Below are 576716 nucleotides of genomic sequence, written 5' to 3'. Positions count from 1 at the left end.
ATTACCGAACTATCAGTTTAATAAGCCACGGCTGCAAAATACTAACGCGAATTCTTTACAGACGAATGGAAAAACTGGTAGATGCGGACCTCGGGGAGGATCAGTTTGGATTCCGTCGAAATGTTGGAACACGTGAGGCAATACTGACCTTACGACTTATCTTAGAAGAAAGATTAAGAAAAGGCAAACCTACGTTTCTAGCATTTGTAGACTTAGAGAAAGCTTTTGACAATGTTGACTGGAATACACTATTTCAAATTCTAAAGGTGGCAGGGGTAAAATACAGGGAGCGAAAGGCTATTTATAATTTTTACAGAAACCAGATGGCAGTCATAAGAGTCGAGGGGCATGAAAGGGAAGCAGTGGTTGGGAAAGGAGTGAGACAGGGTTGTAGCCTCTCCCCGATGTTATTCAATCTGTGTATTGAGCAAGCAGTAAAGGAAACAAAAGAAAAATTTGGAGTAGGTATTAAAATTCATGGAGACGAAGTAAAAACTTTGAGGTTCGCCGATGACATTGTAATTCTGTCAGAGACGGCAAAGGACTTGGAAGAGCAGTTGAACGGAATAGACAGTGTCTTGAAAGGAGGATATAAGATGAACATCAACAAAAGCAAAACGAGGATAATGGAATGTTGTCAAATTAAATCGGGTGATGCTGAGGGAATTAGATTAGGAAATGAGACACTTAAAGTAGTAAAGGAGTTTTGCTATTTAGGAAGTAAAATAACTGATGATGGTCGAAATAGAGAGGATATAAAATGTAGACTGGCAATGGCAAGGAAAGCGTTTCTGAAGAAGAGAAATTTGTTAACATCGAATATAGATTTATGTATCAGGAAGTCGTTTCTGAAAGTATTTGTTTGGAGTGTAGCCATGTATGGAAGTGAAACATGGACTATAACTAGTTTGGACAGGAAGAGAATAGAAGCTTTCGAAATGTGGTGCTACAGAAGAATACTGAAGATAAGGTGGATAGATCACGTAACTAATGAGGAGGTATTGAATAGGATTGGGGAGAAGAGAAGTTTGTGGCACAACTTGACTAGAAGAAGGGATCGGTTGGTAGGACATGTTTTGAGGCATCAAGGGATCACAAATTTAGCATTGGAGGGCAGCGTGGAGGGTAAAAATCGTAGAGGGAGACAGAGAGATGAGTACACTAAGCAGATTCAGAAGGATGTAGGTTGCAGTAGGTACTGGGAGATGAAGCAGCTTGCACAGGATAGAGTAGCATGGAGAGCTGCATCAAACCAGTCTCAGGACTGAAGACAACAACAACAACAACAGTATGTAAGGCATATCTCCGATGTAGGATATGGAGATTAATGGGATACCAGGGACGCCACAGAAGTAGTCAACCCCGTTACCCTATGCTTCTGATTGATGATGCAGGCATCGTGGATAACTGACAGGCACATTCAGAAATGAATTGCTGCGTTTGTGGAGGAGACGGTTCCACCTGGAAACTGGTGACAAGTCCGCATTGCGGTTCGTCGCCTCAGCACATTCGCGCGTGGCCTCCGTTCCAACTGTCGCTTACTGTGACGTGAGTATTGCAAGCGCGGTCGGCCGAAATTGAAGCGCGCACCTGGTTAGAGGGCTATCGCGGATTACGACCTGCGAGGCGGTTGAACCTAGGAGCGGGCCGGCGCGCACGTGCAGCGTGTGACGCAAGGCGTCGCGGCCAGATCCTATCGACTGCCACCGCCGACAACTGGCAACCTCGGCCAACAAGCCGACACTGCAGCCGTCGCCGCCGCCAATGCCCTCCCAGACACTTGCGGCCGCACGCATTGGGAAACGAGCGTCTTCCGCCTAATATCCCTACATCCATCGGGACTGCTGCCCGGCAGTCAACCGTGTGCTTATAGGGCCGAAGTGCGTCGGGAAAATACACGTAGTTCTTAACTACGTTAGAGTAAAAATAGTACTGAATATTACGGTAAATATATCTTGCGAAACTCGTCCGCTGCTCCACTACAAAAAAAGGCTATCAAACGGGAGATCTAACGGAAGGAAAACCGGAAAAAATTCGTAACATTGATGTATTAAACTGATATGGGCCTTTCACTGTGGGTATACTGGATTTACCAAGCATTGCGTGGTTCATGTTGCCAGACTCACAATCTCACTTTAAAGTTTTATTTTTACGAAATAACCCAATAAAAGCTATCTCCGTCATCTTCAATCCGAGTATTGATTTGATACTGCTCTTCACGTTAGTTTATATCGGTACTGTGCAACCCCATTCAATTCTGCAGAACTACCGCAACAGTCCTCCACTAGAACATGTTGACTTTACAAGTCCTCTCTCTCCCCTTACAATATTTGGCACTTACTTCCATTATCAGATTGATTGCTTGATGCCTCAGAATCGTAGAGTACTGAAATTGATAATGAGCCAGTTAAAACCACGTGATCAAAGATGCAACGCCATTTACCCCCAGGAATGGTCAGTGACACGGCTCTGAGGTTCACAGTGAAAATATCGGAAGAGGAATTAATGCTGTCCCGGATGCTCAAGACAGTGAAGAAACTAATAATTTTCTTGCTCCAGAGGCACTGTGTACTATCGGCTGCCACGCTTAACGTAAGAATATGTTCCTATGGAGCTTAGCTCTAGAAACTGAAACTTGCATTTGAAACGCTCTGTATTTATAACTTCGGCCATGGGTTTCACTAAAGATTAATGCATGTGTGGGTCGTATTGAAAAGCCTCCACAGAAAACAGAAAAAAACTTCCAAAAATTTATGAAAACCGCTGTAGAATTAGCTCAACCACTTGGCTTCCAGAAAACTGATAGCTTAAGCAGAGTTGAGAATTACGCCAACTATTGTGAATATCAGTGGTGTGTTGGCGAAGGTAACTTAATAGGGTGACTGTTCTACCGTGATGGTGCGTAATCACCATCACCGGTTCCGTCCAAATTTATAGTATAACCAGGGTTTGGCCGGAAATGAAAGTGGCAGAAGTGAGAGTTACTGATGGTCAAGCGTTTAGAAAAATATGGCATTTTTAGCGCGGGTCGGATGAGGCGTGAACCATTGACGTGAACTTTGTTACCAAGCGGCGAGTGGCGCAGCAGAAAGAGTACAGAACGGTAATCCATAGGTCGTGGGATCGAGTCCTTATGCGGATACTTTATATTTGAATTTTCACGTTACACTGCAAATAAACCGAAATACTGCTTAACACATTATATTTAATAATACTTTTGTAAAAGGTGAGAAAGGGAAAAGCCAACAGAAATTTTAAGATTTTAAATAAATTTTGCCGAATAGATTGTAAGGTATACCCGGGATCTTCGTATATAAAATTACTTTCATTATTTTACAGTTGATGATTTTCATATGCTGGGATAATATGTAAAAACAGTGGAAGAAATAATTTTTCTTGGCATGATGCACACATTGTAAACGCCGCACTCTTACAATTACGTGGTTGTTTTTAAGTCTCCATAGAAAAACAAACTTGGTTTGTATTAATAAAAGATCCGGTATCAGCTCATATGTTGGCCACGTGTAGAGAATTATTTTACCAAATACTGGCAAGGACAGCTTATGATGTACAGTGGATATACTTTCATGCAGTTTTCTCTGACTTATTTCTTTTCTCTTTCGACGAGATTATAGCAGTTTTGAAACTTTTTAATCGAATTCTTTAGGTGACTATAAAAATATTTAATCCTGCATAACGGCGATCATTAATCAGCTTGAAAAATCTCGCCGAACAATTGAAGATTTGTCTGTCTCACGAATCAGTTAACAGAAGAAATTTGTTCTCCTGCACGTAGGGTTCATTAAATCTAACGCAATGTATTGAGCATGTCCTGGTTTATTTGCACTGTAACAACTGAAAAAATCATTCCTCATAGGGCTTCGATCTTCGGATTACCGTTCCGTACTCTTTCCTCTGCTCCAGCCGCTGCCTGCAAATATAACATTAATGACTAACGCCTAACCAGATCCGCGCCAAAAATGGTATTCTGAAACAAATACTTGTAGAACAAGAAGTTTTTTAACCTTAAATATTGATTGTTTTATAGCTTGGGAAAATGCAGTATTGTTTAAGTAAATTGGGAAGTATGTGCCAGGTTTGGAGATATGTGAAAGTGCTGTAAGTCGTTTACTGGTTTCCAGCGTAGGAAACAGTAACACGGATCAGGTGTCCCACCACCTCAGGTTCTGTTACCATTTATGGTGGTGGTGTTGGCGGTGGTGGTGGTGGTGGTACGAGTAGTGTCAGATACTTGGCTCAAGTTTACGAAGTGCTTCGGAAAAACTCATGAAAGTATTTTAAGCCTTATGTAGGAAACCGACCGGTTGACAATTAGGAAGAAAGCCCGTAACGTGTCAGATTCAAGAAGTCTCAACAGTTTCGTAAGAGGACCGAAGGAAAAGCGTGTGAAGCAGCGTCCGAGGCGCGTGATCCATGCCAACTACTTCCTGCTGCCGTGACCTTGAAGACTACCAGGAGACGCTGGCCTTTATGGAATAGCGTGTTCACTTCCTCCGGCCTCATGTTTTCAATCAGCGCGGTGCGTGACGTACACCACCGCGTCATAGCTAAGCGGAGCAAAGAGCTGACGCAAGCGGCGCGGGGACAGAACGCGCCCGTCTTCACTCTGCCATCGGCTGAAGCGGTGCAGGCGAGAAATCAAAACGAACCTGTGAAATATGAGCTGGACGCAGCTGTGTCACGTCGAGCTATGTGATCGAGCTACTCCGCTCACAACTGAAACAACTCAACTTCTTTGCTTGCTTACTAATATTTTCGAAACTGCCTGTCCAACTTGTACATGGGCGTTTCAGCAGGAATTAGCAGGTGAACATAGGTATTCGTAGAACGTTGCAATGATACTTCCTGATCCGAAGCTTTTGGCGAGGCTACAGACGACCCAGTTAAGATGGTGGTACGTCAAAACCTTTCCTAAATGAACCATTTCTCTTCCAGCAGCGTCCTATCTGGTACAGGGAATAAACGGTAATTTTATTCATTAATAGCATCTTCAAGCTAAAATTGGTTAAGTACAAGATTTAGTCTCGCTTCATAATTGTGAACAATGAATCCGGCCCGAGTGGCAAAGCGGTTCTAGGCGCAACAGTCTGGAACCGCGTGACCGATACGGTCGCAGGTTCGAGTCCTGACTCGGGCATGGTTGTGTATAATGTTCGTAGGTTAGTTAGGTTTAAGTAGTTCTAAGTTCTAGGGAACTGATGACCTTAAAAGTTAAGTCCCATAGTACTCGGAGCCATTTGAACCATTTTGTGAACAATGAACCAACACTAACAAACACCAGTCAGTTGGTGCAACGAAATTTAAGACATTGACGTGAACGGTTACCGCATCTAGAATTTCGAACATACTATACTTACAACATCCTAAAGGAATGTAAAAGGCCGCGTTCATTAGCGACTGACCAGTCCCTGTAAGAATCATGTTGTTGTTGTGGTCTTCAGTCGTCAGTCTGGTTTGATGCAGCTCTCCATGCTGCTCTATCCTGTGCAAGCTTCTTCATCTCCCAGTACTTACTGCAACCTACATCCTTCTGAATCTGCTTAATGTATTCATCTCTTGGTCTCCCTCTACGATTTTTACTCTCCACGCTGCCCTCCAATGCTAAATTTGTGATCCCTTGATGCCTCAGAACATGTCCTACCAACCGGTTCCTTCTTCTTGTCAAGTTGTGCGACAAACTCCTCCCCAATTCTATTCAATACCTCCTCATTAGTTACGTGATCTACCAATCTAATCTTCAGCATTCTTTTGTAGCACCACATTTCGAAAGCTTCTATTCTCTTCTGTCGAAACTATTTAACTTCCATGTTTCACTTCCATACATGGCTACACTCCACACAAATACTTTCAGAAACGGCTTCCTGACACTTAAATCTATAATCCATGTAAGAATCATACTTTGAATATTATAGCACATAACCCCTGTGTGACGGACTCTTACCGACATCTGCTTTCGTTTTTCAGCCGTTCGGATGGCTCGGGACGCGCAAAGAATTAAACATATATTGTACATGACAATTCTTTTTGAAGCCATACACTGTACAGGATCGGTGCTGGTTAGTTTTGTGCGCCAGTTACCTCAACTGTAATGTGTGGAAAACATACATAGACATAGGCATAAGAATATCATCACTCGCCTCCACCTTTCTGACCCATTCAGTGCAAAGGAGTAATCATTTTCAGACAAGTGCACTAAAATATTAACAGAAAAAAACGTATTTTATACTAAACAACCTTAGCAGCCATATTGCTAGGTTTAATTGTGCGAGATTGGTTCTCGAAACTTGGACTCTCTGCCTTTCGCTATCAAGTGCTCAATCGATTGAGCTATCCAATCACGACTCGCTATACTTCACCAGTCCTATTCTCCTTCCTCCCAGACTTCACAGAAGTTCTGTATAATTTGCGGGACAAGGAAGAACTTCATTGATGTTCGGAAGGTGCTGATTGGGAAGCCAAGCTATGTGGCCGGGTTATGAGTCGTGCTTGGATAGTTACGTTGGTAGAGCATTTTCTCGCGAAAAGCAAAAGGTTCCAGGTTCGAGTATTTGTTCAGCACAGGCAGGAAAGTTTAAATTCTACGCACAATCCACTGCAGAGCGACAGTTCGTTCTGTAAAAGTACAACAGCATAGCAGTTGACATAAGGTTACTGACAACTGGAAAACTTCAGGATGTCCATTCGTGTTGGTCTGGCCACCGGGTGAAGTAGACATCCGCTACTGCATGGTGCTGGAGAAGAGCTGTATTCGTGCTGTCTGCGGCGGCCATTGTCCATCCAGCTGAGGGGACCAGGTGCAGGTAGCGCAGCGCGGCCTTGTGCAGCGGGCACTGCCCCCCACCTCTCTCACGGGGCTTCCCCACTGCTCTCTCCATTAGGGGTTCCAGCGTGCTGCTACTGAAAATAGGAGTGCAGGACGTTTTAAGTTTTGCTGTGCTGCACCACTTAACTGCCTGTAGTCTGCTGTTCCAGGGTACAGGCCCTTCCCTGAACATCATTCATCTCATTTTTACTACATGGTTCTCCAAAATTACATGCTAAGCCAATAAGTCAACTGCAAGTAAGCAGGAGAGGAATAAAATCACACGCAGTACAATACATACGAGGGCATTTTCGCGCACTGTGATACAGCTGTGCTGCTCCTTCCGTACTAGCCTCACAGTAATTGTGAATATTAATTTAATATTTAAGGTAAAATATAACGTTTAATTCTGAATAGCGAGCATATAATGCAGTACTCTTTTCTTTTTTCTGTTTTGCAGCAACTATCTTCTTGATCGCGGCTTAACAGGTAGCGAATTTAAGTGTTCCTGCCTGTCACCAGATGGAGAGGCGCGGTATATCATATATCTCAATGGGAAATGTCTGTACCAGATATTATGACCAACATACGTCAGTTAACAACTTTTTAGTAATTATTTAAGTACCACATCCTACCTACAGCTAAACTGCTTTGTAGTCGCCGCTTAGAGTAAATAGACATACGCATATTAAGACAGAAGCCGACTTACAATGAATAAATATGTTATTAAAAAGAAAAATTTGGTTTTCACGGAAAAGGTGGATATAGAAATCTCCCAAATGTTCGCAATTCGGAATTCCCTTTGTTTCAATCGCAACATGGTTGGACATTTCGTGAAATAATTTAGAGATACAAAATGGCCCACCCTGGGCGATGTCTCAACACAAAAGATGTCTCCACCCGAAGCAGAAGCTCTGGCGAGAACGCCCAGATATTGTTAACAGGTATTAAGTGTTTCTACAACAGACTGCTTTGCATAATGTTGACGTCTGTGGTTGTACATCACTATCACGATGATTATCGTAGTCTTATGCGCCAGGAACTACTGTAGAACCACGTACGTTAGATGATCTTCAGAACGGCAAGCAAAGAAAAGTGACATCAGTTCGGTGATCAGTCTAAAAGTTGCCACAAGAATTACCAGTTTAATTTGTCGTGTGTGAGTAAACATACCTTGGTAACACTATCATTCCATATAACAAAGCGTGCGTTTGTAAACGTTTCGCTCGGGCGATTTGAGCTTGTTCTATAACATTCCGCATGGAGGGTTGTCCATGTTCATTTGAATTTGTCCAATGGATTTCCTTGCGTGCCTTGACAAAACATCTTGTCTCCTGTAGATACTGGGTTCTTGTATTGAGGTGGTGTCACGCAGTGTCAAAGGTTCCCAGTGGTGAGACCTTTTCCTGTTGAAGGCGATGGCAAAGAAACCAGTTTTCTACTTCACCGTAGGGTAATAATTGCACCATTGATGCACCTGTTCGCAGTTCAGTTCTTCTAATCATAAAAGGGATTAACTTAATTCAACCTTACGTAAAGATAAAAGATTCGTACTGTCACGACAGCACATTTGACATACGTACGTCGCATATGTTTGTGACTCCACCTTTAGTTAAAATGTTTTCTGTGAATACAGTTAGTAACCCAGCAGTTTCGTCTTTCACATTGTGTGCCAAAGATGTGGTGAAGTCACGGCGCGCCCATCCAGAATTGGCAAGGGATCAGTATGAATCTGATTCCGTTAAGTGCGATCGCGACGAATAAAAACAAGCTTGTTGGGTTAACCGTGTATTTATATGAATTATTTAGTCTACAGTACTTACAATCTATCAATTTGACATACCACTGGTGGTATGACATCCTACGTCTCCATAATCAATCAGTCAGGAAAATGTTTGCACTCTTTCTGACCGCCCACTGACTCGCGATTCTATTCCACATAACTCCATTATGTCGAGACAAACGTCACCAGTACCTTGAAGTGAGAATGCAGTCGCAGTGGACTTGACTGAATGGAGAACGCCAGGAATCTGCGCGTAGTAACTTAACAGGTGACGAGAGGGGCGTATTTTGTTAATGGTAGGTTAAGAGGCCAGTCGTGTAGTTGCGGGGCTGTTCTGTAGTCGTAGGGTTCCGTGCACTGAGTAACGTAGTACCTGAGATTATTATGTTCGAAGCTACTGGTTGTATCGCTTTTGGTGTCTGGGTCTGGGCCGGTGGACGGCGACTTTTATTATTGGCGCCGGTCGCGAAGAGCTCGTATAGGCAGCTAAGTGGCAGTCGCCGGCCGGCATTGTGGGCAGCGGAGAGCGCGATGGAGAGGCGTGTGTCTCTCCAGAGAGCGGGCGCGCTTATTTATAGAGCCGCCACACCAAATGTCACCCCGGCCCAAGGAAAGGTCGGCCGCCCACGCTCGCCTCTCGCGGGCTGCAATTAAAAGCTGCTCCGGAAGCACACCCCCGGCACCTGTAACACACATTCCGCGTCACGGTCGCCTGCTATTCACACGTCAAACGGGCAAATGGAGAACGTAAACGGCTCCGTCTCACTGTGCCTCGTCATTTCCGAGCCCGTGGACACGAGGGTTCGGAAGAAAGGGTGATCAGTTGCTCAGATTTTAAGAGGATTATGTAACTCTGACGCCATGTACGACAGCACTGTTAGGACAGGAGACACGAACTCCCTATACAGAAAATTTGGAGGAGGAACCACCAGTGCAGCTACACGAAATACGGAACATGCCCAGCAGGTACAACAACAATTACATACCCTGCCGGAGAAAAATTAGTAAGCTCTTTCACAGATTTCCAGTTCACTCTAAACTTATTGCTTCAACAGCGCATATGGAGTACATAAAATGATTACATTTACAGATCAATAGCACAAGCGATTCTGAGGTACGAAGTATCGACATACGCTGAAACGCCGATGTCAGTACGTGGTGTAGCCTCCAGGTGACAGTGAGGTGCTGACTCTTACATTCAGTCGATCGTACAAGTGGCGAATATTGTCCTGGGATATGTTTTGGCACGTATGCTCGACCTGTTCACTTTTTTGGTTGAAGAGTCGCATCCCGTCATATACCGTACGTACACGATTTGAGACACGTCAGGAGGCCGTGCTGGCCAGGGACGTTGCTGCACATCTCGAAGAGCACGTAGTTTCTTGTGTCATATGTGGGTGAGCATTATCCTATTGGAGCAACACGTCACCTTTCTGTTGCAACAACGGGGCTAACAACCTTGTACAGGTACCGTTCGCTGGTTAGTGTCCCCTCCAGAAACATCACAGGTGAAAGAGAGTTGTAACGTATCCCATCCTAGACCTCGAATGGGGCCAATGTGTCCAAGACGAATGTACTCTACGAGACAGCGCTTACTAGGTGTACGTCAGAGGTGCAAAAGACAATCACTTGCGTGCAGGCAGAATCAGCTGACATCGCTGAAGATCACGGCGCGCCATTCAATCATCCAAGTGATCCTCTGACGGTACCAGTCGAGCTGTGGTCGTCGATACTGTGGCGTGACTAGAAGACAGGTTAGATGAATGCGTGTCCGTTGTTGCACTGCTGAAAAATGATTCGCAACTGTTCTTCTTGACACGTCTGGGCGTCCAAGGCCGACGATCCTAGCGGGTGTCTGTGCTGCGTGGTCGTCCATTACCTCGTCTATGGGTGTGATAATGTTCCTGTGACCCTTATCAGCACCGTAGCACAATTGATGCAGCGCTTCCAACTTGGGTGGCAGTTCTCCGAAAGGACCATCTCACCACTTGGAAGGCTATAATTTGACCCCTTTGAAACTCGCTCAGTTGGCTGTTGAAGGCATAAGTGGTCTCCGTGGGATGGTTGCCTGCCTGCTTCATATGTTTGCACCACACTGAACCTTCGGGCCGTGAGCGTTCGCTATTAATGGGTAGTTGCACATAGCACTCTGTAGCTATGCCACTATGCTGTCTGTTGGCCTACGATGTTTAAACCACTATCAGTACAGCCAATATCCGCCATGTGGCATATGCTGTCATCGGATCAGATAGTCTCTCCAGGCGTACTAATTTTTTTCTGACAATGTATATTCAGGCAGACGAGTCTTCTGCGCCTTTGAGACGGTTAAATGCGTGCGATGGTTCTTATTATTTGTTCTAATTAGCACTCCCTAGCATCTACATTCTTGTTAATATAGACAGACTCTTGCACTAGACAAAGTCGGCTCTGTTCCTACATAGTCTCGGCTCCATTGGAGTATTCATGCGCTAACTGAAAAATATCTCCTGAATATAAATGCTTGCAACGGAAACTCGTTATTATGTTTTCTTTTGAGATCAGTTTTTTTTAAAGTGCTAGTGCTTTATACTTAAAATTGCTGCTCGCACAATATGACTGACGACATGTTAGAGGGAATGGCTAAGAGAGTTCTGCCGGTAAGGGCAGTTTCGGTTAAGCCGCGCTCTTCAGGTGTTAAAACAGGGAAAGTTACGCGGTTCGTGTGAGCCATTGGGGACGTTCTCTTGACTGATAAAAAAAGATTCGGCACATAAATCGCAATTAGACTTGGTCTAGACTAGGGCTGATAGGTTGGTTTTTTCACCAATCATCGGAAAAAAAGTGTGGAAGAGGAGATACGTAGTATTCGATCAGTGTCGTAGTGTCGACCTACTGGGACCGAGCAGGGTGGTGCATTGTTAGAACACTAGACTTGTACTCTGTAGGACGGCGGTTCAGAACCTAGCCCAACCATACAGATTTAGGTTTCGCGATTTCTCTGAACCGATTTAGGCGTATTCCGGAAGGATTCGTTGCCAAGGGTAAGGCTGGCTGGTCGTTCTCCCTTCAGTCACCCTGCTGGACTCGTTGTGGGGTGATTTTTCGTTGCCTTCTCCCAGCGCCATCAACTGTAATGCGGAAAGTCTGGACAGGAAACAGCGCTTTCTAGAGAAATGCTATTAATAGGATTAGGGTATGATTGAAAATGTCTACATTCTGCTCCTGGGGCAGATTGACTGAAATGCCCCAAAGTAGGCCTACTCGGTGTATCTCTTTCTGAAAAGAAACCCTAGCCTGTGAATCACAGTTCTGCGATACCTTTTTCTCCCAAGTGCTAGTTTCACGAGCTATGCAACGAAACTTCTATGAAGTTAGATAAATAGAGGAGAGATTGTGGCCGAGGTGAAGTTGAGGACGGATCGTGAGTCGAATCTCAGTACAGTGGCCCAACTAGGATAAGTGACGCCCAGCGCACACTTTGGCGTCGGCCCTTCTCCCCGTCAAGATTCCTAAGTTTTCGTCCAGTCCCTTTTTGAGACCAACACGATTTTACAGTGAAGTAAAAGGGACACATTTCAGTTATTCCGCAATGGGGAATTCCAAGCAGACAACAGCACACGGTTTAAAGTCGCATGTTGCAACAATAATGCGATTACTTTCTTGCTGTTTCATTGCCGATCAGTGCAAAGCCGTAACAAACAAAAACAGGAAATAGAAAATTTGCTCTACACACATCTAATTTTTGCTTGGCTCACTAAAAATAAAGAGAATGGCCCCATGTAATTGTTCCAAACAAGAAACCAGTAATAAGTGCCTCCGTACCAGGGGCAAGTAACCCTTACGAAACTGTTTATCGACACAGTCCAATCGGTATTTTCTCCTGACACTCTTTCACACACACACACACACACACACACACACACACACACACACACACACACACACAGTCTGACCTCTCCCTATTTATGTGCCCGCCGGCCGTTCTTCTTTTTATTTTTCTCCCTTTCTCTTTTCGCTCTGTTTCCTGCCACTTTTTTCCGACCGTAGCGAGTCGGCGTACACACGCTGACGACGACCAGGGCACGCGTCCGGACTGCCAGAGCGTTGTTAGGTCACTATCAGCAGAGCTCAGATGACGTATCACTACGAAGGCAAGGTTTCGGTTTAGACCGTGACTGATGCAAACAGTTTTAATATGTTACGAAATTTCGATGCCTCACAGGTCTTGAGTTACTGATGGGTACCTCCTATATTGACTCCATCTGATAATTAGCAACATTCTGCAAATAGTGATAGAGAGATGGTGTGGAGTGAGGGTATTGCGCTAAGGCAGTGATTATTGTTAATTGCGGTGCCACGGCTGTGGTGTCTGGGAGTAGCGAGGCCCGCCGCCGCCACACCGCACGGACGCCGCCGCCGCCGCTTCAATCAATACCGCCGCGTCGTGCCGGCCGCCCGCCGGCCCAACGTAAACAAAGCGAGGCACGGCTGCTCCGCTCTCCTTCCTCCTGCGTGCCCCGTGTATCGCTGCGGAGACCGTTATCGTATGTAGTGCCATCATATTACTAGTGACACTCACCTACTTGTTACCGCCGTCAGCACGTTGCCATTCATTCGTAAGCCGTCAACCGGAAGGGCCTCTGCTACTATGTACGAAACATCCCACTGTATATTTCAAATGGCCCCATTCGCACAGACCGCCAAATGACCTGAACTGACAAGACGCCGTACAAACTTCCCCTCACATATTTGATTTGTATTGGCAGGATGTGTAGGAGACTTAAACATGTATAAACGGAAAGACGCAGCAACTCTCAACCGTTTTCGAGGAAATAGTTTGAAAATTTTAGGCGTGCATATTATTTTGTATGGGTCCATATTACTGGAGGGGTCAGCAGTCGAGCGAGTAAGCGCTTAATTTCATACGTGTGTGATCTGATGATGTAATCTCATTGCAGGTACTTTTTTATATTTTCATTCCCACGTAAAACAGATTTATTATGAATATTCTAATTATGTCTTCAGTGATTTATTATTTTCATTATATTTATCCCAAAAAAGAATTTTTTCGTGAACAGATTGAATAAAAGACAAGATACACAAGAACTTGCAATGAAATCAGTATAGTCATTTTATTTATATAATTCTGGATATATGTGCGAAAAGTAAAATGTCTAACCTGAGGAGCACTCTAAGAATGAGGATGGTACTGATTGTAAAAAACGTGGAAAACAATCGTTCCGACATACACCACGAGTAGTGAAAGCCGAATTTATGCGTGTGCATAGTTTTTCTCATTGTCTGTGTTGCAAACAAACTGGGTTTATATTCATAAATGGCTCCCGGCCATCATAAAATTTCGTCGCTTGCCAGGCATATATATACTTCCAATTTCGGGGAATTATGAAAAAAAAACCGAAGCGAGATTCGATCCAGAGATCTCACGATTATGTAACGAAGTACTACCTCGTCCGGTTGCGGATTCCCTAACAGCAGCCCACACAAAGTATATAAGCACGCCTAAAGTTTCCATACTCGATTTCCTAGAAAACTGTTGAGACATTCTTCTTCTTGTTTACATCTGCTAAGGTCATAGTCTTGGCATAAACTCCAAGTCAATATGAATCATGTCGGTAGGAAGAAAATTTTGACTCGGGCGTCGTCTTTTAACGACGCTGATTTTCATTTCTCGCCACACCAAATGTAAAAAGCGCCCCCCCCCCCCCCCACACACACACACAATTATATATAATACTTTCTTCTGAAAAAGACTTATTAAACAACCCAACATGACAATTTGCAGCGAAGGTGACACGTAGAGCTACCGGGCGAGCGTACAGCGATATAGAGATGTTCCTAACTTACTTCTGAAAAATGCGTCTTCGGAATACTACTTAATCGTATACGATTGAATTTGGTATTAACGATGATATATATCTTGTTAGTCAAACGTCGAAATGAAAAACAAAATAGTGGGGGTGAGGGTATTTCGGAAAGAAAGACTTCTTCGACAAATCTGGGTGCACTTATAGCGTGCAATAAAATCCGCAGAGCTTTTATTTGAAGCTTTTTTTGTATCTGTTACCATTTCGAAGGCATTCGTTCAGAAATATTAAACTTAGTTTCTTTTTTCAGTGGCCATTTCACTTCCATAAAGAATTGGTCCCCATTATTTCTCTCTACATTACAAGATATTCAAAGCCGATCAGAACGGACGTAGATCCCTTGAATAGGTTTACTTGCAGATATCGTTGTTTGATGCCACCTAGTATGAACACCACCATTTTAGGTTGTAACTTTCCTTTCAGTTCCGTGACGTTAGATCGACTTAATGTGTGACCCAACATTACGGAGTTTCCTACCAGTGAACGACATACTCTTACGCCACCATTCCTCCATGTTTCAAGTGTGTGTGTGTGTGTGGGGGGGGGGGGGGGCAGAGAGAGCGAGATTTTGGAGGAGGATGGCTTGCTGGTAGGGAGAATGCATTCCACGAAGCGGCGCCTTCTGTGAACCTGAGTGCGTCCGTGACTCGTGCTGTTGCAACGCCCACGCGCGCCGGCTGGCGCTCAGATAAAGCGAGCACCGCTGCTACAAGGCTTTACATCCTACTTGACCACAGAGTTGCCGCTTGTGATGAGGCTGCGCGACCTTATCGGCGCTCGGGCATCTGCTCGTTGCTGTTGCTGCCCGCGTGCGCAGGGAATGCTCGTCTGTTGCTTTTACTACCTTCGTAACTTCTGGACCATGCGTGTAACAGCGTCGGCTTCACAGGGCCGCGAGAGAATCTGTTGGATCATGTAACACACAGTGGCATTTCGCTGTGTACTAATGATTGAGCAATACGTTGAAACGTCGGTTGTACTCCAACAGTAGAACAAGCTGGTTTGTGCATTGCTGTTGTCATTCAGAACTTTCGCTGTGAAGCAAATCAGTGTCCAGAAAAAGAATGTATGCAAAAGAACGCGTATCCGTTAGTGAATTTTACACGACAGATAGACGACGAAGTTTGTACAGTAGAGGACAGAGTTGTTAATTTTGGCACATGTCTCAGGCCCATTCAGTTTCGGGAGAAACTAATAAGTAGCTCAACAGAAGACGGTATCAGCTGTGTCTAGAAGCGGAATTAAACTAAACAGAAATCTTGAAAATGGTCTAATAAAACATGCTACCTCGGTCATAACTTAAAGATATACAGTGACATAATGTGGTAGCGTTCTCGGTTCCCACGCCCGGGTTCCCGGGTTCGATTCCCGGCGGGGTTAGGGATTTTCTCTGCCGCGTGATGATTGGGTGTTGTGTGATGTCCTTAGGTTAGTTAGGTTTAAGTAGTTCTAAGTTCTAAGGGACTGATGACCATCGATTTTAAGTCCCATAGTGCTCAGAGCCATTTTTTGACATAATGTGTGGATAGGTTTCCTGCTTCTAATGCGCTCCCATCACATTCTAGCCTGGTGGGTAATCCATTGAAAAATTTAGGCGATTATTTTGGTGATAACTTCTTCCTTAGACGTAACTCTTACGTCGGCTGAAGGACTGTTCACAGTAACTACGAAGAGAAGGCGCTATGTGGAATTAAGACGAACAGTCGCAGTTTTGAGATAAAGCGAGGCGGCTATGACGTAAGCCGTACCCAGAATCCTCGAAGCAAGGAGTTGTGCACGTACAACCACAGGAAGCATAGACTTCGAGATGCATACAACGTCTTTCGTTGCCTTCCATTCTACTACTGTAAGGTGACAATTATTGGTTGTATACCACACAAACATCTAGGAGAAAGTGTCGGAAGTTGTTCACTCAATGTACTCCTTATAAGGGACGGTCAAATGAAAATGACGCAGATGCTTACAGGGGACGGTCAGATGAAAATGACGCAGATGAAATGAAAGTAAGTAAACAGTGTGATATTTAAAAACTAATCGCCATAACTATTAATACATTTACCCCACTCTGAGACAAGACACTGTGCCTTAATGGGAAAGTGTTGAGGTTTCCTGCGGAACTTTTATTGTACCTAGGAATGCATTTCTTGGCCCGAAGCAAATCGACGTCAACGAATGTTATCAGAGCTCCAAAAATATAGAAATCGCACGGTGGGGGAGATAAGGACTATGTGGCGCATGTGTAAGCATATTCGAAACAACCTCGGGATCAGGTGGGTGGGCGTTATCCTGCAGCACAAACCTGCCCTTTCGACAACGGTGCAGACGTTTCGCTGGGATGCCCTTACACATTCTCCACGCAGTCCAGACTCGCCCTCCCCCAATGTGATTCCTGGCGGCCTATTTACTTCGGACGAATAGGTGCACGATGAGGTACAGTCGTGGTTGCGTAGGCAATCGCAAATATTTATCCATGAAGCCATTGATGATCATGTCGCATAATGGGATAAATGTTTTAACAGTTACGGCGACTATATTTGGAATAACAAATACAGTACGTACTTAACTCAACCCGTCTGATTTCCATTTGACTCCTGCTTTGTATTCCGAAATTGTTTTAGACTTCAGACACGATAACGCTTAAAGTTTCGAACGTGAGAGACTCTGATGGAAAGCTACGATATGATTCTTGTTTTCTGTGCGTAGTGAATATTGCATCAACTTTCGGGATTGAAGCCAGATAACGTCTCATCTTATCACGATAGTTCGGCTGACAACCACCCAGCCAGCCAACTTTGGGTGAGTTGTACACTAAAACTGTTAAACAGTTTTCAGTGTAAAACTCAACCAAAGGTGGCTGCCTGACTGATAGCCGAAATATCGTTTCGAGTTAGCGACGTCAGTCGGAAGGAAGGAAAGAAGATATAGTAGACAGAGTTTAACGTCCCGTCGCCATCGAGGTCATTAGTGACGGAGCACAATCTCGGAGTTTGTCTAGAGCGGGGAAGGAAATTGGCCGTGTCGTTTCAAAGGAACCATCCCGGTATTTGCCTGGAGCGATTTAAGGAAGTCACGGAAAACCTAAATATAGATGGCTGTACTAGGGTTTGAACCCCATCCTCCCGAATGCGAGTCCAGTGTGCTAACCATTGCGCCACCTCGCTCGGTACGTTGTGCGGCTGCAATCCCGAAACCTCATGGAAAAGCTAAATTATTTTCTAATAGTACTAATTAGTGGCCTGTTCAGAGAACCATTATTATAGATATTTTGATAAAACTATTACACAGTGCACCTCTCCTATCTCGGTATATGAACAAGACAAGTGGTGATGCGTATAGTGATTTTTGACACCCTCCGTTTGAGTGTAACACAGGTAGCTTCCCCTCCAGCACGTGCGGTACATTGCCGTAGGGGTTCTGTATTTTAAATAGCTATTCACCGCTTCCTTGGCCTGATTTAGCCATACCAAACAAAACCCACCTTGTCGCCATTTAGTACGTTGCCGGTAAAAGCCCCAGCTTTGTCATGCATTATCCAATGTGCGTCGAGTCAGCAACTTTGAGTGAACTGTGATGCCGCGTGGGAACAGTTGTGATAACAGGAGATACATACAAGGTGTGATGGAAAAGCAACGGAATTTTTTTAATTTCGCGAGCTCCGCTTCATACATCCAATTTTCAAAACTTTATCTTGTTGGTTCACACGTTCCCGATGTATGTTTTCATTTTAAGATGGTTTGAATATTTAGTTTATAGTTGACAGTCGAAAAGGTTATACGTTTTCGAGCGCGCAGCGAACTTTTGCCGTCGAAAAAAATGGACTAAATAATTTGCTCGAAAAATGGAATAAAGTGCAGCGTCACATTCGATATGTTGACTGTGGCGTTTGGGGAACCTACTGTAACACAAGAGTGGGCGAGTGTTATAAATATTTCGAAGATGGCCGAGAAAACGTTGAAGGCGACGACCACTCTGAACGCCCTAGCACATCAATTATGGGCCACATTGTAGAAGAAGAAAGAAAATAGTTCTGGAAAAATCACCATCAGCAAAATCTAATCCTTTGGCTCATGCCAAGCAGGATTTTGGTTCTGAAATTGAATTGCGACCAAACACGGCGTCGCACAGGCGTCATTCACAAGCGACTAAACATGGGTATACGGGTAGAGGTCGAAACCAAGGCCCAATCGTTCCTATGAAAACTACACGAAGAGCCAAGATAGAAAATAACTGGACAAGTTTGATCACACGTGAAGGTTCTTCTGAAGGTTTTCTTAGACTACAATGGGATAGTGCGTCACGAGTTCCTGCCGTATGGCCCTGTGGTCAATCAGGAATACCATCCAGAAGGTATGCACTCTTTACGTGGAGCAATCCCAAGAAATGGACCAGAATTGTGGCAAAACAACTCGCGGAAAAGTGCATCGCAATGATGCTCCCGCCTCAATACTTCTAATTTTTTGGCAAAAAAACAAAACCGTCATGTTGCTTCAGCCACCGTATTCGCCGTCATGCTCCCCTACGACTTCTCTTTACTCCCAAGGATGAAGAGAAACATGAAAGGACATCGTTTTGCCATCATAGATAAGATGAAAATAGAACCACTGAATGAGCTGAACACCGTAAAGAAAAATGAGTTCCAGAAGTGCTTTCAGGATTGGCAAAACCGTTGGTCCAAGTGTGTCAAATTTGAGGGGGATTGCTCTGAAGGGACAAAGTTGATGTTGATCACTAAGATACCTTTAACAAAAAATTTCCATTACTCTTTAATCACACCTTGTACATGGTCACGAAAAATCAACCGAGTTAAACTATCGTCTGGCTGTTTGTTGCAAATCCGGTCAACCTTTGTGGAAGGCAAATATAAGTAAACCACGATTATATGTGCATGCATGAATGAAAAAGTTATTCCCATACAAAATTGGACGGCTCTTTTAAAGCTGCGTAACGAAAATTTACTGTGGTTATATATATCTTCATTCATGTAGTACATATAGTCGATGTTAGATGGATTAATGTCTTTGAACCAGGCTGTATAATCAGATGAAAGTAACCGTTTGAGTCGTCGTCCGCAAGGGTGCCCGTTAGATTGCACGTAGAGTGCTGGCGTCCGCATCGGACGCGTTGTCTGCGCGCCTTTCACAGCGGATTCCGGCCGGCTCGTGTTGCGAGACACGTGACGAGTCTGTTTACTCGCGCCCGGGCGGCCGTGAATGCTGCGGGTGTTTATACCGGCAGGCGAGCCGCCGATTCACATGTACCCCGCACGGTTCACAGGTGGCCGCGGGCTAATTCTGAACGCGCAGCCACCGGCTTTCCAGGCTCGCTCACTTGCGTCAGCGCTTCATTTTTCAGCGCTCTGTGCCGTAGGTAGAAAGGAACGAGGAGACAGCCTCCACCAACGAGTATATTTCGTTTTGCCCTTTACAGGAAACTAAGTCGGTTGTGAAACATCAAAGTGTGGCGCCTATGAAGAGAGCGGTACCTGTCACCACTACTGTTGTTACATCCACACCCCTCAGCTCTTCCGCCACCATCTGGAAACCTATCAAAGCATATTATACAAGATAGAGAAAAACAGTTGAATAATAAGGTCAAAACAGGCTGGGCAAAAAGAATCTATCAAATTTTCTAGATAACCGTGGGTCGAAAATGCTCCGTTATGGAGATATGCTCCAAGAACTGAAGCCAATTAGCGGCAATCACTCGGAGGTTAGTGTGTGTGTGTGTGTGTGTGTGTGTGTGTGTGTGTGTGTGTGTGTGTGTGTGTGTGTGTGTGGGCGTACGTGCTAAACTGCGGCGTCATTTCTTCGAAGATGCCAGATTTGTAGCGGGAATTTGTTGAAAAATGTGAACTTAATTACTTTTATGAACAAAAAGTATATATTGGTTGTCAGTGTCTTGTTCTGTGACTAAATAAGACTTAAACACTGAATGATAAATTGGTATCATTCGCCAAAAATTTTAGCAGATGTACAGGTATGAAATCCGGGTTTCAGACAGCAGAAGTTGCGCCGTTGTTGAACGATGATTGGCATACACAAAAGCAACACGCCGGGCAATTCGGCGTTAGTCAACAAGCTGTTTCCAATCGGCTTCGAGAGATGCGAAAGATTCAGAAGACCGGTATGTGGGTACCGCCTGAGTTGAACGACAGGCAAATCGAAAAGCGCAAAAACGTGTTAGATTTCGCTTTCTCGGTGCGAAAGGAAGTCATTTTTGCATCGATTAATTACGAGGAATGAAAAATTGATTTAGTTTGAGAATCTCGAGCGCAAACGGGTCATGGGTAGACAAAGGCAAACCATCCACATCGACCCCAAGACCGATTCGCTTTGGCAGAAACACGATGCTCTGCATTTGGTGGGACCAGAGGGGCGTGGTTATCATGAGCTGTCAAAACGTGGGGAAACGGTTAATACTAAACATTACCAACAACAGTTCACCTATCTGGACCGTTCGCTGCTTTAAAAAAAGGCCACAATACTGAAAGAGGCAACAAAACGTCAATGCTCCTTCACATACCGTAAAACCAGTTGGCGTCACATTGAAAGCTCTCGGCTGGGAAGTTCTATTCCGTATTGCGGCTTACTCAACAGACTTGGCTCCTTCCGATTACCACTTGTTTACCTCGATGCGTCACACACTTGCTGAGCAGCGCTTTGGTTCGTACGAAGATGTGAAAAAAGGCTCGACGAATGGTTCGCAACAAAAGGGGAAAATTCTTACTGGCGTGGCATTTACAAAACGCTCGAAAGATGGGAAATGTGTGTAACAAACGATGGAGCATACTTCGGATAAAGCACCATTCATCTGAATTTAAAGTCTTTTTAGACAAAAACCCCGCATTTCATACTTGACCACCAGGTAGAACACTGTCACAATGAATATTACTCTAGCAGTCCTGGTAGTACTACTGGACAGAACTTCAGACGCTCATTCCTGTCGTGAAAGGACAAGGAGTTCAAACACACAGGAAAGCTCGTAAATTAGATATGTTTATTCATCAATAAATTAGCAACACAGAACAATTTGAATAGTTTAGAAAAATCTTCAACACTGACATTGGTACACAGTGAACGACGTAGCCTCCAAACAAACAGCCCCTAGGGCATTTCTGACCGCTTCCTACACAGAATTCATTAATCTATGTCGGTTACAACCAAAATCGTGCACTAGTGTTGCTTCGTTCTCCAGCAGCAATCATGCCGGGAAGCATAACACAGTAGGCGATTAATACGGGAGAGTGGCTGCAACTCTGTTAGTGTTTCTGGTCGCCGATGTGCAGCACCTCTGTTACTAGACCGTATGGGGGCAGCCATTCGTCGGCCAAGGAAAGACACCACGCTAATACACCTGCCGGATCTTCCCACAAACCGCAACAGCAGACTCAACGGTGCACATACTAAAACTCCGGTGTCACGCAGAACACTGCTCGCAGGCGGGACTTCAGCGATCTTAGCCGTATCCTGCGTGCTCCTCTATTCTGCAGAGTCGTGACTTTCGTCGCGGTCGGTCACCGACCGGCTCACCGTTAATGATGACATGCTGAAAAGTAATGACCGACCTTCATTGTATCTGAACTCCCTAAGCTTTTTAAATAAAACAAACATAATTATCATTCCACGTCTTTATTCCGTATGTCTACGTATTTGAAATACTCTGCCATTAAAGAGCTCCGAAGTGTAGAGTGTAACCAGGCGCTGTGTAACATAAGGAAGTAGGTTTGTGAGAAACTGCTTGTTGCACCCTCTTACTCAGCTGACAATGCCAGACCACACACGAGCGCTGCGACATCTACAACAGTCCGACGCCCGGGGTTCACTGTTACCGATCATCCTCCGTACTGTTCGCACTTCGTTCCACACGTTTCCATAAGTAATGGAACGCGTTTGAGGACTTTCCGTAGATAGTAATGAACCAGTTTAAGCAGAGGTGAGGCCGTGGCTACTCTTCATTAATGTTAACACTAACCATGTAAACATATCCCGTAAACTAGCATGTTCCACATCATTTGGATAAAAGAATCGTTCAGATGAATTACGGGACACGTAATTGACTGACGGTGTTAACAAACTGGTGTCTCATGACTGTTACGCGAATGTGTAGACATGAAGAGTAAACCTGCAGAATATTAATAAAGTTTATTTTTCTTTAAATTACTTAGTTCTCAAATAAACACTCGGGGGCATTACTTTACCGTGCGTCCTCATATATCGGAAAAAACTGAAATATTTGTAATATTGAGAACTCAATATTAAACTCCAAAAAACTATAAAAACATTGCACGTTTTGATGAAGCGAACAGCAGCATACCCGATAGGGTACGGTATATTAACATATTACAGCGTATTCTAAATAAATACTAGTCCAAAATTACTAAAACTCATGTTTATTTCTCGAAGAGACGCTTATACTGCCATTGACGTTTTGTTTGGGCAGATACTGCAGCCTACTGGTCACATGCAGAAATGAAAAAAAAAAGTGATGCACGGAAAGCACGTAGGGTCAAGTATTTCCTAGAGCCAGGCTCAGAGTTCAGTTTCCTCACTTAGCCAGAAAAAAATTGATGTAAGGTAGAAGCTGGATAAGAACTGAGGCGGTAAAATGGACCCAATTCCACGCGTTCGCCGCTACTAGGCTGCCGTTTCAGCTCCAGATTTATTTATTTATTCTTTTATGCATCTTCCACCGCTACTAAGCGAGAATCCTCCGTTCTACTGTATTTTTGCGGAATGTGTTTTGAATTAATGTTTAATCATTAACTTTCTTAAATACTCTCACCGAAGAAGCCAGCGGTCTCCTCCCTTTAACAGTCGTCGCAATATACTACCAACTTCACACTGTCAATCATACTAGGACTATCCGGAGAAAACTTCAATTTTCGAAGCTGACATTTATCATAAATTTCTATTGTAACCTAGCCAGACGTGATGAGTGAGATTTGTGTGCATAAATGTTATCGTGTAAGAGTGGACTGGGGAAAAGTTCATGAAAATGACGTAAGTATCTGTTCGTCTTCAGACAACAAGGAACTAGAAAGAAATGGAGAGAAAAGTGACTTGGCTCTTAACGCGTTGACTCCAATCAAGAACTTGGAGATTCTGTCACGGGCCGGTTGTGGTCTCATACTGAAAATAAGTGTTTATTTTGTAGACGGGTAATACAGAGACGTAGGTTTAATACGTACCTAATACTTCTTATGTGCAGTGACAGAGAAGCAAACCCTAACACTAAGGAGGAGTTGTGCGAGGTAAACGAAACTTGGTAGGCGTGTTTGTACAGCTTACATACGTCTATTCCAATTTCCTGGCAGTCGCATTAGAGTGCGGCTAGTAGCGCCACCATCAGGATGCAAATCGGGTTTGCTTTAAATACACGTTGCAACGGTCGTGAGCGTTAGTTAGCTTTCGGATTGGACGCTGTGGTTTGATGTTAATCAAAAATACACTTAAGGCGACAAAGACACCATTATTAAAACCTCACTGAGATTGAACTAGGTCGTGTTATAGGGCTTCAAGAATCTGGACATTCTTTCTGCGATACTGCAAAAAGCCACTGCACATGACGGATGACAGCGGTGGCCGAGGGAAATTACGGTCGCAAGAACGGGGCTCCGAACGGATGAGAGGCACTACCGAGAGGGAAGACAATGGAGTTCGGCGTATGGCTCCGGCACATCGTACTGCATGTGCAGCAGCGTTTTGAGCAACAGTCGGCACAACAGTGACACAACGAAATCTTCGAAATCGGTTATGTTAAGGACAGCTCCAAGCCAAACACCCTGTAGCGTGCATTCCACTGACCTCAAACCACTGCCATTTGCAACTTACGTGATGCGTATGTGTTGTTTAGGAGGAAGCCAGGTAAGGGCGTGCAACGAACCTGTCAGCGTGCTAGATGCACTGGGCCTCCATCTGGAGTTGACGGTCTGGGATACGATTTCGTGCTTGAATTCAAAATTTTGGCGGTTACACTGGTTATACGTACATGCCGTACATCGCGATTACATTATCCAGTGAACTGAAAAAGTTTACGATTTAAAGCTGACAAATGTATTCCCAAAATTTCATTACAATACATTATTTTCGTTTTGCGATTTTTTTTTTTCTGTCTGTGTATTTCAAGTTTCCTATTTGTAGTGTTATTTGTAGTGTTGTAGTGTTATCTTATGATATCCGCGACATTCCGTGCAGTGTGCCCGCCAGTTTAAATGTGGATGTGGAACGGTGCAGCGGCTGAGAAGGTTAGGTAGGTCAGTGACGCCGCCGTGGACTGGATATAAGGTAAACGCTCGTTTACGGCAAGTGGTCTGCAGAACGGATAATGTGGTAAAGATGTGCAGCCGGAAGGGACTCGGGGAGCGATGGACTGACTGGAGAGGACGAAGGGCGGCGTGGCGGGTCGATAGCAGGACACGTGCAGCTCGGCGCTGCATCTGCCGTCCCGTCCCGTCGCCTGCGCCTGCACCCGCGCCCGTATCGCGCGCTCGCCGCGGTCGATAGCCGCCGTCCCGTCTGTCACCGCCTGTCAAACCGCCAGCGGAGTGCAGAACCCTCGCAGGCCAAACGCTGCCACCCATCGATTTCGACGAGCTTCGGTGCCGCAGTCGTAAAGTATCGGACTACTGAATTGAAGGTGTGCATTCGATCCCCTGTCAGACCTAGGATTGTCATTTGTCACATCTTTCACCTCCGGCAATATCAGTTAGCCAGAAAGTGTCAAGTTGCACCGTGGTTCGGAACCCAGTTTAGACTGACTGGCTCTCAGACCAGAGGTTAGAGATAGGCAAGGGACTACTATCCCCAGGAGGATCGTGCAGAGTAAAACACTGTGGCGTTAAAACCAACACTGCGGTCGACAGCACATTTACTTATGCGTAATAGTCTGTAGTCACTCGATAATGAAATGACGTTATCGTAAAACAGTCCGCAGCTCGTGGTCTTGCGGTTCTCTCTTCCCGCGCACGGTTCCTAGTGGGGTCAGGGATGTTCCCTGCCTTGAGATGACTGGGTGTTCTGTCGTCATCATCATCATTCATCTCCATTACGGCCGGAGGAAGGCAATGGCAAACCACCTCCGCTAGGACCTTGCCTAGTCAGCGGTGCGGGTCTCCCCCATCGTCTTCTGCTCTCCTCGGAGTATGGCACATCATCTTCGTAAAACAATCTGCTGATTCAATCATGATGCAGGTTCTGATTGGGAACAGGTGCTGTTGACAGATCACTATAAAACAAAGGAATTTCATCTACACGGATCAGGCATTGGCGTGGATGTTACTGCTTTGGTAAGAAGTTATCACTTCGGCGGAACTCAAAACCCCAGCTTACCGTTCAGATACAGGTTTTTCTTGATTTCCCTCACCCGGCGGGAAGACCCCTGTGGGTCCGGGGGTCAGAATAGGCCGAAAGTATTCCTGCCTGTCGTAAGAGGCGACTAAAAGGTCACTCACACGTTTCGACCTTTATGTGATGCTCCCCTGTAGGGTTTGACCTCCATTTTTCAAAATTTTCCCGAAGAGCGAGCCAAATAAGAAAGGGCATCTTACATGGTGCATCGTGTCCATCGTGCATTTAGATCATTCTCGTTGCTGAATTGTAGTTCCGCCCATTCTCCATTTCTTGGGCGAGGACACCTACCCGGGTGTATTTTCCACCATGCCCTATGCAGTGTCACGTTCTGTGCCAACGATGACCATGGACTTCTTTGCACCTCATATCCAGTACGGTAGCCAGTCCGTTGTGGTGTAGCCGCCATGTACCCTGTTGGTTGTAGCCCTCTAACAGCACGGGGATCGAACTAAAATTACATGCACAGTTTTTTTTTAAATTGAGTAGATCCCCACCATGGGGCATCGGGACTCCCAGCTATGGCCATCCTGCCAGGTGGCCTTTGCTGCGGCTGGGTGGCGCCCGTGGGGAGGGCCTGTGGTCGGAGTGGGTGGCATCAGGGCGGATGGCACGCCATGAAGAGTAGTACGTCATCTCTTGCTGGTGGTCCGCCGCCAAGCAGTCTCTAAGTGGGCAAAGTCTAACTTCAGTGCTAAGAAATATGACCCCACGTCGTTCCCCTCCCTGGCCACACCATGGAGGAACGCCAGGCTAAGCATGGCTATGAAGCTTATTCGCCCCGCTGTCTCGTATGTACGAGAGCTGATGGGGAATCTTTCGTGTCCATGAAGCATCAGTTTTTGTGGAGCATTTGGAGGACTAGTTTGGGGAGGTTGAGGGCTTATCCAAAATGCGCTCTGCGTCAGTTTTGATAAAAACATGCTTACATAATCCTCTTAGGTACTAGGCGAAACTCGTTTCGCCTAGTACCTAAGTGGATTATGAAAGCATACTCTGTAATGACAAGATAAATTTATGTCCATTGTTTTGAACAGTAGTAATGCTAGGGATGGATAATAAAGAAGCGTGTGAAAGGAATTGATTTGTGAGAACCTTTTCAGTGGTCGTCACTCACTGCTGATCACTAAGTGAGCAGCTGTTTACCCGACGTTCAAATAGTCATCAGTTATTTTTACAAGGATGTCAGTTATTTCGTGGTATAAAATGTACTGGCATTTTACCTACTTCCAGGCGTAGTTTCGTCAAGGATAGCACAGGTCACAACAAAGTTGGAATTAGTGTAGTTCGGAATAATTAGTGGATCTGAAATTCACCTTGCCGCATCTCGAGCCTTATAGAACTATATCATATAAATAATTTGCAAGATCTAGCACCACAAATCGACCGTTACTGACCTCCCAGCGAGTACTGTTGAGACATTACCGCTTTCAACATTTGTAACAGGTCATCTTCACGTCCAGTATCTAATATCTGCGAGTCACAGTTCGAAAGTAGGGCGAACATTAAGTTGAGTCTGACATTCAGTTTCAGATGAATCTTGGGCTAGATGACGAGTGTGGCTTCACAGTAATTGATATTGGACGTAAAGATGACCTGTGACAAACGCTGAAAGTGATAATCTAAGAGGGAAAAAAAGTCATGTCTTGCGCCATTATATTAAGTAGTCACAGTACCATCAGGTGCGATGTTGTATTTTGAAAAGACGGAAAGAGTGCGTAACGCATTGTGGTGTTCTGCAGACGTGTCGTTGACAAACTCACAGGATGAGTCGAGGTGGCGGAGCAGAACAGTGGGAGGATGGCCAGTCGCAGTGGCAGCTGCGGAGTGACCGTTAGGTAACGGCAGTGGCGTGCAAGGCGCCCTGCGTAGCTACCTTGACCTCTCGCAAGCGGCGCGTCTCCTGGTCGCGTGTCGCCTTCCGCTCCAGTTGTACAGCCGTCGGCCAGGCGACTCGCGAACTTCACCGGTGTGGCGTTAAACATGCACTGACGAGGTGGCCGAGCAATTAGGGCATCCTGAGGGCCCTCCTTGGATTTTAGTAATGCCCACATCAAAAGGCGTTATAGCGATTCCCAGTGGTGGGGACAGTGTACGGGGGACTGCGGCCAGAGATTAACGTCCGCTTCGGGCTCCGCGTAAAACGTTTAGAGTGGATTTGGGCCTGGTTAAAAAAAATGGCTCGGAGCACTATGGGACTTAACTTCTGAGGTAATTAGTCCCCTAGAACTTAAAACTACTTAAACCTAACTAACCTAAGGACAGCACACACATCCATGCCCGAGGGCAGGGGTTCGAACCTGCGACCGCAGCGGTCGCGCTGTTCCAGACTGTAGCGAAGTTCCAGACTTTTGCGCCTAGAACCGCTCGGCGACTCCGGCCGGCCGCTTGGGCCTGGTGAAAGTACTTAACCACTGTAGCATTCATTATAGGTGGCATAAATCAAATTCGTGAAATACTACTCTACGGAGAGTCAAAAGCAGAAATAGGAACCGAGCGAGGTGTCGCAGTGGTTTGCACACTGGACTCGCATTCGGAAGGACGACGGTTCAGTCCCGCGTCCGGCCATCCTGATTTAGGTTTTCCGTGATTTCCCTAAATCTCTTCAGGTAAATGCCGGGATGGTTCCTTTGAAAAGGGCACGACCGACTTCCTTCTCTAATCCGATGAGACCGATGACCTCGCAGTTTGGTCCCCCCCCCCCCCCCCCCCCCCCCCAACACAACCCAGAAATACGGGCACACTATGGCGCTTAGCCCACCGATGCCAAGAATCTGCGCAGGCAGCGCCTGGAGAGTGGCGTCCGGAGCTCGTGGTCCCGCGGTCGCGTTCTCGCTTCCCGAACATGGGGTTCCGGGTTAGATTCCCGGTTGGCTGAGGGATTTTCACCTGTCCCGAGATGACTGGCTGTTTGTGATGTCCTCATTATTTCATCATCATTCATGAAAGGGGGCGAGATTGAACTGAGAAAAGGTTGGGAATGTGCACGGGCGCTGATAACCGCGTAATTCAGCGCTCCAAGAACCAAACATCATCTGGAGAGTGGCGAAGGACAGATAGAGTACACTAACTGCCAGGCCCGGAGCTGGGGTTCGATTCTGAAGGGTCCTCTCGCTCTCCTGGAAAAGTAATTACAATTGATGTCAAAAGAATTCCGAAACCACGGTAAGTCCACGTCGCATCGATGGTCTAGAACTTCGGATACTGGTATCTCGTTCGTGTCTCGCCGTTCATGAGGCGAAACGTTTGTTATTGTATCGCACATGTTACGACACATTTGTTAATTTACTATAAGTACGATTTCTTATTTACAGACAATAAAATAAAAAAAACTGCCTTAGTGAAAGGAAACTCACAATTCAGAAACGCTCATGGGCTTTAAATTAACACAAGAGCGCTCGGAAGAATCGAGACCGTATGTATTAGGGCGGTACATTGAATGCAGCGTCTACGATATAAAGCTGTATTGTGGAGTACATCATCGGTTACTCATCAAGAATGCTTAATTGGAAATGTCTTCAGGATTCTATTGCTTCCGTTGGAAGAGACCTGGCCTTTGTTGCTCTGTCTATACAGTGGAAAATTTTAGTCCCAAACCATTCTGCAATCTCTGAATTGGAAACTGTATTTTCGGAGTAATTTGACGAAGGAGCAACCACCATTCAGGTCTGTGAATTTACTTTAGTATCTTACTGCTCAATGCATTTCTGAGGTGAATCACGTGATGGATGAGCCACGTATTACATAGAAAACTGAACCTCAATGATATATGTGTTTGTCGACATAAGGAACAACCTATTACGCAGGATAGCGAAATGAAATCTGACGAAGCTGGCAGCAATAAGCCTGGGATACAGCGGTTGTGGTAGTTACTTACACGACATTGTTCATAAGTGGAGCGTTGTCATCCGCTATATGTCCATACACGCCACTGAATTAGTTGCCCATTTAGAACAAAAACATAAACAAAACACAGTATATTTTACCGTTGCTCCTCGTGACGCGTCGCCAGCCGCTTCCGTGAAACTACGTTCCACGGTGACGTTGAAATCTTCTTCGGATATTGATCGATACGTCGTTCGCCGCCCAAAACGCGGACTATAATGACAACGAGATGCATTCACAACGATTAAACGTTGATCGGCCTTCTCGTTTCAGTGTACTCCTCGAACTTTTGACTTAGTAAATACTATTCACGTGGATGTTACGGTATGAATCCATATTTCATCTAAATAAACCACTGATATCTTCGTAATTAAAATGCTTCATTGTGTTTTAAAAAATGATGTATTTTGCACATGAAGACTGGTAAGCTGGCACCTGTAGAAACCGAATCCCATTGACAGAACAGTAATTTTCTCACAGTTCCATGTTTGTCATGAAATGTACTTCAGTGGAACAATAGATTCGAAGTTTTTGCGAGTTAGAATTTCTTGTATTGTTCATAATATCGCAGAAATTCTTGCGTAGTAACTTAGTCATCCATATAGTTAATGAAAAGTTTATATGAACTTTGCTTCTTTTGGTTTGAAATAGATACATGAATTCCATTTGATTGGAATTGTGCATCCCGTTTCATAATGGAACAGTTAACCAGTTTCTCTCTCGCTGGCACGTTAATTTGCCCTCTCGATCGGCAGTGTGACACTTTTTTCCTTTTCATGGTCTGTGAATGTAATGAGCTTAATAGCAAGTTTTTTCACCTGTCCGTGAAGACATTTTCGCCGTCGCTTTCGGTGCTTTTACTGCGAGGCACCAAGTTGCGCTACTTCGAACATTCGGCTGCACGTAGTCACGTGAGAGGAGTTTTTACCGTGTAAGTAAGTCACCTAACAGAGACTGGTGAGACGCCAATCGGTCGTTAAGTTTTAAAAGCCTCGTGACACTGGGACGTACGCAACACTTCTCTTTTTGACGGGCTTTCCCAGCGGCCTTGAGGTGAAGCTAAGTGGGCGTAAAAAGTTGCCGCGCAGGTAGCAGCGGCCCGGCCGAGTTGAATTGCCAGTTATTTATATACGCCGGCTGCCGGCAGAGGGTGCCTGATGCGGTAATCGCGCCACTTTGTCAGCCGCAGTAGTGGCCTCAGCGACGTGCATCGCAGCCCGCCTAAGTGTACTCCAGCAGAGTTCGCGCCATCCTTACAACCTGTTACTGCGTGTAAATGCGACCCACTTACAGGCCTCTTTACGGAGTAAGCCCTAACCCGCGCACGTTGCTTCTTAATGTCGTCTTCACTTTCGTTTCGCGCTTTGTATTGTCTACTCTGACGAATTGGGTGTTAGATCATTTCCGGTTACTTCCCTAACAGGCTGCTATAAACTAGGCATTGCGTTAATGTGTGAAAACTTAGTATTAACGTCAAATCTCAGCTCAACCTCATTTTAGAGCCTAATCCAGTTAAAAGTGAACATTACAGGGAAGTGGATAGCAGCGTTCGTTGGTTTCTATATTAGGTTGATGTATACATTCGCAGCGTTTTTGTTTTGCTTGTTGCTGTTCGGGTTATTATGGGTTAGTTACCGATTCTCATTTTTCATTTATGGTCCACTGTTGCTATTTAAGTTCACATCATGTCTTTTTTCCATTTGGAGATAGTAACTAGAGCTGTGGACGCTTCAAAATGGCGTGCCAAGTAGATAAAACGGAACATTTCTGACATAATCTTCCTTCTGAGTTCCGTAGAGGGGTGGCAGCAGCGGAGGTAACTAGAAACTGTGTGGGGATAATGCTATCGAGCAGGGTAGACAAGAAAAAGATTTTCTTGTTTTCAGGAGGATCGCTTCGACATTAGCGACTCCCCACGTTCAGGAAGACCTTCGGAGTTTGATTGTTTAAACGCATGATCAATAATAAACCAAGTCAGTGTACTCGAGAACTGGCAGTTGTGGTGAACTGTGATCATTCCAGCATCGTGCGACATTTGCATGCAATGGGGAAGGTTAAAAAATCGGGTGTAACACATACTCCCGGCCACCATCACAAAAACGAGCGTGTGGCCATATGTCTCTCTCTTTGCTCGTCATCAAATGGCCCGTTAGCAACACCGACCGTTCCTATCCAGTATCGTTTCGGTGACGAGAAATGCTGTCTTCCTGCCACCATAAGGAAAAGGAAGAACTGTTTGAGCACAAACGAAGCTGCAAGTCCCCATATAAAACTACGCACACTCTCAAAAGAAAATGGTAAGTATTTGGTGGGACAGCGACGGTGTGGTATGCTACAAATTGCTTCTCTGTGATGTAACCATCATTGCTGACATTTATCTTCAACTACTGAGACGCTTTGCGGACGCAATTCAAGAAAGACGAACAGGAAGACAGCGTGAAGTGATGCTACTCCACCATAGCGCCCGCCCGCATTCTGCTGGAACAACACTGTACAGGAGTTGGGTTGGGAAGTCACTCCGCACTCACCTCATTCACCTGAATTTGCGCCCTCGTATTATCACCTTTTTCGCTCGCTGTCGGACAGTCGTCAAGGGAATTCCATTCCGTATGAATATGCGTTTCGAACATGGCTCTAAGAGTTCTTCGACTCAAAACCACATGATTTCTACGGTCGCGGAATCAAAAAACTACCCCAGCATTGGCGGACTGTTGTAAATAGTGAAGGAGAATACATTATTGATTACTGAAGTCACCGTTAACAGTATCTTTTGTTCACTAAACTTACGGTAAACGCTACGAACGCATGTGCCATCATAATACATTAAGAACGTGACACTTCTAAAAGGCAGAAGTGTGCGATTTCTTGCTGATGACGCTGCAGTGTATGGGAAAGTGTCGTCTTTGAGTGACTGTAAGATGATACGGGACGACTTCCATAGAATTTGTTTGGTGTAGGAATGACAGCTTTTTGTGAACGTGGAAAAATGTAAGTTAACGCAGATGAGTTTGAGAAACAATCGTGTTGCATTCCAGAACACTGTCAGTGGTTTGCTGCTTGACACAGGCACGTTGATTAAATATCTGTGGGTACCGCAAACCGATAAAAAGTGGAACGAATTCATATAGTGGTATAGTAGGCGAATGGTAGATTTCCCTTTACTTTGCGAGTCCTGGGAACATGTAGTTCATCTGTAAAGGAGATTGCGTGCAAGAAAATTTTGCGACCCGTTCTTTAGTATTGCTCGAATGTTGGGTGACCCCCCCCCCCTTTTTTTTTTCATCAGGTCGAATTCGCAGACGACGCAGTTCTGAGGCGTGGTGCTAGATTTGTTACCGTGGATTGGATCAACAAGCGGTTATTACGGAAATGCTACGTGGAGTCAAACGGATATCCTTGGAGGGATGATAACCACCTTTTTCGACGAATCACTATTGGAGAATTTAGAGATCATGCATTTTCACGGTCTGCAGAACGATGTTACTGTCACCCACCTACATCGTGCGTACAGGTCGCGTAGGCAGATAAAAGAAATCATGCCTCGTACAGTAACATACTATCAGTCTTTCCTCCCTCGCTTAATGTACGAGTGGAACAGAAAAGAGATTGGGTAGCAGTGGTACAAGGTAGCCTCTTCATGCACCGTATTGTGACTTGTGGATAAAGGATGTAGATGTATTCCTCAAGAATATTTTAGAACGTCAGCCAGTTATGTATGAACACTAGTGGGCATGGCTGTACTCCAGGGAGCGCTGGGAAGAACCCACTTACCAAAATAATAAATAGGTAGCAAACCTAACCGCCATACAGCACTACTATTGACACTCCGCTCATTCAGTATCACAAAACGTGTAATGGATGCTGCTTTGTCGCGTGCCTACCCCAGAGGTATTTATCCTGAAATCTCAGGGCAGTCGGAAATTTTTTGTAGTAGGTAATAGTTGTTTCTGCCGCCACGAATGCTATCATGGCGACTTCGTTTGCCTGTAATACTAAAATTGTGTGTCGCAGCTTTCGACTTGCGTTCATGCAAATGACTTACTGTCGAAATTTCGGTCGTAACAGAAAAATTTATTGACAGCTTTTAAGTATTATTCTTTATGTACCAAAATGTTGCAGCGGTTGTAATCCCTTTCTCTATCATTTGTAAAATTTTGGAGAAGCGTGATCAACCGGTGTCGCACAGTCTCTTTGTAATGCCACAGCTTCGTCCCTTTACTCGTACTGGAAAAGTACGATCAGGAAACTGATTTTCATCTGAAATTGTTATGTATATGGTACATAATCGATTGCAATTTTATACTTGACGGAGTTACTACAGTCCGGAAATTAACGATTCTTTTTTGTACACGCTATGTAGAAATGGTCGTTTGTATTAGAGGATATGTGCGCAGTCACTATATTGCCACCATTTTATGTCTCCTGTAGGGATCATAAGAATAAGATAGAGATAAGGACGGCGCATAGAGACAACTTACTTTTTTCCGCTCAGTACGCGAATGGGGTATAACAAAATCGATATGGGTAGGTACTACCTTCAGCCATTCACCGCACTTCGGCTTACGGAGTATGTAGTTACAAAGGTTTTCAGGCACAAATCTTGCTCGAGGTGTATCGGAAAATCCTAAGTCACACTAAGACTTCCGGTTTCAGGATTAGTACTAGAATACTGAGCTATTAAAAAAAAAAAGAGGAAGTCTCGACAAAATATGCGAATGCTGCTTGCTAAGGTCATTAAACAGAATGTATAGTAGCTGGTATGGATGTTGAATGCAGGGTGCTCTACATGTTTCAAAATACGGATTTGGAGACAGCTGCGCACCACAACTCAAAAAAAGCAGCGGGGGACATTGCGTTCCCGAAGGCTGCCCTTGGGCGTGATGGATCAACAGTTTCAGGGCCGCGCGCCGCCTGCAGCCAAAGCGCGCTGCGCGAGCGGGTCAAGTGCGCAGCGGAGAGTGCTTGCGCGCTGCCAGTGCAAACGTGCAGGCAGCTGCTGCGGAACCAACTCGTACCGCAGGTCTCGCTCTCGTCTTCTTGCACTGTGAGTAGCGACTATGAGGTGCAAACCACGTACTGATGAATTTGTAATCCGCCATAATCTGCAACCACACACTTGTGTATTTATTAACTGACAAACACGGCATTGCTCGGGTATCATTTTGCCAGTTTTTTAGTAGAAACAAACTGTTTGTAGAGTAATATCGAGAAAAATTCATTTCCTTGTGTTCGTGAAAACACCTTGAAAATTCTGCAGTAGACGCGGTGCTAGATGATTCCGCTTAGTTTCTGTACGCCGGGCGGATATGCGTCGCGTGTGTAGAACGTGATTTTGTAAATGTCTCGATGGCAACGCCTCTTCTTAGCTTTATAGACAGCTGTTCTATTCGCCTACGGCCGTTTGCGATTCACAGTTGAAAGCTGTCGAAAGCGCTGGCAAGTGTAAGAGATTACTTTAAGTAGATTCGACTGTAGAAACGTCTGTAGTAACTAATAAACGTGTTAAATGTTGATGCATGATGAGGCAGTTTTCCCACGAGTCTCGTAGTGTTCATGGAGCTGTTATCACCTGAAGTATGACAAGTAGGTGGTTCTTACTCCGACAGCGATTTTTACCTGACAGCAAAGGATGTGCGTGTCAAGTTTCGTTGAAATAGGTGTAGTGGTTTCGGAGGAGATATATCTCACACACACACGCACCATACTACTCCTAAAAATAGTGCGGGAGCTAATGATCTAACTGTCGAGTTCCCTGAAGAAAAAGGTCATCTTTATTATTATTTTTTATGTTTAGATTGTTTGGTAGTGTCTTGAAGAATAAACTTTAGCTCCATCATTGTCATTGTGTATATAATTTATTTGCACAAGTGAATTGTAATGGAGACTTAGGGTTAATTACCATCAGCGAAGTAAGTCTCCATTAGAAAACGAACGTGCGGCAATTGGCCGATACTACGCTTGCTTCAGAATGTGAGATTTCCCTTACAGCAGTTACAACTGTGAAGTTAGTTTTCACCTAAAATATTCGATGGAAAGGAAATGCGAGCATCTTGTACCTTCTGTGCCTTTGGAAGACAGCGTGGATGTTAGGTGATACAGATTTAACATAAGAAACAGGTATGTTTTGTTGTTTTTCCTCGTTCTCCTATTTTTTGTTCACTGACGCCAGATTTACGTGCTAGCAATTTGGGCTAAAGCCTCCATTGCCATGGAGTTACCACACTAATTCCGCAAGCATTGGATTGGGTAAAATGCCTTCGGACTTAGTTGATGCTTTAAAAGCAGTTTTTTACGCCGCCAATCACGAGGTGGTATGACTTTAGGATTTGCCTTTAATCTCGCGTCCGTGTTAAATTCTTCATGACTGAGCTGTTTGTAGAAACGCGAAGAAGAGAGGAGATTAAAAATTTGTATATTTTTTTCTGTAAACTTTAATCAGTACCGTATTGACCCAGAATTAGCGCTGACAGTTACGGGATCCTGTTTAGATATTCCTAAATATGAAGGGTTTTTCCTTTGCATTCTTTCTCTGTGGCGTGGTAGGTTGCGCATGGGAGAGCAGGAGAAAGTTGTCGATAGAATTGAATCTCGGAAGGCTAGTTGTGAATGGTGTCTGTGTATCTTGATCGTAAGAGCGTAATCTTCAAAGGGCAAGGTTGTGGTTTCGAGGTCCGTTCCGGCATACGGCTGATGTCTGGAAGTTTCACAATGCCGTTAATACCTTTCGCCGCAAGAACGTAGGAACCAACGCTGTGTATGTACACCTGGCGAGGAATGACCGCTAGTCAGATACTCTCACGGTGTATGTAGTATGGGTGAACGTGCTGTCCGTGGGTAGACTGGGGAAGGTGCGCGATCTACCTCAGTCTCACCTGGGGGAGGGGAGGGGGGGAGGAGAGTCTCGTGGCCCGGAGACTCGACACGAGCATTTCGGCAATTGCTCAGCTTGTAGGGTGTTCAAAGAGTGCTGTGGGATTAGGCGGCCAGCCGTCATTACAGATGTCGGAAGGCGTAGGCTGGATAGGTGGTAAAACGGAACAGGCGGCGAACTGTGGCGGAACTAATATCGGACTTTGATGCTGGGCAGAGTAAAAGTGCGTGTGAACACACAGTGCATCGCACACTCCTAATGATGGGTCTCTGCAGCCGACGCCCGTGCATATGCCAATGATAACACCACGACATCGGCAACTACTACTGAAATGGACACGTGACCATCGGCACTGCACGTTGGCGCAGTGGCAGAGCATAGCATAGCATGGTCTGGTGAATCCCGATTCCTGGTCATGCCGATGGGAGGACGAGAATCCGTCGTCTTCCAGGTGAAAAGGTCCATGACACCTTTACTGCTGGTTAGAGACAAGCTGGCGGCAGCTCCATTATGCTCTGGTGAACATTCACATCGGCATCCATGGATACAGCGAAGCTCGTGCAACATACCATGATGGGGAGGAGTATCATGCACTTGTTGGTTGCAGCCACATATTCCTCGTTCTGACAATAATGCTTCCCGATGACACTAGCATTTTTCAACAAGATAATGCGCCAGTAGTGTGATGGAGTGGTTCGAGGAACACAGTGGTGAGTTTAAGTTGACGTACTGGCCCCACATCTGGAATGTGATTGAACTTGGCGTCAGATTACATCGCTCTCCTCTCTGGAATTTACGGAAATTCGGTGACTTGTGTATTCAGATGTGGTACCAACACCCTCCAGCGACCTACCAAGGCCTCATTGCTTCCAAGTCACGACGCTTCGCTGCTGTTATCGTTGCCAAAGATGGATATACCAGCTGTTAGGTAGGTGATCATAATGTTCTGGGTGATCAGTGTAGTCTACTTGTCAGAGACCATGCTTGCTAGTTACTGTCAAATACTAAAACAGTGTTCCGTCTGTCAGTTTGAGAATTTGTTTTGTCGTAGAATCGGTGATGAAGTCAGGCGGTAGAGACACAGTCTTAAAAACTAGTAAGTAAAAGTAATGCATTAATACAAGCCAACAGCCTGTAAAAGCGAAGCATAGGTTGACCTGGCCAGGCGGTGTTGAGCTTGTGATCACGGGCAGTAGTGGCTGTTTATTGCCGGTCGCGCGACGGAATAACCGCAGATTAGATAACGGCGCTGCCGACCTCACAACAGCCTGAGATGTGTTCCCAGCGTCGCGCTTGTGCACGCCTCACCTGCCCGCCTCCGTCTCACTTTCTTCTCACAACAGCTACAGTCGTTTCTAGGTAATTAATAGGCTTACGGGAGAAGAATTGAAACTACCGAGAGTTAGATCAAATTAACGAGAGGGACAGAGGGAAAAAAACTCAAACGTAACTTTGATGGAAAGTAAATTGTGGTATATACATGTAGTATGTACGGGGTGTTCAGAAAGTCTCTCCGCAGTGTCGTATGATCGTTAGCCGCGGTGAATATACCGAAATTAAACTCAGTGAAATAAAAGTTTTAATTTATTGGATATTCATTTTTACTGAGATAAACGAAACAGTGGAATGTTGGAAGAGTCCAGGCAGGCGAACAGTCACAGGGCACGCGCGTCTGACAGTCATACGGCCACTGCGGAGAGACTTTTTGAACACCCTGTACATCCATTTTAGTAACGTACAAAATAATACATACATCTATACATGCATATGGTACGTACAAACATACATTCATTATATGGAAACCATACCAATGCAAATTTTACGCGCCATTTCGAAAAATAGCTCATTTTTCCTTTGTGTGAGTGACATCCATCCAGCATTGTCTAGCGAATTTCCGATGGCGATGAGAGCTGAGAAGAAATCATCACTCGCTTGCGTTCTGAGTGCGTAGGAACGTAGGGTATGAACAGATGACTTTTCTTGGCTCAATGTGACTGCAACTGGCGGTTGGTCTTAGATATCCTCCTCTTCTTCCCGACAGGCCAGCTGTTCCGCATCTGTTAAAACACCACGGACACTGATGTCAACATTAACGAAATACACCAAGGTTAAGTCACAACAGCAGGTTAGAAGTTGCCGCCCTGAGTCTAGCTGCTGTGAATTCGTTAATTCTCCTGTGGCTGTCGCATGTTCTCTCTTTACATTACATACGTTGGTAGGGCTGATATTTTTCCAGCTCATATTAGTCATGGTAATAGTGGTCGAAACTGTTAGTTCGCCTTCTCACATTTTGTAATGCTGTCCAGTACTAGTGAAACAGTTACTCTGCCATAGTGTTTAAAAATTTTGTTTTACCAGTGGTCCAATCGTTGCAGTCGTTGCAGTCGTGGAAAGTTGGGTGGGAAAAAATAAATTTTACGTTATCTAAGGGCGGTGTGTCGCTATGTACGGTGCAGTTCCCCCAAAAACAGTAAAATTTACCGTCTCTCCTTTCATTATTAACTAAGATCAGCCACTTATGAAGCATTTCCGTCATCATCGAATCCTGTGGGGAAACTATATTATTCCTTTGAAATATCGTAGTTTCACGGATTTCCCTACTGTCAGTAGTTTCAGCTTCTAAGATCCGACCACGTTACAGGCTAAGAGGACAGCTATCCTGTCCTTGATCAGTGTTGCTCCATGACACTTCCGTCTTCGAATACTAGGTTGCGATCAGGAGTACATTTAATAAACAAAAAGAGTCCGGTTTTGTCCTTGTTCAATATGTTGCATGGGTTGTAGGCATTCAAAAACTTAGTTCAATACAGAGTGAATAGTTCCCGCTGTCTCTCTCTCTCTCTCTCTCTCTCTCTCTCTCTCTCTCTCTCTCTCTCTCCAAATTTGTTTAATTTGATGGCATGACTTTTTATTAAAAATTGAGAGCACCACCCAGGTGCTGTAAAACCTTCAATCGCGATACAGTGAGCAAAAGACTTTGCGTGTTTCTTCATCGATGGGAACGTTTTGTCCTCAACACAACACTGTTTTGTCCTCAACACAACACTGTTTTGTCCTCAACACAACACTGTTTTGTCCTCAACACAACACTGTTTTGTCCTCAACACAACACTGTTTTGTCCTCAACACAACACTGTTTTGTCCTCAACACAACACTGTTTTGTCCTCAACACAACACTGTTTTGTCCTCAACACAACACTGTTTTATGCGCTATAGCAAGTGCTCCACAAGACGGTGAAATTAGCACTGACGTGACCACCTCCTTCCTGTGCCTGAGGTACTTCCAGTGACACTATGTTTATTATTATAATCGCCGATCGTGTAGATGAAAAAATAGCGATTTTTTCAATTCCTCTCTCCACAACATCAGTAACAAGGTTTATTCCATTAATTGAAAGACACTTGTTCCTTCTAGCGATCGTGGCATTTTATAGTTTCAAGAAAGTGGAGTAACAACAACATAGTCTGAAAGTAGATTGCAGAGGAAGTACATCAGAGAAACAAATGACAGGTACTCTGTACTGGGAATTGCAGAAGTACGGTGCTTCAAATCATAGTATGTGCGGGAGCGCTGGCTTCAAATTGTAAAGCGCTGGCGAGATGTCCTCATAACTACTTCAAATTACCAAGGAGACCGAAACGCATCGATTTCTCCGCGTGGCACTGCATCTTGCATCGTCCACAGCTTCACTCACTGTCTCCAAGTGACAGTAGTAAACTCGGACAGCAACAGTGAGCTGCAAAAAAAAAAAAAGACAGTCGGTAAAGAAACGCATAGTAACAGTAATGCTAACATGCAAAACTAAAGCTGTACGAATTTGGGCAACAAACGTAACACAACAGCTGTCGTCCGTTCCGGAAGATGTATGTACGGAGGAAAGAAAATGGCTAGTATTGGTAAGGTGTACCCTCGACCGTGTGGTGTATAGCGGGTTGCTGAGTGAATATATGTAGACGTCGATGTATACACTTTCAAGTGAAGTGTTTGGCGCACGTGCGGCGGCCGGGCGCAGTGCCGGAGTACTTAACGGGGTCAGCGGGACGCGGCCGTGGTGGCGCGGCGTGGCGCAACGGCTTCCATTCCACACGGCGACACCAGCACAAAACCAGCAGCGCCCGCAGCTTCTGCCGCCTTCGCACTGCATAGGCAGGCCACACAAGGGGGGCCGTACATGATAAAGCAGCCTTCTGACCCATTCACCAAACGTTTGTGTAATTATGTAAAACAATTTATGAGAATTCTTCTTTCTGTATTACTGAGCTCGCTGCTGTATCGCGGAATAATGAAGCAAAGCAGGCCGGGAGAAAGGACTTCACTAATTTGTAATTTGACGCCGTTCTGGCCAGTCATAACGTAAAGTGAACAAGTTCAGCTCCTTGTGGCTGTATCGCAACCTGGTCCTGATAGAAATTTGAAAGGGGACCAAAATTAAAAGTACCAGCAAAAGAACTTACCGATCTATGAGGGTGAGTCAAATGAAAACCTTAAATTTTTAATAACAAATCGAAATTTCGCGCCGTTATCCTGTAAGTTGGTAAGTGTGCTACAAGCAGCGTGCAGATGCACACATACCGTCGCATACCCGGCAATGCTTCAGAATTGCTAAATATGTATAGAAGTTGGATATACATTATAATCTCTTTCTTCTTTCTTTCTTTCTGTCCATCTCCTCGTCTGTCCTCTCTTTGTCCATCTTCTCGTCTCCCTTCTCTCTGTCCTCCTCCTCCTGCTCCTCCTCCTCCTCCTCCTCCTCCTGGCACATCTTCTACTTCCCCATCTCAATGTCCATTTCCTCCAAACACCCCCACTCCCCGGCCGCCTCTTTTTCCCGTTCTCGCTGACGTTGAGCGTTTGTTGTTGTTGTTGTTGTTGTTGCTAACGAAAATTTGAATAAATGTGTAAATCATTTGGGATCACACGTGTGCGTATGACAAAGACCTCTCCTGCTGCGTGATGTCTGGATAGTAGCTTCCATGACAGTATTTTGTATAATTTTTTAATGTGCAGACGGGTAGGATTGCTAAGTTTCGGACGATTTACATTCCGTAGTAGTATTCGATTCATAAGGCGATAACCCATAAATACAAGTTTCCACTTTTCTGTCAAAACTGACTCCTGGGAAGAAAAAAGGCGACATATTGTTGTGTATAAAATTTTTGTTAAAAATTATAGAAGAAAGAATATGTACGGAATAGACAGTCTAATGAATGCATGGACAACCAGTGATCACCCACTTACTTAAGCTCGCGTGCTACCGTCTCATGGAACGGACCAGCAGCGCGCGTAGTGCGTGAAGTCAAAACTGTAGCGTCCGTGACGTTGGGGTTGGTGTTCACGGGATAATGCACCGATATGAATGTCACATTTTTCCCGAAACACGACGCCAAGAAATGGATACTAGCGGAGATAATTCTTAGAGATCATACTTACTGATCGACTGCTGTTGTCGAATCCTGCTCTGTGGCGTCTAGCTGATTTTCAAGGACTTCCCCGTAAACCTTCTCGCAGTCGGTATTGCCTTGGGTACGGCGTGCATTTACAGTACCACCGCTTTTGTTTGTAGTGCTACCAGTGGCTACCAAGGTTTTCATCCAATGGTTGGTAGATGTCACGGGAGCCCGTGAACGTAAGTCAAACTCGGGTTGGAAAGCGCTTTGAGCTCCAACAAAATTATCAGAGACTTTGTGATACGATTTTACAGCAAACGCACATTGGACAATTGCCCAACAGTTCATGGCTACTAAAACTCTCACCTTAATTGTTGGTAAGGCGGGTGTCAGGTTGAGATTCATTGGGAGAGTGCTTAGAAAGTGTAGTCCATCAACAAAGGAGGTGGCTTACAAAACACTCGTTCGACCTATTGCTTATCAGTTTGGGATCCGTACCACGTCGGGTTGACAGAGGAGGTAGAGAAGATCCAAAGAAGAGTGGCGCGTTTCGTCACAGGGTTACTTGGTAAGCGTGTTAGCGTTACGGAGGTGTTTAGCAAACTCAAATGGCAGACTCTGCAAGAGAGGCGCTCTGCATCGCGGTCTAGCTTGCTGTCCAGGTTTCGAGAGGGTGCGTTTCTGGATGAGGTTTCGAATATATTGCTGCCTCCTACTTACACCTCCCGAGGAGATCACGAATGTAAAATTAGAGAGATTCGAGCGCGCACGGAGGCTTTCCGGCAGTCGTTCTTCCCGCGAACCATACGCGACTAGAACAGAACAGGAAAGGGAGGCAAGGACAGTGGCACCAAAGTGCTCTCCGCCACACACCGTTGGGTGGCTTGCGGAGTATAAATGTAGATGTAGAAGTTCAAAACGAATGCCCACTCCCATAACCCCCACGACGGCAACCAACACTCCTGAAATATTCACGTTTGACTTCCTCACCCTGCAGTTCCAAGGTCAATCTCTTGATCTTAGGATTGATGATGAGAATATATCACCACTCTCACACGCTAGATTGAATGCCCGCTGGTGTCGTGGCGGATACGTGACGCCTTAAGCAAAGTGTGTAAGCGGGGCGGTGCGGTGATTCTCTCATTTAACGAGTTTTGATTGATGGGTTTTAACTACCGAGCGCGTCACAAATTTATAGTTCTGGCTCGAGTGAATCGTCCACCAGAACGGGACATAATACAAAAAAAACCTCGACAGTGTGTTCGCAAATGCGTATTTTCTATGATGATTAAAATTCCGCCGTTGCAAGTGACCAGTCATACAAAGAGTTCTCAGAATTAATTCAAAGAGTAAATTCATTAAATGAACGGAAAAGCTGAACTGCATTGTAAATTACTAAATTAATTAAAACACACACACACACACACACACACACACACACACACACACACACACACACACACACCATTCCATTAAATAAGTCATATCTTGGAAATAAACATGTGGTATGTATTCACCATTGAAAATGACTCATATCGGCTTCTAATTTCTATCTATCTTCCCTTTGTCTGAGATCCAATGAATAACAAGTTATGTCAGTTATTATGCCACGCACAGACCAAACGGCCGACGCATTACAATATAATTCAGTTATTCTTTTTAGTCAGCAATAGCTTCTGAGCATTCTTTGCTGGCGTGTGTATTGGCATGTTCCTTCGTTGCTCACGCCGCGTTCGACCAGATACTGCTGCTCCTGGCGGATTTAAATACTGTGTGCCGGCTCGTTGGTTGCGTGAAAATGTTTCTAATGAACATTGATGGAATGAACATTGATGGAATGATTACCCCCACTAGGAACTCAGAAGTCCATCACTAAGCAATACCTTTACAAGTCGAGCAAACGTTATCACCTTACGTGGGGAAATAAAAAAGCTCGTGTAGACCGATATATTCGGACCGTTACAGCAGAGACAAATGGGAAATAATTCCAGCAACTACAGGAGCCGAAAATTAGCTTCGCTGACAAAAGGCAGATAGTATATCGGACGACAGTGTACAGAGCTGGTGCAAACACATTTATACAAATGTTTCGGAACTCTACGTTCAGCGCACATTGAGGAATATGAGGCTGTGCAGCAGACTAGTTTACGTGTTCCCAGATGACCTAATGACATCGTCAATAAAGATAGGTGGCACAATATCATCGACATTCGACTGTGGATCAGTGAAAATGTGTCGCCTGGTCGGATGACTCACTTTTCTTGATACGCCAGGTCAGCAGTCGTGTCCAGATCTCCGTCGTGTAGGCGTGTACCGTGCCACGAATGTAGATCAGTGAGAACAGTAGTCTGCTGTGGGAACATTCTCCTGGGCTTCCGTGGGACCTGTGGTAGTAATTGAAGGCACTAGGCAAGCTGTGGACTGCGCGAACGTTATTGCAGACCCACCCTCCATGCTTGATGGGTACCCTGAGAACGATGGTATTTTCCAGAAGGATGAATGCCCGTGCCCCAAGTCCAGTAGCTTGACACTCAATTGGTCCGAAATTCGGCTGACCGTACCCGAAGGAACGCATCTGGGAAACTAACGACCACCATCTTCGTGTTTGCAAACCACCGGGCTGTAATTTAAGGGAATAGCGTGCCTTGTACGTAGACATTTGGTACAACAAACCTCCGGTATCGTGCCAGGGACTTGCCGAATCCGTCTTATGAAGAATCACTTCAGTATTGCGTTTCGAAGGTGGACCAATATGGTATTGAGCAGCTGGTCATATTGTTTTGGCTCATCAGTGTAACTGCATTGATTTAAAAGTGAGTAGATGGGTAGATCACATAACTAATGAAGAAGTATTGAATAGGATTGGGGAGAAGAGAAGTTCGTGGCACAACTTGACTAGAAGAAGGGATCGGTTGGTAGGACATGTTCTGAGGCATCAAGGGATCACCAATTTAGTTTTGGAGGGCAGCGTGGAGGGTAAAAGTCGTAGAGGGAGACGAAGAGATGAATACACTAAGCAGATTCAGAAGGATGTAGGTTGTAGTAGGTGCTGGGAGACGAAGCAGCTTGCACAGGATAGAGTAGCATGGAGAGCTGCATCAAACCAGTCTCAGGACTGAAGACCACAACAACAAAAGTGAGAGACGAGACGAACAGGAAAGTGGCCTGATTGTTTAGTTTGTTCCACCGTTAACGTTGATCTGAGGGAGAAAATGGCAGTTAGGAAAGATGTTACTAGCCACAGCGATCAGTTATTAATGTTACAGGCGCTTCCCCCTTTTCTGTGATTTTATTTCATCGAATCACTAATTGTATGGATGTGTGTGGTTCACGAAAAGGCAAAGTAGTAGCTGCTGTGACAGAGCAACGCATCTTAGTCGAACCGTTCGAAACGATTTACTATCTTGAAGGAATTGTGGAATAAAGTTTAGTGTGCTTCCACCGTTATAATGTATTTAGAAATCATTACTGCTGTCAGGTCTGTGAACTGTGCTTTATTTTCCAGTACCGATGAACATGACTGCGTTAGTAATTTCCCTGATGAGTGGCTCATTGTCTGACGGAGACAGCTCTCCCCTGATTCCGTTATTCATGCAGTCATATGGTTCGTGCAACTACGTTAAGTATTACAAGCGAACTTTCGTCTGTCGCCCGCTGTTATTTCCTTGAGGCCAGTGTCAGTCGTGTTTAATTTTGTTACGCTTCAGAGAACTTCGGCGCTCGTAAAAGCAAAGTGACAATATGCGGAAAAATTTCCAAAATTCTGATAAATGATCTTGTCGCCTTTTATACGCGCTCAAAACGATGTCGGTCTCCGCGGTCTCGCGAAGGACTGGTTTACTGTTGCTGAGCAGATATGTGCCTCTTATGCTTTTAATAGGCGTATACCGAGTCAATAAGTGTGTGTGTGTGTGTGTGTGTGTGTGTGTGTGTGTGTGTGGTGGGGCGAGAACTTAGTCGCCCAGTCAAGTTGAATAATGGCCATGTGTTAAATGTATATATCGGACGTTTCGTGGCAGGCGTTACTTTTCTTTCACATCCCAGTTGCTGTTCTGAGTCGAACATGAGTAGTTTCAATGCCCCCACCTCTTGACGGACAAAATGTTACATTACGACTTAGGAGTGTCACCATTCACATACAAAGACCCGGTGCGTTATGGAAGTCCAGGGTTTCTTTACACTGTAAGATACCATATCCAGTTTCATTTTAGGAAGTGTGCTATGCAGAAGGAATCGGATGTAATTTTTTCTATGCGGCTTGCAGAATTTTGTGACTGGCACCACAACGTCTTTACATATTAGCTGTTTCTGTAACCGTGTGAAACTTATTGTCATGTGACCGTTAGTAATAGACAAAAACTGCTGCACTTGAAAATGTTTGTTGAAGAAAAGCAAAAAGAAATATGAAAAAGTTTCTTTCACGTCTTACTTGCACTTTGGCGTGAAAATAGCATTCACGTGGTAGACAGGAGCAGACAAAATCGACAATCATAAGACTTTGTAAACATGTAGCATAGAACAGGTACTGTGGAAATGAAGGTTTATTTGTACTTCAGGAGCACCCAGTCATCAGGACGTGTCCTTGAAAGTATACGCCAAAACAAAATACAAATAAAATGAGGAAATCATCTTCATTCTGTAGTAGCGTATTTACTTTTCACATCTGGTTCGCGCATAGTGGCCATCGAATTAATCGTGTGATCAGGAGTAGCGCAGTGCTCAGGTTTCCAGTTGACTACCATAGTTTGTTTCTCTGTAATTCGTAAGGTTAATGTTGACCAAGTGAACGAATCACAATGATTTAAATAACTCTTGTTGGGTATCTGTTGAGAGGCCAGACAAACGTGTGATTTCTGAAGACGGGCAGCAGCCTTTTCAGTAGTTGCAGGGGCAACAGTCTGGATGATTGACTGATCTGGCCTTGTAACACTAACCAAAACGACCGTACTGTGAGCGGCTGAAAGCAAGGGGAAACTACAGACATAATTTTTCCCGAGGACATGCAGCTTTACTGTTGGTTAAATGATGATAGCGTCCTCTTGGGCAGTGTCTTCAAAGGAGGATATAAGATGAACATCAACAAAAGCAAAACGAGGATAATGGAATGTAGTCGAATTAAGTCGGGTGATGCTGAGGGAATTAGATTAGGAAGTGAGACACTTAAAGTAGTAAAGGAGTTTTGCTGTTTGGGGAGCAAAATAACTGATGATGGTCGAAGTAGAGATGATATAAAATGTAGATTGGCAATGGCAAGGAAAGCGTTACTGAAGAATAGAAATTTGTCAACATCGAGTGCAGATTTAAATGTCAGGAAGTCGTTTCTGAAAGTATTTGTATGGAGTGTAGCCATGTATGGAAGTGAAACATGGACGATAAATAGTTTGGACGAGAAGAGAATAGAAGCTTTCGAAATGTGGTGATACAGAAGAATGCTGAAGATTAGATGGGTAGATCACATAAATAATGAGGTATTGAAGAGAATTGGGGAGAAGAGGAGTTTGTGGCACAACTTGACTAGAAGAAGGGATCAGTTGGTTGGACATGTTCTAAGGAATCAAGGGATCAGTATTGGATTAGTATTGGAGGCCAGTGTGGAGGGTAAAAATCGTAGGAGACCAAGAGATGAATACACCAAGCAGATTCAGAAAGATGTAGGTTGCAGTAGGTACTGGGAGATAAAGAAGTTTGCACAGGGTAGAGTAGCATGGAGAGCAGCATCAAACCAGTCTCTAGACTGAAGACCACAACAACAACCGTAAATTTAAAATAAAATAGAGATAGATTACACAAACGCCTGGTTCAGGTTCCTAACTTCCGTACTTATCCTGTAACTTGGAGCATTTGTAATGACGGCATGTGTCGTCTGTAGTTCATTCATTATGTCATGGATAATACGGGATCAGCGAAAGAACCCTGTGGCAGTAGCTTTGGGTTGGGTTCGTCTGGAGGTATCTATGGCTACGCCTCCGTGTTTTCACAGCCCTCGAGACGACTATTGTTATCACCTGCAGCCTTTTGCGCTTCGCAGGTGAAGTTACCAACAGAGCTGCCAGCTGTCCGGGACATTTTGCCAACTCCACCTGTAGTCGGTCATGCGTGTAGTAACATCTTTTGGAGTCAGTGGAAAACATCTGTAACGATCTCGACATGAACACGCCTTCAGTCTTTAACCTACCTCACTTGGAAAGCGCGACACTTGGTCGGACATTTGCTGGAAATGGAAGGTCAGTTTCGGGAGGACGAGAAGTTAACGGTCAGAATTGAAGTTGTCCGCCCAGTGGCGCCCCTCCTGGGGCCATGGAGAGGCCGGGGGCTGACACTGGCTTGCACGAGCGGCACGTCGCCTCGAGATAACTGCTGTAATCGAGCGCTGCACGGTCGATCACCGCTGCACGCCACCTGGCGCGAAGCGGAGACCTGTCTTAAATCGTAGCTCGTCTCGATGAGGCGACCGAAGTTGAGGACACTTAGCTGGACATTCTGTCGACCTCTGGGACACTACTGCCTACTAAAACGTCCTGTTGGGCTGAATAGGGCCCCTTCCTCTGCCCGTAGGCGAGGTCGATAACGCACAATTATGTGGTGATGTCGACTCATCGTGGCCAGTTCAACCTTTGAAGATAGAACAAGTTTTCACTGACAGTTTTACTCTACCAGTAGATAATTGGTGTAATGTTTCTGGTCGCCAGATCCTTTTTCCTGGATTGATTTCCAAAATCTCCGTAGTGTCCCTTGTAGTGGCAATATGTGACACTTGATGGTGAGTTGTTATTTGGATGGGAACTATTAAGTTAGGAATCGGGCTTTGCCCTAATCGAGATGAGTACGCTGTGTGTTGACACCAGATTTCAATCACTCCCTCCTGTCATCACTGTACGACACAAACACGACACTGAAGCTTCGTATACTTTCATCAGTTATGGTGGCTCGCAACAATTCTCGGAGGAAGTGTGTACAGTGAGTCGTACTAGAGAAATCCTTCCCTATATTCGGCTGATTAAGTGTGCGATGCATTATGTAATAATCCCATAGGACATCCGCCTTCGCAGAGGCAGAGAAGTCAAATCAGTAATATTTGTATCCTCGGTGTATTTAAACGCTCTGCTGCACAGAGTTTATTTAGTCCATTTCTCCTAGAAACATTCTAAATTGCTGCTCTCCTTAGTGTCTGCTTAGAAACCTCATAGACATCCGAAATTGATTGAACGCCACTGTATAGTAATCTCCTTCCCCCCCCCCTCCTCCTAGCTCTGTCCATCTCCTCCCCCCCCCCTCTCCCCTCCCCCCCCTCTCTCTCATCCACACACCCTCTGTCCCACCGCTTCTCCATCTCCCTTTTCTTGAGCCTTGTTTATTGTTGTTGTCAACCAAACCTTGATTGGAAATTGAAGTCGCTAATAATTGAATGGGTTGATCGGTTTCGAACATTGGCATTGTGCGTATGAGACTGACTTATCCACCTGCTTGATATGTAAGGACATCAGCTTCATTACCAGTATTTCGCGTAGTTATTATCTGTGTACACGTAGGATTACAAAGTTTCGGGCGATTAAGATTCCGAAGTAGTATTGTAATCGTAAACCGACAGACCGATATGTAGACTAAGTATATCGGAGAAAGAATTTGTCTAATGGTTAGACAACAACTTGTCTTTACGTAGTGGTATATATGTACACACATTCGTTTCTTCAGCACAGTGATGGTATTCTGCCTGATCTTGGTCTTCTAGCTGAGTGTCAACAGTGTAACAGTCTTACTATGCAAAGTCAACATAGATATAGTAAGAAAAACTGTATTTGAGAGAGGACGATGCGTAGCTACGTTATAAGATGATTACTAGCTTTTGGTACACACATTTTCAACAGTACTGCCTTAACATAAAAAAGATCGTGTTGATAATGCTCGCTGTAACGTATAGGGGGCTTCTCAGTTCTGGGTGAACGTACTTTGTAGATCCTAAGCTTGTAAACTACTGCTTTTGTTAAAGGCTCCACTGGTTTCGCGGGAGATCACTGCACCCGGAAATTCCAAGGCCGCGGAGGGCATTGCTCCCGTTTATGTACACCATTTCCTGACCTTGTCTTCCTGCGGTGTAAAAGTTCTCTAACTTTTTGGTCGTCCCAGCGGTAATGTATAAACTTGCCCATTAAACTGAAATACGGCACGATTTGTTAATTCTGTAAGGTCAACCTTGAAATCAGCGAATAACTAGACTCCACATGGTACTTCATATGAAGCACGTGGGTATCAGACCATCCCGTAAAGGGGTTAGGTCTGATCGTAATGACACATCATCGAACTATTGTCGCGTCATATTTCATTTGTGTACTTCTAATTTTACGTAGTTTAAAGGTCTGTAACGTTTTCGCGAGATAGTTTGTCCTGTAACGATGTGTGACGGTGAACCCGTAATATCTAGCCCGTCGTGTTCTTACTGAATCTGATTACGTCCCATGTATTTTGTTAGAAATCTGTGCTCATAGTAGCAACATCAGTTACGCAGCTGGTTTTTTCGGTATCATCGACGTAGTGCAGGGATGTTGGAGAGTCTGATTTAATTAAATGGTGTGGAAATTCCAAGTCAGAAAATTACATGGACTGAGGTAGGGTTTTGTATTGGAAGTATCGGCGTAGGAAAAATGGTTTACAGAGCCCATTAGTTACTTTCTAATGAGTTGAATGTCCATACCTGTAATAAGTAAAGAAGTGAATACAGAGGGAGGTAGAAACGTGTGTAAAGTGAACGATAATTGACAGGCCAAAAAATCCTGAAATACAACCAGAAAGGAAGGAGACACAAGTCACCCAAGAAAACGATGGATGGACATCAATTCCACGAAGAAGGGATTTGCATATACCTAATCCCTGTTTGTAAAATGACGACGACGTTTTAACTAGTACAATATAGACACTTCATCATACACAGGTTGTTGGCCTGTTTAGTGTACCACTCAAGTCTACTTAAGTGATTTGAGGAAAAACTATTCTTCAGTGGTCGACAATTGTCCTGTGATCACTAGCCTTAACACTGATATTTTTAGGCATTTGTAATGGGTCATCCAGCATTTTACATTCATTCGAGTCTACAATATTTAGCAGTTTTTTCGGTTTGGTGATTCCACTTTACATCTCATTTTTTTGATGATATTTAGCTTCACGTTGTCTGACGATGCACGAAATGATTCATACTCCGCGATATTTGCTGTAAAGCCGGCGACGATTGACTGACGTACCGTAACGCTTGCTACCGTACAAACACGTATATTTCTACACTGAGTGTGTGAAGTCTTGCGTTGTCGTAGGTTAGGTTCTCTTTACGTATTCTCGCTACTACGCATAGGAGAACCGCTGTGTGAGCGGATCGTGGCCGCAGCTAACGAGTTCGGTAGGAGGAGGACTTGAAAGGCGGCAAGTTACGGGGGGGTGGTTTTCCTTTGGAAGACCGTTTCATTAAGGAAGTGCGTATCAATGAGTGTAAGGCGAGCTCCCTTACGTCTCGGGTGCACGTGCTGCCACCTATTGGTGGCGCGCGGACCTAGCGGCATTGATCCCGCCCAAACCTCCCTGGCGCGGTGCGGCGCTCGCTAGGAGGCTGTAGCGTGCCACGCGTGTGCTGCCGGATTGTCTTTGGACTCTTAACTGCTCTACATGGCCAAATGTTGCGAAATAATCTGAACGGGTTTATGGTGTCACGGAACGAGGCTATGGGTGTATGGCGAGCTGCTGTCGTACGTAGCGTGGACTGTACTCACAGCGAACGTAGTCTGGAAAGTATAAAGCACGTTCGTGGCCTTGGTGGGCGAAATTTGCTTGTTTTCTTACAGTCAAATCGCCAGCAGTCGGGCAAGGGTTCTTAGACAGTCATTAATCAGTACTTCATAAAATTTTCAGGTTGTTGGATAAGGATCCCTGTCAGTATATTCGTTATCCTCATGTGTAGCATGGAGTTTCAGGATCTCACTGAAGATCACGTAGTATTGCATAACTTGTAGCGCTATGCGTAAGAGAGTTGGAGGTAAGACATATTCAGATCGCCCGACCGAGTAACGGTCGCAGATTTCATGCATTACACAAACTGAGTGTGGTATTCTGTTCCATATACACGTGGCCATAAGCCGGCGGAATCTCCATTTTCGCCCCAAAACTACCACATCTGTCGGTTAGAGACATACTTAACTAAACTTACACGATTTGCAGACTGGTGGCCTTCATTACAATTTTAGGGATTCAGGTGATGGGAAAAGAAATCTAATCCACCCACAAAAATATTTAAAGAAAGCGTTTTTTTTCCTACGTATGTTTATTCAGTCTTCCGGTGTTGAAACCCGCAAAGAACAAATTCAAATATATACAGCTGATGGTAGCTAGTCATCTACAAAATTAAAAATAAAGTACTTGCAAAATCCGGGATTAACGATTGGCAATAGTGAAAAAAATAATATATCTTAGCACGGAGTATATTGAACACAATCACCACTTACATATTACTAAGAGAAATTGTAGTACGTCGACTATTTTGTGTGTCACTTAAATTCTGTTTTGCACGATAAATAAGATTCTCATTTCAGCTCGTTACTGATTCGTTGTTAAGGAGTTGCGGTAGCGAGTAGAAATCCTTGAGATATCTTAGCGTGAGGTGCTTGAGAAATGAAAAGCGCCTTAATGGCTATTAATCAGACCATGTAAATTAATGTTACGCTTTTCGTTAACCAAAGGACTTTGCAGGTAGCTTTTGCCGCATGTATCGAATTGGGAATGATGGATAGTATCGAGTAAAGGTTAATGCCCAGGAAAACTGTTGGTACTTAATAATACTAGCATTTTGAAACAATTACTGATTTTTTAGCTGTTGTCGACTAGTTTGTTCCCTTGTCAAGGCAAGCAGTGATAATGCTCTTTGGTGCGGTTCCAGACAGTTTTCCAAGGCAATAGTGGGGTGCTATTGAGTTCCACATCCGATAAACACTATGTGGAGGAGCTCTGAAAAAGATCACTCTGCAACGGAGTGTGCGCTCTTTCGGAACTTCCTGACAGGTTAAAACAGTTCGCCGGTTCGGAACACGAGTCTGGAACCTTGCACTCTGTGGGATATGCTCTTTCCCAGAGAGCATATACAGCCACGATTCACGATCCTTAGTTACAGCTTTGCCTAAAAGTTTTCGCTTTCCGCCAGTAGGTCGCTATCTCGACAGCAGTTACGTCCGCAAAATTTTCTTAACTCTTGAAGCAGGCATTTCTGACAGAAATTAAATTGTTTTCTATCGAACCGTTTGGGTATTAGAAGGGTCTGTGCGGATAATGTAGCCTTAGAGCCACCGTACTCTTGCCAAAACAGCCCTCGTTAAACTACCTAGATATTTGGTGTGTGACTAGTATCTTAATGTGATGGGATATTTGAAAGTTAGGTGACACTGTAGCTTTTGAAGTACAGAGTTCTGTGTATTTACGGCGAAAATCTTCTGGGGTCGTTGTAGGCGACCTTCTCTAACTTTAGGTACTTAGCTTCCCGTTTTGCAGCGACTGACGGTACGGGCAACTATTAAAATTGCGAACGGTTGTAACAAGTATTCACCTATTACAAGCCAGTGTGTGACATACCCGCTGTGCTTGAGCGTCTCTGGTTAGAATTTCTCTTGGCTTTCGCTTCCTAACCGAGCGAGTTGTAGCTGTGGTGAGACAGCGTACTTGACTACTGGTCATCCAGATGAAGATTTTTCGTGGTTTCCCTAAATCGCTTAACGTAAATGTCGAAGTGTTTCCTTTGAAGATGGGACAGGTAATTTCTTTCCGCCCCGTACCTACTGCTGCATCTCTAATGACGTTGTCGTCGACGGGACGTTACATACTAATCACCCTTTTTACATTGCCACATCTTCACGTGCACAATAGATTGTAGTGAGTAACTGGCATTGAATATTTCAAATTTGTCGTCATTCCATATGCTTGGTATGCAAACCTCTACTGTTGAGAAGCGAGACCCACGCAATTAGTCATATTTTGGCATTAAACCGTACTTCAGAATGACGATTCAGTGGGAAGCTTAATATGTATAGATTACCGTCTACCCTTCTTATTTCTTAAATTCTCGGACATCATGCGTATGATGTTGAAAGAACTAGTAAAGTGACTTGTTAGAAACCGGACAGTGTGTAAGTCTACAATGATCGTTTTCTTGCAGTAGGTGTGCAGAAGATAACGGAAAATAGTGTTTCGATGAGAAGTCACTTAGACGTTATTGAAATCAACAACAATCAGAACAAACTTCATATGTTTTACATTCGTACTAATAAGCACACTCACTCCGTCTTCAGGCACACAGTCCATTATATTCGTTGTTTTTACTCATAATTAGCTTATGATACGTCATGACTGATTTCCGTACACAGCCTTCTGCTCTGATTGTACTCCCTCTATTATGATTTACCTCAGTGGAACATTAAACCCAAATCTTCGTCTTTCCTTTAGCAGTTCCGGTTAGGAAGAAGAAAAAATACCTTTAAAACTGAACTGAAACATTGTTAGAGGCGAACATTAATCTAATGAGACACTGATCATGTATCACACGAGAGGTATGTATGCACGGAGCATGTCATAGCCACTTCCTTGCTATATACTAAACATCAGCAAGTGAAGGCAATAACTACGTAATACGGAAGTCAGGAATATCACAATGGAAAACAAGAACTTAGAAGTGAGAATCGACTGCTTAGCGGTCGCAGTAAGTTCAGACATAGCCACAAAACAAATCAAAGAACACGTAACCCACTCTACCAAGGGTACTACTTCGAGAAAACGGAGTATGCAGCTCTTGAAAAAGTTACCGACTGGATAGCTAGATGTAGCTGTGTGTGTGTGTGTGTGGGGGGGGGGGGGGGGGGTGTTAAACTGTAACAGCGGATAGAAGTGGACGTCGCTGAGAAATAAATCTTCATTAATACGGTAGACTAATGGCAGTTGTATGTGAACTAACGTACAGATGCTTACAACAAACCATCCGAATCGTTTAATGACAAGCTCGGATGAAAATAGTGCAGTCACTGAGTGACAGGCGCTGTACGTTGCAGAATCAGAAAGCTTGACACTGAATAGGAAAGTTTTCAACGGCAAGTTAGAAGCTAGAGAAAGGGAGTTCTTAAGCTTAGTAAGAGAGGCTAATGCGTTAAGAAGACAGAAAACCAACGAACTCTGCTGACCGCAGCAGAAAACACATGCGACAGAAATGCGTCAACGATTCGGAAGTGCGTGCCAACGCACTCTGCGCACAATAGTACGCACCGCTCTAAAAACATTTTCATGGCATTCAAACTGTGGATGACTTAAGAGGTCAAAGTGACATATTAAATCGTCTCACTTCATCAGTGCTCTGATAGTTCCATAATAATGCCGGACAAACTTTCCATTTGTGTGCCCATACAATTAGTGACTGCTCAATCGTCAATTTATTAACACCAATAGCCCTTATACAACTACTGAAGCGCGTTTGTTCGTCAAAATACATTTTTCGTTGTATTAATTGAAAACATCGGCAATGGTAACATTCTCTAGTTCGTTTCATGTTTAAGGTGCGGATGTGACGCCTGAATGCAAGTTTCATTAAAATTTTCATCTCGCTCTTGCTCCATACTGCGAACAATGCAACACAGCGAGGCTGATAGTGAAATGGACTGGTAAGGCAGTCTTTATCGGACGGTGAAAAACACACAGTATGGGCAACCACAGGGCGAAAGGGATCGAGGGGAAGAACTGTTCCCCGCCTCACCCCTCGTTGGCATTCTTCTCAGTTGCCTACTGTACTCACACATGGAAAAGATGACATACATAATGAGAAACAGACTTCTTACTTTCTCTGCCTACGAAGGGCGATGGCCCCGAACAGTCTGATCAGGAGGATTTTTATGTATATGTTGGACAAAAAAGCTCCGTTGTTCATTACAGTTTAGCGGGATCTCAAGACGAGGAGATCATAAATGACATCAAGGACCATGGCCTTCTTGAGAAGAAACTTGGAATATACCTGCATTTGCAAGGAAAAGCAGCTGAAAATTGGCAAGGCATTGAGCGAACAAAGACTGTGGGCTCACAAAGTTGAAGCCCAAAGGAGGACATGGTGGAATTAACATGGCCCACAGTTGGCCGAAACGGTGGTGGAAGAAGTTGAATTTATTCAAAGCGTTTCTTGGAGGACTTCCTTTTAAACGGCAACATTCTAGATAGGCTTGACAGTTCCCCATGAACCACACATTTCTGTAGTTAGTTCTAAACGACAATCGAGGTGGAGTTAACAACGACGCCACAGGACAGTGGATGATGTGACGAATCACGCTATGTGCTGTTGTAGTCGATGAAAGTGTTCGGGTTTTGGCAAAGCCTGGAGAACGTTTCCTGCCATCGTGGCCAGCAGTGAAGTGTTGTTGACGTGGTGTTAAGCTATTGGGTTGTTTCTCGTGGTTAGGTTGTGGCCTCTTTAATGCGCTTAAGGAAAGAGTATATGTGGGGAGAATATGATCGCATTTTGCAGCATTGTGTATGGCGTACAGGAGAACAGTTCGAAGGCGATGATTGTACCAGAACGTCAATGCGCGCTCTCGTAAAGCAGCATCAGTAAGGCCATACTTTGTGGATCATAACATTCCTCAAATATACTGCTGTACCCCGAGTTCCGACCTGGACCGAGTGGAACGCCTTTGGGACGAGTTGTGACGTGGACTTCGCCCCAGACCCCAGTGTCCGACATCACTACGTTACCTTCTCTGTTTTTGGACCGTGAGGGAGAATGGGCTGCACCTCCACAGACATTGACATTTCGCTGAAAGTGTCCGTAGCAGAGTTCAAGTCATTACTTTTTCATCAGATAGTCTGTCAATTATTATTGCCCGCATGTATTGTATGTACGACCCGTCCCGTGCCCATGTCTTTTCAATGGTCGTAGGCTGTTTTTCTAGTGTTGGTTAATAAACCACATACTGTACACCAAGCTAAACAAAATTGGGGTGTACAAGTGCTGTTCGAAAAGTAAGGTCCGATCGGGCGCCAAATGGAAGCCACAGTGAAACTGATGCTTTGCGCAAATGTGTTGCACACTGCCTCTGGTATTGCTGATGTTCGCGTCACATCGCTCTTTTCAGTACTGAGCGCACAGTGAGCACGTAAAGATGCCTAGACAATAGTTTTCCCGCCAAGTATGAGGGCCTGGTGAGAGATTTCGCCTGATAATGAGGCAGCCCACGTAACAGAACTGTGATGCGTTTCCTTATAAATTCTCGGCCGCACGCTGCAGGGCCAGTCAAGATGCTCCTGCAGCGTTTTCGATGAGAAATGTTTCGATCCCCCGCAATACAGCACTTAATTGGGTCTCACTTATTTTCATCTCTGCTCATATGAACTGCTGGCTTTGAAGACATTTTGGCACAGACAACGAGCCGTAGCCAGCATAGAGAATCTGCAGGAAGTAAAGGCGCCTGCCTTCTGTGACAAGGGTGTTGGAAAGTTGGTAGAACACTACGAGAAATGTCAATTCTGAGCGTCGACTGTGTTAAGAAGTAGCCAGACGGTGTTGCAAACAAAACAGTTATGATTTTCACAGTGGTTTCCATTTCGCTGCCGATCGGACCTTACTTTCCGGATAGACCTCGTATATGCCCTCTGTTATTCAGTATACGATACACAATGTAAACACTGTCAGAAAAGGAGCATGTCACCATTGATAAAAAGGGTCACAGGTTACCCAAAAGTCTTACATACAATACATCCGCACCACATTGACATAAATCGACCCGATGGTGGATGTATAATCGTCTGAAACGCTCGAGGAGGGGGGTGGGAGGAGGCAATACAAAAATATTCGAACTTTAGCAGATTAATTTGTGCATAAAACGAAACGCACCTGAAGCAAAGGCGATTCGTGTGACAGTTGCAGGCAATCAGTGTTGGAGAGAGTGCTAGTAGCGTCTAGCGTCTTGGGCGTTGTAAGCCAGAGGAGTACGGCAGATTGGCGGCGGGTTGCTCGCGGTGGGAACGCGCGACAGAAATAATGCGGGCGGTTAAAACCAGCGGCAGCGGCAGGGCAGAGCCGGCGCTTCCTCCCTCCTCACAACAGAGGAGGCGCGCAGATGGCCTTCGCGATCAATAGCAGCCGCCCCCGCACGCCCGCCCCCGCTCGGCCCACCGACAGCCATTGTTGCGCCGTGGCGGCGGAGTAGATCTCTCCCAAGTCTGGCGGCCGCTAACAAATAAAGGCGCGCGAGTGTGTGTCCGCGCAGCCGAAGTTGGAGGTACACACCGCTTTGGGGTCGCGTAACGCGGTCGCTTCAGACTGGGCCATTCGTGAACGCCTCCGAAACTAGCTTCTATTTTTTTTCTTGCTACAATGTAATGTTTATGTATTTGCAGACAAGTTTTTGTTTTTATGTTAAATGTGTGTGGTGCCTGTTCTTTCGGACATGTCAGAAAGAACACGCGCCTTTTTTTTTTTTTTTTTTTTTTTTTTTTTTTTTTTTTTTTTTTTTTTTATCGAAAGCCACTATGACGAAATTTCAGGATTTGGGTCTGACGAGAAGCGTGCTTGGGTAATCCATGCAGTAGCGATGACTACTGTGTCTGGATGGCGCAGTGGTGAGCGCGTCGCCGTTGTAAGCAGAAGACCATAGTTCGAATCACAGTACGGCAAAAATTTTCAGTTTTCCCAATTAATTCACGTCGGTGCCCATCGCAGCCAATGTCTTTCACAGTAAAGGTATATCCAGTGGATTTTTTTAGTTACTGGTTGTTCTACCAAAGTCTGTATGTCCTCTCATTTGGCCAGAAGTTAGAGGGCGCATTTCCACTACACAAAATTTTCGCAAAAGCAGCAGCGAAATGTTTTACATTTAGGTAACCAAAAACGAAGTATGAGAGCTAAAGCAGCGACGCAGCTATGTGTCGGTTTTTTGTAAGTGGAGTGGAAATGCGCCCACCGACCTCCAACCAGATGAGCGGAAATGCATGTTTTGGCAAGGCAGAAGAGTTCCTAAAAGATCCTGTGAAGGCGTTAACGTAAAAAGCGAAACACGTGCCAAACGTAAATATTTATCTCAGCAAGAAAAATGCGTTCAAAGTTTGAGAGATACGGCATAAACACTGAGATACATAGAAACATTCCAAATCATACGTGAAGTTGTAATACATTTATCCTCTATCATCAGTCGAGTGAACTGAAGGATATCCCTGACACCTGGCAGCTCTTTTGGCAACTTTCAACTGCGAAGTGCAAATGGCTGCAGGCGAAAAATGAAGCCGTCTATAGAACTACGAAGAGGTGTTGCCGTAGAGACGTTTACAAATTCACATTATCACGCGAAGCAGCTACGTCCAGCGTACAGAAACTGCCTAGGATACTGTACTTATACAGATCTGTGATTCATGCGTATTTCTTTGTACGACCGTTTCGTAATTTCGAAGGTGTTTTCACGAATACATTGAAATAAGATTCTTTCTACAGTGAAGCGCCAAAGAAACTGATACAGGCATGCGTATTCAAATACAGAGATATGTAAACAGGCAGAATAAGGCGCTGCTGTCAGCAACGCCTATGAAGACGACAAGTGTATGGCGCAGTTGTTAGACCGGTTACTGCTACTACAATGGAGGGTTATCCAGATTTAAGTGAACCTGAACGTGGTGCTACAGTCGGCGTACGCGCGGCGGGAGGGCAGAATCTCCGAGATAGCGATAAAGTGGGAATTCTCCCGTACGACCATTTCACTAGTGTAATGTGAATTTCAGGTACCCAGTAAAAAAATCAAATCTCAGACGTCGCTGCGGCCGGAAAGAGATCGTGAAAGAAAGGGACGATCGACGACGGAAGAGAATCGTTCAACGTGACACAAATGCAACTCTTCCGCAAATTGCTGCAAATTTCAGTGCTGAGGCATAGAGTATCAGCGAGCGAACCATTCAACGAAACATCATCTGTAAGAGCTTTCGGAGCCGAAGGCCCACTCGTACACCCTTGATGATTGCACGATACAAAAGTTTACGCCGCGCCTCGGCCGTCAACCCCGACATTGGACTGTTGATGAATGGAAAACATGTCGCCTGGTCGGACGAGTTTCGTTTCAAATCGAGCGAATGGATGTGTACGGGAATGGAGACACCCTCAAGAATCCGTGGACCCTGCTTGTCATCAAGGGACTGTTAAAGCAGGTGCAGGCTCTGTAATGATGTGGGGCGTCTGCAGTTGGAGTGATACGGGACAGAATCTTAGGGGTTCCATTGTGCATTCCGACGGGCTTGGGCAATTCCAACATGACAATGCGGCACCCCACACGTCCAGAATTGCTACAGAGTGGTTGCTGGAATAATCTTCTGAGTGTAAACACTTCCGCTGGGCCACCAAACTCCTCAGATATGAACATTGTGGAGCATATCTCTGATGCATTTCAACGTGCTATTCAGAAGAGATCTCCACCCCCTCGCACTCATGTGTTTATGGACAGCTCTGCAGGGACTACTACAAACATTAGTTGAGTCCATGCCACTTGGTGTTGTGGCACTTCTACGTGCTCGCGGGGGCCCTACACGATGTTCGGCATGTGTACCAGTTTCTTTGCCTCCTCAGTGTAAATTGCTCTACAAACACAGTTTCTTTTTGTCTTCCAGTAGAAAACTGACAAAATGAACACCCGAGCAATGACGGATCTGACAGATAGTGTTTACATACTTGCTGCAGAAAATAACACGAAGAAACTCATTAGACAACTTTCAGTCGAACAATTGTTCCGGTGTGCGTGAAGTGGTAAAGGCACACGATGGGAACGTGCATACACCCAACGCAAAAATTGCTCGACAGAAAAGTCCTTCAGCTAGACTGAAAAATGGAATAAAAGAAAACTATCAACATCTTTCGATCGGATTGCGAACAAACAAATGTGTCCCGTCGCCCGACAGCTACGTGTACCTGGACGTCTTTTGGCATGTACATTCACAAAAAGATAAGCGAAAGAACAGTTGCCTTGCGTGTTGAAATAAAAAATAGTCGTTTCATTGTGGGGTGGAAAGGGATCTTAAATATAATACTAATGTTACTGGCAGGTGAGGATCATCGTTGTGTACATAGGCACCGATGTTTAATAAACTCTTACATTTATGAAGGTAACGCTAAGTTTATAAGAAGGTTCTGTGGACAGGTGCACCCTGTAAAACATGTTTATCAAATAAGAAAACCGTGACTAAAAATCAACCAGTATACTACCTACGTTTTTACGTGATGGTTGTGTGGAAAGAGGTGAACCAGAAATTAATGCAGTTGTTGGAGACTTGCGCTAGACACATGGAAAGCTCATCATCGCAGTAGCTCTTTCAGCCTGCCCTTCGACGTGACATTGTCAGATGATTCATCATACATTGTGCATAGGTGTTAGTAATGAGAATCTGAAATACAGTGGGTCGTTCAAAACGTTGAACGTAGCACTCTTCAAAACTTGAGATACCAAAATACTGTGTGACTGTCTCGTTACGGCGATACGTCCGCTAGGACGGAAGGAGGTGTCGCGATTTGAGCTTTGGTAGATAAGATTGCAAAGCCGGAACAGGAAGACTTATCAGAATGCTGCGTGTAAAATGCCAAAGCCACCGGCCCGCGGTGCATGCGTGGCCGAGTCGGTGTGAAAGTCTGCACGTGATCACGCTGGGTGGCGAGCTCTGTTACCGGAAGACTTGACGGTGACGGCGTAACAACGCGCCATAAGTAGTCTCAAACCATTTTGTAACTTGGTTGGCGGCGAACATACCGGGTGACAATTATTGAACTGGAAGAAAAAATAGGAAATTAGTTACAAAGAATTTCGTGCACACACTTCATTCAACATGTAAACGTCACTGCAGATATTCGGATTTGGGTTGACACGTTCGATATGCCTGCCATCATTGGCGGTGATGTGGCGCAGACGAGTAGCGAAATTTTGCATGACCGGCTGAAGTGTCGGAACGTCGATGCTGTCGATGACCTCCTGGTTGGCTGTTTTCAGCTGGGCAATGGTTTTGGTGTTATTGCTGATCACCTTGTCTTTAATATAGCCCCACAAAAAGGAGTCGCATGTATTCAGATCTGGAGACTATGGCGGCCGATCGAAGCCCATGCCAGTGGCTTCTAGATATCCCAGAGTTAAAATGCGATCCCCAAAGTGCTCCTCCAGAACATACACTCTTGCTTCGATGGGGTCGAGCTCAGTCTTACGTGAACCACATCTTGCCGTAAAGAGGGTAACTTTGGATAATGGGGATGAAATAATCGTCCAAAACCTTCACCTTGCCGTGAAGGAATATCACACCGATTTTTCCGTGACTATACACTGCACACCATACCGTCACCCGTTGAGGGTGAAGAGACTTCCCGATCGCGAAATGCGGATTTTCAGTCCCCCAAACATGCAATTTTGCTTATTGACGAACCCTTCCAAATAAAAGTGGGCTTCGTCGCTAAACCATACACATACTAATTCCGATCTTGCCCCGCAGCCAACGGTGCAGTTTATTAACGATCTAACACAAACCATTCAAGAGTTGACGATTTTATTTCATATAGTTCAATTTTGAGGGTGAGAGCTACACAAAATAAAAATACAGTCGTTATTTTCGTAGACTTTAAGAAGGCCTACGACTCAGTTGACAAACACTATTTCAGATACTTAATGAATCACGGATAGACGGAAACACCAGAAGAGTTGTGGAACATACACTCACAGATACGACATCAAGGATTAAGTTTCAAGGCGAAATGTCTAAACCATTAAAATCAAAACAGGAGTTTGACAAGGAGATACACTGTCCCCAGTTCTCTTTAACTTGGTTTTACATAAAATAGTTAAAACATGGGAAAGCACATTAAAAACAGAGGTACAAAGGGTGTAACCATTATTTCAAGGAAATAAACAATTTGAAATGAAATGTTCAGCCTCTGCGGATGATATGGCAGTGATAACTGAAAACCGAACAGATGCGTTATCTGTTACACGAGATTGCTAAAAAAGATTGAGCTAAAAATATCCTATGAAAAAGCCGAATATGTAGAACACAAACATAATACAAAAAAGTTTATGAAAACAAAGTGTGGAAAATTTAGAGGGTTGATAAATTAAAGTACCTTGGGGAGTGGATCGAAGCCAATGGACTAACACGACAAATAAAGAATAAAAAAGTTAGAATTTGCATATAAATTAATACACAAAACTACTACAATAAGAAATCAAGCAACCATTAGACATTATAATTCAGTTATTAGGTCATAGGTAACACATGGATGAGTGTAACATTGAATAAGGAAGGCGAATTAAGAGAACTAGAAAAAGGAGAGGAAAATGCTAAGAAAAATTTTAGGTCGTAAGAAAAACAATGAAAATAGGTGGATTAAGAGGAGAAATGAAGATTTATGCAAAAATACAGAAAAGATTAGATACAGTGAGAAAGAGACGGCTAAAATTCTGTGGACATTTAAAAAGACTGGAAGAAACACGGATTACAAAGAAATTTTTTAATTAAGTTAGTAAGCTGAAGAACTGTAGGATGGATATAAGCAGTAAAGAAAGATGCCAATAAAATACGTGTTACAGAAGAAATAATACGTGACAGGAATCACTTCAGGCTACTGATACAAAACGTAAACGATGATGATGAGCCAAAACGATGACCCAGGAGAGTGTGGACAGGTGAGCAGAGACGAGCAGTTGGAGAGAAAATGTAGTAGTACTGGGAAGAAAGAAGAAAAAGAAATATCGTAAGTCTTAAGTTGTATGCGGTCCATAGCTGGCCAAAATCATAAAAAAGTAGTTCAGTAGTTGTCACCCTGTGTGATCACTGCGCAGTTACGTTACTGAAGGCACAAACTGCTCTTCATAATCAATCCATCACGTACCTAGCCAGGTACAGCTACCACCAACCATGGTGCCAAAGTGCTACACAGGAGACAGAGTTCCATGCCTACGAGATGCAGCTACTTCATGTGCTTCAGCTCGATGACAGGCCAAAGCGTAGTGCCCCTTGGGATCTGAGTCACATTGACGATGACTCAGACTCTCCGAAAACGTGATGTTAACGGACGAAACTCTTATGTGTTCTGGGAAGTAAACCGACACAGTGAGAGGCTGCAGAACTCTGAGAACCTTCACTTCAGCAAGGAAACTGTGCACACAACAGTCCAAAGCTAAAGACATGGTGTGGTGCGCTTCGTGAGCGTGGAGGCCGTTTTCCTTTGCATGGGCGCCAGTAACCTCTACTGTTTATCCGGACATGTTGAACAACTTAAATTTCCATGGATCGAAGAACTGCAACCTGACATGCTGAATCAGGATAGTGCCCCTTCTCAATTGACTTTAATCATTAGGACGTAGACGACGCATTTCCAGGTCGCTGGATTAGCACAGGAGGGTCCCATTTCCTAGTCCCAAAAGTGTCCATAAATGACCTCATCAAGTTGTTTTTTGGGATTGTGAAAGATGCTGCCTAACAGACCCCGATGTGGAACCTGCACAACCGTCAAGCTTCGATCGCAGCGGCAATTGGAAGGAGCTGTGGAATCTCGCTTAGATATCGTGCGTGCAACGAATGGCGCAGACATGGATCTCTGTTAAATGACCACTACAACTTTAGACGTGCGTGAATATTATGCCGCAAATCGCACCTTTCAAGCTGTCTCTATTTCTGAAATTTACATCACCAAATTTGTAGAGATCATTTTGGAACACCTTGTGTTATACGTCTCCATTATTTACCCCTGTGCTTCCAAATGCCAAGTGCTGTAAAGTACAGCGGAGTACTTAAACACAGACAGTGTGTGATACGTAACATAGTTGAGGAATCACACACAGAGGTTTCGATATTACTGACATCAGTAAGTGCGATACTTCAGTTTGCATGCACCGATATGATGCTCCGTATCTAATGACCGTGTCACCGACGGAACGTTAAATCCTGATCTCCCTTCCTCCGATTGAGATAATGACATTAAAATACGTACAGTATTTAGATACCTTTTGTTCCGATAATATCGATACAGTTGTAGGTGTTGACATAAATATCAAATATCGTATCGAATCTAGTATTGAACATCCGTACACAAACCGAAGTAAGCAGTTAATTTACTCGCCTGGTAATGATCGAGCAGCTTGTGGATGGCACCATGTGCATCAGATAAGAGGAAAGGAAGGGGGGGGGGGGAAGAGGGATTAGAAAGTGGGTGAAATTATCGCAGCTGTTGAACCAGTGTTATCGCGAAGCTGTTTTATGATCTTACAAAGCTGTCAGAGGCGACTAGGTCGAACGGTTACGAAAGGAGCTCTAATTTCGACACCGGCCTCAGTGTTTGAATTAACACTTGTTCCGATAATGAGGGAATATTTAATTAAGGTTTACATAGTAGCGGACCGAGACAATGCAGGTGGCCAGCCCCTAATTACAGAGCTCGTCACTCGTTAGCGACCGGCGCCTGCCGCCGACAACAGATTTTTAGTGACTAATTAAGTCTGTTTCACGGGTCGCTTGACACTGCCCCTGCTATAGGGCTTTTACCCCTTCCCCTCCCCTCCGCCTGCTTTGTCTTAGAGAGAGAGAGAGAACCTGTCCACGGAGTCTCCCCCCCCCCCCCCCCCCCCCCTCTCTCTCTCTCTCTCTCTCTCTCTCTCTCTCTCTCTCTCTCTCTCTCTCTCTCTCTCTCTCTCTCTCTCTCTCGTGTTCGCATTTTCTCGTTTATTACAAATCTCTCAATCATCTGCCGATAGTCACGGTGATATGGAAGTTCATTTCTCCTTCTTGACCGACACCCATTTACTTGCTCTGTGATGGTAATATACCGGAAAGAGAACATGGCGAGGTTCTACTCGAACTGTGTAAGTTCCTTGTTTAAAGTTTGATATTTCACGGAAATCGACGATATTTCATTACGTGGAGACATCTACGTATATGATTCTGCAAGTGAAGGATGCTTCTCAGTGTAACCAAGTACATATTGGGGTTTCTTCTGTTTCCATTCCCGTGTGTAGCGCGGGAAGAATCTGCGTTACTAAACAGCTAACCCGGTTCATGGTACTAGCGCCCATTTGCATGCTGCCTATCTAACGGCGTCCCAGGGCAATAAATATACGGTTTTCGATATGTTGCTTTGTGATTTACAGAATTCAAAAATTTAAAATGCTGTAATAACCCTCTCATTAAGAGAGGTATCCTACTACGTTAAAAGTTCACCACAGCAAAAAAAAAGTATTAAAGGTGAAAACTGTTTTTAGCTTGAGACAGCGTAACTGGCGGCGCGCAAATACCCATACTAGATTCATTCAGTATTTGAGACTTAGAGTACTTACCGACCTGAAACAAATCACACAGTTTAAAACTTGTATGACTCTTTTCTCATTGAGACCACCACAAAATGAACTCTGTGTGTGTAGCGAAGAATGTACTTAAGATGTCTAGTAGCTTCGGTACAACAACAATCGCATCGTTGCCGACACTTGGAACAGTACCTGTATGTCATGTTCTCGCCGAAACGAATGAATCCGAATGTATGACATCAGGTGCTGTTTAGCGTATCGGACGCTCGTGCTTCACAGCGTGCAGTTAGCACGTAACTGAGCGACCGTCACTGACCCCTTTCTTGTTCATTCAACTGATGTTGGCCGTCGTTTTGTTATAGATCGCAATGTACGCATAAGCGTATCCAAACTCAGCCAACACAGGGATGTCTGCCATACTGCAGCTATGCGTCATTAGGTGCAGCGGAAAAAGCAGGGAGCCTGTACATAGAGTAGAGTAGAGTAGAGCGGAAGGTGGAGCGGGGGAAGCGGGACTGACCTTAATTCATAACTGGGTCTTTCGCTGTCCTACTATGGAGACTTCCAATAGGAATCTTGCTTTTCATTACTTGTTAACGCAGTATTTACGATCCATTATTGAAATTTTTCATGTGCCTCAGGAGATACTGTTCGTAAGAGACGGCAGAATATGTAAACCTAGTCAGATCGCATGCGGAAGCGCTCTGATCGACGAAGAGCTTGCAAACACTGAAGAAGCGGGGGAGGGAGAGAGAGAGAGAGAGAGAGAGAGAGAGAGAGAGAGAGCGCGCTGTAGGTAACTATAGGATGTGTGATTGTGGGCACCCCATATTTTATGCAGGGCATAATAATGCGTTAAATATTCAGATTTAGTTGCTTTTGTATGAAGGACGTCCGTAAATGTGCTTCTTGAAGTATGGCGTATTGGAATATTCTTTGAGATTTCGGAGTTGCAGCCGGATCATGTTCACTTCTTGCCACAATATTTGGGGTGGCAACCGTCCAGTCAGCTTCACGTGAGTATGCGCCACTGGAGACACTTACTTCACGGTGTTGGCTTAGTGGCAAAAATTGGCGCGGAAAGGCATGCGCGTTGGCGGCCGCCACAGGAACGTCCTCTATCGAAATCCACGCCCTGTACAAATACTGTCCCATCTGTGACGCGCGTGCGGATACATAAGGGTGGAAACACGTCCGCTCTCCGTCGGAATGCGCGTTTGCGTCGCTAAAATTAAACGTCAGATGTCGCCGGACGTGTCATTACGAATAAAAAGTTTTCTCTCAGAGGAAATTAGAGAGACCATTCGTATTTAACAACGAATATTTCGAACAGACCGACGTTGTTTCTATGGTCAGTCCTCTCTCGCCTCGGGTCGTGAAGTCTTCTATGGACTTTGAGGAGAGGGTAATGGTTTGGAAGAACTTAAACCGAACCCTCTGGCTACATTTAGATGACACTTTTGTAGTGTGGGCCCATGGTGAAGAACTGCCATGTATCTTGCAACACCTGAATTCAATACACAAAAACATCCAGTTTAGGATGGAAGTGGAGGACGGTTGCTTACCGTTTTTGGACGTCTTGTTCACTAGGAGAGTGGACGGGTCATTACAGCATTCTGTCCACAGTAAACCCACACGTACGGACCTTCATCGGCAACCGTCCAGCTGCAATCACGCTTCAGACTAATGGCGTCCGTAGAACGTTAGTGTACCGGGCTCATGTTGTTTCTGATGGATACAGCCTTAAAAAGGAGCTAGAAGATAAACAGTCGCTGTTCGAAGACTATGGTTACTCCCCGCATCAGGTTAGTACAGCGCTAAGGGGGAAGAAACGTGACCACCCACAACATCAGAAAGATGATGAGCTGTTAAAGTCAGGGCGTTCCTTCTATACGTCGACAACCTTTCGTCTAAAGTAGTCAGAATCCTAAGGAACTACCAAATTAATCTTACGGCCATCGACGAAAATTATTGCCCTTGTCGGTTCGGTAAAGTACGATCTGGGTCTGCGGAAAGCTCGGTTTTACAAAATTCCTTGTCGGTGTGGCGAAGCTTAGTAAGTCGGCCGTAGCTGAGCATTGTATTATCGCAGGACACTCTGCTCAGGACACTTTGCCCAAACACCTTGGTCCTAAGGAATATCCTTGTGGGACTCAATTATTCAAAAATCTGTGGAAATAGGTCGAGCACAAAATCTTCTAAATCGTGACTGCGGCTTTTGACTGGACAAGGCTTGGGACCAGGTGGTCTCTTTAATTTCTTCTAAGGGAAAGCGTTTTGTTCGTAATTACATGTCTGGCGACATTTGACGTTTGTTTTTAGCGACGCAAGAGCGCATCCGACAGAGGGCGGCCTTGTCGTTTCACCTCTATGCACGCGCCTGGGCGCCACAGAGTGAACAGTATTTGCAGAGGGCGCGGATTTCGGTAGAGGACGTTCCTGTGACGGCTGCCAATGCTCATGCGTTTCCGCATATTACCGATTTTGATCACAGTAGAAAATGACTTGTCGTCGCTAGCGTGGTAGCGACTATAACAATTCGTTTAATGATAAAAGCAGAAGACAAATACCGGCGACCTAAATGGCTGAAACTGTAATTGTCGCAAGCAAGATAGGGAACGCAATTGTGTATTCACTCGGTATGGAACACGCCAGTTACAGGCCGAGCCTACCATGTAGAATTCAAGTTTAGATTCACTAGTATATAGACTTCTTCACACAATATAATTCACATCATTTGTAATGCCCGTTTTCTGAGGCAAATTTTCCAAGACATAGGAACCATTGCCCATCAGGTTACAGTTCATATATTGATTTGTGATTTATAAATAAAACATTAGATAATGCATTGGGTCACTACACGCTTTTTCGCTTATGGTGGCAGTGTACATTAATCAGAAATTGTATTAACTTTCTGTATGTGTGTGACTTGGGAAGTGACAGTGTTACATGAACTCTGTTTACAAGCTACGTCGTATTCAAAATACATCGTCGTCGTTTAGATTCTTACCACCTGATAGGTATAATTGACATTTCTTGATATTTCGATGTGACAAGAAAACATAACTTGTTAAAGGATGTCTTCTAAACACCATTGAACTACACTTCAAATGTTCAATAGGGAAATAGATATTCAGATGTAGAACCCACTGTCAGATGTACAGCATACAGAGGACAAAAGATAGTTGTGTGACATCAACGTATACAAACATAATTGCATACATAGCAGAAACAGTCTACTAACATTATATACCTCTAATCTGACTTGCCTGTCAGTTATGAAGGCTGACAACCATATGGACACCGGGAACCCAGTTACAACCACATCTGTGTTAAAATGTTACCAATATGAAACTTATCCTTCGCAGTGCATAGGTTGTCGGGTATGTCGCTGCTGTTAATTCTTACGGCAGTCAGACTTACTGGTCACACATGACATAAATTTAATATAATGTATACATGGAGCTGACAGATAGGTGAAAGGGATATTACATGTCTCTCTTTATTTCTGAGATGTTATATATGAATCTTATGCCGAGCATTCATGGAGGATCACATTAACTACATATCATTTTATATACACGGGACATGTTTCATGCTTGGCCCTTATCTATGTTGTGTACAAAATGAGAGCTTAGTGTTATTTTCCGTGAAATTAGTGAATAGATTAATTTTATGTTGGGACAGAGATATCGAAACGAGGTTCAGAGAACATTATGTAATGAAGCCAATCCCTCTGAATTCAGAGCTCATTAAAGTGTGTTCAAGCATTCCGCTAAAGAAATAACTAACAGCACCACCATTCTTCAGAAAGAAGGAAAAGGTAGATTATTAAACATTCTAGAAAAAATTGAGATATATAGTCATACTACGAAGCACCCTCACAACCTACTTATTCGAATGAAACAACTACTCACTGTTTGTTTATATACACAACGCCTTTCGAAGGTTTATACCTCCATCAGATGGATTCACATGTGATGTATGACATACGTGTATGGTGTTGGGCATTAAGGGTAACCTGTAGCAGTGCCTAGAGGAGAAACAGAACGTTATTTCAGGTTCACCCCAAAGTCTTAACGTCACACACGCATGTCGTACTAACACGTGTAAATTGAGGTTTAAACGCCCAAAAAGGATTGTGGATACAAACAAACAACGACTAGTAACAGTAAACTTGCTGTTCCATTCGATATAAATAAATCAGGGTAAAGCCTAAACTAAAACAAACAGTTGTGGTGTGAGAGATACACAGCTTCAACAGTGTTTTGACCGAAAAAGTTCGGTTTGGAGCCTCTCTGTCTCCTACATGAAAAATTGTCTAGTTTGATATGATACGTTAGATCACCTTTGGATCTAAGTCCGAATGGACAACCTCATCATACGACTCAGAGAACAGATTTTGCGATAAGACCAGCTTGCTCACATTGTAGCTCGTACCAGTGAACGTAATTTTTATCAATATTTGTTTATATTTTCAAATTTTATAATTTTTCTATTTTCCACTCTTACAAACGAAGTGTCCAAAAATATTTTACTTACAAGACTGCATGTCACAGATAAATAAAAAATATCAGACGTAACAAGACATGTAATATAGACTGACTTTTGTCCGTTCCATATTTATATTAAATGACAGAAGCAGGAACCATTTCAAATGGTAACATAATAGCATAGGCTTGGTTGTAATTGTGTTCTATGTATCCACATGATGTTTGGTTTCCAACTGCAAATAAACTTGAACATCATAAATTATTTATAACTGACGTGCATCTCATTGATATAGAAACATAATGTAAGTAGACTTGCTCCTGATATGTTTATAATTGTCATGTTGTACATATCGCTGTCCTCTGTATCAGTTGCCACTGAAGATAGGCTTTAGACTGGAATACCGGTTTGGCTATTGAACATTTTAAGTACAGCTCATTCTGTTTAGAAGTTGTACTCTAACAAATATTTACATGCTGCGGAGTACGAAACATTCATGATTTTTTCGTGCTTGATGTAGAAGCAATTCGAGTGTACTCTCGGGAATCCTGCGTACCAAATCCGATGGCGCTGTTGACTCAGATTCTCTAAGAAAAGATCGGCATTCACGTATGATTATCCAGATTCAGATTTTCCGTGGTTCTCGCAAATCGATTAAAGCGAATGCCAGAATGGTTCCTTGATAGATTTCCTTCCTTCCCCGATCCGAACTTGTGACATTAAAACCTTGCAAGAGCCACCTGTTACTATCTACTTGTTGGCCATACGGAGCGAAGACTACGTTTGCTTTAACGATTGTGTCTGATGCCCACAAAATAGCCATATTGTCAACCCTTAAATGAAATTTTACGCAATACACGCTCAAGACGAAAGCGGCCTGCTACAAAACGTGTACAACTACACACACACGCATCTGCGCGGCGACTCCCCCCTCATGCATACTCCATCATAGCATTTGCTGCACGCTGGCACTAGCCGAACTAGGCCCATTGTTGAGACCGGAAATAAACATTAAAGCTGCAAAACAGTTCTCTAATGATCCAAATACAACGTATATAGGCCGTTTATACTGTGAATTGGCATAAAATTGGGACAAGAAAGATACATACATATTTCACAACTTATAGACTCCTTTCATCTCAATTTTTATAATCAACCTAAATCATTCTAAGAGAATACTATGGTGAGTACTTCATGTTGTTGTTGTTGTTGTTGTTGTTGTCTTCAGTCCTGAGACTGGTTTGATGCAGCTCTCCATGCTACTCTGTCCTGTGCAAGCTTCTTCATCTCCCAGTACCTACTGCAACCTACATCCTTCTGAATCTGCTTAGTGTATCCATCTCTTGGTCTCCGTCTACGATTTTTACCCTCCACGCTGCCCTCCAGTACTAAATTGGTGATCCCTTGATTCCTCAAAACATGTCCTACCAATCGATCCCTTCTTCTAGTCAAGTTGTGCCACAAACTTCTCTTCTCCCCAATTCTATTCGATACCTCCTCATTAGTTACGTGATCTATCCACCTTATCTTCAGCATTCTTCTGTAGCACCACATTTCGAAAGCTTCTATTCTCTTCTTGTCCAAACTATTTATCGTCCATATTTCACTTCCAATACATGGCTACACTCCATACAAATACTTTGAGAAACGACTTCCTGACACTTAAATCAATACTCGATGTTAACAAATTTCTCTTCTTCAGAAACGCTTTCCTTGCCATTGCCAGTATACATTTTATATCCTCTCTACTTCGACCATCATCAGTTATTTTGCTCCCCAAATAGCAAAACTCTTTTACTACTTTAAGTGTCTCATTTCCTATTCTAATTCCTTCAGCATCACCCGATTTAATTTGAGTACATTCCGTTATCTAGCTACATTCCATTATTAGAAATCTCTAATCTTATTAGTCAGTACAACCCAGAGGCTACATATCCTGTGCTACGAAAAATTAACGAGAACAAGGCATTGAGTTGTTTTTATTTCACTCTTATCAGAACTGTTGTGACCCGTGAATTAATGTGGACGAATGAAGCGGCGTACTGCTTGAGACGTAGACGCACTGATGGTAACTAGGCCTGGAACGCCATGTTAGACGGCTGACAGCTTCCCCACCTCGTATCAGAAGCAGTGAGACAAGACAGCGATCGTGTATAAATGAACGTATCCTCCGTGTAAACAGAACGACTAAGTCCCTGCTGCTTCACCCAGTCCTTGCGCACTGTGCCGTCAAATTTGCTTCTTTAGCGAATCTGTCACCAACAGCCCAAACTGTGTTCAGTTACGAGTATTCTAGGCCAGAGTGGAGTATTATTCAAATATTATGCCTGTAAATCAACAACAGAGCTGCTAATTCGGATTCCCTACTTTACCTCCACGAAGATACATTCAGACTTCTTATGTACTCCACATGCGACTTAACCGGTGACTAGTGCAGTATACACTAGTAAGAACATCGCATAATTTGGAGAGCGTTTTACTGGACGATCTGTTCACTCAGGGTGAAATAGTTGCTCTCTTGAAAGTAGCGTATGGAAGTGGACATTCGTTTGTAGGAGAGATTGGTAGCTACAAGACACCACACCAATAGTCGGTCTTCTGCTGGTATTTCTGTATTTCGCTAGTCTGTGGCGTCGGAATTTCTGAATAAGAAACCTCATCCGCGAGCAACCTCACTGCTGTGTCCGACGCATCATTTTACGTGGTATTTAATCTTTTTGTAGTCAAGCGGAATTTCCTTTTTTTGTACCTTGTTTGACTTAAGCAGTTTCAACTTAATTTTTAGTGTAAAGAACTGGGAACATCAGTGCACGGTAACAGGCGAGAAAATTGCCTTGGTGATGTAAAATTGTGACTTTTGCTGAAGTTGGTTTACGGTGCGGTAGAGACACTCTATATAATAAATGTCGCTCAGCAGCTGGAATTGTTTATTTTGCAGGTGACGCCTTCGCCGGCGGACACGACTGCCTCGCAGATCCAGCGCAAGCTGGGCAACTACGAGATGATGCAGCGGCTGCTGGTGGACGAGCCCAAACGGCTCATCGGCATCGACGGCCTGCCTCCGGCGTCGCCCGCGCCGCCCTCCGCCGTCGTCGCCCCTGCCACCTCGCGGCTCGCCCCGCCCCACCAGGTATTGTGTGGTGTCGCACTTGTAAATGGCACATATTGAAAGTCGCGTGCTGTGATATTTGCGCTAATACCTAACCTTAACATGATACGCGCTGTGTCACTCACCTGTCGATGGCCCTCACATGGGATCTCTGTCGACATTGCAGTAGGCCGTAGCTGAAATGGTTACCTGCATAGTCAGTAAAGTGAATTTCGAAAGTGTCTGGAAATAAGCGATACGGAGACTTCAGGGCACCAGAGATTTGCGGAAGAATTTACACTGAAGCGCCAAAGAAACCGGCATAGGCATGCATATTCAAATAGATATATATGTAAACAGGCAGAATACGGCAACGCCTATATAAGACAAGTGTCTGGCGCGACTGTTAGATCGGTTACTGCTGCTACAAGGGTAGCTATCAAGATTCACATGAGATTGAACGCGATGTTATAGTCGGCGCCCGAGCGATGTGGCATAACATCTCCAAGGTCGCTATGAAGCGGGGGATTTTCTCGTGCGACTATTTCACTAGTGTACCGTGAAAATCAGGAATCTGGTAAAACGTCAAATCTCCGACATCGCTGCAGCCGCAAAAAGATGCTGCAAGAAAGGGACCAACGACGATTGAAGAGAATAGTTCCTCACAGAAGTGCAAACCTTCCACAAATAGCCACAGATTTCAACACTGGGCCATCAACAAGCGTCAGCGTGCAAACCATTCAACACATCATCATCATCATCGATACGGGCTTTCAGAACCGAAGATCCATTCGTGGGCCCCTGATGACTGCAGGACGCAAAGCTTTACTCCTCGCCTTAGCCTGTCAATACGGCATTGGACTATTGATGAGTGGGAACTTGTTGGCTGGTCGGACGAGTCTCGTTTCAAATGGTATCGAGCGGATGGACGTGTATGGGTATGGAGACAACGTCATTAATCCATGGACCCTGTGTATCAGCATGCGGCTGTTAAAGCTGGTGGAAACCCTGTAATAGATTGCGACAGGTGCACGAAAGTAAGCTTCCTATATCATCACCTGCATCCATTCATGTCCATTGTGCATTCTGACGGACTTGAGCAATTCCGAAGAACAATGCGACACCCCACACGTCCAGAATCGCTACAGAGTGGCTCCAGGAACACACTACTGAGTTTAAACACTTCGGCTGGTCACCAAACTTCCCAGACGTGAACATTGCCGAGATTATCTGGGATGCCTTACAACGTGCCGTTCAGAAGAGATCTCCGCCCGTCGCACCCTTACGGGCTTATGGACAGCGCTGCAGGATTCATGGTTTCAATTTCCTCCTGCACTACTTTAAACATAAGTGGAGTCCATGCCACGTCGTGTTGCAGCACTTCCGCGTGCTCGCGGGGACCCTGTACGATATTAGGCAGGTGTACCAGTTTCTTTGGCTCTTCAGTGTACATGATCCAGAGGGATGGGTATTCTGTCACCTCCCCGCCTGTCATCATCCGCTTTCCAGCAGTCGTGTGCGCATTTTTTCCTACACCGCCAGTTTTAAGGGGTTCGCAGGGAGTTTAATACTCATGAACTGTGTTATTTTGTCAGTATTTCAATACACTGATGAACCAAAAACATTATGACCATCTGCTTAATGACTTGTTCGTACGTATTTGGAACGAAATACATAGCTGATTAAGCGTATCAGGGACTCGACAGCTTTTTTGTAGGTTTGTGGAGCTATGTAGCGTAAGATATCTAGACACAGGTCATGTAACTCTTGTGTATAACGGGCCGCTGATTTACATACGTGGTAACTGCGGATTTGGTCGCCGAGATACCGTGAATTCGCTCCTCAAACCTTTGTAGCATGGCTCTGGCCCGAAACAATGACAGTTGTACTGCCTAGAGATTCAATTTTGGCGGCGGAGGGTGTTGGACGCCGTGAAATGTATCGAAGATAGAAGGCTGTGTATTGTGAGTAGTCAGTCGTTAAAGTGTTGTGGAATAAGGCAAACGGTTCCTTGAGGGGCGCGAGTCACTGAAAGACGATGCTCATCCTGGACAGACTCATCGTGTCCTAACACGGGGAAAGGTTGCAGAAGTGAATGCATTAGTCTTGGCCAACCGCAGAATCACCGTGGATGAGATCCACCCGTTACTGGGTATTAGCGTTGGCACCGCCCATACTATAATGTATTAACACTCGAAGTTTCAAAATATCTGTGTGCATTGGGTTCCCCACCAACTGACCGCCGAACAGCGCAATACTCTAATGGCGCTGCCTATGAGTCATGTGCAACGTTGTCATGAGTAGGAATACGGTTTTCTATCGCGTATTGTCACAGATGACGAATCATGGTGTCACCATTTTGAACCAGAAAGCAAGCATCAGAGCAATCAGTGGAAACATGAGACTTCACCACCTCCGAAGACATCATAGGCCGTGCACACCAGTTCTGGTAAAGCCATGACGTCCTTTTTTTACCACAAGGGCCCACTGCTTGTCGAGTTCCTGGAACGGTGGACAACCAGCAATGCTCAGTGTTATCAAGCCACTTTACAGAACCTTAGACGAGCCATCGAGTCGAAAGGCGGAGGCATGTTGTCCAGTGGCGTTATCCTCCTGCATGATAATTACCGCCCACACATGGCCAATGCGGTGAAGACGACACTGCAGCAGTTTCGGTGGGAAACGCTGGAACATCCACCGTACAGTCCCGACCATTCACCGTGTGATTTTCATGTCTTTGGACCTCTAAAACAAGCTATTCGTGGACATCGATTCGCAACGGATGACGAAGTGTGTGACTGGTCCAGGCCTGGATCCAACAGCAGCCTACTAGCTGCTTTTTGACATTGTGTGCGGCGTACAGTAAAGAGACATTTCGCAGACGTAACTGTTTCTATGAATTTGAAAATGCGCCCTCTCATAAAGCAGTGTGTGTGATAAGGGTTTGTTGACAGTATAGTTATTGAAATGGGCTGAACCAAATGGAAGAGTTTCGGATGAGTTGGAACGTCAACTTCGCTCCAGACCCCCAACATCTAACATCGCTATCATACTGACAGGTTTGCGGATACTTTTGGATCAGATAGTGTATGAAGGTAGTGCAAAACCTCATAGAGTACTTTTAGTGTTAAGACCTCCGTAGGTAGGTTGTTGGGTACGAGCTCTACACAGTGCTAACAAATCTAATTTGGCTGCCAGTTGTTGCGAGCCTTAGATTTGAGACCTCTTTAGTGCCAATCGGCAGTGCATCTGCTTGTTACTCCAAGCAGCTTCTCTTTGGGCTTGAGGGATTCGTCTGGTCCTGGTACCTCCTGTCTGTTCCGCCCGCTGCATCCACCGCGTTCACATCAGAACATTCGTTACGGCACATTCTGTGTTCAGAGCTCAGTTTGAAACTGCCTTTGCGACAAGACATCACGACACAGCTAATAACGGAGGATAATTCATCAGTGAAATTCACCAAGGACGCCTGCATTCAGTGATTTTCCTTGTTGCACATTGTGTTCCACAGAGGCCCGATATGCACCACTGTTCACGCAGCGATGTTTCGAACATGCCCCTCCTAAAACTGCCACGCTAAAGTGTCCGCGCAAAGAGTTGTATGTGTACGTTATGTAATTGACGTTTGCAGGTGTGATGAAGACGATGGTGGAATGCTTGACGGCTAGATGAGGCATGTGTAGCAGGAGGTGTGGCCGGTGTTGCAGGGGAGCGAGTTCAAGAAGCCACCGCGGCACCACTCGCAGCCCCAACCGCAGCCGCAGCCGCTGCTGCAGCCCCTGGTGGCGCCGGCCCAGCCGCCGCCTCCCCCGCCGCAGCAGCAGGTTCGGGGCAGCTTCCTGAAACCCGCGGACGGCAAGCCGCCGTACGCGGGCCGCGGAGGCTACCCTGGCCGGCCGCTCAAGCCGGGCGAGCCGCGCGCCAACGGCGCACTGCCGCCCAGCAAAGGCCCGCCCAGGCACGCCAACGCCACCCGCGTGCACCCCGCCGCCATCGGGCTGCCGCCGCACTCGCAAGACCCGCAGGTCAGTACCTGGCCGCCCTGCACCCACGACAGGTATCTTCATATGCTATCAGCTTGTCGTTGTGGACAAGTGGTAATGGACTCCCTCCCTCCCCCTCCCTCCCTCCCTCCCTCCCCCTCCCTCCCTCCCCCTCCCTCCCCCTCCCTCCCTCCCTCCCTCCCTCCCTCCCCCTCCCTCCCTCCCTCCCTCCCTCCCCCTCCCTCCCTCCCTCCCCCTCCCTCCCCCTCCCTCCCTCCCCCTCCCTCCCTCCCCCTCCCTCCCTCCCTCCCCCTCCCTCCCTCCCTCCCTCCCCCTCCCTCCCTCCCTCCCCCTCCCTCCCTCCCTCCCCCTCCCTCCCTCCCTCCCCCTCCCTCCCTCCCTCCCCCTCCCTCCCTCCCCCTCCCTCCCTCCCTCCCCCTCCCTCCCTCCCCCTCCCTCCCTCCCTCCCCCTCCCTCCCTCCCTCCCCCTCCCTCCCCCTCCCTCCCTCCCTCCCCCTCCCTCCCTCCCTCTCCCTCCCTCCCCCTCCCTCCCTCTCCCTCCCTCCCTCTCCCTCCCTCTCCCTCCCTCCCTCCCCCCTCCCCCCTCCCCCTCCCCCTCCCTCCTCCCTTCCCCCACTCACTCCCTCCCTTCCCCCACTCACTCCCTTCCCTACCTTTTACAATATCGTAATGGGTAGCGTTCTGCCAGTAGAAACGAATGGATCACTAAATAAACAGTGACTTCTGCGCCCTGAGGGTGAATGTTGAATGAAATGCGTTTTGCTGTCAAGTTATTTTGTAAATCCAAAAAAATTACGGGTTTGTGTGGAGGTTGGCAGTGACATCAAATGTTGTATCCAGATGCGCGTGGATGACGTGGGAACTGAAATTGATGGTAGCAGACGTTAACGATATGTATTGTAAATGAAAGAGTAAAAAAACTTCAACACCAGTAATCCACTATCGCCCAGGAACGCCTGGAGAAACGTAGCTTGATATCGACGTTATTATGGGTGTTAAGCGAGACTGTAGAGCCGGCCGTGGTGGCCGAGCGGTTTAGGCGCTTCAGTCTGGAACCGCGCCACCGCTACGGTCGCACGTTCGAATCCTGCCTCGTGCATGGATGTGTATTATGTCCTTAGATCAGTTAGGTTTAAGTAGTTCTAAGTTCTAGGGGACTGATGACCACAGCTGTTAAGTCCCATAGTGCTCAGAGCCATTTTGAGACTGTAGAACGCGTGGAGCAATTTGAACGAAATTGGTAGCAATCACTTCTACTTCGAAAAATGTTGGTATTAAGTGAGGGCTAACACCCTTTGGAGTGAGGGTTGGAGATAGTGGCACGGATAAAATATCTAAAATGACCGATGTATGGACCACGTTCAAACGTGCATGCACTACATGATGTAGCATTTTTGCTACATGAAAGTGCTATAAACTTGTGACTTACGGCGTAAAGACACACGGCGATCACACAGGACGCTGGTCACTTGGCGCCATGAGCGTCTGCTTGCACGGAGAAAAATTGTAGTGAGGAACAAAAAGTTGTACTTCAGACTACTTTATCGTCTAATAGATGCTAAACCATCAGTTTCTACATTCTCCACAAACGTGGTGTAGAGAAAAAGAAAACAGATGTAAAAACTTTGAAATTGTCCGAATTTCGAATGGACATTGGTAGAAGCCTCGGCAAAATAGGAGGAACACAAGGAAAGCGAGGTAGACTAACATCCATTCCTCAGAATCAAGTGAAAAGGTATCCAGTCGCAGCTCAGCCAACAATAGATGTACGGAGAGGTAGCCAATAGTGATGAAAAAGCATCAACGCCATAAGCGTGCCAACTGCAAGGCATATTCTGTTGTCCAGTGTGAAAAGTGTGAACTTGATCTGTCTGAAGAACGGCATTTACTGCTTCAAAATTTATCACGCTGAATAATTCGAATTTTTTGTAGTGTAATGTTGTTTCTAAATATTTCAAGGTGACTGACTGATAGTTTACCAAGCGTACTACTATTTTTCTACACTGTACCGAATAACATGTCAGAAGCTACAAAATATTGATTGTACAGACTTTTAAATGGAGCCAGTCTAACCTGTTGTATGTCGCACTGCATGATGTTAGGAATTTTGCGCAATGTCAAATATTACAGTCACACTGAACGACGTAGCGTGTTTGTACATTTTTGGTTTTGTACGCAGAATGTAATAATAAATGAAAATTTACATCTTCTTACGAGTAAAAATTCATTTTGCCTATTCAAGATTACTGAAATATTTTTTTCCTACGATTTAGTAAGTAAAAATGAATTCATGCAGTGCAGGGTTAAGCATAGCTGGGACCGACGTTGTCGGTTCGCCTTCGGCCGCGCGCGCAATATGGCTGCGGCAACAACGGCAGCACAGTCCATTTCCATTCTGCGTGCGTTCACACGCTCCTCGTTAACGTGCAGGATTGGGTTCTCATAGTCGGATAGCAATAGCCTTATCAGTTTTGCAACTAGTTTCAGATATTCTGTCGCGTAAAATAAACGCTCTCCGCTGAGAAACAATGCAGGCAATTAAAACGAACTACAACGGTTACGTTACCGGCTAGCGTGGTCTGCTACTCACTGCCGTAGCTAAAGGTTCAGGTATCCGAGAGGTGAACAGATGAGACCTAACTCCATTCGCTGATTGTTGATTGCTATGGTAGCTGTCCTGTAGACAGATCTTTTTTCTCATTTTTGTTATCTAATGACGTTACACTCTCGAGAAAATAGCGGTACGGCCAAGAAATTGTATAACATTTCGATTTAGAGGTTAATTTTATATATATAACAGACGCAGAATGCGATGTAGGATAATTTATACCCCATAGACTGTACTTTAGACATTACATTCACAGATGGACAATAAATCGCATCAACAACGAGTTGAGCGACGTAAAGTCGGTAGGCGTGTTTCTGCACTTGAAAGCTTTCGTCTATTCCAATTTCGCGTCAGTCGCATAAGAGTGCCGTTCGTAGTGCCACTGTGAGGATGCAAATGAGGTTTGCTGTAAGTACACACTGTAACGTTCGTTAGCGAATGCCTTTTAGGGCGACAAAGGCGCCGTTATCAGCACTTCACTGGGTCTGAACAAGGTCGTGCAACAGGGCTACGAGAAGATGTATGTTTCTTCTTCGACACTGCAGAAAACTGGGCAAGTATGTAGCCACTGTAAATGATTGCTGGCAACGGTTGTCACGAGACTGTACGGCCGCAACAATACCGGGCTACAGATGGCGACGCGTCACTACCGAGAGGGAACACCATCGTGTTCGGCGCATGACTTTGCAGCAGTTGGCATCAGAGAGACATAAAGAACTGTTACATATCGGTTACTTAAAGGACATGTCCGAGCCAGACGCCCTGTAGCGTGCATTCCACTGACCCCAAACTATCGCCGTTTGCGACTTCAGTGGTGTCAAGCGAGAGCTCATTGGACGGCAGGGTGGAGGTCTGTTGGGTTTTCTAATGACACCTGTTGCTGCCTGGGTGCCAGTGATGGCCATGTGTTCGTTGGGAGCCGGCCAGTTGAGCGCCTGCAATCAACCTGAGTGCGTGCTACATCTGGTTTGGGGCGCAGTCTTGTATGAGACCAGCAGCACTGTCGTGGTTATCCCACGCAACGTGTCTGCAAATCTGTTCAGTCAGGTGATTGGACCTGTTGTACTGCCATTCGCGAACAGCATTCCAGGGGGCGTTTCCAACAGGATAACGCACGTCAACATACCGCTGTTGTAATGCAAAATGATCAACGCAATGTCGACATGTTGCTTTGGCCTACTCGATCGCCAGATCTGTCTCCAATGGAGCAGATAGGGGGGCATTATCGGACGACAACTCCAGCGTCGTCCACATACAGCATTAACCACACCTACATTGATCGACCAGGAACGACAGACATGGGACGCCATCCCACAAATTGACATCCTGCACCTATACAACACAATGCATACAAGTTTGTATGTTTAGATTCAACATTCTGACGGTTCACCTGTTATATGTTCCAGCATTTCACATTTACAATGACTTTTATCGTGCGCACATTAATCCGTGATCTTGCAGTGTTAATCGCTTAAATATTTCACCTAGACTAACGTATTCCCGAAATTTCATTACTCTACTTTATTTTTTTGGTGTTGCGATTCGTTTTCCGTCAGTGGGTAATGATATAGCGTTGTAGCAATTTGTCAGAGCAATTTGCATAGTATGCCTTACCCCGATCAACGCGGAAAGCAAGTGAAGACACCTACTCTTCGTGCTTCGTCTCGAATACAATAAGTGAAGAAAACTTGAGCAGAGGTGATTTACGTGCTCACAATTAGAGAGAGCAATCCTGGGCAGGAAGAAAGATGGCAACATGGCAATGTAATTATTCGCGAATCTAAACGAAAAGATTACTGTTACGGTTGGGGGCGTTGCACGTTGCGAGTGTGGGCGGAAGAAGAGGAGGAACCCAGAACAGTGTCGGAGCGTCGACGTAGCGCCCGCGTGTGCGTAGGGACGATTGCCGGGGGCCCAGGGCATTCCAGCAGGTAGAGAATCCCGCCGACTAATTGCAGGGAGGGGGCTGCGCCACCGGCTGAGCTAGCACTCCAATAATTGACGAGACGGCGGCTCGGCGCGATTAAAATTCCAAGCGCCCGCTGGCCGCCAGTCCTTCGGAAGCGCCCTCTGTTTCCCGGAAGCTAACTGCCGTATACGTGTGCCTCAGGTTGCTGCTGCAGGACAGTACGGCTTGTGCACCAACACTTCAGGGAACTTCGTTGTTATTTCAGACAGAAGTATCTACAGTTCAGACATACAAATGGAGATCTGTAGGATTCTCCCAACCCCGTCCTCATACACCTCCCCTCCCTCCCCACACTTTTCCTTCCCATCGCTCCTCTCCCTATATCTGCTCCCCCCTCCTCTCTTCGTATTTCCGCACCCATCCCGATCGCTCCTCCCTGCTCTCCTCCTATCCTTCCCAATTGCCCTTCCCCCATGCCCCCTCTCTTCAGTTACATCTCTCCAGTTATCCCCTCTCACTGGATTACACTCATTTATCTCCCTCCCATCCCCGTACACACACTTCACTTTTTCCCCCCCCTCCACAGTGAACTCTGCTAATTGAGTTGGTATCATCAATTTTTTGTGAACATAAGACAATCAATGAAATACCGCACTCTAATTATAGAAATATGGGGGCTATCCAGAAAGTAACAGACATTTTGAAATAAAAATTAACAATATGGAAACTCAAAGTTTCATTATATATGTTTTCAATGTACACACTTTAGTTATTTTTCTAAATTACCGGCATTCAAATTGAGGCACTTATTGTACCATGGCCCAAGTTTTCATGTAGAAATCTGCCACCTTCGATTGTAGCCACTGATTTATACTGGCATGCAGTTGGGCATAAGTGTCAAAGCATTTTGTAGTGAGCCACGTCTGATGTTAGGGAGAGGTGGTGGTCGTTCGGCATCCTATGCGGGCTTTTCACAAATTTTATCGTTAATTTTCATCACCAGTTACTCGAAAGGCTAGACCTACCACTGCCTTCCTCACCGTGAACATTGACACACCTGTTTTTAAAATTTTGCACTATTGCCTCACTTTGCTTACACTCGATATTCCTTTTCTGTACCCATTTCAAAAATTGCAATAAATTTCTGTTGGCTTGCAGTTTTTGCCAGCAGAAACCTAATAAGATAATGTGCCTCACGAGAGGTGAGTTTTTGTATTGCTACTCACATTTTGACATGTCAGAGAAAGCAAAGGAGCAGGCACACAGATCACACTCTTCCACTACTGGGCACATACTGAATGTAGGAATGTTAGGGCACCAAGATTGCATCTTTGACCGTGCCCACCAGTGCGAACGACCAAAATGTCGGTTGCTTCCTGGATCGTTCTCGTAATTTTCAATATCGTAACAGTTTTGTTTGTAAGCATAGCTGATTCTAAATTGATCATGACCTGCTTGGTCTACCCACTGATATAATGTACATCTTGCCAGGGATATTGGAGGAAGAGTAACAGCTTCAGTTAGATGGCATTGGTGAAAGCAATCCATTTTACCAGATTGTGATACGGGGAAACAATAGAAGTATTGTAGCGTAGTAGCCTCTTTAGATTATAAATTTCACTCATCCAAAAACACAGTGATGCCGTATTTCTCATGTAAGAAATAGCTTAAAATATCTTGCTGATAGGAGTGACACAATTGACCGCAATCACGTGCGCTACTAATACTTCTAATGCTGCTGTGACTTCATAATTCTTTTTGTGCATTTACCTCTTTAAGGATAGAATGTGTAATGCTAAAAGTGATCGTTGTGTGACATAAAAACTGATTGTTTTCGAAAATATTGTGAGCCTGTCCATGTGGATGTACTTGCTTGAAGGTTTTTCTGAGTATTTCTTAGGCAGATTTTAATATCCTTAAACTTGTTTTGGCTACAGGGAAACAAAAAGATGTTTTGCTAAGAGTTGCTAGTTCAACCAATAATAAAGACACAGAGGTTAACAGACATTGGCTGCAGGTGAGCATTTACTGAATTAATGGCAAAAGTTGAAAACTTCTGCCAGTCCAGGATTCAAACTCAGGCCTTCTGCTTACTAGGCAGATGCATTGACCTCTGCACCATGCGCACACACAGTGGTCAGCAACTGCGTGGACTACTCTAGCATGCCTTCTGTCAGACCCAGATTCTGACCTTATCCACACACTACAAGGGTAGTGCTCCTTGTCCATTATTCTCATTACTCAAAGCATTTCGCCGATTCCCGTAAGAGTTTGAGCCAGAAGTGCATCCATACTGAAGAAATAATTTTGTGTGTGTGTGTGTGTGTGTGTGTGTGTGTGTGTGTGTGTGTGTGTGTGTGTGTGTAACAAACTACATGAAGGTGGTTTTTTTTTTTTTTTTTTTTTTTTTTTTTTTTTTTTTTTTTTTTTTTTTTTTTTTAATGAGTAACTTTATTTCCAAATTTCACACATTAAAAGTCAGCATTTTTATCTTGTCATAAAAATGAGAGTACTCATATTCCTCTCTTGAATGTTAATCCGTACCTCTGCTATGAAGAGTGTCATTTTCCAACACTTCTGACACATTAAAACAGTGTGCTGTTCTGGTATTAAAATGCACTGTCTTGCATTTCCATGGGAAATGTTCTTTCGAAGTGAGGTGTCAAAAGCACAGTAAAAACATCAGGCAAGCTTCTGTTTTGGACACTTCAGTTTACCTGAAAGTTACAGTTCACTCATTTTTAAGTGAGATAAGTGGCAGCCATTGCTTAGAAGCTTCTAAAGTCCATGGGTTTTCATGTGTTTCATTTTCTCCTCTTTAATTCTGAAGATAAGCGTTGTGACAAATTTCAGAGGGACAATAGATAAGTAACCGTTTAGTGTTCTGCCCAGGACTTTAATTCACCTGGTTCAACATCTTTGTAAATACCACGTGAGAGGAGTAATTTGACTTAATTGCATGGCCTTAACAATTCAGTTTTGTCGTTGCACCTTCATCAAATATCAGATTTTCACCTGTCGGAAAATTCAAAACCACCATTTCAGGCAAAAAAAATCATTACCTCAATGTTTTGTACCGAAAAGGCATTTTAGTTGAATTTCTGCCTTGAGGGAGACCACCAATGCACATCAGTATTGTAAGTCCCCAAAAAAACTGAGGAGCAGCATTCATAACTAAAGGAGAGAGAGGCTGACGGGGGGGAGTGTGCTTGTTAGATTACAATGTCTGTCCTCACACAGCCTTCACCACCAAGGCACTCCTGGGCTCCCTTGTTGGAATGCTCTGAACCACCCCCGGTATCCCCCCGACTTCGTGCCTTCATATTATCTTTTACACCTTCCTGAAGGTAGATGTGAGCTAAATTCAATTTTCAACTAACGAGCAGGTGCAGAAAGAGGTAAAGAAGTGGGGGAAGGAGCTGGTGAGAGTATTCTTTGAGAAGGGTGAAAGGAAGTTTGTGTCACGGCTGACCACTTTGAATGGAATGGAATGGGATGGTGATTATGTGGAAAAGTAGCCAACAAGTATATCAGCAATAGCCTGCATCTTTTTCAGATATATATTTTCCAAAAATATAAAAGTCCAGTGCACTTATTGTATTTTCTGAACACACCTCTTGTGTTAAGAACTACCAGTCGTCATTAATGTACATGACAACAGTGTCTTGTGCATGATGAAGTGGTTGATCGTAAAAAGCTTTTCGTAGCTGTTCTCTGTATGGGCATTGGTTAATTAAAAATGTGTTATGTTTTCTTGCACTGTCTAATGTAGTGTGACTAACCTTTTTTTCCGTCATAAATAACTTTTCGTTTGTGACATAATAGTTGAGGAACTCAAAAGTGTTGTGTTCCTTGTTTCAGATGTCAATTTCTCGGGACCAGACTTCAGTGGAGAAGATGCTGAAGGTGAGTTTGGACAGTCGTAAGAACTTGTTCTCCTTTTACACTGTGTTAAATATTTTGGCACAAATTTGTTTCTAGTTTAACTTTTCATTTTGTGTTTGAAGTCTGCTGTTTCTGAAGCATTAACATCATTGCATTCTTATTAGCCTAGCAGGTGTCCACTATATTTCTTTTTGGGGCGAAGGGGAGGTTATGAGAAGGAAGAACTACTTTTCTTAAGAAAACGTTGACAGTAGTAAAAAGTGTGCATTTGAACACCACCACTCTGCAGCAGTATCATGCCCCTCACTATATCATCTAAACACACAGTTCTAATGAATCTGTGTTTGCAGTTTGCAGATTGAAGTGGAACAGCCATTTTTTTCCATTTTTGAAAATGTGTTTACATTTTATAACAGTATAGTTTAGTTACTGTGCAGCAAGTCAGTCATTTACATTAATGGTATACTGCTGTTAGTCTGGATAGAAACACCATGAGTTGCCCCCCCCCCCTTTTTTAAGATAAACTGGTTGTAGCACTTCTGATAACAATGTTGTATAGACCTCCTTATTATCCAGTTCAAATGATGACATTACTCACTCAGTTCACACTCTACACAAATATTTCACCAACTTCGTCACTGCAGAAATAGTTTGTTCGCAAGGAGAACAAGAAATGCCCATTGTTCTGAATTGGTAGGCTGCAGACTGCTCATATTTTGTGTCTGTACCCTGCTAGCCTTGGAGATCTGATTCAGAACTTAATGAATTTAGCCATTACGAAACGATTGTTATGCCAGTTGGACGTAACAACATCTGTTGATGAGTGATTAAGTGGTTCCCGCAGCATCACTGGTATCACAGATACACTTCCCAGTTGTCAGAGTATGGCAAGTGGTTGTACTTCATGAAGTAGAGCAAGCAAAATTAACAACAATGTCAGTTAATGTTGTGAGCAAGAGAGCTAAAAAAAGTGTGTTGCTCCACCCTCTCTCTCAGCCTGTGAGACAAACAGAGAAAATCTCTAGGACAGTGAGAAAAATTCTGAAGTTTTTTCAGAGATAATTTTGGGAAACCACCATAACTCCAGGCAGAAAGAGGTAAATTTCAGTTCAAATTATTCATTTTGACAGTGTTTCGAAACTGCCTTCCCCATTGTCTGATTACATTAAAGTGGTAATTTTGTTTGTGTGTGTGTGAAATCACTGTCGTTGATTGCAAGAATTCCAGATACTGTTTCCCTGACAAAAAAATTTGAAACCACATTTGCAGTTGTGTAAGGTCCCATCTATTATCATACCTTGCAGCCATTTACCCAGGTGGCCTGTTACTTACAAGTGGTAAACAACAAGGAATTTCCTGTGGTTCACGATATGACTAAAGCCACAATAAAAATACAGAGTACTGCTATAGTGTAAGCTTAACTCTCTCTTTGTAACTTCTTATTTGCTTGGAGAAATGATTTGTGATTAGTACCAGCAAGCACTGTTACTCAACATGAAAGTAAGAGATATGAAATACATAGCATTTGACAGTTGCTACAACAACCAGTAGATGGGACTGTCATGCTGCTTCGAGCATGAACTGATGTGTAAGCAGGAGGTCGGTGCCAGCACTGTTTGATGATGTAAGTGCAGCCTAGGTGGTGGGAGTTAGTGGACAGAGCTTGCTTCCTTCGCTACCCACAAACACCCCCCCCCCCCCCCCCCCCTCAGAATTTGTTTATTGTGAAAAGACTAACTCAGCACACACAAATCGTGCATAAAAATATATGTACTATAGGCATAAAATTTAAGTTGTGGTCATGCTGATGTTACTAGGCATTGTATATTGTAGGTACTGCTGAAAATCCTGTTAATCATATTGGTTCTTAGATTACTACTACTACTACTACTACTACTACTACTACTACTACTACTATTGCTATAACCATCAGTATCACTGGTGCACATAAAAATAAGTTTATGTATATTCCCAGGAAATAATTGCTGTCTAACAGTGCACACAGATGGGGAAACAAGAAATAACTCATATGGAGATAAAAAGATTGAATCAGTTAAAAATTAGCCATAAATTTTATTTAAGTGGTGCTGTGCACTATTTTATCATTAAAAGAAAGTGGCAGTAGTCATCACAAACTTTTTCTGCTGATTTGGGCATAGCTGTGAGGGACAATCAAAATGTTTCCAGTAGAGGACATTGCAACAGCATATGTGAAACTCAGTGTGACTCCCAAGTGGCTATTGGAGCATTACCGACATTTAGGCAGGGGGTTAGTGTGGCCTTCGAAGAGAAACTTTTTGATCGTACCTTACATATCAATTTCTTTCTATTAAGCCAAATGGCATATGTCTAGTAATGATGCTGTTAGTATGTATATGCCTCTTAACTTTGTGTTAAGGTGAAGGAAAACAATGAGATTGAGAACTTTGCTCAATGACCTTTCGTTATAACGTAAGCAACTTAATAGAAATAAAACATAGTTGGTTCAATTATTTTAATAATGTGGAACTTCTAGTAGTATTGAAGGCTCTTGATTAGAATAGTATGATTAGGATTTGCAGTGTAGCCATTACATGCTTTGACATGTCAGAAATTGTGAATTCTTTTACTAACACGCATGTGATTTCGGGGAAGGTAAATTTTTATATGAACCACCAGTTGACGGATTTGTCTGAACCATTCAAACATTAATTATGGAATGATGTTCTGTGGGTGAATTATAAACTGATGGTGCTGTGTTGACGTGAAACACCATACATTTTACATTTTAGTGTGTTATAGATTTGTTGGGCCACTCTTTTTTTACATTTTCATTTCATATTTGTTTCAGTTTCTGTATTACGCCTAACTACTATGTATTTGCATTTGTAGGAGATGATTGGAGGAAGTGTGACTCCCGTGACAGCAATAGCTACTCCAAGGAAGGAGCCAGAGACCAAATTCACCTTCAATCCTCACCTGAATGCGGTAAGAATGTTCCTTCGATTCACTAACACTACTTTGATAGAAGATAACTAAATAGAATAGTATGTACCAGATAAATGCTTCTTTCCAAAGTAAACAAGTGTAAGCTGAATCAGATTATTGTGATCCAGTACGGTAATGAGGTCGATCCTACATTCATACAGGTAATTTAGTGAGAATTCGTGTAGGGTCGTGTTACAAACATTAGTGGCAGTGTCACTTGTAATAGAGTTGACACTAGCCAGTAAACTATTGACACATACATCCCAGATGTTAAAAATTAGTAAATACCTTGGGGAATTCAGATTGATCAGGTAATACAACTATTTGGTGCAATTTTCAAATTTTTGACTCCAGTAATTGTGTAAAAGTTCTTCATCTTCTAGGACTAGATGCTGCTGAATGATAATGCTCAGACTTATTGGACACAATAAAAAGCAATTTTGTAGCTGAATAACATGCCTCCACTTGAATGAAAGGTTCAAGATTAGACTTGTTTGAGACGATGGAGTAGGCCGCCTCTAAGGACATCAGATACATCCTATTTTGAATAAACAAGCACCCCAGACTCGCGTATATTTTAAAAATATTTTGAGACCCTTTTCCTGTCTCCCATTCATGTTTTGGCCACTGATTTGTAGGGGCTGGTAAGGCACTGTTCCAACCTTGTGAAGTACCAATCGTATTAATAAAATGTATTTATGCAAGTACAAGATGATCACTTTTTTTAGGCTCCTTGAGAAAAATTTATTTTTTAGCACATTCAGACTAATCAAAATTACACTCTTTTATTGATGTGAGATATCTACCTAAAAAGTTAGTATTGTTTGTTTACATTTTTATCTCCACAGCCTTTTCCATTGTCACAAATATTTGCCCGTTTCTTCTGAATATGTTGCTATTGTGGTTCTGGTGGGACCTGAGAACGCAACTGTTTTTTAAACTGTAACGGATTTTGCCTTTATACTGGCGTGAGACTTCCAAACATATCGTCTTTCTGCCCCTCTCTCGTGGGCTGTGTAGAGCCAGCAGCTGACACACTCCCTTTCATTCGCACCATGGTGAGCGTCAACAATTCAGCTGCATGGAACACATAAGTACACCACTGGTCCCATTCGAAACTCATAGCATATTCTGCATAAATGAATGCTATTGTTGGTTATTTGTCCAATTTGTCATTTAGATTCAGAGTGGAAATGGATTCAGGTAAACTGCAACTTAAATGGGGTACGTGTTCATAAAAAGCCAAAGTGCGCAGTACACTCTGGTTGGCAACACGACGTAACTTCTACTCGCTACTGCACTCTGCACGCATCCAGTTTCACAGCCTAGCTGGCTTCATTGAGCCCCCCCCACCCCCCCCTGTAATTGTGCTTTAGCAACAGTATAACGTGGACAGCAATATTTTCCAGGGTGCTGGTCATATGTAACGCCACAACCTAATACAGAAATAAAAGATAAGTCGTGCTTCACTCCAGTTCTCTAATTTTCACTCATCTCGCAATGGAGTAACATTTGTTGTACTATCTCTTTTCTTACAATAACAATTGCATTCAGTTTAATGTAGTTTATTTCGTTTTTTTTCCCTTTTTTTTCTTTTTTTTTCCAGGTCTTTAATCCTGGATTAATTTTCGTTCTCCTTTCACCTGCATGTCGTCGTCTTGTTCTAAAGCTGGTTAAAAGCCGATAACATTTTTCCCCATATTCTAATATGTAAATAGCGACTGAATTTATCGTTTGCAACCCATTTGGTAAATCTCCACAGTTTCTCGAAAACGAACAAAATATTGACTTGGGTTCCGAATCGAGGAGATTGTTGCCTTTGGATGTTATCTGTACTTTAAAAAGCTGTGTATACGGTACCTGTACATATATGAGAAATTTTATTGCTACACTGTGTGATCAAACACATTCAGAAACTTGGCTGAAAAATGACATACAAGTTCGTGGCGCTCTCCATCGGTAATATGGTGTTGGCCCATCCTTATCCTTGATGACAGCTTCCACTCTCACAGGCATACATTAAATCAGGTGCTGGAAGGTTTCTTGGTGAATGGCAGTCCATTCTTCAGAGAGTGCTGCACTGAGGAGAGGTATTGATGTTGGTCTGGGAGGCCTGCCATGAACTCGGCATTCCAAAACATCCCAAAGGTGTTCTATAGGATTCAGGTGAGGACACTGTGCAAACCAGTCCTTTGCAGATATGCTATTGTCATACAACCACTCCGCCACAAGCAGTGCGTTATGAACAAGAGCTGGATCGTGTTGAAAGATGGTTGCCATCCCCGAATTGCTCTTCAACAGTGGGAAGCAAGAAGGTGCTTAAAACATCAATGTAGGTCTGTGCTGTGATAGTGCCACGTGAAACCAGGGATGCAAGTCCCCTCCATGAAAAACACGACCACACCATAACACCACCACCTCCGAATTTTTCTGTTGGCACTACACAAGGTGTTAGATGACATTCACCTGGCATTTGCCATACCCACATCCTGCCATTGGATCACCGCATTGTGTACCATGATTTGTTACTCCACACAACATTTTCCCACTGTTCATTTGTCCAATGTTTACACTCCTTACACCAAGTGAGGTGTCATTTAGCATTTACTGGCATGATGTGTGGCTTATGAGCACCCGCTTGACGTTGAAATCCAAGTTATCTCACCTCCCACCTAACTGTCATAGTACTTGCAGTGTATCCTGATGCAGTTTGTAAACCCTGTGTGATGGTCCGGATAGATGTCTGCCTATTACACATTAAGACCCTCTATAACTGTCAGCGGTTCCTGTTAGTAAACAGACGAGGTCGGCCTGAAAGCTCCGTGCTGTACATGTCCCTTCACGTGTCCATTTCACTGTCACTTAGGAAACAGTGGACCAAGGGATGTTTAGAAGTATGGAAATCTTGTGTACAGACGTATGACACAAGTGACATCCAATAACCTGACCACGTTCGAAGTCCCTGAGTTCCGGGGAGGGCCCCATTCTGCTCTCACGATGTCTAATGACCGATGTGAAAAACGTACATTTTTGGAAGTTTCCGGATATTTTTGATTGATTTTCATAGTGTAAAATATTCAAATACAACAAAAGTTTGTATGTTCATAGAATTTAATGCATTTCCTCTGGTGTTTCGCAAAATTGTCAGTTATTAATTAATTTTGTTGTAGTTGGTAAAAACTATTCAACAGCCAAGATTGCATGAATGGTTTTTTTACAATTAAACAGTCGCTCTTCAGTTTTCTCAAAGTGAGAAAATTCTATTGGTGTATTCGCCATTTCATAGTTTTCTGTGTCTCTCCTGCACTAACGGTATGAGTCAGATGTCATGTGGTGGTGCGAGTAAGGTCAATACTGTATCGAGTGCTGTGGCGTTTTGGGAAATATTGAGGCTATTCGAACATGAAGCGCTAGCCTTCAGGATTGTTCAAAACAAATTCATATGGAACATTAATAGTAAAAGTACGTTAAGATGACTCCTATATGAATCTATTAAGCAATGTAGAAACATTGACGTCAGCAGCAATTGAATAATCTGCAAATATAGGATGACCCGGTATTTTTCAAATGACGAATTAGGGGAAAAAACACCTTCTTATAATCGGGTACCTACAGTACAGGACAAAGGATTTTAAAGTTACTGCCAGCTCCTCCAGTCCCTCCCCTGGGGGTGGGGTGGATCCACATACCCCTTTTCTCTGAGTCAAGTGTCATTGTGAGGTCAGATGTAACATTATTTTTCAAAGTGTTTGTGCATTATGTATCAGAGATTCAGAGATGTGATGTGGGAACCAAGTTGGTATTTGCCTAGATAAGGAAAACAACCTAAACACTACATCAAAACTGGCTAGCATACTGGCCCAGGTTCTTATCCCATGAGATGGATTCAATTCTGGAAAAGTGTGGCACCTTGTATCCTGGGTGAGTCTCCTGGACCACCTAATTTGGGGAGGGGGGGGGGTTAACTCCTTTGCTCAGATAATAAGTCATTGGAAGAAAATAAACTGCACCCACAATTTGGGTGGTGTTCATTCTAGTGTCCTCAGTGCAGTGTGTTGGTTCAGCAATCTATGGAGACCACATTACTGATAACTTCACTTCCATGTGCGAATTTTGTAGGTATGGTTACTAAGCGTCGTGCTCCTCTGTAGTACCATCTTCGTGTTGCTGTCCATGTGGAACAAAAACACATTGATCTCCACATTCTGCCTCATTGAGTAAACTATCCTGCGATGGGAAGTCAGGAGCTAAAGCCTAAACAAAGGCAGTAATATTGCTCCACATGTCTCTCGACTTAATGTAGCAACACATGGGTACTACTCTCACTACGAACAATTCGCTTGAGTGAATAATGAACCAGCAAGTCTTCAAGAAGAGAGTTCAGTCACATCATTACAGGGGAGGAAACAGAGAAACAGCTGGCCAAAGTCTTTACTTTGTGTATACAGAATGACAGCATCCCAACCTGCTGGAACAAAACGAACATAATCTTACTACATAAGAAAGGAAGTATTCATGATCTGAAGAACTGCTGCCCCATTAGCTTACCGTCTGTTATATATGTGTTAACTAAAGTCCTGGTAAATTGCATTAAAATGGTAGTGGAGACTGCACAGCCCATAGGACAAGCTGGATTCTGCAGGGGTTGCAGTACAATTGACCATATAAACACACTGTGTGAGGTAATTAGTCGAGCCAATGAGTATGAAATGACGTTATGCATAGCCTTCATTGACTTCGAAAAAGCCTTTGATTCTGTCAGCCACACTGCAGTCATACAAGCACTGGCCGAGCAAGGAGGGGAAACAAAATATTTAAACATATTTTGAAACATTTATGACATCTCTGTAGCATCTATCAACATCGGAAAAACATGTGCAAATTTCCCATTGGAAGAGGAGTAAAGCAGGGCGATCCTGTATCCCCAAAGTTATTTATAGCAGTTCTCGAGATGGCTATGTCCAAAAGTATTTGGAACAACAGAGGGATAAGGATGAATCGTAAGAGGCTCACCAACCTGGGATTTGCCGATGATATAGTGGTTCTAGCTAACAGTAAGATGGAAATGCAGTCCTCTATTAAAGACTTAACAGATTGCTGTCAGGAAGTTGGACTTAAAACAAAACAGTCTAAAACTAAGGCTATGCGTAATAAGTGGGTAGCTGCAGGAAAAGTAACACTGAGCGGCAACATCCTAAACAATGTTACAGAATACGCTTATCTGGGGCATTTAATTTGCACAAAAGGGGATTTGAAACCTGCAATTTTTCATTGAATTAAACTGGGTTGGAGGGCTTATGAAAGGAATTCAACAGTTTTCAAATGTAACATGCCAGTCTACTTAAAGAAGACAGTTTTTGATCAGTGTGTCCTATCGATTTTAAAGTATAGGTGTGAAACTCGGACTTCGAATTAACTTTTCAAAAGGAAATGTAGAACTGCTCAGAGACTGTGGAAAGGTCAATGTTTGGTCTGACTAAGAACAATCGACAGGAAAGTGAAGACATATGAGCAATAACAGGAGTAAAAGATATAGAACAGGTTAAGACTCTAAAATGGCAGTGGGCAGGACATATTGGACGAACAAAGGGTGGAAGAGGGACAAAATCAGTTTTAGAGTGGAGTCCCAGAGAAAAACGAAGACCACCTGATTGTTGGGCTAAGGAACTCAGGAAAGTAGCGGGCTTCAACTCGCAGAAGACAGCGGTGGACAGAGACACATGGCAATACCTCTTAAAAATGTATTAAATAACTTAAAAAGGCTCATCTTGTGTAGATTGAATTAGCTGATAAATAAATAAATGTGATATATGCTTAAAAATAGTGAACTTAACAAATGTTTCAGCGACTGCATTCTTAAAAAAGAATCTGCAGTATAAACGGCAGAAGAATTTGGTTACTACAATGCTGTTGAATGCTTTTGGAAAACTGCTTTGTCAGTAACACTGTAAAAGTTCCCTTTTTGATATGGGTCAAAAAAATTAATGGCAAACTGTTTTTATTCTTTGTGTGTAAGGGAGAGTACTGTTCTAACAGATCTTAATCAACAAGTGATTTAGATTTGCATGATAATGGACGACTTTTCTGTACACATAGAGTTACTGGCATTACTTCAGTTCCTGAGAGAAACAGGTTTGGATATTTTTAAATAAATTACAAAGTGTCTTGAGAAAACCGACGGTTTGAAAACAATACTCTGCAGTTTGTACTGATGTTGCACTAGCTGTGGTGAAAATGGCTTTGTTAGTCAGGAAAGATGAACTGTAACAAGTTGCTTAACTTCTCATTGAATTACTCATCAGGAAATACTCTGTCAGGGAAAATTTTCAGCATGCTGTCCACGATGAAAGATGTAACGTAAATTACAAATATAATACGCAAAGGAAATAAATCACAATTTGAACAATTTTTGAAGAAGTAGATGTGGAATATGGAGACACATATTTCTTCTTTCCGAAATTTGTTGTCCGAGTTCAGGAAAAGTTAACTTTTCCATACTTACAAAATAACTCCTTAAGTTTGGAATAATGAGGTAAAATTGGGGACCACAGAATTTGAAAATTAGCTGAAGGATAAACTTTGTATAAGTATTTAAAACTGATTTTACAAATATTAGAGGAATTTTTAATTCAGCTTTGTATGAAAAGGAACACCTATTCCTGATATGTTTGCAGATATTAATACATTTCTGTATAAAAATTATGCAAATTGTAACTAAGCAAGGAAAATCTGTCATTTCCCGAGTCACAGTGAATTGAATCAGGAATACATGGAAGCAAAATTTTAAAGATTTACTTCCATTACTGATGAAGTCAGCAACAAGTTTCCATAGTTGCTTTGAAGATTTTCAGTATCTAGAGTCCAATACAATGTTCGTTCATAACCAAATTAAAATAAGACTTGGAAGTGTTGGAGTTGACCTTCCAAAAGAAATTTGCCATTTACAATTTGAGCCATTCCCGGTTCCCAGAACTGAAACATGCTGCAGTTTTTGAAGTTGTTCCACAAAATTGATGCCCAAAACTCGCAGACTTCACTCTGAAAATAAAATCTCTCTTCACATAAACATACTTTTATGAAAGTACATTTTCGCCACAGAAATCCATTAAATCTCCTTAGTGTAATGCAGTCGTTAGAAACATAATTTTATTGCAAACTAACTCCAATCAATTTTGCAGAAACTGCCAAGATCAAGTTAAATAAATTCAACATAAATATATCATTAATCGTTTGAGGCAAATATGTAACTAAAAGTTTTCAAAGAAAGACAGATTTGCTGCTTAACGTAAAGCCTTCATCAGTGACAGGGAGAGACACGCGGAATTCACACACATAAGCAAGCACACATCATGCACATACAACTGCCAACTCCAGCACTTTGAGGCCCATAACTTTACAGTAAGTAACAGTTCGTCTCTTCCTACATTGTTAACTATTTAGTTTTAATTGTTCATGTCTTATGATGTTAGATAATAGCCACAATGACTGACAGTTGTTCTTGTATTGCTTGCCGTGGCTCTAATGGTGCAGTGTGAGTAGTTGGACAGGGAAGCACCTGACAAAAGGGAATGGCTCACGAGCACACACTTTGCCATGCATTTTATAAGTGGTCTTACATCTAATATGGAATACTATACTTAAAAGTAAGTATGACATAAATGATGATGAAAAGAAGCCCTGTAGCAGATTAGACAGCTTAGGTTTGTGTGTAAAAAGTAGAACAGTAAATATATGTTGAAGGTGGCTGGTTTCAAATTGTGGGCCAGGGTAGCAGTGGATATTCTCTGTGGCAGTATTTGGGGATCAGCCCACTATTTCCCTAAATGAGCAGAGTAAAGCAATTAAAAACTGCATTCAGTCTGGCCCACGTATTGGATGCCACTTCGGCGACTTCTGTGTCCCTGTGCTACCAGTTACCCTGATGGGGAAAGGGGAGCTGTAGATTAACATGGAATCTGAACTGCTTGTTGTTTCTGATGACTCCCCACATTATTTAGAGCTGAAGACTAGATAAAGTTGGATTGAAAATTTCTGTGGACTGATGGGAATTTTATTCCGGAACCCTTTGGCTTCCAGGTACATGCTTTACTGGCAGGCTGTCAGGACCAGTTGTTCTGAGGTCATAAGTGATTGATGACATATTTGTAGTTTGTTAATTAATTTATCCACTTTACTGTTTGTTGAGCTCTGTGGCTGTAGATTATATTATTTTAATAAATACAGCAGCCAACCAGTTGTATACATGCCCAAGTGGGTGATGGTTGTATTTTTTTTTAATAAAGTTTATTATATTGTTGTACATAAAAATTGATAAAATTTAATATTCAAGGGGAAGATATGATTAATAGTTGACGTGTTCAGAGTGTGCAGACTTCAACACGCATGTAAATTGCTATTTTTGTACCCTAAGTAAATCTCTTCAGCAATTTCTACTGTGGTTTGTCAAATGATGAAATTCCAACATGATGATATCATGTCTGTTGCATAAGACTTCTTAAACTGTGGTGCAGAAAGTATGTAATATTTTTCATTGAGGTCTACTGAATTCAGATCACACTGATCTGTTTCTTTTCTTTGTACTTGTGTAATGATTTACAGCATTATTAAAAGTTACATTTATACTGTCCGTTTTTTCGCAAATTTGAAGTTCCCTTTCTAAAACAAAGGTTACCTAAACTCTCACGTCAACCACCCATAGTGACCTCTTTAATAAATACTTCTAAATTAGTGTATGACATTGGAGGTAGCTCCTTCAAAGTGGTAGAAGAAAACGTACATGTTTAAATTCCACACACCTTCACAGTATATCAAATATTGAAACACTGTGACACTGTTGATATTACCTGTTATGTTGGTGGTGGTCTATACACTTAATGTGTTTGTGATGCAAAACACCACCTATTACACTGACATTTCAGTTGTAATTTCACTTTCTATAAGAAGAGCATTTGGTTTGTGAATTCCAGCGGATCTCAAAGAAAATGCTCGTACATGACAAAAGCTTAACATGTTGTGCTTGATAGGCAGTTAAGTTATAACAAACAGCAAGAGAATGTTAGAGTGGAGTGTCTACGCCCTTCTACTTGTCACCAGCCGATTGCTCTGTAATGTCCTCAAGTCTCTACTTTATTTCTCTGAAAATACCCAGTAACATAAGATTGAGTTTCTTTAGGAACAATACATTGTCTGGGAAAACTCTGCAACAAATTTCGTTTGAGATGTAACAGCTAATAACGAAGCAGTACCATGTTCCTACTGCAACAATTTGTTTTGTGATTACAGAAGGTTTGTAAATGACAGTATGCAACTGACTGCAAATAGTTGCTAGTAGTAGTAATTAATAAAACTAAAGATCTACTTCAGTTGCCATTAATTTCTTGTTTATTACACGACTGGTTTCAAAGTGTAAAACTTTATCTTTGGGCTGCTAGCATACAAGAACCAAAGGTGTGGTATACCAGAGTGAAAAATGTTGTTGTTGTTGTTGTTGTTGTTGTTGTTGTGGTCTTCAGTCCTGAGACTGGTTTGATGCAGCTCTCCATGCTACTCTATCCTGTGCAAGCTTCTTCATCTCCCAATACCTACTGCAACCTACATCCTTCTGAATCTGCTTAGTGTATTCATCTCTTGGTCTCCCTCCACGATTTTTACCCTCCACGCTGCCCTCCAATACTAAATTGGTGATCCCCTGATGCCTCAGAACATGTCCTACCAACCGATCCCTTCTTCTGGTCAAGAAGTGCCACAAACTTCTCTTCTCCCCAATCCTATTCAATACCTCCTCATTAGTTATGTGATCTACCCATCTAATTTTCCGCATTCTTCTGTAGCACCACATTTCGAAAGCCTCTATTCTCTTCCTGTCCAAACTAGGTATCGTCCATGTTTCACTTCCATAGATGGCTACACTCCAAACAAATACTTTCAGAAATGACTTCCTGACACTTAAATCTATACTCGATGTTAACAAATTTATCTTCTTCAGAAACGCTTTCCTTGCCATTGCCAGTCTACATTTTATATCCTCTCTACTTACACCATCATCAGTTATTTTGCTCCCCAAATATCAAAACTCAGTTACTATTTTAAGTGTCTCATTTCCTAATCTAATTCCCTCAGCATCACCCGATTTAATTCGACTGCATTCCATTATCCTCGTTTTGCTTTTGTTGATGTTCATCTTATATCCTCCTTTCAAGACACTTTCCATTCCATTCAGCTGCTCTTTCAAGTCCTTTGCTGTCTCTGACAGAATTACAATGTAATCGGCGAACCTCAAAAGTTTTTATTTCTTCTCCATGGATTTTAATACCTACTCTGAATTTTTGTTTTGTTTCCTTTACTGCTTGCTCAGTATACAGATTGAATAACATCGGGGAAGGCTACAACCCTGTCTTACGCCCTTCCCAATCACTGCTCCCCTTTCATGTCCCTCGACTCTTATAACTGCCATCTGGTTTCTGTACAAATTGTAAATAGCCTTTTGCTCCCTGTATTTTACCCCTGCCACCTTTAGAATTTGAAAGAGAGTATTCCAGTCAATATTGTCAAAAGCTTTCTCTAAGTCTACAAATGTTAGGTATGTAGGTTTACCTTTCCTTAATCTAGCTTCTAAGATGAGTCGTAGGGTCAGTATTACCTCACGTGTTCCAGTGTTTCTACGGAATCCAAACTGATCTTCCCAGAGGTCTGCATCTACCAGTTTTTCCATTCGTCTGTAAAGAATTCGTGTTAGTATTTTGCAGCCGTGGCTTATTAAACTGATAGTTCGGTAATTTTGACATCTGTCAGCACCTGCTTTCTTTGGGATTGGAATTATTATATTCTTCTTGAAGTCTGAGGGTATTTCGCCTGTTTCATACATCTTGCTCACCAGATGGTAGAGTTTTGTCAGGACTGGCTCTCCCAAGGCCGTCAGTAGTTCCACTGGAATGTTGTCTACTCCTGGGGCCTTGTTTCGACTCAGGTCTTTCACTGCTCTGTCAAACTCTTCACGCAGTATCGTATCTCCCATTTCATCTTCATCTACATCCTCTACCATTTCCATAATACTGTCCTCAAGTACATCACCCTTGTATAGACCCTCTATATATTCCTTCCATCTTTCTGCTTTCCCTTTTTTGCTTAGAACTGGGTTTCCATCTGAGCTCTTGATGTTCATACAAGTGGTTCTCTTATCTCCAAAGGTCTCTTTAATTTTCCTGTAGACTGTATCTGTCTTACACCTAGTGAGATAAGCCTCTACATCCTTACATTTGTTCTCTAGCCATCCCTGCTTAGCCATTTTGCACTTCCTGTCGATCTCCTTTTTGAGACGATTGTATTCCTTTTTGCCTGCTTCATGTACTGCATTTTTATATTTTCTCCTTTCATCAGTTAAATTCAATATTTCTTCTGTTACCCAAGGATTTCTACTAGCCCTCGTCCTTTTACCTACTTGATCCTCTGTTGCCTTCACTACTTCATCCCTCAAAACTACCCGTTCTTCTTCTACTGTATTTCTTTCCCCTATTCCTGTCAATTGTTCCCTTATGCTCTCCCTGAAACTCTGTACAACCTCTGGTTCTTTCAGTTTATCCAGATCCCATCTCCTTAAATTCCCACCTTTTTGCAGTTTCTTCAGTTTTAATCTACAGGTCATAACCAATAGATTGTGGTCAGAGTCCACATCTGCCCCTGGAAATGTCTTGCAACTTAAAACCTGGTTCCTAAATCTCTGTCTTTCCACTGTATAACCTATCTGATACCTTTTAGTATCTTCAGGGTTCTTCCATGTATACAACCTTCTTTCATGTTTCTTAAACCAAGTGTAAGGTGAAAAATAAAGCTGTGTAAATGACTTACTCGCGTAATTATGGAAACGTAAAGGTGTGCAGGTCGGGCCAGTCAGTCATGGGGTTTCGCACCCTTGTGCAACAAACGTGTGGAACTGGAACAGAGATGAGTTCAATAATAAATAAATAATTACACTTGTGCATAAGACCAAAAACCAGAGCACAGAAGAGAAGTGAATAATGCGGTACGGCGAGGAAGTCAGCTGACCAAGGCAGGAGAAGTGACTGATGTAGGGGCCAATGCGATGGGGAACCGAAATACATAGTTGTAACGGTGTGGGGAGATGGATCTGTCTGCTGATGTAGGTGTGGTTCACAAGATCGATACAAAATAGAACTACAAAGATGAGAGTATAGTAACATATAAACATGAGTATTCAGCAAAAATTTCAAAAAAGTTACTGTGAGTAATTATTTGGAAGAAATGCGTATGCATTAATCCTGCTGTACCCGAATTACAATGTTCTAATCCACTACATGTGGGCTTGCTTTCTTAGTTTGCTTTCTGTAGTCCTAGTTCATAGCCCCCTTCTTATTTCTTACTTATTTGTTTTATGTCGAGAGCTATTTCTGTTGTGTGTATCATTCTAATCTTGACTAAAGTTTGTACACTTGCACTTTGTTCTGACCCACCCTGACGAATCCATACATGATTACTGATCTTAACAGTTGATATCATTCTCCTACGACACTTTGCCTGTCGTAACAACTGAGTTGTATTAACTTGCAGGTATTTTTGCTGAACACTCATGTTTAGATGTTGCTATATTTATTCTGATATTTGTAGTTATATTTTTTATGGATCTCTTGATAGACCGATCTTTGGATAGACCGGTCAGCTCATTTCCCACTCTTTTACGGCTGTCTAATTTGGTTCCTCACCACATTGGCTCCTCCATCACTTGCTTGCACTGCTGTGGTTGCTGGTCTTATGCACGAGTGCAACTATTTACGTATTGGTTTATTACGGATTTTATTTTGTTGAGATCCCTCCCTCTGTTAGCGTCTTCCTTCCAGTTTAATGTATTTGTTTAACCTGTGTGTAATACCTCAGGACTGACTGGCCCAACCTACAGACATTTTTGTTTCCATAATTATGTGAATACACCACTTGCACATTTTTACCACTAATTTTAGTTTGTCAACCTCATAGTTCTTGTATGCTAGTATCTCATCCTCCCGTTGGCAGTCGGTGGCACCTGAAAATGAAGATTTAGGTTTCGAAACGAGTTGTGCCCTAAATAAGAAATTACTGGCAACTTATTTTATTTAACATGTTCCGCAGTTGCAGACACTCTTCTGAAAAAAATATTTTGTAACAATATTAAACTGTTTTAGTTACCTGTTAAAAAGCTACTTACATGAATGAAAAGTTCCAGGGATTAGTTTTGCTACCTCTTTCTCTCTCAAGCTGTTCGATTTCTAAATGAGTGCAAAGAGCATGTCATTTACTTGCACTAAGAATCGAAATAATCTTCTCTTGCATAGATAGAAACACACAGTTGTAAATTGGAAAGATAACGCATCATCATAATACACAAAAACATCAAATTATTTCTAACTTTTATGACTTGAGTTTTTCATTTAGAGATGCGTGAAATGTTCAAAAATTTAAGATGTTTTTTTCTGAAATACTGGTATGAAATAACACTACGTAGGTATGGTGTGAAGTACACTTCCACATATACTTGCACAGTGTGTCCATAAAATTACTTCCAGTTTCAGTGGCATATAGTAGCAGTTTCACTTAGACTATCTCAACGAATCATTCATGAGAGTGAAGGGAAACTTCTGCAGGTTTTCCTGCAAAAGTTAAAGCACCTTTAATTGTACAGCTCACACCTAACCCAAAATCCAGTTCTCTACTCACTTTGGTTAATAGGTCTAGACTAATGAAAGCAATAGCTTATTCAAATGTGTGTCTCAGCTCTGACTCATTATTAGGTAGTGGCAAACTGTAGACATAATCTTTTACAAAGACCCGAAGGAAAAATCACATGGCATGATGTCCGGTGAACTTCAAGGCCAGTGGAAAAGAATTGTTGTACTGACTATTATGACCAATCCAGCAGTCAGAGACTCTGGCATTCAACCACTCTCATACAGAAAGATATGAATGGGGCCCAGTCCTGTTCCCAAACAAAGTTTTCAGCTTCCCCTTCTAGTTGGGGAAAGAACCATTCTTGCGACATACCCAGATAAGCCACCCTTCTTACGATAACTTCAACGCAAAGATGTTGATGATCTGTACACTTACGTTAGCATACAGTGGCAGAAAAAGTTCAACTTTGCGGAATCTCTTTGATATTGTAAAAGTTCATGAGGATCTTCTGACTCCTGGATATGAACATTGTGTGTAGTTACATTTCCACTTACATGTTAAGATGCCACAACACTGAACACCACTTAATCAAGAAAGTCATCTTCCTGCTAGAAGATTTCACTTGCCTTTGGCATTAATGCGTTTACCAACTGTAACTAAGATGGACGTGAGTGTAAAAGGTTTCCTAAAACCTTCTACACTGTTATCTTTGGCAACATAAGTCTAAGACTTGCTTTCCAAAAAGACTTCGTAGATGTTGTATATGCCCTGGGAAATCTAGGAAAAACCCGTAAATTTTTGCATCCAGGTAAAACCTTTTTTTTTTTAATTTGGGGAATTTTTTTATTGTTTCAGCTACTTCAGAATACTACTGCAGCAATAAAACATAAATGAAACAATAATGCCAAAATAAAACTATAGTTGCAAAGATGATGTACCAATTATGACAAAACTTTGTGCACACAGAAGTGTCTGCTGACAGCAGAATGTGTCAGACTATGCCACACTTTGTAATAACAAACTACTTTCTATGCGGAACCCACGAGAAATAGCATAGGCCACATGTCGATGAACATGTTGTGGGAAAATATTGCGAATGGTGGTTTGAAAATCATTACTTCTGAAGTAAATTTCCTTTTATGCAAGATTAATTACATAACTTTTGAGAATGTGCAATGAATTTCTTAAGTCATGGAGTGTTAGACTATTATTCAAAACTTAACATGGAGGACCAGCCACTTACAAAAATTTTGTGCCCCAGAAGACCAGCCATTTATGCCATTATTTCAAATTTTACTGGCACATTTTTTTATATGTCTTACGAGTAATATACACTAAAAAAGACTAGGCATGAAAGTTAGTTTTTCATATTTATTGTAGTTATTTCATAATCACTAATTATGCAATAAAAATGTAAAAACTATAATTATCCTTATAAATGCAAAACGGGTTCTTAAGCAATTTCACGTACAGTTTGCTTTTTTATGGAAAAGTCATAGTAGTTGACAGAAAATGTATTCATCCAAGTAAGACATGAAATGTTCAGAGCACAGCAGTGAAATTTAATATCGTGCTTGTCAGAAACATTCAAGTACTGAGATTTTAGGATCATGTCCAACCACAGCCATGGAAAAAAAAAATTTTTTACTAGCGGTATTATATGTGAAAGCTTAACTTTCCTTGTAGCACTGCCGTAAGTATATTAACTTTTCCCCAATTGTGTGTTCACACTATTTAACAGTGATGTTCCTATTCGCTGACTTCATCACATTTCGTGTGCTCTAAATATTTGTTGTAATTGGCTGATGAGAACAGATGACTGAGGTATGCTTGGCCAACAAAATCACATTGTAGTCTCAGTTTCCCTTCGGAAACTACTGTGCTGTATTCGATGGAATGTGTGCTTGTTCTTTCGTAATACGTAAATGTGCAGTGTATGTGTCACCGTGCATCAAAGATCTTTCCAAAATTTGTTGTTTTTTTGCTGTCTTTCGTTTCTTAAAGTGTTAGGAAGTTCTGTGTCAGTGTTAAAAACCCTTCACCATGCAAAGGATTGATTAGTTGTGCAGTTGCAAGGGAAAGTATATGGTCACTTATCATTGGAAAAATTACTTTCACCTGGTGGGATATAGCACATTTGCAACCAGAAAAAGTGTACTTTCACCTGAGAAAAGTGTATACTTAACCAGAAAATTCGGAAATTTTTCTTGTCCACATATACACCCCATTTTAGGACTACAAAGGTAAAATGCTCTGACATAATCGTCATCATCTTCATATACTTTTGATTGCCTATGATTTTTCCTTTACACTCACATTGTCATTTTGGAACTGTGTATACCATTGGAAAATCTCAATTAAACTTCAAACAAAATGCATGTTGAACTGAAATTAAAGATTCACTTTTAGCAGACTGCAGAACACAAAATGCATTATGCACAGGCGTTGCAGTTTTACATATGTGGCACCGCAAGGGGAAAACAACAAAGCAGCAATTGTGCCTGTGCTGATGCAAAACAGGTTGAGTTAATCTTTTGTGTCCTTGAAACAGCACTTTGCAACACTTGCAGTTGATACTTGTAAAATTTATAACTGGGATATGGACACCCTAGAATCCCATTGTATCTTGCAAAGAAATGTTCATGTCATAGTTATGGAATGGAGAGATTTGTTCTCTTAATGTGAGCATGAGTGTTTCTCGTGCCTTTCTAGCCAGAGGATAAGGGGGGACGGAGGGCGGGTAGAGGAGGAATCCACGAAATTCCTCTGTCATCTCTCTCCATCTTCCTTTCTTTTCCAACTGTAATCAAAGTTATTGGGCATTTAATTCCTCTGCCAGCTGCTTTAAATCATTGTTCATTCTGCAATGGGGTGTGCACTGCTCAATTGGCAGAGCACTTGCCTGTTAAAGGCAAAGGTCCCAAGTTGAGTGTCCCACTCCGGGACACACTTCTAATCTGCCAGGAAGTTTCAAATGTTGTTCTGTTCCCAAAATTTATTTTAAATGTTGAACTTATATGACCACAGGAAGGTCCATTTTGCTTGTTTAGAAAGACTATTAGGGGTTCGAGTCTGGGTACTTGATATGACATTTTTGTGTGTGCTGCTTGGAATAGGAAGGTATCTCATTCTTCACTTCTGCTTAAGCAATTTGATCTAGTGATGGATTTGAATAGGCTGGTTAGTGTGAAGGATTATGTTCGAATGCTAGAATGATTGTGCCACAAGGAGGGAATGTTAAATATCATCAAATAAAAAGAATGTAAACTTTAAAAACACTCTCCCTCCCACCTGAAACATGGGACAGCTAATTGATGACTTTTAAAAATTTCTTAAGTGTTTTATGTGCTTTTGTTTAGTCTTTTGTCAGAATTCCTCATATGTTGGCTTCATAGGAAGATGCAGGACAGTATTTGTTACTGGAAGTTAACATCTAAAATGCATCCTCATCGCGCAAGCACCCCAGTACCTAGCTTCAGAGATTAAAAACCTGTCATGCCATCATAATCGAAACACGAGGTCACTCTTATCTGGTATCCTAACTGTGCCCACTCACAAAACAAAAACTTTTGCAAACTCCTTCTCAGTTGCCGCTGTCCGCCTCTGGAACAAACTGCCCCTTACCTTGAGGAAAATTCAATCTCCTGTTGCTTTTAAGAAGAAGTTGAAGCATTTCCTACTATTATCTGCATAAAATTCTCCACAAAATTAATGTGCAAGGCCAATCCTCTCATCTGTCAAATAGCAAAGCTAGCGTCTCCTATCTTGCTCCTGAGATGCCTTCCTCTTCATCTATCTCTATTAGCCACGCAGTCTCCTTTTCCTTTATATTTTCCTTAATTATGTTTCATCATGTCTCTCTCTTCTTCTCCTCCCTTCACCATGAGTCTCCTTCATACTCCCTGCTGCCAGCACTCCTATCTAAAATCTTTCTCTTCAATAATGTATTTTTCGAGGTGTACCTTTCTAATTGTTTATCTCACTTTTTGTATTAGATGTAGTTTAACATGCCTACTAAAACATATGACTGTAAAATAAGTAGAATGCCTGGTTAGATGTAAGAGAGGGCCTGATGGCCCTAATCTTGCCAGGTTAAATAAATAAATAAATAAATAAATAAATACTCAGTGAGCCATGTAGATTCTGATGCAGCCATTTTCTCCCCTCATCTGAAAATTATAATTGGATCTTCTAAGTGTAAATTTTAATTCAGTTTGGACAGAAGTATTGAAATTTGAGAAAGTGAAACTAAGCATGTATACCAGACAACTGCTTTCACCTTTTGTGGACACTAAACTTGTGTAATCATACAAAACATTCTTTTAAAATTCATTTCATGTATATGCCCTATTGTTTCCTGGTTTAACATTAATGTATGATATATTTGCTCTCTTACCACTGCAATTAGTCTTTCTCAATTCTCTCTCATCTGAGTATTTGTCTTAAATGATTATTATGACTCCTCTTCTGCGATCCAAGTAATGTTTATACATTTTGTTGTACTGTGTGGTTCTTGTTCATGTCTGTGTAGCAGCTGTTTACATATATTTTAATGTGATGTGTTACCTTGCAACAAACACCTATGCAGAATTGTTAATGTTATGCATACCTCATTTCCTGAAAAGTTTTGTTATTAGAACAGATTTGTAAAATGTTGAAAGTACAAAATAATCATTAACATTTCAGGTGCACCCCCCCCCCCCAGGCTCTCTCTCTCTCTCTCTCTCTCTCTCTCTCTCTCTCTCTCTCTCTCTCTCTCTCTCTCTCTGTGTGTGTGTGTGTGTGTGTGTGTGTGTGTGTGTGTGTGTGTGTTAACGTGTTGTTTTCCATACCATATTGTACTTCGTTCATTGGTTGCAAGTGTCTCACAGTCCCATGTACTTAATCATTTGCTGTTTGCTGTAGGAAGAATAATGCTGCCCTCACTTCAAATCCACTAGTTATTTTAGTATTCGATCACTCTGGTTTCTCTGTTCCCTTAGGTTCTCTATATAAGTTATTTAAATAAATTGTGTGAGGGACACTGTAATCAATTTTGTGTGTGTGTGTGTGTGTGTGTGTGTGTGTGTGTGTGTTTAGTGTTTTAGAGTGGTTCATAATTAGTTGAAATTACTTTGTTGTCTACACAGGCGCTGTATTTATTGTGCAATGAGTCAGGACAAAATCTGGTTGTGTGTCTTATTAACCGAGAAGATGTAAGATACAGTATCAAAACAAGTGACAGTAATGTGAAAATCCAACTCCATTCGTAAGTAACAGATACACCCATTTTCCAGAGCCATTGTTCAAAATCATGTAATACCATTCAGAACTTCACATTGGTGATCAATATGTACAAAACTTTAGTGCCCACTGTGTAGTAACAAACAATGAACTGTAAGAAATCGTGGATAAACAACACAAAGTAATCAAAATACACATTAGTGTCTTTGGCAGAAGAAATTTAAAATGCTAATGATTAGCTCCATTTGTGAAGACACTAAAGACAGTGATCAGGAAATATATTAGTTTCCCATTTATCCCCCATATTTCTTTATTATAAATTATTTATTAGCAGATCTCTTGCAGTGGGAACTTGATCCAAAACAGTAAAAAATACTTTATGATAAACAGAGAGAAAATTTTAATGGGAGGTCATACTTCTTAGACTAGATTGGAAAATAATAGCTGAAGATGACTTCATTCCTTCTTTCATTCAGCTGTGTGTCAAATAAGGAAAATGATACAGTGCCATCAACTGGTGATTCACATATGCGAATGTGACAAAAGTGCATATTAAGTAATGTTTTCTGTGAAGTATTGATTGTTGTCAGCAAAACATAAAAACAGAAATTCTCAAAACTGAGGTATTGGTGACCCTTTTACAGAGTTTGTTAGAAGTTCTTATTTTGACTCAATTAGTTCAGTTCTGTTTTCTGGAGATCATTAAAGGTATTAATTATTAATCATAGTTACCATGTACTATGCCTAATAATGGAAGGTGTCTGTGAAACATTTGACAAAGTCGTTCTGTAGCAGTGCGTCTTACCAGCGTTACTTGTGCGTAAAATAGGGCAAATGATGATGCACATGTTAGTAATTACAAACATAATTGTAAACGTGTTGTTCTTGACCTCAGAGCACATCGGCTACGTTTTTCTCCTAACATTGTTGAAAAAATGTAGCACTGGCTAACAGAGTCCTAACAACAGGTGCTCCCCCTTTCCCGTCCCAAACGAGCGCGCGTCCCGGAAATGAGCGACGTTGGTTGCCGACTGCCGACGGAAATTGAACGCAGTAAATCACAGCGGCGCGTCCGAGGTAACGATGTAAATTCGTGAGACCAACTGGGAATGGGAGAATCTTTAGGTGCAGCGATACCGAGGCAATGTGGGCGTCGCTGCCCATTCTGAGTCCGAAGGTGAATCAGCTGGCGTAGAGCTAAGACGAACCTGTTGCGCACATCCCGTTCTCTTGTTTTCTTCACTTGCGAGCAGCTGGGACGGTGCAGTGGCGACATCTATGGGTGCCTTGTCGAACTATTGCCAGCGTGCGTCACAGTTCAGCGTTCTGTTCGAGAGATGGCAGCTCTGTTCCGACTCAGTCCCGCGTGATCAAAACTGTACTACAGAAAATAATGTAGAAAGTATATTGTTCTTTTTTCTTTCTCATTTTGTAAAAGTTGTTATAACGCATGATATGTTTCATAAGTTTATCTACTTGGTGATAAAACAAACTGAAACAGTAGGTACATTTGATTCTCACCTATAAAACGTTTTAGATATAGCATCATGGTACGAAAATTAGCCTCGTCCTAGAAAAGTGAACCATAGCGTACTTATACACTACGATGACGCTGAAGGCGCGTATTGAATAAATGCAGCGACTCGTTGCTTTTTACGCCGCAGTGGCCCGATGAGTAGCGTGATCTGCTTCTTTGAGTATCATGGTAGCTTCCAGATTTCCTCCTCGTAGCAGGCGGGTAGTAGCTGACGAGGTAAGTAATAACAGTGGCTGGTGGGGCGGTATCAGAAAGCATCACATAAGGAAAGAGCGACGACACCGATGCGCGAGGAAACGGTGAAAGGGTGGTGCAGGAGCAAGTTAACTCCTGCTTAGAAGTCAAGCCCGCAGAACAGTACTTACTGCTAACCCGTTCATAGCCGTTTCAATAGATCTGTTCATACTAGACCTTTGGTCATAACCCCGGCCGCCTCTAGATACTTGCATACCCAACGGAAGAAATAGGTGCATATGTACGTACGTATATAACTATTCATTTTAGGAAATAAATTATTTCTCTTAACATCAGGACATGAGTAATTGTTTTTAAAGAACAGTATATATAACTGTTACCGTATTGAATCAGAATTGCATTTAAATATCATCAGAACTGTTACCAGTGAGCCTAGTTATACTGAAAATGTTACTTGGACATTACTATTGACGTTTTTCGATCGCAATTACGTAATCCTCCCCTTATACACTCGCGCCCTTAGAGCTGAAATGTCATCTGGACAATCGCCGACCAGCAGAGCAACACAGGGTAACATGCGTCCTAAGTTTGGTTGAAACTGTTCATACTGTTCAGTCCGCACCCTAACCATGAAAGTCCTCGACAGTATTTTTTCAAATCACGTAACCCATATTTAGTATGAACCTTCAATTGAAATGGCTTTCATGATATACGCTCAGCCATTTAACACACACAGGTGGTTAAAGTAGTCGTCCTAGACTTTCACACGCGTTACGATCTTGAGCTGTACGCGTCCGTGTCATGTCTGTTTGTTTTCTAATGTCATCTACTCACCTTCCGTCGGGTGTCGTGTCTATTTCTTCTTTGTCTTGCAATGCAGCAAAGATCTTTCTTGGTCCAATCTGCCATCAGTTTGCTTGGCTGCATGCCTCACCAAACTACGTCTTAATCGGGCGTTCTTTGCATACATGGGAGCCCTGCAGCACTGTTACAGAAAAATGTTCTCCCCTTGTGTAGTTTTGATGGACCATTGGTTTGCTTTTCTCTACAGCCCAGTAATTCCTAATATGAATGTTTTCATTGATTTCTGAGCAGTTCCCTGTTCATGAAAGGGTTTCCAAAGATAAGTGTGGCCATTATCACATTGGAAACGTTTTCACATGAACCACCTGAGTACAATGTCAGCTCACCAGTGCATTGCCTTCTTTCTTATACGTTGTGTGCAGGAAATTACTGCCATCTGTATGTGTGCGTATCTCTATCTCGTGACTTTTTGTCACCTCAGTATGTACTAAATAGGAATAATAATAAATAAAAACTTCAATATTTATTATTGATTCCTAATTTCACTGTGTGGTACGGGGTGGTGAATACTCGTACCAATGAATCAGGAGCATGAAATTTTAGGTGGTAGTCTTGTAACATACACTCAGTCGCAAAAGTATTCGGACAGCACGTAACGGCGCATACTTTTGCAGTTTGCCGCCTGAACAAATACAGAAATTGCACTTTGTAATGTATTTGGGACTCTGGGTACGATGTCGCAACGTGAAACCCTCGTCAAATACGAAGAATTGTTGGACATGTGTCTGTTACGTAATATTTCCTGAAAACGGCATGGGAAGGTGCCACAAAAGTATTCGGACAAAGGCAGACAACGTGAGAGAACAGTTCATTCCGAGACGCACAGAGGGTGAAGCGACTGCAGTGTGTGAGACATTTCCGCGAGACGATAGCCATGATTAGTAAACACGTATCGCAAGCCTGTGCAGGTCTACGATGGGACACAGAGGAAAGTGTTCTACGTTCGAGCAAAGGCAACTTGTCATTTATCATCACGCGAAGGGGAAAACCTGCACGGAAATTGCCGCAATAGTGAACACGAAGAAAAGTGCAGTTCACGACATTATTAAACGGTTCGCGAAAGAAGACCTATGGGAATTCCGTTGCAGTACAGGACGGCCATGGACATTTTCACAGAGAGATGAACGTGTGATTGTACGAAAGGTACAGCAGAACCCGAAAATATCTGCCACACGAATTGAAAGTGCGGTGGAGGGAGACCTTGGTATAAAAGTTCATCCCGAAACCGTGCGGAGAGTACTACGACGATCGTAGTACCATGGTCGAGTGGCACGGCGAAAGCCATTCATAAATGCAGTGAACCAGAAGAAACGTATGCAGCTTGCGATGGAATACGGTTAGGCTTGGTGGAATCGGGTGATATTTTTCGACGGATGTAAAGTTACATGATGGTAAAGCGACGGAAAGGCAAACGTGTGCGAAAGACCAATGAAGAACTGAGTCCCAGGAACCTCAAACCAACAGTAAAGTTTGGAGATAGGAGCATCATGGTGTGGGGATGCATGTCCGGCAATGATGTGGGTTATTTAGTGTTCATTGATGATAAGATGAATAAGGAAGCGTATTTGAATATACTGCGAGGACATTGGAAGCAGAGTGCACGACATCTAGGTATTGCGAACAACTTTCATTTTTATTAGGATATTGATCCCAAGCATACCGCGCATATTGTACAAATGTGGTTGCTCTTCAGTTGCCTGAAAGTATTGCACCCCCCTCCCCAATCACCATACCTTAACCCAATCGAACATTTGTGGGATGAATTGAAACGGACCCTCCGCGCGGACAACATCTATACGAAGGAGATCTTGAAAGAGAAACTGCGCCAAGAATGGACAAATTTAGGCTCAGATTTCACGAAAAAAACTCGTGGAAAGTATGCCTAGTATATTGGAGGAGGTTTTGAAAATGAAAGGTGGACCCACAAGGTATTGACATTTTCGTCGTACAACTTATGAACATTTATTGGACAGTGTCCGAATACTTTTGAATCAGCAGGGTGTTCAGGATGTTTCATTTTTGTTGTTAATTTTTCTGTTTGTTTTGGAAACGAAATAATACAATAATTCTTTTGTAATGTTGTTACGCATATATGTTGCTAATAAAAATGTTTGGGTTTCATAGTCAGTGTTTCTCGAGTACTCATTGTGAAACTTCCCACTGTCCGAATACTTTTGCGATAACAATGATATGGCTGTGGCTTGGAACTAAGACTTCGCTACCCACGTTGTGCATGCACAAAAGGGTGTTACGGCGCACGTTGCCCCTCTGACAGCTGACGTCTCGCGGTGTGACTGCGGCACGAGAGAAGTGCAGAGATGTTGGCGTCCAGTTTGTCGGGCGGCAGCTGCCCGTGTGGCCTTCTGGCGCAGGTGTCGCACCCGCAGCTGCTGGCAGCCACCTGGCGCCGCCTTTGCTCCTTTGCCGCTAATAGCTGCGGAGACAAAGAGCCTGCAGCGGCCACCGTGCGCGGTTCTCCTGTAATCACCAGCCTCGAGCCCGATCGCAGACCCTTATTAGCGTTTGTAGTCGGACACAAGTCGGCGGTCACCTTTCGGAAAAAGGTTCAGACATGTCTGTTCCTGGCGAGAGCGTAGTGTCAAGCTGCTGTTTATAGCTGAATCTTCCAAACTTGTACAATAGCCAATACGCCATTCACCGCTGTTTCGGCTCATCGGTCGTAGTGGCTGGCAGGTGAAGCGCCAGTCTAGGCAACGTATGACCGGATGTTTTCATTGGTCGAGAGAGAATTCAAATTGCTCGGAGCATTATGGGACTTAACATCTGTGGCCATCAGTCCCGTGGAACTTAGAACTACTTAAACCTAACTAACCTAAGGACATCACACACATCCATGCCCGAGGCAGGACCCAAACCTGCGACCGTAGCCGTCACGCGATTCCAGACTGAAGCGCCTGGAACCGCACGGCCACACCGGCCGGCCATTGGTCGAGAGATCTGGAAAACTTGTTGGCCAGGCAACAGTCGAACATCCTATGAGGGGTAGGTCAGAATAGCAAGGGCAACATGCGGTCCTGCGTTGCCCTTTTGAGGATAACATCACGGAGACTTCGAAGATACGACAGTACCGCCGGACTCAACATGTCCGAAACGGAACGCTTTATTTCAAGATTACCAGCTCTGTGAACCAGAGGTCATAGTGTCGTGTAACCATGATGATAGGCGCTGCGCATGTTTGAGGGTGACGAATGTCATCTCGGAAGGTTCGTTCTTCTTTGTAATCGCACACGCGATATGTACTTGATTCTGTGCACAGAACTGGAACTATTGTGTTCACTGACATCATCCCTGTCGGCCAGAGGCCTATAACTACCGTAGACTTGTCTCAAGTAAGCGTAGGCTATGGTAATTTACTTAGTAATTTTGATCTGTTGCGTAGACTATAGTACTTTACGTAGCAGACTAGGTTTATTGCTTACCACATTTCGATCAATTTCTTCACAGATACGATCAGTGTCTTACTAGATACCCCACGAAGGGAAGAAGTGAACCACATAGAAACGGAGTGAGAACATATAAAGGGCTGTGTAATGTACAGAAAATTTTTGTTGTACTTAGTTGTCCTCCTGTTTGCTTCTTAAAAATATTCGGTATTTATAGGAAGACTGAAATTGTTAATGTTTGCGGGCAGAGTAAGCAGTAGGCGGCGGCTGTTAGCTGATGACGCCGCGGTGCATAGGAAGGTGTCATCGTTCAGTGATTTTACGGTGATACGACATGACATAGACAAAATTTCTAGTTGGTAACTGTCAATATAGTAAAATGTGAGTTAATGCAGATTAGTAGGAAAAACAAATCCATAATGTTCGAAACAAAGTTAGTAGTGTGCTGCTCGACACAGTCACGTCGATGAAATATGTAGGTGTAACGTTGCAAAGCAGTATGAAATGGAATAAGCATTTAGGGACTGTGGAAGGGAAGGCGAATGGTAGATGTAGATGTAAGTCAGGTTTTAGAGGAACGTTATAGAAAATGCTGTTTATTAATAAAGAACTCTTGCCCTTGGTCATGATGTGATGATGAACGTTCTATTGAGTACAAAACAACGATAATAATTATACCGATTTCTCATGTTCCTGCATGTAAACTGTACTTCCATCAAAAGAAATAGCGTTGATTACATAAAACTGCAGAAGTTGCGCGATCAACAAATTATATAATGCAATTTATATTTTGCAACGATATAAAATACACAGTGCGATAACGATGAACGACATGTGGCTACGTACGTGAAAAACAAACAAAGAAGTCGTCTGTTGCCATTTTCTCTCATACATATTCATTTTTCTCTCCCTACCAATGCTATCAACGCTGCCTGCCCCCAATGCTACCATTTACTACGTTATTGATGTCCTGTACCGAAACTACCAGGCCGTAGCAACTGTACTGTCGGGAAGCTAAAAAAGTGGTCGCCGCGCTGACGGCCGTGATGTCGTCCCACTGGCCGTGCCCATGATCGTCTTGTTGCCTGTTTCGTGACTCCTACGCAGCCAGTGAACAGTATGTCTGCCTTCTCGGGCGCTGGTCGTATGGGTCAGATCCTGAACGGCGTTGAGTGTGGCCCTCTATTCCATAACCGGATTACAGTCCTCGGATCCCACCATCGCTAGCAGCAGCATCCCAAAATCAAAAAGTGCAGTCTCGACTTCCCGGTGTCGATGGCGGTAAGACGTTCCTCCTCCTCCTCACACGACGCTTCACCCCTCTTCTCACAAGCAACCAATATTCAGATGCGATTTCTGATCGGAGCCGCGCTGCCTTATATTGCCTAATATCCAGGTGGTTATAATTGATGCGTAGCTACTCGGGTAGTCCAGTATAGGTGGTAATTATCGCATGACAGCGAAACTTTGTAGATATGCTAACGCGGAACCCATTTACTCTGGAAAAAATTAGATCCAGTGTCGGCACCATGTGCGACTAAGGAGATGCTAATGTCTTCGCTATTGTTGTGTAAGCGATTGTTGATAACAAAATCAACATTATGTCTTTCCTTTTTTGACCTTTTCTACCCATCCTAATCCATTACAAATAGGAACATTTCTGTACGTTTGTCCTGCATTCACAGCGCCAGATTTGCACCTGGTGTGCGTAGTTGGATTTTAACACATTAAACTCTACGTTGTTTCGCTGTCATACCAGAACAGCAGCCCACACTGGATCGCTGTAGGTAGCTGCACTTTATTTGTAACCTCGCGGTGTAAAGAATACCTAGTGCGTTAGTACACTTCGTGCCAATTCGACGTTTGTTCAATGACTCCTGCATGGTATTGCAATATCAATTGCTAGCTAGATATTTCAAAGGAGGCGACCTCAGATCAGTGCAGAGCAGTTGTTTTCCTTCGGGTACTGTACAGGAGTCAACGCAAGGAGCCGAACCAAGGATTCTCCTACCAGCGAAACCTTAAAAATTTTCCGAACAGAATTGGTCCTAACTTGATATTTTCACTCCAGCAGATCGTAGTGGGCAAAACTCTGTTTTAGCGCTGTAGCGTCCTTACTTGACACTTGCTACTTTCCATAATCCAGTGACTGTCCCTTTTCCTCCGTAGAAAACGACAGTTGTATTTGCACAGTATGATCCAGTGGTGTACTATTTGGAAAATAAAAATTAACCAGGCCATATATAAGCCATATTCGGGGGTTGGACAAAACTATGGGAGCACCGTGTGACATGTCATGCATCCTTGAACGTAAATGCAGATGCAAGTGAAGTCTGTAGAGGCGGTGTTATACTTGACCACGAACGGTACATGTGCAGTGTCCTCAATACGTTGCAAGTGTTAGTCGTGGCCAGAACAGTGTCCTGTGTAGTTGTGACTTCGAACGTCGACAGACTGTTTTCTATTCCTGTGGTGTGTGCTTCCGTAACTAAGGCAGCCGAAGTGTTTGAAGTTTCAAGAGGCCAGAATCTTAAGATTTATACAGCATGGACAAAAAGCGGATAAACACCATCCGCTAAGTCACAACGCAGACCAAAGTGTTCGGTGAATGGTTGTGATTAACAGTAACTGAAGAGGACTGTGACGAAAAATAAGAGGTTGACATCTTCAGAAGTCACTCCAGAACTGAATGTCGCACTCGCGAATCCTGTTAGCACGAAGGATGCCCATGACTGGGAAACGTGGCGTCGAAGCCGTAAAACGTGAACTGTGGAGCAGTGGAAGAAAGTCTTTTGGGCCTATAATTGTTTCACACAGTTACGCAATCTCTGGCAGAGTATGCATCCATAGAGTGAAACATGGCGGGGTTAAGTGATTCAGTATTCCATGGGCACCAGCGGTACCTTGCAAGGTCGCAGTACTGTCGACGCTTACGAGAGTACTTTGGCTGACCGGGTCCATCTCCTGGTTCAGCATTCGTTCTCCAGTTTTTATGCTGTGCCTCAAGACGACTGGGCTCCTATTCACACAGTTCGCATCGTCAAGGACTGTCGCATCTCCCCTGGCCTCTAATAATCAGATGTCAGTATTTCTCAGCCTGAGTAATCTACTGTGGATACGAGGAGGGGTTGTGTTCGTTATCGACGTCCTCGTGTCATCATCACCGTACAGGACCCTCGTTCGTACATTCCGAGACGACTTGCAGCTGTTTTGTATTCCAGCTAGTTTTCTGCGCCGATGTAGACGTGGTATTGTATTGTGTTCGTCGTGTTTCGATATTTTTAAACCAAACCCCTCTATTTCACGGCCAAGTGAATTACCCTAGCCGACAACTCTCCACAGCGGCAGGGATTTTACCTTGACTGATTCGGTGACGTATTTAGGCCTTGAAACTGATAGTCTTACTTGGAACGATGACGTGACTGAAACCACAAGCGAAGGCATGTTCATTCTGATTGTGCTTCTGCTTCTATCCTGTGCTCAAAGAGCACGGGTAACTACATATTGTAAGCTCCTACTCTTGCGTCACCACATACTTTTGGCCGTCGATCTACGAGGTGGTCAAACAGGTTAAAGAGCTTGTAAGAGTATGCAGAGTAGGTTCTGCCGAGATAAAAAAAAATCTATACTTCGTGCCATTTCCGAGTTACTTAGCGTTAAGTTTGCTAATCAGGCCGTTGTGCACGCAAATTTAAGCGGCCCGCCTTAGACGGTGTCTGCAAACGTGTTCTTCGTTTGGTTTCCTAAAACTAAAAAAGAGAGCGAAATAAAAATTGGACGTGGGAGCGAAGCACTGAAGTACGGAAAGAGTGAGCAGTTTCGTATTACCGTGTATGATGTGTGAACAACTGTCACTAATTGTCTGGAGGGCCGCTTGAAACTCCGCGCGCGGTGACCTGATTGGATAACGTGAATGCTAATTACCTCTGAAACGACGGAACGTATGGATTTTTTCTTAAAAATTACTTCGCGGCACAACCTACCCTTCAACACGCATACAAGCGTTCAGACTGTTTCTGACCACAAAATGTACGGGTCGCCATTGTAGTGAACTTACCCGTGCTCCCAAGTAACTATCTATTGCAAAGCCCTAGAAGAAAGCAAATTGCACATTTATATGAGGGACAAGGAGCGGGAAGTACAGAGCGCTTACCTCGGAAAGAACAAGTATTACTCCACTGCCAAGAATTCGTATTATTATATGAAAATTAAATGAAAGCATTAGTGACAATGTCGAACGGTTAACGCTGAGAGTAACGTTGCCCGTAAACAATCACACGGTACGCGGGAGTATAACTTGGCGTTATTCCGCTAATCAGCCGTTGGAGTATGCTTCTCGTCTACCGAAGAAGTTGTTAGTGGGATGGATCTCTGCCAGTGCTCGTCAATTTGATATAAGAAGTTAGAGAGACGAGGTGGATTTGTTCAGAGAGCAGCGCCCATCAATAACGTCATTATCCCTCAGGCTGAATTTGCAAAGAAATAGCAAAGCACTGACCAGCTACTCGCATTGTTAGGACTTCACGATTGAAATGGTGGAGCGTATTCCTTTTTGTGTTTAACTTGAACCCATCCTCATGATGCTGTGATGATGCAGGACGTCTGGATCATTAATGCAAGCTGGGGAGATACAGGTGACTGGTAAGCATATCCCATGTAGGTCATCCAAGAGTCAGTCGACCAATAATTAGTGCACAGTGTTCAGGTAGAACTTCCCCGACAGAAATGAGATTGTGATTAGTGGAAAGTCCAGAGTGCCGTACACTTCAGGTTGTACACAAACGCGAAGAAAAAGAAAAAAAATTGCAACTGACAAGTAACGCACAGGAAATTTAAAGTCAGTTTTGGTCAGGGAGCAACTGACCTAATTAGTTTGAATGAGTTGGAAATGCAGTTTTATTTTTAATGTAATTTTAAGTTGGTCAGTAATTGGCCAAATAAACAAACTAGAATACTGCATTAGTAAAAGCGCTGTTAAATGACCTTCACTTGTGGGTAAAATATTGAAATTCCTCACAGAAATTGTGAAGTCTACAGTGAGTGCAGAGCGTCCCCTTCAAACCCATACTAATTCTGTACGCCGGTAGCGTAGCAGTAATAGTGATTCTGCATCTATCAGAGAAAAATGGTGCTGCGAGACGTGAGTCTTATCTTGGAGATCGCAGCGCACGCTCTCGGACTACCTGTCTCTCTGCTTCGCGACGTCTGTTTTCCTGTTTTGCAGCTCACCTAATGCTTTTGCTTTCTGGTCTTGCAGATAACGGACGTGCTTCCAGCGCAGCTGCCGGTCGGCCGAAAAAGCGGTAAGCCATGTCCGCCAGTTCACTTAAAGTAGATTTGCGTTGTTTGGTTAATTAATGTCTGTGTGGTGTGCCTATGTTATTTCTTTTCCGTCCTTTGCAGTTGGATTACTGAACGTTTGATGAACTAGAATTTTTGTTATGTAGGTGTGCAGAAAACACACACACACACACACACACACACACACACACACACACACACACACACACAGTCTCTGCACGTTGTTTCTCCGCTGCGTGACGATAGTGTTCATCTAGATAATGGACCTACTGAACTAACGATAAAGGTGTCTTCCACCGCCAGGATTCGAAGCGACTATGCCTCATGAAACGACCTCCTTCGTTCCACCATAGTTTGGGGACTTCGGTTGGTTTGGGGAGACAGCTAAGGTAAACAGTCCTCCTGTCTTGTCCATACGTTGTCTGTAGCAAGTACGGTGCCGGATTTGATGTAACAGAATGAGGTTGAGAGACCGCGAAACAAAATAAATGACTTGGAAAAGTCGGTAAGAACACATTCAAGGATAGGCTGATGGAGACACATCTGACCCCATTCTCATCTGTAACGGCATCATCCGCGAGGCAATGGAACGCAATGATCAGGCATTCGAGGACAATCTCAAAAGCTTACACTAAGATGACAGAGTGGTAGTGTAAGGTTATGTGTGGTGCTAGGAGAAAAATATTGAATTCATCTCTGAAGCAGAAATTGACATCATGCAATAAAGAGAGATCTTTGACTATCTTGAAGACAAATTACATTGTGTATTACCCGTAGATATGTCTACAGATTATTCGTTCATATTCTTCCTGAATATTTGACAACCCCACAGTAGTTGAAGTCTTGAAATTTGCTACCAGCGTTCAGTTGTTAACAGGACTTCTAAGAAAGCATCGAAACGGTTTTGCCTAATGAAATGAGTTCTGGTATTCCTCATTAGGAGAGCAGTAAATCGTGTCAGGGGGTGCCATAAAAGCGAGGGGAAAAATGCAAAAACAAACGGATGTTAACGGTGCGCGAGGAGCGCCATCCGTCGCTGTTTTATCGGAATGACTGCTGTTGCAGACCTCGCCTCTGAAGAAACACAGAGATAAGCCGCCCACAGCGGTCTCGAACAAACAACGCAGTCCGCTCGTCGGCAACACAGCTACGTCGCCCCGTTTGAAAATAACGAATACGCGAGAGGGAAGCGGCATTGACTCTGAGGCATCTCGGAGAGAGATCCGAACTGGCCAGTTTTGTGCCACTTCTTCCAGATTCTGCACTGTTATTTTCAGAATGCGCAGACACAGAGAAAATTTTAGTGATACAGCTACCATGGACCGAACTCTACACAATAGAATTACACTTTCAACCTCCTTCCGTAAATCTTTAGTTAATTCGTAATTGACAGTTTTCTTGGCGGTGATCGGACGTTTAACAGAGGGAGAACACGTACGAAACCTGTGTTGCCTAGAAAGAAAACGCGTCTTCTTTATTCATTAAAATTAAACTCCTTCAATTTTTATAGAAAGAAGGTTCCTTCCAAAGGATAACAGTGATCAGAGCCAAAGAAACGGGTACACGTGCCTAATATCGTGTAGGGGCAGTCGTGCCGCAGCACGACGTGACCTGGACTAAACTGATGTCTGAAGCAATGCTGGAGGGTACTGACACCATACATCCTGCAGGGCTGTCCATAAATCCGTACGAGTACGAGGAGGTGGAGATCTCTTCTGAACAGCGTGTTGTAATGCATCCCAGATATGGTCAATAATGTTCATGTTTGGGGAGTTCGGTGGCCAGCGGAAGTGTTTAAATTCAGAAGAGTATTCCTTGAGCCACTCTGTAGCAATTCCGGACATTCGGAGTGTCGCATTGCGCTGCTGGAATTGCACAAGTCCGTCGGAAAGCACAATGGACAAAAATGGATGCAGGTGACCAGACACGGTGCTTAGGTACGTGTCACCTGTCAGAGTCGTCTCTAGACGTATCAGGGGTCCGATATCACTCCCAACTGCACACGCACCGTACCGTACCATACCATACCATACCATACCATACCATACCATACCATTGCACAGCCTACAGCAGCTTGAGCAGTCCCCTGCTGACATGCAGGGTCCATGGATTCATGAGGTTGTCTCCGTAACCGTAAACGTCCATCCGCTCTGTACAATGTGAAACAAGACTCTTCCGACCAGGCAACATGTTTCCAATCAACACCCCAATGTCGGTACTGACGGGCCCAGGCGAGGCGTAAAGCTTTGTGTTGTGGTCACCAAGAGTGAAAGACACTCCGGCTCCGAAAACCCATATCGTCGGTTGGTCCCTTTCTTGCTGGCTCTTTTTCCGGCCGGAGCGATGTCGGGGGAGATACGATGTTTTACCGGATTCCTGATACGATACAATAGCGAAATGGTCGTACGGGAGAATCCCTACTTCATCGCTACCTCAGAGATGCTGTGTCCTGTCGCTCGTGCGCCGACTATAACACAACGTTCAAACCCACTTTAATCTCGATAACCTGCCATTGTAGCAGCAGTAACCGATCTAACAAGTGCGCCAGACGTTGGCTGTAATATATAGGTGTTGCCGACCGCACCGCCGTATTCTGCCTGTGTAATTGTCTCTGTATTTGAATACGCATGGCTATACCAGTTTCTTTGGCGCTTCAGTATAGCTCCATTCACTCTAAAATCTCCCATTGTTGTATTGCGTTCTCAGATTAAACTATCAAGATATAACAGTTTACGGTAGCCATAATAATTGTTGAAATAATAAAATACCCCGTCAAAAGGGGCTACTAAGAATGAGACGTATTTGTCCACAGATTTCGCGTGTAATGACGCACACCTTCCGTGAATAAACAGATCAAATACTCACTGTTGTCCTATCGTTCGACGGAAAACTTCCGAAGTATTGTATCAACATCTGCGAACTTTTCGTGCATTTGTGGTGCGAGTAGTGCATACGATCGTTGCACTCGAATCTGGTCGTCACCTGACGAATCTGTTAAACGAAGCGCCAAGTGTGCCTTCTGCTAGAACTGAAGTGGCCCAACTCCCAGTGTTACAGAGGACCAGCGACACGAAAAGGGTATGATTGACTACGTTATCTCCTATCTTCAATAGTACACGGTACACGTCCGTTGCTGATGTGATGATCGCGCCATCAGATGTCTGCAGTCAAAGGGGGAGGGCCACAGAAAGAGGAAAGTGCCCTGTACACATGCGCAGCACGAGTAGCGAAGGTCACAACAGCGAATGTCAGCCGTCTCAAGATATAAAGGAATTACAGACGTTAGCGATAGTAGAGTCACCTGGGAAAGGAGGACTTCTTTTCAGACACTGGCACAGTGCAAGTAGTATTGTGTGCATGCTGTCCGTGTGTAGAATGGGGAAGGCGCGCGATCTGTCTGAGTCTCACCGTGGGCGGATTGTGATGGCCGGGAGCTCGGCACTAGGATTTCGGAAACTGCACGACTTGTCGGATATTCGAGGAGTGCTGTGGTGAGTGTCAACAACAGGTGTCGAAACCAAGGCGAAACCACTTCCAGAGCCCGCCGGTGTGGCCGAGCGGTTCTAGGCGCTTTAGTCTGGAACCGCGCGACCGCTACGGTCGCAGGTTCGAATCCTGCCTCTGGCATGGACGTGTGTGATGCCCTTAGGTTAGTTAGGTTTAAGCAGTTCTAAGTTCTAGGGGACTGATGACCTCAGATCTTAAGTCACATAGTGCTCAGAGCCATTTGAACCACTTCCAGGGGTCATGGAGTTAGACGGCCACCCCTCATTATGGATGTCGGTCTCCTTAGGCAGGGCAGATTGGTAAAACTGGACAGGCGGCGAACTGTGGCGGAACTCACATCAGGCTTTAAGGCTGGGCAGAGTAAAAGTGTGTCCGAGCACTCCTAACGATCAGCCTCCGCAGCCGACGATCCGTGCATGTACCAATGTAAACACCTCATCATTGGCAGCTAAGACTGAAATGGGCACATGCAGAGCGTTGCATGGTATGACAATCTGGCTGCGGCTCAACTATGCTCCGGGGTACATCCATAGATTCAGTGGAGTTCCTGCAAGACACCATGGCGGCCAAGGTGTATCGTACACTGGTTGCAGACCACGCATACACCTTCATGATCATCACGTTTCCCAACGGCAATGACATTTTTGTACAAGATAGTGCGTCATGTCACAAGGCGAGGAGTGTGATGGTCTGGTTCGGGGAACACAGTGATGAGTTTCAGTTGATGTACTGGCCCCAAAACTCGCCAGATCTGAATCCTGTCTAACACATCTGAGATGTGATGGAACGCGGCGTCACATCTCTTTGCCGCACTCCCCGAAATTTACGGGAGTTGGGTGTTTGGTGTGTTCAGATGGGATGCCAACACCCTCCAGCGACCTACCAATTCTTCATTGGCATTCCACGGCGCTTCGCTGTTGTTATCAGTGCCAAAGGTGGACATACCAACTATTAAGTAGGTGGTCGTAATGTTCTGACTGATTAGTGTACATGTGGTGTCTGTTCTTTCGGACTTCTCCGCGCAAAAAGTCTTGGGATCGCGATTAAACATGGATACGCTTTTGGTCGACTGTGAGCAGTCACATCATCTACCAAGTACACAGCTCCTTCATAGCCAATTCCGCGTGCAGGGTATTGTGCACTGTCGAAGCAACATTAAGAATTTTTATTTGCGGTCTTGTGTTAGCATATGATGCATTTTATCAGTGATTTTCTATGTGCTCTCGCCAGTTGGATGGCCAGAGTGCGATTCGTGGAGCCTGCGTGAACTTCATCCAATTCGATTTTGATTTGTGCGGCGGTCCACCGTTCAAATTGAATTGTTTAGTAGCAACACGAAAGTCGGGGTTTATCTGTGTTCAGTCGCAGTCGACGCACTGACTGACTCACTCAGATGGCTGTCAATAATGATGTATGCGCTGTACATTCTTGGCATTCTTCATAAGACCCTTGGAACAACCGAGCTTACCAACCACGAAGGCGCAACAAATACACAACTGGCCATTAAAATTGCTACACCGAGAAGTAATTTAGATGATAAACAGGTGTTCATTGGACAAATATGTTACACTAGAACTGACATGTGATTACATTTTCACGCAATCAGGGTGCATAGATCCTGAGAAATCAGTACCAGAACTACCAACTCTGGCCGTAATAACGGCCTTGATACGCCTGGGTATTGAGTGAAACAGAGCTTGGATGGAGTGTACAGGTACAGGTGCCCATGCAGCTTCAACACGATACCACAGTTCATCAAGAGTAGTGACTGGCGTATTGTAACGAGCCAGTTGCTCGGCCACCATTGACGAGACGTTTTCAGTTGGTGAGAGATCTGGAGAATGTGCTGGCCAGGGCAGCAGTCGAACATTTTCTGTATCCCGAAAGGCCCGTACAAGACGTGCAACATGCGGTCGTGCATTATCCTGCTGAAATGTTCGGTTTCGCAGGGATCGAATGAAGGGTAGAGCCACGGGTCGTAACACATCTGAAATGTAACGTCCACTGGTCAAAGTGCCGCCAATGCAAACAAGAGGTGACCGAGACGTGTAACCAATGGCACTCCATACCATCACGCCGGATGATACGCCAGTATGGCGATGGCGAATACACGCATCCAATGTCCGTTCAGCGCGATGTCGTCCAACACGGATGCGACCATCATGATGCTGTAAACAGAACCTGGATTCATCCGAAAAAATGACGTTTTGCCATTCGTGCACCCAGGTTCGTCGTTGTCTACCCCATCGCAGGCGCTCCCGTCAGTGATGCAGCGTCAAGGGTAACCGCAGCCATGGTCTCAGAGCTGATAGTCCATCCTGTTGCAAACGTCGTCGAACTGTTCGTGCAGATGGTTTTTGTCTTGCAAACGTCCCGATCTGTTGACTCAGGGATCGAGACGTGGCTGCACGATCCGTTACAGCCATGCGGATAACATGCCTGTGATCGCGACTGCTAGTGATACGAGGCCGTTGGGATCCAGCACGGCTTTCTGTATTACCCTCCTGAACGCACCGATTCCATACTCTGCTAACAGTCATTGGATCTCAACCAACGCGAGCAGCAATGTCGCGATACGGTAAACCGCAATCGCGATAGGCTGCAATGCGACCTTTATCAAAGTCGGAAACGTGATGGTACGCATTTCTCCTCATTTCACGAGGCATCACAACAACGTTTCACCGGGCAACGCCGGTCCACTGCTGTTTGTGTATGAGAAATCGGTTGGAAACTTCCCTCACGTCAGCACATGTAGGTGTCGCTAGCTGCGCCAACCTTGCGTAAATGCTCTGAACAGCTAATCATTTGGTTATCACAGCATCTTCTTCCTGTCTGTTAAATTTCGCGTCTGTAGCACGTAATCTTCGTGGTGTTGCAATTCGAATGGCCAGTAGTGTATGTTCCATTTTTTTCGTGGAAATTTGCGTTACTTGACAAACCGCCGTCATACCTACCGCTGGTGTGCCAGGTGTGTATGGTAGAGTTACGTAGGGGAAAGTATGGGAAGGTGATGGGTGCCGGCAGGTGATGTGCGCTGCGGGCCGGACGCAGGTGCGGCCGTGGAGGATTCGCGGCACGCGCCACCGACACGCGCCCGCTCTCAGCCACCTGCAGCCGCTTGCCAAGCCCTGCTCAGCCTCGGTTCGGTACACCTCGCCTCGCCTCTCGGCCCGGCTGGATTCCGATGCGCCACCGTCACGCGACGTGCCCGCTAGGACTGGCCCACCTAGACGCGGTAGTCAAAAACTTTCTGGTAGTGAAGTCAGACCGGGGAAAGGGACACCCTAGAGTCCATCAAATTTTTCATCGTGGCGAGTTCGTTGCTGTTCGGCGGTCGCTCTGTGGTCATAGATTCGCAACGGCTCATTTCCGACGTATGGGTATCTGGAAAATTTTGCTCCATTCGACGCCCCCTATACCGCTCTGACGTTACCAGACTTTCCATCCTGTATATTGTGCGTTCGTCTCTCCGTAGGTTCTGATTGAGATGGGCAGTGTGTCTGGCGTGAAACTAGTTTCGTTTCGATACGGAGAATATGAACTAAGGATCCATCGTTGTCCATCTCATGCAGTTTCAACTCAAACTCAAGTTTTACGGAATTTATACCATTACACACAGCTGGTTTTGAATCGTACTTCACAACCACAATGTAAAAGGTTGTGCTGAATATTGCAGCCAATGTCGGAAAGGCAGAAAAACTTAATGACGAAGGTTAAATCACAAAGGGAGTACCAGATGTAAAGTGTTTGGTTCACTTCTATTCCTTATACACTCCTGGAAATGGAAAAAAAGAACACATTGACACCGGTGTGTCAGACCCACCATACTTGCTCCGGACACTGCGAGAGGGCTGTACAAGCAATGATCACACGCACGGCACAGCGGACACACCAGGAACCGCGGTGTTGGCCGTCGAATGGCGCAAGCTGCGCAGCATTTGTGCACCGCCGCCGTCAGTGTCAGCCAGTTTGCCATGGCATACGGAGCTCCATCGCAGTCTTTAACACTGGTAGCATGCCGCGACAGCGTGGACGTGAACCGTATGTGCAGTTGAGGGACTTTGAGCGAGGGCGTATAGTGGGCATGCGGGAGGCCGGGTGGATGTACCGCCGAATTGCTCAATACGTGGGGCGTGAGGTCTCCACAGTACATCGATGTTGTCGCCAGTGGTCGGCGGAAGGTGCACGTGCCCGTCGACCTGGGACCGGACCGCAGCGACGCACGGATGCACGCCAAGACCGTAGGATCCTACGCAGTGCCGTAGTTGACCGCACCGCCACTTCCCAGCAAATTAGGGACACTGTTGCTCCTGGGGTATCGGCGAGGACCATTCGCAACCGTCTCCATGAAGCTGGGCTACGGTCCCGCATACCGTTAGGCCGTCTTCCGCTCACGCCCCAACATCGTGCAGCCCGCCTCCAGTGGTGTCGCGACAGGCGTGAATGGAGGGACGAATGGAGACGTGTCGGCTTCAGCGATGAGAGTCGCTTCTGCCTTGGTGCCAATGATGGTCGTATGCGTGTTTGGCGCCGTGCAGGTGAGCGCCACAATCAGGACTGCATACGACCGAGGCACACAGGGCCAACACCCGGCATCATGGTGTGGGGAGCGATCTCCTACACTGGCCGTACACCTCTGGTGATCGTCGAGGGGACACTGAATAGTGCACGGTACATCCAAACCGTCATCGAACCCATCGTTCTACCATTCCTAGACCGGCAAGGGAACTTGCTGTTCCAACAGGACAATGCACGTCCGCATGTATCCCGTGCCACCCAACGTGCTCTAGAAGGTGTAAGTCAACTACCCTGGCCAGCAAGATCTCCGGATCTGTCCCCCATTGAGCATGTTTGGGACTGGATGAAGCGTCGTGTCACGCGGTGTGCACGTCCAGCACGAACGCTGGTCCAACTGAGGCGCCAGGTGGAAATGGCATGGCAAGCCGTTCCACAGGACTACATCCAGCATCTCTACGATCGTCTCCATGGGAGAATAGCAGCCTGCATTGCTGCGAAAGGTGGATATACACTGTACTAGTGCCGACATTGTGCATGCTCTGTTGCCTGTGTCTATGTGCCTGTGGTTCTGTCAGTGTGATCATGTGATGTATCTGACCCCAGAAATGTGTCAAAGTTTCCCCTTCCTGGGACAATGAATTCACGGTGTTCTTATTTCAATTTCCAGGAGTGTATATGTGAATGACCATTCAGCAAGCGGCATTGGTACTTTCTGTAGACGATACAATTGTTGTAATGATTCCCATTAGAGAGAAAGCAGCGACAGTTACTGAAAGTTATTATTCACAGAACTAAGTGGATAACGTATATATATATATATACCTTGTAAGCTGGCTCGTTCCCCATCATTTCGATGAAAGAATTGTTAAAATGATCTATGAAATATTTAAGTAACTCACAGTTGCAGTTCGATTATTCGGGAAACAACAGGTATTTAAAACTCATTTATTTCAGTTGTTCTACACCATGTAATAAACTTTTGAAGTGACCCATACTGTGAACGGAGAACACTTTATTTCGAATTACTTGTGTGCATATTGGAAGTTCATGGAATTCTGTCTACTGCTTGTTCTTCGTCATTTGAAGAGGTGATTCTGACAGTGCCCCCCCCCCCCCCCCCCCCCTCCAATGTTTCTGTGTTGAAAGAAGAAACTTCCCTTAAATATTACCATGATTTTGACTGTGTGGTCTTAGATTGCTTAAATTGATACCACCACATTCCATACAATAGGCCGTGCGGTTTGAGACACCATGTCACGGATTGCGCGGCCCCTCCCGCCGGAGGTTAGAGTCCTCCTCCGCGTGTTTGTTTTCCTAGCATAAGTTGTCGTAAGTTAGTTTAAATAGTGTGTAAGTCTAGGGACCGATAACCTCGGCAGAGTGGTCTCGTAGAAATTCACACACATTTGAACATACAATAGGCAATGTAACATAGAAAACATCCGCATTTGAATGTATTTGTAAACGCAGGATTAAAAGGTAGCAATAATAGGATATGAAATTAAATAAGGGCTTCTGTAATAAAGTGCAATGAGGAGGAAAAAACGGCGTACAAAACGATCAGCAAACATTGGCGTTCTTGTTGATGTTTCGCCGTGCCATAATGTGATTACACTAAGTATTTTATCGGCTTCTGTGGGAGGCACGCAGAAGTATCGTATTGAAATGGACACCTGCCTCGAAAGATTGCGCTGTTTGTATACGAGGACTGCGTTCTGACTCACTGCTAGATTTCGATACCGAGGAAGTCAGATACACTCCACTTTTGTTGCATTTTGTTCTTTAATGTGCGTAACTAACAAGGTGGCAAAGTCTCATTACGTCAGTTGATTAAATAATTGGAAGCATGACATTTTGAATATTGTCAAAGGGACTTAAGTAAGATGGAACTGCACTCTAGATACTTCGCACGACAAAGTGAGGCTTTAGATCACAATACAATGCACAGGATATTCGTGAACAACCTTTCCGTCTAATTTTCGTAATCCCATAAGCCAATTATAAAACAAAATCAGTACAACGTTCTCCTTTGCTTTTCAGACCCATCGATTTCTCACTTCAGAAGTACTTTACTGAAAAATGCCACAACAATCTCTCTTGATGTAGAGTTAAAATGCCCAAATGATCTTGCCAGTGAATGTAGGAAAACAATCTCTCTCTCTCTCTCTCTCTCTCTCTCTCTCTCTCTCTCTCTCTCTCTCTCTCTCTCTCTCTCAAGATCCAACGTATTCTCGGCGCTCGTGGAGCATAGCTATAGGAACAGATTTACATGGCGTGTTTACTGCAGTTAGCTGTCGTGCATTATGCATGAGACGGACACACCGACCTTGAACCCGTTTAGCAATATGGTTAGCAGGAGGCAAGGAGCTCCTCTTTGGTTTTCTGAGCTAAGAAACTTATGCTTGTATGTGGAGGATAGTCCAGCGTATTGTACAGCTTGGCTGCGTTGTTTCAGTTGTGTGACAAGCTTATTAATGACTTCTCCCACGAGTTTCACATCTGTAATGTTTTGCAACCGATAATGTTGCAGGCTTCAAGATGGAAATCTGTTGCAAAATGAAGGAATATCTGCAGAGAGTGCACTCTTTGTTCAGGGATTGATTGTTAACTCTCAAAGCAAACAAGTGTTGCGTATTATGCATAAATAGGCAAAAAGACCCGTGTGTACTGGGCTACATAACGTGAACCGACAGCATACAAATAATGATAGCAAAGGCAGTTTGCAGATGCATTCGAAGAATCCGTTGGAAACGTCCGCCCGCAGAGGAGTCTAACAATACCACCACTTGCAAAGTAGGTTAGAAATCAGATTAATAATGTTGCTCAAGCAGCATATGTTCGCTTTATCGGGCAACAACGAAGTTATTGGCTGTGGATGGTACCGTCACTGTAAGAGAGTCATTAATTTTGGCACTTACCTTCAGTAGATTTCGTCGAAGTTGTTATGGCTCATCTTGCTGATTCTAGGGTGATTCCATTATGACTGCTAGAAGGTCCAGATCTGTGTTTTAGCAATATTTGAAGACTTAACAAATGCGTTTTTCAGGAAATTCTTAATGATCAAACAATCCCAGATCAGAACAATGGTATGTTAGAAATAATTTTTAACTTGGTGTTCACGATCCACATTTTTATTAAACTAATTGTAAATTCACTTATACTACTTCTTAATTGTCACGTCATCAAGAAAAGTTTTGTATCAATCTTCATATATTAAATTCCACTTTAACCAAACACAAGACTTGACTTCTTTTACAAAGCGAAATAACTTAACTTCTGCAAAGTGAAACAAAGACTGCTCTGTGCGCATTCGCGCCAAAACGGTTACAATTAAGTCAAAGATTGTGACAGCCTCACAGAAATGAGTACATAATATATCGATACATCGGAGTACCTATACATTAATAAAACCAAATGTGAATATTGTCACAAAAACATGTCTGTTACTTCGCAGAAAAGTAGTACGATATTACTGGTATCGAGAACTTGTGTTTTTGTGCCGTAATGGTCACGTAAATAAAGAACCATTACAGGAGGTTATTGGCAAAGGTTCGTTCGACAGATTCGCGGCCACTGCAGAGGAGTTACACATGTCCCACACTAAGAACATTGCGCAACAAGAGCCGCGCATTAATTTCTGGGCTTCCTGCAGACACAATTTTGCTGTCGTACGTTTAACAAAAGCATCAAAGTGTGAGATTTGATATGGCGCGCCAACTGGAAACAAACTCCAAAGTTAAAGTTCAAGAGACAGCACGTTTCATGTGGGCAAAAGGTCTAATAAATTACATACATTCTTCGTGAAGTTCTGGTCGTTTATGGACCAAATGCGATGTCGCGTTCAGCCGTTCTGATATGTGCCAACAGTGAAAGACCTGAAGTTCACCTGGGGTATACAATCTTCGAATGTCGTAGGGAATGAAAACCGTTGGCTAGTGGTCGCCAAACTGGACCGCGGTTCTTAGCCGTACTTTGTAACGAAGTCTAACAGTCGAAACCAAAAACCGTCACCTACCTTCAGGGCTTCATAGATGGTAGTTCTCGTGTTCGGTAACAAACAGAATTATTTCCGGGACCAGTAATATTGTTTCCTTACGGGTCTTCCAGTATTCACATCTCACGGGGGAGCGCGACTCGTACCAATCAGCTGCAATGGTAGAAATTTTGCCACCGAAGTGGCATGAATTCGTGAATGCGCTTTACAGACAGTTATTTTCAAGTGCGTTACATTTTCAAGTGCGTTACATTTTCAAGTGCGTTACATTTTCAAGTGCGTTACATTTTCAAGTGCGTTACATTTTCAAGTGCGTTACATTTTCAAGTGCGTTACATTTTCAAGTGCGTTACATTTTCAAGTGCGTTACATTTTCAAGTGCGTTACATTTTCAAGTGCGTTACATTTTCAAGTGCGTTACATTTTCAAGTGCGTTACATTTTCAAGTGCGTTACATTTTCAAGTGCGTTACATTTTCAAGTGCGTTACATTTTCAAGTGCGTTACATTTTCAAGTGCGTTACATTTTCAAGTGCGTTACATTTTCAAGTGCGTTACATTTTCAAGTGCGTTACATTTTCAAGTGCGTTACATTTTCAAGTGCGTTACATTTTCAAGTGCAGGAAAAATGACATATAAAACAATAGCAAACATCGGCGTTCTTGTCTAAGGCTGCCTAATGAATTTTAATATAAGTTCAGTTACTATTGTTAATCAGTCAGCCACTCCCACAGGCAACGCAACACCATTTCGTCAGGCAGTTACATTGTAACAACTTTGGGGGTCGCTAAGGGTAGCAGCACTCTAAAACACGAGGATAGTAGACTTCAAACGACCAGTACTTCAGGCGGCGGGGGACTCAGCGCGCGCCCTTACTGCCTAGCTCGCTCAGCATACGATGCCCGATGCGCAGTGACCATAGCGCTGGGCGAGTGCATTTGGTTTGTTTGGAAGGGGAGGCCGGGAACTGTTTCCACCTTTCGGCCAGCCAACGGAATAGTGGCGCGCACCCTGCAATGTTTCTCGAACGATTTTACAGAAACTGTAGATACGTTTTTTTATATTTTTGACTTTACTTACAGTTCTATTTGTCAGGTTCATGATGATGAGCCCATCATTTCGTTAATGGGCATACTTACTGTGATACATACGTGAAAGTAAGACACTCCGCGAAATTCGGAAAAGTGGGCAATGAACTGTAGAGGTCGCTATGATTCTGCGTTTGGTTCATATGTTTGTTGCCTAGGAAATTTAGCTAAAATGGTTCAAATGACTCTGAGCACTATGGAACTTAACTGCTGAGGTCATCAGCCCCCTAGAACTTAGAACAACTTAAACCTAACTAACCTAAGGACATCACACACATCCATGCCCGAGGCAGGATTCGAACCTGCGACAGTAGCGGTCACGCGGTTCCAGACTGTAGCGCCTCTCTCACCAGTCTGAGAAATTTGATCTGATGTAGTACACACATTTACGATCGCCCGACGCCATTGATTAAGCCAGAGTGAAATATCCCCAAGATTCCTCGTATTTCATAAACGGTTTTGGCAAATGATAGCTCACAGAGGGGAGTATTTCACCATATCGTTACTACGTAAAACTTCATTATCTACTGTCTCACTCCAGTAACAGACTTTTTCGGACAAAGAATGTAAGTTTTCAGGACCATCGATAGCTGGTAAAACGAGAAACGCTATGGGTTTTGGAACAACATATGTGAAGACATTACACTTTTTTTTTTAAAGTGATGATGTGCTTTTTCGTAGACCACTGACTTACTTTTCCTCAGTTCCTCGACATGTTAGTCTGGCGAGACAGTGTAAACTCCTGTATTTCGGCAGAAGCAGCAAATTTTGACATGGCAACCAGAGGAGTGTGTAAGCTTTGCAAAAAATTCGCCACTCAAGAGGCTTATCTGGATGTTGCAAATAGTTAACAAGCCAGTCGAAAATGAATCGCTGCATTTTCGACGGAATTATTTTCAGATACTAACGAAAGCGGTGACAGCAGTTTTGTTTGAACGGTCACCGTGCAAGTGTGGGTGTGGAGGGGCCCCACGTAATATTTCCAAATAGTGTGAACGTAGGCTTAAGTTCAGGGTGGTACTTCCTCTCCGGCACTTGCCATTTCCCCTATAGAGTTCTGAGAGACCCCCCATCACTGCTGCTCTCCCCACACTTCCCCAGCCGACTGCGCATCCAAAGGCATTTTGCTCGCACTATACCTGGTGAATTGGGGACTCACAACATTCAGATTTATTTAGACTACCAGTTAACAATAAGACGGGTGCGGATACTGCCCGAGGTGCTGCTCCACGATGTTAGTCTTGGTTCTCGAGGAAAAAAGTTTGACGACCAGTGCCTTAAGCGGTTGTTGTCACCTGGCTTCATTCCCGTTAAGTTAGCTGTCCATAGTGCCAACAGTGTGACGAAGGCCGCACCGTGACTTCTGTAAATCGTGTAAGGGAAATAGTGGGATGTGAACCGTGATTTATTCTTAAGAATTGATTTTATTTACTAGCGATTCATCAAGAACATTAACACATTTAATCACACTATGTAAGCATGGAAGTAGTTGCCAGAGGGTAACTGATGAAATCATAACCAAATTCCTTTTAACAAATGGGAATTTTATTCACTTTAATAGTGCCTAACAGCATTTTTAAAATAAACTAATTTAAAATTATAATCAGAAAGCACCCTCTAAATATAAAAGTTACAAATTATTCAGATGCAAAAAGAAATTTTTTTGACTGTATGAGCTTTCGGGCAGAGAACCTTGCCGCTCCCTTTTGACACGGCCGTAGTTATGACCGCTCACAACAGCCTCTGAAAGACTACACTGGTGCAAATCTGCAACACACCAGATAATTTTAAACTAAGAATTTTAACAATTTACACGAGTACACAAACTATGCACCCCCCGTAGGAGGGATGGAAAAGGTACAAAAGACTAACAATTAAAATACTAACCTTGCCACCGAAGGTGCAACTTGATTTTAACTTCTAAGAAAAGTCTTTCGGTGAAAGGGTGGCAACTTTATATACTAAAATGATCATTTAAATAAAAGCCCATGAACTGCAATCTTATATAAAATTCTACAAGGTTGCCCAAACAATAGTTAAGATGTTCTACAGTACACAGATACCGCCTCTCAAGATCATAGGCAATAATATCAAAGTTTCTAAAGATCAAAACATATTTCAGGTATTAGGCCGTTACACTCCAAGCAATAAATTCGTTAACACACCAAATCCGACAAACATGACAGAGGACGCTACTAACGTACGGTAGATTGATATGGGTATTATCGAACAACCCGAACCGCAGGTTGCTCTAACCCACCCCTACTCCACAAGGGAAAAACGGACCACCCAATTTATTTATAAACCACCACCTTCCCGCGGGTGGGCAAACGGAGAAGAATGGTGGGACGACCCCAAAGCAAAGCGGCTGGTGACATCGCCAAGAAAACAAGTAGAATTTAACAAGAGTAAATCAAACAACATATCACCAATCACTTAACTTCTAATAAACTGCGATTTCTCGAGAAGACCTGGCGCAGCACCCCCACATCGCTCTCCCGAACCGTCCGCTGCCAGCCGCTTCAACGGACGATCTCCCGTCTCACGGCGTCGCAGTTCGCACCGGCCAGACTGATGTCGTGGGTTGACTCTTGTTGCTGTCGTGTCAGCCGCGAAGTCACTACCCCTCGCTATACGCCGCGGCCCACTGGACTCACGTGGCGACCTCACATGCGCCGACGCTCAAGACGGACCAGTCATCGTGTGTCTCAGTGCGCGACCGACCAACCGATCGATCGATCCAACCGCCAATGACCATTGCCTGAGCAAACTCGAGCAGACTGGCGGCCTAACGCACAGACTCATATGCAGGAACTAAGCCCCGACCGGGCGACCACTCGCTGAGTTCTCTTACTGGCCGAGTGGGAAGACTCTTACTTTGCCGGCTTTAAAGGTTGATCCGAACGACAGAAATACTAGCACTCCGAACGACAGACAGACACTAACTGTCTAACAAATGCGGACGTGAGGCAGACTAGCAAGCTGGAGACGAAACGCTGATCTAGACTGACTGAAAGGCGAGCTCATAGCGCCCCTGAAATGCACGTGAACAGGCAACCTTTCCTCTTTCCCACCAGAGGGTGACACCAAAGCTGCGATTGCCACAGCGGCGCCACCACCAGAAACGGTGGGCGACTGCTTCGCACTACGCGCTGCGGTACGCTCATCAAAACAGCAGTTTTTATCACGGCCACGGATGCTTCGTACGAAAGGGCGTGGCAGATTTGTCCCCAGTCCGTTTATAATGACTTCGTCGTTGTCGGGACGTAATGATCCATGCTTCTTTCTGTACAAAGGTTAAACTGTAAATCATATATAGATGAAATTGTGTGTGTTGTTTCTGCGGGTGTGGATGGTAACTGCCAATACAGACACGACACGTTGTCAGATGCTGACTTTGTTGGTGAGAGATGTGGTACCTGTGTGTTCGCACACTAATGCATAAATCGGGCTGACACGTTCAAACGGATATGAATTACTATGGGACCAAACTGCTGAGGTCATCGGTCCCTATGGTGGCTGACATGTAAATATTGGGATTGGTCCTGAGGCTACCTCACTACAAAAACATTTTACTACGGAATGAGGGCTGCAGGTAAATAGAAGGAAACAAGTGCGGACATGCCACTCTAGTGCACTGTATATCGCTTATCCACACACCCTCAAACAGGTCCCCTTAGGAGCAGGTCTCGGCAAACTGCGCAGCAGACTTGGACTTATTGAAGTATCCTTGGAACTGTGTTTCACCACCCTTGCTCTCTCCAGGTGAATATCGACATCGTTCTCTTCCAAATGTTTTTTCCACTATAAGCACCACTACCATCACACCGTAATAACGACGATTAAGCGTATGAATGCTGTTGAATCGTTTCATCCCAGCTGAACATTTCGTGCACACGCTCTGAGATTGCGAATTAACGTTTCCAGTAATTCGCATTAAGACATAAAGATGTGGGTACAATCTGTCGTTGCCTTCTAGATACACAAAGGAACGTGCTCCGAAGTAGATGCTACTTTCTCGACGAGTTATTGTCTGCGACACACAGTGTCACGTCGTTCCACGAAGTTTCCTTTTCAAACGGCTTTGCCTCAGGTCGGCGTGTGGAATGTGTCGGGTACGGCAGAGAAACTGGGAGACTGCTGGTGGAGAACTGCGGGAATGGGCAGATTAGACGGCGCGAGGAAGATGCGGTGCGCAGCGGACGACAAAAGCAGCGCTCCTGCCCGCCCACTGTGCCTCCCCGCCCCCCCCCCCCCTCCTCCTCCCCTGCCTCCACCCACGCCGTCCATCCCGCCCGCACTCCCCGCCGTACTCTTTTGTGCAGTCGTGTTCGCGGACAAGCGTACGATGCGATGCGCAACCACGCCGGAAATAGCGGACGCGCGCGGTTCACTGCCCGCCACCTCTAGCGTTTCGCGGTCTTTCTTATTACTTAAAAGTACAGCCACACATTTTACCAACAGCGTTTGCCCGCCGTCTTAAATATCTTGTATGACAAATACAGTGCATGAGAACGTCACCAAGGGTATATATGTAAAGAAGCCATTACACGCCCTCGAACTAGTGTACAGGCAGCTCAGCACATAGGAGAGAGATTTTATCGCCCTGGAAGACATTAAGTTGATACCGTGTAATACCGTCTCTCACTGACAGTCTCTCTCTCTCTCTCCCCCCCCCTCTCTCCCCCCCTCTCTCCCTCCCTCTCCCCTCCCTCTCCCCCCTCCCCCTCTCTCTCTCTCTCTCTCTCTGCCCCCCTCCCCCTCCCATCTCTTCCTCCCCCCCTCCGGGGGGAGGTGGGGTTTGGGGGTGTCAAACCAGGCTTGTGTGCCTGCAGCCATGTGGTACATCACTCTCGTCACCATGAAAGACTGTAGTGGCCACGGCATACTCACGCGAACACGTCGAAGATAGATCAGTATTTAGTCAAAAGAGAGTTAAAATAAACAGCCTGGGTCCTGTAACGTGGATGTGTGGGTCCACGTCATAGTACGAAAAACGCTCCCGATTCATGAAAGAACCACCTTCGGCCTGAACTGAACTCTCCATACACTGGGTCTCAAAGTCCTCTCTGGGCCGTCGTTGTAGCGGACTCTGAGTGTCAGTTTGAAAAAGAGGCAAAATAGCAACTCGTCACACCTCCAGTCAGGCACTGTCTAGGTTCTGTCTTTTAGCCGGCGGGGTGGATGAGCGGTTCTACAGTCTAGAACCGCGCGATCGCTACGGTCGCAGGTTCGAATCCTGCCTCGGGCATGGACGTGTGTAATGTGCTTAGGTTAGTTAGGTTTAATTAGTTCTAAGTTCTAGGGGACTGATGACCTCAGAAGTTGAGTCCCATAGTGCTCAGAGCCATTTGAACCATTTTTCTGTCTTTTACTCATTGGAGACGTTCAGATTTGTGTGTCCCTGGAGCTGTGAATTTACATAGCACATTCCATTCCTCAGTTTCCATGCTAATCTCTCCAGTGTTCGTTCGGTCACCGGTTGAGATGGACCTGGCGGGTTCGAACCAGATTGTCATTCTCCAGTAGTGCCACTGGCCTCACTTCCGGTTAGGATCTGCTGCCGACCAGAGTTCTTGTCACGTGTTAAATAGCTTCGAGTAGTACACCATTCCTTGTCCACAAGTTGGACAGGTTGTGTCGATACATCAACAAATTGGGTAACTTCATTCACGGTCTGCTCTTGGGCACGTCCAACACCAATTTTCTGCCGTTCTCACGTCTCCTCGTGAACCAATCCCTCTGCGCCGATCCTGTGTAGCCGAATGGCAATCACACAATTTCATTGTCATGACGTACGTGAAGGGTCAAATGATTGCTTGATACCAGTTGTTCTCCATTTACTGCACTCAAAAACAACCATTGTTCTACTTCAGTACGGGTGAATATTATTTCGTCTGGGGTGAGCCTATTTATTTATGCTACGTACCTGGGAAGTAGAAATTTTTCTTCGTGCTGTAATTTGCTTCAATGTTCATATATGCACTTAACGTGCGTGCTCGATTTCCGTATGAGTACATAGACATAGTGAAGCTATCGCGATCCGCACATTGATTTTAGAGATGAAAATACTGCTTTTACCTGTTTAGTAGTGATCCTCCTCCTAGATTTTGTCGCTACTGGAACTTGGTCGACAGTGTCTTATTGACGAAACGAGCTGTCGCTTCTTTAATATTTCAGTCGTCTGCCCTCAATCACGCGAAGGGTGGCACATCACGCAATTTTTATTCTCCGTAATACCCTACTTCAGCATCACCGCACGAAGTCCATTGGATTTCTTAACTAGAACGATACGAAAATGTAGTTGACAAACGCGAGGCCCTTTGCCTCTCCACGCACAGCGTTCCGTACGGCTTGTTGCGTTACGCCGGAAGTGGGCATGAGTGCTGCTTTTATGGTGGGTACACGGTGTGCGCCTCATTTTTTGCGCTTGTAGGACCATGCTGTCACGGTTCCTCACACATTGTACTCAACAGTCCAAGACACTCTTAAGTACAGAGACGAAGTGACGAAATCATGATTTGTACATGTGTGTTAGAAGTTAACTGCGTAGGCGATAAATTCCGCCTCATAGTATACCGAAGTACATCCAATTATACATGTAAATCCTCATAGTCTTACGTCTTGTCTTAGCGATTTCCTGGGAGAGGTCACATGCCTCCGTCAAGGGCATCATGTGTGATCCCTGATCACGCTAACCTGTCTCCTGTGCCACTTGACTTGGATGTAGCAGTTCGAATTAAGTAGGCGAAAGAAAAGGAAAAGAAAAAAAAAAAAGTTTGACGGTATTTAGCCGGAAAGGAGTGGAGGGGCGGCGTACAGTTTCTGATTAAGAGACTTCACGCCTACATCATGAGCTAAGTTCCCAGGTACGATCGCAGTCTCTTGATCCATTGGACATGGGCGTCATGTTCGGTGAACCCTTTGTGCCAACCGAGAGGGGCAGGCCAATGGCGGCAGCGGGTTTCACCTTCTCTCATTTCCGGCCGTCCTCGGTGCGTTAACAATACAAACATAACGCTAAACTAAACACTTTATGAAAGTTCTTACAACGCAACAATTTGCGAAGGAAGGTTCTGTAGAGAACAAAGAAAAGAAGCGTTCCAATTAGATCTCGGAAAGAGACCCTTCGAGGCTTCCAGCCAACAATACCTCACGACTTACCTCTGTCGCATGCCGGCAATGTAGATAATTTACTCGAAAAAGTTACTGTCTACTAGGGGCTTTCTACCCCCCCCCCCCCAAAGCGTAACAGATGTCGCTAAAATTACCAAATACAAAATTTTTTTGCGCTGTACTACTGTTACGGTAGCCGCACTATGAAGTTAGTGACGCATTGACAATCGTGTAAGTACTCAAGTGATTAATTTTTCGTGAAATATGGTGAACATTGCATTGAGCATTGGTACTTTTTTTTTTTTTTTTTTTTTTTTTTTTTTAACTCTGAACGATTATATAGAAGGTAGATCATACAGTAAAAGTTGCAGTCCCTTCGTTTTCGACTCTTATGCTGTGAGGTGCTTGATTTAGTCGTAGTCGTGCAGGTGTTGAAGATGATTAACGTTCGTGATATTCACAAACGTGTACGAGCGACGCGACTGACAAAAATTCACAGTTGCTCAAGAATGTTAACACTTGTTGAAACGAAACTTCAATGAGTTTCATTAACTATAAGAAAACAGCGACCCATCGTTAGACGTTAGGGAAGGAACATTCCAAGCAGCGAGTGAGAAATGGTGAAAATACATCAAAGAAAACGAAAACAGTTCAAACTGCAGGATTTCGTGGCTGCAGATTTCTGAAATCCTGTTGATGTGGCGGTCACACACCACCTCCACCGAAGTACTGACATCTGGCGATATCACGCTTCACTACTGGACGAAGTGTTGGACGCTAGTCAGGCAACAAGTGTGCGGTCTACAAGGAAAGATGATCTCTTCTATCGCAATAAAAGACTACACTCTTTCTCAGTCTTTTGGCGAAAGGTTTACTCACACTGACATTTCTCATTCAAATAGGATGATGATCTAATGGGAAAATAGGAAAGACGTCGACGACATGCACAATTCTAAAAGTTCATTTCGCCCTTATTTTCATCACCCTTGTGGCGAATTTCAAGGCGAAATTGTCAGAATGTCAAAAGTGCAAACATCGTTGTTCGCCACCATACCTGCGGTAACACCAGAAATCGCAACTGAAATTACAATGACAGAATAACGTACGAGTAAGTGAAAGCAAAAGTCCATGGCTTCTCACTCCACTCCTGTGGCTGCAGTTTGCGTTTCGAGGTGTGATCGGTTTGAAATTATTTCTTTAAATGGGAAATATTCGACCGAACTCGTTACTTTCACGTTGATTGACGTAATAACAACAGTGACTGTAAATCGGTAGTCTCTCGCCTCCCCACAAATCGTTATTGAGTTTTCAATTCAGTGATTGATTTGCGGTCGCTGCAGTACAAATAGGCTTTTTACATCTGGCTTTCGTTGCTGTTGCCGATAGTTTACAGTGGCATGTATTATTCCGTCATTTAGAATGTGTGCGTATAATGCTTGCACCATTGTTTTCACAATGTGCTCAGCGGAAGATTCTCGCTTCAACAACTAACTGTACCGAAAATCTCTAGTTGACGAAGTTCTCTGTTAATGTTTTGGAAATCTTCTGGAAAATCCGTAAGATACGGTAACTTGATGGTTCTTTGTCTATATTCTTCGGAGAAGTTGTCGGAAGAAGTGTTCATCGTAATATTCACGAGGGGATCCTCTTACGTTCAATGGATGGTTCATGAAACATGGCGTACGTGAAGAAACAACTTGCCTTACCTTGCATGGATGCACGCGTCAACCTATTCATCTCAACGTTTGCTATGGACTCCTTGCCGCGGGTACCTCAAAGTTTAAATGTAAGACGGTTGGTTTAAAATCCAACGAGTACGCATAATACGAAAAACTGTTTGACAGTATGCTGAATTTTGTTCTACTGCATATTATCTTGCAATAAACGCTCGCTACAAAGGTACACCGTTTCGCTTTAATTACTAGTGGTGGAATTATTGAGATTCCGATAAGATTAGCCGTCGATAATGACCCACTCGCATAGTGTGACAGTCTGTTATCTTTTTCGACCATTCTTTATTACTGGCAGTACAAAATGAAAACCAGCAATACTTAACATTCTCTATTTACATCCACCTCCTCAGCTGAAGTTCAGTCCGGCTGTCATTACGCATTTCAGCACGTGGGAAAGTGCATATTGTCATCCAGCATAACATGAGATTTATTTCGCCGTCGTCAGATACCTAGCGCTTCGCCTCTTAAAATCTCCTTGTTAAAGGGAGTTACCACACCTTCCTTTCTCAGTGGTGTGGCGGATATAGAACACCCATTTGCAAAACTTCCAGTACTTCTTATAGAACACGGAACCCCATTACTCTATTTCAGTTTTCACTAAATGCCCCTAATTTTTTGTTATCTTTAACTAGCCGGTAAATACCAGGGCTTTAGTACGTAATGAAAGTAGCATATGTTGTGTCACGGCATTCCGATGATTATCAGGCGCGTCGCGTTGCCCAACGTACGTGATTTAAAATGGAATGATCATACAAAGTTGACCGTCGGTAAAACAGATGCCAGACTGAGATTCATTGAAAGAATCGCAAGGAAATGCAATCCGACTACAAAGGAAGTAGGTTACAGTACTCTTGTTCGTCCACTGCTTGAATACTGCTCAGCAGTGTGGGATCCGCACCAGATAGGGTTGATCGAAGAGATAGAGAAGATCCAACGGAGAGCAGCGCGCTTCGTTACAGGATCATTTAGCAATCGCGGAAGCGTTACGGAGATGATAGATAAACTCCATTGGAAGACTCTGCAGGAGAGACGCTCAGTAGCTCGGTACAGGCTTTTGTTAAAGTTTCGAGAACATACCTTCACCGAAGAGTCAAGCAGTATATTGCTCCCTCCTACGTATATCTCGCGAAGAGACCATGAGGATAAAATCAGAGAGATTAGAGCCCACATAGAAGCATACCGACAATCCTTCTTTCCACGTACAATACGAAACTGGAATAGAAGGGAGGACGGATAGAGGTACTCAGGGTACCCTCCCCCACACACCGTCAGGTGGCTTGCGGAGTATGGATGTAGATGTAGATGAATCTATCATCAGAACAGTATCACGAGCCTCCATTGTCACCTACACAAAAAGGAATTGCGATGTCTTATTTATAATTGAATTTCTGTCAATAGGGCGATACTTACATGTAACGAGTCTAGCTGGGAAGGCGAGTATCTAAGGTTTGGCAAAACCGGCATGGTCGAGAATGTCAACTGAGATACACAAATGAATGTTAACAGCCACTTTAACTGCTCCTTCCAGTACTCGTTTGAGGACTGTACATCGAGTAACTGGTACATTTATTTCAAATGAAAGAAAACATGCTCTCTTTTTTAATACTACAGTTATGGGCAACCTGTGGCACTTTTGGTGCATTAATGTGGGTACTTTCTTTTGTTGCACGGGTAATTAGTAATATTAAAATAATGCGTGTTACAGGCTTTGTTATGTTTGTGTTATACACTTCACCTTGTACAAACTGAAATAAGCATGGCATGTGTAAAAGTGTAAAAAATGTCACAACAGTGGCAAATTAAACATACCATTTTTGGAGTGGTCATAGTTGTGTGTCTCAGTAGATAAACTTTGTAGTTTTTCGTAAGCAGCTATAATTAAAGAAAAAGGTTGGAAAATGACACGGTATAACTAGTCAGGGTAGTTGGAATATTTGTGTATAGTGCTATTTGTTTTCAAGTTAACGAAATATATGAACCGTGTTGCGTTCCCAAAGAAAAGCTACATGAGTGGCGTCTACCAAGAGTTATTAACCTATGAGAGAAGGAACAGGCACACTGACGTAACGCCTGCGAGCTACAGAGACAGTAGTATGTTCACAGTTAATTTGAATCACTCCTCGAGAGTCACATCCAATGATTGAAACCATCCGAACTCAACTCGTCAACGTACCTGATGTTATTCACTCAGCTAAGTTTCTTCTATTCTTTTATGACATGTCTGAGGGGAAAGGGTTGTTGGGTTTTGTTACATATCTGAATTAAGTGCGTCTTCCCCATAACGAGAACGAAATGAAATTGCTCAAACTAGGTGTAATTTGATCGTTATCCATTGATATTGCAAAACTGCAGTAAAGAGAAATACTGAACTTAAATCCATTTGTTTTGACCCTTGACGTGATCATAATAGTGGACATAAAGCACCCAACGAAACCCATTATGCATGAAATATGCATCATAACCTGAATTATAGCTATTACCGTAACATCAAATCGAGTTTTTGGTATCGGTAGGTTCAATCCAAATGTCATTAGTGTATCTGCGAACGCGCAGCACACTTTGTGCCTCGCTACATTACTAGAGACACACAACAGCAGTATAGACTTCTCAGTGGGTACAGTCACTCCCACTAATTGAAAGTTCAAGGAACCTAACAAAATTTTCGAACGGGATCGAATTCGTTCTCCATATGAAATCAGGGAAAAGACGAAATAAGAGTGTAAGTCAATAATGCTCTGTAGTTTCAATAAAATACATTTTTCTTTACCAAGGAAAGCAGAAAGCTACAACTAGAACACAGATTAAAAGAAATATAATTTTTTACCTATTTAATAAATTTATTTTAACATTTAAATCGAAAGGCACAAACAGATTCAAGTTACTGAGCTACCCCACTGACAGCGAATAACAGCCTTTTCTTCAAGCATGCAGGCTGACTTTGCGCTGATGTTACAAATTTCAGGGATGGTTCAGAAGAGTAAGTACATCAATTTGAGATGAGGGACCCTGGTCCGGAAACGACAGGGTCCAAAGTTTCGATGGATCCAATCGTTTCCGGAGCAGTTCCTTTATCTCAAATTGATAAATTTACACTTCTCAATCATTCCTGAAAGTTCGTTATGTCATGGAATCGCTTATATGTATCCGACAGGTATGCTATGCCCCCAACTTTGATATTAATTTCTGTAAGCATTCTTCAAGAGGCGGGAACTCATCTCGCCGGGCCCGCTTCTTCCCTCCTTATGCTACATTTTCAGCAGTCTTCTCTTTATACTTCAGCATTGGCGACAAATTGGCTGACTGAATTCCGTAAGCTTTAGTGGTTTTCCCACTCCACGTTCCCTTAAAACCTTTTCTGCGAAAGTACTTTTTGAAATAATTTTTATAATCTAAGAATTTCCAGCCAGCTGAAATGATTACATGTCAGCAACTTCTGTCAATCATTACAACGGAAAATCATCCATAGTTGCAGATCTCACCTATTTTTTTTTTTTTTTTTTTTTTTTTACTTGATTAGTTTCGGAGTAGTAGTAGACTGCTAGTTACCTGTGTGCGCTATAACTGTTAGTTACAGACTATTCGGATGATTTGAAAATAGGTCACGGCCCGAAAATGGTCAACAAGTAAATAAAATAAAATAAATTAAAAATCGTGAAATTTGGAACTTCATGTGGTTTTCTGTTGTACTGATTTTTATAACTGATTGATGTAGTGCAGTGAGCCATGCATTAATGAGAAAGTAAAGTAGTGTTCTGAAGAGCTGAATGGCGAAACAGTTGCCTCAGCAATTGACGAAACCATCACCCGTATCCGGACAAATGCGAATACGGAAATTTGCGGGCACCCGCCCTGCATGAAATACGAGGGTCAATCCAAAAGAAATGCACACTTTTTTTTGTGAAAATACAGTTTTCATTCTGCATGTGTGAAAGCTTTACAGTGTGTAGATACATCCTTCCCGCTTGTTTTCAAACTTAGTTCAACCTGTTCCCGTGAGTGGCGCCGTCACAGCATGTCTTAAAGATGGCTGCTACACTTGACGTTCGTCAGAACCAACGCGCTGTCATAGAATTCATGTGCTGTGAAAACGAGACAGTGGGAAACACCCACAAGAGGTTGGAAAAGGTGTATGGAGATGCTGCTGCGCGATCGCAGTGCAGTTAGTCAGTGGGCAAGCAGGTTACGCGATGAAAGCGGCACGGCAATATTGAGGATTGCCCTCGCAGCGGCAGGCCTCTTACTGCACACGCTCCAGACAATGTGCAGAGAGTTAAGGAATTGGTGAATGCTGACAGACGTATCACAGTGAACGAATTGTCACGCTACGTTGGGACAGGGGAAGAAAGTGTTTGGAGAATACTAAATGTGTTGGCGTTAAAAAAGGTTCGTGCGTGGTGGGTTTCCAGGATGTTGACAGTGGTTCACAAAGAAATAAGTAAAAAATATGTAGCGAACTTTTGGAACAGTACGAGAAGGGTGTAGATGAATTTCTTGGAAGAATTGTGACATGTGATGAAACATCGCTCCATCCTTTTTCACCAGACACGAAGAGGCAATCAATGGAATGGCATCATGCAAATTAACCCAAGGAAAAAAAAAAAAAAAATTCAAAACCACACCTTTTGCTGGAAAACTTATGGCTACAGTGTTTTTCGATTCTGAAGGACTCTTGCTTGTGGAACCACCATAAATTCTGATGCATATGTGACGACACTGAAGAAACTAGCTCGACTAAGTCGTGTTCGACCACATCGGCAAAAGCAGGATGTTTTGCTGTTGCACGACAATGCATGGCCACATGTCAGTCAAAATACCATGGAAGCGATCACTAAACTCGGATGGACAACACTGAAACACCCGGTTTACAGTCCTGGCCTGGCTCCATGTGACTATCATCTCTTTGGGAAACGGGAAGACACTCTTCGTGGAACATGGTTTGAAGATGACTCACTTGTGCACACTGCCAAATAGTGGCTGCAACAGGTTGGTCCAGAATTTTACCGTGCGGGTGTACAGGCGTTGGATCCAAGATGGCGCAAGGCAGTTGAGAGGGATGGAAATTATGTGGAGAAATGAAAATATTGTTCCTAAATGATGTATCTACACACTGTAAAACTTTCAAACATGTAGAATAAAAGATGGATTAAAAAAAAAGTGTGCCTTTCTTTTGGAGTGACCCTCGTACGTGAACGTCGGGCTGATCGACACACAAATCCTTGTGCTCACTTTACTACTTAATTTACTCCAGAAGCAAGGGAGATTGTGGTGTTTAACATGAGAAAGACAAATTGTTAAAATAATAGACGATGTCTTTTTAGTCCATATGCATAAATGCATGTTTGGGTACTACACATTTTAAACGAAACGAAATTTTTAGTAGTATTTTTGACAAAAATTCTTTGATAGCGTAAGTTTATGCAATAATAATTGTACGAAATATTTCGGAATGTAGTTTATAAATTACTATCTATGACAGCGCTCTCATTTTAAAACAACACACAGTTTCACCTCATCGAATTAAATCTCAGCAGTATTCCACATTGCAGCAATGGAAAACTGCTTTCACTTCTAGAATTTGTAGAATTGGCAGTCTGTGAATTACGCTTCATTTTATGAAACTATCACAAATGATCAACAAATCTGGACATTTAGCTGCAGCAATACTAAGTTACATAGTGATCAAAATCTGAATCTGTGTGTTTTTTAGACTTTTATCCCTGTTTGTTTATATTTGCATATTAATCTGCATTAGTGTTCATCTTCGTGCAATATAAATAAAGTGTCACAAAACACGAATATTTTTTTTTACTTTCTTTAATTAACGAAAAACGTTATTGCACGACAGATATAATTGCCGTGCAGCTTTTCGTGGCAGTTGTACTGCTGGCGTTTAGTGATACATAATAGTACGCTTAACATTATTTGAATGACTTTCCTGTCGCCAGAAATTGCAGTTCCTCGTAACCTTTTTTCAACTGCATTGCCCTGTCTAATAACGATGTTTTCTTTCTCTAAACTGCCCCGTGACAATAGTAATAATTTTGCATAATCCGCAAGAGACATCGGATTTCAGTGAACAAATTCACATTGAGTACTGTCGTTCATTTGTATCAACTATTCACACATTTATATTTTCTTTAGCTTTTTTTTCAGGCATAGTCAATAAAATAATAGAAACGGTTAATCATTCCTAGACACCTTGACTTTCAAATTGCGTTTCCGGATGAGAATACTGACGTAACTATCGGTGTGATGGTGGCGTCACTATATTGAAGGACTGATTACATAGTACTGTTAATATATATCGAACGTGGGGTGGCCCCTTTCGCAGTGGCAGTAGCGGGAATGTTACGGACACCAGCTCGAGGCAGGCATGGGTGCCCAAATTACTTGCCACAGGTGGTGTTGGCAAGTCTTCGGCAAACTCAGCTGTCAGCATTTTGTGTGTCCGGCATTCTTGCCGAAACACGTAACATTTCATAGATTTATCGATGTTTTCCATTGGACTTGACGACAAGTTTGATTTACGGAGAAAGTCGATTTATGAAAATTAGAAATAGCAGGAGTCTAGCGTATCTCATGTAATTTAGTGCTGTTTTTCTGAAAAGGTTTTCGTTACGCGTTGACATCACAAACATTTGCCAGGTATATAACAGGGGTGACAGAAGGCGTAAAGTCCAGTAATAAGAGGTCGCGCGACGGCGGCCTCGCAGTGCTTTGTTTGTGGCAGTAATGCGTCTGACAGTAGCGCCTCCGGAAGCGACCGGTTATCGATAGTCGCACGGTGTAGCGTGGCGTGGCGCGTCTCGGCTGTGGGCAGCTGCGAAGCGTCGCGTGCCGAGCGCCCTGCTCCCCCTCCGCTGGCCCACCAGTCGCCATGGCAACCGTGGTGGCCCTAGGCGAGCGGGTGGGGGGGCTTGCGCGACGGCTCAGTGCGCAGCCGCGGCCCGACGGAGTAGCACGTACGCCGGCGCGATCGCAGCGAGTGCGGTGCCGCCCGCAGCCGACACGCGACCGCGAGCGGCTCCAGTGTGTGTATGCGTGCGTGTACGTGTGAGGCAGTGCTGGCGCCCCGTTTGTGTGTATGTGTGCGTACGCGCGCGTGCAGGCGCTCCGGTGCAAGGGTACTAGTGTCCTCTCCACGTAATGCCTGCTAGGCGGGCATTTTGGTGTTAATGCGTGACCTTTACCTGCGCTGCCGACCCAGGAGGCGTCGTGTGGACAACGAACGCTGTGCGTGTAAGTGCACCACAAGCGACCTGCGCTGCAGAAGCGCTTCCCGCAACCCGACTGTCTTCTTCCGGTCCGTTGTTGCTCCTCGGTATCCACTGCCTGCTCCTTCTAGCTTATCGACGCTTGCAGTCACGCGTCGTTGCCTGCTCCCCACTCTCTTCCACCCCATCCCCTGGTCGCCCCCACCTCCCTCTCCCCCCCCCCCCATCTCTCTCTCTCTCTCTCTCTCTCTCTCTCTCTCTCTCCGTTTGTCGCGCGCGCGCGCCTGCGCGTTTATAGGATTTATGTATTGCGGGAAATGATGTCGCGAGAACGGGTTCATCGCATTCCACAGTGAGATTAGTCTACACTGTATTGTTAGCGCCCAAGCAGTTCGGGCAGTGTGTAATATCTTCCAGGCCATAAAGAACTGTTTTATATAGTTATACAACTTGCCGTGCTTGTGATGCCAACGCACAATTCTTACAGTGTTGCTTTGTTGATAGTGTGTCGCTGAAGGGAACTACCTGTTGCTCCTACGCAGACATCTGTTGCGTACTATTGTTAGGACGCTTCTCCCATCCCGACGTATCTCATTGCTCATCTTTGACAGCGATCGTTTCCTCGCGTTGGTGTTATCGGGCAAAGATAACAATACAGTGGCGCTCCACGCCCTCTCCCCACTACGTATCGAAATAATGGCGTCGCGTGCTAATAGACTGCCCGGAATCAAGTAGAACTATAATATTGTGCTCGCTTGGCGATGTCATCCCTGATGACGGACGTAGTTCAGTGATGTTAATGAATGCGTTATGCTATTTCCTTTACAGAACGTGATTTGCAACTAGTGCGGTAACCCTCAGCGCCGAACAACACACAAGGCTAAATCTATCGAAATTGACCTTATTGTCTGAATCATACTAGAATTTGTAAAAACTGTAAAAGACATTTTAAAGTTGAAGTGATCGGTTTAAGTAATTCTTTTGTATGACTGTCATTTTCGTGAGCGGTTTCTTTGAATAGAGGCTCTTCTGTGTGGATGAGGACATTAAACAGGCTCCATGTCTGGTATTCCATCAGAGCAAATTATCGTAGTTTACGAGAACATTTCCGTATAGTTCGTTCAGCCCAAAGTAGTTTACCTATTCCTTGCTTTGAGGAAAAAGTTCGGTATCTCGATGAAAAGAACGCTTTACATATTTCAAGCAAAATGTAGTATTGGGACTACAATAAATGTTATCTCTAGGCAATCCGAAAATTACGCTATTATTTTGCACTGTTGAAACTTCCTTTAATAGTGAGTAGCAGTTCTGGGAGGAAGAACGACTGGTGTACTAATGCATTAGAGAAACTGGCAGTGTTTCGATTGATAGGGCGTTCTCAGTTGGCAGCCTTGATTGTTGCTTTCTGTATTGCTAAAATATTTGACATTTGTCGAAATCGCTGTGTGATCAGAGGCGTCACCAGTTATGAGACTCATCGCAAATACACTGATCAGTCAGATGCTAACCTAGTTGTATGTTGGTAAACACTGACACGCAAAACAGCAGGAATTTCTACACATCAAGACACAATACTAGACGCCCGTATATAGCAAAGATAGTGGGATGTATTGGATTCTAAATTCTGGCAGATAGTCCATGATATTACGAATGTGTAAGATAAGAGTTGGCATCTTAAAGGTGTATAGAGTTCAGGAGGCCAAATTTGTCTTACTTTCATGTTCCCTGAACCACAGTAGCAGGATTCTGGTTGAGCGGTCTGGATAACTGATCATGTCTGAAGATACTATCTCTCAAAGCGATCAGCAAAAGAATACTGTAATCAAAGCTGTGGGACGTCTGTGAAGTGCGAGATCCAGCGGTCACTCGTGTGGAAGGATACATACTGCGGCGCGACTGGAACTATGGTTCATCTAATCTAAACTGAGGACTTGTTTAAATTAATGGTCATTCCAATCATAACATAACGGCAATGTCGCAGGTGCACAGTGTGAACCGCTTATTGTTGAGCCCTCATTGTTAATGGCATCGTTGAGGTGTAAGTACCGTTGACTACGTTTTACTTAATTATCGACTGCGGTACAAGTTGCCTTTCGTCTTGCGTCACAGAGCGGACAAGACTGAAACGTTCACATCGAGTGCGTCGTCCAACGGCAAAGTCAGTAGCTTCCTGTCTGCTACATGTCAACGACGTTCCTTGAACGATTTCATTTAGATCGTAATGGAAGGCTAATCATACCTCGCCGCGAATCCTTTAGCGTGTTCGACGCTAAACTGTACCTTCCTTTCCCAAGTTTACTAGAGTGCAATACGAAGTCAACATACGCGAATGTTGTTAGTTTACTAGTATTCACGCCGGAAATATGTCCGCAAAGAACGCAACGCGCTAATTAAGTGATATTGTTTCGGGATGCAGCGGAATTTTTAATTACCACATTTATTACAAATTGGTCTCTTGAGTATCGCTTAAACCAGATATTTATCAAAACATTTGACAGTATTTTCGACGTTGTATAAAGTCAGGTTATTCTTCCGTGGCGAGGCTAATAACTCGATAGTGCCTTCGAGGCGGAGATCACGGAAGTAGTGGGCGTGGCTATGTTGGCACAGGTGGCAGCGTGACGTAGCGATGCGAAAACATCAACACTACTACGCTAGCTCCCATGAAGTGGGGAAAAAAGATGGTGAGGGATGACGGCAGCATGAGGGTCGGGTAGAGGTAGCTATTGGGGGGGGGGGGGGACACCACGTCGTAGCGTGACACAGAGTCTTCATCCCCAGTGTGTTAGTTACTATGATGATTGTCTCAAAAGCGATAATTAAGGATGTTATCAACTAGAACGTTGAAGAACTTGCTTCAGCATTGTGGACAGACAATATCCATTTTTCTCTTTTTTTAGGTGAAACGTTGGAAACAGTCACAGCATATAGATTCACTGGAAAGTCAAATGACCAAGCGAAGCAAATTTTCGGGAATGCGTCAAGAGATGTGATTATGCACATTGATTACGAGTTGTTACATGTGTACATTGTTAGTTTAATGATACAGGAATTGCTTATGCGACGTTGGGGTGTATATTGCAGGCAGAAAAGAGGAGCTGCGTTTCCAACATATTTATTTTGTTGGATGTCAATCGTGAAGACAAGGACTACGTGCGGAGATTAGGCAGATGTCCATAACAGTCTGGGGCAACCTGTGTGCGTAGGTGGTAGTCAACGCTACATATGAAAACTGGCATAATCAGGTTGGATCGCGCCAGTTCGGAACTTAGGTCTGAAGATAGGCCCTGTACGGAACGGATTAGTGTTGGAATTGGTAGTTCCAGGGGATGCACGCAAGTGGGTGGTATTCATATCTCATAGCATAGGGTTTTATGAATTCTATGTAGCAAATGCCTCGTAGAGAAAATGTTAGCAAATAATCTAGCCGCAGTGGCAGTATTCAGCCGAATTTAAGGAACGCTTCAAAGATTGCGGCTACGAATAGATTACGGACAACCCTTAATCCTTATCCTTTATCCTTTATTCCTTTTCAGAACCGTGGTTTGAGTGGCCACCGCGCTTCAGTCACATACCTGCAGTGTTAATATACCAACAGTTAGTATTTTTCAATGATTGTTAAGATGACTTGTGTGAGGATGTCAGAGGTATAATGGGTTGTATTATTACGGACAATTCACACCGCATATCAATGGAGCGTCGCGGAATCGAGCGGTAGCATCAATGGTTTTTAGTTGCCAGATGGAAGTGACCCAAATGTATAGTGGTTTTATAATTCACTTATCCGATTATATGAAGACAATACAACTTCGCCGAAACTAGTAATCAGAATATGTATCAACAGCGATCTCGGTAGTAAAACCTCAATTTTGGAAGCTTTCTTACGTCAATAAATGTTTCTTTCTAAGTAGGTTAGTGTGACTCGGCCTTGTTATAAGACGATATATAACTGATGGAGCCTGTCAGTCATAAATTATTAAGGAAACTGATTTGCTGTGGATATCACGATGCAGTGCACTGTAATACCAAAAACATAACAACCTTTCCGTTTCACTAACGTTTCATTATCGATAACTAAATTTTCGTCCATTTAGCCAGCACCTTCACGGTATTATGTTCTACATCTACATTCATACTCCTGTATGTAGCACTTCAACCCGATAAGCATGCAGAGGCGTCAAAAAGTAGTATCAGAAATATAAAAGCGACTAGTAAGACATTTATACCTAAATCGTGTGTCATGCAAGTAAACTAAGTAACCAGTAGAGCGACACTTGAGGCAGACGGTAGCTGGAAGCGGCACAGTGGCCTGTTGCAAGGGCCTGCGCCACCGGTCACACGGGGACGCGTGTAGCCTTTGTTTTGGCGCCGCCTGGTGGTGCATTTGGGCTACCCTCGGGCGCGGCCCCGCGATTTGCATAAGTTGCGGGGAGGGAGGCGGCGCGCCAGGGCTGTCCACGGCCAGCGGTCAGCGCGGAACAAAGGCCGACGCGCGCAACTGCTACTGTTGCGTCGCCTTGTTGACACCGCTATCCATCCGCAACTTCACCGCGCCGGATTTCGTTTTAAAATCGGAACAGCCTATTCAGCGGCATACTAAATGAATAGTCTACAGCCGTTTCCCCAGACCCCGCCGCCGAATTTTCACATTTTTCTCTCTGTAAGCGAGCATATAGGGAAAGAGGGGTAATGTTATTTTGTCGAAAATTAACTGCACACCAATCTGTTAACAAAATACAGGTTGATTCTTGCACAGAAGAAAATTGCAACCAGCTACTATTGATAATTCTATTTATTTACACAGATAGCGCCGTGACAGGTTTCGAACCGACATTTTCATCTTCAGAAGACTGTCCGCGTCTAGATAAACGTTTGGTCAGATTTGCATTTTTTTTTCTCTCTTGTAGAGGAAAGTTCCTTCGAAAGGTGGTTTTTACAGCAGGCCACCTCTACACTAATAGGACACCCATTAATCACATGAGCTCAAAATGGGGGAGTGGGTGCCCAACAAAAATCACCAAATGTCGCATCTTCTTAATTCAGAGAATATACATTATTGTAACAGGTAACCTTTTATAATTCGTCATATTGGAACTATTCCAGTTTTTATTTCTAAAATTCCAATATCACATAAATACAGGACAACGAACTGCCTTAGCAACAAAGCAGTATCGATGTTTCACTGCCTTTAATTGGCAAGCGTTTGTTCTTTTCCCCCATTTATGATCATTATGAGTAAAATTAGATAGTAGTTACACACTAGCTGTGTGAAAATGTATTGATAAACGTCTGCTTTTGGAAAGCCCTTTTTAACCTCGTGTTTTGCCCATACGATCAAAAACAAAGAAATCGTGCTTTGCAAAGGCGTACCACTGGCAGTATATTTATTTCACGTAATTATACTATAGGCGGTGAAGTCACATTGGACACTTGCGACTGTTCCCAACTGTTCTTCTTCGCTGTCGATTGTTGAGTTTTCCACATTATCATCTTTTCCTTGTCGTAGGTTTCTCCCACGTTCGTACTCGTCTCTGTCAGAGAGTGGGCCTACAGACCCTTTCCCTCCCCCCTCTCTCCGCCCTCACCTAGCGCGCGCGCGCAAGCTACGTTCATGACTAAAATTACAGGCTATGTACAACTCCACACATAAAATAAATTTTGCGTCACGCCGGTTCCCAGAACTCCTGTAGATAAAAGTTGACTGTGGATCTTTTATCACAGACACAGTCCCTTTGACGGTTCAGAGATGTCACTAAACCCATCCAAAGGTGTAAACAACCATATATGACCAGCGCCTATTACACAGAGGGGATCAGACAGCCGATCAGTTCCAGTCATTCCACCAGGAAGGAGGTACACGGCTCGAGTTGTCTGTATTTCAACGATGCCTATACGGTCAATACCGCGGTTCGGTCGCATCCGCATTGTTACTTTGTGCCACGAAGGGCTCTCAACAAGGGAAGTGCCCAGGCGCCTCGGAGTGAACCAAAGCGATGCTGTTCGGACATGGAGGAGATACAGAGAGACAGGAACTGTCGATGACATACGTCGCTCAGGCCGCCCAAGGGACTACTACTGCAGTGGATGACCGCTGTGGATTCATGCAGCCACAGGACGTCTACATCTACATCCATACTCCGCAAGCCACCTGACGGTGTGTGGCGGAGGGTACCCTGAGTACCTCTATCGGTTCTCCCTTCTGTTCCAGTCTCGTATTGTACGTGGAAAGGAGGATTGTCGGTATGCTTCTGTGTGCGCTTTAATCTCTCTGATTTTATCCTCATGGTCTCTTCGCGAGATATACGTAGGAGGGAGCAATATACTGCTTGACTTTTCGGTGAAGATATGTTCTCGAAACTTTAACAAAGGCCCGTACCGAGCTACTGAGCGTCTCTCCTGCAGAGTCTTCCACTGGAGTTTATCTATCATCTCCGTAACGCTTTCGCAATTACTAAATGATCCTGTAACGAAGCGCGCTGCTCTCCGTTGGATCTTCTCTATCTCTTCTATCACCCTACCTGGTGCGGATCCCACACTGCTGAGCAGTATTCAAGCATTGGGCGAACAAGCGTACTGTAACGTACTTCCTTTGTTGTCGGATTGCATTTCCTTAGGATTCTTCCAATGAATCTCAGTCTGGCATTTGCTTTACCGACGATCAACTTCATATGATCATTCCATTTTAAATCACTCCTAATCCGTACTCCCAGATAATTTATGGAATTAACTGCTTCCAGTTGCTGACCTGCTATTTTGTAGCTAAATGATAAGGGATCTATCTTTCTATGTATTCGCATCACATTGCACTTGTCTACATTGAGATTCAATTGCCATTCCGTGCACCATGCGTCAATTCGCTGCAGATCCTCCTGCATTTCAGTACAATTTTCCATTGTTGCAACCTCTCGATACACTACAGCATCATCTGCAAAAAGCCTCAGTGAACTTCCGATGACATCCACCAGGTCATTTATGTATATTGTGAATAGCAACGGTCCTATGACACTCCCCTGCGGCACACTTGAAATCACTCTTACTTCGGAAGACTTCTCTCCATTGAGAATGCCATGTTGCGTTCTGTTATCTAGGAACTCCTCAATCCAATCACACAATTGATCTGATAGTCCGTATGCTCTTACTTTGTTCATTAAACGACTGTGGGGAACTGTGTCAAACGCCTTGCGGAAGTCAAGAAACACGGCATCTACCTGTGAACCCGTGTCTAAGGTCCTCTGAGTCTCGTGGACGAATAGCACGAGCTGGGTTTCACACGACCGTCTTTTTCGAAACCCATGCTGATTCCGACAGAGTAGATTTCTAGTCTCCAGAAAAGACATTATACTCGAACATAATACGTGTTCCTAAATTCTACAACTGATCGACGTTACAGATATAGGTCTATAGTTCTGCACATCTGTTCGACGTCCCTTCTTGAAAACGGCGATGACCTGTCCCCTTTTCCAATCCTTTGGAACGCTTCGCTCTTCTAGAGACCTACGGTACACCGCTGCAAGAAGGGGGGCAAGTTCCTTCGCGTACTCTGTGTAAAATCGAACTGGTATCCCATCAGGACCAGCGGCCTTTCCTCTTTTGAGCGATTTTAATTGTTTCTCTATCCCTCTGTCGTCTACTTCGATATCTACCATTTTGTTAACTGTGCGACAATCTAGAGAAGGAAGCACAGTGCAGTCTTCCTCTGTGAAACAGCTTTGGAAGAAGAGATTTACTATTTCGGCCTTTAGTCTGTCATCCTCTGTTTCAGTACCATTTTGGTCACAGAATGTCTGGACATTTTGTTTTGATCCACCTACCGCTTTGACATAAGACCAAAATTTCTTAGGATTTTCTGCCAAGTCAGTACATAGAACTTTACTTTCGAATTCATTGAAAGCCTCTCGCATAGCCCTCCTCACACTACATTTCGCTTCGCGTAATTTTTGTTTGTCTGCAAGGCTTTGGCTATGTTTGTGTTTGCTGTGAAGTTTCCTTTGCTTCCGCAGCAGTTTTCTAACTCGGTTGTTGTACCACGGTGGCTCTTTCCCATCTCTTACGATCTTGCTTGGCACATACTCATCTAACGCATTTTGTACCATGGTTTTGAACTTCGTCCACTGATCCTCAACACTATCTGCACTTGAGACAAAACTTTTGTGTTGAGCCGTCAGGTACTCTGTAATCTGCTTTTTGTCACTTTTGCTAAACAGAAAAATCTTCCTACCTTTTTTAATATTTCTATTTACGTCGCGTTATGATTCGAACTTTGCGGAATAGGCTGCATGATACGCAACTTTACTCCTGACGTCCATGGCGAGGTCCATCTTTGCAACCACGACACCATGCAGCGCGGTACAGATGGGCCCAACAACATGCCGAATGGACCGCTAAGGACTGGCATCACGTTCTCTCCACCGATGAGTGTCCATATGCCTTCAACCAGACAATCGTCGGAGATGTGTTTGGAAGCAACCCGGTCAGGCTCAGCACCTTGGACACGCTGTCCAGCGAGTGCAGCAAGGTGGAGGTTCGCTGCTGTTTTGGGGTGGCATTATATGGGGCCGGCGTAAGACGATGGTAGTCATGGAAGACGCCGTAACGGCTGTACGATACGTAAATGCCATCCTCCGACCGATAGTGCAACCATATCGGCAGCGTATTGGCGAAGAATTCGACTTCATGGACGACAATTTGCGCCCCCATCGTGTACATCTTGTGAATGACTTTCTTCAGGATAATGACATCGCTCGACTAGAGTGGCCAGCACGTTCTCCAACATGAATACTATCAAACATTCCTAGGATAGATTGAAAAGGGCTGTTTATGGACGACGTGACCCACCAACCATTCTGAGGGATCTAAGCCGAATCGCCGTTGAGGAGTGGGAAAATCTGGACCAACAGTGCCTTCATTAACTTGTGGATAGTATGCAACGACGAATACAGGCATACATCAATGCAAGAGGTAGTTCTACTGGGTATTAGAGGTACCGGTGTGTACAGCAGTCTGGACTAAACCTCTGAAGGTCCCGCTGTATGGTGGTACAACATGCAGTGTGTGGCTTTCATGAGCAATGAAAAGGGCGGAAATGTTTATGTTGATCTCTCTTCCAATTTTCAGTACACTTACCGGGACTCTCGGAACCGAGGTGATGCAAAACTTCTTTTGATGTGTGTATAAAGAAAACTTAATTCAAACGCAGTCCAACATACTAGAAATAAAACTCCAAACTTTTTAACAGTGAAAACAACTAGGAAAATGTCATTTACTTCTTGGGTTACTTAAGTGGAGATAACTTTTTTGCGACCCTGCAGAAGTCGTAAGTGGATAAGGCTGTTTTATCGAGGCCAGTCGGGCGTGGTGGTAAAGTGATACAGCGCGTAAATGGAGCCAGAGAGATCGCATGATGAATCCGCCAGGACCACTGAAATTTTCAGTCCCTCTTTCCTCCAACCGTCTCACCTCTCAACCATGTGAGGAGTCACCAGGAACGACACGCGATCCCATTTACCCGGTTGGATAGACTCGTTAGATGAGGAAACAGGCCAGTCTCTGAAGTGGTGTCCAATTCAAAAACTTGCACCCTTCGATCTGAGCCCCACGTAATTATTTATCGAGCGGACTCCCGAGTTCATTTCACCTTGCTGTGCAAGTGTGGGGCCACTGGCTTACCCCTGATGTTTATCTGTATTGTTGCTCGTAAAACAGAGCTGGCAACACTTTAATTAGAGGTGCTTCCAGAGGTTCATAATCTTCTATTGACAACAAAAGGAGAGAAGCTTCATGGTACTAACATGGCGCGCTTTTCTTTCAGCTAGATTCGCGATTGGTCTTCTTCATGCGCAGAATGAAAACATTGCCGACACGTTTAGGCGGACTCCACTTGCACATGGTACTGTCAAATCCATTGTTTTTCTCCATAAAATTATGAGGTTCTACAAACTGAAGTAATCTTAATTTCTGGAACGAAAACTGAAAACTCAAATCATTATTTGAAGTTTTCATTAACATTCGAGAGATTGCGTTAGTGGGCTTGGTTTACGCAACGAAAAGCATAAGATTTTATGTAAACAAGGACACGATTGCATGATTGGCCATTTAGTGAATATTGGCGCCAGCGAAATATTTTGGAACGTATTCCGTAAAAACTTTGGTATGTTCGTAACTTGTTATCATAATATTTCGGTAAAGAAATTTCTGATACTAAAATGTAATCTAGGGAAATTACACTTACTTAGCTTAAGATAACGTTGTTACGAAAGGATTATCAGGTAGTAATACTGTGAAATACAATACGACAAAGTACCCTTCTCGTAGAGACGGAGCCGGGGGCTTACAAGGGGAGGCCGACAATAGTGAAATTGATTCGATTCATACTGCGCATGACAAAAGCTCATGGCCAGAGCTGCACGTCTCAGCCGTCGTCGAGAAAATCGACAGTTAAAAGATACCGTTGCGGTGAAATACTCTCTACGATTAGTAATTTTCTACAGCGTCGTGGCGCAGCGGTAAGAGCTCGGGTTCGTAAGCCCCCGAAGGTCGCCGGATCGAATCCTCGCGCCATGCAATTTTTTATTATTTGGTTGTTGTAATTCAAATGTACACACACACACACACACACACACACACACACACACACACACACACACACACACACACACACAATATATATATATATAATTCCCGGCAATCAGTTGCAGCAATTATGCATATAATAAGTTGTTGAAAGTCGTTTGTCGTGGAAAAATAATACTTGAAATAAAACACAATATCACACATAATATTCAAGTGGATACAATTTATTGAAAAGTTCGGTACACACTCGCACATAATTAACAATTAGTGACCAGAAGTAGCTGGAGTATCGCACCAACCAGAGTGATAGTTATAATAGAAACATGGAAAGCAGAAAACAGCACATCTAGCGCATCTGATAAACGATGCGTTTTTACAAGAACAATTGTTTTTTAAATTACCTGTTGGGAAACACACCTGATTGACATTCCAGGACAGCCTTTTTCGCCGAAAGTTCTGGCACCCTGACAAACAAGATATAAAAATATCGTTTATATAAGAAATATAAAAAATCTGTGTTGTCTATCATCATGTCATATGACATTTGTGAACAGCTCTTTACGTACCTGTTTGATCAGTATTAATTATAAAATCTTTGTTGAAGTTAGTTATCAACGTTCGCGTCTGGATCCGAAATGTGTCCGCTGCGGCCAAAATTTCGTCTGGGTTAGCCGTCTCTTTCCGGGAAAGAAATTTTGTGATTTTCCGTTGCCTAATCCCATGCTTCTTTTTAAATTCGGTGACCCATGTTTTTGAAGCTTTGAAGTTGAAATCTGGGAACTGACTTGCAGCGCCCAAGGCCCACTCCTGCAGGTTACTGGTAGCAACTTGCTGGAAGTTTTGTCGAGCTCCTTCGAAGCGATCATGCATCCATGAATCGATCGTACAATATTTATCAAATTTGCTACCGCCACGTTTGATTTGCTCTTCCAATCTGGATAAATAGCCCATATTTGTCAAACCAGAGATTCCTTTTTATTTTTATTTTTGTGTAGAGTTTTGAGTCCCCAGCCTGGATGTTCTTTGGCCAGATTGACAGCTCTAATTTTGTAATCCAGAGAAATATAGTCATACTTTTTTTTCGGTCGGCTCGTATTCGTCTGATGATTCGTTGGCAATGGGACTCGTTTCAACGTCTTCGTAGGCATTCTTATCGTCGATTTCACTAATGTCTATCAGTTCCTCATCGTGAACGAGGGTTTTTTCGGCGAGCATTTGCAGCGTATTCTGGAACATTTCTTCCCCAATTACCATGGCTCTTCGTTGATTGATGATGACGGCTCTGCTACGATGCGATTACTGTTACGAAGGGGGCTTTCAAAATACACCAATGCATCTTTCTATTGTTGTTTTGCCACTTCGCTGTGTATAGAATCTTCTTCGATCACATCACTTTCATACGAAGGGCCCGGATCGCTCTCCAATTGTACCGCCTCCATTTTTACGTTTGTTTAACAGGGTGTACCAAAGTTCTCACGTACTCACTGATTTTGAACAATGTTATAAGTTGCGCTAGGGACCGCATCTACCTTCTTTCGAAGTTAGCAGGCAACTACGCTTTTTACGCGGCGGCTCGGTTCGGCCCATTCATCTGTCCTTAAAGTCTAACGAGCGAGTAACGGAGTTTATATTTCATACCTGCCACAGCAAATTTGTGTTCGTGGGGTCTCTGTTCTAATTCGAACGTTCGACTTACTCAATACGTATTCGTTTCGGAATATCGATTCTACGTTTTCCGTTAACTATAAGTGGTAAACATTATAAAGACAATTAATAACATTTGTGAAAACAACTTTCTTTGCGGAGAGCATAATGATGTTCGAAGTCGCCAGTTTTTCCACGACAAATACTTCCAACAACTTGTTACATGCATAATTGTTGCAACTGATTACCGGGAATAATATATATATAATATAATATGTGTGTTTGTGTACATTTGAATTACAAAAAAAATTAAAAAAATTGCATGGCGCGAGATTCGATCCGGCGATTTTCGGTTTACGAACCCGAGCGCCTACCGCTGCACCACGACGCTGTGGAAAATTATTAATCGTAGAGAGTATTTCACCGCAACGGTTTCTTTCACCTGTCGATTTTCTCGACAACGGCTGAGAAGTGCATCTTGGTGCTTTGCCACATTACACCTCTGGCCATGAGCTTTTATTATGCAGTATGAATCGAATCTGAATTTCACAATTGGCGGCCTCCCCTTGTTAGTCACAAAGTTCTGTCGTCATAAATGACGTTTTTAGGGTTTTGTGCCTCAGTGTATAAAAACAGAACCCTTGCAGGATCACTCTGTGTGTCCATCCCTGTGTTTGTCCAATTGTTCAGAGCCCTTTTCTCTGGAAGAGATCGGCGTTTCAAGTTCAGAATTATGTCACATATTAAACTCTTATGCTCCCTTGCCGATGTTAATATTTTACGCGTGCAGTCAAAAGATATTGCCGTTTATGATACTATTTCGATTCTCGAAAATTCACTCGTCAGAACACGTTGTGCACTTCCCGTTGATCAAAAATCATCAAATTTGGCAGGAAGCAAGTTTCCACCGCACAAGTAAAGGAGAAAAAAAATCAGAAAATTGTTTATGTGTCATTGTTCTTGAAAGTCAAGGAATTACTGGTTTTGACATCTCGTCAGTGTCAATGTCGATAATAGGCAAAGATCGTCAATACTCTCCTTTTGCGGAAGGGATGAACAGTCTACACACACAGTTAAGTTTGTACCTAATCCTCAATATGTGAATCCTACTCGCACCTGACCAGTTTTATTTACACCTGTATTTTATTGTTAGGATACGCCCGGTCAGGCGAAATGCTTCAAATCGCCGATGTTCATAGGTGCGAGGTAATTACGTCCAACAATGCCAGTTTCCAGCACGGTTACCAGCATATGTTTGCTAGTTAAAACGGTGCCCCGCAGGCCTAGTGACAAGAGGTGGAATTAACTCTCGTTATCTTGCTTCGCACGCTTGTGCCCACATTACTGTTAGCTCTCTCTCTCTCTCTCTCTCTCTCTCTCTCTCTCTCTCTCTCTCTCTCTGTATCCTCCTCTCCTCCCGCTCCCTTTCCCTCCCTCCCTCCCTTCCCTCTCAGCAGCAGTGCAGGGGGTGCTTGCTGTTGCTATTAGCTAACCCGCCTGCCTTCATTTCCCCTATTACTAGGTCAGCGACGAACACTGCTCAATAAAATTTGCAGAGCAGCGGCTGGTAATTTCAGCAATGTGCAGATCAGAGGTGTGTGACCATTGGAATTTATCGTGAATACTGATTTTTTTTGTTACTTATTAATAAGAGCATCCGTTTTGTACATATACTAGTTTAAGAAAACTGTTTTTACGCAACGTCAAAAGATGCTGATAAATATGTACGTGAATATTTAAAATTAACTTAGAAAAATCATAGGGAGATGGATGCTATCTTAGTTCTTCTTTTAATGCTCTTTCAATGCTTAAATAGCTTAAAAACAAGGTAGATCTACAAAGAAAAACGTATTTGCTAAAATACAAAATGTTTATTACCTAAGTAACGTCAGGCGGATGCGGAGACAACATTTCGTACACTCCGCAATTTTATTCATTTCCACACCTTACATCTTACAAATATTGCCTATGGAGTCGACAAGTTGTTGCGACTCTCAACCGTGTTTCTATTTCTTGTAGTTAGCTCCTTCGGCTAAGAACCAAACTTGTTTCTAAATGTAGTGCAGCTTTTTTCAGAGTTGCAGTGATATGTATTCCGGTCCCTTGTGAACGCCTGATCGAATCCATATCGTATTTAGTCACTAAACGTACCTCCCCCACCCCCGTCCTCTCACCACCCCATTCGTCTCGCTGTCTGCCGGCAAATTCCATATCAACGCTATAAAACCTTGATTCCGTGAATCCACTTCAGTAAATGGTTACTTTTGTATGAAGACAATGTATGCAATGAATGAAGAGAATTCCAGGTGTGTGTGTGTGTGTGTGTGTGTGTGTGTGTGTGTGTGTGTGTGTGTGTGTGTGTGTGTGAGAGAGAGAGAGAGAGAGTGCTTATTAATGTTTGTAAGCAAGTGTGGGACTTTCGTTTGTGTAGGACAATGACACGCTGATTCTCACACTTCACCCGAGGCTTTCTAAAAAAGAAAAATATTGATTATGCGTGTAAGCAACAGCTCTTGCATTTTTCTTTGTGCTACTGTGCATCAGTGCTTACAGTCTTCTTTCTGTTGCAGATATTACGGCGCCATCTCCACCGCCGTCCGTGCCATCGTAAGTACCGGTCGGCTTAATGTCCCCATAAATAGCTCCAGTTGTTATCGCAGGGAAGCGCAATCTACACAGCCAAGAGCTTTTAGATATATTTTTTCTCATTCCAAAAATACCGGACGGACACCAGAAAGATAATTGATCACAAGAATGTCAACTAATCGGTGACTTTGCGTTCTTAATTGACTAATGGTTCATCTCACACCCGCCAGTAACGCCATTGGTGGAAATGTTAATGGCATATAACTCAACAGCGGTTTGTGTTCTAAGACTACCAGAAGCAAGGAAAATATCCTGGTAAAGGGCGCTTCGGGACGTTCTACAGAGTTGTTTTCATTTTGTGCACGATTTTGATATTACGTACTGGTGATTTTCATCAGAATTACAGAAGTTGATGCCATCCAAAAATTTTTTGTTTTGTCCTATGTGTTTGGGGACTGAGTGGGGGCAGAGTTGCCCGAATTACCGCACAACTGCTGTTCAACATTTGACATTTGGCTTGATAGCATCCTGTTCACGGCATCGTAGAATCAGTTTGTATATCGTTTAATGTTTCTCATCTGTATCATCTTCCCTACACCAATTTATTATTAAATTCCAACACAGTTATGGGGCTCTGATAACAGACATACCTGTCTTGTGAGACAATATTTATGTCCTCTGTTAATGTTGTCTGGTAGAAAAAAAAAAAAAAAAAAAACGGTTGTCAGGGACCGCCCCAAGACTTGGTTCTGGGGGCGGAGATCAAAGTTCCTTACTTTCTCTTCCCTGTCTCAAATACAATTTTCTATCATTCCACCTTTTAACTACTACAGTTGCTAGGATTTAAAAACATAGTAGTAATAGTAATGATAATGATTATCTGTTTACATTGAAGCTAAGTACATTACTTTAGCATAACTTGGAAGCATAATAATTTGCACGATGTAAAATGAAAATGTGCACCCAATACTGTCAGTATTTAACGTTTAGTTATTCATACTCTCCAGACCTGTGTTCACAAACGTGATGGACGGCCATGTAAATGAGAAGAATGTTGTTTCTTTCAGTCCTTTCCGCATACGTTTAGGAAGCGAGTGTTTTTTTGTTTTGCTTTCTGTGGTGGAGGGAAATTCCGTTTCTGCCTTGCATTGATAAACTTTCTGTGATTTGTCGAATACACGTGTTGACCGAAGAACAGTCTGATTAGCAGTAGAAGCCTGTGAGTCTGCGCATTTACTTGGCGGGAATGTTCTCTGCAGCCCGTCTGTCCTCAGTACCATGAGGGCTGAGCCTCATGGGAACAAGTGAAAAATTATCTAAGAATCATCGAAATGCATACACGTAAACACGTTCTTAGCAAAATAGGCTTAATGAAGGATGTTGGAAGAGTTGGTCATGGACCCCACTGTTGTTCCAGCAGTCATTTGTTGGTCTTGTCTGTGGAAGCTAGGAGCATGTGAAACTGCGTGGGAACCTTTAATAACCTGGCAATAATTCACGTAAGAAGTGGAGTAGCAGCGACCGTATGATGGCAACTATGCCATCTGTGCAGCGGGCTGTCTGACCTAGTTGGGAGACAGCGTTTCGGGACTTCCAGCGCCGTGCCAGGTGTGTGTGTGTGTGTGTGTGTGTGTGTGTGTGTGTACGCGCGCGGTGCGCGCTTCACGTGGGCTTTTGTTGCCGGTCCGCTTGCTCTCTTGTGCGGTGCGTTCCCTCCTGTTGTACACAAGGGTCGGGGACCTTGCCCTGTTGCAATGCTGTGCACATTGCCTGCGTCCAGTAGAAACACCTCAGGTTGCATCACGTCCAGCATTCTACAGAATTGGAAAATTATTTTTTAAGTGGCGTGCAGAGATAGTGGAAACAGGTGCGTAAAAACTCAAGTTCTTTTGTTCTTCACGAAGCTCCACCTCTTAAGCAGTAAACAGGGTGGGGACTAAACACGCCTGCGTCGGGTGGCTGTACCCTGACAAATAAAACCTCGCCCAAGACAAAAATTCTTGTTTTACTGATTAAGTACGAGGGTGAGTCAAATGAAAATCTTAAATATATTCAAAATATTATTTATTGCACAGAAGTGGTACAAAGCTGTATCACTTTTCAACATAATCTCCCCCATGCTCAATGCAAGTACTCCACCGCTACTTTTGGTAGTCCGCGCAACCACTCATGCACCGCGTGGCGTACCTCTCCATCAGAACGGAACTTCTTTCCTCCCATTTCGTCTTCGAGTGGTCCAAACATGTGGAAATCACTTGAGGCAAGGTCTGGTGAGTATGGTGGATGAGGAAGACACTCAAAATGCAGGTGTGCGATTGTTGCAACTGTTGTATGGGCTGTGTGGGGCCTTGCATTGTCATGTTGCAAAACTACACCTGCTGCCAGCAATCCACGCCGCTCTGATTTGATTGCAGGCCGCAGGTGATTTTTTAGGAGATCAGTGTATGATTCAGTGGTGACAGTGGTCCCTCTAGGCATGTGATGCTCCAAAATGACGCGTTTTTCGTCCCAAAAGAGTGTCAGCATAACCTTCCCTGCTGATGGTCCTGGTGATGAGGAATGGCGCCATTCCTTGCTCGCGCTCTCTGTTTCCGGTTGGTGGAAGTGAACCCAGGCTTCGTCCCCAGTAACGATTCTTGCAGGGAAGCCATTACCTTATCGTTCAAAGCGTCGAAGTAGTTCTTCACAAGCATCAACACGTCGTTCGCTTATTTCAGGAGTCAGCTACCGTGGCACCCATCTTGCAGACACTTTGTGAAACTGGAGCCCATCATGCACAATGTGGTGTGCTTACCCATGACTAACCTGTAAACACGCTGCGATGTCACTCGGCGGTTTTCCTTCACTATTGCTTCAACTGCTGCAATATTCTGTGGAGTCACAACTCGTTGTGCCTGACCTAGACGAGGAACATCTTCAACTGAAGTCACACTATTTGCGAACTTCGTACGCCATTCTTAGACTTGCTACTGTGACAAACATGCATCACCGTACTGAACCTTCACTCGTCGATGAACTTCAATAGGTTTCACACCTCCACCACACCTCCACTACGCAAAAACTGAATAACAGAACGCTGTTCTTCCCTGGTGCAAGTCGCAAGTGGAGCGACCATCTTTATACTGATACTGCGACGGTATGTGTGCATCTGCACCTACAGGACAGTCTGCACTCTGTTTGTAGCACGCTTACCAACTTACGTGATAACGGCGAGAAATTTCAATTTGTTACTACAAATTTAAGGTTTTCATTTGACTCACCCTCGTAGCTGGTTAGAAGTCAGTGTGTCGTGATTGCTGCTAGGGAGGTTGCCTCGGTTACCGCATTAGAGCTGTCTCCGTAGAAGACATTCAGATTCCAGGTCTGTCAGCACAGTCATAACCATGCAATGGCCCTCCTTTTCCACTGCAACGCGATTGGAAATGATTGTACAAAAGTAGCAATGTTTAAGCAACCCTCGGTATTCGTACGACGTTCACTAGTACCGGAAACATATGCGATCAATTTTTTGAAACTCGAGGGACGTAATTTTTTTATGAACTTTTGATGTAATCACAGGGGAAACTTGGTAATTCCGGCGTGTGTACTTTTTGGCTCTGGTTACACGCTAGGTCTCCTGTAACTCTTGTGATGACTTGGAAGTACTTACATCTTTGAATTGCGTCGGGGTGATTCGAGTGTCTGAGTTCCGCACTGATCTGAGAACCCTGCTGGCTGGTATTATTTTTGTTATTTGTGGATCCAGCTATGAATACTTACAGGGTGCTGTTACCACAGCGTATTTCGAGAGGAGTTAATGCTTATCGTTTTCCCCTTTTTTCATATGTAAAATGATTTGTTGTTTGCGCAGTAGCTTCTGCTGACAATGAATTCACTCACTGAATGGCCCTACGGGATGATTCCTGCCGTGTGCCAGCAGCAGGTCTTTCTCGGAGTGGGGTGGGTGGGTTGGTTGGTTTGGGGGAGGGGACCAAACAGCGAGCACATCGGCCTGATCGGATTCGGGAAGGGTGGGGAAGGAAGTCGACCGTGCCGTGCCCTTAGATGTTTGTCATGAAAAGGTACTTTGCAAATGTATTAGTCTACCGTTCAGATTAATAAACGGGACACCACTCTTGTTTTGTGGATAAATAATCTCTTTTGTTACAGCATACTGTTTTTGAATTGTGATATTCAGAGTGATTTTACTATCAGCGCCAAGTATACCGACTCTGGCTTGGAAAACGTGAGAGAGAGACCAGGTTATTTGCTGACCTTTCGTAAACAGTGCCCTCTGATAATAAGGAATCGTAACTTCTGAATATACAGTAACCATTATCTTAGTATGCAGCAGAAAAGCGTACTTACTTCTACGTTTGTAAAGAAAGAAGTGCCGTAGTGTACTACAGATGCAGTTAGGTAGGGCAAAGGGTAAAGACAATAGTCACCTTGGATATAAAGTTGAGAGGCCGCTGGTGTTTCGTACGAGTTTCTCTCATAATTTCCTTCAGTCCCATGATGTACAATTTAACATCTTATCTTGACAATCTAAATTTTTTTTTTTGTGACTGACTTCCGTTCTTTTTCTGACCATGCCATCACAACCATGCGCACGTGTAACCTCTTTTACAGCGTTTTATGCTGTGTCAGTCACGTGTTTCTCCTAATCTCATGGTGGATGGTTAAAAAATTTTGTTTCGTCTGAATCACTATAATATCTGATAGTGATTTGTTTTTCCCGTATGCTTGTTTGAAATTTTAATCGTTGTTGTTCTAAGGTTGAGGAGGATCCATTGACAAAGTTAATTGTATAGCATGCAGCTTATGTGATATTATCTGTTGGAGACAATGATTCGTGGAAGAGTAACAACACAAAACGAAAATCTCAAGGTCTTGTGCTTAATTCGAAATAGTCACACTGTGTGTAAAACCCTTTTGTGTGAAATTTTTTGTACACTGTGTTAATGAACTGTTGCAGTTAATGATTTCTCCAATTATTTTACTTTCTCTGCTCTCATTACGTATAACTTAAGACCATCCATAAACGTGTCGGTTCCCGACTTAACTTTCTTCCACAATCATTATAATGGCTATCATTCTAACATTTACGGGTGACGTATGTTATTCAGAATTGCGAGACGAGCACAACCACAACCGGGTTTTTCTCCGGTTGTCCAACTGCTCTTATTTGGTATCTGCATTAATATACAATTTTATGTGGGCGAGAAGAGGGTAGAGATTGTAGACATACATCTCTTTGGGGAGATAAATGTCGCTGGCCAAGTATTGGTAGTACGATAATTACTGCAACCATGTCCTCCTAAAACTTTTTAAAATGACGGTATTACTACTTTTAAATGGGCCCCCAAAACCGGCTTTCCATAAACCGATTTCCTAATAGGGCTTGTTTTTGCTCATTTAAACAGTCACCGATCCTGAAATGGGGGTTTGGCTCCTGTAATCGATTTTTGTTCTGTGTACGTGTTGCACCACATTTGAGTCGCAATAGTGTTACCAGGTTTGCTACATACGTAAATACTGATATATTTGCTCAATTAACAAAATCGATCTGCCTAGCAACAAACCTGTATCCTCGTTAGCCGGACGAATTTTGAATTGGTATACCCTCTCGCTTTTAATGGCAAAAGCGCTCCAGCAGAGTCAGTGGCTGGTGATCAAACTTCAGCTAATTTTATTCCCAGGGAATAATAATCTCTCTTTATGCATTGGGAAGTTTTCAGTTTACCGAGTAAGGTGGCTCCATGGTTAGCACACGACTCGCATTAGGGAGGACGAGGGTTCAAACCAGCGCTCGGCCAACCTGATTTAAATTTCCGTTTTTCCCCTAATTGTCTTCAGACAAGTGACGGGATGGGTCCTGTGAAAGGAAACGGCCGATTTCCTTCTCCGTCCTTCCCTAATCTAAGCATGTGTTCAGTCTCTAATCACCTAGTTGTCGACGGGACGTTAAACACTAATCTCCTCCTCCTCCTCATCTATAATGCTGGGGTAAAAATTGTTCAGATGGGCTTAATGTAAAAGCTTGGCTTTCGTCAATTGACGGGTAAGGTTTTAAATGTCGCTTCTTGAACACACTTTACTCCTTTGATTGCAGTATCGTCCATTAGGAAATCTTACGCTTCTTTTATAATTATGAAATGAAACGTTGCTGTTTACGTCGCTTCACCATGACGACTATAACGGAAGGTTTTATTTACAGTCAAAAGTTCCTGTAAAACTTCCGTTGCTGGGAAAACCAATTTTGACCACGCTAGCAAAAGCACCCTAACGTGTACATATAACAGCGAAAAAAGGGTTTCCGAAATTCGATTTTCGTCTTCCGTAAGTTGTGTCACATCTAAATGTAGTACATCACATCGTTCTTCCCTCTGTAATGGAATGATAGGTAGTAGGTAGCAAGCACCCCAGGGGAGGGGGGGGGGGGGTAATCGTGTGTTTACAGCAGCAAGCGGCAGTACCTGTTCCAGTCGGAAGAGTGTAGTTGCGCCTCTACACAAAGGCTCGCTGCCCTGTTCCCACTGGTCGCCGACACGCCGCGCCGTGTATTCATACGGCACGGAAGGCAAGTCTAGGCATGGGAACAGCGCCGAGGGGATCACTGATTCACCGCAGCTGCGTACGCACGTGCGAAGTTAGGATGTCGTATGCCAACAATGAGGCTTCCTAAATATTCGGCCGAGCTGTTGGATATAGTAGTGTACCGGAAGGGGTCTTCGTTGGACGGTCATAAGGAGCTGCCCAAGAATTTGCACTAAATTTCCACTTGCTGTAATAAATGAGTCGTCCTCAAACGTGGATGACTGTAAGATAATGTTTGCAACAAAGAGCAAGAACTCTTTAGTATCTGATTACGACAATAGTGGTTAATATCTTGAGTACGCCACGTAAGTATTCAGAAGAAGGTAGTATAAGAAACTATATGAAATGGGGCGATGACGTAAAATCACTTATTACAGAAAGCGAAAGGATCATAAAAATTCACTTGAAGGGTTCTGAGGACGTGCAGTGCATCTGCAAATAAACGTAGTGCGCCCGTTTCTAGAGTACTGTCCTAGCATTTGGAGTCCTTATGAATCAGGCAAGGCGACAGATGCCGAAAGAAATCAGGGACATGCTGCTAGGATAGTAACAAATCTTAACGAAAAATAATACGAAAGTGCTCTGGGAAATTAAATGGGGTCGTAGAAAGATGACTTATGTCTCGCGAAAGCTTGTTGGTTTAGATGAACGTATAGGCAGTCAGTCAATTTTCCCTACCTCAGCGCGCGAATAGAACCGGAAAGGAAATGGGTTATTGATACAGTGTGCCCTCTGCTATGCACTGCATTTTAACTCGGGGAATGTATACGTACATATAGAACTACAGTCAGTTCATGGAGACCCCAACCAGTGCGCGAAAATGACTACAAATTTCGCGGGATACATGTAAAGAATCAGCCTCAGGGCGCATGAAGCTGTAATTTCATACTATGTTGGGAACCTGCTTCTTTGCTCCCAGGAAAAAATAACACCGCAAACGACTTAGTTTTCTTTCCATAAACAAGAGAAAAATACCGATTTGTATCGGAATACAAGACGTGAAGCAAACGCTTGGAGCCAGTCACAACCTTCAAATATCCAGGGATAATACCGCAAAGTAACCTGAATAGAACGAAACTTAAATACCAGTTTGTGGGAGCTGAATAGAAGTCTCATAGTTGTCGAAATGTCTGAAAAAGGGAGATGCACAAGGGGACGCTTACACTGGGATCATTTCTAGCGTATTGCGAATGAATTTAGATATACGCTTGCGTGAACGTACCAGGTCAGTACAGCTCTTACGGAAATGCAACCTTTGTGATCAGGGAATTTACACAGCAATATTTGGAATAAAGGCGACCTTGTTTCCCCATAACTCTGTTGCTTGTGCTTGGAGGAAGACTGTACAAAAATTATACTGATAGAACCGTCTGTTCCTCCGAATGGATCATGATGGGTATTCAGAGGTAATTCGCTCTCACGCTGCTTGCGAAAGGGAGATAGTACCGGTACAATGCGGTTAATGGAAGCTTCCGGAATATTTATGTATATGTATCCTCTAATAACTTACCAGAAATTGAACATAGACACAAATGTTCTGTCAGTGTGTTTAGTGATGGATTAGGCCTATATATACTGCATACTTCAGTCACGCGTTCTGTGGTTTATGAGATCCACACAGGCTTTAGAAATAGTTTGTTGACGGGTTGACAGAGTTTACTCCGGTGCGAGAAGCCTAATAAGAAAGTGCAGGATCTGTCGCACAACGTCGACGACATGACAGGCTCTGTAAATAAAGTATCAGATCTTATAAGTCAGCAGACATAGCTTCTCCAAGTGAAGAGTGGGTATGCTTGCGAAGCAAGTCTTTGTCACATCGTGCCCTTTAATGTAAGATGCTACGACATTCTGTAGTTAGTGAAAAAGTTTATTGTCGTTCGCTGTTCCAGGAAACAAAGTATGAAATGTTTTTATATGTCATGGGTTATAGATAACTTGAGTTCCAGATAAGATTTTACGATTTAGTAATTAACAGCAATTTTCACAGAGCTCTTGTCTTTTAGCATGGTCCCTTTGTTCCTGCCGGTCCACACTTTCTCGTCAGGGACAGAGATAAATGTGAGGGGACCAGAAGTTTCATTTTAGAAACACATCGTGTGTCGCTCTCTCTTCCAGGCGACCCCCCGCACACGGCTGACAATGCTACTTCGTATAACACAGAGCCGCATTATGCCAATCCTGCAATTTTTCACCGCTGACAGAACTGTGATGTTATCCAAATAGTGGTTAGTAATCACACAATGAAGCAGTAGTCTGTGAAGCTATTCCACAAGAAAACACGAATGATCTCTAAAACACAAAAGACAAAAGACAAATCAAGCAAGTATGTTCAGTACTGCAGGATTATGCTTGTGCACGGTCGTTCATGTTAGTACAAAAAGCTACAAATTTGTGTGGTTATTTCCCTGTCAGTATATACTGGCATTCGCTTCATGTGCACTCGATACATCCAAACTAATACTGTTCAGTGCTTAACATGATGTGCAATATAAGCAATGAGTCGCAGATTCTGAAGGTCAGTGGACGAGAAGCGGATGTTACGCAAGTAACACTAACGGAAGGCCTATGGATAATTTGTTTGGGTCATGGAAAGAATTCAAGATAGCAGGGGATTATAAACAAGCGCTGCAAATGTATGGTGCAAGAACGTAATCCAGAGAAGATACAGCTTGATTTAATAAGTTGCTCCGAAGGATAAACGGCGACGCAACACACTTCGAAACTCAAGCTATGGACGATTATGATGGTGTCCTGACGACGTCAAACAAAATAGCCTTCGTATATTTTCTTGTTTTCAAGTCGTAACGACGGAATCAGTTTCCATTACAGAAACTTAAAATGCAGATCGTGCTTGGTGTTGTGTGTGAAATGATATTGAACAGCACGTTTTCTGTAGTTAATGCCAGTGTGAGATCAAACGTGAAAATCTGCAAACAAAGTCTGCAGAGTATACAATGTTTTAACCAGAGACGTTCTTTTTTTCCGTGACGCTCGACGCAGTACTTTGACATCGCAAGGATTAGGTAGCTACTTCTTCCTCCTTTTCTCTGTCTTTTATTTATTTTTTAAGGGCACTACACAGAGCCTGCACTGCATAGTTCAACGAAGTTACGGTGTGCTGCAGATCGTTCATTGACGTTTGTGAGAGCATTGTATTTCTTATCAAACCCCGAAGCGCCCTGGTTGACTGATGAACGTCATTCTAATAAACATGCTAACAAGCTCTGAATCACTCTCGCGCGTCATCTGCTATGCACACACAGTAGCAAGTCATGTAATACGCGAAAACATAATCGGAAGCAGATCAAAGTATTCCTTAACCTCTTTACGGTTTGCGCCCACATGTGCTCGTTGTTGAGTTTAGGCTGCGTGTTTTTTCCCTAGCCTGCGTCAAGAACAGGTGAGCCATCTCCAACGATTTGTGTACGCGGAGAAACGCGCGCGTGCTCGCCTCCCTCCCTCTCTCTCCCTCTCTCTCCCTCTCTCTCTCTCTCTCTCTCTCTCTCTCTCTCTCTCTCTCTCTCTCTCTCTCTCTCGCACACACAGTTGGGGAGGAGGGGGGTGACAGTGGGCTGGCGGGGAGGGAGACTAAAACACTTGGTGTCGATTCCGGGCGCGTTTTAATTAGCTTAAGGCCGAATGAGTTTACTCAGTATTTTGAAGAAGTGGCGACCATCGATGTTTCCTCGCAATACAGTATTTTCAAAATAATATCGAGAAACTTTCTTCAGTAATACCGCCTGTGATTTCCCTCGTGATTCCGTTCGAATCACTGGGTATCTATAACGTCATGAGCATCAGTGGTACGTTAAGGGCTAGTGACTTTGTGTCGGTATCAGCTATCTAACTGATTTGGAAAAAAAGACAGACCGAGCTGTAGTCTCACTGTTGCAATGTTGTTAGTAGCGTAGAATGAATGTTGAGAGGTTTGACGATGTTGCATACAAAAATTTTGAAAATGCAGTAACTGTGCTCTAGTGGTTAGCACGCGTTTACACACAATGTTAGCAGAGACGTATATTCTTGCTATTTCGGCGTCGGTTGTGAAAACGGAGTTTCGGAAGTCTATTTGTGTGTTTTTGCTGTGAGTATTGTGGAAGTAGAAGTGGCGGCGCCTCCCGTGTGTCTCGACGTTTCTCGGCGGCTGGGGATGCTAGTGACACAACCTGGCGGCGTGGTTTGCCGGCCAGTGCGAGGCTTTGGGGCTTATCGATTGGCGTGCCGGGGTCCGCCGCTACAGACCGCCCTCCCTCCCTGCCTGTACACGGCCGCTCGCTCGCTTGTCTCAGCTGCGCTCCGGGTTGACTCGTGCGATTCCGTGCCTCTCAGCCGTCTTTCTGCTCACACCAACGAAAGCAAGAGTCCCAATAAAAAAAAAATGCTCAGTAAGGCAAGGCAAACGTGATAAGTTTATATGATACACTAAGCCCATTTACTGTGCTTACGTTACGAGACAAAATTTACTCTCTCGAGGTCTACAAGAACCGAGCAGCATCTTACGAGCTATTGTGAAAGATGTAAACGGACCTCTTACTCCTAATGTTTTTTTTTCCAGGTATATAATTAAATCACCAAACGTTTATTAATCCATTTCATTCAACGCTACATTCAATTAGCGGAAAACCCGCGTGGTTGCTCGCATCTCGCATTAAACTGTGTTCATGGACACACTTTAATTTACGGTATGGTGCTAGTAATGTTTCGTGTAGCGGTCGATTACGTGCTCCCCTGTTCCATTTACCGGCGGTACGACTGTTATGCTTCCGCTTTGTTTCTGGTGAGTCCAGTTTGGAGACAGGTGTGATAGAGCTCTCAACATTTGTCTGTGCCCTGCCAGGCTCCTAATCTCTTCATAATTGCTGCAACTTAATCCATTTGAACCTTCTTTCTACTCGAGAAGCCCACAGTTTTCCCCCGTCTCTCTCTCTTCCTCCTCCATCACAAGTTCGACGGTGTCTCGATGCCTCAAATGGTTCAAATGGCTCTGAGCACTATGGGACTTCACATCTGAGGTCATCAGTCCCTAGAACTTAGAACTACTTAAACCTAACTAACCTAAGGACATCACATCCATACCCGAGGCAGGATTCGAACCTGCGATCGTAGCAGTCGCGCGGTTCCGGACTGAAGCGCCTAGAACCGCTTGGTCACTCCGTCCGGCTCGATGCCTCAAAGTGTCATACAAAATTGCAACACCAAAAAATAATTAATGTGGAGTACTGAAATTTGAGGTATACATCTATGTAGGCAACGTATTCAAGTTATTAACATTGCAAGATCACAGTTTAATGTAAGCGCGAGATAAGCCATTGCAAATGTGAAATGCTGGTAATTAATAACCAGTGTAACCGCCACATTGTTGAATGCAATCATACAAATATGCATGCATTTTTTCCGGGTGCCGGACGTCAGTTTGTGGGAAGAAGTTCGATGCCTATTGCACTTGGTCAGTCAAAACAGGGACTGTTAATGCTGTTTCTGGATGATACAGTTGTCGTCCGAGGGTGTCCCATATCTGCTAGCTTAACAGCGGTATGTGTGCGAGCGTTGCCCTGTTGGTAAATACTCCCAGGAATGCTGCTCATCAATGGCAGCTCAACAGGTCGAATCACCAGACTGACTGACAAATTTGCAGTCAGGTTGCGTAGGATAACCAAGGGATGCTGCCATACGAAATCGCACTCCGAACCATAATTCCAGGTGTCTAACACACAGATATGTTGGCTTCAGGCCGTCAACCGGTCTCCTCCTAACGAACATACAACGGCCACTGGCATTGACGCAGGCCCAGCTGTCACCAGAGAACACAACTGACCGCGCCCGGTATTGTTGCGAACGTACATTCTCGTGATCGACGCTGCCAGAGTCGTGTGCAGTGGCTACATTCCTGCGTAGTCTTTCTACAGTACCGCAGAAGGAACATCCAGTTTCTCATAGCCATACTAAACGGCCTAGTTCAAGATAAGTGAGGTGTTGTTGATGGCGTCCTTCTCGCCTTAAAGGCATTCTTGACTAACATCAACTCTCCACGTTCATTGTTAAAGGTAACGAGCACTCACAACCGTTACGGCGTGTATTTAACCTGATTTACACCCTCATAGTGGCCCTACTGGTGCTGCTCTCAGGCTACTGGCGCGAAATTTGAATAGACAGTCCTTCAGATGTAGAAACACGCCTACCAACTTTCGTACATGTCGCACGAATTATTGTTGGTGTCGTGATTTTTTTCCCCCGCAGTGTTTTAACCGGTCTCTTCTCTTAGACTAGTTTGTTCCACAAATCCTCCCGTATGAGTTCGTATCTCTCTAACTCTACCATTGCCGCCCGAAGTGGCCGAGCGGTTCTTGGCGCTACAGTCTGGAACCGCGCGACCACTACGGTCGCAGGTCCGAATCCTGCGTCTGGCATGGATGTGTGTGGTGTCCTTAGGTTAGTTAGGTTTAAGTAGTTGTAAGTTCTAGGGGAATGATCACCTCAGAAGTTAAGTCCCATAGTGCTCAGAGCCATTTGAACCATTTTGTTCCACCCTCTCTTTCAGTGTACTACGATTACTGAATATTATTCGAAGGAATCTCTACGTGGCGTCTGTCTTTCCTACTGTAAAATTCTTCAATCCCCGTACGTGTTCATCCATATATATTTAGTGGACGTGACTTTCTCGTGATTGGCCGTTGTGTTGTCAAACAGTAATGGCTATGTCTACCTATTTAGCGCGATAGGCTGCACTCTTGAGTGTCGAGAAGCGACTAACAGTACGAAGCGTCGATCCTCAGCGGGATTCCTGATTTTTCACTAGTTCTCTAGCGTTGTGCCTTCTCTGTATGCAGTGGCGTGATGTAATGCGAACGCAGTTTCGAAGTTTGTTATGGAAGGACTGGCGGTGTTACGATAGTACAGCGCTCCGTAGGCGAGTGTTGCTGTCGTGTTGTACCGCGGGCAGGTCGGTCACTGTTCGGACCGTTTGCGAAGCAAAGGCGAGCGGTGCGTGACGTCACGCAGCGCGGCCGTGGGAAGCGCTCTGCACCACCTGGCGGCCGCTTCCGCCGTCAGAAAAACTGCACTGCTGTCCCCTCCAGCTGCTCTGCACTCACCCCGCGCTCGCGCTGACCTTATTCGAGTCGGGTTTAATCCAGGCGTTGCTCCTCATGATTGCGCAAAGTTCCACCCGGTACAATTGGGTCATTTGCTCGCAGCGTGCGCAGCTAGGTGTCGGCAAGGTGGCGCGACGTGTTATTATTTGTTAACACAGTCTGGTCGTTGCTCGCAATAATTATGTGGTGGTGCTGCTGCCAGTAGTTAAAACTTTCTCAACATAAAACTTCATTTCGCCTTATTGTGTGTTCATACAATTGATACCATAAAACTCGCACGTGCCCGTGTTTTCCAACACTGAAACTTAATCCACTTAACCAGTGAGGTCACTTTAATGTAACCCATCAAGTTGCCTCTTTTATTGTTAATCGATTTTGAAGAACGAAATGTGAATAATAGGCATACTTTCAGAGAAGTGTGAAGATTCGGTAAGTCGGATGGGGCCCCACTTAACCATTTTATCATAATTCGCTAATTCATTACGAACTCCTGAAACTACTTAGACTGAGTTAGGCGGTTTTTCTAGGTAACAGCGTGTGTGGACATTTGCTGTTCATTGTAAAGTAATTAATATGACACCGTTTTTTATCGATTTTTACAGTTTTCTTGATGTTTTCCTTGAGACAAAATTCCAGTTATCACTGTTCTGATACTTGATACAGAACTAACATATTCGACTTCGAGTGCTGACATAGTGGTGTCAAAAATATATAATCTTCCAAGATACTCAGTACCCAGAATTTTTTTTTATTGATCTCGTGTAACCTGCCACGTCGTCGCGAGCTTGGATATTCATCGTGTTTCCACTGCGCTTTGTTACAGATGACCAGCGTGATGACACTGTGCTAACATCTAAGTTACGTCGCCTTCGGCGAGGTAAATGTCCCAGCTCAGTAGTTTAAATCATGCCATTCTCGAGCAGAGGATACACACATTCCTCAGTGTCTTCCCCAGAGCAAAGTGACTTTTTGCGTGACTCTTTATAGCCAACAGTGATAGTATAAAGATGATACTGTTGTACGATATCAAACTTCATCAGTCCAAACAAACCGACTGACGCATTAACTGTTACGCGAATGTGGTTTCCGTAAACGTTTTGTATATCGACACAATTGCAAGGGATGATTGCTTGTTGTCGGTGTTAGGGAATTAGGTTGAAATGGCTCTGAGCACTATGGAACTGAACTTCTGAGGTCATCATCACCCTTGAACTTAGAACTACTTAAACCTAACTAACCTGAGGACATCACACACATCCATGCCCGAGGCAGGATTCGAAACTGCAACCGTAGCGGTCGCGCGTTTCCAGACTGTAGCGCTGATAATGCGTGTGAAATCTTGTGGAACTTAACTGCTAAGGTCATCAGTCCCCAAGCTTACACACTACTTAACCTAAATTATCGTAAGGACAAACACACACACACATGCCTGAGGGAGGACTCGAACCGCCGCCGGGACCAGCCGCACAGTCCATGACTGCAGCGCCTGAGACCGCTCGCCCCGCGCGGCAGGGAATTAGAGACAGCAGCAATTCTCAAACGGATATTCCGTGTCCCACGACCTCTTGTTTACAAGCTTTTGATGTTAAATTCGGATTGTTGGAAAGGAACAGAACACGATTAATTTTTCACGTTAGCGGCAACATATTCTGCTTCGGAATTGGTGCTACTCGTACGTCCGGAGCATTCCCGTATCGCGTGCGAGACTTCAGAAAACGCTCTCCGTACATCGTGACGCAGACTCGATGTCCTTCAGCGGCGATAATTAGCAAATGCCTGGTGTGGGTACCGCCGTGTCCGTGAACTGACGCGTACGTCACTGTAACCAGTGTCGCGTCTGAGTTCGACGATGGTGTTCCTGTGCGAGTGGAGAGCCACGGTTGTTTCTGTCCTTAAGGTAAAGAATGGAGCAAGGGTAGCGATTTACCTTTTTTGTTTGTTACGGACGTGCAGAAAGCATTTGAGTGTGTTGAAAGGAATAATCATTGAATTTCTAAAGATGGCATGGTTAAAATGCAGGGAGGCAAAGCTTATTTACAACTTATGCAGGTAACAGACCAGTGTAGATGAAGGTCTCGAAAAGGGAGCAATGGTTAACCGGAAAATGAGATATGGTTGCAACCTATCGCCAGTGTTGTTCATTCTGTACATAAAATGGTAAAGGATACAAGAGAAAAAAACTGTTGCAGGCATTAAAGTTCAGAGAAAAGAAGTAAAAACTTCGCGGACCCCCTGTAACGTTGTCACAGACGGCAAAGGACATGGAAGAGCAGTTGGATAAATGAATAGTGTCTTGAAAAGAGATAATAAACAGCAGAAACAAAAGTAAAACAAGCGTAGTGGAATGTAGTTGAGTTGAATCAGCTGATGCTGAAGAAATTAATTTGGAGACGATCACTAAAACTAGCAGACGATTTTCGCTGTTCAGACAACAAAATAACTGATAATGGCCTAATAAAGAAGATATAAAACGCAGACTGGCTGCAGCACGAAAAGGATTTGTGAAAAAGAATAATTTGTTCAAATACAAATGTGTTAGAAGATTTTATGAAGATATTTGTCCTGAGCGTAGTGTTGTGTAGAACTAATAGGCATTTGAGAGAAGAAAAAAGCGGAAGCTTTCGAAATGTGCGCTACAAAAGAGGGTTGAAAATTACATGGTTAGGTCGTGTAACGAGTGAGGAGGTACTGAATCTAAATACGGAAAAACAAAAATGTACGGTTCTAGGCGCTACAGTCTGGAACTGCGCGACCGCTACGGTCGCAGGTTCGAATCCTGCCTCGGGCATGAATGTGTGACATGTCTTTAGGTTAGTTAGGTTTAAGTAGTTCTAAGTTCAAGGGAACTGTTGACCTCAGAAGTTAAGTCCCATAGTGCTCAGAGCCATTTGAAGCCAAAAATGTGCGGCGCAATTTGAGTAAAAGAAGAGAGTGGTTGACACGACACACCCCGAGGCATTAAGGTTTGTTAATGAAGGTAAGTGTGGACGATAAGAAATTGTAGAGAGAGACCAAAGAATGAGTACAAGAAGCAAATTCACATGGATATAGATAGCAGCAGTTACTGGGAGATGATGAGGATTGCAAAGGAAAAGGTAGCAGGGAGAGTTATCAGACCAGTCATCGGACTGAAGTAAAAACGACAACAACAACCACCACCACCATCATCAAATAACTTGCCTAAAACAGTCTCTTTAAGCAGTCTTTAATATTGTCACGTAGGAGGAGGTTTATTAAGCACCTGCTCATACAACAGCGCGGAGCGAACTGCCTCCGGCCAGAACACATACAGTATATATACAGCTACAGAACATTCCAGTACAAAGATTCTTGACATTTGTGGATACTTCTAAAATGTACTCGAACCGAATACAGAAATTAAAATTGTACAGTCCAGGTGCGTTTTGAACTCACGACCCTCCGTGCAACAGGTTAGTATCATAACCACTACACCACGGTGCTACACAGCTTCTTCTGCGACACTATAAAACGGATTGTTGGAAAGCATTGTGAAAAGGTGGAACTGTTTTATAGACTGCCGAAGCACCAGCGCTTCAGGAAACGTAACAGCACACACAACACTCAGGACTGTAGTTACACCGTTGTCTTTGAGTAAGTAGAAACCTGAAATGATTCTGCTCAACACTGTAGCGGTTCGACAGTTCTTGAAATGAACAGTGGTTAATTTTTTGTTGGGATGTGTTAATCACTCGATGTTCACCTCACTGTTTGTACTGGAAAATGGAGAAAGCTATGCGTGTTAGCAGGAACACTTTCGAACATGGTTTAACAATGCGGCCGTTAGCGAAGCTCTCAACCAAAGCTACAAGTAAAGTTTTCATTAGTCGGGGGTCAATATACAATAAAAGTCCGGTAATTAATCATGGTGATCTTTAGTTGGGAGCTTCCTTCACGTGTCGGTTATACTGGCTGTGCACATAAGGACCTGCCCGCCCCTGCCGTGGTTCTTAACCAAATCTGGCGAGAGTCAGTTGACCGAATGAACAATATTTTCTGATTTCCGTCCATAATGCGCTGATTTAAAATTACGTTAGTCCACAGAACTTACTACTGCTGTCTGCAATAAACAACATTGTTTTTATGTGCCTCCCTCCTCGCCTGCACAGTGAGAGAGTATTTTAGAGTTTGTGTGTTGAAAAATTTTAGGCCAACGGAATAGACTTTAAAGTTGGCGAAAATCAGAGTTACGCTCTCGATAGCAATACTGACTGCTTGTCACCCAGCTCTAGTGGGCTTAAGAGCGGCCATTTATCTGACAGCGGTAGCATGCGTGGAGGAGGAGAACTCGAAATGAATGATAAGGCACAAAAGGGGGAAAAAATTCCACGCGTATCATCCATCACCGACAAAAGAACGAAGGGTATCGTAAAGTGTGGAACGGTGTGAATAGTTTTGACAGGATTGTAGTCTTGGTGACCGCTCACGCTTAGCAATTGCGTTAAGATGGATGGCAAGGAGTCTCTGGTTGACAGAAGGCTCGTCCACGATGTCGAAAAGTGCGTAAATAATACACATTAGCAATATCTTTCCGATATTAATCGTCTGATTGAAGATATAGGCACACAAACTGTCTATCTTACATTTCGACTACTTAACAAAATACATGTTAGCTATTTTCAGTGCTCCCATATTATTACAGTGTGTAATTAAATTGATTACTAGTTAGATTATCACTCCTCGTCTCCAGAGCGATAGTAAACATGGCGTACGAGTAAATTCCTGCTTTGCCCAGTATAAAACTGTGCGTAGGCATTAGGGAGTTCTTTAACACAGGCGTATTTAAATGCTCTGCCATTGGTTAAAAAGCGTCTTAACCCAAGTAGTCGGTGCCGCAAGTCGACTGAAAAGTGTCGAATTGTTTTCCACCATTTGGCATATGCTGCCGAACCATGGCATTGGCAATTCTATCTGCCTTTGCCATGTGAATGGTAGTGCGTCAACGATAGGGTTTCAGTTTTGTTGGCAGAGGCTTCGAAGCAGTTCATACTCGACTTTCAAGTCCGTTTAAACAGAGTTCTTTCTCAGAGAATCAAATGATCGAGAACTTACAGTTGGGATATGTCCCAAGAGAGATTTCCTTCTACAAGAAGGTCGATAGCAAATTTCAACCGAAATCTAGAGGGCCACTTCAAAATTAGTAGATGGGCTATTGTGGTACCTACGTTCGCGTGACTGATTTTCGTTTTACGTCTGCAAATAATACTTGGAGAGCAAGATAGGCACGCTCTTTACTCTGTTCAGGCGACACGCGTTATACGACGATGAACAACGATGAACGATCGCAAGCGAGCGAATTGGTCCGCAGACGTACGTACTGTTAATACAGTAGGAATGCCTATTTCCTAGCTGGCATGCCAGATATTGTACCTTAAAGAGGCATTATCATCATTGTCACTCGGTCGGTGTGTAATGTGGGCCTTAAACTGGTAGTTCGTGAACGTTTCGCATGAGAAGCATTGCTTGCGGAGGGTCCACGCGTGTATGAAGTGAACGAGAAATGGCTTGGAACTGAGGGTTCACTGCAGCGTTTGATTTCAGTAAACTAAGCTATTGTAGAAAAAAATTGAGATGATCAAATGATTAGGGTTAAGCTGTAGCAGTAATTAAAAATAAAAGCAAAATTAAGCGCAGAAAGATCAGTTCCATTACTGCTAAGTTAACCGTAATATTACTAGAAATGTGGTTAATTCACTTCATTCCGTAAGGATTTGTTTTTTCGGTGCAGACACGTACTGAAAGGACTCCAGTGGTTGACCACAAATCACGGCCACCTTCAGAAAGCTGGGACCAGTCTTGAAGAGTTTACCCTCGGAATGCCAGATTCTCCTCATTGTACACGCCCTCCAGTCAAACATAACCCCTACCCACCAGCATTACTTTCTCGCACAGTATCATTGATGGTACCCAGGTATATAGGGCTTGACGACCGTAAAATTAGACGTAAGATAATTGCACGAAACTTATATTGTGATAGTGTATTATCGTCGTCATTTAGACCTTACATAGAGACTAACAAAACCATGCATAAACCCGGAAATAATTAGTCTTCGATACGTACGATTCGGTTCATTGGGAAACTTACCGCATACTTCTGTGGGTACCTGAAGTGGTACGGTTTGCCACTGTGCACATAAAAAAAGGCTCTGAGCACTATGGGACTTAACATCTATGGTCATCAGTCCCCTAGAACTTGGAACTACTTAAACCTAACTAACCTAAGGACATCACACAACACCCAGTCATCACGAGGCAGAGAAAATCCCTGACCCCGTCGGGAATCGAACCCGGGCGTGGGAAGCGAGAACGCTACCGTGCACATCAAATCACAGTACTTTTATTGGAGCGCTATGTGCATGTTGCAGGTCGAACGACGCTGAGTGGAACATCAAAACATTCCCTAGTGCATTTCAAATTACAGTATTCACCTAGGCCGTCAGTGGTGTAGGACGGAACGGAACAGAAAGGTCAAGGATCCTCAGGAAGTAGTTCTGATTGTTGATACTGACAGAGGACGATGACGTCGTTAGCATGATCAGAAGTTAAAGTTCTCACCTCGCTCTCTCGTGTTACAGTTGGAGCATCGGTGTCTTCTTAAGCTTAATTTTATTGCTCGCTTTATTTTCGTGGCTGACCCTGAAAGTCACACTTCTGCTACAAGTGTTCTCTCTCAAGAAATATCAGAGGAAAACATTTACCTTTTACTGTGCTAGGGGAGGCGAAACGGGTATAGTCCACATAAATAACAACACCGACAAGTTTTCCTAGTAGCGTGGAAGGTTTACAGTATGAATTTTGCGTTCGTAATTATTAAACAACACTATCATTGCTTGACCCTTAATGATTAATATTGACGAGCGGTCAGTCATAACCCCCCTTTTACCGTTAAGGCCCAGGCTGAGTGAGATCTTCACAATAACCCCGTCGAGTACGAGGTCCTCTTTACTCAAAATAGGGCAAATTTATTTTAAGACTAAAAATTACAGTATAAAATACACTGAGAGTCTGCTGCAATTTTTATTGAAGACAACCGATTTCGGCCCAACGTTAGACCATCTTGGGGTATCTTGCGCCGAAAGGAGAAAACCAGATAAAACATGTGCACAGTTCTAGTACATAACCATTAGGTGTATAGACACCACATGTAGGCCATTTTATGTATGAACTGTACACACATTTTATGTGGTCTTCCCCTTTTGGTGCAGGAGATTCGAAGGCAGTCTGATGTTGAACCGAAGTAGTCTTCAGTAATAAAAGCGGTTCAACTGTGTATTTTACAATGCAATTTTTAACCTTCCTGCAGGCTGTTAAGGACGGCCTACACTTAAACTTCACTGCCGGATGCCCTTCCTGCCGCCGCAGCCGTCAGTTAACCTAAAGCCATCGACAGATGGACTGTGATTTCCAACGTCAACGTGAATGTATCGTGATCATGGTGGTGCTGAACGCTCAGAAACGATGAGACTTGGGCACACTGCACGTTTTCTCCACGTGGTATACGCGTTCGCAGCGGCTGTGTCTGGCTCGCACCTCAGTGTTAACGAAATGAACGGGCGTTAAATTTCTACGTTGGGCCAGTTAAAACGAACTTCGGCTGCCTTGTGCAAGCGCTAGTCAGGTTGTTCAATCTGTAAACTAAAATCCTCAGTATTCATGGACACGTAATACGGGAGAATGGCAAGTACCATGTGCAGTCGATAAGGACATCAGCTTATAAATGTTCCATTACAAATAGTGCGATAGAGATTTGCAATAGTACTCTTTATAAAATAAAAATTATTTTATCACTCACCTTTTAGTAAATGCGAAGGTCATTCTCACTTAATCACAGTTGCTAGACAGTAGCAGAATCTTTAACGCACTTGAAATACAAAACTTGTAGCAAGAAAGCGCAAAATATCTTATTGCAAGTAGTATACTCTGTCATGTAAATTAAGCCAACTGATCACTCACTCCTCAGAAAGGCGCACTTGCATTTGCATAACATCAAATATTGTGGAACATGCTTTTACCAAAGTAGTGAGAAAGTATCAGAACCTATTAGAAAACGCGAAGGCTAATAAAAACAAATTGTATCCAGTGAGACGCGAACTAGCGACCCATCACCCGGTACTTCACAATTCTTCGATTCAATCCGTTGCGTTATACCGACTCAGAGGGGTATACGACCAAATATTGCGCCTTACCACTCCTGAAAAATTTAATCGTGCATAATTTATTAACTTACATTTAAGTATCACAAGCTATATCCAGAACATGCAGTTCTTATAGATCCCCAATTTGCCATTGCCGTGAAATGGCATACTTAAATAATACGCAAGTGAAGCTGATTCATTAAGCGTCAGTATGACGTTTCGCGTCATTTTATTACAACAAATCACACAGTTAACGACGGGTATTCGAGAATCAGTTTGCTGACGCTTAGAAACGGCAGGCACACACATGGGCTTCAAATGAAAGCAAATAAGACGCCTAGCTACTCTCTACTGAAGAGAGATTGTGTGCATGTGTCGTGTGTGGCGTTTTCCCATCTGATTGACCAATGTTCAAACGCACGTTCAGAATATCTGTCGTGGGTAGGTGTCGCCCTGCACTTCCGGAAAGATTCCAACGTGCTTTTTCCACAATATGACGTCAGAGACTCAGGCACGCTCAACGTTCGAAAGCACGGTCTGTGCGACTGGATTCGTGATTTCCTGTCAGGAAGGTCGCAGTTCGTAGTAATAGACGGCAAATCATCGAGTAAAACTGAAGTGATATCAGGTGTTCCCCAGGGAAGCGTCCTGGGACCTCTACTGTTCCTGATCTATATAAATGACCTGGGTGACAATCTGAGCAGTTCTCTTAGACTGTTCGCAGATGATGCTGTAATTTACCGTCTAGTAAGGTCATCCGAAGACCAGTATCAACTGCAAAGCGATTTAGAAAAGATTGCTGTATGGTGTGTCAGGTGGCAGTTGACGCTAAATAACGAAAAGTGTGAGATGATCCACATGAGGTCCAAAAGAAATCCGTTGGAATTGCATTACTCGCTAAATAGTACAATTGTCAAGGCTGTCAATTCAACTAAGTACCTGGGTGTTAAAATTACGAACAACTTCAGTTGGAAGGACCACATAGATAATATTGTCGGGAAGGCGAGCCAAAGGTTGCGTTTCATTGGCAGGACACTTAGAAGATGCAGCAAGTCCACTAAAGAGACAGCTTACACTACACTCGTTCGTCCTCTGTTAGAATATTGCTGCGCTGTGTGGGATCCTTACCAGGTGGGATTGACGGAGGACATCGAGAGGGTGCAAAGAAGGGCAGCTCTTTTTGTATTATCGCGTTATAGGGGAGAGAGTGTGGCAGATATGATACACGAGTTGGGATGGAAGTCATTACAGCATAGACGTTTTTCGTCGCGGCGAGACCTTTTTACGAAATTTCAGTCACCAACTTTCTCTTCCGAATGCGAAAATATTTTGTTGAGCCCAACCTACATAGGTAGGAATGATCATCAAAATAAAATAAGAGAAATCAGAGCTCGAACAGAAAGGTTTAGGTGTTCGTTTTTCCCGCTCGCTGTTCGGGAGTGGAATAGTAGAGAGATAGTATGATTGTGGTTCGATGAACCCTCTGCCAAGCACTTAAATGTGAATTGCAGAGTAGTCATGTAGATGTAGATTGTATTTTCGAAGACGTAAATCGGGGACAAGCGTAGCATTCGGCTAAAGGAGCGTGTGAAACCGCCTAAAAACCACTCCCAGACTGGCCGGGGCACCAGCCACAGTCTTTAACCCGCCGCGTGGACATGGGTCTGGTTCACCGTCGTCTCTCTCAAGCTAGAGCGCAACGCGCGCGCACACACACGCGCACGCGCACACACACACACACACACACACACACACACACACACACACACACACACACACACACACGACGGCGAATCATCTGTTATTGCTCAGTCTGGCAAGTTCAGATTAACGCTTGTTACCTGCACAACAATAATACTTGTATCAGCCATCCGGTATCTCGCACGCTCGCGTGCCTGCGAGGTAGCTAGCACCTGCAGGGAGCAGATAGCGCCACGTCACGTCACGTCACGTCGCAGCGCGGTTGCGCCACGCTGCCGCCGTAAAGGTTTTACGCAGCACTTACAGCGTGTCCGGCAGTGCTGGCTGTGCCTACCCGATCCTCCCTCTGCCGCGCGCCCCCCTCCCCCGCCAGTGAGGTCGGCACAATCGAATTATGCAAATGCGGGCGGCGAGGAATCCAAGGCCGGCGGTGCGTGCCGCGTGGAGCGGCGCGATTCGCAGTCCTCCCCTCCCCTCCCCTCTCCCAGGCGACACATTAACCTGTCAGCGAGCTATCTGCAGCCTATCGTAAACATACTTACTTGTATTTCCCGCTCTTCACTTTTATTTCCCGCTCGGTAATAGTTATAACGCCTGCCTCCGTCACTTGGGTCGCTAACGCACGCTTGTGCGGTGTCGCTCGACCCAGCGATAAGCTGGTTTGAATCCTTGTCGTTGGAAAGGGTGGGGGGGGGGGGGGGACTCACTGCCGGCAAGGCGAGGAGAGGTGGTGGCGTGAAGTTCTGATAACCAGACTTCGACTACTAATGTCGCAGTTTAAATACCAAACTTGTCTCATGAAGTGAGGGCATGTGACACTGTTTATGGTGATCCGTCCGTCGGATGGGGACGTTAGGCTTGTTGGTCCCCTGGATGCTATTCGCGAGGAGTAGGCTACGCGCCGGTACCGGGTTTCACCCTCTCTCTCTTCTATAATAACAATAACAATAATAATAATAATAATAATCAACTATAAGGGAATCTCATTGCTATCAGTAGCTTACAAAATTCTATCCCAGTACCTTCTCGATAGAGCACAAATACTACTACTAGTACTACTACTACTAGAACCAAAGATTGGAGAACATCAGGCAGAATTCAGATCAGGCCGTTCATGTCCAGAGAAAATTCTGAACTTAAAACTAATCTTAAGACATCAGAGAAAAAGTGGCAAAGCCGCGAGGGATTAGCCGAGCGGCCTAAGGCGCCGCAGTCTGTAGGTCACGTAAAAATATGAATTCAAAGATTGCTCTGAACATAGCAGTACTTTACCATGCGTGGTCCTATTAGGACTAACTCAGCTACTGGAGTAGCCACGATTTAAATGTGGATTCCGAACCATGACGAAGCTCTGTCTTTTTCACATTAACAAACATTGCAAGATGTGAAAAGTAACAAATAAAGCTCGTAGGACGGACAGGGGATCGAATTCGGGGTCTACAGATCCGTAGTGTGGCATTTAATCACTTTAGTTTTCTTGTTTTATTTATTTTTTGTGTTTGCTTTTTCTTGTAAACTAATAATATCAAACACTTCGTGTAATCAAATGTAAACGCATCTCGTCTTGGAAAACTAATGAATGTCGTCGTGTAGGGAAACAAAAATTACACTTCCGGTAGACAAAAAGGACAACTCTCCCTGAGAGAAAAAAGACAGCAAGTCGTCTTTAAAATACACAAAGCGCAAAGACTATCCATGAGAATCAGGATATCTTTTTTCATACTTTACCGAAAGATTTCTATAAAACTGCAGGAAAACTCTTTGTATTTCTTTTCATACTTGGTTTTTAATAAAAACTGTAGGTGTATTGTACAGTCTTCAATGGCTATTGGCAGCAGACCTCGTGGAGTCCCTCTTAAGGGCTGTAAGGACCGGTTAAAACACACCACGAGAACAACTGGTATAACAAACATGAGAAGAATGTGTTGAGGATCGTTTACTGTGTAAGATGCACTACAGCTACCGCTGTCAACTTGTCTGAAGGAGAGGCCGCAGGTATGAAGAAGCAAAGCGAGAAGCACGCAAGCTTCGTCAATTAGAGCCCGCCCTCCTTCAAACCTTCTGTGCGATTTGTGTGGACTGTGCGGCTGGTCCCGGCGGAGGTTCGAGTCTTCCCTCGGGCGTGTGTGTGTGTGCGCGCGCGCGTGTGCGTGTGCGCGCGTGCGCTTGTCCTTAGGATAATTTAGGTTACGTAGTTTGTAAGCTTAGGGACTGATGATCATAGCAGTTAAGTCCCATAAGATTTCATTTGAACACAAAGATGCACTTTGCGCATTTGTTGACTTAAAAAAAAAACCTACGATTCGGTTGATCTTCAATCATTATTCCAAGTATTAAAAGAACAGGGTTTAGATTTGAAAACACTTACAATCATACAACAGACATTGATAGACACAAAATCTAAAGTCTGAACATTTTCTGATCAAAACAGGAGTAAGACAAGGAGACGAAATCTCTTCACTGCTGTTCAACTGCGTCCTTGAAAAGGTGATACAAGAATGGCGCAAACTGAAATCGGTCCTCAAGACTGACCAACCAATTGCTCTCCGAAGAGGAAAATTAACAGTAGATATTTCAGCATTTGCTGACGATCTAGCCATCTTAACCCGCGATGTTTCAACAGCCAAAAAACAGATTGTACCCCTGAAAGAAACTGCGGTAAAAGTCGGCCTGCAAGTATCTTTTCAAAAGACAGAGTATATTACTTGCAACAAACAAGCACGAAAAGTCAGGGAGACAAAATATGGCAAAATTAAACGAGTCTCACTCACAATTTAAATATCTCGGTGAAACGATTCAGGAAAATGGAATAGAAATGGAAGCCAACGAAGTCAGATGCCAGAAGATGGACACTGCCTTTAGACTCATTCAAAATATCTGCAGTAAAAAGTGTCCCCAAGCACACAAAACTACGACATTACAATACCGTCATAAAACCAGAATGCCTATATGGACCAGACACACTGATTTTAAACAGGAAAACAGACACAGAAAACATTCACAAAAAGGAACGGAAGATCATCAGAAAAAGTTTAGGCCCAAAACTTGTAGATGAACAGTATCGGCTAAGAAACAAACAGGAAATCAAACAATACTCTAATATTCCCAGTGACATTAGAAAACGCAGATTAAAATTCTATGGACACATCAAAAGAATGAATCCGGACAGACTTGCAAAGCAAATAGTTAAATTCTATGAAAACAGGAGTAAATCTAAAACAGACCACTGAAAAGCATTGGCGAAATCAAAACAGATCTGAAACTAGCAGGAATTACACCAGAGGATATCAAAGACAGGGAAATCTTCAGATCCAAAATTCACAAGTGGCAAGTTGGCCAAAAGAAGAAACCAAAGAAGAAGACTGGAACAACGTGGTTTCAAGAAAGAAAAGAAGCCCACAGCAAAAGAATGAAAGAAGTATGGGCACAAAGAAAGGCAAGTGCACGCTACTAAGTACTTTGCGTAGTCCTAATGGGCTCCTTCGCAAATAAATAAATAATAATAATAACCATCATCATACAACACAAACATTACGCTATACTCCACATATACAATACATACATGTAGTGTTACAATATTGTAGTGGAAAATGTTACAAATAAATAATCAAAAATAAAAAAATTCGTCTGTTACGTAGCTTCTGGTCACATCGTCGTCTAACGAACTGAATTTCCTTTATTATTTATGCTTAAAATTATACAGGTTTTTGGTGTCTGAACGAGAGCTGCGGCTGCCTTACGGGTTTTATAAACAAACTTCAGTGCTTGAGTGAAGTTTAGTATCGACGTTTATTTAGGCACGATGGGTTTCGGAAGAACACATCAGGTGTGATTACTTGCGCAACAGGGCCTTCGTCGTTTAGAGCCATGCGGTTATGTGACGACTTGCATCATATGTGTATCCCAGTCTCTAAGAAATAGAGCATTAGGGAAAACCAGTTCCGTCGCGTGAACTTATCTCTAAAGACATATTTATACTGAAGTACACAAGCGCACATAACAAAAACATCACACATGCGGCAGGTGCTGTCATACAGACCGATGTACATTATGTGATCAAAAGTATCCGGACACCCCCAAAAACACACGTTTTTCGTATTAGGTGCATTGTGCTGCCACCTACTGCCAGGTACTCCGTATCACAGACCTCGTGAGAGAGCAGAATGGGGCGCTCCGCGGAACTCACGGACTTCGAACGTGGTCAGGTGATGGGTGTCACTTGTCATTAGCCTGTACGCGAAATTTCCACACTCCTAAATATACCTAGGTCCACTGTTTCCGATGTGACAGGGAAGCTGAAACGTGAAGGGACAAGTATAACGCAAAAACGTACAGGCCGACCTCGTCTGTTGACTGACAGTGATCTCCGACGGTTGAAGAGGGTCGTAATGTGTAATAGGCAGACATCTATCCAGATCATCACACAGGAATTCCAAACCGCATCAGGATCCATGGCAAGTACTATGACGGGCGGGAGGTGAGAAAACTTGGATTTAATGGTAGAGCGGCTGCTCATAGGCCACACATCACGCCTGTAAATGCCAAATGACGCCTCGCTTGGTGTAAGGAGTGTAAACACTGAACGATTGAACAGTAGAAAAATATTCTGTGGAGTGACGAATCACGGTACACAATGTGGCTATCCAATGGTAGGGTGTGGGTATGGCGAATGCCCAGTGAACGTCATTGCCAGCGTGTGTAGTGCCAATAGTAAAATTCGGAGGTGGTGGTGTTACAGTGTGGTCGTGTTTTTCGTGGACCCCTTGTTGTTTTGCGTGGCACTATCACGGCACAGGTCTACATTGATTTTCAGCACCTCCTTACTTCCCACTGTTGAAGAGCAATTCGGGGCTGACGATTGCATCTTGCGACACGATCGAGCACTTGTTCATAATGTTAGCCCTGTGGCGGGGTGGTTACACGACAGTAACATCCCTGTACTGGACTGACCTGCACAGAGCCCTGATCTGAATCCTGTCGAACACCTTCGGGATGTTTTGGAACGCCGACTTTGTGCCAGACCTCACCGACCGACATCGATACCCCCCCCCCCCCCTCCCTCTCTGTGCAGCAGACCGTGAAGAATGGGCTGCTATTCCCCAAGAAACCTCCCAGCACCTGACTGAATGTGTGCCTCCGAGAGTGGAAGCTGTAATGAAGGTTAAAGTTGGGCAACACCATATTGACTTCCAGAATTATCGATGGAGGGCACCACGAACTTGTCAGTCATTTTCAGCCAGGTGTCCGAATAATTTTGATCACATAGTGTGTTATTAACATATGGTCTTGTGGTGATTGCAGCATGTTACCCAAATGCGTCGTGCCCAATAAATATTGATAGGATCGTGACTAAAGCAACAAAGTTTCTAAAACACCAAAATCATCCTCTAAAATAGGAGTCAAATTAAACGAGCCGTTACACCACACAAGTATGTAATTATACTGTATGCATAGTACCGAATGTTGTTTCTAATTGACAGCATATCAGTAGCATAATAATCGATATTATTATTATTATTTGTACACCATCACACGCTGATGTTACTCGTTTTACGTAAACAAAGCAAAGATCCTGGTCGCTTCTCTTCGTCTGAAGCGAATCAACAAGCACGAATGTCTTTCTTCAGGGCTCGATAACTATGGAAACCGCGTACGGGGAAATGGGGACTGTATGGGGAACGCCTATTCCATAGGCAACAGCAAACATTTTTCCGTGCAGATGTTGTTGACCATCCTGTCTGACAGTGGAGAAAATGTGTTCAATGACGGCGATTACTTTTGAAGTAACAAAAAGATTACCTGCTTTCTTCATCTCTCTCGTTTTCACTTGACTGCCCCCTTGTGCGTGTCAGCAGTTTAACAAGGATTGTGCGGGGAAGGAGGGGAAACGCTTTCGTAGTGAATGTTGCCTGCCTAAGAGCTCCCTCCCTCCCTCCCTCTCCCTCATCCCCTCTCCCCCTCCCCCCCTCTCCCCCTGCCCCCCTCATTCCGGTCGCGAAACTAAATCATTTGGCAGAGATCATTACTGCTTTCGCTATTTAATAAGATCATAATATAGATTGCATAAATTATAATTACTTTTTTTTTCAAATACTGATATAACGCCCCACGCCAAGTGCTGTGAAACGATTCTATCATCATTCCTACGATGTGCACCCATAACACACATTCATTGTGCCATGTGTATGTAATACATCGTATGTGCTTAAATAATGTGTGGGAATGTCTTCTAGTAGCTATAAGTCGTTCCCGCAAATTCTTCATTATTTACTTCGCAGTAACCTAATTGCAGCATTCGCGTTTTAATTAGGTTGTTTTTAAATTGAGGTGCAGGGTGAAGATGAAGCAGGTCGCTAGGGAGAGGAGTGGCGCAGAGGAATCGATGTTTCGTAACAGATTTCTACCATCCAGTGTGGGTAGTTAGCTTTCTTTCCTGAGAAGGAGCTATAGATAGCATTCGCGACGTGGCTGAGGATCGGTTCATCATTCTGTACAAATAGGTTGTTAGAAATCAGCAGTACTAATTAGTGAGTTAATGGAACACCTACAAAAATAAATATTTAATTTTTCAGCATTTTAAAAATTAGTGTTCAAAGAAAATTGTCTTTCATTCAAATATTTAATTACGCAATGACGATAATGGAGGAGGGGAAGGGGGGGGGGGTACTAGATAATACCTGATCGCACTCAGAGGTAATGGTCTAAGAAGGATTGAGGACCACTGCTCTAAACGAATGTGAACTACAGTTTTAGTGTAAAATATGTAAAACAAAAAAAGCGAAGTAAGATACTCGTTGTATTATGAAATAAAGTGGTCATTTAAGATTGCGTGTCTAAAGAAGTTTCTCTTAATTTGAGACGCTATGATGATTCACGCTGTAACTGAATCATAGCATAGTTCAAGGGACGGACACATTAGTTAAGTACAACCAGTTGCATGGCTATCTATTGTTCGGCGTGAATCGGGACAGTCTTCTCCGCGGGTCTGTTGGCCGCTGCTCGGCGTGGCGTTTACTCTGGCCGAACACGTGTTACAAGCCTTATCTGGAGAGCGCGTGCGTGCGTGTGGGTGGGAAAGGATTGGGAAGTGGGGGGGGAGAGAGGCAGTCTTGGCGACGACGGACGCTCGCCAAGACATGGCACTCCACTCCGGCCCGCTTGCTGGCAGACGGCGGCTCGCGCTTAAAGAAGATAGCTTCGCCCAAACTGCCAGCTGCCGCGATGTGGTGTGGCGCCGCGCGTCACTCGCCATCACTGGGACGCGCAGATGAATGTAGTGTGTGCCGCGTCTGGACCCCGGCCTATCAGGCCACTTCTTCCTGCCTCTTCTCGGTAGGACGCGGCGCTTTGGGCTGGGACGTAATGCACGCTGAGCGCCACTCAGACATAAATGTGTGGTAGGCGAACTGTGTTAAAGTTGAGTTTATATCGTAATCGAAATTCCAGAACAGAATCGTTAACTGAATCACGTACATTGCGAACAGTGTGTGTTGCTCTGGCACAGTAGGTTACCAACGTAAAGTCGCAATGGTGTAGCGTTGTCAGCGACAAACTGGTGAAACGAGACACTATTTCGAATCTAAGTGGTGCTGGTCCAATATTGCGTAAAGTGTGCTCTCCAGGACACTCTAGAATGCCGCTTGATGTTCCCTGACCTAACAAATCGTGATCGTTGCTCAGTTAAAGATTGACTCACCTCACCCGAAGAGATCCTTCAACAATATCACTAGAAAATTTTAGGACAGAATCGGCACTTGTATCCGGGGACTGCAAACCGTAATAGCTGTGTGATACGTGGCTCACTGTGTCGTCGTCGTCTGCAACTCTATTCAGAGTATGCATAACGTCTTCCTGCACGGAATGAGCATTTCAACTCAATTATGGATGATTTTCCAATCACTGAACAGACCAATCCTTTCATAAAAGCCACACAAATCGCACAGAAGGTTTGGAGGAGGGCGGGCTCTAATTGACGAAGCTTTCGTGCTTCTCGCATTGCTTCCAGATACTTGGCGGCTTCTCCTTCAGACAAGTTGACAGCGGTGGCTGTAGTGCCTCTTACACAGTAAACGATCCTCTGCACATTCTTCTCGTGTTTGTATCGTTAGCCCTTAAGAGGGACTTCACGAGGTCTCCTGCCAATAGCCATTGAAGACTGTAAAATTCACCTACAGTTTTTATTAAAAACCAAGTATGAAAAGAAATACAAAGAGTTTTCCTGCAGTTTTCTAGAAATCTTTCGGTAAAGTATGAAAAAGATATCCTGATTCTCATGGATAGTCTTTGCGCTTTGTGTATTTTAAAGACGACTTGCTGTCTTCTTTTTTCTCTCAGGGAGAGTTGTCTTTCTTTTTGTCTATCGGAACTGTAATTTTTGTTTCCCTACACGACGACATTCATTAGTTTTCCAAGACGAGATGCGTTTACATTTGATTACACAAAGTGTTTGATATTATTAGTTTACAAGGAAAAGCAAATACAAATAAACACTTAAAAATAAGTAAAGTGATTAAATGCCATACTACGAATCTGTGGACTCCGAATGCGATCCCCTGTCCGTCCTAAGAGGTTTATCTCATTCTTTTCACATTTGGCATTGTTTGTTAATGTGAAAAATGCGGAGCTTCGTCATGGTTCGGAATTCACATTTACATCGTGGCTACTCCTGTGGCTGAGTCAGTCCTAATAGGACCACGCATGGTAAGGTACTGCTATGTTCAGAGCAATCTTTGAATTTATATTTTTACGTGGACTACAGTGGCGAAGTGTGAAATCGGTCCACGGGGAATTTCCGAGCTCTGGCTTGATAAGAAATTGCAGAACACGAATGAGAATGTTCAATCGAAGTTATGAACAAAGCAAAAATCACTATAACGATCTTTGTTCTTAGGTAGTACTTTTGTCATTTCAGAAGCATTGTCAGTTAAAACAGGATCTGTCCGTTCCGGGCCAGTTTTAGTGCTGAAACCGCGTTACGTGCAAACGTTAGAGAAATAGTGTGAGGGAGAGAAGATAGAGGAATATGTTCATAAAGGTGATTGTTAATATTTCGGTAGATAATTCGCCAAGGGCTGTGAATGAAATGAGCGTGTCGTAGAAAGTTCATTGCGATCGACCAGCCGGCGTTTGCGATATGTTCCTGGGATGTCTTAGTGGGGAAGATCAAACATATCTGCAGTTAACAGCTCTCTGTCCCTGCCGTTTTCCTTAGTATATACGGATCTAGCCTTACATACAGCCTACAGGTACGTGATCGTTCACACGTCGGCTACCATTTCTTTTATCAGGCCACAAATACTTTTCAAGCATTCTTTTGCTGTCTTTAAAACCAGACAACTTGCCTGTCTCTTATATTTTAGTCATACTTTTCATCTAAAGGCGGGAACTACCTCATCGTGCAATAAAAACTGTATATCCGGTTAACTCCCATAACTGTACTATGCTTCTAGGTACAAAAATTCGACGCTTCGATAATTGTATTGGGATCTTCGTCGGAAGTCTTCTAGTGTTCATAGGTGGCGGAGTTTTCAACCAGCTGGTGTGTTATATTCAGTGCGCAGAGAGAGAAAGAAAGAGAGAGAGAGAGAGAGAGAGAGAGAGAGAGAGAGAAACCGTGTGTGTGTGTGTGTGTGTGTGTGTGTGTGTGTGTGTGTGTGTGTCAGTCGTCAGGTTGTCTCGTATGTATTACAAGGGTATCAGGAAAGATTAAAAAATGGTTCAAATGGCTCTGAGCACTATGGGACTTAACTGCTGTGGTCATCAGTCCCCTAGAACTTAGAATTACTTAAACCTAACTAACCTAAGGACATCACACACATCCATGCCCGAGGCAGGATTCGAACCTGCGACCGTGGCGGTTTCACGGTTCCAGACTCTAGCGCCTAGAACTGCTCGGCCACAACGATTCAGACAGGTTCCGTGTGACCCACGGTCTATCCCAAACTGTAACGACACCGAGCACACGAGCTACTTAAATCACTGTAGCCGTAGCTGTTGATCTTAAATCAGCAAGAGATGCAGTAACGTAAGCAACAAGCTTAATGAACGTTTGTGCCGTATAATTTGTGTGAGGTAAAGGAAGAAAGAACGGTAATTGCCTAAGAACTAAGAGCTTCTGGAACGGCGGAGCGGTGAATGTGTGCGCTGCCAGAGGATATTTGAACATATTGTTTAAGGGAGTTAGAACTGCGTAAAGAGGCCATGGGCATTGTGGAAAAAATGTGAATAGCGCGAGACATGCTCATTAAATAACGGGATGTTTGTTTTAGGAAAGAATTTTGATTATTAATCTACTTTATCACCCATTTAAATAGTCTGCATTAGATGGTATATATTTATGCCAATTTCGTTTCCAATACTCGTAACACTTGGGACCACTTATGTTTGGGGCTGCTCTTAGCGATGCGTTTTGATGCTATCTACGCTAGTAAAACGACAGCCCTTTGAAGTTTCCTTCATTCTAGAGAACATAGTCACGTGGGACCGTGTCTAGCGAATGTGGAAACTGGAGCATTATGACATTGTTTTTGTTCAAAAATTCACGAAGTAGTAACGAAATTTTTAGCAGATGCATTATCGTGTTGCAAAACGGCTTGGATTATTTCTTCACAGATCCGGTCGACGTCTTCCTTCCGAACTTGTGGCAAAAAATTATCGTGTACTGTGTCGTTAAGCTCGAAGGCAACAGTGTTTTTCTATCTCTGTGCTCTCGAATGCTTCCACTGAATTGTCTGAATCTTACTTTGATGGGATATCCGCCGCAAACCCATGCTCGTTACCTTTTCAGTAGTTCCCGCAACGTCGTCCACTTGAGCTAGCGACCTCTTAGCGACTTGATCTCGCCTCTGTTTTTGTTCCAGTTCAGTAGTTTTGGAGCAGATGGTGCTGTTTGTTTCTCCGTGTCACTGGGTCATCACTTTTAAATCCACACCACTTCTACTTTCGTAATTATGACATTGCTTCACCTTAGCACTTCGTAAATTGCATAGTTTTTTCTTTCTTCTCGTAACTGTACTGTATTTGCATAAACTTAGTTTTCCGATGTGGAAATTCCTACTTTCCTTTCATGTAAAGTATTAAAATTTATTATGTCTTTATGTACCACTTCCGATTGCATTTAGAATGTCAGTTTCAGATGCCACTAGAAAATGGCTTCAGTAAAAGTCGAAACCGATCCTGGAGTTAAATGAACAACCTTACGGCAGCTGGAGAGGTCATAACACTAGTTCAATAAATAAGCTGTCTATACCCAAAAAATTCGGAAGGATTTCATGTAATGAGCCTGGTGATATGCCAACTTAACAACTTCTCTAAAAGTGATTCGGCGGTGTTTCGTAATCTTTTATTTGTCATTTTCCGCAGTTGCATTGGTTGGTGATGGGCCGAGCCATCTGGGGCGCTCACAGTCTTAAAAGTATGTCTTCACGGCACCCTTCGATATGCTTTCACCATTCGTAAACCCTTGTCTTACTGTAGCACACTAACCAGGAACAATATTTCTAAAACTTTATAGCACTTCAGTTACTTGCTATAGCGAAATTTGAATACAAATTATCTGATCCGTATTCATACAAAATAAATAGCCGATATTACCAAAATACAAGTGGTCTTCATGGCACCCGAGAACAGATGAAATATCCAATATGGTAAACAATTTACGAATAAAAATGGTTCAAATGGCTCTGAGCACTATGGGACTGAACTTCTGAGGTCATCATCGCCCTTGAACTTAGAACTACTTAAACCTAACTAACCTAAGGACATCACACACATCCATGCCCAAGGCAGGATTCGAACCTGCGACCGTAGCGAATTTACGAATACTTTCCGGACATGTTTACTAACACAACAGGCAAATTTCCAGGGTTTCTGTTCCGTCTTGAACACACATCGTTTTGCAAAACTTTTCGAAGATCCTTTGTACGAGTATGCATTTTAAATGAATTACACAAGGATAAGTGCTTAAATTTTCAAAACTGTTACAGCTATATTGCACAAAGTTCCTATTAGTACTTGCTTGTTATGGGAAACACTGCGTGTAAATGCCCACAGACGGACGTGACTAAATAAGAAGGCATTCCTACGCGCTACCGATCGGGAACGCTGTGTCTCGTAAACAAATGCTGCTGAAAAGTCCACGTAAGTTGCGGCGCAGCGCCTCAGCTCGGAGCCTAGTGCTAGTTAAGTGGCAGTTTCATGCGGCTGTAACAGGACCGAGTAACGATCTCTCGCAATATAGCGCACTTGCCGAAGAACAGCTCTGGCGCGGACAGGAGAAATTCACATTTCGCGCCCGCTGGCTGCCAATCGGGAGGCAAGTTCTTCACACAGTTCGTTTAGGCTTAGTTTGGTACAGTCACTATTTGACAGCCGTTAGTGCTACCCCAGTCAATATAGTACCTTAAACACAGAATTGTTTCGCAAAGGTTTGTACGTCCCGTGAGTGTGTCATCAGACTGCTTGGTCCATGAGGCAGTTTCAAAGATGCTTTTCAGGAGTTTAATCCTCCTATATTTGGCGACATAATACAGGGTATATAAAAAATAATCATCCGATTAAAAAAATCATGACTATTATGTTATTTGAGAGATGTTCACGAATAACGTACTGTTGGAAAGAGCAAACTCATGAGTTCCCGCTAGGTAGCAGCAGTGTGCACCCTCTTCAATTCTAGTGAAAATGGAGTCAGGACAACGGAAAGCGTTTTGTATTCTATCTGAGCGCAGTGCGGGTCAGTAATAACTATTCAGCGTTACTTTCGCACTAGGTATAGAGTGGAACCTCCTGCAGCACAGAGCATTAGACGATGGCATGAACAACGGAGAAACAGGTTGTTCGTGTAAAGGCTAAACGCCGGGCCGTCCCGGAGTGTCTGACACATATGTCGAACGCATTCGCCGTCGTTTCTCAAGGAGTGTGCAGAAATCTGTTCGCCGTGCAACTCGACAGCTTAACATGCCCCCGATGTCCGTCTGGCGTATGTTGCGTCGATGTTTACACGTGATAGCGTACAAAATTCAGCTATTGCAAGCTCTTTGTGAAGGCGACAACAACGTGTGGAGTTCGGTAACTTCATTTTTGTCAAGATGTAGAATGACAGTTTTCTTCCACGCTTAGTCGTTAGTGGCGAACCAACATTTCATTTAAATGGAAAGGTGAACAGTCATAATGTGAAAATATGGGGTAATATGGGGTACGGAACAACGACATCGAGTTTTACATGATAGGCATTCTCCAAATTTTAATATGTTCTGTACAGTTTCACGGGAAAAGGTGTATGTTCCATTTTTCTTTGCCGAGAACACTGTTACAGAAGGCACATATCTCCATATGACTGAGAACTATCTTTTCCCACAGTTGGAGACTGATCGGAACGACTTCATTTACCAACAGGTTGTGGGGCATCTGGAAGTGCGGGAATTTTTAAATCAAAAGACCAAATGATTCAGCCTTACAGTACTGACCCGACTGTATGTAATTATTTCTTGTGGGGATTTATAAAAGACACTGTTTATGTGCCTCTATTACCAACAACAATGAATGAACCGAGACATCGGATAACAGCAGCTGTGGAAACTGTAACTCGAGAATTACTCGCTGCAGTGTGGGAACAATGTGAATACCGCATTGACATATGGCGTGCATCTCAAGGGGGGGCATATTGAAAATCTATGAAGACATATGACAAAAAATTTTGAGTTTCCCGTTCATCATGAAGCTAAATTCATTGTATATGTTTATTAGTTTCAGAAATATAGACGTGCCAAATCGAATGATCCTTTTGATACACCATGTAAATTCGTGGCGGGCGAAATAGAGCTACAGTTATTAAATAGCGTTTTCATTGCTCTGCTATAGCTGTTAGTGTCAGAGGATCATTTGAGGATGCCTGATCCTCCAATTTTCACCAAAGGTAAAGCTATTGGGGCAGAGATTAGGGCGATGGAGGTGGCCAAGAGATTGCACTCAACCTCTCACCAAACACGTCATGCACGCCTGACGAGGTAGTCATGGTGACGTGTACTATCGCTCCATCTTACTGAACAATCCAACAGTGATTCATCTTCTGTGAGTTGATACTCATATAGATTAAACAGTTTCTGAACATACCTGGTAGCATAAACAGTTCGGTGAAACAGTCGTGTCACGATGCGAACACCAGATATTGCGCACAAATCTTAAGATAATGTAACGGCCATTATTGCGCTGAAAGGGATTTTCTTATCCATAATGGGCCATGTTCTGTCAGTTTACATACTGTGACAGGCCGAACCATGACTTACCCGAACAGATGAAAAACCTAGGATCCAGAAGTCCTGATTCCATTTCACACAGAAACCTTTGTCACAAGCCAACGCGTGAGAGGTCGTTTGGACTCTGTGAATTAGGGCTTCCCTTCACTCGAGCAATGTTTTCTGGCGCTGGACTCGTCTCGGACGATAGCGGTTATTATTCGCTACAGAGCCCATTTCGCGCCATTTTTTTACCACGAAGTTTTGTATTACAGACTTCGCTGGAGCTTTTGACGAAACACTTTCAGTCTGAACATTCGGGAGGACGACGGTTCAATCCCGTCTCCGGCCATCCTGATTTAGGTTTTACGTGCTTTTCCTAAATCCTTCAGGAAAATGCCGGGATGGTTTATTTGAAAGGGCACGGTCGATTTCCTTCCCCGTCCTTCCCTAACCCGAGCTTGCCCTCCGTCTCTAATGACCTCGTTGTCGACGGGACGTTAAACACTAATCTCCTCCTCCTCCAGTCTGAAACTCTTGCGAACACAATTCTCCACATTTTCCAGAGTCGTACTTTGCATATTGCTTCCGCTGACACATTGAGATACTCCAGACCGAGCATGCGGAAGAAGAGCATTGCAGACATGGGACAGCATCCGATTAGCGCATCGAAATTTCCAGCATTTTGTTTGACGGCCAGATCTCGTGTTTTCGTAGTTGGACAGGTCTCGTGTTCATTAGCAAGGGTCAGTTCTGCGTCAGTCTTATAAATATTTTCCTGGCCAGTTTTATTTTGCGACATTGCATTTTGATAACACCAGTTCACTAAGGCCCATTGTCAAACACAGAAATGTTGGTTTCTATGGCAGTAGCCTATTTAAATTGGAAGGGCTGTCTATAACGTATAGCGGAGAAGGCAGTTGCCAAACTGAAATTCGTTAGCAGAATTCTCAAGAAGTGTACTTCACCACCGAGGAAGCAGCTTACAAAGCGCTCGCTAGGCCTACACACAACTGCTTGTCAATACGGGCCCTTGGCATGTAGGATTGGCAGAGTAAGTAGAGAGAATCCAAAGGAGAATAGCTACAACAGAGGCGTTGTGCATCACGGTGTGGTTTACAATTAAAATTCCGTGAGCGTGCGTCCCTAGAACAGTCAACAAACACATTTCTCCCTCGTACGTACATATGGCGCAAAGACACTGTAAAGTTAAAATTAAAGAGATTCGAGCTCAAACACAATCGCGTACCAGTCGTTCCAATCGCGACTGCAACAGGAAAAGAGGATATGTGTGTCTTCCACTGACCGTTATGTGGCTTTCGCTGTGTAGATGAAGCTTTGATGCATGAACGAAGCTTTGTGTTATGTGAATCGTTGTTGGGATTTCGTGTGACATTCATGGCTGTTTCTTATTGGTGGGCGACTGAACTGACAATAGTGTTAACGAAAAAAAACGAGATAGAAGTCTTCTACTATCAACAGCAACAGAGTACAAACATGAAAGTACCATTCTTAGAGTCATTAATTAGGTATCTAGAAGATACTGAGAACTAAGCTTAGGTGAAGAAAGCTATGGTACAGAGGTATGCACATATAAAGATGGCGGTAGTATCGCGTACACAAAGTATAAAAGGGCTGTGCATTGGCGGAGATGTCGTTCGTATTCAGGTGATTCATGTAAAAAGGTTTCCGACGTGATTATGGCTGCACGACGAGATGTGACAAACAGAGAAAGCGGAATGTAGTTGGTGCTAGAGGCATGGGACATTCCACTTCGGAGATCTATACGGAATGGTTGGTTGGTTGTTAGTGTTTTAACGTCCCGTCGACAACGAGGGCATTAGAGACAGAGCGCAAGCTCGGGTTAGGAAAGGATTGGGAAGGAAATCGGCCGTGCCCTTTCAAAGGAACCATCCCGGCATTTGCCTGAAACGATTTAGGGAAATCACGGAAAACCTAAATCTGGATGGCCGGAGACGGGATTGAACCGTCGTCCTCCCGAATGCGAGTCCAGTGTGCTAACCACTGCGCCACCTCGCTCGGTATACGGAATGCAACAATCAGAGATCCACATTGTCAAGTGTTGCGAGAATATCAAATTCAGGCATTACCTTTAACCACGGACAACGCAGTGGCAGATAGTCTTCAGTTTAACTATAGAGATCAACAGCTTTTGCGTAGAGTTGTCAGTTCTGACAGACAGGCAACACTGCGCGGAATAACCACAGCATTCAATGTGCAACGTACGACGAACGTATGTGTTAGGGCAGTGAATCGAAATTCGGAGTTAATGGGATATGGCAGCAGACGACAGAAGCGAGACACGGCCTGCAGCGCGTCTCCTGGACTCGTGACCATAACGACTGGACCGTAGATGACTGGGAAACAATGCCCTGGTCAGACGAGGCCCCGACTTAAGTTGGTAAGAGCTGATGGTAGGGCTCAAGTGTGGCGCAGACCCCACGAAGCCGTGGACCTAAGTAGTCAACAAGACACTGTGCAAGCTAATGGTGACTCCATAATGTTATGGGCTGTGTTTACATGGAAAATTGGCTACGATCGAATTTTTTTGGATGACAATGCGCCATTTGACTGGGACACATTTGTTCGCGATTAGTTTGAAGAATATTCTGGACACTTACAGCTAATAATTTGGCCACTCGGGTCACCCGACATGAATCCCATCGAACATTTATGGCACATAAGCGAGAGGTCTGTTGGTGCACAAAATTCTGCACCGGTGACCCTTTTGCGATTATGGAAGACTTTAGAGGCAGCATGCCTCCATATTTCTGCAGGGGACTTCAACAACTTGTTGCTCAATGTCACGTCGAATAGCTGCACTACGCCGTCCAATAGGAGGTCCGTCCAGCACGATATTAAGAGGTATTGCATGACTTTCATTTCCTCAGTGTACATTTCAGTCGGTGCTCACAGAATTGTTTCATGGCTATACCAGTTTCTGCTGTCTTGTAAATATCGGTGATCCATATATATTGCTTTGCTGATGTTGGCGTCAAACGCGCTCGAAATCAACATGTGAAGAGTGGAAATGGAAAACGTTGTAAGTGCCATTTTTTCCCACAAAATGCGTTTTCAGTACTATTGCGTTGTCAGGACTGTTACTTGTCTCCACATTTGTTCCAAAAGAGTCAAACTGAGGAGAAAATGTTGCAAATATTTATTAGTAGACGATGTGTCAGGCAGTGGAGTTCCCAAGCTCTACGCGTCGTGGTCTCCTCCGTTAAGCCTGAGAGATGGCTTGAGGTAATTCAAAAGTTTATGGTGAGTGGGCAGTGCTATTTGACTTGCGCCTGAGGTTTTGCAGTTATAGGAGAAACGAAGACAAATAAGTAAGATTTACTCAAGATTGTTGAGTCCTGTAAACCCATTCCAAAGCGTACCGCTGATTTTAAAAATGCTGATGCTGCTGAAACATTTTCATGGCAGGGAGAGAGAAAAGGCGGTAGAGGCTCTCCAATTGGAGCATGATCGTTTCTCATACTCATCCATCTCAAATGGCTATTGAAACATTATTAATCTGAAACGAAATTGTGGAAAAATGTCATCAGCACAGAGAGTTTTACTGTAAACTTCGCAACTGCTGTTGCCAAGGATGGACTTGTGTGAGGAACATACGCTAGTACCGCGAGATTTTTTCTTGATTTTAGTTTTGTTACTCTCGAGGAAAAAAAAAGTGTGGAATAAATGAGATTGATATTATTTAGTAAAGTTCCATTAACTAAACCATTACTACTATATTTGAGTACTTGAACTATCACAAATAAAACGTAAGGGCAAACGAAACAAAAACTTGCGTATTGGCACTTAGATCGTGTGAGTTTGATGGTATGGGACTTAAAACGTTTTTAATAAATTATTTTCTAATTTCTTTTTTTCAGCGACGAGGGCTACCTATTTCTGTGGCTTGGGAATACCGTCTGTTTTTTGGCGACAAATGATTTTATGTACAGAAAGATAAATTTTTCAAAAATATCGTGACAAATAGCAGATCTGGAACTGAGAAGCTTTCCATTTCTCTTCTTTATTTCGGTTGTTACTACAAGATAGGTCATGTGGATGCTCTCGGTCAATAACATTGCCGAAGATACGAGCCAGATACCGGTCACATTAGCACGTGCCCTGATCTGCGTGACGTAGTGCAGAGAGAGCTGAGAAATAATGACGGTCTGTCTGGTAGCCAGGTCAGAGTTTGTTGGCGTGCGCTGCGCGAGTGGCTTACTCAACCATATAATTCCTTTCGACGTTTGCGTAATGAATTCTTGATGCGGAGATTGATCCAAAGTGTTGTGTGATCTGTCGTGGGCCGCAGAAATAACATGGAAAGGTGCCCGGCAGCGGGGCAGATTATGTGAGAAACGACACCTGTCGCCAGGAAGTTTGTTGTGAGGTGACGTACTGCAGGAAAAGTCGGGTGGAAGAGCTCGATGATAACCTGAGCCTGAGTCACGGTGTCAGTGCCAGCGAATATCTTAAGTCTTCTACAGCAGTCGACTGCCGTAATGCTCTAGATTTATATCGCGGTGCCGACTTTCTGCAAAGGGAGGTCTTGTGGATGTGCTAAACTAATCTGTCGTAAAGAGTGCAGTTTCGGTGACGGATGATTCTGTTTCCTTCTATCAATTTCGTTCTCAAGAGGCAGCATGTAGCCCTTTTCTGCGGATTGTAAGCACACCGGTCAGAATATTGACCTCTAAGGGACGCCACACTAACTCCGTCTAACACCGCCGAAGCTTTGATAACGGCATCAGTTTGGCGAGGAAGAGTGTCACGATGTTTTCAGGTATTCCGCATCCAGCCGAAGGCACTCATTGATGATACGAACCCATAGAGATAGCAAATTGCGGGGATGTTGCTTGCTATGTTCCAAATAGTGCCATACCAACAAAAATGAATTACGTAACTTCATTGTTTCGAGGTGATAATTCTTTTACTGTCACCATATGCTGTTATGCAGTACAATTAACGTTTGTATCTCCGTGATTGTTTCTCTATTCAGTTAGGTGAAAAGACATTTACAGATATTTTAAGAGTTGGCAGTTATTTGAAGTGAAAACGTTAAATGCTTTAATATATCTTCCACATTTCGCGGCCTTGTCAGCAACCGTGTAAATATTAATTTTAATAATTAACAGCCTCAGTTTAAGTAAAATTAAATGCTTTGCCCTGAATACTGTTTAGTTTTCTGCGGGCTAGAGACTAAGATAAGCCTCATTTCATTCTGCAGTAACGTATTAGCCTCCTCATAATAGTCAGTTATTAAAGAAAAACGTATCTTCTCCTGTAAGCGTTGGTCGTCGTCATGGGTAAAGTAGAGAGCTATGGTCTCGAAAACCGGAAAGAATCCATAACGCTTCTGAGAATTTTGACAACCAGCAGTTGCTCTCGTTCAGGTATCAAGTGCTGCTTACATGAGCCGGTACGTAACGTGAAACACAGATCTTGTTGTCGGATGATGCGTTGGAATACTCTACAGCAATTCTTGCTAACATGTTGCATCGACGACTCCGCGATTCTCGGATTGGCAGCACCAGCTTGCTTACACGTCAGTATTTTTCTGCCTTCCTCTTTGTCTTCATTGGATCACTCTTTTGTGGAAAGTAGTTGTGCTCTCAGTTACTGTTGGTTGTTCTCATACGCCAGTTCCTTAGTGCTTCATGTTTTTGACTGTACTAGTTAGTTAATTAGTTCGGTTTTGCGGGGAACGATGATAAGCGACGCTATTACGTCTGATACGGAGTAAGAATATTTGCTGTAAGCGCTGAAAGACGTTGCGAAGAGAAAGCAATTTTAAGTGTTCTGCAAAATCGCGAGAAGTGAGAGACGTAATTGCCTGTCACAAAACGTCGAAAAAATTACGAAAGGAGTCTGATTTTCGGAAGAATAATTCTGCTGACTGCTTTATATCTGCGTCGTTTCGTGAGTTACGACGCCTCGAGGCTTTTTGTAGTGGCTCTAAAATCTTGGACGTTATTGCAGAAGTTTCCTTGGCGACGAAATGTATGTACGTCAAAGAAGCAGCGTCATCCCCCCCTTTTTTTTTACCGTGTAGAAGTGGCAATATTTGTTGTTTTTTGCTGTTGCAATTAGCGGCTTCTAAAATGTGCAAATGTTTGCTGGTTGTGAACTCGTCAAAGGAACAAACTGATAGAGCTGTGTGCCACCTGAAGCGGCTAGCGGAGTGGCACATCGGGTAGGTGCATTACATTGCGGCCGACAGGAGGGGTGGTTGTCTACTCCTACCTCTCCCGCCCCGCCACCCCCCTCCCCGCCAAAAGGATGGGAGGGAAAGGGGGGGGGGCATTGCACGTGGCTCGCCGACAGTCGCGTGTTTGACCCAGACGGCTACCAGGTCCCGAGCACTCCTCTTCCCCTACTAGCTTATTCTCACATAGGGCGGAAGGTCGACTCGTTTCTGCCAAATAAACGTGTCATGTCAGACATATTAGTGCATTTAATCCCAATACTGACAAATGCATGGTAAAAATTGACAGCATATTTTTGAATTTCGTAATAGACTATAAATTAATAGAATCGAGATACGTACGCACTACAGGAAACTTTGCCTTTCGATGTAGGTATCCTACGTCTTCAATTTACTAACACACGTCTTCTCATTTCTTTCATTGCCATGAAATTAAGCTATGCAAGAGCTTCTCTCTTGACTTTCATTGCGATGAAATAAATTATTATGCCGTTAGATTGCTCGATATTTACCCAGAGTACACGTTCAGTACATATTTTCCTAAGGTCCATGGTACTTGTAATGTAGTCTGAACTTTTTAAAATGGACTATTTCGGAACCCGACACAACGCATTGCGACAGCAAGCGCAGAATCTACCTATTACTCAATTAACAAGTCAACCAAAACAAATTACTTCCCCTTTATACCTACGCTCTGTATCCTAACGTGTCTCACGATTTCAAGAAGTGTTGATCCCCACTTTGCGTAACTGTATTTGTGCGCCATCTAAACTACAGAGGCCACTGAAACTGCTTGCTGTTGTAGTCCCTGAACTATACGCCGTGGTCTTGGAGTGCATTGACACCAAGTGGAAGGCCGGCCGGAGTGGCCGTGCGGTTCTAGGCGCTACAGTCTGGTGCCGAGCGACCGTTACGTCACAGGTTCGAATCCTGCCTTGGGCATGGATGTGTGTGATGTCCTAAGTTCTAGGCGATTGATGACCTCAGTAGTTAAGTCGCATAGTGCTCAGAGCCATTTGAGCCAACTAAGTGGAAGGGTACAGTCAGTTTCATTTCTTGTGGAGTATTGTGGCCATAACAAAGCAATTTAAGATGCAGTTAGATATCTAATCGTTTTCTGTCGGTCTGCTGTCTCAAGTAGAGTATGTAATCGAATCATGTGCTTACTCTTAAGAAGTATTACAATAGTCTTGTAAAGAATTTGACACATGGTAAGAGACATTAGTACCAATTAAATCTGTCCACCTTCCGATGAAGCCTTGAGCTCGGTTTATTTTATCATACACTAGCCGCAGAGTGACATGAAAGAAAATAGCTACGCTAAACAATGGTGAAGGTCTGTATCGTACTTGTGGCCACTTTAAATGAATACATGACCGTTATTATAAATTCCGTAAGCCAGGTTCTGATCAGATCCGCGAATTAAATGCTCTGACTGTGGCACCACAAGTGAAACATTCAGCGCCAACGGGGATAAAAAACATTCAATTCCCCGTATCATCCCCCCTCCCCTTGTCTCGTCTGTGTTCGGCGCTGGGCTCTCGTAATGAGAGCTATTCAGCAGCGCCCTCGCTGCGCCAGAAATAAGCCCCCGTTCTCGCGTAGTATCTTCCCGTGTTCGTCGAACCCATCCCCGCTCGCACTATTGCTACTTCTACCAGTCCGCCCGCGACAAGTGATGACCGTGACACGGGTGGTGATCCCAGTCGCACGGGGATGTAAATCTGGCGTGACGTCAAGGGCGGTATCGATCACTCCGCCGAGGGGTAAACATCTCCCCGCCAGTCGCAGACGTTGGCAGCCCTGGCGCGGTTCCCGCAGTGCTCGTCCACACGACCCAGAGGTTGGCCCACGTTTGTCTGCGTTTCTGGCACCTCCCGGGACTGACTATGCTCATGTCGCGTGGGTAATTTGCATTTGTGGAGAAGGAAACTTAAGCGTTGTCCTGAGGATATTAAAGATATCAGCTATCGTGACCTGCCGGAACAGGTGTTGTGCTGATTTACTGGAAACTGTCCGTAATGCGTAACAAGGTCATTGTTCGTGACATTAAGAGATTAAGGTAAATAAAATATAGTAGGTTCAAAATGGTTCTGACCACTATGAGACTTATCATCGGTGGTCATCAGTCCCCTAGAACTTAGAACTACTTAAACCTAACTAACCTAAGGACATCACACGCATCCATGCCCGAGGCAGGATTCGAACCTGCGACCGTAGCAGTCGCGCGGTTCCGGACTGAAGCCCCTATAGCCACTCGGCCACCGCGGCCGGCAAAATAGAGTAGGAAATAAAACAGAACCACCCGGTTTTAGTGGGTATATTGGCAGTGGAATAAAATTGGTTTTACTACACGAAGGATGTTACAACAAACAACTTCTTGGAGGTCTTAACAAAATTTTTCAGTATCAGTTTGTGCCGCAGTATCACTGCTTGTACCTTGCTGGTTGTATCCGTTGTATGGTTTATATTTTGCCTTTGTGATCCGATAAACGTGCCTGACAGTCTCCATTATTGCTCTCCTTTGTTTACATGCGTACCGATACAATATTTGTAAGTGGATAGCAGATGCGCAGGGAAGTAACTGAATAATAAATTGCATGGGCAATTCTTCCTTCTATGATTAGATAAGAGCGGAAAAGCTGCACAAGCATTCGAGCCGAATCATTCCTGCGTCTACAAACGAAGGGAACGGCCGTATTGTGGGACGCCTAAAATACTTCCTCGCTATCTGTGGCAGATATCCATCGTTTGTCATATCCCCCGTCTCACGCCTCTGTTGTAACGTTAGCTGTCTATTGTAAGCAAGTGATACCGTTAATATAACCGGAATTAATGTTCTGCGCGTCTTTTTTGTTTGTTTGGGTTGAGCCAAAGGGGTAGTGGTGGTGCGCTGTTTACAGTATGTTATACACTCACTAGCTAAAATATTAACGTGTATACGGATGATCGTAGTTGTAGTTCAGTACCATGTCATTGCAAGATCAGCAGTAAGAGCTGATGGACTAATGTACTGTAGGAACGGTGGTTCAGATTAAAATGTGGTTTTTCGAGATTATCAATTGAATTATACGCTCCCTCACCGAGTGACTCACTACGACTACATGCCTAAAGTCCACGATTGCAAAAATGGTCAAATTAAGATGTGAGAGATGGCTGGGCTTAAGGAAGCACCACCAGAGCAGTTGACAATATTTAGACCCAAGAGGTTGGGCACACGGAGACTGAACCAGCGACTAGGACACATCAAGTAAATCTGAGAGAGAGAGAGAGAGAGAGAGAGAGAGAGAGAAAATCAGCGAATAAAAAGACAAAGAACGTACTGGATAGACATAAAAAGATGGACTTTGCAGCGAGAGGAGGAACACTGGACGGTATCATTAATAGTATTTATCATGATTAAAGAAGTGTGAAGACATCTGTACACGACGTCTGGTAACTGGAGCTGCTAAATGATGATCATAACTCGAATTATGTAACAGGGTTGTTACATGGGAGTCATGTCGAACGGAAAATAGTGTAACGTGTCTGGTGTTTTTGTGCCAACGGGACATTAGTCATCAACTTTACCATGTAGCGAGCATCTTGAACCTACCTCGCTACAGGGTTCTACGGTATAAAACCAGTGGATCACGCGCTATGCTACGGAAGTTACACAGATCGAAGTAGTCTACAGGCAGAGAAAAAGTGTCGTTAGCAGTGGCTCAGTATTAGTGCCAGATTACAGATCAAAAGATCTCGTTTCGACCCCGTGTCAGACGAGGGTTTTCTTATCTCTCAGTTATCAGTAATTCCACCTCCGGGAATGTCTTAATGAGAAAAATGCCGAGTACGAACGTGGTTCGGAGTCTACGTTAAACTGTAGGTCCCCCTGTGCTTTGGTAGAGATTGGAAGAAGGCGGCAGCGGCATACCACCCCCAATATGGCCATCCCTAGCAAAGCACTGTGTTGACGAGTTGATGACAGCTTTACTATTTACTTGTTACATAACGACGGATTCCGCCACGTGGAAGAGACCATTCTCTGTTCAGCTACCCTCCTACACTTGGCTATCGCTGTCGGAAGTCAGCGACCGGGATTGCCTCAATTTGAAAGAACAACCGCTGGGTGCGGAAGCCTGAGTCAGCGGAGTGTCCGTGAGCAACGATAGGTTCGCACGTCCCTGCTACGGAAGCCCTTCGTCCCAGTGAGAGAGGGAGAGAGTAGACCGACGGGCCGCTCGGGAGCGGACGTAAAGCCGGCGGCTTAGCCGGCAGCGCAAACTGCCGAGGTCACCGTTACGTAAGGGCCGCTCTCGGCACACTGGACAGCGTGGCTCCGTACCTGTCGCTGGCTGACAGTCCTACGAGACACGGGTGCTACGTGATCTGGAGTGCGGTGTGCCGCTCCCCCACCCCTCCCAATCCTCACAATGGAGATGTTAGGCAACCCCAGGGAATCGCCTGCACACAAGGTCTATTCTTAAGGCCCTCTCCGTTGTCATTGTCATCGTCGTCGTCGTTGTTGCTCTTGATCTTCAGCCACTCCGAAGACGGGTTTGAAAAACCTCTTTGCACAACAACACTGACTCGCACCTGCGTGCTGTAGTCACGCATAGATCTACCGTTTACAATTTTTATCCCCCGCACTTCGCTCCATTACCAAACTGCCAATTCCTTGATATGCCCTATAGTCTGTCGGTAAAGTGAAGAGCTAGCGAGCGAGTCCCCACTCTGCCTATCGAGCTACGTCACAATGTGCTTCTACAACGCAGTACCGGCCCTGCTGCGGCGCGCGCTTTAAATCAGTGGCGACGTCGTGTACAGATACGTCTCGGCTGCGTTCATTTTTAAACAAATGCATTAAGACCATAAGGAATACAGAAAACGATAGCTTCTTCCGAAACACACCATTATAGAGTAAATAATAACATAAGAACGGAAGTCAGGATTCTACCACAAACATAGAACCAAATGCCTGTTCATGTGAATGTATGTTCCTCTATTGCTATTCGTAAAACGAACCCCATATAATGCAATCGGTCTGTAGAATTTAAGGCTTGTTCTTATTTTGTGTTTCTACTAAAAAGTAGTTTTCTTCGAAACTTAACAATTCTTGCAATACAAAGAGTGTTTAAAAAGTAAGCAGAAATTTCTAATTTTGTGTGTTGTATTAGCCAGATTTGCACTACTTTTTTATCACTGTCTTCGTAAACATGCCTCAAAAGTATGTGTTCAGTGTTATGCATATTGGGTATTTACTCTGTTGTCAGCTGTCAGAAAGGTTACATGTGTTTTGGCAGCATCAACGATTATTTGTTTTGTATAAAAATAAATTAGAGAATCTGCATTAAATTTTGTTGTAAGAATGGAATAAAGAGTTTGAAATTTTTAGAAATGGTAAATATTGTTTTTGGTGAGCCTGTTAAGAATAAACCAACGGAAGACAAGTGGTATAAACATTTCAAAGCAGGCCTTAAAGGACAGCGGTTTTACAAGCATGGATGAGATTGAAAATGCACAATTACGAGACTTATAAACTATCCCGAAGAAACAGTTCATAAAGTGTTTCGGGAATTGGAAAAAGCACTCGCATAAGTGTGTAGTATGTAAAGGGGAACATTTTGAAGAGGATAACATTGCTGTAGATTAACAAGTAAAGTTCTTACCAAAAAAATAAAAATTAATGTGTGAACGCACCTCGTATGTCAAGCTTTTTGCTTGAAGTCCAGAATCGGTGTACATGTTACGCAGGAAATTTCAGCAGTGTTTAGAATAGCTATTGCGCACATGTTTCAAGCAATATGTCTTAGAATCAGGTGAACAGTGACAGAGATAGAGATTTAGTGTTCCATAAGCATCAAAGGTTTTACGTGACTTTGAAACTGTCTATAACGATAGGTTTCCTCCCAAAACTATTAGTTTTCCTTCGTGGCGATTTCAGTAAACCATGCGGCTAGTTTTTCCATTCCTTACTTATGCGTCCTATTAGGTGAGGCTGACGTTTGCACAAATTGCAGTCCTTTGATTGGGACTGGTAATATTAGCCAACAGTTCTTTTTGGGTCGCCTCTTTAATACATGCTGTAATAACATTAGAAACGATCGAATGCTCGTTACTCCCCAAATACCTCCTCTTCGTCGTATTCTGCACATTTTATTGCAATGCTAGACGATTATCCATCACTTCCGGATATCGAAGTACATCAGTAAGTACACACAGTAAACTCACTGACACTGGCCAACTAAGATCCCACGAACAGAAACGACGTATATCACTGCACGCCGATCTACACTGCTACACAGGTAACGGGCAACAGATTCTGGGTGCCCCTGTAGGCCGGTGGCAGCGTTCTTCCGGGAAAGGCCACTTCCCCCACCAAAAGCGCTGCTCGCTCTTGAGTTTACAGACAGACTATATCAACCGATCCATTCTTTTAGTCAGGTTGTGTCATAACTTCTTAAGTCACCATTTCTATTTAATTTTAATACCACGTCATTATCCGATTCCCCCATCTAATCTCCAGCATTTTTCTGTAGCACGCATATCAAAAGCTTCCGTTCGGGGTTTTGTGTGAAGTGTTTGCCGTCAGACTAGATTCCCGGCACTTACTTGTATATTGGGTATAAACATACTTATTTTTCTCCAGAAACGCTTTCTTTCTATTGCCAGGCTGCCTTTTATATCCTTCTTGTTTCCTCCGTTGTCATTTACTTGCTGCCCAAATTACCTCTGTGTCGTCTTATATAATTCTACTATATTCCATTATCCATGTTATACTTGGGCCAGTATTCGTCTGATAACCTCTTTACAAGACAGTAAAAACTCCATTAAAATCTTGCACGTTCTTTGCCGTTTCAGACAGAATTACAATACCATCGGCAAAACTTACCTTTTTAATTCTTCACATTAGGCTTCAAATCCCTTTTTTCCAATTTAGCTTGCTGTAGTGCTTGCTACACGTACACATTGAGTAGCGTGGGGGGGGGGGGGGGGGGGGGAGAGAATGGCCTACAACACTCCCACTCCTTTCTCAACTGTCTCCCTCTCGCTCATGTCCTTCGACTATTAGAACTGCAGTTCCGTTTCTGTAGAAGTTTTATATAACGTGTCTGTTCTATTTTGGCGCTGATATTTCACAGTTTTGAAGAATACTGGGTTAATATTACTAATGAAAATTATCGTTGCCAGAGCACAGATATTGTTGTGCGGACTGTCAGCTATGCGTTAATTCCTGGAACTTATCGTATACCAAGTGTTTAAAAACACGTCAGTGTTATAAAAGGCGTAACATGAAGGCCTGTTTTGAGTTCCACATTTCTTTCTCAGACTATATTGCAGTGGAAGTAGACTATTGTTATATAGACTGTCTAATGTAACGCCTTATCAAGGAGCAATTGGAGGTTATACAATCTGGAGTATGGGAATGGTGCATAAAACTAGGTATTTTGGACACTATTAACACCGTGAAGCTGGTAAAGCGTACAACACACGCTCTCATGTAAGGTGAACATAGGCAATATAAAGACGGTCAGCATTCTGAGAAACGTCATGAAAACCACCTGGCTCCCATTTTAAGTGTTAAAAAGTTACTGGACCATTCCATGACAGCATACATCAGAGAGATTCAAAATTTAAGAGTGATTCTTAATTATTCCGTGAGGTTTGTACTGTTAACAAACTTTTTAGCTGATTAAAAACTGAGTTCCGGAATGGGACCCGAATCCGAAAACTAGCCATTCTCGGACAATGCACTTAACCGACTGAGGCAGGCGTAACTGTTGACCGGCCTCGCAGCTTAGCTCTGCAAGTACCTCTCTCCGAATTTCCATACTTAAGTTTGGTACAGTTTGAAAGAAGACAGCAGTCATTCTAACCCCTCCTCCGACGATCATGTTTTTCATGAAGCGCTTTAGAAGAATTGTGAAAGACTCCTTCAACACTAAAGTGTGGCTCTTCTGTTTCACTAATAAATTATCAGACAACAGCTATTTCATACAACGAAGAAAGTCGTAATTTCTCTGAGCCATGGGTTCCCTTCTAATTTTCTATGTTAAAGTTTGCTAGCGTTGTACAGTAACAGTTCATGTTTTCACTCGTTTTTCGTCCCTGAAGGTTTACATTTTCGGTAAGATTTAAGGAGCTCCATGTATGTATTAACGATGTGGACGGAGCATTACTTTCGTACCTTTCGCACCCCCCCCCCCCCTCCCCCCCCTCCCCTCCCTCTCCCGTGGAAAAGTCAACACGTCTTTCATTTTTGACACGTACAGTAACTTCGCAGTAACAGGCACTACCAGAAGGTATTGAGGTACAAACGCAGCACTTTACCCCGCACTGCAACCATAAATCGTGCGGTGAAGATAACAGTTTGTATTACTGCCGTTCTGCGTCTGCAGGGCTTTAGATAGTGAGCTGGAAATTAAACACGTTGACGTAGGGCAAGGCGTATCGTGACTGAGGGAGAGCAGGGCGCAACGAACGAAGTTGAAATGAAACTTACTTCCGGTCGCGTGCGAGAACTCTTTCAAGTTCGAAAGTCGCCGCAAGCCAGCCAGCTTTTTCTCATCACCGCCGTGTTCGGAAACAAGTCTCGGCGCAGCACCGCGCGAAGTGATGCGGTGGTTAGCACATTGGACTCGCGTTCGGGACTACGGTTCGAACCCGTGTCCGGCCATCCTGCTTTAGGTTTCCCTTGAGTTCCCTAAATCACTTCATGCAAATGCTGCTTTGAAAGGGCGCGGCCGACTTCCTTTGCTAATCAGATGGGGCCAATAACCTCGTCCGACCAACTCACTGCAGCACTTCCTTGAAACTGTGTCACCTTGAGGTAGTGATTGATTTTGACGTGGGTATCCTATGTACGATGACCGACGACTGAATGAGTCTCATCGGACGATGGCCAGTAATCCTCGTGAGTCCAAACCAGAAGCATCTTGAGTGAATAACTTGGGCCAAATCGAAAGCCTCGCAAAGGGCTGGGCCCAAACGTTCATTTACTTATTCGTTAGTAATGCAGTTACTCCGTGCTAATCTTCCACATTGACATCCTATTGATACCTATTGCGTTAAACGCTGCACTGGGACGGCGAATGACTAGTACATGATAGGCAGCACGGAGCCGAGTTACAGCACGATATAATCGTTTCTCCTGGGTCCTCCACGGAGTCCCCTTTTTTGCCACCCGGAAGCGTAGGGTCGGTTTGCGGAACTCTTTTCGAGAGGGGGAAAAAAAAACCACCTCGCACAGGTTAGCATTTTCTCCTCATCCGCCCCAGTGCGACGACCTCATCTATTCGGAAGTTAACGTACCGCGATGAGCATACTATCAGCTAGTTTGAGTACACGTTCCCCATTAAGCTGTTGCATATACATTGAATTTTAATTTGCCTTTATAGATCATCATCTCGTAAATAATTTTGCCCGCTATATTGCTTTACATGCCCATCTCTCTGTCGACTATGGGTCGTCGACCTACTGGATGGTTAAGTAATTTATCTCTTGTCATAATTATTATTGGTTTTCTGTAGTGCTATGTCTTCTGACTGGCTTAGAAAGCTGTTAGTCTGTGATAGATATGAATGCGATAGTTAATCACATGGCACACAGGAACTGACACTTTTTAATATACTAACGCGTGTTTACTAGAAGTATGCGTTCAAAGTATTGACACTGGTGTGATAAGGATGTTTTAAATTGACGAACCTTTTTTACCGTAGTAATTTCCTCATATTTTTGGTGTCGTTCAGAGTTTTTTGTTGTTGCTTGTAATGAAATGTGCAATATCAAATTATATCGCCTATTTGAATAAAATACTGCAAAATAATAGGACACGTCACTTTGAAAGAGTCATAACAAACTCCATATTTAGATATGACGCAACTGTTCAGACTGACATTGGTTGTGGAAGCCCACACATTTACGTAATGTACCATATTGCTCACTTTCGACGTTTGTAATCCCTGTTAATCCTTCTAGCGTTGTACAGTAACTTAAGTTTCATCCATGAACAGAAAAATTGAACGTTATGGAACTATCAGTATGTTTATTTTAAACAGAACAATTTAAAACAGTGAACAGAAAATAGTTGTGCCAAAATAAGCACAATTATATTTCGCACAGCAGACTGAACGTGCTTCTCACAGAAGATGCTGTCCGTTGACGAGGACATACTGGGGCATTTAACTTGAAAAAGTATTTCCATAAAGTGTCTGTAAAAAAAATGTGGCCGGGTAGAAACTAGAGGAGACGAGGAGTACAGCCGGCGCGGGTTTCTGGTTGCACACACGCAATGTACCTATTTAGAATGCTCGAGAAGCAGATCGATCAGTAGTTGACCTTAATCCAGTAATGTACTGCTGCTTCCAATATAATACCAATAACTGTCAGTGCAGTTTATGCATATGTAATGGCTTCCTCTCGGTAACCAGCGGTATCTACTCACGCAAAGTTTGAAGTACCCACATTCACCTCTCTCTCTCTGCCTGGTGAGGTTCTACGTTATAGATTAGTAGTAGTGCTTGTTTTTACTTATAATTTAGCTTTCTCCCAGAATGTCTTCAAAGTTGCACGGAACTTCGACTTAATTGATAGCAAATGCCATACCGTGGGCAGACGGGCAGAAAACACGCCTCATGATGTGTGGTGCGCGCGGAAGGATTTGTCGGACCAGTAATTGGTCGGCGACCGGTTGTCTTTCTGAGATGATTTATTTACTGCAACTATCTCACCGTGAAAAGGCGTCGCTAAGGACTAGCAGCCTCCAAGTCCTGTGAAATACGCTGTCAACTACTACGTTCTTAGTATCACTCCTGTTTGGCGATGAAAAATCTTTACGGACATGACCATGTCCCCCTCCCCGACTGTCTGCTTCCTTCTCCACCTGGCGTTGCGCAACGAGTCCACGAGAGTCCGAAAACGTGGGAAAGCCATCCTCACCCATGATCCTTCGATAGCCACACATAACTGATGTTAGTCAGATGGCTCAAATGGCTCTAAGCACTATGGGACTTAACATCTATGGTCATCAGTCCCCTAGAACTTAGAACTACTTAAACCTAACTAACCTATGGACGTCACACAACACCCAGTCATCACGAGGGGATATTAGTCATGGTGGATACAACACTCACAGCTCACTCGATGGCATCCCAGAGACACTCAGTAGAACCGAGGTTTCGTGACCTGCGGGTCCACACAAATAGCGCTTCCGTGGTCCTAAAGAATTCTCCAAACCATTCTGATACATGAGTCGTAGGATAGGTCGCTTTGATTACTGTGGGTAACTACACCAGTACGCACATGATACTACCGTAAGTTCCAATTTATTGGTGAGAACCAGTAGCACACACGTCAGAGGCACCATTTCATCATGTGCAAACATTGCGGACATGGTGATATATCTTCCATTTCACCAAACAGTCTTTTCTCGGTAAACGGGATGCAGTGTCCATGCGATCTGCGTCCAACTCTTCGGTCGGTTCCAACGCGTACTGCGATCCATCAGTCCAAGCAAACTTTTCTGATGTCTGATAGTCTGGTCGCACAACCTAGATGAGTACTCCACCACAAAAACTCGTGGTATTGTTAGCAAGCGAGGGACGACGGTGGTGCAAATTTCTTTGTGGGCACCTATATTGTTTTCCTAAATCGTTTGAGGTAAATGGAGGGATGAATCACTTGAAACGAACACGATCAATTTCCTTCCCCATCGTTCTTCAATCCGAAGTTGAGTGCCATCTCTGATGACCTCGTCGATGGGACTAGAACGAACAGCGCCCTACCGTTCATAGGAACTGGTAAATCGAGCTCCAACCAAATTAAAAGCAGCTAAGTAGTTCGACACTGCTTTTAAGTGCATGTTGCTTTGCTGTATCGTTTTATGGAATTCTGAACTGTCTAATATTCATGCTACGGGGTGATGGTTAATTTTTCGTTTGTCCACTTCTATTGTTCTGCCACTGTATTGAAATTTCAGTCTTCAAACAGGTACAGGTACAGGTAAGGCGACAAACGGCGTGTGTGTTCGTTTTCGTATATTGTTCTCGAGGGAACACACAAAACCGATTTGCAGTCGGGAGCCAATGTGTTTCCGCACTCATTTAGATAACTGTTTTGTGGCTTCCTTAATCAGCTACTAGATAATTTACGATAAAAAAGCGAATATAGATGTACCGGACGTAATTTCCGAATATGCTTCCGTAATGTTAATTTTGTCGCCGTCGAAGGAAAGGAATATCATTAAAATTAAAGGACGACTCTCCATAGAATGACTATAGGGGAGGGACGGGCAGGAGTTACATATGACATCTCATGATACTGAATTGACAGATTGGGCATAAACTGTCCTTTCATTCATTTGTTACAGAAGATGCAAGTTTACATTAAGAGTCGAGATATTTGTTTAATAGTTCAATCTAAGTCTTGCCTGAGGTAGATAATTCAGATTTATTAGTGACGAGCAATTCTTCCTGAGACGGAATTCGCGTTTGCCATCTGCTGCGTCTAGAGAATTCGCATGTAAAAGTGTGAGAACTTGTTCTGAGTGTGTTTGCGTATCGTGCAAGTGAGGCAGGGCTTGGACCCTACCCGCCGTATTTGACGTCCGGCTTACCTAATGTAGTCGTTAATCCGCGAGACGGATTCTATCCGGGGCGACTCGTATTCTCGAATCCCGGAAACGCGCTTCAACGTGCTCAGCTACCCGAACGGGTTATTAACGTAGCAATTAAATTATCAGTTTAAGTACCAAAAATCCACTTTCTTTAAAGTAAAGCATATCTTTCATACACGACTCACACACTATCTTAATATCACATTATGCGAGTAAACCGTTTGCCAAACTATACGGTTCGTCAGGATACAAGGCTGAGTGCTGTCACGTTTGTCCAACATACTTTGTGTGACGTTTGATTGAAATTTTGATTGACGGCCGATTTGCTAAACAAGGTTGACCGTTTAAACTTGGATTTGTCAAGCAATAGGCAGATGTTTGCCGGGCCATTATCTAAATATTTGAGATCTGGCATCTGGAGCAAATTTCCAAGATCTAAAGCTTGTAATCCCGGATTGCACTATTCATCGTGAGCTTAACAACTGTTTCAGAAGTGTGGTTAAATTGGACAAATTTAGTTACTTCATATGCGCGCTTGTTTGACAAATCCCTGGATAATAGACATCAAATTTGAAAGTTTGCAGGGGACTTTAATGTTGTTTCCCCCAAACCTGCAATTCGACGTTCAGCGATCTGTAGAGGATCCGGCGGTTCGCCAATATTTTAATTGGGCCTAAGACAGTGTAGTATGGTGGATCATGTAATTACCTGAATCAAAGGCTAGAATTTAAAATAAGACACCGTTAACTCTAAGCGTTACAGCGTGGATTATTTGTTTAGTAGAAATTCGTTCACCCTAACAGTCGTTGTAATTTGAATTTTGCTTGCAATATGCGAAACGCCCCATCAAGACCTACCAGATGTAGCAGAGTGTCGGCGTTAACATAGAGCAATAGTCTTGTCGTTATACCGAAGAGGGAATATGCTGTTCTGTATTCAAAAGATACTGTATAGTTTCAAACGCGGGCGCACAAATTTAAGGGAAAATATCGCGTCGAACCCAAAAGATAGTATCCAAACATTATTGCGTTGTTTTCTGTGATGCTGTAAAGCTAAAATTCCCTGCTTTTCCGAGGGCCCTGAATATAGTTAGTTGTAAATGTTTCGAAATAACCGTAAATACATGTGTTTTTATTTCATGTCCACTTTTTTTTAGTAGTTTCTATTCGTCGTGGAATTACTTTCGTAGCCGTTGCTTTCCTCGAATATCTGTTGTGAACGTCGTACCACTGGCGTCTTCAATCACTGAAATATATCTGACTAGTTTCCTTTGCTTCCCTTGACAGCGATCGATTGTTGACAGAAGAATGGCAGCCGACTAGCAACGATAGTCCTGAGGCAGAAATGAAGTTCTGCATCTGTAAGTTATCGTTAAGAAGACTCTACGCAATACCGGGATTCCGCTTGTCAGCATATTGCAAGGATATGTAAGTTCGCATTTCCTGTCCAGCTTCAAGCAAAGCATATTTCTCTTATGGAAATTGCCAAGAAACGGTAAAGTGCGTAAGTAATGCTTTTGCAGTTGAAATTTGACGTTGCGTAGCCCAAATTCTTGATGCTCTTTCTTAATTAGTGATAAGCAAACAACCTCGTCGCATAGAATCGAAACAGAAGTTCGTGACTCACCGTGCAGTCGGAGATCTGCCAGAATATAGGGTGGAAAGCGTGACGAAGGGGAGGAAAAATAATCGAACGCCAACATTTTAGCAACCGTGTAAAAGAGCAGTGGGCGAATTTCTTGTGTAAGGTTTCCAGGGCGTACCACACAAAAGCTTACTCATGTCCCATCTGTGAGGTGACTCACGATCTTCTTAGTAATATTTAGGTCAATTTTGCATACGGCTTACGTAGACGAGCCTTTATGCCTTTGTTTTAATAAGCGTTGCTTTATTACTTAACGCGAACTGGCTTCAGTCACCGCAGCAGCACTGAGAAAGAGAAGGATGTGCTGGCGGAACACTGAACATTTTGCCAAATACAGCAGTAGCAGGAGTTAAAGTGAAAAAAAGTACGGAAGATTCCGGGGAGAGACTTGAGAGTCTCGTAGGAGACATCGAATTACACTGGTCACATGTATGCTATTAAGCGAATTCAGCGAAAAGACATGACAGCTTAGGTGTGCTTTTTGCTGTTAAAATCATACGAGAGATCAGGTTATTCACCCAGATTCATAGACTCATAATGGGAATGGTTGACAAAGCTTCCACTAACATAAAGTGATAGCAGAATGTTCACCTTGTTAGCGCCATATGCGCTAAAGTGTAATATTTCTGAACAGTGTGCTTCCGTCGAATGTTGTCGGGCTCGAATACCACCTTCGTTTTGCACAAATCTCCCTGCAGTTAATCCCGAACGACTGTCAAGGTTGTAGAATGAGGAAAAATTGCGTCGCAGATTTTTGTGCTGAGAGTAGTTCCCTCCTTCTTTCCAATTTTTTTATTATATTTTTCCCTTACCAAGGCAGACATTTGTTCGGGATGTACCGCTCCAGGATTTAGCTTAATAAAAAAGTATTTTATGTCACGGGCCTATTGTAAACCTTCTAGGCGTTATAGCAGATTGCTGTAAAACAGTTTCCTTGAGGACAAATTATGTGCGGGCTTACGCAAGGAAGAATTCTCTTAAATTTGACACGCACAAAACGACCATTAAGGTGCTATCAAGTGATACCCAACCCGTTGCATCACAAATCGTTCCAGGTGAGATGCTGGTATTGTACGAGCAGGTGAAGATAAGAGAAGTAACGATTCAGTTCTCGTGGGGAAAGTGCGGTAGAAGTAGTAGTACGTTAAATTTATTACCTAACGTTATTCATTACTATGAAATTTTTGATTAGCTTTGTGACTAACATATTAACCATTTAAAAGATTAAGATGTACCACTGGTGATGGTCTCTTAAATGGATTGATTATAGCCATATGTGATATTCATAAAATTGTGCGTTACTTGCTGGCCGCAACGTAGCGATGCGGTCACCTTCTCTTAATTAGCCTATGCCCGAGAACTGTGACGCAGTAGTTCTCCTTGGCGAGTTTTGGGATATAAACGAATGCGTCTTTCTAAAAGCAAATGTCTTTCGTCTGTTGCAGGGATCTACTGGAAAAGGATCTGACGCTGTCCGACGACAGCGATGCGGCGGATCCGGTGAGTAAATACTTGACATCGAGGTGAAGTTCACACAGCATGCATCCTGTGGTCCAGTAGCGTCGCGGTATTCCCTTGCATCAGTATCTGGTCGCTGCGGGGCTTAGCAGAATATAGCCCGTGAACCGTGAATTTGATCACGGTGCATAAAGTGGCTATGAAGTAACGATATTATTATGATTCTTCGCAACTGTGCAACGGAGAACTAAATTGATTCACCCTTGCAATTCGGACGTACTAGAATCTAAAAATTGTTTCTTAATGATTTCCTCCCCACACATTTTAAAAAATGTTTTGAGATACTGAAACGCAACAGTTGCACCTTCGTGGCTTAGTGGACGCAGGACGCATTCTTTTGTGTAGCTGTAGATTTTCAGCAGATGGTGTGCCTTCACGCGCCTGGTTTGTTTTTGCAGCTACAACCGCCCGGTGCAGATCTGCTGCTGGCCAGGGACATTCCGGGCCTTCCAGCCGTCACTCACCCGTAAGTTTTCACTCTAATACTTGTCCTATTGTGTATTATGACTATTAATCAACAGGTTTAATTCAGTCAATAATTACGCGAAATATTTAGTCAAGTCTTTGTTGCCCCTGGAAGTCGTTAGAAACGCAACCCACATCTGAAATTGGTATAGTCGCTGGGTAACAGAGGTGATTTGTCATACAGTGGGCACTGCTTCGCAGCGTTTAAGTATGATAACAATAGTACAGGACAACTTGACTGCGCCAAATGTCTCCGTACAAGTCATGCAATTCCCGTGAATTACGATCCGATGTTTTGTGGACGCATAGCTGGCCCTTCGGTAGCGTCGTATGTGTGTTCCATCGCGTTCGATCATCCGTTTTTGGTAAGAGTCGATTACCAAGCTCCTGAAACCACAGCTTCAGTTTTGCCAGTACCTCGTCTCCTAACTTCACATAAGATTCGCACGAGAGCTTATGTGAAGTTAGGAAGGTAGGAGGGCAGAATTGAAGCCCTGAGGACGGGTCGTGAATCGCGCTTGGGAAGCTCAGTCATTAGAGCATTTACTCCGAAAGGCAAAGGTCGCGAGTTTGAGTCTCGGACCGGCACACAGTTTTAATCTAACAGGAAGTGCCATCAGCGCACACTCCGCTGCAGAGTGAAATTTTCATTTTGGATATTATCGGCTACTCGTCAGTTCCCCGTCCTTCAACTTCTCTGCACTGATACTGACCACAGTAGCACGCAAACAGCCGACTAGCTCCGCCTTTTCCGAGATACGTGTTCCCAGGTGTCGGATAACAGGCTGTCCTTCGTCCAGGTAGCTTATGTCAGTGGATTTCTCCATTTGCGGTCCGTGTAATGGCTAAATCAATTACCCATTCCTCTCTGTTGCGCTTATGTACTTTCGTTACCGTGTCACGTGCCCGCAACGGAACAAAACAGTGTTGTCTCGCGATGCGCAGTGGTCGTAATTGTTTTGAGTGTTACGTGTATAACGGCTTTAACGTAAAGGCGAAACTGCACAAAGGTGAGTGGTATTGACGTGAAATACCATTTAGCCGTAGCATTCCGCTTGATCTCTAGACGTTAAATGTTTTAGCGGTAGTATGCTTAGTGTAGCGTAGGACATCACTTAAATTCATTTCAGCTGATTCACAGCATTCAACATGGTGGACGGTTTCATAAATGCGTTACTTGTCCGCTGCATTGCTCAGTTTGTAACCGCTTAAGTACTTGATCTTAACATCATCTACATACATACTCCGCAAACCATCATAACGTGTGTCATGTCTCCTTCGTCGGGCAACAGTGAGCAAATGTGAAAACTATAAAGTTAAATGAATCTGCACGATAGTATGCAGAGCGTTAATGAAAGGTTTTCCGTCGGAAGGACGCATCACAAAAGTGATAGCACGACGTACTGGATTTACATCCAAACATATTAATTATCGCGTTAGGAAAAATTGGAAATTTGTGGTAAGGACTATGGGACAAAAATGCTGAGGTCATCGGTCCCTAGGCATTAACACTACTTAATCTAACTTAGACTAACGACCACATACACACACACACACACGCGCACACACACACACACACACACACACACACACACACACACACACACACACACACACACACACACACACACACACACACACACACACACACACACACACACACACACGCACGCGCGCGCGCGCGCGACTCGAACCTCCGACGGAAGTAGCCGCACGGACCGTGGCAAGGCGCCTCACACCGAACGGCTACCCCGCGCGGCTATCGCGTTAGTATCGATGAGAAGTCCTGTAAGAAACAATGAAATCGCTATCGCCTACTGACTGGTGAGTGTATCAGGCCGTGGGTGCTGATTAAAGTACTATTGTTCGATAAGCAGATTGACCGTGGAAAGTTTTAATTCCTACAGTAAGCAGCGGTAGCAAAATTGAATCGGACTTCGTGTTTAAAGATGGTTATATTCTGAATACAATGATCCAACAGCAAGACTCGATCTGCAATCGGCCTGATTGTTTTCGAACAATGTACGTTGTTCTTCCTGACAAACCACCTCTAAAACATAAAATACACAACATAACTTCTGTGAGGGACAGCATTGATAGAAACTCTTGATAAACTTGCCAAGTTGTTATTCAGAATAATATAAAGTACAAGATTTGCCAGTTATATCTGCGTATGCTTTGTTAGGATGGACAAACGAGAGTGGTTAACGGGAAGGAGCTGCCTCATTCGACAAACTTACAACAGCTGACATTTATTTATTTATATATTTTCCCTCTCTCCATACATCGATACTTTACCTTTTTACTGTCATTGAACCGTCTATTCTCGTCTTTCCTTTGGATGAATGTACATTTTATAGTAACAGTATGGATAAATAAAAAGTGTCACCGTATTTTATTTCAGATGCCTTGTGTGTGGTGATACTGTTGTACTCAATCACGTCATTTCTCTCCAAGGATATCCATTTGAGTTCACGAAGCATCTCCGTAATACTTCCGCGTTAATCAAACCTGCAGCTATCAAATCTGGTTGCATGCCTCTGAATTGTTCTAATGGTTTGCTTTAATCCGTCCTGACGGTAAACAGAAACACTCCATCAGCAGTAGCGCCTAGAACCGCACGGCCACTCCGGCCGGCAATGGCATTGCACTTCGCTTTGCACCGTTACGCCCAGATATTTAATCGACGTTACTGTGTCAAGTACGGAGGGCGGTTATCGCTGAAATAACCGGTTTATTCGGTTACACCGGTTCTGTTTCGTCTCCAGTTTAACCCGTCTGTTGATACCGCTCAAACTAACCGGTGTCTGGAATAACCAGTTTTCGGTTTTTTTGCTGTTACTTCCAGTAATAGATGTAGACTTCGAACATACATTGAAAAATTCTAATGAAGGTGAAGGAATAGGAGATAACGATCTGTATGTGGTTGGGACTGCGGCAGAAATCGGTCTCACTGCTTCCAGCGAAAGCGTAGGTGGAAGAGACAGGTGAGGCGACAGCGAGGGCGAAAAGCCGCAAATTGACGACTTCCCTGCATCGTCAGTACTGCATGGTATCACTTGTTACCAATTACAAAATTACTAGTTCAGTTATTATCCAGAGTTTATAGGATCTCAGTATAATTACAGTAATAGCAATCAAATTTACATTATCTTCCAAGGAGGCTTGTGGATATTGTTCTCCTTGCATGATGTCGCACATTTGTTGTGACTCCTCCCGTTTTTAATCTTGTAAAGCAAATGGAACACTGCACTACATCGCTACTGCACTTCGTGAAATACTTACAAACTGGGGATGGTACCTTTCTGCAATACAACTGATGTCGGAGGACACAGCGAGAATCTAGCGTATAAACCAGGTGCACCCTTACCGCCTAAGTAGGCCATGCCACAGGGCAACAAGTACATTATTGTCTCTGCAATGCTGTACCTATCCTTACGTCAAGTGTTGCTATTTTCTAGCTGTAGGCGCTGTTATTAAAATAGTGATGATCGCTTTTTCCAATTTCTGTAATAATCTAATATTTCAAAGCAGTGGAAATTTTACAAATAAATAGTACTCGTTTTTTTTAAAAAAATGTTTTATTTAAAAACTTAAAATTTTAGCGCTATGGCAAATTGGTACGTTTTTTACTGGAGTATTACTAAAAATATGAAAAAAAACTGTTATAACCGAGACCAAGCAAATGCCGAATAATACCGGCTATTCAGAACTAAAATAACGGTATCGGTATTAACTGGCCGGATTTTCCCATCCCTGGCGTCAAGCAGCACACCGCTAATAATGCATTCGAACATTACAGGAATGGTTTTTTCTGCTCATCCCATTAACTTGGGTTTTCCTACATTTAGAGCAAGCTGCCGTCAATTCCACAACTAGAAACCTCGTCTAATTCATCCACTATCCGCCTACAGCCACACAGCGGTAACAGGTTTCCATACACTACAGCATCATCAAGAAACCGTCGCAGATTGCTGCTTACCCTGCCCGTCAGAGTATTTACGTGTATAGAGAACAGTAGAGGTCCAGTCACCCTTTCCTGGGGCGCCCCTGACGCTGTCCGTTACCGTTATTTATTACTCGCCTGCCTGTGGTGTAGTAATACAGGTTTTACTGTATGAAGTGGCGCAGTGGGTAACACACTGGACTCGCATTCGGGATGCATACGGTTCAAATCCTCGTCCAGCCATCCTGATTTAGGTTTTCCGTGATTTCCCTAAAGCGCTTCAGGCAAATGAAGGGCACGGCAGACTTCCTTCCCTAATCCGATGGGAGCGATGACCTCACTGTTAGGTCCCCTTCCCCGAACCAACCAACCAACCAACCAATACAGGTTTACTGTTTGGGTAGGCAGTTCATTACTACTACTAGCATTGTGCGTCTCACAGGACGCAGGAAAAGAATCATATTTGAGCGCACGGCTGGGATGTGTGATCAGTGATATAACACAGTCCTTTACAACAAAAGCAATATACCAATTATCGTCCAGTTAAGCGTGGTCGATATTTACACAGGCATTGATTTAAAATATTGTCCAGAAGATAGATCTTAAATTAAAAATATTTAATATAAGTACTGCTAAATGTAGCATAGTACGCGGGGGTGGGGTGAGTGGAGGTGGGAGGTGTACAATAATAAAAGGTAGGTAACTTCATATATTAAGTGTACGACTTTGAAAAATAACGTTCAGCATGTACCCGGAGCGCAGAAATAGAAATATTCATCATCCAACCTGCTGTGTGTTAATGGTGAACACAGCACCAGTCTATTGTTTTGTCGCACGTATGGTGTGTATCGGAGGGGAGAAGATACCCTTACTTTTCCGGATGTTTACCTATAGCAGCGAAATGTATTTTGTTGTTGCACTGTATCCTTTGGTTCGATTCCCATTGGCTGTAAATTCAGATGTAAAAAAGCACTTGAAAGCAATTCACGTCTGAATGTACGCGGAGAACGGCAGCCGACTAACCTCCGCACGGCTTTCATAGCAGAAGCCGCTGGGATCTCTCGATGCCGCTCTGGTCATTTCGATCCCTCGCGGCTGCCGTTCCAGCTCGCCGCTTCGTCACACTTTTTGCTGCTCCGGTTACTCTCCACGACTTACAGACCGCGCCGTAAATACGAGCTGTGCCCACGGGAAACACGTGTCGACCAAGCGTGGCACTAAGGTTTTATTGAAAGATTAGTTGTCTGCAAATATTTCAGTGGGTGTTGCTCGCAGCTCTTGTTGATACTTATTGAAATTATGTCGTGCCAGTATCAGCTGCTTGGTAATTACACCAGGCACTGGCGTTTTTTGTGCGGTATCCTGTACAGAAGCGCTGCACTTCCCTAGAACCCTTCCAACAAGGTCTTCCAGTAATCCAACTTAATACTGCAGTATGTGTTTGTAGATTTTATCTAATATTCTGAAATATTATCGTTTTTGTGAGACGATTAATGCAGGAAAGATGGTGAAAAATAACTAATTTACGTAAAAAGTTTTAAGAAAATCGCCCTGGAGCTAGATTCAGATTGGTGAATACCCATAAGAAATACTTGGTATTTGGATTCTTGCCCCGTTCCTGTGTGCTTCCCTGACCACAATCAAAATTTCAGAAAACGAGCGGCAAAAGAATAAACTTACAGAAGAGGTTTTGTATCGAGGTTGCTTTATGTGGAACTCAGGTTTTTACATATGTAGACTATGCACTATAGCAGGAACTTAAAATGGTCGTGAGGAAAATTACTCGCCTAATAAGGCTTTCTAGGGTTAGCGTCTGTGTCGTTTGGTGGCGTCGCTGTTCGTAATGCCCGGTGCGCATCACAGTTGACAGGCGACCACGCCCACCTTCCCGGAAGGCAACTGAAACACTGAGAGCTAACAATGCGTGCCTCCACATGGCCTGCAACTTCGCGTACCTCGTAGTACTCCTTTCGTTATACAAAATCAGACTCATTATATATATCGCACGAGCAGCAGTATCCACAGTAGACGTAATGGCACACTGAAAGTATTAGTTTATTTACGCCGATTGCCGGTATTCTGTGCAAACTGACAACTTGATGCAGCACTTTTAAGACAGAAAACTTGTTAACACTTTCGGTGCGCGTCTCAAAAAGACACATAAAAGGAGATGGGAAGTAGAAATACGGTCTTCCCTCTCGTGGGAGAAATGTTCTTAATTTTTAACCACGTCCTTGAAATTCTCAGTGTCTAAGCAGTTTATGTGAAGAGGACAACAATTGGACGATTGTCTTCACGTACATAAAAGCAAATGTAATGTTTAATAGTTTGGAGCATGTGAGATAACTGTGTTGTATTGTTTAACTGTTTTCCCGCAGTCTTCTGACGGATATGGTTCTTCCAATGGCCAAGGCGAATGTTAGGATGGTTCCTTGGAATTGAAAACGGGCGACGTGTAATTAGACCCTAATCTTCCTTGGGTTGTTTCTTTTTTTCTTTTCTTTTTTTCTTTTCTTTTTTTCTTACAAGAACAACTCCCGAAAGTGCGGTTTAAGAGGCCAGACCTTTTAAATTAGGCCGTATTACCATTAAGTGTCAGATTCTTACAGTTCGTTCAGTGAAGCAGCCAAGAAAGCGTTAGGCAGCAGAACTCCTCTCAGGCAATTTAATCTTGTTGGTGGCACAGACGCTTGTACCACAACTAGCTGTATGTTCGTAGACTGTCGTCACCGTTCACCACTTCCGGCAGATGTCGCACTAGCTGACGAGGATGCGCCGCTTTCTGTCTCCTGGCTACGTTACTAAAACGTAGTGACGCCTGTAATAAAGTCCATGTGAGCTTTGCCCATAGTGTCACTGTTCGTGAAAGTGTCCTAATGCGACGTGACTTGCTAGTTTGCAGAAAGCCTCGTCCTCCACTGATGGAAAATCGTCAGCGGTAATGCATGTTTTGCTCTAGTTTATTTAATAGCTGACATTCAGGGGTCAAAGCAGTTGGGGAAGACAGTGATTTAGGTGCATGTTCGCTAAAGCACGCCAGACCTGTCTTGTGATGACAACGGCAACAGTGTAATAAGCATTTTAAACCTTTGTCTACCATGGGTAGGTGAGTCTCCCACGATAGGTTATCAGAGAACCAGTTGGAATTTCGTGCATGTTATTGCTATGTAACATCGTCCCACTGCTAAAAGGAAGACTACTAATGGTTAGCAGAATCCTTACAATTACTGATTGCACCTATATGTTGTGCTGTCCTCAAGTTTCATTTTCAACCCTCGTCTCCGTATTGTCACATCAAATTAGTTCGCACCTGCTGTTATGCAACCTAGTTACCAGACTAGCAGAGCGGGTTGCCTTCGCGCCTTCCCGGTTACGTCGTGTCAAAGACTTGCACTCTTGAATTAACGCGTGCCGTATCACAAACGAAGCTCACATTGAGCACTTGTAGTGAGAGTTGCAAAGTTGGAGAGATACTCTGCCCACTGATGTGCGTCTGTTTTCAGTATGTGTAGTCTTTGCGCGGTCGTGTTCTGAAATCCTCTAAGTACTTACGAATAATCGTGTATAGTCTGCCTACCCCCCACCCCCAACGGGGAGAAATACTCTTTTCATGTTGTTATTTCCAAGATATTAATGACAATAACCGTACAATAATGTTTTTGAAATAAAATTGGCATCAACAGCGAAAAAATTTAACTGTCAGGCATCCTACAGAAAGTGTTTGGGTGAAGTTGTTAATATGAGTGAATGGTTAGATCCTGTTTATGGTAAAGTAGTTAACCATTACAGGCAGAGTCTAACAAGGACGTTCTTCCGAACGATTGGTGACTTTTAACACATGCGAACCACATATTTGCGTCGACATGGCGAGACATTATGAAGAAATCTGCTTTTGCGTACCTTGGGAATCGACGCATCAGTTTCACTTGTGAGAACAATTTTGAAAAAAAAAAAAAAAGAGATGCGAATGTTACTTATATGCAGCAAATCCATCATTATCACTTGCGAGAGCCGTCCATCATCGTTAGGGTAACTGGCACCCAGGGCAAACTTCGACTATGCGGCCCTAATTTGAAATCTCACCGGTTTTAGTTTAATCGTCACCGCCTCTTAGCCATTGTATTTGTTTGAGATCAACACGACCTGACGACAGTGAAGTAAATGGTAGACATTTCAAAAATCACGTTTCGTGTGGTACGTGCGAAGCACGGAGCGCTCCATCGAAAGTCTGATTATTTGCGTCCATATCGCGATTCATAATTCATAGGAGAGCAGTGGAAAGTCGTAACAAACAAATCAACAAACGCGAAATGTACTCTCTACGCAGTGGTTTTGTTGTCCCACTCGGCATAACGAGAGTGGCTTCAACTAGTAGCCAAAGACGAGAAAGAAGCGTCTCTCGCGGCGTAGCCGCGTGGTCTGAGGCGCCTTGCATGGTTCGCGCAGCTCCCCCATCGGAGGTTCGAGTCTTCCCTCTGGCATGGGTGTGTGTTGTCCTTAGCTCAAGTTAGTTTGTGAGATTAAGTAGTGTGTAAGCGTAGGGACCGATCACCTCAGCAGTTTGGTCCCCATAGGAACTGCCGGCCGCCGTGGTGTAGCGGTTCTCAGCGCTTCAGTCCGAAACCGCGCGACCGCCACGGTCGCAGGTCGAATCCTGCCTCGAGCATGGATGTGTGTGATGTCCTTAGGTTTAAGTAGTTCTAAGTTCTAGGGGACTGATGACCTCAGATGTTAAGTCCCATAGTGCTCAGAGGCATTTGAACCATTTTGAACCGTAGGAACTTAGCACAAATTTCCAAGCGTCTCTGTAGCAGGGAGGTTTAGGTCTTACGGAACTGTTGTTCAACAAAGTCCAATTCGAAACCCATCAGTTTATTTCATACATATCACTTCCTTCCAATTTTAGTGTCCTCAGATTCATTCGCGTCTTTCTCGTCCTCCTCTCGCACCTCTCCTCTTACAAAACTGTGTGCCCACGGGAATAGTACCCAGTTGACATTCCGTGGCTGTCAGTCTACGCCACTGGCCATCATGATACAGCTTAGTTATGTTTCCCAGGATCACTCCTACCGAGTGGCGGATAAAATCACAACAGTTGCGGTCTGTCCCCCTCGTCCAAGGAAAGACCACCCTATCGTCCAGGAGGGCTCATGCCGGGAAGCGCGCGACGCGTTGAGGCTGACGGCCAGACTGCTGCTGGTCTGTCCACTGTGTCTTCGGCCGAGCGGAAGCATGCCGTGCGGCGACGAGGCGGGGCAGGGGAGGTGAACAGCGGTCGATAAGGGAGGTCGGCCGTGTGTCCCCGGAAGCGGCCGCTCCGCCGATTCTCACACGTCGCCGTGTCGGCTCCTGTCCGTGGGCAGCTCACGTGCCGACTGTACGCCCACGCTGTCCGATACTTCGGCAGGTGCCCCACCGCAACTAGCTGGAGCTTCCCACTCATTGCGCCAATACCGCTGCTCTCGCATTGAACCCGTCACAATCAAACGGTGTCCTTTGGTATGGTAGAAAACGCAGGTCACATCCGTCTATGGAAAGGATAGCAGAAGTGTACGTCAATATTATTGACTTCAGTCGTTGTAGACTCCCAATAACCAGCGCCGGATTTCAATGACCTTAAAAACAGCGAAATATGCAATCGTTTATGACCTTAAACTTACACGAATATACCTTTAAAAAAAACGATTGTGTATCAGTACCTTTCAAGACACTCCTGTTGATCTTTTTTATATATCATACTATACAAAATTCACTTCTAAAAAAAAATGTGAGTATAGTATTTACTTTTTGCAGTGTTTGAAACTATCATGTATTTTTGAAAATCTTGTGTATGTTCGAACATGAAATAAACCCACAAAACTACAAATCCACGTTTCTACTACTTTCTACCCTTGTTTAAAATATCGCGGATTAGTTAACACCTCCTGTCAATCTTCAGTTTCTTTTGAGCTGCACTGGATCACAAGGGGCATTTTCAGATTTTCAGTTTTCGGAGATCTAGGGGTGCCCCCTGAGCATAGTTTTGTACCCGGAAAAACTTCTCTGTAAATCGCAGGACGTCACAGGAGCTTATATGAAAGCGGCGAGGTCACTGCAGGCCGATTTTGGTTCATTTCCTTAAAATATTGTCGCACTCCCAGAAGTGCGGTCACTACTTTTGTGCATTGTAGAATATCCAAGAGTCTGCTGGAGAACACTGTACAGTGGCAAATTATCTGTAAAGACTGCTTTCACGGTTTCGATGGCACTTGATTCATTTCTATCAAGGTCATTAAAAAGGACTCTGTGCAGTATGGGACTTAACTTGAAATCATCACTCCCTAGAACTTAGAACTACGTAAACCTAACTAACCTAAGGACATCACACACATCCATGCCCGAGGCAGAATTCGAACCTGCAACCGTAACGGTCGCTCGGTTCTAGCCTGTAGCGCCTAGCCGGCCGGAGTGGCCTTGCGGTTCTAGGCGCTACAGTCCGGAGCCGAGCGACCGCTACGGTCGCAGGTTCGAATCCTGCCTCGGGCATGGATGTGTGTGATGTCCTTAGGTTAGTTAGGTTTAAGTAGTTCTAAGTTTTAGGGGCTGATGACCTCAGAAGTAAAGTCCCATAGTGCTCAGAGCCATTTTTTTGTAGCGCCTAGAACCGCTCGGCCTTCCCGGACGGCATCAAGGTCACAAAAGACTGTCTTTACTTTGGTGTAGTTGATGCAGTAATACTCAGCAACACCAAGCGAAGGGGCACCGAAGCTGCTTGTTCCTTGAATTTCTGCATCCGTAGCGGAACTTTAACATGGATTTTCCTGCCACAGGAAATTAATTTGTCCACACCATGCTACAGGAAATTAATTTGTCCACACCAGGGTAATTTGTTCACAACCGCTTCTGCAACTCTGTGTCACTCGTGTGCATGGCAAGTGACTGACACCGCACTAGGATAGATAATCGGAAACATCATGGCTGCTTTAGCCATGTGTGAAGCACCATCTGTTAGTAGCAACAGAAAGTTTTCCTGTTCACACCATCCGTCGCTCTACCGAAACTACTTTCTGGTCAAAATGGACTACTCGTTGTAAATCTTCCAAAAATTTAACCACGAATCACGTCTCGAGTGGAAATGACGTCAGTGATAAATTGAAATCAATTGAATGTGCTGCAGATTGCGCATGGACAGAAACGCCTGTGTGGCTTCGTCTACTAACGTCGGAAACTACCCTATTCCTAATCACCTCTTTCTTATCACTGCGATGTATTATGTGTTTATATGTCGTGTTAATCCCTCTATTGTTTGCTTTGTTCTCGTGACAGATTTTAAAGGTTGTAAGAGAGCGTGGTATTTTTCCTTTTAGTGTTCTACCCCAAGAGGGACGAAACATATGACACAAAAACTATGATTTACAGTACCTGGACAAAGAAGAAAGTTACTGTGTATAAATTAGAACGTAAACATATAAACATTTATTAATGAAAAACCTTCCAACAGAAAGTCAGATCGATTTAACGAGAAAAGCAACTTTCCATGTTATTTGGCTCTTAGAAATAAAACAAAATACGAAGGATAAAATAGAGACGCACTATCCGCTGCTTTCTAAATACTGTGTGAGGTGATCGTAAGTGTATATTTCCTCACGCACATGAGTGTAGATGTTTTGGTATGTGTGCAGGAAACGTTTCGTATTCTTTCTGTTCCCAAATGTGTGGAGAATTTACCGTAGACGACCTTTCTCAAGAAACTGAACGATGAATTTCATCTGTCATTAATAAACACTCTTATCAGTTCTTCCTAAACTCTATTACTGTATTTAGATTTTTTCGTAAAAGGGAGGGTCCATCATAACCTTCTGGAATCATTCTGAGGTGGTGTATTGACTGTTAATGGTTTATGTTCTCCAGACAAGTCACATTTGTGGTGAATAGTGTTAGTTCGCCAGAGACATTTCTTGGTGCGTTTGAAGCCCTGACAATTGTAGCCCTGTCTCGCGGATCATAACGTAGCTGGCGACTTTAATGAGACTTCACAACTTTGTTCAGCGCGCCAGTGCAGCAAATCGATCGTCGTCCGTCGATAAACGTTGCGTCATTTGCCTAGAGTTCCGGAAATCCAGAGAGCGCGTGTGTTCTTGCATAGGCTGCTGGTGAGACTTCGCGCAAGGCCACAGTATCCCCAAAGGCGAGACGGAAGAGCGATTCGGAGCAAATTTGTGTTGTGGGTTCTCCACGGAGCAGCGCCACTTGTCAAGCTGCTGGTGACTGCCCAGTAAACGCGACCCCGCCGCCGCTGGCGCGTTCGAATTACGGCCGGCAGCTGTCGCGGAGCCGCCACAAAGGCCCCCCTCGCCGCTTCCGTTGGAAACCCGTTCCCCGCAGCGCGCGGGCCGGAAGAGCGGAAGACGCAGCTGCCAGCCACTACCTGTGCCAGCTCCGTGCCAGTGCCCTGTCGAGCCGCTTCGAATTGCAACACACGAGCCGTGGAGACTAAGTCCTGGGCGCCCGTTTCTGCTGTTACGTCGGGAGAAGTCACTTCATCTTTCAAGACAAGAAAAATTTACTATTTGTTATAATTAGGTATCAGTTAATGACCTCGTTAAAAAGCCTTCAGATCATTAAGATAAACACTGATGTGACAAAAGTCACGGGGTCCCTTCTAACGTCGTGTCGGCCCCCCTCCTGCACGGCTTAGGGCACCCACTGAACGTGGCATGGACTCAACAAATCGTTGGAAGTTCCCTGCAGAAATATTGAGCCGTGCTACCTCTATAGGGGTCCACAATTGCGGAAGTGTTGGCGGTGCAGGATTTTGTGCACGAACTGACGTCTCGATTGTGTCCCAAAAACGATCGATGGGTTTCATATCGGACGAGCTGGATGGCCAAATCATTCGTTCGATGTGTCCAGAATGTTCTTCAAACCAGCCGCGAACAACTGTCGCCTGGTGACATGGTGCATCAGCATCCATAAAAATTCCGTCGTTGTTTGGGAACACGAAGTCCATGAATGGCTGCAAATGGTCTCCAAGTAGCCGAACATAACCATTTCCAGTCAATGATCGGTCCAATTCGGCCGGAGGACCCGGCCCATTCCATATAAACGCAGCCCATAACATTATAGAGCCACCACCAGCTAGCACCGTGCTTTGTTGACAACTTGACTCCATGGCTTCGTGTGGTCTGTGCCACACTCGAACCCTACCATCAGCTCTTACGTACTGAAACCGGGACTCTTCTGACTAGGCTATGATTTTCCAGTCGTCTAGAGTCCAATCGATATGGTCACGAAGCCAGGAGAGGCACTGCAGGCGATATGGTGCTGTTAGCAAAGGCACTCGCGTCGGCTGTCCGCTGCCATAACTCATTCATGCCAAATTTTGCAGCGCCATCCTAACGGATACGTTCGTCGTTCGTCCTCCTTTGAAATGAAATGTTGTGTGGCGATGGCCTCCTGTCGGGTTGACCGGTCTCCTGGTGCAAGTCTTTTTAGTCTACGCCTCTTCGGCGACTTGAGTGTAGATGATGATGATGATGATGATGAAGACAACACAAGACCCATTCCATGAGAGGAGAAAGTGTCCGATCCACCGGGGAATCGAACCCAGGCCCCTTGGCATGGCAGACTGCCACTCACCTATCGAGGCGGACATTGACAGTGTTGTTGTCTGTCAACACTGCTAACTCTACGCAAACGCCGTTCTTCTCGGTCGTTAAGAGAAGGCCGTCGGCCACTGCATTGTCCATGGATGAGAGGTAATGCCTGAAATGTGGTATCCTCGTCCCCACTCTTGACACTGTGGCTCTCGGAATATTGCATTCCGCCACGATTTTCGACATGGTATGTCCCAAGCGCTTAGCTCCAACTACCATTGCGCGTTCATAGTCTGTTAACTCCCGTGGTGCGGCCATAATCGCCTTCGTAAAAAGACACTGCTCTGCCAGTGCACTGATTATCCCCATTTTTGTTGGCCCTAGACGCCTATTACGCGAGCGACTTCCTCGTCTCTGGGGAAACACTACTATGCTATAGCAGCCTTGGCGCGTACGAGTAATTCCTAAGTAACCCCTCTCACCAGTGGTTGTTTCTGGTCACACGTTGGCGCCAAAATTGCGCCTCTTGAGAAACCTCCTGATGCTCTGTTTGGCACTTTCGAAACAGAGTAACAGAATTGAGGAAGCATCAATAACAACAGAGTTTAGTGATGATCTCGATAAAGGTGTGTTAAATTCTATATACTGGTAAGAACTGAAAGGCCAGGGAAAATGTCGTTAAGACATTTCAAAATATCATTTATTAGCTAGATAAAATGTGTAAACAATATTTAGAAGACAATAAACGCCTATTTTTTACTTTTTTATATCTTATTTTCTCTGTAACTGCCAGATAACATCGAAAATTATTTTTCGCATTCAGTGGAAACGACTTATTCGTTGTTCAAACATTTTTCGTGAAGTAAAATTGATCTAATCACTTTCTTATTTATCCACAATGTAGATTTACTTTATCCAGGTATTGTAAAATTGAAATACCTCTTTGCTTTAGGATAGTACTTCTGTCCTGTGGGGTTCGACGTGGGGAAAATGAGGGGCCGCTCAATAAGTAATGCAACATATTTGTTTTCTGAAAGCACTTCGGTTTTGCTTAAGATTCCAATACACGTTATTATTCCCCACCCTTTCGGCTATAAAAATCTATTTTTCAAGATGATCTCCGTTCAATGCGACAGCCTTACGCCACCTTACTGGGAGAGCTCGTATGTCCATACGGTAACGCACTACTTGCCGACGTCACAGCCAATGTCTTACTGTATAACTAACCTCCCCATTATCTACATACTGCGTCCTTCATTGGGCCAAACAAATGGGAATTGGAAGGAGTATGATCCAGGTTGGTGGGTGGAAAAATTCCAATGAAATTTTGTGAGAAGGAGAGTCTCAAATGCATTTTTGTGGCGATGAACACACTGTGAAGTACCTTGAATGAGAGTGTCGGCAAGTTTCAACATTGCAGAAGTCACAGCTGTGTGCGACCGGTCGGCACACGTGGAATCTGACAGGCTCGTGCATCGTGCTTTTGTTCACTGCTGTGTCTCGGTAGGCATTCTACAACCGCTTGTGAATATATGCGATGCTCTGGATTTCCACAAAAAAAAAAAAAAAAAAAAAAAAAAAAAAAATATATATATATATATATATAAAAATCGGTGACAGCTCTCAGCTTCGAACGCACCTCCGTTACAGACGCCGTTTCGGAGGCTACGTGGAGCGCCGACACCTGTCGAAATTCTGTGAAAATATCGGGGCTGAAGCGGGAATATTCCACGATGCTCTGTAACAAATTCCGCATTTTTCGACCAAAAATGGGCAGAGAGAGAGAATTTTTGTTGCATTACTTATTGAATGCCTCTGTGCCCTTTGTAATGCATCACTGTCCTTCGCAGTGCGTCACGAAAACAAAATGAAGGTTATGAACACAATCACAAGCATACAGATACATTACTGTAACACGACTGAGAACGGCTAGAATAGATTGGCTTTCAATGTTAGCAGACGATGACGCCGCTGTTCACTGCTTCTGCGCACGTGTAGCTTACTGCCTACTATGGGATTTATAACTCATTAGTCAGTTGATGAACTGAATCACTGCCCCACTCGCGGCGTAGTTGAAGGTTGAGTTGAGCGTACAGGTGACGTACATCGACGACGAGTAGTTGAATTTGACCAGAGAGTAGTTCGAGTAGAAAGAGTTTTACTTAATGTGTCAGGTCCACTATAGACTGATATAAATTATTTCATATTTGACAACTAACAAGCTGGGCTGCTGCCACTAGCAGTACACCAGAGTATAGCACTGTAGGCTCCCACGTCGGCCGGAGTGGCCGAGCGATTCTAGGTGCTACAGTCTGGAACTGCACGACTGCTACGGTCGCAGGTTCGAACCCTGCTTCGGGCATGGGTGTGTGTAGTGTCCTTAGGTTAGTTAGGTTTAAGTAGTTCTAAGTTCTAGGGGACTGATGACCTCAGAAGTTAAGTCCCTTAGTGCTCAGAGCCATTTGAACCATTTGTAGGATCCGATTGAAGTCCACTTCCACTTCTCATAATGTTGTGCCGACAGTTCTGTATGAAAGTTTTCCAGACCGAAAATTTCCTATATTAAAAACAAAACACAAAAAAAAACTAAACTCCAGCTGTAAGGGGGCGATCAAAAAATTTCCGTTTAAGGGCATTGCTGCAGCATATATTTTCTGATGTAGGTATATATAGACACTGATATATAGTTAGTGCTTCTCTCCGTTATGCTCTCTTGCTGACTAAAAGTTTATTCACACATGACCATGAATGAACAGGGCAGTGACAGGCCCGTACAGAGGGGAGCTAGATGTGGCCCAATTTCTCTGTCAATGTAAGTAGCACACACAGTTATGATTCATTATGACATGTTTTCGGTGGACGTTTTTATGAGGTGTCATCCTTCACTTTTGTGAAGGCTTCAGTTTTACGGGTACACTTTCAGTGAGGCATCTGATTGTCTGTGGAGGAATGGTCAGCCATTCTTCTTAGAGAGCCAAAATCAGAAAAGATACTGATGTTGGATGCAGAGGTATCCAGCAATTTGGTTAAAGTCTGAGCTCTTGACAGGGCAGTCCATTCCAGTATTTTATTGCCCACAAACCATTGCTTTATGATAGGATGCATTGTCATGATGACACAAATCTCTACTGTACGCAATGCTGTGGAATGTGTTCATATCCTTCCACATTTCGCATTTTCTGGAGCATCAGAAGGGGATAACACCTTAACTGTGAAATACATCCCCATACTCTTAACACCACGAACTTCTTACTTTGCATTGCACATGATGGCAGATAACATTCTCCAGATATTTACCATACCCAGACACTCCCGTTAGATTGCCACAGGGTACAGTGTGATTCATCTCTCGAAATTACTCGCTCCAGTTGTCCACTGTCTTGAACAGAAATTTGTGGGTTATTGAGGAGCTGCTTGACCCTTGTACCCCATTGTTTTGAACTTCCCAAACGTGGTCACCGGGCTGACAAAGAAGACTGGACTGCTGGGAACACTTATGAATGAACGAGTGATTCCTGCCACAGATTTTATGTTATTTTTTACAACCACTATCTGCAATACTAGACAGTCCCTGTCCATCAGTACATGAAATCTGTCTGGTCTTGGTTTAGCTCTGGTTGTTCCTTCAGATTTCCTTTTCACTATCACATTGCCAACAGTTGACTTGGACAGCTTTAGAAAGGTGAAGTGTCCCTGATAGATTTTTTACTCTGGTGACATACCAACCCACCTACACATTTGAAGTTACTGAGCTCTCCTAACTGATCAGTTTGCTAGTACTGTTCCTCTACTCATAACACAATACTCCCAGCCTCCTTTTATAGTGACGGGTCTGCCTCTTTTTATGTGTAGTATTCAGTTCTACAGTACATAGAGGTCTGCAGATACTTTTGATCATATAATATGTAGTCAGTTACATAACTGAGATATTGCAGTCTGAAGTGGGAAAAGCATTAGTACAGTGCCTTATCTCCCACTGTTTATATTTCACCAAATCAATCCATAAGTGTCCAGTCAGTGCATGCAACTGTTGTGAAACTGCTGAACTTGTGTACCTAAGCAGTTGCTCGGACACTGATGGTGAACTGTGTCTTTTGTAGGCATGGAGCTGTGCCTCGTTGATAGTGATTGACAGCACACCCTGTATGATATGTAGACACTTGAAGTTCTGCATCTCTTTTTCGTGGTACCATAATCATGTGATAAACTTATTGTATACCATTTGTCACTTTCAATTTTGGTGTCCCAAAGCTTTAGTCACATTGTTGGTACACTGTGTAATATTACATTTTTTCTTGGGCCTTGTTCACTAACGAAAAACAGGGCAATGAACAGACAAGAAATTGTAAATATTCTTCTCTTTCAACAACAAAATTTGCAAGCATGACCTAGGCCTTGCAATGGGATTTCCTCTTCGTGGCCTAACAGCTGAAATATTTCTCAACCATGTAATGAATAAGTCTTCAAACTAAAAGAGAGCATCACAAGCACAGATAAATTCTGTAAGAGATTTCTGGCTAACACCATATTATGTTTTATGTCACAAATGAAGAAATAACAAACCCTTTTAATAAATTCAGTAGTGTGCATAAAGATATCCAATTCAGCCTTGAGTATGAGGAGAATACGACCATACCTTTTCTTGACATGAAATTACGAAACGGGACCAACAGGCATCTTTTAGTGTTCACAGTAAATCTGCTGGTTAAGACATCGCTGTACCAGACTCTTCTACATGCCTCCACCTCCCACAAAAAAAAAACTGCATGAGGATCAGTGCCATACAAATTCTCCAGATTTCCACTTCAGCATACGGAACTCCGACAAGAAATAGAAACAATAAAATGTAGCACAATAAAAAATGGATTTGATCCTCCACTCACAAATACTGTGTCACAACAGATAAAAAATACACTGAACAAACAGCAAACTACATTCATAGCTGACAGTTCTCTAGCAGTTACATACAGAAAAATATCATATATTGCCATAATATCTGATAAATTAGCTAGTTTATTCGAAAACATAGAGGGAAAAATTAGCTTAAGCAGCACCAACAACCTAGTTAGAAAACTTAATTCATAATAAGACTTTGAGGCATTTATGAAATTAACTGCAGCCATTGCAATGAATATTATTTAGGCCAGACTAGCAGAAATTTCACAATTTGATTTAAAGAACATTCAGATTGCTTCAAACTTTAGAAATATAACAAATCAGATGTAGCAACACTCCTTGTAGTCAAAGGCCACCCTTCGAAAATCGTGGACAGCCTCAAAATTTTGCACAGAAACAAATGACGTAAAGAATAGCCATTATGGAAAAAGTGAAAATACTTATTTGCAGCACAAAAAGATACAGGCAATATTCTTAATGAGATGATTGAATCCAAAAACTCAGAATTCTTCAGTAACTTTAAGTCAGGTCTGATGCAACAGACTTAAGACACTTCAGTGTGAAATGAATGACTACCAGTCAGTCAGTATTGAGGATGCCACTGTAAAGAAATGATAGTCATATGCATCTGCACACTGCAAGGCCACCTTATTGAAATGTGTAATGTTTACAGTTATGTAGGAAATTTTTGTGCAGAGATATATGTCCAAGTCAGTTTCAGACTAAGTGGTGCGAAAGTGTAATGTCGGTTAACAGCTTTGCCAATGTACCAGTGATACAAATGAAGCTTTGAAACTCTAAAATTTTATGTGGACACTTGACACATTAAAAGTGTATCACAGGATTATTGCATATAACTGACGCAAAACCATCTGCATCCCACAAAGGCTGTGTCAGATTAGGCACAGCTCCACACCAGGAAAAGAAACCACAGGACACAAATTTCGAGCATCCTTCATCCCTTCCCCCAGATACCCCAATAGCCACTTTGGTAGCAGAACAGTCGGCAAATAAATATTCTATATTAAAATTTAGATTAAAACGTGTTTCAAAGTAATAATCGTCAGTAAACATAAACACCTGATTATGGGAAAAAAGTTGTTGAAACATGTTGTAACATCTTAAACTGAACATGAAATAATAATAATAATAATAATAATAATAATAATAATAATAATAATAATACAACAAATATACAGAAGATAACAGGAGAAAAAATTGAAAAATACATCCAACTGGCTGAAGAAGTCAAGGACATGTGGCATCAGGATAAAGTTGACATCATACCAATTACATTATCAACTACAGGAGTCATACCACACAATATCCACCAGTACTTCAACACAATACAGCGACATCCAAACGTGTATATATACAACTATAGAAATCTGTAAGTATTGATACATGTTCAATTACCCGAAAGTTCCCAAATGCAATATAACATATACCGTACAGTTAAAAGGAAGTCACGCTTGATCAAGGTCCGCGTCACTTTCCATTTTTAACCAGACATGACGTCTGAGAAAGGAAACAAGTAATAATAATAATAATAATAATAATAATAATAATAATAATAATAATAATAATAATAATAATAATAATAATAATTGTCTTTAGTTGCTCAATACACTATTTTCACACCGACTATATGCGAATTAAAGTTTTCAGCTTAAACATGTGTTTTTCTCCAAATTATTACTTGGGGACACGATGCACTCCGTATGATCACTGTGGTACTTGTGTGATCAATGTTAAACATGTTCTTGGTATTTGATTTTTTAAAAATACTTTGTGATTTGACATAATTATCAAACGTGCAGTTTTACTTACATAGGTATTTTTGTTTTGCACACACTAACTCTGCATGTCCCCATTGTACGTTTTCTTTTGGTCTCCAGAAATAAAATCATTAATGTTATATGAAGTAAAGGTAGCATATTATTTGTATTTCTTTTTGACTCCTAGTATAACTGATGACTAGAATTTAGGGGTATCACGTATTAAAATGTATCATACTGTGTTGTGACAGGTGTGGTGTGCCTCTGTCAATGCTGAGCCCACAAACGACACCACTGCTGCATTTGCAACCACCCCAGGCGACACCTGTACCTGCACCAGTGCCACCTATGTCGCCAGTAGTGGATGTTGAGACAGAGATGAGCACTGCTCCTGTGCTGCCACTGACTTCACCACCACCACCTCTGCCTCCACCCACCATCGCAACCAGTGGTGGCCATGGTGTTGTCTCTCCATCGTCTAGTGACCCTGATACACATTCATCTGCAAGCTCGAGCAGTTCTAGTAGTGGTGAAGATGACGACGACGATGATGATGAGCAGCCGTCTGCTTTGGGTAAGATTACATCTATTGTTAAATAGTAACATCACTACATTGGATTCATTGACATAAGCAGTTTTGTAATGATGGGATAAAGATCATTAGTGTAGTGTTTTTGAAGAAAGTGATTGAGATTTGCAGAAAATGGTGATTACAATGAAGTTTTAATTGCGCAGTAAGATAGTGCATCACAGTAAGATTTCTCTTAATCTGTGGTACAAGTTCTTTTTCTCTTCCACATACTGTTCTTCAGATTTTGAGGTAATATTGTTCGTGTGAACTGGATTATACTGTAAATTTGACAAATTATCTGCCTCAATCAATTTATTTCAGTTTTTGGAAATGGTAGGATTGGAAATGTATGCCTGTTTGAATATAAGCATTGCTAATTTCAACTAGGGATTAATGACAGAGATTACTCAACAGCACTTAAATTTAATGGAGAATACTTTTTTGCAATTTAAAATGAAATACTTCAATGTCATTACTATACAGGGAATTAGTATAACATTCTCACTATGCTGATAACCATTGCAATTTAAAAGCAGACCGTGACTAAATATAATCCACTATAATATCTTAACAGTCTTAACAGAAGTAAAAAGGAGAAATGAGTGTTGTAGTTTAGTTACATATTTACAAATATAAAGAGCCAGTGATTGCATATTCCAGGCCTGCAAAGACAAGGAACCGTGTGCAATATCAGGGATAATTCAATTGCAAACACTACCGTGCAATGTAGCAGATAAGCCACCTCCAAAAATTGTGTTCAGCAGCGTTCCAGATGCAGAACTTTCTGCTGCATAGTTTATTTCAGTATTAATAAGATAAAGTTTAACACACGTTATGCTGCTAAGAAGATTCCTAAAAGTGGGAATCCAAATCATGGTTGACGCATTTCTGCATACTGTTAATTTTCTGCACTGTGTGATGTTGATAGACTGTGTGCAGAAATAGCAAAAAATTTAATTCAGTTCATGAAACTGAAATATTTACTCAATCGTTGTGGAGACATTGCTAGTTCTCTCTACTAAATTTATATTTTGTTGTGCTGAAGGAGATAAAGGTTGTTTTAATGGTTAAATTTGTTCCCATAATTACAAACCTTGCTCTGTTCACAGATGATGTGCTGGTGTCACAACCGGAGCAAAGCCCGGGCCGGCCACCCTCCAGTGCTTCAGCCCCAGCAGCTACTGCTGCTGCTCTCTCTGATGCTGTCACAGCTGTGGCACCTAATGAGGAGACCAATAACAACCGCAGCTGGGGTCTGGCAAATTTCCTTCATGCTCAGCAAGATAGATCGCTGCAGGTAGGAGCTGGTTTGCTTTTGTCTCCTGTGGAGACAGTGGACTCCATAGATGTTTCCAGATTAAGTTTCTGTATTACAATCTGCCGTTACAAATAACTGTACTTAAAATCCTTCAAATACTTAATATAGGTTCTATTTTCTTTTTTTGAAGGAGTGCATGAGTCGCTGCAGTCCAAGTTCGAGGTTGGAACTACCATCTGCTCCTGCTGTACCGAGGGCTGCCCCTCATGTACCTGACTCTGATGACGATGACAATGAAGAGGATAATGACGACGACGATGACGAAGACGAAGAAGAGGAAGAAGAGGAGCAGCAGCAGCAGCAGCAGCGTCGGCAAGAGGATGAGGAAGAAGAGGACGAAGAGGGTGATTGTATGACCAAGATGACACGTGAGGTAGTTGTACATCCTGTACAGCCTGTATCGAGCATGTCATCAGACGAAGAACCTGCTCCACCGCCACAGCCGCCAGTCGTGGCTCCGGTGGTACGGCGCCCAACAGGTGCTGCAGAACGCCGCCACAGACCTCGTACATTGCGCAAACAAATTGTCAGTGCTACCCCGCCTGGTGACAATAGTGATTCAGACACGGCACCACAACCACCACCACCCAGGCCACGACCCCATGTCGCACGAATACGACAGTCGGTCAGTAGCAACAGCACGTGCAGCAGCACCTCGTCTGATGAGGCACCTGCACCTCCTCCAGCTACTAACACAACCCCAGCTCCCATCCTGCCTGCCACTTTGCCTTCTACTCTGCACAAGAAACCACCCCGTATCCAGTCCTCATCTTCCACATCATCGTCGTCGTCTGATGATGAAACCCCACGTGGACCGAGTGGTGCAGTTGCGGCAATACCACCTTTAGCACGTTCTTCGCCAGCAGCCCCCAATACCTTGGAACCCTCAGTTCCTGTTCCGAGTAGACCTGTAGCGCGTGATGTCTCGTCTAGTGATTCTGACAGTGATGTGCCTGTACCTTCTAAAAGAAAAACTGCTGCAGCTATTGCGTCAGTGCCAGCAGCGGGAAAGGTGAAACAGCGTGATCGGACTAAAGATACCGCAACTCGCAAGGAACGTGCAAAACCTTCACAGAGGCGGGCTCGTAGAGAAGAAGGTGTGCGCCCCAGTCGAGGTGCCGCCTCACGCCTCAAGATTATCACCCCGGAGGAGTGCCCCACTACAACCGATTCAGAGGCCGAAGACAACTGTCGCCCGACTGCAGCGCCGCATCCCCTCAGTGCACCTACACCAGCTGCTGCAGCACTTCCTTCCGTGTCCGCATTGTCAACTGCTTCCTCCTCCGGTGCCAAAATTCGTGCAGGAAGGGCTGGAGTGTCAGGTCGACGGCGGACATCTGGCAGCGACATTGACAGGTCACCTCCACGACCGGCTGCTGACGAGAGTCCACCTGAGTTGGACTCTGAGGACAAAGCAGTACAAGACAAGAAGAAAAATGACACTCTGCGAAAATTGTTCTCGACAAAAACTAGGGACCAGGAAGGTGGCTATGGTGGTAAAGGGAAAGGGGGTGGTAAAGGAAAAGGTGGCAAAGGTAAAGGTGGAGTCATTGTAGTAGAATGTGTTTCATCATCTGAACGTGCTGCCAATGAGGAGGCAGAGACGACAGCTCGTATGCCGAGTCCAGCGCCACCGTCGCCGTGTCCACCACCTCCGCCCCCTCTTCCTCCACCTCCACCAGCACAGGTAGTGCCTACTCCATCTGAAGAACGTAAGTCTCCTATGCTAACTCAATCTTCCCAAGATAGCAAGCGTAGGTTAAAACACGAGGATCCTCCGGTGAATGTTGCCGATAGGGACGCTCCTCCAGAGAAAACCCGCAAGAAAATAGCAAGGGACAGTGGTTCAGGCAAGCGCAACAAAACCTCACCGGAGGCAAGCAAGTCTCCTGCAACTGCTTCTGCTGCTCCGATAAAGAGTGAGCCAGTGGAAGCACAGGGAGTGCCACGGCTACTGTGCAGCATCAGCCTCTCGCGGCTCACTTACATACCGCCGAAACCAGGTGTCAAGGCTGAGCCTCAGAACAGCCCAGCATCTTCACCTGTTAAGGAGCAACATTGTGATGCAGAAGAAGAGTCAAAACAGCAGATTCGTGCCCGTCTCTTTGGTGACCCAGTGTCTAATAATTCCGAGCCACCGTGTAGTAAAAAACGGACTCGTTCGCCGAGCTGTGAGTCCCCTGAAGAAGGGGAGATAGTGATGCCAAAGTGTGAAAGTGTGGACGCTAATAAAGGTGCCACAAGTGCTACCACAAGTTCAGTGAGTAGCCGTGATGTTGAAGTATCAGAAAAACCACAGAAAAAGCCCAAGAAGCATCGAAGCCAAAGTAGGGATAGCAGCCACAAGCACTCAAATGGCCGAGGTGCTGTAAGTGTAGGGTAAGTAAAAATATCTGACCTTATTCTTCTTATGTCCAGTAAGACTAATTTTGTATCATTTGTCAAGGGAGAACATGACCATATGGATTACCAGAATCATCAATACTTCAAATATTGCCGTCTTTTTAGTCATTTCTTTGGTGTGAACTGATGTAATTCTTCATTACGTTTAAATCTGATAGGAACATTGTTGTTCCTCTGTTTAAAAGGGGAAAGAAAGCACATTAAAGAAAAAGGAGTCTATTTTAGTGTGTACTTTTCAAGACAACAGAATAAACTACTCACTCAAGTTCCGAATCTCTGGATAAAAATCTAAGATTTTGGACTTAGTTAGCATGCTAGTGACCATACCTTCCTATACACTTTCAAATGAATTATGAAGGACTCTGTCTTCACAACTCTCGGAATTGAGATATGTGATAAGGTCAGCCCACTGGCAACAGAAAAAGTAGCTGCTTCCAGATTCAGAGACAAAACAGCTTCAGTGACATGATAACCGTCCTTCAGTACGTAGTTACGCTCTTAACTGTACGGGTTGCAGGACGTGTGCACCCTTATGGTATATGGGCATCATATTGAAAACAGCTGATTAGGAAAGCGTCAAACAACTGAGCCGTGAATTGTCGTTTACTTTGTCAGTGTGCAGCTTTTGCTCGTTCGATGAACATACTTGTAAGATTGGCGTTAGTAACAGTTGCATGGGTTTGAGATTCATTGCATGATTGCTGTTTCATCAAGTGTGAGAAATGTAGTTGTTTGCACACAAAATTGTAAGTTCAGCTTAATACTTTGCAGAAAAAAATAAGCAAAATAATAAGCAAAATAAAATGAGAAATAGGCCCTGCCATTGTCTTAAAGGATTGCGTGTTTTGCTATTATGTGTACTCGAGTGGTTGGAGTGCAGGCAGCCTGTACACATAACAGCGAAACTTGCAGCATCTGGAGATGATGACTGGGTTGATCATCAAAATTTTGTGCTGAAAATAGAAATAACAAATCAGCTGAACACCCAGAGGCTCGCTATTAATTATTCATGCAGGGATAACCTGAGATGTGTAATGAAGTGTGCAGAACCTCACAGTCAAGTTGAAATAAACTTCGCTGATTTTAGCTGCATAATCTTTTGTTTAGTATACACAAAAAGTAATCTTGGTGCAGTAATTTCAGTTTATTATGTTGCATTTTCACCTACCAGGACTGCTAATGGTTTTCCACTATAGTGCCCTATTGGAATTACCCATTTAGATGTGTTGAGTTGTTGCTAACCTGAGGATTGTCTGTCTGACCCATTTAGTATGGAATGTCCTACAATTTGACATTTTCTCATACACACAATGTATTTCCATAGGTGAGTAACTTCAAAGAATTGAGAAATCCTAGGACCAACCAGGGATCAGACACTGATTCTTTGTATTGGTAACCTCATAGTCTTCTAATGACACTTATTTTCCAGCTGACTGACGCTTTTAAGGAATATTCTTATTTCTGCATAATGCACATGCTAAATGCATTTTTAATCTGTGTTGATTCCTGATTATTCAGGAAAAACTAAAATTGTTGTATATTTGTTTCCTGTTTGCAAAGATGAACTCTTGTTACAGAGAGAAACAGGAGACTGAGGTGAAAGGACATCACCGATCAAAGTCGAAGCAACGAGACAAAGACCGTGAGCGTGGTAGTGGTGGGAAGTCCCATCGGCACAGTCGTACACATGGTCATCATCGGCGCGAGCGACGGGTCAGTGCGAGCAGCTCTGCTTCGTCTCAGAATGTGCCAGAAGCTCCTCCCCCTTCTTCCATTCCCCAGCTGGAGCAAGCACCCGAACAGCATCAGCCTTCTCCAGCACAGCCCATAGCTTCCACATCGAGTGGTGTGACAGGAACGACGAACGTGTGCCGTCTCCCCTCTGACAGCGACAGTGAAGATGAGCCACACCGGCCCTCTAGTCAGGTAAATTTCTGAAAATTCTTACTTCTTGTATTTGTAACAATACTTCTGTGCAGTGGTTCCCAACCTCTCTGAAATCATTACCTCTGAGTACAATGAGATCTTAGCTAGTACACAACCCCCTCCCCCCTTGCCTACCAACATTAGTGTCTAATTAAACATCAGAATCAAAAAGAATTTTCTTTGAACACCTTTGTTTTTAAAATGACAGAAGATAAATAATACTTTGTTTCTTAGGTGTTTTATTAAACCATTAACGAATTAGTCAGAGACAATTGATACTGCTTATTTTGACTGGAAAAGAAATGTATTGTTATCTCAGTTCAAATGGGAAGTTCCTGGACATTTCCATGCTGCTCTGATTTGGTTCCAAGTGATTTCTACCTCTTCATGCAGGTGAAAAACCCCAATTTCTCTACTCTGAGAAGTGCTTAAAGATATTGCAGTAATGTGCAATTTCAAGTGGCAAAACTTGAGCTCTTCAAAAGGTGCCATAAATGCTTAAATCAGATTAGTGATTATGTAGGGAAGTAACATAAAGGTATAGTTTTAATATTTTTCCAGTGAATTTGCTTTAACTATTCTATTACTTACAAGGTAGCCTAATTAGGTCTACTTTCAGAGTAAACTTTGTATGCGCATAAGGTTCAAGAACCAGATAATATATTATCTCAGATTCTCAACTTTGGTCCTCTGCAGTGTTTCCTGAAACAAATTATTATTAAATATTGGCAGATGTGCAAGAAGGTAACTGCAAAAGTTTATTACTAAATCTATAGTAGAGATTGCCACTGTGCACTGTAATTCCCTTCTCTCATCTCTCTTTGTGACTTGAATTAACTGTGTAATTTGCAGGAGAGGAATATAATGTATCATACATGAAATTAGTGTTTTGTTCTTGCTTCATAAGAATGGGGCAGCAGATAAATACCAGAAAACATTGCTAATTTCCTGGAGAAATTAATTCATAATTTTTCTGTTGTAGGTCGACATGGCATTGTCAGACATCCAGCCGACGAACCATGAGAGGGAAGTAGCAGGAATCCTGGGGAGGCATTCTCCAGGTCCTAGCTCAGACTCTCACCTCGGGTGGCCTCCCCCTGCCACACCTGCCCAAAGGGTGTACTACTCGTACTTCGAGCGTGACGACGAAGGCTCGGGTGATGAGGGCCGGTAAGTTTAGCTTGCTTTAATGTTATGTTAATATTGTATTGTAACACAAGTTATCACACTGTTTAGATAGATAATTATTTCTCTTCTTAAAGTGTAAAAGTATATTTTTGTTGGTTTTGTATGACTGAAGTATATTTTGCTTTTCAAATTAAGTGACCAGAACCGGTTCCTGACTGAGGCTAAACGACTGAAGCATGGAGCAGACCGTGAAACTGACCATACTGCACAAGGAATGCAGTACCTTGAAGCTGTGTTGTTTTTCCTGCTGACTGGTAATGCCATGGAGCATGATAGCTGTACTGAGAAAGCTGCTTTCACTATGTACAAGGATACACTCAGCCTTATCAAGTAAGTAAAGACTTCCATATTTGTGAATAATTTGATCGCACTCCACTACATTTATTTGTAAATAGTAACACTCAGTATTGTTTTTCATGATAGAGAAAGTGTTAAATATTATTTTGTTATTTATTTCAGATACATTTCATCAAAGTTCCGTGGAACTCAAAGCTGTACACCCCAAGGCAGCATCCACAGCAAACTTGCTATATTAAGGTAGTGCAATCAAATTGTTAACTTTTGTACTTAATTTGGTCTGCTTAGTGATTTTGTTTTCCATACTGAAAATCATGTTTCTGTTGAATTCAGTTTGAGGTGCCAGTCCCTGCTATATTTCAAACTCTTCCAAATAAAGAAGTACGAAGTGAAGGAGTTTCAGAAAGTGATTGCCGAGTACCAGCAGAGGGTAAGGCATTCTTTGATTTCTTGAGAAATTATTTATGTTAGTGAGCTCTCTCTTAAATTATAGTTTGTGTACTTTTAAGACTTGTATTATACGATTACATACAGACGCTGCTTTAATTCTCCGTCTAGCTGCCTTTCGCTCCCTTCCTTTCATATTCGTTCTGCTCAACTTTTTCTTTTAATGCCTTGCTTTTTAATGTGTAGTTTTCAGTACTCTTGTAAGAAGTGTCACTTTTCCTGATTCTTCAAAACCCCAATCTTCACAAGTTTCAAGTCTGTAGAGCAGTGAATGTTTCAGTGATGGTCATGAATACCACTAAATTACCCAACATTCAAATGCTGACTTTTTCCAGAATTTGTCATGGTCATTGCTCAACTTGTTGATAGCTGTGAACACTGTTAGCATTACATGTTTTATAATTATGATGCAGGAGGTGGTTTAAATATGAAGGAACCTGCTTATTGACTGCATAACCATTCATGAATCATGGCATTATTCTTTGGGGACATCAGAGTTATGGGATAGTATTTTTAGAATACAGAAGTATGCTAAAATTATTATATATGGTGCTATTCTAGAACACCCTCAAAAGATCTCTTATAAAACTGGGTATATCGACAACTACTTTACAGTACAGTACACAGAATAATGAAGTGGTCATTTTTTTAAAACTTATTTCCCCCCATTGTTACACAAAAAACTGAAATTTTGCTACCTTTCTTTGTCATGGTACGGCACTCTGTGGCGTTGCTCCCGGTCTCAGAGTTGCTTAGAACAGGAAAGTGTTGGCACTTGCAATAAAAAACCTAGAGCTCAGAAGTGCATGGAGGTGTAAAATTAGTTAATGGTGTTACATTAACATCAAATTTCATCACAATTCTGCCCAGTGTCACTGTAGATGTGTCATATGGTAGGAAGGTCTTCACAATTCTCTTACCCACATGTCAACCCTTATCTTGATGCCTCTGCAATGGAAGGCAAAACTGTGACACCCAATGTTGAAATTGCGGGGCTGACATATATGTGATTGAGGTAAAAATTTCGGACACATCACTGCTCAGAATTAACACGAAAAGGCCTCAGGAGGTGGCATTTGGGGAATTAATTTGCACTCATTTCACTTTCCAAAATGACTCTTTATAGTATCATATTCCAAAAAGCCTTTGACACTGCTGACCCCTCCCACTCCCTCCCCCCTTCCACCCTTTATTAAACCCTTGTCTATGGACATGGTGGTGCTGCAACCCTATCAAACTTGATCTGATGCCTTGGGGTTGCAGTGCACTGCAATTTTTGCTGTGATATACAGGTGAAACCACTAGGGACCGTTCCAAATCATTCAACAAAATTTGAACATGATCTGAAGCAGCAAATGGTGTTCTCCTTTCCTGTTTTGCACCCTCCTGTGGAGAGATAATGGTTTGGTATGTCATAACCACATGCATGTATAAAACTGCGAAGGGTTCCTGTAAGACTGGCCATCTCAGAAACACCAACGCACATTTGTTGAACACTTTTAAAAGGCACCAGAACAGAGAGAAACCTTGACAGATTTATAGGCACCTGAAGGAGAGGCAACCCATTCAATACCCCCTCAGATTCTGTGTGCCCACAAGCAGGTGCTAGAGCAGCACCACTGAGCTGTAGGTATGAAAAGGGTTGCTTGACTGCAGGTGACTGGGAATCAGACAAGTGTTGTCTCTGTACATTCTTAAAATGCTCAATAAAGGGTTGTAGGTGGCACCTTGGGTGTTGCTGGGGGACCTTTGCTGTCCTACTCATGCACACGCCAACTTCATACCATCCTGTGATCTCATCACAGGGTAGCAGGAACCAGGAAGGCTGATAAAACGTACACACACTCTGCTTCTTCGAATCACTTTCAAGTTTTGTCAAACAGTTTTGAACAGTTCCTAGTGATTATGTGCTGATTACCAGTGGTCGTGCATCACTGAACCTGAGAGCGATGTCTCAGTGCGCCATGCTATTGTAGCATTACAGAGGAAGGCCGTAGTCACCTTTAAGTCAAACGTCACCCTTCTTTGTTTCAATAGGAGGAACTTTGTTTCAATAGGAGGAAACGTCATGGTTTCAAAAAAGTGATCAGTTCTTTTGTGCAGAGTATATTCATTAACGTCTTCTGGCACTGCCAATGCTTCTCTTTTCACAAAATTGATGAAAAGCATGAATATTACACTACTGGCAAAAAGTCTACATAGACTTCAAGGAGTTAAAATGGGTATGGAAAGGAGTAAAGGTACGTGGTAACACTTATATTCAGCAGCCTATCAGAACATATTAAATGTCATGAAGGTAATGCAGTAGCAGTAAAGAGTGAATCAAGCAACTTTTTGCCAAACAGCTTCTTCTAGTCTATAGATGAAGTGTCTTCACAGAAACTCCTTAAATGAACATGTAAGAGTAATCAGTAACTTCTAGTTTGATTGTAATGGAGTAATGTAAAGAAGTATCACTGCATTGCATTTAACTTACCCCCACTACCCTCCTCCCAATATCTCTCTCTCTCTCTCTCTCTCTCTCTCTCTCTCTCTCTCTCTCTCTCTCTCTCTCTCTCTCTCTCTCGCTCTCTCTCTCTCTCTCTCTCTCTCTCTCTCTCTCTCTCACACACACACACACACACACACACACACACACACGCACGGCAGATCTATCATGGTATTCTATTGGCCCCATCGTTACTCAGCAAGGTTGCATTACTGCCAAGGATTGAGAGACTGTTTTGGATGATGAGGGCCATCCCATGGTACAATGTTTGTTCCTCTGTGGTGATGCTGCGTTCAAAGCAACAGGATGAGTGTTACCGCAACTTGCATAATCCAGGATTTACTTTGTGAGCAAGAGGATTAGTTGATGCAACTCTGCCCACAACGGCCACCAGATCTCAGTATTGTTGAGTATTTATTGTTTACTTTGGAGAGAAGTGTGTGTGATCACTATCCGTCTCCATCATAGTTACCTGAACTTGCCATTATTTTGCAGGAAGAGTAGCATAAGATTCCCTTGAAAACCAAACAATACCTGTTGTATTTATTCATGTCGAGATGACTGGAATGTATTTTGAATGCCAATAGTTTTCCTACACTGTTTTAGGCATGGTAATGTATTTTTTTTTCTCTTCACATTTAAGCGTATGTCCTGTACAGGCATGAACTCGAAGAACCTGAGTAAAGCGCATTATAGTTGTAGTCTTTTTTGAGACCGTGCCTTTGAATGGATCATTTTGTGAAACATTGAAAGCTTCCATTTTGTAAGAAAATTACAACCATATATTGTAATAGGTAAAAATGCTCAAAATTTCTCCCTCAGCTAAATATTTAATGTGCAGGACTGTCTTCAAGCATTTTGGCAAACCCTCAAAAGCTGGGGTATCTATAAAAACATGTTTCGTTTTCTATATTAGCATATTTCCTTTCATTAACATTTTCCAATTTGAGATTCCTTTTTCCTCAATAGGAATTTTACTGTGCCACAAATTGGGAGAAATTTCGTAACTAGTACCAGTCACGTGAGAGAGAATAATTTTTGCAGGCAAAGCAATACAGCATGTTGGAAAGTTTAAGACATCTCTTGTACTGCACACAGAACGAATATTCCTCTTTCTGAAAAGTAGTTCATTTTTTTTCACTAAACTTGGCAACTATGATGTGTAAAAATGAGGCAGGTTATCTTTATCTTAATCAGGCATCTGCCTATTGGCTTAGTTTTGTACAAATAGCAATCTACATAACACTTAAGATGAAATAATTTTAGAAGACTGCAACAAAGTGTTGTACTGTCTATATCTTTTGTTGCCTTTTTCCAACAGCCCATCATTGTGTTGTAACATGTGTATTTGACATATTTATAATTACTGCTGTTATGATGTTGCAGGCACCAACTCTTCAACAGGAGCAAGTTGTAGGTGGTCAGGGAACTCCGTCTCCCTTGTCACCAACACCATCACCAGCTGGCTCTGTGGGTTCAGTCAGCTCCGTGGGTTCACTGGGGTCGTCCGGTTACAGCAGTGATGCTCGAGGAGTAGGACCCACACAGCCTGTGATTCCACAGCAGCATTCTGCTCCCCCTCCTTGTGTTGCAGTTCCTCTGTCGGTGCACAGTGCCATGCAGCGCCAGAATCAGTTCTTCACGTATCTGACATCCTGCTTTGATCTGTGGGAGCAGGCTGATGGCCTTGTTTATAAGGGCAAGCACAGGGGTAAGGAATGAAAACAGTAATATCAACTGCTGTTTTATTAATGTGCCACTGTGTATTACATTATATCCTTTGCTAGATAAGCAGAATTTTAAAGTACGCGGTAATTAGATTCAATGTAAGAGATTCAGAGAGCAGGCAGGTGCTTGGTGTCACTCATTTGCAGAGTTGACACATTATTCTTGCGTATGTCGTAATCATTGCTGACACAGTCTTCAGTTGCAAATTATGTATTTTATTTCTGTTTAATCTTTCCCGTTGGGCTTTATTTCATGCGTATGTCGTAATCATTGCTGACACAGTCTTCAGTTGCAAATTATGTATTTTATTTCTGTTTAATCTTTCCCGTTGGGCTTTATTTCATTGTATAACCATAACTGTTTCACCTACTTGCTTAAGACAATATTAATATTAACATTTGTATGGTATAGCTGTGGAGGAGGATGAGAGAAAATTGTGGAACCAGACAAAAGCGTTGTGATTGGTTGACAATAATCAGTCTTGCAATGACACAGGTTGTTGAGGAAATTTTGGAATCTGTGGTGGTAAATGTTGGATTAATGCACATACTCATAAAACTTTTTCCCACTCAATAAGCACCTATAATGAAAAATTACAAATTGAAGCTTAGTGTATATGCTGCAGTGATGTATATGTTAAAAGTACTATATATGGTGCTATTCTAGAACACCCTCAGAAGATCTCTTTAAAAAGCTGGATATATTGACAACTACTTTGCAATAAATACAGCGCACAGAATAATGAAGTGGTAATTTTTTTTAAACCCATTCCCCCCCATTGTTACTCAGAAGACTGAAATTTGGCTACCTTTCTCTGTCATGGTGCAGAAGTGTGGCACTCTGTGGTGTTGCCCCCAGTCTCAGAGATGCTTACAACAGTAAAGTGTTGGCACTTGCGATAAAAAAGGTAGAGCTCAGAAGTGCATGGCGGTGTAAGATTAGGTAAAGGTGTCACATTAACATTAAATTTCACCACAATTCTGCCCTGTGTCACTGTAGATGTGTCACATGATAGCAGACCATCACACTTCTCTTACATGTCAACCCTTATCTTGATGGCTCTGCGGTGTTTTGTGATGTTATGTGCTCATTTGTTCCTGTTAACAGAGTTAAGTTTTGATTATGGCAGCATACATTTCCATAAAATTTCCTTAAGTTCTGAGTGACAAGAAGAGTAATTGCGAGAAACAGATTATTGCATAATAGTTGCTTAAAAGCTGTTTGTTTGATACTTAATATTTAAAGAAGGAAAACTGCACCATGAACTGTATTTCTTGTCTGATTTTTAGTTGAAAGTATTTTTTTTTAATTTTTTAAAATTTTTTTTAAAATTTTGTTTCAGAATTCTTCATTGAGCTGGATCGGTACTGCGGACCGTTAACATTGCACAGTTCTTTGAATGACCTGGTTCGATATGTGAGGATTGGCATCCAGAGGCTCAAAGAGATCTCATCTGCACAACCGACATGACAGCCTTTCGTGAGAGTGGACTTCTAATCCTCCCACAACGTACACACATACAGTTTTTTTGTAACTGTTTGGGTGCCATTTCTTGGTAGATGTGGTCCATTGCTGTTCCAGTTGCTCTGCATAGAAGATATGCAGACATGGAGTTCTCATATGAGGAAGGCTTCATAAAAAAGCAGTGTTGTATATTTTTGTACATATTATAGAGTTGAGGTACTAATATTGTTACTAGAAATTATTTAAAATTGTGTAAAATAAAGAGTGTGTTAATTGACAAATGGTTGTCATGAGAGGCCGTGTGTTGGACTTTTGGGTGTTTCACCAAAAGAAGCTATAGAGAGAATATTTCTTTCTTCACTGATTGAACATTCTTGTTTATACATATGTACATATTTCTTCTGCTGGTCTTCATTTCCCTTATCTCCTTGTAGTTATTACTCATACAATACTTTCTTCTTGATTTGTGACTGGATAAATGCGCACATTTTTTTCCTGTGCGTCCATTTCTCTCTGTCATTACCTTTCAATTTTTCTGTTCTTGTTGGACGTACCATTTATGTTAAGAAATGAAAGGCATCCATGACAAGTGTGAAGTGCATGTGAACTGTTTAATATTAAAATATTTATAATTGCAAATTTTGTACAGTTTTCAAACAAAGAAATGTCATAAAATATCCACATGTAAAATAATAAGATACCTTCAGTTATGTCCCATGTATTTTCGGATATAAATTAATATCTGATGTGTAGTATTTTTTTGTGAGTAAAGATGTAATAGAAACAAATTTATATTGTTGTCTTACATTAGTAGCAGTATAGTGCAATCAGAATATTAAGTCCACATATTTCTTTATGGATATGAGATATATTATATACATAAACTTAACATATATGAAAGGTTTGTGAATAAACTTGTTACCTAATTTGTTGCTGTAACAGCGTTGTAGTTATGGTTGAATGCTCCCCCTCCCTCCTTTCTCATGGCAGCATATTTCTCTTGCATTTTAACTGTGTTGGATGCCTTTTGATTTTGCCATGATCTGCAGTGTCTGAGGTAGTTCTTGAAATTATCTGAGATAATGTGTCAGCAAGAAAAGAAATCCAAAACATATGAGAATAGGATTTTATGGAGGCTTAGTTACAGCAACGCTGTTTTCAACCAAGTTGCTTACTGAAAGGCTTTGTCTCAGATGAAGAAGTACCTTTGTCATATTGAACTTGCACTGATGTTTGTTACACATGTAATTAATGGCTTCTCTTTTGGCTTTTTAATTGTCTAAATTTGAGTACTTGATTATGATCTCTGTAATTGTGTTTTCATATAATGTCCTGATATTTGAATGCTGGAATATAGGTCTGGTTTCTTGTTGAGTTGGAAGATGTCAGCCCACCCTAATAATTTAGGGCTGTGGTTCATTGCAAAATATTTTCATTACCTGTATTATCTTCCCCCTTATTAAAACAAGTTTCTTCAAAATATAAAATTATCGGTTTTCAATAAATGCTATATTCTGAAATGGCCGATTTTGGAAGTAAAAATGTATGGTATACAGTGAAGTTATGTGTTGAAGCCCTTACATTCAAAGAATGTTAAATCTTTCCTTCTGCTGCAGGCAACTTATCCATCAAGGGAAGATCACCCATTTTCATTTGAACTACAGTGCATAACTTGTCTCAATTATCTCAGTCCAGGCAACATTAATTATGCCCAATTGATGTCTCGTGCTAGGAATTTACTACTTGTTTCTGCTGTTTGGTTGAAAACGATTTTACGTACAGACTTATAGCGATGAAATTTTAAGTATAGTGAAATAAGTGAGTAAAGTAACAAATTTTATTGAAACTAAGTTTATGGGATTTTTTAAAACCAGCAGTTTTGGAAAATATGAACTGAATATGTTTCTGCTGTCCATTGGTGTGCACAGTTGTCAGAAATCACCTTGTTTTAATTAAATCAACAATTTTGTTTAATACAGAGGTATTGTTGTGATAATATTTAAATATTCTTTGTTATGTTAATTGTGTACAGTGTAAAGTATATTTATTTATTTACATCTTTCCTTACCACAACACTGCTGCTTATATCATTGTCATATTTAAAACTGTATTGATGAACTGAAAATTATTTTGATAATACTTATTGGAAAAGTAATTAATGGACAATGCAGGGTCAGTGGAATATGAAATGTATTAAATACTGCCATATATTTTTTATTGTGCAGTGCCGAGATTGAATTTTGTTCAAGTCAATACTCATTTTGTTGGCATATTGATGTAACATACAAAGTAAAATCCTGATAACTGTATATAGCAGATATTATTATATTTTGTATATTGAATGTAATAATTTCAGTCATAAAATTTTTGGAGATTCATTTCTGATCTGTTCAGTAATTTCAGAATCTGTGCACTTGAATGCGCCTGTTTGTGTAAACCTCTACAGAAGTGCTGTCTGAGATATGTATGACGAGTCAGTGAAGGAGAAATATAATTGTTCCACTTATCAGCTGGTAAAACTAGGCCTGGCTTTGTTAAATAAGTTGGCATTGTTTGCATCCTCTGTTGCCTAATGACTGATATTGCTGTATTCAGGGTGTGCAGATAAATTTGTCAGCAATACATTTTTAACATGGAATAACTGCTATAGACTGCTTGAATGATTGTGTGCTGATAGATAAGCTTCATTAGAGAATATTTTTGTGAGTATATTTTTTGTGCAGCGTTTATTTTATATAAAGTAATTTAGAGGTCAAATAGAACACCAGCATTGGTCACCTTGTAACTGAGCCTCCTGAAAACGACATAGTTAATTTTAAAATTTAATAAAAGTATATATATTAAGAAAGAAACCAAAGTTTATTTAAGGAAATAGAAAACAAAGCAGACAAAAAGAAGCCTAAAAGTGACCTTCTGTAACACAACCAGCAGTACCTTTATAATAAAAATCAACTGAAGTGTAGTGTAAGAATAGTTGTGAGAAGAAACATTATATTTCATCCTTGAAGGACTCAATTGTTTTACAAATTTATTATCATTATTATTATTATATAATTGTAAATATATGGAACTTATTTGAGAATATGCTTTGTTTTTGTTTTTTCTTCTCTCAACCTGGAAAAACGTTTAGACATATTCAGTATGTGTGTAGGCGCATTATGGCTAACAGAATGGAATACACAAAACACAATTTTCACAATGAACTTGCAATAATGTATGTCCTGTTGGATATATGTAAAGAAGAGTGTGTGCACATACTATTTGGAGTCATTATTATGTCAGTATCTTGCATCAGTCACACATGAGTTATTGTTATCAATTTAATAGCACTCATCAAGTTGGTCTCAGGTGCCACATGAATTAAGTAAATGTTCTGTTGGAGGGATGGGAGGTATTCCCTGTTGTACTCATCACACATCCAAATACCTCACAATCTTTTAAAATTGTACTAAATGACAATTTTCACCATATTTAGTTTGGAGCGGAAGTGTTGCTGTGCAGTAATCTCATACACACATATTCTGCAACATATATAGATCAAATTCATAAAAAATTAGGGAGTAATCATACATTTTGAATGTGATTTGAGACAGCAGTATACACTCAGGGAACTTCCTTTGTGGTGCCAAAATGGGTTGATAGGTTTCTTTCATAAATGTAATTTGCTTGTTTACATAATTACATACATAATCTGATGTAGACATTTTGGTTGATGAGATGAACACTGTTTTTTTATACGTAGAATTTATGCAAGGAGCCCTCCCCTGGTCCCCAATGACAACCATCCTATCCTCTTTTATGTATTAAATCTCATATTCATAGTGGCTCTCTTCAGGAATTCATTGAACGCATATTATCTTACAAACACTGAAATGGAGGGCAAAGAATGTGGTACAGAGCTTGTGATAGTTTCAACCATGTAGCTATGGGAGGAAGGATATGAGATAGGAGAGCTAATATTTTTATTATACAAGAGCTATATTGCTTGTTGGAAGAAATCTGGACGAAGAAATAGTATTAAATGTATTAAACAGACCCTGTAACGTTATGGTACACACTGTATAGCAATGAATATATTAAAAATTATCTTTTGGGTGTAAAAGATTCTTTGATGTTCATTTAATTATATGAGTAGCATATATGTGTAGGATAAATGTGGTGTAGGATCCCTCACTTTATGAAGTAATAATGTGTTGTGATGTGCCTGTACCTCTTACAAATTTCTAGGAATACCTTTAATTTACAAATGATGCAGAGAGAGCTTCTACAGGGCTACTATAAACAATTCATTCAGTTTCAGGATTCTGTATTTTTCCAGAGTATTACATGTACAAATAAGATCGACACAAATAGATCCGTGAACTCAGAATTTGCATTGTGCCCTCCAGTTGTTATTAAGAAAGACAACAAAGCCAGAATGGCCACCGTGAAACTGTGACTAGAGACAGGTGGACCACCCAGTCACTGAGCATGCTTCCCAGCACAACATTCTTCCCTTCAGTGACTGTTCCACAGCCCATGCCATCAGGATTCTTCTTACCAGCACCAGCTATCCTGAATTGCACAGGTGGGAACTCTCTCTGCAGTATCCCTGCGTTCCTGTGACACCCCTGGTCTCGACCTTCGTTAGTCCCCTTCTTCCCCCACCTACCCTCTTCCCTGCTCCCACTCCTGCACTACACAGCTTTCTGTTCCACCCAACACACCCACAGTCGTTTCCTCTCTCTCTCTCTCTCTCTCTCTCTCTCTCTCTCTCTCTCTCTCTCTCTCTCTCTCTCTCTCTCTCTCCCCCCCCCCCCCCCTTAAAAGAAAAAATTGCCCTACCCTGTGCTCTCCATGTCCACTTTGCCATTCGAAAGATTGCATGGTAAACCATCGTTTTGTTGTGCCTGCCTGTAACTGACTATCTCCTCTGTACAGTGAGTATCGCCCTATCCTTTTTGTAATATTAACAAAGCAAGAGAAGAGTTTATGGGATGATGGAATATGCAAGATGAATATCTGTTACAAAAGTACAGCGTGCATTCGTAAGTAATTATGGCAAAAAGTATGGGGGCACTGAAAATCGTAATGAAATTGTGGCACGTGAAGGACATTCGCCAGTGGTTAATGTTTTCTGTGTGGTATACAGACAAAGTTGTATGGCTTGTTTTTCTTCTGTTCAAAGGCTAATGGGTAGCTCTTATCTTGATATGTTGCGCTTCAGATTGTTTCCCCAACTGACTGCCGATTTTGAGAATTTCATCTTCCAACAAGATCGGCACCCTGTCATTGGAGAAGTGATATCTGTTGCTACCTAAATGACAAACTTTCACATCCCTGGATTGGGCGTAGTGGTAGTGGTGATGTGGCTCTGTTTTCTTGGCCTCCCAGGTCACCAGACGCAACAGATTTAAGTTCAGTTAGCGTGAGCCATTTAAGTGGGTGCAAGGTACTGATGCACCTTAAAATTCCCGGCACTTACACACACTAAGGCTCCAGTGCACTACGCCTACTGGCGTCCAAAGTCGTGCAGATGCCCTCGGGATTTGTGTGTGAGGTACCAGTAATGTGACATTTCTACAGTATCATAAATGATGATGATTAGGTGCCCATAGGAAATGAAACATTAATTGTCTCAGACGCAATGATATATTCACAAACTTTTTATTTCCCTTTATAAGCAAACATACATTGATGAAATACATCTTAATAATAATAATAATCACAAGAATGCAATGATCTAAGACTGTATAATATTTTGTTCAAAGCATTCTGTGACCTGTTACATTAGTACGTTGGCAATTATATTTTCAAACGCTACGTCTTCACAGTGACATGTACTTGAATTTAATAGTCTTTGATAGTATGATATCGTTCGAAACAATCTTGCACATGTAATGCAACCCTGCACTTTTTGCATTCCCATGTTGTTTCGTTGCGTCGTTTATGATTTCTGCACCCTACACGGGATTTACATTTGATGGTATGAATCAATATGTTTGGGAAAATGTGCCCAATGTTGCGCGTGCAGTCTTTGTGGTATATCGCCGGATGCTGATCGTCCCTTCCGATTATATTCTGGTAAAGGTGTAGTTTTCAATAATGATTCTATTCTGCAATGTGAATCCTACATTCTGCGTAGCTCTGTCGTTTGCCTCAGTGTATTTTCTAATACAAAGTGTATGTGTTAAATAAAGCAACATCAGATAGGTAAAAGAATATCTTCTGGTATCCTTTCCTACTTTTCCTATCACAGGGAAGCATGCGAGCATCTGATCTTGGCGATAAATTCCACTCATGCCTCTATTGTATTCGACGACACATTTCAGTTTCCACGAAGCATTGCGGAGAGGTGTGTCTGTGGCAATCATTTCTGCTGTTGAATGTTTTGTGGATAGCATGTAAAGGTCTCGTTCATCTTTCCATTTTAGTGCCAATATTCCATTACAGCTCCTCACTGTATATTCTTCCTTCTTTAATTTTGCCTTCAGGAAGTCTGTGGGCATATTTTTTCTATTTGAGCACACTGTTCCGATCACATTAGTTTTATTGGTGAGGAGAGTTTTGGAAAGTTTTGGTGAAGAAAACCAGTTATCTAAATATAGAGTATGCCCTTTGTGTAATACCGACTGTGATAGTTCTACAACTACACTTTCAGAGGCACTACCACTAACATCTTGTTTGTCACTACCCGTGTATATCTTAAAATCATAGCAGTATCCTGAACTTGTGTGAGTCAATTTATAAATTTTAATACCGAACCTCGCTCTTTTTGATGGGTTAAATTGTTTGTAGGATAAGCGCCCTTTAAATTTCATTAACCATTCATCAATGGCAGTATTATCTTGCATTGTGTACAGTTCCTTAAATTTTTGATTGAACATATCTATGACTGGCCTTAGTTTGTACAGCTTATCTATAACGGCCCTCCTAGACCAACACATCTGAGTCGACGGTTTCTTTACTTCAGCCATGATTATACATAACACAGTGTATATTTTTATTTCATTACAGCCAGTAGGAAATCACTTTTGGTCTACTTTTTGTCTTTTCTGTTCATTGTTGAGTATGTCTTTTGCATATCTATTCTTCTCAGTTACGATGTTTTCCCAAAGTGTACTGTTAAATATCACAAAGAAAACGTCTAATTCTCTTATGCTTGTACTCACGTGCTGTAAAGCTGCTTTCTTTATTCCGGGAATTTCTGTATACATCCAGATTGTTGGTTCATTGTCTTCCTTTTGCTACATCCACAATTCTGATTGTTACTGGTAGGTTTGCTCTTCTTTGTCACTATCATCTTCCATCACCAGACGCTTACACCGTTTTCGTACAGGAGGTAAAATGTTGCTACCACTGTCACGTCCGCTGTCAAAATATCCAGCAAAATCGTGTTGGCTATGCCACCACATCTCCCTTTCCTCAGGAACACGTTTGCTACTCATCGAGAACATTGTAAAAGTATTTTTGTAATGTTGGCAGGTCCGAATGCGGCGAAGAACAGTTCGTGTATGCCGCATGTACTCGATCAGCTCCGCAACGTGTCAGAGACGGTTTGGTTACATTTGACGCGGCTGACTGACTACATTTCTCACACAACATGCACTTGTTTGGCACGGTAAACATACCACGTCTCTGATACGTCTAGGTGATGTTTGGCCAGGTCGGCACACTACGTCTCTCACATGACATTGTACGCTAAGGGGTCAAGAATCGTGCTTACACACTCCCACTGCCAATAACACTGGAATAGCCCGGAGAATGAATAACTGCTGCTATGATGGCTATTGGCAGGATGCCGTTACACAATATGGAATAATTTAACTACCGCTTTGACATGTGACCAGAGCGGCACTCTCAGAACATTTGTAGAGTGAACAATGCAACCTTTGTCAGTTTACGGTGCTGTTAATGCAACAGTCATATTTGTACATGCAAGACTTTGGAAAATATAGTGCTTTGGAAATGAATTAATCATTTACAGTAGTCCTGTATGTTGACACATGACGTGCTGATAGCAGTCACTGACACTCAATTATGAAGAGGGGAAATGTTTACAAAATCATAATTGTTCTCACTTGCAGTATCTGTTGTCCCTTTGGACAGACAGTTTTCTCAATAGCGCAAGGGACTTTAGATCCCTGCATCTGGTGACTGACTGATGGAAATTGCTTACGATAACAGATACAAGCATTTGTGACACATGCTGAGCTATTACGTATTTGATTCTGAGGAACTCTTCTGTAACACTTTGGATACCAGCCACATAGAAGAATATCAAGCCTAGTACACCAGCCATTTATGCTATTATTTTAAGTGTTACTGGCACACGTGTATTTCAGGTAACTTAAAGAGTAATCATACTAAAAAAAGGCCCAAGTGTCAAGATTTATTTTTTATATTTACTTTAGTTCTTTGATAGATTACAAATTTTAAAATAATGACAGAAAGTACAGTTCTCCACCCAAGAAAAAAAAAGTGAGAGGTGAGCAGAGCAATTTCTTCCTCTTCAGCTTCCAAAATTTATTGCTTACTCAACAAACATGATGTATTTGTAGCAGGACTACAACAAACTGTGACACTTAACCAATACATATATGACATTCCATCAATGTGATCATATTAGCTCAGCCATTTGTGACAGCAGCTAATACATTCAGTAATTTTTCCGTAAAATAATTGTAGAAGTTGACAACAAAAGACAGTACCAGTCCTGGGACAGGTAGCGAGACATCCATACACTGTTCTCATATGAAACAAGTCCAGTTTTTGACCAATGGGTGGCTCGCACGGAGAAAATCACCACCCGGTCCATACTCAAGTGTGGTTTTGTAACCTGAGCTGTGCGCTTGGGCTTGTTCTCCAAAGTGTTAGCTTGCAGTGTTATTCCATGACTCAAAAGCAGATGTACAACCAGTTGAGTAGTACTCCTCAACATGGACTAATGATTCCCTCCCCCCCCCCCCCCCCCCCTCCCACTTGCTCCATGTAAATTTAGTGTCTGTATACTGTTTCTGAAGAAGAGATGCATGATTTGCGTAGATGAGCTAGGGAAATTGCCTTCAAATGTATTGTGCTGATTGAAAATACAAAATTAGAAGTTCTTAACCTTGTGGTTTTGCTTCCACTTCCTTGCTCAGAATCAAGTGCTGTACACTTCTATGTACAATGACACTACTGCTGCTGCCAGCACCACTCTTGACGAGCTGTGTGTAGGAGCATAGCAGCTTTGTGTGCTTGTTGTTGGAGACAAAGAGGAATTAAACAATGTGTTCAATACAGCTTCACCACTTCACAACAAAATTCACCTTTTGACCTAACTAAGACCTCAGGCTACATGACACTAGAATATGACACCATATCTAAGTTTTTATATTGACATTCATTGACCATGCCAACTTGCAACCAAACTGTTACCTTGCAACCAGATCTAGACCTCGGACTGGGCTACAGATCAGTCTGTCATCTCACCGATGTAGATGCAAATAAATATTGCTAATAGAGCTCTCTCTTTCTGTTGGCATGTGTATGAAATAACAGGTGTCGTCATTATGTTAAGGCACAAAGCCGATATCTGGTATTGGTTTGTGTTATTGACCTGCCGATACCACTGTTCATCTCAAATGCCAAATGTGTGATGATTTCCCAGGTGTAATGAGTTGTGTGTGGGCCACATGACAATGTGAAGAGTGTCTTCAAGTTGTGATTTTCAATGTTTTCTCTTTACTGACAGGAGTATTTACTCTCCTACTCTTGGCTGGTCTTGATGCCATCACCAAATCAATAAGTGGCAGGATGTATACTCATTAGGGAAAAAAACACACAACTGCTGAATTTGAGGAACTGTAAAAACCATGTGGTGTGCACAAAGAGCCACTGCACTTTCCATATGTGACAGTATAGTGTGGCTTCACAGGCACCTTTATTCTCTGTCCGTGCTTCTTTGAAGAGAATATACACAGAGGGCCCCATAATGTGTACCATAATGAGTGCATGTTATTGAAGCCACCTTGTACAGCATGCTTTGGAAGAAGACAACTGTATGGAAACCACTGTTTTCATGCAAGATGGGGTAACACCTCCTGCCGCTTGCCCAATGAAAGATCTGCTTAATGCAACCTTCCATAAACTTATTGCCCCCAGTGGTTTTCCAGAGGCATGGCCTCCAGGATCACATGATCTGAATCCATTTGACTTTTGGCTCTGGGCCTACCTGAAAGAACGCTGTTACTGGGGATGTGTTGTTATGGATGCAGCATCATGTTGACGTCTCCTGTGCACATATTGGACAAATTGTGTAAGCGGTGGTTTATAATAAAATCAATGTTATGCCTGTCTCAGTTGTATGACTTTCCGTACCCGTGTTCCATTCCTACTCCATTACACATGAAAATATTTCTGTATGTCTTTCTTGCATTCACAGTGCCAGATTTGCACCCGGTGTCCAAAATTTGAACTAATTTTTTTTTTTTTCAGTGTGAAATGGTTCCATATTAGCACATTAGAATATCTACCAAGTTTTGCTACCATATGATAATTGCAGCCCACACTCGATATCAGTGAGTAGCTGCACTTCAATTATAAGCACCCGGTATTAGTTGGAAAACACAGTTATTTCTTCAATATGTGTGTAGCCCCTCTGACCCATGGCTTTTTTTTCTGAATGCTTGAATTGGTGGTTAAGTATGTTTTGAAAGTTCTGTTTAATGCCACTTGGCAAGAGTTGGCCTGTAGGTAATGGTCCATTTCTCCTCCCTGTCCTTTTAGGACACCATAAATGAAAACAGCAGTGGGAAAGTACTTTGCTTTCAGCTGCAAAAGTATGAATGTTTGTTTCCCAATGGTGATGCTATGTTCCAAGACAACAGGCCCCTTGTCTGCACAGGTCACACCATCCAGGACTAGCTTTTTGAGTGCTAGGGTGTATAGACGTATCTCCCCTGACCACCACAGTCATCAGGTCTCAATATTATTGAACCTTTGTGGTTTACTTTGGAGAGGAGGACGTGTGAGTGCTAATCCTCCTCCGTCATAATTACGTGAACTCACCACTGTCTAAATACTAAGCAAAAAGTGGCAACCAGGAACAATATCATCAGAAAGCTAACAGGCACAACATGGGGAGCACACGCCAACACTGTGAGAACCTCTTCCCTTGCATTGTGTTACTGTGCCAGAGAATACACAAGCCCAGTGTCGTTCAATTCTTGCCATGCCAAAAGAGTAGATGTCACTATTAATGATACTTGTCGTATCATCGCCAGGTGCCTGAAGCCTAATCCTCTGGATAAACTGTACAGCCTCGCAGGAATTGCACCCCTGAACATCCGCCGAGATGTAGCAGCAAAAAGTGAGAAGACAAAATCAGAAACTTTTGAAGCTCACCCTCAATATGGCTATCAACCAGCAAACCCATGACTAAACTCCAGAAAGAGCTTCCTCAGATCTACCAAGGCTCTAGTTGTGGCACCACAGCAATGCCGAATCAAACTATGGCATGCAAGGCTTACCAGTACTGTGGAATGGCTTACACCAAGTGAAAGACTACCACCTGAGTACACAGAGAATTGGAGTACATGGAGATCCCTCAACAGACTACGCTCGGGTGTCACGAAATGTAAGAGCAATTTGACTAAATGGAGTTTCCTAGAGGAGCCGCCACTCTGTGAATATGGAGCAACCCAGACAACCTTCCACCTGCTCCAGTGTACCCAAGGTCCAGCAACATGCACAACAAAAGACCTGCTACATGCAACGCCAAAAGCAATAGAGGTCACTAACTTCAGGGTGGCAAAAGTGTAAATAATTGTCTTGTAAATATATATACACACGACAAGTAAATATTGTACATTATTTTATACATCGTAAATGCTTCTGACATGAATAAATAAATAACCAATATGTTAGGTCGAGTTGTGTAGAGCTTTACTGTTAGATTTCGAGCCAGGTATTTGACTGAGTAATTTCAACATGTAATGGTACTTAATCTGTTCTATCAGCTACATAATGTGATAGAAAGTGTTTCACATTTAGCTTTTTAATTTCATAAAAGTAATTTTACTCAGTGTTACGGCACGTAACAGAATCAACAGAAGGCAGTTTGGCATTCTTTTATCACATATCAATAGCTGAAGCCAATATGGGTGGTGCAAGGTTAGATATGCTGGCACATTTTCCAGTAGTAGGCTTGGATGCCCAGTATCAGTGTTGTGTTGTATACCCTTACCAGGTGAAATGCAGTGCAGCAGGGAAGTACGTGTGGGTACGAACCAACGAGGTGCTAGAAGTCTCAGAAAACGGGGAAACCTATGCACTGACGTCCTTGGAAGAGCTACAAGGCTGCCAGCAAGAGAGTAACATGGTCTGTCCAGTCAGGGTAGCCTGGAATGATACACAGCCATGTGAGGTGCAGTTGTTCCTGGGGAAATCTGAGGCAATAGTATGTCAGTGGGAAGTGATAACCTATAACCGCATTTTCAGAGAATGGGCGCACATTGGATTTATTTAGCCTTCACTCTAGAGTTTATAACTCTGAATTGATGCAAGAAGGGGAAGCGACAGGGTATGACTTAAATGGAACTAAGGGCCACTGGCATCCTAATAAGTGGTATGGTTAGAGCATAGCTGGAATAACCTTCCACCTTCCAGGCACAATTATGGGTATGACAGAGTCTGAAATCACACACCCTTTGGTGTTTTGGCCAGAAAAGCTGTTGGAGGTACTACCAGTTCAGAACATCACCTTTTTGAACAATATGTTTAACTCAGATATCATTCACTCATTAAATTAATTTATAACATCACAGAAGGGGCAGATTTTGTCAGAACAGATGTTGCAATACATCCAGCAGTAGCAAGAGAAGCAGTGTAACTATATAAGCATTTCAGCCACCACCAATGTTGCAGTTCTGGTGATCATTGATCATTTGTATACGCACACACACACACACACACACACACACACACACACACACACACATATTATCTTTTTCAAGTGGGTTTGCTGCGGTCGGTGCAACCAAATGCATCCATGTATTTTGGAACTCGGTCCATTGTTAGACCACCATGTGGTAAAATGGTCAGATTAAATTAACTCCAAATTGGCTGCTAATAAGTATAAAGACTAAGCACATTCACAGTCTATCTTGATTATTTTGAAACCCTGTTTCCTTTGCATATTTCACAAAAGTTGTGATGTTTTCCCTGTTTGAACTTGGTCTCGGTGGCTATTGTAGTACTCCTCATAAATGAGAAATTGTCTGTGGAAAGGGTACATGTATGGGTGTAGAATCCTCTTTCATTTTGAATGTATGGATTTTTATGCACTTTTGCCATCATTGTTCTTGGTCTGAAACCTACATGTGTCCTCTCTGCTTAAGGTCCGATGGGCTCACCTGTTGTGGTTTACAGGATTTTACATAACCTGTAGCATCGTAGCATGCTTGGCTACATGATTATGTGCGAGTAATTTATATTCTTTTTGTTCTATGCTGTCGAGTCGACATCTGTCTTGAACACAATGCTAACGATGCATGTGATAGTATCGTTGAGTCCATTAATATTTGGCCAGTCATATATATTAAGGGTGACTCTGTTTAATTAAATAACAGGAATAATAATCAAGGGAAATTACTGTCCTTGTGAAAACTTCGAATATTTTAGAAACTTTATGTTCTCGCCCTGGAAATGTTGATGGCACACCCATAGTTTTCTTTCTTAAATAAATTGCCATTTTTGGTGATAATGAACCCCCTCTTTTCTTGAAACAACACAAGATTCTAATCCAGATCCATTTCCACATGTCAAGTCCATCCTTCCCCCTCCCCGCTTTAGCATAATGTGAATGCAAATATTCTTGAAAAGGGAAAGCTACTGATCTGAGCATTGTTATTTAGTGCAGAGGTGTGAGACTTAATGCTAGTGGCTTCTGGTAGTGATGGCTGATGTGTAATTTTGTAGTAGAGAGTGTGGAAACTTAAAAGAAATTGATTTTATTAACAGACGGCAACCTTATCTTGTAAACAGCTAAGGGTCAGAGGCTTCTTAAAAAGAAAATGTATTGTTTCTGTGAGAACTGATGTGTTTAACTTTTTTGTGATTGTTGAATTTTCTTGTTTTGAGTATTTGACCTGTGAATTTTTCTTTGTTGAGATTTTGTGGAGCATGGTAGCAATGTATGTTTCTGGCTCAGTGACGGGAATATAAAACTTAATGGAATGTAATCAGTGTGCTACATAGCTGGTGGTAGAATATAGGTGGTGAGGTTTTTTTTAATCTTCGTCTTGTGACTCAAGACAACGTTGATGTCCCTTGTGTGAACTATTTTTTTAATACCTAATTGTTGGGAGTTGATCGGGGTATGCTGATAAATTTTTCCCATGGTGGCATAATTGCTTTATGTAGCGAGGCTGCACACTTTATTGAATCAGGACTGCATTGAAGCTTCCCATACTGACCAAGCTCTGTGAAAGTAAGAAAACATCTATGACATTTGTTAGGGGATTGTTCATTATTTACGGGCCAAAATACATAAAAAACTGCCAGGTGCAATGAACTATTTCCTCTGTTTCATTATCATACCACCTAAAACCATTTGCTTAAGTGTGTTTTGACTTTTTAATGAATTCCAACTATATCTGGATGTCTGTCTGTCATTCCCTTACATTTATGTGATCTCCAGTTTTACAGTTAAGCATACGTTGATGAGAAATAATATCAGGAGACAGGTTGAAGTTACCAGGACCTACCTTGAAGATATTTTTCGATCTTTAGGACTTGACAAACACTTTACATGATCAGTTAAATGAAATACTTAAATGTGACCTATCTACTGGAAACCTGTACTATGTGCACTTAGTACATAAAGAACAACATATAAATATATAACAGGTGGGCAGAAATATGGAGACACCAAAAACACAACATGTTACTCTTCCTAATACATTGTAGGAAACTTTTTGGCATTCAATAGAGCAAGTCATCTCAGAATGGATAAATACAGGCTCTGTATGATTTTCAAGAGAATCTTACATGATTCATTCTGCAAAACATTCACAAGTTCAGGTAAGGGTGATGGACGTGCGTAGTGATGTTCACCGTTCTCTCCAAAGCAGACCACAAAGACTCAGTAATATTGAGATCTGGTGACTATGATGGCCAGGGGAGATATGATAATTTATCCTGGTGCTCACAAAGCCAGACCTGGATGATACAAGCTGTGTGAACAAGGGCCCTGTCGTCTTTACACACAGTATCACTCTTAGGGAACAAACACTGTACCATGGAATGGAGCTGATCAGCCAAAATAGTAACATAATATTCGGTAGTAATACAAAGTCCCCATGGGGCCAGTGGAATACCGTAATATGGCTGCCCATATCATTACCGAATCCTCACTACATCTAACTCTAGTGTTATGAAGTCATCCAGCATTTGGAAACAGAGTAAAAAAGACTCATCTGACCAAATGACTTTCTTCCGTAGCTCCGTAGTCAAGCCTTTATGGCTGCAGCACCATGTTTTCCAATTATGGGCATTTGTACCACTTATGAGTGGTTTCCGAATTCCAGCTTGTCCTGAAATTCCCTGTTCCTTGAGCTGCTTTCGTCTTGGTATGACACTCAATTCTGCAGTGACTTTTGCCTGCTGTTGCCCTCTTATTTTTCGTCACAGTGATTTTAAACGGCCATCAGCCTTAACCCTAGGACGCCCAAGCCTTTTTTTTTCTAACTTGGATTCCTAAGGGGGTGGAGGTGTGGGGGGGGGGGGGGTTCGGCGAACCCACAGATATTAAATAAGTTTACTGATGAAAAACTACAACTTTCAAAATGGTTTATGTATTTTAACTAAAATATAAATGTTATAAATGTTAATTGTTATAAACATTGGATTGAGTGAATAAAAAATTGACATATTACAATACAAAATACAGATGTGTTCATATACAATAGACTACTCTGAGTCCTCAACTTCATGGCAAGAGACATACTTCACACTTTTTTCTGAATGTGTGTTACACACATGTTTATGACACTGTCCACAATACTGTTTTGGTTTACTTAGATTGTTGTACTTCTGCTTCTTTATTTTAGCTTCTCTTACACAAATACGGCACCGACCTTTTCCTGCAGGAGGCTGACGTACTTCTGTCGTCACTTCTTTGATTTTCTTTTGTAGAATAGTCTCCATTGATTCAACAATTTGGTTAGATAACCCTCTTGCATTGGCACTTCTTTCTTCTACCTGCAGTTTCACTAGTTCCATCCCAGCTTGCAGAATATAACGTTTCCATTTGTTGTGTTTCTTTTCATTCCATCTTGGATGTTGCTGGATGAATATGGTGGTTGCATTGATAGCACAAATGTTGATGAGAGAGTAAAATACAGATAGAGGCCATCTCTTTGTTCCCCTCTTGTAGGTGTACATATGCGCCATTTGATCAATGCTATCAATTCCACCTTTACGGGAATTATAATATGCATTTATCTCAGTTTTATTCTTCTCTCCTCCAACAGAGTCTTTATCTTGGTGCCTTGTTGACAACATCAGTAAATTCTTACTTGGTTTCGTTTTTGCTGTGTAGGACACCAAAGTTACTGGAGGCCTACGTATTGGGAACTGCACTAACTCACTGCAAGTTTACAAGATAAATAACAGCTGACTGACATCAACAATCACTTCCTCTGAAAGTGAATCGATTGTTGTGAATATCAAGAATACCAACCAACAAGAAACTAACTTGCATTGTTGTGGAGATAAGAAGTACGAAATCCTACTAAGGGAAATTTTCTATAGCATGGAAGCCTAAGGGGGGGGGGGGGGGGGGGGAGGTTTGTTGGACTCACGATAAGTTTATTTATTTTTTCTTTCAAAGCAGGAATTTTCTATAAAATATATTGACACTAACGTTTCATAAAATAGCTCACAAACAATTACTCAAAGGGAATATGTAGTATGAAAGTTACTTGGGCAAAGCAGGGGACATAAAAAATTGTGGGTTCAACGAACCCCCCCCCCCCCCCCCTCCCCCTCCTTAGGCGTCCTAGGGTTAATCACTCAACACACACTTCTGTCCGCGTTGTGACTTAGCGGATGATGTTTTTCTGTAATCTTCGACAAGATGCCTTTAAAGCACAAACACTTCATCTACTTTGTTTACTGAGGCACCCACGACGTGATCACCAACAATTTGCCTACGTTAAAATTCACTTAGGTTTGACGTATTTCACTCGCAACCATGTATTTGTAAATACATAATTTTAATGAGCTGCCAGGAAACACTACTGATCACCTACAAAAATGTTTATAATAGTTGCCTTTATAATAGACACTGAGGTAACAAAAGTCATAGGACAGCTGTATACACTTATACAGGGCGGTCCGTTGATAGTGACCGGGCCAAATATCTCACGAAATAAGCAGAAAATGAAAAAACTACAAAGAGCGAAACTTGTCTAGCTTGAAGGCGGAAACCAGATGGCGCGCTATGGTTGGCCGACTAGATGGCGCTGCCATAGGTCAAACGGATATCAACTGCGTTTTTAAAAAATAGGAACCCCCATTTTTATTACATATTCGTGAAGTAGGTAAGGAAATATGAATGTTTTAGATGGACCACTTTTTTCGCTTTGTGATAGATGGCGCTGTAATCGTCACAAACGTATAAGTACGTGGTATCAGGTAACATTCCGCCAGTGCAGACTATTTTCTTCGTGTTAAAATGGACCGTTTACCAATTGCGGAAAAGGATGATATCGTGTTGATGTATGGCTATTGTGATGAAAATGCCTAACGGGCGTGTGCTATGTATGCTGCTCGGTATCCTGGACGACATCATCCAAGTGTCCGGACCGTTCGCCGGATAGTTACGTTATTTAAGGAAACAGGAATTATTCAGCCACATGTGAAACGTCAACCACGACCTGCAACAAATGATGATACCCAAGTAGGTGTTTTAGCAGCCGTCGCGGCTAATCCGCACATCAGTAGCAGACAAATGGCGCGAGAATGATTAAATATCAAAAACGTCGGCGTTGAAAATGCTACATCAATGTCGATTGCTCCCGTACCATATTTCTATGCACCAGGAATGGCATGGCGACGACTTTGAACGTCGTGTACAGGTCTGCCACTGGCCACAAGAGAAATTACGGGACGCTGACATATTTTTTTGCACGCGTTCTATGTAGGGATGAAGCGTCACTCAACCAACAGCGGTAACGTAAACCGGCATAATATGCGCTATTGGGCAACGGAAAATCCACGATGGCTGTGACAAGTGGAACATCAGCGACCTTGGCGGGTTAATGTATGTTGCGACATTATGGGAGGAAGGATAATTGGCCCCCATTTTATCGATGGCAATCTAAATGGTGCAATGTATCCTGATTTCCTACGTAATGTTCTACCGGTGGTACTACAAGATGTTTCACTGCATGACAGAATGTACTTCCAACATGATAGATGTCCGGCACATAGTTCGCGTGCGGTTGAAGCTGTATTGAATAACATATTTCATGACAGTTGGATTGGTCGTCGAAGCACCGTACCACGTTCACCGGGTCTGACGTCCCCGGAATTCTTTCTGTGGGCAAAGTTGAAGGGTATTTGCTATCATGATCCACCGGCAAAGCCTGAAAACACCGTCAGTGCATTGTCAATGCATGTGTGAACATTACGGGAGGCCAACTGCTCGCTGTTGAGAGGAATGTTGTTACACATATTGCCAAATGCACTCAGTTTGGTGGACATCATTTTGAGCATTTGTTGCATTAATGTGGTATTTACTGGTAATCAAGCTGTAACATCATGCGTTCTCAGAAGTGGTAAGTTCACAAAGGTACATGTGTCACTTTGTAACAACCGAAATAAAATGTTCAAACGTACCCCTGTTCTGTATTTTAATTTAAAAAAACCTACCTATTACCAACTGTTCGTCTAAAATTGAGAGCCATATGTTTTTGATTGTTGCAGCGCCATCTATCGCAAAGCGAAAAAAGTGGTCCAACTAAAACATACATATTTATTTACGTACTACACGAATATGTAATAAAAATGGGGTTCCTGTTTAAAAAAAACGCAGTTGATATCCGTTTGACCTACGGCAACGCCATCTAGCGGGGCAACCATAGCGCCATATGGTTCCCACCTTCAAGCTAGACGAGTTTCGTTGTTTGTAGTTTTTTCGTTTGACGCTTATTTCGTGAGATATTTGGCCCGGTCACGAGCAGTGGTCTACCCTGTATACAGAAAGCGGTAGTATTGCGACACGAGGTATAAGAGGGCAGTGCATTTGCGGAGGTGTCATTTATACTGTACATGTGAAGGGGTTTCCGACGCGATTATGGTCGCACGACAGGAATGAAAGAAGCATTGGACAATCCATTTGGGAAATTGTTAGGGAATTCAACATTCCGAGATCCACAGCGTCAAGAGTGTGACGAGAATACCACATTTAAGGTAGCACCTTTCATCTCGCACAACGCAGTGGCCGACGGCCTTCACGTTTGCATAGTTGTCAGTGCTAACAGACAAGCAACACTGCGTGAAATAACCGCAGAATTCAATGTGAGACGTGCGACGAACGTATCCGTAGGGCAATGAGGCGAAATTTGGCGTAAATGTGTTATGGCAGCAGACGATCGCCGCGAGTGCCTTTGCTAACAGCACGATACCGCCTGCAGAGCCTCTCCTGGGGTTTTGACCATATCGGTTGAACCCTGGACGATTGGGAAATCGTGGCCTGGTCAGATGAGTTGCGATTTCAGTTAGTAAGAGCTGATGGTAGGGTTCGAGTGTGGCGCAGACGCCACGCAACTATGGATCCAAGTAGTTAACAAGGCATCGTGCAAACTGGTGGTGGCTCCATAATGGTGTGGGATGTGTTTACATGGAATGCACTGGGTCCTCTGTTCCAGCTGAACTGATCAGTAACTTGAAATCGTTATGTTCGGTTACTCAGAGACCCATCTGCAGACATTCATTGACTTCATGTTCCCAAACCATGATGCCGTGTCACTGGACCACAACTGTTCGTGATTGGGTTGAAGAACTCTGTGGACCATTCGAGCAAATGATTTGGCCTGCCACTGTGGCCGAGCGATTCTAGGCGCTTCAGTCTGGAACCACGCGACCGCTACGGTCGCAGATTCGAATCCTGCCTCGGGCATGGATGTGTGTGATGTCCTTAGGTTGGTTAGGTTTAAGTAGTTCGAAGTTGATGACATGACCTCATGTGTTAAGTCCCATAATGCTCAAAACCATTTGAACAATTTTGATTTGGCCACCCACCGAAGATTTATGGGACATAATCGAGAGATCCTGCTCCAAAGACACTCCTGCAATTACGGATGGCGATAGAGACATCATGGCGTAATATTTCTGCAGAGGACTACCAACGATTTATTGAGTCCATTACCACGTCGAACTGCTGTACTACGCCATGCAAAAGGCTGTTCGACACGATGTTAGGAGGTATCCCATGATTTTTGTCACCTCAGTGTAAATCCCTGATGATTATTAGCATGACTAGGCAACATATGTTTTGTAGACAGAAATACAACATTTAACTGTAAAAGATGGAATTTTTTCTTTTCTGTATAATAAAGCAAAATCAAAAGATTTCGTTGATCTGCCGTGGGAAATTCAGCTACATCTCTCCATCAGAGGGTTTAACTGAAACAGAGAACAATTTTGAAATAACACAATACTAGATTACCTCTAGGAACATAATTTATGCTCCATCCAAACACGAGGTGTTCAGAGTGGGTTGATATCCTGAATCTACAAAGGAGTGCAGAAAAATAATGTCTCCGAATTTTTTGTGTGAAAACTATTAATGCTTTTTAAATAAAACAAACATTTTTAACATTCTACTCTTTATTCATCATATATACCCATTTATTTCTCAACATAGTCATCCTGGCGATGACCACATTTCACCCAACGAGTGACTGAGTCGTTAATACCGTCACTGTAGAAAAGTGGTCGTCAAATTGCGGCCCCTATCAAGTGCTCGGCCGTTTTTTATAACAATATGCATCTAAAACTTCCTGGTAGATTAAAACTGTGTGCCGGACCGAGACTCGGACTCGGGACCTTTGCCTTTCGCGGGCAAGTGCTCTACCAACTGAGCCACCCAAGCACGACTCAGGTCCCGTCCTTACAGCTTTAATTCCGCCAGTATCTCGTCTCCTACCTTCCAAGTGCGAGTCTCGGCCCGGCGCACAGTTTTAATCTGCCAGGAAGTTTCATATCAGCGCACACTCCGCTGTAGAGTGAAAATTTCATTCTAATATGCATCTAGCAAGTAACAGCGAAATCCAAATACTTCAACTAATGTCACGATTCTCGTAAGAGTGTAATTTTCCAGCTCGATGACAAACAAAGCTACTCATACAGAAAATAATATGTTAAGATATGCTTAGTTTTATTTGAAGTTGGCGAATTCGTCCGTGAGTTGAGTAAAGTTGGCTGCTTAATATTTGTTGCACGAAATACGAATTTACATCAAGGCAGTTGTAGTACACGTTACGACGTAATGAGTAGAACAAAAATGACTTTCATACATTTAGTTAACATTTGTGATCGTGTATTATATTGTATAAGGCACTTAAATACACTGAAGAGTCAAAGAAACTGGTACACCTGCCTTAATATCGTGTAGGGGAGCCGCGAGCACTCAGAAGTGCCGCAACACTACATGGCATGTGCTCAACTAATATCTGAAGTAGTGCTGGAGGGAAATGACACCATGAGCCCTGCAGGATTGTCCATAAATCCGTAAGAGTACGAGGGGGTGGAGATCTGTTCTGAACAGCACGTTGTAAGGCATCCCAGATACGCTCAATGATGTTTATGTCTAGGGCGTTTGGTACCCAGCGAAAGTGTTTAAACTCAGTAGAGTGTTCCCGGAGCCACTCTGTAGCAATTCTGGGCGTGTGGGGTGTCGCATTGTCCTGCTGAAATTGTCCAAGTCCGTCGGAATGCTCAATGGATATGAATGGATGCAGATGATCAGACATGATGCTTACGTACATGTCACCTGACAGAGTCGTATCAAGAAGTATCAGAGGTCCCATATCACTCCAACTGCACACGCCTCACACCATTACAGAGCCTCCAGCAGCTTGAAGAGTCCCCTGCTGACATGCAGGGTCCATGGATTCATGAGGTTGTCTCCATAACCGTACACATCCATCCGCCTGATACAATTAGAAACTAGACTCGTCCGACCAGCCAACATGTTTCCAGTCATCCAAAGTCCAGTGTCGCCGTTGATGGGCCTAGGCGAGGCGTAAAGCTTTGTTTGGTGCACTCATCAAGAATACACAGGTTGGTCTTGGGCTCCGAAAGCCCATATCGATGACATTTTGGTGAATGGTTCGCACGCTGACACTTGTTGATGGGACAGCATTGACATCTGCATCAATTTGCAGAAGGATTTGCACTTCTGTCACGTTGAACGATTCTCTTCAGTCGTCATTGGTCTAGTTCTTTCAAGATATTTTTCCGGCCGCAGCGATTTCGAAGATTTGATGTTTTACCGGACAGCTGATATTCACGTTATACTCGTGAAATAGTCGTCCTGGAAAATCCCCTTTTCCATTCCTACCTCAGAGATGCTGTGTCCCATCGTTCGTGCGCTGACTATAACACCACTTTCAAACTTACTTAAACCTTGATAACCTGAGATTGTAGCAGCAGTAACCGATCCAAGAACCGCTCCGCTGGCGCTGAAAAAGACGAGCATGTCTCTGGCTCGAGATGGTGCAGTTTAGACACAGATAGTCATTCCTGCGATTCATAAGGGGGAGAGAACAGATATTACCTTTCTTCTTGATTCGTTCTTGCCTGTTGGTACCTGTAAAAAGGAAGTAAACACACTCTGCTGGGGAATTATTAAGGCTTAATCCCTCAGCAGGTGAGGCCAACGCGTGGTTGGCTAAGAACTGCTCCAGACACTTGTCTTATACAGGCGTTGCCGACAGCAGCGCCGCATACCGAATGTTTACACATCTCTGTATTTGAATACACATGCATGTACCAGTTTCTTTGGCGCTTCAGTGTACAAGTACAGTAGTAGCAGTATTGGTAGTAGTAAGTTATTCTGCCTTACAGCAGATCTTGTCATGGGTTAAGCATCTTCCACTTTTGTCTGTCCATAGCCAGTCTTTTCATTTCTGAATATTTGTCTTCTTTGATATTGTCCAACATTTGATATCTTCTTTTTCCTCTTCCCTTTTTTCCCCTTCACCAATCCTTCTATTCCTTCCTTCAATAAACAGGCCCTCCACAAATAATGTTCAGTCCAGTTCATTTTCTCTTTCTGATGACTTTCTTCTCCAACTCTTCTTAATACTTCTTCATTCCTTACTCGGTCTTCCCATATAACTTTCCATTTTTCTCCACATCCACATCTCTACCGCCTCCAATCTTCTTTCATCTTCCTTCCTCAATGTCCAGGTCTTCGCACTATACAGTGCAGCGCTCCAAATGTAACATTTTCTTTTCCTCAGATCTTTGTTTAGTGGACCGCAAAGTAATTTCTGTTTCCTCTTGAATTCTTCTTTTGCCATTGAAATTCTTTTCCTAATTTCTGTTGAGCAATATATATCATCCATTATTACACTTCCCAAGTAATTGAAGTTATTCACTTGCTCTGTTTCCTCTCCCCATATTTTCATACTGCATTTTCTCCCCTTTCCTCCAATTAGGATACTTTTCATTTTATTTTTGTTAATCTTTATTCCATATTTTTCTAATTTTGTGTTTAGATCATCTAACATTTTTTCCATCTCTCTTGCACTCTCTGCCATCGCACCCACTTCGTCTGCAAATCTTATACACTACACTCTCTGATCTCCTATACAAACTCCTCTCCTTCCATCAAAACTTTCATTAGTAATTTCCTCCTGATAGAAATTGAACAGTGTTGGCGAGAAACAACAACCTTGTCTTACATCTCTTCCCAGTTTAATTTCTTCACTAATCACACTTCCTATTTTTACTCTTGCTCTCTGGTTCGAATATAAATTTCTATTTAGCCATCTGTCCCTCCAGTCAACTCCATGTTTCCTTAGGATTTCCATCAGTTTGACCCACCTGACACAGTCAAAAGCCTTCTCAAGATCAGCGAACACAGCATACACCTTCCTTTTCTTCTCCATGTACCTCTCCCCTATCACTATCAGTAGCTCAGTGGCATATCTAGTTCCCACTCCTCGCCTGAAACCAAATGGTTCATCTCCTATTATGCAATTCAGCTTTCCATTCAGCCTTCTGTTGAGCGTTCTCAGCAAGACTTCGGCTGCATGCGATATCAGGCTCACTGTTCTGTGTTGCTCACCCTTTTTGCTGTTCTCTTTCTTTTCTGTATGTATTGAGATACTTTCTGTAAAGTCCTTTGTCCATTTTCCTGGCATTTATATTTGATTATACAATTCCCATTTTCTTTCTCCCTTCTTCCTTTTTCCTTCTTTCTCCAATGACTTTAACAGTTCTGCAAGAATCTCGTCAATTCCCAATGCCTTTCCATTTTTCATCTCCTTCATACATGCTTCAATCTCACTAGTTAATATTGCATTTTCTTTGTCATCATCTGCAACTCTGTCTTATTCTTCTATCCCAAGTTCTTCTTCGCTTGGTCGACTGTCTGCAGTGTACAGCCATTCTGTATGTTCTTCCCATCTTCTCATTATTTCTTGGGGTTCACTCACCATTTTACCATCTGCTGCCTCTACTTCCCATAGTCCAATGTTGTTTCTCCTTCCCCTGAGTGTCAAATCCATTGCTTCTTTGCACATCAAATCATATTTTCCTTTTTTTTCTCTAATTTCTCTACCTTGTCACACTTTTCTGCCAGCCATTTCTTCTTTGCTTTTTCTGTCTCCATTTTTACTTCATTATTCAACCTCCTGCAGTTGTTCTTCTCTTCTTCTGTGTTTACAGTTTTCCATCTTGGTTATCATATCTGGTGTTACCCATTCTTTCTTTACTTTTTTCCTCTCCTACACTCCAACCGTTTCCTTAGCTGCCTTTTTGATACCATTTTTAAAACGATCCCATCTTCCTTCTGTGCATTCCGTTTCCTGTCCTTGCATCATGATTTCACAATATGCATTATCCAATTTTTCACAATTTCCTTAGTCTTGCAGTTCCTCAAAGTTAATGTGCTCTCTTTCTGCCCTTTCCAGGTTCTTTTCAATTTTACTAGAACCTCAGCTACTACTAATTATGATCTGAATAAATACCTGCCTCTGGATAACTTTTGTCACTCTTTAGGCAATTTCGGTATCTTTGTTGTATCATTATGTTATCAATATGATACCTTTTGCTGTCAAACAGAGATATCCAAGTATACTGTCATCTTTTGTGGTTATCAAATAGAGTATTTCCAACTACCATGAAATTTTCATTGCAGTATTCCAATAAACTTTGCCCTCTCTCATTTCTTTCTTCCAGTCCATATTTTCCTAGAGCTTTTCCTTCTGGTCCTTCACCAACTACTGCATTCCAGTCACCAGTTATAACAATACATGCATTTCTTTTCTCAGTCTCTGCAAAGTTTTCTGTCTTCTCATAACATTCTTCTACCTCTTCATCTGAATGATTACGTGTTGGCATACAGACCTGGATGATAACTAAGTCTTTCTTTCTCCCTTTCAGCCTCATCATCATTATTCTTCCACTAACATATTCAACCATGATAACCTTGTCTTTCAGTCTTTTACCTATGAAAATTCCAACCCCATATTTCCATTTTTATCTTCGCCTGAATAGTTCTCCGCAACCACCCCACCTCACTTCACACATTTCAGGTACATCTAATTTGTTTCTTGTTATTTCACTTTGGCATTTTCTAATTTCTCTTCCTGGAGAAGGATTAAAACATTCCAAGTCCCAATCCTCAATAAGTCTTTCTTTTTCTTCTTCTTCTTCTCCTTCCTTCCTTCCTTTCTCATTTCCCTAATCTCTGGAGACCTCGTTGTATTCCCCTCCCGGAGATCCGGCTGAGGGAATACTGTACAAAGAGGTCCATCCCATGAATGTCTAGGTAAGTAATTCCAGTTGTGGTCTCCCCTTCCACTGTCCTCCACATCCTGTTATAACAATTACTGTTATTAACACAGACTGCTGATCCCGTCAAATGACGGGATACAAATTTTCCCGCTTTTAAATACGAAGTCACGTACAGTACATTGACGGGCTCGATCATTCTTCAGTGTGTTACGAGGGACATTTAGTTTCTAAAACAGCCGTTTGTTGCGTGAAGTGAAGTCGCCGGATGGCGGCAGTTATAGTTCAGTACTAAAGTACCTAAAGACGTGGCTTCATGTTGTCTTGCATTGGAGCAAGACTTCGTTCACAATGACAGTGAGTTTGAGATTGTGGACGATTCAGATGATTAGACTGGCTTCGTGCAAGAAGAATTGTGTAAACTTCAAGTATTTGTCGTGTCCATTTCGTAAAACGTTGCGTTGTTTTCTGATGTCTTCCATTTTCTGAATCGTGAAACACTTCTACTTATTACAGGCAAACAGGATAGGCTGCAAGCAAAGACACTAGATATCAGTGCAACGAGTGCAAAGTGCTTTTGCAAGAAGCCTTATTTCAAGGTGTAACATGCAAAAAATTGTACTGTGTTAAAGAAATCTGTAAGAATTTACATATGTAATCCAGAAATAATACTCTCAGGCTTTCATAAAAGGTTAATATCATAGTTAAATGTTGTCCAGTGTTGTTTATAGAACGCGAAGATTATTGTGGCCAGCAGTCAAAGTGTTAATGAATTGATCATACGCTTACACAGAGAACACAGCACCCCGTCAGGCAATTACAACTGCACGAATTTGTGATCGCAGAGGGTGGCAGCAACCTGAAACACGAAGCGTTCTGAGTGGCGCCCACACGATAGCTACGAGGGGAGTTTGAAAAGTTCTCGGAATCACTACGAGAGGTCAGCGCCTGCGCAACATGTTGTTCACGTGATATTCATTGGACTGTTGCCCGTAAATACGTGCCACGTCGGTGGGATGGCTATGCTGTTTCCTCCAGCGTAGTGATTTACGAAAATGGAAAAAATCGAGAGCTTCGTAGTTGCCGATGGATGGCCAGTTTATCGCGCCCGTACTATAGCTAGCCTACGGGGGGATTATTACACACTATGTAGGTTACCAATAAATAATGAGATCGGTACAATGTCAGCATTTTCTCTTGAGCGAAATAATTGGAGGACCACTACTGTAGACCGTCTGACTTTGTTGTAGTGATGGGGAGTTCGTCAATGAGTCGTTCAAATGAACGCTTCACTCCAGTGAAGTGTGAACTAACCACTCAATTTCAGTGAACTGGTACTTTAGACTCTTCACAGATAGCACACTTCTCACTTTTTTCTAGTTCACTCACTCTCTTCCCCTCTCCCACTTCATCGGCGCTACGTCACTTCACTTGTCGACCTGTCGACGAATCGAAACGGTGTTTGTTGGGAACGATAGGTTTACGAGGGGTTGTGGAGGTGAGGGGCGAGGGGAAAGCAGCGTCAGTTGCTTCCTGCAGTGGTGACATCATGACCTGTGACTATTTGTGCAGATAAACTTCACGTCTACGGGTAGCCTACCGTTGGCAGCGCTTGCAGACAAACGAATGTTAAAGATACAAACGAACAGGCTGGCTGTTAACACGCACAGCCGACATGAAAAGAAATGTTTGTTAATTACACTGAAAGAGGGATTTTACCTGAAATCGTACCAATGACTACAGGTGACAGTTAACGTTTTGAATCTGGAGGGTTATTATTCTCAACAATAATAAAATATACAGGAAAACTTCTGAATAATTACTTAATGTAGGTATATAGACTTTGTGACAGTGGTAAACATCCTCATTCTATTTTGGATTAAATTTTAAAGGGAACATAAAATTGGGGTGCATTTCGTTGGCAGCCCTAGTTTTCAGTCCATGAATACAAATAATAATGTTTCATTTGGCAGATAAAGACTTTTTTGGGCGCTCCATGAGAAAATGTCGAGCAAGACTAAATGTAATACCTTCTTTATATGTGACAGGCTTCTCTGTTTATCTTTCCTTTGTCCCCTTCAACCATGCTCTATTTAACTCATACGCTATAAGTGAGCAAAACGTTGCGTGCACGTTACTGGATAGTTCGGCTATCTGTTGCTAAAATTATGAAGTATTACGAAGCTTTATTGTACGAGCGAGGCGAAGCGAGCGTAGCCGCAGCTGAGCGGCGAACTGGGCAACTTCGCCAGGCTTCCGTACTTCATGAATGAACTACTTCATTTGAACGCTTCACGGCAAAGAGTGAAATGAATGAAGTAGTTCACGGGAATGAACGAGTTCGACCCATCCCTACTTTGTTGACGCTGTCACAGCCTCACCTATGCTTGCACCGCTTCGTCACTATTAAAGTGAAGGGTTCGAAGGCATTCTATAAGTTTTGGGAACAGGTGAGGATCAGATGGTGCGAAGTCGGGACTGTGTGGAGGATGATAGATGAAAGCGAACCCAAGGCGTCGGGTTATTGCAATACGTCGTAGCGCTCCTGTGTGACCTGGTGCTCTCATGCTGAGGGAGAAAAGTGCGCCATATGTGGAAAAACTATTAGAATTCAAAACTTGAATGCAGTATGCTGCGTCTCACGCTCCGAAAAAAATAGTTACGTTACGCACCTCAACGTTGTTGGTGTTGCGTTCCTCAGTCCTGAGACTGATTTGATGCAGCTCTCCATGCTACTCTATCCTGTGCAAGCTGCTTCATTTCCCAGTACGTACTGCAGCCATACATCCTTCTGAATCTGCTTAGTGAATATATCTCTTGGTCTCCCTCTACGATTTTCACCCTCCTCGCTGCCCTCCAATACTAAATTGGTGATCCCTTGATGTCTCAGAACGTTTCCTACCAACCGGTCCCTTCTTCTTGTCAATTTATGCCACAAACTCCTCTTCTCCCCAATTCTATTCTATTTGTGCTCCAACAATTTTTGTTTAATTTTTTGTGAATACATAATTTGAATAATTGCTGAGTGGCATGAATAATTTGTTAAATAAAAGGACAACTTTATTTCTCTGTCGCAGACAGAGACATCATTTTGGATGCAATAAACAATACAAAGGACGTACTGACAAGTAACGCCCCTGATTTTTTTTGTGAAAACTCTTAAAGATGTTCATATAAAACAAACGTCGTTAACATTCTACATCTGCTTCTTTGAAGCCCCTCTGCCGCTAGTGGGGTTCCTAATTGTAGTGTGTAACGTTGAGGTTGGAGACAGCAAAGGACTTGGAAGAGCACTTGAACGGAATGGACAGTGTCTTGAAAAGAGGATATAACATGAACATCAACAAAAGCAAAACGAGGATAATGGAATGTAGTCGAATTAAGTCAGGGGATGCTGAGGGAGTTAGATTAGGAAATGAGACACTTAAAGTAGTAAAGGAGTTTTGCTATTTGGGGAGCAAAATAACTGATGATGGTCGAAGTAGAGAGGATATAAAATGTAGACTGGCAATGGCAAGGAAAGCGTTTCTGAAGAAGAGAAATTTGTTAACATCGTGTATAGATTTAAGTGCCAGGAAGTCATTTCTGAAAGTATTTGCAAGGAGTGTAACCATGTGTGGAAATGAAACATGGACGATAAATAGTTTGGACAAGAAGAGAATAGAAGCTTTCGAAGTGTAGTGCTACAAAGAAGGCTGAAGATTAGATGGGTAGACCGCATAACTAATGAGGAAGTATTGAATAGGATTGGGGAGAAGAGAAGTTTGTGGCACAACTTGACCAGAAGAAGGGATCGGTTGGTAGGACATGTTCTGAGGCATCAAGGGATCACCAATTTAGTATTGGAGGGCAGCGTGGAGGGTAAAAATCGTAGAGGGAGACCAAGAGATGAATACACTAAGCAGATTCAGAAGGATGTAGGTTGCAGTACTTACTGGGAGAGGAAGAAGCTTGCACAGGGTAGAGTTCCATGGAGAGCTGCATCAAACCAGTCTCAGGACTGAGGACAACAACAACAACAACAACAACAACAATCCCCGTTCCTCCAACCGCCACCCCACACCCACAAACCTCGTAAATTTCGATCCAGGATGGAATCTAATGCTCTCTTATCTGAATATAGTTCTCCATTGTAACTAAACCTTTTAGTGAAAAGTTATTGCAAAAAGGCTTACCACTGATTGGTAGATAAACAAAACTGGTGAAGTGTCTGACTGTCTCAATACAGTCAAAAAGCTTGCATATCGCTCTTGGACGCTTCACGTTTCTACAGCTATTATTGCACGCCAGCTCTTGTTTAAATGAAATATGGAGTTGCACAAATAGAGCAAAACCAGAAACACAAATAAACATGGAGACTGGCAGTCTCCGAGTTAGCACCACTGGAAAACTCGATAGCTCATTAAGAAATCAAAAAATAGCGGAGCAAATGGGAGAGTATCAAATTAAATATTGTGATCTTTCAGGTTTTCTCAGTGTGATTCATTAATAGAGAGGCTCCGCGTTATTCTGCCGAGTTGTTGTATCCGTTTTATGCACAATATTTCAGCGACCGACCCAGCCATCTTCTTCAGCTCATGAAGAAGACACCTGGAATGGTCACCGAAATATTTTGCATAAATTGGAAAGAACAACTTGGCCGAATATCCGGAAGCATACTATTAAATTAAATATTTATACACCAAAACAAAAGACATTGCTTCCACAAATTTTCGTGTGTTGATTTACAACTAGATGATGAACTGGAGATTAATATGTGTCACTATTGTACACTTCAAGACTTACTGTAACAGCTTGGGATCTCTGTCATGATCACGATACTGAGCGACAGAGCAGTTCCAAGGCAATACCACGTATGGCGACTGTACAAAAAGACAGTTGGTGCTGGAGTGCGCGGAGACCGAATGCTGCTCATTTGTGATGATGAACTGTCACAGTTTTTAATAATGGTGCATACTGATAGATAGTAACTGCAGTTTCGCTTGAAATAAGTAATGTCTGTAAATTATTCATAACAGCCTTTCTATTGCGTATTTACACTATTTTTTCAATGTTGACGCTGAAAGAATGGAAGTATATTGTCCACACTCAGCATCGGCATTTTACCTTAGCTGTTCATTTAATCATCAGGAGCCGGCCGCGGTGGTCTAGCGGTTCAGGCGCTCAGTCCGAAACTGCGTGACTGCTACGGTCGCAGGTTCGAATCCTGCCTCGGGCATGGTTGTGTGTGATGTCCTTAGGTTAGTTAGGTTTAAGTAGTTCTAAGTTCTAGGGGACTGATGACCACAGATGTTAAGTCCCATAGCACTCAGAGCCATTTGAACCATTTTTTTTAATCATCAGGGCAAAAGAACTCTCTGTCAACAATTCATACCGGAAGCTCGTCATGTAGGTATAAATCTATATTCCAGATAATTTATCACTATGACAAAAAATTTCGCCTTGGGGAATGTCACCCAACTATTGAATAAGTACCAGAGTACCAGAAAGCGGTGAATGCGCCATCTTGTATCGTCTAGAATGGTTTACTGTTGTACCAGCTGCTGACTCCAATGAATTAAATGAAAATGGTAGACACAGTTTTATGACTCTCGGAACCTGGTGTCTAGCTTACAAGGTATTAAAATATTGAAATACAAGGTCCAGTGTTGCACACTGCGTGTGTCTCCTGTGACATATGAGTCTGGCAACTATTCGTAAGTCCCCTGACGAAGTATATACAGGGTTTTGTGGGAGTGGTCATGGTTGGATGCCTGCTTTACAAAATTTAATTGGCAGGCCTATATGAATGGAACGGCAGAGGAGTAATTTGCCCCAATCAGTTTCAAAAATGGTTCAAATGGCTCTGAGCACTATGGGACTTAACTTCTAAGGTCATCAGTCCCCTAGAACTTAGAACTACTTAAACCTAACTAACCTAAGGACATCACACACAAGCATGCCCGAGGCAGGATTCGAACCTGCGACCGTAGCGGTCGCGCGGTTCCAGACTGTAGCGCCTAGAACCGCTCGGCCACCCCGGCTGGCTCCAATCAGTTTCTCTTAACAATGGGAAGAACTGTGGGAACTTGAGACGACAAAATGAGCTAGAGGCTGAAATTTGTCACAAGTTGAATGCCTTCATTCGTAACCATTAACGATGGTGTCCCACTTTCGTCGGATATCCTGGACTTCAAAGAACTTGCCAAAGAAGCTACAATAACACTGAGATATTGTTTACTGTTGTGTGTTGTGTTGTGATCGATGTTTTTCCGTTGTAAAATGAGTAAAGAGGCCGGTCCTGGACGTCACGGGGTTTTTCTAGTTCACCATCGACTTCAAAAAGGAAAAGAAAACCAGTAATTAGCAACGGAAAACGAAAATTAATGGAGAATGTATTAGAAGAGCTGCTATGTACGCAGAGCTGCTATGTACGCAGGAAGAGCGTCTCCAGTTGTACACGAATGAGCAGATGTTCACAACTATCATCCAGGGGAACCACCTGCAAATTTTCACAACTATCATCCAGGGGAATCCCCTGGTACCTTCAAAGCTAAGTTATTGTATTGTACTGTGCTGTGTGGAACTGTGGACCAGAAACGATGGAGAAACTTCGTTCGCGCCGTAGCCCCCAGTGGTTCACTACCACAGAACAGGCTACAGCAGTCCACTCACCCCACCGCCGCCCCACACCAAACTTAAAGAGTTATTGTGCGGTTCGGCCCCCAGTGGACTCCCCGGGAACGTCTCACACCAGACAAGTGTAACCCCAATGTTTTTGCATGCTAGAGTAATTATGGTGCACGCGTACGTAGAGAGTGTTCGTGCAGCAATCGCCAGCATAGTGTAACTGAGGCGGAATAAGGGGAACCAGCCCACATACGCCGAGGCAGATGGAAACCATCCACAGACTGGCGGGCACACCGGACCTCGACACTAATCCGCTGTCGGCATGCCTTCCCGCCCAGAAAGATAAGTTAGGTTCTTGTTATATTGTTGGTATTTCAAATTTCCATTATTTTTCCATATTTGTCAGTAATGAGTACTTAATAGATCGTAGTTACTTATAAATGCGCTTTCCATTTTTCAATAATATCAGCTATATTACTCCTAAACCTAAGTTCTCGTTATATTGTTATAATATCGGGTTTCCAGTATTTTGCTGTATTCATCTGTTATTCGTAACAATAAGTGCTTATTAGGTCGCAATTACTTACAAAGTAAGTCCATACCACGTCGTGTTGCTGCACTTCTGCGTGCTCGCGGGGGCCCTAAACGATATTAGGAAGGTGTACCAATTTCTTTGGCTCTTCAGTGTATGATGTCAAAGAGCTTCTGTCCAGCTTGCGGAAGCTTCCGCCAGCTTTGCAAGAGAAGAGTGGATGACATTGGTGACGTGCTTCCCTCCCAAAAATACTGAGATCAATGGTTTTTTTTTTCTCCTGACTTGTGTCATGAGGTCCAGGCTTGGGGCCAGTATAGCGGTCATCCATGATATTTTATTATTTATTCTTGCCTAAGCTGCTGCCTGCTCCATCAACTGTCGGCACCTACTCCTCTTTACTCAAGTCACAAGTCAGTGCCTCAATACCCTCTACTTGATTACAGTTTTTCTTGCAGTGTACTGAGCGAGGGGGCGCAGTGGCTAGCACTCTGAACTCAATCAAATTCGTAAGGACAACAGTTCAAACCGCTTCCGGCCATCCAGATTTATATTTTCCGCGATTTTCCTGAATCGCTCCAGACAAATGCTGGGATGGTTCCTTTGAAATAGCACGGCCGATTTCTTTCCCTATCCTTGACACAAACTGAGCTTGTGCTCCATCTCTAATTATTTCGATGTCGACGGGACGTTAAACCTAATCTTCCTTCCTTCCTTATTTTCTTCTCCCTGGCTGTCACCTAGCAGTAAGATTTCTCTTCGTTTTGCACAACTCATTGTGTAGTCCCTTTCTTAAATTCACATTAATGATCTGCTGTGTGTTACTTCGTCGGCAGCTGACTGAGACGCCTCTATTAGTTCTAGATCTCACTGTGAAAGGACTATCCAAGCTACTTCCTTTCCTGTTACCTTTTTTCACACCCCAAAATCCCTCCTCTCCCTTGAACTGCTCTCGTGTAATTTTTGCAGGCTCATCCATTCTTCTGTCCCAATGCAGTTATCCCAGTGAAACTGACATTTACAGTCCCACATACTACTCTGCAAACAACAATATACAGTACTTGGTTGGAGTTCTTTAAACATCCTCTTTGTTGCTTTTCTTGATACACTTCTTCGTAAATTGAGAGCAACGGGACTGACTTTAACCCTCCATATAGGCCACCGTATATAAACTATAAGAATTTTGAGTTGAGTGTTTTTTTTACAACAGTCAGACTTATGGTTTTGCGTCATACTGACAACTTACTTTTGTTTTGTTCAGTAAATGCATTTTTTGCCCTTTACAGTTTCAGTTATAAGCAAAAAACGTATCACAAAGCATCTGATGTAAAGTGATAACTTGCTAGAACTTCTCTTCTTTGACACTGTATTATGCATAAAAGTGTCAACTTGACAGAAAGCGTTAAGTGGGCGACATTTCTGTTTGTTTTTGTGTACGTCAGTCGTTAATTATGTGGGTACTACCCTGTTAAACGTTCTGTCTGTACAGTAGGGAAGGGAGATTAGAGCTATGGTCTACATCTGAATCTGCAACTAAACTCCGCAAGCCACAATATGGTGTGTCGTGGAGGATAATTTGTGCACTTCTGTCACATCCCTCCTTTCCCATTCCAGTTGTGAGTGGTTAACAGGAACAATGATTTTTGGTGAGCCTCTACATCAGGTCTAATCTCTCTAATTTTACCTTTATGGTCTTTCCCATCATACTTGATTCGGTTTGCGACAAGAACCAGTATGGTACTGAATTAAATTGCTATTTGAAAATCTAGAAAAATGTTGAACTGACCTTGTTGTCTGTACACATGGCGTGGTGCATAGCGTGTGTGAAGATTGCATGCTGAATTCTGCGTGACCATTTTTTTGTAGTCAGTGATGATGGTGCATAAGTCAAATGGCACTGTGTCATTTGAAGTATAGCAAAATAAGTAAATGTTTAGGGAGTCCACTGTCTGACGGAGACAGTGAGACGGTCAATTCGAACTTGCTTAAATTTGTCCATGTAGTATAGTAAAGTATAGAGGGTCTATACAAGGGCGATGTACTTGAGGACAATATTATGGAAATGGAATAGGATGTAGACGGAGATGAAATGGGAGATATTATACCGCGTGAAGAGTTTGACAGAGCACTGAAAGACCTGAGTCGAAACAAGGCCCCGGGAATAGACAACATTCCTCTGGAACAACTGACAGCCTTGGGAGAGCCAGTCCTGACAAAACTCTACTATCTGGTGAGCAAGATGTATGAGACAGGCGAAATACCCTCAGACTTCAAGAAGAATATAATAATTCCAATCCCAAAGAAAGCAGGTGTTGACAGATGTGAAAATTACCGAACAATCAGTTTAATAAGCCACAGCTGCATAATACTAACACGAATTCTTTACAGACGAATGGAAAAACTAGTAGAAGCTGACGTTGTGGAAGACCAGTTTGGATTCCGTAGAAATACTGGAAAACGTGAGGCAATACTGACCTTACGACTTATCTTAGAAGAAAGATTAAGGTGGTGGATAGTGTTTAACGTCCCGTCGACAACGATGTCATTAGAGACGGAGGACAAGTTCGGGTTAGGGAAGGATTGGGAAGGAAATCGGCCGTGCCCTTTCAGAGGAACCATCCCGGCATTTGCCTGAAACGATTTAGGGAAGTCACAAAGATTAAGGAAAAGCAAACCTACGTTCCTAGCATTTGTAGACTTAGAGAAAGCTTTTGACAATGTTGATTGGAATACTCTCTTTCAAATTCTAAAGGTGGAAGGCGTAAAACACAGGGAGCGAAAGGCTATTTGCAATTTGTACAGAAACCAGATGGCAGTTATTAGAGTCGAGGGACATGAAAGGGAAGCAGTGGTTGGGAAGGGAGTGAGACAGGGTTGTAGCCTCTCACCGATGTTATTCAATCTGTATATTGAGCAAGCAGTAAAGGAAACAAAAGAAAAATTCGGAGTAGGTATTAAAATCCATGGAGAAGAAATAAAAACTTTGAGTTTCGCCGATGACATTGTAATTCTGTCAGAGACAGCAAAGGACTTGGAAGAGCAGTTGAATGGAATGGGCAGTGTCTTGAGAGGAGTATATAAGATGAACATCAACAAAAGCAAAACGAGGATAATGGAATGTAGTCGAATTAAGTCGGGTGATGCTGAGGGAATTAGATTAGGAAATGAGGCACTTAAAGTAGTAAAGGAGTTTTCCTATTTGGGGAGCAAAATAACTGATGATGGTCGAAGTAGAGAGGATATAAAATGTAGACTGGCAATGGCAAGGAAGGCGTTTCTTAAGAAGAGAAATTTTTTAATATCGAGTATAGATGTAAGTGTCAGGACGTCGTTTCTGAAGGTATTCGTATGGAGTGTAGCCATGTATGGAAGTGAAACGTGGACGATAAATAGTTTGGACAAGAAGAGAATAGAAGCTTTCGAAATGTGGTGCTACAGAAGAATGCTGAAGATTAGATGGGTAGATCACGTAACTAATGAGGAGGTGTTGAATAGAATATGGGAGAAGATGAGTTTGTGGCACAACTTGACAAGAAGAAGGGACCGGTTAGTAGGACATATTCTGAGGCATCAAGGGATCGCCAATTTAGTATTGGATGGCAGCGTGGAGGGTAGAAATCGTATAGGGAGACGAAGAGATGAATACACTAAGCAGATTCCGAAGGATGTAGGTTCCAGTAAGTACCGGGAGATGAAGAAGCTTGTACAGGATAGAGTAGCATGGAGAACTGCATTAAACCAGTCTCAGGACTGAAGACAACAACAACAACAACAACTGATCTCATACAGAAATGGTTTTTTGTATGTAGACTGAAGCAGTTAGTGGAATTTTGTACAAAGGTTGGGAATTGAATGGAGGTCTGATGCTTACTACGCGGGTATATTAACCAATAAGCCACATTGACACAGCAGTTCACACTACTGCACAAATTAACCCTGGGATGCCTCCCTCCTCAATTAAAATTCTCACTGCCACCCCAATCTACTTTAATTTCCTCCTTATACGTGAACAGAATTGCCGAGGTTCTCCATGTTCTGGAATAGCACCTCAGCATCGTATGTAAACAGGCAATCCAGACTGCAACCCAGGTGCAGGTTTCTTATACAAATGAGACGACACAATTTCGGAGACCTTTCTGGTCTCATACAGATATGATTTACCTGCCTAGGAAGCATGAGATCTGGGTTTGACATCTGGTATAAATTTTCACTCACCATCTCAGTCTTAAACATACTAGGGTAGTCTGTGCATCTCTGGTAGCCGGAGTGCCAGTGTGACACAATGAGTAGTAAATGTAAATGTGTGCCTAGGGCCTCCCGTCGGGTAGACCGTTCGCCTGGTGCAAGCCTTTCGATTTGAGGCCACTTCGGCGACTTGCGCGTCGATGGGGATGAAATGATGATGATTAGGGCAATACAACAACCAGTCCCTGAGCGGAGAAAATCTCCAACCCAGCTGGGAATCGAACCTGGGCCGTTGAGATTGACATTCTGCTACGCTGACCACTCAGCTACCGGGGGCAGAGACAATGGGTAGTGGATCTGCCTAGTAGCAGGGCACATGGGTTCAAATCCTGGTGCTGGTACAAATTTTAATTCATTGCTTGAGCCTAAAACATTGTCATGTCACTAAATCATTATTTGCTTAGCTGTTTCTTCCAAGTGTCTGAAGGTTGAGTTACATTGCTACCACATTGTGAATGCTAGGTCACCACCTTTCAGAAAACGAATGCTGCCTCGGGTGGGAACCTGAGGAAGGGTCAAAAAATAGCCATGACTGACTGAGAACCAGGTAGCCTTGGTGAGGCTTATGAAGGAACATTGGTGATATTCTAGCAGCTGAAATAGCAAGCATAGAAATCCAAAATGGTATTGTACAGAAACACTAATATGGATAAACTTTTGAACCCATATCGATTACAGGAGCGATAGCGTTCATACTATTCATCTTTTAGAGCTCCATACTGACTAATATTCTGCCTAAACTAAACAGGAGATCTTATTGGAAAGAGTGATGTAGTCTTGGCTGAATAAGAGTAAAGTCAATTATCTGAAGTTCGATCAGCAGTGATCAAGCAGCCAGGACCATCCCTTACAATTTGTGTCCATAGTCACCCCAGTTAGTATTACAATGTAACTTACATATTGTGTGAATAAATTTTAGAAGAAATTTGTGATTAAGATTGTCTGGGAAATAGGTCGTACACCACGTGCATTTAAACAAAGATCTTGTGATGCAAGTAAGACCGATGCATTCACTGACCTTACATAAATTATTGTGATGAAAGGGTCCTCAATTAAAGCAGAGCATTTACGATACACGCCTTGTACAATACGACCAAAGTCTTAGCAGAATTCCTGCAGACATCCCTACAACAATTTTTTAAGTGTCACTGTCATCTATGATTATAATTTTTCTTATTTATTGCCTTTAAGAATTAGGTTAAGTTTCACAGTTCATCATCAGTGAAATTAATTAAAGTGAATAAAAATAAATTTCTGTATTGTTCAGCTACAATAACACAGGCTTCTTTCCAAATCATTGGTATTATGTTTTTTATTTGTATTTAACATGGAAATAATCAGACAAGTCTCATACAACATTAGGTACTGGCAGGTAGTGTCAATGAAATGCAGTTAAACAGTTCCACTTCTCTGTCTTTCGCACAAAAACTGATGAAAGCTGTAGACAACCACCAACAGGTATACGTCCAAAACTGAAACAGAAAGAAGAAATCATTAGAAAAATATTACAATTGATTGAAGCATATGTTACAGTCAATTTTCCCTATTTTCTTATTACTTATCTTCTATTGTGTAAGTGGATGTTAACAGTTATAAGAGTATAATGGATTATAAGACACTATTAAGTGAAAAATATTGTGTATGACATACAAAATGATTTGCTTGCTTATTTAAGTCCCATAATCTACTAATTTTTATAGTATAAAATAATTCAATAGACATGAAATGTGGATAATATGCACTACTATTTGTGAACATTACACCAGCGTAGAAAATTAATAAAATGTTATCTGTATATGACTAACAGTGACAGAAAGAAATAATAAATATGCATTGCAATAAGGCTACATTACATGCGAAACAATACTTTAGGGAGTCTCCACAACGTAAAATAAGTACTTTTACTCGATGTGCATTTCAAGTAAACTGGCTTTCATTGTGAACCAGAAGAATGATATACCAGAGGCTTACAGTCAGTGTAAAGTTACTTTGTGTCAGCCATTGGACAAGGCTCATAAATGTCACCAAATGATAAAATACTTGGCATGTTCCAGTGGATCTCCTTTTCAACCCAATAACTTCGTTGAGCTACAGCCTTTGGCACTAATGAAACAAAATGATATCTTATTCATGTACCACTCGCAAGTGATATAAAAATGGCCAATACTCTCTTACAGGTACTTATATACCCGTATATGCCTCACAAGGCTATGTAGAAGATGTTGTTCACTTAATAAAATTTGGTTCAAAGAGATTGAGAACTAATAAAGTGCAGCTTTCAGTTCTCAAAATACTGAAGACTTTATTTGGGAGCTTTTGACAGAATTCCTCATTTAACTACAGATGTATACAGATTGGTAACATTTCACAAAATTGTCAATTAAACTGCAGCCTATTAGTACTTACAGTAGTATCAAATGTAAAATTCAGTTGAGAAAACAGATAAAATTTCAAAGAGACAACATAGCTAACCATTCCTGTCTTCAGGAGAAAAAAAGTAACTGAAGTGTCAATAGGACACACTTAGAAGTAAGAAATACTTTCAGGACGTGACTGTTTCTTCTTCAGGGAAGAAAGAAGCGCTGGTTAGGGAATGATGGAAGGGAGAATATTAAATTTTTTGGATTGGTTGGCAACTTCTCTCTTTCATATGCCTTTTGATCTTTGGAAATAAAAGAAGGTCTGCTGGTGCCACATTGCTCAAAAAAGGTACAACATGAGAGCATTTTTTAAAATATAAACTGACACATAATGACTGTCTCATATACACTGTGTGATCAAAAGTATCCGGTCACCCACTAAAACATACGTTTTTCATATTAGGTGCATTGTGGTGCCACCTAATGCCAGGTACTTCATATCAGCGACCTCAGTAGTCATTAGACATCGTGAGAGAGCAGAATGGGGCGCTCCGCGGAACTCACGGACTTCGAACGTGGTCAGGTGATTGGGTGTCGCTTGTGACATACGTCTGTACGCGAGATTTCCACACTCCTAAACATCCCTAGTTCCACTGCTCCAGATGTTATAGTGAAGTGGAAACGTGAAGGGACACGTACAACGCAAAAGCGTACAGCCGACCTCGTCTGTTAATTGACAGGGACCGCCGACAGTTGAAGAGGGTTGTAATGTGTAATAGGCAGACACCTATCCAGACCGTCGGCACAGGAATTGCAAACTGCATCAGGATCCACTGCAGGTACTGTGACAGTTAGGAAGGAGGTGAGAAAACTTGAATTTTATGGTCGAGCGGCTGCTCATAAGCCACACATCACGCCGGTAAATGCCAAACGTCGCCTTGCTTGGTGTAAGAAGCGTGAACATTCTACGATTGAACAGTGGAAAAACGTTGTGTGGAGTGACGAATCACGGTACACACTGTGTCGATCCGATGGCACAGAGTGGGTATGGCGAATGCCTGGTGAACGTCAACAGTCAGCATGTGTAGTGCCAACAGTAGAATTCGGAGGCAGTGGTGTAATTGTGTGGTCGTGTTTTTCATGGAGGGGCTTGCATCCCTTGCTGTTTTGCGTAGCACTATCACAGCACAGGCCTACATTGATGTTTTAAGCATCTTCTTGCTTCCCACAGTTGAAGACCAATTCAGGGATAGCGTCTGCATCTTTCAACAAGATTGAGCACGTGTTCATAATGCACGGCCTGTGGCGGAGTGGTTACACGACAATAGCATCCCTGTAATGGACTGGCCTGCAAAGAATCCTGACCTGAATCCTGTAGAACACCTTTGGGATGTTTTGGAACTCCAACTTCGTGCCAGGCCTCACCGACTGACATCGAAACCTCTCCTCAGTACACCACTCCGTGAAGAATGGGCTGCCATTCCCCAAGAAACCTTCCAGCACCTGATTGAACGTATGCCTGCGAGAGTGGAAGCTGTAATCAAGGCTGAGTGGGCCAACACCATATTAAATTCCATGGAGGGCGCCACGAACTTGTAAGTCATTTTCAGCCAGGTGTCTGGATACTTTTGATCACATAGTGTAAATATGTGTTGTAATGAAGGGAAAGCAAGAGTTGTTTTCAAAGAATTTTCATATACAACTGCACAAATTTTTATTTCAGTTGGTTGAAAGTAAACAACAACTGACTAGAAACTTCAAATTTCATTGAGTACTCTGAGTGGTGGTGAAACTTCAAGATCCAGACATAAATCTAGTTATGGGGAATGAAAATAGATTGAGATTCCTTGGAAGAGTATTATGGATGTGTAGTTCATCCATGATGTACACTCGTTAAAGACTATTTATCAATAAATTCTTCGGCACAGTTCAACAGTGTTGATCTCTTACCGAGTTGAACAAATGGAAGAGATCTTCAATAATTCATTGTAAGTGCTGGATTCAGTATCTTACATGTAGGAAGCAATAAAAGCTGGCAAGACACACAGAAGTTTGAGAAGCAGAACACCCAGCTAACTGGAGCTCTCTTCTCATTGCAACAACTCTCTTCATGTTAAAACTTAAATTTAAGCAATGGTATTTCTCACTCACGCACATAATACACACACAACGGTTTCGAAATCATTTTTCTTGACAAAATATTGTCCTCTGTAAGAGACCTATCACGTCATTTTTCACAAATGTCTTAGTGAAAATCCTGAGTAACCAGTTGTTCTAAATATTGATTTTTATTTTTTAGACCACATATGAAAATAATTTTTATCTACAGGCTTTTATGTAACTTTGCAATATAATTTCAATTTTTTGCAATCTTTTTCGTCACTCTGTATGTCTGAAAACTGCTTTGCAGTAGAAGTTCTTTATGGTTTCCCATAGACACTGACGCGCCATTTTTGGGCTGTCCTCCAGCAGCCTTTAGTGTTGGCCTCACTGCTGTTCTTTCAGTGAATCCAAAAGATTGGAGAGACCAAGTCGAGGCGATAGGGAGCATGGGGAAGACTTTCCCACAGTGAAACAAGGAAAAGGAAACTACATGTTTTCTTGCTCCATGATGATCTTCTTCCCAGCGCATTGATTATGAAGTGTGCAGCACAGCTTGAAAAGTGTCTGGATGCCATTGAAAGCAATTATGAACTGCCCAGGTTCAAGAAAAATTATAAGAATGGAACCCACTGCATTCCAGAATACTCTGCATGTAACTTTCTCAGTAGATTACATGATCATTCATTAGTTTGTTAATGATAAATCGTAATAGTACCACTCCATAATCTGACATTTTGTTTCAGGTTCATAATGATGAAACCAGCTTTCACTGATTGTCATAGTATTCATCTGAAAGTCGTATTTATTGTTTCTAACTCTCTGAAGAAGACTTTCAGTTATAGTCCTTTCCTGCAGGTTGTGGGTATGAGTCAATATGTGTTGAACTCAGTGGGCATAGGATTTTTGAAAACCCAAGTTTTGAATGATTTCCTGCACTATATAAAGATGTACGTCTAGGGAGCTTATATAAATACTTTTTCCTTTATTGTTTTGTTTCATGCATTGTGTTTAGCAATAAAAGTAAAAACATTAAGTGATACAGTGTCTGAACATAAATGTTTCAGAGTATTTGTATATATCTTTGCTATAATATTTGTAGAGCCTATTTCAACCATCGAAATTGATCAATCGAGTGATGGGTTGTTGATGAGAACACTGATTGTTCATGTGATGGCATAGATGGTATGTTGATTTACATGTGTGTAGGCACAGGTAATTAATTCAAATGAATATGAGCACCATATTTTGTGAGCTGCAGAAAGACAGTTATGAAGATGGAGTAAACTGTGAACTGTGGGCTCTGCTTTTATGCACGGATGAATTACGACAGTTTTCACATATGCAACGGAAATATCATTACCCTCAACAGATATACAGGGTGAGAATTTCACTCTGCAGCGGAGTGTGGGCTGATATGAAACTTCCTGGCAGATTAAAACTGTGTGCCCGACCGAGACTCGAGCTCGGGACCTTTGCCTTTCGCGGGCAAGTGCTCTACCATCTGAGCTAACGAAGCACGACTCACGCCCGGTCCTCAGAGCTTTACTTCTGCCAGTATCTCGTCTCCTACCTTCCAAACCTCCAAACTTGAGATATACAGGGTGTCTCCACCATTTTGGATGAAACTGAAACAGCTGATAGTGGGTCCACAACCTGTTACATTGAGAAAGGGAACAAATGGTCGGAAATGCATATCTGTTGTGTTATGAACATACACAGCATACACCACATAACAGCAATATAGCTGATAGTTCTTGTTCAAAGTGACAATCACCACTCTTAGTGCATGTACTGCAATAGCGCATGGAGTTCTGGTACACTCTCGCAAAGATCCCAGGTGTCTGTTGCACACTGGAACATGCAGTGGGTGATAAAAACCACACAGATGTACTGTACACAACTTAGCTGATAGCACATGTGTCATATGACGATTGCATGCGTCTCACTGGCGCATTAGCCTGTGCCAACACACACCACTATCCCTGGTTTCAGTTGTCCACTGCATCAGGTAGCTTGTAATGTCTCATTGCTGAGGTGTGTTACTATGTACCCAAAAGGTTTGAGACATCCTGTCTAATGGATCTGGAGACATTATTTTCAACGCTGATTTGTCAAATATCAGCATCATCGTTGCTGTACAGTTACGCCACAGAAGGTGTCACGGTACATTGAATTCCTGAAACAATTCTGGTTAACTCGATACGTCACATGACACAGTTACGTGAAAATGAACGAATTTTATTAATATGCAGACGTAATAAATAAGGCAGCATTTCGTGAATATAAACCACTCAAACTCTCACTAGTAATTGCACACAAGTAATTTCCCCGGCCTGAGCTACGAGATGCAGTTCTGAGGAAAAGGAGAGTTTTACGACGGCACGTCGTCCCATGCGGCTAAAAAACTCTCACCATGGGATGCTAAGCGAACACAATGACATGCTGCCGCCACTGTGTAGGACACTGGCAAAAGCAGCCCTTGCCCCTGCTATTAACAACGATCTATCGGGAAGGTTTGGTACACGGCAGGAGACCCAGATAAAACGTCCGGACAAACACAACTTGAAACATTAGTGACTCATTGTAGCCACCTGTCTTAAAACTTGCATGAAAGAAAAAGCTGTTTATCTCAGTATTACGTAGCAGAAGTTAAACTCTGCCCTATGAAAGAAAAGACGCCTGTGATAGGCTACAAAAATTCTAGTGGGTGGAGTTATAACAAGTACGAATGCCCTGATTGCCCAGAACGAAAACCCATGGCCACCAGCTTTGGTATAGGCAAATTGCAGACAGAGTAATTGGCTCTTCTAGTGCAAAAAATCGTCGAGAATTTGACGACAGTGACTCGTGCTGTGCTGAGATAATTGTGGTAGACGTTATGTGAACACTTGTTCATAGGCTCGTCTTAAGTCGTAAGGAGTTAAACTGCGAAGTCTCCTAGTACAGAGAACCACACTGAGCACTGACAGTTACGCCTGCGAGTGATTTGAGGACAACGACGTGTATACTATTCCAGCCAAAAAGCGTGTACCTTGTCAAGTAACATAGCTAGGCAATAGCTAAGAGTCTCGACTCACGGCATACAGTACCTGTGGCTATCTGTATAAGAAGCACATTTTATGCAAACATATCAAGTATCAGCCAAGATTTGTATTGCGGGAATGCACACGATCACAAACAGTATACACTCAAGTTACATTCAGTTCAGGTAGGTTAGAGCTATCCGTATCACGAGAGAGCAAAATTCGTTTTTCTCGAAACGACGTTGAGTTCCTGGTAGAATTATAAGTTTCCTCGGGATGCAGATGAAACTGCAGGGCCAAATACGCTAACATACTCTTGAGATATCTATACAAATATATATGAAATTTGTTAAATGTATGTAAACGTGGAGGAAGTTGCAGCCAAAAAGCTAGAACTCAGTTGCTCTCTCGGCTCCACAAACCGCAGTTGGTGTCTGGCCTCGTCAATTAGCCTACACAGCATTCTGTCCTTGGCATCTTCTTTCCATGCTCCAGATATCTGAAAATCCTTGGCCACCTGGCTGTGCACCATATTTTCGGTCTTCTAGATCTTCGTTCTTCGGGTTTATTCTTCCACACTTCTCTCATTGTCAGTCTTGATCCCTCCTCCTTCCTATGGACATGGCCAGCTCGTCTCAGTCTTGACTTCTACAACAACATATGGTTCATTATATATCAGCCTGAGCTCGCTGGCCTCTGCCTTTCCCAATTCTGCTCCCTCACAAATTGGTACCAGAATATTTTCCACAAGAATTTATTTTCAAAAACCTTTATTTTTCTCCATGTATGGTTACCTATTCTACATATTTATGGCCCATATAGTAACAATATGTTGACGATGTTGACTGGAATACTCTCTCTCAAATTCTGAAGATGGCAGGGGTAAAATATAGGGAGCGACAGGCTATTTACAATTTGTACAGAAACCAGATGGCAGTTATAAGAGTCGAGGGGCATAAAAGGAAAGCAGTGATTGGGAAGGGAGTGTCACAGGGTTGTAGCCTATCCCCGATGTTATTCAATCTGTATATTGAGCAAGCAGTAAAGGAAACAAACGAAAAAAATTCCGAGTAGAAATTAAAATCCATGGAGAAGAAATACAAACTTTGAGGTTCGCCGATGACATCGTATTTCTGTCAGAGACAGCAAAGGGCCTGGAAGAGCAGTTGAACGGAAGGAACAGTGTCTTGAAAGGAGGATATAAGATGAACATCAACAAAAGCAAAACGAGGATAATGCAATGTAGTCGAATTAAATTGGTTGATGCAGAGTATTAGATTAGGAAACGAGACACTTAAAGTAGTAAATGACTTGCACTATTTGGGGAGCAAAATAAATGATGATGGTCGAAGTAGAGAGGATATAAAATGTAGACTGGCAGTGGCAACGAAGGCGTTTCTGAAGAAGAGAAATTTGTTAACATCGAGTATAGATTTAAGTGTCAAGAAGTCTTTTGTGAAAATATTTGTATGCAGTGTAGCCATGTATGGGAATGAAACGTGGCCGATGAATAGTTTAGGCAAAAAGAGAATAGAAGCTTTCGAAATGTGGCGCTACAGAAGAATGCTGAAGATCATATGGGTAGATCACATAACTAATGAGGAGGTATTGAGTAGAATTGGGGAGAAGAGAAATTTGTGACACCAAGGGATCACCAATTTAGTACTGGAGGGTAGCGTGGAGGGTAAAAATCGTAGAGGGAGACCAAGAGATGAATATACTAAGCAGATTCAGAAGGATGTAGGTTACAGCAGGTACTGGGACATGAAGAAGCTTGCAGAGGATTCGTTAGCGTGGAGAGCTGCAACAAACCAGTCTCTGGAAGACCACAACAACAACAACAACAACAACATAGTAACAATGGTCTGATTATACACTGAAGTGACGAAACTCATGGGGTACCCCATAATATCATGTCGGACCTCCTTTTTGCCCGGCGTGGTACAGCAATTCAACGTGGCATGGACTCGACAACTCATTGGAGGACCCCTGCAGAAATATTCAGCCACACTGCCTCTACAGCCGTCCATAATTGCGAAAGTGTTACCGGTGCAGGATTTTGTGACGAACAGACCACTCGATAATGTCCCATAAATGTTCGATGGAATTAATGTCGGGTGATTCTGGTGCCTAAATCATTCGGCCGAATCGTCTAGAATGTTCTTCAGACCAAATGGCTCTGAGCACTATGGGACTCAACTGCTGTGGTCATTAGTCCCCTAGAACTTAGAACTACTTAAACCTAACTAACCTAAGGACATCACACACATCCATGCCCGAGGCAGGATTCGAACCTGCGACCGTAGCAGTCGCACGGTTCCGGACTGCGCGTCTAGAACCGCGAGACCACCGCGGCCGGCTCTTCAGACCAATCACGAACAGTTGTGGTCTGGTGATTTGGTGCATTGTCATCCATAAATATTCCATCCATGAACGGCTGCAAGTGGTTTCCAACTAGAACATGAGCATTCCGGTCAATGATCGGTTCAAATGGAGCAGAGCACTCAGTCCATTCCATGTAAACAAAGCCCACATCGTTATGGAGCCACCACCAGCTTGCACAGAGCCTTGTTGACAACCTGCGTTCGTGGATTCGTAGAGTCAATGCAACACTCGAACCCATCAGCTCTTACCAACTGAAATCGGGACTCATCTGACCACACCACGGTTTTCCATGCATCTAGAGTCCAACCGAAATGGTCACCAGCCAGGAGAGGCGCTGCAGGCGATTTCATTCCGGTCGTCTGTTGCCAAAGCCCATTAACGCCAATTTCCGCCGCACTGCCCTAAGGGATACATTCGTCGTACGTCTCACATTGATTTCTGCGGTTATTTCATGCAGTGTTGCTTGTCTGTTAGTGCTGATAGCTCTACGCATACACCGCTGCTCTCTGTCATTAAGTGAAGGCCGTTGTTCATTGCGTTGTCCGTGGTGATAGGAAATGCCTCAATTTGATATTGTCGGCACACTCTTGACACAGTGGATCTCGGAAAACTGAACTCCCTAACGGTTTTCGAAATGGAGTGTCCCGTGCATCTACACTACTGGCCATTAAAATTGCAACATCACGAAGATGACGTGCTACGGACGGGAAATTTAACCGACAGGAAGAAGATGATCTGATATGCAAATAATTAGCTTTTCAGAGCATTCACACAAGGTTGGCGCAGGTGGCAACACCTACAACGTGCTGACATGAAGAAAGTTTCCAACCGATTTCTCATACACAAACAGCAGTTGACCGGCGTTGCCTGGTGAAACGTTGTTGTGATGCCTCGTGTAAGGAGGAGAAATGCGTACCATCACGTTTCCGACTTTGATAAAGGTCGGATTGTAGCCTATTGCGGTTGCGGTTTATCGTATCGTGACATTGCTGCTCTCGTTGATCGAGATCCAATGACTGTTAGCAGAATACGGAATCGGTGGGTTCAGGAGGGTAATACGGAACGCCGTGCTGGGTCCCAACGGCCTCGTATCACTATCAATCGAGATGCCAGGCATCTTATCCGCATGGCTGTAACGGATCTTGCAGCCACGTCTTGATCCCTGAGTCAACAGAAGGGGACGTTTGCAAGACAACAACCATCTGCACAAACAGTTCTACGACGTTTGCAGCAGCATGGACTATCAGCTCGGAGACCATGGCTGCGGTTACCCTTGACGCTGCATCACAGACAGGAGCGCCTGCGATAATGTACTCAACCACGAACGTGGGTGCACGAATGGCAAAACGCCATTTTTTGGATGAATCCTGATTCTGTTTACAGCATCATGATGCTCGCATCCGTGTTTGGCGACATCGCGGTGAAAGCACATTGGAAGCGTGTATTCGTCATCGCCATACTGGCGTATCACCCAACGTGATGGTATGGGGTGCCATTGGTTACACGTCTCGGTCCCCTCTTGTTCAGATTGACGGCACTCTGAACAGTGGACGTTACACTTCAGATGTGTTACAACCCGTGGGTCTACCCTTCATTCGATCCCTGCGGAACCCTACATTTCAGCAGCATAATGCACGACCGCATGTTGCAAGTCCTGTACGGGCCTTTCTGGATATAGAAAATGTTCGACTGTTGCCCTGGCCAGCACATTCTCCAGATCTCTCACCAACTATAACGTCTGGCTAATGGTGGCCGAGCAACTGGCTCGTCACAATTCGCTAGTCACTACTCTCGATGAACTGTTGTATCGTGTTAAAGCTGCATGGGCAGCTGTACCTGTACACGCTATCCAAACTCTGTTTGACTCAGTGTCCAGGCGTATGAAGGCCGCTATTACGGCCAGAGGTGCTTGTTCTGGGTACTGATTTCTCAGGATCTGTACACCCAAATTGCGTGAAAATGTAATCACATGTCAGTTCTAGTATAATATACTTGTCCAATGAATACCGGTTTATCCTCTGCATATCTTCTTGGTGTAGCAATTTTAATGGCCAGTAGTTTAGCTCTACCATTCTGTTTTGAAAGTCCGTTAATTCCCGTCGTGCGGTCATAATCACGTCGGAAGACTTTTCACGTGAATCACCTGAATACAATCGACGCCTCCGCCAATGCACTACCCGTTCATAACGTACAACGACCACCTGTGTATGTGTTATCGCTATCCTCTGAGTTTTGTCATTCCAGTGTAGTTTTTACATATCCTTATTTTGGTTCCTCTTGAAAAAAATTGTATGACAGTAATTTGTTGAGAGAATATGACGCTTTGGATGTCGCTTTGACCATTGCTTCTATTTATTGTTTCTCGTCATTTCTGTTGTTAACAACCACCTCTTGATATTTAAGCTAATCAGTTTCCTCAAATATATGGTTCTCAACCTGCAAGATTTTCAACCTTTATGTCTTGTAATTTCTCTCTACCCCCAAAATAATGTTTTCTATGATTTTACCTGTAATCCAACTTTCCTTACTTTTTTAAATAGCTTTCTTACCACTATTTACAGGTGATCTAGATTGTCGGCGTTGGAACCTAAGTCATATATAAAGGCAAGTACATTTATTTATTCATTTTTACTCCTGTTCTGATTTCACTTCTGCTTTGCTTGCTACATCTAATGCTGTTAAGTTGAACAAGAGTGGTGATATTCATCTCCTTGCCTGACTTTTGTTTTATGTCAAAAGCTGTGGAACATTCTCCTTCCATTTGCACTATCCACTCCGAGCCTTCCAGAGTCACGTTTAGAAGATTTGTAATCTTCTTTGGTATTCCAGACTTATGCATTTTCCCCGACCAATTTTCTCTCTTTATTCTATAGTTAAAATCAACAAACAATACTGTCGTTTTTGTTGTATTACTCATACTTTGATTGTTCCTCTTCTATTACCTCTTTTAAATATGATTCCAATATTTTATGTAGAGTCTGAGAGAACATTTTGTAGGCTGTACCACTTAATGAGATGCCTCTACATTTCTGTATTCTTGTTTCGCGCCCTTTTAATGGAGTGGTACGATGATCTCTTCTTTCCATTCAGCTGGCATTCTTTCGTCGTTCCAAATGTTAGTCAGTAGTTTGTGTGTTTTTTAGCAAGTGTATCTCCTCCATTTCTAGTTTTTAAGAAGTTCAGCTGTCATTCTATATCCACCCATAGCGTTTTGTTGTTTTTGGTATCTCGATTACGTCTAAATCTGTTTCATTGTCGACTATGCAACTAGGGGATCTACGTTCAGGTATTTATGTTGTAACTAAATCTCTGTTCTTCCATCTTTAACATATAAAAGCTCCTCAAAATATTTCTTCCGAATTTCCTTATGTTTTGTTCTTTTCAAAAGTGTATTTACATTTTTATCTCGAATGCCATACATCCATGGTATATATCCTTTTCTGAAAAACTTAATTGACCCGTGAAAATTTCTTGCACTTGCTGTAGTTTTACTCTCTTCTGATGTTATAATTAGACTTTCCACGTTTTCTACCTTTTTTCTTGTGAGAAAATCTCTGCTTCCTCTATTAGCATTTCCATATGCATCTTTTTCGCTGGAATCTTCCTGTAGATGTTTTCCCTTTGCTACTCCTCTTTCTGTCACTTTTTGCTCACATTCAACCGAGAACCATGGACATTTCTTTCTTCTTTTTCTTTTTCCGCACAGTTCTTCTGCTGCTATTTTTACGTTTGTTTTTATTAGTTCTCCTGGCCTTCAGTGTCGTGTTTCTTACCCAATGTCAGAAATTTAAACCTATTTTGAAGCTTGACGTGAAACATGTAAGCGAGAAAACGTTTAGAAAAGCTTAGAAATTACGTGTAAAGTTTGCTGGAAGTCACTAAGTGGTCGCATTATGAAACACTTGATGAATATAGTGTGCCTAATTTGCAGAAGCAAGTTTTCTACGCATCTCAGTTTCAATGGCGTCATATCTCCTGAATTATGTGTCTTACAACGACATAACTTCGCAAGTATCTTCCAAACGTATTAGCGTAGAAGTAATAAAATTAAAACATCATGTCTTGGTGACCACCGAAAATGTAGTAAGCGATAAATTGTTTTACTTTCATTGTTTTGTGAGAGGCAGCAGGAAAAAATTTTTTGTAAAGGCTTGAAATTATTTGTAAAGTTTATTGGAAGTCGCTGAAAGTTCCCATTCTCATGAACAAAGTCAGGGTATTAGCGCTTAGTCAGTTACACTGCCTCATGACTAGAGACCGGATTATATGCATTTGCATGCTGCATATACATTTGCATATTTGGCTCCTTTTCACCGATTATTTCACATTTTCAATTAAAAACTAGTGATGATGCATATTTTAGCTCTATGTTTAAAAGATTTTAAAAATTTAGGCGGGCGGCCTCTAGCTCGATGTAGTTTTGATGTCTCACAGATTGACCGCGACCTAGAGCTACGTGAAATCGTCATCCGAGACGCCACTGCTAGCGAAATCATAACAGAAGAGGAACAGGAATAGGCAGACAGAGTCAATGCCCCTGCCCCGGTTAGTCCCCTACGCTCTTACGCGTCGGCAACAATTAAATTAAACTACGCAAGCTTTTAGTCGCACCTCCATTGTTTCAGTTTAGCCTTCTATTGACTTGTACACAGTTACGTGTTTTACGACGTGTAGTGTGTAACGTGTTGTGCGCCATGCCGCCCGAAAAAAGAAACGTCTTTTAGTGGATAGCTGACCATCATGGAACATTTACAAATGGTTCAAATGGCTCTGAGCACTATGGGACATAACTGCTGTGGTCATCAGTCCCCTAGAACTTAGAACTACTCAAACCTAACTAACCTAAGGACATCACACACATCCATGCCCGAGGCAGGATTCGAACCTGCGACCGTAGCGGTCGCGCGGTTCCAGACTGTAGCGCCTAGAACCGCTCGGCCACTACGCCCGGCAATATTTACATATGACGGAATAATTGTTTTATGTTGTCGAGTCTGCGAGAAAAACGTTTCGTTCAAAAAAAGTTTCAAATAGACCAGTATGTCAAGACAAGTTTTCATATCGCAGGAATGCAGAAGAAAGAACCACGACAACAGCCTCTGACAATAGCAAGTTGCAGTAGCAGCGATTTATCCAAAGGAACCAAAAAGTCGGTTTAACACGTATCTCTTTGAAGCATTCATTGCAAGCAATATTCCTGTTCACAAACTCACAAACCCTATCCTCAAAGGCTTCCTGCGAAATATTGCTTGAATCAAAATGTACCAGATGAATCAACACTGCGTAAAAATTACTTGCCGACAATTTACGTATATGTTTTGGAAGAAATATGCAATGAACTCAAGGATAGCATTATCTGCATTTCAGTTGACGAAACTACAGGCACCTGTGGCCGTTATATTACAAATTGAATTGTTGGTGCTTTAAAAGAAGAACCTTCTCCTTCCTATGTAGCAGCCTACAAAGAACAAGAAAAAGTCAGTCATTCTTCCATCGCCAGATTTGTGAATGAGGGTATTAGAAAAATATTTCCAGAATGAAAGGGTGTTTTTATTCATTTCAGATGCTGCTCCCAATATGATCTAAGCAAGAAAAGCCGTCTGAGTATTTTACCCCAATTTGATGCATGTGACATGCTATGCTCATGGAGTACATCGCCTTGCTGAAGAAGTATGTTCCACGTTTGTGAATGTAAATAAACTTATTTCATCCACAATTAAATTGTTTCTAAAGGCTCCTCCTCGCATCAATACCTACGAATAAAAACTCCCAAATGTGCACTTTACCTCCCGAAACAGTGGTAACTCGTTGGGGTACTTGGGTCGAAGCTGTGTTGTTTTATAATGAGCATTTCGAGGCCATTAGAGGGGCAGTAAACGACTTCTATAGGGCAGAGGCTTTGGCAGTTTGCCAGTGCAAGAAAGTTTTTAATGATTCCGGTATTAGAAAAGACATTGCTGTGATTAGCACGCATTTTTCCCATATACAGGATGTTTCAAAAATGACGGATATATTTGAAACTGCAATAAAAACTAAACGAGCAGCGATAGAAATACACCGTTTGTTGCAATATGCTTGGGACAACAGTACATTTTCAGGCGGACAAACGCTCGAAATTACAGTAGTTACAATTTTCAACAACAGTTGGCGCTGCAAGTGATGTGAAAGCTATAGAAGACAACGCAGTCTGTGGGTGCGCCATTCTGTACGTCGTCTTTCTGCTGTAAGCGTGTGCTGTTCACAACATGCAAGTGTGCTGTGGACAACATGGTTTATTCCTTAGAACAGAGGATTTTTCTGGTGTTGGAATTCCACCGCCTAGAACACAGTGTTGTTGCAACAAGACGAAGTTTTCAACGGAGGTTTAATGTAACCAAAGGACCGAAAAGCGATACAATAAAGGATCTGTTTGAAAAATTACGACGGACTGGGAACGTGACGGATGAACGTGCTGGAAAGGTAGGGGACCGCGTAAGGCAACCACAGAGGGCAACGCACAGCTAGTGCAGCAGGTGATCCAACAGCGGTCTCGGGTTTCCGTTCGCCGTGTTGCAGCTGCGGTCCAAATGACGCCAGCATCCACGAATCGTCTCATGCGCCAGAGTTTACACCTCTATCCACACAAAATTCAAACGCGGCAACCCCTCAGCACCGCTACCATTGCTGCACGAGAGACATTCGCTAACGATATAGTGCACAGGATTGATGACGGCGATATGCATGTGGGCAGAATTTGGTTTACTGACGAAACTTATTTTTACCTGGACGGCTTCGTCAATAAACAGAACTGGCGCATATGGGGAACCGAAAAGCCCAATGTTGCAGTCCCATCGTCCCTGCATCCTCAAATAGTACTGGTCTGGGCCGCCATTTCTTCCAAAGGAATCATTGGCCCATTTTTCAGATCCGAAACGATTACTGCATCACGCTATCTGGACACTGTTCGTGAATTTGTGGCAGTACAAACTGCCTTAGACGACACTGCGAACACCTCGTGGTTTATGCAAGATGGTGCCCGGCCACATCGCACGGCCGACGTCTTTATTTTCCTGAATGAATATTTCGATGATCGTGTGATTGCTTTGGGCTATCCGAAACATACAGGAGGCGGCGTGGATTGGCCTCCCTATTCGCCAGACATTAATCCATGTGTCTTCTTTCTGTGGGGACACTTGAAAGACCAGGTGTACCGCCAGAATCCAGAAACAATTGAACAGCTGAAGCAGTACATCTCATCTGCATGTGAAGCCATTCCGCCAGACACGTTGTCAAAGGTTTCGGGTAATTTCATTCAGAGACTACGCCATATTATTGCTACGCATGGTGGATATGTGGAAAATATCGTACTATAGAGTTTCCCAGACCGCAGCGCCATCTGTTGTTGACAATTGTAACTACTGTAATTTCGAAAGTTTTTCTGCCTGAAAATGTACTGTTGTGCCAAGCATGTTGCAACAAAAGGTGTATTTCTATCGCTGCTCGTTTAGTTTGTATTGCCGTTTCAAATATACCGGTCATTTTTGAAACACCCTGTACCTGCAAGTATTAAAAAGCTTGAAACTCAAGGTTTGGCGTTGGATGAATCTATTCAGTTAATGAATAAAATTATTCTAGTAAACTCCTCATTGCCGGAAGTATTCTCAAGAAAATTTAAAACAATAAGTGCCAACATAGCACCCAAATTCAAATCTGCCCTGTCACCTCAGCTGATTTAGAACGGTCCTTTTGCATTCACAAAAATGTTTTGAGTGATCGAAGACATAATCTTACTACCGGACATTTGCAACAATACTTGGTCGCTAATGTTTACAATAGCAGAAAAATGTAAAGTAAATTTTAAATGATGTTTTGGTTCAATAGTATTAATTACAAATTAATGCTGTTCAAAACATTCATGATTGTATGTTGTTTTTGAAATAAAATATTACGGAGTTTTTTAGCGTGTCCCTCTGCATGCGATGTGTCGTAAACTTGGTACGTTGGTCCTGTACATATCGATTGATACACATGAACCATGAACCATGAACCATGGACCTTGCCGTTGGTGGGGAGGCTTGCGTGCCTCAGCGATACAGATAGCCATACCGTAGGTGCAACCACAACGGAGGGGTATCTGTTGAGAGGCCAGACAAACGTGTGGTTCCTGAAGAGGGGCAGCAGCCTTTTCAGTAGTTGCAAGGGCAACAGTCTGGATGATTGACTAATCTGGCCTTGTAACAATAACCAAAACGGCTTTGCTGTGCTGGTACTGCGAACGGCTGAAAGCAAGGGGAAACTACGGCCGTAATTTTTCCTGAGGGCATGCAGCTTTACTGTATGATTAAATGATGATGGCGTCCTCTTGGGTAAAATATTCCGGAGGTAATATAGTCCCCCATTCGGATCTCCTGGCGGGGTCTACTCAAGAGGATGTCGTTATCAGGAGAAAGAAAACGGGCGTTCTACGGATCGGAGCGTGGATTCTCAGATCCCTTAATGGGGCAGGTAGGTTAGAAAATTTAAAAAGGGAAATGGATAGGTTGAAGTTAGATATAGTGGGAATTAGTGAAGTTCGGTGGCAGGAGGAACAAGACTTCTGGTCAGGTGAATACAGGGTTACAAACACAAAATCAAATAGGGGTAATGCAGGAGTCGGTTTAATAATGAATAGGAAAATAGGAATGCGGGTAAGCTAGTACAAACAGCATAGTGAACGCATTATTGTGGCCAAGATAGATACGAAGCCCACACCTACTACAGTAGTACAAGTTTATATGCCAACTAGCTCTGCAGATGACGAAGAAATTGAAGAAATGTACGATGAAATAAAAGAAATTATTCAGATAGTGAAGGGAGACGAAAATTTAATAGTAATGGGTGACTGGAATTCGAGTGTAGGAAAAGGGAGAGAAGGAAACATAGTAGGTGAATACGGATTGGGGCTAAGAAATGAAAGAGGAAGCCGCCTAGTAGAATTTTGCACAGAGCACAACTTAATCATAGCTAACACTTGGTTTAAGAATCATGAAAGAAGGTTGTATACATGGAAGAACCCTGGATATACTAAAAGGTATCAGATAGATTATATAATGGTAAGACAGAGATTTAGGAACCAGGTTTTAAATTGTAAGATATTTCCAGGGGAAGATGTGGACTCTGGCCACAATCTATTGGTTATGACCTGTACATTAAAACTAAAGAAACTGCAAAAATGTGAGAAATTAAGGAGATGGGACTGGATAAACTGAAAGAACCAGAGGTTGTACAGAGTTTCAGTGAGAGCATAAGGGAACAATTGACAGGAATGGGGGAAAGAAATACAGTAGAAGAAGAATGGGTAGCTTTGAGGGATGAAGTAGTGAAGGCAGCAGAAGATCAAGTAGGTAAAAAGACGAGGGCTAGTAGACATCCTTGGGTAACAGAAGAAATATTGAATTTAATTGATGCAAGGAGAAAATATAAAAATGCAGTAAATGAAGCAGGCAAAAAGGAATACAAACGTCTCAAAAATGAGATCGACAGGAAATGCAAAAAGGGCTAAGCCGGAATGGCTAGATGACAAATGTAAGGATTTAGAGGCTTATCTCACTAGGGGTAAGATAGATACTGCCTACAGGAAAATTAAAGAGACCTTTGGAGATAAGAGAACCACTTGTATGAACATCAAGAGCTCAGATGGAAACCCAGTTCTAGGCAAAGAAGGGAACGCAGAAAGGTGGAAGGAGTATATAGAGGGTCTATACAAGGGCGATGCACTTGATTACAATATTATGGAAATGGAAGAGGATGTAGATGAAGATGTAATGGGAGATACGATATTGCGTGAAGAGTTTGACAGAGCACTGAAAGACCTAAATCGAAACAAGGCCCCCGGAGTAGACAACATTCCATTGGAACTACTGAAGGCCTTGGGAGAGCCAGTCCTGACAAAACTCTACCATCTGGTGAGCAAGATGTTTGAAACAGGCGAAATACCCTCAGACTTCAAGAAGAATATAATAATTCCAATCCCAAAGAAAGCAGGTGTTGACAGATGTAAAAATTACCGAACAATCAGTTTAATAAGCCACAGCTACAAAATACTAACACGAATTCTTTACAGACGAATGGAAAAACTAGTAGAAGCCGACCTCGGGGAAGATCAGTTTGGAATCCGTAGAAACAGTGGAACACGTGAGGTAATACTGACCCTACGACTTATCTTAGAAGAAAGATTAAGGAAAGGCAAACCTACATTTCTAGCATTTGTAGACTTAGAGAGAGCTTTTGACAATGTTGACTGGAATACTCTCTTTCAAATTCTAAAGGTGGCAGGGGTAAAATACAGGGAGCGAAAGGCAATTTACAATTTGTACAGAAACCAGATGGCAGTTATAAGAGTCGAGGGACATGAAAGGGAAGCAGTGGTCGGGAAGGGAGTAAGACAGGGTTGTAGCCTATCCCCAATGTTATTCAATCTGTATATTGAGCAAGCAGTAAAGGAAACAAAAGAAAAATTCGAAGTAGGTATTAAAATCTACGGAGAAGAAATAAAAACTTTGAGGTTCGCCGATGACATTGTAATTCTGTCAGAGACAGCAAAGGACTTGGAAGAGCAGTTGAATGGAATGGACAGTGTCTGGAAAGGAGGATATAAGGTGAACATCAACAAAAGCAAAACGAGGATAATGGAATGTAGTCGAATTAAGTCGGGTGATGCTGAGGGAATTAGATTAGGAAATGAGACACTTAGAGTAGTAAAGGAGTTTTGTTATTTGGGGAACAAAATAACTGATGATGGTCGAAGTAGAGAGGATATAAAATGTAGACTGGCAATGGCAAGGAAAGCGTTTCTGAAGAAGAGAAATTTGTTAACATCGAGTATAGATTTAAGTGTCAGGAAGTCATTTCTGCAAGTATTTGTATGGAGTGTAGCCATGTATGGAAGTGAAACATGGACGATAAATAGTTTGGACAAGAAAAGAATAGAAGCTTTCGAAATGTGGTGCTACAGAAGAACGCTGAAGATTAGATGGGTAGATGACATAACTAATGAGGAAGTATTGAATAGGATTGGGGAGAAGAGAAGTTTGTGGCACAACTTGACCAGAAGAAGGGATCGGTTGGTAGGACATGTTCTGAGGCATCAAGGGATCACCAATTTGGTATTGGAGGGCAGCGTGGAGGGTAAAAATCGTATAGGGAGACGAAGAGATGAATACACTAAGCAGATTCAGAAGGATGTAGGTTGTAGTTGGTACTGGGAGATGAAGGAGCTTGCACAGGATAGAGTAGCATGGAGAGCTGCATCAAACCAGTCTCAGGACTGAAGACCACAACAACAGCAACACACTGTGACTCACTCGCGTCGCATCAACTTGTTAGCGTCAACAATAGCAAAGAAGTAACAATTCTTGAAACACGGTGTGCGTCCCCGTTTCGCAAATTTTTAGAAAATAATGCGTGAAAGACCTCTTCCTAATCTCTACCAGAAAGTCATCAGAAAATGTCAGTGTCCTAAATGTACCGATTTTTCGCGTGGCCGGCGCTCTTCCTCGTAATTGATATGCAGTGGTTCTACTTTGCGATATAATACACGCAGTAACTACCACGTTTTTTTTATCGTTTGATCGTGTATACTTCGACAATTTTCATGTATTTTAAGCATTTTTTCGTGCATATTTGCATGCATATTTTAAGGTTTTTATGACGCATATAATCCGGTCTCTACAATCACGACAACACCCATTTCCTAACTGTACTAGTTGTCTCATCTTGTTAAACTATTAATAAGATTGCACCACTTAATGAGTTGATAATGACAGCATTTTTTTTTTTGAATTCGATCAAGTATAACGCGAAATATCGGAAATCCATTTTTTTTCTGGAAAGCGTTAGGTAGGCAACCTGCAACTGATCGATACCAGGGCAGTCGCTTAGTACAATCGTTCTCACAATGAGGGGGGAGGGGGGGGGGGGCAGGTGGCGCTGAGAGTAATAGTCGGGTGCACCTGTCTTCGTTGACATGGATATATTTCGTATTGTATCAGAAAAAAAAATCTCCGGTAAACAAAGACTGCTTAAGGCAGATTTTCATTTCCGTCAACGAAGTTAACTTGCTGTCATATTTCACAAGAACTGCTAACAGATCCTGTCAGCACGAATGCTGAGAAAAGATGCGAGTTTTCCATCACACACACACTGTCAGCTATCACCCACATGGGTTAGCTACTTATCAAACTTTTAAAGACCACTTTTGAAAATGTGACCACCTCGCCCTTGGAACACAAGAATATATTCCTAATGGTAGCGATTGAAACTGTCCACACGATTTCAGCGAGGCTTCCGGGGCCAGTTGAAAGGTTGCGAGTTAGGTAAAAGTTGAATTCCAGTACGCGTCAGTGGAAGTAGTTAACCACATTTAAAATAAAGTGATACAAGTTCTGCAATGTGCATGGATAAGTGGCTATTTCGCAGTAATAACCAGAGATCCAACGGAAGTGATTCACTGAGTGTCTCTCCTCCTTCAAAAGTATGCAGCTGTAATAAAGGTTAAGGTTTGAATTTAATCAAAGTACGTTCTTCTTTCGCGCCTTCCTCTGTTCCTGTCAGCAATGTCAGTTGTAAACGCAAAACCAAAGTGCGCAAAGATCAAGTTGATTAACTAACATTAGGCTTTACCATGATTATTTTTAATAATGAGGGATACCGTCAATGTGTTTCTTGTTTGGATATTTAGTCCAACGATAGCATGAAGCCTATAAAAGTAAAGACACTTGCAAACAAAACAGCTAGATCATGTTCCTGAACCTATTAACTATTTTAAGCCACATAAACAACAACTATGTTAGATTCGTAAAAAAAAGGTAATGGAAAGGAGCGTTTGGCGTCATTGGCCGGAAGGCCCCTTACGGAGCAGGTCCGGCCGCCTTCGTGCAGGTCTTACTACATTCGACGCCCGATGGGGATGAAAGGATGATGAATCACAACACAACCCCCAGTCCCTGAGCGGAGAAAACCCTCGATCCAGCCGAGAATCGAACCCGGGCCCCTCAGGACGGCAGACCATCACGCTGACCACTCAGCTATCAGGGCAGAAAAAAAAACAGGTGTTAATTCCTAAGGAGGTCCTAAGAGCATGCCTAGAGGTGTAGTACTAAATTGCAAATAAAATTACTTCTTCCCGCAACCGTCAAAATGTACGAAGTTACGGTCGGAGAAAAGTTTAGCGAACTCCTGAAGTCGATACCATTCTCAGATGATATAGTGGTGCATCACCTTCACAACAGCCCAAAGTTCGTCCTGCAGCCTAATGACATAACTGTTATCGGAAATATTAAGCTGCGTCTTGTTCTTGTACGCTACTGTTATGAAAATGAAATGCAAAAGGACTTTCTATTTTGTAAATGTCTTTCTCGTGAATTCCTCTGTTGCTGGAACCAATCTTTCATGGGCAAACTGTGTTGGTATATGTACCGATGGCGCGGCAGTAGTTATAGGAACTAAAAAGGGGATTCATTGCAAGCGTGTGTGCTATTTCTCCTTCTGCAAAATTCGCTCATTGCATGATACGGTTGAATACACTGATCAGGCTGAACATTATGACCGCATACCTAATAGCCGATACGTCCACCTTTGTCACGGATAACAGCAACGACACGTCGTGGAAAGCAAGCAATGAGGCCTTGGAAGGTTGCTGGAGGGAGTTTGCACCACATCTCGACAAACAAATCACCTAAATGCCGAGAACTGCGGGGAGGTGGTGATGAGCTCTGACGCCACGTTCAATCACTTCCCACAAGTGCTCGATCGGGTGCAGATCTGGCGAGTTGGAGGCCAGCATATTAGCTGGAACTCGCCACTGTGTCCCTCGAACCACTCTATCACACACCTGGTCTTGTGAGATGGCGGATTATCTTCCTGAAAATTTCCGCTGCCATCGGGAAACATGATCGCCATGAAGGGGCGTACGTGGCCTTCAGCCAGGGTGCGATGCCCTTCGGCCGTCTTAGCGCCTTGCACGAACTCCACTAGACCCAGGGGTGACCATGTTAGTGCTCCCCGGAGGACAACGGAGCAGCCGCCTGCTTTTCCCCGTCCCCAGTATAGATGTAAACGAGCTGATCCCTTGGAAGGCGACGGATTCGCGCAATCCCGTCGGCAATATGAAGAAGGTATTCATCAGACCATGCACCGCTCTGCCACTGCGCCAACGCCCAGAGGCGATGGTCACGAGCCCATTTCAGTCGTGGTTATCGATATCGCGGTGTTAACATTGGCACATGCATTGCTTGTTGATAGAGGTGTCCATCGTTAGTAGTGTTTGGTGCAGTGTGTGTTCAGTCACACTTGTTCTCTACCTAGAATTAAAGTCTGATGTTAGTTCCGCTACAGTTCCCCCGCCTGTCCCGTTTTATGTCTCCTCAGTCTACGACGTCCGACACCAGTAATGTGGGGTGGCCGCCTAACCACATGACGTCTGGACGAACGCTACTGGGCATTAAAATTGCTACACCAAGAAGAAATGCAGATGGTAAACGGGTATTCATTGGACAAATATATTTTACTAGAACTGACATGTGATTACATTTTCACGCAATTTCGGTGCTTAGATCCTGAGAAATCAGTACCCAAAACAACCACTTCTGGCCGTAATAACGCCTTGATACGCCCGGACATTGCGTCAAACAGAGCTTGGATGGCGTGCACAGGTACAGTTGCCCATGCAGCTTCAACACGATACCACAGTTCATCAAGAGTAGTGACTGGCGTATCGTGACGAGCCAGTTGCTCGGCCACCATTGACCAGACGTTTTCAATTGGTGAGAGATCTGGAGAATGTGCTGGCCAGGGCGGCAGTCGAACATTTTCTGTATCCAGAAAGGCCCGTACAGGACCTGAGACTTGCAATTGTGCATTATTGTGCTGAAATGTAGGGTTTCGCAGGGATCGAATGAAGGGTAGAGCCACGGGTCGTAACACATCTGAAGTGTAACGTCAACTGTTCAAAGTGCCGTCAATGCGAACAAGAGATGACCGAGACGTGTAACCAATGGCACCCCATACCATCACGCCGAGTGATACGCCATTATGGCGAAGACGAATACACGCTTTCAATGTGCATTCACCGTTTTGTCGCCAAACACGGATGCGACCATCATGATGATGTTGTAAGTAGGCTGTTTAGTTTTCTTATTGGTAACGCCACGTAGCGCCCTGTATGAAAATCACTGGCTGTGCTGTGTGCAGTCTGTGGCTGCTTTGCATTGTTGTGTGCCATTGTAGTGTTGGGCAGTTGGCTGGTAACAGCGAGTAGCGTTGCGCAGTTGGAGGTGAGCCGCCAGCAGTGGTGGATGTGGGGAGAGAAATGGCGGAGTTTTGAAATTTGTAGGACTGGTTGTCATGAATTGCTAAATATACAGTATGACTTTTGAACAATATTGAGGTAAATACATTGTTCTCTACCAAAATCTTTCATTTGCTAACTATGTCTATCAGTAGTTAGAGCCTTCAGTAGTTTGAATCGTTTATTTAGCTGGCAGTAGTGGCGCTCGCTGTATTGCAGTAGTTCGAGTAACGAAGATTTTTGTGAGGTAAGTGATTTGTGAAACGTATAGGTTAATTTAGTCAGGGCCATTCTCTTGCAGGGATTACTGAAAGTCAGACTGCGTTGAGCTAAAAAAATATTGTGTGTCAGTTTAAGCACAGCCTTGTATAATTTTTCAAAGGGGACATTTCATAATGTAAATAGAACCTGCATTCATCCGAAAAAAATGACGTTTTGCCATCGTGCAATCGCGATAGGCTACAATCCGACTTTTATCAAAGTCGAAACGTGATGGTACGCATCTTACACGAGGCATCACAACAACGTTTCACCAGGCAACGCCGGTCAACTGCTGTTTGTGTATGAGAAATCGGTTGGAAACTTTCCTCATGTGAGCACGTTGCAGGTGTCGCCGCCGGCGCCAACCTTGTGTGAATGCTCTGAAAAGCTAATCATTTGCATATCACAGCATCTTTTTCCTGTCTGTTAAATTTCGCGTCTGTAGCACGTCATCTTCGTGGTGTAGCAATTTTAATGGCCAGTAGTGTAGTTTCGTCTTGGTTTTTGCCACGTGCTGAAGACCTCACCACAGGATCCCGCGAACACCCGACAAGTCGTGCAGTTTTCGAAATGCTCGTACCTAGCGTTCGGACCATCACAATCTGCCGTCGGTCAAACTCAGACAGATCGCGCTGCTTCCCCACCCCATACAGGGACAGCGCGCTCACTGTTAGTACATGCTCCGTGCGTGTATCTGACTAGCGGTCATTTCTCAACAGGTGACGCTGCTATCGCCTGGATGGATTTATATCTGTAATAGATCGGTGGTCGCCGGCCGAAGTGGCCGTGCGGTTCTAGGCGCTGCAGTCTGGAACCGCGAGACCGCTACGGTCGCAGGTTCGAATCCTGCCTCGGGCATGGATGTGTGTGATGTCCTTAGGTTAGTTAGGTTTAACTAGTTCTAAGTTCTAGGGGACTAATGACCTCAGAAGTTGAGTCCCATAGTGCTCAGAGCCATTTGAACCATTTTTGAAGATCGATGGTCATAATGTTCTGGCTGATAAATGTATAGTGGTTTTTAAATTGGCATTTAAGTGTTGATTATAGTTCTATCGTCGCGATCTTTCAGATATTAAAACATTTTCAATGAATTGAAAGCAATATACACCGAAGAGCACAAGAAACTGGTACACCTGTATTATATCAAGTAGCAATTCTCTAGAGTCGTCGTTGGGCCCGTTCTTGCAGGATTTTTTTCCGGCCGCAGCTATGTCGGAGATTTGATTTTTTACCGTATTCCTGCTATTCAGGGTATACTCTACCCTACTTCATCGCTACCTCGGAGATACTGTGTCCCATCGCTCGTTCGCCGACCACGATCAAACTCACTTAAATCTTGACAATCTGCCATTGTAGCAGCAGCACGCAGAAGTGCTGAAACACGACATGGCATGGAAGTAGAGCTGGAGGGAACTGACACCATGAATCCTGCAGGGCTGTACATAAATTCTAAGAGTAGGAGGGGATGGAGATCTCTCTTAACAGCACGTTGCAAGGCGCCTGAGATATGCTCAATAATGTTCGTGTCTGGGGAGTCTGGTGGCTAGCGACAATGTTTAAACTAAGAAGAATGTACCTGGAGCCATTCTGTTGCAATTCTGGCCGTGTGGGGTAGCGCATTGTCGTGCTGGAATTGCCTAAGTCCGTCGGAATGCACAATGGACATGAATGGATTGTGGTATCAGACAGGATACTTACGAGCATGTCACATATCAGAGACGCACCTAGACGTATTAGGAGTCCCATATTACTCCAACTGCACACGCCCCACACGGTTACAGAGCTTCCAGCAGCTCGAACAGTGCTTGGATTCATTAGGTTGTCATCATGCCCGTACGCGTCCATCCGCTCGATGCAATTTGAGACGAGACTCGTCCGTCCAGGCAACATGTTTCCAGTCATCAACAGTCTAATGACGGTGTTGATGGGTCCAGGCGGGGCGTACAGCTTTGTGTCGTGCAGTCATCGAGGGTACACGAGTGGGCCATCTGCTGCGAAAGGCCATACCTATGTTGTTTCGGTGAATGGTTCGCACGCTGACACTTGTTGATGGCCCATCACTGAAATGTGCAACAATTTGCGGCAGGGTTGCACACCTGTCGTGTTGAATGAAACTCTCTTCAGTCGTCGTTGGTCCCGTTCTTGCAGGATTTTTTTCCGGTCGCAGCGATGTCGGGGATTTGATATTCACGGTAAATTCGTACGGGAAAATCCCCACTTCATCGCTAACTCGGAGATACTGTGTCCCATCGCTCGTGTGCCGACCACGTTTAGACTCACTTAAATCTTGATAACCTGCGTTTGTAGCAGCAGTAACCAATCTAAGAACTGCGCCGGACACTAGTGGTCTGATATAGACGTCGCTGCCAGCGGTGCCGTATTCTGCATGTTTATAAATCTCTGTATTTGAATACGCATGCTTATACCAGTTTCTTTGGCACTTCGGTGTAAAGGGAAGCAGTTAAATTTTAATTAATTTGTAAAGAAAAAATGGTGAAATATACACTATTGGCCACTAAAATTACTACACCACGAAGATGGCGTACTAGAGAAGCGAAATTTAACCGACAGGAAGAATATGCTGTAATATGCAAATGATTTACTTTTAAAGCATTCAGACAAGGTTGTCGCCGGTGGCGACACCTACAACGTGCTGACAAGTTTCCAACCGATTACTCAAACACAAACAGCAGCTGACCGGCGTTGCCTCGTGAAACGTTGTTGAGATGCCTCGTGTAAGGAGGAGAAATGCGTACCATCACGTTTCCGACTTTGATAAAGGTCGGATTGTAGCCTATCTCGATTTCGCTTTTTCGTATCGCGACATTGCTGCTCGCGTTGGTCGAGATCCAATGACTGTTAGCAGAATATAGAATCGGTGGGTTCAGGAGGGTAATACGGAACGTTGTGCTGGATCCCAACGGCCTCGTATCAGTAGCAGTCGAGGTGACAGGCATCTTATCCGCATGGCTGTAACGGATCGTGCAGCCACGTCTCGATCCCTGAGTCAACAGATGGGGACGTTTGCAAGACAACGACGAACCTGGGTGCACGAATCCGTGTTTGGCGACATCGCGGTCAACGCACATGGGAAGCGTGTATTCGTCATCGCCATAGTGGTGTATCACTCGGCATGGGGTGCCATTGGTTACACGTCTCAGTCACCTCTTGTTCGCATTGACGGCACTTTGAACAGTGGACGTTACATTTCAGATGTGTTACGACCCGTGGCTCTACCCTTCATTCGATCCCTGAGAAACCCTACATTTCAGCAGGATAACACAGGGCCGCATGTTGCACGTCCTGTATGGGCCTTTCTGGATACAGAAGATGTTCGACTGCTGCCCTGGCCAGCACATTCTCCAGATCTCCCACCAACTGAAAACGTCTCGCTAATGGTGGCCGAGCAACTGGCTCGTCACAATACGCTAGTCACTACTCTTGATGAACTGTGGTATCGTGTTGAAGCTGCATGGGAAGCTGTACCTGTACATGCTATCCAAACTCTGTTTGACTCAATGTCCAGGCGTATGAAGGCCGGGAGGTGGTTGTTCTGGGTACTGATTTTTCAGGATCTAAGCACCGAAATTGCGTGAAAATGTAATCACATGTCAGTTCTAGTATAATACATTTGTCCAATGTCCCGTTTATCGTCTGCATTTCTGGTTTTGTAACAATTTTAATGGCCGGTAGTGTATATATGTTCTGAGATTCAATAACTGTACAGACTGCCGTGCTTATTTATAACATAACTGTGATCGTTAACTTTACTACTTTTGAATAGTACTAACGAATGATAACTTTAAAAAGACGTTTAAATTTGATGTGTTCGGAGGACACTCTCTAATAATAATAATAGTAATAGTGATAATAATAATAATAATAATAATAATAATAATAATAATAATTATTATTATTATTATTATTGTCGTACGTGTTGTTTAACTGATAGGTGCAGTAATTAGATAGAAGCAAATAGATTGTTTACTCTTTTTGTGTCATGTTGAGAAGTGCTGAGGAAGGAAACAAAAACATGGGGCGGAGGGGGGGGGGCGTCAGAATAATTTATATTTCAGAAGGGGGCGTGAAAGAAAAAGTGTGAGAATACCTGGCTTACTATATATATATTAGCTGTCGTAAGTCTGGCGTGACTGAGTAGTGGTCTGTGCCTGCCTCATCTCCTCTCACGATCTTCACATTCATCAGATAAAAAGCTAGTAATTAACGAAAAGTGTGTTCCCCACATTCCAGGAAGGGCCGAATACAGGCCGCGCCGACGCTCTCCGTGTTGTCCCGCCGGCACGGCGATGCATGGGCGTCGCCCAATTGCCGGCTTCCTCTGGACGGCCGCAGACGGCTAGTCAGCTGCTCCCGTCTCGCCTCGTAGGCATTCCACAGTGGCGTGTCCCCGAACCCAACCGCGAGAGGGCGCTTTTCCGGTACGGAAGCCTGAGGGACAGCGCCTGTCTCCACTCTGACTCGAACTCGTGCACGATGCAGTGTGTTTTTTATTCTACTATCAGAAAATGCTATACAGGGTGATACATTGATAGTGAGCGGGCCAAATATCTCACGAAATAACCATCAAACGAAAAAACTACAAAGAACGAAACTCGTCTAGCTTGAAGGGCGAAACCAGATGGCGCTGCCATGGGTCAAACGGATATCAACTGCGTTTTTTTTAAAAATAGGAACCCCCATTTCTCATTACATATTCGTGTAGTACGTAAAGAAATATGAATGTTTTAGTTGGACTACTTTTTTCGCTTTGTGATAGATGGCGCTGTAATAGTCACAAACGTATAAGTACGTGGTATCACGCAACATTCTGCCTGTGCGTACGGTATTTGCTTCGTGATAGATTACCCGACTGAAAACGGACCGTTCACCAATTCCAGAAAAGGTCGATATCGTGTTGACGTACGCCTATTGTGATCAAAATACCCAACGGGCGTGTGCTATGTATGCGGCTCGGTATCCTGGACGACATCATCTAAGTATCCGGACCGTTCTCCGGATAGTTACGTTTTTTAACGAAACAGGAAGTGTTCAGCCACATGTGAACGTCAAAAAAAAAAAAAAAAAAAAAAGGTTCAAATGGCTCTGTGCACTATGGGACTTAACATTTGTGGTCATCAGTCCCCTAGAACTTAGAACTACTTAAACCTAACTAACCTAAGGACATCACACACATACATGCCCGAGGCAGGATTCGAACCTGCGACCGTAGCAGTCCCGCGGTACCGGACTGAGCGCCTGAACCGCTAGACCACCGCGGCAGGCTGTGAAACGTCAACCAAGACCTGCAACAAATGATGTTGTCCAAGTAGGTGTTTTAACTGCTGTCGGCGGCTTAATCCGCACATCAATAGCAGACAAAATGCAAGAAAATCGGGGCTCACAAAAACGTCGGTGTTGAAAATGCTGCTTCAACGTCGATTGCACCTGTACCATGTCTATGCGCCAGGCATTGCATGGCGACGACTTTGAACGTCGTGTACAGTTCTGCCACTGGGCACAAGAGAAATTACGGGACGATGACAGATTCTTTGCAAGCCTTCTATTTAGCGACGAAACGTCGTTCACCAACAGCGGTAACGTAAACCGGCGTAATATGCACTATCGGGCAACGGAAAATCCAGGATGGCTGCGACAAGTGGAACGTCAGCGACCTTGGCGCGGCATTACGGGAGGAAGGATAATTGGCCCCATTTTATCGATGGCAATCTAAATGGTGCAATGTATGCTCATTTCCTACGTGATGTTCTACCGATGTCACTACAAGATGTTTCACCGTATGAGAGAATGGCGATGTACTTCCAACACGATGGATGTCCGGCACGTAGCTCGCGTGCGGTTGAAGAGGCATTGAATAGCATATTTCATGACACGTGGCTTGGTCGTCGAAGCACCATACCATGGCCCGCACATTCACCGGATCTGACGTCCCCGCATTTGTTTCTGTGGGGAAAGTTGAAGGATTTTGCTATCGTGATCCACCGACAACGCCTGACAACATGCGTCAGCGCACTGTCAGTGCATGTGTGAACATTACGGAAGGCGAACTACTCGCTGTTGAGAGGAATGTCGTTACACGTATTGCCAAATGCATTGAGGTTGACGGACATCGCTTTGATCATTTATTGCATTAATGTCGTATTTAGCTGCCCTTTGTGACCTAGCGGTTCTAGGCGCTTCAGTCTGGAACCGCGCGACCGCAGGTTCGAATCCAGCCTCGGGCACGGATGTGTGTGATGTCCTTAGGTTAGTTAGGTTTAAGTAGTTCTAAGTTCTAGGGGACTGATGACCTCAGATGTTAAGTCCCATAGTGCTCAGAGCCATTTTTTGTGCTATTTACACGTAATCACGCTGTAACAGCATGCGTTTTTACAAATGATAAGTTCACAAAGATACATGTATCTGATTGGAACAACCGAAATAAAATGTTGAAACGTGTCTGCTTTCTGTATTCTAATTTAAACAACCTACCTGTTACCAACTGTTCGTCAAAAAATTGTGAGCCATATGTTTGTGACTACGTATCACAAAGCGGGAAAAGTGGTCCAACTAAAACATTCATATTTCTTTACGTACTACACGAATATGTGATAAAAATGTGGGTTCCTATTTTTAAAAAAATGTAGTTGATATCCGTATGACCTACGGCAGCGCCATCTAGCGGGCCAACCATAGCGCCATCCGGTTTCCCCCTTCAAGCTGCACAAGTTTCGTTCTGTGTAGTTTCTTCGTTTGACGCTTATGTCGTGAGATATTTGGTCCGGCCACGATCAATGGACCGTCTTGTATACACAGTTATCATTATATTACTTTTGCCCAAAACTCTGCCATTTCCAATGCATTTTCTGCCTCTGTTCCCGTGAGTGGCGGCGTCACAGCATGTCTCCAAGATGGCTGCTACACTTGACGTTCGTCAGAAGCAACGCGCTGTCATAGAATTCCTGCGCTGTGAAACAGTGGGAAACATCCACAAGAGGTTGAAAAAGGTGTATGGAGATGCTGCTGTCGATCGCAGTGCAGTTAGTTGGTGGGCAAGCAGGTTACGCGATGAAAGCGGGCACAGCAATATTGAGGATTGTCCTCGCAGCGGCAGGCCTCGTACTGCACGCTCCAGACAATGTGCAGAGTGTTAACAAATTGGTGACTGCTGACAGACGCATCACAGTGAACGAATTGTCACGCTACGTTTGGACAGGGGAAGGAAGTGTTTTCAGAATACTGAAAGAGAGCCATTAAAAAGGTTTGTGCCGGGTGGGTTCCCATGATGCTGACAGTGGCTCACAAAGAAACAAGAAAAACGGTATGCAGCGAACTTTTGGAACAGTACGAGAATTGTGGAGATGAATTTCTTGGAGGAATTGTGACAAGTGATCAAACATGGCTCCATCATTTTTCACCAGAGACGAAGAGGCAGTCAATGGATTGGCATCATGCAAATTCACCCAGGAAAAAAAAAAAATCAAAACCACACCTTCTGCTGGAAAAGTCATGGCTACAGTGTTTTTCGATTCCGAAGGACTCTTTCTTGTGGACATCATTCCAAGTGGAACCACCGTAAATTCTGATGCATATGTGATGACACTGAAGAAACTTCAAGTTCGACTGAGTCATGTTCGACCACATCAGCAAAAGCAGGATGTTTTGCTGTTGCACGACAAAGCACGGCCACATGTCAGTCAAAAAACCATGGAAGCGACCACAAAACTCGGATGGACAACACTGAAACACACGCCTTACAGTCCTGATCTAGTTACACGTGACTATCATCTCTTTGGAAAACTGAAAGGCTCTCTTTGTGGAACTAGGTTTGAAGATGATGACTCCCTTGTGCACGCTGCCAAACAGTGGCTCCAACAGATTGGTCCAGAATTATACTGGGTGGGTATACAGGCGCTGGTTCCAAGAAGGCGTGAGGCAGTTGAAAGGGGTGGAAATTATGTGGAGAAATGAAGGTATTGTTCCTAAAGGATGTATCTACACACTGTAAAACTATCAAACAAGTAGAATAAAAGATGTATTTAAAAAATAGTGTGCATTTCTTTTGGAGTGACCCTCGTACTTGATTTTTCAACATTGGTCCTAAGTGTCGTCGATGTTCTTAGGAAACTTCAGACGTTGTGGGTGCGGTTCGTCCCAGTACAAGCGGTACATTCTCTCCTGCTCCACTTTCTTTCTTTCCTCATTCGCTACTACTTCTCTTCAAAAAAGAGATGGTGCTGTTCCCCGGAGGTGCTGCAGGTATTCGACTGAAGTGCATTTCAAGCAACCTGTTATCGTTCTGCAGGTGTCATTGAGATCTATGTTCGTCTGTTTGGCGTATGTTGAATTATAGCAAATAACATAATCTGCCGCGACATAGGATAGTGGCATTACAGAGGTTAGCCGGCCAGAGTGGCCGAGCGGTTGTAGGCGCTACAGTCTGGAACTGCGCAACTGCAACGGTCGTGTTTCGAATCCTGCCTCAGGCATGGATGTGAGAGATGTCCTTAGATTAGTTAGGTTTAAGTAGTTCTAAGTTCTAGGGAACTGATGACCTCAGAAGTGAAGTCCAATAGTGCTCAGAGCCATTTCAACCATTACAGAGGTTAATAGAGTTTGAGGCTGACTACCCCACATTGCTCCGACCAATTTCCGTAGAGGATTGTTTCTGGTGGAAACTTTTTACTTGCAGATCGTTCATAGCTTTTCGATAGTAAGAGACCTGTCAAGTGCCCCTCCTAGATATTTTGTGGCTGACCTGCATACTGTACTGCTGTGTTTGACCACGAACGGCACGTGTGAAATATTCTCAACACTTTGCAAGTGTCAGCTTAGTCAAAACAGTGGTCTGTGTAGCTGTCATTGCCTTATGTTGAAGTTCAGTGACTTCGATCATGGGCAAATTGTTGGTGCTCGCGTGGTTGGTGTTACCATAAGCGAGGTAGCCGAAGTATTGGATGTTTTAAGAGGCCCGAATCGAAGATTTATGCCGCATTGAGGGAAAACGGAAACACATCTTTGACTGAGTCACAAAGCGGACGCAAGTGCGTGTTGTGTGATCGTGACAGACTGTCGTTCAACAGGATTACTGTGACGAAAAGTAAGAGAACGACAGCTGCTGAAGTCACTCCAGAACTGAATGTCGCACCCGAGAACTCTGTCAGAAGCAAAATAACGCGAAGGGAGCTGCATAAGGAGGAAATTGCAGGGAGAGTTGAAATTCCGAAGCCTCTCATCAGTGATGCAAATAGTCGTAACAGGAAAACGTGGTACTGAAGCCATAAAACCTGGACTATGGAGTAATAGCAGGAAGTCATTTGGTTGGATGTGTGCTGTTTCACACTCTTTCGAACCTCTGGCCGAACGTCCCAAGAGTGAAATATGGCGGGGATTGGGTGATAATTTGGGCAGCCATATCGAGGTGTTCCATGACCCCATGGTTACTCTGTAAGATCGCATCCTGCCATCTGTCCATTTTGGCTGATTGAGTCCATCCCATGCAACAATGTTTGTCCTCCAATGGTGATGCTGTGTTCCAAGGCGACAGGACCTCCTACCACACAGCTTCAGGACTGATTTTGGGCGTACGACGATTAATTGCCGCATGTCGTCTTCCCACCACAATTATCAGATCGCAATATTAATCAGCGTTTGTGGTCTATTCTGGATAAAAGAATGTGTGATCACTATCCACCTCCATCGTCATTACGCGAACTTGCCACCCTTTTCCATGAAGAATGGTATCAGATTCCCATGTAAAACCATACTGTACTTGACTGGAAACTGTTTGGAATTCCAGCGATTTTCCTATACCCTATTAGGTATCGTAATCTGTTAGGTTTTTGGTTTTTCCTTTTTTTGTCTATCCTCTGTGCCTGTTTTTAGCAGTAGCCCTAACACTCTGTAGCTCGAGATAGTCAGTTCGAATCCCGATGGGACAGAAGATATTCAGCACCAGTGTTTGGTCGACAATGGTGACTTGAGGTTGCTGTTCTCCAAATTGCTTGTCAGTATCCTATACAACCACAATTTACAAGACGACAATGGTATCTCTACTTTCACCACAAAAATATTAAAAGCTCTTTCCTCTTGACCGAAAAAAGAAACGTGTACAAACGACTCCACTTCAAATTGTTGATTGCAGTGATGTTATCTTTCAAGGTCTTAATCGGGAAAGTTCACTGCGATTCGAGCTGGCGATGAGTGCCTGCGTACAAAGTATCAGCGACTTTCGATTTGTTGATCGTGATTCATAACTAAATAGGCAGCTATCCTGGCTACGTAATGACGAGCGCAGATACACTACCTCATCTACATCTACACCTACGTGATTACTCTGCTATTCACAATAAAATGCCTGGCAGAGGGTTCAATCAACCACCTTCAAGCTGTCTCTCTACCGTTCCACTCTCAAACGGCACGCGGGAAAACGAGCGCTTATATTTTTCTGTGCGAGCCCTAATTTATCTTATTTTATCGTGATGGTCATCTCTCGATATGTAGGTGGGTGCCAACAGCATTTTTCGCAATCGGAGGAGAAAACGTGATTGAAATTTCATGAGAAGATCCCGTCGCAACGAAAAACGCCTTTGTTTTAATGATTGCCACTCCAACTCCCGTATCATGTCTGTAACTCTATCTCCCCTATTTTGCGATAATACAAAACGAACTGCCCTTCTTTGTACTTTTTCGATGTTATCCGTCAGTCCCAACTGATGCAGATCCCACACCGCACAGCAGTACTCCAGAATACGGGGAAGGACAAGCGTGGTGTAAGCAGTCTCTTTAGTAGAACTGTTGCACCTTCTAAGTGTTCTGCCAGTGAATCGCAGTCTTTGGTTTGCTCTACTTACAATATTATCTGTGTGATCGTTTCAGTTTAGGTTATTTCTAATTGTGATCTCTAAGTATTTAGTTGAATTTACAGCCGTCAGATTTGTGTGACTTATCGCGTAATCGAAATTTAGCTGATTTCTTTTAGTACTCATGTGAATAACTTGACACTTTTCCTTGTTCAGGGTCAATTGTCACTTTTCGCACCATACAGATATCTTATCTAAATCATTTTACAAGTCGTTTTGATCATCTGATGACTTTACAAGTCGGTGAATGGCAGCATCATCTGCAAAGAATCTAAGACGGCTACTCAGATTGTCTCCTATGTCGTTAATATAGATCAGGAACAATACAGCGCTTATAACACTTCCTTGGCGGACGCCGGATATTACTTCTGTTTTACTCTATTACTTTCCGTCTATTACTACGAACTGTGACTTTTCTGACAGGAAATCACGAATGCAGTCACACAACTGAGGCGATACTCCGTAGGCACGCAGTTTGTTTAGAAGATGCTTGTGGGGAACGGTGTCAAAAGCCTTCTGGTAATCTAAAAATATGGAATCAATTTGACATCTCCTGTCGATAACACTTATTACTTCACGAGTATAAAGAGCTAGTTGTGTTTCGCAATAACTATATTTTCTGAAACCGTGCTGACTATGTGTTAATAAATCTTTTTCTTCGAGGTACTTCATAATGTTCGAATACAGTATATGTTCCAAAACCCTACTGCAAATCGATGATAGTGATATAGGCCTGTAATTCAGCGGATTACTCCTACTTCCCTTTTTGGGTATTGGTGTGACTTGAGCAATTTTACAGAGTTTAGGTACGGATCTTTCTGTGAGGGAGTGGTTGTATGTAATTGCTAAATATAGAGCTATTTTATCTGCATACTCCGAGAGGAACCTGACTGGTATACAATCTGGGCCGGAGGCCTTGCCTTTATTAAGTGATTTAAGCTGCTTCGTTACACCGAGGATATCAACTTCTATGTTTCTCATCTTGGCAGTTGGTATTGATTGGAATTCAGGAATATTTACTTCGTCTTCTTTGGTGCAGTAACTTCAAACGAGAACTAGTCATTGCGTATCATCTGAGCAACAAATCCATCAGGGACTTTCCAACCCTTCATAAGGTATCCAAGTCGACTGTTGGTGATGTGACTGTGAATTGGAAACGCGAAGGGACAACCACAGGTAAAACAAGACAAGGCAGATCCACTGTACTGACAGCCAAGTATCATCAAGTGCTGCGGAGGATGCTTGTAAAAAAAAAAAAAAAACTACACGAAATCGACGGAAGAAACCACTAGTGACTTGCAAAGTGCTACCAACAGTCAAGTTAGTATCCTCATAAACAAGACATCTCTGTAGTCAGTAATAATCGACGTTTGAGAGCAACGGCATAGAGTGTCGGCTGGCTGGTATTGTAGCTAGGCCGGAAGGATAATCGGTAACTCTGAAAATCTTGGACGCAGCAGAGGAACAAGGAAGCGTTACTTCAGAAATCACGCAGGCTGGGTTATTTCTGAGGAGTTTTACTCTGAGAGGCGTACCATTGTATGAAGTCCTAATTAATGGGGATAGGTATTTACTCGCAAACTTTCCGCGCTGGAAGACAAAAGAAATATATCGTTGGTCGGCGTTTGGAAGAATCTGCAGAGAGGGACAATATTGTGTGGTTTCGAGAATGCGATTCACCTTCTGCAGTTACGAGGGAGGGTGGCTGAGCTTTGCTGGGAAGCTAGCGGTGGAGAGAAAGCGTTCTTCCGTTTTGAGCGCCCGTGTTTCATAGTTGTTTGATATGGGCTTCTACACATTCATGGTAGTGTCTGTTTGTTCTATATCTTGTCTCCCTACCACTTTCGCGCGCGCAAATACGCTCTGAGCGGTTTCTTTTTTTGGGGGGGGGGGAGGGGGGATTGACTAGTTTGAACCTGGGACCTGTTGCTGGTAAGGAGACGCCAGCGTCAGCTCCACTGCACTTCCTGTGAAAGAATCTTAATACTAATTAAATTTAGTGGAAGGTGTTCAAGGCTTTCCTATTTTTAGTTAGCTGGTAAAATAACGTCGAAAAAGCAGTTAAGTTTACCATTGGAAATTTTATTCTACTCACAAAACATTGTTTATAAATTGCACTATTGTTAAAAGGAAATGTTTCAATACAGGATGATAAAAACCAACTGCGTTCAACAAAAATGTGAACGAATATTCCCTGAGTGGGTTTCCAAGTTCTACAATGGATCGAAGGATGACCTATGCCATATCACATCTATAATCTAGGTTTAAATTAAGTTTCACAAAAGAGAAAACTATCAAAATGGTCTACAGTGACCCTCAGTTATCTTTATTTCCTTATCTAACTTGTCGTAAATTACAGTGGCTGATGTGGCTTCTCAATAACTATATAACAGAAAAATCATCGCGTTTCAGATCTTTACTTTAAGTGGCAAATGTGAACGCCATGAGCTTTAATTGACGATCGACACTAGTATTACGCAAAGAGAGGATGTAACTAATGAGACTTCTGCAGTTCTGAGTGAAGCTTTATGCGCTGTTATGCGGCATCGCGTGCGTTTATTACCTTGTTGGTGTTCGTCAGGGGGCCGCGGGCAGCACAGCTGCGCTCACCTCGCCGTCTCGGAATTAACTTACTTCTCCTAACTTTTCCTTACTACAGTTTACCGAAGTTGGTTTAAAAAAACTATCTGGCTGTGTTTTCATCTGACCAATCAGGGTCTCAATGTTAACATTAAGCTCCGCCTACAAAAATTCTGTCTATCCAATGAGAAACGTTATACTTTTCGTGGTGGGGCAATGTTTTTAAAGTTTGCAACGTAACAGAGACGCGAAAAAGTCTCACGCTAAAACTTGCAGCTGGTGTGGTCCTTTTAGCGTTATCGTAAGATCTATACTGTTTTTCTGGAGGGCTGTAGCTTTTAACATGGGCTGGGGGGTGGTTCTTGACGTAACAGCGACGCGAAAAAGTCTCACGCTAAAACTTGCGGGTGGTGTGGCCCCTTTCGTGTTATCGTAAGATCTATACTGTTTTTTTTGGAGGGATCTAGCTTTTAACATGGGCTGAGGGGTGGTCCTAACTTAACAGAGACGCGAAAAAGTCTCACACTAAAACTTGCAGCTGGCGTTGTCCTAGTGGTTAACTGGCAACGTGGGTGTCCAGTCCGTCCCTTATCGTAGGGCCTTCTAGCTTAACACGGTTCTGCTCTCGGCTTCTGTTCTCGTTTCTCCTCTCGGAACGGCGTCTGTCTCACGGTGGGAAGGTATGACATGCATTTAGGCATTCTTGTGTTAGTCTGTGGTATTCCATGTGCTCACTCGTTACTCGTAATACTTTGGTTAATTTAATGTCACGATTTATTCGAAGCTATGTGACATACTACTGGATTTGCTTATCATGTCAGGGTTTTCATGGAAGGTGTTGGATTTGCCTGACACCTTACAAGCTTTGTTGCTACAGACGGCCTTGCTGTCTTTGCTCTCAGGAGGTTTTATAGTTCTAACGGTTAGTCACTGTACTGTTGCGAACTTATACGATTCTGACTTCGCCTCCAGGTAGGGAGTCGTCGTTGAGTAGGCAGCGTAAAATCCTTCCTGTGCCATTCCATCGTGCAACTGCCTTCTCTAAGTCCTTTTTGGCAACTGGGAGCCGGCTCTGGAACGATCTCCCTCACTGTATCAGACAACTACACAACGCCTTCAGCTTCAAAAGACTGCTAATGACATATTTATCAAAACAAGAATAATGTCTGCCTGTATCGTGTACCCACCCCTTCACCCTGTAATGTCACTACAGCAAATACCCTCTACCATGCTACAATTAATCATTTTCAATCAAACCATCTACATTCATTCACTTTGGGAAAGTTATCTGATTTGATTTTCTCGTAATATATGCAGCGACAGCTCGTCGACGCCAAAGTATTTTCTAGTGCGTTTATTATTTGTAATAACAAAGATGCGTATATGCATTCTCCATTGTTGTTAGAGTTGTAACTAGGACAGCTTCGGGAGTATCTGTTGACGGACTGATTTGTTTCTGAGAGATACATATTCTGCTTTTCTTCTCGCTAAAGCGAGCCATTTAACATTTGTGCCGCTAGCGGTATGCTTTGAAGAGAAAGAGATTGTAAAAGGAAAATAATTAAGGCGTGGAATCACCAGAGATCTGGACATGTAATGGAGATGGATTTAATACACGATTCCCTCCATAAATAAGGTTTGTGACTTTTTTTGTTCTGGAGTGAATGAACGAATGAGGATTTTCTGAATCATTTGTTGATCACGTTGGCCCTGTAATTAGTGGGGAAGTTTCAGCTGGGTCGAAGAGAGCCTGCAATCACTGAGTCTGTGTTAAATCGTCCAAAAAGGCTTCGTACACATCTGGAATTCGCAACCTTTCGTAAAAGGAACAAATTGTCCAAACGATTGATTCTCCCGACTGACTGCAGTGTTAAATAGTAATAATAAAATGTAAAGATCTCTTACAGCAAGCCAGCCGCTGATTACCAAGACGAAGAACTCCATCAAAGATTATATTTTGCTGAATCTTTTTATAACGAAATCTGATATTAAAAACTATATGTTGTCTTCAGTCCTGTGACTGGTTTGATGCAGCTCTCCATGCTACTCTGTCCTGTGCAAGCCTCGTCATCTCCCAGTACCTAATGCAACCTGCATCCTTTTGGATCTGCTTAGTGTATTCATCTCTTGGTCTCCCTCTACGATTTTTACCCTTCACGCTGCCCTCCAATGCTGAATTTGTGATCCCTTGATGCCTCAGGACATGTCCTACCAACCGATCCCTTCTTCTAGTCAAGTTGAGCCACAAACTTCTCTTCTCCCCAATCCTATTCAATACCTCCTCATTAGTTATCATTTCCTAATCTAATTCCCTCAGCATCACCCGATTTAATTTGACTACATTCCATTATCCTCGTTTTACTTTTGTTGATGTATATATATGAGAGAAAGAGAGAGAGCGAATGAAAATAGAGATAATGCTAATAATCCTCCATTAGTCTAATTTTTCGCCTGTCTTATCACGGATCAGCTGAGACCTGGGAGGGCCTTACTTTACTGTATAGATTTATGTGTGAAGGTGACGGGATCTTAAAGGGAACAGATACACGTCTATACACACAAGACATTACACACAGATAGCGGCTAGCTGTATTCATCATCTATTCTTAGATAATGAGACGGCAACTTATTATCCAAACATTAAAAATGTTAAAACCTCATTGTAACAAAGCACCTTTCACTACCACGAGGCCTTTCCTCATATCCCACAACACCTGTGTGGTGCAGTCTATCTGAATTTATTTCCTTCAGAACACGGTGTATCACAAAACCTCAAATAAATGCATTATATATCTTCTACTATCACCGTTTTTATTCTTAACTGTACTAGTGTTACTACTATTACTATTACTACTACTATCAGTATTAGTAGTAGTAATAGTAGTAGTAGTATTGCTATTTGTTCTTAATCCATCCTGTTATTTCAAATGGCATTTGTTACATTAAAATCTTATTTCGAATCATGTTTGTTCTATTAGTATCATTTCATTACTATGTATTATATTTAAATTATTATCATTATTCACGTAACCTTGATGTAAAAGTTATTGTATGCATAAAACCACAGCCTATTGCAAGGGAGAGGTCTAAGGCCCTAATCTGATCTGGTTATATAAATAAATAAGTATCCCAGGTTAATCTTTTCCTGATTGAATCTCATTTTACACATATTTCAAAAACAAAAGTCATGATCAATATTACACTTTCATTAAAAACTTGTTTTGTAAAATCGTAATGGTGGGACAGATATTTCCCACGAATCAATCAGGGTTAAAGTTTTCATTCGAATCTAGGATTTTCAAAATTAAATTTTTATTTGAAGATGCTTCTTATTAGGGTGATAAATATGAAAAAACTATAATAAATTAGTGTCAAAAATCTTTATTCTCATGACAATGAAAAACACCAAGTATCTGGAACAGAATTTCGACATATTATTTACAGATGGCTTTGACATGCCATATACCATTGTGTTTTACATTCTGTAAGTGTTTTGGCGCACATACGTGTCACTGACTACGAATGATGTACAAATAGGAGAATTTCTTGTGACTAGCAATGTTTAAAAACAATGTCTGGAATGTATAAGGAAATACAATTTCTGGAATGATTTGATTTTCATGAAACAAATGTACTGTACCAGTCATGAACACACGCCAACCCACTCGATCACTCACAGCTTTTTATACATCTAGCCCATGGTCTGTCCAAGCCCCGAAAGCTTTTCACTAGGTGATGTTACTAGACAGGTATAAGACAGAAAAGTCCCAATGCTAAAATTGCATATTACTGTACTGGGATATGTGTGTCCTATCAACCACTAAAAGGTGAATTAAATCACAAATTTCTCTCGAAGGTCTCGTTAGCTGAGGTCCCGTGATACTGTCTCTGCGGCTCCCCTAGTGCTATTCGAGATCATTTACCGTTGCCATTCTCCTTATTTCCAACAACAGGAGCACAACGCTACAGTATACATGCGTTTGTTGCAGTACTGATGACGAGAGAAATACTGTTTATCATTCAGCCGCTATTTACAGTCCTTCAGCAGGGTAGCCACTCTGCAGCCTTTGATTAAAACAATTAAAATACACTCCTGGAAATTGAAATAAGAACACCGTGAATTCATTGTCCCAGGAACGGGAAATTTTATTGACACATTCCCGGGGTCAGATACATCACATGATCACACTGACAGAACCACAGGCACATAGACACAGGCAACAGAGCATGCACAATGTCGGCACTAGTACAGTGTATATCCACCTTTCGCAGCAATGCAGGCTGCTATTCTCCCATGGAGACGATCGTAGAGATGCTGGATGCAGTCCTGTGGAACGGCTTGCCATGCCATTTCCACCTGACGCCTCAGTTGGACCAGCGTTCGTGCTGGACGTGCACACCGCGTGAGACGACGCTTCATCCAGTCCCAAACATGCTCAATGGGGGACAGATCCGGAATTCTTGTGGCCAGGGTAGTTGACTTACACCGTCTAGAGCACGTTGGGTGGCACGGGATACATGCGGACGTGCATTGTCCTGTTGGAACAGCAAGTTCCCTTGCCGGTCTAGGAATGGTAGAACGATGGGTTCGATGACGGTTTGGATGTACCGTGCACTATTCAGTGTCCCCTCGACGATCACCAGAGGTGTACGGCCAGTGTAGGAGATCGCTCCCCACACCATGATGCCGGGTGTTGGCCCTGTGTGCCTCGGTCGTATGCAGTCCTGATTGTGGCGCTCACCTGCACGGCGCCAAACACGCATACGACCATCATTAGCACCAAGGCAGAAGCGACTCTCATCGCTGAAGACGACACGTCTCCATTCATCCCTCCACTGGAGGCGGGCTGCACGATGTTGGGGCGTGAGCGGAAGACGGCCTAACGGTGTGAGGGACCGTAGCCCAGCTTCATGGAGACGGTTGCGAATGGTCCTCGCCGATACCCCAGGAGCAACAGTGTCCCTAATTTGCTGGGAAGTGGCGGTTCGGTTCCCTACGGCACTGCGTAGGATCCTACGGTCTGGGCGTGCATCCGTGCGACGCTGCGGTCCGGTCCCAGGTCGCCGGACACGTGCACCTTCCGCCGACCACTGGCGACAACATCGATGTACTGTGGAGACCTCACGCCCCACGTGTTGAGCAATTCGGCGGTACGTCCACCCGGCCTCCCGCATGCCCACTATACGCCCTCGCTCAAAGTCCGTCAACTGCGCATACGGTTCACGTCCACGCTGTCGCGGCATGCTACCAGTGTTAAAGATTGCGATGGAGCTCCGTATGCCACGGCAAACTGGCTGACACTGACGGCGGCGGTGCACAAATGCTGCGCAGCTAGCGCCATTCGACGGCCAACACCGCGGTTCCTGGTGTGTCCGCTGTGCCGTGCGTGTGATCATTGCTTGTACAGCCCTCTCGCAGTGTCCGGAGCAAGTATGGTGGGTCTGACACACCGGTGTCAATGTGTTATTTTTTCCATTTCCAGGAGTGTACATAAAAATCGATCAGATGCGAGTAGGACTTGCGCACTGAAGGGTCCATGCAAAGTTATTTATATATATACAAGGATACTGGCAAGATATAGGTCCTAGAAATTCTAAGACCGTATCAAAATCTCTGGAGTAGTTTTTGAGACTAGTCCTGACATACAAAAAGGAGCGAGCAGAGGACTTCAATTTATATATGTATATATCGAAGATCTGATAAAAGAGTTTTATTTACTATCTAAAACATGACTACAACATACATTTAATGTTTGCATGCCGTAGAGCTCGTCTGTTACGCTTTTGTCGGATGATAAAGGTTTTAACTGCAAAAGATATTTTTGTGTGATATAATTACAGTTTAACAGTTTCCAGATTTTTTTTGCTTTACTTGTAGTGTAAAATTTTGCTTCTCGTCAAATTTCATGATTCTACCGTCTACCCGTTTTCTGAGAAAAAGGATTCTTAACAGTCGAGCAGACAGAGAGACAGACGGACCTCGGATGTACAACAAAACAAACCTACATGGGTTCCGTTTTTGCAAATTGAGGCAAGGCGCCATAAAAGTACATTGTTAGGGGGAAAATAATAATCTTAAGTGTGTGGGCGCATCGCGTTCGATCAGAGTGCTGCAGAACCGTACTGCGGCGGGTGCAACAGAACGTACTCCTGAGATTCTCTGGCGCCTTTTGCTCTACACCTTTCGAGGGTTCGCCGGTGAGTGTCAGGATATCGTGGTACGTTGTAGAGCACTGTCTTATTGGTTGGGGGCGCGAACGATATGAATGAGTGAGTGTTGCACATCGGATATGAAAAAAAAAAAACAACTCCTCAACCTTCGATGTTTAAAGTCAAGTAGCCGATCTGGGTATCAACAGATTCGAAAAGCTAAGCAGAAAGTACATTTGTAATTAGGTGGCAAAACTATAGCTTTTCCGAGACAGCCGATAGCAGGTATACTAATCTGAGTCGAAAGTTAGAACTTAAATAACTTTCCTTTTATATTACGTTATTGGTCAAATGATTGAGTGGAGCGAAAAAAGGCTCGTTAGAAATTACACAATGTATTTTGTACGAATTTTCATAGCCAAGTGGAGTGTGGGAAATGGAAAAATGGGGTGATGTCTGGTTATGCAAAAAAAGGTTAATTACTTGAAAAGAAGTCAGGGTAATCAAGTGTAACGTAATTATTTATTTGAGGAAAAATTTTTGGACGAATTGCCGTAGCAAAACTACTAGTCGAAAATCGACAGACGCCTATAATATTTACCAGCCTGAGACCTAGTTTTGTAAGAAAAAAAAAGTTACTTGATTGAGAGTAGTCAAGGTAACTAAGAAACACTTAATTAGTAGTTTGAGGGACAGTTGAAGTATTTAACGAGCAGCAGTTGCTAGATATGTAAATGAAGTGTCAAGATGGTGGTGGTGGTTAGTGTATAACGTCCCGTCGACAACGAGGCCATTAGAGACGGAGCGCAAGCTCGGGTTAGGGAAGGATTGGGAGGGAAATCGGCCTTGCCCTTTCAAAGGAACCATCCCGGCATTTGACTGAAACGATTTAGGGAAATCACAGAAAACCTAAATCAGGATGGCTGGAGAAGGGATTGAACCGTCGTCCTCCCGAACGCGAGTCCAGTGTGCTAACCACTGCGCCACCTCGCTTGGTGAAGTGTCAAGAGTTGATCTCTTCAAGGCCCATGGATTTTGACATAAACCATCACATTAGCGTGATATTTAATTGCGAATAAAAAATGGAATAGTAAATTTTGAAAGAAAAGTTAAAATCATTTGTGAAATGATTTTTTAAAAGTAAGAAAAAAAAGGATGGATAAACAATCGAAGCGCGTTTGGATGTTGCTCGAAATCATTATTGCAAACGAGCACCCGACTGAGAAAAATGGTTTAAATGGCTCTGAGCACAATGGGACTTAACATCTGAGGTCTCAGTCTTCTAGAACTTAGAATTACTTAAACCTAACTAACCTAAGGGCATCACACACATGTGTGCCCGAGGCAGGATTCTAACCTGCGACCGTAGCGGACGCGCAGTTCCAGACTGAAGCGCCTAGAACCGCTCGGCCACAACGGACGGCCCGACTGAGAATTTAAGGTTCAATTTATATCTTAGAATATTGGAATTTTGCGCAGTACTAGAGGGAATCTGGTGGATTACGTAGACCGTACAGTCTCATTTCCTGCACATGATTTCGAGCGTCATTCAAAGGCCGCGAAGGCGTTCCTGTAATCTGTTTTCTTTCTTACTTTCAGACATACAATATCGCAGAAATTTTTATTTAGGTATGTTTTGTTTCTACATTATACAGGGTGTTCATTTTAACCAAAGACATTAAAATATTTCGGAAACTACACATCGAATCAAAAAAAAGTTATAATTCCAATTTGTTTGTCTCGGGGAAGGGGGGGAGGGGGGCAGGACACAGTCGAACCACCACCACAACCCTTGCGCAGGTAACGGCGCGCAACTTTGAAATTTTCAATGGGAACCACCGTTTCTTGTTGCAGATTACGATTCTATGGCAGTCTACATACGTTTTGTCTGAAGCATTTTCGTCTTTCCGCCACAGATGGCGCTGTAATCGGAGGGATAGAAGTGGCTACACAATCTTAATTTACGGCATGCTACTCAATAGTCTTTGAATATCCAATGGCACTTGGGACCCCACCTCCATGCTACGAGGGTAGATCACGTCAGTACTTCATAACTTATAATTGGAAGCCCCATTCGCAACGTTGTATTCCTCCGACATATCGAAGAGGGGACTACACGACGCGCCACCGTGGCTGCGTTGCGAACTATGTCGCATCATGACAGACAGTACACAGCGACCGGAGCTGACGTATCGTGAAGGCGTACAACAGGTAACGGGTCTCAGCAGTATAGTACTGGCGCAGTGTTTATTGTCTGCGCACCTACCTATATTTGGAGAACAGATGTACGAGGAATGTTGCAGCAGCAGGAGAAATGATCCTGATTTAGAGAGAAAGTAGGAGAAATGTTGAGGCTGCTGTTGCCTTGATGCCGAGCTTTTACGAGAGACAGCTCGCACTTGTTTGTTCTTTTACAAGGCTGTGTATACCTGTGTGACTACGTCTACATTTATACTCCGCAAGCCACCCAACGGTGTGTGGCGGAGGGCACTTTACGTGCCACTGTCATTACCTCCCTTTCCTGTTCCAGTCGCGTATGGTTTGCGGGAAGAACGACTGTCTGAAAGCTTCCGTGCGCGCTCTAATCTCTCTAATTTTACATTCGTGATCTCCTCGGGAGGTATAAGTAGGGGGAAGCAATATATTCGATACCTCATCCAGAAACACACCCTCTCGAAACCTGGACAGCAAGTTACACCGCGATGCAGAGCGCCTCTCTTGCAGAGTCTGTCACTTGAGTTTGCTACATCTCCGTAACGCTATCACGCTTACCAAATAACCCTTTGACGAAACGCGCCTCTTTTCTTTGGATCTTCTCTACCTCCTTTGTCAACCCGATCTGGTACGGATCTCACACTGATGAGCAATACTCAAGTACAGGTCGAACGAGTGTTTTGTAAGCCACCTCCTCTGTTAATGGACTACATTTTATAAGGACTCTCCCAATGAATCTCAACTTGGCACTCGCCTTACCAACGATTAATTTTATATGATCATTCCACTTCAAATCCTTCTGTACGTATACTCCCAGATATTTTACCGAAGTAACTGCTGCCAGTGTTTGTCCCGCTATTATATAATCATACAATAAAGGTTCCTTCTTTCAATGTGTTCGCAATACACTACATTTGTCTATGTTCAGGGTCAGTTGCCACTGCCTGCACCAAGTGCCTATCCGCTACAGATCTTCCTGCATTTCGCTGCAATTTTCTAATTCTGCAACTTCTCTGTATACTACAGCATCATCCGCGAAAAGCCACATGGAACTTCCGACACTATCTACTAGGTCATTTATATGATGGTAGCGTACAGACCAGAGAAAGGAAACAAATCAAACTTCTTACAGAAGAAGCTAATGAAATAGTTGTACTGTCGACAGTACGCCACAACCCACCGATAACTGCCCAACAATTACACCACGATTCTGGTATGTCCGTGGGTAGTACTGTCACAATACTGAATCATCAAAAGTATCATCGTAAGTATCATCCACACCACGAGTCACTGCATCAAGAATTTCTTAGCACCGATTTTCGTAACCGGATAGCGTTTTGTGAATGGGCACGTCAACAAATGCAAACGAACTCCGCGTTCTTTGCCGAAGTACTATTTTCCGATGAGTCTACATTCACAAACCATGATAACGTTAACTGGCATAACATGAATTACTGGAGTGTAGACACACTCCCCTACTTATGGCAAGTTTATCATCAATATCCTCAGTCAGTTAACGTATGGTGGAGCGTCTCGGGGAATACACTGATTGGTCTGTATTTTATCGACGGCACGTGGAATGGACACAAATATAGAAAATTTTTGGGACAGGAACTGCCAATACAACTGCAGAATGTTGCCCTGGATGTTTAGCAACGAATGTGGTTTCAACATGACGGTTATCCAGCGCGTTACGCAATTGAAGCAGGGGAGGTGTTAGACTGTATTTACGAGGGTCACTCCAAAAGAAATGCACACTATTTTTGTAAAACTACATTTTCATTCTGCATGTGTGAAAGTTTTACAGTGTGAAGATACATCCTTCCCGCTTGTTTTCAAACTTAGTTCAACCTGTTCCCGTGAGTGGCGCCGTCACAGCATGTCTTCAAGATGGCTACTACACTTGAAGTTCGTCAGAAGCAACGTGCTGTCATAGAATTCCTGTGCTGTGAAAACGAGACAGTGGGAAACATCCACAAGAGGTTGAAAAAGGTGTATGGAGATGCTACTGTCGATCGCACTACAGTTAGTCGGTATGCGAGCAGGTTACGTGATGAAAGCGGGCACGGCAATATTGAGGATTGTCCTCGCAGCGGCAGGCCTCGTACTTCATACACTCCAGACAATGTGCAGAGAGTTAGCGAATTGGTGACTGCTGACAGACGCATCACAGTGAACGAACTGTCACGCTACATTGGGATAGGGCAAGAAAGTGTTTGCAGAATAATGAAAGTGTTGGCGTTAAAAAAGGTTTGTAACACGTGAGTTCCCAGGATGTTGACAGGGTCTCACAAAGAAACAAGAAAAACTGTATGCAGCGAACTTTTGGAACAGTACAAGAATGGTGGAGATGAATTTCATGTAAGAATTGTGACAAGTGATGAAATGTAGCTCCATCATTTCTCACCAGAGACAAAGAGGAAATCAGTGGAGTGGCATCAAGCAAATTCACTCAAGGAAAAAAAAATTCAAAACCACACTTTCTGCTGATAAAGTTATGGCTACAGTGGTTTTCGATTCCGAAGGACTGTTGCTTGTGGACATCACACCAAGTGCAACCACCATAAATTCTGATGCATATGTGACGACACTGAAGAAACTTCAAGCTCGACTGAGTCTTGTTCGACCACATCGGCACAAGTAGGATGTTTTGTTGTTGCACGACAATGCACGGCCACATGTCAGTCAAAAAACCATGGAAGCGATCACAAAACTCGGATGGACAACACTGAAACACCTGCTTTACAGTCCTGACCTGGCTTCATGTGACTATCATCTCTTTGGGAAAGAGAAAGACTCTCTTCGTGGAACAAAGTTTGAAGATGATGACTCCCTTGTGCACGCTGCCAAACGGTGGCTCCAACAGGTTGGTCCAGAGTTTTACCGTGCAGGTATACGGGCTCTGGTTCCAAGATAGTGTAAGGCAGCTGAGAGGGCTGGAAATTATGTGGAGAAATGAAGATATTGTTCCTAAAGGATGCATCTACACACTGTAAAACTTTCAAACACTTAGAATAAAAGATGGATTAAAAAGAAATAGTGTGCAATTCTTTTGGAGTGACCCTCGTACATTGGTCAGTGGATCGGCAGATTTGGACCTATTAATTGGCTCGATAGGTCGCCGGATTTCTTTCTGCGGGTTATTTCGGTTATTTAAAGGATAAAGTGTACCAGGAAGTGCCAACAGGCCGTGAAGACATCGTCGACAGTATCAGAAACGCATATGCTGACATACCCGCAGATATGCTTCTATCCTGTGTATGGTCATTTGAAAAGTGGATCACTAAATGTGTTGAAATTGGCGGTGCTACGTTTGATCACTCACTTTAATTGGAAAAGTGGCGTTGCGTTCGACTCGAGCCACGGCCACGGTGGCGGTCGAGCAGTCCAATGTACGATATGTCAGACGAATACAGATTTGCTTGTGGGGTTTTCAATTAGAAGTTCTGGAATACTGGCTGTCCTACCCTTCCAGTATGGAGGTGGGGTCTGTGATGCCATGACTAATAACGAGATATATTTTGTTCTTTCTTTTACTGCCTTGTACTTCAGAGATATATTTATGATGACGTAGAATATTTTTCATTTGGTTATATAGTGTAGAACATGAAGTGTGACTATGTTTACTTTACTGTTTTATATACGAGTTCCTTATTTTAAGACTTACAAATAGTTTCATCAAATGTATTTTGTGAAACAGACTGCAATACGCAGTAATGTTGTAAGAACTGTGGAGCGAGAGAAGTATCGATAGTTGTCGGGTCGAACAGTGTGGCAATCGCGAATGGCGCGTGAGCGTGGCGGTACGGAAGAAAGTATTGTGTGTAGTAATGGTGTGCGTTTAACGTGATATTAGTACCGGACTTTCGTGTGTTAGACACGTTTGAAATTTCACTTAATGATGGATTTTCTGAACGGACGTTGCATTACGCGAGCGCTGTTGGTTTTTGCTGAATGATGCTTGTGGCAGTGACAGGCAGTATTGTCGTTGGTTTAGATTAGAACTACTTTACCTAAAGTTTGAATTTAGGATTGGTCACTTGCTAAATTCTTGGGATTACAGCTAGATAATAAACCATTACAGATTGATAATAAATTCAACTGGGAGGAGCACACACAGAACTGCTGAAGCGTCTTAACAAATCTCTGTTTGCAATGCGAATTTTGTCAGACGTAGGGGATATAAAAATGATAAAGCTGGTATACTATGCTTACTTTCATTCCATAATGTCATATGGGATTATTTTTTGGGGTAATTAATCAAGCCAAGCTAAAGTTTCCGGGCACAAAAACGTTCAGTAAGAGTTATATGTGGTGTGAACTCCAGAACATCCTGCAGAAGCCTGTTTAGGGAACTAGGGATACTAACTACTGCTTCCCAATATATTTATTCCTTAATGAAATTTGTCATTAAAAATATATTCCTCAGTAAAACCAACTGACAGTATATATAACTTCTGCACCATTTCAGTGCAGTAATCTGTTCATGGTAAATAAGTATTATAGTAGTTGTATTACATGTTTATTACCTTACAAATAAATAAAAAACTTTTTAATTTTAAATTCAGTGCATTAGTATTTGTAAAATGACTCTTTCATATAGTGTTCATTAAAAAATGACGATCATTCCACTTGGGACCTGTGGAATGGTACATTAGCTTATTTGTTTTAGTTGTAAATACACTCCTAGAAATGGAAAAAAGAACACATTGACACCGGTGTGTCAGACCCACCATACTTGCTCCGGACACTGCAAGAGGGCTGTACAAGCAATGATCACACGCACGGCACAGCGGACACACCAGGAACCGCGGTGTTGACCGTCGAATGGCGCTAGCTGCGCAGCATTTGTGCACCGCCGCCGTCAGTGTCAGCCAGTTTGCCGTGGCATACGGAGCTCCATCGCAGTCTTTAACACTGGTAGCATGCCGCGACAGCGTGGACGTGAACCTTATGTGCAGTTGACGGCGTGAACCTTATGTGCAGTTGACGGACTTTGAGCGAGGGCGTATAGTGGGCATGCGGGAGGCCGGGTGGACGTACCACCGAATTGCTCAACACGTGGGGCGTGAGGTCTCCACAGTACATCGATGTTGTCGCCAGTGGTCGGCGGAAGGTGCACGTGCCCGACGACCTGGGACCGGACCGCAGCGACGCACGGATGCACGCCAAGACCGTAGGATCCTACGCAGTGCCGTAGGGGACCGCACCGCCACTTCCCAGCAAATTAGGGACACTGTTGCTCCTGGGGTATCGGCGAGGACCATTCGCAACCGTCTCCATGAAGCTGGGCTACGGTCCCGCAAACCGTTAGGCCGTCTTCCGCTCACGCCCCAACATCGTGCAGCCCGCCTCCAGTGGTGTCGCGACAGGCGTGAATGGAGGGATGAATGGAGACGTGTCGTCTTCAGCGATGAGAGTCGCTTCTGCCTTGGTGCCAATGATGGTCGTATGTGTGTTTGGCGCCGTGCAGGTGAGCACCACAATCAGGACTGCATACGACCGAGGCACACAGGGCCAACACCCGGCATCATGGTGTGGGGAGCGATCTCCTACACTGGCCGTACACCTCTGGTGATCGTCGAGGGGACACTGAATAGTGCACGGTACATCCAAACCGTCATCGAACACATCGTTCTACCATTCCTAGACCGGCAAGGGAACTTGCTGTTCCAACAGGACAATGCACGTCCGCATGTATCCCGTGCCACCCAACGTGCTCCAGAAGGTGTAAGTCAACTACCCTGGCCAGCAAGATCTCCGGATCTGTCCCCCATTGAGCATGTTTGGGACTGGATGAAGCGTCGTCTCACGCGGTCTGCACGTCCAGCACGAACGCTGGTCCAACTGAGGCGCCAGGTGGAAATGGCATGGCAAGCCGTTCCACAGGACTACATCCAGCATCTCTACGATCGTCTCCATGGGAGAATAGCAGCCTGCATTGCTGCGAAAGATGGATATACACTGTACTAGTGCCGACATTGTGCATGCTCTGTTGCCTGTGTCTATGTGCCTGTGGTTCTGTCAGTGTGATCATGTGATGTATCTGACCCCAGGAATGTGTCAATAAAGTTTCCCCTTCTTGGGACAATGAATTCACGGTGTTCTTATTTCAATTTCCAGGAGTGTATTTGTCATGTATTGTTGTTTTTCTGACATGTCCCACATCCTGGAGGACCTCCTCACTACGGATCTATTGGAATTAAAGTGAATCTAATCTAACCTAAACAGCGAAATATGACGTATGCTGAAACACTAACCGCCAATGTGGAAATTGTGGACTGTGTTGCTGCGTAAGTGACTGCTTTTGCTGGAACAGTGCTATCGTGAACCAAGAATATTAACAGCAAATGGACTGTAGCTTCGCAATTGACAAATTACAGCAAATTTTAATTTATATACTATGTATGGACTGTGACAAACCAACGTGTAAGAAAGTTGCAGATGAACTAATATGACTTTCAAGTACTTCATAAACAGTTACTTTGTTCCGGCCTACGACAAATGGACGCTACGCAACTTATCACCACCGCCAGCCGAAACGGGATGTAAAGAAAGAGGATATATCAATGCCAAGGACACGTCTGGATGAACTTATAGGTTTCATATCAGCAACTTCAATATGCTTCTACCACAGTAGACTCAAAACCATTCCTCTCTTCGAGACACTTACATTTGCAACCAATTTAATTTCTTCTTGATTTGTAACAGACTGTCTCTTAAGGTTTCTCTCCGTAAATAAAAGTAGTGTGTTGCAAACACTGTTCACCTTCAGTGATTGTTGACCCCAACACGAACAGTAGTTAATGACATCATTTTATTTGTTTTTGCTTTTCAATGTATTTATACTAGTCGTTGCATGCGCTGTGTGTGTCTTTTGGAAGAGTGTGCTTCGACGTGTATATACAGTAGTTTAGACAGTAGAATTTATATGTTGCACAGTGACATGTGGCAAGACGCGTAAATTGAGGCATCCGCCATTGAAATTATTTACACCGACCAATTACAAAGAAGTAGCTTATTCGGCATTGGTTCAAGTAAACGTATTGGAGGGTACTTTGAATCTAACAGCTGTCAAAGTTCGTCATCTTCGTTTACATTCCACTTAACGTTATGTTTCCATTCATTAATGTTCAGATGCAAGTTTATCTGTGGTTAACTGGTACTGGTAAGCAAAATTACAGTATGCTGTGTATTTATTTACCTTTAGCTTCAGAGTATTTTACCGTTTCACTATCAAAGGATTTCATTATCAGAATTTTAATAGGATTTGGAAACTTCTCACATAGAGGTTCGCTTTTGAAGTTTCCAGAAGTAAAACGGATTCTTGGGGTTTACACAATATTAATTTACTTCGTGCAGTTTTTATTTAAACATTTTCTACTTACAAATTCACGGCTATAGTATACCTCCACGAATCGATTTCTTTACAGGTCCCATGTGCCATTGGATATTCAAGGGCCATTGAGCAGCACGTCGTAAATTACGATTGTGAGCCCATTTCTGTTCCTCCGATTACAGCGTCATGTGTGGCGAAATGAAGAAAACACTTCAGACAAAACGTATGTAAATTTTGCTGTAGAGTGGAGGTTCCCACTGAAGATTTCTAAGTTGGCCCCCCCTGCACCCATGCATGGAGGGGTCGAGTGTGGGAGTGTGGTATCTTCGGATACCTCCCCCCCCCTGCCCCCCTCGAGGCAAACAAATTGGAATAATAACGTCTTTTGATCCGATGTGTAGTTGTCGAGATATTTCTGCGTATTGAGTTAAAATGAACACCCTGTATATTAACAACAGTTGGTGTTACCATCCTTGTCAATACGCGCTACATCATATAATGTAAATCATTGTACGTTTTCATGGTTATTGAATATGTATCACTTGTTTGGAGATCGTAGATAAAAATCCAAAATTTATGGCAGTAAATTTAAATGAATTCTAAAACGCAAATTCCAAATAATAATGTGTCGAGTCTTGATTACACCAAGTATGGATTTTTTTCTGGAATATGGATGCAGCTGAAAATGGAAAGCATGTGATATGAGAAAGGATCACGAGACAGGATTCAGGTAGTAGTTAACGTGTAGGAGTGCAATTATTCTTGAGTAGGGTAGATTGGAGTTGTCATTTGGAATGTAATAGTTGGGACGGGTTACAGTTGGTAGTGCGGGTGGTTCTCAAGAATGACTTTGTGGTCCAGTAGGCATATTTAGTTGAAGCAACCCTTGGGAAATCAAGTTTTGGGACATATAGGGCAGGTGGGACGTGATGACAGAGGTGCGACAGGAGACCAGGATTCATCAGGATGATGAATGCAATGGGGCGGTAGGACTCGCTCACCAGGAAGAAATGGAACTGGCGAAAGTGTTCCGCGTTTTTTAGGAGATGTCAGAACTTAAAAGCTGTTGCAGGTTACGGGTGGAGCTGTATAAATGGTCAACAAAATCAGTGAGAATGCTTGATCTTCAATGAGTTGGAGGAAGAGGTAAAGCTCGGAAGCTGGCACAGACACGTCAGTGTAACAGTTTTGTATGTAAGGGTTGTGCAGGTATGTACACTGCCTGACAAAAAAATGTGAGGCACCGAAAAGGGCAGGAAGACGCAAAATGAAATTTCATGGGTTGAAAAGGTGTCTGATGTGTGGTGTCATGCAGAGATCACTTTGCCGCACAAAAGATTGCAAATGCGAAATGGTACCACAGACATTGCAAGGGCTCAGAGTAATCAGGAACAACGTATGGGAAGCGCTCCCCTCTCGAAACAGCAGCGTCCTCACGCTAAGGTCAATACAGCGTCGAGCTAGTATGAACTCTGCCTACGGAGACCTCATCTGAACACATCATTGTATAGGATCAACGTGATAGTTAAAATTTCTGATAGACTTGTTCATTTAGATGTATAACATTGTACTGCAAGAGAACAGTTTGTTAATAAGTGGTATGTTGTTACTCAATGACAGCTGTAGATTATCCATATGGCAATGAGGTGCGTGAAAGTTAACTAAATCTTTTATTCATTTATGTAATAAAGTTAACTTAAAATTTCATGTGTTCTAGTTTGATGTGGAATTTTACCAGAGCAATTAAAGTATCCACAGTAGTAGCCAGACAAAAGTAGTTCTGTTGGACACAGCGATGTTATTTCAGTGATTACTGAATCTAGTCAGATTTACAAAGAACTTACCAGTATGAACCCACTTCTCAGTATGACGTTGCACCCCCTGCTGTTTGAATGCATGCACTGATTCGGTTTGCGAGGGTATCATGTAGCCATTGTATGCTCTCCCAAGGAAAGTTGGATCACAGCTGTTGTAAATGGTTTTTGATACCCTGGGTATTGGCACTGGGAACTAGTCCACACATGTTCTATCAGAGACAGATCTGGGGACCTTGCTGGCCTGTCCCAGCCGTGTCCCATTGCGTTCGACGTGCGAAGTGGCCTCGTGGTTTGAGGCGCCATGTCATGGACTGCGCGGCCCATGCCACCAGAGCTTCGAGTCCTCCCTCAGGCTTGGTGTGTGTGTTATCCTTAGCATACGTTAGTTTTAAGTAGTGCATAAGTCTAGGGTCTGATGACCTCAGCAGTTTGGTCTCTTAGGAATTCACACACATTTGAAAATTTGAACCATTGCGTACAGGTCGGGACTAAGGGCAGATCAATCCATCAGACCAAGGTATCGGATACAGATCTATTTCCAGCTGTGGACTGATAGTCACTTGAAATATTCACAGAGTCTCATTTGACCATTTGGCTTTCAGATAGCCACAGTTGCTGTGGCCCTCTGACTGGTCTTTACAGGCTTCCTCATTCCTTTCAATTTCTTTTTTTAACCTTATATATCATGGGAAATAATACTGGTCTGAGCTTGAAAGTTTCAGTGAAACTCTCGTCTTCAGTTTCAGGAGTGGTTTGTAGGTTCTGTAACTCCCTAAACCAGACCAGAAAAGAAGTTCGTGACCCTGACATATTTTCTTCTCAGCTTCTTTCGAGCTGTTTGGATCCACCACCCTGCAGTCAAAGACTTATTTGGACTGATATTTAAGTCGAAGGGACTGAACCAGTTCACGTCGAAGACATTGCCTGCTTTCCGTGAGTTGACAACCATTAATGGAAGGTGTAAGGTGGATATAATATAGTACCTTACAAGCACTCATCTACATAGTTTGCCATGATTTACAACCAGACTTAGGTATCATTTGATAGCTTGTACATGGCTTATACGAATATTTAAAGAAGACTGACATTGTCACATACAGCTTGTAAGTAGTTGTTAATGTTTATTGCAGGAAAGGTGATGAAGTGTCTTTATTATCAGAATGACATAATGAACGATTGTCTATACTAGTAAAGGTTGGAACGCCAGTGGAAATGAAACGGCAGGCGTAACTGAGGCCCTCGGTGGAAAAGCCCGCACAGGTGTGTTGGTCCTGCTTAACAGAGGAAGTAGCCCTAGGCGGACAGTCGGGGACCAGAGCGCTGAAGCACAATAGAGTGGCTGGTATTGTAGCTGGGCCGCAAGGATAACCGGAAACTTCAGGGGGTAGTCGGACAGGGCCAAACCTTGATTTTCGCGTTCAGTATTTTGCGTTGCACACATACATTTCACACTCGCCAGGAGAAGCATCTTGGACACGGCTTTCCCTACCAGGATCCTACTTAGATTCTTCTGACGTAGTGAAAAAGTGGTTTGAAACCTCGGAATTTTTTTTAAAAAATCCTATTTATAATGTTTAGGTGTTATTGATAGTGCTCACCAGCTTCCGTGTGTAGTCACACGAGAACATTAAAAAGAATATTTGTATGTCTTTTCAGAGGCGTTGTGCTTCAGTCGAATGGCGGCAATTTGTTGATATTTATGTTATGTCATTTGTCGTTGTATTTTGTTTGAACTGTAACAACACTACTTGTTCACGACGTTGCCATTAGTTTAGCTTGTTTGTTGTAGATATTTTATGTTACATGCCCGTTACGTAATAAATATGGGTAGTGTAAATTGTGTGTGCTTTTAAGAGAGAACTGTTATCAGGAATCAGCCCATGATAAGTAGGACGAAAGTGCGCTTAGTAGCACAAGAGATGACTAGTTGTAACAATATAGAAATGACAGATACACGGGGTAGTCAAGAAAGCCTATGGGATGAGAAAGAGTTCGCTTTGTTAGCAGCACAAGGCACAGGTGAGGAGAATACTGATCCAAGGGAACTTTTTGAGGACGATAGACACAGTCAGGCCCATGGTGGGAAATCGTATAGCGAAGATGAGGAACAGAGACACACTGAGGCAGTCGTAAAGATACGGGACTATAATGTAGGGAGTCCAAGTGAACGCGGAGCAACTAAGAATCGTGGTAGACCGCCATCAGTGACATCGTCACGAGGCAGCATATCAGGGGCGCCCGGTGATGAATTTCTTGAGTACGCCAAAATGATGTAGAAAGTGAAGAATGACTAGGCCAGACGACGGGCACCAGTGAAAATGCGCCTGTAAACCGTCTGTGCTGTAATAGATAGTGGAAGCGAACTCTCAGCTATTTCAGATCGGCTGTTCGCTAAATGCAAGGATTCAGTTAATCTACCGACGCACAAAAAAAAAAAAAAAAAAAAAAAAAAAAAAAAAAAAATATATATATATATATATATATAAAATAAAAAAATTAAAAAAATGGTATGAGTAGCGTTTGTTGGAAAGGGTATGGAAATATCGCAACAAAGACGTCTAGCTTTTGAATGCCAAGGACACCAGGTGACTGCAAATCTATTCATAATACCGAAACAAACAGCTGATATAATAATCGGTGTAGATTTTCTTTCAGCGCAGAAAGCTATCATTGACCTAGGAAGACGGGAGTTAAAGTTACGGAAAAAGAATAAAATAAAAATCACATATGATGAGAAGGCAATAAAAGCTCAAATTCCGGCAAGCTGTTTAAAACTACAACTTACGGACCAATGTGCAGTTCAGAGGGAAGGGTGTAGAAAAAATAATGAGAACAGAGCAGAGTTCAAGTCAGAATGTGAGCAGATTAATGAAATCAGCAATATGATTGATTCGAAACTCGAGAATCTGGAAAATATAGATAAAATGTACAGGAAAGGATTGGAGCTTGCACTAAAAAATAACGCAGAGATCTTGTTATCTAAAACCGGATGCAATATAAATTTGAGGTAAAGAAACATAGACCATTTCGAGTACCTGCTTATGCCATCCTATGGTCATACCGGGAAAGGGTTCTAGGTGAACTACGAAGAATGGAGGACGAAGGTGTAATTGACGCCGAGAGATCTGAGTATAATAGTCCACTACGCATAGTAGACAAGAAAGACGGTCGAATTCGACTGGTGTTAGACTCATGCCAAATAAATACCACCATTGTGCCAGAGGCGGATCGCCTTGAAAGGCCTGAGGAGCTCCTTCGAAGATTTAAGGGAGTTTCGATGTTTTCTTCATTTGATTGCGATTGAGCTTTTGGCAGATAGAGCTCGATCCTGACTGCCGAAAATACACGGCCTTTATTGCCTTCGGGTGTTTTCAATTCAAAAGGCTCTCTTTTGGATTGAATATATCTTCAGCTGTATTTATCAGGGGCTTTACCAAAAGGGGTGAAGAGTTAAAAGAGAAGATCAAGTGTTATGTAGACGATATATTGATAGCAGAAAATACGTGGGAGAGACATAACAAACTCTTAGAGGAAGTGTTAAGCAGTTTGAAAAGGTACGGTGTGACTGCAAATATTGCTAAGTCCTGTTTTGGGAGCAGTAGGGTTAGCTTTCTAGGACACGTGATAACAGGAGAAGGGATTAGTCCCGACCCAGAGAGGATAGCAGCAATCGCAAAGTTTGCCACTCCTACAACCAGAAAACAACTGAGAGGGTTTCTAGGGATAATACATTTTTATAAGAAATTTATCTATGTAGAAACATTAGCTAGTCCCTGGCCATGCCAAATGGCGGGAAAGGGAACACCATGGATGTGGGATGAGTGTGCAGAGTGAGAATTCAATAATTTGAAGGTGGCTCTCGTCAATGCTCCTATTTTATCACATCCTGACTTGTACAGGGCTTTTGTATGGCCACTGACAGCGCGGAGACGGATCTGGGAGCTACGTTGTTTCAGGAGTTTGAAAAGGATGGGAAATTAGTACACAGAATAATCGCCTTTGGTGCCAGGGTACTATCCAAAAAAGAAAGGAATTACTTTGTTACCGAACTTGAAGCCCTTGCAACAGTATGGGGATTTAAAAAGTTTAGATACTTTCTGTTCGGTAGAAAAAACAAAAGCGTATAAAGACCATAGGGCCCTAGAATTTCTCCTAACAGCCAAACTCCCACATGGAAGACTAGCGAGATAGGTAGCTGTGCTTCAAGAATACCAGTTTTCAACAGTCTATGTGCCTGGTCCGACAAACATCATTGCTGACGACCTGTCCCGCCCACCTATTGGTATAACAGAAGAGACGGCTGAAGCATTAGATCAAGAGCACTTTTCGTTGTTCTACCTCAGAGGTACGATGCAGGATATCCAGAACGAGCAGGACAAGGATCCAGATTTAGTCAAAATAAAGGAAAAAAGGAAGGATCGGATACAGGCCCGCAAAAGACAGCACTACCTCTTGAGTAAAGTGATTCTATTTTACAGAGTAAACGTTAATGATTCGTTGCGAGTGGTATGCATACCAAATGAGTTAATAAATAAGCTAATATGGTGTACACACCTAAGTTTTGCACATTTCGGAGCAAGAAAATGTTTTATGAAAATCGGCAGTGTCTGATATTTTAAAAACATGGAGAAACGTATAAGAAAAGTACTAGCCATCTGTAAAACTGCCAAAAGGTGAAATCCACAACTGTAGGACTCAGGCTCCTTTGTACCCAATTATTCCTGAGAAAGTAAGGCATGTAGCAGCGACGGATTTAATGGGACCGTTACCCAACACACCAAGGGGCCACCAATCTATATTGGTAGTACTGGGGCTGACATCCAAATCTGAGACGATGACACCACCAAAAGGACGACTGGTGCAACGATGAGTAGAGCGTTGCGCGGAGGCTTCATAAACAAAGTGGGAACTGCAGACTGTATTACCTCAGATAATGGACCTCAATATAAATCTGAGGTATGGAAAAGGACACTAAGAAGGTCGACGGTTCAATCCCGTCTCCAACCATCCTGATTTAGGTTTTCCGTGATTTCCCTAAATCGTTTCAGGCAAATGCCGGGATGGTTCCTTTGAAAGGGCAAGGCCGATTTCCTTCCCACTCCATCCCTAACCCGAGCTTGCGCTCCCTCTCTAATGACCTCGTTGTCGACGGGACGTTAAACACTACCTACCACCACCACTAAGAAGGTATAAAATAAAGCCCTTATTTATTAGTAGATTTCATTCAAGTTCGAACCGAGTGGAGAGAGAACGATGAAAAATTTGGGTAATTTATGTAGACTATACTGTGGAAAGAATCATGCTAGCTTTGATGTTTTTCTTAAAGATTTTCAGGGTGTGATAAACGAGCTGCCCCTCATTACTACATAGATGCCACCTATGATGGTTCTGAAGAATAGGGACCCTCCAGATAAAATTAGAGGACTGATCGATTATTCACAAAGGACACGAAGTCATAGTGAAGGAGGCTTTGCGCAATTTTCGGATCGCTGGAGAGAAGCTCAAGGTGCACACGGACCAAAAGATGCACCTAATGGAATTTTTAGTTGGACAAAAAGTCTTAGTTAAGTCTTATAGGCTGTCCAATAACCAAATGAAGCTATGTAAAAGTTCTTCAATAAATACAGCGGCCCTGTACGTATAAGAAGACTAGGGCGCGAAATTACAGTTTAAATTGAAACCGTGACATCAGGAAAATTTTTGGACTTTATCATGTGAGCCATCTAAAACAATTTTTAGAATAAGTAGGAATAATTAAAGAGAACTTGTCTAGCGGAAGTAAAGTATATTGTATATACACTCCTGGAAATGGAAAAAAGAACACATTGACACCGGTGTGTCAGACCCACCATACTTGCTCCGGACACTTCGAGAGGGCTGTCAAGCAATGATCACACGCACGGCACAGCGGACACACCAGGAACCGCGGTGTTGGCCGTCGAATGGCGCTAGCTGCGCAGCATTTGTGCACCGCCGCCGTCAGTGTCAGCCAGTTTGCCGTGGCATACGGAGCTCCATCGCAGTCTTTAACACTGGTAGGATGCCGCGACAGCGTGGACTTGAACCGTATGTGCAGTTGACGGACTTTGAGTGAGGGCGTATAGTGGGCATGCGGGAGGCCGGGTGGACGTACCGCCGAATTGCTCAACACGTGGGGCGTGAGGTCTCCACAGTACATCGATGTTGTCGCCAGTGGTCGGCGGAAGGTGCACGTGCCCGTCGACCTGGGACCGGAACGCAGCGTCGCACGGATGCACGCCAAGACCGTAGGATCCTACTCAGTGCCGTAGGGGACCAAACCGCCACTTCCCAGCAAATTAGGGACACTGTTGCTCCTGGGGTATCGGCGAGGACCATTCGCAACCGTCTCCATGAAGCTGGGCTACGGTCCCGCATACCGTTAGGCCGTCTTCCGCTCACGCCCCAACATCGTGCAGCCCGCCTCCAGTGGTGTCGCGACAGGCGTGAATGGAGGGACGAATGAAGACGTGTCGCCTTCAGTGATGAGAGTCGCTTCTGCCTTGGTGCCAATGATGGTCGTATGCGTGTTTGGCGCCGTGCAGGTGAGCGCCACAATCAGGACTGCATACGGCCGAGGCACACAGGGCCAACACCCGGCATCATGGTGTGGGGAGCGATCTCCTACACTGGCCGTACACCTCTGGTGATCGTCGAGGGGACACTGAATAGTGCACGGTACATCCAAACCGTCATCGAACCCATCGTTCTACCATTCCTAGACCGGCAAGGGAACTTGCTGTTCCAACAGGACAATGCACGTCCGCATGTATCCCGTGCCACCCAACGTGCTCTAGAAGGTGTAAGTCAACTACCCTGGCCAGCAAGATCTCCGGATCTGTCCCCCATTGAGCATGTTTGGGACTGGATGAAGCGTCGTCTCAGGCGGTCTGCACGTCCAGCACGAACGCTGGTCCAACTGAGGCGCCAGGTGGAAATGGCATGGCAAGCCGTTCCACAGGACTACATCCAGCATCTCTACGATCGTCTCCATGGGAGAATAGCAGCCTGCATTGCTGCGAAAGGTGGATATACACTGTACTAGTGCCGACATTGTGCATGCTCTGTTGCCTGTGTCTATGTGCCTGTGGTTCTGTCAGTGTGATCATGTGATGTATCTGACCCCAGGAATGTGTCAATATAGTTTCCCGTTCCTGGGACAATGAATTCACGGTGTTCTTATTTCAATTTCCAGGAGTGTAGTTCGAAATTAAGTTAAGTTATTACACTGAAGAGATATGTAGGTTTATCAATATTTTCTGTGCTGTTATCATATTAAAAGACGTACTACAGTGTATAAAAAGGGCAGGGTGTCGAGTGAGAGAACATAAGGTATGTTTCTTTGTGTAGGCTACAAGTATGTGCACAGCAAACTGAGCGTACAGTTTAAAAGGTGTTTGGAGTTTAAGATGTGCTATTTGTCCATGAAGGAATAAAGTAAAAATGAGAAAAGTGTGGCACTTCAAAGATGTTGTGGAGATATATGAATAGGTAAGTTTGTTATCCAACTGATATGGAACATATTAGTAGAGAACGTCAGGATTTTGAAAAAAAAATTAGAACTTCTTCATGAAATGAGTGTCTATTTTCCATGTTTAGCAATGGGATCACAAATGAGTGACTTGCTAGTAATGGTTTGCAGTGATATGCACGTGTGTCGTCCAAGTATGATTTGTCTCCATTCATAGGTATGAGAGCTCATTAGGTGGCCTGCTTCAAGTAGCTATGCGAGAGCGCACTGTTATTTGTATATGGAAGTGTTGTATTCATGCTGTTCAGAGTGAGGGAAGAATTTTGTACATGTGGCCAGTTCTGCGGAATACCATATGAGCGCATCGAAATGTTATAGCATCATGAAATGGACATGTAATAAGGGTATATTGACACGTAAAAATTAGTAAAGAAAAGTACGAAATGCTATACATTCAAAGCACATAATATTGTGGGTAATACATAAGGGAATGACAGTCATGTTGATGAGCAGTGATTTTACATAATATACTAAAATATTTATATTTGTAGGTATCACTAGCAAAGTAAAATGCAACTTTAGCATCATAAATGGAAGAATTAGCGACAGATGAAGGTAACAGCAGCAGCTCTGGAGAAAGGAGAGCGTCAGAGAAGGTATTACTGAGTAAAAACATGAAAGAAGGTATGTGACAGTGTGATTAAAGAAGCTATCAGTGATTTTGTACTAAACTTCCTATGTAGTTTATAATTATCCACAGGAAGCAAGCTGAAGCATAAAATGAAGAAGAGGCCCGTCTAATCATTCATTTGTGTATGTTTGTGCAGACATGCACTTTCTTGTTCACATATATGCACGATGACATCCTCGACGCAACAAAGAGCCATTAGATCAGATGAGCTTGAGATACCCAACAACATTGTAGTACTTTGAATGGGGTTGAAGTTAGACTAACATAAACATTCTACTGGCCAGTAGTTTAACAAGTAGTATTTGCAATTATTAACATTGGAATCTACTGTTACGTGTATTTTTCATAGGTATACAGCTGCCAACAGATATTTAATAATTAAATTACATAGGTTGAGGAATATGTTCTTTTATAATTAACATTAACTTCGTACATGAAATTTTTATCAGAATAGTAAGAGTAGTAAGTAAGCATCTTCGCTGATTGTACGACTAGAACAATAATAAATGTAAAGATAAATGACCTCACTGGTGAGTGCATCTTTAAAAAAAATTAAATTTCATAACAGAAACATGGCAATAATTTTGTGGTATGTATTGCATAGTATTTGTGTAAATCAGAAACTAATTGTATGTAGTAGTGCATACGTGTTTCAGAAAAAGAAACTTTTGCGAGAGACACTGGAAGCAACCTGTGCGGATGGAACAGGAGGCTAATGGCACAGCTGCAGAGAAAAACGGAAGCAAGGGATGCTGTCAGTAAGCCAAAGACATGTAGGGACATGAGCAAACAGAGGGCCTATTCAAAAGCGGCTACCTGAAGACCTCGGGAGGCAGGCGATGTCTCCACTGTTGTAGTACACGATGGAGACGAGATAAACAAATTGCACACAGTCAGTTAACCCTACAGTGCGACTGCTAATAACTGTATGGAATTATGAACTCTATTTGTTTTTCCTTCTGCTGTCCTCTGCCAGACAGAGACTGATAAACATCATAATCTGTAGGAGTCGGTCACCTGGCACTGACTTCTGAGGAATCTGAGTCACACACAACGACTCAAGTTCCAAGCATAATGTCACCATAGAGACAACCTACCTGTCCACAATTACCGATACCCCTACCCAAAATACAATATTTATATGAAGAGAAAGAAGCGACACGAATAACAGAAGAGTAGGAACAAAAATGTAATAAAAAGAAGAAACACGAAAAACTGAAGACTAGATACCATTACACTTCTCTTAGCAACTAAGAAGAATTTTGGATGACCTACAAAGATCCAACCTGACTATCTCCCTCATACTGAGTGCAAATTCTACGAAAACTTGGCTGTTTCAAAACATACACCCATTTATCTTGCTGTATATTCCGTGGATCTTTCCACATCATCAACTCTGCGAGAGACTTGTAACCTGATGGGATCAACGATGGGCTGAGGATCCAAAGACTGACTTGCATAGCCATCATGAGCGATCTCAAACATGTTGTTGAACCAATCTTCGCTCCCTGAACTTCACAAAAACTATAGCTTCCATCCCCGTACACAAACAAGGATGAAAGTGTGTTGTGAAATTCGAATCAGTGTGTGACTTTCGATAAAAAGCGTATAATTCGATGAATACTGAACAGTTACACTCACAAACTAACACATTCCGATATATTTATCATTTTTGTAAACATCTTGTACTTATTTTTCAGGGTGGTCTTAAGAAAATATTTGCGTATTTATTCAAGTAAAATTATTGCTTCTCATTCTCTTTGATAGTGATGCTATGTGCTTCAACATTTTTAAATATTTGTGCATTTATTTATGCAAAATTATTGTGTGTCACTTTCTTTGATAATGCTGATATGGGTTTTAACGTTTTAATGTACTACATTTTTATACACTATGAACAAGAACATTAGTTAAAATTGATGGTTGATCCAAACTCTTATTACAAATAGTAGTTGTCACAGTAAATGTAAATGCAGTTGATCACATAACGCTTTAGAACATAAGATTTTTGAAATGTTTAAAGAGTATACACATTAGGGAAACACTAGACTTGGACAATCAGTTTGTGAGAAGATGTTTTTTAAAATGTAAGCCAAGAACATAAATATGACCAACTAAAATTTGCAGTATGTTTCACAGAATTTTATATAATTGTATAATGATCAATAGATAACCTCTAGAATAATTGACATAAATACTTGCTTTGCATATTAATGGATAAATGAGGCACAATAAATTTATTGGATGACTACCTTGAAAAGATTAGGATACTTCAATATTTATTGCCTCAACCTTTGTCTTAGGCATGGATGCATGACAGAGAGCATGGGCCTTGTGACTAAGGAAAGATGGGAACTGCCATTCTTGAAAGAGCATAAAAATACATAATGTTAGTTAAATTTTCTTTGATAACATGGATTATTTAGCATATTATTGTATATTTCATTGTCATGTCACAAAAAATGTTCCAAACATAAAGAGCAAACAGATTTTAAAAAATGTTGTAAATAAATTTATTGCAGTAAGCCCATAAATGAATGCTGAATGACTGTAGAAGAACATATCATGATTCAATTATTCCTTTGCCCTCCTCTTGTACAGACAATTGATGGTTATTTTATTTTGTACTAGATGAGATAAAACTATAAGAATTACCTCATCCTAGTACAAAGTAGTTCATTAGGTGGGGGTATTGTAAGATGGCTATAATTTCGCACCTTACAAGTACTCATCTGCATAGTTTTCTGTGATTTACAACCTGAATTATGTATCATGTGATAGGTTGTACATCGTATACATGAATATTTAAAGCAGACTGACATTGTCACATGCACCTAGTAAATAGTTGTTAACGCTTATTGCAGGAAAGGTGATTGAGTGTCTTTATTATAAATATGGCATAATGAACGATTGCCTATACTAGTAGAGGTTGGAACGCCAGTGTAAATGAAACGGAAGACATAACTCAAGCCCTGGGCGGAAAAGCCCGCACAGGCGTGTTGGTCCTGCATAACATAGGAAGTAGTATTACTCAGACAGTCGGGGCACCTGAGTGCTGAAGCACAATAGAGTGGCAGTTGGCAGATATTGTAGTTAGGCCAGAAGGATAACAGGAAACTCTGAAAATCTTGGATGCAGCAGAGAGGAACAAGGAAGCGTTACTTCGGAAATCACGCAGGCTGGGTTATTGTATGAACTCCTAATTAACGAGGGTAGGTATTTCCTCGCAATCTTTCCGCGCTGGATGACAAAAGACAAATATAGTTGGTCGGCGTTTGGAAGAATCTGTAGAGAGGGAGAATATTCTGTGGTTTCGAGAATGTGAATCACCATCTGCAGTTACGAGGGAGGGGAGCCGAGCTTTGCTGGGAAGCCAGCAGTGGAGAGAATGTGGTCTTCACCTTTGAGTGCCCATGTTTGACGGCCACTTTGTATCAGCTTTTGTTGCTACAGACAGACTTGCTGTCTTTGTTCTCAGAAGATTTTATAGTTAGAACGGTTAGGCACTGTACTATTGCGAGATTATACAATTCTGGACTTCGCTTCCAGGTAGGGAGTCGTCGTTGAGCATGCAGCATTCAGTGATTGAAAGAACTTCTTCTGTCTATACTCACGTAGAGACGTTATCTGAATTCCGTCCTTGTGGCTGGGACTTCGCGTTTCTTGTCTGTAGAACACGGAGAGGAGAAGACAGTATTAGATTATACTAGTCAGAGGCCCGCCTTCCGCCGTCCTAGAGTTTGAAAGAGTTTTTTATTTTGTAGCTAGAGTACTTCCATCGTCACAAACGTGTACGAGAACCATCACTGCAATGCACTGGACGCAGTACATATGGTAACATTGGTAACTGCTTGGCCTTATTAGGGCTATAAAGTTAAACAGCTGTGATCATGTCAATTTTATTTCCACTGAGGTTGCACACCACTGTAGATCATCTTTGAAAGTAGTGTCTTCTAGAGTTTGGTATGAAGATGATGTCAGTCGTCTCGTATTATTTATATTGGATTGCGCAGCCGTAAAAAGGGACAGATTTGGGCAAATGATCACTCATATTAGTTAGGAAATTCATTTGTATCTCTTTATGTCCATTGGACATTGATATGTAAACATTTGTAATATATTTTAATCTACAATAAATATATAAGCAGAAACAGCCTTTATTATTTTGTAGTTATTAGTTCCCTTAACCATGAATTTATGTTTATATTGTAATTTATATGTTAAAGAGCAAGAAGGAGGAAATAATATCACAACTAAGAGATCCTAAGATCTGCTTCAGGGGGTACTCACACAGGGCCAAATCTTGATTTTCGCGTTCACTACTTTCCGTTGCACACATTCATTTTACACCCGCCAAGACTAGGGAAAGTTTTTTCGTTGTTACTCTGGGATTTCACTATTGCCATTACTTTTCTCTTTACGTCAATTAGGGGTTCATTCAAGTATTCTGGTGAGCCCAGCAATTCGTAAGCATCCATGTTTATCAGCGCCAATATCTGGCAGGAATTTCATTGTGCACCCATTGATTCCCACTGATATGTAGGTTTTTCCTGTATTTTTCACTGTTGAAAGAATGAGGAGCTGCACACCACTTTCACAATGTTGTTGTTGTTGTTGTTGTTGTTGTTGTGGTCTTCAGTCCTGAGACTGGTTTGATGCAGCTCTCCATGGTACTCTATCCTGTGCAAGCTTCTTCATCTCCCAGTACCTACTGCAACCTACATCCTTCTGAATATGCTTAGTGTAGTCATCTCGAGGTCTCCCTCTTCGATTTTTACCCTCCACGCTGCCCTCCAATACCAAATTTGTGATCCCTTGATGCCTCAGAACATGTCCTACCAACCTATCCCTTCTTCTAGTCAAGTTGTGCCACAAACGTCTCTTCTCCCCAATTCTTTTCAACACCTCCTCATTAGTTATGTGATCTACCCATCTAATCTTCAGCATTCTTCTGTAGCGCCACATTTCGAAAGCTTCTATTCTGTTCTTCTCCAAACTGTTTATCGTCCATGTTTCACTTCCATACATGGCTACACTCCATACTAATACTTTCAGAAACCACTTCCTGACACTTAAATCAATACTCGATGTTAACAAATTTCTTTTCTTCAGAAACGTTTTCCTTGCCATTGCCAGTCTACATTTTATATCCTCTCTACTTCGACCATCATCAGTTATTTTGCTCTCCAAATAGCAAAACTCCTTTACTACTTTAAGTGTGTCTTTTCCTAATTTAATTCCCTCAGCATCACCCGACTTCATTCGACTACATTCCATTATCCTCGTTTTGCTTTTGTTGATGTTCATCTTATACCCTCCTTTCAAGGCACTGTACATTCTGTTCAACTGCTCTTCCAAGTCCTTTGCTGTCTCTGTCAGAATTACGATATCATCGGCGAACCTCAAAGTTTTTATTTCTTCTCCATGGATTTTAAGACCTACTCCGAACTTTTCTTTTGTTTCCTTTACTGCTTGCTCAATATACAGATTGAATAACATCGGTGATAGGCTACAACCCTGTCTCACTCTCTTCCCAACCACTGCTTCCCTTTTATACCCCTCGACTCTTATAACTGCCACCTGGTTTCTGTACAAATTGTAAATAGCCTTCCGCTCTCTGTATTTTACCCCTTCTATTTAATTGTACTTACAAGCTCTTGGAAAGACAAAATTAATTGTGCGGTACCGTCTGAACAAGTTGCATTTAGAGGTCGTAGAAGCTGGTGTGGTGAAGTGCTCTTCTGGACTACTCACACAGAAGCTAACTACAAGAAGAAAATCAAGACCTGGTCAGTTTTTGTTGACCTGTCAGCAGTTTATGACATGGTGTGCCTCGAGGGTCTAATATTGTAATTTCTGAAAACAGTATCTTGTGTGCGTAACCTTTTAAGCAGTATATCGAGCAGTCGCTGGTTTACAGTAGAACAAATAAAGAATAAATGTAATGTACTGGTAATTCCAGCATTGGAATTCATATTGGCATTTCATATCATAACGAAAATTTTTCTGAATATATAGAACACCTAACAAACTGCCTCACTATAATTTATGAATATTTTAAGACGCAGAGACTTAGACCCAACAATTCTAAAACTGAAGTACACTCCTGGAAATGGAAGAAAGAACACATTGACACCGGTGTGTCAGACCCACCATACTTGCTCCGGACACTGCGAGAGGGATGTACAAGCAATGATCACACGCACGGCACAGCGGACACACCAGGAACCGCGGTGTTGGCCGTCGAATGGCGCTAGCTGCGCGCATTTGTGCACCGCCGCCGTCAGTGTAAGCCAGTTTGCCGTGGCATACGGAGCTCCAACGCAGTCTTTAACACTGGTAGCATGCCGCGACAGCGTGGACATGAACCGTATGTGCAGTTGACGGACTTTGAGCGAGGGCGTATAGTGTGCATGCTGGAGGCCGGGTGGACGTACCGCCGAATTGCTCAACACGTGGGGCGTGAGGTCTCCACAGTACATCGATGTTGTCGCCAGTGGTCGGCGGAAGGTGCACGTGCCCGTCGACCTGGGACCGGACCGCAGCGACGCACGGATACACGCCAAGACCGTAGGATCCTACGCAGTGCCGTAGGGGACCGCACCGCCACTTCCCAGCAAATTAGGGACACTGTTGCTCCTGGGGTATCGGCGAGGACCATTCGCAACCGTCTCCATGAAGCTGGGCTACGGTCCCGCACACCGTTAGTCCGTCTTCCGCTCACGCCCCAACATCGTGCAGCCCGCCTCCAGTGGTGTCGCGACAGGCGTGAATGGAGGGACGAATGGAGACGTGTCGTCTTCAGCGATGAGAGTCGCTTCTGCCTTGGTGCCAATGATGGTCGTATGCGTGTTTGGCGCCGTGCAGATGAGCGCCACAATCAGGACTGCATACGACCGAAGCACACAGGGCCAACACCCGGCATCATTGTGTGGGGAGCGATCTCCTACACTGGCCGTACACCTCTGGTGATCATCGAGGGGACACTGAATAGTGCACGGTACATCCAAACCGTCATCGAACACATCGTTCTACCATTCCTAGACCGGCAAGGGAACTTGCTGTTCCAACAGGACAATGCACGTCCGCATGTATGCCGTGCCACTCAACGTGCTCTAGAAGGTGTAAGTCAACTACCCTGGCCAGCAAGATCTCCGGATCTGTCCCCCATTGGGCATGTTTGGGACTGGATGAAGCGTCGTCTCACGCGGTCTGCACGTCCAGCACGAACGCTGGTCCAACTGAGGCGCCAGGTGGAAATGGCATGGCAAGCCGTTCCACAGGACTACATCCAGCATCTCTACCATCCTCTCCATGGGAGAATAGCAGCCTACATTGCTGCGAAAGGTGGATATACACTGTACTAGTGCCGACATTGTGCATGCTCTGTTGCCTGTGTCTATGTGCCTGTGGTTCTGTCAGTGTGATCATGTGATGTATCTGACCCCAGGAATGTGTCAATAAAGTTTCCCGTTCCTGGGACAATGAATTCACGGTGTTCTTATTTCAATTTCCAGGAGTGTATTTCTTTCCCACTTTTCTAATAGTGTAGAATCAGTAAAGATCGATCCATGGTTTGGCCCTGTCGACATAGTCGGATACAACAGTAAGCCAAAATATCTTGATGGTGCGTTAGACAGATCTCTGACGTGTCATAAATAACTTTCCAACACAGCTGGGAAGATACACATACGAGCAAACCTGGCGAGGAAGCTGGCACAGAGAGAAAATACATCAGTTATCGGCAGAGCATTCCTTATGTTGGTATACTCTACAACAGAATTTCATATGAATCTCCTGTATTTTCAGTTTTGATTATTGTCACAGATTGTTGAGTAGGTTCATACGCTTCAGAACTCTTTAAAAATCCGTCTAGTGGAGGATTGCTGTATTGTATTGCAGGGTCGAATTTCGCACTTTATTCTGGGAAGTGCGATATGATGACAACTCTGAGAGATCTGTCAGCGTAAGGATCTCTTGGACATCGTGTTCGTATATGAAAATTTTGCTTCTGGACGATTGTTGCTTAACCGGCTCGGAATACTTTCCCTTACTGACGTCCTTTTGTCAAAAGAGCTTCGTTATTAGGTCGAACGAGTCAATGTCGACCCATGGCAGGAAATAAAGCCGGTACTCGCCGTCATCTGTCACCATGTGTGCCTCGAATGTTGGTCTAGGCGGCACAGGTACGTCTGTTATCGTTCCTTTGTTCTTTCGATTCCCCGGAATCGCTGGTACATTTGGCCTTTGATACAATGACGCAGTGCTGCGTTTTGTCAGCAATTTTAACTAACGCTGTTCTTCTTAGACTTCCCGTTGTTGTACCATAAACAGCCGCTGTTGGGGCAGCAAAATTTTGATAATTCGGGTGAGGTCTGCCGCTGCCATCCTGGGCTATCTTCAGGAATTTCCTTGAATCGTCGCCAAAAGATATTTATTCTATAGCGGCCATGTTATCTGTAAATCTTGAAACAGCCTGTGTAGTACAAAAGACGAGTAAAAAGTTTCCGTTCGAAGGTCGTACGGAACAGAATCTGTATGCCAATCCGGCGTAATCGTAGTGAGCGTTGAGGCTATCGTCTCACCGACGCACCAGGCTGAAGATACTTGTTTGAAAAAACAACAGGTCCTAGTTAGTTAGTTAGTTACGTGTTCTATTGATCAATAGCACAGAAAAACCATTATGATGTGGAACGTGTCAAATGCACAACAAATGCGCACAGGAAACAAGTTTTTTTTTTACATTATAGTGTTATACCTAAATATTTCTATTATCTATCCAATTCCCTTAAATGGCACAAAATGTATATATTATATCTCCACATTTATTTACTCATATTCAAGAATTCATCTATGGTATAGAAGGAGCTGTCAAGGAGGTATGATTTCAGTTTGATTTTGAAACTATTATTGCTGCCTGTCAGATATTTTATTTCGTCTGGTAATTTATCAAAAAGTTTTATAGCAGCATATTTTACCCCTTTCTGTATCAAAGATAGGTTAAGTAAAGAATAGCGTAGGTCTTTCTTTTTTCTGAAATTGTATTCATGAATGTCGCTGTTGATTTTAAACTGGTCCATGTTGTTGAGAAAAAATTCATAACTGAGTAAATGTAATGTGAAGCAGTTGTAAGAATTCCTGACCTTTTAAACAGATGCCTACAAGATGTGCGACTATGAACCCCACAACTTATTCTACTTTCTTTTGAGCATTGAATACCTTCTGACCAAGTGTTGAGTTGCCCCGGAATATTATTCCGTATGACATCAGAGAGTGGAAGTATGCAAAGTATGTTAGCTTACTAATTTCTACATCCTCAAAATTGACAATTATTCTGATTGCAGAAGTTTCTGAACCTAGTTGCTTTAGGAGATCCAAAATATGACTCTTCCAATTAAGATTCTCATCTATATGTACACCCAAAAACTTAGTATGCTCTACCCTGGCTACTGACTTCTTTTGATGTGTTATGTTTATTTAAGGAATTATACTTTTTGCAGCAGAAAATTGGATGTACTGTGTTTTTTCAAAGTTCAGAGCAAGCCCATTCGTGGAAAACCAATTAATAACTTTTCCAGAGATCTTATTTGTGTCATTTTCTATCGGACTTTCTTTTACTGGATTAATAATTATGCTTGTATCACCAGCAAACAGCGTGAAGAGGTCGGAACCGCCTGTTGCACATTCTCATCCGACAGGGATCTCCTCCGAAGGTTCTTCAAGGACTGTTCTAAGGGACGGAATGTGTTATAATCACATGGGGAGAGATCAGGACTACACGGCCGGTGCTCCAGCCTCTCCCACTTGAGGTTGCGTAACTTCTTCGTTACGATATTTGCGATATGACGATTTGCGTTATCATGAAGCAGTAACATCCCCTTGGCGTACCATTCCACAACGGTGGTTTTCGATAGACATGCTGCCCCATACACATTTGCCACTCCCCATGGATATCGACCGATGTTTGTCCGTCGGAAGGGCCAAGAAAAAAATTTACAGCATAATGATCCTGTTTGTACACATTTGGTAAAGCCCTTGCCCTAGTTCACGTTTCTGTATTTACCGCACGCACGTCGGAAAGACACGAATACGCCACTAATCCCTTGCCTACATGTCGGTGCTTATAACGTATTCCTGTAACAGGGTCGCGCTATGTTGAATACAGCAACGGCATCAAACGGGACGGACACATTTATTGACATAGAACACAAAGCAGTGAGTCTGCGGAATCATAATATATGCCAATGTGACAAATGAAAAATACTGAATACAAAACTGACAATCGTGGCAGTCCTATGTCTGGATGGTAAAGTTCAGACAGAACGTGAAAAGTTATACCTTTCCTGAGACTTAAACTCAACAGGATCAAACAGATAAGAATCCAAAAGCGAATGACCTGGCCGCCATCTACAGATAGGGCAGGCGGACGCGTTGTGTCAGAATTTCGGCAACGCCGGACAATGGGTGGTATATCGATGCAATTTCAAAAGCACTGTTGCCTATTCTTGCAGAGCTACCTTACACTTAAAGCACAGTCACCGCAGTCGACAGTTTCATTTCGTTCATCATAATCGATATTTATGAAAAGTCCGCAAATGTGTCATTCATGATTTAAATAATGAAAAATGCGCAATAGTGACTTATTTGTTCATGCTTAACACATCGCGTCTCGACAGTTTGATTTCATCTTCAAGTGTTTTTGTTTGCACAAATATTTTCCTGTGATTTTTGGGTATGTGGTTTTTTTGCCTCTCTTTTGTGGAATTTTTTATATGCTAATGTTAGAGATAGTATTTTAGTTGTTTAACTTACAAGTACTGTGCCTTCTCCTTTACATAGAATTTTATATACACGCACATTTTTATAGACCACAAAAAAACAAGGAGAAAAAAGTTCTCATTGACAATCTAGGTAGCGAATCAGTTAATTTTTTCAAATGTTTCTCCCCAGTATGGTGACTGTAGCAATTTCCACAAATAAATACATTAACCTATAGACTCTAGTCAACATCTTCAACAAAACAGAAACGTAATCGATAATTCAATAGTCAACAATGGTAAAATAAATGTTGTAATTGGCAGTTTTATGTTTATAATGTAATCTTTAGAAAATGTTACACCTCCGACTGTCTGCAAACTTTTGTGGAACCACACATTGTAATATCTCTGTAGGACGTATTAATTACACAAGCATACAGTGTAAGTTACGATTTGCGTGTGTGTGATATTCTGTGTAATAGAGCAGGCACAGTACTTTTAAGTAGAAAATCAAGAGTTCTGTATCTGACATTAGCATACAAAAAGATTGCAACATAAATTTTTCCGAAGGCAGGATAACCTCAAAAACGCAACTACATCACAAGAGAGGTGGAAAATCACACATGGAAACAATACAAAAAAATTTATTTGAACAAACGCACTTGGATATTAGAATAAACTCTCGGAACGCGTTGTGCTAAGCATGAAAAAATAAGCAACTGCTGCAAAAAAAAAGGCTCTGAGCACTATGGGACATCTCAGATCATCAGTCCGCTAGAACTTAGAACTATTTAAACCTTACAAACTAAGGACATCACACACATCCATGCCCGAGGCTGAATTCGAACCTGTGACCGTAGTGGTCTCGCGGTTCCAGACGGAAGCGTCTAGAACCGCTCGGCCACACACGCCGGCAACTGTTGCAATTTTCATTATTTAAATCATCAATCCACATAATCTTTGAGGGGTGAACATGAAGTTTTAATTATTGGCTCAAAAAGATAAAAGATACGTAAATATTTCTTTATTTATATCCAAGAATATGCCTACAGTTCTGACACACACTTAAATCCGCAAACTGCATTAGCCTACCATGTCAAAATGGTGCTGTCCATTGATAAAGCGGAGTACCGCGCTATAAATCTTTCACCACCTTAGAATGGGTATAACACTTCAACAAACCATGCTGAGCTGGTGCAAGTGTACGACAGAATGCAAACCCTACATGGAGGTGACAAAAGTCACGGGATACCTAGTAATATCTTGTCGGCCGTTCTCTTCCCCACCGTAGCACAACAAATCGACGTGACGTGGACTCAACAAGTCGTTGAAAGTCCACTGCAGAAATATTGAGCCTGTGGAGGATGTTGTGCCCGAACTCATCTCTCGATTATGTTCCATGTTGCCGGCATTGTGGCCGAGCGGTTCTAGGCGCTTCAGTCTGGAACCTAACGACCGTTACTGTCGCAGGTTCGAATCCTGCCTGAGGCATGGATGTGTGTGATGTCCTTAGGTTAGTTAGGTTTAAGTTCAAAAATGGCTCTGAGGACTATGGGACTTAACAGTTGTGGTCATCAGTCCCGTAGAACTTAGAACTACTTAAACCTAACTAACCTAAGGACATCACACACATCCATGCCCAAGGCAGGATTCGAACCTGCAAGCGTAGCAGCCGCACGGTTCCGGACTGCGCGCCTAGAACCGCGAGACCACCGCGGCCGGCTAGGTTTAAGTAGTTATAAGTCTAGGGGACTGATGACCTCAGATGTTAAGTCCCATAGTGCTTAGAGCCATTTGAACCATTTGAACGTTCCATGTCGGGCGATCCGTTTGGAGAAAACATTCGCTCGAATTGTCCGAAAAGTTCTTCATACCGATCGTGAACAATTGAGGCTCGGTGACATGGCGCATTTTCATCCATGAAAGTAATATCATTATTTGGGAACATGACATCCACGAATGGCTGCAAATGATCTCCAAGTGGCCAGACATAACCATTCCCAGTCAATGATCGGTTAAGTTGACCAGAGGACCCAGTCCATTATTTGTAAACAGAGTCCACTCCGTTATGGAGCCACCACCAGCCTACACAGTGCCTTGTTAACAACATGAGTGCATGGATTCGTGGGGACTGTGCCACACTCGATCCCTACCATCAGCTCTTACTAAGGTCCAACCAATATGGTTACGAGCCAGGAGAGGCGCTGCAGGCAGTGTCGTGCTGTTAGAAAAGGCACTGACTTCGGTTGTCTGCTGCCACAGCCCATGACGCCAAATTTCGGCGTACTATCGTAATGGATACTTTCGTCGTACATACTACAGTGATTTTTGCGGTTATTTCACGCAATTCTGCTTATCTGTTGCACTGACAACTCTACATAAACGCCGCTGATCTCGGTCGTTAAGTGAAGGTCGACGTCCACTGCATTGTCCGTGGTGAGAGGTAATGTCTGAAATTTGGTATTCTCGTAGCACTCTTGACACTGTGGATCTCGGAATATTGAATTCCCTAATGATTTGATGAATGGAATGGCCCATACGTCTAGCTCCAATTTCTATTCTGAGTTCAGAATCTGTCGTTACCGTTGTGCGGCCACAGTCACGTCGCATACCTTTTCATATAAATCACCTGAGTAAAAATAACAGGTCCGCCAATGTCCTGCGCTTTTATATCTTTTGTACGCGATCTGCTGCCATGTGTATATGTGTGTATCGCTATCCCATGAATGTGTCAACTCAGCGTGATTATGACACATAGTACCCAACGACTTCTGTATCTTTTTTCAGATGAAGAAACTGCTGCGTGGCAGGCATTTTTGGAATGGTGACTAGGTGATTTCAACTTGAAAACTTCCCTGAATAGTCAAAATACAAACTTCAACAACCAACGTGTCTGCCAACTGATCCATCTCTGTGAAAAATGTGTCAAATTGAATAGTGAATATGAAAAGAACTGTCACCATCATTATCATGGTTGCAACTTGATCTTTTCGAAGTTGTAAAAGTACAACCTTATTACTATCCCCAGTACAATGGATGATAAATCCTCTGTGTTAAAAGGTATCCAGTACCTATAAGTGGATACTAATATGGGGTGTGTCCATCCTTCGCCTCTATGACGCCTTGACATCTGCTGGGGACACTTTCAATTCGGAGTTCGAATGTCTGTGGAGGAATGGCAACCCATTCTTCTTCAAGAGCCGAAGGCAGAGACGATAGTTATGTAGAACTCTGGAGTCTGGAGCGAAGGCTACCTTCTAATTTACCCTATAGGTGTTCCATTGGGTGCAGATCTGGACAGGAGTTTCAGTGAGCACAAAAACCATTCCTGATACTAACAATCCTCGTTTCCAAACAGTTCCTCTCCAGTATGTAGTACACAATCCTACGAAATAGGTTGATATCCTTTTGCATTAAGCGTCTTCTTAAGCGCGATAAGGGGTCCATACCGTAACCATTGTAAGTGGGCTGCTTCTGTGTTTGCAGCGCTGTATAGCGCTTTGCATTGGATCTCTGACTGCGCTTTCTTTGTAAGACACTCTGTGGCTGGCCGGACTCGTTGTTGGAAGTTAATCGCCAGTAGTGTTGGGCAGGTGGAAGTTAGTCGCTAGCAGTGATGGAAGTACTGTTGGGCAGTAAGAGGTGAACAGCCGGAGTGATGGATTTTACATGTGAGAAGTTAGCACTGGTGGAGTGTAGAGGTTTGAAGTGTTAGCGTAGGCTAACGATCTGGAAGTATTCGACTTGGAGACTGAAAATTATTCATGATTATATATCTTTGTACTGGATGTCAATGACGATTTATATTGTGTTTGACATGGATGTCACATTATTAAGGTAAAAAATACGTTATTTGGCTTGCATCAAAATTTTTGCTTTGCTAACCACATGGCTATTGGTATTTAGTGACTTTAGTAGTTAGAATCTTTTATTTAGTATTGACGCTCGCTTTATTGCAGTAGTTCGCGTAATGAAGATTTTTGTGAGGTAAGTGCTTAATGAAATGTATAGGTTATTGTTAATATTTCTTTTTAGTCAGGGCCATTCTTTTGAATTAATTATTTGAAGTCAGTTTGTAATTTTTATGAGCAGTCAGATTGCGTTGTGCTAGAATACTGTGGGTCAGTGTTGACATAATAAGAAAAAGTAAAGAGAATGCAGGCTCAGTACGTTCAGTTTTACTCAGCTGTTTCAGTAACAAATAATGTAGAAGTTTCATGTTCTCAGCATTCAGCAATTTAAGTACAGACACACTCATTTAAATAAAGAAGTTTCACCATGTACATACCGTAACAGCACCTCTACTGCACTTCTGTGTGGGCGTTACACTTGATGGTAGGCAATGTTCTTCAAGTATTCACCGAACCTACACGCTTTCGCCAGAATACCAGAAGGTATAGTACGATCCAACAGTCAAAATCACTCGTTTGCAGTGCCGTCTTTACTTACACCACATCAAGCGTCGCGTAGCACTGACTGTAGTGAGGAGCTGCTCCATTATTGTACTCCATTATTTTTAACTCCCTACGCATAGTCAGTGCGACAGGTGGACTGCTGCTGGTACTTTGGAGCTCACGAGTGATACCTTCTGCCAGTTTCATGCGATATTCTTAGAAACATCTTCGGTAGTCCTTGACGGTTCCCGTCCGTTAGTATGTGAGGTTTGCATAATCTTGTTTTAGCTTCACGTGTCCATTTCAAAACCAGATAACCAACCGTCGTTCCGAGCTAGTGTAGCATGCTTAAAACGTCACTGATGGATCTGTTACTCATGTGATATCCAATGGCTAGTCCATGTCCGAAGTCACTGATTTCTCATGACTGACATTCTGCTGTTACAGCGTGTGTACAACACAGTACATCGCGCCTTCTTTTATAAAGGCGGGTCCGCCTCGCGTGACATCGAGTGGTCAGTTCCACACTACACAGAGGTGACTGGATACTTCTGATCGGATAGCGTGTCAGAGGGCCATAGACACGGGTTCCCAGGTAGATGCCGTGTTTGTTGACTTCCGCAAGGCGTTCGGTACAGTTCCCCACAGTCGTGTAATAAACAAAGCAACAGCATATGGACTATCAGACCAATTGTGTGACTGGATTAAAGAGTTCCTAGATAACAGAACGCAGCATGTCATTCTCAATGGAGAGAATTCATCCGAAGTAAGAGTGATTTCAGGTGTGCCGCAGGGGAGTGTCGTAGGACCTTGCTATTCACAATATACATAAGTGACCTTTTGGATGACATCGGAAGTTCACTGAGGCTTTTTGCAGATGATGCTGTGGTATATCGAGAGGTTGTAACAATGGAAAATTGTACTGAAATGCAGGAGGATCTGCAGCGAATTGACGCATGGTGCAGAAAATGGCAATTGAATCTCAATGTAGACAAGTGTAATGTGCTGTGAAAACATAGAAAGAAAGATCCCATATCATTTAGCAACAATATAGCAGGTCAGCAATTGGAAGCAGTTAATTCCATAAATTATCTGTGATTACGCATTAGGAGTGATTTAAAAAGGAATGATCATATAAAGTTGATCGACGGTAAAGCAGATGCCAGACTGAGATTAATTGGAAGAATCCTAAGGAAATGCAATCCGAAAACGAAGGAAGTAGGTTACAGTACGCTTGTTCGCCCACTGCTTGAATACTGCCCAGCAGTGTGGGATCTGTACCAGATAGGGTTGATAGGAGAGATAGAGAAGATCCAACGGAGAGCAGCACTCTTCGTTACAGGATCATTTAGTAATCGTGAAAGCGTTACTGAGATGATAGATAAACTCCAGTGGAAGACTTTGCAGGAGAGACGCTCAGTAGCTCGGTACGGGCTTTTGTTGAAGTTTCGCGAACATACCTTCACCGAGGAGTCAAGCAGTATATTGCTCGTTCCTACGTATATCTCGCGAAGAGACCATGAGGATAAAATCAGAGAGATTAGAGCCCACACAGAGGCATACGGACAATCTTTCTTTCCACGAACAATAAGAGAGTGGAATAGAAGGGAGAACCGATAGAGGTACTCAAGGTACCCTCCGCCACACACCGTCAGGTGGCTAGCGGAGTATGGATGTAGATGTAGATTTAGATGTAGAAATAAATTGACACATTCTCTAGCAGCTGGCAACAGCACCGAGGGAAATGCGGGGTTTGAGAGGTGCCAGAGAGGGGCGGCGTGAGCGCGACACTCACCGACGCCAGCGACAGCAACGACGAGCAGCGCCCAGGCGTCGCGGGGATGTCCTTCACTGAAGAGCGCCAGCACCTCCAGGGGCAGCACGGCCGCGTGCAGGGCCCCCACCACAGCGTTCACCGCCACGAACACCAGCAGCGGTCCGGGGCGCTCCTGTCAAAACAAAGCGGGCCTCACCTCACAGTAACACTGAAAGGCCGTGGCGCTCCAGTAGGGCATCAGCCACAGGTCGAGACACACCTCATACACTTGTGACGCCGAGCGAGGTGGCGCAGTGGTTAGACACTGGACTCGCATTCGGGAGGACGACGGTTCAATCCCGCGTCCGGTCATCCTGATTTAGGCTTTCCGTCATTTCCCGAAATCGCTCCAGGCAAATGCCGGGATGGTTCCTCTGAAACGGCACTGCCGACTTCCTTCCCCAACCTTCCCTAATCGGATGAGACCGATGACCACGCTGTCTGGTCTCCTTCCCCAAAACAACCAACCAACCAACCAACCACTTGTGACATCGTCAGCGTGCGGGCGATCTGTACTAACATGAACACTGAAAAAGTTCTCAGCTTACAAGACCGCTAAAGTCATTTATTCACGTACATGATCGATTTAGACAGTTCCCTGTTTGTCATCTTCAAAAAAAAAAAAAAAAAAAAATGGTCCAAATGACTCTGACCACTATGGGACTTAACATCTGTGGAACTCAGTCCCCTAGAACTGAGAACTACTTAAACCTAACTAACCTAAGGACATCACATATATCCATGCCCGAGGCAGGATTCGAACCTGCGACCGTAGCGGTCTCGCGGTTCCAGACTGAAGCGCGTAGAACCGCACGGCCACACCGGCCGGCTGTCATCTTCGGATCCATGTTTACATCATACATAACCTTCTCCACCAGCACAGTAAGTGGTGCTATACGATGCAGTGCAGCAGGTGGTGCTATAGATTGCACCACTTACTATACTGCTGGAGGAGTATTATGTAATGATGTAAACATACATCCGAAGACGGCAGCAAAAAGTAGCCGAAATCGGTCGTCTATATGAATAAATGATTTTAGCGGTGTTGGGAGCTGAGATTTTATTCGGTGTTCAAGACACACAAATGCAAACAGCATGTAAACGGTTATTACGCAGCCCCGTGACGTTGATTCAACCTAAACTCAGTACATGCAAAATTGAAGTATGTGGTTTCCATCTGAACAACAAACAAGCTAACACGCAATTCAGAGTGAAAGTTAACGGGAACACTCTTTGCCATAACAAGTATCCTATGTACCTTGGTGTCACCCACGACCGCACCCCATATAGAAAACCTCTTGAAAATACTGCTGCCAAGATAAAAACTCGTAACAGTATTATTCAAGAATTGTGTGAAATGACTTGGGGAGCTTCAGGAGATACACTGCGCACATCACGCATTGCGCTGGTCGTCTCAGCAGCCGAGTATTGTGTCCCGGTGTGGCCAAACAGCTGCCACACCAATTTGATGGACGTCTGGTTGAACCACACTGTGCGGTTAACAACTGGGACAATCCGCCCAACACCGCTTCATTGGCTTCCTCTGCTGAGCAACGTATATCCATCTGCAATCCGTAGAAGCGAGACCTTGCTTAGGGAAGGCAGCAAGCTACAGGAGAACCTGGAATTACCAATACACGAACACATACCAAGTCTACAACGAAATAGACTCCGTTCAAAAAACCCACCATTGCGGCAAGCAGAGCAGCTAGATGCCACTAATACCGGGTTGAGAGACCTGTGGCATCAGAACTGTCAACTTATTAAAAGTTATGAAGAGCGTGAGTGGTTCAAATAGTTCAAATGACTGAGCACTATGGGACTTAACTTCTGAGGTCATCCGTACCCTAGAACTTAGAACTACTTAAACCTAACTAACCTAAAGACATCACACACATCCTTGTCCGAGGATGGATTGGATCCTGCGACCGTAGCGGTCTCGCGGTTCCAGACTGTAGAGCCTAGAACCGCTCGGCCATCCCAGCCGGGAGAGCGTGACTGGTTCCCAAAGTGTAACTGTGATACTGCTGGCACAGAACTCGACTGGAAACTAAAGATCGAACTGAAAAGAGCTCGCACTGGGCATGGACGATGTGCAGACTCCTTTTTACAAAAACGGTGCTACAGAATCTGTGATTTGTGGCTGTGGGGCTCCGAACCAGACAATGAAGCACTTTAGAGATCAATGCTCCTTGCGTTTCTAGGGCCAGCCGCTGTGGCCGACTGGTTCTAGGTGCCTCAGTCCGGAACCGAGCTGCTGCTAAAATCGCAATTTCGAATCCTGCCTCTGGCATGGATTTGTGTGATGTTCTTAGGTTACTTAGGTTTAAGTAGTTCTAAGTCTAGGGGACTGATGACCTCTGATGTTAAGTCCCACAGTGCTTAGAGCCATTTTTTTGCGTTTATATCAGGGGAGTTGGAGCGGCCTCATAAAAGCTGATGATACAGCTTTTATATGGACTACGAACTTAGATACTGACATTTAGTTAATTTTAAATGTAGTTTCGTGTTTTCGTATTCTTGTTATATACATATACTAATATTATATACCTATATTTTTAAACTGCATGTACCGCTTGGGGTAGCCGAGCAGTATGAGGCGCCTTGTCACGATCCACGCGACTTCCGCCGTTGGAGGTTCAAGTCCTTCCTCTGGCATGGGTATATGTGTCGTTCTTAGCGTAACTTAGTTTAAGTTAGATTAAGTAGTGCGTAAGCTTAGGGAGCGATGATCTCTGCAGTTTGGTCCCATAAGACCTTTCCAAAAAATTCCAAATTTTTAAACTGCATGTGAACCATATGAATAAATAAATAAATAAAATGCCACCATCACCTTTGTTCGATGTCAACGTGCAATAACAACTCGCAGAGGGCAGATTATAGCACTAGCAGTGGACGTGTTTGATGTCCAAATGGGCATTATCATTGGCCTTTAGTCCTATTTGGGAGCAGTTCCGAAATGACTTAGTTTGTAAACTGTTTGTGTGCCGCCATTGTTAAAGTATACTGTGCAGGGCGAAATGGCTCTATCCAAAACGGGCGCCAATGCAACTGTGGTGCACAAAGTGCCAAAGATGACAGGGTTGAGAGGCGGCTGTGGAGGTGTGTACGGGCAAACAGACTGAGTGGCTGACCTCCTAGATGAACCGTGAAGCTACCAACAGCGTCGCCTCAACTACCGTTCAGCGAGCGTTGCTACGTATGGGCCTCCAAAGCAGGCACTTGCTTCAAGCATCCATGCTGACTGCTGTTCATCAGCGATGAAGGCTGGAATTTGGACGCCAGTATTGCAAATGGACGTCCACTGAGTGGTGACAGGTGGCTTTTTCATATGAATCACGTTTTACGCTCCATCGGACAGGTGGCTGTTGACATGTACGGCGTGAAACGTTTGAAAACAAACACCCTGCAACAATCGTCGGAAGGATCCAGGCCAGAAAGCATTCCTTGAGTGATCTCATTCTGGAAGGTTCAATCGACCGAGACAAGTATGCATCTATTTTTGGGGACGCCTGTATGGAGTTTCTTTTTTCTCAGCACAATAGCAGCTACCAACAGGACAATGCTGTGTGTAACACATCTCGCTGTCTACGGGTATAGTCTGAAGAGGAGCACGATGAGTTTACCATACTTCCGTGGCCATCAGACCAATCGGGAATGGGTGGATCCAGCCCGATCAGGCTGTAGGTATCCCGGATTATCAACTGAGAAACCTAAACAAAGGTGGCCATGGCACTGAAGTCAGCATGGCTGTCAGTACCTTGAGAGATTACAGGACACTCTCACTTCTGGTTCTGTTTGAGCGTTCTGCGAATTTCTGTGGGACAGATCACTGGCAGCCAGACTCTGTTACAAAACATATTTGTGAAAGCACGAGGCTTTTAGCAAGTTTACGATTATTCTTTGGAAACTTCGAAATGGGCACAACCGGGGGTATAACAAGCTTTTCATGGAGAGGTGTGGCTCCATCCTGGTGATGTTGTTAGCAAAAAGACACGGCGTAAACGCGTGGGAAAGATGCCGCGAAGCTGAATCTTTTTTCCTTTTCTCCCAATTAACTTTAAAGTCTCTGACTTGTCAAATCGATGTATGCAGAGCAAGGGGCACTCTCCGAGCATCGAATGCCACGCTCCAGCTCGTAACTGGCTTGTGCTAAAGTGGGGGAAGTCCGAGTTTTAAATGGGCATTTGCTACCGAACTGAGGAGGAAAGCGGGCAGAAAGAGAAAATCACTCTTGTACTGGTGCTTCGCTAGTAAAGAACTGCAGATCTCGTGAGACTTGTATCCTTTGCTATTGTGCCACATAGAGCCTGTGCCAGTTACCTTTTGAACTGTCAGAGGTACTGCTTCTAACATCGCGCACACAACGAGTGATGTGTGTGTGTACTTACTTGTCTCGAGTCGGCCGTCTAAACATTTGACGTATTCCGTCACGCATAATCGTGGCACGGAGTCAAATTGGTTTGACAGACCAGCAAACGGGTCCACATGCACACTGGAGTCCATTGGAGTTTCAGAGGCTCATAGGGAAGTACCTGCGATCCGAATTAACAGAATGCGAAACTGCGTACTAGCATTTTTCGGGCGCGCGCCATTAATAACAGATTGCGACTGTCCATGACTTCAGTCGCCGAGCGGATCGTAGTGTGACACTATGACCAGCAGAAGGGTAAAGTATTCGCTGTTAGGGCGTACATCTCCGATATATGCTTCTCAGCACCCTGTTCCTTCGAACCATATTTTTCTTTTTTTGGAATAGTAGGGTATGGATGCTTGATTGTGGGGTAGTTTTTGTGCCATACTTCGGATTCACGTGCATGAATTCACATGGAACGATCAGTGTTCTGGTTTGTGTAATGTGTCGATCCCCAACTGATCACTTTGTCCACCATAGACGCCATATTAGTGAAAGCGTTTGTGAAATAATTTTTTTTGTTTTGTCTTGTGATGTTAAGAAGGAATAAATCTATTGCCATTTAGATCACAGATTCTCCCTGTGTTCTGATTAATATTACCTTGCCATTTTTATGAAAGTCCTGATTTCAAAAGAAAGTAGTTAGCTAGCAACCTTTCGGAATCTCATTGACTGTCTTCCTGCACCTCTCGCATTGTTACGCTCTGCAAAAGGTTATTGAGGCTTTTGACAGGTTGACTGGACAGTGTATAAATATGGTTCAAATGGCTCTGAGCACTATGGGACTTAACATCTGAGGTCATTAGCCCCCTAGTCCTTAGAACTACTTAAACCTAACCAACCTAACGACATCACACACATCCATGCCCGAGGCAGGATTCGGACCTGCGACCGCAGCGGTCGCGCGGTTCCAGACTGTAGCGCATAGAACCGCTCGGCCACTGCGGCCGGCCACAGCGTATAAAAGATTGAAGCGATTTCACAGATTTGCTGGAGTTACATTATTTGACCCACTGCTTGGTGCATACATAGGAAAACTCAAAAAATATTTTGACTTATCAAATGTGCTCCATATGTGCTCCCCTACTGATTCCACAGATATGAAGTCGATAATCATGTTCCTCCTACACTTCGGTGCAACATGTCCCTGTCAGTATGTTCAGAAGCACTGCTGATCCGAGCTCGCAGTTCTGGTAACTTTTTTGGTGAAGGAGGGGTAAACACTGAATCTTTCACATAACCCCATACACAAAGATCGCAAGAAGTTAGTTCGAGAGAGTGTTGAGGCCATGACATGAACTGCTGATCATCAGTTCCACCACAACCGATCCATCAGTTTGTCAATTTCCTGTTTAAGAATTCATGAACAGCATGTGGATTAGTAACCTGTTGCTAGTTAAAATCCACGCTGTCGGTCTCCAGGTGTGCATCGAGACAATTTCCCAGCATGTCCAGATACACGTGTCCTGTAACGGTCTTTTTGCAAAAGAGAAAGCGACCTATACTTTAAATCGCGGGACCGCGCAGAATACGTTAACTTGTGGGGAATGGTTCAAATGGCTCTGAGCACTATGGTACTTAACTTTTGAAGTCATCAGTCCCCTAGAACTTAGAACTACTTAAACTTAACTAACCTAAGGACATCACACACATCCATGCCCGAGGCAGCATTCGAGCCTTTGACCGTAGCGGTCGCACGGTTCCAGACTGTAGCGCCTAGAATCGCTCGGCCACCCCGGCTGGCCTTATGGGGAATCTCGCTGTTGACTGCACCATTTTAAGCACAACATACGTTTTCTCGGTGCCTGTCTGCTCCTTGCCTAACTTCTCAGTGTTGTGCACTTCTGGCAGTTGGCAGTAGGTGAATTAATATACACTCCTGGAAATGGAAAAAAGAACACATTGACACCGGTGTGTCAGACCCACCATACTTGCTCCGGACACTGCGAGAGGGCTGTACAAGCAATGATCACACGCACGGCACAGCGGACACACCAGGAACCGCGGTGTTGGCCGTCGAATGGCGCTAGCTGCGCAGCATTTGTGCACCGCCGCCGTCAGTGTCAGCCAGTTTGCCGTGGCATACGGAGCTCCATCGCAGTCTTAAACACTGGTAGCATGCCGCGACAGCGTGGACGTGAACCGTACGTGCAGTTCACGGACTTTGAGCGAGGGTGTATAGTGGGCATGCGGGAGGCCGGGTGGACGTACCGCCGAATTGCTCAACACGTGGGGCGTGAGGTCTCCACAGTACATCGATGTTGTCGCCAGTGGTCGGCGGAAGGTGCACGTGCCCGTCGACCAGGGACCGGACCGCAGCGACGCACGGATGCACGCCAAGACCGTAGGATCCTACGCAGTGCCGTAGGGGACCGCACCGCCACTTCCCAGCAAATTAGGGACACTGTTGCTCCTGGGGTATCGGCGAGGACCATTCGCAACCGTCTCCATGAAGCTGGGCTACGGTCCCGCACACCATTAGGCCGTCTTCCGCTCACGCCCCAACATCGTGCAGCCCGCCTCCAGTGGTGTCGCGACAGCCATGAATGGAGGGACGAATGGAGATGTGTCGTCTTCAGCGATGAGAGTCGCTTCTGCCTTGGTGCCAATGATGGTCGTATGCGTGTTTGGCGCCGTGCAGGTGAGCGCCACAATCAGGACTGCATACGACCGAGGCACACAGGGCCAACACCCGGCATCATGGTGTGGGGAGCGATCTCCTACACTGGCCGTACACCTCTGGTGATCGTCGAGGGGACACTGAATAGTGCACGGTACATCCAAACAGTCATCGAACCCATCGTTCTACCATTCCTAGACCGGCAAGGGAACTTGCTGTTCCAACAGGACAATGCACGTCCGCATGTATCCCGTGCCACCCAACGTGCTCTAGAAGGTGTAAGTCAACTACCCTGGCCAGCAAGATCTCCGGATCTGTCCCCCATTGGGCATGTTTGTGACTGGATGAAGCGTCGTCTCACGCGGTCTGCACGTCCAGCACGAACGCTGGTCCAAATGAGGCGTCAGGTGGAAATGGCCTGGAAAGCCGTTCCACAGGACTACATCCAGCATCTCTACCATCGTCTCCATGGGAGAATAGCAGCCTGCATTGCTGCGAAAGGTGGATATACACTGTACTAGTGCCGACATTGTGCATGCTCTGTTGCCTGTGTCTATGTGCCTGTGGTTCTGTCAGTGTGATCATGTGATGTATCTGACCCCAGGAATGTGTCAATAAAGTTTACCCATCCTGGGACAATGAATTCACAGTGTTCTTATTTCAATTTCCAGGAGTGTAGCTACAGCGACTTCGCTTCAGTCATTTATAACCTTGTACTTCACTGCAGAAAAACAGAAGCGCTATAGGTAGGGCCGGTTTGAGGTCATTTTCCACGCAGGCGACTTATCATTTGGCACCCTCTGCTATCCCTCTTCCCCCCTCTTTTCCTCATACACCTTCAACAGTGTCAGTTTTCGCAACTAATCGTAAGAAATGACGCACTTAAATATGCCCCCGACGGCCCTGTCAGACTGACGCTACGAACGGCCGCTACTAATTGTGATACAGCCTGTATAGAAATCTTACAGTTGTGGCACCTTCCGCGCCCCCCTTAGCTCAGCGCCTCTAGCAGCGGTTTTTGCCGCTTGACCGTTGGATCTACCCTAGCTGCAGGACGTCGCAGTGGAAACAACATGTATGTCACCTCAGAAAAACAACACTGGGCTGGTACGCTACAGTGAAAACAAAAAGTTCCTCAGTTTATAGCAGAAGTAGCAGGTTGTGGACCCTTGTGCAAACAAATAACAAAACAATTGCAGGGGCACGTAGAAATTACACGTATTTGACCTCCGAAAGCAGCCAGGTGGGTAGTGGTCTGAAGTGAGGTACGTATTGTTTGCAGTGAAGAATCCTGGCTGACAGCTGGTGTTTTGAGGTAACATACGTGTTGTTTGCACTGGAAGGAAGAACAGAGGTTAGCGCCTCATCGCCCACCAGGTCGTTAGAGACGGAGCTCACGCTCAGATTAGGAAACGACGGGGAAAAAAATCGGTCGTGTCTTTATCAAAGGAACCATTCCTGCATTTGCCTTAAGTGAGTTAGAGAAATCACAGAAAACTTAAATCTGAATGGATGGACGGGGATCTGAACAGTTACCCTCCTGCATGAGAGTCCAGTGTGCTAACCACTGCGCCACGTCGCTCTGGACTATTTTGCGCTTGAAAATTCTTGGGCCGGCCGAAGTGGCCGAGCGGTTCTAGGCGCTACAGTCTGGAACCGAGCGACCGCTACGGTCGCAGGTTCGAATCCAGCCTCGGGCATGGATGTGTGTGATGTCCTTAGGTTAGTTAGGTTTAATTAGTTCTAAGTTCTAGGCGACTGATGACCATAGCAGTTAAGTCGCATAGTGCTCAGAGCCATTTGAACCATTTTTTGAAAATTCTGGTGCACTGCTGCTGATGTGAGGTAAGGTACGCGTTGAGTTCATAGGAGTGTACTTGCCTTGTGATGACGTTCTGAGGTGATGTACATATTGTCTGCACTGGAGTCTCTCGGCCTATTGGTTGTGTTCTGAGATGAAGAATGGGTGGTTTTCGCTAAGAATTGTGTGGTTTTTAGTAGAGTGCCCCGGCTCGCTGCTGGCTTTCTGAAGTGAGGTAGGGCTACATGTTGTTTAGAGTGGAATGGCATGTCTTAACTGCTGGCGTTCGTGAGGTGAAATACGTGTTATTTTCGGTGGCGTGTCCTGGGTTACTGCAAGACGCTCACGTTCGGAGAACATAGACCTCTCCTCAAAACCTTAGTGTTGTGCCAAGATACTCCAGTGTTACCAGTACATACCACACCAGAATTAGTCAACGCAATACCCACTTTGTAATGTAACTCCCAGATTTTAAATTAGGATTACCTTTGAAAGTAAATGCTAATATGTCCCACTTGCAGACTGTTACTTCTCATATACAAAAATTCTGACAGATAAAACAACTTTAAGAACGCTACCTCACTTTAGAATGAGATAGATAATTGCCTAGGGAGTTAAAAGTTACTTTAGCAGCGTAACTACTTATAATGGCCTAGCAAAACGAAAAGTGAGTTTAAATGGACATGTGCGGCTATGAAAAATCACCCTCTAAACGTAATGTGTTCACGCAGTGTAGTTTACAGCCACTTAAGAGCAAAGGAAATGAGCGCTCTGTTTTTTATGGTGTAAGTGGGCTGCTTCTGTGTTGGCAGCGCTGTGTAGCGCTTTGCATTGCATCTCTGACTGCGCTTTCTTTGTAAGAGACTTTGTGGCTGGTCGGATTCGTTGTTGGAAGTTAATCGCCGGTAGTGTTCGGCAGTTGGAAGTTAGTCGCTAGCAGTGATGGAAGTACTGTTGGGCAGTAGGAGGTGAACAGCCAGAGTGATGGATTTTAGATGTGAGAAGTTAGCACTGGTGGAGTGTAGAGGTTTGAAGTGTTAGCGTAGGCTAACGATCTGGAAGTATTCGACTTGGAGACTGAAAATTATTCATGATTATATATCTTTGTACTGGATGTCAATGACGATTTATATTGTGTTTGACATGGATGTCACATTATTAAGGTAAAAAATACGTTATTTGGCTTGCATCAAAATCTTTGCTTTGCTAACCACATGGCTATTGGTATTTAGTGACTTTAGTAGTTAGAATCTTTTATTTAGTATTGACGCTCGCTTTATTGCAGTAGTTCGCGTAATGAAGATTTTTGTGAGGTAAGTGCTTAATGAAATGTATAGGTTATTGTTAATATTTCTTTTTAGTCAGGGCCATTCTTTTGAATTAATTATTTGAAGTCAGTTTGTAATTTTTATGAGGATTCAGATTGCGTTGCACTAGGATATTGTGGGTCAGTGTTAACATGATAAGAAAAAGTAATGAGAATGTAGGCTCAGTACGTTCAGTTTTACTCAGCTGTTTCAGAATCAAATAATGTAGAAGTTTCATCTTCTCAGTCATTTTGAAATTTATGTACAGACACACTCATTTAGATAAACAAGTTTCAATAGCAATGCCCAGGATATTAGACATCGAATAAATATACTTTCTGCAAATCAACTACAGCTTCTCTCCAACCTGCGCCGCCATCAAGAACTTCATCATCCGCTGAAAGATCAAAGAAGGAACATGATGTATAATTTTTATAAAAAAAATAACACTCGCTTTTGGGGTAAATTATAACGTAAGACTTGTGAAATATTACGAACTGCTGAAGGCACGTGATATGTACACATCACGCGATCTTATACTAGCTTCAGAGTCAAAGTACTCAAGGTAGTTGTATTGATAAGTTGTATGGAATATCAACAAAAATAATCAGCATAAATGCCACTGATTAATACTACTCAAGACAGAGAAACATGTAATAATCATACAAAAGCATTTATTCAACTACGATGCCTAGTGTAACAGGCTTTTGTTTCAAAACTTGACTTATGAGCATATTGACAGATTTACGTTATATCACTGTCTTCTATTTTTTCAGTACTGACCGATATATAAAAATTGAAGAAAATGTGTTCGAAAGCTCATTTTGACCCATGTGAATGTTACTGAGGCCCAGCATATGTCCCGATAAATGTGAAAAATCTTCCAAAGCAACCACAAAATTGACTGGTAGAATTAACAGTTTATCATCCAGCCAAGGCGGCTGGGCGTCTCTCTAGGCATCTCTCTAGTTTGATGCGTTGTCGAATAATCATGTCAAGTGGACTGTAGAAATAGTACCTGAATGGTTGCTTGTTGTGTTATATGACATTTCATGAAGTTTGAGAAGATATCAAAGCCTGGAAAGGACTGTTTTTCGACCAGAAACTTCGCAATATTTTTCCTCTCTTCTAGCAAAGCAAATGGTAGCTTTCTGAATAATCCGTTTCGGTGCGTAGAAGAAAAATAGATTAATGCACCTAAAGTGTGGAATAAGCGATTTATTGAGAGTCTGCTGCTATCATTCTGACGCGTAAAAAACCTATAGTCTTAGGTAAGCCTTGACGAGCTTTCTTTAGCTAGAGACAGACGTCGAACTTCTGGTGTTATTAAGTTGCGCAGCAGAGGAAGGGCTTGTCCTTGTGGGAAATGGGGACAGAAGTCGGGCAGGAAAACTGCTGCCATGTTTACTTTTGGCTCACTCTGGGAACTGCCCTTTTCCGCAGCTCGATAAGGAAGTGACAGAGAAAGGATTGCAGACTGAATTTTGGCAGTGTTCTCTAAAGGCTCACATCCGCCACAACTGCATAACAGCAACGAAACTTGCAATCGCGCCAAGGTAACAGACGGATCACCTCACAAACTCAAATCAGTATTTGCTACTAACAGTGTTCCCGGTGCACACAGCAATGCTGCATTTGTGGTTTAATAGCATCAAATCAATTATTATTAACAAAGGGTAGAATTCAGTAATGAAGTAAAATCCTGAACACCATATCCCAGGAGGGGGCAAGCGACAGATGTGGCCCCCCTCCTAAGCGCATCGCTACCACGCTGGCACCTATGGGTCCGTTCCTGTGGGATGTTCCGTACGTACGTCACGAACGTGGAAAGAACTGATGCACTTAGGCAAAGTTTCCCGGATTTGTTCAGTTACTATGAGCAACGAAAATACCGCCAGTTCATTTTTAAATAGTGGTTCATGTTTCTCGGGACGTTCTTAAATGTTGGCTCCTTTACAAAATTCTGTACAAGGTCAATAGGTTATTTGCTAAATTTTGTAGCTGAAATAAATTTCAACATTCACTCTATCGTAGTCTAAATGAAAGTAGTAAGTGTTGCCGTAAAAACTGTTGCTGCTGTGCGTCCATCCTCATTCCTCGGTACTGACGCTCCTACACTATTATTATGTTGAATTTATGCATTGTCTGCGTGCTTAGCTCGGCGGTAACGTGCTCGCCTCCCACGCAAGCGGGTCCGGGTTCGATTCCCGGCCGGGTTGGAGTTTTTCTCAGCTCGTGGACTGGGTGTTGTGTTGTCTACATCATCATTTTATCCTCATCACCGGCGCGCAAGTCGCCCCATGTGGCTTCGACTGAAACAAGACTTACACTTGACGGCCGAACTTCCCCGAATGGGGCCACCCGCCAACGATGCCATACGCTCATTTCCATCTCTGCATTTCTACATTCTACAGCATAATGTGTAGTACAGTATAGTATAGTTGTGTATAGTTCTGTCTGTTCATGGGTGTTCTGTTTAATCCGTGGAGCACGAATGTGAAGTTTGCATTCTTATGTGTCAATGGGTGGTTTGACAGGTTGTGAATGGTAGTGCTTGTAGTTGTTTCCTGGATATTGTGCAACACTTGCCAGTCAGTGTACATAGGACAAACATGCAGAAAATTCAAAATCAGATATTCAGAACATCTCAGAGCTTTAAAAAGCAACAGCAACAGCATTTGCTAACCATCTTGTAGCCAACAATCACCACCCAACCACAATAGAAACAGACCTAAGAATACTAAAACCCAGCCCCAGCCTATAGAGCCTATACCATTGAGGAGAACGTCCATATACAGTAGGCAATAGCAAAAGGAAAACAGGTCTTGAACGCATACGCTACACTCTGCAAGGGCACACTATTTAACACATTAAAGGACCTTTGCAAATAAAAACAGCACAAACAGATAAAGTCTACACACACACACACACACACACACACACACACACACACACACACACTCACACACACACACGAAAAATAGATTAACTAAAATCTGCAAAGACGTATCATTTGCACACAAAAGGTATACCATATAAAAGTCAATACACACAGCTAAGAAGCGCACAGAAAACACCGACCCATCCACCCACCCACCCACCCACTCACCCACACACACACACACACACACACACACACACACACACACACACACTGATAAAACGCAAACAAAATTCAAATCTGGCGCCTAACTCTCTGGTGAACAAATGAATACTGAGCGGGCTGGGACACATAACAAACCGCAATCACGCTGTGTTCTGGTGAAGTAAAAAGGGTTTTACTACGTTATTTGTGAAAAATACTTGTTATAGTTACGTGTGCATCACAACACTTCAGCATTATGCGGAGAATGAAAGTACTTGGCGCACGAAAACGTAAGTAAAAACGAATGTAGGTCCGGAAACGTCACGAAAAACTGAATTACCTTCTAGAAGATAGTATAAATCCCAACAAAAACAAAAAAAAAATCACGTCAATATCGTTTGGTTGCAGATGACAAGCTACCTGTAGTAATTAACACACAAGTGATCCAGAAAATTCATGCACACCAAATGTAAAGGTATTTACGAAAACGATCTGTTGTTTGAACTTAAAATGCACATAGTTTTATAATCATGTAACAAAAATGTTTATATTTCTGAATAAATAAAAACGAAAACCCACTGATGATGGCACAGTGGTGCCGAAACATGTTTGGGTACTGAGGAAAACGGTGTTTTGCATAACTGGCGGAACTCACATCCAACAACAGCAGAATGGCTCGGTCTGGAGACATCAGTGACCTCTAATGTGGACTGCTCAAAGGGCTTCACCTGAGTAAGAAATCCATTATCCTTTCTAAAGTTTCCCAAGTTGACTGTTGGTGATGTGATTGTCAACTGGAAACTTGAAGGAACAACCTCAGTTAACACAAGATCAAGTAAACCTCATGTACTGATGGGGAAGACCTGTCAGAGTATTGTACGCAGTGATTGTAAAAAATCGCATGAAACTTGCGGAAAGAATCACTCGTGACTTCAAAAGAGCTACCATAGTCCAGGTAATACAATGACTGTGCGTAGAGAGTTAGAAATAATGGGTTGCAACACTCGAGCTGCTGCTCAAGCCACACATTTGTGTTGTCATTTGCTAAGCGACGCTTGAGGCAGTGCACAGGAAGACGTCACCAGTCAGTGGGTGACTGGAAGCGAGTGATGTGGAGTGACGAATCGCGCTACAGCCTGTGGCAATCCGACGGAAGAGTTTGGGTTTGGCAAATGCCTGGAGAACATTACCGGCCATCATGTGTAATGACCACAGTGAAATGGTCCTCTTACTGCACTTAAGAAAACGCTACACGCGGAAAATATGAACACATTTTACAGCTTAGTGTAGTGCGTAGAGGAAAGAAAGAGTTCTGAGAGAAAGATAATTTGTATCAGTTTGACAGTGTAACCTGACGTAAAGCAACATTTGTGAGGCATTGGGGGCAAGGAGAAATTATTTTATACTTTTAGTCCGCTTTAAAAACGTGTTATATTAAAAGTTTTTTATTTAAATAATTATTTTACAAATATTTTGACTTAACGAAAACAGACCTGTCAGATGCTGCAAAGGCCGTAGCTGTTGTTAGGTACATCAGGAGCGCTAAGCCCATGGCAGCGTAGATCGAATGTAGCTCTACCAAATCTTGTATACCAGAGTTTCTTTTACATTCATACTTTAAATAAAGCTGTTATAAACAGAAATGACATGAGAAAATGTCGTTTAGAAAGTTAAGTGCTTCCTTCAAAAAGTAAGTTTCGTCATTGTTTTTCACAATGGACCTTTATTGACAAAAATAAATGCAGCATGATATCATGTTACAGCAAGGGAGTAACTGTTACAGCTTTCAAGTGCCACCGACGAAAGACCAAGAGTCAAGGCAGCTGCATTCCTTCCGTACCGTGGAGTAACTACTGGGAATATAAGGCGTGTGCTGAGGAGATATGGACTGAGTCCAGTACTCCGGCGCTCCTCTAAGGCAAGAGATATGTTACGCCCCAAACACAGCTCTTCGTGTTGGTGGCGTGTATGGTGTCCCCTGTGAATGTCGTAGTATTTACATAGGTCAAACCATTTGCACTGTTGCCGAACATTGTGCACATCATTCGTGACAAAGGGAACTTGATAAGTCGGTCGTGGCTGAATTTTGCCTAGGAAAGGGACAGAAAATACAATTAGGAAAAACGAGAGTTTTGGTTCAAACGATATCAACTGGCATCCTGTTATCAAAGAAGCGACCGAAATTAGAGTAATCAGCAACAGTGTTTACAGAGACCAGGGGTAGTCACTTGGGTGCGGGCTTTGGACATTGAGCGAAAGCAAAAACATAGGCTTGAAGCTTGCAGGGACGAGGGGGCGGGTGTTTCAAGCGTAGCGGTGTTGGAGCCGCTAGTAGCCGCCCAAATTACCTTCTGCGCATGCGCCACGCCGATCCTCTGGGAGTTTCTAGACTCTGCCATTATTTCTATATAAGCAGAATACCGCACCCCCTCGCCGTCACTGGTTTGAACTCCTGATGACTATAGTCGACAGCTGGAGTGTTTTACTCGAAATGGCGCGGCTTGTAAACCGAGAATGTTTTATTGAAGCATGCCACTGTGAAAGACACCGAGGACAAGAATAAAAAAGTTGCCATATAAAAAGAAATTAAACAAATTTTTTTAAAAAGTGGCAAAGTGCGGGCCTAGAAACCAAGATGTCGCGGATCGTATCTTGGTTGGACCACGCAAGTCTCAATCTTCGTATTGATGTATCCTTCACCTCTCGACAACGTGAGGAATCACCACAAACTACACGATTTTCGGATTCCACGGCAAACGGTATGTCACCTTCCCCGGTTGGATAACATGAGGAGGTTAGGGACACACAAGTCGCCAAAGTGGCTCAATAGATAGACTTGCACCAGGCTATTGAGCCACACCAAATTATTATTGTTATTATTATCATCATAATTAAGTTTGCACAGAACGATCAAAGCTCTAGTTCCACTTTCACTTACCCCATTATTTCTATCCTTTCTAGTGGTAGTTTACCATCGCTTTCATTGCGCCAGTCATCCCAGGCTAATTAATTAAGCCTCTGCTATTATCAACGAATAGTCGTTTCTTTGCCACTTATCTTCTTAGAGTAAACAAAATATCGCTACGTACCGCAGTTGTCAACAATAGAAGTATCTCTGCAGCGGCCTATGCCGTTGCTTACCATAAGTTTTAGACAAGGCGATTGACGATCAACACGAATGTGTCCGTCCCCGACCAGCAAACCTTAAGAAAACAGTGAAATACAGTAACAATGCGAAACAACAGCTGCAGCCAGAAGGTAAGTCATCAGCAAATTTCTGCGTTCTGCCAATCAGTGATACCCAAAACACAGCCGCCAAATCGATTGTACCTTTCTGCAGATGCGTAACATATGTTCTCACAGGCGTCTATATTTTGTTAATATGAAGATCTTCGGCACTGTAATTGCATTCAGAGTAATTTGGCTTTGAAAACCAGTCATCCAGACTGTTTCTGAAAGTATTATCTTGTGGCTGAAGATCACTTTTTGTCCATGTATGCTTCCTGATATATAATTATGGAAATACGGCGTTGCCTTCAGAAAACACAAGTTATTGTTGTTCAACACCAAAATATGTTTTAGTGAAGTTTCTGCGTAGTCATCGGGTTCTTTTATTTTCTATGATGTAACCGGTAAAGAAATCTTGCACGATAATACATACAGTTTTGAAATTATCGTATTTACATTTCTAAAATTACGAACAGAAAACATTTATTCCTTAGTATCACAGACTGATGCTTATGCGGCTGTCTGATATTTGCAGTGTAGCTGATATTTTGCTCCACTTTGTCAGCTGCAGTTGATCGCGAATTTTTAATATTATTTTACGTATATTTAACAAAATGTTAGGCCCAAAATGAAACTATTGCCTTTTCCCTCTTTGCTAATGTTATCTAGATTATAGTACTATCATTATACTATATTCTACTGTCATCAGTGATTGACCGTTTTATTATTCAGCTATCCTTTATTGGGTTAAAATAATAGTTTCCGAAAATCTTGTGGGGATTCATTGATGATGAATGAGTTTTAGAAATTGGAGAGAGGTATGGCCTGCTATGTAAACTCAGTGTATTTACTTTTTGTTGTTACGACGTCTTCTTGCCTCTACAGTGTATGTAAACTGTGTTTTACAACACGCACTGTCCCACTGTTTATCAGATATTATCTTGAACTTTCTTCTGTTATAAGTTTCGGTGGAGGGCTACTGCTGCGTATAAGAATTCTGATGTCGGTGTATGTGTCTGTTGGTCTCTGGTTCATGTCCATAAGGTGCTCTGGAAATGTAGAATGACTGTTATTACTTTGAGGTGTACTTCTGTATTCAATGTATCTAGTGCCGAAATTTCTACCTGACTGTCTGATACAACCAAGTTGCAGTTTTGGCATTTGGATTCATAGATTCCCGATGAGTTATGTTCGTCTGTGTTAGTCTACGTTGTCCTTCGTTTCCTTTTAGTCGAGTTGCCTGTTGTGTGGGCTATTGGAAGTCCTTTTTTGTTTCGAACGTTGCCAATTCTGTGAGATGCTAATTGTTGTAAGTGAGAGTGTGCCATTTGTTTGTTGTTCTTTAGGTTTCTTGTTCGTATACGTTGTGTGTGTTTGTGGTGTAGGTTTTAAGTTCTGCATGACTGCATTTGTATGTTACTGTTGATTTGTTTGTTGCTGTGTGGTAGCCAGGTGCCTCGTGTTTGTTTTAATTTTGTAGTTTAGTTCATCTATCATGGTTTTTCATATCAATTTTCAACAGCTATTTGTCTGATTGTCTGTAGCTAATTTTTGTGATTGTCCTCAATTGACTGGAATTTTATTCAACCTATGTAGCGTGTATCAGATGCATATTGTTATAGAAAGGGAAGGAGTTGGCCAGAAGTAAGTCTTTCAGGCACCTCTTAAGTTGAACTTTATTTGTAGCTAAATTTTTTTTGGATTGCTGACAAGTTATTGAAAATGTGTGTCCCTCAATAGTGGACCTCTTTTTACACTAAAGTGACTTCTTTTGAATTTGTGTAGATTGTTCTTGTTCCTAGTATTGATTGTGTTAACTGATGTGTTTGTTAGAAAAAGGGATATATTATTAACAAAAAATTTTATTTCGATATAAATATACCAGAAGCAGTAGTTAGTAAATCCCTGTCCTTCAGCAGGCTGCTACAAGATGTTCATGAATTCACATCACACACGCTTTTGGACATTGAATATTCTTGTTCAACTTGAAGAGTTACCCCAAAATTAGATGAGCGTTCAATAAGTAATGTAACACTTTTTCTCGGCCAACTTCGCTGGAAAAAATGTGTAATTTGTTGTGGGCCATCGTGGAATATTCCCGCTTCAGCCCCTACACTTTCATGAAGTTCTGTAGGTGGCGGTGCTATACACATAATTCAAAATAGCGTCTGTAACGGAAGTGCATTGCGAACAGAGACCTGTCATTGAGTTTCTTTTGGCAGAAAACCAGAGCATCGCAGATGTTCATTGACGTGGCCCCGCCGGCGTTAGCTGGGATAGATACGGGGGAAAACATCAGGCAACGCTCGAAGGCCAATACCTTGAATATGTGGAAGTTGTGGGGAGTATGGGAAGGCACTGTTTCTCCAATAAAAGTTTTTTTTACCTTTAAAATTTTACAACTTTATTAACTTGATTTTCAAATAGTAAGTGAACATCCGTTATCATGAACAGCAATATACTCAACATAGTTTCTTAATGAATGTTCCTGAAGCATTATTTAACCAACAGTCTCTTGAATAACAACAGGTCAAGTAACAGGTCTCAGAATCAATTTACAAAACTTAAAACTCAAAATCCCTTTTTAAGCGAAGGAAAAAAAGGTTCAAATGGCTCTGAGCACTATGGGACTCAACATCTTAGGTCATAAGTCCCCTAGAACTTAGAACTACTTAAACCTAACTAACCTAAGGACATCACACACACCCATGCCCGAGGCAGGATTCGAACCTGCGACCGTAGCAGCTCCGCGGTTCCGGACTGCAGCGCCAGAACCGCACGGCCACCGCGGCCGGCGAAGGAAAAAATACAAAATGGATAATGCAAGGTTAAATAAAAGATTCTAATGCCACATGGCAGTACCAAAATTTTCCTAGATATCACTTGTGATCTCTAAAAGCAATAAAATGTTGATCACGAAATTTTAATTGAAACGACAACTTAAATGCAATAATATCTGATTGCTATCAACGTACACTCAAACCCCGTAACCTCTCAGATGCGTAACGTATAATAAAATATTTTTCTTCCTTTACACCATAAACCTCCCTACATGTGATGGATACGACACCCAACGAATTATGACATATAAATAAGCGTAGATGTTATAATTAACCACGTTTGTAAATCTTTTCCTTTCAAAATAAACCAAAAAAATTACACAAATCAACTCTTAAGCTCAGTTGTTACATACGTTAAAAATAATATACAATGCTTATGTTTTGATTCCTTCGTGGTCATGCGCTGTTGTGCACCGTATTGTCCTTCAGGACCACATGCGGCACGGGAAAGATTTTCCACGACGTACAAAACGTTAACAGGACGCAACCAGCCGACACAAATCGCATGTGGATATGGTTCGCAAATCTTAAAACGGGCGAGGGAGTAGATGCGGTAGTACTGAACACTTCGACTAAGCCGCACCGCACCAAACAGCAGTACGGGGTGGTAGACAAGAGACAAATCATCAACTGCTGCAAGGCAACCTCAGCAAAGGCAGTAAGAAAATATTTGGGGATTTTAACTCTTGAGAGGGCCACACAAAACTACAGAATGTCGTCCCAAACTAAATTATGAAAATACTATCGGGGATTTCGCCACGATGAGTAGAACCGTAAAATACCATAAGAAGTTAACTGCAGTTAACATGATTCATAAGCTCCCGACTGAAAAGCTCCACAGTCAATATTTCCATTGCTACCAACAACTGACAGTACCTCCAAAGTTCACTCGTGGGCACTATCAGAGCGTCAAATTACTCGTTATAACTGTACATAACAGAGTTTAACACCCTGGGAGCCGACTTTTGTTTCTTAATAAGACAAGAAATGGTTCGGTCCCTTACTTGGATTCACCTTCTATGCAAAACAGTCATTTATTTTAAAGCAGCTAAATATATGACAATGCTGATATGAGCGCTCTCCTCCCCAGCAGCGCACTAACTGGAGACTGCAATACCGAAGCAAAGCTTACACCACTCACAAGTCTGATATATGAACCATCAATGTGCAAATTTTTAGACTTCTTATGTTCACCCGATACACCAAACTTGCCGTAATTCTTCGTCTGAATCCAAGAGCAGAACCGAGAAATCGCTTCTGAGCCCTTGAATGGCCACACGATGACCACTATTGGGACAACGCCGGCCTTCCCACACTAGGATCTTCAAGGCCTCGGCGTTCCGTCCCCAACCGACTGCTTCCGCGGGGCACACGACCTACCGGCCTTGCCCTCCGACAACGACGTCGATCTACACGCACAGTCCAGAGCTCACTCCCAAACAACCCATTTCTTCCTCGTTCTGTCGCCTCGCGGCGCGAGAAGCCAACACGTCAAAGATATGCGGAGACCAGAGACTCCAATCCGATCTTGATATTAACATCGCGGGGAGTACTGACAAGGCGGGTGACTTGAAAAAAAAAAAAAATTAAATAGTGAGTCGTACCGGCTCCTTCATAGGTGCTTGCAGAATGTGTACGGAGACCTTGCTGTGAACAAAAGCACGGTGAGTCGTTGGGCGAGGTGTCTGTTATCATCGCAATAAGGACACTAAACCTGTCCGATCTCCTTCGAACGAGCCGGGTGCACACTGATCTGACTGCTGCACCATTGGAAACTACAGACACTCTCATTCGAGGTGTTCGATGGCGCGCAGTCAGACACTTCGTTGTTCAACTGGGAGTCTCTATTGGGTGTGCTGACACACTCGTCCACTAGTTGGTGTACTCAAGGTGTGTCCCGCTGGGTTCCTTGCGGTCCAACAGAAGATCGTAACGAACAACGATCTGTGCGGAACTTGTAAGGTGTCAGGCAAATCCAACACCTTACATGAAAACCCTGACATGATAAGCAAATCCAGTAGTATGTCACATAGCTCCGAATAAATCGTGACATTAAATTAACCAAAGTAATACGAGTAACGAGTGAGCAAATGGAATACCACAGACTAACACAGGAATGCCTAAATGCATGTCGTACCTTCCCACCGTGAGGCAGACGCAGTTCCGAGGGGACAAACGAGGACAGAAGACGAGAGCAGAACCGTGTTAAGTGTAAAGCTAGAAGGCCCTACGATAAGGGACGGACACCCACGTCTCCAGATAACCACTAGGGCTCACCACCCGCACGTTTTAGCGTGAGACTGTTTCGCGTCTCAGGTACGTCAAGGACAACCCCCAGCCCATGTTAAAAGCTAGAGCCCTCCAGAAAAGCAGTATAGATCTTACGATAACACAAAAAGGGCCACTACCACCCGCAAGTTTTAGCGTGAGACTTTTTCGCGTGTCTGTTACATTAGGACAATCCTCCAGCCCATGTTAAAAGATAGAGCCCTCCAGAAGAACAGTATAGATCTCACGTTAACGCTAAAAGAACCACACCAGCTGCAGGTTTTAGCGTGAGACTTTTTAGCGTCTCTGTTACGTTGCAAACTTTAAAAAACATTGCCCCACCACGAAAAGTATAACGTTTCTCATTGGATAGACAGAATTTTTGTAGGCGGAGCTTAAGGTTAACATTGAGACCCTGATTGGTCAGATGAAAACACAGCCAGATAGTTTTTTTAAACCAACTTCGGAAAATTGTAGTAAGGAGAAGTTACAAAGAGTTGGTTCCGAGGCGGCGAGCTGGATGGCTGCTGCGCCGGCCGCTGTCGCCCTGACGCTGCCTAAACACCGACAAGGTAATGAACGCACGTGATGCCGCATTTTTGAGCGCATAAGGCTTCACTCAGAACTGCAGAAGACTCATCTGTTACACCCCTTTTTTGCGTAATACTAGTGTTAATTAAAACTCATGGTGTTCACATTTGCCACTTGAAGTAAAAATCTGAAACGCGATAATTTTTCTATTTTATAGTTATTGAGAAGCCACATCAGCCACTGTAATTTACGACAAGTTAAATAAGTAATTAAAGATAATTGAGGATCACTGTAGACCATTTTTATAGTTGTAGACCATTTTGATAGTTTTCTCTTTTGTGAAACTTAAATTAAACCGAGATTATAGATGTGATATGGCATACGTCATCCTTCGATCTATTGTAGAACTTGGAAACCCATTTAGGGAATATTCGTTCACATTTTTGTTGAACGCAGTTGGATTTTACCATCCTGTATTAAAACATTTCCTTTTATCAATAGTGCAATTTATAAACGATGTTTTGTGATTAGAATAAATTTCCAATGGTAAACTTAACTGCTTTTTCGACGTTATTTTACCAGCTAACTAAAAATAGGAAAGCCTTGAACCCTTTCCACTATATTTAGTTAGAATTAAGATTCTTTTACAGGGAGTGCAGTGGAGCTGACGCTGAGATCATTTAGTATTTGGCTATATCATCGCTAGTCTCACTGAACTCTTCTGAATTCTACATGTCATGTGTGGTCTGGCGTCTCCTTACCAGCAACAGGTCCCAGGTTCAAACTAGTTAATTCCCTAAAAAACACGCTCAGAGCGTCGTTGCGCGAAAGTGGTAGGGAGACACGATATAGAACAAACAGAAACCACCATGAATGTTTAGAAAATGCTTGCACGTCATGAGGTTGATAGTGACGAAACGCTTACAAAACTTCTTTTGACTGTAATGATTATTAAATCGACACTCTAGCTGCAACAAGGCGTTGATATACATCAATGGGGACATGTTGAAAATGTGGGCCCCAATCGGGACTCGAACCCGGGATCTCGTACTTACATGACAGACGCTCTATCCATCAGAGCCACCTAGAGCACAGAGGATAGTGCGCCTGCAGGGACTTATCCCTCGCACGCTCCCCGTGAGACACACATTCCCAACATGTTGCACTACCAAATTCGTACTGCACCTAATAGATGTTTGCCCATCACACTCATTACTCGTTGCAGATTAATCTACCAAGCCCCGTTCGAGTTGGGGCTTACCTTGTGCGTTCGCACAAGAAGGTCAATGGCCGTGTAGCCATATTTAACGATGTATGAAGGTAGTATCCATTCCTGAAAGAACAGATACCATTGATGACCGTGCAGCTTCTTTAGAATGAAATGATAATTAAATAGACACCCTAGCTGCAAACAGGCGTTGACATACATCATTATGGACATGTTGAAAATGTGTGCCCCGACCAGGGCTCGAGACTGAGATCTCCTGCTTACATGTCAGACGCTCTATCCATCCAAGCCTCCGAGGGCACAGAGGAGAGTGCGCCTGCAGGAACTTATCCCTTGCATTTGACTGTGGTTCGTCATCGACCCTACAACCGGGATCTCGCACCTTCTTCCGACTTCCACCTGCTTGGTCCAGTGAAGGATGTACTCGACAAGAAGCAGTACATAGATCGTGGAGAGATTACTTATGCAGCCATACTTTGGCTCCGACGTCGACCCGTAGAGTAGGACCATCCAGGAACACAGACTATTCCAGTAAGGTGGCGTAAGACCGTAGTATTGAACGGAGATCATGTTGAAAAATAGGCTTTTGTAGCCGAAACGGTGGGTAATGATACGATGTACTGGAATCCTAAATAAAACCAACCTGCTTTCAGAAGAAAAGTGTTGTATTACTTATCGAACGCCCCTCCTATGATACCATATGAGATTGTAGAATGATACTGAGGAAAGTGTGCAGGTTTATTTTTTATTTTTATGTCGCCTATGTATAATAACATTCCCATTTCAAATAACGATTTGTTTAGGCGAATCAGTAGTTCTGTGATATGCTTCTCCCAAGTGAATTTATTATAAAGCTATAATCCCAGATATTTAACACTCTCAATCTCTTCTCTCTGTGCTTCTTCATATTTTATGGATATGCTGAGTGGAAACCTCTTACAAATTCTAAACTGCTTGTAGTGAGTCTTTTCAAACTTTTATGACACTAAGCTGGCTGTAAACCATTTATTACTGTCAATGAAAATTGAACCGCAGTGGCTTATCGGTCGATATCGACTTTGATAGGCGCCTCTCATTTCTGACCTCAGGGTGTTGAAATGAATGTAACTCCTGTAACAACATCGACCTTTTTAGGGTCGAGAGACTTTGCACTAATGAAACAAAGAATGATGTTAGTACAGTATGCAGTGGATAAGAGGGTCTGTAGAAGGCAATATTCTCTGACTGTGTGAAGTTTAATGTTTATAATGTTATGTAACTAACAATAAGTATCTTTTATTTAACAATGTATAATTGTTTGTAAAGTGAAGTCGACATCAGCTCAGGGCTAAAGTCAAAAATAGGTGAAACCCAGTAGGGATCTAACTAAGTTCTGGAAGGTCGGAAAAGATGGAGGTTTTTTGCTGCTAACGGAAGCAGGTAGGAGAGGAGAGTAGTGGAGCGGGTCAGGCAGATGCAAGACGCTGTTGAAGCAGGTGACGAAAGCTCCGCGTTATTGCTTAAACAAAGCTAAAGTTTAACTGCTTAATAGGTGTGAGTGAAGGGGAAGTGCTAAGGTATAAGTTTGCAACGCTTTAGAGGAGACGTAAAATTACGTCTGCAACGAGTGTTGGTTCCTGGGTGCGAAATGGTCTAAGGCAACGATTACTTAGCCTGACGAAGATCCCCAGGAAAGCCGAACTCATATTTCCGTTGGTAGAAGTCGCATAATTCGACGCCACGAAGACAAGTAATAATCTCCTCTTCTGAGGAATGAGGCGATTAACCTGTTTAGGTGGGCTCTCAGCCATTCTTATTGCCGTTTATCACGACAAAGTTCGTTTTTAGTAAATTACTTGTTTGGAGATATATCTAGTTATTTCCTCTAAGGTAGGGGAATTTAACTTAATTCCTTGCTGGCTTAAAACTGCAATGTAACTTATTGTTTATTTAAATCAAACCGAAAATTTCTATTTTAATGGCTTTGTTAAAGGATGGCTAACGTCCGTTGTTATTGGAAAGCAAGTTTTAAAAGTTGTACTGTGAATTGTTGGGTATTTTGTGTTCATATTATCCAAGGCCATTTGCATTTTAGTAAGCCAACACTTCTAAGTTAATGCTCCTGTTAAAATTGTTAATCATTTGTGTTATAAATGTTTACAAAATTTTTTAAAAGTAACTTGTTACTTGGGGTAATTGCTCTGTTGGTGTGTTTCTCACCTTATATTAAATTTTATGACAGTTTATGTAATTTGTAACGAAGATTGGTTCATAAATTATGTGACTCTATTGAGCCAGTGAATGAAATATTTGAAATTTCTAAGGCCTACTCCTTCCTGTAAAGTCTTGTGACCACGTAGGAGGCCATAATTTCCTGCTAAAATGTCGTGCACAACCCTTTGTAAACCTATGCACGATTTGGTTTTTACTGCAGTGCATGTATCATCGGCACACAAACCAAAATCTGCTTTTGGAAATGCAAGTGAAGGGAGGCCATTCACGTATACAAAAAAAGGGAATGGTCCTAAGTGACTGACGGCTTAATTTAACTGACTCTCGTGCTGACTTCCTTTGTCTTCTCTTTTGAAGATATTGGTCGAAATATTTTACAGCATTGTCTATGCCAACATTGTATTCTAAGTTACTTAAAAGGATGTTGTGGTTCATACAGTCAAATGCTGTTGGCAAATAACGAAAAATACCTGCAATCTGTAATTTATTCTCTAATGAATGATGTAAATTTTTGCTATATGTGCAAATAGCATTCGCAACATCGGAACTCTTCAGAAGTCCCAGTTTTGTCTAGGGTACTATCTTATTCGTGGTCCGATAATTAAGAAGCTGCTTGTTCATTACTGTTTCTTAAATTTCCGAGAATACTGGAGAAAGTGAAATTGAACTGTAGTTTGATGGCATTTCCATGTCCCCTTTCTGGAACAAAGGTTGACTGTCATCATTTTTCGAATAGTCAGGAAATGTTCCAATGTCCGAACACTGACTGCACAAATAACTTGAGATTTTACCAAACTTACAAGCATACTCGTCAATTAACTTCGTTGATATTTCATCATAGCCACTAGACTGCTTTGATTTTAAAGACTTTATTGCGAATGTTATTTCTTTTGATGAAGTGGGTGCCATAATCAGGTAACTAAACTTAGTCTCAGGTATTCTATGACATTATATACTGACCCTAACAATCTCATGCTATCAGTAACAAATGTAACATATTTGTTAAAGAATTTCACCACATTAGACACATCTGTCGGCGACGTATCTTTTAGTATTAAAGCTATCTGCTCTTGCTCCTTTCCTGTTCTACCAGTCTACTCTATCACTATATCTAGTACAGTTTTTAATTTCTTATCTGGCGGTACTATCTTCTTCTCATAGCGTTTTTGCTTCAATATGTGAATTACTTTCCGTAATGTTATGCAATATTCCATACAATTAGCTAAATTATTAACACTGGAGCTATTCTTGACTGAAATATTGAGTTTCATTTTTATTCTGTGAGATACCTTTACTCTTGAGTAATCAAGGGCCTCCCGTCGCGTAGATCGTTCGCCGGTTGCAAGTCTTTCGACTTGACGCCACTTCTGCTACTTGCATGTCGATGAGGATGAAGCTATGATGATAAGGACAACACAACACCCAGTCCCTGAGCGGAGAAAATCTCCAACCCAACTGGGAATCGAACCCGGGCCGTTAGGTATGACATTCCGTCGCGCTGACCAATCAGCTACCAGGGTGGACGAGTATTCAATGGCTGTAGGTGACTTCTGTTTAATCTGAATTTATTTTGGAGGAAACTTTTCATATAAGGTAAGAAATTTGTTAATGAATGTGTTGTATTCTCATTCATGTTATGACATTCTAAACATCTATCTAGTTCGTGTCTTGAGAAGTTCCCTAAAATATTCAATTTTTGGTCAAATAACTACTATCTTGTACTCGGATTCAGTAGAGTTTGTAACCTGCTCAGCATTTTGCAGTGCAGAACAAGGCGCTGCATGTCGTGGCCTGACAGACCGTTGTTGTTCGTGAATTCAGACCGCAAATGTAACTGTGTTTCTTGGGGTTGGCAATAAAAATTTTATCGGTGCCTGTCGTACAGGATTTAGTTATCCTAGCTGGCAAGTTTTCTGTAGGCAATAGAGTGAATACCAATAGTACTGACTGCAAGACATGTTTACAGGGAGAAATTTTAAGAAAATCTGTATCAAAATCACCAGCAAGCGCAGTTTTTGTTTTTTACTGTTAAATAATTTCATGCAGGTGCTTTGTACATAGTTACTATTATAAACGAACTGTTGTAGATGTTGCACATGGTTTTTGATTCCATTGTAGGCAGAAATTATGAATGTGAGTGTTCTTGGATTTCAAGTAATTTGTAATAAAAGTGGCAACTCATCCTCTAACCATACTGCCGTGTAAAAGTAGGAAGCTAACTTACATCCAAAAATGTTTGAGGTATCTATGCCAGCGGTCAGATGATGTTCACAGAGGCACATTATGTCAAGTGTGTTAGATGAATCTAGTTAATCAACACAAATTGCTGATTCATTAATTTTACTTCAGAGTCCTCGGATGTTCTGGTGTAATGATGATAACCGATGTTGCGTACTGAATGAGTTGTAGCTAGGGGGACAAAAATGTTATGGTAACTGATGAACATTTCCTGTTAAGAGCTGTATGCTGAAATCTGTCTGCTGTTTGGCTGTTTTCTCAAACTGATTGTTTCTTTCAGTCTTAACCTATCTTCATCATCATCATCATTCATCCCCACTACGGTCGGAGGAAGGCAATGGCAAACCACCTCCGCTAGGATCTTGCCTAGTCGGCGGTGCGGGTCTCCCGCATCGTTCACTACGCTCCTTGGAATATGGGACTTCACCATCATTAACCTACCTTAAAACTCATTTTCTTTCTCCTTTCCCTACTCTAAGAAAGGTGTCCCTCTGACATTCGTAACCACAGGTCTTTTACCAGCTGTGACAGTGTTCCCCCGCCCCTGTTACTGCTATTAGCCCAGACAATTTTCCCTTCCCTTTCCTATTGATGCAAAAGTCATATGTAGTGTAGTCTCACCTGCTGATAGTATTCGTAGAAATGAGAACAATGCGAGACTTCATACCTGATATAAACAACCTTTCCGACTCCAAGTTAACTCTCCTGATGGAAGAGTTCAAGTGAGGTCGATCATGGCGTTCCGAAACAAACACATATCCCACAGCTGTGTGCTGACGCTATCTTTACCTGGTCACTTTTTAGAATCTGTCAAGTTCCTACTATGCCCACGATAATTTCCTTTGTAAAATATGATCTTATTTTCTTTATCAATGACCAAGACCAGCACTAGGTATAAAAATTTTGTGGGCTGGCACGCTCCACAATCACGAGCGCAGAAAAAGTTCTCACATAAATAGGCAGCGACGAACGCTACGAGAACTTTTAATTCTTTTTTAGTTATAGAAAGATAACCGTGAAGTAACGAAACACGAAAAATCGCTGTATTTTCCATCTTGAACATTTGTTTCTGCATCTCCGCATTTGCATAATTTTAGGAAACTCTACTACTCAACGGAAGTCAATTTCTGCAGTTTACTCTGTGTACCTAAATTGCGTACCTAATATAACGTTAACTTAAGTCAATTGCATTTGTGTGCAAGTTTTGTCACGAACTGCACGGTGCAGTGACATTAACGTGAACACAGCCTACGTTCGACGGCAACGTGCGTTACCCATTCACAGACGGCAGGTGGCAGTGGCACTAGCTGTGAATGGTATATGAGGATGTATCAAGAATGTTGGGGGATGGGGAAAACAGTGCAGTCGCCATCGTAATGCGAAAACGGAGCGATTTATCTGACGTCCAAAAGGGCCTGCTCATTGGCTTTCGGTTCAAGGGTGGAAGCATTTGCCAAGCGGCTATGTTTGTAAACTGTTCTCGTGCCGCTGTGGTTACCTACGGATTATGTCTCGGAGGAAATCTGACAGCAACGCCACCATGTTGAATGATGCTTTTCGTGCAGCCACAGGACGTCGTGTTACGAGTCAATCTGTGCGCAATAGGCTGCATGATGCGCGACTTCACTCCCGACGTCCATGGCGAGGTACATCTTTGCAACCATGACACCATGCAGCGAGGTAGAGATGGGCCCAACAACATGCCGAATGGACCTCTCAGGATTGGCATCACGTTCTCTTCACCGATGAGTGTCGCATATGCCTTCAACCAAACATTCGTCGGCGACTTGTTTGGAGGCAACCAGATCAGGCTGAACGCCTTAGACTCACTGTCCAGCGAGTGGAGCAAGGTGGAGGTTCGCTGCTGTTTTGGGGTGGCGTTATGTGGGGCCGACGTATGCCGCTGGTGGTCATGGAAGGCGCCGTAACGGCTGTACGATACGTGAATACCATCCTCCGACCGATAGTGCAACCATATCGCCAGCATATTGGCGAAGCATTCGTCTTCATGGACGACAATTTGCGCCCCCATCGTGTACATCTTGTGAATGACTTTCTTCAGGATAACGACATCGCTCGACTAGAGTGGCCAGCATCTTCTCCAGACATAAACACTGCCGAACATTCCTGGGAGAGATTTAAAAAGGCTGTTTATGGACGACGTGACCCACCAACCACTCTGAGGGATCTAAGCCGAATCGCCGTTGAGGAGTGGGACAATCTGGACCAACAGTGTCTTGATGAACTCGTAGGTAGTATGCCACGACGAATACAGGCATGCACCAATGCAAGAGGACGAGCTACTGGGTATTAGAGGTACCGGTGTGCACAGCAGCCTGGACGACCATCTCTGAAGGTTTTGCTGTATGGTGGTTCAGCATGCAATGTATGGTTTTCATGAGAAATAAAAAGAGAGGAAATGTTTATGTTGACCTCTATACGAATTTTCAGGTTCCGGAACTCTCGGAAACCGGGATGATGAAAACTTTTTTTGAAGTGTCTATTTTCAACTCTCGGCGTTGCATTGCTGCAGTGCTCTGTGCGACTGAAAGGCCTTATTTCCTTCCTATTCTCATGACCGTCAAAATGTTAATAATTTTAATTACATGTCAGATCATAACGTAAAAAGTGAGTCGGGTTTCGTATGCAAGACAGCCTGCATGTGTGAGAGGTGGAACTTAAACAGTATATCGGGGGCATATAACGCCTCTCAAAGCAGCTGCAAACCGTTTGCTTCTCCAAGGATGGCCAAGCATGTTTTCAAGCAGTAAAATTGACACCTTGTCAGCTGCGCCGATGAAAGAGGTGAACAGAACGCTAGGGAACTCTGCAACGCGCGTAATGGAACAACTCCGAGTACAATTTAGATTGATAGTCAAACATGACGAGGAGAGCTTCCAAGAAAATATTCTCCACAGATATCGCAGAGCCGGCTGCGGTGACCGAGCGGTTCTAGGCGCTACAGTCTCGAACCGCGAGACCACTACGGTCGCAGGTTCGAATCCTGCCTCGCTCATGGATGTGTGTGATGTCCTTAGGTTCGTTAGATTTAAGTAGTTCTAAGTTCTAGGAGACTGATGACCTCAGAAATTAAGTTCCATCGTGCTCAGAGCCATTTTTTTGATATCGCAGAGGGCCTTGTGCGCCCAGAATCAATAAAGAACGCAATAAAAGCTCAGTGAGGGGCAGAGTGAACATTCGTGACAGCAGTAGTGACCTGGCAGTAGTAGAGGGGATTCAGAGAGTAGTCTGAGCAGCATGGCGGAGCAATAAACACTTTGAATACTGGAAGATAGTGATAGACTCTGGTGGACACACGAAAACTGCATGGTATGCAGAAATTTTCAGTATTGACTGGAATAGCATTGAAGGAGACTGCCTGTCTCTGTCTCAAAGAACTAAGTTAAAGACTTTTCCGTGAGTAGAAGGAACAAGTTACTGTTTGGAACTGGCCACTTCTGCCAAAGGTCAAAATTCCCCTGTTCGATAACGACTTATTTCAGAGTGTTGATGATTTATGATTTAGGCCAAGTGACCAGTAGTTAACAGACCGAGTGGCAGTGAAAGCACTCGTCTCTGATAAAGGCCCTTCCTAATGATTATTGAAAGCATCTGACATTCTGTTAAGGGGTTTTGGTCTGACACTTCAATGTCACGATGGATAGTAATCCAACTGATTAAATTCAATAACTTGTTACTTCAGCAGATCTGTTCAACAAAAATTACCAACATGTTGTAAGCGACACCCATCTCAAACAAGGTGGTTTGCTCTCTCTCACCTCCAATGTTAAGTTAACGTCCTGACTGTGCCACGCAAATAAGCCAAAAATTGGTGTGGGCAAGGTGTCTTGGAAGCCGACACTGTCTCTTTCCCAACCTGTTTCTTTCTACCCCGTTTATCCCAAAATAATCAAGAACATTACTCGCCGTACCACAAGAAAATGAAATCAATTTGTAAGTACTGCGGCATGATCGTAACACACCAAAGACACGAACAACATTGACCAACAAAAATGTCACTTGAGAATTGTATACTGCAAAGTGCAGTCAATGGGACTGCTGTATTTTAAAATATCTATGAACTATTATTTATGTATTCCTTTATGACTTATGGTTAAGGAAAAAAAAGACTTTATTCCTAAATTGTTAAATTCACATGAAACGGCAGCTTTGTTTGACTAACTCGCTGAATAATAGAGCACTGTTCTGTGTAACTACGTAAAAAATTGAATTTTGATTGAAAATAATTGCTAAATAATATGTTAATTATTATTAATTGTATTTTCAGCAGTCCGCAGCTCGTGGTCGTGCGGTAGCGTTCTCGCTTCCCACGCCTGGGTGCCCGGGTTCGATTCCCGGCGGGGTCAGGGATTTTCCCTGCCTCGTGATGACTGGGTGTTGTGTGATGTCCTTAGGTTAGTTAGGTTTAAGTAGTTCTAAGTTCTAGGGGACTGATGACCATAGATGTTTAGTCCCATAGTGCTCAGAGCCATTTGAGTCATTTTGTATTTTCAGTAATTTCTATATATATTTTTATGTCATGTGAAGAAAATGTTGTAACATTCCAAATAGCTATTTAAGGGGGCGATGTAAAAAATTAATTTTGTTGCGATTCGCTTATCAGAGAATCACTTATGTATTTTTTTCAATCGTCTTTTTCGTTGTAAGACAAAGAGCATACAGTCGAGCTCTTCGGGTTCGTCTTCCTCTCTTTTGCTTTCAACATGTAAGATAGCTATTGTAGTAATCTTAAATTGATTGAATAGTTATCATAATTTTCACATATTGTGAACTAATGTGATTTAGACTTATCTGACCCTTAATTAGGGAATTACTTATATGTATGGACTTTGTTTCAGCTAGTGATAATCACTGCGAAGCATAAGTTCGGTGATGCGATGGCTATGAGCCACCCGCGTGCTATTAGGTGAATCATTACTATGTTCAGTTTAGAACTAGCAGTCCGATTTGTTCTAAACCGAAGTCCGATTTTTCTTGCTATGCACTGCGTGCGATATATTTCGTCGCATTGTGCTGCATTTTCTCACGGTCGCCCATCAAACTACTTACTGCTATCCAACAGCCGAGGTCTCCGCTTGTATATAATTCTTCAAACACAGAAGGTGGCAGTAATATGCGCAGAATCGATTACGGAGGCAGTATTGTTTAAAGCCTATCTCAGATTAAAAAAGTTATCAGTCATTTTATCACTCCTGCCGCAGCTCTTGTAATGCGTCTCGTTAGTGAAGAGTTTAATAATGTATCTTGCCAAAATAATTTCAGCTCATTTACAGGATATATTACAGTAGTTCAGTCACCCTTCAGGCGGTCCAAACATAGTTTTGTAACGCTTTTAGTGCTTCAAAATGGAGTGGACTATTACCAAGGAGGATATTATTCAAAATGACATTCACTGTAGAGGCCTATGCAGTTATGTACTGAAACTTCCTGGCAGCTTAAAAATGCGTGCTGGACGAAGACTTGAACTCGGAATCTTTTTCTTTCGTTGATAAGTGCTCTACCAACTGAACGACTCAAGCGCGGCTCAGAGTCCCTCCTCGCAGCTATACTTCCCAGCAGTACCTCGTCTCCTACCTTTCCAACTTCACAGAAGCTCTTCTGGTAGAGAATTTGTCCGCCAGAGGCAAAAGTCCTGAGTTTCGGTACGGCACACAGTTTTCACATGCCAGGAAGTTTCGTATCAGTGCACACTCCTCCGCAGAGTGAAAATTTCTTTCCAGTTAAGCACTGCTTATGTCTTAGTATGATCAGAATACTAATCAAAAGAGACTTGCTACCTTGATGGAGGCGACGAGAAGGGCTATGCTCGTGGCGAGTACGATGGTTCCCAGACACAGCATCGCTATCGCCGTAGTCTGCTGGTCATCTGAAAACAAATGAAAGGCACCCACTGTATGTCCATTACTAGGGTTCCGTATTTATTGAGCAGCATGGCTCAATGTATCATTTGATACAGTGACTTATTCTAGACAACACTGGGGGATGTGCACGGTTCTTTCATAATTGGTGGTTAGCTACGACAATGTGCTTCCCACATTACAGTAGCAGCTCAGGCGTATCGAACTGTCACCTGAAAGCTAATGGAAATAGCAAGGCTTCGACTATCTCCGTACCTACAGGCTCCTTCAGGAATATTCCCTGAAAAACAACTTGTCGTTGCACCTATGAAATAGATTTTGGAGGTGGCGATCGACTACTAAGAAGAGAAACAAACTCTTTAGAGCACTCGATACATTCAAAAACAAATTCTCCAAAAACATATAACCCGATCGCGCCTTGCAGCAATTGTTTACGCGATAAAGTAATAGAGTTCTTCACTCACTACTGACTTTCAGAGCCCGCATCCGCCCAGCTTTATAGGCTGATACACAAGTTGCAAGTTACGTCGCTAAAATTCATATATTATGTCGTCCTAAAGTAGAATCTTGAAAACATAAAGCTTAATTAAAGTTGCTTAATATGAAAAGAAACGACTCACCAGGCGGTAGGGGTACGACATCTCTCGCTTCCCACGCCCGGGTTCCCGGGTTCGATTCCCGGCGGGGTTAGGGATTTTCCCTGCCTCGTGATGGCTGGATGTTGTGTGATGTCCTTAGGTTAGTTAGGTTTAAGTAGTTCTAAGTTCTTGGGGACTGATGACCATAGATGTTAAGTCCCATAGTGCTCAGAGCCATTTCAACCATTTGGTACGACAGCAACGATCATTTGAAGCAAAAAAGACTAGTAAACATGGGATCTAAAAGGCATCCTTAAGGGCTATTAGCACTACTTCAACTTCGATATTGTTAAACATATCACTTATAGTGCAAGCTCTTTGCTATTTTGAGATGTGGTGGTATGCACCAAAACAAGAAAAAATGTCCAGTAAACAGGGGCTCTAAAGTGCATACCTTACGGGCTATGAGCACTTATTCATCTTCGCTACTGTGAAACACATTTCTTCTACTGTACAAGTTTTCTTAGCTCTCGAGGTATTCGCGTACATTTTAGAGTCCATGTTTATTAGAGAATTTCAGTTGTTTTGGCGCACACCATCTCCTCCCAAAATAGGAGAAGGCGGTATTCTCGACAAACTACCAGTCGAATTACACATTCCTGGATATAACTACTGCTTACCTGGAGAAAAACTTCACAAACGCTTTTGTTAAGGAAATATATCTACTCGACGAAGCGTGTATGGAATACGACATCGCTTACGCAGCAAATGAAGATCGTCACACCACCGCACAAATTTTAGCTGATAAGCTAAGGCAATACGTCGGAGAAAGGATATTGGTATAGGCTAACACATTGCCGCATTTGCAGTTGAAAAAACTATGCGTTGTAAACTTAAGTTGGGCTTGGGTGTGAAGAAGTTCAGCCAAGTTATGAGCACTGCACCTAGGGCGCTAAGGAAGAAGATGAAAACCAAAGGGTGCATGAAAACCTGAATCCTGACAGCGTTGTATGCAGCTAAAAGAGCCCTAAAGCAGGAAGGAGCGAGAAAAAAGATCTATTAAACCCTCCTGGGTTCTACCAATAACCAAGACGTCGGGTGGAATTATTCCCTTCCTCATTCCTGGCTTAGCCGGTGGTTCAGCGGTGAGTTCACTGGCTGGGGGTGCTGCGGCTATTGCCAGGACAGCCAAGAACGCGCAAAGCTCTCAGGAACAACTGCAGGAGGCACGAAGATATAAACCGCATGACGGAGGTAGCAGCCATAGGAAAAATGGATATATGAAGAAATTGTAGAAATTGAACCTGGCGCATACGGTATCAGCGTTTTAAACGAAGTTTTTAAACAGTCAGGACAATGGATTGAGCTCCGTGCAAACAGTACACTTAAATCTTAAATAAGGACGGTGAATGCTTCGATTGACTACGCAGAAAGGTTCAATAGGCCCATTACTGGGTTTCACAAAGGGACAGTTTTTGAAGACGGATCCCAGTGAATTTTACAAATCTGATCAGACAGTGGATATTCTCCCTGTCAGAACAATTCGTTTTGAGTGTAATATTGCAGATCTCAACGATAGATTGGTTTATTGAATTTACAGATTGTCCCCATCAGTTGGAACAGGGTATAAGATTGAGACTCCTACCACTGCTATATACTTTCCAGTGACAGTTCGGACATTGGAATATTTGGAGCTGCGTGTTGTGGATCAGAATAACCAACTTGTCGACTTTCGTGATGAGGAAATCTTTGTACGACTACATCTACGTCAAGATGGGCGTAAGGTACAAAACCAGCCCACACAGCGCACAGCATAGCACTTCGCAGCCGAACCGCAAGGTGCTAACACGTGCGAACTAAGAGTTTCTTAAATCAGTAGGCTTGAAACCCCACAATGACGTCGTCGCTCAATATATCTCACCCAGTGGAATATGATGAGCGAATCATACGCCAGGAATACTTCTCGCATAATCCTTGTGCTTCAACGACATTTAACAAGAATGATGCAATTAGGACTGTCATCCAGCATCAAGACGCTTTAACTCTTCCATGCAAGAGTTTCATATACTTGAACGGATTCTTTAAGAAAAAGGATGATAGTCATACAGTGGGATCAAAGCTTACACGTAATGCTTTGGCATTCCTGTTCCAGGAAATACGTTATGAACTTAATGAGGTTGAGATTGATCATACACATAATGTTGGCATAGCATCAACCCTTAAAACATATATCTCATCACCACCCTCCTATGTGAATGGCTTAGAAAATGCTGAATGGTTCGTAGGCAAGCCTGTGGGCAGAGCAGCAGAAGAGTACCGCCAATTTACTGCATGAATACCTCTAAAAATGCTTGTGGGGTACTTTGAGGATATGCAGCGATTTATTGTGAATGCTAAACAGGAGCTTATTCTGGTACGGAGTGCAACAGATAGCAACTCATACATTCAAGGCGCTCAAGAGAATCAGGTCATCTAAAACTGAACTCCGTCCGAATAGGCCTTGGAAGGCCCAACGGTACCGACCAGCCGCCGTGTCATCTTCAGCCCACAGGCGTCACTAGATGCGGGTATGGAGGGGCATGTGCTCAGCACACCGCTCTCCCGGCCGTATGTCAGTTTCCGAGACCGGAGCCGCTACTTCTCAATCTAGTAGCTCCTCAGTTTGCCTCATAAGGGCTGAGTGCATCCCGCGTGCGAACAGCGTTCAGCAGACCGGATGGTCACCCATCCAAGTGCTAGTCCAGGCCGACAGCGCTTAACTTCGGTGATATGGCGGGAACCGGTGTTACTTCAGCGGCTAGGCCTTTGGCACATCAGATCATCACAATAAAATTATATGGAAAATGTCGCACATCACTGTGGCAGACGAGGAGCATTTGAAGCTTATAAAAGTTCTGTATACCGGCACATATCTGCCATTAACTCTCCGCTTATGGGAGGTTTTTGAGCATCCTGGCCTACCGACAGTGAGCAGACAAACATGGGCTATTTAAACCTCAGTGCAGCTGAAAACACTAATACTCCTCATACTTGCATTCCAGACCAATAGAAAGGGAATTTAGCAAATAATTGCACCGTATTTGACAACTGTAATTTAACTAATGCCAGAGTCTACATGAATTTCGAATTTTATCCGTATGACAATTTACTGCTACAGTGGGATCGGAATGTATACGGTCTAGCGTTTGACATGTATGCTTCTTACTACGAAGTTGTTGATGAGGAAGGATGCCTAACCAGTCCACGGAAATTCAAGGAGCTGGCACCAATAAACGTGAGAGACTGTTCTAAGCAGAACACACTGCAGTGTACGCTCTAGTTCTACACGACTGTGTGATTAACTATTGCCCACTTACTGGTACTGTGCAGCATGCTGTATAAATGACAAAGCGCTGTGGCATGCCCAGAGCATTTCACAATGACAACTTCCAGTGTGAACGTCGTTGCCGACATTCAAGGTATCTGTGATGGTGAGCATAGACAATTCGTATTTAAAGATGTTGCAATCATAGCATACACAAAAGATTCTGGTATAATAGAGAGATTCTCAGCAATAATTGCATCACGAAGGCCTTTCGAGGATGTCAACTGTGCTAAAACACGGAGGAGTGCAAAGTGGCTAACACGTTTCTTTCATGGACTCCACTGGGATTGTCCTAGTATACCTTATAAAGAAATAATGTCATTTCGAACATTCGATCATCCTGACAGCATCATCTACGTCAAAGGCGATGAGAAGATCATATGAGCGCAGAGAATCTTCTGTTTGCATCTATTCACGACCTGTAATTCTATCCATAAGCTCAAGAAGAAGTAGTGTGAAAATAGTGTTGTGTCTGCTTATGAAAATGTAAAATTACTTTTAAGTTGGATTAATGATAATAAATGAATTTTTTATCTCAAATTCTGTGTTTTTTTTCTACCTAGCTGCTACTTAGTACGTAACTTTGAGCATATTCGTTGTCTGTGGCTTTGTTCAAGCACAGGAGATATAATTTCAGCCTCGTTTGCTATATGTCTTTGGAAGCGGACACGATCACATGTCGCTTGTTCCCAAAAACCTATACGTGTAACACGACAGGCGAAATCTAATGCAATCATTACATATATTTTGTTTTCCTCCATCTTAAATGTCACCTCCCTCATGCTTGAAACTGATATATTGTGCGTTTTGGACAACCTTTATATTCATTGGTAAGGGTAGGGATTGGTGAAATAATAACAAAGACGTATGGTAATAAATAACAATTTTTTATTCAGACATAAATACTCTTACATTACACGAAGTAATACTGCTTTCAAATTCACAATGATTGTTACTGTTTGAAATTTCTTTATTTACAGTTCTTGGTTTTTGAAAATAATAGTACTAATTCAAAAAAAAAATTTCTTGTACTTTACGTTGCAGAACTGTCGACAGCTGTTGCAGAGGTATAAATTCTCTTACATTAATACTATTACTAGTGAAATTCCACCAAAACAGAAGACTTAATATATACTTTGAGCTGGGTGACTACACATTTTCCACCTCAAGCAATTCAAATAATTTAATAATACAATGAAGCGAATGGCCTTAAAATGTTCATCCCAAACAGCTGCACTAAAATGAACTGGGAGGGTATGACTTGGAAAGCTAGCAACAGCTGAAATTAAAAACTAATTTATTTACACATGCACTCATACTTTCACACGCGTACATGAGGTGGAAAAGCGAGAAATACAGTAAACTATTTTTTCCTTCATTTACATTTTTTAAGTGTTTTGAAGAGTTTGGTTCAATGTTTTTAATCTTTTATATATGTATTTACATAGCACATTTTTAACTTTTTAAATAATTTTTATAATTTTTTACCCAGCACATACTGCTTATATAGTCGTGCCTAGACATTATGGCACTTATTTAGAAAAAAAGCAGAATATATTTACACACAGCGTACATATTTACACAGACATCCACCCTCAAAGGCACTCACAAGCATACACGCATAAGCACTCACACATGCAGGAAGCCATACATCAGACATGTAATATTTAAACTATGATAAAAGAACCATACCATTAGGTACAGGCTGTCACTCAGACAGTCACTCACTCATTCTCTCTCTCTCCCTATCTCTCTCTCTCTCTCTCTCTCTCTCTCATTCACACCATCGGAGTCCCCCACCCCATCTCATGCTTCAATAAATAGTGTGGGTATGGGAGGGTTAGTTACCCGGTTAGCCGTTCAGTGTAACACACTGCTTTCCAGTCGGGAAGGTGTGCCGGTCCCCGGAACGAATCTGCCCGGTGGAGTCGTGTCATGGTTCAGTGTGTTGGCCAGCCAGTGCATGGTTTTTAAGCCGGTTTTACATCTGCCTCGGCATCTGCTGGCTGGTTCTCCTTATACCGCCTCAGTTACACTGTGTTGGCCATTGCTGTGCAAACACTTTCTCTACATGTGGGTTACACTCGTCTGGTGTGAGATATTCCAGGGGAGGTCCACTGGGGGCCGAACTGCACAATAACTCTGGGTTCAATGTGGGGCAGCAATGGGGTCAGTGTACTGCTGTAGTCTATTGTGGGGTTGTGAACCACTGATGGCTACAGCGGGGACGAAGCCTTTCTGTCGTTTCTAGGTCCCCTGTTCCATACAATACAATACAATACAATACAATACAGGGGGGTTTCGATCCCATCACCACAAATGGATCTTTTATCATCATGAGGTGACAATCCGACTTTAGATTGCATCACAGTGCACACCTCGTGACCACACGATCGAGTACTAATTTCCTGTAGCAAGTGCAGAGGTTGTGGTGACCCCCGAAAATGCCGCCATTCATTTCTTACGTTTTACATCGTTTTACCGAAAATGGAAAGGTCTTTTTCGAAATTACTAGTCCTGACCTTCCTCTTTTCGGTATTTAATTCAGTATACTCCTTCAACCAGGAGGACTGATTGAAGGAGATAGCCTGGGTGGTTCTACCTAGCTCCATCCCTAAGCTGAGACACTGCTGGAGATTGTGATAAGGAATTTATACCTCTGCTTGTGTCCACAGTGGTCATCAGTTTAGGGATAGTGCTCCCTCGAGGAACTTGTTGCTCTGGACATAATGGCAAGTCGTTTGTTATTTCATGCAAACTGACATGGTGTATAAGGTCTGCCTCCACCACATATCCTACATCAGAATCAGCTGTCAGACTCAATATTTTTCCACCTAATCCCTCTAATTCGTTTTCCGGTATTCACTGAAACCCACCAACTAGCAGTGGCTGCATCATGGCATGCCCGTATAAGTTATTCACATCCAAATAGAGAATATAACTTGAATCGAGGGATGCGTTGAACCCCACACCCATATGTGGATTATTTGCCTAGTCATGTATATGGACACACTGGCAAAGTCCTCCACGGATCCTGCACTCAAAGAAAAGAAGCATATCAGCATCAGTCAAAAGTTCGATTCTGCGCCTCATTTTCTTGAGCATTGCGTCACAGGACAATCCAGGTGCTGTGTAATAAAAGAAAGGGTCCACAGAGTACTTGGCCATACATACACTCTGGAACTTTTCAAAAATATCCACAAGGAAGCATACGTCAGTGTCCATGTATAGTCTTGCGTATTCACCCAAATTCGGAATGTTGAATTCCCACCAGACATTCACGGCATGCTCATAATCTGCACTAGTTATGGCATCACATGTCAGAGTACCAGTAAATGCAGGTATGTCGGGTAGGTAAGGAATATGCATATCCTTCCAATTGGAGCTTCAACGAGTTTCTGGGGTGGCGCCTGCACAAAACATGTCGAGGAAATGGGACGTAATTTTTGGCGTCATTTGTCTGGAGAATGAAATATACTTCTCAAAACAGTCTCAGGCAGGACGATGCTCTGATTTTACTCCCAACCCAAATTAATCAATTGCTCAACTAGGGAGTGAGCGTCATACCCACTTAAATTATGGAAGAAAATGGGTATGTGTAATGGTAACCGATATTTCAAATTGCATCCATTGTGAGCTGTGCCGCGGAATTTTCTCGTAAGATGACAATGTTATCTATGCAGAGTTTCAGCTTTTCTATCTAATGGTAGCCCATCAATATGTCTGTTAACTGCAACATTGTATAATTTTTTTATCCTCCTCCGATTCGGTGACAGGGATGTTGGTGCTGTAAGGCCTATCAACATCCCATGAGAGCTTTTCAAGCTCAGTGAGCAACAAAACCGCACGATTATCCCCGAGATATGATTCATAGTTGTTAAGACTTCTATTACATGAACATGCTCCACCGGATACAGTACGTGGTATGTGAAGATAAGTGGTTTCCTTCACAGCAGGTGATAGGGGCAAGGAGACATCCGAAGTTTGCATATACAACAAATGGAAATCGTTCCTGGTGGTGAGCATTCTTGAATTTAATGAACTTGTTTTCTTCTGTAGGCATAACAACATGTACTGGTTCCTTGGATTCACAATCTGTCAGATGTCTTTTTCAATACTTATCTTCTGAAAAGGTATTTAGATACCTAAAGCAAATGTGCTTTTTATGTTCATGTTTCGACAACTGGCTGTAAAGGAGGCAGGACATGTCTTTGATCCATATGTAATGCTGATTATCACCTTCAGAGAAGAGCAGCATGTTTATGTGAAGATCACACTCACCTGCATGTTTCAAAAAATGGAGTGGTCCAACTATAGAATGCTTTTCCTGCTCGTCTGGCTCCTTTTCTGCTTCTTTTTCAGGCCACAAACATGAACTAATATTCTGGGATTTTGTGCCTCAAATTTTGGTATGTCCTGAATCTTTACAGGGAACTTGATTACGTCAAAGTTACAAAATTTACGAATGTTAAGAGCTATTCTGTATTGAGACGTGCGCTCTGGATGCTGTTTAATTTTTCTTTTGCAAGCCAGGACTGATCATGAAAAACAAGCTTTATCTTTTTCATTCTCAACGTTAATGCAAGCCCATTTCTTCTTAATATTATCAGGGAGTTTGATATATCTGGACCCTCCATTTAACAGATCATACTTCCACTTCGGAAAATCGGGACAGTATAGCACCCAAGGTGGATTCACGATACAACACAGCGATTGATGTACTCCGAGATATAACGCCATTATCACCCCAGACATAGTGTAGGGTTTTCTTCTCTGCTGCACCCTGTTTTTGGGCGGGTGGATCAATTTGCAGCAGAGCAATGCTTTACATTTTATGGCAATATATCTCGGATCACCCCCTCCCCCCCCCCCCCCCCCCCCCCCATGAACCATGGACCTTGCCGTTGGTGGGGAGGCTTGCGTGCCCCAGCGATACAGATAGCCGTACCGTAGGTACAACCGCAACGGAGGGGTATCTGTTGAGAGGCCAGACAAACGTGTGGTTCCTGAAGAGGGGCAGCAGCCTTTTCAGTAGTTGCAAGGGCAACAGTCTGGATGATTGACTGATCTGGCCCTGTAGCAATAACCAAAACGGCCTTGCTGTGCTGGTACTGCGAACGGCTGAAAGCAAGGGGAAACTATGGCCGTAATTTTTCCCGAGGGCATGCATCTTTACTGTATGATTAAACGATGATGGCATCCTCTTGGGTAAAATATTCCGGAGGTAAAATAGTCCCCCATTCGGATCTCCGGGCGGGGACTACTCAAGAGGATGTCGTTATCAGGAGAAAGAAAACTGGCGTTCTACGGATAGGAGTGTGGAATGTCAGATCCCTTAATCGGGCAGGTAGGTTAGAAAATTTAAAAAGGGAAATGGATAGGTTAAAGTTAGATATAGTGGGAATTAGTGAAGTTCGATGGCAGGAGGAACAAGACTTCTGGTCAGGTGACTACAGGGTTATAAACACAAAATCAAATAGGGGTAATGCCGGAGTAGGTTTAATAATGAATAGAAAAATAGGAATGCGGGTAAGCTACTACAAACAACATAGTGAACGCATTATTATGGCCAAGATAGATACCAAGCCCACACCTACTACAGTAGTACAAGTTTATATGTCAACTGGCTCTGCAGATGACTAAGAAATTGAAGAAATGTATGATGAAATAAAAGAAATTATTCAGATAGTGAAGGGAGACGAAAATTTAATAGTCATGGGTGACTGGAATTCGAGTGTAGGAAAAGGGAGAGAAGGAAACATAGTAGGTGAATATGGATTGGGGCTAAGAAATGAAAGAGGAAGCCGCCTGGTAGAATTTTGCACACAGCACAACTTAATCATAGCTAACACTTGGTTTAAGAATCATGAAAGAACGTTGTATACATGGGAGAACCCTGGAGATACTAAAAGGTATCTGATAGATTATATAATGGTAAAACAGAGATTTAGGAACCAGGTTTTAAATTGTAAGACATTTCCAGGGGCAGATGTGGACTCTGAACACAATCTATTGGTTATGACCTGTAGATTAAAACTGAAGAAACTGCAAAAAGGTGGCAAATTAAGGAGATGGGACCTGAATAAACTGAAACAACCAGAGGTTGTACAGAGTTTCAGTGAGAGAATAAGGGAACAATTGACAGGAATGGGAGAAAGAAATACAGTAGAAGAAGAATGGGTAGCTTTGAGGGATGAAGTAGTGAAGGCAGAAGAGGATCAAGTAGGTAAAAAGACGAGGGCTAGTAGAAATCCTTGGGTAACACAAGAAATATTGTATTTAATTGATGAAAGGAGAAAATATAAAAATGCAGCAAATGAAGCAGGCAAAAAGGAATACAAACGTCTCAAAAATGAAATCGACAGGAAGTGCAAAATGGCTAAGCAGGGATGGCTAGAGGACAAATGTAAGGATATAGAGCCTTATCTCACTAGGGGTAAGATAGATACTGCCTACAGGAAAATTAAAGAGACCTTTGGAGATAAGAGAACCACTTGTATGAACATCAAGAGCTCAGATGGAAACCCAGTTCTAAGCAAAGAAGGAAAAGCAGAAAGGTGGAAGGAGTACATAGAGGGTCTATACAAGGGCGATGTACTTGAGGACAATATTATGCAAATGGAAGAGGATGTAGATGAAGATGAAATGGGAGATATGATACTGCGTGAAGAATTTGACAGAGCACTGAACGACCTGAGTCGAAGCAAGGCCCTGGGAGTAGACAACATTCCATTGGAACTACTGACGGCCTTGGGAGAGCCAGTCCTGCCAAACTCTACCACCTGGTGAGCAAGATGTATGAAACAGGTGAAATACCCTCAAACTTCAAGAAGAATATAATAATTCCAATCCCAATGAAAGCAGGTGTTGACAAATGTGAAAATTACCGAACAATCAGTTTAATAAGCCACAGCTGCAAAATACTAACACGAATTCTTTACAGACGAATGGAAAAACTAGTAGAAGCCGACCTCGGGGAAGATCAGTTTGGATTCCGTATAAATGTAGGAACACGTGAGGCAATACTGACCTTACGACTTATCTTAGAAGAAAGATTAAGAAAAGGCAAACCTACGTTTCTAGCATTTGTAGACTTAGAGAAAGCTTTTGACAATGTTGACTGGAATACTCTTTTTCAAATTCTAAAGGTGCCAGGGGTAAAATACAGGGAGCGAAAGGCTATTTATAATTTGTACAGAAACCAGATGGCAGTAATAAGAGTCGAGGGACATGAAAGAGAAGCAGTGGTTTGGAAGGGAGTGAGACAGGGTTGTAACCTCTCCCCGATGTTATTCAATCTGTATATTGAGCAAGCAGTAAAGGAAACAAAAGAAAAATTCGGAGTAGGTATTAAAATCCATGGAGAAGAAATAAAAACTTTGAGGTTCGCCGATGACATTGTAATTCTGTCAGAGACAGCAAAGGACTTGGAAGAGCAGTTGAATGGAATGGACAGTGTCTTGAGAGGAGTATATAAGATGAACATCAACAAAAGCAAAACGAGGATAATGGAATGTAGTCGAATTAAGTCGGGCGATGCTGAGGGAATTAGATTAGGAAATGAGACACTTAAAGTAGTAAAGGAGTTTTGCTATTTGGAGAGCAAAATAACTGATGATGGTCGAAGTAGAGAGGATATAAAATGTAGACTGGCAATGGCACGGGAAGCGTTTCTGAAGAAGAGAAATTTGTTAACATCGAGTATAGATTTAAGTGTCAGGAAGTTATTTCTGAAAGTATTTGTATGGAGTGTAGCCATGTATGGAAGTGAAACATGGACGATAAATAGTTTGGACAAGAAGAGAATAGAAGCTTTTGAAATGTGGTGCTACAGAAGAAATGCTGAAGATTTGATGAGTAGGTCACATAACTAATGAGGAGGTATTGAATAGGATTGGGGAAAAGAGGTGCTTGTGGCACAACTTGACCAGAAGAAGGGATCGGTTGGTAGGACATGTTCTGAGGCATCAAGGGATCACCAGTTTAGCATTGGAGGGCAGTGTGGAGGGTAAAAATCGTAGAGGAAGACCAAGAGATGAATACACTAAGCAGATTCAGAAGGATGTAGGTTGCATTAAGTACTGGGAGATGAAGCAGCTTGCACAGGATAGAGTAGCATGGAGAGCTGCATCAAACCAGTCTCAGGACTGAAGACCACAACAACAACAACATCTCGGATCATCTTCGGCTTTCAGGAGCTCTGCCTCTAGTACGAGGGGGCACACTTCTAAAAACCTGCGTGGGTCGCGATACGCTGCAGCCGGATTCTCAATTATAGTAAAAGAGATACACCCCTCTAAGGCCCTAGCAACTACCGAGTACTCTAGAGGGGTCATGACGCAGCTAATTTGATGTCCTTTACCATTAGGACAGGACAGAGCTCTACCACTAGCCACAAGTTCATTATCATTAATACTGCAGGTAAGTAACGACTGCGTCCAGCTTGTGAATGAGGGCACTGGGGATGATGTGCCTTCTGGAGGGGTATTCGTCGAGGCACACATACCTTTCATTAATGGCGGGGGCGAGCAGCCGGAGCGTGAGTAGTAGGAGGAGGTGACTTTAACCTCCCGTGGGAGCACCCTGGCTGCAGCGAGGGCATTCCTTGATGCTGCTGCGTATCTGAGCCTACACCATCGTCAGCCTGCGAGATCGTTCCTCTGACTGAACCACCCACGGACGCCAGATGGTATTCGTTGGTTTGGGGGCGGGCACTGCAGCCACCTCTCGCGTGGCAATGAGCAGCACTTTGCATGGCGGTCCATGCTACTCGGGTGTGTGTTTGACACCCGCCCCCTCAGCCACCACCCTAGGTGCATGTGCCACAGCAAGCTCGCAAGTAGGCTGTTTAGGTTTTTATGTTGGTAACGCCACGTAGCGCTCTGTATGAAAATCATTGACAGTGCTGTGTGCAGTCTGTGGCTGGTTGGACTCATTGTTGGAATATTATTCGCTTGTGTAGTGTTGGGTTGTTGGATGGGAACAGCGCGTAGCGTTGTTCACTTGGAGGTGAGCCGCCCGCAGTGGTGGATGTGGAGAGAGAGATGCAAGAGTTTTGATAGGTAACTATAAGCAGACGATCTGGACATGCGTATGCCAGAAAAATGGAAATTTGTGAAGATGGATGTCATGAACTGATAGATACATATATGATGAATTCTGAACACTATTAAGGTAAATACATTGTTTGTTCTCCATCAAAATCTTTCATTTGCTAACTATGCCTATCAGTAGTTAGTGCCTTCAGTAGTTAGAATCTTATTTAGCTGGCAGTATTGGCGCTCGCTGTATTGCAGTAGTTCGAGTAACGAAGGTTTTTGTGAGGTAAGTGATTCATGAAAGGTATAGGTTAATGTTAGTCAGGGCCATTCGTTTGTGGGGATTATTGAAAGTCAGATTGCGTTGCGCTAAAAATATTGTGTGTCAGTTTAGTGATGATCAGAATAAATAAAGAGAGAAATGTCTGAGTACGTTCAGTTTTGCTCATCTGTTTGAAAATCAAATAACGTGAGAGTTTTTCTAGCACTGCCATTCATAAATTTTTCTAAAGGGATGTTTCAAGCTCTTGTAATGGTGGTGTTGGTGTCAGCTCTGCACATACGAATAATAGGAAAATATTAAGTACAATACTCAAGATTTTATTAATGTATATGCTGTAAGCAAACAATGACAATGAAGTAAATCACCATTCCTGAATAATAATTTCGTGCTTTAACGATGATGGTCACATTAGAATCATCTTTTACATCCTGGGTCCCAGGATTGACCAGTTCAGTAGATCTTTCTGGTGGTTCTTCCACCGAGTCAAATATCTCCATCTCCTGCTCCAGAAGGGAAAGATTGCATTTTCTTTCAGCAGCCACCATCTCCCACTCCCACCAAGAATTTCACCCTCACCAGAATTGTTGTTGTTGTTGTTGCAGTGGAGCCATCGAGCTGTCTCGCGGATGTCGCCTACAACCAGATATTGATTATTAGAAACGACAACAAAAAATGTGTACTGAGTTTGACTACGAGATATTGATTATAACTACCAAAAAATTAAATAAATAAGTAAAAAGTTCATACCAGATTGAAATGATCTGGTCATCATTTATGACACATGCCCTTACAAGAATCTTATTTTCTTCTTGAGCAGTAGCATCATCTACAACAATGAGTAATATATACCTCAAACAACTGTGTATAATGAAAAAAGTATAATGGCAATATATCACACCTGTACTTACTTTCTTGCTGCATTTCAGACTCCAGTACCAGCAGCTCATTGTCCATCAGCTGCTGCTCTAAAGCTGTAACAGTGAGATCAAAAGTTTTACAAACACTTGCTACGATATGAATACCTCAAAAGCTGTTTTCTGAACATTAAACTACGACACAGAATTTGGAGATGTACTTACTTGATGGCAGCACAAGCTCTTCCACTTGATGGGGATTTTGAGCTTCCAGCTGCTGCTGCTGCTCTAATGCTAGAAAAACAGTAGAAATGTTATTAGCACTTGCCACCATTTTAACACTTTAAGAAATGCTTTCTGAACATATAACTACCACAGACAGAATTTTTAGAAGTATTTACATGATGGTAGCATAACCTCTTCCACTTGCTGGAGACTTTCAGCTTCCACCTGGCGTCCTAATTCCATCAACATTTTGGGAATGAATGCTGTATAAGTAAGAAAAAATAACTTTTATAGCCACTTGTTACGAAAATGTAACACAATCTCCAAAAATTTTGAATAGTTTGCTACAAAAATTTTATAACTGTCCCAATTTGAATTCATAATTTTTTTATAAGCACTTACATGACAATTGACCCAAGTTTAGCCGTTTCCCAACAGCACTGCTGCTGGCGTCACTTCTGGCTGAGCGTTTCATGGTGCAGGAATCACACTGCCACAACCAGGCGCTGTCAAAGACTGATGATGATTGTGGTGGGGGATGGGCCTCATATAGCTTGAGACTCCACCCTGTATTTTGTAGAGGACCAATAGGAACTCAGAGTTCCATACCAGCAAGTTATAACTTGCCTTCTTTCTTTTTTCAAGCAGGCTTGGCGCAGTTGTTTGAGGAAAGTATCACATCTGTGGGGGCAGAATAGAAAGATTCCAGACAAACATCCTGTGTTTGCTGGCAAGTGGATGGAAAATTGGATCCAGCTGCTAGCTTCAGAAAAACAGTTCTTGTTCAGTCTGAGATAGATGGATAGTCTGACACGCCCAGTGCCAGCTGCATCCATCGAAATATATGTTCTGTTTTCCTTAGGACAGGGCTGTTGGTGATGACTAACAAAGCACGCCTTGAAAGCAACATTGTACACCCATTCCAGCTGCTGGCTGTGCCCCCCTCACTTGATGGAAGCACACGTGGCCGAGCAGTGCCTGTGTCGCAGTTGTGTCATTAGGCCACCTGAGAGTTAAGGGCTCGTGTGGCGTTGCAATGAAGTGATCGGAAGTCAAACAAGAGTACCTGTGTCCTACAAAATGCAAATTATGTCCTTCTACTCAGAGCATAATTTTGCGATTTTCCGTCCTCTGAATTGTTTTTTTGTTTTCGATTTCTACCACCTATTCCCGTTTTATAAAAAATTTCCATCATCAGTTTCCGTTAATGTTATGTCATCTGAACTAACAACTGATTTGTACAGCGAAAATTCGGAACGGCTGCCAAAATTAAAAATTCTCGACAAAATTCGAAATTCCTGTCAATAGGGTAGGTTGGCAGAAGGGGGGTTGAGGGGGCTGTGGCCCACAAGCAGCCTGAGAAAAGCATGTGACATCATCCAGGGGTGGGGATGGGCGTGGCCAGTGGCGGGGGCAGGGGCTGATTAATTGATCAATTAATTTGTGTTGTGTAGATAGTTCCATGTAGTCAGAGCGTACACAATTTCCCCACTAGAGCGCCCCCCGCTAAGAACTACAGTGCAGGTCCAGGCTCTCGACCGTCTCCGCACTACGAGACGGCGTTGCCTTAGAGACGGACCAAATTCTGCTTCCGCCGATCCTCGTATTAATATGTAACGCAGCCAATGAGATTGCTGCTAACGTAGAACCTTTTCTCCTCATAGATCACACTTGCGCAGTGATACCTGAATGCTCAAGTTATTATAACGAGTGTACAGACCTCCGATTGTCAGTCTGCCTTAGTCTGCATTAGTCTGCACCAGTCTATAGTCAAGTTTCAGTCTGTACCTACGAAGATCATCATATTCCTGTACATAGCCATGAAGATAAATGTATAGGCACTTTGTCAAGTATCAGAGATATGTGAGAATAAGATTAACATACCAAGACCAAAGGAACTTCAGATTGTTTATTGTAAATAGCATCCAAAATCAAGTTAAGTAAGATATATGATTTTTATTATTTTAATAAATGTGTGTGAAAATTAATGAAGTTCTGTTTAAAGTTGGTCACCGTCAATCTGCTACTCTAAGTGTGCAAGTGGCATTCCTATTGTCTGACCTAACGGCAGAAGATAAAGACGCCACGATAAGACCACAAGACATATTGCTGAACCCTCGCCTACTTCGTTAGAGCGACCAGTCAAATAATCTGATGGTGAGTGTACCGAAGGTCTTACAGTACGCACACTACAATTTGGATATCAATTTGATATCAAAAGTGGAGTGATGCCGCCTTCTCCCTTCTACTAACGCAGGCAAACGCGGTGACGGTAGCACCACGACTCCCCGCTAGCAGTGTTTTGTTAAGTTTTTTCCGACGATGCCTTAGTTTTCATCTGGCACAGAGGACGGCATTCTAGTGTACAAAACAAAGGCACAGGAATACGTTAAGGAACGGCATGGTCGGCTGCAGTGTCTGAAAGAACTAAAAATGGCTTCATTTTGGATAGAGTAATGACTTCTCAATGCTCCAAAAGCACACTTCTACTTACTTCTACACTGACAGTAACGTTAATGTGACTGCCTTTCGAAAGCTTGAACAACCAACTTTTTCACTGTGGACCGCTGTAAGACGTTCATAAACAAGGTCCATACCAATCAGTAAGGTACCGACATGGATGTGGAGCCATTTTGACCCCAGTGTCATGGCCAGCTCTAGGTTTCTCGGTTGAGTATCGATGGCGCGAACAGCCCGATAGAGGTAGTCCCACAAATTCTAGACTGGATTTGAATCAGGTAAGTTTGATGGTCGAGTACTCTAAACTCATCCATGTGTTCTTTGAATCACCCACATATGCTGTGAGCTGTGTGAGACATACGTAATTCTGGTTATCAGAAATACTAATGGGTTGGATGTAAAAGCACAGATTAAATTTTTGCGAGTAAACAATGATATTTATGTTCTTGGTTGTGAAAATACTTGTCTCTTTTTTCCGAAAATGTCGCAGTTTCCATACAGTTTCCGAAAGTATGGCTGGATTTAGATTAGATTAGATTTACTTTCATTCCAAATGATCCGTAGTGAGGAGGTCCTCGAGGATGTGGAACATGTCAGAAAAAAACAATACATTACAAATATTTACAACTAAAACAAATAAGCTAATGTACCATCCCACAGGTCCCATGGGGAATGATTGTCATTTTTTAATGAACACTATATGAGAGAGTCATTTTACAAATACTAATGCTCTGAATTTAAAATAAAAAAGTTTTGTTATTTATTTATAAGGTAATTAACATGTAATACAACTGCTATAATACTTATTTACAATGAACACATTACTGCACTGAAATGGTGCAGAAGTTAGATTGTACTTACACACACACACATTTACAATGAACACATTACTGCATTGAAATTGTGCAGAAGTTATATTGTACACAAAACTCAGTTGGTTTTACTGAGAAATTCATCAATGGAGTAAAAGGAGTTGGCCACCAATAAATCCTTCAGGCTTCTCTTAAACTGAATTTCATTGGTTGTTAAGCTTTTTATGGCTGCTGGCAAGTTATTGAAAATGTGTGTTCCAGAATAATGCACACCTTTTCGTGCAAGACTAAGTGACTTTAAATCCTTGTGAATATTATTTTTATTTCTAGTATTGATTCCATGAACTGAGCTGTTGGTTTGAAAAAGTGATATATTTTTAATGACAAATTTCTTTAAGGAATAAATATATTGGGAAGCAGTAGTTAGTATCCCTAGTTCCCTAAACAGGCTTCTGCAGGATGTTCTTGAGTTCACACCAAATATAACTCTTACTGCACATTTTTGTGCCCAGAAAACTTTAGCTTGGCTTGATGAATTACCCCAAGAAATAATCCCATGTGACATTATGGAATGAAAGTAAGCATAGTATGCCAGCTTTTCCATTTTTATAGCCTCTATGTCTGACACAATTCGCATTGCAAATAGAGATCTGTTAAGATGCTTCAGCAGTTCTGTGGTGTGCTCCTCCCAGTTGAATTTATTATCAAGCTGTAATGGTTCAAATGGCTCTGAACACTATGGGACTTAACATCTGAGGTCATCAGTCTCCTAGAACTTAGAACTACTTAAACCTAAATAACCTAAGGACATCACACACATCCATGCCCGAGACAGGATTCGAACCTGCGACCGAAGCGGTCGCGTGGTTCGAGACTGAAGCGCCGAAACCACTTGACCACTCCGGCCGGCTATCAAGCTGTAATCCCAAGAATTTAACACTGTCCACTTCTATCTGCTTATCATTTTATGTTAGGCATATACTCGTGGAACACCCCTTACAAGTTCTGAACCGCATGTAGTGTGTTTTTTCAAAGTTTAGTGACAAAGAATTGGCTAGGAACCAATGATTAATGTCCACAAATATTTTATTAGCTGGTCTTTCTAACACTACACTTGGTTTGCTATTTATTGCAATGTTTGTATCATTGGCAAACAAAACGAACTTGGCATCTGGTAATGTTACTGATGAAAAGTCATCGACATACACAAGAAAAAGTAAGAGCCTCTAGGTCATTGATATACACAAGAAAAAGTAAGGATCCCAAAATGGAACCTTGTGGGACCCCACATGTAATACAGTCTGTCACAGCGTTTCTCAGTTGCCATGTCACGACACAGTGCTTTATCGCGAATCCACGTCAGATGTGTGGCGAGATTATTAATGTCTTCTAACCTTCCACAGTGCTTTATCGCGAATCCACGTTAGGTGTGTGGCGAAATTATTAATGTCTTCTCACCCTCCACAGTTAAAACTTTCTTATGTTCTTCCTTAAGAGTTGTACGCTTCTTCGATTGCTTCTGTTGATAGTGTTTATGTTTCCATGTTCCTAGCCAAGATCCCTACGTAATAAATTCGTGAAATTTGTATCGCAATAATTACTCCGCAATAAAAAAGTGAGTATTTTATGTGTTTGCTTTCTTGCTTTTAGGAAAAACTCAGATGTGGGGGTGTTACGTAAGTTTTAAGCGTATTTTGGTGTGCTCCAAAGGAAAAAAGGTTAGGAGATGCGGGTGTGGTAAGCCTGCCTTGTAGCGGGCGCACTGTATGTTATACCGTGTGTGACCTTCGGTATGCGAGATCGCCATCTCCACTCCCGCTTAGCCGACAGTCAAGCGCGCCACCTAACGAACTTACGGTGAATATTACTCCGCGTGAGACGGACTGTTGGGGCAAGTTATTTTGTGTGCACTGTACCCGAGGTGAAGAAGCACTGTTGCCTGCCCTGTTACTGTTGTCTGCCCTGTTACTGTAGGATAAAAAAAGTGTTCCTGTAAACACTGGTGCTCCCACAACGTCACGAAGCCGCGACGAAGCAAATTGGTTTGGCGGAGGAATTGGAGCAAATGACAGAGGGAGGCGGCGCGGAGCAGTTGAGCCGGCCTGGTATGATTTAATGGTCCGCCTACGGCATTTCAGACTCCGCGGGTATCCGCGACGTCTGGACGGCCTTTACTGGAGTGATTAATGCGCCGCGTGGCTGGCAAATCGCGCTGGCGCGCCGTCAACTTCAGCGTCCGTCTGCTCTACGTCTCTGTTTGGAGGGTGTGTCAAAAGCATGCAAAATACTCTGCAGGTCAGATACACTAAGTTGGGAGATGTCGTGAAATGCATCGAGTTTACTTGGAACAGCATTTTGTGTGGCGTTAGGAGAGTGCGTCATCCTGCCAGTTAAATTACTGTATCCTATATGACACTGTGATTTTAAGGATACTTACGAGGGTGAGTCAAATGAAAACCTTAAATATTTTTTAAATATTATTTATTGTGCAGAAGTGGTACAAAGCTGTATCACTTTTCAATATAATCTCCCCCACGCTCAATGCAAGTCCTCCAGCGCTTACAAAGTGCATAAATTCCTTTAGAAAAAAGTTCTTTTGGTAGTCCGCGCAAACGCTCAAGCACTGCGTGGTGTACTTCTTCATCAGAACGGAGCTTCTTTCCTTCCATTGCGTCTTTGAGTCGTTCAAACATATCGAAATCACTTGGGGGAAGGGACTGGTGAGTATGGTGGATGAGGAAGACACTCGAAATTCAGGTCTGTGATTGTTGCAACTGTTGTACGGGCAGTGTGAGGCCTTGCATTGTCTTGTTGCAAAAGGACACCTGCTGACAGCCATCCACGTCGCTTCGATTTGATTGTAGGCCGCAGACGATTTTTTAGGAGATCTGTGTATGATGCACTGGTGACAGTGGTCCCTCTAGGCAGTTAATGCTCCAAAATGACGCCTTTTTCGTCCAAAAAGAGTATAACCTTCCCTGCTGGTGGTTCTGTTCGAAACTACTTTGGTTTTGGTGATGAGGAATGGCGCCATTCCTTGTTCCCTCTCTTCGTTTCCGGTTGGTGGAAGTGAACCCAGGTTTCGTCCCCAGTAACGAATCTTGCAAGAAAAGCCGTCACCTTCTCGTTCAAAGCGCCGAAGAAGTTCTTCACAAGCATCAACACGTCGTTCTCTCATTTCAGGAGTCAGCTGCAGTGGCACCCACCTTGCAGACACTTTGTGAAACTGGAGCCCATCAAGCACAATGTGGTGTGCTGACCCATGACTAAACTGTAAACATGCTGCAATGTCATTCAGTGTCACTCGGCGGTTTTCCCTCACTAAGGCTTCAACTATTGCAATGTTCTGTGGAGTCACAACTCGTTGTGCCTAACCTGGACGAGGAGCATCTTCCACTGAAGTCACACCATTTGCGAACTTCCTACTCCATTCGTAGACTTACTGCTGTGACAAACGTGCATCACCCTACTGTACCTTCATTCGTCGATGAATTTCAACAGGTTTCACATCTTCACTACGCACAAACCGAATAACAGAACGCTGTTCTTCCCTGGTGCAAGTCGCAATTGAGGCAGCCCTCTTTATACTGATACTGCGCCGGTATGTGTGCATCTACACTATGCTGCCACCTACAGGCCATTTTGCAGACTGTTTGTATCATGCTTACCAACTTACAGGATAACGGCGCGAAATTTCGATTTGTTATTACAAAATTAAGGTTCTCATTTGACTCACTCTCGTAGATCCCAGTATGCTGTCCTCGATGGCTAGTGTTCATCAGAGACAAGGGTTTCGTCAGGAGCGCCCCAGGGAAGTGTGATAGGACCGCTGTTGTTCTCTGTATACCTAAATGATTTGGCTACAGCGTGGGCAGCAATCCACGGTTGTTTGCTGGTGATGCCATGGTGGACGGTAAGCTGTCTAAGTTGAATGACTGTAGGAAGATAGAGGACGACTTAGACGTGATAGGACCGCTGTTGTTCTCTGTATACCTAAATGATTTGGCTACAGCGTGGGCAGCAATCCACGGTTGTTTGCTGGTGATGCCGTGGTGTACAGTAAGGTGTCTAAGTTGAATGACTGTAGGAAGATAGAGGACGACTTAGACAAAATTTCTAATTAGTGTCATGAGTGGCAGACTACCGTAAATGTGGAAAAATGTAAGTTAATGTGGATGAGTAAGAACAGTCTACCTGTACTGTCCAGTTACAGTGTTAAGTGTCCTGTTTGACGCAATAAAATCTTTTAAATATCTGGGCATAACGTTATAAATCGTTATGAGGTGGAATGAGCATGTGAAACCTGTGGTGGGGAAGGCAAATGGTCGATTTAGGTTTATTGAGAGAATTTTAGGAAAGATTGATTCACCTGTGAGCGAGGTAGCATAGAGGACGCTGGTGCGACCTGTTATTGAGTGCTGCTCGAGTGTTTGGGATCCATACCAGGTCGGATTGAGGGAGGACTTCGAATAAATTCAGAGGCGAGCTGCTAGACTCATTACCGTAGGTTCGAGCAAAATGGGAATCCTTGGAGGGAAGGCGACGTTCTTTTCGAGAAACAATATTGAGAAAAATTAGAGAACCGACATTTGAAGCTGACTGCCAACGATTCCACTGCCGCCAACATACATTAAGCGCAAGGACCGCGAAAATAATATACGAATAATTAGGGGTTATACCGAGGCATATAGACAGTTCTTTTCTCTCGCTCTATGTGTGAGTGGAACAGGAAAGGAAATAAGTAGCGGTACAGAGTATCCTCCGCCACGCATCGTATGATGGCTTGCGGAGTATATACAAGGGTCACTCCAAAAGAAATGCACACTATTTTTGTAAAAATAAAGTGTTCATTCTGCATGTGTGAAAGTTTTACAGACTGTAGGTACATCCTTCCCCCTTGTTTTCAAACGTAGTTCAACCTGTTCCCGTGAGTGGCGCTGTCACAGCGTGTCTTCAAGATGGTTGCTACACTTGACGTTCGTCAGAAGCAACGTGCTGTCATAGAATTCCTGTGCTGTGAAAACGAGACAGCGGCAGGCTTCGTACTGCCCACACTCCGGAAAATGTGCAGAGAGTTAACGAATTGGTGACTGCTGCAGACGCTTCACAGTGAACGAATTGTCACGCTACGATGGGATAGGGGAAGGAAGTGTTTGCAGAATAATGAAAGTGTTGGCGTTAAAAAAGGTTTATGCCAGGTGGTTTCCCAGGATGTTGACAGTGGCTCATAAAGAAACAAGACAAACAGTATGCCACAAACTTTTGGAACAGTGTGAGAATGGTGGGAATGAATTTCTTGGAAGAATTGTGACAGGTGATGAAACATGGCTCCATCATTTTTCATCAGAGACGGAGAGGCAATCAATGGAGTGGCATCATGCAAATTAACCGAAGAAAAAAATTCAAAACCACACCTTCTGCTGGAAAAGTTACAGCTACGGTGTTTTTCAATTTCGAAGGACTCTTGCTTGTAGTCATCATGCCAAGAGGAACCACCATAAATTCTGATGCATATGTGACGACACTGAAAACACTTCAAGCTCGACTTTGTCGTGTTCGACCACATCGGCAAAAGCAGGACGTTTAGCTGTTGCACGACAATGCACGGCCACATGTCAGTCAATCAAAAAACCATGGAAGCGATCACAAAACTCGGTTGGACAACACTGAAACACACGCCTTACAGTCCTGACCTGGCTCCATGTGACTATCATCTCTTTGGGAAACTGAAAGACTCTCTTTGTGGAACAAGGTTTGAAGATGACGACTCCCTTGTTCACGCCGCCAAACAGTGGCTCCAACAGGTTGGTCCAGAATTTTACCGTGCAGGTAAACTGGCGGTGGTTCCAAGATGGCGTAAGACAGTTGAGGGGGATGGAAATTATGTGGAGACATTAAAATATTGTTCCTAAAGGATGTATCTATACACTGTGAAACTTTCAAACATGTAGAATAAAAGATGGATTTTTAAAAAAATAGTGTGCATTTCTTTTGGAGTGACGCCCCGTACGTAGACGTAGAAGTAGATGCAGCAGCCGTGTGTGGCTGTCACGTGACCTAGTCATCGCTACAAAGTGCTGAGTTGCTAAGTGGACAGTTCAGTCGCAGTCGCTCTCTTGGCATCTGATGTGGATTTAGACTTGTTCGGTATGTTCAGTGGCTTTATTCTGTTTGTGTTTGTTCGTCATCATGATGGAGAACCATTAAGGAAATCTATGCACATGGTCATGCAGTGATGTGTTGAAATTTTTGTATGTTTATGGGAAGTATGAAGGGCTGTGGGACAAATAACAATAATTACGTGAAGAAGTATTACGGCAAAATAGCTGCAGAAGATTACTTGTAGTACTTAATGAAATCGGGTTGAACGTTTCCTCTGAGGGACAGTCAAGAAAAACAGAACATTAAGGACGCATACAGAAATGAACTGAACAAAATCAAGAAATGAAACTTCCTAGCAGATTAAAACTGTGTGCCGGATCGAGGCTCGAACAAGGGACCTTTGCGTTTTGCGGGCAAGTGCTCTACCATCTGAGCTACCCAAGCACGACTCACGCCCCCTCCTCACAGCTTTACTTCTGCGAGTATCTCGTCGCGTACCTTCCAAACGTTACAGAAGCTCTCCTGCGAACCATGCAGAACTAACACTCCTGAAAGAAAGGATATTGTGGAGTCGTGCTTGGGTAGCTCAGATGGTAGAGCACTTGCCCGCGAAAGGCACAGGTCCCGAGTTCGACTCTCGGTCCGGCATACAGTTTTAATCTGCAGGAAGTTTCATATCAGCGCACACTCCGCTGCAGAGAGAAAATCTCATTCTGCAAATCAAGAAATCGTTGAAAAGTGGCAAGGTAGCTGAAAACATGTGTAACCCCAAGTTAACTGGGATCAACGAAGAGGATTCATCAAAAGCGGACGAAACAGTCGTTTCTGAACTGTACGAATGGGTTTGTTCGTCATTACAATCGAGGAATGAGGTTATGTACGACACGCCACCAGTTGACGTCTACTTGTATAAACCAAGAGCTCAGAGTGGCAAGCCTGTAGCGGCTACATGGCGTGGCGACCACTCGCCGTGAGTAGTAGCTGCGGCAAAAATCGGCCCACACGACGCAGCCTTTGTAGTGTCCTTGTAAAGATATTGCTTTCCCCGAAAGTCGATAATTTTTTTTTTCTTTTGTGCATTACCTTGTCATAGTACAAATGTATAATTTATTTCAACTACTCTTTATTTGTTAAAACGTCACATCGTTTCTTCATTCATTTTGCTACTGTTTTATATTTTATACTGTACGAATATGAATGTTCTAGTTTTGTATGCTTCGTAAATGTTTGGTTAGGCTAGGAGAAGTACTGTGTCAGAGAGAGAGTGAACGACTATGGATAGAGAGCGTGCGAGTTGTGGTATCGTAGCCGGTTCGCGGGTGGTGAAGCGTTGCAAAGTTCGGCGTCAAAGACGGTGATACGCGGAGGAACAATTAATTACAGTGCGCCCGCTGTGTTAATAGGAGATCATGCATTATTAAGTGAACAGTAAAACCTGAAAAGTATATCGAGTGTTTGCGGTGACGATTTTACATACTGTGTGAACTTGTGACAGTTGAATCAGACACCATTGTCGTGTGGAGACACTAACTGTTAGAATTGCGAGAAAGAGGAACAAACCAAAATGTTAAGTAAAAGAACAGTGCTGTGATTTGATCAAGAAACATTTATTGTATCATCCAAACTGTCTTAAAGACGATGACGTAAATTGAACTGGTGTTTAACGTACTTATGTAGTGATAAACATACGTGACTGTTTTCCTGTGGCAATACGGTGAAAGAACTGTGGGAAGTACTGGCATTAACAGTCTTTATACCGTAAATACGAAAGACATTGCATAATTCCGACCTACCCGCAGCACGTGATTAATAAACTTTTAATAACAAAATGTCGCGCGCGTAACGACAACGGCCCGCATCTCGTGGTCGTGCGGTAGGGTTCTCGCTTCCAGCGCCCGGGTTCCCGGGTTCGATTCCCGGCGGGGTCATGGATTTTCTCTGCTTCGTGATGACTGGGTGTTGTGTGATGTCCTTGGTTAGTTAGGTTTAAGTAGTTCTCAGTTCTAGGGGACTGATGAGCATAGTTCTTAAGTCCCATAGTGCTCAGAGCCATTTGAACCAAGCCATTAACGACAACGCACACACTGGAACTACTATTATCGCGCCAGTACTGCCAGCTGATTCGACTACAACGGAGACGTGGACCACCGCCGTAACTGGAATATTAATGAAACAGGAGGAACCATCATTATCTTCACGCCACGGACCAGGATCAACTGCACACGTCGTCCGGGCAGACCCCCGCTGACGTCATCGCACTGCCTGCAGCAACAGTTAAGACATTAAAAGAAAATTATTACGCTCTTTCTCATTTCAGAATGAAAGACAATTGCAGTTAAATTACCTGTTTTAAAAATACTGTCACAATATCAAGGTACAATTTTGTTTAGTTTCAATTAATATTCTTTCCATTATTTCGTCTTGTTGACAGTGTTGAAAACCCTCCAAATTAAAGTTCAATTAATAATTTTCTTTCAAAATTCTTCTCATACATTTTGCTGCTCATCATAATTTTATTTTAATGTTTGTGTGTAACTTCTTTTGTAGGGAGTACGTATTTTATTTTTTGTTAGTTACCATAAAATTACGTATATTACCAGCTGATGCTGTCCGCCATCACTTCTTCAAAACTGACCAATAGTTTTTTTGCACCTATTTTCTCATTGGCTGTCAGCTTCAAAACTACGTATTTCGTGGGCATCTAGCAGATGCGCGATGTCTATGCAGCCCCTACATTTTTTTTTTTTTTACTTTTGCAGGTTTACTGGAATTATATTGGCTTTAATTGTTCATTTGACCCTGTTAAAGTGATTTATCGCATCTATATAATAATTGTACTGAATTACGTAATTTATTTTTTTATTACATAACCATTGGCATACCATATTTAGATTAAAATTGACGTCTTATTGGCCCCGCATAAGATTCTGCACTTTCTGACAAAGACTTTGCCATTTTTTTTTCGTCCATGACTAACAGGGGTAGTCAGATCCTTGTATAGGTCATGTTTTATTATTTAAACGTTTTTTTTTTCAGAAGTAGAGAACCAGTTTCTTTACATCCTCAAACAAGGCATCCCTCACGACACCGTAACCACTGAAATATCCGTCCTAGACGGAGAGAAGGTGTGTCAGCAGTAGAGTGGGCGCACGAGATTAGCGATGATTTGTTACCCGCACAGACATGCGTGCAGATGTCCGCTCAGTCGGATCGTTGCTTGTGGACTGACTTTTAAGGACTGCGGACGCGGCTAAGGCAAGAGCGGATGCGGCGCTCACTTCTCCAGAGCTCTGGACGCCGTGATGGCCCGCTGGAAGGTCGCCAGCGGCGGAGCCGGCGCAGACGGCGTGTCTGCCGACGGCGGCAGGGGGCCGGCGCGTGCCTCCAATTAGGGCCAGGCGGCCCCGGCACGGCCCGCACACGCACGCAGTCTGCACAGGGTGCCGCCGACGGCTGCCCGGCCAGTCTCGAGGAAACGACACCCCATCCAGACACAATTACATTCACGTTCAAACTCTGCAGAGTACGGTAAGAAACACCAGAGAGGTAGCTGTCACGTTGCGCTTTATAATGTGTAATGGAACTGGTCATGATCCTTCAATCGTCACATACCGGAGTACTCGATACATGCGATAGGTTGACGATACCGTCCTATAAAGTCCTAGTTGTAATCTTGCATTTCGTGTCGTCTAAACAATAGTAGCAAAACAGTTTCGCACATTTATATCCAAAATACGCCTACAAACATAAATCCAACATAAATGACATGAATTTCATCAGTTTTCAGAAAACTTCATTATCTTTCATACAGCGCAATTATTTCACAATTTAGTTAATTCATACACTACTGGCCATTAAAATTGCTACATCAAGAAGAAATGCCGATGATAAACGGTTATTCATTGGACGAATATAGTATACTAGAACTGACATGTGATTACATTTTCACGCAATTTGGGTGCATAGATCCTGAGAAATCAGTACCCAGAACAACCACCTCTGGCCGTAATAGTCAAAAAGAGTTTGGATGGCGTGTACAGGTACAGCTGCCCATGCAGCTTCAGCACGATATCACAGTTCATCAAGAGTAGTGACTGGCGTATTGTGACGAGCCAGTTGCTCGGCCACCATTGACCAGACGTTTTCAATTGGTGAGAGATCTGGAGAAGGTCCTGGCCAGGGTAGCAGTCGAACATTTTCCGTATCGAGGAAGGCCCGTACAGGACCTGCAACATGCGGTCGTGCATTATCCTCTTGAAATGTAGGGTTTCGCAGGGATCGAATGAATGGTAGAGCCACGGGTCGTAACACATCTGAAATGTCATATCCACTGTTCAATGTGCCTTCAGTGTGAGCAAGAGGTGACCGAGACGTGTAACCAATGGCACCCCATACCATCACGGCGGGTGACACGCCAGTATGGCGATGACGAATACACGCTTCCAATGTGCGTTCATCGCGATGCCGCCAAACACGGATGCGACCATTATGATGTAAACAGAACCTGGATTCATCCGAAAAAATGACGTTTTGCCATTCGTGCACCCAGGCTCGTCGTTGTCTACCCCATCGCAGGCGCTCCCGTCTGTGATGCAGCGTCAAGGGTAACCGCAGCCATAGTCTCCGAGCTGATAGTCCATCCTTCTGCAAACGTCGTCAAACTGTTCGCGCACATGGGTTTTGTCTTTCAAACGTCCCCATCTGTTGACTCAGGAATCGAGACGTGGCTGCACGATCCGTTACAGCCATGCGGATAAGATGCCTGTCATCTCGACTGCTAGTGATACGAGGCCGTTGGGATCCAGCACGGCGTTCCGTATTACCCTTCTGAACCCACCGATTCAATATTCTGCTAACAGTCATTGGATCTCGACCAACGCGAGTAGCAGTGTCGCGATACGATAAACCGCAATCGCGATAGGTTACAATCCGACCTTTATCAAAGTCGGAAACGTGATGGTAAGCATTTCTCCTCCTTACACGAGGCAGCACAACAACGTTTCACCAGGCGACGCCGGTCAACTGCTGTTTGTGTATGCGAAATCGGTTGGAAACTGTCGTCATGTCAGCACGTTGTAGGTGTCGCCACCGGCGCCATCCTTTGGTGAATGCTCTGAAAAGCTAATCATTTGCATATCACAGCATCTTCTCCCTGTCGGTTAAATTTCGCGTCTGTAGCACGTCATCTTCCTGGTGTAGCAATTTTAACGGTCAATAGTGTATTTTTTCCCGAGGGCATGCAGCTTTACTGTATGGGTAATGATGATGGCGTCCTCTTTGGTAAAATATTCCGGAGGTACAATAGTCCCCCATTCGGGTCTCGGGGCGGGGACTACTCAGGAGGACGTCGTTACCAGGAGAAAGAAAACTGGCGTTCTACGGATCGGAGCGTGGAATGTCAGATCCCTTAATCGGGTAGGTAGGTTAGAAAATTTAAAAAGGGAAATGGATAGGTTAAACTTGGGTATAGTGGGAATTAGTGAATTTCGGTGGCAGGAGGAACAAGATTTTTGGTTAGGTGAATACAGGGTTATAAATACAAAATCAAATATGAGTAATGCAGGAGTAGGTTTAATAATGAATACAGAAGTAGGAGTGCGGGTAAGCTACTACAAACAGCATAGTGAACGCATTATAGATACGAAGCCCACGCCTACAACAGTAGTACAAGTTTATATGCCAACTAGCTCTGCAGATGATGAAGAAATTGATGAAATGTATGATGAGATAAAAGAAATTATTCAGGTAGTGAAGGGAGACGAAAATTTAATAGTCATGGGTGACTGGAATTCGAGAGCAGGAAAAGGGAGAGAAGGAAACATAGTAGGTGAATATGGATTGGTGGTAAGAAACGAAAGAGGAAGCCGTCTGGTAGAATTTTGCACAGAGTATAAATTAATCACAGCTAAAACTTGGTTTAAGAATCATGGAAGAAGGCTGTATACATGGAAGATCTCTGGAGATAGTAAAAGGTATCAGATAGATTATATAATGGTAAGACAGAGATTTAGAAACGAGGTTTTAAATTGTAAGACATTTCCAAGGGCAGATGTGGACTCTGACCCCAAATCTATTGGTAATGAACTGTAGATTAAAACTGAAGAATTTAAGGAGATGGGATGTTGATAAACTGACTAAACCAGAGGTTGTAGAGAGTTTCAGGGAGAGCATAAGGGAACAATTGACAGGAATGGGGGAAAGAAATACAGTAGAAGCAGAATGGGTACCTCTGAGGGATAAAGTAGTGAAGGCAGCAGAGGATCAAGTAGGTAAAAAGACGAGGGCTAGTAGAAATCCTTGGATAACAGAAAAAATATTGAATATAATTGATTCAAGGAGAAAATATAAAAATGCAGTAAATGAAGCAGGCAAAAAGGAATACAAACGTTTCAAAAATGAGATCGACAGGAAGTGCAAAACGGCTAAGCAGGGATGGCTAGAGGACAAATGTAAGGATCTCACTAGGGGTAATATAGATACTGCCTACAGGAAAATTAAAGAGACCATTGGAGAAAAGAGAACGTCTTGCATGAATATCAAGAGCTCAGATGGAAACCCAGTTCTAAGCAAAGAAGGGAAAGCATAAAGGTGGAAGGAGAATATAGAGGGTCTATACAAGGGCGATGTACTTGAGGACAATATTATGGAAATGGAAGAGGATGTAGATGAAGATGAAATGGGGGATATGATACTTCGTGAAGAGTTTGACAGAGCACTGAAAGACCTGAGTCGAAACAAGGCCCAGGGAGTAGACAACATTCCATTAGAACTACTGACAGCCTTGGGAGAGCCAGTCATGACAAAACTCTACCATCTGGTGAGCAAGATGTATGAAACAGGCGAAATACCTTCAAACTTCAAGAAGAATATAATAATTCCAATCCCAAAGAAAGCAGGTGTTGACAGATGTGAAAATTACCGAACAATCAGTTTAATAAGTCACAGCTGCAAAATACTAACGCGAATTCTTTACAGACGAATGGAAAAACTGGTAGCAGCCGACCTCGGGGAAGATCAGTTTGGATTCCGTAGAAATGTAGGAACACGTGAGGCAATACTGACCTTACGCCTTATCTTAGAAGAAAGATTAAGGAAAGGCAAATCAACGTTTCTAGCATTTGTAGACTTAGAGAAAGCTTTTGACAATGTTGACTGGAATACTCTCTTTCAAATTCTGAAGGTGGCAGGGGTAAAATACAGGAAGCGAAAGACTATTTACAATTTGTACAGAAACCAGATGGCAGTTGTAAGAGTCGAGGGGCATGAAAGGGAAGCAGTAGTTGGGAAGGGAATGAGAAAGGGTTGCATCCTCTCCCCGATGTTATTCAATCTGTATTTTGTTCATGCAGTAAAGAAAACAAAAGAAAAAACGGAGTAGGTATTAAAATCCATGTAGAAGAAATAAAAACTTTGAGGTTCGCCGATGACATTGTAATTCTGTCAGAGACAGCAAAGGACGGGGAAGAGCAGTTGATCGGAATGGACAGTGTGTTGAAAGGAGGATATAAGATGAACATCAACAAAAGCAAAACGAGGATAACGGAATGTAGTCGAATTAAGTCGGGTGATGCTGAGGGAATTAGATTAGGAAATGAGACACTTAAAGTAGTAAAGGAGTTTTGCTATTTGGGGAGCAAAATAACTGATGATGGTCGAAGTAGAGAGGATATAAAATGTAGTCTGGCAATGGCACGGAAAGTGTTTCTGAAGAAGAGGAATTATTTAACATCGAGTATAGATTCAAGTGTCAGGAAGTCGTTTTTGAAAGTATTTGTATGGAGTGTAACCTGTATGGAAGTGAAAGATGGACGATAAATAGTGTGGACAAGAAGAGAATAGCAGCTTTCGAAATGGGGTGCTACAAAAGAATGTTGAAGATTAGATGGGTAGATCACATAACTAATGAGGAGGTATTGAATAGAATTGGGGAGAATAGGAGGTGGCATAACTTGACAAGAAGAAGGGACTGGTTGGTAGGACACGTTCTGAGACATCAAGTGATAACCAATTTAGCATTGGAGGGCAGCGTGGAGGGTAAAAATCGTAGAGGGAGACCAAGAGATGAATACACTAAGCAGATTCAGAAGGATGTAGGTTGCATTAAGTACTGGGAGATGAAGAAACTTGCACAGGATAGAGTAGCATGTAGAGCTGCATCAAACCAGTCTCAGGACTGAAGACCACAACAACAATAACAGTGTATTAATTGTATTTGGAATCATTGACCCCAATATCATTAACTACAAACTTTCAAAGATATAAGTGATTAATTATTCATTTGTCATGTAAAATATTTTGTATCGCTATGTACCTGTAATCTTTGTTGCTCTTGGTTATTAGCTGGATGTCGTAAGATGGGGGGATGAGAGTAGTTGTTTGCGCATACCACCACGTTCAACACCTGTAGTTTATGATATTTTAATAGGAAATTAACTGAAATCATTCTGTATGATGATAACTGCTACTGTAATTAAGCAACTTTTTTATCATAATTTTTTTTTAAAAAGAAAGTAAAATGGTTTTATTTGTGGAATCATTGTGACTGACTATAATGAAAAAGGTCTTAATTTGAAGACAATGTGGAAACCTGAAAACTGCTATGTGAAATGACGACACTAAGTGAACAGATGAATGCAGTTTAACAACAGGGTGTTCCTATCTTAAAATAGAAACTTAAATCGTACATGGGGAAAATTATCCTTTCAATGAGCTATGTTTTCGTCGAGGAGCCACAAGAAACAGATGAGTAATAAATCTGTACTGTGCGACCTTCTTTCACAGACTGTTTGACAGCTCTACACTAGGACGTTTTTGCTAAAAAGTGCACTTAAGAATATTAATGTTAAAATTCATAACATTCCTGCCCTCAGCGAAAGTATAGAACTCAGAGGCTGTTAAATGGAAGAGATAGTCTGATGGCTGCACACTGTGGTCTGACAGGAAAAAAGAAGGAAGTAATGAGCAGCAGCAGAAAAGAGATTAGCGATAAACTAAACATCAAAACTGGAGATCACGAAAAGATGGAATTCTGCTCCCTTCTAAGCAAAGTAACACATGGCGTAAGTAGCAAGGCGGACGTAAAAAGTAGAGTAGCACGGACGACGATGGCATTCCTGGCAGACAGAAATCTCCACTAGTAACATGCATCGATCTTAATATGAGGAAGAAATATCTGAGAAAGTACGTTTTGAGCACAGTATTGTGTGACTGTGTATCACGGACTGGAGGAAAACCGAAGAAGAAGAGAGCTGAAGCGTTTGAGATATGATATTACAGAAGAATGTTGGAAGGACCACATAGATAATATTGTCGGGAAGGCGAGCCAAAGGTTGCGTTTCATTGGAAGGACACTTAGAAGATGCAACAAGTCCACTAAAGAGACAGCTTACACTACACTCGTTCGTCCTCTGTTAGAATATTGCAGCGCGGTGTGGGATCCTTACCAGGTGGGATTGACGGAGGACATCGAAAGGGTGCAAAAAAGGGCAGCTCGTTTTGTATTATCACGTTATAGGGGAGAGAGTGTGGCAGATATGATACACGAGTTGGGATGGAAGTCATTACAGCATAGACGTTTTTCGTCGCGGCGAGACCTTTTCACGAAATTTCAGTCACCAACTTTCTCTTCCGAATGCGAAAATATTTTGTTGAGCCCAACCTACATAGGTAGGAATGATCATCAAAATAAAATAAGAGAAATCAGAGCTCGAACAGAAAGGTTTAGGTGTTCGTTTCTCCCGCGCGCTGTTCGGGAGTGGAATAGTAGAGAGATAGTATGACTGTGGTTCGATGAACCCTCTGCCAAGCACTTAAATGTGAATTGCAGAGTAGTCATGTAGATGTAGATGTAGAGGGGGTTTCCCGCAGAATCGGTGAGGAGAGGAACATATGAAAAACACTGGGATGATAGCACAAGTGTTATGATATCGAGGAATATTTCCATGGTACTTGACAGTAATGTATACAGTAGGGGAAGACAGAGATTGGAATTCATACAACATCAGGATGTACTGTGCAAATGCATCTCTGAGATGAATAGGTTGGTGCAGTAGAGGTATTTGTAGCGGGTCGAAAGGGTCAGAATTCTGATGATCCCAAAAAAACCTTAACAGAGTACAGTTTTGACCTATACCTTCAGTTTTCTAGAAGATCATTGTACGGATGTACATAATTTTAGACACCTAGACGGAACGTCTACAGATCAAATTAACTGCCACGATTCAACTGCAGAGTGAGCAGAGGACGCTGTGGCGTGGCGAGAAAAACGTAGCAACCGTCTTCTAGGGTTAAGTGGGTTTTTTCTGTGGTAAACAATACGGTTATAAACGGTCCAGTCACATTAATGCACCACAGCGAATGTTGTACTTCAACGTCCAGTAAGTAATCACAGACGGCAGGTGACAGCGTAGGAGTGGAGGAGATAGAAAACGTGTCGGGCAGACAAGTGATACAGTGCAGTCGTTGTCGTAATGCGTAAACGAAGGCATTTATCTGATGTCCAAAAGGCAATGAGTATTGGCTTTCGGGCCAAAGGTAGAAGCATTTCCGAAATGGCTAAGTTTGTAAACTGTACGCGTACCGCCCTGGTTTAAATATATCACGCATGGTATAATGGCGCTCTTCAAAGTCGGTGCCGAGGAAAATGTCGTGGACCATGGGCCATAGGTTCAAATGGTTCAAATGGCTCTAAGCACTATGGACTTAACATCTGAGGTCATCAGTCCCCTAGACTTAGAACTACTGAAACCTAACTAACCTAAGAACATCACACACATCGATTCCCGAGGCAGGATTCGAACCTGCGACTGTAGCAGCAGCGCGGTTTCGGACGGAAGCGGCTAGAACCGCTCGGTCACAGGGGCCGGCTGGGCCATAAATGGCAGGGGTGAACGACGGCGGTAGAGATGTGTACGACCGAATAGACGTGCAACTGTTGAGAGTCTGACAGCCCAAATGGACTAAGGGGCTACCAACAATGTGTCCTCAACGACCGTTCAGCGCATTTTGCTGCGTTAGGACTTCGCGACAAGCGCTGCTTAATGCATCCATGTTCACTCCTGTTCATTGGCGGCGAAAGCTGGAATTTGGGCGCCCTTGCCGCAACTGGAGATCCACTGAGCGTCGACAAATGACCTTTCAAGACGAATCACGTTTTATGCTCCTTCAGACAGATGGCCATTGGCGTGTATGGCGTGAAACATCAGAAAGCAAACACCCTGCAACTATTGTCTGAAGGGTCCAGGCCGCAAAAGGGTGCATCACGGTCTGGGAATATTTTCGTGGCATTCCCCGGCCGAACCTGCCATTATGGAAGGCAAAGTGGATCAAGACAAGTTTTCATCTATCCTTGGTGACCATGGCCATCCGCACAGGCTATTTGTTCTCCTTGGCAATATGGGATCCACCAGCAGGCCAACGCAACGAAAAAAAATGGCTCTGAGCACTATGGGAATTAACATCTGAGGTTATCAGTCCCCTAGACTTAGAACTACTTAAACCTAACTAACCTAAGAACATCACACACATCGATTCCCGAGGCAGGATTCGAAACTGCGACTGTAGCAGCTGCGCGGTTTCGGACGGAAGCGGGTAGAACCGCTGGGTCACAGGGGCCGGCTGGGCCATAGATGACAGGGGCGAACGACGGCGGTAGAGATGTGTACGACCGAATAGACGTGCAACTGTTGAGAGTCTGACAGCCCAAATGGACTAAGGGGCTACTAACAAAGTGTCCTCAACGACCGTTCAGCGCATTTTGCTGCGTTGGGACTTCGCGACAAGCGCTGCTTAATGCATCCATGTTCACTCCTGTTCATTGGCGGCGAAAGCTGGAATTTGGACGCCCTTACCGCAACTGGAGATCCACTGAGCGTCGACAAATGACCTTTCAAGTCGAATCACGTTTTATGCTCCTTCAGACAGATGGCCATTGGCGTGTATGGCGTGAAACATCAGAAAGCAAACACCCTGTAACTATTGTCTGAAGGGTCCAGGCCGCAGAAGGGTGCATCACGGTCTGGGGAATGTTTTCGTGGCATTCCCCGGCCGAACCTGCCATTGTGGAAGGCAAAGTGGATCAAGACAAGTTTGCATCTATCCTTGGTGACCATGCCCATCCGGACATGGTATTTGTTCTCCTTGGCAATATGGGATCCACCAGCAGGGCAACGCAACGAAAAAAATGGCTCTGAGCACTATGGGAATTAACATCTGAGGTCATCAGTCCCCTAGAACTTAGAACTACTTAAACCTAACTAACCTAAGGACACCACACACATTCATGCCCGAGACAGGATTCGAACCTGCGACTGAAGCGGATGCGCTGTTCCAGACTGAAGCGCCTAGAACCACTCGGCCACAGCCGCCGGCGGACAATGCCTCAAACAGCTCGCAGTGTACGTGCGTGGGTCGAAGAACACCAGGGTGAGTTTACCGACTCGCCTGACCACGAAACTCCCCGAATTAAACCCAGCCAAGAATCTGTGGACACATCTCGATCGGGCTGTTCGCACCATGGATCCTCAGCCGAGAAACCACGGCAATGGAGTCGGCGTGGCTCCACATCCCCGTCGGTACCTTCCACAACCTCACTGACACTCTTCCTGCACGTCTCACAGCGGTGTGCGCTGGAAAACGTGGTTATTCCCGCTTTTGACAAGTGATCACATTAATGCAAATGGACAGTGTATGTATCGTAAACAGTGACGACTCTATAACACTCCCTAGGAGATCCCTCAAAATTATCTCAGCTGTCGATTTCGTTCCGTTAAGGACGATATATTGGTATCTACCTACAAAGAAGTCCTGAATCCAATCACAAATCTTGTGAGATACTAGGCAGGCTTCGATTTTTTCACAATGCAGAACTGTGACGAATGCCTTCCAAAAGTCAAAGAGCACGTCATCGACCTGGGGGCTGTTGCCTATAACGCTATGAATCTCTTGTGCAAATAAAGCGAATTGAGTTTCTTAAGACCGCTGTTTGTGGAATCAAGGACGAGCTTTTACAGAGGAGATCTTCACAGGTCGCAATGCGTGAACATAAAACACGTTCCACAGTTCTACAACAGATTGACGTTAGCGATGTAAGTTGTCCGGTTCAGAAGATTTTGCGTGGGTTGTTAATTGCAGCTCCAGGAGCTCTACCTCTCAGTAGATCTGTTACTTTGTTTTGCAATATATATTATATACCGTCTTTTGCGACTTTAATAAAAGTCTTAGCGAGACCTTACACGCTGCTTTCAATTTCAAAGTCTTTCCAGTGGTTACTGTAACAGTGTGATTGTTCTCATTAATCTGTTTGCCAAGGTGTAAACGGATCTCACATTTTACCTTGCTACAGTTAAACAGTATTATATTGTAATAAATGCACGATTTTTTGTTTTCCGCTTCATTCCCAATGTTCTTACATGCGTAAGTGTTCGGTTTTTGAGCACTACACTTCAGTGACAATGCAAATATTTTCGTTTTCGTGTATTGTATGTACACTTACACTTCCTACACTTTATTTTGATGTTACGGGATGCGATATTCCTTTGTGCGTGTGCGTGTGCCTGTGTGTGTGTGTGTGTGTGTGTGTGTGTGTGTGTGTGTGTGTATGAGTATGCATACAACTTCAAAAAAGGAGTTGTGGGCGGGGTGATATGTTTCAACTTCTGTGAATGAGCGCGACAGAATGATTCAGTTTATGGGAGGTGAAAGGGATGATTTGTTCTCGCTTGTATGTATGTGTGTGTGTGTGGACATGGTAGGTTCCAATTTTTCACGTGCGCTTTGCTGGAGCTACTTTACCATGGTACCGTGGCCAGTAATCGAGAGTGGGTACCTTGGCTAGTTTATGTGATACTGCTTTTGTCGTGACTAGACTTGTTGAAGTTTGTCTGTTACATATTTCATTGGGTTAAATATCGTTTGGCCGCTAATGTGTGTTTGATCATTCATTATATACTTCTGTGATTGCCTTCTGAATTTTTAGTTTTCTTCTAGTATTAGAAGATGTTTTTTGTTACTGAGTCTACCGGCCGGAGTGGCCGAGCGGTTCTAGGCGCTACAGTCTGGAACCGCGCGACCGCTACGGTCGCGGGTTCGAATCCTGCCTCGCGCATGGATGTGTCTGATGTCCTTAGGTTAGTTAGTTTTAAGTAGTTCTAAGTTCTAGGGGATTGATAACCTCAGAAGTTAAGTCCCCTAGTGATCAGGGCCATTTGAACCACTTTTATTACTGAATCTAATTATATTCCAGCCTGGGTCTATCGTGGCAGAGTGGTTGTGTTTTTGTTGGACAAATTGAATAGGCACTCACAGAGAAGAATAGACAGTGAATGGCCGTACAAACATTAGCAGGCAAACGGTATATAAAGTAATAAAACAGGCAGCAGATACATAACAAGTCCTCCATCCACCACAAAAACTGTACCACATGAACCAGAAAACATACCCACTTACGATCACTCATCACAGTTGCATAGTAACAATTTCCAGAATGAGATTTTCACTCTGCAGCGGAGTGTGTGCTAATATGAAACTTCCTGGCCGATTAAAACTGAGACTCAAACTCGGACCTTTGTCTTTCGCCGGCAAGTGCTCTACCATCTGAGCTACACAAGCACGACTCACATCTCTAATTCCGCCAGTACCTCGTCTCCTACCTTCCAAACTTCACAGAAGCTCTCCTGCACATCTGCACAACTAACACTCCCAGAAGAAAGGAAACATCCTGTAGGCTGTGGCTAAGCCATGTCTCGGCAATATTCTTTCTTCCGGGAGTGCTAGTTCTGCAGGTCTGCAGGAGAGCTTCTGTGAAGTTTGGAAGGTAGGAGACGAGGTACTGGCTGAATCAGAGCTGTGAGGACGGGTCGTGAGTCGTTCTTGGGTGGCTCAGATGGTAGAGCACTTGCCCGCGAAAGGCAAAGTTGCCGCGTTCGAATCTCGGTCCGGCACACAGTTTTAATCGACGAGGAAGTTTCAAGTGACAATTTGTGCACAAAGAAGTTAGAACATATCACCTCCCCTTACACACACACACACACACACACACACACACACACACACACACACATACATACACACACAAAAACACACACACATACACACACACACACACACACACACACACCACAAACACCACAAACACACACTCGAGCAAGGACATATCAACATTCACCCCTCCCCCCCCACGTCTACTACAAAAAAAAAAGAAACACTCTCACTCACAGAACTTAAGACATATCATCCCCTCTCCACTACCCCCTTTTTAAAAGGTGTACATATGCACTGATGTACACACACACACACACACACACACACACACACACACACACACACACACAAGAATAGCAGACGCTCCCATAACCACACAAACAAAATGAAACAGATTGTGTCCCACAACATCAAAATATCAAAATAAAGTACCCTAGCTGTAAATGGATCTACACAGCATGAATAAATTCGATGCCACCTGAAGTGCAGTGCATTAAAATCGAGCACCTACTTGTATAAGAACATTAGGAATGGAGTAGGAAACAAAAAATCATTAGTCGTAACTGTGATTTGATTCTGTTTAATAGTAGTAACGTAAAATATGAGAACTGTTTACGATATTGGCAAACGGATTTGCGAGAAAAGCCACAGTGTTACAGTGGCTGCTGGAGATGCTTTGAAATAAAACGCAATGCGGATGGTGTAAAGAACAGTTTTTTATAGTCGCAAAAAGCGATACACATGTTGGTGAGAAATAATCTGAAAACTTCGTATAGGTGTTGCACGGGAACTTGAGCTGAGAAATAACTCTTTAGAAAAAATATGATACGTTGCGCAATATCCGAGTTACTTAGCACTGAAGTTAGCTTAACAGGTCGTTGTGCCTGCTAATTCAAGCAATTGCACGCACTAAAATGCGTAATGCGCAGACGTCTGTTTTTCCGTGAGTGACCGCTTGTTGAAATGCTTACTAACAGGTAAAATGTGCCTTTTTCGGTCATGTGAGCAAAAGCTACGTTTGTTCGATTTAAGGAAACCAAACGAGTAAAGAATTTGATGACACGGTCTCTGGCAAGCTGGTAGAATTTGCGCGCCGACGACCTCATTGGCTTGGCTTCAGTGCTAAGTAACTTGTAAACGGCACAGCGTATCGAATTTTCTCGCAACAATTATTTCTCAGCACGCCCTCCCCTGGAAAACCCTTACAAGCATTCGTATAACCTGTATAACGTTCCAAGAAGATCCAGACAGCATGTTGTTATCTTCCACTCATGTCTTGCAAAATGACTAAGACGAGAAAGTGAATAATTCGAGGCCACACGGATGTTTCGAGACAGCCCTTCTTCCCGAGAACCATTCACGAATGGAACTGGAAATTGTGGGAAAGATGTAAGTACCGTTGGCTCCACACCTCGCGGAGTGTTGCATGTGTCATTGACAACTTCTAATGCCATGGAAATTACCCGACGATGGAACAGCGCAAGGGACGATATTTATGAAGTGTTGCGGTACCTAGCATACCCAGCTACCGCTAGAAACCACATCTGTGGGCAGATGACCACAGTTTCCTCAGAAAATATTAGCATTCAAAATCTCGTTCATAAATGTTGAACCAATATCAACATATTTTTTTCCATTTGGATAATTTTCGTGGGTAGTCATTAAAGCTGCTTCCGTCACTTCACACTGGAAGTGCAGCGAGAGAGAAGGGAATTGCTACATTTCGAACAACAGTAAAAAAAAGAGAAAAAATACAGAGTGGTTTTCCAGTTACACAAAGCTGGCCGGGCAACGTCATGAGGACTGTGTTCCAGCTGAATTGCTGCAAGTAGCATTCGTCGTCTGTAACTGGTGTCCGTTGTTACCGACACTTGACGAGATGCGTGGCGTAGTGTGTCAGGAGTACAGTGCTAGCGAGGTCAGCTGGAAACACAATAAGGCGTGACCCTGCTGGGGTAAATGACCAAGGAGGAATATGAGCTGAAGGGAGGTTCTCCTGCGGCCGGCTACTGATGATACGACGTGAACACACACACACAACACATACACATATATGCAATACACAGACACACGACTTCTGGTTTCGTATATCAACAGTCGCTCTGGGTTGCTAACAACAACAAGAACTGTGAACGCATCTGTAGAGATATTTCAGCATGACGACAAATGGTTAAAATGGCTCTCAGTACTGTGGGACTTAACATCTGAGGTCATCAGTCCCCTAGAACTTAGAACTACTTAAACTTAACTAACCCAAGGACACCACACACATCCCTACCCGAGGCAGGATTCGAACCTGCGACCGTATTGACGAGAATTTCTAGTGTTCAGAAGCTGCGCGTTACTTAGGATCTATAGGCCTCTAGGCTAAGCCTGTTCCCTACCACGGGAAATTTTGTTATAATTAGTCCAGAATAGAAGCATTGTTGACCAGTTTGGAATTAAAGTCGTATAACGTAGCATTTAAGGTTTATTATTTAATCGTATACAACTTTACTAAAGCGTTCGTGCTTTAATGAAGAGATGCTGGTAACAACCTGAAAGAAATTGGAATCATTAAACTTTTAAACACGTGTGGGGTATGCCTAAAGAATACAAAAAAGTGCAAAAATATTTAAATTGAAAAAAAAAATATTGAGAGATATTATTTTATTCGAATTTTATACATTTTGGCGAAAAAGAATGTCGATAAAATTGTTAATTAAGCTTTATTCTCGTCCATCTGCAGTGACGTTACACCGAAATAACAACTACTGCTATCACCGACGAAAGCAAGATTCCTTATCTGAAAAATAAATGTGCCTGCTTGGAGGCAAACATCTGCACGACATACTTTCTGCAGCGATAGTATACGCGTACTGGCACAAATATTGTCACAAATAACAACCTACTTAAACACAGGACATTACAGTTAATAAAGTTTGCATTCTTTTAAAGACTACCTATCAAATGAAAGGCACAAATAGTCAGTTTTTATCTTCTTTGTAATACATTCTCTTGTATGTTGCTCTACACTGTAAGTTTTACATCGATGCCTGTGATTCTGACCTATCAATGAATCGAATAGGCATGTAACTTCGTGTACAGTAAGAGTTGTGCAGAGCAATGGCGGATATTGTGCAGTTCGCTCCGATGCTTAGGTCAGAAGAAGTGAAGACAGAGACTGAGAAATGTGAATAACGAGTAAAATATACGAGGGGTGTCCGTAAAATAAGGTTCCCATTTTTTTCACAGTGTAAAACAAGTTTATTTCATGAATCCGTAAATTTTTGGAAAGTTCAGACTTTAACCTATTTTTCTATATAGTCGCCTTAGACGTCAATACATTTCTGCATGCCGTGTACGAGCTACTGAATGCCCGAGTCAAAAAAATCTTCCGCCAAGCCGCTCACATACCTGGGATCCGCTTTTTCCAGCTCTGCTCTGTCGCCGAAATGCGTTCCACCCAGGTGTTTCTTCATGTCAGGGAGGAGATGATAGTCACTTGGGTCTAAGTCCGGGCTGTAGGGTGGGTGTTTGACAATACCCAATCCAAATTTTGCGATGAGCTCGTTTGTGGCTTTAGCGGTGTGCGGTCTATCGTTATCCTGATACAAACGCACCCCCTTGGACAGCACACCCCTCCTATTGTTTTGAAATGCACAGAACAATTTTTGCAGTGTCTCGCAGTACCCGGCAGCGTTGACTGTTGTACCGGTGGGCAAGAACTCGCACAACAATATCCCCTTCCTGTCCCAAAACCCTGTTTCCATCACTTTGCCGACACTTTTGCGTTTGTTTGAATTTTCGCGATCTCGGCGATTCTGGGTGCTTCAATTGTTTGGACTGTCCATTGGTTTCGGGTGTGCGCTAGTGCACCCAAGTCTCGTCTCCAATGACGATGGAGTCGAGGTATTCCTCGCCACGAGTTCCGTGATCTTTAAGAAGTTCTTGGGCCGCTTCAACGCGTTGACGTTTGTGGTCTTCGGTCAACATTCTTGGCATCCACTTCGTGCAAACCTTAGCATACTCTTGATGCTCCGTCAAAATCTTGTCAATAGAGGTTTTGTTAACATCAGGGGTCATTTCGGAGAGCTCACGAACGGTCACTCTTCGATCTGAGAGCACCGCTGCCTCCACTTTTGCGATTGTTTCGTCAGAAACAGATGGCCGTCCGGAGCGATCCTCATCATTGACGTCAGTACGCCCGTTCTTAAACACTCTGCACCATTTGCGCACGTGTTGTACGCTCATACACTTGTCTCCATAGATTTCGCATAGCTGGGAATGGATTTCTGCCGGCGCAATGTTTTTTGCAGACATTAAACGGATCACCGAGCGCAGCTCACACCTGGCGGGCGAAGCGACGGGCAGATCCATTACGTACGGCTGCCAAGGCAAGACTCAGCTCCGCAGGCAGCTCGCTAGGGAGGGGTTTGGAGTGGGAGAACCAAGGTACACTACAGGATCGTGGGATCCACCGTAACAGCGCTTTTCAGGACTGTAGCGCCATGGGAACCTTATTTTACGGACATTCTCCGTATAAGGAACGATCGGTTAAAAACGATCTTTTTTTCCTCTGAACTTCAAAGATATATTTCGATGTAAATAAAATTAATATTCCATAAAAGTAATCAAGTTTTCTGATATTGTAAGGGGCGCTCAAAAAGCTCCGACGGCTGTACAGTTCAGAATCGGTATGCCAATCAGGCAAAACAGCTGTAAGCTTTGAGGCAATAACCCCGTCGATGCCCCGTGTAGGATCTACCCGTTACTGTGTTCTGGTGCGTGAAGACGTTCATAACTGCCTACTCCACAACCTCGTCTGACAAGAATCATCGACCCTTCAAGAATCTTTTTAGGGGACCAAAGGCGTGATAATTACATCGAGAGAGAGCAGGACGACAGGGCGGATGCTCGAGTGTGTCCCATTTGAGTTGGCGTAACTTATGCATTACGACATCTGCCGTATGGGGACGTGCCGCCCTATCCACAGTCTTCATTTCTTAATGCCCTTCGGCAGTCAAGAAAAGAATAACAGCATGTTGGTACTGTATGGACGCATTTGGTAATAATGTCACCATCGTCCACATTTCGGCATTTGCTGCGAACGCGTCGGAAAGACACAAATACGACACTAATCTCATGCCTACATATTGGTGCTTATATACCCGAATCAGAGTCGCGCTACGTTGCATATACGTTGCAGAAACATCCTCAAACGAAAACATTTTGATTGCCCGTTATACAATTCCCCTAAGGGCCTCATAAATCACATTTGTTATTCAGGTAGACCTTCACATTTAACACATAAAGTTTTCAAGAGGGTGTTAATAGCTGTTGGTTAAGGATCAGTAAATAAAGTTCCTGGTTTTAAAGTGCTGAATGAAATAACGAAAGTTGCTTAAGGCGATTTCGGACAAAAATCCATAGTTCAATTTTCTTCAAATCAATAATTAATTTTTTCTTCAGTGCCCTGATTAATTTCATTGAATGAAACAGTTTTTTGCAAAACTAGGCCTCAAAATGATGAATTTGATACTTCACGTGTCTATTTCCCACTCTTAGTGTGGATATGAAAATTCGGATAAGCATCCGTGGTGTAATTTTGCCCTCAATTCACCAAATAAGTCTTTCTTAATTATCTTGATTACTTTGAAACAAATAAACGATTTTTTTAAACCTAGACATTAATTTGGTCAATTTGGTACACCAATTGCCCAGTTTCCACTCTTCATTTGCCTTTGAAAATTTGGACAAAACCCACTGACTAATACACCAGACAGAACATTACGACCACCGACCTACTATCGATATAAATCCCTCCAGGCGATAGTAGCGTCACCTGGGTAGGAACGACTGCTAGTCAGATACACGCACGATGCATGTAGTTAGTATCAATGATCGTGCTGTCCGTGTGTAGAATGGGGAAGGCGCGCGATATATCTCAGCTTCACTGAGGGCAGATTGTGATGGCCTGGAGGTTCGGCACGAGCATTTCGGAAACTCGACGACTTGTCGGGTGTTCGACGGATGCCGTGGTGAGTGTCTTCAACACGTGGCGAAAGCAAGGTGAAACCACGTCCAGACGTCGTGGGTTTGGGCGGCCACCCCTCATTACAGATGTCGGATGTCGTAGGTTGGGCAGACCGCTAAAACTGGACAGGAGGCGAACTGCGGCGGAACTAACATCAGACGTTAGTGCTGGGGAGAGTACAAGTGTGTCTGAACATACAGTGCACCGAATACTCAAAATGATTGGAATCCGAAGCTGACGCCCTGTGCATGTGCCAACGTTAACACCACGACATCGGCAACTACGACTAAAATGGTCACGTGACCATCGGCACTGGACGCCGCCCGCAGTGACAGAGTGTTGCACGGTCTGATGAAGTCCAATATCTTTTTCATCATGTCGATGGAAGGGCGCGAATCCGACGTCATGCAGAGGAATTGCTCCTTAACCCCTGTACTGTGAGATGGGGACAAGGTGGTGGTGGCTCCATTTGGCTCTGGAAAACATTCTCGTGGGCATCCATCGATTCAGTGTAGCACGTGCAACGTATCACGGCGGCCAAGGAGTATTGTACACTAGTTGCAGGCCACGTACACCCCGTCATGAAGATCACGGTTCCCGAGAGCAGTGGCATTTTTCAACAAGATAATGAGCCATGTGGCAAGGCCAGGAGTGTGATGGAATGATTCTGAGAGCACAGTGACAGAGTTCCAGTTGATGTGCTGCCCCTCCCCCCCCCCCCCCTCCCCCAGCTCGCCAGACCTGAACCTAACGAACAGATCCAGAATGTGATTGAACGTGGCGTCAAATCTAATCGCCACCCTCCTCGGAGTTTGCGGTGATAGGTGGTTTGTGTTTGGGGATGTGGTGCCACCTCCCTCCAGCACCCTACCAAGTCCTCATTGCTTCCACGCCATGACGTGTCGTTGATGTTATCCAAAGATGGACATACCGGCTATTACATAAGTGGTCATAATGTTCTGGCTGGTCAGCGTATAAACAGTCTGTTTTCATTGCTTTCAAACAAGCGACCAAAAACGACTTATTGTAATTATAAGCAAACATTCTTCTTAGGCAAAGGTAAAATTACAAAAGAAATGTAGTAAACAAGCAAATTTTCCTTTTTCCTTTCTAGTAGGTGTGCTAGTCCTGCAAGGTACGTAGAGGAACGTCTGAGTTTCGAAGGTGAAAGTGGGGTACTGGTATTGCCGGAAGTAAAGCTGTGAGGGCGGGTCGTGAGTCGTGGTTGGGTAGCTCGTTGGTAGAACATTTGCCCGTGCAAGGTATATGTCCTAGGTTTGAGTCCCCGTCCCGCACACAGTTTTAATCTACCAGGAAGTTCAAAATTTCCATTAGTTTGGTTGAAACTAGCGATCTATCCTGGCTTCACTCGGGCAGCACTAAGTATGTACGGCTGCACTATGTGTAATCTTTTAGTGGAAACCGTATCAAAATTCATAATTTGTTCCTGAGGTTAGCCTTCATATACAGTTAGACTACAGGGTGAGACTTTAATTAATCCTTTATATAAGCCCTAGTGACACTTTTAGGACTCCGTACCATAATCGGTAAAAACGGCGTGCTTATACGATTAGGTTGTTGTCCGTCTTTCTGTCCATCACTTAAGACCCTTTTTTTCAGAAAGAGCAAAGTTGAAATTTGTCCCCAATTGTAGGTCTACGGTCCCTTAGTGGAGTAAAAAATATAAGCTTCTAAGCCAATGAAATCAAAAGATACGGCCATTTACGCCACGTATTTTGTTACTCGCCAACTCTCTAATCAAAACCTACGTTCCGTTGACCTAGAATTATAAAATTTGGCAAGAACCAAGGATTCACAGCACAAGTAAAGGAAAAAATCCTAAAATTGTTAAGCTGTAATTGTATCCCACACTTTTTTTTGCCATTTATTGTCCGTCCATCTGTCCATCTTTCTATCTGTCTGTCAAGACCCCTCGTTCTCAGGAACGAGTAGAGCTATCAAGTTAAAATTTATGTAGAATACTAAATAACATCTACGGACTTTCGCGGTGAATAAATGTAAGCTTTTAAGTGAATACAGTAACAAAATACGGTTATTTATGTCACATATTTTGATGCTTGCAAACTTACTCATCAAAACCTACTCGTATAGATGAATTGTCTGTGTAGACCCAGAGTGCGGGTCCCATTCCCACTTGTCCAGTTTTTCTTATTTACTTTTATAATTTTTCTTGGTACTAGTCCCCCTTAAAATTACTTGACTTTGTACATAAGTGAGTTATCAGCCTGTAGTCGAAATTATCGAATACAATATGTAAAACTTGAGATATGTCATCTTGTAATGGGTCATTAACGTAGTTATATCGTTTTTATGACTGACAACTATTGCGTATCAGATAATCTTAAATAAACATTTTAATATTGTAATGCACTCTTCTTAGGACTCTTTAATTATCCGATCCTATTTTGACTAACTCTTATCCACGTTATAAGCGACGAATGTGTAAGTCTTTGTAACACATTTTTTTCACTTTCTGTTCTTGATGTTTCCCTAAATTTTGAAGACTTCCGAAGTTGTCAGATTAATCTATCAACACCAGTTAACTCCAAAGGCATATTTCAAAGGTGCAAGTGGAGGCGGATTTTACTCTGAATAAAATATGTAGCACAGTTGCTGGAAGAATGATAGCTACCAACAAGGCAATATCTCTCTAATTGTCTTAGGAAAAGATAATTTTCCTTCCGTAGATTGACAGTTAGCCAAAACATTATGACCACGACCAGGGCGACGTTAGATGCTGCCTGGTGTTGCGGGCACATGAGGTGGTAACGAAAGTATGAGGCGTACTCTTAAAGTAAGGTCTGTTGTTAGGCGCCAAATGGAAACCACTGTGAAAATCCGATGGAACTTTGCACAGATGTGTTGGGCAGTGTCTTTAGTGTGCCTGTAGATCGGTTCATGTTGCTCTTTTCAGTTCAGAGCGCAAAGTGATCTTGTAGAAATGGCTAAAATAGTGTCTCTCGCCAAGTATGTGGATCTGGTGAGAAATTTCGCCTGAAGCTATGCAGCCCACATAACATAAATATCATGTGTTTCTTTCATCAAGACAATTTTCTGCCGCATTATGCAGGGGCACTGACGACTCTCCTGCAGCGTTTTCGATGGTAAGTGTTTGATCAGCCACGATACAGCCCTTAATTGGCTCCCTCCGTTCTTCATCTCTGCTCACATGAACCGCTAGCGGAAAGGTCAGGGAAGAAGGCCAGTGTTCACTCTATCTGCTTGCCGGGGGGTCTCATCCGAGATGTGGAGGAGGCCCTACCGGCGGCGATAGAGAGCACTGGGTGCACCCGACTGCAAATTGTTACTTATGTCGGCACCAATGACTCCTGCCGTCTGGGTTCAGAGGTCATCCTTAGTTCGTACAGGCGGTTGGCGAAATTGGTGAAGGCGGAAAGCCTCGCTCGCGGGGTGGAATCAGAGCTAACTATTTTTAGTATCGTTCCCAGAACCGTTCGCAGTCCTCTGGTTTGGAGCCGAGTGGATGGCTTAAACCAGAGGCTCAGACGATTCTGCGGAGTTGGGGTGCAAATTTCTCGACCTCCGCTATCGGATGGAGGAATGTAGGGTCCCCCTGAAGAGGTCAGGCGTGCACTACACGCCGGAAGCGGCTACAAGGGTGTGCATGGTTTTTTTTTAGGTTAGAGAATTCCCTCCCTAGGCCCGACAAGACGCCTCCTGAGACGCGGCAAGGCAGGAGTAGGCAAAATGCAACAGGGAATAACAATATTAATGTCCTAATAGTAAACTGCAGGAGCGTTGTAGAAAGGTCCCAGAACTGCTCTCATTAATAAACAGTCACAACGCCCATATTCACTCCTGGAAATGGAAAAAGAACACATTGACACCGGTGTGTCAGACCCACCATACTTGCTCCGGACACTGCGAGAGGGCTGTACAAGCAATGATCACACGCACGGCACAGCGGACACACCAGGAACCGCGGTGTTGGCCGTCGAATGGCGCTAGCTGCGCAGCATTTGTGCACCGCCGCCGCCGGTGTCAGCCAGTTTGCCGTGGCATACGGAGCTCCATCGCAGTCTTTAACACTGGTAGCATGCCGCGAAAGCGTGGAAGTGAACCGTATGCGCAGTTGACGGACTTTGAGCGAGGGCGTATAGTGGGCATGCGGGAGGCCGGGTGGACGTACCGCCGAATTGCTCAACACGTGGGGCGTGAGGTCTCCACAGTACATCGATGTTGTCGCCAGTGGTCGGCGGAAGGTGCACGTGTACGTCGACCTGGGACCGGACCGCAGTGACGCACGGATGCACGCCAAGACCGTAGGATCCTACGCAGTGCCGTAGGGGACCGCACCGCCACTTCCCAGCAAATTAGGGACACTGTTGCTCCTGGGGTATCGGCGAGGACCATTCGCAACCGTCTCCATGAAGCTGAGCTACGGTCCCGCACACCGTTACGCCGTCTTCCGCTCACGCCCCAACATCGTGCAGCCCGCCTCCAGTGGTGTCGCGACAGGCGTGAATGGAGGGACGAATGGAGACGTTTCTTCTTCAGCGATGAGAGTCGCTTCTGCCTTGGTGCCAATGATGGTCGTATGCGTGTTTGGCGCCGTGCAGGTGAGCGCCACAATCAGGACCGCATACGACCGAGGCACACAGGGCCAACACCCGGCATCATGGTGTGGGGAGCGATCTCCTACACTGGCCGTACACCTCTGGTGATCGTCGAGGGGACACTGAATAGTGCACGGTACATCCAAACCGTCATCGAACCCATCGTTCTACCATTCCTAGACCGGCAAGGGAACTTGCTGTTCCAACAGGACAATGCACGTCCGCATGTATCCCGTGCCACCCAACGTGCTCTAGAAGGTGTAAGTCAACTACCCTGGCCAGCAAGATCTCCGGATCTGTCCCCCATTGAGCATGTTTGTGACTGGATGAAGCGTCGTCTCACGCGGTCTGCACGTCCAGCACGAACGCTGGTCCAACTGAGGCGTCAGGTGGAAATGGCATGGCAAGCCGTTCCACAGGACTACATCCAGCATCTCTACCATCGTCTCCATGAGAGAATAGCAGCCTGCAATGCTGCGAAAGGTGGATATACACTGTACTAGTGCCGACATTGTGCATGCTCTGTTGCCTGTGTCTATGTGCCTGTGGTTCTGTCAGTGTGATCATGTGATGTATCTGACCCCAGGAATGTGTCAATAAAGTTTCCCCTTCCTGCGACAATTAATTCACGGTGTTCTTATTTCAATTTCCAGGAGTGTTGTACTAGGGACAGAAAGTTGGCTGAAACCAGACGTAAACAGTAATGAAATCCTAAACTCAGATTGAAATGTATACCGCAGAGACAGGCTGGACAGTGAAGGGGGAGTCGTGTTTATAGCGATAAGAAGTGCAATAGTATCGAAGGAAATTGATGGAGATCCGAAATGTGAAATGATTTGGGTGAAGGTCACGGTTAAAGCAGACTCAGACATGGTAATTTGATGTCTCTATAGGCCCCCTGGCTCAGCAGCTGTTGTGGCTGAGCACGTGAAGGATAATTTGAAAAGTATTTCGAGTAGATTTCCCCACCATGTTATAGTTCTGGGTGGAGATTTTAATTTGCCGGATATAGACTGGGAGACTCAAACGTTCATAACGGGTTGCAAGGACAAAGAATCCAGTGAATTTTTTAGAGTGCTTTATCTGAAAACTACCTTGAGCAGTTAAACAGAGAACCGACTCGTGGCGATAACATATTAGACCTTCTGGTGACAAACAGACCGTAACTATTTGAAACAGTTAACGCAGAACAGGGAATCAGCGATCATAAAGCGGTTACGACATCGATGATTTCAGCGGTAAATAGAAATATTAAAAAGGTAGGAAGATATTTCTGTTTAGCAAAATTGACAAAAAGCAGATTACAGAGTACCTGGCAGCTCAACACAAAAGTTTTGTTTCAAGTACAGATAGTGTTGAGCATCAGTGGACAAAGTTCAAAACCATCGTACAATATGCGTTAGATCAGTATGTGCCAAGCAAGATCGTAAGAGATGGAAAAGAGCCACCGTGGTACAACAACCAAGTTAGAAAACTGCTGCGGAAGCAAAGGGAACTTCACACCAAACATAAACATAGCCAAAGCCTTGCAGACAAACAAAAATTACGCGAAGCGAAATGTAGTGTGAGGAGGGCTATGCGAGAGGCTTTCAATGAATTCGAAAGTAAAGTTCTATGTACTGACTTGGCAGAAAATCCTAAGAAATTTTGGTCCTATGTCAAAGCGGTAGGTGGATCAAAACAAAATGTCCAGACACTCTGTGACCAAAATGGTACTGAAACAGAGGATGACAGACTAAAGACCGAAATACTAAATCTCTTCTTCCAAAGCTGTTTCACAGAGGAAGACTGCACTGTGCTTCCTTCTCTAGATTGTCGCACAGTTGACAAAATGGTAGATATCGAAGTAGACGACAGAGGGATAGAGAAACAATTAAAATCGCTCAAAAGAGGAAAGGCCGCTGGTCCTGATGGGATACCGGTTCGAGTACGCGAGTACGCAGAGTACGCGAAGGAACTTGCCCCCCTTCTTGCAGCGGTGTACCGTAGGTCTCTAGAAGAGCGTAGCGTTCCAAAGGATTGGAAAAGGGCACAGGTCATCGCCGTTTTCAAGAAGGGACGTCGAACAGATGTGCAGAACTATAGACCTATATCTCTAACGTCGATAAGTTGTAGAATTTTGGAACACGTATTATGTTCGAGTATAATGACTTTTCTGGAGACTAGAAATCTACTCTGTAGGAATCAGCATGGGTTTCGAAAAAGACGGTCGTGTGAAACCCAGCTCGCGCTATTCGTCCACGAGACTCAGAGGGCCATAGACACGGGTTCCCAGGTAGATGCCGTGTTTCTTGACTTCCGCAAGGCGTTCGATACAGTTCCCCACAGTCGTTTAATGAACAAAGTAAGAGCATATGGACTATCAGACCAATTGTGTGATTGGGTTGAGGAGTTCCTAGATATCAGAACGCAACATAGCATTCTCAATGGAGAGAAGTCTTCCGAAGTAAGAGTGATTTCAGGTGTGCCGCTGGGGTGTGTCATAGGACCGTTGCTATTCACAATATACATAAATGACCTGGTGGATGACATCGGAAGTTCACTGAGGCTTTTTGCAGATGATGCTGTAGTGTATCGAGAGGTTGTAACAATGGAAAATTGCACTGAAATGCAGGAGGATCTGCAGCGAATTGACGCATGGTGCAGGGAATGGCAACTGAATCTCAATGTAGACAAGTGTAATGTGCTGCGAGTACATAGAAAGATAGATCCCTTATCATTTAGCTACAAAATAGCAGGTCAGCAACTGGAAGCAGTTAATTCCATAAATTATCTGGGTGTACGCATTAGGAGTGATTTAAAATGGAATGATCATATAAAGTTGATCGTTGGTAAAGCAGATACCAGACTGAGATTCATTGGAAGAATCCTAAGGAAGTGCAATCCGAAAACAAAGGAAGTAGGTTACAGTACGCTTGTTCGCCCACTGCTTGAATACTGCTCAGCAGTGTGGGATCCGTACCAGATAGGGTTGATAGACGAGACAGAGAAGATCCAACGGAGAGCAGTGCGCTTCGTTACAGGATCATTTAGTAATCGCGAAAGCGTTACGGAGATGATAGATAAACTCCAGTGGAAGACTCTGCAGGAGAGACGCTCAGTAGCTCGGTACGGGCTTTTGTTAAAGTTTCGAGAACGTACCTTCACCGAAGAGTCAAGCACCATATTGCTCCTTCCTACGTATATCTCGCGAAGAGACCAGGACGATAAAATCAGAGAGATTAGAGCCCACACAGAAGCATACCGACAGTCCTTCTTTCCACGAACAATACTAGACTGGAATAGAAGAGAGAACCGATAGAGGTACTCAGGGTACCCTCCGCCACGCACCGTCAGGCGGCTTACGGAGTATGGATGTAGATGTAGCTACGAACACAACATTTTGGTACAAACGATGAAAGGCAGTTCGACAAATGTCTAAGGTGGAGCGGCGACTATTTAGAGAGGTAGCTGGAAGATCTTGCGAATAAAATATTTTTGATTTTTACCGTGGTTTTCGTTTCGCGACCGATCGGACCTTACTTTCCGAGCACCCCTCGTATGTAAGGGCAGCAAACACGCACAGGGGATACCCCTAGCCAAGATATGGGCTGCAAATGCGGAAATCCATAGAGATAAGCGAGTTTGACAAAGGGCAGGTTATTATTACGCAGAGCCTGTGAACGAGTATCTCGAAAACGGCGAAGCTGGTCGAATGTTCACGTGCTACTGTTGTGAGTATCTACGGAAACAGGTAGAAGAACAAGTGCTAAATGGTTGGACGTCAGCAACTCTTCACAGAACGTGGGGTTTCGGGAACTTGTCTGCTCTGTAAAGCAGGATGAAGGATGACCTGTGGCATCTATCCCAAAAGAGTACAATGCTGGTGCACGCACAAGCGTTTCGGAGCACACCGTCCAACGTTCATTGCAAAACGTGGAGCTCCGCGGCAGAACATCCCTACGTGTTCACATGTTGCCCCACGCCATTGTCAGTGGGCGCAGGACCATCGGGATTCGTCCGTCGATCAATGGAAACTTGTCGGTTCTTCGGTGAATCACATTTTTGGTATGCTAGGTAGATGGTCGTCTCCACAAACGGCATCATCGAGGTGAATGGCGTCTGGAAACGTGCAGCGCGCCACGGTCGCTGGCGGGTGGGAGCGGCATTATGCTACGGCAGACGTTCTCCTGCACTTGCATGTGACCCGTGGTGGTAATCGAAGACACACTGACAACTGCGAACCACCTCTTCCCCGACATCAACGTCATTTTTCAGCAGTGCAAATATCCGCGTACCGGAGACAAAACCGTGCTGCAGTGGTGTGAGGAGCATTATAAGAAACTCACTTCGATGTCTTGCCGACCAAGTTTGCCTGGTGTAAACACTATGGAACCCATCTGGGCCGCTATCGGGCGCCACTACGCCGTACGCAAATCAGCGGTCTCTAATTAAGCGAATTCACGAAAGAAGATGAAGTAAATATTCCAGAATTCGAAACTAGAACAGCATGAGAGACATAAAAGTAGATATCTTAGGTGTTGAGAAACAACTCAAATCACTTAAAGAGGGCAAGTCCCCGGTGTAGATGGTACAGCAATCGGGTTCCTCTCAGAGCATGCAGACACAATATCGCCTTTCTTAGCAACCATATACAACCGCTCACTTGACGAAAGGTCTGTTACTAAAGACTGGAAAGTAGCACAGGTCACACCAATATTGATGATAGGAAATAGGAGTAACCCACTGAATTACAGACCCATATCACTGACCTCAATGTGCAGTAGGATTTTGGAGCATATACTGTACAAGAACATTATGAATCAGATGGTTCAAATGGCTCTGAGCACTATGCGACTTAACTTCCGAGGTCATCAGTCACCTAGAACTTACAACTAATTAAACCTAACTAATCTAGGGACATCACACACATCCATGCCCGAGGCAGGATTCGAACCTGCGACCGTAGCGGTCGCTCGGCTCCGGACTGTAGCGCCTAGAACCGCACGGCCACTCCTGCCGGCCATTATGAATCACCTCGAAGAAAATGACTTACTGATACATAACCAACACGGATTCAGAAAATATCGTTCTTGATCAACACAGCTAGCTCTTTATTCCCATGAAGTCATGAGTGCTGTCGATAAGGGATCTCAGATCTATTCCATAGTCCTATATTTCCAGAAGTCTTTTGATAACGTTCCTCACAAGCGACTGTTAATCAAATTGCGAGCATATGGAGTATCGTCTCAGTTGTGTGACTGGATTCGTGATTTCCTCTCAGAGAGGTCACAGTTCGTTTTGATAGACGGTAAATCATCGTGTAGAACAAAAGTGATATCTGGTAGTGTCATAGGACCTCTGCTTTTCCTGATTTATATAAATGATCTACGTGATAATCTGAGCAGCCCCCTTAGATTGTTTGCGGATGACGCTGTAATTTACCCTCCAGTAAAACCATCAGTTGATAAATTCCAATTACAAAATGTTCTCGAGAGAATTTCTGTATGGTGCGAAAAGTGGCATTAGCACTAAACAAAGAAAAGTGCGAGGTCATCTACATGGATACTAAAAGAAATCCGACAAATTTTGGGTATACGATAAATCGTACAAATCTAAGGGCTGCCAATTCGACTAAATTCCTAGGAATTACAATTACGAGCAACTTAAATTGGAAAGACCACATAGATATTATTGTGGGGAAGGCGAAACAAAGACTGCGCTTTGTTGGCAGAACACTTCGAAGATGGCGACAAACCCATTAAAGAGACAGCCTACATTGCACTTGTCTGTCCTCTGCTGGGATATTGCTGCGCTGCATGGGATCCTTACCAGCTAAGATTGACGGAGGACATCGAAGAAGTGCAAAGAAGGGCAGCTCGTTTCGTGTTATCACGCAATAGGGGTGAGAGTGTCACTGATATGATAAGCGAGTTGGGATGGCAATCACTGAAACAAAGGCGGTTTCCTTTGCGGCGAGATCTATTTACGAAATTTCAATCAGTAACTTTCTCTTCCGAATGTAAATATTTTGTTGACTCCCACCTAGATAGGGAGAAATGATAATTATAATAAAATAAGAGAAATCAGAGCTCGAATGAAAAGATTTAGGTGTTTCTTTTTCCCACGCGCCATTCGAGTGTGGAACAGTAGAGAAGTAGTACAAAAAAGGTTCGATGAACCCTCTGCCAGACACTTAAGTGTGAATTGCAGAGTAACCATGTACACTACTGGCAATTAAAATTGCTAAACCAAGAAGAAATGCAGATGATAAGCGGGTATTCCGTGGACAAATATATTGTACTAGAACTGACATGTTATTACAGTTTCACACAATTCACATGAAAGAAGGTTGTATACATGGAAGGACCTGGAGATTCTTAGAGGTTTCAGATAGATGATATAATGGTAAGACAGAGATTTAGGAACCGGATTTTAAATTGTAAGACATTTCCAGGGGCAGATGTGGACTCTGACCACAATCTATCGGTTATGAACTGTAGATTAAAACTGAAGAAACTGCAAAAAGGTGGGAATTTAAGGAGATGGGACCTGGATAAACTAAAAGAGCCAGAGGTTGTACAAAGTTTCAGGGAGAGCATAAGGGAACAATTGACAGGAATGGGGGAAAGAAATACAGTAGAAGAAGAATGGGTAGCTTTGAGGAATGAAATAGTGAAGGCAGCAGAGGATCAAGTAGGTAAAAAGACGATGGCTAGTAGAAATCTTTGGGTAACAGAAGAAATACTGAATCTACTTGATGAAAGGAGAAAATACAAAAATGCAGTAAATGAAGCAGGCAAAAAGGAATACAAACGTCTCAAAAATGAGATCAACAGGAAATGCAGAATGGGTAAGCAGGGATGGCTAGAGGACAGATGTAAGGATGTAGAGGCATATCTGAAGAGGGGTAAGATAGATACTGGCTACAGGAAAATTAAAGAGACCTTTGGAGAAAAGAGAACGTCTTGCATGAATATCAAGAGCTCAGATGGAAACCCAGTTCTAAGCAAAGAAGGGAAAGCAGAAAGGTGGAAGGAGTATATAGAGGGTCTATAAAGGGGCGATGTTCTTGAAGACAATATTATGGAAATGGAAGAGGATGTAGATGAAGATGAAATGGGAGATATGATACTGCGTGAAGAGTTTGACAGAGCACTGAAAGACCTGAGTCGAAACAAGGCCCCTGGAGTAGACAACATTCCAGTAGAACTACTGACAGTCTTGGGGTGCCAGGCCTAACAAAACTCTACCATCTGGCGAGTAAGAAGTATGAGACAGGCGAAATTCCCTCAGACTTCAAGAAGAATGTAGTAATTCCAATCCCAAAGAAAGCAGGTGTTGACAGATGTGAAAATTACCGAACTATCAGTTTAATAAGTCACAGCTGCAAAATACTAACGCGAATTCTTTACAGACGAATGGAAAAACTGGTAGAAGCTGGCCTTGGGAAGATCAGTTTGGATTCCGTAGAAATGTTGGAACACGTGAGGCAATACTGACCCTACGACTTATCTTAGAAGCTAGATTAAGGAAAGGTAAACCTACGTTCCTAACAGTTGTAGACTTAGAGAAAGCGTTTGATAATGTTGAATGGAATACTCTCTTTCAAATTCTGAAGGTGGTATGTGTAAAATGCAGGGAGCGAAAGGCTATTTACAATTTGTACAGAAACCAGATGGCAGTTATAAGAGTCGAGGGGCATGAAAGTGGAGCAGTGGTTGAGAAGGGTTGTAGCCTCACCCCGATGCTATTCAATATGTATATTGAGCAAGCAGTGAAGGAAACAAAAGAAAAGTTCCTAGTAGGTATTAAAATCGATGGAGAAGAAATAAAAACTTTGAGGTTTGCCGATGACATTGTAATTCTGTCAGAGACAGCAAAGGACTTGGAAGAGCAGTTGAACGGAATGGACAGTATCTTGAAAGGAGGGTATAAGATGAACATCAACAAAAGCAAAGCGAGATTAATGGAATGTAGTCGAATTAAGTCGGCTGATGCTGAGGGAATTAGATGAGGAAAAGAGACACTTAAAGTACTAAAGGAGTTTTGCTATTTGGGGAGCAAAATAACTGATGATGGTCGAAGTAGAGAGGATATAAAATGTAGACTGGCAATGGCAATGAAAGTTTTTCCATTCGTGCATCCAGGTTCGTCGTTGAGTACACCATCGCAGGCACTGCTGTGTGTGATGCAGCGTCAAGGGTAACCGCAGCCGTGGTCTCCGTGCTGATAGTCCATGCTGGTGCAAACGTCGTCGAACTGTTCGTGCAGATGGTTGTTATCTTGCAAACGTCCCCATGTGTTGACTTAGGGATCGAGACGTGACTGCACCATCCGTTACAGACATGTTGATAAGATGCCTGTCATCTCGACTGCTATTAATGCGAGGCCGTTGGGATCCAGCACTGCGTTCCGTATTACCCTCCTGAACCCACCGATTCCATATTTTGCTAAAAGTCATTGAATCTCGACCAACGCGAGCAGCAATGTCGCGATACGATAAACCGCAATCGCGATAGGCTAGAATCCGACCTTTATCGAAGTCGGAAACGTGATGGTACGCATTTCTTCTCCTTACAAGAGGCATCACAACAATGTTTCACCAGGCAGTGCCGGTCGACTGCTGTTAGTGTTTGAGAAATCGGTTGGAAGCTTTCCTCATGTCAGCACGTAGGTGTCGCCAGCGGCGCCAACCTTGTGTGAATTCTCTGAAAAGCTAATCATTTGCATGCCTCAGCATCTTCTTCCTGTCAGTAAAATTTCACGTCTGTAGCTCGTCATCTTCGTCGTGTAGGAATTTTAATGGCCAGTAGTGTAGATGTAGATCTGTGTATAGACATCTAATGCCACGTACCTCTACAAACCTACCAACAAACTTTCGGACCCGCAGTATGCAGAACAGGTGATTGCAATGTTTTGGATCATCAGTGTATATAGTTCAGTCTTTCAGAAGCAAAATTGTTTTTTTAGTGAACGATGCTTGTTGCATTTATCTGTATAAGTTTAAAGTCCCCACTGAATACTATCTCACAAGCTCGATAGGAGGTGCAAAGCCAGTTATACACTCCTGGAAATGGAAAAAAGAACACATTGACACCGGTGTGTCAGACCCACAATACTTGCTCCGGACACTGCGAGAGGGCTGTACAAGCAGTGATCACACGCACGGCACAGCGGACACACCAGGAACCGCGGTGTTGGCCGTCGAATGGCGCTAGCTGCGCAGCATTTGTGCACCGCCGCCGTCAGTGTCAGCTAGTTTGCCGTGGCATACGGAGCTCCATCACAGTCTTTAACACTGGTAGCATGCCGCGACAGCGTGGACGTGAACCGTATGTGCAGTTGACGGACTTTGAGCGAGGGCGTATAGTGGGCATGCGGGAGGCCAGGTGGACGTACCGCCGAATTGCTCAACACGTGGGGCGTGAGGTCTCCACAGTACATCGATGTTGTCGCCAGTGGTCGGCGGAAGGTGCACGTGCCCGTCGACCTGGGACCGGACCGCAACGACGCACGGATACACGCCAAGACCGTAGGATCCTACGCAGTGCCGTAGAGGACCGCACCGCCACTTCCCAGCAAATTAGGGACACTGTTGCTCCTGGGGTATCGGCGAGGACCATTCGCAACCGTCTCCATGAAGCTGGGCTACGGTCCCGCACACCGTTAGGCCGTCTTCCGCTCACGCCCCAACATCGTGCAGCCCGCCTCCAGTGGTGTCGCGACAGGTGTGAATGGAGGGACGAATGGAGACGTGTCGTCTTCAGCGATGAGAGTCGCTTCTGCCTTGGTGCCAATGATGGTCGTATGCGTGTTTGGCGCCGTGCAGGTGAGCGCCGCATTCAGGACTGCATACGACCGAGGCACACAGAGCCAACACCCGGCATCATGGTGTGGGGAGCGATCTCCTACACTGGCCGTACACCTCTGGTGATCGTCGAGGGGACACTGAATAGTGCACGGTACATCCAAACCGTCATCGAACTCATCGTTCTACCATTCCTAGACCGGCAAGGGAACTTGCTGTTCCAACAGGACAATGCACGTCCGCATGTATCCCGTGCCACTCAACGTGCTCTAGAAGGTGTAAGTCAACTACCCTGGCCAGCAAGATCTCCGGATCTGTCCCCATTGAGCATGTTTGGGACTGGATGAAGCGTCGTTTCACGCGGTCTGCACGTCCAGCACGAACGCTGGTCCAACTGAGGCGCCAGGTGGAAATGGGATGGCAAGCCGTTCCACAGGACTACATCCAGCATGCCTACGATCGTCTCCATGGGAGAATAGCAGCCTGCATTGCTGCGAAAGGTGGATATACACTGTACTAGTGCCGACATTGTGCATGCTCTGTTGGCTGTGTCTATGTGCCTGTGGTTCTGTCAGTGTGATCATGTGATGTATCTGACCCCAGGAATGTGTCAATAAAGTTTCCCCTTCCTGGGACTATGAATTCACGGTGTTCTTATTTCAATTTCCAGGAGTGTATAAATGTTTCGCAAGTCCGTAGACGAACCTTCTTCCCCCAGTACCGCCCTCGACGAAGCCAAAGTACCACTTGCTTCAACGTCAGTGAGGTGATGCGAGCATTCGTAACCCTGCACACGTTATCGCTCACGTGCCGCGAGAACCCATTGCTTCCAATTACCGCTCGACAGAAGGCCACTGCTGTCGCACTTAAACTTTTCCATCCCAGCCGATGAACACAAATAAACAGTGGCTGACACACTCGACTCGTTTTGGAGAGAAGTTGGGCCAATTCTCCCTCTGTCGAAGCATGCATTGGTCTTCTACATTGGTTACAGCCAGCGTCGTGGTGGTCTCTATGAAAGGCGTGTCACTCCCTAATGGTTTTGCTAAGTTGTTTGTTAGCAAAAGAAAACTGCCGAAACTTAATTCATGATTCTCTTTAGTAGACAAGGGCGATCGTCACGACGACAAGGACGTCAGTGCGGTATTACAGGGCTGCGGGGATTTTTTTTTTTTTTTGGTCATTAGCCTTACGAATTGTTTGATGCAACCTACAAAGAGATGTATGAGACAGGCGAAATACCCTCAGACTTCAAGAAGAATATAATAATTCCAATCCCAAAGAAAGCAGGTGCTGACAGATGTGAAAATTACCGAACTATCAGTTTAATAAGCCACGGCTGCAAAATACTAACGCGAATTCTTTACAGACGAATGGAAAAACTGGTAGATGCAGACCTCGGGGAGGATCAGTTTGGATTCCGTCGAAATGTTGGAACACGTGAGGCAATACTGACCTTACGACTTATCTTAGAAGAAAGATTAAGAAAAGGCAAACCTACGTTTCTAGCATTTGTAGACTTAGAGAAAGCTTTTGACAATGTCGACTGGAATACTCTTTTTCAAATTCTAAAGGTGGCAGGGGTAAAATACAGGGAGCGAAAGGCTATTTACAATTTGTACAGAAACCAGATGGCAGTCATAAGAGTCGAGGGTCATGAAAGGGAAGCAGTGGTTGGGAAAGGACTGAGACAGGGTTGTAGCCTCTCCCCGATGTTATTCAATCTGTATATTGAGCAAGCAGTAAAGGAAACAAAAGAAAAATTTGGAGTAGGTATTAAAATTCATGGAGACGAAGTAAAAACTTTGAGGTTCGCCGATGACATTGTAATTCTGTCAGAGACGGCAAAGGACTTGGAAGAGCAGTTGAACGGAATGGACAGTGTCTTGAAAGGAGGATATAAGATGAACATCAACAAAAGCAAAACGAGGATAATGGAATGTAGTCAAATTAAATCGGGTGATGCTGAGGGAATTAGATTAGGAAATGAGACACTTAAAGTAGTAAAGGAGTTTTGCTATTTAGGAAGTAAAATAACTGATGATGGTCGAAATAGAGAGGACATAAAATGTAGACTGGCAATGGGAAGGAAAGCGTTTCTGAAGAAGAGAAATTTGTTAACATCGAATATAGATTTATGTATCAGGAAGTCGTTTCTGAAAGTATTTGTATGGAGTGTAGCCATGTATGGAAGTGAAACATGGACGATAACTAGTTTGGACAAGAAGAGAATAGAAGCTTTCGAAATGTGGTGCTACAGAAGAATACTGAAGATAAGGTGGATAGATCACGTAACTAATGAGGAGGTATTGAATAGGATTGGGGAGAAGAGAAGTTTGTGGCACAACTTGACTAGAAGAAGGGATCGGTTGGTAGGACATGTTTTGAGGCATCAAGGGATCACAAACTTAGCATTGGAGGGCAGTGTGGAGGGTAAAAATCGTAGAGGGAGACCGAGAGATGAGTACACTAAGCAGATTCAGAAGGATGTAGGTTGCAGTAGGTACTGGGAGATGAAGCAGCTTGCACAGGATAGAGTAGCATGGAGAGCTGCATCAAACCAGTCTCAGGACTGAAGACAACAACAACAACAACAACCTACAAAGAGCTGTGTCAACATCTTCCTTTCAGAGTGGCGCTTACCCCCTACGTCCTCAGTGTCTGTTGGATATATTCCAATCTCTGTCAACAGTTTTCATCCTCCACAGGTTCCGCTAGTACCATGGTACCTATTTCCTTATGTGTTAACACATGTCCTACCAGTTTATCGATTCTTTTCTTCAACGTTTTACACATGTTTTTCACCTCACCGATTATGTGGAGAACTGCCTCATTTCGTACTTAATAATCCATCAAATTGTCAACATTCTTCCATAGCACCACATCTCAAATGCGTCGACTCTCTTCTGTTATGTTTTTTTTTCCACAGCCCACGTTTCACTACAGTACAATGCTGCGCTTCAAACGTACATTTGGAGTCATTTCTTCCTAAAATTAAAGCCTATGTTTTATACCGGCAGAATTCTCTCTTTGAGGATTGCCCTTTTTGCCAGTGCATGTCTGCTTTTTATGTCCTCCTTGCTCCGTCCATTATGTGTTATTCTGTTGCCTAGCTAGCGGAATTGCTTAACTTCATCCACTTCTTGATCCCCAATTCTGATGTTAAGTTTCTCGCTTTTCTCATTTCTTCTATTTCTGATTACTCTCGTCTTTCTTCAATTCACTGTCATTCCATAGTGTATGCTCATTAAAGTGTTCATTCCTGCAATTCTTCTGCACTTTTACCGAGGTTAGCAGTCTCATCAGCGAATTTTATCATTGATATACTTTCACCCTGAATTTTTTGCCACTCTTGAACCTTTCTTTTTATTTCCGTCATTGCTTCATCGATATATAGATTCAACAGTAGTTGTGCAAGGCTACATGCTCATCTTACACTCTTCCCGATCGGAGCACTTAGTTCTTTGTTTTCCATTCTCAGCGTTCCGTCTTCGTTTCTCTGCATATTGTTATTAATCGTTTTTCCGTATAGTTTACTCCTAATTTATTGAGAATTTTGAATATTTTGCTCCATTTTACAATGTCGAATGATTTTTCGAGATCGATAAATCCTATTAAAGTGTTTTGATTTTTCTTTAGTCTTGGTTCCATTATCAGTCGCAACGTCAGAACTGCTCTCTGCTCTCTTTACCGCTCCTAAAGCCAAACTGATCGTCATCTAAGAGATCCTCTGTTTTATTTTCCACCCTTCTATATACTATTTCTTGTCAGCAGCTTTGTCGCATGAGCTGTTAAGCTGATTGTACGATAGTTTTCGCACTTACCTCCACCCTTGCTATCTTCGAAAATGTGTGGATGAGGTTTTCCGAAAGTGTGGCAGTAAATCTCCAGTCTCATATATCCTGCAAACCAACTGAAACAGCAGTTTGGTTGTCACTTCCTTAATGATTTTATAAATTTTGATGGAATGTCATCAGTCCCTTCCGTCTTATTTGATCTCACGTCTTCCAGAGCTCTCTTAAAATCTGACACTAATGCTAGAACCCTTTTGTCTTCCACACCGATTCCCATTTCTCCCTTTATCACATCATCAGTCAATTGTTTCCCATTGTGAAGGCCTTCAGTGTACATTTTCCATCTATCCTCTCTTTTCTCTGCAGTTTTACTGTTGATGTCGTTGTTTTATATTTCATCGAAAATTCTTCGGATTTTCTATAGGCTGAACCTGTCCTTCCAATGACCATTTTTCTGCAACTATTTTCCAGTATCCAGCAGTGATTTGGACTCCCTTCCCAGCCCAGGTATCGATGTGGAGGAAAGGTCAGAGACAGTTAGGCTTCTTGCGATGATCACAGTTTGCTCCCTTGGCCGTGTGTCGTCACTCATTTAAATGATCATAAAGTGTGTTCTACTGACATCGAGTAGGATAGAAAACTTTTTAGACAACTTTCATTCCCAAGTGACTTGTACTGTTGTATTCCTGTCCCTCTAATAACATCTTTGTAGTTTATTGTTTAGTCAATCAATTTAAGCATTACTTTTCAAAAATGTTCAAATGTGTGTAAAATCTTACGGGACTCAACTGCTAAGGTTATCAGTCCCTAACACACTGCTTAACCTAAATTATCCTAAGGACAAACGCACACCCATGCCCGAGGGAGGACTTGAACCTCATCTACATCTACATCTACATGATTACTCTGCAATTCACATTTAAGTGCTTGGCAGAGGGTTCATCGAACCACAATCATACTATCTCCCTACCATTCCACTCCCGACCGGCGCGCGGGAAAAACGAACACCTAAACCTTTCTGTTCTGGACCAGCCGCACAGTCCATGACTACAGCGCCTGCGACCGCTCGGCTAATCTCGCGCGGCAGCATTACTTTTGTTAGGCAGTGTTTCTTACCAGATACCTTCTTTGTACCTATATTTTTCTGTCTCACTTCTGTGGTTACACATTTTAGCATGTCCATTCCGCTTCAAATGAACCACCTACTGTGGTATTCATTATTGCAATATCTACAGCCTTAGAAAACTTTACATGCACATCTTCATTCCTCAATAGTTCAGTATCCCACTCTTACCACAATGATTATTCTGGACGTTTACCTTAAACCTCAGCCTACACTAACTACGTTACTAAATAATGTTGTGCTCGGAATTTACATCTGCTCCTGTACTTGCTTTACAATCCATTATCTGATTTCGGAATCTCTCTCTTGCCATGATCTAACCCAGCTGGGCTCTTCTTGTGTCTCCAGAACGTTTCCGTGTATACCACCTTCTCTTCTGATCTTTGAACAGTATTCGCTGTCACTAGATGAAATTTAGTGCAGAACTTAATCAGCACTTCTCCATCTCATTCCTATTACCGAGTCCATATTCTCCCATAACTGTTTCTTCTATTCCACACCCTACTACAGCGTTACAATCGTTCATGATTATTAAATTTTCATCTCCATTTAAATACTGAGTTACCTGTTCAATATCCTCATACGATTTCTCTGTCTTCTGCTTGTGAAGTTGGAATGTTTACCTGAACTATTGTTGGTGATGTTCTCTGTTGCCAGTCCTGATGAGAATAATTGTGTTAATAAATTGTTCTCAATAAGTGACACTCTTCCCTACCTTCTTATTCCCGATGAATTCTCCCCCATTACACCATTTTATGGTGCTGTTGGTATGAACCTAAACTCGTTTTATCAGAAATCCTTATCTTCTTCCATTCAGTTTCCTTGACCTCTACCGTATCTGTAGTGTGCCTTTGCATTTCCCTTTTCAGACGTTCTCGTTTCCCTACCACTTCTGTCCATACTCCAACTCCTAGAATGCTACCCTTTTGTTGGTAGTTCAATCTTTTACTCATGGCCAGACTATTACTGAAGTGATTAGAGTTACCATATTTGTCAAACTCACTGTTAAATTTCAATATAGACGAATGTATTGTTCTTAAACATAAATATGAGCCAGTCACGCCTTTGTCTTACAAACGAAAGACGGCTAAACTCGATACAGGCCAAAATGAAATACCAATTGTCACACGTTACTGTATGTGTGTCTGCTACACATATAAAACAGAGAAATTTGGATATCAGGGATCTCCTCCAAAAGCACTTGATCAGTTTCAATTAAGTTTGGAACAGAAACAGCAGCCCTTTCAAATATCAGCAGTGTGGAGTTTAAAACCTCCTAGCTTCAATAGGACTGGAGACAAGGGCAAAAAAGTGTCTTTCCAAGCCTCTGGTGTGTAACCTGCCCTACACAAAAGGCATGTTAGAAAAATATTGGACTGCCAAATCAACCTGCTTTACAGGGAGCAAGAAACGGTTTTTCGGACCCTGCCATGTACTCAGACCTACGTGACAGGCATGTTTTGCTGTAGTAGCATTGGTCTGCTTTGCATGGTGACGTGTGCGTGGGAGGGAGATGCATGAGGCACGTGGAAGGTGTAGAGGGGTAGTGGCCAGGTGAAAAAGAAAGAATGGAAGGTGAAGATGGATAGAGAGAGGGGAAGTGGATGTGGGTAGAGGGAGGGAAAGGAAGATATGATCAGAGAAATGTGGGAGGAAACGGACCAAAAGAAGAGGACGAGGAGATGAAGAGGCAGAGAGAGAGGGGGGGAGGAGGCAGGCAGAGGTGGGAAGATGAGGTGGACAGGCAGAAGGAGGAAGATGTGGACAGAGAGGGAGGGGGGAGGAGGTGTGTTCAGTATATGTGTCGAATGGAGGAGCCGCGGGGAAAACGCTATCTCTATATACAACAATGCAATCCAAGATACACGGCAGTAAGGGCTGACTGGCGTGGTAGACGCGAAGACTGCCGCAGTATTCATTCATATAATATCCACACGAATCTCTTCCCCGCTCACTGCAATGACAGGTATTGTTGAGGTCCTGTTTGCGGTGAAAGCGACACAAACTACTACCATTGCGCCGCAACTACCAGAAGATCAAAACCAACTTCTCTGATACAGCACTCTCGGTGTTTAGACATCGACAATCGATATCTGTATGTACTCGTGACCTGCAGGAATAAACAAGCAGTTACGCAAAATAAGGATTCAAGGATCCCTTACAAAGGGCACTACCAATTTCTATCCCTATGCTTGTCCTGTATGAACTTATGTTCCGTCTCTAATGACACCATCGCCGACGAAAGTTTAAACCCCAATCTTCCTTCCCCTTCACCTTTTTTTCTAAATAGCTACACGACTTTCTAGTGATTACGCCTTATTATAAGGCATTCAGAAAGAAACGAGCCGGACTCAGAGTACTTAAAGCCGCTGAACGAATCGTAGTGCCACTTCCTACAGAAGAATGCGTTGTCTAGAGCTGTAAGTCTACTGTAGGCTGTCGTAAGTAAGCATAGACTACGCCAGTATTTCTAGTAGCCTTGGTCTTGGTAACAGTACTATCTACACATTAGGTATGTTGCATACCTATCATTACAATCGCTTTGTTTATGTATGCCATGAGTGTCTTACGGCATTCCCCTAGAAGCCGGATGCAGTGAACTGTATAGGAACTGAGCGAGGATATACACTTATCAGCCAGAACATTACGACCACCGACCTACTATCGATATAAACCCGTCCAGGCGGTATAAGCGTCTTCTGGCGAGGAATGACTTCTCGTCAGAACACGCACGGTGCATGTACACTACTGGCCATTAAAATGGGTTACACCACGAATATGACGTGCTACAGACGTGAAATTTAACCGACAGGAAGAAGATGCTGTGATATGCAAATGATTAGCTTTTCAGAGCATTCACACAAGGTTGGCGCCGGCGGTAACACCTGCAACGTGCTGACATGAGGAAAGTTTCCAACCGATTTCTCATACACAAACAGCAGTTGACCGGCGTTGCCTGGTGAAACGAACGTTGTTGTGATGCCTCGTGTATGGAGGAGAAATACGTACCATCACGTTTCCGACTTTGATAAAGGTCGGACTGTAGCCTATCGCGATTGCGGTTTATCATATCGCGATATTGCTGCTCGCGTTGGTCAAGATCCAATGACTGTTAGCAGAATATGGAATCGGTGGGTTCAGGAGGGTAATACGGAACGCCGTGCTGGATCCCAACGGCCTTGTATCACTAGCAGTTGAGATTACAGGCATCTTATCCGCATGGCTGTAACAGACCTTGCAGCCACGTCTCGATCCCTGAGTCAACAGATGGGGACGTTTGCAAGACAACAACCATATGCACGAACGGTTCGACGACGTTTGCAGCAGCATGGACCATCAGCTCGGAGACTACGGCTGCGGTTACCCTTGACGCTGCCTCACATACACGTGCGATTTACACGTGCGATTGTGTGCTCAAAGACGAACCTGGGTGCTCGAATGGCAAAACGTCATTTTTTCGGATGAATCCAGGTTCTGTTTACAGCATCATGATGGTCGCATCCGCGTTTGGCGACATCGCGGTGAACGCACATTGGAAGCGTGTACTCGTCATCGCCATAATGGCGTATCACCCGGCGTGATGGTATGGGGCGCCATTGGTTACACATCTCGGTCACCTCTTGTTCGAATTGACGGCACTTTGAACAGTGGACGTTATATTTGAGATTTGTTAAGGCCCGTGGCTCTACTCTTCATTCGATCCCTGAAAAAACCTACATTTCAGCAGGATAATGCACGAGCGCATGTTGCAGGTGCTGTGCGGGCCTTTCTGGATGCGAAAAATGTTCGTCTGCTGCCCTGGCTAGCACATTCTCCAGATCTCTCACCAACTGAAAACGTCTGGTCAATGGTGGTGATGACCTGTGGTATCGTGTAGAAGCTGCAAGGGCAGCTGTTGCTGTACACGGCATCCAAGCTCTGTTTGACTCAATGCCCAGGCGTATCAAGGCCGTTATTACGGTCAGAGGTGGTTTTTATGGGTACTGATTTCTCAGGATCTATGCACCCAAATTGCGTGAAAATGTAGTCACATGTCAGTTGTAGTGTAATATATTTGTCCAATGAATACCCGTTGATCATCTGCATTTATTCTTGGTGTAGCAATTTTAATGGCCAGTAGTGTAGTATCAGTTAGCGTGATGTCCGTGTGTAGAATGGGGAAGATGAGATCTGACTGAGTTTGGCCGAGGGCAGACTGTGGTGGCCCACAGACACAACATGAGCATTTCGTAAACTTGAGGGCTTGTTCGGTGTTGGAAGAGTGCTGTGGTGCGTGTCTTCAACATGCGCCCAAATCAAGGTGAAGCCACATCCAGTCGTCGTTTGGTTGGGCGTCCATCCCTCATTACAGATGTCGGACGAGGTAGGCTGGGCACGTTGACAAAACGGGACAGGCGGCGTACTGTGGCCCAACTGACATCAGGCTTTAATTCCAGGCAGAGTGCAAGTGTGTGAACTCACAGTGCACCCGCCACTACTAACGATGGGCCTCCGTAGACGGATACCTATATTTGTGCCAATGTTTTACACCACGACTTCGGAAACTACGACTGAAGTGGGCACGTGACCATCGGTACTGGACGTTGGCGCAGTGACAGAGCGTTGCATGGTCTGATGAATCCCGATATCTTCTTCATGATGCCGATGGCAGAGCGAATCCGTCGTCTTCCAAGGAAACAGCTCCTTGACACCTGTACTAGAGGTGGAGGTGGCTCCATCAAGCCCTGGGGAACATTCACGTGGGTATTCGTGGGTTCAGTGGAGTTCGTGAAAGGTCTCATTTCGGCAAAGGAGTACTGTACAGTGGTTGCAGACCACGTACACCCCTTCCTGAAGATCATGTTTCCCGACGGCAGTGGCATTTTTGAAGAAATAATGCGTCGTTCTTTGACCTAGCCAATCAAATCGCTGCACGCACAACTTCAAGCGACCAGTGAGAGACGGTGTCGTCAAACTTTGTCATTTGGTTTCGTAAAAACGAACAAGTGAGCAATACAAAAATTGAGTACGAGACGGCAGCAAGCGAAATGCTGACCAGCTTCGTGCTTTATAATCTACGCTATGAGAAAATACTACTTCTAACTGCTGTGCTGGTGGTGGTGGCGGAGGGTGAGGGGGAGGGAAGGTCGCTTGTATTGCACGCGTATCACCCTGACTGGGGCAACGGCCTTGCCGCAGAGGATACACCGTATCCCGTGAGATCACCGAAGTTAATCGCTGTCGGGCGTGGTCGGCACTTGGATGGGTGAGCATCCAGGTCGCCATGCGCTGTTGCCATTTTTTGTGGTGCACTCAGCCTCTTGATCCCAACTGAGGAGCTATTCGACCGAATAGTAGCGGCTTCGGTCAAGAATACCATCATAACGACGGGGAGAGCGGTATGCTGACCCCACGCCCCTCCTATCCGCATCCTCCACTGAGGATGACACGGCGGTCGGATGGTCCCGGTAGGCCACTCGTGGCCTGAAGACGGAGTACCGTCCTGACTGGCTAACTTCAATACTAATTAACTCGGAAATGGTGCAACTTATTGAGTTTTCCTTAATAATTATTTCTCAGCACAAGCAACCCTGCAACATCCTGGTAAACTATTCAGCCTGTTTCTGACCGCCGTGTATAACAACTCTACAGTTTACAGCATTCTCATGAAACAAATAAATTCTTCCAATGATTAATGAGTATACGACAGAAACAACAACGGCCCGACAGCTCTACAATGAGACGAGCGTATAGCTTCTCCCATGATAATGGTTCACTTATTTCAACAAAATCTTCTGGAATATGTAGCGAATTTCTTTGGTCGAAAATAAGGAATTTGTGAAATTTCCTCACTTTTCACTGAGGCATAATGACTGTACTTGATGTTTTTTTAAAAGACGAATATTTAGTATTAAGGTAGTTGTTTCAGTACTCTTGAAGGCTGAATTTATTCAAAGAAAGCGTTGATGCTTACCTTCACCGAATTCCGTAGGGTGGCCGACCGAAATCATCCACGTGGCGTCCATGATCTCCCAGAGGCTGCCTGCCTGCGGGAAGATGGATCACTGCGTCACTACCAACCACAGTCACATATCAGGTGTCTCATCTAAGAGTCGTCGGGTGCATTTTCTCGAGTGTTTCGGCAGGTACTCGCTACATCGTTTTTTGCAGTGTGAGGATGGATTTAGCCTGAACATATATTCCTTACCACGTTTCGGTCATGCAGGTTTGTTGATCAAATGTTTAACGATCTTTTGGTGTCCTTTGTCGTTATCGGTAACGTTCGCACTTATAGAGAGCGAGCCACCTAGCCAATGTAATAATACAGCCGAGTCCAGTACCACTATCGACACATTTTCACAGGACGATTTCATGTCTATGATACGGGTACATCCATAATAATGGTAACGGGATGCACTGCGATTAAATTAGGTGATGCAGATAAAATTTCATTACGGATTGAGCAGAAAAATAGCTGATGATAGCCGAAATGGAGAGCATGTAAACTGACGACTGGCAGCTGGAAGAAAATAATTTCTCAAAAGAGAGAAACCTGTTGACATCAAATATAAATTTAAGTTCTAGGAAGTTTTTTTCTAAATGTATTCGTGTAGAGTGTGCCTTTGGACGACAGTGAAATGTGGTCGACAAAAATTCAGACAAGAATAGAATTGAAGCTTTTGGAAAGCGGCATTATGGAAGAATGTTGGATGCATTGTATGATTAATGAAGAGTACTCAGTCTAACTGGGGAAAAATAAATTTGTGCCACAATTTGATTTAAAGAAAGGATAGAAGAAATCCTGCCGTATCGAGCAGTGGTCAATTTGGTAATGGAGGAAAGTGTGGGGGGCTAAAACTACAGAGTGGGACAAAGGCATGACTACAGCAAGTAGGTTCAATTGGCTGTAGCTTGCAGTAACCATACCGAGAAGCAGAGTCTTGCATTCAATAGACTAACGCAAGGAGCTGCATCAGTCCAGTCTTCCAAGTGAACACCACAATAACGAACATGAAAATGTCTTCCGTGTTGTACTGTGCTCTGAGATTAAAGATGCGGCCACATGCAGTGTCCTCTGAAACTTGTTAGCCACACCTTTCTTGCCTGATTCGCCCTTCACGTGTGCCAGACAGCACCGCTCTGTCTGATCTGCCGCCACTGCCTCGCAGCAGCGCTATTCAATCGCTGTTGGCATGTAGCCTGCCCAGCTAGCCGCGATGTCCAACGGGCTGCTTCCCGAGTGGAAAGGCATTCCGGTCCCTGGCACGAATCCGCCCGGCAGATTAGTGTCTAGTCCGGTGTGCCTGTCAGCCTGTGGATGGTTTTTAAGGCGGTTTTCCATCTGGTTCCTCCTATTCTGCCTCAGTTGAACTATGTCGACGATTGAAACGCACAGTAATCCTGGGTTCAGTGTGGGGCGGCGGTGGGGTGGGTGGCCTGTTGTGGGGTTGTGAGTCACTGACGGCTACAGTGGGATGAAGCCTCTCCGTCGTTTCACGGTCCTCGGTTTAATCCACAATACGCAGGCTATTCTTCCTAGATAGCTGTCCCTGTCAAGTCGAAGATCACAACAAGTTACTCTACAAACGTTCCACCTCAAAAACATTTTTTTTTTTGTAATGAGCACAAACCAACCCTTTCCGTTGACTCTGGACGTCGTACGAAACATGTGGTCACCAATATTTTCTTCGTATGACTCCATATACACACTGCCAAATCCAAAGTGCACGTAGCTGCCAAAACACCAGAGAAAATGCTTTTGACGACTTGTACGAAAGGTATTATGTAAGAGTGAAAATCTTTACCAACGCTGGAAAATCGAACCCCGGTTTCCTGCTTACTAGGCAGGTGCATTAGCCACTAACCCACTTTGGCACGGCAGTTCACGTAGCTGCACGGATTAGCCTGGCATGACTTGCTCCTCGATCTCTATGTTCTGGAATAGCCCCTCAGCATCGAGCGTAAATGGGAAATACAGGCTTCAATCCAGCTGCAGATACTTATACAAATGAAATGACACAGTTTGGATCGAGGAGGGAGGCGTGCCAGGATAAACTGTGCAGTTGGCATAGTGGCTAACGCACATGCCAAGTGAGTGGAAGACATGGGTTCGATTCCCAACCTTGGCACAAATTTTCACTCGCTGTTGCAGTCTATTTACATAAAATCATATCAGTATGAGACCAGTAAAGTATGAAATCGTGTAGTTTTATTCATAATGTAGACTCCCATCACGATCTGCGAAGCTAACAATACACGAAATGAACCGTGACAAACTACCAATATTTTACTCGATAACGTGTACCATGAGCCAGGCTAGTATGAGACCAGTGAAGTCTGAAATCGTGTAGTTTTATTCATAATGTAGACTCCCATTACGATCTGCGAAGCTAACAATACACGAAATGAACCGTGACAAACGTCCAATATTTTACTCGATAACGTGTACCATGAGCCAGGCTAGTATGAGACTAGTGAAGTCTGAAATCGTGTAGTTTTATTCATAATGTAGACTCCCATCACGATCTGCGAAGATAACAATACACCAAATGAACCGTGACAAACTTCCAATATTTTACTCGATAACGTGTACCATGAGCCAGGCTAGTATGAGACCAGTGAAGTCTGAAATCGTGTAGTTTTATTCATAATGTAGACTCCCATCACGATCTGCGAAGATAACAATACACGAAATGAACCGTGACAAACTTCCAATATTTTACTCTATAACGTGTACCATGAGCCAGGCTAGTATGAGACCAGTGAAGTCTGAAATCGTGTAGTTTTATTCATAATGTAGACTCCCATCACGATCTGCGAAGATAACAATACACCAAATGAACCGTGACAAACTTCCAATATTTTACTCGATAACGTGTACCATGAGCCAGGCTAGTATGAGACCAGTGAAGTCTGAAATCGTGTAGTTTTATTCATAATGTAGACTCCCATCACGATCTGCGAAGCTAACAATACACGAAATGAACCGTGACAAACTTCCAATATTTTACTCGATAACGTGTACCATGAGCCAGGCTAGTATGAGACCAGTGAAGTCTGAAATCGTGTAGTTTTATTCATAATGTAGACTCCCATCACGATCTGCAAAGATAACAATACACGAAATGAACCGTGACAAACTTCCAATATTTTACTCGATAACGTGTACCATGAGCCAGGCTAGTATGAGACCAGTGAAGTCTGAAATCGTGTAGTTTTATTCATAATGTAGACTCCCATCACGATCTGCGAAGATAACAATACACGAAATGAACCGTGACAAACTTCCAATATTTTACTCGATAACGTGTACCATGAGCCAGGCTAGTATGAGACCAGTGAAGTCTGAAATCGTGTAGTTTTATTCATAATGTAGACTCCCATCACGATCTGCGAAGATAACAATACACGAAATGAACCGTGACAAACTTCCAATATTTTACTCGATAACGTGTACCATGAGCCAGGCTAGTATGAGACCAGTGAAGTCTGAAATCGTGTAGTTTTATTCATAATGTAGACTCCCATCACGATCTGCGAAGCTAACAATACACGAAATGAACCGTGACAAACTTCCAATATTTTACTCGATAACGTGTACCATGAGCCAGGCTAGTATGAGACCAGTGAAGTCTGAAATCGTGTAGTTTTATTCATAATGTAGACTCCCATCACGATCTGCGAAGCTAACAATACACGAAATGAACCGTGACAAACTTCCAATATTTTACTCGATAACGTGTACCATGAGCCAGGCTAGTATGAGACCAGTGAAGTCTGAAATCGTGTAGTTTTATTCATAATGTAGACTCCCATCACGATCTGCGAAGATAACAATACACCAAATGAACCGTGACAAACTTCCAATATTTTACTCGATAACGTGTACCATGAGCCAGGCTAGTATGAGACCAGTGAAGTCTGAAATCGTGTAGTTTTATTCATAATGTAGATTCCCATCACGATCTGCGAAGATAACAATACACGAAATGAACCGTGACAAACTTCCAATATTTTACTCGATAACGTGTACCATGAGCCAGGCTAGTATGAGACCAGTGAAGTCTGAAATCGTGTAGTTTTATTCATAATGTAGACTCCCATCATGATCTGCGAAGATAACAATACACGAAATGAACCGTGAGAAACTTCCAATATTTTACTCGATAACGTGTACCATGAGCCAGGCTAGTATGAGACCAGTGAAGTCTGAAATCGTGTAGTTTTATTCATAATGTAGACTCCCATCACGATCTGCAAAGATAACAATACACGAAATGAACCGTGACAAACTTCCAATATTTTACTCGATAACGTGTACCATGAGCCAGGCTAGTATGAGACCAGTGAAGTCTGAAATCGTGTAGTTTTATTCATAATGTAGACTCCCATCACGATCTGCGAAGATAACAATACACGAAATGAACCGTGACAAACTTCCAATATTTTACTCGATAACGTGTACCATGATCCAGGCTAGTATGAGACCAGTGAAGTCTGAAATCGTGTAGTTTTATTCATAATGTAGACTCCCATCACGATCTGCGAAGATAACAATACACGAAATGAACCGTGACAAACTTCCAATATTTTACTCGATAACGTGTACCATGAGCCAGGCTAGTATGAGACCAGTGAAGTCTGAAATCGTGTAGTTTTATTCATAATGTAGACTCCCATCACGATCTGCGAAGATAACAATACACGAAATGAACCGTGACAAACTTCCAATATTTTACTCGATAACGTGTACCATGAGCCAGGCTAGTATGAGACCAGTGAAGTCTGAAATCGTGTAGTTTTATTCATAATGTAGACTCCCATCACGATCTGCGAAGATAACAATACACGAAATGAACCGTGACAAACTTCCAATATTTTACTCGATAACGTGTACCATGAGCCAGGCTAGTATGAGACCAGTGAAGTCTGAAATCGTGTAGTTTTATTCATAATGTAGATTCCCATCACGATCTGCGAAGATAACAATACACGAAATGAACCGTGACAAACTTCCAATATTTTACTCGATAACGTGTACCATGAGCCAGGCTAGTATGAGACCAGTGAAGTCTGAAATCGTGTAGTTTTATTCATAATGTAGACTCCCATCACGATCTGCGAAGCTAACAATACACGAAATGAACCGTGACAAACTTCCAATATTTTACTCGATAACGTGTACCATGAGCCAGGCTAGTATGAGACCAGTGAAGTCTGAAATCGTGTAGTTTTATTCATAATGTAGACTCCCATCACGATCTGCGAAGCTAACAATACACGAAATGAACCGTGACAAACTTCCAATATTTTACTCGATAACGTGTACCATGAGCCAGGCTAGTATGAGACCAGTGAAGTCTGAAATCGTGTAGTTTTATTCATAATGTAGACTCCCATCACGATCTGCGAAGCTAACAATACACGAAATGAACCGTGACAAACTTCCAATATTTTACTCGATAACGTGTACCATGAGCCAGGCTAGTATGAGACCAGTGAAGTCTGAAATCGTGTAGTTTTATTCATAATGTAGACTCCCATCACGATCTGCGAAGCTAACAATACACGAAATGAACCGTGACAAACTTACAATATTTTACTCGATAACGTGTACCATGAACCAGGCTTTCAGGAATAGCACCTGCTGATATAGTTTGACTACTCTCCACAAGAATGCGCGCGGCTATAATGTTGCTGCGAGTGGTGGACAGCATCGTTATACGCTCTTCATAGGCGTCCGCAAGGGAGAGGAACAAGAGGGTGCTCTTGACCACGCGCATCCTGGAATCTGGCTACAGACTTCTTATTCACTAGTGAATTCTCTCGAATTTCTAGCAATGATTTTCTGTGACGCTACTAAACTGCAGATTAATGTTGTCTGTTGTGACCGGGAGTAAAGAATAACCACCTTTCTTCGGATATTTTTGGTTCTCATGCCACTGACAGAAATTATGGTGACTTCTTGACGTGGTGGCAGTTTTGGTGCTATTTGCCAGTCGGAATGAATGCGAACCTTTAGAGAACAATGCTGAAATAGTACCATCAATCTTTTCTCTCTCTCTTTCTCGTACATGTATCTTCACCATGAAGTACGGATTCCAGTATTGCGTAAGCGTGGCAGCAGTGTACGTGCGTGCTATCCACACCAGCTTCTTCAAATATCTCCCTGCACTTGCTGCACATTGGAATCTCAATACCAGTTCACCGTTCGTCTGTGAACAAACAAGATCCATAAAGGCTTATAAATTCTGCATTCAGTTTTACGTGGCAGAGGTGTGTCAGCAAACTGAAATACACAGCCATCTGAACTTAAGATTGAGGAGCGTTCAATAAGTAATGCAACACATTTTTTCTCACCCAATTTCAACTGAAAAAATGCGGAACTTGTTGCGGCACATGTTTTTGTTGTTGTTGTTGTTGTCTTCAGTCCTGAGACTGGTTTGATGCAGCTCTCCATGCTACTCTATCCTGTGCAAGTTTCTTCATCCCCCAGTACCTACTGCAGCCTACATCGTTCTGAATCTGCTTAATGTATTCATCTCTTGGTTTCACTGCATCCTACCAACCGATCTCTTCTTCTAGTCAAATTGTGCCACAAACTCCTCTTCTCCCCAATTCTATTCAATATCTCCTCATTAGTTATGTGATCTATCCATCTAATCTTCAGCATTCTTCTGTAGTACCACATTTCGAAAGCTTCTATTCCCTTCTTGTCCAAACAATTTGTCGTCCATGTTTCACTTCCATACATGGCTACACTCCATACAAATACTTTCAGAAACGACTTCCTAACTCTTAAATCTATACTCGATGTTAACAAATTTCCCTTCTTCAGAAATACTTTCCTTGTCAATGCCAGTCTACATTTTATATTCTCTTTACTTCGACTATCATCAGTTATTTTGCTCCTCAAATATCAAAACTCCTTTACTACTTTAAGTGTCTCATTTCCTAATCTAATCCCTCAGCATCACCCGACTTAATTCCACTACATTGCATTATCCTCGTTTTGCTTTTGTTGATGTTCATCTTATATCCTGCTTTCTAGACACTGTCCATTTCGTTGAACTGCTCCTGTTGCTGGACGTAGTGGGATATTATCGCTTCAGCCCTATCGTTTCATGATGTTCCGATAGATGGTGGCACTATATATAGCCTTCAAAATGGCGTCTGTAACGGAAGTGCTTTGCAAGCAGAGATCTCTCACTGCGTCTCTTTTAGTGGAAAATCAGAGCATCACAGATATTCATAAGCGTTTGCAGAACGCCCACGGAGACCTGGACGCGAACAAAAGAGTGTGAGGCGTTGGGTGAGGCGTCTTCATCGCAACAAGGTCGCACCGACCTGTGCTACCCTCAGAAAACTGAAGAAACGACTTCAGCATGTTCCTCGCCACGAAAATGAAAACTAACTTCTCCTTCTCCATGACAACGCAGGGCCTCGCACAAGTCTGCTCACCCGGAGCTTGCAAAACTTCATTGGACGTCCTTCCTCATCCACCCCAGAACCTGGATCCCGTACGTTCCGAATTCCCATCTGTTTGGCCCAATGAAGGATGCAATACGCAGGAAGTAGTACTTGGATGTCGGGGAGGCCACTGATGCCCCGACTTCGATCAGCAGAGCACTACAGCGCGACTCTCCCAGTAATGTGGCGTGAGATTATAGCATTCAACGGAGATTATGTCGAGAAATAGAGTTTTGTAGTCAAAAGAGTGGAAAATATTACGTTATATTGGAATACAGAAAAAAATGTATTGAATTACCTATTGAACGTGTAACGCCGCTTCCTTTGTAGGAAAAATGAAGAATATAAAAATAGTACCCCAAAGCACAAAAGTTCAAAAAATGAAGTTCCAAATTTCATAAATGACAAAAAAAAATTAAGTCCCTTTTAGAATAATGTTGCTTGAATAGTAGCACGTAGATAGAAAAGATATTCAGTACCAAGTAGCTGGGTGTTTTGAGAAAGAAAGAAATAAAAAAGATAGAATCCCATTAGTTTCAAAATATCACGGAGTAGGACGAACGATCTCAAAGAAAACTCCTCTTTGAGAATCGTGTGTAATACCTAAGAAAGAACCTTGCAGTGTTACTGTGTTACGAGAGTTTGCCGGAACAAGTCGTACTTTAGCGTGTGCTCGTATACGTGGGCGCGACGCGATTGTTTTTTTATTATTTTTTTATTGCTAAAGATTTGCGATCTACTACGACGCACTCAACATGTAAGAAGTAAATCAGTAACTTCAAATAGAATATCACGTAGAATCCAGATAGTCAAAGATTCGAAATTGTCTTAAATTGAATATTATCTATAAAAGACTGGACATTACCCAAAGTTAGAAACTATTAATGATGGACCGATATAGAGACTAAACTTTGAAACCGAATTGTGAGGAAAGAATTAACTTTCGTGGAATCAGTTAATGGACTCTGGAACTTGCATAATATCTTGGACTGAAGTATACGTCATTAATTCCACCCAGATAGGAAAAGCTACTTCCTTACGGCAATGTTTTCGTGTGAAAATAGTGCAATAAACCAGCATTCAGCGTTTTTACTGCGTTAATAACTTCTTTCCATCCATTCAATATAGTGTGCTCAGTCAATAATTATCTGTGCGACGACATCGATTGTCCAAGGAACGCTGCGTGCGTAAGTACTCTTTGCCGCATTAACAAATTATCGCTCTGTTACGAACTACTAGGCTCTAGTAAACTGAAATACTGTAGTTGAGATATTGGTGTTGTGCGGGTAATGAAGCTATGATTAATACCGGAATAGGAATTGATACATGCCTACTTGTAGCTGTGTTTAAATACGCCAGGGAGCACGTAATTGCTTGACCTGATCGAGACAAATAATAAGCACTCGGTGGGATTTCAGCGCACCCCAAATAGATTTTTTATATAACGTCAATATATACAGCTCTGCTGCTAGTTAGCCAGACTTCGACGTTATAAACGCCAATCGTATGAGTCAAATGCTTCAGACAAAATAGAAAGTTACATTTTATGCGCTAGAAGAGGAAAAAAGCGTAAATGTTCACGATCGAAAACGTGCAATCTTTTCAGCTCTGCGGGATATAACAAGATTCCAATTGCTGTCATAGAGCTGTGAATTTTGGAGACCAGTTGGCCAGACTGCACAGTTGTGTGACAGCCTGGAGAACAAGGACTTACCTGGTTCAGTCCTAGGTTGTTAAAAGTCGGTTCCAACAGTCAATTTGAGGGTGGTTTCAGGCGATTTCTCTCATTCATCCACTCTGTTATAGGCCCTAGACATAGAAAAAAACGTAGTCTTCAAAGCACATTGTTTCAATTTTGATTATGCCAGTCAGAAGAAAAATAGAAAGCATCGATGCGATTAAAGCCATTAACATGATGAGATATGTTTTGTAGGCAGAAGAAGTAAATCAAATGAAATCTAAGAAATCTTTTTAGAAAGTCTATAGCCTATTCCTCCGGTTCGGGTAGTGTTAATGCTGGTTACTTTTGTTGATCTTCAACAAGATCTGGTCAATCTTTCTGATTTCAGATTTTTATTTTCAGGTCCATACGACATTATAGGCCCCAAATAATTTTTTTTATTAGGATGAAACTTTTAGATCGTTGAATATAAAAAGTGGCATCCATATTCATATTAGTAACATAAATGAAGTACTTTGCGTATATGACTGAATATGCTTATTCTTAAGATGTCAACGTAATTTAGCTTGCAAATGGCGATTGTATAGCTGTCAATCTTTTGAGGTATAATAATTTTTTGTATTTCTTGCCAAATGTAGTTCCTGAACCGCAACACCTTTTATAATTCACCGAATCAGTTATACAAATACTATTTTAGAATTTTGCCTTCCTTTGGAATCATTTCTGTAGACGCCCATGGCGGTGTTCTAAAAACATTTTCGTGAATTCTAGTGCATGACGATTACAGCGCGAATAATTTAAAGAGTTTAGAACGATGAACAATGCTCATTCAATAAATTAAAAGGAAATGTTATATAAAAAAATACAAAATTTCGGTAAAGTTTGAGCTTCTTTGTTATCTTTTGGTGGTGTCCTACAAACTATTATCAGACGGGGTGCCACACAAACCTCGTGAAGGGATTGCAGGGAAACAGTGAAACAAGATGGTGGCACCCTTGTAGGTTTGCACCAACGTGGAGCAGCGGAGTGTTATTAGATGAAGCAATGAAACCAATCGAAATTATCCGTTGGACGGCAGTGCAATATTGTGTAATTTGTCTGAATTGGCCACAAGTGCACAAGCGGGCAGGCAAGTTCAAAAGGTGAGTAGCAACTGTTGAAGATTCGCCACGTCCAGGACGTTTTGTCTGCGTAGTCACGGAGGACAACAGCGTGAGAGTTGATGATCTGATACGGGAAAACAGGCGCAGTACTGTGAGTGATATTGCAGCAACGATTAACTGTAGTGTCGGATCAGCCCACCTTATAGTTCGCGACGTATTAATGTTCAAGAAAGTATGTGTGTGGTGGATTCCAAAACGTTTGACATCAGAAATGAAAAAAAGGCGAATGGGTGTGTGCAGGAGACTTGACGTTCGTCTCCTTGCACCATTCCCTCCTATTCCCCGGATCTGGCACCTTCAGGTTATCACGTTTTTGACCCACTGAAAGAAGCTCTTAGTCTTAGTGGCTCAAAGTTCGCTGATGATGAGGATGTCCTGGTAGCAGTTCACAGCTGGCTACGACACGTCCCTAAAAATTCTTTGGACGTGCAATTGAACATTGAGAAATAAATAAGTGTTGTATTCCATTCTCGTTATAGATTCTTTAAAAATTCTAATTTCTTTTAAATTGAGTGGAGCCTCGTAAATGTATTAATCGTCTCACGTCTTAAGTCCACGAATATTTCCGATATAATGTGGGTCAAATTCTCCATCTGTGTACATGATATCAGCAAGTCATGTATGAATAGTTTGTGAATACTGGCACTGCATACGCAACTATTGTAGTGTGTTTGATTGCTACGATACTCGTTTCGTTTCATTCAGCTAAAACATTTGCTAATGATGTGCTTTTCTCGATTGTTTCTTGCCTTTAACTTTGATGTGATGTCTACTTCCACCTTTCTCTTGAGTTTTGCACTTTGGCGTTGGATATGTAAAAAAAAAAAAAAAAAAAAAAAAAAAAAAAAAAAAAAAAACCGTGAGAAAGTTTGAGACCGTAACCGGCGAACAATGACATACAACAGGGTTGACGATGAAATCTGCTGCTAAGGTAATATTCTTCGGATAGCCAATGATATTCTTCACATAGTCAGCTGTCTACTGCAGGGATGGTCATGTTCCAGCTTAAGATAGTGCACGTCGCTACTTCATGCTGCAGGAATGAAAAGCGATCGTGGAAAATGCTTTTGTGTGGAGCCAAATCGGTCTCCTATGACATCATTAAACTTGTCGACGACGAGGAAGAGAGAGCAGTGACAGTCTTAGCGGAAATTAAGACGCCGAGTGCCAGGAAAATACTGAAATTGCGTTAAATCGATGATGTGCTAATTACGGCAGGTGGGACGCGATGCTGAGGGCAGTGGGAATCAAGCATCTACTGAAAAGAAGATGAAGAAGAAACAAAGTGCACGCAGTAAACATCCCATTGTCACTACGGATAAATTTGTTTCAAAGATATTGTGAACAACACAACGAAATACCAAAATTACGAAAACTACACAGTGCCGCGTCCCAAAAGTAAGTGTTGCTCGGGAGTGGACGACAGGATCGGGAAGAAGGGGAATAGTCGGTTGCCTAAGTGAAAGGGAGTATTGACCTGACCATCTTCTTGAAATTACCTTATTACAAAAGGTAAGGCTTAGGCTACGTACTAAAACGACAAACACAGTCAGCGTTTCACAACTTCTGACTTTATTGAGGAAACAGTATGAGCTCCTCACGTACTTGCTCTAAGCAACTGTACACACAAAGAGACCAAGTCTCTACACAGAGATAGTGACAAACTGGCACTTAAAATGGAACTGTCACTACTAACTGAGCCTGCACCTACGACATGACACGCAGAAGTCACCAGCTAAACGACTAGGATTCCATCAGCTGCGCTGCAACTGCTGAAAATAACTCTGCCTGGCGCTGCCGGGCTACTCTCTTCGGCTGCCTCTGCTGATACAAATACCAACGTCCTGATCTGACTGCAATAGCCGTGTCGGAACATCCTGCTTCTGAGTTTTATTCAGTTTTCCCCTTCGCCTCCGCCAGTCCCTGTCATGGCGAGTTGTCAAAGAGCCCTTACCATCGCAGTGGCTGTAACTGTGCACTATGCTTTGGAGAGTGAGTGAGTGGGGCGAAGGAGGCATTTGTCAGTAAATCATGTCTTAAGCTCTACTATACGCTCTTCATAACGTGTAGGTGCCCATTCCAAGGAGTTACTCCTTTTATCCCTGTCTTATCCTCGCTCCTTGTCTGGACACTATTGGCCATTAAAATTGCTACAACACGAAGATGACATGCTACAGACGCGAAATGTAACCGACAGGAAGAAGATGCATGATTAGCTCTGCACAGCATTCATTCAAGGTTGCAGCCGGTGGCGTCATCTACAACGTTCTGACATGAGGAAAGTTTCCAACCGATTTCTCATACACAAACCGCAGCTGACCGGCGTTACCTGGTGAAACGTTGTTGTGATGCCTCGTGTAAGCAGGAGAAATGCGTACCATCACGTTTCCGACTTTGATAAAGGTCGGATTGTAGCCTATTGCCATTGCGCTTTATCGTATCACGACATTGCTGCTCGCCTCGGTCGAGATCCAATGACTGTTAGCAGAATATGGAATCGGTGGATTCAGGAGGGTAATACGGAACGCCGTGCTGGATCCCAACGGCCTCGTATCACTAGCAGTCGAGATGACAGGCATCTTATCCGCATGGCTGTAACGGATCGAGCAGCCATGTCTCAATCCCTGAGACAACAGATGGGGACGTTTGCAAGACAACAACCACCTTTACGAACAGTTCGACGACGTTTGCAGCAGCATGGACTATCAACTCGGAGACCATAACTGTGGTTACCCTCGACGCTGCATCACAGACAGGAGCGCCTGTGATGGTGTACTCAATGGCGAATTTGGGTGCACGAATGGCAAAACGTCATTTTTTAGGATGAATGCAGATTCTGTTTACAGCATCATGATGGTCGCAACCGTGTTTGGCGACATCGCAGTGAACGCACATTGGAAGCGTGTATTCGTCATTGCCATACTGGCGTATCACCTGACGTGATGGTATGGGGTGCCATTGGTTACACGTCTCGGTCACCTCTTGTTCGCATTTAAGGCACTTTGAACAGTGGACGTTACATTTCAGATGTGTTACGACCCGTGCCTCTACCCTTCATTCGATCCCTGAGAAACCCTACATCTCAGCAGGATAATGCACGACCGCATGTTACAGGTCCTGTACGGGCCTTTCTGGACACAGAAAATGTTCGACTGCTGCACTGGCGAGCACATTCTCCAGATACCTCACCAACTGAAAACGTCTGGTCAATGGTGGCCGAGCAACTGGCTCGTCACAATACGCCAGTCACTACTCTCGATGAACTGTGGTATCGTGTTGAAGCTGCATGGGCAGTTGTACCTGTACACGGCATCCAAGCTCTGTTTGACCCAATGCCCAGGCGTATCAAGGCCGTTATTACGGCCAGAGGTGGTTGTTCTGGGTACTGATTAAAAAAAATGTTCAAATGGCTCTGAGCACAATGGGACTTAACATCTTAGGTCATCAGTCCCCTAGAACTTAGAACTACTTAAAGCTAACTAACCTAAGGACATCACACACATTCATGCCCGAGGCAGGATTCGAACCTGCGACCGTAGCAATCCCGCGGTTCCGGACTGCAGCGCCTAGAACCTCACGGCCGGCGGTATCGATTTCTCAGGATCTATGCACCCAAATTGCGTGAAAATGTAATCATATGTCAGGTCTAGTATAATATATTTGTCCAATGAATACCCGTTTATCATGTGCATTTTTTCTTGGTGTAGTAATTTTAATGGCCGGTAGTGTATTACTCTTGCTTTTACACCTTACAGTGTTATCGCTGTCTGCGACCATCGCTAACCCTGGTGCCTCTGGTCAGTGTTTTCCCCGATGCATTTAGAAGCCCCTGTAATTTCATTTAACCGCCTTTCTGGGTCTTGTTATTGTTTCACACAGACTACCATTATCCTGTTCGTAACATTCCTTTTATTATGTTTCGAACTAACAAGTCATGGCCGTTTCCTGTGGGTTCTACAGAAGTTCTTATCTCAAAGAACAAGAGCAGCAAGTAAATGTCAAGAAAAAATGTTTTGTCTGTGGGATTACGTTTAAAACGTAATCGTCATCTGTGAACGAGACTACATATTTTATAAAAATGCATACTACGTTAACCTCTGACGAAAAAGTGCAACATTATAATTAAAGAGCTAAATGGTTTATTCAGACGAAGTTACGCTGGGGATACGTGCTGTCACAGCAATAATGTGCAGGAACTTTTACAACCAAAAGTGCCCGTTAATGTTTGATTGCTGTGCTATGTAGTCCATTGCTGCATAGGGTATCGCAGCACTACGCCGGTGACAACGATGGAAAGTACGATGTTGGTACTTCCCATCCCAAATTACCAAGACTAATCATGACTTTGCTGGCACACTGGTCAGGCGTTCAGTTCACTTTGCTAGGTAATTTCTTGGTCACGTGACAAGATACAGCCTAGCACTACCTCAAAATGGCATGCGTTGTTGTCTAAGAAGTGTCGAAATAACCACCAGATTTCACGATTGGAGGAATCGTTTGTATAAAAGGAAGCGGAGCGTATTGTGTTGTCAGTACAGAAGCAGTAACAGCAGAAGGGTTTAGACAGGAAAGCTTAGTCACTTCCAACGTAGACCAGTCATTGGACGTCACGCGAATAATGAAACTATCAGGGACATTACAGCACTTCTAAAACAGCCCAAGTCAACCGCTGGTGAAGTGGAAACGCGAAGGAACAGTTAGAGCACAACCGAGACCAGCCAGACCTCACGTACTGATGGACAGGGACCATCGTGATCGGCAATCCAACTAGTAGAATGACCGTCTGTAGAGAGATACAAGAATTAGGGATAATGATAGAATGGGGGACATATTTCTGACAGCAGTACTACTGGACAGTGGGCGACTGGAAACGAGTGATTTGGAATGTTGAATCACGCTGTACCCTGTGGCAATCCTATGAAGGGCTTAGGTTTATCGACTGCATGGAGAACTTCAAGTATGGAGGAGGTAGTGTTGCGGTAAGAGCTTAAGAGAACGCTAAATGTGGTATGATATGAATACATTTACAATACTATGTACTGTGTACGGAAGAAGAACAGTTTAGACACAACGATTGTTTGTGTCAGCATGACAGTGTTCCCTGTCAGTAAGCAGCATCTGTTAGGCAATGGATTGTGGACAATAAGATTCCTGGAATAGACTGACGTGCTCAGAGCCCCGACCTGAACGCAGTAGAACGCCTCTGGGATGAGTTTGGTCATCAGCTTCTCTCCACACCGCACCGTTCATCCCTACCTTTTGTAGCTTCAAGTCTTGAGAAAGAATGGGTTGTCATTCTTCTATGGACATTAAGACACTGTAAGTGTCGCCAACAGATTTCAAGCCGTTAAAAGGCGAAGTGTGGATACACCCAACATTAATATCCTTCAATAGGTGTTCAAATACTTTTGATGAGACAGTTTTGAAACACGGTTGCGGAATGTAACTTTGCGGGTAGACTCTGCTGCTTTCGATTGTTGCCAATAAATTTATTAACTATGAGGACGGCAAAGGAGTGACAGTGCAGTGTTATAAGACAGCAATTTCCACAATATTATGAACAGCAAATACCAAATTTGAGAAAATATCGCAGCTTCTGTTGCGAAGAACCTAACTCCAACAACATTAGCAAGGACACCGGGAAAATTATTGTTTTTATTAAATTCGGTTTTAAAACGTGCCAGTACCTCGCTCCATTACGCAATTCTCTTTGTCAGGCTGTAAAATGTGTTTTCGTTTTAAGCCAAACGTATGAACTGCATCCAAAAATACATAAAGCATCCCAACTATAAGAAATGTAACAATATTACCCCCGAGAAAGAGCATTTCCCACTGTTTATCTCTGACAAGTGACGGTCGTCTATATTATAAATTACCAAATGACCATACTGTAGAAGTCTCCGAGAGTTCTGTATCTGCTTTGATATGTCTGCCACGTGCGATTTGTAATTGAGGTGTACAGGATGGTCAGAAACGGGCTGAAAAGCTTGGCTTCTAAAGTTGTTGCAGGTTAGGTTGTGCTGTGAAGTAATTGTTAAGAAAAAAATTGATACGTTGCGCCGTATCCGAGTTAATTAGCTTCGAAATTAGCCAATTACATCGTTGCACGTCCAACTTCAAACGGCCCGCCAGAGACGGTGCCGCCAAACGTATTTTTCATTTGGTTTCTTAAAAGCGAACAAGAGAGCGATACAAAAGTTGAACATAGCAAGCAGTGAACTCGAGCCAAAGGCTGAGCAATCTCGTTCCTTATCATCTACGCTATGAGAACAACGGGGACTTGTTGCATTTGATGGACGACCTAAATTTGCGCGCATCGGCCTGATTGCCTAACTTCATTGCTAATTATCTCGGAAACGGCGCAATATACCGAATTTTTTCTTAACAATTATTTATCATTACAACCTGCCCTACAACACCCTTAACAGCTTTTCAGAGTCTTTATGATCATCCTCTATAGCTGACTGATTGGTATCGACTTAACGGAATCTTTGCCAAATACCTTCCACTATCTGTTTGCCAAATTAAAAGGAGCAATCAAATGAAAATGAGCCAGATGGAAAAAGTACGTAAACTGTTAATTATGTCAAAAGTAATCGCGATAACTGTTAATACATTTATCCCACTGTGAGACAAGACAGTCAGTGCCTTCGTGGAAAAATGTTTGCAGTTGCCTCGCTCACTCACTCTCACTCTCATCTGTTACTTTCCCCTCTTTGGGGAAGTGTGTTGGAGAGTTTGTAGCTCTTCGGCTTTTACTCCACGTGTTTGCTTGTGTGTGTGTTTATTTTCTATGCTTTTTGGATGTCTGCGTAACGTGATGAATGTTCTGTGTGTGTGTCTGGTACTTGCCTGAGGTTAGCGAGGTGATTGATTTTATGGGAGAGGGAACAGGACTAGGGACTGGAAACAGGGATTTTCACTACGACTTAGTCGTCGAAGATCGTCATTGGGCGTTTGTGCTTGTCGCGGTACGTGTCATACTGACCTAGGGAGTGGATGAGGTCATTTCCTGGTCTGGAAGAGCTCTCATAGAAGGCCCTTGCCAGTTCTTGGAAACGCTCTTTCAGGAAGGGGATTTCGACTGCGGCGTGCAGATCGTCAGTGGGGAATCCCAAGGGTGCAGTTCTGCAGCCTCTGGAGTTTGTCCAGATGCCGCTACGCCGCGTATCTCCAGACAGGTCATGCATACTCCATTACTGGCCGCATAAGGGCTTGATATACGAGGGCTGTCCAAAAAGTAAGTTACGATTGATTAGGAAATGAAAATCACAGTGAAAATCAGAAATGTTTCATTTGTAACAGTTAGCTACACCTTTCAGCTACTTCTCTACGTAGTCGCCGTTCTGACTCAGACACTCGTCGTAGCGTTGTACCAACTTTCCAATACCCTCATCATAGAAGGCAGCCGCCAGTTCTTTCCGCCAATTCTCTACGCTGGCCTAAAGCTCGTTGCCTGTGCCAAAATGTTGTCTTCATATAAACGGTTCATTTGAGCAGAGATGAAACTCCGTGGGAGACAATTACGGGCTGTATTGTGGGTAACCAAACATTTCCAATTGAAACGATGCAGGAACTCTTCATTGCCCCTGCACAATGAGGCTGAGAATTGTCTTGAAGAAGAAACCGCACGACAGTTATAAATTGTTGGTTGCATAGCTTCAGGGGAAAATTCTCACCAGGCCCTCGTACTTGGCGGAAGACACTCTTTTCTATAACATCTTTACGCGCTCGCTAAGAGCTCAGGAATGAAAAGAGCGACATAATTCTACCTAGAGTCATACTAGAGACACTGCCCAACACATCTTTGCAAAGCTTTATCGGATTTTCATAGTCGTTTCCATTTCGCGACCGATCGTAACTTACTTTCTGGACAGTCCTCGTACATTTACTCCCACAGAGCAGGGAAGGGAATTGGTTGTGTTGAGGATTGGGTATAGGATGGACATTCTGGCACAGACCTTCCTAGAGATCTCGTCTATGTGGGATTTCCATGTGTGAGGTAACGGGTGCGTTGTGGCTCCCTGGAAATACAGAGAGATCCAAAAAATGTGCCCACTGTTCAAAAGTCCATAACAGGTAAACTAATTGACGGAGTTTTCAGTTGACAGTCGCCAGATAGCCAGTGTTTTGTTCTTAGTTGCACCTCGTTACTCGAGTAGACATGGCTGGCGCAAGGCTTACATTCGATTAAAGGAAGTCAGTTTTGAAGTGGTATTTTAAGTACGAAAACATTAATGAGGTTCAACGGCAATTCCGAAATGAGTATCAAACAGACACTGACACGTTTAACGATTCGTCGCATTCGAGACAAATTTGAAGCCGAAGGCTGTCTTAAAGATGTACACAAACAACGATCTGAACTACCTGTAACAGCAACAAGTCCAGCTAACTCCCGTCGTGTGTTACAACAATTCACTCGCTCACCACAGCCGGCTGTGAGACAGTGTGCCCGTGAAACTGGAGTGAGCCGCTCAAGTGTTTGGCGAATTTTGAAGACAACAAAGTGGAAGTGCTGTTACATACCACATTTGCTACACGAAATGACCGAGGACGACCCAGATTGTAGAATGGAGTACTGCGAGCGGTTTTCTAACATGGTGCGCGACGATGAAGAGTTTGCAGAGATGATTGCGTGGTCTGATGAGGCACAGTTCAAACTCAACGGTACAGTAAATTGCCACAATCGCATCTACTGGGACGCCGAAAACCCGAACGTCCATGTAGACAAAGCCGTCAATTTTCAAGGAGTAAATGTGTGGTGTGGGTTGTCTTACCGGGGCTTGATTGGGCCATTCTTCTTTGACGGCACAGTTACCAGTGAGGTGGACCTGCAAAAGCTTCAGACATCCATTTTACCTGCCATCCGAGACTTGTATGGAGACGGAAGAGTTTACTTTCAACAAGATGGTGCCCCAGCCCACTACCAAAATTGTGTTAGGGCGTATCTTGACGAAAGTCTACCAGGAAGATGGATAGGCTGTAGAGGTGCTGCGGAGTATCCACCACGTTCCCCAGACGTAACTCATCTGAACTTTTACCTGTGAGGAACACTAAAGGACGTCGTTTATCGACAGAAGTTATGCACATTGGATGAACTTCGAGAATCCATTGTACATTCATGTGCAAATATCCGACTGTACACGTTGCAGTTCGGCGGCATCGTTTGTGTGTGGATGTTAATGGTGACAATTTCGAACACCTACAGTGATATCTTTAAGTTGGACTTTAAGCTACCCTTTCACCAAAAATGAGGCAACTCCGTCAATTAGTTTGCAAGTTATGGACCTTTAAACAGTGGATACATTTTTTTGGACCCCCTCTATATTTTAAGTTGAGAGTTGGCGACCATCGTTCGGGCCGCTGGGCAAGCCGCGGCTCGTTAGCAACCGAGTGACGCCGCACAACGGCCGGACCACGTGGTCCAGCCGACCGTGTGGCTGGGGATTCCAAGGTGACGCTGTGTCGATGAAGGAGACATGCGGGCAGTGCCAAAGATGGCGGACTTTGTGAAGCCTTAATGGCGGTCATTTCACAGTTCGTATATAAATCAATAGTAGCCAGAGGAATCATGATACCTCAAAAAGAAACATGACAATTCTGATGGTGTAATTAGATTTTCAAGGTATTTATTAGTTAAAATTAATATCTCACAACAAATTATACAAGTAACACCCAGCAACGAATTTCCAAAATCTAAATGCTTCATCCGATTTTGTCGATTGATGTGTCTTTAGCAACCTATTAGTGTAAACATAAATTGGTATCAATTACAGGCATGTAACTTGAATAGTACATTGGTTATTGGAGGTCAAAGTGGCCGATTACTATCGATTGCATCAGGCCATAAGTACTCCACAGTGACACGAAAAAGCGGTAGGAGCATGCTTATAATGATATTTATCCGTCTATGTCTTTGTTTATATCTGATATATACAATTCATGAAGAAATTGGTTAAATACACTCCTGGAAATTGAAATAAGAACACCGTGAATTCATTGTCCCAGGAAGGGGAAACTTTATTGACACATTCCTGGGGTCAGATACATCACATGATCACACTGACAGAACCACAGGCACATAGACACAGGCAACAGAGCATGCACAATGTCGGCACTAGTACAGTGTATATCCACCTTTCGCAGCAATGCAGGCTGCTATTCTCCCATGGAGACGATCGTAGAGATGCTGGATGTAGTCCTGTGGAACGGCTTGCCATGCCATTTCCACCTGGCGCCTCAGTTGGACCAGCGTTCGTGCTGGACGTGCAGACCGCGTGAGACGACGCTTCATCCAGTCCCAAACATGCTCAATGGGGGACAGATCCGGAGATCTTGCTGGCAAGAGTAGTTGGCTTACACCTTCTAGAGCACGTTGGGTGGCACGGGATACATGCGGACGTACATTGTCCTGTTGGAACAGCAAGTTCCCTTGCCGGTCTAGGAATGGTAGAACGATGAGTTCGATGACGGTTTGGATGTACCGTGCACTATTCAGTGTCCCCTCGACGATCACTAGAGGTGTACGGCCAGTGTAGGAGATCGCTCCCCACACCATGATGCCGGGTGTTGGCCCTGTGTGCCTCGGTCGTATGCAGTCCTGATTGTGGCGCTCACCTGCACGGCGCCAAACACGCATACGACCATCATTGGCACCAAGGCAGAAGCGACTCTCATCGCTGAAGACGACACGTCTCCATTCGTCCCTCCATTCACGCCTGTCGCGACACCACTGGAGGCGAGCTGCACGATGTTGGGGCGTGAGCGGAAGACGGCCTAACGGTGTGCGGGACCGTAGCCCAGCTTCATGGAGACGGTTGCGAATGGTCCTCGCCGATACCCCAGGAGCAACAGTGTCCCTAATTTGCTGGGAAGTGGCGGTGCGGTCCCCTACGGCACTGCGTAGGATCCTACGGTCTTGGCGTGCATCCGTGCGTCGCTGCAGTCCGGTCCCAGGTCGACGGGCACGTGCACCTTCCGCCGACCACTGGCGACAACATCGATGTACTGTGGAGACCTCACGACCCACGTGTTGAGCAATTCGGCGGTACGTCCACCCGGCCTCCCACATGCCCACTATACGCCCTCGTTCAAAGTCCGTCAACTGCACATACGGTTCACGTCCACGCTGTCGCGGCATGCTACCAGTGTTAAAGACTGCGATGGAGCTCCGTATGCCACGGCAAACTGGCTGACACTGACGGCGGCGGTGCACAAATGCTGCGCAGCTAGCGCCATTCGACGGCCAACACCGCGGTTCCTGGTGTGTCCGCTGTGCCGTGCGTGTGATCATTGCTTGTACAGCCCTCTCGCAGTGTCCGGAGCAAGTATGGTGGGTCTGACACACCGGTGTCAATGTGTTCTTTTTTCCATTTCCAGGAGCGTATTTACTGTGTTTTAGGAAGCACAAAGACATTAGGCTACTGGCCTACCATTTGTTCTATTCCTTTGATACATGTTTATTTAATTTGTTAATGTATTTAATAATGTATGCTAGAGCGTGTTTATAGTCCAGCCATACGAATATTTATTTAATTTAAAGTTATTTAAATGTAAATTCAGTATTTCGAATGTGTTTCATTATGCTTATGAATGTGCGTTGGCTTGAAGATATGGTGGGAGCGCTCTAGGCAATCACAGCGCTCGTGAATGGGGAGAGTGCATGGAATTGGCGGAAGAATTCGGGAGAGGACACGGGAGAGATGTATTTGCGGGGGCGGGCTGTCCCTTTGTGGGAGAGCGGCATCTTCCGCTGCCTGCTAGATGGTACCCGTTAGGTCTTGTAGCGCTTGTTCTACTATTTCGGCAGTAGGTGACGAAGCGCTGCGATATCCTGGGTGACAGTTTCTAGGTATCGCTCTCAGTCTGTGCGGTTGTGGGACGACTGGTAGGGCGGGAATGGTACCCTTTCTCTCACACCGACCTCGAAGATGACACGGTTGTGGTCGGAGGACATTCTGTTGACTGTCCTCGAAACAACAAACCCAGTGTGCGGTTGCCTACCGAACCACGGCTGTACACAGGCGTGCACCTCTTCGTCCGAAGCTAATCAATGGCCCCAAATGTCTTTCCTTAGCGTTCAAAAGTATGGAATGTACACCAGGGGAGATGGCACTGTATGGAGGATGTGTAGGGTCTTCTCAGCGAAACTACTGCAGCATAGTCGAAACGGCTTTGACAAACCGTGGGCGAGCATTATTCCTTGCCAAGGTTTCTACGATTCCGCTGCATAAGTTTCGCTGGGAAGACCTTACACATCTTCCATACAGTCACGATGTCTCCCAAAGCTATTTCCATGTTTTTGGAGCCCTGAAGAAAGACATTCGTCGCCGTAAATCATAGTTTCACAGGCACCCAAAATATTTTTCCATGAAGGCACCGTCAGTCTTCTCTCACCATGGGATAAATGTATTAACAGTTATCTCGATTAGTTTTGAAATAATAAACAATATACCTACTTTTTTCCATCCGCTATATTTGCATTTCACTGCTCCCTGTATATTTGATATATTCACATATTGCACCTTCTCTGGTCTATAAATCTACTATGTACACTTACTCTACGAATGGCTTGACATAACAGAGATTTCCTTGATTTCAAGGTCTCTAACTCCAGAATGTTCAAGTGAGCGATTCTCCGGACATGGACAGGTCCATAATAGATAGGATAGAATTTGTGGCACAGCTGTTTCTGTTGGTTACATAGACAAAAAGTTATAAAGAGCGCTGTTTGGCCATTTCGGTACTCTCTGTAGAGTGCTTTCCTATCCCAACTCTCTTTCCGTTTCTTTCCAGCCTCACGCAATCTCCTGAGTGCAAGGTCAACAACTTGTTGGTGTTGTTCTCAAGTTCGTGGGGGAAAATATACAACTTCACTGCTGAAATCTGTGGATTGCCTGTTCTTGAGAACTGTTATTGGTGCTATTTTGGTGACACCGTGTGACAACTCGTTCATCACGTCCTGGAAGTCACGTAGGAAAATATCCCAGGTGGCATGTCATTTCTCGCAGTAGATGCGGCAGAGGTTTGCCAGACTTTTCATCACTCTCTCTGCTGGCGTCGATTGTGGATGTCGTATGGAAGCGAATATGGGTTTCGTTCTGTGTTTCCGCAACATCTCTTTCCACTTCTCTGACCGAAACTGAGGTCCACCGTCGGAGATGATTCTGTCGACATGGCCGACTTGCGTGAGGAAGTCCTCGCAGAATGCTCTACATACGGACTGCGCAGTTGCTTTGTTGAGTGGGATTAAAGTGACATGCTTGGATGTCAGCTCTACTACCGCAGGGATGTAGTAGTACCCTTTATCTGTTCGCACTAGTGGGCCCATTAAATCTGTTGCCTGCAAGGGGATATAGAGGTGCTTGCGTTGCCACAGTGACGTGCTTCGACTTCTGACAAGCTTTGCAGACAGCCAAAACCCTCCGGATTCTTCTGTCCATATTCTGAAATGGCACAGTGTGCGTAATTGTAAGTAGCACTTCCTGGGTCCAAAATGTGCGTAACTCAGGTGCGTGTGCCAGATGATCTTGTTCACCAGTTCATGTGGAGTTCAAACGCACCAGGGCGCTCCTTCTCCCTCACTTCGAAAGAACAGAATCCCTTTTCGTACCAAGTAAAACTGCCTCAATTTTGATTCCCTCTTGTTTTTCATCCTCTGTTTTAGAGCAGATAGACCTGGATCTTTGTCCTACTATTTGCCGATGTCCTTGAGGCTCGAGGTTACATAATTCTCAAAGGCACCTTCTTCATATAGAACAAGCTGTAGTGTTCGTCTTCCAGAGGGTTGGTCTCACTTGTTTCTAACCCCAGAGTTGAACGTGATAGTGCATTCACAATGATATTCTCCCTCCCTGGTATGTGTGTGTGATCGAAAAGTCATACTCCTGGGGCAAGAGTGCCAATCTCGTTATATGTTTGTTTCGGACTTTTGCTGTGAGTAGGAATTCCAAGGCTCTGTGGTCGCTGTATAGTCTTGTTTTTCTCCCATATAAGAAAAAACGAAATTCCCGAAGCCAAAAACAACAGCCAAAGCTTCTAATTCAGTAACAGAATAATTTCTTTCACACTTGCTGAGGACTCGGCTTCCAAAAGCAATGGTTTTGTCCACCATGTTTGCCACTTGCTGATATCGTTGGAAAATCACTACAGCAATCCCAGAGTAGGAGCTGCCTGACGCCATGCTAAAGTCCTCCTCCAGGTTGGGGTTCGAAAGAATTGGCGCATTAATCAGCGCGATTCTGAGGCCTTGGAATTCATCTTCCGCCTCGTCGTCCCATTCCCAAGGCGCCTTTTTTCCTGTGAGGTGGCATAGCCGCGGTGTCGCTAATTTCTTCACATGGACGAATCGTTTATAGAAATTTGCGATGCCAAGGAATCCACGTAGTTGTTTCTTGGTTGTTGGCGTGGCAAATTTCATAGTTGCCTCTATTTTGTCCAGTTCTGGTGTGATTGCTTCCGAGATAATGATACGTCCGAGGAATTTTACCCGTGAGGCTCCTATTCATGACTTCGTGATATCCTCGGTTACGCCGCATTCTTTGATGGTCTGTAGGATTTCTCTGAGGATCGCATTGTGTCCTCTCCATGTCGTTTCCGCTGACAATATGTCGACCACGTAGGTGGTGATCCTTTGCTTAGTGGAATCCTTTAAGATGCTATCGAGTCCTCTGATGAAGGCAGATGAAGACACGTTTAGCCCGTATAATAGACGTTTAAATCGATAGCATTTCCCGAATTCATGGAACGCCGTGTATTTCCTTCAGTATGGGTGGAGCGTAATATGCCAGAAACTGGACCGCAAATCAAGAGATGAAAAAATCGTAACACCATGGAAAGTTGGAGAGGTTCCTCCAGCTTTTACGGACGATCTGTCTCTGGCTTAATGATTGTATTGACTTGTCGCTAATCCAGCACCAAACGGATCGAGCCGTCAGGCTTCTCTACCACTGTGAGTGGGTTGTTGTGCGTGGAGGTTGTTGGTTCAATGATATCTTTGTCAAGCATCCTCTTGATCTCGAGAGAAAACTTATGTCTGTAAACTATGGTATTTGGTACGGAAGGCACGAAGAATTTAGTGTGTTCCCGTACCCGAAACGCATACATGAAATTTCGGATTGCTCCGGTTTTCGGTAGAAAGACATCCGCGTTTTCTTTTACATTCCCTCTAGCTCTTCTTTTTCCTGCGTCGGGATGTTTACTAAGTTCCCTAGCATGTGATGAATAGCATCGCACACCTCTCGTCGACTTTGCTCAACGTTTTGAGTGTTGCGGCTACACTCATGGTGCCACGATTGGTTTTTTTCTTCCCCTCTTTTTTCTATGTAGTTTAGATTGAGGCATTCGGAAGGGATTTGCGCACGCATTGCGTGGTCGGCAAAGGAAATCTTCATGGCGCCGTCTTTATGTAAAGTCAGTTCTCCACGCCCTAAGTCCAATGCGGCCTGTTCGGCCTTTTGCTGATTTAGAAAATCCATGCCAAATTTTATCTCAGTTGCCAAAGAAGGGACGACCAGAAAGTTCACTTCTAAGGTATGCCCTTAGCAGCTGAAAGTCAACCTGATTTGTAACTACACTTCTATATGTTTCCCTCTCAGAGCGCCGGTGATCCTGGTTATCTTCAGCGTGAGTGCCGGCCAAAAATGATTCGCAGTGTATTTCTTGAATGCCTAATCCGATATCGCCGTCACTTGGCTTCCACTGTCCACAATTCCGGTTAGATTGACCTTGCCAACTCTGATGTGAATGATGGGGTGTAAATCCGGTTGTCTCATGATCTCCTTCTCTTCCCGTAGCAGTGCTCTTGTGCCTTCGTACTCTAACAGGTTAATATCGCTCTTTCCGATACTTTCTGCGGCATTGTTTTGTGCTAGTCCGCAGCGGCTGTGTGTGTCAATTCCTGTTTGAATTTTCTCTGCGTGACCCGTGCGAGGGGTTAGGTGGCCTCAATTCCACATGTTCCCTGCACTGGTAACCCCATTGACCGTGACCGTTGTATGTCCTGCTGTTCCTTTGCTGTTGGTCCTTAGATTCCTGTTGGCCCTGGTTCGAGCTCTGTTGCTCTCTCCAGTTTCCGTTTCGTCGGTAGTAGTAGTTGTTGTTGTTATGATTATAATTTCCTCATCTTCTTCTATTTTCCCATGATGGCTGGTTATTCCCATTCAAGTTTGAACTTTAGTTTCGATTCGGCCGATGTTTTCCCCCATTTCGTCCATCGTCATTCATCTCTGACGAATCTGGCGAGTTACGGTCATAATTTCTACTACTTTCCCGCGAGTTGTGAATTTCATTCACGTACACGAGTTCCCACAGCGCGCTCTCGAAAGCTTCGATTGAATCGCTGCATCTACTTTTCGTTTGGATCTGTACCAATACACTTTTACATCGGTTGTTGAAGGAGGCAGACCTCCCTGTGATGGAGTGTATTATTCGGTGGTGCCGATGATACATTCTCGGCGGTCAACAGTTGCTACAATACTCTAACTTCTCCTGATTGCATTACTGAGTTGAGAATTAAAAGAGTATGAGTTTCTACACGTTACCTTGCGTATATTAATTTGTATATCATCATGTTGAACTCTGAATTATCTCTAGCTGATGAATATTTTTCGTGCATTGTTATCTCGAAATTAGTTTTTTGTACATCTTGGATAAGTAATTAGCTTGGTGATTCTGCTATATCTCAAAGCAACTTTGCAGCATTTCATAACGTTATTTTTTGTCTGTATTTTAATTCTATATCGTAGGACCACTTCCTATTTAGTTGAGATAGAAAACCGTTGCCGCGCGGGATTAGCCGAGCGGTCTTGGGCGCTGCAGACATGGGCTGTGCGGCTGGTCCCGGCGGAGGTTCGAGTCCTCCCTTGGGCATGGGTGTGTGTGTCTGTCCTTAGGATAATTTAGGATATGTAGTGTATAAGCTTAGGGACTGATGACCTTAGCAATTAAGTCTCATAAGATTTCACACACATTTGAACAGTTGAGCAAACCGTTATGTAAAGTCGCCCAACCTAAACGTTCTTTGATGAGAAATGGACGTCCAGCAGCTTGTTACCTACACACAAATTTCATATCCTTAAATCATTTTCCAAAGATATTCTTTAATAGTAGCACGCGAACAACCGGCCAGCTTCGCCGTTTCCAAAACGCTCGATCCCTTCCGCCGAGCGATAACAATCTGGCTTCTGTCAGAATCGCCTATGTCATTGGATTTCCACATTTGTGGCCTATATCGTCGCTGCCATGATTGCCCGTTCGTCTCTGCTCCGGTCAAGTTATTGCAGCTCCACTAGACAGGATTTGATCTCGTGGTGGGCAGTGATCGTAGTGTTATAGGTTATAATTGTAAGTCACCGTATGGCTTACAGCATAGTGAATACACTACTGGCCATTAAAATTTGCTACACCACGAAGATGACGTGCTACAGATGCGAAATTTAACCGACAAGAAGAAGATGCTATGATATGCAAATGATTAGCTTTTCAGATCATTCACACAAGGTTGGCGCCGTTGGCGACACCTACAACGTGCTGACATGGAGAAAGTTTCCAACCGATTTCTCATACACAAACCGCAGTTGACCGGTGTTGCCTGGTGAAACGTTGTTGTGATACCTCGGGTATGGAGGAGAAATGCGTACCATCACGTTTCCGACTTTGATAAAGGTCGAATTGAAGCCTATCGCGATTGCGGCTTATCGTATCGCGACACTACTGCTCGCCTTGGTCGAGATCCAATGACTGTTAGCAGAATATGGAATCGGCGTGTCCAGGAGGGTATTACGGAAAGCCGTGCTGGATCCCAACGGCCTCGTACCACTAGCAGTCGAGATGACAGGCATCTTATCCGCTTGGCTGTAACGGATCGTGCAGCCACTTCTCGATCTCTGAGTCAACAGATGGGAACGTTTGCAGGACAACAACCATCTGCGCGAACAGTTCGACGACGTTTGCAACAGGATGGACTGTCAGCTCGGAGACCATGGCTGTGGTTACCCTTGAAGCTGCATGACAGACAGGAGCGCCTGCGATGGTGTACTCAACGACGAGCCTGGGTGCACGAATGGTAAAACGTCATTTTTTCGGATGAATCCAGGTTCTGTTTACAGCATCATGATGGTCGCATCCGTGTTCGGCGACATCGCGGTGAACGCACATTGGAAGCGAGTATTCGTCATCGCAATACTGGCGTATCACCCAGCCTGATGCTATGGGGTGCCATTGGTTACAATTCTCGGTCACCTCTTGTTGTCATTGACGGCACTTTGAACAGTGGACGTTACATTTCAGATGTGTTACGACCCGTGGCTCTACCCTTCATTCGATCCCTACGAAACCGTACATTTCAGCAGGATAATGTACGACCGCATGTTGCAGGTCCTGTACTGGCCTTTCTGGATACAGAAAATGTTCGACTGCTGCCCTGGCCAGCACATTCTCCAGATCTTCCACCAATTGAAAACGTCTGGTCAGTAGTGGCCAAGCAATTGGCTCGTCACTATACTGAACTGTGGTATCGTGTTGATGCTGCATGGGCAGCTGTACCTGTACACGCTATCCAAGCTCTGTCTGACTCAATGCCCAGGCTTATTAAGGCCGTTATTACGGCCAGAGTTGGTTGTTCTTTTGTACTGATTTCTTAGGATCTATGCACCCAAATTGCGTGAAAATGTAATCACATGTCAGATCTAGAATAATATATTTGTCCAATGAATACCCGTTTATCATATGCGTCTTTTCTTGGTGTAGCAATTTTAATGGCCAGTAGTGTAGTTTGTGTGCGCTTTTTTCCGTTCAGAGAACATGTGAAATAGGAATGAGTTATTTAGCCCCCCCCAATATTGCATATATGATAATCTGGATCACTATGACTGTTGGGGAAGTAGGATATTAGTGGTTAACGTCCCGTTGACAACGAGGTCATTAGAGACGAAGCATAAGCTCCGATTAGGGAAAGATGGAGAAGGAAATCGGCCATGCCCTTTGAAAGGAACCATCCCGGCATTTGCCTTAAGCGATTTGGGGAAATCATGGAAAATCTAAATCAGTATAGCCAGACTCGTGTTTGAACCACAGTCCTCCCGAACGGGAGCCCTGTGTGCTAACCATTGCGCCGCCTTGCTCGATCCACTACGATTGTTGAGCTTTATATGTAGTGGGGGGGTCATACACAGAATGCTCCGTAGAAATTTGGTTTTGAAATTTATCAGTGGATTGTCGTAAAGCGACGAATTTTTGAATTTTTTTAAATTGTTTCGTTTAAGAGTACCGCTAAGTGAATAAGACGCAAGAGTTTATTGTAAGTTGCTTTTTTCGCATAGAACCTCCGCAGCAGGCTCTCATCACATCACAGTATGCATTTCGCCGCTGTGGGCATTAAGCTAAAGGTCTGTCTCGTACGTCTTCTTACGGTCACCCCAACGCACTCTACATTGGCATTAATGACAGGACACTAGCAGGAAATTGCTTATCTGGAGCTGTTACGGTGTCATTACGTCGTAGATCACGGCCTCTACGCCCCGAGAAAGGCTTTCCACCCTGCTGAGGTAGATGTGCGATAGTGCACTGGTCTGCAAAACTTAAGGACGAAGGTTAACTTTCGCATGATGCGACATTGCCAAGTAACATGGCTCGATGAAACTTGGACCATACATAGTAAAAACTACCACAGTATAGTATAGTAGAGTACAGGAGGCAACTGTAATAAATGCCTAATGAAAAGAGCAGAAATGAAAGTTTTATTCAAAGTCAAGGTGATTCATTATGGTCCTGACGACTTTACGAAAGGCGGCACATGGTTCTAAGTAGTGTGTGTCACAACCACGGACAGCAACGCGTGCTCTGCAACGTGCTGGTATGCTGTTACAAGGCTGGTAATTGCACTACTGGCCATTAAAATTGCTACACCAAGAAGAAATGCAGATGATAAAAGGGTATTCATTGGGCAAATATATTACACTACAACTGACATTTGATTACATTTTCACGCAGTTTGTGTGCATAGATCCTGAGAAATCAGTACAAAAGAACAACCAACTCTGGCCGTAATAACGGCCTTGATACGCCTGGGCATTGAGTCAAACAGAGCTTGGATGGCGTGTACAGGTACAGCTGCCCATGCAGCTTCAACAAGATACCACAGTTCATCAAGAGTAGTGACTGGCGTATTCTGACGAGCCAGTTGCTCGGCCACCATTAACCAGACGTTTTCAATTGGTGGTAGATCTGGAGAATGTGCTGGCCAGGGCAGAAGTCGAACATTTTCTGTATCCAGAAAGTCCCGTACAGGACCTGCAACATGCGGTCGTGCATTATCCTGCTGAAATGTAGGGTTTCACAGGGATCGAATGAAGGGTAGAGCCACGGGTCGTAATACATCTGAAATGTAACGTCCACTGTTCAAAGTGCCGTCAATGCCAACAAGAGGTGACCGAGACGTGTAACCAATGGCACCCCATAGCATCAGGCTGGGTGATACGCCAGTATGGCGATGACGAATACTCTCTTCCAATGTGCGTTCACCGCGATGTCGCCAAACACGGTTGCGACCATCATGATGCTGTAAACAGAACCTGGATTCATGCGAAAAAAGGACGTTTTGCCATTCGTGCACCCAGCTTCGTCGTTGAGTACACCATCACAGGCGCTCCTGTCTGTTCAAATGGTTCAAACGGCTCTGAGCACTATGGGACTTAACTGCTGAGGTCATCAGTCCCCTAGAACTTAGAACTACTTAAACTTAACTAACCTAAGGACATCACACACATCCATGACCGAGGCAGGATTCGAACCTGCGACCGTAGAGGTCGTGCGGTTCTAGATTGTAGCGCCTAGAACCGCTCGGCCACTCCGGCCGGCCTCCTGTCTGTGATGCAGCGTCAAGGGTAACCGCAGCCATGGTCTCCGAGCTGATAGTCCATGCTGCTGCAAACGTCGTCGAACAGTTCGTGCAGATGGTTGTTGTCTTGCTAACGTCCCCCCATCTGTTAACTCGGGGATCGAGACGTGGCTGCACGATCTGTGTAAGTAGGCTGTTTAGGTTTTCTTATTGGTAACGCCACATAGCGCTCTGTATGAAAAATCACTGGCTGTGCTGTGCGCAGTCTGTGGCTGGTTGGCATTGTTGTAATACTCGCCATTATAGTGTTGGGCAGCTGGATGTTAACAGCGCGTAGCGTTGCGCAGTTGGAGGTGAGCCGTCAGCAGTGGTGGATGTGGGGAGAGATGGGGGAGTTTTGAAATTTGTAAGACTGGATGTCATGAACTGCTATATACATTATGACTTTTGAACACTAGTAAGGTAAATACATTGTTTGTTCTCTATTAAAATCTTTCATTTGCTAACAATGCCTATCAGTAGTTAGTGCCTTCTGTAGTTTGAATCTTTTCTTTAGCTGGCAGTAGTGGCACTCGCTGTATTGCAGTAGTTCGAGTAACCAAGATTTTTGTGAGGTAAGTGATATGTGAAACGTGTAGGTTAATGTTACTCAGGGCCATTGTTTTGTAGGGATTTTTGAAAGTCAGATTGTGTTGCGCTAAAAATATTGTGTGTCAGTTTAAGCACAGTCTTGTATAACTGTTTTAAGGGGACGTTTCATATGGCGACCTTGCCAGGATTCGAACCTAGAATCGAAAGGAAAGAACAATAAGAAGGGATTAATAACAGTTACTGCATACTTAATTTTCTTTTCAACTACTTGGTAATATGTTTTGTAGAATTAGTTTTGTGGTGCACCATTTTAATGACATAGATATTAATATGTGAATAGACATTTCCCTTTTCTGCATTGTTGTCTTTACTGTAATATTTTTTCTGCTTGAGCTTTGTCATGTTTAGTTATAAGCTATTGCATTTGCTGCTGCTGTGTGCCACGCATAATGTTACTGAATTTTTACTTTGTATTACTCTGTTAAGCCGGTTTTACTACGGATTTATTTTTCTTGTTTGCTGCACATTGCCTTATATTAGTTTTAATATTGCTGCTTGCTTTGACAACTTCCATTTTTTTCATCGTTGTTTGTATTAATTGTTTTGTGCTACTTCCTTGCCTCGTCCCTTAGTTTAGAATCTGAGCTCAGTAGGTTTAAGTTAGCTTAAGAGGGGGTAGACTATATAAGAAACTAACTATGATGAATTGTAAGAAAAGCATTGAGAAGCTATAAGAAAATGGTTTGGCCAAAAAAAGTAGTATACAGTGGAGAAAAACTATTTTTGAAAGAGGATGTGAACAAAATACAGATAGCATGCTTGGATAGGATATTTTTGGTGGAAAAAAATGTTGAGATACGACGAAAGATCTACAGAATGAAGTTTTGGGTTGGACTGCAGTACCAAATGTCACACTGAAAACAAACCCTGTCCCGTATTTTGTGTTATTACGCTATGTGAATTTGTATTTTTTCCTGTCTTTGTGTGTTTAGCTGATACGAGTTATGTTGTAGAATTTTTCTGATAATATGTTATTTTCTTTGTAAAGATGTTTAGACATTATTTATTCTGTTCTATTTTAATGCTCATGTGTGAAATTGATGTTTCAATAATTATTCTGATCTTTTATATATTTACTTATGTCATAATTCCTGTAACACTAAGGTATATGTTTATTTCTATTCTTTTGTAAAGCCTGTTTTACTACAAATGTTATCTGTATTGTTATGTTCTTTAATGATGTATTTTGTGCCTTTGTAATTGTATTTTTATGTTTTAAATTTATAATTGTATAGACACCAGTTCTTCAAATTAAGTATCATTTCACTGCACATGTTTCTGTTGATCATAGTATATGGACAATATGTGAGAAGTAGGGACTGTTAGTGTTTGCACATGTGTTGATAATTCAGCAAGGACTGGTTAACAGCATTGCTGGTTCTAAGGACAATTCCAAAAACTTTGTGAGTGGACAAGTGGTGGTTTTTGGACTTGCTGTATTCTCTGCAAGACTCTTGAATGGTGATTGTGCACCTGCACAGTTGCAACAGATGGTTGCTGACCGTCTCTACAAGGACTACAGTGGGTCTGCACCTTTGATGACCCACCAATAACATTATTTCTACAAGGACTGCAGTGGGTCTGCACCTCTGGTGGCCCACCAATAGTAATCTCTACCAGGACTACAGTGGGTCTGCTCTGTGATGACCTACCTACCGATAGTCTTCAACGTTGACTGACTCTGCTGAGGCCCATTACCTGTCTGCATGTCAAGAGTCAGCACTGTCTTTCCATTGGAAGGACAACACTACTTCTTCAAGACTGCTTAGAAATCCACTACTTCCAAGTGCAATTTCTTTTATTGCTTAGACTTTGAGAAAAACACTGCAATTTTACTGTGATGAGCGATCAGGACTGTCTTTATGGACTGTGAGAAAATTTTAGCTATTGACCAATATTGTATCAATAAGTATGTGAATTTGATATCTTTGTTATTGTAATTCTGAAATTTTTTTTCAAATCTGTATTGGCCAGTGCCCAAAACAATTTGTAAAATTTTTGTGGGGAGCATGGGGGCTATGTAATAAGTAGGCTGTTTAGAATTTCTTATTGGTAATGCCACATAGCGCTCTGTATGAAAAATCACTGGCTGTGCTGTGCGCAGTCTGTGGCTGGTTGGCATTGTTGTAATACTCGCCATTGTAGTGTTGGGCAGATGGATGTTAACAGCGCGTAGCGTTGCGCAGTTGGAGGTGAGCCGCCAGCAGTGGTGGATGTTGAGAGAGAGATGGTGGAGTTTTGAAATTTGTAAGACTGGATGTCATGAACTGCTATATACATTATGACTTTTGAACACTAGTAAGGTAAATACATTGTTTGTTCTCTATTAAAATCTTTCATTTGCTAACTATACCTATCAGTAGTTAGTGCCTTCCGTAGTTTGAATCTTTTCTTTAGCTGGCAGTAGTGGCGCTCGCTGTATTGCAGTAGTTCGAGTAACCAAGATTTTTGTGAGGTAAGTGATTCATGGAAGGTATAGGTTATTGTTAGCCAGGGCCATTATTTTGTAGGGATTTTTGAAAGTCAGATTGCGTTGCGCTAAAAATATTGTGTGTCAGTTTAAGCACAGTCTTGTATAATTGTTTTAAGGTGACGTTTCATCCGTTACAGCCATGCGGATAACATGAGTCATCTCGACTGCTAGTGATAGGAGGCTGTTGGGATCCAGCACGGCGTTCCGTATTACCCTCCTGAACCCACCAATTCCATATTCTGCTAACAGTCATTGGATCTCGACCAGCAATGTCGCGATACGGTAAACCGCAATCGCGATAGGCTAAAATCCTATCTTTATCAAAGTCGGTAACGTCATGGTAGTCATTTCTCCTCCTTACACGAGGCATCACAACAAGGTTTCACCAGGCAACGCCGGTCAACTGCTGTTTATGTATGAGAAATCGGTTGGAAACTTTCCTCACGTCAGCACGTTGTAGGTGTCGCCACCAGCGCCAACCATGTGTGAATGCTCTGGAAAGCTAATCATTTGCATATCACAGCAGCTTCTTCCTGTCGGTTAAATTTCGCGTCTGTAGCACGTAATCTTCGTGGTGTAGCAATTTTAATGGCCAGTAGTGTAGTTCTTGCGGTATGGCGTTCCTTTCGTCCATCAGCGCGGTTGAAAAATGCTGCATGGTAGTTGGTGCATGTGAGTATCCTGCAGTAGGCCTCCGCAACGCATCGCAAACTTGCTCGAGGGGGGTTAAATCACGAAAACTGACACGCCAGTCCATTCGCCGAATATTGTCGCGCTTTGTCATCCATAAAAATGATATCACGGCCGAATGCACGTGCGAAGGGAGTACAGCGACGTTATAACGTTAACTTGTCAGTATATCGAGTTCAAAGTTTTGGAGGTCAGTACGCCCATGCAACATTATGCCTCGCTATGCCACAACACTTGGACCACCAGAACGATATCGCTCGGCTGCGCTGGACGTGTCCTCATATGGCAAGAGTTGAGAACACGTAAGGCACTCGTGAATGTTGTCGAATATGATCGTTTTGGTGGTCCAAGAGTTATGGCGTAGTGAGACATAATGCTGAATGGGAGTGCGGACCTCCAACTCTTTGAACTCCCTCCCAAAGTGCGTTCGGCCCTGACTTCATTTTATGGCTGGCCAGGAGCGATCGCATCCAACGGCGCAGGTGGACGAGCTCTTTGAAGAATTGAGTATTCGGGAATGGACTGCCCTGCCCGTTCTACCCATTTAAATCTCGTGGATCATGTGTGGGATGCGATGAGGAGAAATACTCGAGCAGGTCCACATGCACCTGCGCTTGTCAACCGCGATCGTGAACGAATGCAACGCTTTACCACAGGAACGTCTGGCCAACCTTGTGGCCATCTTGGAAGCTCGTTGCAGAGCATCTATTGCTGTGTATAGTGATCATCACCCTATTAATAAACATGTTCTGCCATTTTGAATACCACCGGCAACGGTCATAAATCACAGTGGTTTCAGTGTAATTATTGTCTTTGAATAAAAGTGTCATTTCTATTCGTCACACTGCGTACATCTTCCAGTTACCTTCTGTCCTAGACTGAATCAGTTATTTCTAGGTAACGTCCGAATTTCATCCAGGTGCGTCACCTGACTTTGACACACCATGCAAAAGTTACTTTCGTCTTTAAGTGTATTTCTTCCATTCTTTGTGGTACTTGTCAACCAGTCCAAATTTCATTTCTGAGATGGCGTAGTTATCAGCTTGTTATGGTACTCTCTTCAGGGGCGACAAATTATTATTGCCACATTAGAATTAGGGTAATTACGGATTAACATGCCTTAGAGGCTAGCAATTGTGTTACTTTCGACTATATTTGATTCGTTATTTTGTGTGTGTTACGAGGACGAACAACACCTACTATACTCATGCTCATAAATTAAGGATAATGCTATTAAATGGTGAAACAACGCTCTGGTGGGTGGTTTGCGGGTTCACATCACCTCCGGGTACGACCATGCGGTGCATCTGACCTGCGGTCGTCGCACGGTGTCGCTGGCAGCAGTCCACATACCCAGAGGTGTGTTGGTGCATGTCAGAGTACCGTGCAGCGAATAAGTGTGCAGGTATTTCCACACGTGCTAGTGTTGATTGTGTGTTGAAAATGGCTCAAAGAACACACATTGATGGTGTTGAGAGGTGTAGAATACTAGGGCGACTGGAGGCTGGTCAAACACAGTGGCCGTAGCACGGGCCCTACGTGTCCCACAAAGTGTGAACTCACGATTATGGCAACGATTCCAGCAGACAGGAAACGTGTCCAGGCGCTACAGTATGCGACGTCCACAGTGTACATCACAAGAAGACCGATATCTCACCATCAGTGCCCGCAGACGGCCACGAATTGCTACAGGTAGCCTTGCTCGGGACCTTACCAAAGCCACTTGGAACAGTTGTCTCCAGTCACACAGTCTACAGACGACTGAACAGAAATGGTTTATTCGCCTGGAGACCTGCAAGGTGCATTCCACTGACCCCTGGCCACAGGAGAGCCCGTAAAGCCTGGTGTCAAGAACACAGTACATGGTCATTGCAACAGTGGTACCAGGTTATGTTCACGGACGAGTCCAGGTATAGTCTGAACAGTGATTCTCGCCGGGTTTTCATCTGGCGTGGACCAGGAACCAGATACCGGCCCCTTTAATGTCATTGAAAGGGACCTGTATGGAGGTCGTTTTTTGATGGCATTGGGTGGCATTATGATTGGTGCACGTAAACCCCTGCATGTCTTTGACAGAACAGCTGTAACAGGTATGGTGTATCGCGACGTCATTTTGCGCCAGTATGTCCGCCTTTTCAGGGGTGCAGTGGGTTCCACCTTCCTCCTGATGGATGATAACGTACCTCCCCACCGAGCTGCCATCGTGAAGGAGTACCTTGAAACGGAAGATATCAGGCGAGTGGAGTGGCCTGCCTGTTCTCCAGACCTAAACCCCATCGAGCAAGTCTGGGATGCTCTCGGTCGACGTATCGCTGCACGTCTTCAAACCCCTACGACACTTCGGGAGCTCCGATATGCACTGGTGCAAGAATGGGAGGCTATACTCCGGCAGCTGCTCGACCACCTGACCCAGAGTATGGCAACCCGTTGTGCGGCCTGTGTACATGTACATGGTGATCATATCCCATACTGATCGCGGAGTACATGCGCAGGAAACAGTGGCGTCTTGTAGCACGTGTGTTTCGGGACGGTTTTCTCAACTCATTACCAATACCGTGGACTTACGGATCTATGTCGTGTGTGTTCCTTATGTGCTTATGACATTAGCGCCAGTTTTGTGTAGTGGCACGTTGTGTGGCACCACATTCTGCAATTATCCTTAATTTATGAGCATGACTGTAAATAGACAGTAATGGCGCCCCCGTGTGCCGGTTTGTTTCCTCTTCGGCATTTTTGAAATCGCGCGGTAGCCAGTATTTCCTCTGCCAGTTCCGACACTGTGATGTTTTGTTTGAGGGGCGCTCAGCTGCGCAGTCATCAGCACCCACACAAACTCTCAATTTCTATACAGTCCAATTTCTACACAGTCCAACCCAGCCACAGTCACGAATGATGATGATGATGATTAAGACAACACAAACACCCAGTCTCCTGGCAGAGAAAATCTCCAACCCGGTTGGGAATCGAGCCCTGGACCCTGTGATCCACTAGACTACGAGCTGCGGACATTTTCGACACTGTTAGCGTTGCTCCGCGCGACAGTGTCGAGTGGCGCTGCCGACGCGCAGAGTGGGCACGAGGCATCGAGTGCTGTCTGGCAGTCTCTCGGTGGCACCCCGTCGGTGACCATTATAACAGCAATGTCGAGCGTTGGTGTTCTCTGTAGTCCGGGTATTCTGTTAGATTCTGCAAGACGTGATCGTAATTCTGTAGCCTGGAGTTGGTAAAAGGTTTCATTGTTTGTATACCTTAACCGCCGCTTGATATGTTTAGTTGCTTGTCCATAGCAAAGGTACAGACCACTACAATCCGTCGTTGAGTGGTGCTGTTTTCCGAATGTTCACTGGTGTGTTTGCAGATCGTTGCACCGTTGTTGATGAAGTTGTTAGTGGTGCTCGTAATTTACTGAGTTATGGCTCAGTCACCGTTCACATGGATACCCTGCAAATCACATTTAAGTGCCTGGCACAGGGTTCATCGAGCCACCTTCGCAATTCTCTATTATTCCAATCTCGTATAGCCCGCGGAAATAATGAACACCTATAGCTTTCCTTGCGAGCTCTTATTTCCCTTATTTTATCGTGGTGATTCCTTGTCCCTATGTAGGTCGGTGCCAAAAAAATATTTTCGCATTCGGAGGAGAAAGTTGGTGATTGTAATTTCGTGAGAAGATTCCGTCGCAACGAAAAACGCCTTTCTTTTAATGATTTCCAGCCCAAATACTGTATCATTTCTCTGACACTCTCTCCCATATTTCGCGATAATACAGAACGTGCTGCCTTCCTTTGAACTTTTTCGCGTGGAGCAGTATTCTAAAAGAGAACGGACAAGCGTACTGTAGGCAGTCTCCTTAGTAGGTATGTTACATTTTCTAAGTGTCCTGCCAAAAAAACGCAGTCTCTGGTTTGCATTCCCCACCTTATTTTCTATGCGTTCCTTCCAATTTAAGTTGTTCGTAATTGTAATACCTAGGTATTTAGTTGAATTTACGTCTTTTAGATTAGACTGATTTATCGTGTAACCGAAGTTTAATGAGTTCCTTTTTACCTCTCATGTGGATGACCTCACACTTTTCGTTATTCAGCGTCAACTGTCAATTTTCGCACCGTTCAGATATCTTTTCTAAATCGTTTTGCAATTTGCGTTGATCTTCTGATGACTTTATTAGTCGATAAACGATAGCGACATCTGCAAACAACCTAAGACACCTGCTCAGATTGTCTCCAAAATTGTTAATGTAGATGAGGAACAGAAAAGGGCTATAACACTACCTTGGGAAACACCATAAATCACTTCTCTTTTACTCGATGACTTTCCGTCAGTTACTACGAACTGTGACCTCTCTGAGAAGAAATCACAAATCCAGTCACGTAACTGAGACGATATTCCATAAGCACGCAATTTCACTTACGAGCCGCTTGTGTGGTACTGTGTCAAAAGCCTCCCGGAGATCCAGAAATACGGAATCGATCAGTAATCCATTGTCAATAGCACCTAACACTTCATGTGAACAAAGAGATAGTTGTGTTTCATCTATTTACAAGAAGATAAGCACCAGATAGCACACCGCCGCGAAGGATAACCCTGCTTTATATTACTGCTGTGTATTACAGGAAGGACTGACTGGAACAACAAGTACGGTTGGGTTCAAATTGATTTTGCTTTCGACAGAGTGTTCACTAACGCTAAGTTCACATAGTGGTACATTGGAGCCGAGAGTTACTACGTTTTCGAACAGGTACAAGCTACAACGGCTTTATGCTTTTGAGTTCCTCGATCTGGTCGTTTCATGCAATTGGTTATGTGAGTAAATTTTGCTGATCGTACTCCCTTGATCTCAGCCTGGTTGGTTGATTTGAGGGAGGGAATCAAACAGCGATGTCACCGCTCCCATCGTATTAGGGGAGGGTGGGGAAGAAAATCGGCCGTCCCCTTTCAAAGAACCCATCCCGGCATTTGCCTTAAGCGATTTAGGGTAGTTGTTGTTGTGGTCTTCAGTCCTGAGACTGGTTTGATGCAGCTCTCCATGCTACTCGATCCTGTGCAAGGTTCTTCATCTCCCAGTACCTATTTCAACCTACATCCTTCTGAATCTGTTTAGTGTATTCATCTCTTGGTCTCCCTCTACGATTTTTACCATCCACGCTGCCCTCCAATACTAAATTAGTGATCCCTTGATGCCTCAGGACATGTCCTACCAACCGACCCCTTCTTCTAGTCAAGTTATGCCACAAATTTCCCTTCTCTCCAATTCTATTGAATACCTCCTCATTATTACTCGATCTACCCAGCTAATCTTCAGCACTCTTCTGTAGCACCACATTTCGAAAGCTTCTATTCTCTTCTTGTCCAAACTATTTATCGTCCATGTTTCACTTCCATACAGAGCTACACTCCATACAAATACTTTCAGAAACGACTTCCTGACACTTAAATCTATACTCGATGTTAAATAATTCCTCTGCTTCAGAAACGTTTTCCGTGCCATTGCCAGTCTACATTTTATATCCTCTCTACTTCGAACATCATCAATTATTTTGCTCCCCAAATAGCAAAACTCCTTTACTACGTTAAATGTCTCATTTCCTAATCTAATTCCCTCAGCATCACACTACTTAATTAAACTACATTCCATTATCCTCGTATTGCTTTTGTTGATGTTCATCTTATACCCTCCTTTCAAGACACTGTCCATTCTGTTCAACTGCTCTTCCAAGTCCTTCGCTGTCTCTGACAGAATTACAATGTCATCGGCGAACATCAAAGTTTTTATTTCTTCTCCATGGATTTTAATTCCTTCTTCAAATTTTTCTTTTGTTTCCTTTACTGTTGCTCAATATACAGCTTGAATAACATCGGGTATTGGCTACAACTCTGTCTCACTCTCTACCCGACCACTGCTTCCCTTTCATGCCCCTCGACTCTTATAACTTCCATCTGGTTTCTGCACAAATTGTAAGTAGCCTTTCGCTCCCTGTATTTTACCCCTGCAACCCTCAGAATTTGAAAGAGAGTATTCCAGTGAACATTGTCAAAAGCTTTCTCCAAGTCTACAATTGCTAGAAACGTAGGTTTGCGTTTCCTTAATCTAGCTTCTAAGATAAGTCGTAGGGTCAGTATTGACTCACGAGTTCCATTATTTCTACAGAATCCAAACCGATCTTCCCCAATGTCGGCATCTATTAGTTTTTCGAGTCGTCTGTAAAGAATTCGGATTAGTATTTTGCAGCCGTGACTTATTAAACTGATAGTTCGGTAATTTTCACATCTGTCAACACCTGCTTTCTTTGGGACTGGTATTATTATATTCTTCTTGAAGTCTGAGGGTATTTCGCCTGTCTCATACATCTTGTTCACCATACGGTAGAGCTTTGTCAGGACTGGCTCTCCCAAGGCTGTCGGTAGTTCTAGTGGAATGTTGTCAACTACCGGGGCCTTGTTTCGACCCAGGTCTTTCAGTGCTCTGTCAAACTCTTCACGCAGTATCATATCTCCCATTTAATCTTCATCTACATCCTCGTCCATTTCCATAATATTGTCCTCAAGTACATCGCCCCTGTATAGACCCTCTATATACTCCTTCCACCTTTCTACTTTCCCTTTCCTGGGCTTCCATCTGAGCTCTTGATATTCATACAAGTGGTTCTCTTTTCTCTAAAGGTCTCTTTAATTTTCCTGTAGGCAGTATCTATCTTACCCCTAGTGAGAAATCACCGAAAACCTAAATCAGGATGGCCGGACGCTGGTTTCAACCGTCGTCCTCCCGAATGCAAGTCCAGTGTGCCAACCACTGCCGTGTGGAGTGGAGGCTCGGCTAGAGGCGCCACGTCGGCCGACATGACCGTGTGTTCTTAGCATAAGTTAGCTTAAGTAGTGTGTAAGTCTAGGGACCGATGACCTCAGCATTTTGGTCCCTTAGGAATTTACACGCATATGAACATTTTTTGCTAACCACTGTGTACTAATTGTACTAATCCGTGATTAACCTAGTAGTGGTACACCACTGTAGTCAGCTAGGTAATATAAGGTACTCGTCTGACCGTAATTATTGATATCGGTGGGGACGCAAAGAACTACGATACTCATACTACGTAGTTGGTTCGATTAGTCAACGGTAAACGTAGCGGCCGGGCTTCGTACACTTGGAAACATTTTGCTGTGCGATGTATTTAGATAGGCGGCAAGTCCGACCTGTTTTCCAAAGCAGATTTTTGGTCTGTTGTGTGGCCTCGTTGCCCTGGCGGTATGTAGTGTCGATATAGTAATTCTGTGCGGCCCTATCTTAAGGCCTTTACCTTCTGAAGTTACGGTTATCACCTTCATGTTCTGTTATATTTTAAAGTAGACTTAGGTGTCATATTTGAATAGTATTTTAGCACAGTAGCTTATTTTATTGCCTTCTCGGGGGCCTTCCTCTAAGCTTTGCTTCTAGCTTGCCGAGGCAACTTTGCTTATTTTTAACATTATTCAATATCTGACAGTTAAGTTATTCTTTTTAAAATTTTGTTGGTAAAGTTATAATGTCAGCTTCAAATTGGATGACTAGTTTTTATTAAATTTATTCCTGATTATGATGAGCCCGTTACGTTTGTAATTTTAGGGGGCGTTTTTAAATAGTACTTTCAAGTACAGTGGACCGAGCGAGGTAGCGCAGTGGTTTGCACACTCGACTCACATTCGGCAGGATGACAGTTCTAACCCACGTCCAGCCATCCTAATTTAGATTTTCTGTGACTTTCCTAAACCGCTTCAGGCAAATGCCGGGGTATTTCGTTTGAAAGGGCACGGCCGAATTTCTTCCCCAATCCGATGGGACCGATGACTTTGCTGCTTGGCCCCCTCCCGCAGATCAACCAATCAACCAAGTATAGTGATCATTAGATCGAAGGCGGGTTGCATAATTCTCCCTCTGAATATGTAGCAACTGTTTTAATTGAAGGGCCAGGAGGTGTGACCGAGCGGTTCTAGGCACTTCAGTCTCGAACCGCGCGACTGTTACCGTCGCAGGTTCGAACCCCGCCTCGGGCATGGATGTGTGTTATGTCCTTAGGTTAGTTAGGTTTAAGTAGTTCTAGGGGACTGATGACCTCAGATGTTAAGTCCCATAGTGCTGAGAGCCATTTTTTAATTGAAGGAAAGATTTTATTAAATAACCAGAGTTTTTAATGGAAGTGCATTCAAGGGCAAATAAAACTGCTGTTGGTGGATTTTCTGTAATTGCTGTATCGGTTATCAGGCTCTATTCAAAGGTATCACCGAGACTGGTGTAGTTATTTATGGTGACAGTTTCAGGCTTTCCCCAGGGCAGTACGTTAAGGTTCTGCCGTGTCCCATCCTTCGCGAACAGCATGGTGAAGCCCCCCGCATCCCGAACATAAGTGGACATCACATTGCAGTCACCGTTGAGAGCTTCAACTACTCTGTCTGATCAAATATAACTACATAGTTCCAGAGGCCTTTTCAAACCTCAGACATCTACGGTGTATATAATCAGGCTGAATTAACGAATGATAATTTGTACCAAGACTGGGTTTCAAACCCAGGTTTACCGTCACTAGACAGGTGTGCTAATCACTAAGCCACCTGGCACAGTATTGCAGAGGTGCTCGAACGTAAATGGAACAGCAAGTCAGCAGCGAATGAAACGTGGGGCCCTGCCTGAAACCCAGCCATAGTGGCTTTAATCAACTGAAACTATGTAGATCCGAGAGACCTTTTTAGATCTCAAACATCTACCTCGAAGCATACAGTTTTATTTGATTAAAGCACCTGCGCCTTGCGTTCAGGCAGGATCCACATTTTCGTTCTTTCGTGAGCGCTATTCTTTACGGTTGAAATTCCTCTGCAATGTGTTCAAGTTTGGGGGGAATACCAAATGGGTTAGGTGTGAATGGGAACTTGGACTGAGAAATGAGGGATGCTAGGGTAGTCCGAGTAGCTCTACAACGGCAGTGTGCCAGGGTGGGGTCGTGGTTAGCACGTTTGCCTAGTGAGTAGGAGACCCTTGTTCAAATACTGGTCTTGTAAAAATTTTCTTTCGTCATTTCTGTCTGCAAATGTTCCACTCCCATCAAATGACCATATCCCGGTTGTTCAGTGTAGAAGGACTGTCCCTGAATCTAGCTGGTTGTAATGACAGTGAAGTCAATAGGCAGTCACTTTCGCCAATATGGTATTGTCCGTTAGAAGGTAATGATTTGTGCCCCTAGTTTGAACAGTCCTTCGAACATGAATACACCCGAGAGACTTCAGAGAAGGAGTGCATTTGAATCATGCACGCACCATACGTCTTTTCTGTCTTCCTTTGCGTCACTCGGTATGTTCCTGGCACACGCTCTATGAAAAGTACTATTGTAACGCTGATGGCGAGTAGCTCAATTTCGAAATTATCTCCGTGCATTGGTCACAAGTTAATGGTATTGTGTGTATTGAAACAGGGGCCTAGAAACGACGGAGAGGCAGCGTCCCGCACCAGCCCTCAGTGGTTCACAACCACACAACAGGCCACATCAGTCCACCCACCCCACACTGAAACAAGGGTTATTGTGCGGTTCTGCCCCCAGTGGACCCACCTTGGGAACGTCTTATACCTGACCAGTGTAACCCCAGATGTTTGCATGGTAGAGTAATTATGGTGTACGCGTACGTGGAGACAGTGTTTCGCGCTGCAATCGCCGACATAGTGTAACTGAGGTGGAATAAGGGGAACCAGCCCGCATTCGCCGAGGCAGATGGAGAACCGCCTTGAAAACCATCCACAGGCTTTCCGGTGCACCAGACCTCAACACTAATCCGCCGGGCAGATTCGTGCTGGGGAAGGGCACGCCTTCCCTCTCGGCAAGCAGCGCGTTAGACCGCGCGGCTAGGCGATCACAAGTAATTGTCCCATAAGGATGGTGACCTCGGCATTCCATGTTTATTTTCTCCTTTTATCCTCTTCCTTTTTCATTTCTCTACGGCATCGGAACTGTTATATAGGTTGGAGTATTTTTAATGGCAGCTAGTGGCTGGAAGTCTGTCCTAATGTTGAAGTGTGACAACGTTTTCTAAATGTCTGTGCATCTGATTGATCGACGTGGGTACTGGCCCAGTATTTACATATGAAAACCACATTCAGGTTGGACAGTACGACAGCCCTCTTCGTTTAGACGCTGTGACTTCTGTGAAGTTCGGAAGGTAGGGATGAGGTGCTGTGGAAGTAAAACTGTAACGACGGGTCATGAGTTGTGGTTGTGTAGCTCAGTCGTTAGAGCATTTTCCAGTGAAAGGCAAAGGCTCTCGGTTCGACTCGTGGTCCAGTACACAGTTACAATCTCCCAGGAAGTTACAATTCCGCTGCAGAGTGATATTTCATTCTGGAAACAATGTACCATAATATGGCGCATTGGATAGCGGGCACACTCACTTCCATTGTGGTCAAATAACTCTGAATGACGGAGGACGATGTGGCACACCACCTCCCTGTGAAAAATAAAAGGGAATTACAAGAGAAATGAGCACCTTGACGCTCACAGTCCGAAGAAGTTTCACAATCGGCACGGTAGTCCAAAAAGTAAAAATCAGTCATGTATCGACTTTAAACATCTTGCAGGACATTTTGAATACGACAAAGGTCACAGTTTTCTGCGTTCTGTGACTACTCATATCCACTCAAAACATCCCACCGGACCAAGGAAACAGTGGAAAAGTTGCAGTTATTTTCATGTTAACCCAAATTACTTCTTTAGCCACGAGTGGTTGGTGTATCACTAAGACACAGAGAGAAAGTATCGAAACAAGCAGTGGAAACATATGGGTTCACCGCCGTTGATAGCAGCAAAGACCCAACCATCATCTGGGAAGGGGATGCTGAGTGCTTTTTGGGATTGTCATGGTGTGCTACAGCCAACGGCCTTGCCGTAGTGGTCCCACCATTTCCCGTCAGATCACCGAAGTTAAGCACTGTCAGGTTCAGCTAGCACTCTGATGGACGATGTCTGGGTCTGCCGTGTGATGCTGTCAAGCGAGTTGCACGTAGCCTTTGTGAGGCCCATTGAGCAATTACTTGACTGAGAGGGAGCGGCTCCAGTCACGAAAACTGACAACGGCTGGGAGAACGGTACGTTGACCAAATGCCCCTCCATATCCGCCTCCACTGACGCCTATCAGCTGAGGATGATACAGTGATCGGTCGGTACCGTTGGACCTTATGAGGCCTGTTAGGACGGATTGTATGGTTTAGTATAGATTTCGCCCACCATGGGCAAACAGTCGCAGGAGCTTACCAACTAAGTCACCTAACTAGTTTATGGTAGGCTGCCACGGTGAAGCGATACAGGAAGCTGTCGAAGATAGTGTTTTTGATCCATGGCAGCGCCTAAGCCCATTTGCCACAGGACAGACTCACACATGCTGCTTCTTTGAGCTATCAAATTTTCCCTCACTACGACAGGCTTCTAAAACGACGCCTAACGATTTCTTCCTTGTTATTTCGGTGAGAACTTTGAGAGGAAGGCACTTTTAGAACGACAGATAGATTATCTTCTAGATGGAACGGTTCCTGAACAGCTAAAATACAGAGGTGTACAACCCAAATAGAGATCCATCCAGCGTTGGGAAAAATGTGTCGCATTGAACGGCGAATTTAAGGGGAAGGGTTAACACTGTGCTTGGAGTGTTGTAAACTGAATACTTCTATTAATTTAGCTCAAACTTCCACAGGAGCAGAAAAGTGGCTTAATACTACAGATCTTCAGAGTTAGCAAACTGAACGCTATAACTGTCAATTTAAACATGTGCTTGTAAGGGCGGCACAAGAATAGATATGTGGCAAGTCAGTAAGATATAACCAAGGAATTTAGTAATACTTACGATACAACTTTGGTAACATGGCACTGGATGCCCTATACCTATACAACACTCTCTTATTAGTATGTGACATTGACCTCACGATTAATAGTAATTATTGCAGACAGTCTTGGTTAACCATCTTATTACTCTGTAAACAGTGAGTGCTAACTTTAAATGTTGTCTTCTCAGAAAAATTCAAAGAATCATGCTCTGTAGCATAGTAGCAGGAGCTTTACTGAAGTGGCTGCAGACGCTGAACTTCACTATCTGCCTGTGAGACTGGAACTGAGTGTCTGCAATGCATCATGTTTTGTGCCTGTCGGTGGAACGGTTTCCATTTTAGACACTACAAGGCGAGAGCAGTGCAATCCATGGCTCACAGCGCTCCCTTTGGAGGCTGTCAACACTATCAGAGTATGATCACGATGCACAGATGGATGTGGCGCAGAAGCAAAAAGTAGTCCGGATTTGTGAGCGCCATTTGGAGGCTGCTTCTCGGAACCGAGAGACGCGAGGCGAGTGGTTGCGCCTGTGTGGTGGCGGTCCCTCGTGGTTTTTGTTGTGTACCATTTAGCTTCGCACTCAACATATTGTCGCAATTTTCATGGTCACAGCTTGACATTTCTGTTGTCACAATTAAATCTTTATGGGCACCTATTGTACGGTCTTGAACCAGTGGCCAGAATGAGCAGAATATTACTAATTTTGATCCTGTTCTAGTGTTTCTATGTGCACCTGACCTCTCTCTAGTTCTTTTTTTCTCTTTCTTCTAGGGCATTAGTGTTTTAGAGCAGAGACTTTTCTGTGATCTACAACAACACGTGCAGAAGCAATGACTGCAGCGCTGCCCAGCCTCCTGAAAAACTGAGAGAGTGATTAAATAAATTTTAATCTGCAATTCCCATCGGAGATTCGAACTGACCGAAAAGTAACGAATCAGGCGAAGTAGGTCAGTTTTTTATAAGGGGCGATCAAAAAGTTCCCATTTGAAGGCTGTACAGTCCAGAATCGTTGAGCTTATTAGGGAAAATCACCGTGACCGTTGAGGCAAACATCCCATCTATGCACCAGGTTCGTGCCCTTATGGTACAACACAGTGTCCTGCTTCATAAAGAAGTTCGTAACTGCGTTCTGCCCCGCCCCCCCCCCCCCAAAGGATACGGATCCTGTACACCTCCCGCAAACTCGACCCTCCCCACCCGCTTGTCTCGCACATCCTCTCCCACCCCCGCCCGCTGCGGCACCTTTATTCCCACGCCCCACCCGGTCTCCACCTCTCCATCCTCCTAACTCTCTCCCAAGGTGGCTTCCGCCAGCTCCCCCTCCCTGCTGATGTCCTCCTCCCCTCCATCTACCCCTCCTATCAACTTTGATCCTCCCCGCCCCCACTTCCTGTGTCCTCTCCTCTTGGCACCCTCCTTCCCTTCTCTTTCCTTTTCCCCCGTCCCCTTCCTCCACCCCTCTTCCCTCGGGTTTCCCCCCCTTCTCCCATCGCCCTATCTCCCCTGCCCATGGCATCGTTCCTCCCCTCTCCTTCTCCCTCTCCCTCTTCCACCCCTCCTCCTCTCTTGGCAGGCCCCCGGCTCGTACACGGTTAGTGAACATTCGCACGCCATCAGTGTCTCGTGTGTGTGCCTTCGTTTGTGTTTTGTGTTCTTCGCCATCACGCCACCACTGTTCACGTGTGCCGTCGCCGACATCCATGTTATGTGCGCCGTGTCAACAAGTGCTAGTGATATTTCTCGTCCAGTGTGAACGGCTCCACGTTTTTTTGTTTTTTAGTGTCTACTATTTTTTTGCCCGCCGTTTTGATTGTTTTTCTCTGTGCCTCCTATATGTACTACTTTTTGTCAAACTGAAGGCTGAAGAGCGGCGTACTCTGCTGCTGACATCCCGCCTTGTATAAGGTGATAAAAATAACAGTAAAGAAAAAAAATGCGTTGTTCTGCCCATCCGCGTCCGACAGGAATCGTCGACCCTTCGAGGCCTTCTTTAAAGGACCAAGGGCTTGATAATCGCATGCGGGAGTGGGGGGGATCGTGACTATAGGAGGCTGCTGGAGTGTCTTCTCCTTGATTTGGCGTAACTTCTGCGTTACGAGATATGTGATAGTGAGACATGCGTTATCTTGAAGCAACAGATGGTTTTCGAAACACATGCAGCCCAGTACACGTTCTTCATTCTACAATGGTTGTCTACCAAGGTTTGTCTTTCGGCAGCCAGGGAAAGAATAATAGCAAGTGTTCCTGTTTGAGCGTTATTTGGTAATAATGTCACCATAGTTCACGTTTCTGCACTTACGACACACAAAATCTAATCTCTGACTATATGTCGGCGCTCGTATACCCGCATCAGAATTGCGCTACGTTGCATGAAGCAACACTCTCAAACGGAAAGTTTTTGGTTACCCCCTATAATTCAAAAAGTCAATGACAATAAATTGACAGCTAAATTAGCTTAAACCAATTTCTCCGGTGATCAGAGACCACCATGGTCTCGCCCAAACTAAGAAATATCACTACGAAGGGGCGAAGAAATTTCCCGAACCCCGGATTAATTATTCCTAATAATTTGAAAGATTACAAAGGCTGCCGAGCCGTTACTTTAAATTTCGAGCCACAGCTGCTATACGAGGGGCAGTGTCAGGCCGTCCTGCCCTTCGCATAACTACCGCCACAGCAGCTCCTCCAACTTCTAAGCTGAGGTCATGGTATCGGTGACCGTAACAAATACGGTTGTTCTGGCTTCAGTCACATTTCTTTGAGCTCAAAGAAATGTGACTGACGCCCAAACAATAGGGACTTACATGCATCTAGAATAGAAAATAGTGCATCGAGAATGGCTAACCACTAGCCGAAATCTAAATTTGCGTAATAAAATCTAAAAAAAGGACTACTGATTGCTGCACTGAGTTATAAAACATTACTTACAGTTTATCTGTTCAGGCGCGGATTGAGATTACCAGTTCACAACTCGCTTTGTGCCAATATTTTTTTATTTACTTCTTGCTTTCTAAAAGATTCATTGACTTTCTTAGTAATGTACCGGAAACTTGAACTGAAATGTATGATGTTGCGTGTAAATAAAGAACTCTTTTCGACGATCACTAACAGAGGTAACATGTCTACCAGGAGCTCTCAATATGTGTTGTAACACATTTATTTTCTGAAAGCGGATTGGTTTCATTCAGGATTCTAATACACCACATTATTCCCGAATCTTTTGGCCACAAAACCCAATTTTTCAACATAATCTCCGTTTAATGCGACGGCCTTCCGCCATCTTACTATGACGGACTGCATCACAATGTTTATGGCATCATATTTCCTGAACTATATGCCGAACGGTCATATAATTTTGCAGGTATGTGCAGCGGTACATGTAGATATGTAGGTATTGTCCGCAAAACGTCTTGCGAATCGAGATAGTAGAACATAAGTAATAAATTAAAAGGTCATTTCTTATGTTGTTTTACTGCATGAACAGCGAGAATTGTTTTGGAGGAGACGGTGGTGGACAAACGGGGGCTGTTAACGAGAAAAAGTTTCGAAAATGTTAAAAAGCTTTTGTGTAAAGTCTGTTGGTATTCGGTAAGTACCTGCATCGTGCTCGCATGGTACCACTCCGATACTCGACGTCGGAGTCCATGTCTTGCTGCATCAGTAACATCCCTATCATCCACGTACTGCTTCCCAAGGAGTGCATCCTGCCTTGGGCCAAACGGATGGAAGTCGGAAGATGCGCGATGCGGGCTGCAGAGTGGATGAAGAAGAACAGTGAAATGAAGTTTCGGATGCGCAGACTAATGTGAGGGATTGAGTTGTCATGGAGAAGGAGAAGTTCATTTGCATTTTTGTAGCGACGAACGCGCTGCAGTCGTTTATTCAGCTTCCTGGGGGTAACACAATACACTTCAGAGTTGATAGTTGCACCATGAGAGAAGACATCTAACAGAAAAACCTCTTCAGAGCCGCAGAAAGCCGTCGCCATGACATTACTGAGTGAGGGTGCAGGAACTTTTCATTTGGAGGTGAAGTGCTGTGGCTCCGCTATGGATTGCCGTTTTGCTTCCGGTGCGAAGTGCTCAACCGATATTTCATCGCCTGCGACGATGTTCGACATATAATTGTCATGGTCAGGATCGTAACGCACAAGCAGTTCCGCACAGATGATCTTGCGTTGCCCTTTATGATTTTCTGCTTGGCGGCGACGAAGCCAGCGAGCACACACCTGGTGGACAATTGTACATCTACATCTACATTTATACTCCGCAAGCCACCCAATGGTGTGTGGCGGAGGGCACTTTACGTGCCACTGTCATTACCTCTCTTCCTGTTCCAGTCTCGTATGGTTCGAGGGAAGAACGACTGTCTGAAAGCTTCCGTGCGCGCTCTAATCTCTCTAATTTTACATTCGTGATCTCCTCGGGAAGTATAAGTAGGGGGAAGCAATATATTCGATACCTCATCCAGAAACGCACCCTCTCGAAACCTGGCGAGCAAGCTACACCGTGATGCAGAGCGCCTCTCTTGCAGAGTCTGCCACTTGAGTTTGTTAAACATCTCCGTAACGCTATCACGGTTACCAAATAACACTGTGACGAAACGCGCCGCTCTTTTTGGATCTTCTCTATCTCCTCCGTCAACCCGATCTGGTACGGACCCCACACTGATGAGCAATACTCAAGTATAGGTCGAACGAGTGTTTCGTAAACCACCTCCTTTGTTGGTGGACTACATTTTCTAAGGACTCTCCCAATGAATCTCAACCTGGTACCCGCCTTACCAACAATTAATTTTATATGATCATTCCACTTCAAATCGTTCCGCATGCATACTTCCAGATATTTTACAGAAGTAACTGCTACAAGTGTATCAGCATTACGAACAGAGGCATCCGATTGTGCGGCGAGTGTTTGTTTGTGATCCGCCTGTTACCTCGAATGAGAGTGTCCGCACGTTCCATCATTGAAGGAGTCAAAGCTGTGTGACATCGGTTGCTTAGCAAAAGCATATGTTTTGGAAACATAAAACTAGAAGGGTTTTTTGCAACATTATTTCCATGATGACAGACGCCTCTCTCAACGACTCACCGTGCTTTTGTTCACTGCCAGATTTCAGGAGACATTCTGAATGTGCCTATGGATATCTGCAATACTCTGATTTTCCGCCAAGCTCAATGAAAGTTCTCTGCTTGGAATGCACCACCGTTGCAAACGCCATTTGAAGGCCACATATAGCACTGGAACTCGGAAGTTCGTCAAATTATAGGGACCGAAGCAAGTATATTCCACGCTGTCCCACCAGTACATCAGCATTTTTTCAACTGAAATTGGAGGAGAAGAAAAGTAGGTCGCATAACTTATCGAATGTCCGTCGTATCTTATGCAGGTCTATTCGCGTAAACAAACTTTGCAGTTTGTCCGCTAGATGTAGTTGACAGCTGCCACTGGAGGGCGCTGCTGTCACAATTTTTTTTCTTTATTGTTATTTTAAACCTTTACAAAAGGTAGGCTGGCAGCGGTACAGATATACATGTAGGATGAAAACAGGAGAGAGACAAATAAAAAAGAAATGAAGGCACTGGTCGCGCAGGGAAGCTCAACTCAGTGCAAAAACATAGACAGGCGGTTGACCACGTGAACATAGGACCATTGAACTAAGACGAAGAGAAACACTAACACAATGATGGCTATCTTCAGCGCACTATAAACATAATGGTGCACGAAAAAAAGCAGGTGGGGGCTGCCACAGGGAAATACGGGAGGGTAAGGGCGGAGGGAGGGGCTGAATGCCACGTGGAAAGAAGATGGGAGGGAGAGGGGAGAAGGTATGGGGGGTGGAAGCTCGGGGAGGGGGGAGGAGAGGGAGAGAGGAGGGAGGAAGTGAGAAGGTAGAGAAGGGAAAGAGGGTGCCCTGGAGGAAAAGCACAGGAGGAGGAGGGGGAGGATTAAATCTGGTAGGAGGGGTAGATGGAGGGGACGAGGGCATCATTGGGGAGAGGAAGTTGGCGGAAGCCACCTTGGGCAAGGGGCTGCTGTCACAAATCACGCTGAGGATTGTATAGATGAGTGTGAACCAACCACACTTACAACCAAGTTTGGCGTACTTCACGATGAGGAAAATGTCCCGTGTGAGGACTACTTTATAGGCTGCATACGCATCAGCGCGCGCGTGCACACACGCACGCACACACACACACACACACACACACACACACACACACACTCTTATATCTCTCTCTCTCTCTCTCTCTCTCTCACACACACACACACACACACACACACTTGGCAGCGCTCGCTCTTACGTAGTAGGTCACGCGTCTGCAGAACGGTAAGGGGGCCGGAAGCGGTCAGCTGAGGGTGTCAGCCGGACTCACCGTGAAGAGGAAGGCCGTGATAATGGAGCCCGCCTTCAACGAGCAGCCGCACCAGCTGCGCCGCATCGCGAGGGCCATCCCTGCAACACAAGACGACAGAAATGATGCTCGTTAATACCAGCAATATAGACGCTGTAACAATTATATTTTGTATGTAAAAATTCAGCCTGCGTATGTTTGTGTTCGGAAAACTCAAAAACTAGTCGGGCGATTCACTTAAAATTTTGAGGCAACGTTGCATTCGAATACGCATGTGTTTTTATATACCTAAATACGTAATACATAAAGGGGAAACGACGTTGCCAAATATCTCGAAACGTTCTTAACAGGTTTACTTGAAATTTTTACACTATATTCTAATGAATATTTGGATAGACGTAGGCTAAACATTTTTAATATTTGTAACATATAAATATAAATGTGATATACAGGGTGAGGCAGCTATCATAACACCCCTTGTACCTACCAAACCGTAATAGATACAAAGATGCTGTTTGGCCTGTGAATTACAGGGACAGGGGCTACTTGAATACATCACATTTCATTTTTGTGTTATTTTTTATTACAGAGATATGAGGCCATATTTAGTTTTTTTAAATGGAACCCTATGCTAAATTTTAGCGTAACATTATGGGCTTCAAAAGACGGTTTCAAATATGTGTACATCATAATATTTAGGCTAATAGTTTTTGAGGTACAGATATGTTCTCGTATGGTGTTCGTCCTTCGAAGCGGCCTTGTCCAATGCGACCTTTCCTGTTGGCCACTGAGGAACTTAACAGGGAAGGCGTTGTTTTCCTGCTTCTCGATAACGCCGCAAGGCCACACACGAGATAGCTGGAAAGAAGTGTATAAATGTGCTGATGAGGTAATGAGACATCGCATCTTTGTCACAGTTTCTTGGAGCAGACATGTACACCAACGAAGAAAAGTTAGATATGCTTCTAGTGTATGGTGAAAGCAGAAGAAATGCTGTTACAGCAATAAACCGATATGAAGAGCTGTATCCTGATCGTGAGCGTCCTACGCGCCATCTTCTTGCACGTACTTGCAAGAAACTACTTGTATTATGACCGTGGAACGCCATACAAAGGACAAGGCAGAAAACTGCAACTGGCGAGGTACATGAAGAGGGCGCTCTAGCGTTGGCGCATAACGACCCTACTGTTTCGTCGCGACGTATCGCCTCGGAATGTGGTGTAAGTCAGAGAAGTGTTCTAGAATATTGCACCGGCATAGATTTCACCCGTTTCACCTCTCAATACATCAAGCACTCTCCGGTGTGGATTTCGAATGGCGCCAGGAATTTTGGCGGTTTACTCTGCAGCGCTTACAAGGTGAGCCAACGTTTTTTCAACGGGTGCTTTTTTCTGATGAAGCGACTTTCACCAACCACGGTAATGTGAATTTGCAGAATGTGCTTTACTGGTCAATAGAGAACCCTCGTTGGCTTTGACAGGTACAGCATTAGCAACCGTGGAGTGCTAATGTGTGGTGCGGCATCGTCAGAAATGTCATTGTGGGGCCGTACGTCATTCCGGGTATACTAAATGGCAGTAACTATGCACAATTCCTGCGAAACATTCTGCCCATTTTGCTGGAAGAGGTACCACTAACTACGCGTCAGTGCATGTGGTTTCAACATTACGACTGTCCTGCCCACTCTTCCCGTGTGGCTACAGAGCTGTTAAATGAAACGTTCCCGGATTGTTGGAGAGGAAGACGTGCTGAAGTGAAGTGGCTAGCCCGGTCTCCTGATTTGAACCCTCTTGATTTTTTCTGTGGGGAGCAATCAAACATAAAGTGGTGCTCAGATACCAACTACGCCAGACGATATGAAGCAACGTATCATCGAAGCTGGCGCTGACATCTCACGAGACAGTCTTGCAGCCGTTCACAAATCATTCGAACGGCGACTACAAATGTGCATTGCACCAGAGGGAAGCATTTTTAGCACATGCTTCAGTAAGTTTTGTATTATGTACAGTATGTATTTGGCATCTTCATGTGTATCTGCTTAGTATTGTGATCAATAGTAAATATTTTCGAATAAAAAAACAACTACATACGAAATAACTGCACCCATAAAGGGCCTCCTCATTTACATTTGTATTTCTGTTCCTTAAAATGTATTTACATCTTGTAGTATTTTAATACTGTATGTTGTCTGCTATTTTGGTGTCTCAGATGTCAAATAACTGAATAATATTTGCGCGATATCATCAGTTAATTTTTGCCCAAAATACCGAAGTATGTATTACTATTTTCGGGTAAATGGGTGTGTTTGTGTAAGGGCAGACTCGCGACGTTTACCATGTACTCTACACAACAGGATAGGTGGCATTGGACAACGCCGCTTCGAAGGAAGAACACGATATGAGAACATATATGTGTCTCAAAAGCTATTCGCCTATATATTATGATATACACATATTTGAAACCGTCTTTTTAAGTCCATAATGTTACCTTAAAATTTAACATAGGGTTCCATTTAAAAAACCAAAGATGGACTCTGTAGTAAAAAATAGCACAAACATGAAATGTGACGTATTCAAGTAGCCCCTGTCCCTGCAATTCACTGTCCAAACGGCATCTTTGCATCTTTTACGGTTGGGGAGGTACAAGGGGTGTTATGACTTAGCTGCCTCACCCGGTATAAAGGGAAAACAGTGTTCCCAAATATTTCGAAACATTCTTGGCAAATATGCTTAAAATTTTGTAGGATGCTCTAAAGAACATTCAGATGGACAATAGGCCGTATATTTTAATATAACTTACACTGACGGAAAGTGTGCGACAAAAACGAAAGCTGATAGGCGTGTTTCTACATCTGAAAGATGATTCAGTCACATAAGAATGCGCTAGTAGCACCATTATGAGGATGCAAATAAGCTTTGCTTTAAATACACGACGTAACTGTAATGAGCATTAGTTACCCTCGAGACGTGATGAGCTGCTATTACCCAAGAATGCCTTTAAGGTGACAAAGACGCCATTGAAAACACCCCTGTGAGTTTGAAAATGGCTCTGAGCACTATGGGACTTAGCGTCTGAGGTCATCAGTCCCCTAGAACTTAGAACTACTTAAACCTAACTAACCTAAGGACATCACACACATCCATGCCCGAGGCAGGATTCGAACCTGCGACCGTAGCAGTCCCGCGGTTCCGGACTGAGCGCCTAGAACCGTTAGACCACCGCGGCCGGCCCTGTGAGTTTGAACGAAGTACTGTAATAACGCTACGAAAATTTGAATGTTGCTCCTGCGATATTGCAGAAAGACTTGGCAGGAATGTAGCCACTGTACATGACTGCCGGCAGCAGTGGTCATGGCAATATACAGTCACAAGGAGATGGGGCTCTGGACGCCACGTGGCACTACCAAGCAGCAGTTTGAGCAGCAGTTGGCACCACAGTGACACAACGAACTGTTACAAATCGGTTACACCAAGGACACCTCCAAGCCAGGCGCCCTGTAACTGACACCAGAACTCCGCCATTGGGCGTCCTCAGTGTTGACCAGCGAGAGTTCACTGGGTCAGTGTGGCAGTCTTGTGTTTTCTGATGAAAACTGGGTATTCTTCGCTCCCAGTGATGGGCGTTGTGTTGGTTAGAAGGAGGCCAATTGAAGGCCTGCAGCCAACCTTTCTGTGGTAGACACACTGGACATACACCTGGAGTTATGATCTGGGATGCGATTTTGTAGGAGCACTCTCGTCGGTATCCCATTCACCAAATTTTTACGTCAGTCTGGTGATTCTATCTGTTGCTCCACATATCGCTGTTGTAACACCGCATGCTCTACAGAATGTCGACATGGTTTATTTTCCCTGTTGGATCACCAGACCTGTCTCCAATCAAGCACATATGGAATATCTTCGGATAACAACCCCAGCGTCATTCACAAACAGTGTATTAACTGACCAAGTGCAACATTCATCGAACCCCGTCCCACCAACTGACACTTGGCACCTATACAACACAATTCAAGCACGTTTGTTCATTATACCGTTCTCAGTCACCAATGGGAATGTCTGCACTTATACCTGTTACACAAGTTATTTAATAATGATGTATGCGGTTATCGCAGCTGCATAGACTACCCTGGCACAGCTACCCTCACACACAAATTCTCAAAATGGCTCTGAGCACTATGGGACTTAACTTCTGAGGTCATCAGTCCCGTAGAACTTAGAGCTACTTAAACCTAACTAACCTAAGGACATCACACACATCTATACTCGGGGCAGGATTCGAACCTGCTACCGTAGCGGTTCCAGACTGTAGCGCCTAGAACCGCTCGGCCACCCCGGAAGGCTCCAAATTCTCAATTTATCCAAGGAATATAAATGTAGTGGCTCTTGCCCATTACCTTCATCACCCGCGATATTTTGCTGTTTCCTGCAAGAGTTCGAGAGTCGTGTGCATCTGCACTGAAGTGACCAATTGGTTGCCCTCACTTTAAGTATGGTTCAAACGGCTCTAAGCACTGTGGGACTCAACATCTGAGGCCATCAGTCCCCTAGACTTAGCCTACTTAAACCTAACTAACCTAAGGACATCACTCACATCCATGTCTGAGGCAGGATTCGAACCTTAATTTTATACATACGGTGTCGGTTCTTTCGGACATGTCCAAAAGAATATACAAGTTTTCGATCCTACAGCCATTATGAATCAAGACACAAATAAATAACTGACATTATCTGTCAGCTGCCATTGAGTTAATCAGTGGAGAAAGTTGGAAAATGGTCCTAGATCATATTTTGAACCTGTGTCTCCAGCTTGCTAGGCAGACGCACTGACGACTGTACCATCCGGACACTGTGGGCACAGAATCCGCACGGACTGTGCTAGCACAACTCCCGTGAGACCCAAGTTTCCAACTCATGTACACACTACATATATAGCGCCCATTTCCCATTATTTTATTTTCTAGCGGGATTCAGCCGATTCCCGTAAGAGACTGAGTGTGTTGTGCATCTGCACTGAAGTCATAAACTGGTCATTCTCGTCTTAATTACATACATGGTATCTGTTGTCTAATAGCTAATCCGGGATCAAAATTGTGTCTGTTCTTTCGGACTTGTCTGAAAGAATAGATTCCACATGTATAATAAAGGTGAAGACGACCAGTTAATCATTTTAGTGAGGATGCAGATCCCGTTCGAACTCTTACGGGAAACAGCGAAATGCCATGAGTAATGACGTTAATTGGCAAGGCCCACTACTGCAGTAGCGTGTCGGACTGACAGGATGTGTGCTAGGGTAATTTGTGCATTTCCCATGGCCACTGTGTCTGGATGGCATAGTAGTCAGAGCATCCGCCTAGTAAGCGGGAGACTCAAGTTCGAATCCTGATCCGGCACAAATTGTCATCTCCTTTGATTTAAATAAGTGCCCACTAGCAGCTAATGTCAGTCATTTCTTTACGTTGTGATACACTGAACCGCCAAAGAAACTGGTAAAGGCATGCGTATTCAAATACAGAGATATGTGAACAGGCAGCATACGGCGCTAGGATCGGCAACGCCTATATAAGACAAGTGTCTGGCGCAGTTTTTAGACCGGTTACTGCTGCTACAATGGCAGGTTATCAAAATGATAGTGAGTTTGAACGTGGTGTTATAATCGGTGCACGAGCGATGGCATACAGAATTCCCGAGGCAGCGATGAAGTGGGGATTTTCCTGTGCGTCCATTTGACGAGTGTACCGTGAATATAAGAAGTCCGGTAAAATATCAAACCTCCGACACTGCTGCGGGAAATTTTTTTTGCAAGAACGGGACCAACGACGACTCAGGAGAATCGTTCAGCGTGATAGAAGAGCAACCCTTCCGCAAATTGCTGCAGAGTTCAATGCTGGGGCATCTACAATTGTCAACGTGGGAACCATTCAACGAAATATCATCGATATGGGCTTTCGCAGCCGAAGGCCCATTCGTGTACTCTTGATGACTGCACGACACAGAGCTTTACGCCTCGCCTGGGCCCGTCAACACCAACACTGGACTATTTATGAGTGGAAACATGTTACCTGGTCGGACGAGTCTTGTTCCAAATTGTATCGAGCGGATGGACATGTTACGGGTATGGACACAACCTCATGAATCCCTGGACCTTGCATGGCAGCAGGGGACTGTTCAAGTTAGTGGAGCCTCTGCAGTGCAATCGGAGTGATGTGGGACTCATGATATGTCTAGATACGACTCTGACAGGTGACACGTACGTAAGCTTTCTGTGTGATACCAAGATCCATTCATGTCCATTGTGTATTCCGATGGACTTGTACACTTCCAACAGGACAATGCGAACCCCACACGTCCAGAATTGCTACAGAGTGGCTCCAGGGACAATCTTCTGAGCTTAAACACTTCCGCTGGCCACCAAACTCCACAGACATGAACATTATTGAGCATATGAGGGATGCCTTGCAACGTGCTGTTCAGAAGTAATCTCTACCCCTTCGCACTCTTACTGATTTATGGACGGCCCTGCAGGATCCTCCAGCACTATTTCAGACGTTAGTCGAGTTCATCATGCCACGTCGTGTTGCGGCACTTCTGCGTGCTCGCGTGGGGGCCCGACACGACATTGGGCGGTGGACCAGTTTTTTTAGCTCTTCAGTGTATAATAATGAAATGCTGTTAGCAAAAATCTCGACAACTTTGACTGATTCACTTCGCATTTTAAACGAAGCTCGAAAAAACATGCGGACTACAGTATTTGAAATTGCAATAACAATAAACACCTCTGAAATTGAGAGGAGGGGGGAGAAGGAAGGGGTAGAGAGGTGGGAGGAAATTGACATAAAGAGCGGAAAGGGGGAGATGAACAGAGGGAACAGGGTGAGATGGAGAAAGAGGGGGGGGGGTGAGGAGGAGGTCAAGTGAAACAGGGAGAGGAGGAGATTAATATGTGGTTTCTCTCTTCATTTTCTTTGGTTTTACCACGGAAATACAATGGGCACTTGTCAGAGATAATCTCAATGGGTACCGCTACGACGGGTAGAAGGAATTATACTCATCTTCCTAGTGTTGGCAAGCTGCACAAAACGAAGCACATACAGCTGTTACGAGGTTTAATAAGCTAACGAGGCAAAATACCTTATTTGATGAAAAGTGTTTGGATACCCGTATGTAATGCGTGATTGACCACCATATGTTACGAGAGTTTGACCTGCCACTGTAAGAGGAGGGAGGGAGTATTATGTTGTCAGTAAAGAAGCAGTTATAACAGAATGGGTCCGGCAAGAGGCCTCAGTCACTTGGTACATGGACTAGTCACCGGACGACAAAAGAGTAACAAAAAATCCACCTGGAAAATTTCAGCCCTTCTGAAGCTGACCATTTCAACTGATGCTGACGTGACTATTAACTGGGTTCAAATGGCTCTGAGCACTATGGCACTTAACATCTATGGTCATCAGTCCCCTAGAACTTAGAACTACTTAAACCTAACTAACCTAAGGACAGCACACAACAGTCAGCCATCACGAGGCAGAGAAAATTCCTGACCCCGCCGGGGATCGAACCCCGGAACCCGGGCGTGGGAAGCGAGAACGCTACCGCACGACCACGAGATGCTGGCGACTATGAACTGGAAACGTGAAGGAAAATCCTCAGCTACACCAAGACCAGGCAATTGAACACTGCGGAGGGTGGTTGTAAAAAGCCGCACGAAATAAGCGAAATGAATCACTTGAGAGCTCTGAAGTGCTACCAAGATCCAACTAGTACATTGGCTGTAGGGAGTTAAAAAGAATGTGGAACTATAGTCGAAGAGCTCCTCATACGCTAAACATTCTACACTCATGCTCATAAATTAAGGATAATTGCAGAATATGGTGGCCACAACGTGGCACTACACAAAACTGGGGCTAATAACGTAGGCACATAGGGAACACACACGACACAGATCTGTAAGTCCACGGTATTGATGATAAGTTTAGAAAACCGTCCCAAAACACATGTGCTTTGAACGCCACTCTTTCCTGCGCATGTACTCCGACATCAATATGGGATATGATCACCATGCACACGTACACAGGCCGCACAACGGGTTGGCATACTCTGGATCAGGTGGTCGAGCAGCAGTTGGGGTATAGCCTCCCATTCCTGCACCAGTGCCTGTCGGAGCTCCTGAAGTGTCGTAGGGGGTTGAAGACGTGCAGCGATACGTCGACCGAGAGCATCCCAGACGTTCTTAATGGGGTTTAGGTCTGGAGAACCGACAGGCCACTTCATTCGCCTGACATCTTCTGTTTCAAGGTACTTCTCCACGGTGGCAGATCGGCGCGGCCGTACGTTATCATCCATCAGGAGGAAGGTGAAACCCACTGCACCTCTGTAAAGGCGTACATACTGGTGCAAAATGACATCCTGATGCACCTGACCTGTTACAGTTCCTCTGTCAAAGACATGCAGGAGTGTACATGCACCAATCATAATCCAACCCCACACCATCAAACCACGACCTCCACACAGGTCCCTTTCAAGAATATTAAGGGGTTGGTATCTGCTTCCTGTTTCACGTCAGATGAAAACTCGGCGAGAATCACTGGTCAGACTATACCTGGACTCGTCCGTGAACATAACCTGGGACCACTGTTCCAATGACCATGTACTGTGTACTTGACACCAGGCTTTACAGGTTCACCTGTGACCAGGGGTCAGTGGAATGCACCTTGCAGGTCTCCAGGCGAATAAACCGTGTCTGTTCAGTCGTCTGTAGACTGTGTGACTGGAGACAACTGTTCCAGTGGCTGCGGTAAGGTTCCCAGCAAGGCTACCTGTAGTAATTCGTGGCCGTCTGCGGCCTCTGATGGTAAGATATCGGTCTTCTTGTGGTGTTGTACACAATAGACATTCCGTACTGTAGCGCCTGGATACGTTTCTTGTCTGCTGGTATCGTTTCCATGATCTTGAGATCACACTTTGTGGCACACGGAGGGCCCATGCTACGACCTGCTGTGTTTGACCAGCCTCCAGTCGCCCTAGTATTCTACCCCTCATAATGTCACCAATACGTGTTCTCTGAGCCATTTTCAACACGCAGTCACCATTAGCACGTCTGAAAACGTCTGCACACTTACTCACTGTGCCGTACTCTGTCATGCACCAACACACCTCTGCGTATGTGGACTGTTGCCAGCGTCACCGTGCGGCGACCGCAGGTCAAATGCACCGCATGGTCACACCTCCAGGTGATTTAAACCCACAAACCGCCCACCAGAGCGTTGTTTCACCATGTATCAGCATTTTCCTTAATTTATGAGCATGAGTGGATATTCAGTGCTATATGATGCTTGAGGTGGTGGAAACTGTGACGCTGCTGGACAGTGGATGACTGGAAAAGAGTAATTTGGAATGACGAATCACGCTATATCCTGTGGCAATGAGATGAAAGGGTATGGGTTTGGTGAACGCCTGGAGAATCTTACCTTCCATCATGTGTAGTACCAACAGTGAAATATGGAAGAAGTGGTGTTCCGATATGGGATGTTTTTCGTGGTTGCTGTGTGGTCCCTTTATTGCGCTTAAGTAAATTCTAAATCGGAAAGATGCGAACACAGTTTACAGCAATGTGTACTGCGGACAGTAAAGGGAGAGTTACATCAGCATGATAATGCATTCCGTCATAAAGCAGAATATGTAATAGTTTGCGGACAATAACATTCCTGAAATGGACTAGTCTGGCTAGAGTCCCGAACTGAACCCAATGGAATACCTTTGGGCTGAGTTAGAATGTCGACTTTGCTCCAGACTACAGATGCTCTTGAGGAAGACATGGCTGATATTCCTCCACGGACATTGAGACACCTCACTGAACTGTCCACAGCTGCCTTAAAGGCGAAAGGTGTACACACCCCATATCAGTGTCCAATGGTAGGTGTCCGAATAATTTTGATCAGATAGTGTAGTTACTTAGCACAGCTGTAGGGAGATCATGGGCAATGCCGCAGCAGGCGGCATCGGGGGAGGGTGTAGGTAACAGGAGCAATCAGCAGAGCGTGGTCTCTATAGGGGTTACGGACTCTGTCAGCACCTTCTAATGCATCATAAGATGAGCTCGAGAGTAATTTTCAATAATTCGCTGATCTCTGTAGTTTGTGTTATGATACACATTTTATGTGGTTTTGATATCGTTCAAATGGTTCAAATGGCTCTGAGCACTATGGGACTCAACTGCTGTGGTCATCAGTCCCCTAGAACTTAGAACTACTTAAACCTAACTAACCTAAGGACATCACACACATCCATGCCCGAGGCAGGATTCGAACCTGCGACCGTAGCAGTCGCACGGTTCCGGACTGCGCGCCTAGAACCGCGAGACCACCGCGGCCGGCTCGTTCTGAGGGCACTTCTGTATGGAGTAAGTACGGGTTCAGTCTCTTGCAACCGATGGAACATAGTTCCATCCTGTACGACACATCTAGGCAGAATTTAGTGGCACATTGAAACGTTTGTGAAAGTTTCTTAGCCAGTGCATTGTCCTGCCATATCCCAGACAGAACTAAACATGACTGGCGTGGTCACTGCAGACTGGCGCACTATGCTGTTTGTATGAAAACGTCCGTCATTACCGATGAGTGTACGTGTTTCACTCTTGTCATTGGTCAGTTTCAGGCCGTGTCTAGACTAGTGGTGCCATTACGGTACGGTCAGGTTTCACTTTGTAATTTTCTTCGCATAATATTCAGTACTTTTGTAGCTTTTCAATGAAAAAAGGCTATTTTACATTTTTAAGTGCCCTAGAGGGCGGGTCAATAAATACACTCCTGGAAATGGAAAAAAGAACACATTGACACCGGTGTGTCAGACCCACCATACTTGCTCCGGACACTGCGAGAGGGCTGTACAAGCAATGATCACACGCACGGCACAGCGGACACACCAGGAACCGCGGTGTTGGCCGTCGAATGGCGCTAGCTGCGCAGCATTTGTGCACCGCCGCCGTCAGTGTCAGCCAGTTTGCCGTGGCATACGGAGCTCCATCGCAGTCTTTAACACTGGTAGCATGCCGCGACAGCGTGGACGGGAACCGTGGGGCGTGAGGTCTCCACAGTACATCGATGTTGTCGCCAGTGGTCGGCGGAAGGTGCACGTGCCCGTCGACCTGGGACCGGACCGCAGCGACGCACGGATACACGCCAAGACCGTAGGATCCTACGCAGTGCCGTAGGGGACCGCACCGCCACTTCTCAGCAAATTAGGGACACTGTTGCTCCTGGGGTATCGGCGAGGACCATTCGCAACCGTCTCCATGAAGCTGGGCTACGGTCCCGCACACCGTTAGGCCGTCTTCCGCTCACGCCCCAACATCGTGCAGCCCGCCTCCAGTGGTGTCGCGACAGGCGTGAATGGAGGGACGAATGGAGACGTATCGTCTTCAGCGATGAGACTCGCTTCTGCCATGGTGCCAATGATGGTCGTATGTGTGTTTGGCGCCGTGCAGGTGAGCGCCACAATCAGGACTGCATACGACCGAGGCACACAGGGCCAACACCCGGCATCATGGTGTGGGGAGCGATCTCCTACACTGGCCGTACACCTCTGGTGATCGTCGAGGGGACACTGAATAGTGCACGGTACATCCAAACCGCCATCGAACCCATCGTTCTACCATTCCTAGACCGGCAAGGAAACTTGCTGTTCCAACAGGACAATGCACGTCCGCATGTATCCCGTGCCACCCAACGTGCTCTAGAAGGTGTAAGTCAACTACCCTGGCCAGCAAGATCTCCGGATCTGTCCCCCATTGAGCATGTTTGGGACTGGATGAAGCGTCGTCTCAAGCGGTCTGCACGTCCAGCACGAACGCTGGTCCAACTGAGGCGCCAGGTGGAAATGGCATGGCAAGCTGTTCCACAGGACTACATCCAGCATCTCTACGATCGTCTCCATGGGAGAATAGCAGCCTGCATTGCTGCGAAAGGTGGATATACACTGTACTAGTGACGACATTGTGCATGCTCTGTTGCCTGTGTCTATGTGCCTGTGGTTCTGTCAGTGTGATCATGTGATGTATCTGACCCCAGGAATGTGTCAATAAAGTTTCCCCTTCCTGGGACAATGAATTCACGGTGTTCTTATTTCAATTTCCAGGAGTGTAACTATTACCCTGGTGCTAGGAATAAACCTCCACTTGGTGCCCCTGGACAGCGATACTGAGCGCTCTTACACCATCTTCCTCGTCAGACATACGAGTACATAGACACCCCCACCGTCTAATCGTTGCAGCACAGGAAAACTAAGTATGTCAAAATTCAGACTGTGCTCGAAACAAAACAACCGGCAAGGCAGCTACTTTAGAGTAGTGCCGCCCGAAAAACAGAAATGAAGCAGAAATGTGCTGCGGGCACAGACGACATCCAGGCACGTCGATAACCTCAAGGAAAGCTACATGGAGCCGTGGAGGAGGGATGAAAGACATAGAGATCTGTTAGCTGAATCAGAACCGATGACACCTAATGCAGTGTGGATTTCTTCCAACTTATAGCAGCAGTGTGTGTGATTGCAGAGAAATCCAACTACAGTTCTTCCCCCAAACTTACCCCTAGGCTCAACATGCTCAGCTGGAGACGTAATAGCGGGAAACCCAAATGCAAGTAGCGTGGTCAGACACTTTGCAGATGCTGCCTGACTTATAAGCTTATTTTATTGTATTTGTTAGCTATGTGTTTCTAATTGTTACATTTCCTATTTGTCTATCTAAACTTTTTCAGAAAACGTTTGTACCACATTCTCGACTTGCATAGATTGTGTATGTGTGCCGTTTTAAATCATAAATTTCTTTCTCAATAATCCCTTGACCACAGGATATCGCTAAGTAATTGTATAGTGGTGATAAAAATAAACATATATATATATATCATGGCGTGTCTCCAGTCTTGAACGGCACACTGCGGGTTGTGGTTCAGTCTGTCAAGATACTTTGAACCTGTATTTCAAGCTTAGACTGTGCACACATTATAATTTTATGCAAAAAATGTAAGGAGACCATACCCTCGGAGGCTTCAGCTGTCCCCTCATATTTTTGTTACATTGCAGATGATTCAAATTTCTTATAAAAGACTGAATATCTAAATTCGCCCCTGAACTTACTACCGCTGTGATGCTGCTGGTTGTTTCTAAAAGCGTGGTAAAGAAAAGGAAATTATCGAAAGGACTATTTCACTTCTCTGATCGTTACGTTATTCACGCGATTACAGCGCGCGAGTAAAGCAGTAACGCATCCGGCAGAAGGGACACTAAATCACTCTGACAATAAATCGGATGGTAGTGGTGACGGAGCGATGACGGAAGACGTGAGGGTTCATGCAAAGTATTGAGAAAAATAACATTTGGCACAGAATGGCGAGAGTACAGGAAAGACACGAGGATTAAAAGTAAAATAATGAAACGCGTACAGAAGTGGTTCAGGATTCGAAAAAAGTCTAATATCTAATAAAATCAAAGTTGTACAGTTGGTGCTAATTTTCTATTTTAACAGTTGGTGCCAAAATAATAAAAAAAGGAATAATTTTAATTTACAACTCAAAACGGCTAATTGTGGTTTTTTTTCTTTAATTGAATCATCTTCCCCTATACATCAGACTGAAAGGAGTGACGCACTGAAATGAAATAACTGTATGGAGTTGTTGTGCGGGATGTCCCACACGGGTTCGGCCGCCAACTGCAAGTCTTATTTCAGTCGCCGCCACGTTGGGAGACTTACGGCCGATGATGAAATGATGATGAGGACAACACAAAACCCAGTCCCAAAGCGTAGAAAATCTCCAAGCCGGCCGGGAATCGAACCCGGGCCCGATTGCATGAGAGGCGAGCACGTTCCACCCAGCTAAACAGGCGGACAACAGCTTAATAACATCACGCAACTGCAGTGGTAATATAACAGCGTAATAAAGTCACGGAACTGTAGCTATAATATAAAATAATGTTGGTACAGAAACTTAGTTGTCTGCCGAATGCCGCGCGGGATTGGCCAAGCGGTCTCAGGCGCTGCAGTCATGGACTGTGCGGCTGATCCCGGTGGAGGATCGAGTCCTCCCTCGGGCATGGATGTGTGTGTTTGTCCTTAGGATAATTTGGGTTTCACTAAATAAACTAACTGTTGTTGTTGTTGTGGCCTTCAGTCCAGAGACTGGTTTGATGCAGCTCTCCATGCTGCTCTACCCCGTGCAAGCTTCTTCATCTCCCAGTACCGACTGCAACCTACATCCTTATGAATCTGCTTAGTGTATTCATCTATTGGTCTCCCCCTACGGTTATTACCCTCCACGCTGCCCTCCAATACTAAATTGATGATCCCTTGATGCCTCAAAACATGTCCTACCAACCGATCCCTTCTTCTAGCCAAGTCGTGCCACAAACTCCTCTTCTCCCCAATTCTGTTCAGTACCTCCTCATTAGTTGTGTGATCTACCCATCTAATCTTCATCAGTCTTCTGTAGCACCACATTTCAAAAAGCTTCTATTCTCTTCTTGTCCAAACTATTTAACGTCCACTTTTCACTTCCATACCTGGCTACACTCCATACAAATACTTACAGAAACGACTTCCTGACACCTAAATCTACACTCGATGTTAAACGAGCTTCTCTTCTTCAGAAACGCTTTCCTTTCCATTGCCAGTCTACATTTTATATCCTCTCTATTTCGACCATCATCAGTTATTTCGCTCCCCAAATAGTAAAACTCATCTACTCTGTGTCTCATTTCCTGATCTAATTATCTCAGCATCGCCTGATTTATTTTGACTTCATTCCACTATCCTCGTTTTGCTTTTGTTGATGTTCATCTTATATTTTCCTTTCAAGACATAGTCCATTCCGTTCAACTGCTCTTTCAGTGTCATGTTTTTATTTCTTCTCCATGGATTTTAATTCCTACTCCGAATTTTTGTTTCGTTTCCTTTACTGCTTGCTCCATATACAGATTGAATAACATCGGGGGTAGGCTTCAACCCTGTCTCACTCCCTTCCCAACCACTGCTTCCCTTTCATGCCCCTCGACTTATATAACTGACATCTGGTTTCTGTACAAATTGTAGATAGCCTTTCACTCCCAGTATTTTACCCCTGTCACCTTCAGAGTTTGAAAGAGAATATTCCAGTCAACATTGTCAAAAGCTTTCTCTAAGTCTAGAAATGTTGGGAACGTAGGTTTGTCTTTCCTTAATCTATCTTCTAAGGTAAGTCGTAGGCTCAATATTGCCTCACGTTCCTAAATTTATACGGAATCCAAACTGATATTGCCCAAGGTCGGCTTCTACCAGTTTTTTCCATTTGTCTTTAAAGAATTCCCGTTAGTATTTTGCAGCCGTGATTTATTAAACTGATAGTTCGGTAATTTTTACATCAGTCAACACCTGCTTTCTTTGGGATTGGAATTATTATATTCTTCTTGCAGTCCGAGGTTATTTCGCCTGTCTGCTACATCTCGCTCTCCAGATAGTAAATTTTTCTCAGGGCTGGCTCGTCCAAGGCTCGCAGTAGTTCTAATGGTATGTTGTCTACTCCCGGGGCCTTGGAAATTAATTAAAGGATGTATTTTAGAATTAAGTCTATTGATTCTATGACCGCCAAGTTGCTGGCGTTAAGTAAACCCATCGTTCTGCACACGCATCCTGAGCTATGAGACGGCCATCGTGGCACTTACTCGGTATCCCACCATCCACACAACAGCAACATATTATCGATGGATTTGACTTTCAAGGTGATAACGCACGAGTGCGGAGCGCCCACTTCATGCGCAATTTCCTCCAGGAGGTAGGAATACCATGCAACATCTGCCAACATGAGGCGGCCGGTGTGGCCGAGCGGTTCTAGGCGCTTCAGTCTGGAAGCGTGAGACCGCTACTTTCGCAGGTTTGAATCCTGCCTCTCGCATGGATGTGTGTGATGTCCTTAGGTTAGTTAGGTTTAAGTAGTTCTAAGTTCTAGGGGACTGATGACCTCAGATGTAAAGTCCCATAGTGCTCAGAGCCATTTGTTTGCTAACATGAACCCTATTGAGCACGCTTGGAACCAGCTGAAACTTACAGCATCCTTGGTAGGTACCCTCCGCACAAACTGGATGACCGTACGAGGGTCGCCGTGGAATAGTGGGACAGGCTTGAGGAACAAGGTTCGATCACCACGTGGACAGCTTGACAAGGAGGTTGCAAGCATGTTACTATAAAAGGGGCGGGCAACACGGTATTGAAAGTTACCCGCCACCGGATTTTGATTTCAAAGATATGCGAAGGAGGGTGTTTCAGCGTGTTGCATTAAATGTCTAGAGATAATAGATCACCTAACGGCGAATATCAAGAGCTCAGATGGAAACGCAGTTCTAAGCAAAGAAGGGAAAGCAGAAAGGTGGAAGGAGTATGTAGAGAGTCTATACAAGGGCGATGTACCTGAGGACAATATTATGGAAATGGAAGATAATGTAGATGAAGATGAAATGGGAGATACAATATTGCGTGAAGAGTTTGACAGAGCACTGAAAGACCTGAGTCGAAACAAGGCCCCGGGAGTAGACAACATTCCATTATAACTACTGACGGCCTTGGGAGAGCCAGCCCTGACAAAACTCTACCATCTGGTGAGCAAGATGTATGAGGCAGGCGAAATACCCTCAGACTTCAAAAAGAATATAATAATTCGAATCCCAAAGAAAGCAGGTGTTGACAGATGTGAAAATTACCGAACTGTCAGTTTAATAAGTCACAGCTGCAAAATACTAACGCGAATTCTTTACAGACGAATGGAAAAACTGGTAGAAGCCGACCTGGGGGAAGATCAGTTTGGATTCCGTAGAAATGTTGGAACACGTGGGGCAATACTGACCTTACGCCTTATTTTAGAAGAAAGATTAAGAAAGGCAAACCTACGTTTCTAGCATTTGTAGACTTAGAGAAAGCTTTTGACAGTGTTGACTGAAATAATCTTTTTCAAATTCTAAATATGGCAGGGATAAAATACAGGGAGCAAAAGGCTATTTACAATTTGTACAGAAACCAGATGGCAGTTATAAGAGTCGAGGGGCATGAAAGGGAAGCAGTGGTTGGGAAGGGAGCGAGACAGGGTTGTAGTCTCTCCCCGATGTTATTCAATCTGTATATTGAGCAAGCAGTAAAGGAAACAAAAGAAAAATTCGGAGTAGGTATTAAAATCCATGGAGAAGAAATAAAAACATGACATTGTAATTCTGTCAGAGGCAGCAAAGGACGTGGAAGAGCAGTTGAACGGAATGGATAGTGTCTTGAAAGGAGGATGTATGATGAACATCAACAAACGTTAACGAGGATAATAGAATGTAGTCGAATTGAGTCGGATGATGCTGAGGGAATTAGATTAGGACATGAGACACTTAATATAACAAAGGAGTTTTGCTAGTTGGGGAGCAAAATAACTAATGATGGTCGAAGTGGAGAGGATATAAAATGTAGACTGACAATGGAAAGGAAAGCGTTTCTGAAGATGAGGAATTTGATAACATCGAGTATAGATTTAAGTGTCAGGAAGTCGTTTGTAAAAGTATTTGTATGGAGTGTAGCCACGTGTGTAAGTGAAACATGGACGATAAATGGTTTGGACAAGAAGAGAATAGAAGATTTCGAAATGTGGTGCTACAGAAGAATGCTGAAGATTAGATGGGTAGATCACGTAACTAATGAGGAGGTATTCAATAGAATTGGGGAGGAGTTCGTGGCACAACTTGACAACAAGAAGGGACCGGTTGGTAGGACACGTTCTGAGGCATCAAGGGATCACAAATTTAGCATTGGAGGGCAGCGTGGAGAGTAAAAATCGTAGAGGGAGACCAAGAGATGAATACACTAAGCAGATTCAGAAGGATGTAGGTTGCAGTAAATAGCGGGAGAAGAAGAAGCTTGCACAGTATAGAGTAGCATGGAGAGCTGCATCAAACCAGTCTCAGGCCTGAAGACCACAACAACAATAACAACAACGGCGAACAACTTTTGTGAGAGACAAAATGCTTGCTGGCGCTTCTCTATGAGCTAGGCATCCTTTGGTATTCATAGGCCGTGGGACGACGAGATTTCACCGAACAAGCAGTGTCTACTACTACCTATCCCAGTGAATTGGCAGTACGATTTTCAACAAGAGAACATTAAGAATGAGTGTCTCTAAGCCTAGAAAGAAAATCTTAGAAGTGAATAAAGAAGTTTAATGGGCCTGGCCTACCTCCTAGCACATGGAGCAGGTGGTTGGATTATAGGAAACATAAGTTGCATGGCTTGCCACAAAGTGGCTACGCCGTGACGCCTCTCTGGACCATAAGCTTAGCATCTTCGGGAAGCGTCAGCGATCGTTTCATTTACAACAAAGATGTTCATGAAGATCAGTCACCCCTAGACATGGTGCAAGGGCTTTGAAGTACCTTGTATGTGAACTTTCGATTAGCCGGCCCTTGTGAACGAGCGGTTCTAGGCGCTTCAGTCTGGAACCGCGCTGCTGCTACGGTCGCAGTTTCGAATCCTGCCTTGGGTATGGATGTGTGTGATGTCCTTAGGTTAGTTAGGTTTAAGTAGTTCTAAGTCTAGGGGACTGATGACCTCAGATGTTAAGTCCCATAGTGCTTAGAGCCATTTAAACCATTTGTACTTTCGAACAGACGGCCTATATTTCCGTTATTTTTCTGTTTCTATGCTACAGTAAATTTATTTGTTTACTCTGGTAAGGCCTGTTCTTTCATTCCCTACTCACCGGTGGAACGGCGTCTGAAATACGGTTCTATATCTAAAGGAAACTTGCAGTCATAGATCTCACAACCTCAAACTGAATTGGCATAATGCAAATAAAAGGCTGCAAAAGCTACGATGCTCACGATCCGACGATCGGACACACGGCTACCTACATAGTTCACAATCGACTACCCGTTTTCAGCGATTCTTACTCATATGTACAATTACATTCTCAAATAACAGACCCTATATAAACCATACAGCATTATTTGGCAGTTGGCTTACCGCAATCACCGTCCCACCACAACCAAGAAGAAGAGGGCAGAGAAGAAAAAGAAGGAAAAACGGGAAGAACAAAAAGAGAAAAAAAAGAGGTTGCGGCAATGTTTGGTTAAAATTGAAGTGTTCCAAAGATTCGAGATTTCATTCACATGATGGAAGAAATGCTGGAATCATTGCAAGACTAAATTTCTATTATTCTCGTGAATGCTAATTTTTTATTGTAGTTCAGTATGAACAGTAATTTTTAAAGTTATTATCAGTAAATTCGTGAACAATGTAAGCCCTCACAGGGTGGTAGATATGCAGCTGGTGCAAAGCTTTATGTGAGCATTTTATGTATAGACTTCAGAAAATAAGTGACACATGTCGTCGCACGCTAAGACCATTGGAAATAAGACTGGCGCATTGTCAGAAGACAGTACATGTTCCGAGTTTCCTGCAGACAGTTCTGCCGAGATGCGGATAACAGGTGTGTCATAAACTGGAGCGGCAGGTGGAAACGTACTTCAGAGATGAAGTATGCGGGGCAGTAAGATTCTTGTTGGCTAAACGTCTAAATTGCTCACAGATCCACCGTGAAATTCTGGTGGTACAATGAACCAAATGTAGTGTCGCGCACAGCCTTAGTCAAGTGATGCCAACAATTTGATCGATGCAGCACAGACGTGGATACTGCTGATCGGTAAACCAAGGTTTTGTACCATGCCATTTCGGTCTTTTCGGAAACTGAAACTACGTCTGGGGAGGGAGAAGAGACTGTTCGACGATAAGGACGTTCACACAGCAGTGTTTTGTGAATAAAACCTGCCTTTTCTTGCTGCACTGTATTTTATTTCTCCCAGATCCGTTTCGTCTTTTCGCTTTAAGGCATCAGTTGGATCTAGAATGATAATCTCCAAATAACACGTATCAAACCAAAACTATATCATTCTAGATTCGAGTAATGATGCCTTAAAGTGAAAAAGGCAGAAAGCGTCTAGGAGAAAAAAATACAGTGCAGAAAGAAAAGGTGGTTTTTATTTACAAAACAAATATTTCTGTGTTTGCTGCGTCGGTTGGCCACGAAAACAAACTCGTTCACGCAGCACCGTCGCCAGACTAGATGCCTACGTTGAAAACTAATGCTATGTACCTGTGTCTTTGAGGCATTTAATAAGAGTCACTTTGCCTGTCATAACAATGTGTAACGTTCTTTATGAAATTCCCATGTCGGTATACATATCGCCATTTTATGTGATCCTAATACGAAATAGATAAATAAGTAGCTCTAATCTGATCCTGTTCCTATTTGAGCATCATTAAGGAAGTTAATTCGTAATTACTCAACTTCTCTGTGCAAAACAGAGTGATTGATAAAGAAACTCACAGAATCAGTTTAGTGTGGACTTAATAATGTGGACGATTACTTGTTCCATCTACCCTAAATTGGTAAAAAACGCTACCTTCAGTCCTTACGTTGTTGTTCCTCCACAGCACAATTCGAACATAATCGTTCCATTCACACGTGATGATAATATACTACTGGCAATTAAAATTGCTACACCAAGAAGAAATGCAGATGATAAACGGGTATTCATTGGACAAATATATTATACTAGAACTGACATGTGATTACATTTTCAAGCAATTTGGGGGCATACATCCAGAGAAATCAGTACCCAGAACAACCACCTCTGGTCGTAATAACGGCCTTGATACGCCTGGGCATTGAGTCAAACAGAGCTTCGATGGCGTGTAAAGGTACAGTTGCCCTTGCAGCTTCAACACGATACCACAGTTCATCAAGAGTAGTGACTGGCGTATTGTGACGAGCCAGTTGCTCGGCCACCATTGACCAGATGTTTTCAATTGGTGCGAGATGTGGAGAATGTGCTGGCCAGGGCAGCAGTCGAACATTTTCTGTATCCAGAAAGGCCCTTACAGGACCTGCAACATGCGGTCGTGCATTATCCTGCTGAAATGTAGGGTTTCGCAGGGATCGAATAAAGGGTAGAGCCACGGGTCGTAACACATCTGAAATGTAACGTCCACTTTTCAAAGCGCCGTCAATGCCAACAAGAGGTCACCGAGACGTGTAACCAATGGCACCCCATAGCATCAGGCTGGGTGATACGCCAGTATGGCGATGACGAATACACGCTTCCAATGTGCGTTCACCGCGATATCGCCAAACACGGATGCGACCATTATGATGCTGTAAACAGAACCTGGATTCATCCGGAAAAATGACGTTTTGCCATTCGTGCACCCAGATTCGTCGTTGAGTACACCATCGCAGGCTTTCCTGTCTGTGATGCAGCGTCAAGGGTAATCGTAGCCATGGTCTTCTAGCTGATAGTCCATGCTGCTACAAACGTCGTCGAACTGTTCGTGCAGTTGGTTGTCGTCTTGCAAATGTTCCCATCTGTTGACTCAGGGATCGAGCCGTGGATGCACGATCCGTTACAGCCATGCGGATAAGATACCTGTCATGTCGACTGCTAGTGAAACGAGGCCGTTGGGATCCAGCACGGCGTTCCGTATTACCCTCCTGAACCCACCGATTCCATATGCTGCTAACAGTCGTTGGTTCTCGACCAACGCGAGCAGAAATGTCGCGCTACGATAAACCGCAATCGCGATAGGTTACAATCAGACCTTTATCAAAGTAGGAAACGTGATGGTATGCATTTCTCCTCTTTACACGAGGTCACAACAACGTTTCACCAGGCAACGGCGGTCAACTGCCGTTTGTGTATGAGAAATCGGTTGAGAACTTTCCTCATGTCAGCACGAAGTAGGTGTCGCCACCGGCGCCCACCATTGTGTGAATGCTCTGAAAAGCTAATCATTTGCATGTCACAGCATCTTCTTCCTGTCGGTTAAATTTCGCGACTGTAGCACGTCATCTTCGTGGTGTAGCAATTTTAATGGCCAGTAGTGTAGTTAAAATATACATCCTCCATAGTTTTATGTCATTGAATCCTGTTGCGAAAATACACGTAAATTACTAAGTTCATTGCATTAATTTTGCGAGTAATTCACACATTCAGGAAATGGGCAAAGCAATACGAAAATTTTTGAAAAAGGGACAAAATCCTTACTAGTAGACTGTTTTTAATACTTTTTCATGAGTTACAGCTTCCAACCGATGTCCTATGAGGCTCTCAAAGACCAGAAGGATGTTCGGAGTGAGGAGTGAAGATGTCCTACAAGGCATCAACGAGAGAAAGTGCACAAGAGGGGAGCAGTGAGTCGGAGAGAGTGTGATTAGGGCACATATACGATGTGAGTCATTGCTGTACACTGTTGGTGAAGAAGGAAAGAACCGCACACGTACTTCGTCCAGTGCAGTTCCTCTGTTGAGCGACGTTTTTTAAATTTTTCAACAAGTGAATTTCCAAATCGTTTGATGACTGGAAGATGATACTATACAGTTTAATAATGTAGATAATAGAAGACAGTTTGACAAACCTGGAAAGAGGATCAGATGACTCAAGTTTTATGTAGTGACAATGTCGCATATGATGTTACTGAAAACTTTATCTGAACTGAGTGACCGAAAAACTTGTACTCTACTGTTGTCATCTGGTGGGCCTTGGAGACGAATTTTGTCAGCCATCGTACTCAGCGAAATCTTTCCGTTTCGTTCACTGGAGAGAACGTTCACCCAGATGAACGTTATGCCGACAAATCTTTAACAGAACCAAGTGCATTTCTTCCATGTAATGGCACACGATAGGTAAAAGACCTTATACGGAGAATTATTAATTTCTTTTCTGTCAACCGTATGGTACCCCTCTTTTAGTGGAGACAGCTACAAAATCTACAAATGAGGAGTCAGATGCTTAGAAGTAGGAGAAGACGATGAAGAATAAAGACTATGACACTGCATTGCTGGTGCCACAACGGTAGGTTATAGGAAGTGAGGAGTTGTGACAATCTTTTACTTTTGAAGTTAGATAGTTGTACAAAGTGGTATTTTCCAAGTTATAGTATTTCACTCTCCAAACATGACAGCTCACCTTGACATTGACTATAAGCTGGAATATAAATGCACTGCTGGCCATTAAATGTGAAACATCAGGAAAGACAACAAATCACTATTTTTTCTTATCGTTCGTAAAGAGTATAGTAAGAAAAGTATGTGATGAAATTTTAAGATGATTTGGGGGTATACAGGGAACGAAATTCGGTACACAAAGATGAGATCTCTTGCGTCATGTTGTCGAAAGATAACATCACGGAGACCCTGACGACATGGCACAGCCACCAGCCTCAACACGTCAGAAATGTAACGGTTGCAGTAAAAACTAGCGGGTGTGCCAACCAAAGGCGTCCGATGGTGCTACATACCATCCCACCAGGTGCTGGTTCGTTTGACAGTGACGAATGCAATTTGGGAGTGTGCAATCTCCTCGGAGCTTCAGCACGACCACTATGTGATCAAAAGTATTCGGACATCCCCAAAAACATACATTTTTCATGTCAGGTGCATTGTGCTGCGATATACTGGCAGATACTCCAAATCAGAGACCTCAGTAGTCGTTAGACATTGTGAGAGAGCAGAAAGAGGCGCTCCGCGAAACTCACGGACTTCGAACGTGGTCAGGTGATTGGGTGTCACTTGTGTCATACGTCTGTATGCGAGACTTCCACACTCCTAAACACCTCTAGGTCCACCGTTTCCGATGTGATAGTGAAGTGGAAACGTGAAGGGACGCGTACAGCACAAAAGCGTACAGGCCGGTCTAGTCTGTTGACTGACAGAGACCGCCGACAGTTGAAGAGAGTCGTAACGTGTAATAGGCAGACATCTATCCAGACCCTCACACAGGAATTGCAAACTGCATCAGGATCCACTGCAGGTACTATGACAGTTAGGCGGGAGGTGAGAAAACTTGGATTTCATGGTCGAAAGGCTGCTCATAAGCCACACATCACGCAGTTAAATGCCAAACGACGCCTCGCTTGGTGTAAGGAGCGTAAACATTGGACTATTGAGCAGTGGAAAAACTTTGTGTGGAGTAACGAATCACGGTACACAATGTGGCGATGCGATGGCAGGGCGTAGGCATGGCGAATGCCCAGTGAACGTCATCTGCCAGCGTGTGTAGTGCTAACAGTAAAGTTCGGAGGCGGTGGTGTTATGGTGTGGTCGTGTTTTTCATGGAGAAGGTTTGCATCCCTTGTTGTTTTGCGTGGCACTGTCACAGCACAGGCCCGCATTTATGTTCTACGCGCCTTTTCCTTCGAGTGTTAAAGAGCTATTCGGGGATGGTGACTGCATCTTTCAACACGATCGAGCACCTGTTCATAATGCACGGCCTGTGGCGGATTGGTTTCACGACAATAACATCGCTGTAATGGACTGACCTGCAAAGAGTTCAACTGGTTCAACTGGCTCTGAGCACTATGGGACTCAACTGCTGTGGTCATTAGTCCCCTAGAACTTAGAACTACTTAAACCTAACTAACCTAAGGGCATCACCCACATCCATGCCCGAGGCAGGATTCGAACCTGCGAGCGTAGCAGTCGCACGGCTGCAAAGAGTCCTGACCTGAATCCTATAGAACACCTATGGGATGTTTTTGAACGCCGACTTCGTGCCAGGCCTCGCCGACCGACATCGATACCTCTCCTCAGTGCAGCACTCCGTGAAGAATGGACTGCCATTCCCCACGGAACCTTCCAGCACCTGGTTGAACGTATCCCTGCGAGAGTGGAAGCTGTCATCTAGGCTAAGGGTGGGCCAACACCATATTGAATTCCAGGATTACCAATGGAGGGCGCCACGAACTTAGAAGTCATTTTCAGCCAGGTGTCCGGATACTTTTGATCACATAGTGTATATATGACCATCGAGATGCTGCAAAGGAAACAGGACTTGTCTCGAAAGAGGATATGGTGCGAAGGGAAGTCTCGACAATGATCGCCCTGCTGCGACTCCATGGTGCTCCAGGTGTTACTGCACTGTTCTTGTAGATAAGCTGCCTGATCAAATGTATCTGGACACACCTATGTAACGCGTAATTGATCACTAGATGTCATGAGAGGCGGACCTTTCAGTATAAAAGGAGGCGGCTACAACTGTATTGAGTGTATATATAGAAGCAGTAACATCAGGAAAGGTTGGTCAGGAGAACTCATCGGCTTCGAACGTGGACTAGTCACTGAATATCGCCTGAGTAACAAATCTATCAGGGACATTTCAACCCTTCTCAAGCGGCCCAAGTCGATCGCTGTTGCTCTGACTGTGGAGTAGAAACACGAAGGAACAACGATAGCTAAACAGAGACAAGGCAGACCTCGTATACTGACAGTGAGGTAGTGACGAGCCTTGTGGATGTCTGTTGTAAAGGATTGCTTGAAATCAGCGGAAGGAATAATTCGTGAGACCCAAAGTGTTACCAGCAATCCAGCTAGCATAATGATTGTGCGTAGGGATAAAAAATAGCCATATATTCTAAGAGGCAACGCTAAGCGACGGTTGTGGTAGTGTAAAGACTGATGGCACTGTACGGTGGGTGCCTGGAAACGAGTGATTTGCTGTCACACTAAACCCTGTAGCAATCTGACGGAAGGGCTTAGGTTTGACCAATGCTTGGAGAGCATTACCTGCGATCATGTGTAGTGGCTGCAGTGACATATGAAATGGGTGATGTTGCGGTATGGTTTTTTTTCGTGGTTAGGATGCGGTCCGCTTATTGCTCTTAAGAAAACTCTAAATGATAAAGGATATGAACATAGTATGTATTGTGTACAGCAGAGCAACACTGAGTTGACAATGATTGTATCAGCATCAAAATGCTCCCTGTCATAGAGTATCACCAGTGAGACAGTAGTTTGTGGACGATAACGTTTATGGAGTGGACTGTCCTGCCCACAGATCCGACCTGAACCCAGTTTACTGATTCAAGGTACAATCGCGCACTGTTGGCAAACAATATGGCTGTGCTCTCGGGCGCTAGTCAAAAATGGCTCTGAGCACTATGGGACTTAACATCTCAGGTCATCAGTCCCCTAGAACTTAGAACTACTTAAACCCAACTAACCTAAGGACATCACAAACATCCATGTCTTAAGCAGGATTCGAACCTGCCACCGTAGAGGTTGCGCGGTTCTAGACTGAAGCGCCTAGAACCGCTCGGTCACAACGGCCGGCCGGGCGCTAGTCACGAGTGGCAGTTAATGCCCTGCAAGGCGTTGAGTTTAGCCCTCCTGAACTCATCGATTATATATTCGCATGACTGTCATTGGACCCGACCAATGCAGGCAGTAATAGCACGGAATGATAAACTGTGGTGTCGGTAGGCCGCGATCCTCTGCTGTCGTGTTACACACATGACGGTACACGTTTCTCTTCTAACAATAGGCTTAAGATGATCTTATCACAAGCAACCAACATTCAAATCCGATTTCTGAATGAGAAATCCGTTGGATAATCTTTCATTTGTACGGAACTTAAGGTGGCGTTACGCTCACCTAATTCTTGGTGGTGCTTTGAAATACCAATCACTTGCATATACGAGCTCCGTAGTACACAGGCCTAATTATATAGTTCACTCGTTTTCAAAAGTCTATATTTTTTTAAGTGTTATGTAGACGAATATGACTGATGCATAAATAGAACCAGAAACCCACCCAGTTTTCATTGCACCCACCAGATGACGTTACGAGTGCAGCGCTTTAACAAAAATAACGACGAAGCGAGAAAAGAGGTTTTTGTGTGCAAATACACTTCTCCGGTTTCCGACGGAAAACACTTTTTGTAGTAGTGATATCAACAGCAGCAACCACCACCTCAAGATGTCGAGCAGTTTCATCGATGAAATATTGGGGGATTTACACAATACGATCCGGTGGCAAACTCGAGAAGTGTATTTGCAACAGATGCGTTGGGAAAGCGTGGAAAGTCACAGATTTTTGGGTGTCGGAGTATGCGAGATGTTTATCTGTTGCAACAGTGCAGCGTGCATTCAGATGTTCAAACGGTTCAAATGGCTCTGAGCACTATGCGACTTAACATGTTAGGTCATCAGTCCCCTAAAGTATAGAACTAATTAAACCTAACTAACCTAAGGACATTACACACATCCATGCCCGAGGCAGGATTCGAACCTGCCAACGTAGCGGTCGTGCAGTTCCAGACTGAAGAGCCTAGAACCACTCGGTCACTGAAGCTAGCCATTCAGATGCAATTATGGAAAAAAAACCCACATGTAAACAGAGTACTGGGCGTTGGTATTGACAATTTAGAGATAATTTTTTTCTCTGTAAACAGAAAAGTAACGGTCAACCAAGTGTGCCAAATGCAACTGGTGAAAGGGCGACGGAGAACTTCTACGCATTCCAAAAAAATCAACTATTCGCGCAAGCCACGAACTTGAAATACTGCAGAAAACTGCGTGGGAGATTTTACGACGGCGATTGCATTTCTAACCGTACCGTCTGCAGCTCGCTTAACAATTAAAGACTATATGCCCGGCGCTTTTGCATCACGATGGAGGAAGCAATCAAGGATGAACATTTTGCCTCCAAGGTAATATTAGGCGACGAAGGAACATTTCATTAGCCAGGCAAGGTTAATGGCGACAGGACACTGCGGGGCACTCAAAATCCTCATGAAATTGTGGCGCGTGTACGAGATTCGCCGAGGGGTAATGTTTCTTGTGTAGTGTCATAGACGAAACTTTACCGGCCGTTTTTCTTCCGTGAGAAGATTGTAACGGGTGTCTCTTACCTGAAAGGTTGCAGTTGTTGTTGCTTCCACAGATGACTGCTTGTTCCGAAACTTTCACCTTCCAACAAAAAGGGGCATCGATCTTTGTCGCTACCACTCGATCAACCTGCGCGTCGCTGAATTTCACGTAGTGGTGAAGTTCATGTGGCAATGTTCTTTTGGTCTCCGTGTCGAATGTCGTAACGCCCCGTGATTTTTTCCCTTGGAGGTACGTTCAGAACCGTGAATACGTCCCCCCTCTGCCAAAAGCACTGGAACAGCTCAGAGAACGCATCAATGCTGCTGTGATGCTGCTGCATAACATGCGCAACGACTTTGATTACAGCTTGGACTTGAGTCGTGTGACCAGAGCGGTACTCGTATATCACTTGTAGAGTACAAAACGCGAACTTGGTGAGTTTATTGCTCTAGTCATGCACCGATTACTATTGTACATGTAACACCTCGAAAAATATAGAACTTTGAAAACAAATGAATCATTTGTAGCAGCTCTGTACTTCACTGCTATTCAACGTTTTCTGCACGACGCAACCATAATATTCCAGCTTCAGAAGGCCGCGGAGTACAATATCACAGCTGATTTGTGCTACAAGCGATAATTTTTTACCGGAACACTGAATTGCTGAAGTGGTTCCTTCCTTAACAAGCTGAGGGAATTTGATACAAATGATGTCCCAGTACGAGGGCTGTCAAGTGAACTTCTCGAAGCTCGGCGCAGGCAGACGCGCGAGTCAGCTGCTGCGCAGCGCACGTACCTCTGTGTGGAGTGCAAAGCGCCGGCCAAAGACGCACTGCAAGCGGCGGAGGCAGCGCCAGCCTTGGCAGACCGCTCACGGTGGACCGGCCGAGCGCAGCGCCACGCGGCCCCTGCGGGCGCCTAGCGAACTGCCGATTTGCAGCCCGTTGCCTCCGAGCTGAGGATGCCCGCTGCCAGCACTAACCCTCCTCCTCCTCTGGACAGAGCTGTGTTTAGAATATATAGGCGCCTAAGCTAAGCCTGTGCTGCTGGCCATACCTGGCCAAATTTCGTGACATTTAACTAGCAAAAATAGCATTTTAGAGATAACTTTTAAATTAATGACTTAAAACGCAGTATACAGGGCGGTCCATTGATCGTGACCGGGCCAAATATCTCGCGAAATAAGCGTCAAACATAAAAACTACAAAGAACGAAAATTGTCTAGTTTGAAGGGGGAAACCAGATGGCGCTATGGTTGGCCCGCTAGATGGCGCTGCCATAGGTCAAACAGATATCAACTGCGTTTTTAAAAAATACACTACTTGAAATTGAAATAAGAACACCGTGAATTCATTGTCCCAGGAAGGGGAAACTTTATTGACACATTCCTGGGGTCAGATACATCACATGATCACACTGACAGAACCACAGGCACATAGACACAGGCAACAGAGCATGCACAATGTCGTCACTAGTACAGTGTATATCCACCTTTCGCAGCAATGCAGGCTGCTATTCTCCCATGGAGACGATCGTAGAGATGCTGGATGTAGTCCTGTGGAACGGCTTGCCATGCCATTTCCACCTGGCGCCTCAGTTGGACCAGCGTTCGTGCTGGACGTGCAGACCGCGTGAGACGACGCTTCATCCAGTCCCAAACATGCTCAATGGGGGACAGATCCGGAGATCTTGCTGGCCAGGGTAGTTGACTTACACCTTCTAGAGCACGTTGGGTGGCACGGGATACATGCGGACGTGCATTGTCCTGTTGGAACAGCAAGTTCCCTTGCCGGTCTAGGAATGGTAGAACGATGGGTTCGATGACGGTTTGGATGTACCGTGCACTATTCAGTGTCCCCTCGACGATCACCAGAGGTGTACGGCCAGTGTAGGAGATCGCTCCCCACACCATGATGCCGGGTGTTGGCCCTGTGTGCCTCGGTCGTATGCAGTCCTGATTGTGGCGCTCACCTGCACGGCGCCAAACACGCATACGACCATCATTGGCACCAAGGCAGAAGCGAGTCTCATCGCTGAAGACGACACGTCTCCATTCGTCCCTCCATTCACGCCTGTCGCGACACCACTGGAGGCGGGCTGCACGATGTTGGGGCGTGAGCGGAAGACGGCCTAACGGTGTGCGGGACCGTAGCCCAGCTTCATGGAGACGGTTGCGAATGGTCCTCGCCGATATCCCAGGAGCAACAGTGTCCCTAATTTGCTGGGAAGTGGCGGTGCGGTCCCCTACGGCACTGCGTAGGATCCTACGGTCTTGGCGTGCATCCGTGCGTCGCTGCGGTCCGGTCCCAGGTCGACGGGCACGTGCACCTTCCGCCGACCACTGGCGACAACATCGATGTACTGTGGAGACCTCACGCCCCACGTGTTGAGCAATTCGGCGGTACGTCCACCCGGCCTCCCGCATGCCCACTATACGCCCTCGCTCAAAGTCCGTCAACTGCACATACGGTTCACGTCCACGCTGTCGCGGCATGCTACCAGTGTTAAAGACTGCGATGGAGCTCCGTATGCCACGGCAAACTGGCTGACACTGACGGCGGCGGTGCACAAATGCTGCGCAGCTAGCGCCATTCGACGGCCAACACCGCGGTTCCTGGTGTGTCCGCTGTGCCGTGCGTGTGATCATTGCTTGTACAGCCCTCTCGCAGTGTCCGGAGCAAGTATGGTGGGTCTGACACACCGGTGTCAATGTGTTGTTTTTTCCATTTCCAGGAGTGTAGAAACCCCCATTTCTCATTACATACTCGTGTAGTACGTAAAGAAATATGAATGTTTTAGTTGGAACACTTTTTTCGCTTTGTGATAGATGGCGCTGTAAAAGTCACAAACATCTCGCTCACAATTTTAACGAACAGTTGGTAACAGGTAGGTTTTTTAAATTAAAATACAGAACATAGGTGCATTTGAACATTTTATTTCGGTTGTTCCAATGTGATACATGTACCTTTGTCAATGTATCATTTCTGAGAACGCATGCTGTTATAGCTTGATTATCTGTAAATACCAAATTAATGCAATAAATGATCAAAATGATGTCCGTCAACCTCAATGCATTTGGCAATACGTGTAACGACATTCCTCTCAACAGCGATTAGTTCGCCTTCCGTAATGTTCGCACATGCATTGACAATGCACTGACTCATGTTGTCAGGCGTCGTCGATGGATCACGATAGCAAATATGCTTCAGGTTTCCCCAAAGAAAGAAATACGACGACGTCAGATCCGGTGAAAGTGCGGGCCATGGTATGGTGCTTCGACGACCAATCCACCTGTCATGAAATATGTTATTCAATACCGCTTCAAATGCACGCGAGCTATGTGCCAGACATCAATCATGTTGGAAGTACATCGCCATTCTGTCATGCAGTGAAACATCTTGTAGTAGCATCGGTAGAACATTACGTGGGAAATCAGCATACACTGCACCATTTGGATTGCCATCGATAAAATGGGGGCCAATTATCCTTCCTCCCATAATGCCGCACCATACATTAATCCGCCAAGGTCCACTTGTCGCAGCCGTCGTAGATCTTCCGTTGCCCAATAGTGCATATTATGCCGGTTTACGTACCGCTGTTGATGAATGACGCTTCGTCGCTAAATAGAACGCGTGCAAAAAAAGATATGTCCCGTAATTTCTCTTGTGCCTAGTGTCAGAATTGTACGCGACGTTCAAAGTCGTCGACATGCAATTCATGGTGCAATCGATGATGATGTAGCATTCTCGACACCGACGTTTTTGAGATTCCCGATTCTCGCGCACTTTGTCTGCTACTGATGTGCGGATTAGCCGTGACAGCAGCTAAAACATCTACTTGGGCATCATCATTTGTTACAGGTCGTGGTTGACGTTTCACATGTTGCTGAACACTTCCTGTTTCTTTAAATAACGTAACTATCCGGTGAACGGTCCGGACACTTGGATGATGTCGTCCAGGATACCGAGCAGCATACATAGCACACGCCCGTTGGGCATTTTGATCAGAATAGCCATACATAAACACGGTATCGATCTTTTCCGCAATTGGTAAACGGTCCATTTTAACACGGGTAATGTATAACGAAGCAAATACCGTCAGCACTGGTGGAATGTTACGTGATACCACGTACTTATACGATTGTGACTATTACAGCGCCATCTATCACATAGCGAAAAAACTGGTCCAACTAAAATATTTGTATTTCTTTACGTACTACAGTAATATGTAATAAAAATGGGGCCAGCGGCTGTGGCCGTGCGGTTCTAGGCGCTTCAGTCTGGAACAGCACGACTGCTACGGTCGCAGGTTCGAATCCTGCTTTGGGCATGGATGTGTGTCATGTCCTTAGGTTAGTTAGATTTAAGTAGTTCTGAGTTCTAGGGGACTGATGACTTCAGATGTTAAGTCCCATAGTGCTCAGAGCCATTTCAACCATTTGAATAAAAATAGGGATTCCTATTTAAAAATACCGCAGTTTATATCCTTTTGACCTATGGCAGCGCCATCTAGCGGGACAACCATAGTGCCATCTGGTTTTCCCCTTCAAGGTAGACGAGTTTCGTTCTTTGTATTTTTTTTATTTTGATGCTTATTTCGTGAGATATTTTGCCCGGTCACTATCAATGAACCACCCTGTATAAGGTCTATTATAGAATTTATGGAATTTTAATAAACATTTTATGATTTAATAAGTCGATGAGATCAAAAAAATTCTTTTGACACTACCGCTCTTAAATTCTCTCCTTAGTATGGTCATCGATTTATATTTTATGGTGGTCCGTCATAACACAGGGTAGTTATAATTAAACTTCCACTACCTCAGCCAGTGTAGATGGAACACTATTTACAGTATGGTTACCTACCTTTATACACCGAAGAACCAAAGAAACTGGTACACTTGCCGAATATCGTGTAGGGCCCCCGCGAGCACGCAGAAGTGTCGCAACACGACGTGGCATGGGCTTGTCTAATGTCTGAAGTAATGTTGGAGGGAACCGACACCATGAATCCTGCAGGGCTGTCCATAAATCCGTAAGAGTACAACGGGGTGGAAATCTCTTCTGACCAGCACATTGCAAGGCATCCAGACATGCTCAATAATGTTCTTGTCTGCAGAGTTTGGTGGCCAGCGGGAATGTTTAACTAAGAAGAGTGTTTCTGGAGCCACTCGGTAACAATTCTGGATGTGTGGGGCGTAGAATTGTCTTCCTGGCATGGCCCAAGTCCGTCGGAATGCGCAATAGACATGAATGGATGCAGGTGATCAGACAGGGTGATTACGTACGTGCCACGTATTAGAGTGGTATGTAGATGTATCAGGGGCCCCACAGCACTCCAACTGCACATTCCCAACATCTTACAGAGCCTCCACCAGCTTGAACCGTCCCCTGCTGGCACCCAGGGCCGGCCGTTGTGGCCGAGCGGTTCGAGGCGCTTCAGTCCGGAACCACGCGGCTGCTTCGGTCACAGGTACGAATCCTGCCTACGGCATGGATGTGTGTGATGTCATTAGGTTAGTTAGCTTTAAGTAGTTCTAAGTCTGCGGGACTGATGCAAAAAATAAGGTGTGTGAAATCTTATGGGACTTAGCTGCTAAGGTCATCAGTCCCTAAGCTTACACACTACTTAACCTCAATTATCCTAAGGACAAACACACACACCCATGCCCGAGGGAGGACTCGAATCTCCGTCGGGATCAGCCGGCCAGTCGATGACTGCAGCGCCCCAGACCGCTTATCCTTCGCGGCTGGGACTGATGACCTCAGACGTTAAGTCCCATAGTGCTTAGAGCCATTTGACATGCAGGGTCCATGGATTCATGAGGTTGCCCCCATACCCATACACGTCCGTCCGCTCGATACAATTTGAAACGAGACTCGTCCGACCAGGAAACATGTTCCAGTCATCAACAGTCCAATGTCGGTGCTGACGGCCCCAGGCGAGGCGTAAAGCTCTCTGCCGTGCTGTCATCAAGGGCACGAGTAGGCCTTCGGTTCCGGAAACCCATATCGTTGAATGGTTACCCCGGAATTGAAAGTTGCAGCAGTTTGCGGAATGGTTGTTCTTCTGTCACGCTGAACGATTCTCTTCAGTCATCGTTGGTCCCGTCCTTGAGGATCATTTTTCGGTCGCAGCGGTGTTGGAGGTTTAATGTTTTACCAGATTCCTGATATGCGCGGTACTCTCGTGAAATGTTCGTACGGGAAAATCCCCACTTCATCGCTGCCTCGGAGATGCTTTGTTTCATCGCTCGTGCGCTGACTATAACACCACATTCAAAATCTTGATAACATGCCATTGCAGCAGCAGTAACCGATCTAAAAACTGCGCCAGATACTTGTTGTCTGATACAGGCGTTGCCGACCGCAGCGCCGTATTCTGCCTATCGAATACACAGCCAGTTCCTTTGGCTCTTCATTGTAGGAATGATGTCCAGACTGTCCGCTGCAGAATTTGCGTTATTAGCACTCTTAATGTCATCGCTTGCCGTTAGGTGCCAGCACTGGTACGGCGACTTATGGTTGAAAAACACAAGCATCAGTGTGCATTACAGCTGCAGACAGTCGACATGGGTCTGGCCAAGGTGAGCAGGGCTTTACTCATAAAGCTCTTTTGTCAAAACAACAGCAATAGTGCCGCTGCTCTTCGCTAGTGTCGACGCATCAAAGGAATTTGAAGAGGTCCTCCTTCCAGACTTCGGTTGAAGAACTAACTAACTGGCGATTTGGAAATTACTTCTGGGAGAGGCCGGTAGCCAATAGCGCCACAAATTGTCGAATAAGTTACTGTCGTCATGGCTGAGAACTCTGGACGCAATCTGCAAACTTCGAGCAGAACGCTAACTGGTCACGACAGCTGAAAATTCCGTGGTCCACTGTTCGAAAAGTGCAGCGAACAGCTGTGAAATGGTGTCTCTAGTGCGGTTCCAGGCGGTCGTTGATGCAGTAGCTCGTCACATTGAGCAGGATTAACCTGGAACGTAAAAATGGTACACAGTTAACAAAAGTTACCTTCTTATGTGGAAAATTAAATGTGTCTCTTTCAATCGCTATTCGTTATTTCTCTACCACATACGCTTAAGAACGTTTGCACATAGTTTCATAGTCGTACCCTCACTCTTTTCCATGAGAGGCCCTCCCAAGTAGCGAAAGTTTAAGTATAACCAGCCTGTAGATTACACAGAAAAATACATAACAGCTTATTACAGTAATAGCTTTACTTTGTTCTTACAGTGCCGTTTTCGCTTACGATGTCCTGCACAGCCGCTATAGCAGCTCTTTGAATTGCGCTACAATCTCGGGTACAGTCCTCGTAATGCTGTAATTGGGATGCGGATAAATTTTTACAGCTGTTTCCAGGTGCTGGTAGTATACGCATTACAACGAGAACTTATTTTTCAGAATATACTGAAGTAATCCGCTGAACTATAGACCCATATCACTAACGACGATTTTCAGCAGGATTTTGGAAAATACACTGTGTTCGAACATTATGAGTTACCTCGAAGAATACGATCTACTAACTCATAGTGGTCTCCGGTTCCGAAAATATCGTTCTCGTGAAACATGTCTAGTTTTTTGTTCCCACGAAGTAATGAGTGCTTTCGACAAGGAATTTGAAATTGATTCCATATTTCTAGATTTCCAGGAAGCTTTTGACACCATTCCTCACAAGCATCTTCTAATCTAAGCGAGTGCCTATGGAGTTCGTCTTAGTTGTGCCCTTGGATTCGTATTTCGTGTCAGAAGGGTCAAAGTACATAGTAATATCTCGTGCTCCTCAAGGAAGTGTTATAAGCCCTCTGCTCTTCCTGATCTACATCAACTACGTATGAGACAATTTGAGCAGCCCTCTTAGATTGTTTGCAGATGATGCTATCATTTACCGTCTTGTAAAGTCATTACAGGATCAGAACCAATCGCAGAGTGATTTAGACAAGATATCTGTATGGTGCGAAAATGGGTAGTTGACTCTAAATAACGGAAACTTTGAAGTCATCCACAAGAGTACTAATGGAAACCGTTAAGTTTCGATTACACGATAAATCACAAAAATCGAATGGCTGTCAATTCAATTAAAGACCCAGGAATTACAATGAAGAAAAACTTAAAGTGGAGCGACTACATAAGATAATGTTGTGGGAAAAGCGAGCCAAAGACTGCGTTCTATTGGTAGAACAGCTGGAAGATGCAACAAACCTGCTAAAGAGACTTCCTTAACTACATTTGCCCGTCTTCTGCTACATTACTGCAGTATGGTAAGGGGTCTGTACTAGACAGAATTAACGGAACACATGGAAAAAGTTTAAGTACGGGCAGCTCGTTTTGTATTATCGCGAAATAACGGACAGAGTGTCAATGTATGATACGCGAATTGGGGTGAAAATAATCAAAGAAAAGGCGTCTTTCCTTAGCGCAAGGTCTTTTCACGAAGTTTCAGTCACCAACTTCTTTCTTCAAAGGTGAAAATATTTTGTTGACTCCAACCTACAAAGGGAGAAATGATCGTCTAAATAAAACAAGAGAAATCAGAGTTCGCACGGAAAGATTTAAGTGTTCGTTTTTCCAGCGCGTTTATCGCCAGTGTGACAGAGGAGTAATAGTCCTAAGGTGATTCAGTGAACCCTCTGGTACCAGCTACTTAGGTGTGAATTGCAGTGTAGTCATGTACATGTAGATGTAGAAAACAGTTTTCCCCAGCTTTAAATGCTCAAGAATATGGGTCTGGCAAGGAGAAAAAAATGCTACGGTCCGTACCTGGATTAAATGAGGTATTTGGCACAAAGCGACTTTTCCCGAAATCGAACCTTCTTGAAGCTGCCATAATTCCTTTAACCATTCTTTTAAAAGTGTTAGCAATTTTGCAGAGTGATGTGCCACACTTTTGATAGGGTGCCACTGGTAACAGGGGAGAATGATGAAAAGAAGCAAGCCATGGGTCCACAAAGTAAGCAGTATTATATTAATTACAATGTTATCGGGGAGCAAAATTAGTATAATTTAACCTAATATTTTATTAAATTAATAACTAACGGTTCAAAGGTAAAGTTGTTCCATGTTAACTTTGGTGCTCGAACAACATGTTCCAATTTCTGCTAACATTTCTCATTATTATTATTATTAGTGTAATTATAATTATTATTTCTGGGTAGCCTTGGTGAAGAGAACGAGAAACTATTGGTCACCTGTATAAAGAAGTTGCAGAAGTGTAGATTTCTACCAACGAGAGAAACTCTATGTAGGCTGTTCTGGATGTATTAACAGCAAATTCTTTACTCGATAAGTTGAGCGCCTGTACAATATGGACGAAACTGACTTTCAGATCTATCCTTGGCCAGAGAAAGTTATAGCAGAAGGAGGTTTTCCTACAATGAGTCAAGTAACTTCTGGAGAAAAAGGAGAGACCATAACATTTATCAAAAATGGTTCAAATGGCTCTGAACACTATGGGACTTAACATCTATGGTCATCAGTCCCCTAGAACTTAGAACTACTTAAACCTAACTAACCTAAGGACATCACATAGCACCCAGCAATCACGAGGCAGAGAAAATCCCCGACCCCGCCGGGAATCGAACCCGGGGACGCGGGCGTGGGAATAACATTTATCACTTGTTGCTGTGCTGAAGGCACTTCATTCCTCCGGCGTGTATTTTTAAAGGTAAAAGAAAAGAATCGGAATGGGAGAATGGCTTCTGAATGGCTCAGTTGTATTTATGAATGAGAAATCGCGGTATAACAACACTGATACATTCATGAAATAAATAGAAGACCTCTCTTGTCGCAGGAAAATAGAAAAAGTGGCTCTGATTCTCCATGGCCATATCTCACATTCTACTTATTCTGATATGCTACAACTTGCTACTGACATTGATGTGATCTTGACTTTTTAGCCTCTTCATTCAACGCATTATCTTCTGCCCCTTAATGCGTGAGTTTTAAAATCACCGAAACAAGCTTCTTACAGGGCAATGAGCAACAGGACATTGTTTCATCCTGGACGTAAGGTCTCAAGAGCGCAGTTCCTACTCTTAATCAGTGAAGCGTGGAAGAACATTGCACTTCCATCCAGTGATCAGTCTGGGTTTGAAGCTTGCGGCTTGCACCATTTCAACCCAAAGAGAATACCAGAGGAGGCATTTCAAATTTTTGTCGTGGTTGCTACTGTTGAGGCTGACAGGAATGCTGGGGGTAAGCTTGATAGCAGCGGATGTTCTCGGGTTTTTCCTACAGATAGACAACAACAGACTCGCAGCAGAGATTGAGAATGACCCGATGCCAGGAACATCCTTGGAAGATATTACTCCTCTCCCTATCTTGGATCCATTACCATCTAAGCGCAGAAGGAAAACAGCTGAAGTTCTCACAAAACACAAACGAATTGGAGAGGCAAGAGCTAGGTCGCGGCGAATTAGGTCTAAAAGCAAGAAATTCACTGCAAGGCAATCTAAGATCAGCTAACCATGCATGAAACCTATGTAAAACAAGAAAACGTGTGCAATAATTTTGCAAAATAGCACTGATCTAATGAGGCAGCTATCATGATACTTGCTAGTCTCCTAAATCCATTTATATGTTTATTTTATATTTTCGTCGTTGTAATCTACTAAATTTGCCTTCTACTGAAAGCTGGCTGAGGCCAGAGGAAAGTTCAGCCGAAATTTATGCAAAGGACCTGACAGTTTTCAGAAAGGATAGATTAAATACAGTTGAAGAAGTAGTTTGCGGTTTAGTGAAACTGATGCGGATGGTTCTTGTGAGTTAATGTGGGTAGACGTTATATTTGACAACAGGAATAAATTATTAATTGATCCCTTTTACCGTCCCCACCCACTCCCCGATTCAGTTGATACACCTGCTGAACAGTTCAAAGGAAACTTGAGTCTCATTCCAAATAGGTACCTCACTCATAGAACTGTAGTTGCTGGTGGCTTCAATCGACGCTTGATATGCTGGAGAAAATACATGTTTAAAGTCGGTGGTAGGTATAAAACGAGGTCCAAACTCGCAGTGAATGTTTTTTTCCGATAATTATTTTAAACGATTAGTTCAGGAACTCACTCGAAGTGTAAATGCTTGCAAAAACATACTTGACTTCTTGCAAATAATTCTTAGGAAATAGGGACGATCAGGACAGATACAAGGATTGCTGACCATAACATCGTTGTAACAAGACTGAATGCAGTAACTTCCAAATCCACCAAAAATAAACGCAAAGTATATCTATTTTTTTTTTAAAATCAGATGAAAATTCGCTTGACAATTTCTTGAAGGTACAGTGTTCACGCCTTTTAATCTGACTACGTTAGCGTAGACCAGATGTGGTTTGAATTCAAAGAAATAGTATAGACGGCAACTTACTTACTTACCGCGTTGTCCACACAAACCGCAGCCGGTCTTTGGCTTCACCAATGAGGCTCCTCTAGCGTCCTCGGTCCGTGTAATCTTCTTCAGACAGCCCCAGCGCACCCCTGTCCTCACTGACCTGATCAATCCATCGGAGTCGTGGTCTTTCCCGTGTTATTTTGATTCTAATATCTTCCTCGAATACCTGCCTGATGATCTGGCCTTCTCGACTCATTACGTGTCTGTACCACTTCAATCTTCTTTCATTGATCACTGCCACGATGTTCATCGACTTTTATAGCTGGTGCAATTCACATTTCTTTCTTTTCCTTCATTACTCTATATCCTCCACAGGCTCAAAAATCTGTCTGAGGATGGCATTCTCAAATGTCATTAGTTTTCTTTCCATCTTTTGGGTGATGTTCCAAGTCTCTGCTCCATAAAAGACTACAGGTTGTATTATTGTCTTGTAGATCTTGGTCTTTGAGGATCTCGATTGAAGCCAGGACTATAACAGCTTTTTAACTACACTCCTGGAAATGGAAAAAAGAACACATTGACACCGGTGTGTCAGACCCACCATACTTGCTCCGGTCACTGCGAGAGGGCTGTACAAGCAATGATCACACGCACGGCACAGCGGACACACCAGGAACCGCGGTGTTGGCCGTCGAATGGCGCTAGCTGCGCAGCATTTGTGCACCGCCGCCGTCAGTGTCAGCCAGTTTGCCGTGGCATACGGAGCTCCATCGCAGTCTTTAACACTGGTAGCATGCCGCGACAGCGTGGACGTGAACCGTATGTGCAGTTGACGGACTTTGAGCGAGGGCGTATAGTGGGCATGCGGGAGGCCGGGTGGACGTACCGCCGAATTGCTCAACACGTGGGGCGTGAGGTCTGCACAGTACATCGATGTTGTCGCCAGTGGTCGGCGGAAGGTGCACGTGCCCGTCGACCTGGGACCGGACCGCAGCGACGCACGGATGCACGTCAAGACCGTAGGATCCTACGCAGTGCCGTAGGGGACCGCACCGCCACTTCCCAGCAAATTAGGGACACTGTTGCTCCTGGGGTATCGGCGAGGACCATTCGCAACCGTCTCCATGAAGCTGGGCTACGGTCCCGCACACCGTTAGGCCGTCTTCCGCTCACGCCCCAACATCGTGCAGCCCGCCTCCAGTGGTGTCGCGACAGGCGTGAATGGAGGGACGAATGGAGACGTGTCGTCTTCAGCGATGAGAGTCGCTTCTGCCTTGGTGCCAATGATGGTCGTATGCGTGTTTGGCGCCGTGCAGGTGAGCGCCACATTCAGGACTGCATACGACCGACGCACACAGGGCCAACACCCGGCATCATGGTGTGGGGAGCCATCTCCTACACTGGCCGTACACCTCTGGTGATCGTCGAGGGGACACTGAATAGTGCACGGTACATCCAAACCGTCATCGAACCCATCGTTCTACTATTCCTAGACCGGCAAGGGAACTTGCTGTTCCAACAGGACAATGCACGTCCGCATGTATCCCGTGCCACCCAACGTGCTCTAGACGGTGGTAGTCAACTACCCTGGCCAGCAAGATCTCCGGATCTGTCCCCCATTGAGCATGTTTGGGACTGGATGAAGCGTCGTCTCAGGCGGTCTGCACGTCCAGCATGAACGCTGGTCCAACTGAGGTTGCAGGTGGAAATGGCATGGCAAGCCGTTCCACAGGACTACATCCAGCATCTCTACGATCGTCTCCATGGGAGAATAGCAGCCTGCATTGTTGCGAAAGGTGGATATACACTGTACTAGTGCTGACATTGTGCATGCTCTGTTGTCTGTGTCTATGTGTCTGTGGTTTTGTCAGTGTGATCATTTGATGTATCTGACCCCAGGAATGTGTCAATAAAGTTTCCCCTTCCTGGGACAATGAATTCACGGTTTTCTTATTTCAATTTCCAGGAGTATATATGTATTGAGAGATACATATCAAATAAATTAATAAGAGATGGTACTGAGCCACCATGGTACACAAAACAGGTCAGAATACTGTTGCGGAAGCAACTGAAAAAGACTGCACAAATTTAAAAGAAAGAAAAATCCCCAATATCAGTGTTGGAAACTTAGCGCGGACTTCAATGCGAGACGCTTTTAATAATTTCCACAACGAAACACTGTCTGAAAATCTGGCACAAAATACGAAGAGGTTCTGGTTATATCTAAGGTACACAGCGGCAGGACACAGCCAATGCCTTCACTGCGTAACAGTAATGGTAATTTTACTGATGACAGTGCCACTAAGGCAGAGCTACTAAATAGCATTTTCCGAAATTTCTTCGCCAAAGAATACGAAGTAAATATTCTAAAATTCAAAGCAAGAACAGCTGACAAAATGAGTAACTTAGAAGTTGATTTCCTCGATGTAGCGAAGCAACTGAAATCGCTTAATAACGGCATGGTCTCCGGTCCAGATAGTACAGCAGTTGTGTTCTTTTCAGAGTATGCTGGGACAATAGTACCATACTTAGCAATCATATACAACCGCTCACTCGACTAAGATCCGTACGTAAGTACTAGAAAGTTGCACAAGTCACACCAATACTTGGAAAAGGAAATGGGAGTAATCCGCTGAATCACGCAACCATATCACTTATGCCGATTTGCAGTAGGATTTTGGAACATATGTTGATTCCGTATATAATGAATTACCTCGAAGAGAACGATTTATTGACAAATAGCCAACATGGGTTTAGAAAAGTCGTTCTGCTAAAACACAATTAGTTTTTTGTTCACATGAAGTAATGATTGCTATCGACAGGGGATGTCAAATTGATCCCATACTTTTAAATTTCTAGAAGCCTTTTGACACCGTTCCTCACAAGCGACTTCTAAATGAAATTGTTTGGCTACGAATTATGGTCTGAGTTGTGCGGCAGGATTAGTGATTTCCTTTCAGAAAGGTCACAGTTCGCAGTAACTGACGAAAGTCATCAAACAAAACACGAGTGATTACAGCGTTCTACAAAGATATGCTACAGGCCCTCTTCTGTTCCTGATCTGTATAAGCGATTTACGAGACAATCTGAGCAGCCCTCTTCGATTGTTTGCAGATACTGCTGTCATTTACCGCCTTTTAAAGTCATCAGACTTTCTCTTCGAATGAGAAAACGAGCGTTGTAATAAAATAACGAGAAATCAGAGCACTCACGGAAAGAAATGATTTATGAAGGTATCTGCATGGTATGAAAAGTGCAGTTGACTCTAATAGTGAAAAGAGTGAGATCATCCATATGAGTATTAAAAGGAATCCGCCTATTTTCAGTTACACAATAAATCACACAAATCTAAAGGCTGTGAATTGGAGTAAACAGTTACTGATTACAGTTACGAATAACTGAAATTGGAACTGTCGAACACATGATGTCGTGCGGGAATCAAACCAAAGACTGCATTTTATTGGCGGAACTCTTAGAGGAAGCAACGGCTGGGTCGTAAGCCTTAAAACAAAAGTATTTTTCACTGCGGCAGTGGCTTCTCATGAAATTACAATCACAAAATTTCTCCTTCGAATGAGAAAATATTTTGTTGTCGCCCGTCGACATGGGGAGAAAACGAGTGTTGTAATAAAATACGAGAAATCGGAGCACTCAGGGACAAGTTTATGCATACGTTTTTCCCGCCCGCTTTTCGAGAGTGGAACGGTACAGAAATAGCTTGAAGGTGACTCGATGAATCCTCTGCCACCCAGTTACGAGGGTTATTCGGAAAGTAAGGAACGATCTGTAGCGAAATGGAAACCACAGTGAGAATCCGATGAAGTTTTGCACTGCTGTGTTGTGCAGGGTCTCTAGTATGCCCGTCGATCGCGTTCTTTTTAGTTCTGAGCACACATGGAGCACATATAGATACCTAGAACAATAGTGTCTTCCGCCAAGTACGAGGGTCTGGTGAGAAATGTCGCCTGAAGCTATGCAACCAACATTACACAAGTGTCGTGCCTTTTCTTCTTCCGATAGCTGAGTGGTTAGCGTGACGGATTGCCGTCGTACGGGCCCGGGTTCGATTCCCCTCTAGGTCGGGGATTTGCTCCGCTCAGGGACTGGGTGTTGTGCTGTATTCATCATCATTTCATCCCCATCCCGCTCGCAGGTCGCCCAATGTGGCATCGAATGTAATAAGACTGCACCAAGGCGGCCGGACCTGCCCCGCTAGGGATCTCCCGGCCAATGACCCCAAACGCTCATTTCCATTTTTTCCTCAAGAGAATTCTCAGCCGCATCATGCAGGGGCAATGAAGATACTCCTGCAACGTTTTCAATTGGGAATGTTTGATTACTCACAATACAGCCCGTAATTGTCTCCCTCTGAGCTTCATCGCTGCTCACATGAACCGCTGGCTATG

The 576716-nt window shown here is 43.6% G+C and overlaps 2 protein-coding genes across 8 annotated transcripts in view; one reads left to right on the top strand and one right to left on the bottom strand.

Moving 5' to 3' along the window:
• Positions 1-260660, top strand: part of LOC126282160 (AF4/FMR2 family member lilli-like) — an 896885-nt gene extending 636225 nt beyond the window's left edge. For 3 of the 7 annotated variants that reach the window (XM_049981677.1, XM_049981679.1, XM_049981676.1), the window contains 19 exons: positions 73683-73874; positions 77540-77857; positions 86215-86259; positions 89110-89205; positions 119342-119387; positions 163338-163374; positions 221213-221353; positions 223016-223070; positions 223487-223554; positions 244000-244322; positions 245429-245616; positions 245768-248016; positions 249618-249966; positions 250949-251136; positions 251290-251484; positions 251614-251691; positions 251785-251881; positions 255773-256097; positions 257457-260660. In XM_049981677.1, coding sequence (XP_049837634.1) covers positions 73683-73874; positions 77540-77857; positions 86215-86259; positions 89110-89205; positions 119342-119387; positions 163338-163374; positions 221213-221353; positions 223016-223070; positions 223487-223554; positions 244000-244322; positions 245429-245616; positions 245768-248016; positions 249618-249966; positions 250949-251136; positions 251290-251484; positions 251614-251691; positions 251785-251881; positions 255773-256097; positions 257457-257584 — 5118 coding nt within the window. In that variant the 3' untranslated portion in view covers positions 257585-260660. Of the gene's footprint in view, positions 1-73682; positions 73875-77539; positions 77858-86214; positions 86260-89109; positions 89206-119341; positions 119388-148297; positions 148580-163337; positions 163375-221212; positions 221354-223015; positions 223071-223486; positions 223555-243999; positions 244323-245428; positions 245617-245767; positions 248017-249617; positions 249967-250948; positions 251137-251289; positions 251485-251613; positions 251692-251784; positions 251882-255772; positions 256098-257456 lie in introns of those variants that run through there. The other 4 variants (XM_049981681.1, XM_049981680.1, XM_049981678.1 and 1 more) reach the window with 2 other exon arrangements.
• Positions 260661-296248: 35588 nt separating this feature from the next.
• On the bottom strand, positions 296249-561853 carry LOC126282159 (uncharacterized). The gene is made up of 6 exons (XM_049981675.1): positions 561780-561853; positions 533321-533400; positions 480124-480196; positions 410074-410162; positions 376484-376637; positions 296249-296434 (listed from the first exon to the last, which is right to left on the bottom strand). Exons 2-6 carry the CDS (start codon positions 533396-533398, stop codon positions 296355-296357), a joined length of 474 nt encoding a protein of 157 aa, XP_049837632.1. The 5' UTR covers positions 533399-533400; positions 561780-561853; the 3' UTR covers positions 296249-296354.
• Between the last annotated feature and the right edge of the window lie 14863 nt (positions 561854-576716).

The sequence above is a fragment of the Schistocerca gregaria genome, chromosome 7 (assembly GCF_023897955.1).
Source record: "Schistocerca gregaria isolate iqSchGreg1 chromosome 7, iqSchGreg1.2, whole genome shotgun sequence".
In the NCBI taxonomy this organism is placed as follows: Eukaryota; Metazoa; Arthropoda; class Insecta; order Orthoptera; family Acrididae; genus Schistocerca; species Schistocerca gregaria.
Note: the sequence above shows the minus strand (reverse complement) of the source record. Positions and strands in the feature narration are given on the sequence as shown.

What these genes read in the sequence shown, in the direction of transcription:
- LOC126282159 (XM_049981675.1), bottom strand. Translation starts at nt 533,398, where the DNA reads ATGGCCCTCGCGATGCGGCGCAGCTGGTGCGGCTGCTCGTTGAAGGCG. An exon ending in TCACGGCCTTCCTCTTCACG is followed by an intron (nt 480,197 to 533,320) that starts GTGAGTCCGGCT and finishes ATCTTCCCGCAG; the next exon opens with GCAGGCAGCCTCTGGGAGAT. An exon ending in CGTTGCTGTCGCTGGCGTCG is followed by an intron (nt 296,435 to 376,483) that starts GTGAGTGTCGCG and finishes TTTCTGTTTCAG; the next exon opens with TTTTGGACGTATACCTGTTG.